Source organism: Sphaerodactylus townsendi, linkage group LG06 (assembly GCF_021028975.2).
Source record: "Sphaerodactylus townsendi isolate TG3544 linkage group LG06, MPM_Stown_v2.3, whole genome shotgun sequence".
NCBI classification, from domain to species: Eukaryota; Metazoa; Chordata; class Lepidosauria; order Squamata; family Sphaerodactylidae; genus Sphaerodactylus; species Sphaerodactylus townsendi.
Genome location: NC_059430.1, coordinates 57,727,665 through 58,304,380, shown reverse-complemented (window position 1 = coordinate 58,304,380; position 576,716 = coordinate 57,727,665). Strand labels below are relative to the sequence as shown.

Below are 576,716 nucleotides of genomic sequence, written 5' to 3'. Positions count from 1 at the left end.
CGATATGGCAATCATTAACTGGAGCACCAGAGAAGTAGTCAAGCAGCTCAGTTACTTTCAGGGGTCCAAAATTCAAAGCATTGGTTTGTTAACTTTTTCTCCATTGGTGCCTTCTGCAGCCCTCTGACTTCTTATAAAGAAACCTCAGCCAGCTATTGTTCCGAACTAGCAATAAAAATGCAGCTGCTACTTGTGTCCGACAGCTTGTGAGCAACAGTGCATCAAGCAGAAGCAGCAAGCAGTCTGGGATGACTAGATCGCCCGAGTTGTTTGTTGCTGTTGGAAGACACAAAGTTGCTTATGGGAGGAAATGTATTCCTGCTACGGTGGGGCTTTGATGTGCCAGCTTTGGCAAGGCTTTTCTAATCAGCATTTCATCACCCCTTGCCCAGACATATAAAAAGAAGGTTCATGAGAGAAGCTTTTGGATTGCTCCTTATTCAGCAACAGGGTGGTGGACAGCTCTCTGCAGGCAGCCCTGACACCAGGTTTCCCCCTGCTGTAAAAAGAAAAAAATTACACTGTCTGCTATGCAACCAGCAATGATGATGTTCTCCAGTAAATACTGGGCAAGACGGGGACTCTCCTTGGATTCAGCTGTGCCGCAAGAACACCCGCTACTGGGCAACGTAACAGTAAGTACCCAGGACTGAGACAAACTGGCCAGAGCAAATAATAAGTTTAGGATTGCTCCAAGCTGCTTCAGGAACTTTTTGAAACTGATAGATTTGCGTGATCAGAAAAAGAGTAAGATGGCTGGCTCTCATTTGTTATATCATTTATTTGTCACATCATCTTTCTTCTCCCAGCACAGATCATTTAATATTTTATTGGAAGTTTAAACCCCTGGGAGGAAAGATCTCTGTATCTCACACCCTTTAACTATATCCTCTCCCTTTTATTTTTGTTGAGAAAATGCTTAGACATTTGTGGTGAGAAATTCAGGTTTATAGTTAGTCTATCCTAGATGAGGTGAAATCTAACTTTCACAGTTATATAGCAGCTAAAATCTGTGATCCAAACAAGTGATTCCAAAGAAGTTCAGAGAGAACGTGACAACCAAAGTTCACTTTAGAGAGTACATGATAACCAAAGCTTTCACAAAACAAACTTTACCTCATAACTTGTATTTTAAAAAATAACAATCAAACAACAACAAAAAAGGAAAGAAAGAACTCAAACAGAAAATGAAAGGGAGCATCAAAGCTTGGACTAAAAGCTATAAAATTTATGACAAAATAATTATATTTATCATATGGTGTACACAAAAAGGTTCATTAAAAACACGGCATGGAATATAGGCAACATTTTTTTAAAAAAAATCAATATGAACTGTTAGAAAAATTTCAGAAACTGTTGTTCATTCATTATAAATGACATGTAGAACCATACATGGTTCAGCCTATTTGGCTTTCCTCACTGGTCATAAATGCAAAACAGCATTATTAAAGAAAACATATCTGAAATACAGCTTACCAGTATTTTTATCTGAAAATAGGAAACCCAAAGAAGAGGCAGAAAAAATAGTGAACCTAATTAATATAATCAATATCATTACTATAACTGAATTTTAAAAAAATTATAATTAAATATAAGATCCTATATACCTTATTTCTTGTGTGGCCTGATGTTGTATATTCACACAAACTCCACTGAAATAGGCTCCTACTAAATTCTACATAACAAAAATATATTTATGAGCTAAATTTTAATTGTGTGTGGTCTGAAAGGTAATGGGATGGATCTTATCCTTTTAATGTGACTTCTTTGCTGATAGTTTTTGATGCCCTTCAGTGCTGTGCTGTTTTCCTTGCATACTGTTTCTATAAAAGGGAAATGTTGTTTATCCAGAGAAGAAAATTTGAGTCCAGCAGTATCTTAAAAGCCAGCGAAATCTTCTGTGTCATAAGTTTTCATCAGAGACAAAGCAAATATTGACTCACAACATTTCATACCTTGGAAATGTTTGCTGGTCCCTAAGGTGCTAATGAACTCAAATTTTGTGCTACTACTACATACCTACACAGCTACCTTTCTGAAATTATCCAGAGAAGCTTCTCTATCATTCTCCACTTCTCCCCTTTAGAAACCTGTGTCTAGTGTGAAAGGGGCAGGGCTGCTGTTCAGGGACAACTGTCTTGCACTGAAATTGCCAACAAACTCATGAAACGATCAGCATTGATCATGAGTTAGATGCATCTGGATCGAGTTTGCTGTTGAAAGCAGTAGTAGTATGCTTTCATTCACATTTAGTGTGTCATTCAGGCATAAACCAGCTGTGTATTTTGCCAATCCCTGCAATGGCTCCTGCTAGTTCAAACATATTAGTTAGATCAGTTGGATGGAAGGAGTGGGGAAACAACTGTTGAACAAAATCAGTGTTAGTGACTCTAGAGTCTCCCCTCTCTCCAAATACGTAGATTTGAAATAATTCATATCTGATGTATTAGTGTGTGGCTGTCATTGCAGCAGAAAGCAACATCCGGAAGCTCCCACAGTGAATGTTTAGATGTGCTTTCTGATAAAGCAAAAACATCTTACAGTGAAGATGCCAGCCATAGAAGTGGGCAAAACATTAGGAGCAAAACTATCAGATTATGAACACACAGCCTGGAAAGCCCACAACAGAATAAATGAGTTTGCACTACTTTTGAGGCTATTCCTGGGAACCCTTAAATATATGTTGAATTTGGCCAGTCAATGATTTTCCTGCCTAGCTAGTGCTCCACGTAGAAAATAGTATGCAAATCATATACACTTGCAAACTTGTTTGTTTTAGATACATGTGCATATTTTAGGGAAGCATATGCCACAGCTTTTAAACAGATTATGTGACAACATAACAAGAATTTTGCATGTAATATTGAACTAATGGGATTTCTGACTTCATTGTGATTGACAATGGCCCTAGGAACCCTTGAATTGAGTGCTCTATCTTGTAGACTTTTGTTCTTTATAGTTGCAATTTTCTGACAATCAGCAGTTTAAAGAGTAGTTTTCAGTGGATTAAGATTTTATCTCCTTCACATGCTAGTTGTCGTCTATCATTATGAAAATTCATTGACTTCAACAAAAACAGACTACTGAGTGCCCTCAAGTTAAACAATGCTGAGTACACTTGTCAAGTTCAACTGAAGAATATTAATCTCCTTCATAAAATGAGAGGAGACACATTGGAAATCTATAGGTACTCTGAGTTCCTGAGGGCATTTGGAGCAGCATGGTGAAAGAAGCAGAGATGGGAGTGAGATGTAGATGGGTATGTGAGGCAGGAGAGAATAAGTGCTGGAGAACAAGATGTACAAATTCAAACAGTATTAAACTCAGTGAGTATATGCTTGACAGGGGGCAGAAAGTTATGGAAAATGTGCATATCTGTTCACTACTTCGCTATTCACCCTTGCATCTCCACATTCTTCTGAAAGTGAAGAATAGAATCTTATCTTTCATATAGAAGGTTCTGAGATAAAAACAGAAGCATTTAGTCAATCTTTGCAAGGATAAATTTTCTGAGTCCTCTGTGACCCTTCCATGTTGTCTTTAGTTAAATAATTTTCTAACAGTATAGTCCCAAGGCCCAAACACCATAGTGTTTCACCTATGCCAGTATTGAGGTAAATCTGGTGGCAGCTCAGCAGCATGAAAATAATGCCCCAAAATGGACAATACTATGGTGATCTGTAGGAGGACTAAGACTTAGTCAGTATCCAACACCCTTCAGGCCATGTCCCTGGCTATGGCATAATTATGCCACCATTTTTTTTTTTGCAGGGCTGTGCTGAGAGAATACTGTTTTTCCCTCCCATTGAACTCAGTGGGACTGAAACAATATCCTCCCATCATGGCACTACTTAGGATACCAATTCTGAACCTATCATCTTAACACTATTTAAATTTCAACCAGGAAACCTGTCTCTGGCTGGGGGCCTCACCTCTTTGGCCTCATGTTGTGCATGGTTCAAGCACATATGAGGTAGACTTTGATATAGGGAATTCTAGAAAAAGGGCATTTTGCACCCAAAGAGAGCAATTTGCACAGCCAAGGATGGGGAATAAATGATGTCACAGAATACTGTTTGTTTGTTTGTTTGTTTGTTTATTTATTTATTTATTTCTCATACTTTATATACCGCCCCATCCACTAGGTCTCTGGGCGGTGTACAAATCAACAACAACAAATCAACAAACCCACAATTAAACAATAAATAGCAATTAAAATCATTCTAAAAAAGTCCAGTAACTCCAAAAACATTACAATTTCAGTAATTTCAGTATTTTGATAGCCCAGCTCAACGGCGATCGCTTATTGATATAATTCCAAAGATGGAATGGAATATAGGGGTTGGCACCATCAGCAGCTGGCCTCCCCAAAAGCCTGGTGGAACTGTTCTAGGTCCCACAGGGCCCTAATGATGGGGGGGGGGGGAGATTGTTCCACCACTGTGAATTCTGCTGTATTCAGAGTTCTTACAAATAGTCCACCACAGGCCACAAACACTGACCTGCACCCTCCACTCCTCCTAACTTGGGATACAAGGACAAATCAATCCACAAAGGTAAGGAGGAGAGGGAGATTCCCTGACTCAGACTTTGCTGAAAATATGTCCCCCCTCAGACACATGTACCAACTCTTCTCACATAACACTTGCTATCAGTGTCTTACATACCAAAGGCACAGAGTAATTATGCACAATGCAGAAAATGGAGAACTTGTTGGGGATACGCAGGAAAACTATCACCTTGTCATCAGTGTGCTGTCATATACCATATTACCAGTATAACAACACATCAATTGTGGGAAACATAGAACACCATGACATTTCTGGGTGAACATCAGCTCTGACCATCAGTGCCCAAACATGCCTTTTGCCTTGCAGGACTGGGAAGGGAGCCACCAGTTGAACTAAGAAATTGCCCTTACAACTAGTTGTGGGAAGAGTGTTTACCCAAACCACACAGAACAGACTCTGAGAAAATGTAAGCACAAACATTACCTCATTCAGTCTCAAAGTCCAGTTCTGGGTAGTTGAAGAGCTGCATGTTGATTGGGAGGAAGATCAACTGCTGGACTTCTCAGCATTCCAGTCTGGAGCTAAATGGGTCAGGAATGCTGGCCATTTGGGAAAAGATGCACTCACTCTGGATATTTGTCGGAGTGCATTACAGGAGCTCTAGGGCCATAGCAGACTCCATCCTGGCCCAGTAGTTCAGCAGATTCACTGACTGCAACTGGTAAGGTTCTGTCTCCCACTACATGGCATGCTAGTGGCCTCTCAGTTTGGTTGGAGTTGCTGGGTGTCCCTGACTTACTGGTGCCAGTGCACAATGAGCCCTTCGGGGGTAGGGCGGTCTATTAAATTTAAATAATAATTATAATTATAATAATAGAGGGAGGCCAAGATGAGGTCAATGAACCACTTACCCCAGACCTGAGTGATGCCCCCCCCCCTCAGAGCTACCTCCTGTGAGGAGCTCTGGGAAAACACATTGTGTCTAGGGGGAGACAGGAAGAGTGACAGAAAGGGAGGGGTTTGAGATGACTGCACCAGGGTGACCTCTATTTGTTCCTTCTCCTCCAATTCTGGTCTCTTCTTCTGTGTCACCTTTGAGGGCCTGCTGGGCTCTGAAGGAACCAAGGAGGGAGATGGGAGAAGCACTTCCCTACCTAGCTCCTCCAGCATCCTGTGAGTCCACCTGCAGAGCTATGAGAAGCATGCTTGTTACATAAACTAGATCTGCAACAGTCTTCCCTACAGTGGATTGTGTTGTGTGTTCTATGCTTCTCTCATGTCTTATGTGCAAGAGGATGCAGGCCAACATCAAGAAGGCACACCGACATCATTGTGCATTGATTGATTGTTTCCATTTATAGCTGACACAGAGGCATTATCAACATGCTGCTTTGTGATTGGTTAGTGTCAGTGATTTTGGTCTAGCCTCTGGGACTGTTGTGATGCTTCAAAATCCTTGGAGTTGGTTCCTTTTGGATACTACTAACTAACATCACTGGTGTGTACCAGTGTTGGCAATTTATCATGACAGGGCAAACTTTCTTCCTATCCCCAAAAACTACTGCTACCAAAGTACTTTAAAAACACAACTAGTTTTTCATGTGATTTATCAAAAGCTGTACCATTTCCCCACACACAGTACCAGCCAAAAGTTCCATGAAGAAGCTCCATATTAGGATCATAAACCTCTACCCATTATCCTCAATTCAACCCTGTTTACTGAAAAAAGTATATGTAAAAACTCATGATTAATTTAAATGTAGAAATGCTTCAATAAAGGCATGGGGACTGAAGAGCCCATTTTCATATCCTGCTATTCAGTCTAATTAATTAGTCATATCCTATAGTGCAAATCTCCAGTTCAAAAACCATGATTTTTGGACATAAACTATGGAAATTTGTTTTTTAACTAGCAGCATATCCACTTCATGCAGACCATGGCATATACAAAAGATAATAACCAATGTTGTAGAAGTGTGATGATACTATATGATGTATCTTAGTTCATCCCTTTTTGAATAATCATTCATAGCAACATACAATTCTCCTTTCTAAAGGTGCCCTTCAGAAAGAAAAATGCTTAACTTTTCCAGAAGATATCTGAATGCTAAAATCAAATAAGCATCATCTGCTTGAAAAATGAGATTTATGTTCTTTGAGAAGTTCATACTAAAAACCTGTCCCATGTCCATATTCTTGCAGCTGAACAGAACAGGTTCTGGTAAAATTGATGATAAAAAGGGCAACACAAGTGCAGGCAAGAATGAATCAACATCTGAAAGTGGAAAGACTGCTGTGGTATTTTCTTTGAAAAATGAAGTTGGTGGCTTGGTAAAAGCACTCAGACTCTTCCAGGTAAAGTCTTTGCCTTTGTAGGGGAAAAGTCCATGACATGCAAGAGAGAGCTAATGTATGTGTGTACTAATTCCAAGACATTTTGTGCATGTACAGCCATTAATGATGTGCTGATTTTTAAAATGTCATGTTTATTACTGGATTAACTTTGATTATATCATTGTCCAGAGTTGGACTGTATGCAGTTGACTATAGTTCTCCTGGGAAACCTCAATACTTTATGAACCTTTTGGTGTTTGGAATATGCTGCCACAGGAGGTGGTGATGGCCACTAACCTGGATGGCTTTAAAAAGGGCTTGGACAGATTTATGGAGGAGAAGTTGATCTATGGCTACCAATCTTGATCCTCCTTGATCTCAGATTGCAAATGCCTTAGCAGACCAGGTGATCAGGAGCAGCAGCAGCAGAAGACCATTGCTTTCCCATCCTGCATGTGAGCTCCCAATGGCATCTGGTGGGCCACTGCGCGTAGCAGAGTGCTGGACTAGATGGACTCTGGTCTGATCCAGCAGGCTAGTTCTTATGTTCTTATGAATCCTGCTATCTTTTTTACTAGTGTAAGAAAGAGTGTTGGCTACTTGATGCTCAAAAAGGTGATCATGGGACAAGAAATCATGTGACACAGGGATTTCAGAGTCTCTTCTCCCTCTTGTGTCAGCAGAAAAACTGATAGGAGTCAACCTGGTGGGTTGGATCCAGACTATATTTTCCAGTAATGGCAGGGGTGGGGAAATAATTTATCTGCTATAATTTATCCCTCATGCTATCCTGTTTCCAGGCAGAATAGCAGGTCCCCTGTTTCCAAGAAGCAGCATTTTGGGGAGATGGGGGGAGGGGCGAGGACGGCAGAAACATTCTGTTCCACTGAGAGAAGTGTCTTGTCTGATCAGAAAATTTATTTTGGGTGCAAACTATTGTACACAATGTTCTGATACTTGTCTGTGTGGGATTTTCTCCAGCGGAACTTGTAAGTTTTCTCTCCAGGCCTCATATCCAGAGCTTCTCATACAAGCAAAACCATAGTGTTCACTTTCTGGCTGCTTATGTATGTATGGAGGGTGTGTGTATATATATACTGAACTGGGTGATAGTGTGAGGGCAGAGTGGTTGCACAAGATCATCATTCTTGGGTGACAGTAGCGTTTCCAGGGAATCTGTGGTATATTTGCCATGTTGCTTTGTTGGCTATGGTTGACTCTACTGCTGGTTGCCCATGACAGCTTTGCTGATCTGAGCAGTACCTTCTGCAGGTGCCAACCTGCAAATGGGCTAAATAAATAAAGTCATGCCGGCATCATTTTGGGCATAGTGTCTGGTTGGCATAATGGGACAATAAGGTTGCCCTGTCTGTTCCTTTCTGGTCTAACCATGACCAGAATGCATTTTCTTAATAAATCAACCATAGCATGCCACAGAACATCTAGAATCCAGGAGGATTTTTCAGGTCAGCTTGCTGTTGGCAGCTATTTTTAGAAATTAAGTACTGGCCTTCTCCTCTTTTATTTATTCAAATATTTATATCCCACCCTTCCTCTTGTCTTAAGTTTATAGGGCCCAGGTATTCTTGTGAAATCCCCAACTGAGAACTCTACTGTCAGGCAGGGAAGGAAGTAGAAAAATAGGAACCAAATATCTCCCCCATCTGATACATGGAGTTTCACTGTTCATGTTTGTTTCGCTACTATGTGTCTTGAGTCTGCAAAGATAAATATACTGTGTGTTACACCTATCTCATTTTTTCCATTGGCATAACACTGTATAGTACAGGTGCTAGAGCGTTTAGATCCACTCTCACTAGGTCCAAGGATAGTAGGATCACTTGATAAAATGAAGTTATGACATTTTCCTTTTTTTCAGCTCATGGAACAGAAACATTCACGTATGTTAGTTTGACTAAAACCTAGTTCGACTAAAACAGATTAAAATAAATACTACTTTGGTATGTAGAAGTTATTTATTCTGCCTGTAAATCTGGCACTAAATGACATATTTTAAGAGTGAACAACTGTTTTATAAGAAATTGTCATAATAAATCATGTCTAATTATCCTGAGCTATTTATAGATTTCATCCCAGATTTCTAATGAAATGGAGCGTTGAATATATTCTGCAGTGGGTTTATTGGACAGCATCACAAATCATTATTACAGATCATGGTTTTTATTTTACTATACCTAACAGAAAAGTGATTCACTAAAATAGCAAAAACAGGTCACTCTTAGACCATGTAGGCATTTCTGCATTTTGAGGGAACTCCTTAGCTATGCAGAAAAAAAATGACTTTATAATGAGCCAAAAGAATAGAGGGAGAAAGATCTGAAAATTAGGAATTACCTGATAATGACTGAGCATGTTCCAAGAGCATGCAGTGTTGACAGCCATGGGAAATAAAGGCAAAAAATAGCAGTAAGCAAAAATTGGTTTGCTGAAAATCCTGAAAATGAACTAAATCCAGGAAGAGGAGATTTGAGGGTTGCGTATGAGAGAGAATTTTCCAAGCTATAGATCTCTACCTCCTGCTAAGATATCTCCAGACACAATGTTTATCCCCCCCCAATAGCAAATTTGACAATTCCATACTTATTGAGAGCTCAATGAAATAGACCAGTCACAGACAAATTAAGGGTTTCTACATATGCAGAAAACATTGGTTTGTTTCTTCTTTGTTAAAATATATGCCATCACATGCAAATTACCTGAGGAGGACTCAGCGTGCTCTGGGAAGTATGAAACACTGAGAACAGTTGGATGTAATTTAAAGGGAGAGAAAAGAAAACAGGGAGATAATGGGGAAATTAGAATGTTCAAGAACTTAAGAGCTTATAATATCCCAGGCGAGAGAATCAGGAGAAAATATTCCAGTAATTTATTCTCCTGCAATTTCTTGTGAGATCCCAACTTAACCATATTATACTACATTTCTGAAGAACTTCCTATTAAACAATTCTGTTCTAAGAGAATTTAGTGTGTCACTGAAGAGATCTTTCTTTTGTTTACAGGAAAAACATGTGAGTATGGTTCACATTGAATCAAGAAAATCCAAGAGGAGGAATTCAGAGGTAGAAATTTTTGTGGATTGTGATTGCAGCAAAAAACAATTCAATGAACTCATTCAGTTGTTAAAATATGAAACTAACATTGTAACTCTGAATCCACCAGAAAATATCTGGACTGACGAGGAAGGCAAGGCTATTTTTCCCTCATTCACTTTATTTTGAAATTAGCAAAATCTTGTGATAATGCCCTAAGACCTATGATCACTTTGTGTTTTCTCCAGAACTTGATTGTGTCCCTTGGTTCCCCAGGAAGATTGCTGATTTAGACAAATGTTCCCAAAGAGTTCTCATGTATGGCTCTGAACTGGATGCAGATCACCCTGTAAGTGTTCAGTAAATGACAAGCGTCACGCTCATTTGACCTATCATGTTATGTGGAATGGAGCAAAGATTATTCTTTTCCCATGTGACTAGTGGTGCTGATGCTGGTGCTGTCTAGTGATGAGTGAAACCAGTTTATGATAAATAACACAAATAATGCAATTGTTTATAGTTGCTAGTGAATTCCTAAGTATTCAATGTGCTTTGTAGATATTAGCAGAGATCCTTATAACTCCATAAAGTAATGTTAGCTGGAAATCTGGGGGAACACATGAGAGTTCCTTCACAATGGCAAGGGGTTTCTGATCTGTGTCTGAACACAAAACTAGGCAGTACCTTGGGAAGAGAATTGTGGCAGCTCATACTACTTGAGCTTTTTTCTTTTTTAAAAAATATATACATTTATTTAATCTTTTCAATCATTACAATAAACTCATTAAATTCAAACTTTTCAATTGTTACAGTATACTCATTGCATTCTATAAAATCAAATCAGTATATCTTAATGTACAGTATGTAGAGTTAGTACATATATGAAGTATATATATGGATAGATAAATTATAAATGCATTAGCATGAACAGAATTGAAATGAGGGAAATCAAAAGGAGTCATCTTGCCATTAAAATAGTACACCAAGCCCTATACATTAAATCCAATATTCCATAAAATATACACTTTGTAAGTGTTGACAACATTTCGCGAACCAATTATATGTCCTTATTTATTTAAATATTTTATTAACAAGTCCCAATTTTTATTACATTTTCGGGATTGTTTCTTACTTTCCAAGTCAGACAATATGGATGTTATTTTCTTTCCCCATTCTTTCACTTTTAGTATGTCACTTGATTTCTATCTTTTTATGATCTCTATTTTTGCAATTGTTACTAAATAGAGAAATAATGTTATTAATTAATTATTACTTTGTTACTGGACATCCCTAGAAGAATAGTTTCCAGTTGTCTTTCTACTTTTGTATGAAATATTTTATCTAGAATGTCAATTAGCTTACTCCAAAAAAAAAGATAACTTTTTTAAAAAACTTTAAAAGAAAAGAAATTATTGAATTTGGAAATTTTTTATCTAAGCAAAGGATGGTATGCTTACCTTTGGCCAAATGAACAAAAAAATAAATACAACACCATTAAATATACACATAATCAGAAAATCAATATACAGAACATGGGTGAAATATAAACACAGATTTTACAATAAAACACCACTATGGTTATCTATGGCAGAATCGTTATAAAGTGAAGACTACCAAGAAATAGAAAACTGGCCTAATTACAGAGGTTTACTCTGACATTCAAATGGTAAGACGTTAATGAAGGATATAACAGAATTACAAAACAACAGTATTCTTAACAATTGGAATACCTACAAAAAATAAGAGGAAGAACTTACAAAAGATTTAAAAGTAGAAGACTTCAATTGGAATACTAACATATTTGAAGAAATGTTATGCAAAAATGACACAAAATGGATAAATAAAATGTATAAAATACTATTACGATACAAAATGGAACATGAAACAGTAAAGGAAGTAATGATAAAGCGGGCCACAGATATTAAACGGCCAATATTACTAGAAGAATGGAACAAATGCTGGGAAAGACATAACAAATTCACTCTAGCTATTAATTTAAAGGAAATTTTTTATTAAAATATTTTCATAGATGGTACTACACTCCTGCTAAACTTGCTAAATTTAACCAGGCAGATGAAAATAAATGTTGGAAATGCAAAAAGAAAGCGGGCTCCTTCATCCACATGTGGTGGGAATGCCGTCAAATATGAACCTTTTGGTATATGATCATTGACATTCTACTTGAGCTTTAATCATTACTGAATTCATTAAAAAACAAGAAAACATAGGTAAAGAACAATGTAAAATTTGAGATCTACTCAGCTATGAATAATAAGATGACCTATAAAATCACACTAGCATTTGGAAACGAAACATCAACTAGCAAATCTGATAATTTCTAGTAGAAGCCATCCTAGGCATGCTAGATGTTCCTTGCTTGGACTTTATGCAATGTCAGGATGGACTCTTGATGTTCTTATGATTGTACAGTATCCTCAGGCAGAAGGAAAAGGGGGGAAGTGGAAGGTGAAGGACTCGGATTTCTCTCTGAGCAGCACTCAAAGCAAAGGAAAAGAATGGATAAGTTCAGGGAGCAAGGAGGCTACGGTCAGGAAGGAAGGGAAAGCAGATTAAAGAAGCAGAATAGAAACTTTTGTGTATTGTCCAATTTAACAGTTCCAAAGTAGGAAGTGGGAGGTTTTACCAGAAAGAAAAAAGTCTCTGTCCTGTGATTTTAGCAGTTCAGGTGTCATGGCCCCTCCTGCTGTAGCTGACAGCTCATCCAAGGAAGAGTTAACTGAGCCTCGCAGAGAGATGCCAGCTGAATCAGCAGAGCCTGAACCAGCACAGGCTTCTGGCTGAGAGCTAATTAGCAGGGCAAAGGAAGATTCTAGCAGCTCTGGGTCTCCAGATGTAATTCGGCATTGCAGACAGAGATTGAGAATGGTCTTAAAGGAGAGGCGTCACTCACCAAGACTGCAGGCTAGACATTACCCAGAGTCTTTGCAGGAGCAGGAGCTCTAGGGAATAAAAGGCCTTTGGCAGGAACTGTAGTTGTGGTTGCAAAGTGGATTCTACCTGACCTTGTCTGCACCCCACTGCTGTCTCCAGACCTGACTGACAATGGACAGGCTTCTCACCTTGAGTCCTGGATTCTCCTGGTTGCTGTGTGTATTCCTGGCAATTGACTCCTGGCCTGATTGGCTGCTCTTTGGACTCTCCCATGGATTTGGTAACCTGGGACTTTATTCTTTGTTGAACTGCCAACAGCCTAGCCTTGAGCCTCTTCAGTACTGCTTGTAGGTATGGCAGCAACTGCCCTGCCCAGCCTGCACATCAGGGGCAGTACTGAAGAGTGGATGGAATCTTTATACCACTAATCCTTGCCCTGTAGTGGTGGAAGAACAGTCTGGGATGAAAAACTGAACTCAAGTTGTTTGTGCTTTTAAATTTGCTTTACCTACGCATTTATTATTGGGGTAAAATTCAGTTAGTTGAACTGAATTGCCTTCTCTTCCATTACCCATAACAAACACCTTCTGAGGTAGGTGAGGCTGAGAGAATTCTGAGAGAACTGTGACTAGCCCAAGATCACCCAGCAAGCCTCTTGTAAGGGAGCAGGCAAAATAAACCTGGTTCACCAGATTAGAGTTTGCTGCTCATGTGAAGGAGTGGGGAATCTAACCTAGTTCTCCAGATCAGAGTCCACCACTCTTAACCACTACACCATGCTGATATTATTTCTAACTTCATGAATGCTAGGAATATGTAGTGATTGATCTGCAAATCTATGGTTATTTTGTGGCATCTTTGCAGGAGAATCTTTAGATGGATCCCTTGCAGCTGCCTCGTTCTGGTAAATGAATTCTTAAAAACTGACTTATCACTCAGATTGGGGCAAACTATAGCCAAACATCAGTGTGCTTAGACTGGAGTGACTCTGCATAACATGGCACTGTGAGCAATATATTGACTGAAATGTCTGCTTTTTTGGGAAACCCTGAAAAGTGTGACTGATCCTGTAGTGTTCAGTACTTGCAGAAAGTCAGAGCATCATAAAGTATTTGAAGCTCTTTAAAAATCTGGACAAATTTGAATTTTATATTCTAGTTCTGGTGCATGGGAGATTTTCTATTCTGAGCCATGAAAATAATTAAAATCATGCACACTGCTGTAAGTTCAGTTAAAAGAACATAGATATTAAAGGAATATTCCTACCAGTGTGGGAGGAGAGGGAAGAAGGCATTTGAAAAGCTGCTCACACTCTGGGAGATAATTATGAAGTAGAAATCGTAGCATACTTCAAGCTCAGCAGGAAAGCAGCTTGCAGATAGGCTCCTTGTGTCTCTCATTTTTAATACGGTGACAGCATTTCATCCCATATTTCATACTCCTTGCAGGCCCACATAATTCCAAAGAGGTGTGAATTTAAGGACTGAGAAAGCTAACCTATTGCAATAATTTGTATTCCTCCCCTCCCCCTTGGTTTAACCTCAGCATTTGGAGATCTTAAACCATGCGGGTTGTAAGATTAGATTATGTGTTGCTGAAAGGAGACTAAGAAATCATTCTACCATGTACTTAGTACAAATACTCAAAATGCTCATGGTAGAGGTTAGTACTGGAACTTGACATCCTGTGAGATCAGCCAGCTCTTTACAACCCTCAGGCTTATATAGTTTCTTCCATCAGCTCCCTCATCTTCCAAGCATTTTTGTACATGTGGAGCAATTTTGTGGCATCTGAATGGCTAACATTGCATTAAATGTACAAAGTGTTCCAGAGGCATACCAGCAGAAAATGGCACCTTGGGGCAAGAGGTTACTCTTGCCGTTGAGTGCCCCTCCGGGTTGCAGCTGCTGCCTAGGGCATTGGTGGGCTTTTCTGGGGGGAGGTGCAGGAGGGGGCCACAGAGGCGAGTTCCCAGGAAGGTCAAGCACGACTCTGTCTCTCCCACTGGGCGCCCCCGGGGATTCCCACGGGAGTGTGATCCCATGGGAGTGTGATGGCACCCCTTCCCAGCTGGAGAGCCAGTGGCTTGGTCAAAGGCAGATCCCCCACCCATGCCCTCAGCCTGGCTGCCTTCCGCTCTGTCCATGGCTGCTGCCCAGACCACAACATCCCATTCCTCCCTCCCTCACCGCCAGCTTCCATGGGGGGGGGGGGCGGTTTCAGCCAGTTCCCTGCTGCTGGTGTCTGGCAGCTCTCTCCATGAAGGCAGCAGCAACTGTGGGTGCTGACGGGCCAGAAGCTGGCAAGCATGGCCCTGGCATAAAGGGAGCCACCGGGCACTCCACCACAGGAGAAGCCAGGTGCAAGGACCCAGCAGGTGCCTAACGTCTCTCTCTGTGCCCGGCCTGGACCATGTGCCCGACCTGGGCCATGTGCCCGACTTTGGGCTGCTGCGGGCCTGCTGGTGGCCACGGTTGCTGCTACTATGGGGGCGTTCTGCACCCCCATGTGACAGGAAGGCCTGCACCAAGGGACATGTGACCACAGATGTCCCTCTGGCAGGTAAGTATCTGAGTGTGTCCTCTAGTTGTTGGTTATGTATATGAAAAACATACACACAAATCCAGTTGCAGGTGTAGATATGGAGAACAACTTCAGAAGGCTATGAAATACAATAAGGACATTTATTGAAATACAATGAAATACAATAGAAAAGGTGTCATCACATATTGCTGCTGTTGTGAATTATCTCTAGATCATTGCATAATTCTGAGTATGCTCATCTCAAAAAATGTGCAGGAAGGTAAATCTAGTCTCTATGCAGCCTTCATAGACCTAAAAGGGGCATTTGACTCCTTCAACAGGGGCCTCCTGTGGTCTAAATTGATGAATCTTGGAATAAACCCCAGACTCCTTGTGTTAACAATGTCTCTGCATAAAAACCCCACCTGTCAAATTAGAATTAATCCTTTGGGCCACATAACTCTCAACATCACTGTTTCCCAGGGAGTCAAGCAAGATAGCATGTTAGCCCTTGTTCTGTTCAATTTCTTCTTAAATGATCTTGCCCTGACCCTGAATAGGACAAATTCTCATTGTCATTATTTGGATAATGTTCTGTTCCCTATCCTTCTATATGCCGACGATGCAATTCTGCTGTCCCACTCAAGGGTTGGCCTCAAGAATTTACTCCTTAAATGTAACAATTACTGCACATCTAATCAGCTTCCAATAAATCCATCAAAATCTAAGGTATTTTTTTATGATCTGGTCTATTCAGGGCTCAGTTATTGAGCAAATCAGATCCCTTAAATACTTAGGGATTGTCTTACAACATAAGCCTGGCTGGGCTAAACATAGAGATAAGGCCCTGAAGGCTAGCAAATGTGCCTCTGCTGCTTTCCTGAAGTTTTTTTTACCTCCAATGGTGGCAGATTCATCCCGGCAGCCTTAAAAGTATTTATCATGAAAGTGGTTAACATCTATTGCAGAGGTCTTCAAACTATGGCCCTCCAGATGTTCAGGAACTACAATTCCCATCAGCCTCTGCCAGCATGGCCAAGTAGCAGGGCTGATGGGAATTGCAGTTCCTGAACATCTGGAGGGCCATAGTTTGAAGATCCCTGATCTATTGTATGGGGTTCCAATATGGATCCATGCATGGAAATCCAAGCTTGAACAGCTGCAGTCCAGCTTCCTATATAAAATCTTTGGACTCCCACATTGTATCTCCTATGCAGTCCCTTGCCTTGAGGCAGGTCAGCACCTTCTGGAAACCAGGACTTGGGTTGCCACTTTCAAATTCTGGTACACCTCTGTTTCTACTCTGACTCGCACAGCTTGGTCCAACTAGTGATGCATGAGCTCCAGACCTCTGATTGATGGTTACTAATCGAGGCTAAGATGTCCTCATTGGGCCTTGCCTGGGACTCTTGTCTGGCTCTAATATAGAATTAAAAACTCCATTTTAATATAAACATTTTAAAATACATCAATGAACATATAAACTATACATACAATGGACAACAACAATTATTCGAAACCCCAATACACATGCACAAAAAAGGGAGAGAGATTCTCTGGACCAATGTATACACAACAAGTCTCTACCATGAGAACATCATATTCAATGAATTGTGCATGGTTGTGAGGTGAACAAATTGGCTGGTGGTCAATCTCCGATGGAGGTGGTAGTATTGACCCAGGATTAATTCAATACTTTCGACTAAAAAGTCTTCTTCAGCCACTCACATCATTCTGGTACAAGTTGTTCTATTACAACAATAATAATAATGGTATAAATATATAAGTATATATACATACATTCATTCATCAACAATGATAATCTGCATGGCAGCACAAGATGGCCCATGGGAAATGGATGCCACAAAGTGACTCATACTAGCTACACATTACATTAGACACAATAATGTGCAGAATACCTACAGCCTGATACAATTCCAACTCCTAAACACAAGGCATTACGCTCTGGCCTTAAACTCAACTCCACAGGTCTGTTCAGTCTCTTGACAGTGTGTAACAGAGTGGAAATTTTTAGGAGGTCAAACACCCAAACTCAAATTCTCTGCAGCTGTGCCGCTGAGCCAATACTCTCACTAATTTAAAGAGACAGCACTTAGATATCCAATTGTATTGGCAATAGTTGATGTACACCAAGCCTCATAAAAAGCATTTCAAGTCCAGGTCTTGATTTAAGCTGATTGGTGGTTACTAATCGAGGCTAAGATCTCCTCATTGGGCCTTGCCTGGGACTCCCTGCTCATGCTCACTGCTAACGAGATTTCTCACCAACTAAAAAATAAATTATTTGATCAGGAACTTCAATACCTGTTGAGCAAGAGTTCTTGTTCACCTTTGTACTTTGGGATCACTCCCTGAAAACTCTGTGTTGCCCACTCGGAATCAACTCCCAAACCATAAACTTAGATGGGCACTTTCAAGAGCAAGATGCAATTCCTTTCCATCGTCCTTACTTCAAGGGAGGTTCTTAAACATCCCTTGGCATGATCGACATTGTTCTCTCTGCCTTTCCTATACTGACTCTCTTGAACACATCTTGCTCTCCTGCCCAAAGTATAACATCTTTAGGTCCAATTTCTCTGCCTTAACCTCGGCTGGGTTCACCGATCTCTCTACCAATGCAAAGATGATTCTTCTACTCAACAACCCTGAGGATGAAATAATGGAAATTGTAACCAAACTTTAGCTGGGCACTTTGAACTAGGTTCCCTTGGCTTCTGTTCACACTTTTTTCACTATTCTCTATTGGATTTACCTCTTCCTTTTGTCCTCATGCTGCATATGCCTAGTAAAGGTCTCTGAATGTGAATTATCCCTGTGTTTATTGTGTGTTCTCTTAAGCTTTGCATAGAAATGCAAAGATTCCATTTCATTTCATATCCTTTCAACACGTTTTTCTGTATACGTGCAACATATATCACCTCTCAACTGAGGAATGTTATGGTGTCTAGTGTGTTAGTTGCTAGACATACAAATAGACAAAGACAAAGGACTGAAATATGACTACTGATGTCACAATACACTGCTGCCTCCTTAAAGCCGGGGAACCACAAGTATTTTCCTGTGATGTGGTCACCACAAAATGGTTTTCACATGAAGTGGAGCCCACCACAAAATGTCAGGGAGTGAGATTAGGCATTACTTTAATAATAACTCTTCAGCATCTCAGACAGAAGCTCTGTTTAACAAGATGAATTTTTAAATTAATACATTGTTTAAAAATATTTTCTCATATACATACAGGTACCCTCTAGTTATATAGATTCTTATGAAGATTCTTATGCTGTGGTGGCAGTTGCTGCTGAAGCAACTTTTTAAAAAATCTGCACAGCCAATCAGATTTCCAAAAGCCTTGCTGGGCAGAAGCTCTTCTGGATCTTCCTGCTGTCAAAAACACCTGGTGAATGCCAAGGATGATGTTGTCAAGTTCAATGGTGCCCATGGGCACCATTTTGGGGACTCTTGCTTTATGAAATTCCTAAAGAAAAGAGATATGGAAAAAGTTGTACCCCCATCCCAAATACCTTACCCTCCTTTTTTCTGATGATAATTCTCTCTTCAACTAGGAAATCAGTTCAGAAGTTTGGTGGACAGATGCATACTTACAGATCTGTGATATGTTAAGGAAGATTCAGAAACATTTTAGAAAATATATGAAATTCCTAGTGATCAACAAGAAATTGGTTTAAACCATCTTTTAGTTCATTTATCCATGACATAAGTCCTGCTATCTCAGCTTGCTATATTGTTCAAGACTAGCCTTGTCCTTAGCCAATAGAATCTCAGCAATGTCTGTGGAGCTGTGGCAGTATTGCCTTTCTATGCCAGGAGTTGCATATGAGTTTGGGACTTAAATAAATGCTGAACTCTTCAGCAAATCTTTGTTATACACTGTAGTTATTGTTCATATTCATGGCTATTATTGACTTGCATCTCTTGAAAAACAAGTCCATATCCTCACAGATGTTGACTGAATCTGAATTTTCTGCACAAAATTAACTTTTTTTGCTGGTAGATTGATTCTTTTCCCTGGAACCCAGCTCAACAAGTTAGATGAAGTGTTATGTTGCAATAAAAATAATGATTTTGTGGCACCATAAATCCATAAGGTTGGAACCAATGAATTGTGAATGGATTGACTTCATGCAATAGTTGAATTAAAATATTTCACTATACTCTCTGAAAAGCTGTTCCTGAAATTTGAAGGACATTTAAGATCAGAGAAGAATATAGCTTGAGAAATTGGCAGAAGTAACTCTCCTCTTCTTGTGTGAACTCCATTTACATTTGAGATGGGGGATTTCTGCTAATCCACCTGCCTGCCTGCCTGCCTGCCTGCCTGCCTGCCTGCCTGCCTGCCTGCCTGCCTGCCTGCCTGCCTGCCTGCCTGCCTGCCTGCCTGCCTCGTTCGTTCGTTGCTCGCTTCGCTCCTGCTCGCTCGCTTCTGCCTGCCTCTGCTCGCTCTGCCTGCTCTGCCTCGCTCTTCCTTCCTTCCTTCCTTCCTTCCTTCCTTCCTTCCTTCCTTCCTTCCTTCCTTCCTTCGACTTGCTGATGGAGTGTGTATTTAAGTCAGTGGGATATATGCAATAGTATTGAAGAGACCTTTTTAGAACTCCTGTGTGTTATGTTTTTACTTGTCATTTTCCATCCTGAAAGCTTTGTGTCAGTATATCTGTGTTCAAGCTCAATGCAAAGTTTTGGAGAGGTATGAATAATGTATGGCCATGTATCGAAGAAGTGGATGATATACTCCATTTTGTGGGCAAATAATTCTTCATCTGCTGTTGACTTGGAAGCCAATAACATAAAGTGCAATCTGTGGTGGAATAGGAACACATACTTTTGGGGACAAGTTATGTTTTATTGCAAGATAGCTATCCCTCCTGGCTCCTGGGACTGATTACTTGAAGGCAAAAATTGTTGTGAAGGAAAGCTAGGTTTTTAGTTGGCTGTAGGTATGATCAATCAGAGAGAAAGGGGTGCTAGTAATAATGCTCATTTTGACTTGTGATCAACCAATAAAGCTTTCTAACTACACTTCTATAGGAAAGATAGCTTTGGGGTAAAATTTTACCCGAGGTTGTAAGCAAGTTATATTGAGGAAAGCTAACTGCTTACTATGATTATACGGACAGTTTTATTAAATATATATCTTGCCTTCTAGCCTGAGAAGCCCTCAGGATAGCCAGTTGCTCTTTGAGCCAAAGACCTAAAGCAGTTTTTATTGCTATTTCTGTTCACAAAAGCAAAGGAACATAGGATTTATGTTTCTTGCTGTCCATTTAGAAATGTATGATCTCCTGTACACATGAATTGTGGCAAAATGATATGTCTACTTTTGAATAAGTCCCAGGGGGATTCTTGATTTGGCTCATCTTTGACTTTTATTATGCACATACCTATAGAACTATTGGTGCAAAAAGGACAGACTTTGGAATGATGGACTATGGATAAACTGTAAAGCCCCTTTCCTGTTGAAAGCCTGCATGTTTTACAAATGTTCTTATCAAATCTGGAAGCTGCAGTGAATTCTGCAAACCTCTTGCTCATTTAGCTTCTATTCATGCCTTTGCCTGGGGCAACTGATGGGGAAGACTTCAGTCTTTATGAAAGGCTGTTCATTTTCCTAAATCACTCCCACTGTATTTGTGAACAATTTAATGTGTGGTGTGAATTAGGTCATTTCCGCACAGCAAAATCATACCTGTGTACCACTGGTTTTTTAACCTGGGTCTATTTTATCCCAGGGTGTCCGTTTGCATGGCTGCCTGTTTTTTGAAGGAATTCATTGAAGACAGGGAGGAAACACTCCAGCTTGTTTTTTTTCATGAGCCCGGGACTTCAGTATTTACATTGAAAGTTATTTGAGCATGCCCAGTGTCCCATGTTCTGATTGGCTGTTGTTTTTGAGTGGCAGCTTGAATGAATATCAGGTGGGGAGAACAAGGCAGCTGGGTGGGAAAAATAAACCGGTTCTGCTCCCGATTGTTGTTTGTACTGTAGCAGGCTCTGGCAGGTCCACCTGGGTTGTTGTTTTTTTAAAAAAGAACCTCCAATTTGGCAGTTTTTGAATACCCTGGGATGAGGGAAACATCATGGGGCAAACTTGCTTTAAGACCGGGAACTGTGCAGAATTCTTGGCTGTACAGGGATATTTCTCTTGCTCAACCCAGGATATTTTGAGGTGCGGAAACGACCGTAGAGTACTAATACACATTTTAAAAAAAATGCTTCCATGGTGTCTGTCAAGATTCCTTCTTGCTGACTTCATTTCTCATAGTTTTAAATTGTTTTAATTTGATGTAGGGATTTAAAGACAACGTCTATCGGCAAAGAAGAAAATATTTTGTAGATGTTGCCATGAACTATAAATAGTGAGTACCGATTCTTCCTATGGAATTCCCGCATGGTCTGCTTATGGTCCTCTGTGTGAGCTTCACAGCAGGCAGGTGGCAGCCTCAGGCAGCTACCAGTCAGAGCACGCTGACAGAGCCAAATTGGTAAAAGAAGAATGTGACTTCAGCTTATTTGGGTAAAATTGTACTGCTGTTTAAAAAGCCACAACTAAATACACAATGACAATTATATCTGGCACACATCTAGTGGTTTGGCACAAGGAGGATGAACTTAGTGTCTGCTTTGTCACAAACACAGTGCCAGACCAATTCATATGGTCATTGGAAATATTTGCACACATTGATCCCTTACTCTTGACAAACCAGTTTGCCACAGCTGCCACCAACCCGGGTACATGTCTACAAAAGCATTTTGTAGTGGTGGGCAGAAAACTTGGCTGCACAAAGTCACAGAAGTAGTCAACAATGCAAAACCTTCAAGCAACTGCCATGTGTTTAAGGCTGTGTGAACTGATCACTCTGTAAACCAACTGTCTTTCTGTAGCAATGGACAATAGGGTACAGTTGAATGATCCATTACACAAATTTTAGCAGTGGTCCTGGGTTTTGTGTTAAACTAGATTTTTCAGAGAGATTAAAGAACCACATTGCCTTTCTAATACAATTAAATATCACTTTAATCAATATTTGAAGAACAATCTGCCAGAAGATTATTTAAACAAATCTGCAACTTCATTTTTAGTAGCTGTTAAGTAGACTTTTACTGAATCATTAAATATAAAGTTATCTGGAATCCCAGTGTGTGAGGATTTCCCTTTCCCAGTCAGTTTTCATCTTCTGTTGCTTTTAGTTGAGGCTTGCCAGGTTTGAACAGATTCATGCTCTGACCCAATGGATCATGCAACATATTACTTTCCACACTACTACTTTTTATTGCTCCTAGGGGAAGTACCCACAATTTCAAAGAAAAAGTGTGAGTGTCATTTCAGCTTGCATGGCCCATAGTTGAGCAGAAGAGTCTCGGCTGTTGAAACTGTGTTTGCCAAGGCTGTCTCGTCTGATGGCAGAAAATGGAAGAACAGAGTATAAACTAACAGTTTTGCAATGGTGCCTCAATACAAATCTTGAAAGATATCAAGAATTAGCATGGTGCTAATGTTTATAACAAACTCATGCCAGGTTGGATTATATTTCCTCCTACTCAGAGTGTACCATAATTTCTGCAAGCACCCCATCATGAATGCAGGTGCAGGACATGACTAGTCAAACCAGACTGTGAAATTATGGGCAAAACTACAGCTTGTTCTCAAGGCCAATGTCTTATTTACCTCAAGACCAGCGCAATAAAGATAGGAATGGCTTCCAATGTATATAGGGACGGTGTGAACTCATTAGTTGGTTTAGTTATTGATTTTCTTGTCTACATTCTGTCTATCCTCCCCCTTGTTTTCTGCCATTTCTACCCTGGAGATTCCAACATGCCCTCATTAGTCCTCCAAGCATTTCTCTGACTGATTTAGTGACTTGCTGTGCAGCTAATAGCACACATTCCTCCACTTGCAAACATAACAGTTACAGACTTCCTTTTTCAAATATTGTCTTTGCAGATCAAGCCCACTTTTTGAATTCATTATCTTCCCTAGGAGTTAGTAAATTTCCCGCGCAACCTCCAAATACCTGCTGTTTTGCAATTTTCTTGTCACACACACTTCCAAGCCAAGCTAATTCCAATCACATTCTCTCTTTGTTTGTAATGGGCCAAACTCTTCACACTATGAAGACGGCACATAGTAATTTTATGTGCCTTCCAATTTTAGGCTTTTCTTTTTTTTTCTTGCTTGCAGTTTCTACCTACTTTGATGTCTTTTTTTCCCCCTAGAGCACAAAAAGGTGGTGGTGGGGAAGCATTTCTTTTCTGGAACAGAAGGAAAATCTTGGCAGAAAAAGAATATTCTTAAAAAGCCCATTAAGAGTCTTTATGTTGTATGTGTCTCTTTGTGAATATAAAAATTAAAACAAAAAAAAAAACCTAATAAGGAAATAGAAAAAGGAAGCTTGTGTCCCATGAGTAGAAGCAGTTGCTTCTCTCTCTCTCTCTCTCTCTGGCCCCTTCCCTATATACAGAATAATGCACTTTCAATCCACTTTCAATATCGTTTGTAGCTGTGTGGAATAGCAAAATCCACTTGCAAACAATTGTGAAAGTGGATTGAAAGTGCACTATTCTACATGTGTGGAAGGGGTTTCTCTCCCTCATTCTCAGTAAAGGAAGTTCCCTGAGCAAGAGCTGGGTCATTACTAACCCATGTGCTGATGACCAATCATGACATTTACTAGGCAGACTATATTTATGGGGTGGTTTACCATTACCTTCTCTAGTCGTCTACACTTTAGCCCCAGCAAACTGGGTACTCATTTTACTGATCTAGGAAGGATGGACGGCGAAGTCAGCTTTGAGCCAGTTACTGGAAACTGACCTCCACTGGGATCCAACTCAGGTCATGAGCACAGCCTGGACTGCAATAATGCAGCTTACCACTCTGCACCACAGGGCGCTCTCTCTCTCTCTCTCTTTCTCTCTCTCTCTCTCTCTCACACACACTCTGTCAACATACTGTATGTTTGCGGATCTAGCAAAGGCACAAGGCGAGTTCCTTTTGCATATCTGTGCTCAGTTTAAGTGGTGGACAAGTTTCAAATCGGTCTGGACATTTTTCCCCCCTGCTATTTAACTGTGACATTTGTTTAAACTCAGTTTAAGAAACTGGAAGATGTTAAATGAACACACAGTTCAGTGTCATTAACACAAGCAAAATGAGCAAGGACTTCTGCAGTTGTTGCTTAGGAGAAGCCTGTGTAGAGCTGCTATTATTGGTTAGATTCTCTCCGTTAGTACCCCAGTGGGTGAACAGCTTTGGTACTAAAATTGTTTCATTTGGGGGACTATCAACTGCAGCCTGCCTCAAATATCATACAAAATCAAGGAATTCAGAATTCTCTCTCTTCTCCATACCCTAGTAGCTCTGCTACTCTCACTTCTAGTTGTTCCAATACATTATCAATGGTAGGAACTAGGATTATTCAGCAACTCACTTCAAAGAAATAACAAAAAAGTGATGTTTAAAATTTATAGTCTGCACCCATTGGAATATTTATTATTTTATGTATTATATTTATATCCTGCCTTTCTCCCATCATGGACGTTAAGATACATAAGCTTCTTATGAGGTGTCCCGCTCAGACAGTGTGATCAGACCTAGAGTTGCATAGTTTGGGTTACTGAATCATGTGTCCTTAGGCCAAATCTTCAATTTTTTCTATCTATGCCTCGGACAATGCCAACCTATCTTTCAGAGCTGCTATTAAAAAGGTCTGGGCTGCTAAGGAAGAAGGGCTAAAAGGACAATATTTTGGAGGCTATGGACACTCTTAGGGACCCATAGAACTGGGCAAGTCTTGTGATTTGTCTGCAAATATATTTTTTGTTGAATTTTGATAGGGGGAGCAATGCCCAGAAGGAATCTTTGTCTAGGAGTCTATAGTGGGCCTTGACAAGATAATGTTTTTGAAATGTTTTGGGCATGTACAAGTGCTTTCTAAATACCAAAGAATACTCTCTGTAACTTCTTTGTATACAGTCAGCACTCACTTTTTTGAAGGCCACCCCCATGATCATACAGCACAGGATCTGTTCTTGACATGAGAACCTATAACATCAAAGCTCTATAGAAAATTAGAGTGGAAGAAACCAAGTTTTCCCTAAAACTTAAGTGCAGAAATTCTTAAAGGAATACTTAGCACTAAGAATAACAGAATCTTGTGGAACTTTAAAAATCAAACAAATTGGTTGTGGCATAAAATTTCCTGACAAATGACACAAAACAATAAATTAGCCAGTGAAAGTCTTCCAAGGCGATTCCAACAGGAAAAAGCTGAGAGTCCATCTGTAGGTTTAACATAATCTCTCTTCATATCCCATCAAAAGCTGAATAAAGACTTGGGATTCCTTAGGTGTCATCAGTGTTATTAAAATGGTTTTCTAGCATCTCAAAGCTACAAATAGAGCCAATTATCACAATTGTGAATGGTCTCTGTACTTTCTTGATTATGTTTGAATTTTGCAAAATGCTCCTTGATACTTCTGTCTGTCTTCTTCCTATCTTCTGTACAAGTATCTGCATAGTGAGGGCATGCTACATTGCATCTGATCAATTGGATTCTAGTCTGTTGAAGTTTATGGTAGAATAAAAGACTTGTAAATCTTTAAGGTGCCACAGGATTCTTGTTCCTGTTGCTTATACAGATTAACACAGCTTCTCCTATTTGTTATTGAGGCTGAGGTAGACTGACATAGCAATGGAATCACAACTGAAAGCAGTAAAACAAAGAAGTGATAGAACCAGAAGTACTTGTTTTAAAACTGTTGTGTGCGCATCTATTTTTTTCTCAGTGGCCAGCCAATCCCTAGAGTGGAGTATACACCTGAAGAAATAAAAACTTGGGGCATCGTGTTCAGAGAACTTACTAAACTGTATCCTACTCACGCTTGTCGAGAATATTTGAAGAATTTTCCTTTGCTAACCAAGTACTGTGGCTATAGAGAGGATAATGTCCCTCAACTGGAAGATGTTTCAATGTTTCTTAAAGGTAAGGGTCTCACTTGTCTTTTAGCTAAATGAGGGTCTCAAACCGGGGTTGTGATTCATTGCCATTGATTAGATTATGTGCATTGATTTGGGTCAAGTTGTTTCACTACAGCTCTGAAGCTATATCACTGTTTTTAGGACTGTTTATAAATTGTAATCACTATTTTTGGGTTTGGATGTCGAGGATATTGCACATTTTTGTGTAAAACATTAAACAAGAAGTCTGCAATAAATAGTATGGATGTGGGATTAAAGACACAATTCCCCCTGTGCTAGGGAAACAGTCAGAGCTCCTTTCACAATACTATCATGGATTGATTTATGCATGCCTTTATGTCCTGGTTCATACACTCACTGAGGGCCGGTGCTGATTTAGTGTGATGGATAAATGATGTGAACCCATTTCTTTCCCCATGTAAGCAATCTCCAGTATGATCCGAGCTTCTGTGCCTGGTTGAAATTCCCATTAAGGCAACTTAACCCTCTTAAAATGGGAGCTAAATAGTAAATAAGATTGCTTTAAATCAGGTGTTTATTGAAGTCCTGCATCATTCACATCATTGATGGGACAAGTTAGAATTCTTAGGGCTAGCTTCACCCATAAGGATGCCAAACTCCAAGTGGTGGCTGGAGATCTCCCTGTATTACAACTGATATCCAGGAGATAGAGAGCAGTTCCCCTGGAGAAAATGACAATTTTGGAATGTGGAACCTGTACCCTTATATCCTTTTAAACTCCCCCACTTTAAACAACCCCAACCTCCTCAGGCTCCACCCCCAAAATCTGGGGCTGGCAACCCTATTCACTACCCAAGCAGTGAATTTACTACCCAAGCAACCCAAATGGGGTGACACAATGTACAGAGAGCACTGAAATGCTCCCAGCCTGTAGGTGATGGGTATTGATTGACCAAATGGCTGATTGAACAAATGGGTTTTCATTTGGAGACAGGTGAGCAGGTACTTCCAACTAACATTCCCTGGTGAATAGCTGAGCTGAATGTTTTCTCACTTTCATACTGGTCATGGAAGGCAGTTTGTAGTCAAAATATTCTGATCAGTTTACTCCAAGCTGAAAATGCAGTTTGCCTCCCATTTTGTCATTCATCTTCTGAGAAGCTGGGAAGGGAATTACTTGCTCCTTTTTAGTTCTCCCAATGGTTGTCCCTGCTTGCCTCTCAGCTGAGGGCAAGGCTGAGAGGGTGCCAACTTACATTTCTAGTCTGCATAGGCAAAACAAAAGAGATGCTAGAAATATACATGAAAATGTGAATGCCCTCTCCACATAATGCTTCCTTGACCCGTAGCTTTACTGAGCACTCTCAGAAGGCACCCTCCACTTTTTCAAGTCAATGGTCACCTTTTTGAGATGTCATGAAGGTGGATAACACTTTCAAGTCAAGGTAAAAACCCTTCTGTTGGCAGAGTTTGAAAGATAATCCAATCCCATACTACTGAGTTTGCTTTCAATAACTTTTAGTGCAATGGGATTTGCAAATGTCAATAATTGACTGCAGACCACTGAGAGACCTTCAGAATGCTGCCATTTGCACATACTAACTTACAGCAGAGAAAGAAAACAGCAACAGGCCAGTATCAAGAGAAGAACATACAATAAATCTTGAACATACAATAAACCTCTCTCTGGAAGCAGCAGAAGGAGTAGCAGCAGAAAAGAGGAGTGGGATGGAGAGTACTAGGCTGTGTGCTTGCTGAGAGGCAGGGCTTTGTTTAGGCCATGTGCTTGCTGAGAGGCGGGGCTAATTGAGAGGTGGGGTTTGCTATTAGCTCTGTTGCTCACTCTCTGGAAGCAGCGGTGCACACCTAACGGCACACGTAGTTCCTTTTACTCAATAAGGACATATCTTTTGAGGGATAGTAGAAGGTACCTTGAAGTCTTGGCAAAGGACCAGGGGTTCAGACATTAGGTCTGGTCCTTGGAGTGCCGTATACAGGGGCTTGTCTACGTAGGTAAAGGGAGAACTTTGGGGATTGAGAAATTCTTACAGGAGGCCCTGCACTATTTAACTGGTAAATAGGACTGCTGGGGGAGTTGCTGCAGTTACTTGCAACAGCTGTGGGATGGTTTTTTTGCCATAAGATGTGTGTAGCTACACTTGCAGCTAGTCTAAGTTGGTTGCTCTCTTAGAAGAGAAGGTCCAGCAGCTTGAGGCACAAGTATCTACACTTCAAGACATTAGGAATAAGGAAGATTTCATCGACACAATGGAGCTGACAATACTGGGTGAGGAACACATCGGCAGTCTCTCTGAGGCAGATGTCTGCTCTCAAGTGCTGGATTTGCACAATTGGAAAAATGTGACGCAATGAAGTAGAGTGTCTAGGGAGCATTCTTTGAGCTTAAACCTACAGTTTGAAGTTCTCTCCCTTCTCAGCGAGGACGAGGATAAGAAAGATGCATAGGAGCAACTGAGTCAGACCTCAGAGAATGTGCAAGCAATAGAAGGTTCAGCCCACAAAATGGCAAAACATCAGAGACGTGTAGTTGTGGTTGGAGACTCCCTGCTGAGGGGAACAGAAGCAGCGATTTGCAGACCTGATAAGATGTCACGAGAGGTATGCTGTCTCCCTGGGGCAAAAATTCATGATGTCACTGAGAGGCTGATGAGACTTGTTAAGCCCACTGATCATTACCTGTTCCTTCTGATCCATGTGGGGACAAATGACACAGCAAGACAAAGCTTCCAGGACATCAGAAGGAATTTTGAGACTCTGGGAAAGAAGCTGAAGGATCTGGATGTACAAGTTGTCTTCTCATCTCTACTCCCGGTTGAAAGACGTGGCCCATGGAGAGAAAGAAGAATAGTGGAGGTGAACAATTGGCTTTGTCAGTGGTGCTGCCATAAACAATTTGGGTTTTTGGACCATGGTCTGTTGTTTCATGAAGAGGAACTGCTGGCAAGAGATGGGTTGCACCTCACGCCTGTAGGAAGAAACATCTTTGCCAGGAGACTCACAAACCTGATGGGCTTTAAACTGAGTTATGTGCGGGAGGGAGACAGTATTCAAACAGTTAGAAGTTCAAAAAATGATAGTGATAGTAGTCCAAAGGTTATAGAGAGAACTGAGCAAATAGGTCAAGAAGGCAACAGCAGGAGGAAAAAAACCTTAAAGAAGCAGCCAGAGAAAATGCACCATGGCCTTCAATGTCTCTACACCAATGCACAGAGTATGAGAAATAAACAAGATGAACTTGAACTCTTAATACAGCAAAACAAATATGATATTATAGGCATCACTGAAACCTGATGGGATGAGTCTCATGATTGGAACATTAGAATTGAAGGGTTTAACCTATTTCAGAGAAACAGATCAAATAGGAAAGGAGAAGGAGTTGCATTATACGTAAAATATTGTTACAGCTGTGAGCAGGTCCATGACTTAAATCCTCCAAGCCAGACTGAGAGCATCTGGGTAAAAATAAAAGGGGAGAGAAACAACACTGATCTAATTGTGGGGATATATTATAGACCCCCATGCCAGTAGTAATGGGAGATTTCAATTATCCGGATATTTGCTGGGAGTCAAACTCTTCCATGACAATCAGGTCCAACAAATTTCTCACTTGCCTTGCAGACAATTTCATGGTCCAGAAGGTGGAAGAAACAACAAGGGGAACTGCTATTTTAGATCTGCTCCTAACCAATAATGATGACCTGATTAGTGGAGTGGAAGTGGTAGGATCCTTAGGTGGGAGTGATCATGTTCTCCTGGAGTTTGTTATACAGCGGAAAGGGATGCTAAACATAGTCATACACGCATTCTTGATTTTAAGAAAGAAGATTTCAGTAAGCTTAGGAATCTACTGGGTGTGATCCTGTGGTCAGAAATACTAAAAGAGAAAGGAGTGCATGATGGCTGGGAGTTTCTTGAAAGTGAGATCTTGAGGGCACAGTTTCAAACAGTTCCAATGAGGAGGAAAAATGAGAGGTGTCTAAGGAAACCAGGATGGCTGTCTAAAGAACTTTCAACTGAGCTAAGATTTAAAAAGGACATGTGCAAAAAGTGGAAAAGGGGGGAAATCACCAAAGAGGAATTCAAACAAATAAGCAGGATGTGTAGAGAGAAAGTCAGAAAAGCTAAAGCTCACAATGAGCTGAGGCTTGCCAGAGAGGTTAAAAACAACAAAAAATGCTTTTTTGGTTATGTCCGTAGCAAAAGGAAGAAAAACGATAGGATGCATGGAGGAGATGGCAAAATACTAACAGGAGATGGAGAAAAGACTGAACTACTCAACACCTTCTTTGCCTCAGTCTTTTCCCAAAAAGGAAATGGTGCTCATCCAGGAGAAAAAGAAACAGAAGTTACAGTAGGAGAAATGCAACACAAAATAAATAAAGAGGTAGTGAAGGAATACCTAGCTACTTTAAACGAATTCAAATCTCCAGGGCCTGATGAACTGCATCACAGGGTATTAAAAGAACTGGCAGAAGTAATCTTAGAACCACTTGCTGTAATCTTTGAGAACTCCTGGAGAACAGGAGAGGTCCCAGTGGACTGGAGGAGGGCTAATGTTATCTCCATCTTCAAAAAGGGGGAAAAGGAGGACCCTAATAATTACCATCCAGTAAGCCTGACATCAGTACCAGGGAAGATTCTGGAGCAGATCATTAGACAGATGGTCTGCCAGCACTTAAAAGGGAATACTACAATCACAAAAAGTCAGCATGGGTTTCTGAAAAACAAGTCATGCCAGACCAATCTTATCTCTTTTTTTGATAAAGTGACGAGCTTGGTAGATCAAGGTGCCCCATAATATTCTTGCCAGTAAGCTAGTGAAATGTAGACTAGACAATGCTAATATTACATGTATTTCTAATTGGTTGTCTGATCGAACTCAAAGGATGCAAACTAATGGCTCATCTTCATCCTGGAAAGAAGTGACTAGTGGGGTGCCACAGGGTTCTGTCCTTGGCCCAGTGCTATTCAATATTTTTATCAACGACTTGGATAATGGAATAGAGGGCATGCTAATAAAATTTGCAGATGACACCAAATTAGGAGGGGTAGCTAATACCCCGGGGGACAGAGTCAGAATTCAAAATGAGCTAGACAGATTAGACAGCTGGACCAAAACAAACAAAATGAGTTTTAACAGAGATAAATGTAAGATACTACAGTTAGGCAGAAAAAATGAAATGCACAGATATAGGATGGGTGACACCTGGCTTGACAACACTACATGCGAAAGGGATCTGGGATTCTTAGTAGACCATAAACTAAATATGAGTCAGCAGTGTGATGTGGCAGCCAAGAAAGCTAATGCGATTCTAGGTTGTATCAATAGGAGTATAGTGTCAAGATCGAGGGATGTAATTGTACCTCTCTATTCTGCATTGGTTAGACCTCACCTGGAATATTGTGTACAGTTCTGGGCACCGCAGTTTGGGCGGGATATTGACCAGCTGGAGCGGGTCCAGAGGAGGGCAACCAAAATGGTAAAGGGTCTGGAGTCCATGCCCTATGAAGAGAGGCTTAGGGAGCTGGGGATGTTTAGTCTGGAGAAGCATAAGTTAAGGGTGACATGATAGCCATGTTTAAATATTTGAAGGGATGTCATGTCAAAGAGGGAGCAAGCTTGTTTTCTGCTGCCTCAGAGACTAGGACACAGAGTAATGGATTCAAGGTGCAGGAAAAGAGATTGCACCTAAACATTAGGAAGAACTTCCTGACCGTCAGACTGGTCGACAGTGGAATTCACTGCCTTGGAGAGTGGTGGAGTCTCCTTCTTCGGAGGTTTTTAAACAGAGGCGGTATGAGCATATGTCGGGAGTGCTTTGATTGTGTGTTCCTGCATTGCAGGGGGTTGGACTTGATGACCCTTGTGGTCTCTTCCAACTCTATGGCTGTTTCTGCATGGGTGGAAAACAGCGCCCTAGGGATGCATCTCAGCAACGCTGTGCTGAGCCCACCCAAGCGGCGCAAAGATGCCACTTCCAAACCTCGCTCCCTGAGCGAGGCTTTTCAAAAGCGCCGTCTTCGCACTGGTGCAGTGCAAACCGCACTGGCGTGAGGGTGCCGCTGTTGGTCCCTCCAGTGTGTGTGAGGAACTTACCTTGCCTGCCTGTACAGCTCCGGATGGCCCCGGGGGCCAGAGGGCAGCATGGGCGTGTCCTTCCAGCCGCCCGGAGTTGCACAGGAAGGCAAGGTAAATCCCTCACACACACCCTGGATGACTCCGAGCAGAGCCGCCCCTGTGGGCAGTGGCAGGGTCGGGACTGCCCGCACAGGACCGTGCAAATGGTCCCAACGCTTCACCAGCTTCATTTAAGCTGGTTGGAAGCTGCTGCCACTGGCTGTGCAGAAACAGCCATAGATTCTATGATTCTATGAATGCTAGAGAATGCACCACAGCTCCCCCTAGGATTCAAGTGGTCTGAACTATTATGTCAATGGTAATTATATTAACTAGATTTTTGGCAGGCTGTCATTTTTCTAACACACTGAAGCCTGTCTCATTTCTGGGCTTTAATTGGTAATCCTGAAGTAAAGAAATTTCTAGCCCAAGATGACAAGTCAGAAACTGCTCCCCCTTACCTGGATCTCTTAGTTCAAGTCTACTGGCAGGCTCCTTGTTCCATTGCGCTGTGCCCTGAATGCTCTAGGCGTGTCAGCTGCAAGTGATTTATTAATGATTCCCTTTGTAGTGATTCTGAAAGGCTGTATTTCTAACAGTGCACAATGTTTAACTTTGGGGGAAAATATTGTATTTTTCCCTCCTGCTGTAAGTGCAACAAAGTCATGGCAAAGTATACTCCCAAACACTCAAGGAAGATTTTCAATTGAAAACAAAATATAGTGTGTAGATTGAAAGGCTAACCTGACCCAGCTCCCTGTGCCTTTTTTTGCTTCTGCTTTTATGACTGCCAGCACTTAGTGTTAATTGGCTTGCTGCTCTTTGAGCCTGGTCATATCTTTCAAAGGGTCTTCCTGTTCTGTTTTCTTAATCCTGGAGGAATGGTGCAGAAGTAGAATTCCTCCCCCCACCTTTTTTGAAGCTAGAGAAAATACTCAAGGTTTAAAGGTATTCTCGCAGACCAAAGGTAACAGCAATAATTAGGGATGGAGGATAGAGAACCAAGTTTGGATAATTTTATACTAAACAGCAATGACTGGGAAAGTACAAGGCTGTTCAGAGTCACTGAAGGTTTGGAGCAACTCTGGAGAGAGATACTACTGATCAAATTATACTTTGTTAAAAACATTTAATAATAGTAATGTGGCCCAACCAGATGTGATCTTTTACATGAATACCCTTACAAGAGTGCCAGTCTGGTATAGTGGGTAAGAGTGTTGAATTAGGATCTGGGAGACCCAACTTTGAATCCCCACTCTGCCATGGAAGCTTGCTGGGTGACCTTTGGCCAGTCACATTCACTTAGACTAATCTACCTCTCAGGGACTTTGTGAGGATAAAATGAAGAAGGGGAGAATTTTATAAGTCACTTTGGATCCCTACTGAGAAGAATAGTAGAGTATAAATGAACCAAATAAATAACATATTATTTGTAAGTGCTGCTGCTGCAATTGAACGTAAACACACCATTGCCTGCCAGGTCCTCATTGGCAGCTCTGAGGTTCCTTCTGTTTCCTCTCCCTTGTTGATGTGACCTGGGGAGGGGCAATGTGTGTGTGGGTGCTGCTACTAACTGATGGCAGTATCCTTGCTTAAAATGTTGTATCTAGTTACGCCCTTTAAATGTCATGTATTTGCAAAGAACTATCATTAGGAATATTGTATGTACAGATGAAAACTGCATATATAATTTCAAGACTACATACTACAGCTGGTTTTAAATTGTTTCCCGGTATACTGTCCTCAGTGTAGTATTTATTAGCCACTCTTCTTTGAGCATGCTAAGGATTTTCCCATTCAGTTATCATTCTTTATTCTCTGTGAGATAGCTTGAAAGAATATGGCTGGCCCATTTATTTAAGCATTTTTACTCTACTGCTGTCATCAAATGGTCCCAAAGCAGCATAAATAAACCAATAACAAGCAACCAACCAATGACTATGTGTTAGATCAGTCCTGGACTCTGCCTGATTTGTCTGTAAAGAGGCTGAGAGACAATAGGCCAAGAACCCCTTGGCTCTTGCCACTGACCATGCCTAAGTTTTATAAGGTCCCTGGAATAGGAATGGAAAAGTCAGTCATTGAAAAAGATGGAGGAGGGGTAAGCTAATTTACACATTATGAAGAAATTATGTTTTTTAATTACCTTGTATAACATAACAGGGAATCATGGCCAATTACATAATTTTTTTGGAATGTACTTACATGATATATCGCATGGGGTTCTTTGTTTCCTGTGTTCACATGCTGATCATATTATAGGTACACTAAATTCAACTTTTATTTTTGCCCACATCTCCACAAATTATATGAAATTGCCCTGCAAGGTTTTCTTGTTTATAGTGATTTCAGTACTGTTTTTTCTAGCTAGCAATCTAGTGAACTGATGGCTAGGAGATTTATAGTTGATGCAGATGCTGTATATGATTCTTTTACATAATAGTTTGGCACAAATATACCTTGCATTTCTTATTTATATTTAGTCACTTTTGGTCTGTCTTTCACTTCAGAAAGGTCTGGCTTTGTAGTGAGACCAGTTGCTGGATATTTGTCACCTCGAGACTTCTTAGCAGGCCTTGCCTATAGAGTTTTCCACTGTACCCAATATATACGACATGGATCGGATCCCCTCTACACTCCAGAACCGTGAGTATCACTTGATCTAATTTAGTTTTTCTTGTAAAACAGCAGCCCAATAAATGTCAGAAACAGCTCACTCCAGAGAAATTTTCTGTGAAATCTGTGGAACATGTTTTTGAATGAAACCTAGCTGAATTTTTTGACCTTTCAGTTCTGGAAACAACTTTTTAAATGTTAGTTCACTTAATTGAGAATTTTTTTCTGAAAAGAATGAATTTCACTCAATTATGTCATGTTAGTTCTTTTATTTCTCCGTTAGTTGATGCCAAACTCCTCAAAACCATTTTATTAGAGGAAGATTTTACTACTATTTTTACAGGAATACTTATGAGGTGGGCAATTCCTGTATTGATTTTCTTATAGTTATTCTTCATTCTGAATGTACATAAGATACAGTTTCATGTTTGTCCCATAGATATTGTTTTGTGTTTCAATGAAAGATTTTTCATGGGTGAAAGTTGACTTTTTGTAAAAAAGTAATTATCAGTTATGTTTTTTAAAAACTCATGCTGACACAGAGTTCTGACTATTGCTTTTTCCACTTGAGGGCATGTTACCTCTGTGCTTTTTTGTAGACTGGTTAAACAGAAAACAGAAACTGAAGCATAAGTGTTAACATAATAGATGAAATGAGGTAAAATTACATAGCAGTATCCAACTTACATCAAACTATACCAAGTAGAATAATAACTTTGGACCCCCTAAACCAAACCTCACCTAACTTGGATGATATCATCAGGAGAGACTCCTGAAAAATCCCTGAAACTTTGGTGTTGCTAGCCTAAAAACTGCTCCCCCCTGCAGACTGAAAACTGAAAAAACACTAAAAATACAAAAAACACACAAACGAACCTGAAATTTTTGTGGCCTCCACTAGGGGATATGGGGTACCCCATGTCCCCTAGGCAAACATGCCACTGACTCTCACCATCAGGAAGTTCTTCCTAATGTTTAGGTGGAATCTCTTTTCCTGTACCTTGAATCCATTACTCCTTGCTTTTGTCTCTGGAGCAGCAGAAAATAAGCTTGCTTCAACATGACATCCTTTCAAATATTTAAGCATGACTATCATGTCGCCCTTAACCGTCTCTTCCCCAGATTAAACATACCTAGCTCCCTGAGCTTCTCCTCATAGGACATAGAATCCAGAACTTTTGCCATTTTGATTGCCCTCCTCTTGACCTGTTACAGCTTGTACGTATCTGGGTTTTGTTGGTCCTTCTTGACTTCCTCAGCATACCCAACATCAGTTTTTCTCATTCTTCTGGCCACCATTTTCCAATGTTCAGAAGAGCTTTATTTATGGGAGTGTGTTGTAATCCTGCATGTCTAATACTGGAGCAAGGGATCAGTCTACTGAGCTATCAAATGCCAGGAAAAAAGGGGGGAAATTTGCAGGAAATCAACAAGGCATGCAGGATTTAAATTTTGCTCCTGTTGGACTGGCAGGAGTACATTAATAAGAAGAAAAGAACTTTTTAAAAATGCAATAGTGTAGACAATAGGACTCTTGTAAATTTATTTGTATATTTGTACAGAATAGAAAACTCTTCTCTATTATCTGTGTGATTTAATTTGGTCTTACTGGGTGGAACTCTTGGTTTCAATTTCAGTTCTTGTACATTGGCTAATGCTGATGTGCCTTCCTTGCAAATAAAAGCTGTTGTTATGGATCAGCTTCTCTTTGGTGAATAGACCTGAGAACTGAGTACTCTGGCCCAAACTCTTGTGTAAATTGAAAACTGCGGGAAAACCCTCTATGAAGCAAACAGCCTCCAGGCAAGCTGTTTAAGTGCATAAAAGCTTTGTGAGTGACCAAAAGGCACTGTTTCAGTAATTGGTGGGGGTGGGGGAAACCAGAGCAAGATTTGCTGCCTGCGCTTTGGATCTATTCAAGTTTGAATGATACTGTGTTTTGTGGCTTAAGAGCAATTGTGTCTATGAGGTTTTTTTAGCTCAAAACAACCAGATATAAATGCTTCTGATAGTTAGGTCTTTTCTGCATACACAGCTTATCACAGATTTTTCCAGTGGTCAAACATTTTCTGTGAAATCATTCTGCATCTTTCCTTTTCCCCTATTGTTTTGGGTTTTTTTCTCATTGTCTCTTTGGCTGCATTTATTCCACTTGCTTCTGCTAAAAATGTGTTTTTCCTGATGGTTGTGAAATGTCATTCATGATGCAGAAGAACAACCCTTTCCCCTGGTTTTCTTTCATTCAAGTTACTGCACAGTTACATTTTGAAGAGGCAATTCTGGAAGGTAAAGGAGTAAGCAACAAAGATTCTTTCCCTTGGGAGTATTTGGTTCTCTGAAAAAAAATCAGTTTTGTTTGAAAGAAGTAAGGTCCTGACCAATGGTGGGATTCAAATAATTTAACAACTGGTTCCGGTGGTCAGATTCAAATAATTTAACAACTGGTTGTTTACAAGCACTATTTTAACAACCAGTTCTGCTGCTGAATTCCACCATTGGTCTTGACTAATTTGTGGCCCCTCACAGAAAGTGTTGCATGTTTTCTGCATTTCGTGTTGCCTTGATGTCCAATGTGAAACTGATGTAACATGTACTGCTTTTCTCACTGGGAATAACAATATGCTCCCCATGAAAAAACAGGTCCATGTGACACAATAAGATGTCCTCACTTTGCAAAATAAAGACTAACTTCACTTGATGGACAGTGTGCATGTTTTGAACACATAGTTCATGACTTTATGCAACTCTGTATCTGTAAAGGATTCAATGGTGTTGATGGTGAAGTAACCTTGAGTGCATTCCACAGCCCGGGCGATGGGCCAGATGCATCGGCGGAGACTTTATCTCTGCGCGGGAGATGAAGCCTCTGTTCCCATGGGAAGCAGGAAGGGGGGATGGGGTGACTGGTATTATAACCTGTGCTTCTGGCGGGAAGTGTCATTCCTGCCACTGCGTGTACTTGAGCTTTCTAAGATGTCTTAATAAATGGACTTTTATTCCCAAAGCCTTTTATTTCTGCGTCTATGGAATTCCTTACATTGTGGCAGGAATCTTAATTCATCTATATTCCTGTGCAGTGGACCTCTTGTCTTGCGATGGAGAGGTTGAATTTTACTATGGGAAGATGCGGTAGTCTCTCAAAGAGGGCTCCGACCTTTCCCTTCTGGATCTGGAGGAACCAGCAGGAGAACGGGCCTCGCTGGTGGCTCTTTCCCGTCCTCGTATCAGCACGAGTCTTCCTTTACTCCGTTGGAACGAGGGACGTGACGACTTCCATGAGTCGTTTGGGGCGCTGTCTATGGATCGAGCGCCTGTGGATCGGATCTCTACCCGTTTTCATGTGGATTACAAACCTCAGATGCAACCTGTCATGGAGGAGACGGGCTTGACCACCTTTCATGCGGCAACCCAGGAATCCATTGAACGATTCCTGGACTCGTATTTTGGTGATGCTCCCAAAGAACCACCGTGGCACAGCGCGGCGGCCCGCCCAAAGGACACCGGGACTAAACCTGGCATTGGGAGGGGTATCCGTACCGCTTCCCAATCGGACCCCTAATCCCGGGCCAGCGACCGCACCTGAGGTGCCTCGAGGGAGCCACCCGGTGGCTCGCGGCGGCTTCACCGGTGTCTCCGATGCCTCGCTTCCAGGCGGCGAAGAGTCCGAAGAAAGCCTGCATTCCCAGCCGGACCGGTTTCCTCTCCCATCGAGGGAGGACTGGGATGAGGAAGTGGGGCGACTGCGAGAGGCCCAAGCGGCATGGAACCGTGAAGCGCCAGCTATGGGAGGAGGAGCGGGCACAGTTGCAGCAAGAGGCGAAAACCTGCAGAGGGACCGGGAACAGCAACGCAAAGAAGTCCAGCTTCGAAGTTGGACCGTGCCAAAGACGCGCTCCAACGACAATATGCCCAGAATCGGTCAGTCCATGATAAAGTCCTGGAACAGTCCAGACTGGATTTACAACGACAACGCTGAAGCGTTCAGGCTCTGCGCGACGCAAAGTGAGCTCACTGAAGCCCTTAAACGGGGCGAACTGGCTAAATTGGAGCGAGAAAAAGCTGCTTTGCATGCGCACCAGGATGCATTGACTCGCAAGGAGAGGGATCTGGCTGCGTTGGAGGGGGAACTAAGGAGGCAGCAGACCGGGAAGCCCCAAGTTGGAGTCTATGCTGTTACTGATCATGCCGGGTGCCAGGGGCCACGTACCTGGAGTCCTGCCACCCAAGCGCCAGCGGCACCGCCAGCGCCCGATTCAGCTCCCCCCGTACAACAGCTGCCTGCCCAACCCGCTCAACCCGCGCAACCACCTCCCCAGCAGGCGCCAAGAGCCGTCGAACGGGGCTACTATCGCCCCCCGATACCAGCCCGTTTTGATGGGACCGCTTCCAAACTTCCCTACTTCATCTTGCAACTCAATGCCCACTTGGAAGACTATGATGATCTATACCGGTCTGAGCAGCGAAAAAATCACGGGACATCGGCTCAGTCCTGGATGGGGCAGCAGCCGACTGGTTCGTGACAGTTTTGGATTTGCAGGATGAGGACTCTCGTACAGTGCCGCATTCCTCCAAGCTTTAAGACCGCGCTTTCAAGTTCCAGGCGCCCAGAATGAAGCTATCCGCACCATCAAAACCATCCAGCAAGGCAACCGCCCGTTTGCAGAATTTGTCCGTGAATTTCGTGCGGCGGCTGCTCGACTTCCTCCTGAGTGGCCTGAACGCATGAAATGCGAATACTTCTCGGATGCTGTGGACAGCAAACTACGATGAAAGCGGTGTTTTAATTCGGGTTCCTCATTACCATTGCAGATTGGATCCAGTTGGGGTCTCAAGTGGCGTCTCGTTTGGAATACGCTTCGTCAAGGAGGGCCCACGCCCTAAAACCACTACTGTGTCCACCAAATCAAGCCCAGCGGCTCCTACCGAAACCACCTCTGAACGCCGTCGCCGACTTGGGTTGTGTCTTTACTGCGGAGGGCCAGGTCATCTAGCCGCCAACTGTCCCAAGAAACAAAACCAACGCTCCAGCTCAGCGCACTCCGTCGGCCAAACCACCACGCAGAGGTCAGGGCCGCCTCCCACTGGCTCGTCTAAAGCGGTGACCGAAGGCGACCCAGAGGAGGGAAGCAGCTGTTTGCCTTTCTTCAGCCCCCATGGACATGGGCCCGACTCCTGACGCGGTGAGTGAAGGCAGCGCTCCCATTACTGTTCAAGCATTTCTGGCCAACCCCGCTAAACACACTCGCATTATAGCCTCGGCCCTTGTGGATTCCGGCTGCTCCCACTGCTTAATGCGGCCCCAAGTCGCAGGGGAGCTAGGTCTAGAGCGAGTTCCCCTGGCTAAGCCCATACCATTCACCCGAGTGGACGGCAGCCCCTCGGAAACGAAGGACCGGCCCAGTACAAAACACAGCCGGTCCTCCTCCGTTGCGCCCGACCATTGGGGAGAAAAATTAGTTTCATTTTGGCGCCAGTGGCCAAACACTCCATAGTTTTGGGCATGCCTTGGTTATTGTTACATGAACCAAAATTCATTTGGAAAGAAAGGATCCTAGAATTCACTGACCCTCCCTGTGGTGAACACATGAATTGGGAAGAAAACCCAACGTCTCCTGACACACCCCCCTCTCTGGCTTCCTCAGTGATTGCTCCCGATTCTATTGGCATCCCACCTGCATATCAGGATCTAGCCAGAGTTTTTCAGGAGCAGGAATGCGATCAGTTGCCACCCCACAGAGACACTGACTGTAAAATCGTCATACAACCAGGGGCACAACTACCCAAGGGTAGAATCTACCGCATGAGTCCCAATGAGGAGAAGGAACTTCGTGCCTTCTTAGATAAGAACCTTGCTCGCGGGTTCATACGGCGGGCTACCAAACACACACACGCTGCTCCCGTTTTGTTTGTCAAAAAGAAAGATGGGACTTTACGGCTTTGCACAGATTATCGAGGTCTCAATGCAGTCTCCCTGTCCAATAAATATCCTTTGCCTTTGATCAAGGACCTTTTAGATGCACTCGGCAAAGGACGCATTTTTACTAAATTGGACTTGAGAGAAGCTTACTACAGAGTCAGAATTGCTGAAGGATATGAACACCTGACTGCGTTTAACACAAAGTTTGGACAGTTTGAATATTTAATAATGCCTTTCGGGTTAAGTGGGGCCCCCGGAGCTTTCATGGCCCTTATCAACGAAGTTCTCCATGATTTACTGTACAAGGGAGTGGTTGTATACTTAGATGACGTTTTAATTTACTCGCAAACTATAGAAGAGCATGAAATATTGGTTCGAGAGGTATTGAAACGCTTGCTTGACAACTCTCTCTTTGCCAAACTTTCCAAATGCTGTTTTCATCAGACCTCCATTGACTATTTGGGTTACCGGATCTCGCCCGAGGGCTTAACAATGGATCCTGCTAAAATTGAAGCAGTCCTCCAATGGCCTGCCCCCACCAACCGCAAAGAACTCCAGTCGTTTCTTGGTTTTGCTAATTTCTATCGTGATTTTATACCCCAATTTGCTGAACTGACTCTCCCTCTCACAGACCTTTTACGCACTAAGGGTAAAGATCCTCTGTCCGCCAAGCCCGGGGCCCCCCTTTTCTGGTCTGAGGAATGTCAAACAGCCTTTCAACTGTTAAAATCTGCGTTTACCACCGAACCTATCCTAAAGCACCCTGACCCGGATCTCCCGTTTGTGGTTCACGTGGACGCCTCGGACAAAGCTCTTGGGGCAGCCCTGTTGCAGAAAAATAAAGATGGTAGACTGGTTCCGTGTGCTTATTTGTCTAAAAAATTCTCTGGTGCCGAACTCAACTGGACTGTGGGAGACAAGGAGACCGCGCCATCAAAGCAGCACTCTCCACTTGGCGCCACTGGCTGGAGGGGCTAAGCACCCCTTTCAAGTTTAGTCCGGATCATAAAAACCTGGCAGCTCTTTCCACCCCTCAAGATGTCCGCCAAAACAACTTCGTTGGGCAATTTCTTTTCTCGTTTCTCTTTTACAGTCCATTTTTTTCCCTGGGAAGACCAACAAATTGGCTGACGCGCTCTCGCGCCTACCCGGGGAGGGGGGTGGGGCTGCCTTACGAGACATTCCACGCACTGTTCTTTCCCCTCCCAGTTGGGGTTGGCTGTCACCCGATCTCAAACGTCCACTTCTCCTCCACCCCCCATTCCCAGTCTCGTCTCTCCTTTCCTGCGGGAATTGGAGGAGGCGGGGCTGCATGAGCCTCCAGCGGCCGAAGGAGACTCCCAATTGCGGTTGGAGAATGGAGTTTGGCGGAGGGGGGAATGTTGGTACGTGCCTCCCCCCCTCCGCAGGCAAGTTCTTGAAGCTTGCCATGATGATGCCGATTCGGCTGGACATTTTGGCTTTGAAAACTCTGCACTTAGCCCGCCGGCAGTTCTGGTGGCTATGCGCAATGCGAAAAGACATTGAGGCATACATTAAAGGCTGCTTTCGGTTTGTGCAGAAGCCAAAACCATCCCGGGAAAGCCCCATGGACTATTGAAACCTCTCCCGGTAACTTCCCGCCCTTGGGAAGTCATCTCCATGGATTTCATTACAGATTTGCCCGAAAGTCATGGCAATCACGGTTTTATGGGTGGTGGTAGACTTATTCTCTAAGCAAGCCCATTTTATTCCATGTGCTTCCATCCCCTCCGCTCCTAAGTTGGTACGGCTGTTTATTCAACATGTTTACCGTCTCCATTCCGCCCGTTAAGGTGGTCTCCGACCGCGGCCCCCAATTCATCTCAAAGTTCTGGAAAGCGTTTTTGCAGGGTTGTTGGGGGCCGCCCGCCGTCGCCGCCCTACCACGTTCAAAGTGACGGGGAGACGGAGAGGGCGAACAGGACCCTAGAGCAGTATTTACGTTGTTACACCAACTACCACCAAGACAATTGGTGCGAGCTTATTCCGTTTATGGAGATATGCCTACAACAATGCGGTTCATAGTAGTACAAAGAAAACCCCCTTTGAAATTGTGTCTGGTCGCTCCTTCCCGCCGTTGCCACAACTACCCGCAGCTGCTTTGGACCCCCCAGAATTTCAACAATGGATTTCATCCCTAGCCGAGGGATGGAAGTCGGTCCAGACCGCCACAACAAGCAAAGGACTCCCAAAAACTGCAAGCGGATAAACACCGCTCAGATTTCCCTCTGCGTGTGGGCTCCTGGGTGTATTTATCTACAAAAAATCTCAGAGACGTGCATAAATATTCCAAACTTGGCAAAGAGATTTGTGGGACCTTTTCAGATTACTAAAGTGATTAATGATGTCACTGCCCGCTTAGATTTGCCCAGCTCTCTGAGTGACAATCACCCTGTCTTCCATGCCAGCTCGCTCAAGGAGGCTCCCGCTTCCGATTCGTGGCACGACCCGCCGGAGAGTCCCCCACCGACTGTTAGTGACGGTCACAAGCACTCACTGAAAATTGGCGCTTATCCTGGACTCTCGCTTTAATCGCAAACGCTTGCAATATTTAGTTTCTTGGGTGGGATATTCCTCTGGGTATAATCAATGGGTTTATTCCGAAAACATTGAAGCCCCCACCCTTATTGCTGCTTTCCACCGCGCCTTTCCGCACAAACCTGGGGGGAAGGGGTCTTCTTTAGGGGAGGCAGAGTGTAAAGGATTCAATGGTGTTGATGGTGAAGTAACCTTGAGTGCATTCCACAGCCCGGGCGATGGGCCAGATGCATCGGCGGAGACTTTATCTCTGCGCGGGAGATGAAGCCTCTGTTCCCATGGGAAGCAGGAAGGGGGGGATGGGGTGACTGGTATTATAACCTGTGCTTCTGGCGGGAAGTGTCATTCCTGCCACTGCGTGTACTTGAGCTTTCTAAGATGTCTTAATAAATGGACTTTTATTCCCAAAGCCTTTTATTTCTGCGTCTATGGAATTCCTTACAGTATCAGAAGAAATAAGAGTTTGTAGCTGATGAAGAAGAAACTCTGAAATTGGCTTTGACAGTGCAATCCAGCAGAGTCACTCCAGTCTAAACCCATTGATGTCAATGGGATTAGACTGGAGTAACTCTGTTCTAGATTGCACTAAGTCTCACAAAGTGACTTCATAGCATGCAACTTCTTCAGAAAGTGTGATAGAGTCATCAATAATAGTCTTCAGGGGATGCTGTGACATTGGATCAGCAAAAACTAGGGTTTGACCTAAATGGTACTCTGCTTGAGAGTTTCATCAAACATAGAAGGAGCCTTTGGCATTTCATTGGAACTTTGTCCAAATCTTTGCAGTTGATCAGTGGTACTAGAGGTTTGTGGTCTTTGAAGAGTTGAAAGGGAGACAAACCAAACAGATTTTTGGAAAAATGTTCACAAGTCCAACTGCTGCTAGACATTCTTTCTCAATCTGAGCATATCAAGTTTCTGCATCAGTGAAGGTTCTGGAAGAAAATGCAGCTGGTTTCATTTCACCATCATGCTCCTGAAGAAGTACTCCATCTATTCTAGACCATAGCTACTTGCATCAGCGCAGACAACAGTAGGACAATTGATATCATAGTATACTAGTGTAGGTGTGTTGGTTTACAGTTGTTTTACTTTTGCAAATGACTCTAGTTGATATGAATCCTAATGCCAGGCTACACTAGACTTTAACAGGTCATTCAAATGATATAAGACTTCCAAATTTGGCAAGAACCTGCCTAGGTAGTGCACCATGCCTTAAAAGCATTTAAGTTCTCTAGTGTTATTGGGAAGATCCATTTCTAGGATTGCTTCTATTTTCTTCAAGTCAGGCTTAACATCATATTCATTGATGTGATGTCCTAGATAGATGAGAGACTTCTGGTGAAAAAAGACATTTAGCTTTGTTCCACAGACCTGCCTTCTGTAAGATATGAAGGACTTTGTTTAGTCAAGCATCATGCTCTTCTTCTGTAAGGCCATGGACAAAATGTCATCCATATAAATGGATACGCCTTCTAGATGCTGTAACAGGTGAGTTATCTCTCTTTGGAAATTTCAAATGGCAATCTGTGGAAGAAATAGCAGCCAGAAGAAGCAATGAAAGTGGTTAGTTCCGCACTTTCAGACTCCAGGCAAATCTGCCAAAATGCATGTGCTGCATCCAGTAGCAAAAATACATGAGCACCAGCTAATCTTGGAATGATCTCATCTATGTTTGGAAGAATAAAATGTTCACATTTGACAACTTTGTTCAGTTGTTTTAAGTCTACACAGAGCCACACTGAATCATCTTTCTTGGGTACTGGTACCATCGAAGCACACCCATCTGTAGATTCTGTAATTGGTTCAATCACTCCTCAGAGGCATAGCTGGGCCAAACTGTGCCCAGTGCCCAGTGTGTTTTTTCCACCCCCATGGCCCCCCTGAGGCACCCCTGCCCCCTTTCCACACTTACCCACGTTCTTTTTCTATTTCTAGTACTTTTTGAGGCTGAAAAAAGCGGCCTCTTCACAGTTCAGGGAAAAAACTGCCTGACAAACTATACTTCCCAGGAGACCTTGTGACCCCCAAGGTCTCCTGGGAACTATATTTCCTCAGGCAGTTTTTGGTCTAAACTGTAAATAGGCCGCTTTTTTCAGCCTCAAAAAGTACTAAAAAAGAAAAGGAACATAGGTAAGTGTGGGAAGGGTGGTGGTGTGTGTGTGTGCCATGGGGGGTGCCGTGGGGGGGATGTGGGGGGGCGCAGATAAAAGGGGGAGGGGCCGGGGTGTGATTTTCCACACCCCAGGCGTGCGCCTGGTGCACGATGCACCCCTGGCCCCCTTGGTGCTCTGCCACTGCAGCAAACCCTTCCCTAATGGAGACCCTGAGTGGAAAAAAGCCACTTTCCAGTTAATACAGTATACTACTAGTTTAGCGATGCTGCAGGACAAGATCCTGATCCACATTCTGCCATGGAAACTTGCTGAATGACCATAGATCAGTCACATACTCTCAACCTAACTGACCTCACAGGGTTGTTGTGAAGATAAAATGGAAGGGACGAGAATTCCCAGTGGGGAAAAAGGCAGGGTGGAAAGGAAATAAATAAACAAAATTCACAGTTTAACTTGAAACACAATTCTGGGGAAGTTTCATGAACCAGGTACAGCAAAAACTGTCATAGTCTTCTGAGTGTGCACCATACCATCCAGCTGTTCTCCTGCCACTATTGTTAATGGCATGTTGGCCTGGAGATGTTGGGGACCAACTCTTGTGCTGCTAATGTTCCAGGTACTTCTCTACAAAAGAGGAAATTAAACATCTGGTTAAGAGAACATCTGCCCTTTGGATCATAAACTCTTTTGTGCTTGAAGCCAAATAGTGGGAGGGTCTGTGTCAGCCAACAAGATGAATATTAGCACTTGCAGATATTACATCATGGTTATAATAAAGAGTTTGCCCAAGTCTGTTGGAATGAAATGCATATACCTAAATTATTAATCAAGAAAATCCCTTGTTTCCACTTGCTACCATTTGCCTTTTATCTGTGCAACAGAAAGTGTCGCAGAAGTGATACTTTGCATATGATAAAACAAACCCCCTCCTAAAAAGATATCTTTCTTGAAATGTATTATATATGTGGCTTCCTGGTTGCATGTTTGCAATCACTATTTAAATTTCTATCTGCTATTCAAATTCCACTACTCAAATTCATCCTTTGATAATATAGATCAACTATAGGTATTTCTTTCCTGAAACCATGGTTAACACATAAAAGGGTGCTGCTATTAAAATTAATTAGAAAGGAAAAACTTAAGAAGTAGACTATAAATATGACAGGGTTGAAATGTCACCAGTCAGTTTTTTTTTTCATTTTTAAAGTTTATGATTTTTGGCATCACACTGAAACTAATAAGGATACAAATCTTGGCATTGCTGTTTGTCATCATAATGAACCAGAATAGATATTTTACGTTTTAGCATTATATTTGACCAAAATTTCAATGGTAAAGACAGAAAGTAAAGATCTGTAGTTTTGTCATTATATCTGCCAGCATTTACACCCCTTTGAGGCCCAAATTGAGATCCATCCTTCTGGCAGAATGAGTGTGTTGTAAGTCCTCTCAATGCTCCTATCTAGAGAGAGGTAATTAAGGAGACAAGATCTTCTATATCATGGCACTGAGTTTATGGAACTCCCCTTTTCCTGTTTGCATTTAGGTTCCTGCTAAAGACTTGAGAGTTTTTGGTTGAGAATATCGTTATGGGGTGCTGTGTGGTTTCCGGGCTGTATGGCTGTGTTCTAGCAGCATTATCTCCTGACGTTCCGCCTGCATCTGTGGCTGGCATCTTCAGAGGATCTGCCAGCCACAGATGCAGGTGGAACGTCAGGAGAGAATGCTGCTAGAACACAGCCATACAGCCCGGAAACCACACAGCACCCCAGTGATTCTGGCCATGAAAGCCTTCGACAATACAATATCGGTATGATTTATACTAATTCATGGAACAATCATTAGGTTTTCTCATAAAGAGTTTTTTAAATAAAAAGAACTAAATTATTGCTATTTATCCAGTTTTCTCTGCTGCTCGCTTTTGTTTAGCTTAATATATAAAAGGTATAAAAATGCAACAATAAATAAATAAATATGCAACAATAAATAAATAAATAAATATGCAACAATAAATAAATATTGATTAAAGTTCATAGCTTTATGTATTTTTATGACGCTCAGTTTAAATATGTTGAAAGCTACTTTGAACAGTAAAAATATTTTAAATACTATGTAACCCCAGCCAATAATACGTTGTTTTCTTCTGATTTTGGAGCGGGGTGGGGGTACTCAGATTCCTCATGTGTTTTTTTAGTATGGGGGTTTTTTGTGTATGTATATTTGGGTGAATCCTCACTGGGAAAATAAACCTTGTTCACCCCCAGTTCCATAAAATACAGCACCTTTTCATCCCGGTCTCTGCCTCCCCACCGCAGCGTGCGTCTGTTGAGGGGGTCAAAGTTAATCCCAGGATCAAAAACTGTAACTATTCCCACGAGCCTGCAATCTGCTCTGTGGCTCTTTCTGATTGGCTGTTGTGTTGGGGTGGGAACGCAGCCCCGCAGTCCCTTCCCTCTGCTTGACTGCGCAGCTTCATAGGAACTTAAGAAGTTCTATTTTTTTTTTACTTTTTGGCTGTGCAGCTTCATTGGCATGCACACTCAGCACTAGCTCTCCTTCTCTTTGCAGGTTCGTGCCTACGAAGCTACGACCAGCACACACAAAAACCCCTTTGCATGCTGTGTGCCCAGCCCAGTGTGCTGTAATTGGTGCATGCCTCCTAGGTCAGGAAAAATAAACCATATTGGTTTTCTGCTGCCTCCACACCGATGCTGCCTTGGCCCGCATTTTTCAAAAAGGTGTATCTTCTTGCCAGATTTTGAAAAACGCGGGCTGAGTGGGAGTGGGTGCTCTAGAGCTGAGATGGAGCCGAGTTGGGCACTGAAGTTGTGGGGACTCCTTGCCCAAACTGGGACTTTTAGTGTGAGTATCACATGCTTTTTGGACTGTGCGGAATAGCCCTTTGTTCCTCACTGGTGAATTTCAGTACTCTTTGCCCTACTTTGCTATCCTTTTTTTAAAAAAGGAAAGAAAACCAAAAGGGAATTGTATAACTACTTCAACAAAAGAAACACAATAGTCATTAAGCATCTGCAGTTTCTTGACCTATTCTGCCCCTCCCCCCATGTTGTTATAAAATCTGTCTTACAAATTATGCTTGGAAACTATATTGCTCCAGACAGTTCACTGGTTTTGATGTTATTGTGGTGTTTCATTTGGCATTTTAAAGTGAGCCACCATATAATCCACAAAGGCACAATGAAGGGCCACCTTGATGACTCCATTCCATAGTTAATCAGTGTTCTGAAGTAGCCATCTGTGGACATTTAGGGGTCTTGTAGCACCTCTGGGTTTATGGCAGTACCTTTATCTGTGTTAAGATAGGGATTATTTTATGGTCCCACACAGCTATAGACCTGGTCTAGGATTCTAAAGGCAATTTCATTCATGGGTAGCAGATTCAGAAGCAACTTGGGCAATAATGAATGATGAGTAACACAATTATATGTCCAAGATGAGAAATGCAAGAGAAAATTCTAAAGTGTGTTTTCCTGGCAGTGTATCTCTCGTAGGAGACATCTGTGTAAGTGTTGTGACTGTTCTGAATATGGACCTTTTGTGGAGTATATAATGCACGCTCCGTGAAATCCATTCACAAGTTGTCTCATTTGTATCTTCATCATGAAACAGCTTCCCAAAAATCCCAAAGAAGGTCTGGCAGGAAATTGAGTCTGCAGCAAAGCATGGCTCCACTACTCAACTTGCAGCAATGACAATAAAAGGCTGCTATAGTAAGTCAGCATCTGAAATCAAGCAAGGTGCTGCTTGCATTGTGATCGTGTTTTGCTCTAGATTGCTCTCACAAACTCTTTAGAAGAACTGTTAGTAGCAAAAAAGAAAAAAAAGATATTGTAAAGCAGAACTTGACACATGAACTTGTCAGCTACAGGAGGACTTGAGATTATTGTTCATCTGGTAAGGAGGAGGCCCCATTCCCAAGAGGATGTCTTTTACAAGAAGCAGGAGGGGGGGGGATTCAAAATAGAAAATGAATGCTGACTCTATACGGCTTCAACTCTATTCATGAGCCCTATGATTTCTATTTCTACATTGTGATAGGAAAATAAGCTCGGAAAATAGACAGATTGGCAAACTGCTGCCACCTTCCTAACTAGCCATCCTTATTCATGTATAAGATATTCGTTGAGTGCATTGCTGTGATTCTGTGAATGAGAATGGATGGCTTGGCATAAATAACTTGGGCATCTATTAGTATATTCGGATGGGGACCTAAACATAATGGGGACCAGAGTATGACATTTACAAAAAAGTCAACTGAGAGTGCTGTAGGAATATATGCTTGGATATAGGGACAACAGGCGCTTTGTACTTAATGGTGAACAGCAAGAAGGATTAAATTCAGTGGGAGCTTTTTCTTTGTGATGGAGGCGCCCTGCCAGATATTGCATCATTCATGCCAGAAATACTATAAAGAAGACAAATGGAAAGGCTGTTCTCCAGCATCTAATAAAAGTTTTATTTACAAAAATAAATCTTTGAACAGATACAAGCATTTAGATACATGCAAACAATAGTTCAGTATGGATTCTTTTTTTATATATACAACATTCTGCCCAGTGATACTTCTAGACATGTGATAATTTCTCATTTTAATTCCATGGCAGGGATACGTGTCACGAGCTCCTGGGACATGTGCCTCTCTTTGCTGACCCTAAATTTGCCCAGTTTTCCCAGGAGATTGGATTGGCCTCACTGGGAGCAACTGATGAGGATGTCCAGAAACTTGCCACTGTGAGTCACTAGTTAAAGTGATTTAAAGTGAGTTGTTCTTGATCCTTAACAATCTGTCTTGATTATGAAATGTGGAATATTTTTTCAGTAGATGGTGATACTTCCCTTCAACTTCATATACACACATCTCTTTCTCATCTAACAGAGCTAGTGTCCTCACTTCCCTCAACTGCCAAGAAAGAGGCAATATCTGAGAGAGAGCAATGTTAGGTGTAGAGGCAGTGATGGTGGAAAACCGATGCCCTCACATGATTTTGACAAGGTCCAGGGTCTCTAAAATAACATCATCAGGTACAAAGTATAGATTAAAGATATAGATTAAATACCTAAAGTATTGATTTAGAACAATGAGTGAGTTCCAGTTCAGTACATGACTTTAATCAATGTGCACATAGTAGTGATGGCGAAGCATTTTGCTACCGCATTAAAAACAAACCATAGCATTGAATGACTAACACTGGCTTCCTTCTCCATTGCCTTGATGAGGATAGAACTATATATACAATGGAGATGAAAGCAGGACTGCCATCATTGACAGCACATAGAATAAGGAAGGACTTGTCTGAGTGGGAGCTCCATTACAGTTCCCACATGTTGAAGGAATATATAGATCAAGATGCTGTGTGTGCGTGCACACATGACAAACTGTCTTTTTTCAAATATTTATTGCCAAGTCATGTAGTCACAAAACCTCTGGATTACTTTCATATTCTATGCTGACTTTATGGTAGTAGTTGCTCGAATTTTTTTATTAATACACTGAGTGTTTGAAAAGGCTACAAATACTGAAAGAAATCCATAGTAGTGTGTTTTGGCGCATCATTAGAGAGAGCTTTTAAAAAGGAACAGGGTGGAGGAACTAAAAATATTCTTGGAAGTGTGAAACAATGCAGAAAAGAAACAGGCCCTTTCCGCATGGGCCAAAAATGACGGCCTGGGGGCGGTAAAAACGCCACCCCCAGGCCGCCGTTCGCACAGGCGGCGCTGCTGCAACACAGCAGCGCCGACCTGACTGCCCTCCCCCTCCCCCAGGGCGGAGTCAGGCCGCCCTAAACAACAACCCTTTAAAGGGTTGTTGTTGGGGGGAAAGTGTCTTCCCGGCGGCGCGGTGCGAACCGCGCCGCCGGGAACACGCTGTCTCCCTGCCCCGTCCCACTCACCTTGTCCCCGTCATCGCCTGCTGGCCGTCGAAGCCCCGCCCACGCTGTCCTCCAACCCCTGGAGGTCGGAGGGCAGCGTGGGCGGGGCTTCAACGGCCAGCAGGCTAAGCGGACGGGACAAGGTGAGTGAAGACGAACGAAGAAGAGGCGGCTCCGTGTGGAGCCGCCTGCCGTTTGCCGGCCTCTGCTGAGGCCGTCCGCATGCGTGCATGCGAACGGCCTTTGCCTCCACGCCGGCGGAATTCTCGCCAGCGTGGAGGCGACAGGGAGGCCGTGCGGAAACGGCCACAGTTAATTTAGAAGCCCTATATATGCAGAAGAGAACAGAGCAGTTAAATTATTTGGACATGTTTTGATGATGCTTGAGTCCTTTATTCCATGGCAACAATTGGCTACTCAGATGAATATGCAGAATTCCACATTCTGCTGGCATTTCATTTTTTCAGTATTTTTCAGGCTTGGGCTTCAAAAACCTTGAATTTTTTTAAACATAAAAAAAGTTGACACCCTATTTTCCACAGCTTTTTTTTAAAAAAATCGACTCTATTAAACCTGATTCTAAAAAATTCCAAGCCACTTCCAAAATCCACATGAATCTTGGAGTGGCGCCGCCACAGAGCTAAACTCTGGACTCAGCTGCATTCAGCCCAGTGTTCAGCTCTCTGCTGCATGCTGCCTCCAAGTCCATATGGACTGCAGTGACAGTCAGCAGATGAGTGAGGGGAAGAGGAAGGGGTACAGAGGCTCTCTTTTAAAATGGTGGTGGGACTGAAGTGACCTGAAAAAATGCCAGAATAATTTGGCATTTTTCAGTATCTGCTCTTCACCTACCTTGTATTCCTGCCGTTGTTGTTGTTGTTTTTGGCTTTACCAAATGTGCACCCCTGGTTTCACAAGGTTTTTCTCAACTGTTGGAAAATCTTTGGTTTTGAGCAATAAATATATGTGTGCAAACTGTGTTCCTTCAGAGAAGAATGACAGAAACTTATACAGAATGTCAGAAGTTTCTGATGTCCTACTTATAAATTTGGGGGAGATTTGTTCCACGTTCCTGATATGTCTGTCAGTTGACATTGGCTGTTTCTGAACAGATGTTTTGCTCTGCCTTTACTTCTTTACAAGCTCTGTTTTTGGGAAATTTTACATGATTTGTATCTGTTTGCTTTCCTCTTCCTTTGTTGTGATTATTCAAAAACGTGTTTTAATAGGGGAATAATTTGGGGAAATAATTTGGGGGAAATTGCAGTCGAGGCACCCTTGGATGATGCCTAGACAGGATGGGGCATAGTTTTGTGGGTCTCAACCACTTTGGCACTGTTTTTCTTGCTTCAGAGCTCCTTGCAACATAGGGCTGTTTTGGACACTGAAAAAAATCTAGAATTGTTAGATCACTTCAGTGTTAGAATGAGCTTTTGCTACAATCTATTTCCTAGCTGTCATTTACAAAAGTCAATCTCTATCCCTTTTCATTGCAAAGTTAAGGGTAAGCTGTAGGGTGCACCTTTCTCTTAAAACTCTGCAGAAAAAAGATCTAATGGCAGCAACTTGTTATAATGCTATATCAATCTACCAGTTCCTTGTTTTCTTAAAATAAACTCTCCAATGGAGAGATGGAAACAGTGGTCATGGGGGGCTGCTGTCTAGCAAGGTAGTGTTTGGACACTGTTGCAGCAATGATTGCTACACAGAGACTCATCTTATTATAGAACCAGCCGTTGGTGGTATAAAATCATGGTCTGTGAGATTGCAAAAGATTAATGTTGGTACACTTGCATTCTGAACCTATTAGGTTCCATGTATAAATTGAGACATAATGTCAATGATTTCAGAAATGAGGAAGGCAACGTTTTATACATAAACCTTTTCTAGTTTCTTCCTCTCCAGCCCTATCTACAAATCTTTCCAATTAAAGGAACTGCTCTCAGGCACTAATTGACTCCATTAAACTCTTTCCTCTCCCATCTCCCACTTCCTTGTTTGAAGCTGCTTTTCAGTCTCTATCTATCTCTTATGCATTAAAAATGTACCTCCCTCTCCTCTCTCTTGGTAACATTTATTGTGACATTTTAATCTAGTGCTGGGAAATGAAAACTATACAATTTCTGCACTTTGCTTGTTGGCCTATGTACAAAAAACAGGAGCAATGAATTGATTCTGAAACTGGAGAAAATGGAAGCTTTGCAAATGCTTATTGAACTTGTTTTTGTAAATATACATTGTTTATCCATGATTGAAAGATAAAAGAAACCAGTTATAGTAATTGTCTTTTAAAAACTAGATCTAAATATATGTATACATTTTGCTTACATGTGCCAATGGTAATATGCCCATTGAACATAAATTAGCAAAATTTCTCTCTCCAAGGGAAGATTAAAAAGCTCAGAGAGGAAGTGATTGGGATTTTGTCTGCATATTTAATCAGTTCAGTGACTTTAAGAATCCTCTTCAGCTTTCTCAAAGCTTAACACAGTTGTTGTGACTGAAATTTTAGTCTGCTAGCTTTCTCTTCATGAAGAGAAGATTGCAAATATTGTTGTTGCAGAATCTAAATGCACACAGAAACCAGTCTTAAGCTAATTGTGATTTGGATAGCATCAGTGGCAATTGGAGAAAATGTCAAGTGTGCCAGTTACTGCACTAGAATGATAATTCCTTCTGCAGACATACAACATACATAGTCTGTATGTCATAAACAATCACCAGGGCAAACTACATGGTATGTTTGGGTATGGTCCTGGACCACTGACCACTGACCCAATGCTTCATCTGCTGTGGGAAAAGTGAGTCATGTCAGGGGAAATCCCACTTGACTTTTGGCCAAATGTATCAAGTAGTTTGGCCCATTCTTGCTGCATGTGAATGCACATAGAACCTCAGTGCATGTATATTTTTATTTACATTATTAAGTATTTGAGGGGCTGCAAGCAGTACCAACATCCCTGCAACTGGGAAAGAGTCTACAACATGGTACATATATATCATATATATTAATATCAGGATTAATTATATATATTAATCATCATATATTAATATCAGGATTAATCATATATATTAATATCAGGAAACCTTACAATGAGCTAATATTGCTGCCACTATGTTTCAGCTGCTGAAAGGATGGTGGCTTGCCTAAGGCAGATGGGAGATTTGAACCAGGACTTCCTTGTTTCCAGTTTCTTACCCACTAAGGCTATTCTACTAGAAGTGCAAGATGATTCAGGGAATTGCAGAACTCACAAAACTTACATATAATGGAAGTATGCTTTCCCCATGTTTGGTGGTCATCCTATGATTCCACAAAGAGAAATCAGCATTTGAATTCCTAGTTCAGGGGCTACATGCTTGTAATTAATCCTCTTACGACATTGCATAGAAGCTTTGTATCTGAGGTACCAAGTCTCTGCAAATTTGTACCAACACTGACATTTCTATGACTGTAAATGGTGCATATATTGTGTAAATAGTGTAAATAGTGCATATATTGATTGTACATAGCTGCTGGTGGTGTGTCTCAAAATTCAGTTATGGCTAAGATCACCACTAATTTAATTGCTGAGGGTCATGGTATAAGATGGTCACATGGATACAAGATTTTTCAGTCTTTGGAAGTGTAAATGAATTAGAATTTGAAATAACTTTAGGAATCAAGTCAGGAAAATGAGTGACATAAAAAGCCCTTCATCAACAAAAGGAACCAGTGTATATTTAGATCTATCAGTGTAGCAAAACTAAACATTTCTTTCTGCTATTGCAACATTATATTTAGTTTCCTGTTAGGCCAAGTCTAAATATAAATGTGTAATGTAAGTTTTAAAAAATCCATTGGGATGGTTTCCTTTCCTCTTTCCCAGTGTTCTGGAGGCTTCTCTCCCTATAGGATATTGCTAGATTTTTAAGGAAAGTTGCAAATGCAGTGTTTTAGATTAAACCATAGCACAGATATTTCTGGTAAAAGATACTAAAAACCTGATTCCCTGTGAACATAATGGCATGAGTTAACTAAAAATATAACCCAAATCATTATGGAATTCCTGAGGTACGTTTCTGAGGTGGCGAGCTACCACCTCATGCCAAATACTCACAGTAATTCTCCTAAATAATGAAGTGTATCATATGAAAATAATCTCTGGTATCATCTAGACAAGCCCTCAGTCCATTTATTTATTTATTTATTTTTATATTTATACTTTGGGCTTCTAGACCGCCCCATCCCCGAGGGGCTCTGGGCGGTGTACAGCAGATAATAAATACAATTTTAAAACATCATAAATAGGCTAAAACTTATAAAAGCAGCGAAAACTAGCTAAACATTAGCATTTAAATGTAAAATAAATATAGGCATAGGTGTAGGTGGCGCCCGGTGCCTAATATTAAATTCTTCCACCCCCAGGGAGAACGGTAGGTCTAGATAGATGTTATAGGCCCAGATGTAGAGGCCGGCGGAAGGGCCAGCGAAAGGGGCCAGCGGAAGGGGGCGGCGGAAGGGGGCCAGCGGAGGGCACTATCAGCGGCTGGACTCTCCAAAGGTCCGGTGGAACAGCTCCGTCTTGCAGGCCCTGCGGAACTCACCAAAGTCCTGCAGGGCCCGGACAGCTGGAGGGAGAGCGTTCCACCAGGCTGGGGCCAGGGCTGTAAAGGCCCTGGCCCATGTGGAGGCCAGCCGCATCATCGAGGGGCCGGGGACCACCAGTAGATTGGCCTCTACCGAACGAAGAGGCCGTGTGGGAACATATGGGGTGATGCGGTCTCGAAGATACGAGGGTCCCAGGCCGCGTAAGGCCTTAAAGGTCAACACCAACACCTTGAAAGCGATCCGGAACTCTACTGGGAGCCAATGTAGTCGGGCGCAGCACAGGCTGAATATGGTCCCCAACTGGCGCTGCCTGTGAGCAGGCGCGCCGCCGCATGTTGGACCAGTTTCAATCTCCGGATCGAGCGCAAGGGAAGGCCAGCGTAGAGCGAATTACAATAGTCTAGCCTGGAGGTGACCGTTGCGTGGATCACAGTGGCTAGGTCCGCTTGGGAGAGGAAGGGGGCCAGCCGGGCCTGGCGTAAGGTGGAAAAAAGGCAACCCGGGTTATATGGGCCACCTGGGTCTCCATAGAAAGAGACGAATCCAGGTGGACCCCCAGGTTACGCGACAGAGGGGGTCGCCGCCAATGTGACCCTCTCCCACACCGGGCGGCTGAAAAGTCCCGCCCTCCCCCTCAGCGGCCAAGCCAAAGGATCTCCGTCTTCCCCGATGGATTCAGCTTTAACCTGCTCTGTCGCAACCAACCAGCAACCGCCTCCAGACAATGCTGTAGAGCCGCAGGGGCGGCGGCTGCTCCCCTCCATCGACAGAATGAGCTGGGTGTCATCCGTGATACTGATGACAGACCAGCCCAAAACTCCGTACCAGCTGAGCAAGGGGTCGTACATAGATGTTAAATAATAGCGGGGATAATAGCGCCCCCTGGGGTACACCGCAAGAAAGCGGGCACTTCTGGGAGGCTTGATCCCCGCGCCTCACTTGCTGATTCCGGCCCCGGAGAAACGAGACAATCCATTGAAGGACCATGCCCCGTACTCCGGAGGCGGCCAGGCGGTGGGTCAAAAGGTCATGATCGACCATATCAAACGCTGCGGTAAGATCTAACAATACCAGCAGCGCCGATCCGCCTCGGTCAAGCTGTATACGGAGTGTATCTGTGACGGCGACGAGAACAGTCTCCGTCCCATGCCCAGCACGGAAGCCGGACTGGAAGGGGTCAAAAGCCGATGTGTCATCCAGAAAGCCTTGAAGCTGCTCCAGCACCACTCTCTCAATTACCTTCCCCAGAAACGAAAGATTCGAGACGGGGCGGTAATTGGCCAGATCCCTTGGATCTAACGATGGTCTTTTTAAGAGTGGGTGGACCACTGCCTCCTTCAACCCATCCGGAAAGACTCCTTGCTCAAGGGAGGCATTGATGATACTCAACAGATGGGGTCGTAGCTCCTCCCGGCAAGTTTTTACAAGCCAGGAGGGGCACGGATCCAGAGGACAGGTAGTAGGTCTAACAGCAGCTAAGGCCCTGTCAACAGCGGCTTCAGAGAGCAGGGAAAACTGGGCCATGCAAGGGCCTGAAGACGGCAAGGGAGCCTCCAGTTCACTAATTGTATCCAACGTAGGATACATTTAGATTCTATTATATCTTGTTGCATTTTCAGTTCTATATAGATTCTTTTTGTTATAGTTAGCCACAGAAATGTCCGTTGTGGTGTTATTCTTGCAACACCATAGACTATGATATTGATTTGTGGTTACAAACCCAAGTCAAAAGCACTGCATGTTCAACCCCTTCATTTATGTTAGAAGAGTTTATAGAACTCTTTGTTCAAGGTGGTATCCACACTGCTGTAAAATGAGACAGCAATCACGTTAGCAGATATGCAAAAGACATGGTCTGATTATGCAAATTTTAAAAGCTTTGAGTGATGTTATTTGTATTGGAAAACCAAACTTGTACTATTTGAAATCGTTTTTACTAATGCAATCAGACCATTAAAAAAGCAGGTGTTAAAAAGAAAAAAAGGTGCATAACTACCCAGACATCTTGAGTAGCATAACTGACATATTCTGGATGTTTTATGGTAATGTTTTCTAAGGCCTCATATAATGAATATTACCCAGCACGTCAACTTTCAGGCACAAAATTGTAATAGATTTTGATATTCAAGTTAATAGGAGAATAATGTGAGCCTGACAAAGCATTTGTATGCTCATTATGGCTGCTATTTCAAAGGGAAGCATCATCATCATTAAGAAATTGCAGAATCTGCTATCGCAGCCTCTACTGAAGTTCAACAGCTCATACTGTGAATCTGTGATCTTTTTGCCAGAGTGGCAAAAAGAAAGAAAAAGAGAGAAGATGCTTTTAAAAATAACCAGATGAATTCTGCAGTACCAGGAGCAACCGAAGTAATTCAATGAGTAACTATTAACATTCTCAAAATCTGTATTATAGATTTTTGGATTGTTTTCATTTGACTTTGTTCTGCTGTTATTCTCAAAGGTGCCTGTGTAGATGGAATCCTGACCCCATTAACACCACTTAGTGGGAATAATTTTAATCACATTTTAAAAAAGATAAAAACACAAATTCTGTTCTGCCCTAAACTGCCAAAGCTTTAAAATACGAGTTTATAACTATTAGCATGAATGTTAAAAATTATAATCTAAGCGTGACTTTTTAATTTAAAAAATCTTTAAAATATGGTGGGGGTGTTCCGGGGCGTTCTGTGGCAGGGAAGGGGTGGGTGGTGCTGTGGTAGGGGGGCAGGGCACACTCATGGCCCGGGCACAGTTTTTCCTCACTTCCCCTGTTCCACATTGGTCACAGGATGCTTGGACACTAATGCTGCAGAAGTGATGGCAGTTCTGATAACCTGCAGGTCCTCATGAGAGGCCATCAGCATGATATGATTGCAGTCCACTGCACCCACAACATAAGGGAAGCAGCAGATGGCCTTGAATCTGGTGTGTACTGGGGTGAGGTTTGCTTCCTCCATCAGCAAATGCACATGATTGCAGAGGTTGGCCAGCAAAATCCAGAAAATCATGCAGGCATGGCAGGGGGAGGACAGGGACAACTATAGGATCTCGGCCACACACCCCTGATTGGTGAGTCCCATCTTGCATCCACCCCCTTGGACTGGCCCCTCTTTCCATTCTGTTTGCCCCTTCTTCCTGATGCAGGGGCTGCTGGTGTGGAGTACTCTCTGACAGTCTGACTGTCCCCTCCTCTCAGGAGAGCATCACCAGCTCTGAGACATCTGCCAGCTGACCTTGCTGAGCAGTGGTGATCTGCGTGCTGCGTGCCCTCCTGTCTTCCCAATGCCTTCAAGTTATCATGAAGGCTCTGCTGGGCACCCAGTGCTGTTTCTCCCATCATTCCTCCAGGGTTGAGCCCATGAGAGTATTGGCCATCAAGGGCCCTAGTTGTTCCAGCTTGCCAGCATCTGACTCACTTGTGGATAGGTGAATGTGGGTGTGTGATGGGGCCACAGTGTTGGCAGGGCCATCTCCTAATTTTCCTCCCTAGGTTGTAGGTGCAGCTACTCTCTGGCTACCCTTGATTGGGCAACCATAGTCTCCTCCATAGTTCTGCATTTGATCAGCATCACCAGTGGCCACTGAGGGGGGTGAGCTTTCCCTGCAGCCTGGCTCCACATTATCAAATGTTGGCACTGCTCCTGTCTCAGTATTTTCTGGGACCCAAATGTCCATCGGCACTTCTCTGTACCCCCAGTCCCCTCTGACCAGCCCCATTCCTCTTGCCATGAATGCCAATGCTGGCTGTGTTCCCAGCCCTCAGGGATGGGCCCCCCACCCATTCCATCTCCCTAATTCTGTCATCCATGTGAACAGTCATCAAGTGTGAGCACCTGGAGTGTTTCTGCTACTGTCTCAACAGTCTCTGGCCACCTTAAGGCCTTGCTTGCCATACTGTGGGGTGCCACTGAGGGAAGAGCTTTGATGTCCTGTCTCACTCTTGACATCTCCCTGCAGCACTTGTCCCTGCCTCCCCATCACTGGCACTCCCTGGATCTGTCCAGAGGGGTCACCTTCACGAGCATGGCCATCCTTTTGGGAATAAGGGTCTCTGCTGACTCCTATTGTCTTCTTAACTTGATACCAGCCCCCAGTGCTTTGCCAAGGCTCATATGCCCCCAGAAGTGCCCCTCCAACCTCAGCTGGCCCTCTTTGGGGGCACTTCAGGGACACCTCCTCTCTCTTCTTCCCTGTTTTGCCCATTCCTGCCTCTTCCCTGCCTCTGGGCTGCCTTCTGCATGCCACTCCTTCCCTGATCCTCCACCTCCCTGTTGGTTGTAGCCCAGTCCATCAGACAAGGCTCCTATCCCACCCCATCCATGTCAGTGTTCCTTGTCGCAATCCATTTCTCCTGCTATTTTCTTTTTGTGTGCCATTCCAGGGCTCACTGCAATGCCGCTAACCACTTAAGAGAGGGCTCATCTGTGCCATTGGTGCACTGTCCCCAGCTGTGACACTGCTCCCCGTTCTCAGATTGTGCTGCCCATGAGTATATTAACTTTGGACCTAATATACATGATAAAAAATTTCACTGTAGGCCTAAACTGGGGCTTAATTAATTATCTGATTATAGAGCTTAAAAAGTTGGCATCTTAGTATTAAGAGCCACTAGAGATAGGCAATGTAATATAATCATAGAATTTTTTAATGGAGATGTGATATGATCTCCCTTCCCAGAACCAATGTTAATTTTCCATTGTCTTGAGCTCCCTCTGGAACATATGTTACCTTCATTTACATTTAGCAGTTCTATATTATTAAAAGTATGCACATATAAATGAATGTCGAACACATCTCTGCATTATTCATTGTTATGCTTCAGCTTGAATGTGTATGTGTGTATGTACACACTCAGAGAGAAACAAAAGAAAGCTGCATGATAAGGACCACAATATCCTATCTCCCAAAGATATGTGTTCTTGACCTGGGACTTTTGCTTTTTTGCAATCAACTGCAATGGTATAGAGTGCCTCAGATTAGACCTTCAAATGACCATAGATAGAGAGAAATTGTCACTAGGAAACAGCTGTGGAGGAATTTGTCAGTGAGCCTAGGTGGAAAAAAATGTGCATTTTAAACTAAAACAAAGTTTGAATTAAACTAAATGTTTAATATAGTCTTAAGACTATACAACCTATGATGCAGAGTAACATGAAGTGAAAAACACATGGGTAAAACATCCCAAGGTTGTTAATGAAAGTGAACCATTAATATTAAGGAGTTAATGCACAGCCTTCCTTAGATAAAATATGCACAGCCTTCCTTAGATAAAATATGAAAAGATGGATGGCATTTATGCAGACATTCCTTAGTTGAGAGTAGGTAGATGGAACTATACCTTGTTTGCCAGTCTATGGTCATTTCTGCATGGTCCAAATATCCCAGGTTGAGGGAAATATTCCAGTTCAGCCAAGAAGTTTGCATGGTTCTCAGTCCTAAAGCTGCAAATGAGGTCTAAGGCTGTCCACGATCCTCATGAAGGTTTTCCTGGTCATGTGGAAGTTTCTCAGCCATTCCTTGTTGTCCCAACAAGCCATGACACAGTTGTGCCACCAGTCCCTGCTCCTGTATGGATAAACCCAGTAATGGTGGTGCTGGGGGGAGGTCACCAGGACAAACCATGCCCACCTGTGACATCTCCTCAACACAGCAGACTGCAGAGATGCCCAGGTCATCTCTTCCTGGTAGTGGGCACATGCAGTGAGGGCTGAGGAGGTGCACCACGAGTGCCACAAACACATCCAGTAGCTGTGCCACCTCTGGAACTGGATCCATGTTCAATAGGTTCAACAGAGAATCTCCCTGCTCACAAAACATTCTACTACCCAAAAAACAGCGAGGGGGTGTAAAGGCAGGCACCAGCAATTCAAACAGCAGGGCAGAGACATTCATTCACGCTTCTGCCCCAAAACAACAGGCAATCAGAATGCGAGACACCAGGAATGTTTGTGCATGAGTGGATACGCTTGTGGTGTAAATACAAAAACCCCGGGCTTGTGTGAAACAAACTGGAGTATTTCCTCCTGATCCTCACTCAATGCCTTCACAGAAATGGGCAGCCATATGAAAGGAGAAACTGGGATAAAATAGTCCCAGATTGTAAGATACCGATTATAATGTGGTATAGGCCCTTTCTGCACATGCAGAATAATGCGCTTTCAATGCTCTTTGTAGTTGTGCGGAATAGCAAAATCCACTTGCAAACTGTTGTGAAATTGGATTGAAAATGCATTATTCTGCATGTGCAGAAGGGGCCATAATTGTGCCATGCAGAAACAGCCTATTAAAAGTTACTCCAGGCTAAGTCCAGTAAAATCAATAGACAGGCTGGAGTAAGCCTGCATTGGGTTGCACTGTAAATGTTAGGCACTAGGGCCACAGGCAGACTTCCTTTCAAGATATTTTCAGGTGAAACTACTCAGTTCAAAGAAATAAATGGAAAAACAGTGATTTCTTCATAGCTAATAACAACTCCATAATCTCGTCCTCTGGCCTGAGTCTCCATATGTATTTTAGTGTCTAGGAATTGCTAGTATCAGAAATATATGAGTTGGTGAAGTTTAGAAACTTTCAGCTTCTTACTGAATGCCGCCTTTAAGCACCTTACTCAAATGACCCCTTATCCCCTTTTGGCATCCTACCATGCTCACAGTCATTGAAACTACACTGATTTTTTTCAAGCTCGTTGAAGCATGATATAGATTATAATGATCTTGAAAAATCCATTGTTAGAGAATCTTGGATATGTCAGGTGAGCAGGGCTTAGAGCACTACCACTTTCAAACTAGAAATTTTCCTTTAAAAAGAATGCTATAAAACCTTTTATTAGAAATTGTTGTGTTACTAATGAAAAACCCTTTGACAAATTTATGTATGTGAGTCAATATTCATGGTGCTACATACTCAATGGTTCCATCCTACCAATGGCCCTATGTGATCCATGCCTTAACTGCAATTTCTGGTTGATGAATTACTGAGCCTTAAGCTGAGTTACACACAGACTTTGGTAGACTTGAAAAGTATAATTTGCTTAGGATCACACTGTAGTGTTCCATTCACCTTTTGTATGATATTAATTCAATTATCTTAATTCAATGCCTCTCAACAAGATCCTAGACTATATTCATTCCTACTGGGGATCTACATGTATACCTCAGAGAGCTTGAGTTGCTTCATTAACCTATCCAATCTGCTTAATATAAATGCCCCCCCCCCATTTTCCTGCTGGATCAGAGCAGTGGTCCATCTAGTCCAGCATACTGTCCCACACAGTGGCCAACCAGTTCCTCTGGCTGGTCAACAACTGGCATGCAGGGTGAGGCCTTTACCTAATGTTGCCTCCTAGCACTGGGGCTATCTTTGAATGTGATTTTCTTTAGTCACCATGGCTAGTAGCCATTCATAGGCCTATCCTCCATGAATCTACCCAATTTCCATTTAAAGCTTTCTGTGGCCATTACTATTTTCAAAATTCAAATGCTGTTCTTTTCATTGTCACCAGCAAGTCTGGTCCAAATGTTAACTTCCTAATACTCAGTGAGAATTTGCCTTTATAAGATTTTTCTGGCTGTCTATTTTCCATAACTAAGAGGCTTCCATAGGTGTGGCTTCTACATTTCCACATAAGGCCAAATACTTCCTTGCCAACTGGAGAGTGGGAGGGGTGAGTGATATCATGGCCAATGGGATCTAGTCTCCATACATCTTGGACAGGGAAAATTTAGTTCTCAGATTGAAGTAGTGGGCCATTTTTGCTTTAAGTGACCCTTTCCCAACTTTAAGAACCTGGCTATTCTCCCAGTCATAGTAGCAAATGGAGAATTTTTAAAAAGCAATTTACCTGAAAATATCCAATCACAAATTAAAATCTTGGTTTTTTAAAAAATTCTTTGGCAGAGTAGAGCAGTGATCTGAGTGGGGTGATATATACACATTAGTTCCATCCTAACTACAGCCTGAAGATTATAAAACTGTCTAGAGGATAATTATTATGGGATGCTGCACTGAGACCCAGTGATTAAGTATGCCTGTGCTTTGTGCTGAAAGGCTTAGACTTAATATTATTTCACTTTTTCTGCATACTCTCCTTCTCTGTACTATGTTTACAAACTTCTGACAGGTAACTCAGTGATGACTCACAGGCCTAATTTATATTTATGATTCATTCTCCATACATGTCCTCACTGCTATAAAAAAATCCCTCCCAACAGATGCTAAATTCTGTTTGAAGAAGATTTCATGTAAGAGCTGTGAAAAACCACTCCCATTTAGACAATGTTTTTAGTATCATAATTACTCTTTTCCATTGTTCTGTCTTTCAGGTTCATACAACTTGATGACTTCAAATTTTTGCAAAGTAGGTTTAGATATAATAATTAAGAACCACAGAAGATCAATGGAATTTACTTTAATTAAAATTCATAGCACGGATATTATGCTTCCAAATACTTTCCAGTACAAATCCACTTCAGCAGTGTTCAATCCAACCACACCATCCTTACAATTGGTTTTATTTGACACATTTGCACAATCCATTTTGTTGAGTTGTGACACCTGTTCCGACTTTCCAGTGCTTTTGCTTTCTCCTTCACCCAAGTACCACCTCAGCCGTGGGATGGTCCAGTGCCTGCCCCTGTGTAATGTTGTCCTAAGAAAATAACAAAGCAAGCATTACAGAGCAGCAGGTTTCAGATGGATTTTATTATCATGGCTCCTATTGCACTTTAGAAATGGCTGGGAAGATCACCTCTGTTTTGACCCTAAGACAAGGACTACCGTAGGGATGAATATTGTCTCAGAAGCAGTTTTTATTCTAGTCCTGCCATGTTGTTATCAAAGTATAGGTGTGGATTAATTTAATTTGTTTGGAAAAGAAAACAGTTTCTTTTAAAAAATTATTTTAAAAATGCTTTTTGATATTGTGTCTCTCTCTTGGGTCTTGAATGAAATGTCATGCTTGACTATATCTGCTGATTAATTATGAACATTAGCACTTCATTATGGAACCAAAACTTCTATGAAATATTTTAATCATAACGCAAGAATGCACTTCAAAACATTTTTAAAGTCCTTTCCCCCTGTGAGTACTCTGCCACAGGGGTTGCACAAGTGACCCAGCAGAAGGCATACTTGTGTGCCTCCCCTTTTGTTTAATTTACATTTGGGTTTTTTTTCCTTCTTTGCAGTGTTGGTGCACATTTATCCTAGCTTTTAAAATGGTGGATAGCTACTTGCTATATTTACTTCCATATCTATTAGCACATATCATATGCTCATGCCATTTTCACACTAAAAATAATGGCAACAATCATTTGTGATTTTTTTTCTGCCGACTGGAACAGTTGCCTGTCATGCTCTGTAAGAGACACCTCTTCACTAAAGAGCTTAAAATGTAGTATGAATTTGCTGGGGAGGGGGAAATGACCTATCTGCAAGCAACAAAGCAAAGACAGACAGGGCCTTTCCCCACTCTCTTCGATCCCCCCCTATGCCGCACGCATGGTCTCAAGTGCTTGGCAGTATCCCTGAAGCAGCGCCAGGCGTCCCCATCTAATTCTCGTGTTCTCTTGGGCGCGGGGAATCAAATCAAAAGGCGCTCATGCAAGAAGAGCACTACTGCAAGGGATGCGATGGCGCTGAGGGGGCACGACAGCGGCAGCATCGGGGCAGCTGCGCTGTCGCCGCCCCTGTCGTGGGGAGTGCCGGGGGACCCTGCGCTACTCTCCTCAAGTAGCACGGGGCTTAAGGTAAGTGGGGAAAGGCCCACAGATGCATTACAAGGAGCTTGGCCTCTGATCACTATAGATCTTATTTACCCTACACCAGGGGTCTTCAAACTATGGTCCTCCAGATATTCATGGACTACAATTCCCATCAGCCCCTGCCAGCATGGCCAAGTGGTAGGACTCATGGGAATTGTAGTCTATGAACATCTGGAGGGCCATAGTTTGAAGACCCCTGCCCTACAACATAAAAATGTGATGTTATTAATGATTGTGGGTTTCCTCACTATGCCTAAATGGCTCTGGTCAAGCTGACATCAGGAGTTATGGGAGGTGATTCCCCCACCTCTCTGGTGAAAGAAGTGGCATGAGTGTGTGTAAACATGATGTGAACATTTTGTTTGCGGATATGAGAAGAGGCAGAGAATCAGCCAGACATTGCAGGGAGTTGGCTGAAGCATCTTTGGGATACATGTTTTGTCTGCCTGGGAATCTTATGCTGAGTGGCATATATTCTACCCTGCAGGAGTGCATCACTATTCTACCTGTATATTTATTAATAAACCAAGTGCCACAAATTGCTGTAAACCAGGGTTCTCTCAAGTGAATCAAACTTGGCAACTACTACTCTAGAACCTCTCACTGTTGGGGACAAGTAGGGCTCACATAACAGTTATTTTGATGGCCCTTGTGCAGGAATCACTTGTGTAGCGGCCTGTTGCCAAGATAGCACATATCACAGACTGAGAAAGGAGGAATAATTGAGATTGTATATACCGGTACCATTTTCGCTTGGGTATAAAAAGAGCACCTCCAGTAGAACCAGGGAATTGTTCCCTCCAGACTATGGCTGTCAGCTTTTTCTCTCTCTGAGTGCCTTTGTGCATGGAGGCCATCTAAAATTGAGCATGTTTATCTCTTTTTTTCCATTTGGATGAAAAGATTAATTTTTGATATTATAAGCAGGGAGTGCAATTCCCTATCAGTTTCCCTATTTCTGAAGTCTCTGTCCCTAGAGTAAGGAAAGGTCTTTGCAGTTATAGCCTCTTGGCAGTGTTGTGTACCAACTCTTGTATTATCATATTTTGGCTCTTTCCACACTGCTTGAGGGGGTAGGGATACTTGCTTTATGTCACAGCCTGGGAACATATTGTAGACCTTATACTTCTACCTTACTGCCTTCTGAACCATAGACCAGTGTCAAAGGTGGTAACAGGAGTGCGGCATGAATTAAGGAGCACATTAGGGTTATCCAGACGAGAGAGAGAGAGAGAGAGAGAGAGTGTCTTTCTGTTGATCTGCCTTAAGAATGTTTCCCTCAAAATAGGACTAGGGAACTGTCTCCTCTCAAATGGGATTGTCAGATTCATGGGGCATTAATTCAAACCTGTAATGTATTCATTTTGAGATGATTTTGTTGGGATATTTTTGTTGTCTTGATAAATGATGACAGCTCACATTTTTTTCAGAGCAGAGCGATAGCACAACACTTGATTGAATATATCCCTTTACACTGTAGAGGGAAATGATGTTGCAGTGATTTCATGGAAGGCAGCATTGTTTACAAAAGGGTATGGAAAGACAGGGATAATATACATTAGCCCTGGTCCTAGTGTATAGCTTGGCATTCAGAGGATCCCTTGTCTAGGGGCCCTGGAAAGGATGTCAAAAGGCTGATTCTGCTTCCACTGAGATAAGTGTGAACTATTTTAGACAGCCAAAATTAGACCAACAGCTTGAAAGAGAAATGAACAAATGTTCATTTCAGCTATTTAAGAGAACTTTGAATATAAATGAACATGACACACTTTTTAATGTCAGTTGGAAGGAGAACTGTTTTCATTGCTTATTGTTCTTTCTTCAAAAAGCCAGGATAAATTAATTACAATAAATTTCAGATCTCTGAACCTGCCCAAGATGAGAAATAAATGGTAATGGAATAAAACAGGACTTTCCAAAGCTTTCAAACTGGGAAAAGGGTCTTTTTTTTCTTGTTGCCCAAAAGAATTACATGAGGTAAATTCAAAGAGTAGGGTACTAAAATGTTTGAATGTTTTGTGATGAAACATGAGATAAAGATCAAATTATACATTATGTCCATGATTATTTTTCCTAGTCTTTTTTTTCTTTTAGTGTGAAGCAGCCATGTGTAAATCCAGGTGAACTATAGGACTGATATTAGGGGAAGACAGGTGTCATTTAATAACCCCCTTTCCAGCTGCTCAAAATCTCCCCCTGCTGATATTCTTCTCAAGAGACAAAAAATGATGGGAAAGCTGCTGGGAATGGGGTGGAAGAGTATATTTTTGAGTAGAAATGTCTCTGGCAAGGAAATGTTTAAACAATCCCATTCCCATTCTTCTACTAAAAAGTACCTGTGGGTGATTTATATTTTTTTAAAAATAAGACAAATAATAATAGAACTACATATACCATCTAGTTTGACCATCAGAATTTTTTACCGAAAAGGTCAGGTTACGGTGGATAATTTTTATGAAGTATACATTTGTAATACTGTTTTTTCAAAATACTGTATAATCAATAGGGCTGCTGTCTCTTTGATATTATCTTCATTACCAATTGCTCCCAAATCCTGACCGACTTCAACAGCAGCTCAAAAGAAATGCTAAGAGTTATTTTTTCCAGAAAGCAGCAAGCAGTATTCAGATTGACCCTCCACAAAATCAGTAACCATTTACTCAGCAGAAAAGTGTAAGCATCGGCTCAAAGGTGATGGTTAATAAATAGTGCAACTGAGTGTATTTCCAAATTTGATTAAGACACAGTTCACAGTTCAATTTTCTGAAGTGTCATTTGGAGAACCTAGGAATTTAACAAATAAGATGGGAAGTGCAATCCTGGTGTGTGTTTGTGTGTGTGGCACAGTCATGGAACAGCTGTGCTTCCTCCCCAGAGGCTTGCTATACCAGAGACAGCAAGCTGAAAGCAACGCTGCCCCTTCCCTTGTGAAAATACCTTTGCAGCTCAATGGGTTGCATCACTAATTTCACCAGTGTAAATCTGAGCCAGCAAATGGGAGTGTTCCCAGGCTGCAAGGGTTTAGGAAGCTGACTAAAGCTGACCCTGCCGTTGTGAATATCCCATTCAGTGCCAGTGTGGGTTTCTGATGAAGGAGTGCTGGCACCACTGTGGCACTGGCACCTGAGCAGTGTGCTGCTATTTGGCTCCCCAACACTAACATAAGGGCCTCTGTGCCAGCACAAGTGGCCCTTTTGCCAGCACAAGTGGCATTTATGCTGGTGCTGGGGGTCATGCCACCTCCTCCATTCGTGTGGATGGTCCCAGAATCAGCCGAGACAACGGCGCAGAGCTGCACCGTCGTCAGAGCGACTTACCGGTCCTGCGGCTCTCCGGCACATTGCCGAGGCCAGGGGACACGTCCCCCTGCCCTGCGCGACCGCTCCAGGGTCGCAGGGCAAAGGGGGCGTGTCCCCAGGCCTCGGCAACGCGCCGGAGGGCCGCAGGACTGGTGAGTTGCCCAGTCGGGGGGGGGGGAGGCGCCTGGAAGCCGCTGCTGTTCGCCCGGCAGCGGCTCCAAGCTGCCGTTTCCTGTAAACCTCACTTGCCGAGTGAGGTTTGGAAACGGCGGCTTCACGCCGGTCGGGCGGCGCGAGGGTGGCGCGGCTGGGGAGCGAATGGCTCCCTGGGGACAGCGTTTTGGCCATCCCCAGGGCGCCATAAACCGGAAAGGGCCCTGGAGTTGCAACCCTACCTGAGAGTCACAGGCTCTTTGGGAAGAGGATGAAGTGGGAAATGAGAACTAGCAAAAAATCACTTCCCTCTCCACAAAAGCAGAAGTGCCATGGAAAAAACTTTTTTCTTGTGAATTTTTGTTTATTGTTTTGTTTATTTTGCACATCTAGATAACACATACATAGAAAGATAAAGAGATCCTGATCAAGTACCCCCTCCCCCCTATAATAAAGAAGACTTTTGGATCCAAGTTTTCACTGTTGACTTCTTGTTCTTCTTGTTCTTCTTCTCTGATTATTATTAATGTTGCTGAATACTCCATTTCTAAGCAGTGGCTGGAAGACTATAAAATAAATAATGTGTAAAAAACTTCTCATTTCAGTTTGTCTCTAATTGGCCTGAGCCTAGCTGGTAGGGAACCATGCGGCTATCAGATGTTCAGCATGGCTACAATTGGCCATCAGCCCCTGGTAGCATGGCTGGGAATGGGAATGCTGGTAAGTTCCTGATTGGAGAGCCGCGAGGTTCCCAGCCCCTGGTATCCTGATGGAAGGAGTTGATTGGTCGGGCCCTATCATTGTTATGAGGCCATTATTCTGATCAAATGGATCCCTGCTGTGCTAAAAGTTATGAGTAGACAACCTAATTCAGCTTTTGCTCTTATGCTTATTGTAAAAAAAGGTTTCATCCAGAAATGTCTATTATATTAAAAGTGGGACATTATCATCTTGTGTAGGTAATAATTATTTCAGTCAAGGGAGAAGCAGTGGCATAGTGGTTAGGAGCAGGTTCATTCTAATCTGGAGGAACCGGGTTTGATTCCCCGCTTTGCCACCTGAGCTGTGGAGGCTTATCTGGGGAATTCAGATTAGCCTGTGCACTCCCACACACGCCAGCTGGATGACCTTAGGCTAGTCACATTTCTTTTGAGCTCTCTCAGCCCCACCTACCTCACAAGGTGTTTGTTGTGAGGGGGAAGGGAAAGGAGTTTGTCTTTGAGTCTCCTTTGAGTCTCCTACAGGAGAGAAAGGAAGGGTATAAATCCAAACTCCTACTCCTACTCTTATCCTCTTCCTCTTCTTCACATCTGTTAGCCACTATAATAGAAGGAGAAGCCTGAGGAACCAGAAACATGACTTGGGCAGAGCAGGGAACTCCAGAAGACCTTTGAAGGGTAAATGCCTTTGGCTCATCTGTTCCAGAAGATGCCCCTGAGGTGCCTGCTAGTGGAGTTCCTTCACCAGAACTTTCCTCTGTCTACCCATGTCCCTGGATCCAGTCCACAAGCCCACCAGAATCTATCTCCACCTTGCAGGAGCAGCAGAGGCAGCAGGCTCATGCTGAAATAACTGAGCAACTACAATAGAAATATGAGACATTATATGTTGTACTTAAAAAAAGGTTGTGTTGTGAGATCTTGGTGCTTAATCCCCCCTTTAATTTCCTGTAACACTTAATCCCACCTTCTTGGGCCAGATCACGGTCCCAGAGAATGTAATCCTTTGCAAGATTCTGGCCCCACTTAAGCTGGAACAAAGTGAGTCCCAAATACTGCTTTCAGAGCAGGTGCTACCCTCTTAGACACTTTAAGCCCTGTGCTTGGAGGGAAAGGTTGCTGAATCAGCAAGTCCACCAGGTGTAAGCCTAGCAGCTCTTGCTCCCCAAGTCTTACCAGTCCCAGGACCAGGAGTAAGGACCTGATATCACTTGAGAAGACCTGACTGGCCCTGCTTGCAGAAAATATAGGACAAGATCTGCCCTACATTCTGCAAGAATGAATTGGATTTTTTTTTAAAAAAAATCATTTTCCTGCCGTGAATAGGAGGATAATTTTTGACGGTTTCCCCCTTCTCCCCGTAGACGCCCACTTTACCACTGGTACTGTTCCTTAGTGCCCTTGTTCCACAGGAGCATGATTTTGGGGAGGTTGGTGAGCTACAGCAGTAGGAGAGACTGCTGGCTGAAATGCCTTCCCTCAATGGAAAATGGCCCTTGAACTGTCTGCTCATTATCCTTTGAGCAAAAGAAGTCTTAGAGCCCCATCCAGGTGTGTGTGTGTGCCGAATCTGCCTGCTGGAGCAGGACATGGCCACATTGGCAGATTAGCCCTCTCCAAGGCACTTACTCCAAGCGGAGGGGTGATTCTGCCAGTGTGCAGCTGCAGCGGCTCTGGTGCTGGAACATGATGCTGGACTTAGTCACTTTTCCCCAGCCATTCGCCGTGTTACGTCAATGGATGGGGCCTCTGACTTATGCTACTCAAAAGGATGGTGTAAGTCTATGAAGCTCAATGGGGGCTTCTCAGCAGCAGGGAGGCTTCTTTGCTTCACCAGCCTCCCTGCCCTGCTGGGAAACCTCTTTTGAGGGGGCAGTGGCCTGGGCATACGGCTCCTTTGATGGGGCTGCCCATTTCCAAAAGAAACCTCATTTGTACCAGTTTAGGTGTTGTATTTGACTTCAGGGGAAAATAGAAGATGGGTGACCAAAGTTAAGCTTTGTGGAGCAACCATTTCACCACTCATTAAAAGTAAAAAGTTGGTCAAAGAATACAGCTTTAATTCTTTTTGCTTTGCTATAGCTTATTTTCATATTATTTGCCCTAAAAAAAAGTGGATGTCCAATTTAAAAATTGTCTTGCTCAGCAGGAAGTTTCTTTGCTTTGTAAAGTTAAATTTCCCCCTTGGTTTAGCATGTTCAAATTTAAACGTGACTTGTAACTTTTTGACCTTACTGTTTTTCCAGAAAGACAGGCTCTAAAGTGCACAAGGCTTTTCATTCAGTCTTGAAAGTCAGTGCTTTCATCTATTACAGAAAAGTTCCTTTTGCTGCAGTGTTTTGTCTGTGGTCCTAATTCTATAGAAACTATTCCTTATCTTCTTGCTATACTGTTTCATTAATAAAACAGTGGGGCTAAGTTCAGTTCCCTGGTTGCCTCAATACTTCAACTTTGTACTATAATCTGCAAAACAGACAAAAAATTAACTGCCAAAGTGAGATAATCATGGTACAAGTAATCAGAGCCTTGGTAGGGTCAGTGGGCATACTATCCCACCAGGAGAACTGGTGCCTTCTCCACCCTCACCCAAACATTTTGAACAACACTTTTCCCTTGTAAAAGAGACTGTTTAAAGGATGAGAGGTTTTTTTTAAAAGAACAGGAACATATCTGTTTAAAACCAATCTGTGGTGGCTGAAGGCTCCCCCAAACTGGTAATGCTCCATAATCTATACACTTGATCTGCCCATTAGAGATTCTTGCTGGTTCCCTGTTGATTTTTCAAAGTTACTGTCTCCTTAAGATGTGTCAGTGATCCTTTAAAAAAATTTCAGTGGCTATGACTGACTATTCTTAAGCAGACAACATCAGGAAATCCTGATTTATTCAAGGATAGTAAACATTTCTGAATATAATAGGGCTGCCAGATCTAGGTTGGGAAATATCTTGAGATTTTCTTGGGGGAAGGTGCATGGAGCCTGAAGTAGATGGGGTTTGGGGAGGAGAGTGACTTCAGCAGAGTATATAATTCACCTTCCAAAGGTTCCATTTTTTCCAGGCTGAACTCATGTCTATTACCTGGAGATCTGTTGTAATCCCAGGAGATTTCCTGCCAACACCTGCAGGGTACCAACCCTAAAATGTAAACATAACTGTGTTTAATCTAGTTTACATGTTCCTGGTGCCAGCAGGCTATATGTCTGTAAAAATTTATTATTTGGCTTGGCAACAGGCTCCTGTCTATTTACGCCCCAGGTGGAGCAGTGGAGGGGGTGTGTTCAGCCCATGGCGGGGCATTCTAGGGAAGGGGCGGAAGGCAAGCATGCGCCCTGGGTGCAGTTCCCCCTCGCTCACCTCTGGTTCTGGCTGCACCCAAATTTTAAAAGAAGACAAACTCAGCCACGTTGAACTCAGCCACCTGTTATAGCACGCTCCCACAAGGGTTGCCAGCTTCCTGGGGTTTTTACTATCTCCAAGTTACAGAGCTCAGTTCCTCTGCAGCAAATGGCCCTTCCCAGATTCCATCCCCCAAATCTCCAGGAATTTCCCAACCTGGAGCTGACAATCATTTTCCACCAGAATCTGCGTAGTGGAGATGTCCAGAATAGGTTTTGAGTCATATTAGGTGAGATACAGTGTAAAACTTAACTGTATTGTAGCCTGTCTGGATGGATAGATAAACACTCCAACACCCAATAAGTATCCCTTTGGAAATACATCTTATTGATCTCAATGGGTGAATATCTTCCAGACAATGTGCTTAGGGGCCCTAGTCTTTGATACGTTTCAACTAAATCAGTAAATGAACTGGACAGATCCAAAGCTGATTCACAACATGTGAGGAATACTTTTTCACATTTATTCTGTATTCTGGCATTTACATTTTAAAACAAACATCTTCATACCTTTTCCTTCTTGATTTATGGTCCAAATGATGCTTTAAGTGAAGGTGTTTGTGGCATCATCACTAGCATCAAAAAACCACCCCTAAAGTGAGAAACTTTTCTTCCTTTTATCAATTGATCTTCTGCTTGCCCTGCATATTGCATCGATCATTTCCACAGTAGGCACCAATTTAATGGTACAATGGGGGGGGGGGGGAAACCCCTGTCTGCTGATCTTGCATTTCCAGGACTTCCTGCTGACCCTAATCAGGCAATTTCCTTTTTTCCCAGTTCAAGACACCCTTGCTCATAAATGCAACTCATGTTTAAGTAAAGTTGAGCATAGACTGTTGACATCAGCATAAGGAAGTGCCTGTCTGAAGCTCTAGTTTTGTGTTACATTGCAGTATTGGCTGTCGTTTAGGGCCACTATCCAGCTCTAGACATTGTATGTGATTGTCTCATATCTGATACATCTATCAGTGGGACCAGAGGAGCACTTGCTTCTCCAAAAATGTGTCACACATATGGAGAAAGCTTTCTAAACTGGGGATTTATGTTAATAACTTTTTTAAAAGGAAAGAGTGAAATACAACCAATGAAAACCAAAGAGCTTCCTAGAAGAGAAATGTTTGTTTTAATAACTGAATTAGTTTGAGAAATGAATTTAATTAGTCTTTTTATTTAAGAATAGTGAAAAAAATAAATAGCCATACTTAAGACTGAGATGGTGATATAATAAAAATGATTAATAGACAGAATGTTAATTAAAGTGAGTAATCCTGCTGGGAACCTGCTGGACATTTGCTCAAAATGTGAATCCTATATTGTTAATGTGTATTTTCCTAATCAATGTGATTCATTGGCTGTATAGTTCTCTAAAGCAGTGAAATCATCAGATGTGACATGCAGATTATTCTGCAGTGGTTAAAATAATTGCATTAAGGACTAATGCTCTGAAGATGGCAGCAGTGGCCGAGATACCAAACTCCATGGCCTAACAAAGGCTTTGTAGAAGCACTGCAACATCAGGGTTTTTTTTTTAAATTGGGATGGTACTCCTAAATGAACAATATTGATAAAATTAGAAATTGACAGAAACAAATTACATTTTACCATCTGAGCATTTCATATCTGGCATGTATTATTTATGCTTACAAAATACAGACTTTTCCAAGACTGTGACTTCCCTAAAAATGAAAATCTGTTATTTTGGTTTGTGTGCATGGAGAATACATCTGTTTTAACATGCTCCTTTATGATACTTCTCTGTCACAGCTGTCATAACTGATCTTATATATTAACATAAATTACATGAATTACAAAACTTCTCTGGTAGACAGATAATGTTGCATCTCTACAAATGAGTACATGTGACAGGGAGATTAAAGCTAGCATGGCAACTATTCTGTATAGTGATATATCCAGAGTGACAATAATCTGAGGGTGGCGAGGAGGGGTCAGAATAAAGGAAGGAAGGATATTAAATATATTGGTTATCTGACTTACTCCTCCTGCACTTCAATTGGCCTCTTGACAGATGCCTCAGGCAGATATCTAGGAAGATAGCAATTAGCCCACTCAATAGTGCTGCCTGATGCCTCCCCCCTCAAAAAAGCTGCAGTGATTCAATTGCTTGGTTTAATTTGCTTGTCTACCTTTGTTTACGAAAAGTATAGAATGCTTGATCTGAAAGCTTTGAAAAGTCTTCCATCAAATTCACAATAACCTATGAAAGGCATGATGATGATAATGATGATGATGATATGCAAAGTCATACAATGGACAATCAATTTGCACACCATTTTTTTTAACCCACAGTAGATAAAAACCAGGATCCAGAAAACCATGAAACTGGTTTTGTGAGCCCAAGGGAGCTTTTTTTTTTTTTTTGGCTGACAAAGTAAATTTCAATTTTCCATGGTACAATTGAAAAGTAAGCAGGGTACCAAAATTCACTGAGGTCAGCCGTTTAGGAAAAAAAAATCCAAAATTCCATTTGGCTAGTACCAGTTTTGTATAAGCTGTTTTTTTAAACTCACATGAATAGACTGCTCAAGTGAAATGTTATTTCCATGGATAATCCAGCTGCAGTGATATTGGCAGCTCTGAGAAATAGTTGGAAATGAATGTCATTCAGGATTTTTGCCCACACCTGAAGCTACATTATGGATTCCAGATGAAAGGAAATGCCCGTGTGGCATGGGTTCTGTGGAAACAGTATCTCATATGCTGTTGGATTGTCCCTTTTATGAGATAGGTAGGAAGAAGCACATAATCCCCTTCCTGCATGGAAGTGAAGGCATTACAGATAAACAGAAGGTTATATATCTTTTAAACAGCCACAACTACGAGCTGTTGGAAGCGGTGGCTAAATTTTTAAATGGTGTTATTTTAACTCGTCAGAAATTGTAAAGTTGTAAAGGCTGTTATTATCTTGCTAAGCTAATCTTAAACAATCTATATGCCATTAAAGGTATTCGAAATCGAAATCGAAATCGATTCCAGATGACCTTCTGAATGCCTGGGAATTGTTTTGAGGAGATTATGTTTTTTGCATTCTGCAGAAAAAGTGTGTGCTTCAGATAAAAGTTATAAAGCTTTCATATATTTGGTGTTTCCATGGTTCAGTATCAGTTTCAAAATGTTGGCAAGGGCCAAATGTCAGAGAGTGGAGCACCATCACTAGAGATTTTCTTACCCAGGCATAATAGATTTCCATAATCTATTTCTTTAGATATCATTAATTTAATTGCTACCTCATTCATAATTACAGATATTGACTGCTTTTAGTTTACCTTTGATAGTATAGTTATTATAACGAAGAGTCTTCTGGCACATTTGAAGAAACATTTCTAGTTGTATAAGCTCTCATGAGCTAGAGTTTATTATGTGGTTCATTATGTTTTCTGTTCGGAATGATTGGTCAGCCCCATGCCTTTTCCTTTGGTTATTTATGTAGTGGGGAGAGCAATGAAGCAAATACATACACTGATAATGTCTGCTGTGCTGTCTTAACTGTGAATACTGTCAGGCTCAGGGTGATTCTGATAGTGATTCTTAATAGATTCATGAAAGAACCCAAAGAAATAAATCATAAAAATGCTGATTTTGGTGTGTGTTAGGAAAATGACATTTAAGGAGCTGAGCCATGGCTGTCCTTGGTTCAACTTGTTGAGAAAATGTGAAATTTTGAAGGAATGGCATAAGCAAGTTACTTTCTATTTATTTTTCTATTTATTTACATCTATTATCCACTCTTTACCACAGTCTCAGGGTGGGTTACTATAAAACAATTCTACCTATCTAGGGGTCTACCCATCTTTTTTTTCTTTTTACAGTGCTATTTTTTCACCATTGAATTTGGCCTTTGTAAGCAAGATGGGCAACTTCGAGCTTATGGGGCTGGCCTTCTGTCTTCTATTGGAGAACTTAAGGTAAGTTTGCAAACTGTCATTTCTTTATACTCTTTATGGATAGTAACTAGGCTTCTTTCAATCTGTATAGAGTCATAATTTAAGAATAATATAGAATTCTAAACTCCAAATAAATGTGACTACGGTCACTGTGTTTGTATTTTGATCTGAAATGTGCCTTTCTGAGAGGAAACAAGTCTGTTAATGGCTGAGACAGGCTTGCTGTGGCACATCTAGCAGCAGCAAGTGCTGTGGTCATTTCTCTATTATGCCTACGTAGCATCTCCCTTGATGATAATGCATCAGCCACTGTGCCAGCCTAAGCCATTGGTTGCCTAGGACAAAACTGCCTAAGACCACCTCATTTGTGCTCTGTTACCCCACAGCATTGGAACAAATTAAAGAGGAGAGGGAGTGGGGCTATTTCAGCAATCAGAGTGCAGGAGGCCTGTTCCCAGGCCTTTCTGCCTCATTCTGACTGTAAGCAGTAAGCTGTCTTAGGCAAAACTGCACTTTTTAAAATAATATTTTCTTGCAGACTTTCTCAGGTACATACATCCTTTGATCTGTTTTGATTATGTAATAATTTTGGGGGGATGGGGTGGGGGTGGAGGATCTTAGAGAACCTAACAGATTCTAAAATAAAATTGAGTTATCCTATTCATAATGAAACACAATTCAGGATAAAATATGAGCCTAGCAACTGTTGAAGAGCATACTATAGTGATGATATAAAAATACATCAGAGTTCTATGATATAATTTAACAGATGCTGTGGTGTGTTTTGCAGCATGCTTTGTCTGATAAAGCCAATGTGAAAACATTTGATCCAAAGACAACCTGTTTGCAAGAATGCCTTATCACTACTTTCCAGGAAGCTTACTTTGTCTCAGAAAGTTTCGAGGAAGCTAAAGAGAAGATGAGGCAAGTAGTTTCTCTTGACCCTTAAAAACAACCCCCAAATCTAATTTTCTCTTATCTGGATGTGCAGAAATAGGAGTATATATATTTTTTCTTACAGGGAGTTTGCAAAATCAATCAACCGTCCCTTTTCTGTATATTTCAACCCATATACACAAAGCATTGAAATTCTGAAAGACACCAGAAGTATTGAAAATGTTGTCCAGGATCTTCGGAGTGACCTGAACACTGTGTGCGATGCTTTAAGCAAAATGAACCGATATTTGGGTATATGACTTCTTTGGTGCTTTGTGGCTTTGGAGCACAGCTGTGCCAGCACCATTATGAAAAGCTATTACCTTTGTAGTGCAATCTGTTCCCTCTCTCTTGCATGAACATCAGCTTGCTCACTGTGTACTCTGTAGCTTCAGATATTCCAACACCAACATGGAAATTCACAAGGAAGTAAATACAAGAAAGTTACATTAATGAATACACATTTGTCTTGGTGAGGAAGCAGCAGCATTATAAATAGAATCACTGCAGTCACAATATTTTCCAGTGAAACTGTAATAAGGACTGATGGAATTTTCAAGTTCCTTGTGCTTGCTGAGGTAAAAGTTTACTGAATACCATAATGTGATTGAATGGGTGAGGAATTTCCATAAGGGGAGCATCACCACCAAAAAGGCTCACCGCTTTAACCCCCCTAACAGCTATTGACAATTCTGGCACTCCAAGCTGGGTCTGCCTGGTAATGTGCACATGAAAGAAGGCTATCACTGAGAAACCAAAATTTTTATGCCTAAGTTAAAATCAGCACTTCAAAAAAAGACTGGCAACCAAAGGAAGTCAGCCTGTATAGGTCTTCAAGTACTGGTGTCTGCATCTTTTAGTGGCGTACCTCTGTCATTAAATAGCTGTCACACTCTCATCTAGTTGTGATTTGCAGACATAAATAGCTCCATACACAGCAGTCTAGTTCGGAGTTTATCAAGGCATGTATAAAAGTGACCAAATAATCTTTTCCACTAGGAGTTAGATGCTGGTACCAGTTATTTTGGTGATTGATGCTACTTGAATCCTCCAGAGGCATGCCTTGTCTGAGGAATATACTTAAGTCAACTCTTCTAAGGACAAGATCTTCCAAGCAGACCCAGCAACTGAAGTGAAATTCTATAGAGCTTGTTCACACATGCTTATTCATAGCTTGATGCTTGTGGTTATTTGCTGTGAATGTTCCCACACCAATCAGACTGCTCTTGTCATTGCTGCATTTTGTGATGGGATCAGCTCAAATATTCAGCTGTGTGTCAATAAGCGCTACATAAACTAGTTTATTTGCATGCGCAAACACAGCCCAATGTGCTATTGAAAAATCTTATTTGGCAGTGATTTTGTTTTCCGAAAGAGAGAATTTCTTTGAAAGAAAGCCAGACATAAGAAATTGCTCCTCTTCTCCAGTAGGGATTCTTTTTCTTTATGACTACTAAGGCTCCTCCAGGACTTTCGAGAGAAAAAGTTTTCATTTCTCATATAAGTGCAGACATTTCTTTTTTTTACTTCAGGAGGCCCATTTTTTTCTCCTGTTGCCTACATGTTTGGGTGTCTCTTGAGACTTGGCTGAATAGTGGTTTATGAAACACCATGAAGTGCAGAAGGAACATATATTTCTGTTAAATGGTCTTTGGAGGCTGCAAAGGAGAATATGCATAATGGACAAATCTTTCAAAGCAGCTAAATTTTACAAAGCACTGAAGCAACTTTCATTTTCCCTCTTCTTATAATACATGTATCCTCATACTTTTAAATGTATTTCTGGTGCCTAATCAATAGATTTCACAAAGCAATACAAAGCCCCATGACACTGCTTGAATCATTGCTGCCTGAGAGAAGTAACTAATAATCCTCCCACCTGTTAGCCCTAAATTAATACAACAGGAACATAATTTTTGTGTGGTAACATTGTTGACCATAGACTTTTATTAACATATTGGTTCAAGGTAAACAGAAGCATAAGACGCAGCATGGGGGTCTGATCTGTGTGCTGGGCAGCCCAAGTGCTGTCCCCCAGCAACCTTAAATTATCCCTCCAGCCCACCTGCTGAAGAAAATTGCCACAAGTTGGAGCAGCTATGAGAGATTCCAGATAGGCGGTTGCCACTTCCTGAAGACTCCTCTGCTGTCAGGGGAACGCGTGGGAACGCGTCCAGCTCTGGCGCAATGGTGGGGAGCATGGCCAGGCCAGGCGTTATGTAGGTTGCCCGGCCTGCCTCCCCCGTGACGTCAGAGTGCCCGGTGATGTCACTGCACAGTGCCCAGCAGCCTGCTGCGCTTGCATGGCAGCCAAGGCTGGGCCTCGCGAGCCTGACAAGGTCTTGCAAGGCCCAGGGAAGGTGGCAGCCGTCGATGAAGGCTGTCCCCCATTGGCAATGGCGGCCATGGTAAGTCGGAGCTGCTCCTTTCTTTAAAACATTTCAAGCATTAATAAAATTTTAAAAGTTTTTAAGACTACCATCCACTAAATTCAGTTGGTCTTCTTTCTTCCATAAGTTAGCCATTTGTCAGTTTCATTCTCATCTGATTGATACACTGTAACATTTTAAATTTATCAACAGAAGTGACTTTTGAGGATATTTAATCAGAGGCAGTTTTTTCAATGAAATAGACAAAATTTACCATATTGTTTTGGAAATTCCTTTAAAATGAATTTCCTAAATTAAGAGACTTAGTAGCTGATAGTTGGGTATGGATGATTAGATCCAAACAGATGGAAGTGCTCTTTCACCGAGGACAGCTGTAATTGCAAACAGCTTAAACATTCAGAATCTTAATTTATAATTGGATATGACTAATAATTATACACCCTCTGCCTAGGAGAAATGGTGGAACTGAAGTTGGTGGTTGGCAACCCAGACATTATCCTCTGCTTTTCAAACTCTTTGGGATCATCATGTATACACCAATGTTGGCTCCATGAAGGTTTTCTTAATTTGTATACATCAGCAGGTTCATTTCAGCTTTCACACAAGGAAGTAGTGCTTGTTATCTTCTGAGCAGATTTAAATTCTTCCTTTGTAGGCTGATGGTCATGGAAATCCTACTTGGTACAGTAATTACTGTCTAGTATATGAAATGAAAGCAGTCTTTGCAGGCTACATAAATGTGAATAATGTTCCAATAATGGATTGTTGATATTTCTCTGTAAGTTGTGTTCAGATAAGATAACTATTTATACATTAAGTATGTCAGCTATAAAGTAAAAATCAGCCATCCAGGGCAATCAAAGGGAATATTATTGTAAACATATTATGAACTCAAATGATACACCCAGGTAGTTGAGGTGAAGGTCAATTGAAACACAACAGTTGAGTGTGAGAATGAGAAATGTGCTACCACATAGTGGTCAGGCAATATCAACCAGGCCATTCTAAATATTAACAGGGAAGGATTTTCATTGGATTAGATTTGCTAATGGTTTTGGTTTTTGCTTTTCAAATCTAATGGTTTTAAAAGTGTTTCACAATGATAAAACCAGGCATTGTGTGTATGTAAAGTGATGTCAAGGTGCAGTTGACTTATGGTGACCCCATAGAGTTTTCAAGACATGTGAGTAAGCAGTGGCTATTTGCCATTGCCTTCCTCTGCAAAGTCTTCCTTAGTGGTATCCCACGGAAGTATTGACCCTGCTTAGCTTCCAGGATCTCATGAGATTAGGCTGACTATACCATTCCGTACCCCCAGAACTAGGTATTAGGTGGACAATATTGTTTTGATAATGATTGAACCCTTCGAAGTGCATCTGAGCATTGACAAAGGTACTTTTTGATCTTAATTGTCCTGTTGATCTGACAGAACACTGGAGGCTAAGAACTTCTGAAGGGCACTGGAGATCCTGAGAACTAGTTATGCAGTAACATCAAACAAAATGGTTTAGCTGCTTGCACCCAGTTGTGTTTCAAGCAGCTACATATGTAAGTTGGGCTTACGTATGTACAATGTTGGTCAGATGCTTGCTGGATGTGTTCATGCAACATGGTGCTATCCATGGTTCTCACAAATGAATGTGGACTGTGATGTCTGCATACAGATACTGAGCTAGCCAACATATTTTGCCATCCTAAACAGTTAAACCATGCAATCCAGAAAGTGCATTCCAGCATCTTTTGTGACACTGCAAGGATGTATTTCTTGGACCATTTGCTGCCTTACCGGTGCCTGTAAAAAGAATTTGCCCAGGCTAACCCGATTTTGTCAGATCTTGGATGCTCAGCAAGGTTGACCCTGGCTAGTACTGGGATAAGAGCAGTTGTTGGATTCAAATAATTTAACAACTGGTTCCAGTGGTGGGAGTCAAATAATTTCACAACTGGTTGTTTACAAGCACCATTTTAACAAACGGTTCTGCTGAAGTGGTGCGAACCTGCTGAATCCCACCACTGGATAAGAGACCACCAAAGAAATCCAGGGTAGCTACATAAAGACAGGAAATGGTAAATCACATCTGCTTGTCTGTTGCCTTGAAAACCATAAGGGGTTGCCATAAATTGGCTGTTCCTTGATGACTCTTCCCATCACCCAAAAAATTACTATCTGACATCTGATTGAGTTGCTTATGCAGTGGGTTCAACCTTGTTTGTATAGTTCTGCTGAAAGCAAAGGTGCTGTGTTTAGGAAAGCAACCTACCTTTGTCAGGATCACCATTGACAGGATGCTGCATTTGTCATAATGTCGTAGAATGATGCATCTACACCACAGGTGTCAAACTCGTGGCCCTCCAGATGTTATGGACTACAGTTCCCATCATCCCCTGCCAGCATCATGCTGGCAGGGGATGATGGGAAATGTAGTCCATAACATCTGGAGGGCCGCGAGTTTGACACCTATGATCTACACCATCACTTCCCCTTTCCTGTGTACTTCCTCTGTAACACAAGAATCATGTGCATGGGTGGGGTAATGTAATCACTCCTTTAGTTGCAGCAGCTCAGACAGATTAACAGAAGACAGCAAGAAGGCTTAAGGAGTTCTCAGCTGCTCTACTATTGATACTTTTTGATGTTAGTCTTTGTTCCATTAGCACCTACTTCAAAGTCACAAATGACTTCTTGGCCAGATTTTTATGACTTTCTTTTCCATCTCTCTTAAATAGAGCCTAATAACTCTCTTGTAGCACTTCAGCAACAAATTGTAGGTTATCAGAATTTGCTTCAGTAGATCTCAAAACCACCATGAGAGAAATAACAGCATCTACATGACTCCATTGGGTAATCTAACACAAAGGAGGCTGGACTGGCTGTCTGAAACCACCAGCCTCTTTCGCGACAACAACCAGCACTTCTTTCTGGAAGCTTTACTCTCTTTATTATGTAAAGGAACTTGTGAGAATTATATTGTCAGGATTAATTCTAAGCTGTTCTGGAACTGTCCACAGCTTTGTTTTTGTTTAAAGAAGCACAATATCTTAATTATGTATAGTTAAGAAGTAAATCTTAGTATGGATTAGGGAATAGCTGTTGAAATCCCATACACAGTTTAGGACTAATGAAGTCAACCAAACTATCTCCTGTGAAGATGGAGTGCCAGTGAAATGGAGCGTTGTGAAAGGATCAACATTTCCTGTGACTAGTGCATGGCATGCTTTAATTCAATGCCTTAATTTTATTAGAGAATGCAATTAAAATAAACAGAATTGAATGGAATGTTTGCTTATTTTTCTTCTTCTGAAATTGTTTCTTGATGTTCTGTGTAGGAGGGATTCAGATGGCAAATATCCTTCTTAACTAGATATTAATTCTTTAAAAGCAAGGACCCAACCTAATGTAGACGGTTGATTTGACAAGTATGGTATATGTGTGTGGGGTGGGGGGGTGGGGGGAGGTTGTCATTCATGCTTTAGATGCAATTCCCTGGCATTTCCAGTTAAAACATATCATGTGGTGGGTATTAAAAGGAGCTTTCTCTACCTGGGACCCTGCAGAGCTATGCCACTCAAAGTATGCAGTGCTGACAGAGGTACCAAATAGGCATACTTGATTTTGATACAAATCTATGGTGAGGCTACACTTCGAATACAGAGTCCTTTGGGGATTGGGCGGGATATAAATCAAATAAACAAACAAACAAATAAATACTATGTACAGTTCTGGTCACCACACATAAAAAAGGATATTACAGAGCTTGAGAAGATACAGAAAAGAGCAACCAAAATGATGAGGGGGCTAGAACAACTGCCCTTTGAGGAGTCATTAAAATGCTTAGTCCTACTTAGAAAAAAGGCGGGTAAGGGGAGACATGATAGAAGTCTATAAAATTTTGCATGATGGGGAGAGAGTTGAGAAGGAGAAGCTTTTGTCCTTCACTCATAACACTAGAATGCGGGATCATATGCTGATATTGAAAGGGGTGACATTCAAGACAGACAAAAGGGAGTATTTCTTCACACAATGAATAGCTAAATTGTGAAATTCTCTGCCCCAGGATGTAGTGATGGCTGCCAATTTGGAAGGTTTTAAGAGAATAGTGGACATGTTTATGGAGGATAGGGCTATCCATGGCTACTAGTCAAAATTGATACTAGTCATGATATAGACCTATTCTCTCCAGTAGCATGACTATTAGATGTTGTGGAACACAGGCAAAATAATGCTGCTGCAGTCGCTTGTCTACAGACTTGCAGGACTCTTCATGCTGCACTGTGAAATCATCTCCATGTTGGTCATGGCATAGTCTTTGTCAGTCAGAGGGATGTCAGTGAAGGCTGTCATACCTCACATAACTGAAATATGGGAGTCAGAGGTACTTAATCAGCAATTTACATTTACAGATGTTATACATTTTACATATGCCCTTACAGTATACAAACTGTGCTTCTAGTGGGCAGCATACAGGATTTAAATAATTCCCCCCTCCCCCACCGTATCTTTATGACTTGGATAGTTTTATCTGACTTTCATTATTGCTTCAAATTGTTTATTAACAAATTAAGATCAACCATCTAGCAACTGGCATAGTTGACAAACTAATTTGGCATAATGATGGAATTATTGACAGTTATCAAATTGTACTCTCATTCCATTGGGAACATTGATCTAAGATGTTCACTTAGCTTTAGTGATCTAGACTCTGTAAATTGGGTTTCTCGCTCAGACTCATTTGTTTTAAGGCAGGAGATATAGGCACTTGCTTTGTTTGCACAGAATAAACAGGCCTGTGCATAATTAGTATAAAGGGCTGCAAAATTTACCTCTATCCAAAATGTGAAATAAACAACTGAGACAATGCTCACAAATGCACACCAAATTGCATTTACAAACAAAGAGTGCACAACAATTTGTTTCCTATATATGAAAGAGGCCTTATGGACACACCATGATACTTAGCTCCAGTTCACTTGGATAAAAAAACAAACAGCTGAGTTGTACTAAGAGCACAATCCAGATCCCAGTGCCACTGCTCCACCATCCCGCCACCTCCTGAGGCTTTCAGGAGGTGTGGAGAGGCAGAAGAAACAAAATGACTTTCCAGCTGCTCAAAAGACCTCCACTGCTGGTTTTCCTGAATTGAAAGCCCAGTGGGAGTTGACTAATGTTGGCTTTATTTCCACAAATGCTCTCAGGATGCCCCAGGTATACCCACCCACTTCCCTGTTTGTCATCTCAGTAGGCGTAAGTGTCACTGATTCTGGCCAGGAGGGCAAATACAGTGGCGCAAGTCATCCCACCACCTATAACTATTCAGCACCTCCCGCCCCCAATCTGGGATGGGCTGCCTGTAACTTTTTTATTATTAGTCAGCACTGAAAATATATTGACAGCTTTCAAGTGACAATTTGCCTTACTAGGAAATGACACATCTTAGATTTCTTGAGGAAAATTGTACTGTAGGAATCTGACTCCTCTTTGGTACAATATATTAAAAGAAACTTTTCTGGAAGTTTGAAAATCTGAACTTAGTTGCCACCTTAAAAAGAAAAGAGGAAGTATATTCACAGAATCAATAGCCCACCCAGCAAAGTTGGGATCTCAGATACAGATTATAATGCAACAGCTTCCCACTGTGAGAAAGGTGTCTTCTCCTTGCATGGTGCTGACACCAGGCTGAAGTTTGGGTCAGCATAATCCAAAACTGGACTGAAGGGTGAGTTCTCAGTTCTTGGGATGTGCTGTTGGAATCTGAGTTTGAAAATGGAAGTCTGAATTGGTAACTAGGCAAAGGTAGGCAGCCAGTTCACTGAAATTCATACCCAGTTTGGCTAATCCAGAGCCTTCATGTTGCTTACCAGCCATCACAGATGACTTTTATTCATTCAGTGGTAGAAGAGGTGTCTGAAGTGTGACATAACTTGTTCAGTAAGATTCTGGTCGATTCCCCACTGGCAATTAATTGTGTGGTACTTACGTGGAAAAAAAACAGGTTTCAAGAATGCCTCCCCGCTCCTTGAGCGACAAAGAGGGTTTCTTACCATTTCTGGCACTCGTTCTCCCCCTTATTCCGCGTCCTGGCTGTACCTGCTTCAAAGTACAACTTTTAATTTTACTGCAGTTTTTCCCAGTCTCGAGGGGAGGAACGGGGGACTAATCTTCAATTAAAATTGCCACCATGCAGCGTGACGTAAATGCCAACATCCAATCAGCGATAGGCGGGCGCTGAGCGATGCATGCACAACATTTCCCGGTTTTGTTTTTGCCTTTGGGGTCAGAGAGTGCTTGGGCGATGAGACGAGGACACATTGCCCTCTGAGTGAGCTGCACGCTGCTGCACGCTGCCTAGGCAGAGATAAGTACCCTGTCCCCAGCTGCAAAGGAAAACTTTTTAAATGTAGCTGCTGACGAAAATGTGAGAACACGAGAAAACATTAGGTCTCGCGAGAACATGAAAACACGTAAAAACGATAACCAATCAGAAAGCAGGGGGTGGACATGTTACCATTCTAAAGTCATGACGTGATTGCATCATGACGTGATCACATTTTTTTGCAGGGGGAAAAAGGACCCGTCCCAACATGGCACGTCAGCCAATCAGGAGAGACAAAAAAACGGAGATCAATTTGTTGTAGGGATTGCTGCATTTCTGGAACCCAATATAATCCTACATGTCTTAGCTGAATAAATGCTGCAATGGGGAGGTTGAAACCCCGATGAAAAGGTGCAGTTTATTTTTAAACTTGGTTTCAACTATATTTAATTTCCAGTGGGGAATGGCCCTCTGTCTTCAAGCCCTGGCTCAGATGCAGGAACTGCTCACATATATCTTTTAGATTCTACATAGCTCAAAAAATGGTTTCTGTCTGCTCATTACACAGAGGAGGAGAGTGGTCATTGTTCTAGGAATAAAATCTGAAATTATGGCAAACTGCCTCGAAGTAAGAACACAATGGTCCATTCCGCACAGCCTAAATAAGATGTCCTGGGGTCACTAAAAAGTTGTCCTGGGAAGGCACTCCACACAGCTTTGTTCCCAAGACATCCTCAGATGCTCAAGGCATCTCTTTTGGAGAATGTTTCTAAGTGTACCTTTCCCCCCTAAGCTGACTACAAGACGTCTCCTGTGTAGCTGTGCAGAATGAAGAGCTCAGGAGGGGTCTTATTTTTCCTGCCTTATCTCCATAGCTACACAGACACCAATATGAGAATCTTAGCATGTTAGAAGACCTGTCTACCTCTCTTTGAAAAGCATTGTGTTGACCTGCCCTTTGCGGCCTGACTTAGTTTTTTCTCACTGCACAGAGAAAGCTCATTGAAAATTTTAAAAAGAGGAAAACTATATATTGCCAGAATTGACAGGATCAGCTGAATACAACTATGTACTTTTGGGGCTGAAAATTTACCCAGGATAGGAGCCTGTAGAGCAAACGTCCTGCAGCAACCTTCAGTAAATGGCCGCAGGAAAAATCCCTTTGGCTGAAGACGGAGTGTTGAGTGTAAGGCATAAGCTGAGGGTGAAACTGACCAGAGAGCAAAATGGTCAGGCAGGAAACAGCCTCTTTCCCCCTCTGAAGTCTTTACTGTTAGGAAAGCACACCAGAAGCTGTCTGTTTTTAAGACATCCCCCAGACGTCTTATTTTGGGTGTGCAGAATGAAAAGAGGCAGTTGCCTCTTTTTAAAGACATCCCACAGACATTTTTGTGTGCTGTGCAGAATGGGCCAATTTTGAGGAAGGAGGGAGACTAGAAAGTTTTTTTTTAGTTGTGTGTCCTGCACAAATACATGACCCTGCTAATGTTCATGCTTTCTACATGATGAGAATTGGAGTACAGTTCACACTAAGGCAGAGGCGTAGCTGGGCCATACTGTGCCCAGTGTGCACTCTGTGTTTTCAACCCCCCCTCCGCAGTGCCCTGCCCCCTCCCACACCCCACACTTACCTTAGTGAAACAATGCAGTCTGGAGAAGCAGTCTGTTCAGGCTGAAACGGCCTGTTGGGAACTACACTTCCCATGAGACCTTGGGGCTCGCAAGGTCTCCTTGGAAGTGTAGTCCTCACCAGGCCGTTTTCAGCCTGAAAGGAACAGGCCACTTCTCCAGCCTGCACTGCTTCACTAAGGTAAGTGTGTGTGTGGAGGGGGGGGCGCCATGGGGTGTGTGTGCCTTGGGGGCTGGGTGGGGGCAACGCACCCCCTCTGTCTCCTGGTAGCTCTGCCTCTGCACTAAGGTTTACCACGTTATTCAGGTTCACAGTCAGTTCCAAGCAATTATAGCAAACATTTTTTTGGGAAAAAATTCATGACACCTTAACACAAATGTATGGTGCTTTGAAACCTCCACATATGCCAGATGGTTCACCTGCACTGCTCCATGGAATGTTCATTTATCAGATGGGGCAATTTCAGGATATGTAATTAGCACAAATAAGTTAAATGTACCAGTATAAGGATATCCTTGGAGAAATTATGTTAATCATCTCATATTTATGCTTTAATTGGAATACTGAATCACAAGGCTAGGATACTACTGTCCAAATGTATTTTATGTACTCTTGGATGCAGATTAAATGCAGTTCACACCAACCATACCTACACTATATCCTTCTGCCTGTCTTGCTAGTGTCACCAAGGAAAGTTTCAAGAAGAAGATATGTAAACATCAGAGCAAATTACATAATTTGAAAGTATCATCATTTAAGTCATTTTTGGTTTAAACTGGAATGAAGTTATTTTCCCCCTGTACTAGCTAACAACATTTGTACTCCCAGAACACAGGAGGAATAGCCTGGCAGTTATCTCCCTGGAGAAATTTTTGTGGTCACTTTATTCTATTAACTCTTACTAATTAGCAGAGACCTGGAACCATGCTGAATCAGTGACATTATCCATCCTTAGCATTTGCAAATGAGTGAATGCTTCTTGTATACAAGTTCCCTGATTCCAATGAATAGCTAATGAGGCCAATTATTGGTAAATGTGTCTAAGGCTAAGAACACATTGAATATGCCTGCACAGCAGAGTTTGTTCCTGAGAATCAATGTGGATGAATTCCCTTCTGATAATTATATCTGAGTGATCATTATCTTTGGAACTATGAAACCACAAACTTTTGAAGTCAGACATGTCTTTAGGATGATTACCTCAGACTTGCAAGGACAGCATATACTCTATGAGGCATTTTATTGTGAAGGGCAATCAATTTAGTTAAAATTTGCCTGAAATACTTTTTTAAGGCTCTGCACTTGTAGTTTAGCCTTGATTTTAAGGGTAGGTTTTCATTTGAGTTGTAACTTGTTTGCTATTTTCTGGTGTCTGCAAAACAGAAACTTCTTCTGAAATGTTGCAACCACAGTATTTGGATGTTTAAAATTATTTTTAAAAAGCAATTATTCTTCATTTGGACCCAAGTATAATTTCTGTCCTGGGTACCTGAGAGAGCGCATCTGCCCACATATTCCTGCCTGGTCAGAGAGGGAGGTCTGCCTGGTTGCCCTGCCCCTTCAGAGGTGTGTGTGTTTGGGGGGGAGGGGTAAGGGCAGCCTGGAGGGGCTTCTCAACAGTGGCCCCTGCACTGTGGAATGCCCTCCCACAAAAGTCTTCCAGATGCCTACTCTTCTGGAGTTTTGGTGCCTGGCCAAGACCAGTCTCTTCACTTGGGTGTTCAGCTGATTCCCCCTACTGGATGGGGGTGTGGTTTTGAGGTGTCTTGTACAGTCTATCCACCTTTGGGGGGAGTTAGTGTGGGAATTTTAGAACTTGGAATGTTTTCCGCAATAATTGTTTTTATAAGTGTACTGAATGGGATTTATCAAGCTTGTAAGTGTAACCTGCCCTGAGACTATTGTAAAGGATAGGAAATTAATACTACTACTCTTCTTCTTTATCCATTTAGTTGTGTCTGATACTTGCATACTCTGTACACCAGTCCCTTCCATGCTTCCCTGATCGCCACAACTTCTTTCAATTGGTTGATGTTCATGCCCATGTCCCTGTTAATGGTTTCCAACCAACGAGTCACTGGCCTACCCCATTTCCATTTGCCACTGACCATTCCGAGTAGCATATCTTTTTCCAGTGAATTTGCTCTCATCACATGTCCGAAGTTGGTCAGCTTCTGTCTAGTGATCTTGCCCTCCAGGGACATCTCTGGGTTAATACACTCCAGGACAGCTTTGTTTGTGACTCTAGCTGTCTATGGGATTCATAGAAGTCTTCTCCAACACCACAGCTCAAAGGCAACCACTTTTCTTCTATCTGTTTTCCATGTCTCACAACCATATGTCATGATTGGGAACATGATGGCTGTTTTCAGTCTTTGTTTGGTGGTAATTGAGACATCTTTGCACTTCCATAGTTGATCCATACTCACCACAGCTGTGTGCACAAGGGCTAAGCGTTGCTTGAGGTCTGCTGTCAAGCTGCCATCAAGATGGATGAGGGATCCAAGAAAAATGAAGCTTTCAATCACTTCCATTTTTTCATTGTTGATTTTAATATGGACTTCTTTGTTGGCAGTGATCATGATCTTGGTCTTTTTGATGTTTAGGTGAAGTGCCATCTTTTTGCTTTCTTCTAGTTCAGGGGTAGGGAACCTGCGGCTCTCCAGATGTTCAGGAACTACAATTCCCATCAGCCTCTGTCAGCATGGCCAATTGGCCATGCTGGTAGGGGCTGATGGGAATTGTAGTTCCTGAACATCTGGAGAGCCGTAGGTTCCCTACCCCTGTTCTAGTTTCAACACCAGTTTCTTCAGGTCCTTTTCACTCTCAGCCAGTAGGGTTGTATCATCTGCATACCTCAGGTGGCTGATGATTCTTCCGCCAATTTTCACCCCAATATTTAAGTCCAACTTCCTCATGATCACTTCTGCATAGAGGTTGAACAGAAAAGGAGAGAGGATGCATCCTTGTCTAGTACCCTTTTTGATCTTGAACCTGTATCCCCATACCTGGTTCGCACTGTGGCTTGGTTGCCATAGAGTGATATGATCAATTTGATTAGGTGTATAGACACTCCTACCTCTCTCAATGCTTCCCAGAGCTTGTTGTGCTCAACACAATCAGAAGCCTTGGTGTAGTCAATGAAGTATAAGTAGAGCTTCTTCTGGTACTCCCTTGCCTTTTCCATAATCCATCTCAGGTTTGCAATGTAATCCCTGGTTCCTCTGCCCTTGCAGAATCCAGCTTGGACATCAGGAAGTTCTCATTCAATGATGTTGCCCAATCACTTCTGTATGATCTTTAAAAGTATCTTGCTAGCATGGGGGATTAGGGCAATTGTTCTATAGATGGTGCAATCTCTGGAGTTGCCTTTTTTTGGTAGTGGAATGAAAACTGATCTTTGCAATTGGCCATGTGCAAGTCCTCCAGATCTTCTGACATAATGCTGTCAGTGCAGCTCTTGGGTCTGGTGTGAGCAGCTCAGCAGGAATTCTATCAATACCAGGTGATTTGTGATTTGGCAGCTGCCTCAGGGTTCCCTCCACTGCACTTTCCAACAGGTCTGGTTCCAGTTCCTCTTGATCCAATTCAAGTCTCCCTGTGTGATCAGCATTGTTGCCAGCATATGGTTCCTCTGCATAGTCTCTCCATCTCTTCTTAATGTCCTGCTGGTTGCTAATCTCCTTCCCATTATAATCCTTGATGGTTGCCTGATGGGCAGAGAAAGACTACTACTCATACTAATGATCTCTTCATCAATACCCCATTTCATGGGGAAGGGGCTTGCGTGCTTTGATGGCGTTGAGAGCTATGCTGAAGATATACTACCAGGAGGGTCTCCCAAGCCAGACAGGTTTCAACTGAGAAACCAGACTAATAGTGTCCACCAACTCATACAATATGGTGAAACAAGTTTTTTTTTAAATTCCATACTGCATCAGTCTTTGCATGGGTTAACAAGGGCTGCATCACATGCTGAGGTCCCTGGGCATGCAACAACAAATGGGTTACAAGTGGACCAGCCATCAAAAAGAAAAAAAGTATAGTGCACAAGAAAATCATGACACCATGGCCTGTTACTACAACTTAGAGCCAGAAAAAAGAGGATACTTGAAGCGAATGTACGAATTGTAGAAACAACAATACCCAAGTTTGAATACCACTGATCAAAGACTGGCAGATTAAAGGCAATTCATCATACAGAGTAAAGTGTTTACAGAGATAAAACTGGAAGAAATCCAGAAAAATTGTGGAAAGAAATCGACTGTAACACCAGAAGAAAGAACAGTACGTACTCCAGAAATGTCAGGAGATATGATAGTAGAACTGCCAGATGAAAATGCCAGTACAGGAGAGGAAATAATAGTGCAACCACCAGAGAAAGTCCCCATGGAAACAACTGATGGACCGACTGAAAGACAAAAAGAACTAAGGGAAAAGATAAACAAGTATGTGCAATCAAATGAGGAAAGACAACAGCTGCCAGCATTGAAAACAGTGCCCAAAAAAAGACCTTGCACCCACAATGAGGAATGTGAACAAGGCACTGATGACAATTGAAACAACTTCCATCAAACAAACCAATCAGCTCATGTACAGCATGACTGTAGTGGTCACATGAGAACTGGGCAATGAAACAACTAAACCCAAGATAAATCCAACATTAAAACCAAAGAGGGGAAATTTGACTGGAATAGATCAAAAAACTAAGATCAGATGCCAGTAACCTGAAAAGTATGAAGAAACAAAGTTTAAAGAAAGAACTAATTAGAAGGTACTGGCTAGACATTAGGACAAATGAAGAAGCACTGGAGATCATCAAACAACAAATAACAGCCACAGTGAAAGATATGAAGCAAGAAACATCCAGTACAGACAAAATCAGCAATTTTGATCAGACCAAAGGCATTTCTATCAAAGCCTCAATGTAAAGATCAATGCTGAAAGAAAAAACAGAAAAATGCAGTTTTGAAAAGGCCTATGGAGAAACTAGAAGGATTACAATAAGGCACAGTGGATAAAATATTTTGAGAAAGGTGTTGGCTAAAAACAAATGCAAGAACTAGAAATAACAACTGATATGATAAAACATCGAATCAAGAAAGTGAAAAACTGGACAAAACCTGGACATGATCAACTGCATGGCTTCTGGCTCAAATACCTAACCAGTTTGCACCCGACAATGGCAAAGCAGTTCAGTGAAACCATGCAAAGTGGTGAAATTGATGAATGGCTAACAACTGGGAAGACATACTTGATTCAGAAAGATCCAGCCAAAGGGACAACACTTGAAAACTACAGGCCATTTCTGACCATCAATTCATAGCAGTACCTGGTGACTGCAGGGTTATTGAAAAAGAACATGAGAAGTCATTAAATACAACGATTTGAAAATCAAACTTCAGCGACTATGGTACAAATCAGCTGAGGTTGTCCCAGTGATAAATGGCACCCTGAGTGCCATTCCAAAAACACTAGGGCAGCACTTGGAAAATCTTCAAATCAACAAAAATTATAACATTTATCAGATTCAGAAGACAGCTGTACTGGGATGTGCACAAATATTATGTCAATACAATACAATTTCCTAGGCCTCTGGGTGAGGCTCGTATTGTAATGAAAGGCCAACAACCAGATAAAGAAGTAGCAGCTGTGATATCAAATAAAATACTTTCTTTGAGTTTTGAAAATGCCCTGGTCTCCTTTGACAGTCTGACCACATCTGATACAGACAAGCTCATAAACCATGAAATAATAGTGACGCCACCCAATCTGAGGATATGTTAATCTTGTGACTTGAGCTGCGAATAGGTAAGACAGATTTTTCCACAAACCTAAGAAGGTTTGCAGAAAAATGTAAAATAAAAAAGTGCAGGATAAGAAAAGAAGTGTCTATAGCTTTATGAAGTGGATTCCCTCAGTAGCTGTTGCTAGGCAGCCACAGACTACCAAGGTTCTCTTAGTAAAAGGCAGGGGGAGGACCCTTTCCAGGCCTATTTCGGCTTTCGAGGGAGAGCTTGTTGAAGTCAGTCCTGGCTAGAGGTGCAGGCTCCAAGTTGGGAAATTCCTGAAGATTTTGTGGAGGAGGCTCGGCTTTGGGGAGGAGACATGTGAATACAATACCATATATAATGCCATACAAGAACATACAAAGCAGCTATTTTCTCCAGGGGGTAGGAATGCCAGCATCCAAGTGGAACCTGGGTATCCCCTGGAATTACTGCTTCAGAATACAGAGATCAGTTCCTCTGGAGAAAATGACTGCATGGTAGGGTAGACTTTATCATATTACGCCCCACTGAGGTCCTTGTGCTCCCAAGACTCCATCCCCAAATCTCCAGGAGCCTGGATCTGGCAATCCTACACCTCATCCCTCACTGGTGGGACTTGGCAGCCCTACCTGGGGAACAGATCTCTGCCATTTGGAGTGCAACTGTAATTCCATGAGATATCCAGGTGCAACCTAGGAGTGGGCAAGCCTAGGCCCAGCAGCAGCCTCTGGATGTAAAGGGGAGAGGCCTCAACCAAATATAATGCCATACAGCCCTCCTCCCCACCCCAACAGCCATTTTCTCTTGGGGAACTGAACTCTGTCATCTGGAATACAGTTGTAATTCTGGGGGATCTTCAAGTTCCACCTGGCAGGTGGCAACCCAAGGCCTGACTGTGGCCTCTGGGTGACTGACTTGATACTACCTGACTTGTACGATTCAACTATATCTGCCCTCTGTTCTTAGCATGTGTAAATGATTGTACAAGTGTAGCTAGCAAGTGAAGTGGTAGGAAATGCTCTAATGTCTTGAAGTTATATTTTTAGATATTCCAAATGAACATCTCTAAAGAAATGTCACTAGACATGTTTCAACAGAAAGGGCCTCAGCTTTGCTTAAATACAGCATTTAGCAAGTTAACAATGGAAACTACTGTGATATCAACAGACTTCATAAGCATTTTGTGTATAACAAATGGTCTTGTCATAGCCAGCAAACAGGTTGGCTTTTAAGCTCTTGGCTGACATTTTAATCCATTTGTGTGGTAAGGTCAGTGTGTTGCCATTCTTTTAATTTCCAGGAGAGTGGTAACAGATGACATTTCTAGCCATTCTGGTGTATGAAATATTATACAATGCTATGACTTTCTTCCAACCTCTCTTTAGTTACAAAAAGAAAAATGGAGAGGGAGGATGCAAGGGAAAAAAAGAAAGAACTGTGTACCCACAATATAATGTAAATGCTGCTGTACTCATAATGCTCTGTTTTCTACAAAACACTTTGTCTCTTGTCCTTTCTCTTTCCCCAACCTGCCTGTTAAAAATGAAAACCTGGTCCAACAGGAGTGCCTTAAGTCTGGTAATGTAAGTGCCCTTGTGTTTGCAGGAAGGGAAATATTAAATGAATATTGGGATGCTAAGTGTTGGGAAAGCAGTTCTTTCTAGTTGTGTAGCTAATGGACTGAGCAAAAAAATGAACAATTTGTTTCGTAAGATGATTAGCTTGCTCTATAACTGACAAGATTTCAATTTCTGAGTCCTGTTTCATATTCAGCACTTTGTTTTACAGCACGACAGTACAATTACCTGCCTAATTACCTGCCTATCTGTTTGATTTTATAAACAGGGTTGGATTTGGGTGGAGAAGGAGAAGAAAAACAGCCTTGCTGTTAGAGCCGAGAGAAATAGAAAATCCCCCTTCACTTGCTATGTTGTTATCTTAGCACCCCAGTTCCTTGAAAGAGTCAAAGCTATGCACTTTTCAAATGCTGTAATTCTTGAAAGCATTTAAAAGGCCTAACACTGGTGATTTTCTGACTATCTCATTTAACAATATTCCAAGCAGGATGTCAGTACAAGAAAAAAATTCAAAGGCAAGAGACTTCTCTTGATCCTAGAAATACAAATCTAGGCAGAAGCCAAGGCATATATAGGAATGCATCCCACCCCACTTTTTATTCAATATTTGAATGCTTTCCTACACTGCCCAGTTTGCCAATGAGAATTTCAAAATGTTTTCAACTTGAGGTCAGTTGGCCAGCTGCCAGAATTGTATCAAGGGGCCCATTACAGGGGAGAATTGACAGTGCAAAGCTTTGAGGCTCTAGAGCACCATATTTAAGCCCTGTTTTGGAAAGCCACCTTTCTAACTTCTGTGTAACTGCCAATTCTTCTGATAATTGCAGCCAGCCAGCCTATTCCAAGTTTCAAATTTTAATATGTCTCTGTCTGTAGCCTTTTGCCTCATGTGCTATAATAGAATCAGCTCTGTTCTCTTTTGCCAGATGAATTGATTTCACTATAGCACTTGCAAGCTGGGCGATCCTTACAATGTGTGACTGCTTAGGGAATGGTATGGCAGGGAGCAGAAGAGAGCAGACTATAGCAGAAAGAGAAGAGATTCTTGATTATATAGCAGTAAAATTATTCCTCATTAGATTTGTTCCATTCCACAGGACTTCTGGTGAGCAGTCTCAAGTGTTAGTTGTTGTGGGTTTTCTGGGCTGTGTAGCTGTGGTCTGGTAGATCTTGTTCCTAATGTTTCGCCTGCATCCGTGGCTGGCATCTTCAAAGGGGTATCACAGAGGGAAGCCTGTCACACACTGTGTCCAGTGAAAAGGGAATGTTTTTATTGGGGTATATATTGTCCATGTTCCAGGGTGGGGAACTAACCAGTCAGTGTTTGACCCAAACACTTACTGATTGGTTCCCCACCCTGGGACATGGACAATATATACAGGCTATATCCTATAGTGGCATGTAAAACAAGCACCACGACAAAACTAAACCATGCAGTATTTTCTGGGACGGAACAGTGAACAGATACTTTAATCATCCCTTTTCCAAAAGAGCTGATAGGAAAATATCATCTTGTGCCTCAGTCTCCTAGAGGCAAAAAACCTGCATATGTGTGTGGGGAGGAGAGACCAATTTTTTTTCAGAACATGATTCCTCATGACATTCCAGAGAAGTACTGTTTAGGGAGAAAGTACATGTTGAGGAATGAGTGAATCAATTGATGATTACTCCTCATCATCTCTATCTCTGTTAGTAAGTCTAATATAGGGCTAGTTGGTTGTGTAGCTGTTATTCCTAGGCTAGCAGGCCTGAGGATGCTGCAAGTTCCAGTGCTCTTAAGATTGCCTCATCCCCTTACTGCAACACTAGCCTCACATAGTTCCCGAGGCTTCTCTGAGTTGCATTTATGATTATGGCAAGTTTTTACACAAGTCTTTGCATGCTACATTGCCTCATCAGTTCTCAACAACAGCAGGCATACTGTGTATGAACATAACTTCTGGTGCACACATGCAATAGCTTAATAATTAATTAGCACATACACATGCAATAATTCCATCTACATATTCAGTGAAAAATTCTGTCCATAAAATCCAAGCCCTGAAGGCCAAACTAGATGTGATAGCATCCTCACAACAGGTATGTTTCATGCTGCTTGATAGTGCAGATAAAAATATGTGCATGTAACTCAGCTTCAGGATTGTTAAAAGCAATAGATTGGTAGGTGCATTGATTTCCTTAATGAACAGTGTCTAGTGTGTCTAGTGTGCACATTCCCCACTCTGAAACATACATGGTCATTCTTCTCCAAGGTGCTGTTAGATAGTTAGATCAGAGGAACATTATGGATATTAGAGTTAACAAGCTGGTCTTGGCTGTTGTGAATGCAGGTAGTAATTGGAAGGGAAGTTGAGTTATAATAATTCTTCTCACCACATTTGTGGGCACAAAAGTACCACTATTCAGTTTTATTACCGGCAGTGTCAAATTCTCTTTCCAGTTCCCTTTTTCACCATCACTTGAGCCTATAAATGGCTGCTTCAAATGTTGCATGCACTTCTGTTCCCTACTGCAGCTCCATTCACCATTGCCTTGGGCACTACAACATAGCAAGTTGAGTAACTCATGTTTATGTTGCAAACGATTGGCTTCACTCTTTGCTACTCTGCCAAGGGCTTGAGTAAAAAGGTCCATTTCTGTTTCAAGTACAGAAGAGACATTAAAAGCAGGATGTATCTTGCACCTAATTCTGTGTTTTGTCATCCCTGTACACAACAATTTTATGACATCTACTGTCTTTTATGATATTGCCACACTTGGAAACAAGAGCCATTGATTCATTAAGTACTCTGAAGCAATTATTTACTTAATTACCTGCCATTGTAAAACAGTACGTAGATACTGAGTTGGAGCAAGTCAGTCTATCCCACCACATGGGTTGTTGTTAGATTCAGATTCTTCTGATCTTATTTTCTTGGAAGAAAGGCAGGACAGAAACAAATGTATCTCTGTTCAAGTGCACACTGTAGCGGAAAAGAGCAGGTGGACACTAATCTGGAAAACTGGGTTTGATTTCCCTTTTCTCCACATGAACTGGAGACTGTAATCTGGTGAACTGGTTTTCCTCACTCCTGCACATGAAGCCTACTGGGTGACCTTGGGCTAGTCACAGTTCTATCTGAACTCTCTCAGCCCTGGCTATCTCTAAGGTGTCTATTGTGGCGAGAGGAAGAGAAGGAGTTTTTAAGCTGCTTTAAAACTCCTTGTGGTTGAGAAAAGTGGAGTATAAATCCAAACTCCTCTTCTTTATCATGAACCAAAGCAGTTTTGAGTGAGTTCTGGGATAGGAAACCTTTTGTTTACTTTTTAGCTCTAGCTGGAATTTCCTTAAGGACAAAAGTACATTATGCTGGATCCAAGATTGGGACTCTTAACTTGTACTTCAACTTTACAAAACAACTAGAGCAGATAGAGAATGATGATCAGTGTTACTGCTGCGAAAGGGCTTTAATCATTTTTCCCAAAATCATTTCCCCAACACAAATTGTTCCTCCAGCTGCTATTTGCCCAGAAGGGGAAAAAAGACTGGCAGGACATGGGTGCCCCCTTCCTTTTGTTAGGCAGGGCTAAAGGGCACAGATGAAAGAATTAGCTACCCACAGGGGTATGAGCCTGATTCAAATGTCCCTGCTGTGTTTTTAGATTAAAGTGTATGTTGAGAGATTCACAGTGTAATCCTTAACACACTTATTCCCTTGTAGCCCCTTTGAAATAAATGGATTTAGAAGGTTGTAACTCTGTTTAGAGTTACACTTCAATCATGAATGTGTAGTTTAGCCCTATGTAGTCTTAGGAAAAACATGTTCAGGTTCATCTCCACCCTCCTATGGGGATAAAGATACTGGTCTGCTTTACAGAGTTGTTGCAATATGATGTATTGAAAGTGCTTTGAACAGCTTTCTGTGGTTTCCTTTGGACTTAAAGGTAAATGTACCTCAAGCTGTGACTTAGTCTTTATTCCAGACACTATTTTCAAGGATCACTGTAATATACAGGTCCTGCATCTTCACCCACATCTCACTTTGGCTTTCTAAATGTGGGAGAGTACTGAACCTTCACTTATGCAGATATTAATTTGACAAGGCTTGCTTGATTTTCAAATCACCCTGCTGTAATTGCAGTGCAAGTTTTTGTAGAATTGCTAATGGGGTTATCAAGCCAAAAGCAAAGTAGCCATTATTTAACTAACCCATATTGTCTACCATATGTCTCAAAGAGTAGAAGGCTTGTGGAAACTACTAGTGGAAAGTGTTCCCCCAGCTCCTGCATTGCTTCCACCATTCTCGAGCTTGTAGATGTTTCCCCTTTGATATGTTGTGACCTTGCTGCCAAAGCCAAGCACTGTGTTCTGCAATCACATGAACAGATGGACAATAGTTTTGGTGTGGCATTGTTCTGTTCTCCACATTATCTGTTCACTCACAACAAATGGCAACAAATTGCTTAGAGCTAATAGCTTTAGAGAAATGCTTACTGGGTTTCTACAAAACATAATTCTAGCCAAGATTGATAGCTTTCTTATCAGATGTTTGACATTAAGAGCTTTCAGTACTAGTTAAATGACTCCTCACAATTTTATTCTGTTCAGCTATTGGTGCACAGATGTCCTTGAATTTTAAGGGGGATTTAGGGTTCGATTCCTGTGGGTCACTCTGCCAGCAGCCAGAATGGTATAAAAGGATTGCTGCACTGCCTTCAGGACAACATAATCCTGGCTAGTGGCTTTGCCATCAGCCCCAGGAGCCAATCAAGGATATTTTGCCATCTTAACTTGATGGTGCTGACATGTCAGCACTGGGTATTATCACCATATGCTGCAAAAAGGCATTGTGCAAACTTGCTGTGAAGTACAAACAATGGGTAACTACTACTCTATTTTCCATTCTTCAGCTGCCTCTAAGGTACTTTTCTGTTAGGCTAAACAATTGGTTTCCCTTTTTTTTCCTTTTGAACATTCAAGTAGGAAAAAAGACTTTTATAAAATAAGGAGTAATTTAACTACCAAGAAGAGGAGGAGTAATTTACATAGCAAGAACAGGAAAAGGATTTTAAAAACAGGAATTCAATGATGGGGGCAAGCATATGAACAGCTGAACACATACTGTACATGGTTAAAGTACACAGTCAATGCTTAGCCTCCCAGATAAAAGGTTCTTAGGAAGGAGGGCTGCAAAGACTTCTGGCTGACATGTTGAAAAGCTGTTGCCAGCTGCAATGAATAGTATTAAAGCAGATTGTCCAATGATAGCTTCTCATAAACCTTTTATGAAACTACAGAATTAGTCCCTCCACATTCTTCCCAAGGACAGAAGCATCTGACCAGTGACTTGATACAGTTAAAATCATGTAGTAGGCCACAAGGGGAGGGAAGAAGGGATGCCTGTAAAACCACATAGGAAGTGCTTCTCAAAAATTGCTTCTCATGGCCAGATAGTGTATCAAGTGAAATATACTATCCATCTTGATTCTCCGGCTTCAGCAGCAAGAAAAAATGTCTAGATTCTGGAGGGTGGGGAAATTTCCCCTTACAAATAACTCCTAGTGGCAAAATCTACAATTATGGCACATCTATTTAGCACAAGGACATTTATTTACCTTATGCAATCCGTTAGACTTACAAACATTCTTTATATCAATTATTGGTTTTTTGGTCCTCATACCACAGATTGATGCAGCAGTCTCTCAGTGTTTCCAATAATGTTTCTACAGTTATCAGGTTATTCTCTGTTAGACAGATCCTTGGCTGACAAAATCCATAAGAAAAAAAAACAAAGAAAAAAAACTAGGGCAGTTTGGATCTGCTTAGGGAATATCAAAAGTCTGTTCTGAGGCGGGGTATATGTGAGGTGCTCTCCAGCACGTACAAGGCATATTCTGTGTGCCTATTCCAATAAAATTCTTCCATCCCAGGTCTAATCATGTTTATTCAAAAGTTATTCCTGTGGATTTCAGAGAGGGAAAAGTAAGCTTAGATCTGTGTCTTAACCATACTTTACTGAAAGCAGCCCTGAGGGAAAAAAAAACCCCAGGGAGTTTCTAGAACTAAAGTTTCCTTGGGAAATGAGTCCTGATTTTTGTTCAAACCTCAGATTATGTAGATCTGTCTTAACTCATGCATTTTGCCACAAATATATTTTAATCCTCTAAAAATAAAGACCATGGCCGTTTCCGCACGAATGGTCCTGGTAGGGGCAGGGAAGATGGTGCAGTGCTGCGCCATCGCCTGAACAACGTACCTTCCCTGCGACCTTCCGGCGTGTCGCCCAGGCCAGGGGACACGCAGGGCAGGGGGCGTGTCCCCAGGCCTGGGCAACATGCCGGAAGGTCACAGGGAAGGTACATCATTCGGGAAAGGGCGGGATGGCGCCTTCCAGCTGCTGTTTCCAGAAAACCTCGCTCGGGGGGGGGGGCCCGATGGTTGGGGAATTTCTTGACAGCGGCTTACGCTAAGGGGAATGCAGAGGCGGCCAAGCTTGCTGCGATGCAGCAGTGCCCCCCATGCGAACAGCTCCCTAGGGACGGCATTTTTGCCATCCCTAGGGCGCTGCTATTGGCCCGTGCCAATAAGGGCCCATGGTTGGGTACGATTTATTAAGGCCTGCCAGACATAGCCATGGGCATTTCTTGGCTCTTGGGAAAAAACCCTGAGTATATAGTTTATTCTGTCTCTCTGTTAAGATACATTAAGGTATGTGGACAACAAAACTGAGAAGTTACAAAGATTTTTAGTGAATGTTTTCTAGTTTCTGTCTTCTTTAAATGAAGCAAAGTGACCCTGACTGAGATCAAGATTGCACTGTTATAGGAGAATTAGTCAATTTCCCTTAATCCATATTCTTAACCATGACTGTCACTCAGGACTCACTCCTATCTGACTTGTTCGGAGAACACACCAGCACCCTGCCACTGGTATGTTTTTCCCAAAGTGGTAAACAGCAGATCTGAAATGAGGGTAGGATGAGATCATGAACATGGTGTGGGAAAATGGGTTAAATTCTTTTCTCCCATGTTGTATCCCTGATCCAAATCCTCCATCCTTACCAATAAAAATTCTTGGGAATATTTTATGGGGGAAAAAATCCCTTGACACAGAAATTTGGTATGCAAAGAGAAGATCACTTTTCCTGTCATATAGTTTTCTGTGCTGGGGGAATGTTTTGAACAGTCCAAAAGGGTAAATCTCTGATCCTGGATTACCTTTCAGTTGGAGTTAGGCTTCCATTATATTGTTTATGAGGCAGAAAATTATTTCTCTTTTTTCAAGCTCTATATTTAAAGGCTTATTTGACCAAGAAGTTTGTATGAAATACAATAATAAATCTCTGTGATTAATTCTCTCCCTACACTTATAATTCTAAGGAATGATAACATTAGAAAGGGAGAACCACCTCCTTCCCCGTTATCCTGAACTGTGCTGTGGAAAACATTCTACTATGTCACCCAAGCAGGATCAAAGTAATAACCCTTCACCATACATTTGATATTCCAGTGAGATAAAGTCTGTATCTGGAGTTACAGAAATAGCTTTTTAATTTTCTCTGTAAAGGAATAAAGCCACCAAAAATAACTTGTTATACACAGCTTTTAAACTCTGCATCATACAGCTGAATAGCTGTAATGAACTCTGGGGAACTTTTAATTGAAAAGCAAAAAAGAAAGATGTAAACCCAAAGCAAACACAATCATGTGGCCCAAAGAAAAAGGAAATGAGATAAAGCCACACTTTTAAAAAATCCCTTGGTGATTTGTGGTCTTGTTCTGGATTTTGTGAGAAGGCTTAAGATTTATTTATCCCTTAAATATTTTAGAACAAATAATCTTTCAGAAAGCCTGGTTTAAAGGAAATGAGGTGAATAGAGAGCTATTGCTGGGATCCTTGAACATCTGAGATACTATTTCCTACAGAAAAAGCCATACTTTGTTGCCAATATCTACAGTATCTATACAATGTTGACTCACAAAGGCAGGCACCTTGCCAATTCCTAAATCCATCCTAGTCCAATGATCATGTGTATTCTGCTTTTCATGGGACAAGAATTTTCTATCCTTCTGGCTACTCTTCTCCTGTTGTGTGGTGTAACCTGCTAGTTGCCCATCTGTTACCAGGCACAATTCTACACAGGAACCACAAAACACAGCATTCAGACTTGTATTAAGGAGCACGAAAGACACTGTTGGCTTAACCATCCTGACAAATCTGCAGTTGCAGAACATGTCTTAAACAAAACTGGACATAACCTTTTATTTGAAAACACTGAAATTCTGGACAATTCAGAAGGTTGCTTTGTCAGGCTGCACAGGGAATCCATTGAAATTCACAAACACCAAGAGAACTTCAACAGGAAAAAAGAGACTCTGAGAATGAACAAAGCTTGGCTACCAGTACTTAAAAACACCAAAAGCAAACCCCAAGGGCATGCTAAGTTCATGAACAATGGACTCCACCCAAACACAGGATTTGCATTCACCAATACTGCTGCTGCTGTAGGGCATGAACATGTAAATCACTTTCTGGACTGATAAACCCACCCACAATACAATACTATCAACCACACCTTTGCATAACAAGTTCCACCCAAACACTTACTGATTGGTTCCCCACCCTGAACAATATATACCCCAAACATTCAGTTCTCTCTGGACACAGTGTGTAACTGACTCCCCCCTGTGATATACCTTTGAAGATGCCAGCCACAGATGCAGGCAAAATGTTTAGGAACAAGGTCCACAAGACCACGGGCACACAGCCCGGAAAACCCACCAAAACCTTTCAGAAAACTTTCCCTGTTCATCACTCAGAGGAAGAAGAAATGTTATAAGCAAATGGAGTCTTTCTGGTACTAGTACAATTGCTAGGTTTTCCTTTTTACATCACAAAACTGGCACTACAGAGAAATTTCTTAGAGATAACAGATTTTTCACTCATGTCCCCAGTCAAGGCCTTTGGGTGAGTTAAATACATTTTCTGTATTCCATAGAAAAGAAGTAATTAACAGAAAGACTTCACTGAAGTATTATAATTCCTGCATGAAGCAAAGTGTATATTTAAGATAATTTCTTTGTGGCTGTATGAAGTAGCCTATTCTTGTATTTAACAGGAAAGAAGAAAGGGGGCGGAGGAATCGATTCAAAGGGAGGAAAATGATTCTGAGAAGAATTTAAGATGAACAAATAGCACTGTTAAAGATTGTTCAGGAATTAGAAAATTATTGAAAAGGGAAAATGGGGAAGCTGTAGTTTCAAGGCGAGATAACTCTAGATGCATTTCCCTGCCTCCTTCTGTCCTCTGCTTAGTCATTGCTTGCTTTGTGAAAGAAGCACCCAGCAATAGCTTGTGATACTAAGACTTTTCTATTCTGGGGGGAAAGTATTGATATGTGTGCTCTTCCTGGAATTTAGCAATGTGCTGCACTACCAAAACTCTCATGTGACTGTGAACGCAACTAAGGAGCAAGCACTATAGAACTCACTGGAGTTAACTTCAGAATAGCCCTCAGCTTGGGCTCTACTATAGCCATCTTAATTCAAATTACACCTTTCTAAGCCCATTGACTTTAAGGCCCCTTCTGCACACGCAAAATAATGCATTTTCAAACCACTTTCACAACTGTTCGCAAGTGGATTTTGCTATTCCGCACAGCTTCAAAGAGCACTGAAAACAGTTTGAAAGTGCATTATTCTGCATGTGCGGAATGAGCCTAAGTGAGGCTGTGTCAGTGAGTAAGTAGCAAAATATAGATGCCCTTTTAAGGTAGGGAAGAAGAGTGTCCCTACCCCAACCCACAGTACTTATAATATTAAATGTCTAAATGAAACAAACTTTCTTTCCTGGTTGCACTGATTTTATAGCAGATCCCAAGCTGTATACTTTAAATTCACCCTGGAAGCTGTGATTATTGAAAGGGTGATGATTATATACTACTGAAACATTGTCTTGGAGAATTCAGGAACATTTCTAGTGCTTGCTTTGGAAATGTCAATGGCAGCAGTTTAGTAATGTGATGCAAATTCCCACATAAGCCTTTACTATGGCTGGAGACCACAACTTAGAGACCCTGCCTATTCCCACTTTAGGCCTGTGCAGAGGACATATTTATGCAAAATCAACATATATGTGGCAACATAGGGATCATATATATTGCCTTGCCACCTAACTCTATGCATGGATCAAGTTGTCTGCTCTGAACCTGTGCATGTACATGGTATATTAAAAGAGGAATCATCCATGCCCTTTGCTTTGCAAAAATGAGACGGGCTAAGTGCTTATACACATGCAGGCTCTGTGCGCATGGCAAAATTGATTCATGCTGAGCTAACTCACCCAGTTTCATTTGCTCAATCCATTCACACATTGATTCTTCACTGATACACCATGTACACAGAATCTGTGAAACTGCCATCTGTCAACCAGCCCATGCACATACCTTCTTTGTAGCAGTCATAACTCCTATTTAAACCTCAGCAGGTGAGTGAGGTGAGTAGCCAAAGGGACTGATTGAGGAATGGGGTATAGAGGGCTGCAAGCAGCTATGTCAGTTCTCTGGATTCTATTAACTCCATTGGTCAGTCAGATCAACTCAAATGACTGCTTGATATGCTAAAATCAAGTGATAGCTCCAGCATATTTCTCGAGGATCTTATTCCCCACCAGCAGCAGTACAAAATGAGACAACAGATGTGGCTTTCACACCTGGATCCATGTTGCTGCTGGAAGGCTCCGAAGTGGGCATATGCTAAAGCAGTATAAGAAAAGTTACACTTTTCTAAGTCCATTGAAGTCATGGGCTTAAAAGGCTGCAAGTCTGCTTATGATTGCACAGTGAAGATCTCAGTAAACCTGCTTGGCTCCTAGCTGGTGGCAATGTGTCTGTGCACATGAAACAGGAGTCAGCTCTGCTACTTGAACCAACCCATCTGAACCAACCCATCTTGAGTATGTGGCATCCTTGCATAACTTTATATAGATATCCACCTGTTTATATGTGATATGTTGAGAATTGTTGTCTACACACAATAGATGGCATAACCAGTTGCCTGAAAAGATGGTACTAATATTCAAAACCTCATGTAACGTTGTTTCTGTTTACTGTAACCTACTTTCTATTTTTCTAGTCTAGTTCTAATACTCTATGAGTTGAATCCAGTGGTTTCCCTTGTAGTACGCAAAGAATCTTCCATTGGAGGACAATATCTTTCCAGAAGGACCACTGACTTTAATTAAAGATTTCTTCCTTAGCAGAAGAGATTTGTTAGGTCCAATTCCATCACAAGACAATGGAAAGTTTATGTGCGGATATCTGCTTCTGAACTATCTTGTTGATCCATATCCATAACTAAGGCCTAAAAATACTGCCTACCTTTATTTGACCCATATGATATAAAGAAATAAATGATTGGTTTGTAAGACTTCTCTGCCCTTCCACTGAAAAACTTAATAGGATTTGAATAGTTGGTTGTAACAGATCCCAACAGAAGCATGCCAAAAATCACAATCTGAAGCAACACACAGCAGGCATGTAATTCTAGCATCTGTTCTCCATGAATAAAAGAGATAACTGAACCAACACATGTCAAATGCTGTTGCCATCATATTGTTGACCCCATCTGTTCCAGCCCCAGATCAGGGCCTGCTGCCGTCACTGAAACAGCAGCTCCATCAAGCAGAGGAACAAAAGCACATGGAGAGCCTGGGGTAGACTAGGCTGCTATTATAAGATGGAATTATAAGAGTATTTTTTAAAGTAAGATGTCTTGAGATAATGCTGCAAAAGGAAATAACTGGAACTGATTTTAAGGTGTAGTTGGTGTTGAGATGTTATAGCAAGTACTGAGTGGATGCTTTACTGAGTTTACTGCAGTCACCTAAAAGGGCCTAGCTGACTTGATCTATAATCCATCTACTTGGATTATAAAGATTTGGATCAAGTAACAAAAGATGGGCATCAAAGGTCGAATCCCCATTACCGTCTTAGCCAGGTTTCAGAACACAAACTAACCAGGTTTGAGGGATGACCTCCCTGGTCGAATCCCCACTACCGTCTTAGCCAGGTTTCAGAACACAAACTAACCAGGTTTGAGGGATGACCTCCCTGGTCGAATCCCCACTACCGTCTTAGCCAGGTTTCAGAACACAAACTAACAGTCATTTATGTCACAATCTGGCTCAGGGCTGCTGAGTGAAAGGATTACGACAAGGTCGTCTAAACTTTCGAACGAACTGGCTAATTTGTGTTCTGAAAACCTAACTAAACTTGACGGTAGTGGAATTCGACTAAAGAGTTATGCTGAAGAGGCGTGACCAAAATTTGGGGCATGCTCAGTAGGGTTGCCAACCTCCAGGTGGTGGCTTGAGATCTCATGGAATTTTAACAGATCTCCAGGTGACAAAAATCAGTTCCCTTGGAGAAACTCCACCCTCAAAAATCTCCAGGAATTTTCCACCCAGAACTGGATATTTTTCATTCTTTCATTTGAAGAGCAGGCCCCCTCGCCATATCACAAATGTCTTTTGAAAGTCTACAGTTTTCAAATGAGTTGGGCATGAGCTGAGGAAGGATTGCCAAAGTTTCACTGCTTGTTTGTGGAATGCTGCTCAGCACTGATTAAATCTCTCACACACACTCACGTATAAACTGGGGGTCATTCATTGCAAAATCACAAACAGCATCCAAACAAACAGATTAACATCTACAAAAAAATTCCATATCAGAGATCAAAGTTTAACTGATTAAAGACACCTTCTTACAATGCAACTGGATTACATGTAAACATTGATGTAAACCTAAACCAGGAATATACAGTGATAACAGTGTCCACCTCGGTTTGGAAGCCTGAATGAAAACTTCACTTGGCTGACGGAGGCCAGTTCACAGTTTACTGCTACATGTATACTGGTGATTACCATGCAGAGCACCATAAAATATAAAGAAGACATTTAGGAACGTAGTGGACATATATCAGTAAATCACAGTTCACTGTAGTTTTTCGCAAGGAAATTCAATATTTTATAATAGGGAACATTCTGATCATGAATGTTTGAAAATACCCAGAGAAGATGTCTTGGCTTTTCCTTTTCAGTAGTCTCATGGATTTTGGACTGATACTCCTTTGAACATAGAACTGGTGGTGGTGCTGTAGCTTTAGCATTTCCTGGAGGGTCTGTGTCATGAGCCAGCCCTTGGGTACCTACCAGGACACAGAGGACTCTGAGGCAGAACTTGAGGACACAGTACAGTCAGAGAAGGCTGCACAAGAGGAACACCTGGCAGCAGAGCCAACTCCCAACCCTTTCCTGCTTGATGACATCCAGGTGGAGGAGCCTGCAGATCCTTCTAGGGAACCCAGTGATGAGCCAGCTGTGCACAGGAGATAGAAGCAGAAGCAGCTGCTTCAGAAATAAAGGAGTGCTCATCTGGCAGGAAGATATGGGAGAACAGAAGTATCTACATCTGATGAGGATTAACTCCTTGCAGAATCCCAACCCCTGGGACAAGGCTCTCTTTATAAGCCTTGCTGTGAACCTGCTTCTGCCTGGGTGCAACAAGTATGTTTCCTGTTGCTTCTGTGTGCCTGGTTTACTGCTGAGCTCCAGCCTGTTTGCCTGATCTCCTGTGCCGTGACCTGTTGGACTGGACCTGACCATGCCCTGCCTGCCTGCAGCACAGTCTGTTCAATACATTGATTAATAAGCTGAAGACAGCATTTCAGTGCTTCTTTCTCCAAAGAACAACAAATTACCACCCAACCCTTTCTGACTGTCAAACAACAAAGAACACTCCCCACATTCTTAAATCAATATGAATAAGCACATTCATTTTGACTGTGAAGCTCTGAATGTAAAGTTTCATCTTACAATGAAGTTCACTGGAGAGTCTTGACTCAGTTGCAGTGTCTCAACTAACTTCCTTTAGAGGGCTGTCACAAGGGTCCTTGCAAGAAAGGCCAGATAAAAAACATCACCTTATATGTTCAAAACACAAATGTATTGTTAAGATATTCCCAGTCACTAACAGCCTAAATGGGGAAAAAACACTCACGTGGCTCTCCAAAGATTTTTCATTCAAATCTGTGCTCCAGCTTTCTGCAGACATTTGTAATGGAACTCTCATATTCCAATCAGATTGCAAGTATGGAGGAGCTGGGCCTAGTGGCCAAGTCTATGTACACCACAATAATGTGTGCATATTGGGCTTGAATACTGATTAGAATGATTAAAGTCCTATACATTTTTTTCTTAATTTGCTATGAAACTTTATAGGAAGTTTTATTTCTTTCGGCTACATAGGCCACAGGTCATAATTTCTGTGCATTGTGCCTGTATAGGAGCCATCCAGTGTGTAATTTCATAGCCCTATTATAAAAGATATGATGAAGTAAGGGTGTGCTATGCTCCCATCTTTCTCCACAAGCTGGCACTTTTGGATATGTCCATATCAGGCTGTATTTAATGGCCTGTCTGTACACAGTCCATAAGATCTTTTCAAACAGATAACACTGTTGAAGCTGCACAGAATAATGGACTTTTTGGAAATCTGTCCATCTTGATGGCATTTCTTGCATACTTTCTATGCCGGGAACAAATACCATTAAGCTGTGCAAAATTAGAACACACCAGAGAATCAGCAGTGGAAAAGGCGTGCCTGCAGTTTACAACAGCATGCATCTCAGGTTGTCAGCTGGGGTGCCAAGTCTGGTCTGAGTCATTATAATGATACACAGAGAGAATTATTTGCCCTGTTGTCTGTCAGAGCTGTAGAACTGGGGAGTGACAGCATTAGAAGTGAGAGATTCTGGATTTGTTACTAGTAGCAGTTAAGTGATTTCTTGCTGTTCTATTCTGGCAGGGAGAAAATATGCAGCCAAAGTGGAGGAACTGTCTAATTATGTGGAAATCCAGACACTGTGGACTTATATTTTTATTCACAGTATGATTTTTTGTTCTTCCAATGACTTTTAGATCTACATTACTCTCTTGCTTTTGTGTGGGGGGGGGGGAGAAGGAGGAGGATTCCTTTCTTTTAAAAGATCTAGTAATGTCAGTGAGGATAAACAAAATCCAGTTTAGAAGATAAGAGAGCTTTTTCTTTTGCTCTGTTTAAGCAGATGGTCTTTTGGACAGAGAATTAAGTTAGTCTAGTCTTCAGGGTAAAATCCTAAACAGTCTTTTGGAGTGCTGAGGAAAATCCTGCCTCCTTAATTACTTTTTAATGATTATTTAAAGATTAACTGTGGGGTTGCAATGGTTGGCTCACAGGAGGAAGATGGAAACGCATTTAAAGAGATGTTAGTTTATTTTAGAGACAATTTCCTGGAATTTTTTTTTGTAGTTCTCTGCTTGGGAATAAACCAGGAGATTTGTTTATGTTGTAGAAACTATTAACATTGGTTAATAGTTTCTTAATAACAGTGGTTACATAATAACGGTTCTCTTTTATAATAATGATCTTAAGGATTCCATGCATAGGTTTGCCATAACTTCTTAGGCTCAAACTGGGACAACAAGCTGACTGCCTGCAGATTAACCCCTCCATCAGGGCAAGTGTTCTGGGGAGGGCAAAACCACTGATGTGGCCCTGTGCTGGTCCCATCAATGGATCTGTCCCCCCCTTTTGGATTGGGCACACAGATTAGATTATTTTGCCAAGAGTATATTAAACAACTAGCGGGGCCCAGCCACACGTTGCTGTGGCTTATTGTGGTGAAATGGAAAAGGAACAGTAGCAGCAAATCAATTGCAGAGGCCAGCAGTATGTGCTCATGCAAACACGCAGACTGTTCTTGTGTGATGTCATTGATGTGTGTGCCCGCATTCCTGGGGGGGGGGATGGAAAGGCACCCCTCCCACACATCTAGGCTGGCTGGTTATGATCCTTTACCTGGGAGTAAGTTTGGGTTGGTGGCAATGGGTGTCGCTTCTGAGGAAACCCTCTGAGGGGTGCAACGCAGCCATTCAAAGTATGTCACAGTTGCTGTACCGAGCTTACTCCTGAGTAATGCGTGCCTGGTTTTCTTAACTGTAACCACAGTATTCAGGGAATCTAGGGTGCCTGGCCCCTCCCTCCCATCCCTTGCATGTCGCCCCTCACTCTCTTCCTTCCCTCACTTCTCTTCCCTTGCATGCCACCCCTCCCCCTCCTTCCTTTCCCTTTCCCTCCGCTAGGGTGGGTGGGTCATATCAAGATGCTGGGCCCCCTGCCTCCCCTCCCTTGCATGCCACCCGTCTCCCCTCTCTCACTTCTCTTCCCTTGCATGCCATTTCCCCTCCGTCCCTTTCCTCTCCCTCCCTCTCTTCCCTTGCATACCACCCTCCCCCTCCCTTCCCCTTCCCTCGTGTGTATGTGTGTGTATGTGTTTCACTTCCACTCGAGTTACTGCCTATGTACTGTTTTCACTGCTCATATCTGGCTGTCTGAGTGAACATTCTAAGCAGCATGAACATTCTAAGGGTGACAGTTACACACAGGCAGCTGCATGTCCTTCACCAGGGAGCGCCAGAAAAAAGGCATTTTACCTGGGCCAGGTGTGAAATTTCAGGTATGTGAACATATAAAAACACTCTCGCCTGGCTGACTATAGTGGCTGGTAATTTTCAGAGGAATTGGCCCAGCAGTTACTGAGGTATACTGTCATCAACAAAAACACTGTTAGCTTTTTATATATATAGATTATTTGGTGCCACACCATGGCAAAGCTTGAGAAAAATCCATAAATTCCTTTGTGCCCACATCAAATTTTCATGCACTTGAACATTTATGACGGCACTAGAATTAACTAGGCCGTAATTGCGAGTGGGGTGCGGATCTGGACCTTGGATGGGGTGTGGATGTCATTTGGCTCGGCCAGCGGGGCATGCGCTGGGAGTCCTTGTTGCCTGCTGTTCGGGAGGCACTCTTGAGGTTTGATACGCCTCAAGGAATCGTCATCCAATTGGGTGAGAATGATCTCCCAGCTTTGAAAGGCCTGGAACTGTCCTTACAGATGGCGGCCGGCCTCCGTGAGGTCCTGGATTTGATACCAGATGTTAAACTGTTTTGGTCCCACCTCCTCCCAAGGTTCCTGTGGAAGGATGCCAGGGAGCCCAGGAAAGTGGATGTGGCATGCCGCAAAGTATGTAAGGTGGCAGCGCGGGTGGTCTGGGAGCTCAGTGGTAGCGTTATCCTGTACCCTGATATAACCACCTGGGACCATGCACTCTTTTGTTCGGATAGTGTGCACCTATATGAACGTGGCAAGGACATTTGGCTGGATGCCATATGGCAGGCCCTCTTGGATTGGCTGGGAGGCTTACAAAGCTGTGGCGGGAGCTGAAGGGTCAGCTCGGTGGCGGTTTGGGCAGAGGAGAACATCCTTATGGGGAGGCCGAGCTTGCGCGCCAGACCTCCCCGCGGTTGGGGGCCTCCATAAGAGGCTTGGGGTGGGGCGGGTCCATAACATTGGACCCCCTGAACCAAATCTCACCAAACTTGGGTGGTATCATCAGAAGGGTCTCCAGAAGATACCCTAAAATTTTGGTGCTGCTAGCTTTAACAATGTGCCCCCCACAGATCTCCTTGGAAATTCCCCATTGGCTGCAATGGAGCCACTTCAGAGCACAGCTTTTCAGCAAGTTCTATGGTGGGAAACGTTAATTGTTTTTTCCCCACCATAGTCTTCAGTGGGGCTTGCTGTTATGCCCAGCTGGCTCTGTGCTGGAGATTTTATTGGGGACTCTGGTGGGGGTTTTGCTGCGGGTAGGGACACCTATTTCCCACAGTGCTGCTGTTGATCTCCTGAAAGGAACCAGCAAACTTTGCTGAAGTTTGGATGGCAGGACACTTGTTCTGAGGGCAGTGGGCACCACCAGCTTCACCTTCAATTGGGTGCCCCTCCCAAGCAAACTTTAACAAAGTTCCTTTCAGGATATTCCTTTCAGGAGATTCACCAGAAGCTCTGCTGGAAATAAGTGCCTCTATCCACAACAAGACCCCTACCATAGCCCCTCTTCATTGAAATCTCTACCACAGAGCCAGCTGAGAATAACAGCAAGCCTCACCCCATCCAACACCTCCCATTGCTTCACATGGAGGGGGGAAAGCAGCATTTTTTCTCTCAAGAACAGCGGTGTTACACACTCCCCTTCCCTAATGCCTTCTATAAAAAACTCCACCGCTTAAAATGAAGCCACTGTACAACAACAACACCTAATGAACTATGCACATCAAGCCAGGGGGTACCTTTGCCAGTCTTGACTTCTACCAAACTATCCACAGCACTACACCACAGCAACAGAAACACAGCCTCCCCCCCAACCCCTTCTAAACAGGAAGACCAACCAGGAAAACAAACAGAAAGAAACCACAAACAGAGAAACCACTTCTAAGGAAAATATAACACTACAAGATAAACTCCTACATTCCTGCTGGGTGACCTTGGGTAGTCACAGTTGTCTCAGAAGTCTCTCAACCCCACTTAGCTCACATGGTGATTGTTGTGGGGAGAGGAAGGGAAGGAGTTTTTGAGCTGCTTTGAGATTTCTTAAAGGTAAAGAAAAGCACGGTAGAAATCCAAATTCATCTTCTGTAAACAGTTTGAATGAGAGCAATTTAAAAACAGTTAAGTAACACCAGGATACCCATGTCAATGGTATACTTATTTGCAACTACAAAATTATTGGGATTATGACAAGCATTGGGGAATTAACTCTGAACAATTGGATCTAGATAAAACTCTCATAGGAGATAATAGAAAGATGATAAGCAAACTATACCAATATTTGCTGCTACAAAAAAAGGAAAGTGAGTTAGTAAAACCAAACATGATTAAATGGGCAGAAAACGTAAATGCAACTATTTCCCTAGATCAATGGCAGAATTATTGGGTGAGCATTTATAAATACACACCTAATATGGATCAATGGGAACATAATTTAAAGCTATTTTATAGAGCTTATATAACTCCCATGTCACTTTCTAAAATAAATAAGAAATATTCATTAAAATGCTGGAAATACAGATTCGAAATGGGAACTTTCTTCCACTCTTGGTGGACCTGCCCAAAAGTTAAAAAATATTAGTCATTAATACAAGCAAAAATAGAGAAAATAATTAAAAAACAATTTAAAAAATAACCATTAACTTACCTTCTGGGTCCCACCTTAGCAAACGATACCTTTGAAAAGCCAAAACTTCATGTATTGTTCCATTTGATTGTAGCAACACGTCTTACCTTGGCAAAATATGGAAAACAATCCTCATTCTGACAATGGAAGAATGGAAGAAAAAGTTCGACAATTATTTATCATGGATAAAAAGAACCCACCAAATTAAACTACTCCCGGCAGAAACTTATACGAAAAACTGGCGACTCTGGATTTCTTATCAAGAAAAGCAGACAAATGTTATTTTTCTTCCAATTGACTACAGAACATTGCATAAATATACACCATGTGCTTTGTTAACATAGATAAACATATTAAGATAATATTGTTAATGTACTTGATAGAATAGTAAGCAACTAACAAGGTAGCTGTAGATTGTAATAAATGTAGTACATCTTTGTTTATTACAGTAACAGTTAGATAAAAAGTGAATATATAAACGTTAGAATTGTATTGTAACATGGTTTGAAGGAGGAGACCTTGTATTTATCTTCTTCCCCATTTACTTTTCCTTTCTTTCTATTATTTTTTTCAATTTCTGTAACTTCTTTAGCCTTTTTAATTTTTAAACAACAAAGTATTTTAAAAAAGAAAGAATGAGAGCAATTTTACAACAGTTACAGTAACACCAGGAAAAATACATCTTTTTGCTTCAGTAATGCAGGCATGCGTGGCACTGGGCCAAGGGCCAACCCCCCTTCCCCAAACATACACATGCACACACACCCAAAAATCCAGACACCTGAAGTGAAACACTGAAAATGCTGCTAGCAATAGCATCCATTTTACCACAGTAGAACAATTCAACACATCACAAGTTACACTCCAAGAACCCTGGGCCTTTATGGTCTTATTCCCCACCCCCAGCACCCCCCAATTCTAAATAGCAACAGGAAAGCTATACACTTTTAACTGTTACTAAAAGCAAATGGTTTTAAAAAGTAACACTTGGGCCCTTTCTGCACGGGCGTTTTATGGCGGCCTGGGGACAGCAAAAACGCCATCTCCAGGGAGTCATTCGCACAGGGGGCGCAGCTGCTGCGCAGCCGCGCTGCCCTCGCGCCGCCCAACCGGCACACAGCCGGCATTTCTCAACCTCGCTCAGGGAGCGAGGTTGTTGGGAAACGCTGGCTTGGAGCTGCTGCTGTGCGAACGGCAGCGGCTCCAAGGTGCCCTTCCCCCCACTCCCACCTTTCACTTACCTGATCTCCGGCCCTCCGGCGCGTCGCCGAGGCCTGGGGACATGCCCCCTGCCCTGCGACGCTGAAGCAGGTGCGCAGGGCCGGGGGGGCATGTCTCCAGGCCTCGGCGATGTGCCGGAGGGCCAGGGACAAGCCAGGTCGGGCGGGCGATGGTGCTCGGCGGCGCCGTCGTCCTGGCTGTTTCTGGGACTGTTCATGCAAACGGTCCCAGGGGGGTTGGGTCGGCGCGGAATGCACCGACCCAACCCCCAGCGACGCTGTGCAGAAACGGCCTTGGTTTAAACTAAACTCAAACCCTTAGGTGTCCTCTCCTCTCCAGGCAGATCTCCTCTGCAAGGGCTGGCATGTCCCATAAAGGCAGGCTCTCCATGACCAGTCACCAGATACAGAGAGGACAATTTCAAGACTGTCTTGAACTGTCTCTCTCTTTGCCTCTCTGGCACAGAATGGGCTGGGTGGAACCAACACCCCTGCAATTTATATTCTTGGGCCAGGCAGGCAGGCAGGCAGGCAGGCAGGCAAGGCAACCCAAATCCCAGGGAATAAAAACCTTCCCTGATGGGCCAAGGAGCAGTGTTGAGCAGTTATGCTTACACTTCATTGGCTAGTTTAAACCTTCCCCCTCCTCCTGTGTTCTTTGCCCTGGCAACATATTTTTTTTAAAAAAACAATGGTTGGAGACCTGAAGCCAGCTCAATAGAACAAGCAGAGTTTGGATTCATGCCTCCCCCACCCCTTTCTCTCCTGTAAGCTAGTAATTCCCCAGGTGGTAAGAGAAGATGACAACAGGCCTGACTTGAGGAGCTGCCTGTAGAATAATAGTTAGTAAATGTAATCTTGTTTAAAGGGACTCCTGAATGGTGCTGAATTGGGGTGGGGGGATTCTCTGGGTTCTTTTCCTCCTGTTTAAAACAAAGCCGCTTGCCACCAAATTGAGGGGGATTCTTTGGAGTTTTTTGCTGTTGATTTTTAACAAAGCCACTTCCCACAATCAAATCCCACATGGGGGGGGGGGGAATTCTTAGGGCTTTGTTTGTTTGTAAAACAAAGCCACTTGCCATCAAATTCAAGGTTTTTAATTTTGTGTTTTTTAAAAAATTTTTTAATGAAGCCTATAGCTGCCTACGATTTCAGTGTGGGGGATTCTCTAGGGTTTTTTCCTTTACAACCATGGACATGTCACTGAATCCCATACATACAAGCCAATCCGAACACTTTCTATTCGGATCAGCTTGTATTTGGGCATATTGTATTCAGGCTAAATATGGCCAGAATACGCCCGAATAAGCCATGATTCATCCATTTTAGGATGAATTCATCTGAATCGCCAAGCCTAGTCTTAAATCTTTTTGTACTTTGTTGATGCTCTCATTAATTTTGGCATAGAGTTTATGTGTTCTCGCTTAAGATTGATGTACATAGTTGAGAGCATCACCCAATATAAGACCTTAGAGTCTAACTAGAGTTGCCCTGTGTTTTGAATTTTTTTCCAGGGCAATACCAGGGCCAGGGCAGGAAAAATGCATAGAAAGCCATCATATGGCAGCCCTTTTGTCACTATGCTAAACTGACAGCAGCAGTGGCAACAAGGAAGCCACTGAAAAGTCTGTAATGGATTCTGCATGGCATAAATATAATGTCTTCAGGACCTTTTATATTTAGCGTTTTGGGGAAGAACTTCACACAGGCTTCTCCCCCAAAACGACTCAGACCTGTCATATTTCTCTCAACCCATATTTTATGAAAATCACTAAACCAGCTATCCTTCTGCACAAACCTGGGTTGGAGGCGCTCCTGCACAAACACAACAGGCAGGAGACACTTTCTTTTCCTCCCTTCCACCCATTCACTTTAGGTCCTGCTGCTGTCTGCCATTTCAGGGAAAATCTGCCTGCCCACCATTCTGTGCAGTTCGCCTAGCATGTTGTGGGCAGATTCTCTGAGCTCCTACCATTTCACAAATCTCCCAAGCTTGTTTTCTCCCTGTGGCAGTGAGTATGACTGCTATTTCACTCATAGATCTACAGCAACACATTCATTATTGCCTGGTCATTGAAGGAAAGTTCCCTTTTCTCTCTCTTTTTAAAATTTGTGAGTTGCAGGTGCAGCCAGTTGAACTGTGGAACAATTGGCATGGCTGCAACGGTTCATTTCTGTATGCTTTCACAGCGATGCATGTGTTGAACAAAATTAAAGAGAAGAGACTTCTGTGCAAAGGTGTGAAAGCAACTCAGATTGTTTCCATGGTCTCCAATCTCCCTCTGAACATGTGAGGGGCACACATGTGAATGGAAAAAATGGAAAATGGGTTCATTTATAAATGAGTGCAACTCATTACAAATATTCTGTGTGGACTGTTTAAATGTTTTGTTCTGAGCCACCCTGAGCCCTGAGGGATAGGGCGGGATGTAAATCACATAAAATAAAATAAAATAAAATAATGTGGCACAGCATATAAGCATGGCCTTTTCATTGCATCACATATGTGAATAAGCTGAAAGAGGTGATTGAGCTGGGAAGGTTTTTTTCCTTGTGAGTAAAACATAATATAATTTTTTTAAAAGGCAAGGAAGAAAGAACCAAGCTGAGGTATGATTTATCAATCACATACAAATGTATGATTGCTAATAAAAATCTAGCTCCTAAATAAGAGGCTAAGAAGAATATAAACTAGCTTCCGAGGACAAGGCCAATAAATATACCACATTTTCATGACAAAGCTTTCTTCTCAATACTTTCTTAGAGAACATGTGAAACAAAGTATATAAATATCCCTTTAAAACATTAAAATAGTATAAAATATCCATGGGAACACTGTGTACTCCAAACAAAATTCCACTTCAGAGAAGTTTGTGTAGGGATGAGCTGCTGACCCAGCAGCACCGTAAGTAGAGCGCTGGAACACCGGCACTCCTACGGTCTTCTGGTCGCACCGCTCCCCCACCCCTCACCCCCCGATGAGTCACGGGTCATGAACTGCCTGGCTCACAACCACCGGGTGTCCCAGACAAAGGGACAATGGTCTTGCCCCCAGGTGAGGATTAGGCCCAGACGCTGATGCTCCTCTCCGCACGTAGCAGCCAGGTGAGATCATGCATCACATGATGATCTCTCAGTCTCCCGCTCTCCACCGCTCTCCAGTTTCCCCCGATCGCCCTTGTACTGCGCCCGCTATAATCATAATAAAAGGTGCCAGGAACCAGCACGCGGGAGAGTTAAGCTAGGAACCGCCGGACACCAGCAGCTCCCTGCTGCTGGCGCTCTCCTGCCCAGATGAGAGCACCTCGGCGTCTAGCCTCTTCCTTAGCGACGACCCTGCGAGGATGACTACAAGCTCGTGCCGAAACCCGGGAATCCTCGAGACACTCTCCCACCCTGCTTACCGTCGCCTGGGAAAGGGCAGCGGTACCGGCGTCCGCTGGATCGGCGCATCCAGGGACCGAGTTCTGGGACACTCTCACCGTCCGACAGAAACACCAGCGAAGTAAGTATGGGAGCTTGCAAAGCAGGGCTTATGACAAGCCGTTAACGAGGAACTAAAAGCGTTAAGCGAAATCGCGGCAGAAGTGCTCCATAAAGGAGGGCTGCGCCAAATTGGTTGATGAGATTGAAGCTCAATGTCCATGGTGCACCCAGAAAGGGGGGACATTGAATATTAAGGATTGGGAAAACATCGGGAGCACTCTTCACACAATTTCAGCCTGGCGCCCGATATCACTGCTACTGACGTGGAGGCAATGTTATGTCGCCATCAGCCTGCAGGTCCTATGGCTCCACTTGCTGTAGCCGTCGGCTCTCCTTTCGACCTTCAGCTGGTTTCACCCGGAGATTTTTCTCCTATCCACTAAATTGGGCGCCCTGTCGCTCCCTCACCGCCCTCCCACTTAGCTTCCCCGCCTCCTTCAAATTCTCCCGCTGGCTCGGCCGCTCTCCTCCCGCCAGCTCCGCCTTCATTTTCTAAAAGCCACACGCACCTCCGTGGCGCCACGTAATGGCGTGGGTTTCAAAACCCTAACCAGAAGCGTATTAGCCACGATCTGCAAAGAAGGGGAAACCCTGACGGAGAGGCGATGCCGACATCCTTGCCATGTGCCCGTCCACTACACAGCAGATAACTTGAGGGGGAGGATGGCATCTCATTCGGCGAGTTGTCGAGGCTACCGCCCTAGGTTATAACGCATTCTCACTGAGCTCCGCCCAGGGCAATGCGGGACGTAGGAATCCACCAGCCTATGTGAGAGGCATGTTGGAAGCAGTCGTAGGAACCACCTAGCGGTTCCGGAGGACTGGAAAACCACCTTTAAAGCGGCGCTTTTAAACCCCGCTGGTATGTGATCTGGGAAAGCAAATTACCCGGCAGCAGTGCATAAGCAGAGGAGACAGCCTCTGGTAGCGCCTACGCAGCAGCGCAGCTTTAGCGAAGCTCGCGAAGCTTTCCGCTAACCTAGCGCACAAAATTGTCCTGCCGGAGTGATACCCTTCTGATGCAGCCTCTGAATGCGCCTACAAAGCGTTTTTTGAAAATCCCCAGCACCGGACGGCCAGCTACCAAAGCTTTTCTAGCATCCGGCAGAAGCCTCAGGAGACCCTATGCGGAGTTCGTGAACAGGCTCCAGGAGGCCCTGAAAAGACAGGTTATTAGCGAGGAGGCCCAGGGCGAACTCCTTAAGCGCCTTGCCAAAGAGAACGCCTCCGCTGAGTGCCGCAAAGCAGTCACAGGTCTAGGTAGGAACCCCGAACTGGCCGACATGCTTAAGGCTTGCCAGGATATCGGGTCTTTCACCCATCAAGCCAGCCTTTTCTTTGGCTGTCTGAGCCTACATTACCACATTGTCGTAGCACAAGTTTATATATGGAGCCAGAATTATTTCCGTGCTCCCACATTTTCCGCTGGGAACACCTGGCTAGTCACAATGCCTGGGGGCTCTCTCAGCCACACCTACCTTACACAGCCTCCGCTGTGAAGGTAGGAAGCGAGTTCAAACTGCCCAAGGTCTCCTTACAGGAGGGGAAGGTAAAGTTCCAAAACCTCCCCCCCTTTTTCTTTCTTCTGCATACCCTTTGTATTGTCTCCTGAATTCACTCCCTAAATTCCGCCCAGGAGCTGTTCCCCCTCCCTCCTTCCTTCCTTCTATTTTTCAACCAGCAAAGGCGGGAGGGCCAATTGGCTGACTGGCCCTCCCTGGATTAAAATCTGGAGCCCATCCTGAGTACCGCAGCACTGCCCGGACAGGCCCCAAGTCAAAGCGGCTGCTGCAACCACCGCTCCACCCATGCTCTGGGTGGGTGCTGTTCGCCAACGCGCAGGGCAGCCGCCTGAATTCAGCTTTTGAGCCCTGGCGCTCGACCGAAGCCGCCCCTTAAGGAGCGGTCTCAGCGGGCAGCATCTCCCCAAGATAATTTGATTACAAATTCAGCACCATTCCAGCCTCACCGTGTTAACCATCAAGGTCCACGGTAAGTACATTTCCCCATGAAAGAAAAGACCCCCTCCCCTTTTGTGTGTGAAATTTACCCCCTAATCGCCCTGATTGCTTGTCTCCCGGATGCATCCATCACCCATGCGCATCCAAGCCCTCCTTTGTGTTACCAAATTAAGCATGCACACCCACAATTCCCTCAGGATCCTTCAGCCCCCTCCTCCCTCGAGGCTGGGACCCTGCAGCTTTGACGCACCACATTGACGCTCTGAAGCCAGCTCCATCAGGATCGCCTCCCCTCTGCCCTTCCTGTCAAACAATTTAAAGAAAGAGGAGTAGGCGGCCCCCAGTAGATTGCATTAAAAGCAACCTTCACGCGGGGCTGCAAAATAAGCCTTCTTATATTAAACTCTAGCTCAAACAAAACTTCGATCTTGACCTCCAGCCATCCGCTCTAGAGCAGACACAAGAAGGCGGGACCCGGACCCCTCCCATAACCTGGGGAAGGGAGTGTGTTTGAGTCCTTCTTCCCTACAAGACCCCTGTGGATTCCAGAAGGCTTCGCCACTTGACCGTAGCCCATGGAGATGGCGCCAGGAGAAAACCAACTACATCCCGGAGATGGAACAGATCTCTCTGGAGGATCCCGCCCTTGACTAGCGGAGGCAGCCGACGGCCGACGCCAGCGGACGGGTCCAAAGCACCCGCCGATGACCACCGGGGGGATGTCAAGGCAACCACCAGCCAAGTTTCCTTCGAGAGCTGCTGGCGCCAGCAAGAGCTATCCCGAGACACTCCGAGGGATCTCTGTGCTGCCATCTTTGCGATCATCACCGCCAACTCGAAGCAGTCACCATTCTCTCTGCCTGCTCTGCCCACTTGCCTCCTGCCGGTGGCAGTCGGCCACCCCCCTGATGAGCTTTGACGGCAGACCAACATCTGGGAGTACCGCTGTCGCCGCCAACGTTTCGTCCCTTCTGCCTGGAGCCAGCTATGACTCAGGAGGTTGACGCTGTGTGTCGCTGCTCCTCATCTACAGCCGCCATTCTCTCTCCCTCTCTGTCGCCCCTGGCTGAAGTTTGAAGTTGCAGCCAGGAACATTCCTGATAGGTTAACCTTTGGAACTCTCCCGGGCTGTTTCCAGCCACCTGATTGTTATCCGAACACATGCCTTCTCTCGCAGCCTTGCTCGTGGAGAGTCACTGAACTTTGCAATGCACTAAAGACTATCCAGTAGCTCTCTCTCTACGTTCTTGAGAAATCTATGTGGACTCTACCACCCATACGCTCTAAAGGCTTTGGTGGCCAAACAGCAAAAGAGCCGTGCATTACGATAACAATACATTATGCAGCCATGGGCTGCCCCCCTTTTTCCTTTCATCACCTAGCCTTTGTATTGTTTAGCTATGTTTATTATTTCCATCTACATGATGCCCTTTGGAGCCGACCTCCAAAAGGAATTATTGGAGTACTGTAACCCAGCTGATCATGGAAGTTATTGTACGTACTTTAATTTTAGAAGTTATGTTATTTGTTGTTGCTTGCATCCGTCTGCTGGAACTCTCTGCTGCCGCCTCACCATCGTCTTCTGCCTCAGGCTCCACTCCGGAAGCCCACAGCGCCGCCGTCGCTCCCCCTTCCCTTCGGCCCCCCTTTTTGCCGGATGACAGCTGCTGACTCTAGCTTCAAGGCGGAGTATGTTTCCCCTCGCGACTTCCCTCTCTGTGGGAATCCCCGGACTTATTTCCTGTAACACCAAGACTATCGGCCTGTTCTGGCCTGTGCCCTTCTTGCGAAGTCCACCAATTCTACCTCAATCTGCCTTGGATGCTCTGGTCTCGGAAGCAACAGGAGCTTAAGCCAGCCGTTTACCTTAGATAATCGCGTGCCGCCATTGATTGCCTTTGTCATTGTTGATTCATATGAAAGTGCATGAGTTGCCAGATGCACTGTACTACTGTTCCAATTCCTGCATTGGTTTGATTGTATGCTTTATTATTGGAGTTTGCCTTGCTCGATGCATATCTACTTTTGCCTGTAACGTGAGCAAAGAAACCCTTTGACTTTCCCTTACATCGCCAACCAAGTTCTAATTGTTGCATCAAGCAACGCTTCGGCCAGCTTGGTCCAAACGGCAATGAGGAAGGTGAGCGTCCCTTTAAATCGCGCCTCTAACAATTCGGCCTCCCCTACTAAATGTAAAAAAGGAGAGATGTAGGGATGAGCTGCTGACCCGAAGCAGCACCGTAAAGTAGGCGGCGCTGGAAATCACTGGCGCTCCGGTCTTCTGGGTAGCATCGCCCCCCCACCCCTCACCCCCCCCCAATGAGTCACGGGTCATGAACTGCCTGGCTCACAACCACCGGGTGTCCCAGACAAAGGGACAATGGTCTTGCCCCCAGGTGAGGATTAGGCCCAGACGCTGATGCTCCTCTCCGCACGTAGCAGCCAGGTGAGATCATGCATCACATGATGATCTCTCAGTCTCCCGCTCTCCTGCTCTCCCGGATTTCCCCCCGATCCGCCCTTGTACACGCCCCCGCTATAATCATAATAAAAGGTGCCAGGAACCAGCACGCGGGAGAGTCGCTAGGAACACGGACACCCGCGCTCCTGCTGCTGGCGCTCTCCACCAGATGAAACCTCCGCGTCTCGCCTCTTCCTTAGCGACGACCCTGCGGGGATGACTACAGTTTGGAATGTCAAAGTTTAATAATGAGAATACACCAATAGATTTTGTTTGAAGGCCAATCTGAAGTTAACCCTCTTTCATCTCATTCCCAGAATTCTCCAAAGAGCTTCTGTTGCATACTGGTGTTATTTGTTTCATGGCTTTATTGGATTTTTTTTTCTGAGTGAACCATTTTGAGAAGGTCTCCACATCTGGAGAGGAGACATATGCATTTTCTAAAGAAATAAGTGGCTTAGCTATTGGCCTGGGAACAAAAGGTACAATCATAAACATACTTTTCTGGTATCAACCTTACAGAATAAAAGGAGACTTACTTCTTAGTATTCCTGCTTAGGATTATTCACAAAGTCTTTTGTTGGGGATGATTTTCTTAGGCTCTTTGGTGCTGAGAAATCCAAACAAAAGCAGTATCCTTGTTTTATTTTGCATTTTTAACCTGTCTTTCCTCCAACAAGCTCAGGGTGGCATGCAAGGGGTAAAACCATGTGGAGTAAGGTTGAAAGAAAGTGGTTACCCCAAGGACATTTTTGACCCAAACTGGTGTTTTAACTAAAACCACTTTTTCTAGTTGAACAGTCTAATTTCTGTTCCACACTGGCTCCCTTGCATTCCAGAGTACAAAAAGAATTGAAAGGGTGTTTCACCTTTCTAGAAGCTTTCCACTATGCCTGACATCTGTTTCAAGCAAATACCATCTTTTGTAGGTGAGAAAAATGGTTGTAGACTTCAGTTTGAAAGTAACCAAATGGTCCTTTGCTGGGCCTCCTTCTCTGAATTTAGGTGATGTCTGTGATATGCTTTGGTTACTTCAAATATTAAGTATTGTTGTGTTTATTATGATTTTAGCTGTTTAACAGATTTGCAGTATAATTCTATGATCCCACTGCTGGTCTTATAGCTTCTCCAACCTGCCGTTACCCATTCAGGGCTATTTGATGATCAGGCTGTCTCATTTAGCTACTTATCTTGGTTGGAGCTAACTTTTGCCAGTCTTACTTGAACTCACTGTGGCTATCTTTGCCTTTATATCTTCCTTGGCTTGTGAATTGGAATGATAGTTTTTGGTCTTTGGATGTACACATGAAATCTGACTGCGGATATAGCCTTGCTCTTAGCTTGAGGATAGTTGGCAGTGATAAGGGGTACCAGACAACAAAGGATCAGGGTGTACGAGCCTTTGGTATAGATCCCAACTTGGGAACATAAAGGGGTCTATGTGGGGAGTATTTATCTCTCCCAGGAAGATGTACCACATTATTTCTACAACACTCAAGACTTTAAGCCAGGCTTTAAGTGCCATCTCAATTCAGCTTTAATTATGGAGTTGCTATGGTGCTGACAAACTCAAGTAGTGTTTATTTCTTTGTGAGTTATTAAGGAGCTGAGCATAGTTCTTATGCATTTTAGCAATATAACTAATGATCTCTTTCCTTATTGATGCCTTGTGGGCCTCCTGGACTGTGCCGGATGGGAAAACACTTGTTTCATTTAATTCAAAAAATTCAGTGATGGCTTTGCACAAAATTGATCCTCTGGTTGAGGAATTAAACCCCTGACACTTGCATGTTACATCACTTTTAAACCTGTGAAAGCAAGCATAAAATGAAGACTTTATGCTCTGTAGAAGCAGAAAGGCAACAAAGCAGCTCACAGAATCTCACCAATACAGCTTTTATCACAGAGACCTCCTCCTTTCTCCACATGTTCCCCCTTCTATGCTTTTGTGAATGGTGCTAAAGTTCAGACATACATATGTTGAATAGTGGGGTATTCAGACTTCTTCCTTTTTAATTTGGTGTGCTTTCAAACCTGTCCTTTGACTTCTGTGAAATCAAAGGGCCCAAATAACATGCTTAAAGTTCATTGCTGACTTGGTGCCATGGATGACCCCACAATGAGTTTCATTTCTCCTCACCCCCCTTCAGAAGCATCTCTGCATCCCAAGGAAGCAGTGCAGTCTTGTCCATTCAATCTTTGTTTACTGAGTCGTAACTACCAATTGATGCCCGTGGTGATAATGATAAACAGCTGCCTGCACAAAAGCTGAATGGGAGATAATCACTTTAGATGGCTTCATGTAGTGATGATAATGTCTTGGGTAAGATTTGAACTAATTACCTAGAAATAAAAGTCTGTATAAAAAAAGGAACTCAAGCAGGGGTTCTCAGATTTTGTACTGTTAGGCCTCTTTAAATCAAGAAAAACAACTTCCTAGGCTCTCTTTTGTTCAAATCAAACCTGCAGAAACAATATCTTCTCCAAAGGAGAGAAGAAGCTCATTGGCCTTCATCCTGTTGTCCTTGCCATTAATCCATCGACAGCAAAAAACAGTTGATCAGCAAACTCCAAGTCACACAAATAAGTGGTTTCCTGATTGCCCATCAATTGCAGAGTATTTTCATAGTCTTTGATACAAAGCATACTATTTTTTGGAAATAATTTCTATTAAAAGCCAATGACACTTCAAAGTAAATAGGTAAATATGTTTAAGATTGATGTTCCTTGAATATATATGAAATACCCACAAAGCTGCCTCATCTTCTTTCTATAATCAGTGGTCTAAATGGAGTTCCTCCTTTGCACAAAACTTGTATGTACTGTGAGAGCTGAGCCTCAGCCTCTGGGGCAAGGCAATCATGCAGTCCTGTTCAGTCAGCTTAGGGTTGCCAACATCCAGATGGAGCCTGGAGATCTTTCGCTATGACAACTGATTCCCAGATGACCAAGGATAGTTCCCCTAGAGAAAATAGTTGCTATCAAGGATGGACTCTATGGTATCATGTCTTGCTAAGGTACCTTCCATTCTCCAAAATCACCTCCCCTATGCTCTATCCCCAAATCCTCCAGGTGTTTTCCAATCCTACAGCCACCACAACAGGAAAAGGGGAGCAGACTCCTGTGGCTTGCTCCCAGACTGGTCCACGGCTTGGAGCCTGTGAGCCCCACCTCCATTGGAGGTTGCGCCTGCCTTGCAGGCCTGCTGCCCTCCTTTGACTGCTAAGGTAAGTCGAGCATGGGGGGCGCTCGGAGCAGGTGTTGCCTTGGTTGCCATTTCCCCCGGTACCCCTCTGACTCCAAGGAAATGTTGTAACCAGGGAAGTCAAATAAAATTCTAGTGACTCATCAACATTTCCAACTACATGTTTGTTTGTGTCCTTACTACCTGGTCCAGCTATGGACTATAAGCCCATGCTGATTCTGCATCTAACAGCCCTGACTCATTCAGGTCTTAGACAGTGGTGGGATCCAAAATTTTTCATAACAGGTTCCCACAGTGGTGGGATTCAAACAGTGGCGTAGTGCCAATGGGGTTGGGCAAGGCATGACGGGGGCGTGGCCGGGCATTCCGGGGGTAGGGCATTAATAATGTCTCTGTTGCTGTAAAAAATTCTTACTATTAAAAAAAGTTCCTAATTTCCAGCTGGTATCTTTCTGTCCATAATTTAAACTCATTATAGCAAGTCCTATCGTCTACTGCCAACAGAAACAACTACTTCTCCTCTAATTGACTGCCTGTCAAATACTTAATACTTTCAAATACTTAATTTTGTTTCTAGAAATCAAAAGAAGGATACTTTCCTTACACAAGGAACTTTACCATATTTCTAAAACATGTTTTTAAAACAGCCCAACAGGGAGAATTATCCCGTTTTCTACCTTTGCTAACCAGCCACATAGGAAACAAAAGGACTTTATGGCAACTGTGAAATCATGAGTGGTCACTACAGTTTAGTGAAGATTCACCATCACCACTGTTTGTTAACTATATTCTGAAGGGCTAATACATTCAATACTCAAAATAATTTGCACTTTAGATTAAGACACACATTCATTAAAACATGGATCCGATGGACCATTCCTACTGCATAGGCATATTCAAGAGCTAGATATCAAGGCTACTGCCAGGATACACAGGTCATGACTTTTTAAAAAATTGAGTAAGAATTAGTAGTTAGTACCTTTAACCTTTCACTTATACAAAATGCTTTGTAATCCTTAAGCCCCATAAATACCTAAAATCAGTCATTAACACTCCCTTTTATTCCTGAGTGACCTTGGGCTAGTCACAGCTTTCAGCCCCACCCACCTCACAGGGTGTTTGTTGTGAGGGGGGAAGGGCAAGGAGATTGCAAACCCCTTTGAGTCTCCTGCAGGAGAGAAAGGGGGGATATAAACCCAAACTCTTCTTCTTCTGTTTAAAGTAAAAAAAATAAACCAGAACATCATCCATTGTGAACTAGAATTCGCAATCCATACTGTATATTCTGCAAATATTTCACATTAATTAATCCAGGATTAGAGACACAGATTAGCATAACTTTCTCACATACAGGAATACAGAGCTTTTAAGTGGCCAATTTATCATTAAATGAACAGAGTGCCAAAATAAATAGCCTACCAAGCAAGTAAAGAGTCCCCTGAACCCAACAGTAGTTAAAGGGTCCCTCCTCTTACTAGCCGGCAAGCTCCGGGCTACGAGAAAGAAGAAGAGAGGGGGAGGCGAGGGCGTGGAGACGGAAAAGTGGACCCAATTAGTAACCCCCTCTCGACACACACAAATAATTAGTAACCCACTCTTGGGAACTGGTGAGAACCTGCTGGATCCCACCTCTGGTCTTAGACCATCCTAAAACTCCCTTGTTAAGAACAGCAAATTTAAGCAAATAAAATATGTTTTAAATGAAAGATATTTGAAAACTAATATAGATTATGTTATGTTTTTTGGTGCATTGTTTTGTTTTCATTGCCTAGGGGCCTAAAAAGCAGGAAGTAGCCTGGGTCTGTATGGGAAAGCAACGGCTTCCCACTTTCTTCCTAAATTTTGTCTGGCAGGCTGACATTCCTTTCAAATTTAACTTGTCTTGTCCTCTTTTCTTTATTTCCTCAGAGCCAGCTTTTTTTGTAATAGACAAATCGGTTTAATTTCAAAAAAATCAATGAGGGTATGCTGATATACAGCTGTTGAAAGTATGGTTCTTTTGTTATTCTGATGAAGATTGAATTTGAATGGGAGATAAGATCCTGAATAGTATGGAGGCTTCTATGAATGAAGGAGAGAACTGATTAAAGCTCCATTTGCTGATGTTCCTCAACAATTTATATCCAAGCTCTAGCTTACTAATTAATGTCTGCTCATGAAATGCCATGTGTCAGCAATGAATCACTTACTTATGCTACACCTCAATAGTGTATGGCTAATGAAGTAGGACAAGTTGTGTAATTAAAAACTAAAATAGCCTCATTGTATGATTCAGTTAGAGTCTTATATACCTGTATCCTTTAGGCAGCAGAAAAGAAACATCTTTCCTTCTTGGTAATTTAATTTCAAAAAGTAGTATAGAAGAGTTAGGATTACTGAAAATGAAATGGTCTGCTTAGGTGTGCAGAAGAAATCATTAGAGTGAAAAGAAGTAGCTCAGACCATTCTGTTTTTTTAAATTTTCACTTAAGCTGTATTCATTGTTGCCACCGAACCTAGTAAAAAGAGCTTGGTGCAAGGTCGTAATTGATCTCTTGAAATGAGAAGCATTAATGCAAACCAAGAAGGGAGGAATAAAGAGCAGAAGTGAGCTTGATGTGAACAGTGTTCATTTACCAACTCTCAAGTATTCATGGTTTGCACTGAAATGAACTAATCTACCACCACAGAAATGCCCCAAATACTTTTTCATTTGAATTCAGCAGAAACTGTAAAATCAGTGGATACAAAACAGACCTTGGTTCAGATTCAAGAAGAACAGAATTTCTTCCTGATCAGGGAGCTGATACTGACATAATCAATGCTCAATGCAAAGCACAGCTGTTCCTTATGTGCCAAGTTTCTTATACAATCTGGTGTCTGGCATGTTTTTTTAAAGCCATCCCTGTGTTATAGAGCTTTGCCTGAAAGATGATCGCACATTAAACTTCTGTGTGCTTGCTGCTCCCCATTCACTTTTGTGGAGGGAACTGAGTGGTGCACTGACCTACTTAAAGGTTCTGTTGTTCCTAAAGTAGACCTTCTGTGCCCTTCCTGGCTGCCTATCTTATCCTTACTCCAGTCATTTTTTTTCTTTTGTGTGGGTCTCTTCTATCTCTTTCTTACATATCATACAGCCTCCCAAGCTTCTCCTTCCTGGAAAAAAACCCAATCTCAGAAAATATTTTGAATATTCTTTTGAAATTTTTATTTAGACATTTTTACTCCACTCTTTGCTCTAGTGGGGCCCCAAAGTAGCATATAAAAATACTAAAATACAGTGTAGATAGCCAAAGTACAGTTTAAATAAACAGAACAATCTAAGGATACACAAATGACAACCTGAGCTGGGCTGGCGCATTTACTGTCACAGGGTGCAAGCCATGGGCTAAGAAGCAAAGTCCAAGAGCCATTTGACTCATACCATTGGCCACACCTAATCTTAGAAGACTGCAACAGGAAGCGAAACAGCAGCTCAGCCTAGATGTCATGTTGCATCTCCAGAATCTCCCTCTCTTTTCACTTAATGTGTGGCTTGACATTTTTAGCCCAGTCATCATTTTAATAGGCTGCCTGCCTGTGTGGCACATCAGTGGCCTAAAAGGGAAAAAGAAGCAATTCTCTTTTGGCTTACCAAAACATCTGTGCCTGGTTATGCAGACATAATTGTGGTCATTACTGGCAACCAGGCAAATGGCTGTTTACTATCCTGGAACAAAATGTACATATTGGGCAGGTTTATATAACATGAACCCATTTTTGTAAATTTTATGGATATGCCTGATGTGTGGTAGGTAAGGAAAGAATTTTATGCTTCCCAGAGCATAATTTCTTGTGATGCTGCAGTGGTCTCATATTGCTCATTTATCTTCTCATAAGATTCATTTTTGTTATGAGTTCTTTTCCTCAAATTATTACTTTGCAATTTAAAAGGTAGTGTATTTCAAGCTACTTTTGCTTTCATCAAATTAAGCAGACATCAAACTGTGGCTGTTGCATGCTCTGAAGTGGATTACTTTAATGTCATACTTGGTCTGCATGAAAGTTTCCTGACTGCTATAATTGAAGCTGAGCTTTTCATAAATGTCAATGTAAACAACATCCAAATTCTACCCCTCCCCCAATGAGGAGTTCTGTGCTGTTAAATATGGAGTGTGCCATCTTTGTGTATAGTGGTATGTTTGTAACTACTCAAAAAGAAAGAGAGAATTACACAGGTACTTAGGTACTTATGTTTTCCATTTTGCTTCTCAGGCAATGCCTTATCAGCTCATTAGACAACTGCTGTTATAGTTCCATCAGTTGTGTGGAATGCAGGTTGTTTTGACCCCATAGGGGAGATTTATTTATTCCTGGACCATGGGACTAAAGGGAACTGGTAGTCAAGGGTGGGTGACGTGACATAGGAATTATGTGGGTATAATGGTGGCTGCATTGCTGGTTATGCTTAGTTCTGACAATAGAAGTCTAAAATGCTTATTCCTGATTCTGTTTCTTAATAAAGAAATCAGCTGAATACAGAGTCTTGTTATTGAACAGTCCAGGGGAATAACATAGTTTTGGGAGGGCTGTCAATTTTTAAGCATTAGTATGTGTAAATTTAAACTTCAAGGCAGGGTGTTTATTAAGAAATAAACCTCATAGTATCCAATGTTCTTTGCCATATGGTAGGTTAGATTCATAATCCATTAAAAAAATTCTTCCTAGGCTCTGCATATGGCCTAATACTCCTGAGAGCTGGTGGATGGGGAGGCAGGGCTCTTTGCCATGATCAAAATGAAAATGCTCAACTAATAGCAGTTAGAGTGGCGTAAATTTGATAGGAAAGGCAAGAGCAATGTTTTTGTAGTAAAATGGTTATAGAAAGCTAGTTGAGAAGAACGTGTCTCTTATGAGGGCCAGTTATAATGTTCCTAAATGTATTGCTGAGAGTGGTAGCCCATTCACTGCTGGTGAACGTGTTAAGAAGGTCATGGTTAAAGTAATGTGCCCTGATAAGCTAACTTGTGGCCATTGGGTCAATTTATCTAGTTCTATTATCACAAAGTGTGTTGAAGAACTAGGAGAAGAGATGCATATGCCACTGATTGTCAAGGAAAAAAGTTTTATTTTTCCTCTTTGGCATTAGATAATAGTAGAGACATCATAGACACTGCTCAACTACTAATATTTATCAGGAGAATAAATTCCAAATTCAGAATTACAGTAGAGTTGAGTGAACTGCAGAGTTTGATAGCCACAACAGTTCTAGAAAACATATTATTGAAGCTGTGTAAATCAGTAGAAAATCTTGGTCTCAGCTGGAATAAATTGAAAAGCATCACAACTGAAAAGCATCACAACTGGGAAGGAAAACTGCAGAGGACTAAAATTTGAGAAGAATAGGAAATCACAATTCAATGCTAAAAGACACATCAAAGCACTGAACCTATTTCAGGTGGAGTTCCAGAACAGATTAATGCATTTCCATCATCATGAAAAGGAAATAAGACTGTTTCAGAATCCATTTGAAGAAGATGCAAGTAACATATTCTTAAAACAGTGATAATCTCAGAGACATTTACAAAGAAAATAGTCTGTTTGATTTCAATTCTGGTCTACCTGATATATTTATCAATCTAAAGGCATTGGCTGCAGGCAAGTTCACAGTCTTTGACACCAGATAAGTCTATGAATAAACTTTTTCTAAAATTGTTAAATTCAAGTGTAGATCAAGACTTACAGATGAACATTTACATGATATTTTGAGGATGGCTGTCACAAACCTTGACTTAGAGATTAATGCCTTGGCTAACAGAAATAGCCCCAAAATCTTGCTGACTAGGTGAGCATGCACCGCTAAAAGAATTTCACAGTAAAATATTGTTCCCAAATGGATTCCATTGAAGTTAACATCTCTTCATTGAACTTGGAATGTTTACTTTTGATCTAATAATAAGGTTAATAATTTTGTTACAGCTTCTTTAGGCATCGGGCACTATAATGTGTTCCCCATGTGCCAGAAGACTGGGATCCTCTGATCTACATCTGTGCTCCCATCACTCTTGTCTCAAACAGGGAGTGAAGATTGTCCAACCTCTGTCTGCTCTCAACCATGCCCTACCTGCTGCCTCTGTGAAATTAAGCTGACCAAACAGATGTGCTGGCTGCATCTTATCCCTTTACAATCCTTTTGTGATCCCTAATGACATCATGAGACTGGACAGTTCAGTAATGACAAACTGGGGAATAATTCCTCTTGTAGACATCTGCTCTTCTGCATTCTGCTGTTTTGTTTTGCTACAGCTAGGCTATTTGTTCACTTCAACAGGGCTGTGAATGCCCATCTCTCATCTGAACGATGAGACTGTAGCATCTTGGATTCAATTAATTTTAGTTTTTCACTCACTCAGAATCTCTGCTGGCTGAAAAGACATCCAGGTTTAATAGAATGTAAGAAGCATGAAGCAAACTTAATAGAATCAGAGAGTAAAGGCAGCAGCAAACTGGCCCCGCTGTTTTAAAATACATGAAGAGTAGTGGAACAGAAGCATAATTTGGGTCATTAACAGAAAGGCAAGAGAAGGAAAACCATAATACAGTTGCTTTTTCTAAGAGGTATATTAAACAAATAAATGAGGATACCGCCTTCTCTTCCACCCAGGACTCCTTAGGTTTCTTTTTTAAATTTATTTTGGACTTAGTTATTTTAATAGGCAACTACTTTTAGAATCTAAGTGCCAGGGGATCTGAAACTTGGGGAGCCTCAAAAAAGCACCTGGGTTCAGCTATGACACTGATGAGTTCCAGGAATGAGGAAGAGAGTAGATAAAAATAAAACTGATTCAATGCCATCTCCTGCAGCCCTATGGCTTATCTTTCTCAAGCAAGAATACTTTTCAATGCTCAGGGCATTACCAATGTCTGCACAAATCCCAGAGATGCCCCAAGGTTGGTGACTCAATCATGGAAGGCACTCAAGTCATTAAGTTTCCCTCCACCTGAATCTCATTAGTCATTTTACCTTGCCCTGAGTCTTTATGCCCTTGCAGATCTGACTCACAATAGCATAACTGAGGTAATTTCCTCAACTTTTCCCACTGAACTATGGCAGCTGTTAACTTTAAACTGATTCACACTTCTTATCTCAACCCAATTCAAAATTTGATGGCCAAACCCTCATATTGGACTTGGACCTTCTGTCTATGAAATAAGGAACCTGAGCCTCAGGAAACCTTTCCTCAGATCTCTGGTTCAGATCTCTTCTGGTCAGAACTTTGATTTCCCCCTGAGAACCCTTGCTGCATTTAACAAACTATTCCTTCCTACTTTGCTGGTTCCTAGCTCTGCTCTTTGGACTTCTTTGTGTCAATCCCTGATGCTCTTCACACCTCAAGCCCTTGGATTTAAGTTTGTGTGCCCATTCCTGAAACTTCACAATTTCCTTCCTTCTCCCTCTAATCAAGTGACCCTCTTTTTTGGTGTGCGTGTATCTGTGCATGCTTACGGAATCAGGTCTTGGGTGCTTAGTGTAGGTTCTTTATATATATCTTGCATTATCTCTTTCTGGAACCCCTTCTGTAGCTAATACCCATCTGCAGGCTCCAGTTTGGGTAACAGACTCCAGAATGATCTGAGAGGATGCTGAAATATCACCCTTCTCATATTAAAACTATAGATCCTGACATATCTATGAGGCATCTGGAACATTGAACTAAAATCTGATTTTAAATTTTGTGCAAATCAAGGTGACCTTTGTTTTTGAAACTTGGTAGGAGCTTTTTAAAAATAGTATCATGGAAGTAGAAATATTACAGCCTACAGTTGAGAGAACATTTTTTGACCTGAATCTCTTTTTTTGTTTCCCAGCATATGTGACATTTTCAGACATACCATGACCTGTATTATCAAATGCCATCATCCTTTCAAGGCACAGCTCAAAAGAAGACATATGGGTGTAGGTATTAACCTGCATGATTTTCAGGCTAAGCCTGTGTTGCAAGAGGGATAATTTAAATCATGCAGGGAATAGTACTTCTGGGGAAAAGGAACTTGGAAACCAGGCTATATAATTTTATAGGATTTTATTGCTACATAAACTTTAACAAGTAACTTACCTACCTTTAATTACATGAAAAAATTTCAAGAATACATCCCAACAGAGAAATTTCTAGTGTAATCTAACCTAGATTAACGCTACCTAGATTAAAACAATAACCGCACATAAAAAGGCCATAGAAGTGTAAAGGCAGGAAAGAAAACTGTAATCTCAACAATCCACCAAAGAGGGCATGAAGTTCTCATGAAGATGGTCAGAAGGTTATTGGTTGGAATAGTCTTTTCCCTCCACTAAGATCAGGGATGTAGGTAAAGATTTTTTTATGGGGGGGTTTGGGGGCAGGGCCATGCTCCCACCTGCCCCTGGGTGTGTGGCCACACCTCCCCAAACACTACCCTGGCCTCAGCTCTCTGAGGCCAGGGATGGCACACTCCCCTGCCCCACCCACCTCCATCCCCCCACCAGCTGGGCTCCCAGCCGGCAGCCTCTTCTGCCCTCCCCTCTGGGCAGAGGTGTAGCTAGGGAAAATGGAGTCCAGTGCAAAATCTGAGTTTTGCGCCCCCCATGTGCAGTCGCTGTGATGCTGGAATCCACCCCCAAACAGCATCACTTGCAATGTTGTTTTAACTGGGGACCCCAGATTCCCCCTTTAAATCCATGCCGAAGGGGATAGATTTAAAAGGAGAATCTGGGAAAACTTGGGGGGTGCCTGCCTTCAGGGGTACAATTGTTAAGTTAGCAGCACCAAATTTTCAGGGTATCTTTAAGAGACTTTCCTGATGATACCACCCAGGTTTGGTGAAGTTTGGTTCAGGGGGTCAAAAGTTATGGCTCTCAAAGGTGTAGCCCCCATCTTCTATTAGCTCCCATTGGAAACAATGGGGGATGGGGGCACCCTCTTTGGGAGTCCATAGCTTTGGACCCCCTGGAACAAACTTCACAAAACCTGGGTAGTATCATCAGGAGAGTTTCCCAAATAATCCCTGAAATTTTGGTGCTGCTATCCTAAAAAATGCGCCCCTTGCAGGCCAAAAACAAAAAAAACACTTAAAATATCAAAAAAACCACAAATGGGGAGTGGAACTTCAGACATGTAATGAGGGGGTTTTTAAACCCGAGAACCCCCCGTACTTACATCCTTGACTAAGATGTTTCCTTTCAGATAGCTACCTGAAAAAGAGGACATACGGAACAAAGGTTTGTATCATCTCTCATTGATTTTCTGATTTCCTGTTAACATTTGCTATTGATTATTAAAGCTTCTATATGGACATGAGCAAGATATTTGGGATTTGTATCATTATTCCTATTTTAAAAGTTACTTTTCCTATGGAATTTTTCCTTAGATTAAAATCTAACTAAACTGGCAAAATTTCTTCTTGATTAGCAGAACTCCCTGCAGCTTGGAGTAAGTTTATACCCCCCACCCCACCCCATGCCTTCTGAGATTCTACTCCAGTTTGGCTTTGCAGATCATTTTATCAACTCTGCCTTCTCAAAGATCCTTCTGTCTGACTTTTTGGGTTAAGAAAAACCTAAGTAGTTAGATTGTTATAATCTAATGTGTAAGATCCTTCTTCCAATTCTCATGTCCATCTGATTAGGGTCTTTATTAAGACTAAGTATGTTAGAAGTATGCAAGTAAAACATAAATCTCATTGTCATATTGTCCAGTGGGCTCTCACCTCCCCCACGTTCCCTTTCTCTGGCAGCAGTTTAACATTTCTCATTCTGTTTACTCTCTCTCTCTCTCTCTCTCTCTCTCTCTCTCTCTCTCTCTCTCTCTCTCTCTCTCTCTCTCTCTCTCTCTCTCTCTCTCTCTGTGTGAGTGTGTGCGCACGCACGCGCGCGCTAAGTGCTATCAAGTAACTTCTGATCTATGATGACCGTATGAGTTAGTGAGCTCCCAGATATCCTATTGTTAACAGCCTTGCTCCAGTCCTACAGACTAAGGGCTGTAGCTTCCTTTATAGAATCAGTTCATCTCAAGTTGGGTCTTCTTTTCCTTTTCCCTTCAACTTTTCCTACCATTAGTGTTTTTTCCAATAACTTGTTTTTTCTCATAATGTGATCAAAATATAATAGCTTCAGTTTCGTCATTTTAGCTTCTAGGGGCAGTTCAGACTTGATTTGATCAAGTCTGGCAGTCCATAGTATTCACAAAACTCTCCTCCAACACCACATTTCAAAGGAATCCACTTTTTTACTGTCAGCTTTATTCACTGTCCAGTTTTCACACCCATACACAATAATAGTATGATTCTCTTGATATTAGTTACCAACAACACATCTTTACATTAAAGAATCTTTGGCCCTTTCCACACGGCGTTTTATGGTGCCCTGGGGACGGCAAAAACGCTGTCCCCAGGGAGCCATTCGCACAGGGGGCGCAGCTGCTGCGCAGCCGCGCCGCCCTCGCGCCGCCCGACCGGCGCCAAGCCAGCATTTCTAGAGTGCGCTTGGAAGCACACTTTCCTGGAAACACCGGCTGGGAGCCGCTGCCGTGTGAACGGCAGCAGCTTCCAGGCGCTCCCCCCCCTCACTCCCTCCCTTCACTTACCTTGTCCCCGGCCCTCCGGCACGTTGCCGAGGCCTGGGGACACGCCCCCTGCCCTGCAACGCTGCAGCAGGCACACAGGGCCGGGGGGCGTGTCCCCTGGCCTCGGCGATGTGCCGGAGGGCCGCGGGACTGGTGAGTTGCTGTGACGACGGCGCAACTCTGCGCCGTCATCCCAGCCGGTTCCCGGACGGTCCATGCAGATGGTCCCAGGGTTGTCAGGTCGGAGTGGCTTACGCCGACCTGACCGCTTCCGCCTCCGTGTGGAAGCGGCCTTTCATAGTTCCTTCTAAGCTGCCCTTTCTAGTCTCAGTCTCCTTCTGATTTCTTGGTTGCAGTCCCCCTTTTGGTTGATAATGGAGTCAAGGAACAGAAAATCTTGAACAATTTCAATTTATTCATTGTCAACCTTATAACTGAATAATTTCTCAATAATTACTTTTCTCTCCTTGATGTTCAACTGTAATCCTGCTTTGGCACTTTTTGCTTTAACCTTCATTGGTAGTTGTTTTAGGTTTTCACTATTTTCTGCCCATAATGTGGTATAATCTGCATACATCAAATTGTTACTGTTCCTTCCACCAATTTTCACGCCTCCATCATCTAAATCTAATGCACTTTTTCTCATGATACATTCTGCATATATTGAACAGACAGAGAGATAAATACATTTTTTTCTGAAATCTTTACCAACTGGAAATCATTCTCTTTCTCCATATTTTGCCCTAACCATACCTCTTATCCAGAATATGGGTTGGCAACAAAACAATAAGCTTCTGTGGCATATCCATTTCTTTTAAAAGAAAGCTATAGCTTCTTAAGATCCGCAGTCAAAACCTTTGCTGTAATCCATGAAACACATGCTGATTTTCTTCTGAAATTCTCTTGTATGCTCCAGTAATCACTGTAAATTTGCAATATGATCTCTAGCATGCTTTTTTTTCTGAATCCAGCTTGAACATCTGAGGCCCCTTCCGCACATGCAAAATAATGTGTTTTCAAACCACTTTCACAACTGTTTGCAAGTGGATTTTGCTATTCCGCACAGCTTCAAAGAGCACTGAAAGCAGTTTGAAAGTGCATTATTCTGCATGTGCGGAATGAGCCTGACATTTCTTGTACCATATATGGTGACAGTCCTTTGTTGTAAGATTTTGAGTATCACTTTACTGATGAGAGAAAATAATATGATAGTCCAATAGCTGTTGCAGATTTGGCCAATTATGCAAAAGGTGCTCAGATTCAATCTGCTCTGGCGAGTGTGGCTATTCGAATTATCACTCCCTCCACAAGGTCTTTCTTACAGAATTTCTCTAACTCTTTAAGGCTTTGTAGCTTTGTAATGTCAGATGGGTTCATAAGACTTTCTCCCTCTCATTAACAGCTAACGGAAAAGAGGCAGCTTTAGGAGAGGCAGCTTTTTTAAGTGTTTCTGCTTGCTAGCACTCACTGATCTTGATTGTTTTGGGGGTTTGTGGACCTTTTCAAAAGGTCCTACAATTTCACTTGTCAAATCTAAGGTCCCCAAAACCAGAGGAAGGCTAGGCTAAACTCACCCTTCCAGCTGACAAATCAGTCCTCTCATTGAAGTGCTGCTAAGAGCTATAAAAAACCCAACTTTAACAAAGGACCAGAAGTAATCCCAGAAGTCCCCATCAGATCTTTCTTCTGATTCAATTTTCCCTTCATCGATAATTATGTATTCCTGTTTTCAAGTCTCCTGTTTCTAATTTTATAATTCCTTAATCTTGGTTTTTAATCCAATCAGAAATCCATACAAGATTGGTAATATAATTTAATGCTAGGCACAGCTAAACCTCTTCTTCGTTTTTGTCTTGTTAACAACTGAAGTCTTATTCTTGGTTTTTCATTGTTCCAGATAAATGTATTAATTTGACTTTGCCATTCTTTCAGGATTTTATAGGCAGCATTTGAAACAAAAAAAATGACCTTTGCCAAAACATTCATTTTAAGACAGGTGGTTTTTCCTAGCCAGGATAATCTCAGTTTGGACAATTTTTGCAAATATTGTATTGTCGAAGGCTTTCATGGTGGGAATCACTGGCCTGTTGTGTGGTTTCTGGGCTGTATGGCTGCTTTCTAGTAGCATTTTCTCCTGACGTTTTGCCTGCATCTGTGGCTGGCATCTCAGGATCTGATAGTAGTAAAGCAAGTGGAGTATATATTTCTGTGGAATGTCCAGGGTGGGAGAAAGAACCATTTGCCTGTTTTAACAAGTGTAAAGGGTGCAATTAAGAAGCCTGATTTGCATGTGGTGAGTGGGATCCACCTAAATCTTGTTTTTTTCCCTTGATACTGCATAATTGGGTTTAAACAAGGTATCATTTTGTCTGTTCAGATCAACAGCCAGATATGTAATTTTATGGGATAGGACATAGAATCTGGTGACTTTTTCAGTATCTATTGAAAACTTTACAACATACTTTGTTTTCACTCTGTTAACTCTGTATCTTCCTAAATGTCCAAACTGTTCTACATCTATCAGATATTTTATTGATAGTTGAGGATTGCTTATTATTAACACCACATCATCTGCACAGCTTTTCATCCTGAATTCTTCTCCATTTACAAACCTCTGATTCTTTTGTCTTGTCTAATCTTTTTTACCAAACATTTAAGTGCCAGAATAAATAAAGGTGAGGACAATGGGCATCGTTGTCATGTTCCTTTTTCAATTCGCAATTTCTCTATCAGAGTGATATTAATTAATGTTCTTGCTTTTTGCTTGGTGCATATTCTCTGTATCCAATTGAAAAATCTTGGTCCACATTTTGAATGCTCCAGTGTTTTTAACATAAAAATCCATGAAATATTATCAAATGCTTTCTCAGCATCCAAACCAATGACTGCTGTTTTCTTCTTCTTTGTTTTAATTAGTTCAATGGCATTAATTACAAATTGAACATTATCTTTCACAAATATTTTAGGAACAAAATCTATCTGATCATAAATCTATATATGTATAAATTTTCTTAATCTGGTCACCATTATTGTCACATATAGTTTATAACCCACATTTAATAATGACATTGGTCTGTATGATTGTGGTAATTCTGGTTCATTTCTTTCTTTATGAATTAGTGTTATTTTTTCCCCAGTCTGTCCTTGTTAGAATCTATGACCACATTCATATCTCCTAATATAATTACTTTGCCTTCTTGAAAGTCCAACATTGATTTTAAAAGTTTTTCCAAAAGTTTTTCTTTGGAGGTATTGGGTGCATATACATTGGCTATAGTATAGGTTTTTTCACCAGGCAACTTAAAATAAAATAAATTACCATCCAAAATTTTAATCTCTTAAAGAACAATTATCTGCTGACTTTTATATAAATGATCACTCCTCTTTATGGGTTAAAGCTGTATATGTATTACCTAATTTTTTATTGTTCCATATATGTTGGTGCTTGTCATTTATGTGCATTTCTTGTATGCAGATGATATCTCTATCTTATTTTTGCAGTCCATTAAAGGTTTTTTTCTCTTTGAAGGGGAATTAAATCTGTTTACATTAAACAATAAAATCCTTATCTTGGAGTTACCAAGAATCCATTGACCCTGCTGGGATTCCCAAACCCACTTATCAAATTGCGGGTCCACAACACTGGGGAGGCAAGATGGTGAAAGAGAAACTCATCCTCAACCAGCAAGAATTGCTCCTCAGTGAAATGCTGCCAGGAGTCTCTTTCAGAGGCTCCCGAGACAAGCCACTAGATTCCAGAACCCCAGAGTTTAGCCTTTTGACAGAGTCTAGACCTATTATGGTATTTCTCTCAGTTTTGCTGACACACTGAGACTCCCTTATCACATTAAGGTGTGTGTTTTAGAGAAGGCTGTTCACTATAACCTGGTGTTATTGCATGCATTTCATCAAGAAGCAGCAAAATTACACATCTTTTTCAAGGCCTTGTCAGGCTTCTTTCTGGTAAAATGGCTTCTCTGTGGCTCAGTTTGGTTCAGTCCTTTCCTAATAAAGGGCCTTAACCATTATTAATAAAGGGCCTTCGCCTTAGTGAAATTCAGTGGATGAATTTGTCTGGCTTTCACTGAGAAGGGACCATTCAGTTGAATGAATTCAGCATTCAGTGGGTCATTCCTATATTCTGAAATGAAGATTCCATGCACAAGGAAATGGGTTCAGCAAGAGTTTCAGAACTGCAGAATATTAATCTCTCCCCTCCACTTAGTGCTGGTTCTCTATAAGTTTGTGTAATGGAGTTGCCAGCATTTGGGGAAATCCCACCTAACAATCAGTTCTTATTTTAAATTCAAAATACAATTTTTTTCCATGAGATGATATCTCCTCAGGCAGATGCCAGATGTCAAAGGGACAATTGTTCTTTTATCGGCATCCTCTATTTAGCTTCTCATTGTCTAGCTGCAACCAGATTCATCTGCCCCCTTCCTCCATGCATGGAATATGGGTGATAAAATTGCTCTCTGTGCCATTATAAGGAGGGAAACAAAGAGGAACTGTGGTTCAGTGGAAGAACATCTGCTTGAAATGTAAAAGGTCCCAGGTTTAATATCTGGAATTTCCATTTAATTGACCTGATAATTGGTGAGGTGAAATACCTCTGCCTCAGACCCTGGATAGCCAGTGCCAGTTTGAATAGACAGTGCTGACTGTGATGGAACAGTGGTTTGAATCATTGTAGGGCAGCTACATGTGTGCTCAATAACATTGATCCCAAATCTGTTAAATTGCCTGCAGCAGTTGTTTTGCAGCTGTGAGTCCAGGAAAACTGATAGCATTTTTGTGGTGATTTAAAAAAAAAAGAAAATCTGCGCTTTAAAAAGGAACAAATCTTCATCTAATGCTATTGAGAAATAAGTCTATGAAAGAGAGCCCATGGGGTTTTGTTGAGGCCAGAAATATTTTAGTGAAAGACTACAGCAAGCAATAGTTGTGAGGAAAGAACAGAATGGAAAAAGTCTCCATCATTGTTCAGTTCCCAATGAATTGGTGGTTCATTGGTATTCTCCTTTGTGAGTTCAGTACAAATCAGGGAGCCCATAGGCCCTTGTGCTGCATTAGATATATTGTACCTCTGTTCAATTTATGCCTTGATGTGAGTCCATTTTGGATAGCCTATTTTTATTCCTTCCTGGAGCACATGTGAGATATAGCAGCTGGCATTTTCATTTCTCAGATTTAGGCTGATTCTTTGCATCAGTTGCTCTTGCAGTTCTTTGATGTTCCGCCTAGATTCAGTAAATTTTCTTTATTTTTGGAAATGACCTTAATTTATTCTTTGACTAAATCTACTACTTCAGCCAAATGACTTTATTCTGATCTCAGGATTACTTGCATTCTTAAGGTCTGATTCTTTAAGAAATATATTGGAACAAACAGCACATTGTGTAATCTACTGATCAGATTACTGAAAATTCTGTTTGTGGAATATAAATACACTTTTAATACTCTAGTTGGTTTCATCTCTGAAAATGACTGTTTTAGAGTGCAATCCAAAGGGGGAGGGGAATGGACCCTTGAAAGTGGCGCAAGGTTGCTCTGAAATGGGTGACTACTCTGCTGACTAAAGAGGCAAATATGCCAGTGGATAGGGATATTATGCTAGTAACAGGGCACTGCACAACTGTGCAACACCCAAACTCGGAAACTGCTGCTGCAGGAGCCTGTGCTGGCACAGGTGGAGCAATCCAGGGGTGTACTCAGGGGTAGAGCCGACTTCAGTTGACTTCCAGTGGGCTTTCAGCCCTGGAACATCCTCTTTTGATGGTATTGACTGCACAGGTGGTTGGAAGTGTGGTCAGGGATATTTTGCAGATTTTGTGCACGTTCTGCTAACTGTAACCTCTTTGGAGATGGCATGGCTGTACCACAACTGTGCCATTCCTCACCTGTCAATCCTGGATCTACTTTAATTAAAATGCCTTGGACTTTTACCTAAGGCTAAAGAGTGAAACTGAGTCATATTAGCTACAGTTGGCTCATATGAAGTAACTATATAATGATTATTCATGGGACACTAACTCATCTGACCTCGCTGATCAAATTTTTTTTACAATGGATCAGATCCTGTGGATCTGTTCTGTAGGTAATGTTGCCTTCCTCCTTGCCTTCCTCCTATGCAGATGCCATTTTCTGATCAAGAGGTGTTCCACTAGCAAAAGGGATTTTCGCATCAAGGTAAAGTATTTACGGTGGAAGAAAGTTACCATCATTAGCAGAACAGATCTGTGGGATCCAGCTCAGTCATTATTTTTGCAGTGCTTTTTCAGTCATAGTCCTTTCTCAGGGTCAAAGTTGACATTATGTGTGACTAGAGCTGTGCCCAACCCACCTTGCAGTCTCTCATGTGAACTGAGGAACTCAACTTCAAAGCACTCTGTTTCTCTGTTTGGCTCTGGAGCACTGAGGGGAGGAGGGGAAGAAAGAGCTGCCAGTCTGCTAATAGAATAAGGGTGGGGGACATTTTCAAGTTCTTTGTGAGATCTAAGACAGGTGTGCCTTCTTAAGAATGTGCTGTTGTTATCCAGATTCAAATAGCCTTGAATTTTCATCATTGAGAATTGTTGACACGCAAGCCTATAGCCAGATTAGGCCCATTTCTGAGACCCTACCAGTCATTCTAAGGCCCTGCCACTCATACCAATTTTAATTCAAGAGCCTTGATATCAAGAGGGTTTGCCTGATACATATTTTTCCCCTCCCAACACAAGCATGCATAGCAGCGAACAGTGTCTTCCCTGAAGGCTATCCAACTCTGGATAACAACAGCACAGCTGCTATGTCTATCTCCAATCTGACAAAGAACTTGCAAATGCCCCACACCCTTATTCTATTAGCAGACTGGCTAGATCACCTGACCCCTTTCTCCCAAATGTTAATTTAATCTTAAACCTCCCATCCAACTATTAGAGAACCTTCAACCTTTGGAAGGTTCCTGGTTTCAGCATTCCAAGCTCATCCAGACTTGGAATGTCCCTGGTCTTAATTTCATTAACTCAAACATCATTAGGAGTTGGGAACTCCCAGGTCTTAATCTAATCAATCCTTTTTCCATAGCATTGTCTGTGTCTGGAAATGGAATTTTGCTCCATTCCAGAAAATTGTCCCTTTTATCATAGTTAGAGGATCAACTTTGTCTTCAGTTGCACTTCAGGAAGAGAACTGAAGTTGAGAGTAAGCAATTAGTCCAAACTTCTCCCATTAATTGTCCATCAACCTGGAATACAAACCCCTTGTCATAGATCTGCCTTATCATCGTTTCTTTCAGGCAGACTTTGTCATATGGAAAGTTCTACAGTTACACTGGAATCAAGAAAATCTGACCCTTTTCCCATTCCAAATGCAATGAGACACTGTTTTGTTTATACTTTGATTACTATGAAAATCCTCATCTGGTGTAACATCCCATTTTCTGAGATGGAAAAAGGAGAGAAGTCAATGCACTATTTCTTTAGTACTAGTAAGGCAGCTAAAAAGCATTAAATGTGACAGATTCCATTCCTAACTCTCAATAGAGGGACAGTGGTCTAGCAGACTGACTACATAAATAACAATCTGAAAAGGCTTAAACAAAAAGCTGCATGGCATTCATGCTCTGATCTTTAATGACTATAAAAGACATTTGACGATTAGCTTTTCAGATCAACATTTAACAAAAATGACACCCCTGAACTTCAACATCCAACATAAAGGGCATTATGAAGCCCAGAAATTCTGAGATGTAACTCCATTCTGTAAAACAAGGGCCATCTGGCAATCTTAACTGTCGGCCTTGATTATATATATCCAGTTTTTATTGCTTGGATGTTTCTATTGTTCTGGAATTCTTCTTGAAACCCTCAGTAAAGCTGGCACAGACTTAATTGCAATGAAAAGTGTATACTGTCAAATTAAAGCACTAGAGAATAAGATAAAATTCCAAGTCACTGGGAGAAAATTGATGTGAAATACCATCTGACATGGCTGCAGCAACATTTAATTAGTTAATCAATTTAATAACAGAATGTTTAAACCAGCACCAAAAAGGAGTCACTAGGCATAACCAACTCAGTTTATAAATCAGACATTTTGGTCATCTATTTTCATTTTTTAATTATATTCCATGAACTAATTGACAACACTTGATGAGAATTGAAGGTAGAGATGGAATATAACAGGTGGAACAGTCTCATTCTTAGCAAGTGAATTAATTTTTCCTCTTTCTCCCTCCCCACCTCTGCTTCTTCTTCCCCACCCCTACAATCCTTCCTCCCCTGTTTCAGGCACCTGCAGCAGACATACTTGAAAAGAGAGATAAAGACCACGTGGGGAAATGATTAATTGTGATTTTAACTAACCTCTTATGAAAACTATTTGGCACTTCATGATATCCAATGGAGAATAATATCTGTGTTTATTTTTTTATCACATTTTGATTTTTATCCTTCTGGAATCATTTTGGGGATATTTGTGTTTGTTTTTTTACTGGTAAAAATAATCATATTTTGCATAGGTCTTCATAATGTATATGTCGGCTTTCTAAATCATAAAAACTGATGATGATCTCTGAATTGCATATAAAGTATGTCAAAATGATTTATGGTGGCTCTTATGAGATACACTGAAGTGATTTAGAAAAGGGAAAGCATGAAGAGCTTTTTAAAAATTCCTGTCAGCACCCAGCCTCTAATATTGCTTTCCTAAAGTTTACATTTTACTTTAACAAGAGTTGACCAGTTCTCCTCTGGAGGCGACTGTGTAGATTCAAAAGCCTTATCTTTCAAATCCTCCCAAGTTCTTTTCAAGCTTATTCCAGATGCTTCTTCTGGCATTTCCTGGGCTTGGGGGAAGGAAGGTTGTGCATGGCTTGGCCTTCTTGGAACAAAAATGAAAAATCTGGCAGATCTTGGCCTGAATATGGGGTTAGGAGAGTTCAGGCAGCTAAGAAGGAAATTCTTCCAAAATGACAAGGTTCCATGTAAAGGTTCAGCAGTGACAGCAGCTGAAATCAGCATATGAACTTCCATATTTGTGACAACAGTCAACCAATAGCATCCTCCCAGTGGAGTCTATCTTTCTTAATTTAGGTGAGTAAGATCTTAGAAACGGAAGGCTGTTGAGAATCCTTACATTTTAAAAACAAACTGCCTGTGATAAAACAATTAGTCAAACCACCCTAGAGGGAGATACTGCAGCTGCTGCATGCCTGGCTCTCCCAGGAATTCAATGTGATGGCCGCCTGCAGAACAGCTCTGTGGTATGTTGCCAGGCAAGAATAGTTAAGTATGAAAGAGACTGGTTCTGTCCCTATGTGACATCATAGCCCCCTAACCATACTTTGATAAAAATAATGAAATTAGTTCAAAAATTATTTAAATGTAAAATGCAAGTCTTTATATAAAGCACTGTGGAGTGGACAAGCACAATGCAAATGCAAATATATAATTCAGGTGTACTTTTATTTCTTCATATAATCCCACTATCATTGATTCAGTTATGAAAAAAAGATATCAGAAAAAATAGTTTGATGCAGAGTTCAATAGCATTTTGGATTTATGTAAAGCAGCCTTTTAAGTAATATGGCAGAAAAGATGATAGATTACATTAAAATGCTTTGATAAATAATGAAACATAAAATGATTTTCCAATGGTAAAAGTACTGGAGAGCCTAATAGATCTTTGTGACAAGTGAAAGGTGATAACTGTAAAAGATATTCTTGGAATGGTATCTTCACAATTCAAGTGACTGGCTTTTGTCCAAATCTTTATTTTTGAGTCTTAAAAATGATATGTGTCTAAAGCTCTCAACTGCTTCTTTTTTTATTTTAAAGTGGAAATTGCTGTAACTAAGAACAAATATGATTGAAATTTGGAAGAGAACATTTGTCATTTTTAAAATGGGTCTGCTTGTATTTATAGTTCTTCAAGATGCATCAAACATGGGAGGCCTCAGCCAACAACAAATCTGCAAGATTGTTCATTAGTTGAGAAAATACGGATGAGGTGCCCCTCAGAGACATACTGTCTTTGTGTCTTGTAAATCCACTTTGGCAATTTTATGTAGCATATGGAAATGGAGAACCATAAGCATCCGTATACCTCGGTTTCTTCAGTATTATTTGACACAAAAACATACTATGCTTTAGTGTGTGCCATAAAATATGCAAGAAAGCCCTCTACCACCCTTTCTAAACCTCTTAATGGTGCATCACATCATGAAGGTTCAATTATAAAACTGTAATAAATATGTATACACGTTAATGTATACTGCAAATTGTCCACAATCGTAGGGAGAAATAACTAAACACTTGGAGCATTTTCCTCTCATACAGATTAATTTAGACTCCCATGGCCTCCTTGCTTTGAAAGCAAGATTATTTTTCCTTAATAAAAAGGGATGTTTTAAGATTTACATTTGCAAGAGACAGCAGGAGGCTTTTGTGTCTGGTGAGAGAGAAAGAAGTTATACAATCTGCTGCTTTCCAAATCAATACATTCATATCAGCCTGTAATTTTACTCTGGCCCAATGAAGGGGGGAAAGTTGAACTGGAAAAATAGGTTCTTTCTATTGTTTACTGACTATGCCCTGGTTCTTATTCTGTCAAAATAAGCTCCAAGATAGGAACACTGCTTCACAGCTGAAAATAAAAGCAGTATAACCTTCCTTTGTGAAGGAGAAATAAAGAAGGCTTTGAGAGATAAGTCTGGGGACTATAATTGCACAACTATATAAATTAAACTCTTGGGCAGTTCTTTTGAACATACTTTCTATCATACATTTAAGAGATGGAACAATTCCTTGGATGTGAGTGCCATTAACACTTGGAGCAAAAAGACCTTTGTGTCTTTGCTTTCATAACTTTGGTGGATTCCGCACAGCATAAAATAGCAGCCACCGATTCAGCGGTGGCAGCCATTGCGGCTGGGGTGAGCAGAAAGGCAAAGAAAAGACAGTTTGCAACCCAGGGCACCAAATTGCAGGGAGCTGCAACGATTGGCTCTGGGCAAGAAAGGCGGGAGGAGCAAGCATATAAAAGCACCACACCCCGAGCCTCGGCCTTCTTGGCTTGCCGAGGCTCAAGAGCGGAGTGACGCGTCTTCGGACAGAGTCGCAGCTTGGGGCCAAGAGGAGAATTGTGCTGGACTTTGGCATTCAGCGGATTGGTGAAGGCTGTGATCCCAGTGAGGGGAGCCAGCCGCAGTACAGGCAGACAGCCACAGATTTGTTCCCCCCTGCCCCCCCCCAGGGAAGAAGCCCAGTTTTTACAGCGGCTCTTCCGCGGGCGCCAAGGAGGGTAACGGGAGTAACGATGCCACCAAAATGAAACAGGAGCAAGGAGCTACCCCCAGGGAACTGGTCCCCTTCGGGCAGGGGCAGATCATTCCTGAACAGGGTGCGCGCCCAGACAGGCCCGTCAGTGCGGAAGACCGACCCGGTAGTGGGTAGGCTTGGCGCTAGTGCCAGGGCCGAAGCCGCAGGAGGCGAGGCAGCGCCATCGGGGGTTTCACGCAGCAGGAGGCATAGCCCCAACCCGGCGGCAGGGCCCAGGGATCTCACAGTCACAGAGCAAGTTTGGTTTTCCGAGGACCAGCCCAGCACCTCTGCGGGCGTGGCGGCCTCAGACCTGGGACCCAGCAGCAGCCTTATGAGAAGCCTGGCGGACACTCTATTACATTTGTCCCAGGCACTGGGAGGGTCTGTCCTGGGGCAATTGGACTTCGCTGGCGTTGCAGCCGGTGGCAACAACCCACCTCAGCCAGCAGCTGTGGCCGTATCGACAGATCAGGGCGGGATCGGCTGTGCGGCCTCCACGTCCCAGTTTTCACCACCAGCGAGTGCCTCGACTTTGGTCGACATGTCTGTGGGCACTGTGGAGCGAGAGGGGCGCCGACGGAAGTGATCTTCGCGGTGCTCCCGGTCCTCTCAGTCCTTACACGCCTCCTGGTCCTACACGACAAGGCACAATGCATGAGGGGTCGCTCTCGGCAACCCTTTCACCAGGGCCGGAACCCTGGCTCCGAAAGGACAGCAGCAGCCAGGGAGGAGCAGCCACATCCCAGAAGAACTGAGGTTTCTCACTTGCTTCAAGCCATGGCCCCATCACCAGTTTGTCTGCCCGTCCTTTGCCAGTGGCTGGATCAGTACCCGAACAGACCGGGGGCCGAGCTCCTCAAAGAGGGTTTTTTGAAGGGTTTCAGAATTCCTTACACAGAACCCAGGAGGGCCTATTTTGCCCCCACTTTAAAATCGGTCAGCGAATTTCCCGAAGTAGTGGCAGAGAAGCTAAAAAAGGAGGTGGAAGCCAGCAGGATTGCTGGCCCATTTAACAGCCCTCCTCTGGAGACATTGTGGATCTCGCCTATAGGCATTGTGCCCAAGAAGGCCCCTGGGGAGTACCGCATGATTCAACACCTCTCTTACCCCAGGGGCAAGTCAGTAAATTACTTCATTGACCTGGCCAAGTGCTCAGTGTGATATGCCACCCTGGACGAAGCAGTTGATCTCATCAGGGCAGCCGGCCCACGGGCAGAACTAGCTAAGTCAGCTTTCAGACTCCTGCCCATTTTTCCAGGGGATTTTGAACTGCTTGGGATCTATTTCCAGGGTCACTGGTACGTTGGCAAGGCAATGCCCATGGGTTGCTCCATCGCGTGCTCAGCCTTTGAGGCTTTCGGCACATTCCTGGAATGGGCCTTCAGGTGCAGGGCACCGTCTGGCTTGGTAACCCATTACCTGGACAACTTCTTGTTCATTGGTAAGCAAGGAAAAGGGGAATGCCAAAGGGCATTGCACACTTTCCAGACCCTGATGGGGGAGTTGGGTGTACCATTAGCCCCCAAGAAAACAGAGGGACTGGCCGTTCGCCTCAGCTATCTGGGCATATAGCTGGACACCATCCAGGGTACTTCAGCACTCCCCAGGACAAGTTGGCGGCCTTGGAAGGTGTCATAGGCACGGAATTGACCAGCAAGAAGTGCAGGCTCTGCTTCCCCCAGTCGCTCCTGGGCCATTTGAACTTCGCTTGCAGGGTGGTTTCCCCAGGCAGGGCCTTTTGTGCCTGCCTGGCCAGATCCCTCTTGGGTGCCTCTGCCCCACACCACTGGATCAGAGTCACCAGGGGCATGAAAGCCGACTTGAGAGTATGGCAGCAGTTTCTGGCTGGCTTTAATGGCATTTCACTTTGGCAGGCACCCCTGGAACCAGGCTTGGATTTCCAAGTGCACTCTGACACAGCAGGTGGGGTGGGGTTTGGAGTCTATTTCCAAGGGAAATGGGCCTGGGGCTCCTGGCCTCCGGCCTGGCACAGGATGGGCATCACTAGGGACCTAACATTCCTGGAACTGTTTCCCATCCTGGTAGCGGCTCACTTGTGGCACAGGCACTTTCAGAACAGGAGGGTGCTGTTCTGGTGTGACAACCAGGCTGTAGTGAGAGTGGTCAACCGCCAGTCCAGCTGATCGGAGCGGGTAATGCGCTTAGTATGGAATTTGGTGCTTACTTGCTTGGTGCACAACATCTCTTTTAGAGCAGCAAAACAAACAAAGAACCTTCATTGGCATAACAACATTATATACACAGATCCACTTAACCAAGTAGAGGGAAGTTAAAATAAATGTACAGGAGCAGCATTTATCCCAGGCCTCACTAACGAAATTGCTGATGCTCTCTCTTGCCAGCAGGTGGATCGCTTCAGGCGTTTGGCCCCGGAGGTGGAGTGGCATTTGGAGATCGTGCCTGCCAGCCTGTGGGACCTTGGCAACGAACAGTGATTGAAGGTGTATTACGTTCGTTAGCTCCGGCAACTCGCCGGATGTATGATGGGGCCATCAGGGCTTTTCAGTCATACACAGGGGTTAGCAAAGGCCTGCTCCTGGACTATTTGCTGCACCTGCATAACCAAGGGCTGCACCCCCGCACCATACGGGTGCAGCTGGCTGGGATCGCTTTCTTTTGCCGGTTGTCTGGCTTTCCAGATGTGACATCGTCCTTCCTAGTACGTAAGCTGTTGGCGGGCTGGCATCGTTCAGTGCCCGGCCAGAAGGACCTGCGGTGCCCCATCACTAAGGAAGTGCTGCACGCCATTACAGGAGTGCTGCACAGGGTCTGTTCAGCAGACTATGAAATCTTGCTGTTTGTGGCAGCATTCTACTTGGCTCACCATGGGGCATTCAGGCCCAGCGAGTTAGTCGCCCCCTCCCGGGCAGTGCGGCCAGACAAGGTTCTACAGATTCATCACTTAGTGGTGGCAGAGGATGCCATGCATGTTTGGCTTGCCCATTCCAAGACAGACCAGATGGGGCGGGGCACTTGGGTAACCATGCCAGCCTTACCAGGTGACGTTATCTGTCCCTGGGCGTCCACAACAGTCTGGTTGCCACTCAGGCCCAAGCAGGATGGCATGCTTTTCATCCATCGGGACTGTTCCCCGCTAACCAGGTACCAGATGGCAGTGGTGTTGAGAGGTTGCCTGACCGAATTGGGGCTGCCCTGCAAGGAGTTCGGGCTCCATTCATTCTGCATAGGGGCGGCTACATCAGTGGCCCAGGAGGGCAGGGCCCCTGAGCAGCTCCAGGCCATGGGCAGATGGCGTTCGGGAGCCTTCAAGGCCTATGTGCATCCTCACTTGTCTTTCTAATCCCCTTCTGCAGTGTCGCCAGCAATGCCACAGACTGCTCGCCAGCAGGTGTGGATCTTGGGGCACAGCGTGGTGGAGAGAGCTCGTACTTACGCGGCATCTTCCGGTTGGGGCCTGAACCTGGGGCTGGGCCCGGTGATGGAGATCTGGTTGCTGGGCTGGAGCGGCATGCGGTGGGCCGACCTGCAATGGACAGTGTGCTCATCCATCTTCCACTTGGGCCACCCAGACATGCTGGTGTTGCAACTGGGGGAAAATGACCTGCCGGCCATGAAAGGCCTGGCACTGATGTGGAAGATGACCAGCGACTTGAGGCAACTCCATCACCGGCTGCCCGAGACCATTTTAGTTTGGTCCAGACTGCTGCAAAGGATCCTTTGGCGGGATGCCGAGAGACCCAACAAAGTCGACTGTGACAGGCGAAAGGTGGACAAAGCGGCTGCACGGGTCGTCCTGTCACTGGGCGGTGCAGTCGCGGACCATTCTGACATTACGCACAAACAGCATGAGCTATTTATGTCAGATGGCGTCTACCTTTCACATTGGGGGATGGACATGTGTCTTCGTGCCATCCGGCACACCCTTCTCCAGTTGACTCAGGCTTGAGAAGCTGAGGCGAGAGCTGCGGGCGGGCAGCTCGTTGGCGGGTTGGCAACGGGAATCGCAACATCTGGGGGAGAAGCCGAGCCAGGTGGCCAGTCTTCTCCATGGTTGTGCCCTTGGAGAAGGGCCGGGGGGTGGGGTGGGCCGGTAAGCAAGCCGGTAGGCTTAGCTGGTGCCCAACATCCCAGCAGGTGGGGGTGGGGCGGGCCGGTAGGCAAGCTGGTAGGCTTAGCCGGTGCCCACTACCCCCAGCAGGAAGGGTTGAAGCTGGGAGTATTCACCCCTGGGGCTCCCAGCTTCCTGCGGAATGTCTCAATGGAGATTAGAGACAGCATGATGTTGCGACCCGTTTTGTCTGCCCAGCTTCTTATGTTCAATTTTGCTTTACCAGTTAATAAATAGGGCTGTGGCCCAATCCATTTCCAAACTCTGGTTTGGTGTGTTTATTTGCCGGGGAAGGGTCTCACCATCTGCACGCAAATAGCAGCCACCAATTCAGCGGTGGCAGCCATTGCGGCTGGGGCGAGCAGAAAGGCAAAGAAAAGAGAGCTTGCAGCCCAGGGCACCAAATTGCAGGGACCTGCAACGATTGGCTCTGGGCAAGAACGGCGGGAGGTGCAAGCATATAAAAGCGCCACATCCCGAGCCTTGGCCTTCTTGGCTTGCCGAGGCTCAAGAGCGGTGTAACCCACCCTCCCTCCCTTAGTTCAATGGTTAATAGTTGAATTGTTAATATTTACTGCATAATTGTATTTGTTGCAGCCCGGCGGGTTGGCAATGGGAATCGCAACATCAGAGTGAGAAGCCGAGCCAGGCGGCCGGTCTTCTCCATGGTTGTGTCCTTGGAGAAGGGCCAGGGGGTGGGGCGGGCGGTAAGCAAGCCGGTAGGCTTAGCTGGTGCCCGACACCCCAGCTGGTGGGGGTGGGGCGGGCCGGTAGGCAAGCCAGTAGGCTTAGCCTGTGCCTGCTACCCCCCAGCAGGAAGGGTTGAAGCCAGGGGCTCCCAGCTTCCTGCGGAATGCTCCAATGGAGATTGGGGACAGCATGATGTTGCGACCCATTTTGTCTGACCAGCTTCTTATGTTCTTGTTTTACCAGTTAATCTTGTTTTACCAGTTAATAAATTGGGCTGCGGCCCAATCCATTTCCAAACTCTGGTTTGGTGTGTTTATTTGCCGGGGAAGGGTCTCACCATCTGCACGCAATATAATATCTCTAGGACATTATAAAAAGATCCATTTTGGCATTTTGTGTTCCCACAGCATGATCCAAACCCGACAAGGGCTTCAGGTTTACAGAAAAATGTGAAATCTTAAAAAGGGGGTGGGGGTAAAATCCCAAAATGGTAAATAGATCACTCATAGCTTTAAGCCACAGATTTCCTCAGTGGCTATTGCTGGAAAACCAAAGTATTGCAGACCTGGTTCTGTCTCTAAAAAGCAGGGGAGGGGACAGGACTTTTTTTCAAGCCTATTTTGGTCTGTGAAAGAGAACTCATTGGGGTCAGGCCTGCCTATGTTTGCCATCTCCAGGTTAGGAAATTCCTGGAGATTTGGTGGTACAATCTGAAGAGGGCAGGCTTTTGGAGAGGAGAGTGGCCTCAAACAGGTATAATGCCACATAGTCCACCATCCAAAGCAGCCATTTTCTCTAAGGGGACTGACCTCTGTCATCTGGAGTTCAACAGTAAATCTGGGAAAGCTCCAGGTCCCACCTCAGGCCTGGCAACATAATCTGAGTTGCATTACTCAACTAGGACTGATTATTTGCTATTATTACTCTAGACCTGGTTGCTTGCTGTGGCTCAACCCAATGAAAGTCAGTGTGGGGTAGCAGTTAGAGGTTCAGAGAGGGTCTGGAAGACCCACGTTCAAACATCCATATTGCTGTGGAAGCTCACTGGGTGAGCAGTCACATACTTTCCATCTAACCTACCTCACAGGGTTTTTGTGCAGATAAAAAGGAGAAGAGAACAGTGTAAGCTTCTTTGGTTCCCTCTATGGAGAAAGGTTGGGTATAATGAAGTAAATTAATAAATATAACTGAAGATAGGAAGTGAATGTACAGTAGGTTGGAAATGGCTGAGACGGAGAAAATGCAGCAAGAAACGGGACGAGGGTATGGGAGCCTCCCGAAGTGGTCTTTGTGGTCAGGAAAATGTCTTAATTTCCTTTTCATTTCCACTTTTAGTGGGTACATCAAATCAGCACAGAAATAATGGGGAAGGGACAACTATTTGGATTCCTAAATGGATGCTGATCTGGAAAAGAAAATCCAGGGAAAAATTGGTTGGGAGAAAGCAGCATCTCTAGGCTTGAACCTTGAGCCAGTACTCCAGCCTCTCTCCTTCCAGTACACAGCCTGACTGGTTTTCCCAATAGCCTCCAAGGTCACCATCATCAAGCTCCAATGTCCAGAGATACCAAGGGATCTGCCAAGAGGTCCCAAAATATTGCAGTATTCTGAATACAAATATGGGCCCTTTAAGAGGTACTCCATGACCTTAGGGGGTGGGACTCAGTGGGATCTTTCTGAGTCTGGTTGTTATGTAAGAGCTCAGTCTGGTCCTGGCAGTACTTGGAGCAAATAATCAGACAATCTGAGATCCTGTAGCCCACCTCCAGTGAAGTTTTCCTCCTGACTGCTGATAGCCTTGTTTCTGCATGACCTTGACTGTGCCCTGCAGGCATCCAGCCAGGATAGGACATGAGATTGTTATGAAGCAGTTTTAATGTGCAGAGCCTTTGCAATCTTTCTCTTTTTTGTGCTCGCTAAACAAAGATAATTACAGTTCTTACTGGCCACTTTTATCCTAATTCTACAGCTTAGACATTAAGGTTGAATGATATAGCTTGCCAATACTATGTGCCTAAAGTCTTCCAAGGTTGAAGAAGTTAGCCTGGGCCACAGAGAAAGTGGCTTGTATGTGCTTGTGTGATTCACAGGTGAATATCAGAATGATCTAAGTGTATTGTCTCAAAGATGCTTATGGAGGTTAATCTGTAGCACCTGATTCACAATAGAAGCTTCTATGTGATGTTGCTACCACCCTTATGGTTTGAAAGCTGATGTTGCATAATTCATTTATACATGATTTTACTACTACTGATATGTGAGTGTGCCATACTTCATAAATAGACATGAGCTTGAATACAAGCCACTGCAAACAGAACATGGTTCACAGTTCATGATGGTCTCTATCCATCAAAGCAATGGAATTCTGAAGTCTTAAAAACAAGTAAGGTTTTCTTAGAAGGCTCAAAAAACTTACACAGTTGATTGGCTTGTTTGTTATTTTGCAGTATCAGGAAGTAATTTCCTGTCACCACACTATGGAATTCTTGTTTGAATCATTTGAAGATCCCTTTGAAGATCTTACTAACTAACCTTTCCCTTTGAAGATCTTCCTAACTAACCTAATTTTGTTATCCATCGTTAAGGGTTGCATCCTGCTTGCCTTCACTCTGTATATGTGTCATTCTGCAAAGAGCTGCTTGAAACATTAGAACTGATGACTTATGTGTCAACTTTTCGACATTACAGAAATCTCTGAAGAGCAAGCTGGATGGGAGAGAAAGGAGGAATGGGTAATAGGGTAGCCACATGACTTACATGACACAGATAAAATGACAATTTTCAGGGACAATTTCAGGGACAAATTGTTGGTGGAGATACAAATGGGAACTTACCCATCTGTTCAGTTCATGCTCTGTTTGCTGATCACAAGCAGAAAGCCAACTTTTTTGTATAGTACTTTGTACAGTGAGTTAGTTTTCATGTGTTAAAATTGTAATGCACAGTGTAACAAGCAGCATTTTACACATGCCTTCTCACACAGCCTAATGGATGTCCTAGTCCCGCCCCTCCTCCATTATCGTTGCATACTGCTTTGCAATCAATTGTTTAAATAATGAGTGAGTAAACGGGTCATTCAATTATTTATAAATAAATGCAGTATTGAAAGATTTTACCGTTTGTAATTCATTACACTCCATGTTATAAATGTTACTTCCCTCATGCACATTTTAGGGGTGTCATGGCCCCACCTGTATCATTTAGTTGCCTGACCACCTGACTTATCTAACCATCGTCCAAGGAAAGAAGTGATTTCTCCTAGCATGCAGATGCAAAAGTTCTCACAAGGCAGAAGGAAAATCCACTTCCACAGGTTGTTTGGCGGCTGCTTGTATGGGAAGATCTGAGGAGCATCACATGAGAGATAATGTCTACCAAAAATGGTATGTTTGCTTGCTGAATAAGTTCTTTGCAAAGTTAAAATATCCCTATTCATCAGTGATTCTAATTTTAAGTGATTTCCATAATATATAAAATGGTGTTTTTATTCAGACTTTCAGGAAAGAGGCATTCTGTATCAATCCTAAGGATTGAAACAACTGATGTGGAAGGGCTCTCCGGTGAAGCAGAGGACAATAGTAAGGGTTAAGAGTCAGAATTTGATTCTTAGTCTAACACATGCACGATTTTGTTCCTTGAAGGATTCCCATTGACTGCACAGATCTAGGGGTTGGAAAGTTTTTTTCTGAATCAGAGAAAACAATGCTATTCATTCAGAATCATACAAAGAAATATGTGGAAAGACAGAATATAGCTACAAATACCCTTTGGTGGTGACCAGTAGCACAATTATTCTTGACAGATTATACTTGCTAGATATTGATAATATAATTGTGGTTATTATTATGAAGTGGCCTTATATTTGAAAGCACAGCTTGATAAATAATTTGATGTTTCTGTTTTTTTTGTTCTGATGTAATTGTAAGTACTAAGGTATTATGATACTGTGCATGATAGCACAATTATTCTATTTTATGGTTTTGCTGTTACCATTTCCTTAATTAAAGTTGACCTCTTTGTATGGGTTTCTGGTTCAGTAATAGTAAATTCTCTTGAAACAATTGAATTTACTATGGCTGGTTCAAAACAAATCAGAAAGGTTTTACTGTACCAAATATGGGTTGCAATCCCAATATTCATGAGTAACCCCAAGTGCTCAGAAGTAACTTTTTTTTCTGGTTTAAGGACAGCATCTGATCACAGCCTTCCCCTAAAGTTGTACTGAACAGCTTTCAAGAAAGTCTATAAAAAGGAACTCTAGATTTCTTAGAGTAAAATAACAATAACAATAACAATAACAATAACAACAACAACAACAACAACAACAACAACAACAACAACAACAACAACAACAACAACAACAACAACAACAACAACAACAACAACAACAACAACAACAACAATAATAATAATAATAATAATAATAATAATAATAATAATAATAATAATATGTGCAATGTAATTATGACATGGTTTGAGGAGTGCTTGGCAAATGAATACAGAGATCTAAAATGCTCTCAGATCTAAAAATGGGAATGATTTTTCCTCTTTGCAGTTACTATGGAAAAAAGACCTTGCAATGCAAGAAATATATTTTCTGGAATTCAGTTGACTGAAAAGTGAACATCTTATGTGCTTTAAGACTAGCTGTGCATGGATAGACACACACATCGATGAATTCGTTAGATAACAGATCAACTTTGGCCTCTTCAGAATATAAGTAGACATTTCTTATTTGACTATGTCCCATCCAGTTCCTTAAATATTTTTGCCTATCTTGTTTTCCTATATAACAACTCATTATGGTGAATGTGAGACAATGGCATTTTTCGCACCATGTGTCCTGGGATGTGAAACATCCTGGTTCAGCCATGACTTCCGCATGGCTTCCATGTCTAACTCCCCCACACCCGCGAGATTTCCCTTATCCCGCGGCTTTCAAAAAACAATACATTGGCGGTTCTTTTGAGAAAAACTGCACTGCTCCTGCTCCCATGCAAACACCACGGGAGACAGACCGGCTTATTTTTCCTGCCTTGTCGCCTGCAGCCAATCAGAACGTCGGAAAAACAGGACAGTTCACGCATCCACTGCAACATTGGCAAGAAAAATGAAAGTAAACCGGGCACCATGCGTAATCACCTGGAGTTCTTCCTCCTGGCCTAAACATGTTGACAGGCTGCCATGCGGAGGGAGAAACTGAGATAGAAACATCCGATATGTGTGATCCTGGTTTCCCCCCTGGATATTTTGTCTGTTCAGAAAACGTCAATGAATTGACAGTTTAACAAAGTATTTTTAGTAAAACGTACTGGGATTGTAACTTTACTTTGAATATAAATCGACAACTTTTTTTCAGGCACACATCAGTCGTAGCCTGATTTAGTATGTTTCCTTGGCATAACGTAATTTTATTCATAGGAATGAGAACAAATATGCCAGCAATAAGTTATATTCAGATGTTATGACAAACCCCTGCCCATGATGGGCATGAATGTAGCTTGTTCTCATGCTTTTGCATTCCTTGCTCTGTGACCGAAGCTTCCTTTAAAAAAACAAAACCTTGAGTTGAACTCTAAATGGCCACAGTGGCTAAATATAAACTTCAGGTCAAATTGTAATTTGTTTTTTTCCCCACAAACCATAATTCTACACCATAGTGCAATCTCAGTTCAGAATTCTAGTTTGTAGAGAGGAACAAACTCCAGTTTGCCTAAGAGCCTGCATTCCAATGTCAATGTAGATTGGAGTTTAAATAAAAGCTTCCTAAATTAAGACACTTTCAATCATGTTTGGACCCGAGGAGATGTCAGAAGGACTGTGCAAGCATGGCAAACAAGCATGTTCATGAAAATCATGACCAATCAGGTTTGTCATAATGTGAGTATAATACATAGTTTTATGCATTAGAACAGCAACAATTCACAAAACATTTGACAATTTACATGTATGCATTTAAATGACCACTTTGCCTTGTTCCACACCCATCTAAATCCAGATTTACTGTCCCAGTTGAATGATTAGTATAAATTCTGAATCTGTAGGATGATCATGTTTTGTGCAGTTTTGTTTTGAGACTGGTTTTGGTATATTGTTATAATTCAGAATATGAGTGTTCTAACACTGAGTGGTAGCATTTAAATACTTATTGGGGGGATCTAACATTTCTATCAGTGTGTCAGAATGTATTTATGCTGAAGCTCTAACAATAGTAACATTTATTTAAATGTAATAAATTAACCAGTTAAGAAACAAAGAGATAAATCAGCAAATAAATTTTAATCAGTCAACAGGCCTAATAATTTATATGGTTATAACATATATCATTGCAACATTGATCAGAATAGTAATTATTTTAAATAGGAAAAGATTCTGAAAGCAAGTATGGGAGGGTAATATCAATATAGACTAGTACTGTGCCTATGGTGATAAGCTTTGAGGCAAATGCTGAAGTTACTTCAGGACTGGCACTTCTACTAGCAACCCTGACTTGTACCAACAAGTGTAATGACACAAAGTTAATAGCAATAAGGACTTTAATGAGGTAAGTATACAGGGAAGCTTCTACAGAGAAAGGATGGGAAGTAATAACTGGGTTCCTAAGAAATGACACCTTATCTAGGCCTTTGTGCTTGCTGGTGAGAAGTAGGTATGCACTGGGTTCAAACCTTTCTTCTCAGGGATCTCCTAACACTATCAATAAACAACTTTTCTAGCTCAGACTTTCTCAACCTTTTGACCTTGGAGAAACCCTTGAAATGTTTTTCAGGCCTCAGGGAACTCCTGCTCAAATATAGTAGTAGTAGTAGTAGTAGTAGTAGTAGCAGCAGCAGCAGCAGCAGCAGCAGCAGCAGTGGTAGTGGTAGTGGTAGTAGTGGTAGAAGAAGAAGAAGAGGAGGAGGAGGAGGAGGAGGAGGAGGAGTTTGGATTTCTGTAGGAGACTCAAAGGGGCTTACAATCTTCTTGCCCCTCCCCCCTCACAACAAACACCCTGTGAGATGGGTGGGGCTGAGAGAGCTCCGAAAAGCTGTGACTAGCCCAAGGTCACCCAGCTGCCATGTGTGGGAGTGCACAGGCTAATCTGAATTCCCCAGATAAGCCTCCACAGCTCAAGTGGCAGAGCAGGGAATCAAACCCGGTTCCTCCAGATTGGAATGCACCTGCTCTTAACCAATAGGCCATAAGTTACAAATTTATTATATTCACTTCATTTGTAGAACTGTATATATGTGTTAACAGTTTTCTTTTAAATTAAAAACAAAGAATAAAGCGTACCTCTTCAATGTGAAACTTATGCTTATTTTTTGCCACACAAATACTCAATTATGGGCTGAACTTGAGATAAGCACACAGAGATTTCGTCTTCAACTGAAATAAGATGATCACTGTCTTTTCTTTTGATGTTTGTTAAACAAGAAAAAGCTTGGTCACTAGTGCAAAAAGCTGAATGTCCACTGTGTTCCTATGATACTCACCTTTCACAGAAATTCAAAACTTGTCCATGGGCTGATCAGTGAATCTCATATTGAGTGTATGATCAGACTGCAGCTCACAAAGTTCTTCCTCTTCCTTCAAAGTAAAGTTCTCAGGCTGAGCAGAAAATGCAGAGAAAGGATCCCTCACCCAGTTATACGTTTGTGTGGAAAGGGAGGGAAAGTAATGATCAATTTTGTTCTGCAGTACTTCCAAGTAGTTTTCAATTAGACGTAAGACTTGCTGGTATCCTTCTTCACTCTCAAGCCCAAGCAGTAATGGAGACATTTCAGTATTTCCTTTTGCAACATGATTCTAAACATTCCATTTTATTTTAAATCCAAGAATCTTGTCACTTGAAGTCAAAACATTTTCTCTAGTGCCTTGCAGAGACTTGTGTGTGGAACTCCGTGGATACTTAATAACTTACAGAGCACTTCAATGATGGCAGCTGAAGTAGCCAATTTGACTGGGAAAACCTCTAGCCATTGGAATGTGTATCCTCTTCTTCCAGTAGCAAGACTCACAAAAATGAGCCAGCATAATCAATATGAAGCCGTACCCAGAAGAACCAGGCCATTCCCATGGACATAAGGGAGCTTCAAGTGGAGCAGTCCTGAGATGTTGACATGCGGAACAGGATTTCACCAAGTCCTCTATAGCAGCATCCATTTTGGGCCACCACAAATAACTCTGAGCTGCTGCCTTCATCTTAGGCCCTTTTCAAAAGGGCCAATAAACCCGGGCTAACTACGGGATAAAACCTGTGTTGGGGGAGGGAAACTTTGTATGGATCCTGCTACTAATGTGAGTCCACTCCGTGTTCCGCCCCAACCCGGGTTTTTCAAGAATCACACTATCTGCAATTCTTTAGTTGGAATGCAGATTGCAGCTGTTCACAGATTGCAGCTGCTTGGTTTTTAAAGGTCCTCCCTGTGCAGCTACGCAGTATGGGAGGTGATTTTTTTAAAAAAGACGCATCTCTGTGCAAAGGCACAATGCATTGCTTCCACAGGCTCCATTTGCTGCCTGCACGAAGGCATGCAAACAGGACAGCAGGAGAGTGGGTTACTTTATCCCACCTGCAACCCACTCTCCCAGTGCTGTGCGGAAGGGGCCCTAGTCTCTACATATGACGGCAAGTCCTTCCTTGTCTCAATGGGGTTATTGGCTTTCTGCAGGAGACAATGAACAAGAAGCAAAACAGACAGGTCTGTGTTGTCTAACATGGTATGTGATAATGCGGCATTTATGCCTTAAGGCAGGTTATCAGAGGTGAGGATGAGAGGATTTGAAACGTCATAGTGGACCAATAATTCTGCAGATTTCAAAAGAGATTTTAGAATGCACACTGCATATTTATTTTACATTTTTTACGTTTTTCTTGAGACTGTGCAATGGTCCCAGTACTGTTAAACGATTGGGAAGACTCTGTAAAGAAAGTATATTTTAATGTATTATTTTGCTGAGTTGACATAAGGGTAGCCATTTTGTATGCTTTTTGAACATAAAATGTCTCTGTGTTATTTTTTAGCGAAATGCAGCTGTTAAAGAAACTAGCTTTCCCCCATCAAGGCCACAAAAACAATTAAACAAGCTAATTGGGGTAGCATTTCTTTTGGTTCCTGTAACCGCTCCCACCTGGGAACCGTTGAGATAACAGTTTATGTTATAGTTTAATTAGTGCAGTAATTCCATTGGTTAAGCAAGTACCACATGGGGTAGAGTCCTCTGCTATAAGGTTTTAGTATGCTGTATTATAGATATCTTTATTCCTTTCTGGCAATCCTGTTATGCTGATATATTGAATCATTGCTTTAACCTGCTTTAGAGCCTTTTGAACTCTGTTCCTGACTTGGAAAAAAGACTGAATCTGCCTATGAAACCTAGGCTACACAACAAGAATAGCCTGGAAGTGTGGGTTGCAGAGGTGACATTTGAGGATTGGCATACTTTGAGTCCCAAGTTGGATATCTTTTCTGACTGGATTATATTAGGACTTTTATTTCTTATGCTGGCAAAAGCAGTTTTTCAGTTCTCATTTTGTACTATTTGCACTTGCCAATATCAATGCCTTTGAACTATTTTCCTTTTAATAAATTGGAAAAAATAATCGTTGTACATTGTTTGTGTGAACTGTTTGGTCCAGAAAGAGACCCCACACATTAGTAGGTCTTGGGTGAGTACCCGGGAGCCTTGACAGCCTCCCATAATAGTTTAGAAAACCTAAGCTCCTTCTTGTCACAAAATTCTGAGCCCTCATCAGTGACTCTCACTTTCTCATCCAGCAGTTGAAGAATTTGTGTCATCACTTTGTACTCAAGAAACATCACTTCAGTAACTTGGAAAATACATTCACACCTTTTCTATTGTAAGCCAGCTGCTGTGAAATGTGCAAGGAGCTCCTCCAAATTCCTTAGGTGGTCTTTTTCAGTGGAATCCTGTAACTAGGACATCATTGAAGTATGCTGCAACACCACTTATTCCTACTAAGAGGCCCTCTTTAAAAGATGGCACAGGCAGACAAGATTCCAAAAGGCAGGCAATTGTGCATGCATAATCATTTCTTTGTTAGAGCTGATTGTGACAATTTCCTGTGAGTCCTCTGCCTAAACTAGTTGTTGATAGGAATTGGACATATCCAGTTTTGTGAAGTTGACTTCTCCAGATAAGCCTTTTTTAATAGTGTACCTCCAATCTAGGATTTGGACACCTCTCTACTCTAGTAGCTTGGTTAGCTATTTGCTTAAATTCTCCACACATTTGGACTCACCCATCCTGCTTCAAAACTGGTACAATTGGAGCTGTTCATTTAGAATAGGTTTTGCTTATGATGCAAGGGGTACAGCTCCAGCTATGCAAAACTGAAGGCTTATTGCAGGATCAATTTGAATATGAACCTTCCAGTCCCTCAACTCTGCAAGTTCATCACGGAACATTGTCTCATTGTCAAAGAATCTCACATAAGAGAGACCTTGTGAAATTTTTTAACAGGTTGCAGGATGTTCTGCCAATTTACTCTTAAGATCTGAAGCTAGACTTGTTTCAACAGGCCTGCCCCCTGCCCCTGAGCTACCAGGAGTGATAGCCTGGAAGTGTGGGTTGCAGAGGTGACATTTGAGGATTGGCATACTTTGAGTCCCAAGTTGGATATCTTTTGCCCAATGGGCTGTGGACTCCATTGCACAGACTGTTCTAAAAGCAATCTTTAAGGTCAAGTCTGGCACAGCTAAAAAATGGAGTTGTATAGGTAAATCTCCCATTCCCCACACAAGTTGGTCTCATAGGATGTCCTCCAGCATTAGTGCCAAATGAACAACTGGATGCAAAGTGTTTGCGCTGTCATAAAAATAGCTATTGCATCTCCTTGGGCTCTAGCAAATGATTTAAATTTAAAGCACTGAAAAGTACAGAAAGCTTTACATCATTGTTATTGCCAACTGTCTCTAAAAATTCAGCATAGTATGCTTTAAAAAGGTCCTTTGGAGTCAACAGGTCCTGGATAAACCCACAAGTGGCAGAGCCACAGTAAGGGAGTTCTTATTTTCACCATCTGTCACAGCTTTGACTTTTAAGAAAAAAATCAGACATTCAACATACCTACTCCAAGGTTCCTGACTTTGGTCAAAGTCATCCATCTTCCAAAATGGCTCATAGCCTGCTGATATTGGTAATACTCCTCCAACATGCTTTTTTTCACATAAAATAATCTATAATTTTCTTTCCTGCTCTGTATGAGAAGCTCTCACTCCCTAGCCAATTGATGGGTGGATTTCCGGCAAAGTTTTAAACTTAGTAGCTCCTTATTAAGTATTCAAATCATAAATCTCCAGTATTATACACTTCTTGCTTTGTACAGATCTATCTCTCACACTTCATCTCCCTTCCAGACCTTATTCATAGGAACAGGGCAATTGTTAGAGTGCCAGTGGTGTTCTAAAAGATTTCCTTGTTGGATAGAGGCCTACAGCATAATTTGCCTGGAGATAGCTGTTGTAGTGTTACTTTTTCCCCACATCAGCGAGGTTTTTAGAAAGCAGTGTCTTCCAACCACTGCCGTGCGAATGGTAATGGCCGGAAGGTGCCATCCCCCCCCCCCATCCCTGAACGCCTTACCTTGTCTCCTGGCTTCTGGTGTGTCGCAGAGGCCAGGGAACACGCCCCCCTGGCCTGCGACTCCAGAGCCGCCACTCCAGCCTGTGAGGGGGGTGTCCCCTGGCCTCTGCGACACACTGGAAGCCAGGAGATGAGGTATGGTGTTTGGGGACAGCACAGCCTGTGTGACCACTGCCCGTGCAAATGGTCCCGGAGGGGTGCATCGGCATTGTTTATGCCGACGCACCCCCGCTCGCGCCTGTGCGGAAAGGGCCTTAGAGACTAACAAGATTTTCAGGATATGAACTTTTGAGTGCTTCAGATCTCTAGTTTCACTTTTTACTCCCTTTTCCTACCCTCTCCCTCTTCCTCCTCTCCTCAGGAAGAGCAAACTGATGTTATGTTAGGTGTTGGGAAATGTTCCTGTGAAATTCCATTACATTAAACTAATCCAGCTCAGAGGATATGGTCCCTCCCACAGATTCACACTAATTTGCATTTTATAACTACTTCTGCAGGATCAACACAGTTGGAGACACCTGGTATAGGTGAAAAATAGAACTCCCAACAGCAGCACCAAACCTGCTTCAGCAATACTGACTTTAGGTTTTTACCTCATTCACCAGCACACTAACCCCATCCAAAACCTGCAGATAAATCTCAGGTAGCTAGTTTCATCTCTGTCCAATGTGCTCTGATGGAGCTAAAGCAACTGTATTTCCAAATCAAAATAAGGTAGAGACTTTTGATACTGAAAGCAAATTTTTACTGTTGTATAACAGTCTGATACTGAAAGCAAGTACTGTTGTATAACAGTCATTCATGGACTACAGCCCGCTGTGGCTTAGCCCACAGAAGCCTATGCCAGAATGAAAGCATTAATCTTTAAGGGCCACAAGACTCATGTTTATTTTTGAAACAAAATACTAAGGTAGTTACTTCTTTGGAATTATATTTCTCAGTGGCTAAAAATTATTTGCATGAAATGGTATTCTTCAAGCATGCCATAAATTATTGTTTTATGGATGGGTTTATGTTATACTCCTAGCTACTTATTCTGAATCTGTAATTTGACTGAAAATTAATACAACCCATGGAGGCATATTTAAAATGCATGCCTGTGTCCTGAATGTAAGGATGTTTCTATAATGCCAATAATGTCTGCCAACTGCATTTGTAAGTGTGGATTAAGCTATACTTTGGCGCAGTCTGAAGATTTTGCTGATCCACAGGCTGCAAGACCTGGTTTTTCTTCTAACAGGGCCAAGTATTTGAGAGAGGGTTTTTTGGCTTTAAACTGCTGTATTGTTCCATTTCTCTCAATAAAATGCCCTACAGGCAGTGCTTGTGCTATAATCCCAATCAATACCTACTGCTCAGTACCTACAGACTGAAATTGCTTTCCATGAACTAAAATATATTAGGGCAATTCAGGTTATTTCATGGAATCAAATCCAGAAAGGGAAAATGTAAGCTTGACTATCTATAGAGGTATCCTGTCTGCAAGATACATTAAACAGTTATTCAGCTTCCCACGCAAAGTGGCAGAATCTCCTTTGCTCTCTCCATAAGGATGAGAATGCAAAAGTTAACAATATGTAAAAAAAGACTTCAGAGAATAACACAGAGGCTGGGAGCTACCTAAAAGCAACATAGCTCAAACAAATGAGATCTACAATGCTCTTATTTTTTTTAAAAAAATATTGGCCTAATGATTAATTTAGAATGGACCAATTAACTTCTAAAATGTTTTTCAAATTCTTCAGTGAATATTGGTGTTTCTACTCCATGTATTCACAGTTGACATCTAATGATATATGATACCTACTTTGATAGTTTATATGCAATGGAAACTAATATTTGAAAGGTGGCAAAGTGGTAGTGTTCAGTATTTGACCACACTTGGTAATGACTGTTCAATTGTATATAGTGTACAAATGGGAATATGCAAAAACATTTGGAATTTATGCTTGATAACTGACATACAATGAATTTAATGACTGACAATTAATCTTGAATATTGAACACCTGTCAAAATTTGTGATCAAGAGAGTGTCAGCAGCTGGACAGCTCTTAAATTTTGATTTTTTTAAAAAAACATTCAGTTTTGAAATATAATATTTTGGGCATTTCCACTTAGATTCCTTAATTCAAGTCTAGAAACATGGATAATTTCTGAAGAAACCAATGTTGTACCAAATTGTATCCACCATTGTTCTGTAACTAATATGCCAATGTGAAGAGGGTATTATGTCAGAGTCGTTATTTCTGGGATGTTCTTGTCATTTCAGAAGAAAAATGGCAATTAGTTCTTTGCTGATATTTGCTCGACGAAGAACAGTCATGGTTATGCTCCTTGAAGATTTCATTGTGCACACATTTATTAGAAACTCCGATGGTTTTATTTTGCTTGATGCTGTAATAAATAAATTCTACAATTGGTTTGAAGTGCATTTAGAATTCCAGCTGTAGTCACAGACATTTATTGTTATTGTAAGTGGCATAGCTGAGTAGATAAAGCTGAACTGATTCAAGTACTATATGTGTGTCTCAAAATTGATGTTGCTTGATTTTGAGTAGCCCAGGAGTCATGGGAATTGTAAATATTTTCCCTATCATGATCACTTTCAATTGCTTTGAGGTTTCCTATTAATCTATGCAATCTGTTGAATCAGTTGCTGTTTATTTCACCACAGATAGCTTCAGTTTTTCTATTACTAACATGTAAATTAACATAAATTGAATGCTTTGGTCTTTTGTTCTGGTCCCATACCGCTGGAAACCAACAGACATTCCTCTGGGTAAGCATAGCTGAGCTCAGAATCATGGGGTATGTGAAGAAAGTTCTGTTTTCTAAACAGAGGGAGAGTTGACCAGCATTTGGATTATATTGCTCAACTGCATTTCCCCTTTTTGTTAAATTCAGAAAGGGAAAAATATAACAACAATGGATACAACCTGTCTGTAGAATGCATTACGATGGTTGACTGAAAGGCTGAGAAACATTCATGCACAGTTATCATTTATTTCTATGGGGTGTGTACTGAATTTTAAAAAATTCTACCTTTTTACCATGGCTTCCAATGACAGGCACACCAAGTATACAATAGAACCTCAATGCAACATAATAGTAAAAACATATTACAACACACTTATGTACAGAAATACTCCCAGTACTGCCCGCATTCCCTCTAACTGCTCCCCAGATAATTGCCATATACAATTATTTCTACCCTGTTATTGACAGATGGCTTTCTTTGAGGCCTACAAAACTGAAACACTGAAACAACCCAAATCTTGTAGTCCTTTCAAAAAGTCAAAAGAAGCAATGCCTTAAGCCCTTCCTCCAGCTGTCTACTCCACAAAATGACTGCAATGATTGAAAAGAACAGGCATGGTCAGTGATGGCACCCCTTATAGGGATGAGCACCTTTTAAAAAATTCAGTAAATTTTGGGCTTGAATTTTTAAAATCTGTAAATTTTCAGTAAGTAAAATAAAGCTGATACCTATTGGCTTTATTTGGCTTTTTTCTGAAAATTTTGGATGTTCAAAACATGAACCCCAAATTTACAAGTTCTTGCCACCACCACTTCTCAATTCCCTGAGGACCTGAGAAGCCATGGTGGGGAGAACTTCAACTGAATGCTGAGCTCAGCAGTGCCAAGCTCAGCATTCAGTTCTTTGACCCTCCCCCCGCCTGCATTAGACATAGATTTAGCAACACCAGTGAGCAGGAGGAGGGAACTTAAACTGAATGCTGGACTCCATATAGACTTGGGATATGCCAGCAGGTGTGTTCATGTGTGTTGGGGGGAGAACAGTTCAACTGAATGCTGGAAACAACATCCACTTGAAGTGTTCCTCTGCCCCACTACTATGGACTTGGGAAACAGTGGCAGGGAAGCTGAATGCTGGAATCCCCATCCCCATTTCCCAAGTCTACAAGGGAAAGCACTTTTACTGAATGCTGTAATCTAGCATTCAGTTCCAGAGCTCTTCTGCCCCACCGCTGTTTCCCAAGTTCATGACTGCAATGAGGGATGGAGCTGCTCTGGCTCTCCCCAGCTTCACTGATATCCCCTGATTTCCCCAGACACACAAAGTCAGGATTCAGCTTTGCAAACAACAGTTTTCCAGATCCTGTGGTATTTTCTCACACAACAGGCTTTATTGCTAGTAGCTTTATATGTTGAGAGGCAGTCTTTCTGACATAAGGGACCCAGATCAGGAATAGATTTAAATGTTGTGATGAAGCATCAAGATATTTCCTTATATTGTTCTAGTGTGTTAACTTGAAGACCTTGCCTAAGGTTACATGTTCAAGTAGGCAGTTTAGTTAGTTGAGAGTACTTGCATGAAGCTGCTGGAGTTGCTCTTTAGGTTAAAACTGTTTGAACTACTCCTCATTCTTCTGGCCTCTATTTTGGAAGCCAGAAACATTACAATATAGGTGGGGTGAGGTAGAGTCTACAATATATCCATATCAACCAGTCTCGTACAATAGATGGGCAGTTGCAATTGCACAAACTGTAACTTCTGATTTGCCTTTAAGGACAGCTCCTCATAGACTATACCATAGTGATCCAGTCCAAAGAGTACAAAGGCATGAATGAGTATGGTCAAGTCACCTGTTACAGGAAGGGAGGATGGCTTACCAACTATGTAAAGATGCAAACAGGCACCCAAAGCATCCATAGTTCCGGGCATTTGCACTAGTAGGGAAACCTAAACACATAGGAGTTGTTTCCAGAGTAACAATATCAGTCTTTTTCTTCTTCTGGAGTTAAAGTGGCCTGGGATGTATTTCTGATTGAGGAAATTGCACAAGGGAGAAAGAGCTAAATCCTGATCCAGATTGCCCCAAGCTACTTTTTTCACCTACATTTCACACCTGAGAATAAAAAAAAAATAGATCCCTTCCGCTAACCTAATCCCTTTCTGAACAGGCCAGTTAACCCGGGATAATACCAGTAAAAAACCTGTTTTTTGGGGAAACTTCCTATGGTTCCCACCCTTAACACGAGGTTGCCCTGCGTCCCCCCCCCCCCGCAAAATGGGTTATTTGAGAATCACATTATTTGTGATTCTTTCATTTTAATGCATTTGGCAGCCGCTCGCTCATGAACGGCTGCACCAGGAAACGCTTTACCCGGCTGTGCTTCCCGGTTTTTAAAATCCCTGCCTCATGGCTGTGTAGCCATGAGGAGTTGCAGGGATGTCTTGTGGTAGCACGAGATGTCAGCATGGCTGTGGAAGCCATGCCTGCCTTCCCTTGTGGCTACACAACCTGGGTGGTGACTGTTTTTTATAGTTGTTTGAAGGGTGGAAAAACCCTTCAAATCAATAAAATACAAGATTCACCACAAAAAGAGCAAAACTAATGCAAAAAAACCCTTTAAAAGTTGAAAACAAAATTAAAATCTACCCTGCAACTTTTGACAGCTGAATGCCCTTTGAACCAAAAATGCCTCTTATTCTTTCCAGAAAGCAATGGAAGAGGAACACTTCTGATCCACTCCTGCTGGGGGTTGGGGGGGGGGCAGAAACATTCCAGTGCTTGAGGGTCACAGAATGAAGGCCCCAGTCCTTGTTTCTGCTACTTAATGAAAATATGTGCACATCTAGCCTGACCTGCTGGCTGCAGCTGCCATGAAAGATCATACATGGAGAAGTAATCCTGAAGGTAAGTGGCTAGCCAGGATGTGAAGTGCCAGCACTATGAATTTAGCCCTAAAGCAAACTGGCAGCCAGTGCAATTGTTACAGAACTGCCAAATATGTTCCCATCTCTTGACATCTATCAGGAGACAAACAATGATGCTTTGTACAAGCTGCAGCTTCTGAATTTTCTTCAAGGGCACTTGCACTGACATTTCCAGGTGAATTGTGTGCAGGTTTGTATTATGAGTGCAATACTCTCTTGTGGAACAAACAGCAGGGAAAGAAATACTTGAGTGTATTGTAAAACCTTCAGACAATCAGTGGGAGAAATGTTGCATATGATATATGAACTCCTCCTTGATATTGCACAGCAGAGCACTCAGTGATCTTTGATTGTTTCACTTACTGGTTGCAATTTGCCATAAAGAATAAAAAGACTGTGGAGAGCTTCTAATCCTTGTCTAAGTTAGAGGTGTAAATGAGACAGTACAGTGCTTTACCAGTGGCCCTTATATTTATCCTGACTGCTTTGCAAAGTCTACCATTGAAAGGAGAGGGAGCAGTTTGTAGGATCTGTCCTTCCATGTGCATATGCCCTTCTGCCAAAGGATACAAGTAAAATGTTTTCCTATGTCCCATGTGGGGCAAGTAGACTGGCTGAATATGGCTGCCTATTGCAAGTGGGCAAGACCATTTTTCTTTAGCCTCTATGTTTCTGTTTGCCCCATCTGCCCTGCCAAGCACAAGCAAAGGATTTGCCTCTGTTCCATTCAGGCATGTGTGCTGTTTGGTGCTAGCCAAGAAAATCCTTTCTATTGCCTGCTTAACATGTGCATATATCTAAATTACAGAGTAGCTCAGGTAACATGGGCTATATAGAATCTGAAAGCCTTCCCCACGCCAATGATGATACTGCAATTAGTGGTGAAATGGGATCCTCTGAGCACGAAAGTGCCAGTCAATATGATTTTGTTCAGTTTCCTAACTCAGAAGAATTCTGCATTGGGCCAAAAACAGTGGTGTGAAAAAGGTATAAACCTTTTTACACCATTTTAAACCATTTTACACCATTTTCACACCACTGTTTTTGGCACTTCTGGAATCCGCCTCAGACACATCTTTTTTTTTCCTATCCTGTTTTCTAGGAGGCAGCCTTTCTGCCTCCTAGAAAACTGAACACAGATAATGAGGCATCAGAATAACTCTCAGAGAGGAAGACTTTCCCACTCAATCACAAAAGTCAGAAACAATTTTGTTCCGATTAGCAACTTTACCATATTAAACAGGCTGTGCTTGAGACTGACCTGTGATTTCATAAAATACCTAGTGCACACTCTGTTCATTGTACCATGTATTGTACTGTCCCAGTATTTGGATGTTAGAAAATTGCTCAGAGATACTGTTGGTTGAAGATATTTTCTTTTACAGTAGGGAGTTGGAGCAGATGTTCTGATAGTCTTCAAGGTAATGCATGGACAATGTATTTTGTCAATCAAATAACTTTTATTGGCATAATATATTTTGCAAGTAAGCCAGAAGGTGGATACCACCAAAAAGACCTTCACATACATCAATCTTCTTTCCAGATTTAACTTCATAAATTGAGTGCTGCCAGAAGTCACACCATCAAATTATCCTAGAAGATAAGAAAAACTTGCTGGTTCCACACTGAAGCAAATTCAGAGCCCTCAGAAATCAAAAACCACATTCTACAAATGGAAAAAATGAAGAGGGACCCAACCAACATTCCAGTCTCCAGTCTGCCATGAATCTAATATGTTTTATGGTTTGATTTGAAGGTAAAATGGTGGAGAGAGAGGAAGTTCATGCATTCTACTCTTCATTCCTTTGGAAAAAGATGGGATAAAAAACATGATCAGTAAGATCTTTGTGATACTATGATTGTGCCAGTTATTCCTTGGATGTATGGTTGTGCTTGGATCAGATTCAAAATGTAATGTGCTCTATCTTGAGGATATTGCTGTGGCTACATCTTCTGAGAGTTCCTACAGATAAGACTGTCCCTACCTTTAATTGTGTTTCCAAGATAGCAGTAATCTTATCTACATTCAAACTGATAGCTTAGTTTTGATGAAATGCTCACCATAACCACACACAATATTACCGTATCACATTTTGGTTATTTAAAAAAACATTTTACATGTAAATATTCCCTTGGATGTAACATGTAACATGTTTTAGTCACCTTCATTAACAATGAGGCAAGACATGATAATCTCTGTTAAATAGGAAAAAAATAACTCCTATGTCATTTCAACACAACTAGTGATTCTTCTATTATCTACCAATTTAAAGTGTCTGGATACCTCTGCATTCAGCTTACTGTGTTTTCACTGCATAACCAATTGCATCCCCAGGTCATTGGCTAAAGAGTTCTGTGCATATAGCATCTTTAACATTTCTGTCTAAATATATACTTTCATCAACATATGTTTGTCACAACAGTGTGTAGGGAAACACTTAGGGGCCAACTATTACACTCCAGCAAAAAAAAGTGTCAGATATAAACATTCATTTCTGTCTACTGGGCTCTATGATCAAGCCAGGATTTAAAGGAAAATCCATGATATGTTTTTCATTTTGATTTTTTAGAAACAAGAATATGTACTGATTAAGTGACAGTATTGTAGGGCATGTCACGAGTCATTGTTCCATACAGCTTAATGGATGTTTTTACATAGGTCTCCTGTCAGTATCAGTCACTGCAGCCTCAACTGACACAGTAGCACTGTGCTAAGCTGTTGGCATAGCAAATATGATTCAAGAGAGAGAAGGATGTGGGATGGCATGTCTTGAAAATCCTTAATTGCCATAGCATGTGTCAGGTATAACTTTGCAGGACTTGGAATCAGAAGAGTAAGTGGGTTTTAAAAAATGCTTACCAAAAAAAAGTGAATAGTTGTAACTGTGCCAAATGTACATACATAAGTGCTGACAAGTCACAGCAGATTTTTGGCAGTCCCAGCAATTAGCTTTCAAGGCAAGTGAAAAACAGATATGGTCTGCCATTGCCTTTCTCTGCAGACCCTTTCTCGGTGGTCTCCCATCGAAATATACTGTGCCATAAGTTAACCATATCCTTTATAAACAGGGATCACTGATGAGTGAGTGATATTTTGTCCACAGGAACATCAAGACTTTGTAATCAGTGACTGCCATGACTCTTGGTCAGAAATAATTGTGTAGTTAGATTTCTAGTGGCTTGCTTGGTGGTAAAAGAAGCAAGATTTCTATATTTCGATTCCTAACAATTATGCCTATTAAGACAGCCACACTTACCAGTGATGGGCAGAGGTGGATTCCGCACAGCATATGTATAACAGGTTGCAGTTGTTATAAAGGAACCTGTTTTCCTTTCTGGGTTGCTTTTGTGCCTTTGCAAGGAGATGCATCTTTTAAAAATTTCCTGCAAAACATGCATTGCTGCAGATGGTGAGACTTACTTCGCTCAATAAACACACAACAACGACAGGCTGGAAAGGAATGGGCCGCAGCCCGTTTATTAATAATCAATAACATAACAACATGAACTATATACATGAGAGCTGGGCGGCAAACGGGTCGCACATCACATCCCAATCTCCATTGGGAAACTGGCGGGAAGGGAAGCCCCAGAGATAACACTCCTGCTTGCTTCCACCCTTCCCGCCCATGCTGAGGAGACGGGCACCGGCTAAGCCCCAAGGCCGCCTAACGGCCCGTCCTCCTCCCGTGCTTGCTGGGGTGTCGGGCACCGGCTAAGCCCTCGGCCGCCTATCGGCCCGACCCAACCCCACTCCCTGGGGTGTCGGGCAGCGGCCCGGCCTGCCGGCCTGCCAGCCTGCCCGCCCCACCCCCCGGCCCTTCCGCAGGGCACAAGCCTGGGAGCCCCAGCCGGAAGGCTCGTTCTCTCCCCAGATGTGCGACACCGTTGCAAACCCGCCACGAGCTGCCCTCCCTCGCAGCTCCCCGCCCAAGCTCCTCAAGCCTGAGCCTGTCCAGATCGAACCCAGCGGAGGAGGGTATGTCGCACCGACTGGAGCCACAAGTCCATGCCCCACTGGGACAGGCGGACGCCATCCTGCTCAAAGAGGCCCTTATTGTCCCGGGTGATTGCTCCGTGGTCCGCCACCGCTCCCCCGAGGGAGAGCATCACCTTGGCAGCCACCTTGTTAACTTTTCTGCAGGCCCTGTCCACGGCAGTGGGATCCATAGCTCCACTCCAGTGGACCCGCTGCAGCATCTTGGACCATACCAAAGTCATGCCAGGCCGATGCCTGGCAAAGCTCCTGAGAGTGGTGGCCACCGCACAACGGAGGTCAAGGCCCGACCTGGCCGGGAGATCCTCCTCCCCCAGGTGGATAACCAGGAGATCCGGCGTGGCCAGTTGAAAAATGTACTCTATGATCTTGGGCTCCAGCTCATGCCAAAGCATGCGCCCCTGCCCCATCCAGGCAATCCTTATGTGCGCCCCGAGTCCGAGATGCTGGCACCAGTCGGAATTGCATGCGTAGTCCCCGACTCTGTTGACGAGGCTGTGCCCCACGACCCACACCTGCCGATAGACAGTCTGCGGCGTCCCTGGAGGCACTGCGAAAGGAATCAACAAGTCAGATGTGGGCGAATGTATGCCCCAAAAGCCCCCGACTGCCACCTGCCCAGCGTGCGGATGTCCTCCTGGGCCGTGCCCTCCTGAGCTGCGGTCGTGGCGGCCCCTATCCGAAAAGAATGCAGGCCGAACTCGGTGGCTGGTAACCCAGCCCGGGCCAAACATGCCCGGAACACTGCAAGCATCTGGAACCTGGTGAGGGGGGACCCGTCCTCATGCACCAGGAGCATACCGCCCAACCGTGGCCTATGCCGGAGCCAAGCAATGAGGGAGGCGAGGGGGCAGGTGGCGTCGCCCGGCAAGACTGGCATGGTGACCCAGGCGCCGTGGCCCTCCTGGTCAGTCTTGGAATGGGCAAGCCACGCGTAGACCATGTCCCCGGACAAGACGAGGTGCTCCCTTTGGAGCGCGGTGGAGGACGGCCGGTCCCTGGACGGGGCGACCAGTTCCCCAGGCCTGAAAGCCCCGTGGTGGGCCAGGTGGAAAGCGGCTGTGAAAAGCAAGCGCTCATAACGTGACGCGCACACCTGCCGCAGCTCCCTGGTGACTGCCCTTAACACCCCCCTGGTAACAGGGCGTCTTAGGTCCCTCTGCCTGGGGCCCACCCGCCGCCAGCCTGCCACCAGCCGGCGAACTACAAACGACTTGGTCACGTCAGGGAAGCCCGAAATCCTGCAATAGAAGGCGATGCCCGCCAGTTGCACCCCCATGGAGTGTGGGTGCATCCCCCGCCCATGGAGATGTACCAAATACTCAAGCAGGAGGCCTGTGTCCACCCCGCCACAGACGGGGCGCCCCTTGGACGCTGCGTAGTTCCGGAAGTCGCGCACGGCTCTGTCGTACTGCCTGCGCGTGGCCGGTGCCAACGAGTTCAAAACACCTGTGATGACGTCTCGCTGCCAAGGTTCCAGAGGGACGCCGGCACTGTCGCCGGGAACAGCTCCGCCCCGGGGGCCAGGCGTCGGAAATGATCCACCTGCTGGCGAGACAAGGCGTCAGCAATCTCATTTTGTAAACCTGGAACAAAAGCAGCTTTGAAAGAAATGTTAAAAGTGAGGCATGTGAGCACCAAATTGCGAACCAAACGCATGACCCGTGCCGACTTGCTCGACTGCCTATTCACCACGCGCACCACAGCCTGGTTGTCGCACCAGAAAAGTACCCTCCTATTAAGCCAGAGGTCGTGCCAGATATGTACCGCCACCAAGATAGGAAACAGCTCCAGAAAGGTGAGATCCCTGGTGATGCCCTGTGAGTGCCAGGCTGGAGGCCAGAGGCCCTGTGCCCACTGACCCTGGAAGTACACACCAAAGCCAAAGGCCCCGGATGCGTCAGAGTGCACCTGCAGCTCCAGGCCGGGTTCCAGAGGCGTCTGCCAAAGGGAAATGCCGTTGAAGCCTCGGATGAAGGACAACCAGACCTGCAGATCTTCTTTCAGGCCCCGAGATACCCTGATGTGATGGTCAGGGGACTTGCAGCCAGACAAAGACCTCGCCAGCCGCGAGCAGAAAGCCCTGCCTGGTGCCACCACCCTGCAGGCGAAATTGAGGTGGCCCAGTAAGGACTGCACCCGGCGTACCCTGCATTTTCGCAGGAGGAGCACAGATTGGAGCAGGGTGGTAAGGGCCATGAGCTTGTCTGCAGGGAGAGATGAAGTACCCAGAACCGTGTCCAGGTGAATGCCCAGATAGCTGAGGGCAGTGGAAGGCCCCTCCGTCTTGTTGGGAGCCAAGGGGACCCCCAGCTCGGCGGCCAGGGCCTGGAAAGCCTGCAGGGCGAATTCGCATTCCCTGGTGCCCTGCCTGCCAATGAACAGGAAGTCATCTAAATAATGGGTCACCAGCCCGGAGGGCACCCTCTGCCTGAAAGCCCGTTCGAGGAAAGTGCTGAAAGTTTCAAAAGCAGCACAGGCGAAAGAACAGCCCATGGGCATGGCCTTGTCCACGTACCAATTGCCTTGGAAATGGATGCCCAGCAGCTCGAAATCGAGGGGGGAAATGGGCAAGAGCCGGAAGGCGGACTGGATGTCACATTTTGCAAGGTAAGCACCCGGGCCCGCCTGCCTGATGGAAACTATGGCCTCGTCCAAGGTGGCATACCGCACCGAGCAGACCTCAGGGTCTATGAAGTGATTGACTGAATCGCCCCGGGGGTGGGAAAGGTGTTGAATTAAACGAAACTCCCCCGGGGTCTTCTTAGGGACGACTCCAATGGGGGAGACCCTGAGGTTGGGGAGAGGCGGGTGGCTGTAAGGGCCAGCAATGCGACCGGCCCTGATCTCTTTGTTAAGCTTATCAGCCACCACGCCAGGGAGATCACGAACTGACTTCAAGTTGCTTGCCTGGTAGGCCCGCCGGGGGCCTCGATAGGGAATCCTGAAACCCACGGAGAAGCCTTCCCCCAGCATGCGCGCAGCACGCCTGTCAGGATAATGCTGCAGCCATTCCAACAGCACCCCCAACTGGATGGGAGTGGGAGCCAAAGACTGCAGCTGAGCGAGGGTTTCAGTGTTTTGCGGGGGCAGGAGCGCTGCCCTGGCCACCGGCTTCTTTTTGGGAGGGCCCGGCGCCGGGGGACCGGGCCTGCCGAAAGCGAGAGCGCCCGGCCGGCTTGGGGCAGCCCACTCTGCTGTGACTGCCAGAACAGTTGGAGCAAACGTGCTCGTATTTGCACTTCGGCCGCTGGCAAGCGCCTCTGTTGAATTCCCAACAAAGCCCTTTCGCCCCCGCCCGCCCCGGGTAAGGTCTGCTGGGTCTACCTGGGACGGATGGCTCCGCGGCCCCCTTCATGGCCGGCTGGACCATGACCATCCAGGTTTGGTCGTGAATGAGATCCCAGCGGAACCGGTTCTTGTGGGAAGCGTTCTTGCGAATGGCCTCGTTGTAAGCTATAGCCGCGGGTTCGCCGGCCAGCGCCCGAGCCCGCAGCATGTGCGCCATATGGGCCGCCAAGTGCCAAGCCCGCAGGGGGTAAGCGGCCCCTATGAGGGCCAAAAATTCCATGAAACCCTGCAGCCAGTTGTTGAAATTCCACTCGGCTGCCACCGGGTCCCTCCGCTTTCTGTCGGCCTTCCCACCCGACAAGCCATGTTCCCCTTCCCGCCGTAGGAACTTAAAGATATCAACGTAGTACCCATCCAGCGCCCGCTCCCTGAGCTTCCTGGGGAGATGGGACCCGGGAGGGTTGCCGCGGTCGTCCTGGGCCGGGCCGGGGGATGGCGCCTCCCCGCCCCCCAAACGCCTGCGCTTTGCAATCCAAAGTGGGAGAGCGGGCACCTTTTCACCATGGTACCAAAACTCCCCGCTAGCCTGCGCGTCATCGTCCTCGGTAGACTCACCCGACGATGAAGAGCTGGGAGATCGCCTGGAGGAACGGGAACGCCTCGACGATCGCTTCCTCCTCCTGCCCTCTCGCTCAGAGGGGCCGACGGATGCGTCCACCGACGTGGACGCGCTGACCGGTGGCGAAAGCTGGATCTCCTCCGCCGCTCCGCTCGCGCTGCCCGCCCGGGCCGCGCCGGCAGCCGCCGACGCGGGTGGCTCCAACTCCCCTGTACCCGACGGGGTGCCGGATTCGCCGGCCGCTCCGCCGAGGGCCCGGGAAAGGTGCAGGAGCGTATCCGCCAAGTTGCGGACCAGGACAGGATCGGGGCCTGGTTCGCTGGCAAGCTCGGGCCGGGAGGAGGCCGGGTCGGCGCCCCCCGGGACCGATGGGAGGACCTCCCCCTCCGGGGAGGACTGCTCCGGTGGGCCAGCGGGCCTGCCCCGGCCGATGGGGGACAAGCCCAAGACCGCTGCCGCCCGCGCAGCTGCTCCGATACGCCCGACCACCGGGCCCTCCGATGTCCCTGGGCCGGTCTGAGCCCGCACCCTGTTAAGGAGGGCTCGGGCTCTGCCCGAAGGTGCCGCCCCCCCCGGGGGGCTCCCTGCTCTTGGCCCGCTTCGGCCCCATAGCAAGCTGCGAGACCAGTCGCGACCAGAAAGGAGGAAAGAAGAAATGAAAGTTGGAAACGAAGAAGTGCAGAAGAGCAAGGTAGAAGGAGAAAAGAGAGGCAAGCTAAGAGGCCGCAACCAGTCTCCTTCCAGGCCTTACACGAGATGCCAAACAACACCACCACGCCTTGCTGGGTCTCACCACCGGGAAGGGCGCAGACTGGGAGAGGCGTCTTAATATACCCTGGCTCCTCCCGCCTTTTCGGCTGGGAGCCAATCATTGCACCCGGTTCTGCAGCATGCCACCAGGCCATGCAAGCCCCTTATTTTGCTGCGTTGCTCACCCCGGCAGCAATGGCTGCCCCCGGTTATTCGGGTGCATCTAATTAATTGTGCAAGTAAACAGAAATGAACCCCCATAGCCATGCCAATTATCCCATAATCCAATAGGCTGCACCTGTATCTGCGCATGTGCAACCCACAAAAGAAAAGAAAAAGGGACCTTCATGCAATGACCAAGCAATAACCAATGTGTTGCTGTAGATTGGTCATACTCACTGCTACAGGGAGAAAACCTGCTTGAGGGACTTTGTGCACTGTTGTACGCTCAGAGAATCTGCCCATAACATGCTGCAAAGAATGGCCTGGGAGGAGGATTCTCCCTGGCAGTGGTCAGTGAAGAACCTAAAGTGAACTGGTGGAAGAGAGGGAAATAAAACATTTCCTGCCTGTTGTGTTCATGGAGGAGCTCCTCCAACCTGGGATTGTGCAAAAATGATTGATCGTTTAGTGATTTTCTAAAACCCTGGGTTGGGCAGAATAAAATGGGCCAAACTTATTTTGGGAACGGGACCTGTATAAAGTCCCCCCCCCCCCCAAGTTTATATAATGTCCTACACACATTCTATTTGGCCTTTGCGTAATTCACCAGAGAGATATCTCCATGAATCCATAAGACTCAGATTTACCCTGAGCACAGTATACTGTGTTAGTTACTTCAAGCTGTTGCAGATCAAGTAGCAACACCTTGCTGCAATGGTATATGCTGAGGGCAAACCCAACAGCTCAAGCCCCTCTCATTACTTGTCTGGTCAATCAGGTGACCTCATTTATTACATGTAGCTGCTTTTTGCTTATAAAACACATTGTGATGTAGATTATATGGGTTGATAGGAGATGTGGGGGAAATTAAAGAATAAGACTCCAATAATTATGCTCAGTAGAATACTTTTAGGTTTCTTGAAGTCCAATGATTCTGCCAAGTTCCTTTCCACATTTACACAAAACCCTATGCACCTTCCCCATGTACTTTGAAAACCATTTTAAGCATATGGTGTAATGCTTTTTCTTGGGTGGGGTTTGCCAGATTAGGCAGAATTCTCAAGTTGCCATCCTTCCTGCTTCTGTAATGGCCAGTATCCTATTTTCCCCGTTTTTATCTAAACCTAAAAGAAAGCTGTGAATATTGCTAGTCTCTTGATGTTGCACATCTTTAGTGAATGACATCTAGGAACTCTCAGAGGCCAACCAGCAAAAGTCTGACATCACAGAAATACTGTGTAACTCTGGCCACCTTTTCTATTTCCGAAACAACATATTTGCATTGTGAGAAATCATCCAGACTATAAACTGTACACTTCAGACAGCTAGCTCATGAAAAGTATTTTATGATGACAGTCTTGGCTTAGGTTGGAAATTTGTGCGAGTGTGTTAATGCATTTTTCCTTAGAGAGTGAAAAATATAATAATCATATTTGCAAGGGTTTTGTTGTTTAAATTCGTCTGAAGACTAAGTGTAACCTCAGCTTGTGGGTTCTGTGGGGCAGTACTTGGAATGAGTTTGCAAAGGAGCAAATTTAAACAACAAAATGGTTTACTTTTCTTTACAATTAACACTTTTAAAACATCAACATTTAACGTTACACCTTTTGGGTTGTCCTGTCTAGGTTGAGCATTTCAAGTCCTTCTATTTACAGTCTACTGATATTGCCAAGTCCAAATTCTTCTTTGCAAGTTGGCTGGCTCCTGAAGACTCCAAGGGCTTGATGAACAGGTTGCAACATGATGAAGGTTTCCAGGAGAACTCTCACCCATTACAACCACAAAAGAAAACCCTGAAACAATAAACTCCAACATTTACAACATAGCAAAAACAACAACTACCTTCCCAGTAGTTCCCAACAATATTTCAGTTACCTTAACAAGGTGTTAAGGGCTTATAGAAATCAAGGTCCGAGTCTGGTACCCTTGTCTTCTGCAAAGAGCTCTTTCAGCCTTTCTGCTGCTCTGAGTCTCCACTCCCTTACTGGGTCAACCCATTCTGGGCCAATCCATTCTGGGCATGGGGGTTACATAAGCAGCAGCAGACAAACTACTGGGAAGTTTTTTAATCTTAAGCAAATGTTTCACAAACAAAAGTACTGAAATTGCTGAGAGAAACCCACTGAATGTTGTCTGTGACACTGATACATCTGCTTTATAGCAAGCAGCACCATTTTTACACCTTTTAAAGAATGCTTCATGTTGTCAATTTGTTAGAAGCCACTGGGTAAATGAGTTGATTGCACATTAACATATTTCTCAAACATTAGGGCACAATACTCTCCTTGTCTGATTAGCAACCCTTTTGTTTCTCTAAGGCCATTTCCGCAAGGCTGGCCACCAGCATAATTTATGCATGTGGAGCCTCGGGACCGCTTGCACTGTCCTGTAGGGTGGTCCCAAAGCCGTTGCAGGCCTCAGGGGTAGCTCCACACAGAGCCGTCTCCTGTTTGTTTTGTTTACCTACCTTTTCTTCCTGTGAAGCTCTGGATGGAGGAAGGAACACACCCCTTCGGGGGTCAGAGGGTAGTGTGGGCATGTCCCTCCTGCCCTCCGGAGCTTGCAGGGAGAAAAGGTAGGTAAACAAAACAAACCGGCAGTGCCTAAAAGTGGTGCCCTCATGATGCTCCACTTCGCATGACGCCGGCAGGAAGATGCCACTCTCCAAATAACTTGCTCATTAAGCAAGTCAGGAAAGGAGCATTTTCTCGCCATTTGTTGGGGCGGGAGCACAGTGCTGCTATACTGCAGCAGTGGCAGCTGTGCGAACAGCACTCCAGGGATGGTGTTTTTACCGTCCCTGGTGCACCATTTTTGGCCTGTGCAGAAAGGGCCTAAGAGTCTTGTGGATATGCTCCTTCTGACTCCTACACCTCAAAGACTGTGCTGCTCCACTCCCAACCCAGTCATCTTTCCTGCTTGGTTGTCCATTGCCTACTTCTATACCCCTTCAATTTATGTTGTTTAGGACTGCCATCCACAATTTGGCAAACCTTGAAAGTAACAGTGTATAAAATGTTGAGACAATGAATGAGTGTTAAAAGAAGGTGAATTGTTGGAGGAACATCTTGCCAACTGCATAACCTCTCAACTATGTTTTTGCTTATGTCCTGCTTGCAGGCATAAAGACTGGACTTGACCAAAGGCATTATCAGACAGACCTGTGGTAAGACGGGGGCGGGGGGGGGCTGTTTCTCAGACAGTGCCCCACCCATCCCTTCTAAAAGTGCCATAAGCAGTACAGGCTAAGATGGATGTCATATCCTAAGTGTGGACTTTGGTTCCAATAGAAGGGTTCTGCCTGGGCAAGTTCTCAATTCCCACATCAGTATGCATAGTAGCCAGCTATACCTTCCTGTAGCCTCAAGAACTGCCATTTGGATTGCAATGGCCACAGCCCTGGGAAAGTGATCACAGCCCTGGGAACAGAACACCTGTTCACTTACCCACAAAGGATATGCTAACACCAGCCCACCTTGACTCAATCAGCTTTGATGAGTTCGTCCTTACCTCATTAATACTATCACACCCTTCCTGCCCCACTACTGGAGGACCATTCAACCTTACTCAGAACTGTGTCCAACACATTGCCCCTTCTTCTTTGAATACAATGCAGGCATTGGACTCTGCTTCCTCAGACCTTTTCCTCTTCTAGACCAGATAATTATCACCCTTCCCCAGAGTGACTACTATTCCCATCTATCCCTCACTTCTTTCTAAATCTTTGCCTTCTTCAAAATTATCTCTCTGTGTGTATTTTGCTAAGTTGTGTGTGGACCTATTATTATTTTGCTTTTTCCAATAAAATTACAATAAAATTGTTAAAACTAAATTTTGATATTTTGCAACTTTTTAAGGAAAAAGACCCCTGTAAACTTTGGTGGAAGATCTCGCACCCCATGCCTCTTGAATTGTAATGTCTGTCACTAGCTAATTCTCCTATCTAAATAGGGATAGACTTCTCTAATTTGGGGAACAATGTGAGCCCTTCAGCATGAGCTGAAGAGTATGAGTCAAAGGGCACTTAATCCCAGCATATACCATTGGCTCTTAGGCCACAACTTGCAGCCAAAACCCTTAGAACAACAAGCTGTGGAATCCCATCCAGCCCAAGATTGATTGTTGTGTTGTTTTGCTGAGCTACAGTTCTACTTCAGACCTCAAAAAGCTCCAGCTTAATCCTGGAGCAGTATGTTTCATCCCTCCTGGATAACCATGCTAGGTCTAATCTCATCTTGGAGATGTCATTGGACAATAGCCTGGCCAGCTCATTGCCCTGGGCACCAACAGCAACCAAGAGAAAGACCCAGCATCCTTTTAAAAATATAACTTTAATCACACACATTATGCAAAGTGAAAATCTGAAATCTCTTTCTTTAAAGTAATCTGTGAATTCAAGTAGTAACAGGTCAGAGAAGTGACACTGGAATATATGTATTTGATTACTGAACTGATAGCTGTCAGGTTGAAGTCCAAGAACCTATTTACTTAGAAGCAGAGCACACAAACTGTTTTACAACTGCACTGCAAGGGCTTGTTCTTATACTGTAGTGGTGTGATTGCCTTTACCTCCTGATTGACACCCACATTGCTATGGTGCTGTTTGGATTATTTAAAACCTATGGAAAAAGCAAAAGATGTGGGATATTCCCATGTTAGCTGTATGCCTCTGCCATGATCTATTCCTTCCACACATTATAATAAAATAGCAACTTCCAGACTCTTGACATGCAGGGATACATTTTTGTTAATTAAAATTGTAGGCATGCTTCATTCTGTAAGTATGTATGCATACATTCAAGATCAAGTTCCAGAACAATGAAAGCTACCATACTTGGAACTTTAGTGTTATGAACTCTGTTGCCTCTCAGTACCACACTTTCCTCTTTGTAGAGATCTGGACTACAGTGCAAGCTTCTGACCTGTATCCTTTTAAGCTCTATTATGGGCTGCTGAAGGAAATTCTTGTGCTATGTTCATTTGCCTTGGAGATAATTTGACTATACTTATATCAACAGGGTGTGTGTGTATAAATCAATACAGCATGGAATCTTCATGGCTCAAGAATAGTAGTAATTTTTCAAAACCTATGTCCGGGAGCGGGGGTAGCAGGCAGGAGACCGGAGGGGAGGCCTGTCGCTGCATTGACGGGGAGCTCTGCCGAAGCTCCGCTCTCCTCGAGGCCGGCGGGGCGGCTGAGAGCGACTGCGGCAGGAAAAGAGGCATCGTTCCTTCGACGCAGGAACCAGACGCCCGGGAGCCCCATTGCCGTGGTCACCAGCTAAGAGGCCAGCCGGAAGAGGAAGCACAGCTGGGCCCTGTTGGGCTGAAGAGGAGAGAGAGCGCCATGACAGGGGCGGAGTTTTCAACCCCTCGGCAGGCACGGGAGGGGATAAAAGGGGGAACACCCAGGAAGAAGGGGGAGAGAGATGGGAAGGAGGGAAGGAGGGAGTGTGTGTGTGTGCATGCAGGGGGAAGGTGAAAGGGACGGAGAGCAGCAGGGAAAGGACCACCAAAGGGGGTGCGACAGAAGAGGAGAGGAACGGGGGAAAGGGGTGACTGCCCTGGGGGGCAAGAAGGACGGGGAACCAGCAGAGAGGGCAGGTACCATGGGGAAGGGAGAAGCCACCATTCCAGGGGCTAACAGGGAGGCTTCCCTACTCTCCCTCCCAAGTGTACTGCGGGCCTTAGGGCAGTGGTGGGCAGTCGGGCCAACCTGTGGCTAAAGCGGCTGTCCCACTTAGTCCACTCCCCAGAGAACGGGAGTGAGGCCGGCAATTCCAGCAGCCGGGCAGGGGAAGGTGGGTTGGCAACAGGGGTCCTGGAGGGGACCCCGCCCCGGGTGCAGGACAACCTACTTTAACTTTTCTGCCAATAGACTAGTATGCCCAATCATACAATTTGGAAACTATTGTTGTAATCTGTGAATGAGATCTGGCGGGGAGGCCATAATTATCATATAAATTTGGTAATGTGTGAATAATCATATCAGGAGCCTGATGGCACAGAGTAGTAAGCAGTACTCTAGTCAAAGCTCTGCTCACAACCTGAGTTTGATCCCAACAGAAGTTGGTTTCAGATAGCTGGCTCAAGCTTGACTCAGCCTTCCATCCTTCTGAGTTTGGTAAAATGAGCACCTAGCTTGCTGGGGCAAAGCGTAGATGACTGGGGAAGGAAAGGCAAACCACCCCACCAACAAAGTCATGATGTGACATCACCCCATGGATCAGTAATGACCCAGTGCTTGCACAGGGGAGTACCTTTACCTTTACAAATAATCAAAGTCCATTGTTATCATGTGCAATCTGTGACAAATAATGTGCTGGATCCAGACTGTATTTTCCACTGGTGCAACTGTCTACCTATCCCCCTGCAGCCCATTGGTTTCCATTATGTGTTGCTCCTGGAGGGTAAGTATCTCAAGGAATGACATGCAGGGGGTCTGCAGGGGGTCTGCAGGGGGGAAGGAGGAGTTGATGGATATTGTTCCCCTTCTGTTAGTGAAAAATTTAGTCTAGATTCAGTTCAATGTAAGGTCGTATTTTGGAGATGAAAGAGTTAAAAATCTAATCAGTTTCTCGATAACACAGGTGTGATAGCCACACTAATAACAGTTCTACAGACCTTTATTTTACAGTTCACATTTTGGGGAAAAAGTTTTGTTACATTTATATTACATATGTGTATGTAAAATAAACACTGTAGTCCTAAGAGTCGTTTATTGGAAAATGACCCCATTTAATAGCTGTGAGTAGACCTGCTTAAAATTGCTATCTTAAGTGACCAGTGCTGGTATAGTTCTTTGAATGAATGAAATACTGTCATAAATGTTAAGCAACAGCATTATTTATTATGAGATGCAGTTACTGCTATCAAAACTCTGACTGAATCTTGCCTTTTTTAATGGCACAACTTTTTCCTTGTAGCAACAGTCTACCAAATATGTGATACTAAATCAACAGCTGTTACACCTCAAGCAAGTTATGAATTTTCCCTGATTTATGACAGCCACTTTCATATTTGTTTTCAGAGAGCAGCTGGGAAAAGGAGAAGGGATGAGGCATATATTCTTGGGGGGGTGTAAATGACATAAGGTCCAAAGTTTCCTGAAGAAGGTAGATTTTGGAAGGCAATTTCATCTGCTAAATCACATTACATTTCAGTAAATGTGTACATACACACATACAGACATATAATGTGCTCCTTTATTTAGGTTCATAAATCAGCATATTAGCACTTATAACAAATAGGACTTGATTTTTAAAGCATCCCTTATTTTAGCAAATGCTCTATTGCAGAACATTTATTTATCTGCCTAGAAATGGGGGCAATTAAATAATTATCTAACAGAGGCAGTGTAATGGTTAAGAACAGTAGACTATCTGGAAAACTAGGTTTGATTCCCCACTCCTCCACATGAGTGGTGGACTCTAATCTGGTGAACCAGGTTTGTTTTCCTTACTCCTAAACATTAAGCCTGCTGACCTTGCATCAGTTCCCCATTTAGACAATAACTCGCTTGATGGGTTCAAGGATTTTATTGAAGAAAGATATGAGAGAGACAGCAGAAGACAGTTCTGGCAAAAGGGCACCAAAACTGTTGATAATATGCTGTAGCAAATCCCCACCCCCACATATGAGCCAAGACAGCAGAAAGAGTCCAGTCTGAGAGCTCGTCTCAGCTGCAGAGCTCCAAGGTCAGAGAAACAGATATGAGGTACCTGCAAAAAGCCAAAGTTCTCCCCAAACATTCCTCCCTCCTAGCAAATGGCAGTCCTGACACCTTGGGCTAATTACAATTCTCTTTGAACTTTCTCACCCCCACCTAACTGGCAAGGTATCTGTTGTGGGGAGAGGGAGGGAAGGAATTTGTAAGTCATTTTGAGACTACTTACAGTGGGGAAAAAAGTGGTGTATAAATCCAAATTCTTCTTCTTGTGTACGTGAGTTCATCTGCCTTGATTGGCCTGAAGACCTGGACTCTGCAGGTAAAGTAGCTGTGTGATGGTTATTACCCTGTTTCTCCGAAAATAAGACATCCCCTGAGAATAAGACATAATACAGGTTTTGCTGAAGTGCTAAATATAAAACATCCCCCAAAAGTAAGACGTAGCAAAGTTTTTGTTTGGAAGCATGCCCGTCGAACAGAACACCAGAGCATGCAGCTGTGGAGCGGAAAAATAAGACATCCCCTGAAAATAAGACATAGCGCATCTTTGGGAGCAAAAATTAATATAAGACACTGTCTTATTTTTGGAGAAACACGGTAATAGTTTGCAGTAATCTACAGTATATAATAAGTATGTTGATTTATCTGATTCCACCTCTGGTGCCTGTTGTTTGTTGCATTTTGTTGCAATAGTTGTTCCTCCTTTCCACCCTAAGCATTTATTCATATAGTAAGAATCCATCATCCATGGTACTCCATCAGTATAAACCAAAGGACTTCAGTTCAGCTGGTTTGTAGTTCAGATTAGAAGTGGTCACTGACTTGTTCCCTGCTGTCTCCGGTAAATGTGCTAAAAACTGCTGCCTAGGTTTAGGCACTTTTATTTTTTACTTCCATAAAAGCTGGGTGGAAGTTTCAAGTCTGCATTCAAAGCTGTCAGTGGGAATCAGGAGGCAGTCAGTGAATTCAACTACACAGAGAAATAAGGGCAAGTGTTTCTTCCATAATATGAATTTATTTATTTATTTATTTATTTATTTATTTATTTATTTATTTATTTATTTATTCATTCATTCATTCTTTACATTTATAACCCGCCCTCTCCTGAAGGGCTCAGGGCAGTGTACGTAATGTCATAAAACAATATAAGTATCCCATACAAATCACTGCAGTAAAACATTCACTTCCTCTACATTCACTTCCTGTCCATTTGGTTCACTTTCTGGAAGCACCACATTTACTTTGCTCTGCAGGCATAAAACACCATTGTGGGGGAATAGAGCATTGGTTTCTCCAATGTTCATAGCTCCAGCTGGATGTGGGAATCCAGGTTTTGTTTCCCACACCACCACTGTACATTCAAAAGTCCCAGGATGTAGTGGTGCAATATGTAAGAAATCTATGGATTAGCTGTATTTTAGAGGACAACTTTCTCTTCACACATAAAGTCCCTTATTCCACTGGTTAGGGAATCATACTGGAATACCTCTGGCAAACATGGTTGAAGTGATAGTTTTATTTTGCTCCTGGTGCACTAAAACAACATCTCTAGGTCCCCCCCTTTGTTTTCCAGTTTAAAAATTAAGTTTCCAGGAAATGCACAAATGTTACTTTCTTCACAACCTGGGCTTATTTTCATGCAGCTCAGGATACAGCCCTATCTTCCAGACATGTTTGTGTTAATGATTCTTCCAATGAACCTATTTTTATTTATGGTTTGACTTGCTAGTTGCTAATACAATGTTGGCAACATTTGTTATGCTTAAGTGGTAATGTTGTGTAGTTGCAGAGTGAAAAAATATCAGTGACCTGAAAATTGTTTTTGTGTGTGTGTGTGGAAATAGGTTCTGTCTTCTCTATCACAATGGAAAGATATTGGGAGTTTCGTTCATTCTTCTTCCTGCAAAACTTCCAATATACTTGGATGTTTTTTCTAGTTAATTTCCCACTGGGCCCTTCCCAAATAACTCTTCCTCAAGCAAATTCAGCCATCTGTGATGAATCCACATTAGTGTGTTGCACAATCCGATTTGGATAGCTCTGTAGAAGAATTCTGAGAATAATTTTTAAATGACAGGATTGTGGCTATTTATTATGAAGGAAACAAAACAAATCTAGAACTGAGACTGGTTCTATAGTTGTGACTGACTTCTAGGTGGATATAGTTCAAAATTAATTCAGCAAAATTTAGAATTCTTTTTATGCCATTACTGGAAAGTTTCTTTTCAAGCAGAAACCATATTTTAAAATTTTAGAGTCAAGCAAATAGAAGCCCAATAGCACTGATGTTTGACAGGAGACAGGTTGTTCTTCACATTTTATGCAAGCTATTTAAGGCTATTGAATTAGACCTGATTTTCTTGAACAAATGATATTTTAAAAATTGGATTGGATTGTTCTGTGTAGAAAAAAGGGCTCACACATAGACTTGTAAACAACTAAGAAGAGTTTGATCCGAATCTTCTCACTGACATACTACTTTAATATTGGAGAGGAACTTTAAACAGAAGAACATTTCTCTCTATCAGCTACCATCTGAAGTCTAAAAGGTTTTCAACAAATGGAGGTTTATGTCCACATTTATTGGAGACCATGGTGTTCATATGATCATGTGTTCAGAATTATCAAGTAGTACAATTTTGCTGGGACCACTGCTTCAGAGTGCAGATGTCATATGTCTGGATGCTCCTCTATGCAGAAAAATAGGATGCTGGGGAGTAGAGGTACAAGCATTTCCTGACATTATATGTTTCCATGTGCAGGAAAGGTATCCTACATGGGAATCATTTAAGTATGCACTGTTACATCTGTTTCCTGAAGTGGTAAGATTCCACTCAGAGATGTCTTCTGGCTCTCGTGCAAAAGGCACTGTTTCTCCCACTGTTTATTTTAATAAATTATGGTTGAATCAGGTTGATCTTTGCTTGTTATATTAAGCTGATCCCATTCATAATTAGCCATGTAAAAATTAATGTGACTCAGGAGAACAACAACAAAATTAACTCTTCTCCCCTACCAAATATATGACAGGAAAGTGATAAGTTTCAGCTCTGCACAAGACAGCCTTTATTTTTTTCTCCAAACAACTCACTGTTCAGTTGCTTCCACATTTAACAGATCAGGTACCTAGTCCATCCTACAAGCAGCAAAACTAGCAGTGATCTGTAATGATGTGTCTACATAATAATTTCAAGTGGGACACTGTTGTGGTGGGAGTTGGCTTTCCACGATCCTTCACCATCCTCCCCATTTATACAATGGGAAATTATGAAACTAGAAGTGGAAGAAAATGTTTTTCTAACTGGCCCCTTAGCACTTGGAAAGAGAGACTGTTTTGTTCTAACTGGATCTGCTTACAACACTGATTTCTTGTTTCTACCATAGCATACTTGTTCAGAGGCTTGGCAACTTATAGGTCACTGTATGACACTATGACAGTGTAGATATATCTTCTCTTTTCCAGTGTCTTTTGCAAGGGTTTCTTTTTTACAAAAAACACTTGGATAATAATTAAGTTAGTGTTCTCCAAAACTCAAACAGCTGGATTCCCCTTACTCATATTTTAATGTATAGAAGCACAGCAAGATCAGAGCTGATAGGAAAAAGAGAAATAAATCATCTGGTGAGCCATTATCATTCACTTTTCTTGAGGTAGAAAACAAATATTGCTTTCATTTTCTGACATTCACTATAGATAAATTGGAAATGTATATCAATATTTAACATAGTAAAGAAACAAAATGCAAAGCCTATTATTCTGTGATATATGCTGCTTTAGAGATATATATGTTATCAAGAGTAAAACAAAACCACTCTCTTGACTCCAAGCGGTTGTAAGCATAGCTTATCATGTCCCCAAATTATAAAAGGCTCATTTGGAAGAAAAATAAAATAAAATATTTTAAATTATAGGATAAACAAAATAAATGACAATCGTCTCTGCCTTCCTGCACAGCTACTCTTGGAAAGAAAAGAAAAGAAAAAAGAGTGGGCAAATGAACTGTTGATAATATTGGAACTGGAATTCAGATGAGAAATTTAATCACAAAAAGGTTTTTAAAACTGGACAATGGTTAAATTGTGCATCAATCTAATTGTGTGTGTGTGTTTATGTTCTACAAATCACCCTTGAAGGAAAAAAAATCTCTTCAGATCCTCTGAAGATGCCAGCCACAGATGCAGGCGAAACGTCAGGAGAGAATGCTGCTAGAACACGGCCATACAGCCCGGAAACCACACAGTCCGGAAACCACACAGCACCCAAAAAAAAAAATCTCGTTTCAAAGTAACATAAAATATACTTGCATACAAATGAAATTTCAGTTTCCAGCAAGATAGCTGGTACATCTTTTTTTAAAAAATGTTCTTATATAGAAGAACTAAACCATATTTGCCAGGGATAATTTATTTTTGCATTGCCCACGTAAGTGCATACACCAAATACATAGTCAGATTTACATCTGCATTGAATTTGCCATTATTCTAAGTATACTACACAGCGGGGACACATTCCAAATTGTGACACAGCAGAATTACAATCTCTGGATATTCCTAGTATCAAAATAGCAGCCTTCTATAAAATTCTTCAAAATTTCTGTGGGTCATGAAGTGATAGTTATAATATTAATCTTGCTAGATTTATTCAGCTTTCATTTAAGCCACTGGAAGGAACTGAATGCTATTTGTGCTATGGTGTGGTCATAGTTAAGGTATTTATATACGGAATGGGATGCAACTATTTGGGCTACCCTTTGGTATAAATCCTGGCCAATCTCAAAATGTGATTTTTACTCTGTGAGGAACTTAGATTTGATTTAAACTGGAATTAGCAAATATCTAATACTCTAGGATAATTTGAAGGAGGGACTTCTGACCACAATCAATTTTGAAGTTAAATGTTTGTGCAGGGGGCACGTTGATGTTTATCATGAGAGCTTTTGCGGTGGTAGTGTCCACCTTCTAGCTTACTTGCCCATCTACTACCTAAATGACATTTGGGATTGAATTCTATAGAATGGTTTTGCTAATGATCGTGGCTTTCTCCAGTGCAAGGAGACTTCCCCCAGTGCAAGAGAATCTCCAGTTAGTGAAAGAATCTCTTCTGTGTCAGGGAAAGGTATCTTTTGACTTTCAGTGGAACAAATCCATAGCATCCAACCCTTAGAAGGCAACAAAAGCCTTAAAAGGCAATAAAAGGTCTTTGTTTTAGATATTTAATATGTATTAGTACACTTTTGTTTTAATTATCTTTACTTCTACATTACAACCCAGTTATCTGTATATAGAACTTTGCTATTTTGCATGGATTCATATAGCTATTTTTCCATTTGATGCAAGTTTGCAGCCTTTATCCTGTTTAGGACAACTCTTTGATCACTTGGCAATAAATTAAAGGATGTAGATGTTTAGCTGATCAAATCACACCTTGGAGAATATTCTGTTCCCTGGAGTAGAGTCAAAAGGCTTGGGAGCTGAAGGGTGCAGAGATGGGAGACAGATGTTTATCCAGGGTACAGTTCATGGTAAGAAAAAGTTGGGATGGCTGTAGATAGAGAGGGGAATTGTAGAGCAATTTCAGTCCAGGATAAAGGCCAAAGATGGAATGCAGGATGCTGGTTCCAAATATGGACTACAGTAACAATTTATTGAGCAAAGTGTACACTGCTGAGATACAGGGACTTTTCATTAATGACCTTAATTGTTCTTCTGGAATCAGAGCTTTTCCAGGTGACTCTGGGAATACTACTTCCTCTTCTGGTCTGTTGTTTCTATCCAGCTGGAGACTTACTTACCACCCACATGGGTGGTAATGGTGACAGACAAAATGGAGACAGTAGATCACATATAGGAAAGCTCAGTCTGTGCTTCTGTGTACACATGTTTGAAATCTACTTGATGAAACAAAATGGGCCTTCCAATTAAACAAACTCAGAGTAAGGCATGTCCTGAATTTTATGAAGCAACATTACTGTGCAAAATAGCGTGTTCAATGAAACAGAATATCCATGCAGTATTGTTGGTAGAATCATACAGAAATTGATAATCTGAGACATTGCACAGCTCAGCTAATGTTGGGTCATAAAATACAGTAGTACAACATCTTAGTAGACAGGCTTACCAGATGACCCCGCTAAGATACTTGTACCCTAACAACAGTGATGGCTTGTTCACTGTTACCCTGGCCTTCATCCCCTGCCTTATAAAATATTGAAGTTCATATTATTTCTCATACTATGTGCTGCAAAATGCCAGTTTCCATGTTTGTATGGGTGGATAGCAGAGTGTCCCAGCCAAGAGCAAGCCTAAGGCAAAACAGCCTGTTTTCAGAAAGTTAATCTATGAGTTACTCCAGGCAATTATCTGGATGTCTCATAACAAGGACATGCATCTTTGATTATCTTACCCTACCAGAATACTTCATTGACATAATGGAATCTGCACAATTCCTGAACGCCACATCTTGCCAAGCTGCTTTTGGGAAGCTCCCTGATACTGTGCTTTTGAGAAAACCTTTCTCCAAACCATTGCTTTCTCCCTGCATTTCCTCAACCTATTGATACACTTTCCCTAAAACCAATCAATCCCTTCCTAATCTGATGCCTCAGCCAAATTTGAATAACCTCAGTGGAGGCTCCAAAGAGTTACTCTGCATAAAGCCATTCTGTGCTTCCTGTTTCAATCTAAGAGCAATTGACTCCATTGTTTCTGGGTTTAGAATAATAGATAGAGCTTTTTGATTAGCTCAAGCCAGCAAGTCCAGAATGGGAAATTCCAGAGAATTTAGGTAAACAAAACTTAAACTTACCTGTTCCCGCCCCTACCTGCGCAAAAGGGTATAAAAATACTGTGCACCCCAACTCCAGTGCTCAATACTGGCTTGCACCTCTCTTGGTCTAGTTGGGTTAAGACATGATATCGTCCTTTGCCTGGATTCAGATGCTGGTTATTTGAATCCTTGCCTTCTACAAGATCTTCTTCAGCTGATTTAGGTAACGTATAAGTCCCCTGCCTCCCCAAAACTCCTACTCTATCATCCCACCTATCCTTCTACCTATCTATATACTAGAAACTGTGTGTATGTGCCTTAATGTCTCACTGTGTGATTACTTGCAACCAAAATTTATATAAAAATATTTAAACTACAATTGGTCTTTTGTGAATTCTCTGCAGATACGTTTCAAGCCATTTCTGGTATACATAGTCTTAGAAGATCCCTACCCAGCCTGCCTCTCGCATTGCCAAGCCGAGTTATTTTCCCCATTGCTGTGTGCTGTTGTGTGCTGTTACACTCTTAGCAGCTGGTGGAGATTCCTTAGAAATAAGTTCACAATCTGTTAAAGCTAGGTAACATCACCTTTGAACCCAATGTGAAACATTAAATAAAAAATGCTATACATACTGGTTTCACTACTTGATTTCAGAAATATTTTCCCAACTTCTTTCATTTACATGGAAAAAATCCATCATCCATGTGTTTGATAGTCATGATTCATTTTAAAAGGGGGCCCTTTCCACACAGCACAGGGAGAGCAGGTGGCAGGTGGAATAAAGGAACCTGCTCTCTCTCTTGCCCTGTTTACCTGCCTCTGTGCAGGCAGCGACCGGAGCCCATGGAGGCAATGCAGGCTGCCATCGTGCCTTCACATGGAGGTGGGGCTTTTAAAAAGATACTCACCTCTGTAGCCACGAGGGAGGGCAGGAATGTCCCCTACAGCCATGCTGATGCCTTGTACTGCTGTGAGATGTCTCTGCAATCCTGCATGGGTATGCAGCCACAAGGTGGGGACATTTCAACACTGGGAAGCACAGTCAAGTACAGCGCTTCCTGGGGCAGCCGTTTGCATGCGAGCAAATTCAAAATGCATTTAAATAAAATAATTGCAAATATAGCACGATTTTCAAATAACCCATTTTGAGGGGGAGAACACAGGACAGCCTCGCATCAGAGGTGCGAACTGGTGAAGTCCCCCCCCCCATGGGTTTTATCCCATCGTTATCCCAGGGCTATTGGCCCATGCAGAAGGGGCCGGGCATGCTTAACATATTTTAATTGTTCAGATTGTCTTTTTCTAAACATAGTAATCAATATTTTAATGTAATAAAATCTGATTTGAATGAAAAACAACTTAATTAAAAATATTTTATCCTTAGCTGAAATTCAACTGAAGACTGTACTTGGGTCTGTACTTGGAAGTTCCATTTGTGCTGGCTTATTCTTGTTTCTGAGTGTAAAAACATAGGATCTTCTCAATCTTCAATAAAACTGGAGCGTTTAACAGCTGAGAACAGCACTCTCCAAAGAATAATCAATGTCTGGCTGAAATTCTATGGTGACAGCAGCTAATTGAACATCAATTGATGAAAGCCTTGTGCATTAGGATAAATGTTATCTTTTGGATTTAAAGTAAATATCAAGTAATCTCATTCAGATGTCTTCTAGATTTGTTATTAGCAGTGTCAGTTTACGGCAGTGTATTGATTATTCTTTTGTTAACTATTAATTGTTAGGAAGAGATTTTTATCTTGGTGACAGGAAAATACTTGCCCTGTCAGATTTTATTCAATAGCTTACACACCTGTAACATTTGGCTTTAATACTTGATGGAGGTTGCATAGCTAAATAGTTGCTTATCCACCAATAAGTTATTCTAGACAGCTTAACAAATTCAAAATATGCAGATTATAGTTTGCAGTGTCCTAATAGTGTTAAGAGTAAAGAATAGTGTTAGAGTAAAGAATGTGTCATATAGTATACCAGACAAGTACCTGTTTGGTTATTTTCCCTAAAGTAATTTTCACTCTGATTTGATTTCTTTTAGATTGCCTTATTAAAAAGTTAAGAAAAGGAACCTTCTCTTTGACAGATTTGCAAAAAAGTACTGGACTGTTGTAATTCATTTGGAGATAACAGAGAAAAATAAAGACAAGATTTTCTGCATGACATACAGATTTAAAAGGGCTCTAGAAAAGAGCTGTCACAAATCATGGGGGTAAAATGGAACAATATTTAATAAGAGGGTTTGTTTTTTAATATTAAAATAATAAATTATCATCATAAATTATCATCAAATCATTGTGTGTGTATATGTACATGTATATATTTCTGCACATTGTTTTATTACGGTAATTTCTAGAGAATGTCTAGCTTCTAGGGAATTTCTAGCTGTGAAGATATCCATTATGAAATGACAATTCCTTCCCAAACAATTTAATTATTATTTTTAGCATCAAAAATATACCTTAATTGAACTTGAGTGGGCAGTACAATTATCAGTACAATTTGTCTACTGATACTATATGCATAGAAGCTTGCTAATTGTAAGGATCTGTTACTCCAGTCAATAATTAAGACTCAGGAATATTTCAAGAGCTTTATTGAACCGTGTCAGATTGTGGGATACAGAAAGTCAGAACTGGAGCTCTGTCCTCTGCCCCCAGTATACAGCTTAAAACTTTGCTCCTTTAGTCAATCCCCCCTCCCATCCATTCCCAAAACAATTTGCATAAGAAAAGGACAGTGAGAAAGCAACATTGTCATGGAACTTCTTCTTTGAGACTTTTGTCTGCCTTGTACTTCTCTAAATGAGTAGAAACACATGTTAATTCCAATTAATTGTGGTGGCTAGATCATTAGACATACAGAGTCTAAATTTTGGTATACAAACCCAACATATGTAGAAGCAGAGTCTACAGCACTACATCACACTAGTTTTCCAGAGTTACAAAATTAAAAAGAATACCAACATAATATTGGGCACAATACATCATAAACAAGGCAGAAAATGGAATTACAAGAGCAGAAGAGGATGCAATAAGAATAGGATAATAGTGTCAATATGATGGAATAGATTTCAGTCAAGTTTTCTTTATGGAAAGTTTCTCCGGAATCATTCAATTTTTTAAGTTATGTGTTATAAACATAGAAAATGTATGTTCTTCTGTATAGATATATTCAAGACATCTTATGTATCAGATAATATTGAAAGACCCCCATAAAATGACAGTATTAAAAGACAAGCATAAAAACAGACCAATGTGATGAAATTACACAATTAAAACAGATCCATAACACAAATCAGCAGAGGCAAACCACAGCCGAAAATACATAATGACCAACCTAAAATGATGCAAATAAAGCAATAATCAGGCCAGAAGCCCAGCCAATCCCAACATAGCCCCTCCTTTGTCTGAGCCTTGTTCTTCTCTTACCTTTTCTACCCCTTACTCAAACCCAACAGGATTACAAAGGGCTAGTCAGGGGCTCATGTCCCCAGCTAATATCTGGGGTGGCAAACCTCCTACCTTGCTGCTGGTTGGTCTTCTTCCATACCATTTCATGCACATTTCTTGCCTATCATGAATGTTCCTTGCAAATTAAAGGTAAAACAAAACGTGTGTTTGTGTGAGTATTTTTAAAAAACCCTCTTCAACTATCTTCTTTAAAATGTTTCACTAAAATCCACCAATCTGTAGCAAAAAGTAAAGGATTATATATACAAGTTACTTAGAGTGTTTGCAAACATTAGCAGTAATGTCTGCACCTTATCAACATACATTGATTGAAAATACATCCTTTTGTTTAAATGGTTTTGATTTTATGTCTAGAAGACAAAATAGAAAATTAGTAACTATTACTTACTGAATTCACAGAATTGTACATTGCCTTTGATACAACAATTCATTGTTTTTATACTCCAGGTAGTTCTGGCCAGACTTGCAATAACTTTCACCTGAACAGCAAATAATAACAAGGTATATAGACTAGGATAATTATTTTTGTTTAGTTTAGGACAAAATGAGTTGGAGAGCAGCTACAACTCTTGCATTATATACATCCCACTTTAGAGCCATTACTATTACACAAGCAAAAGTGGAGAGGCTGTGGCTCACAGGCAGAACAACTGCTGTACATGTAGATAGTCCCAGGTTCAATTGCTTGGATGACCAACAAAAAGGATCAGGTAGCTACTGAAAGAACTTTTTCTCAAGTCATAGCTGAACCAGTCAGAGGAGATACTGATAGTCTGAATCAATATGGTACAAAGGAGAGTTGGACTTGAAATGGGGAGATCTGGATTCAAATTCTTGATCAGTCTACACAATGACCTTCTTAGCCTAAGATATTACCATGGAAATGTGGGACTAGACCAATTAGAAGTAGCTCCCACACCACAATGAAATATATAAAATTCATCATGTATACAAAATTGCATGGGTGACTTGAATGAGAAATACTCAGGAACAAAAAAGATGTTTCAAAATTTTGTGGAAGCAGGGGTGATTTGGATGGGGCTAATGAACTGAAGCTCAGTTAAACAAGATAGAAGAACTTTGGATCAGTAGATTAATTATTGCAAAGACTATTCCTGTAGCCAAAAAAGGAAAAGAAGAGCCTTGATAGTGTGCTGATGGATGCCTTATTGCTTAAGATAGCCAAGAAGCTTTTTAAAAAAGGAGATAGAAATGTAATCAGAAATCTAAATGTAGTTTCCCAGCAACTTGCATATAGAGTCAAAGTAAACTACTACAATAACCAGTGCAAAGAAATAGAAAGCAATAAAAAAGGAAGAACAAGAGATCTGTTCCACAAAATCCAAAAAGTCAAAGGGAAATTTAAAGCATATTCAGGCATACTGAGATATCAACAAAAAACACAATAACTGAACTGGGCAAAATAAAACATGGGAACAATACACTGAAGATTTATACAGAAAAGATAAAAGGATGGCAGATTCATTCAAAGAAGAATATTTTGAAGAAGAGTATGCAATTTTAAGAAGTGAACTGAAAGCTGCAGTCAAAGCAACTGGGAAAAAAACAAATCACTGGAAGTAAATGAGATGTCATTAGAACTATTTCAAGCCAAATATTTAGGAGCCTATCAAAATCTTACCAAAAATTTGCCAGTCAATATCAGGGGGCAGGGGGAACAATGGCTCACAGACTGGAAATGTAATATATACATTCCTAATAAAGAAAACATCAAAGGCTGCAACAACTATTGTTGTTGCAACAACCACTGAAACCGGAACTAAGCTGCCTTTTCCATCCTGGTAGGGCCCTGATTCCATCCTGGGCCCTGCCTCTCCTCCCTTCTCCTTATACTCTGAGGCTACTGTTAGGACAGAATATGGAGAAACAGATGGCAAACAGGTCAGACTAGGATTATTGTATCTTTCTATCTCTTCAATCTATATGCAGAATATCATATGGAAAACTGGATTAGATTTAAATGAAAGTGGAGTTATAACTGGATTCATTAACAATTTGAAATATGCAGAAGACATCATGTTACTGGCAGAAAATAATGAGGACTACTGCTGAAGGTTAAAGCAGGATTACAGCTGAATATCAAGAAGTCAGAAGTAATTACTACTGAGGAATTACAGAAGTTTAAGGTTGGTGAGGAAAAATCCAGAGGGTTTAAAGGTTTTCTATTCCTTGACACCATCATCAATCAAAAGAGAGACTGAAATCAAGAAATCAGAAGGGGATTGATAGCCCAATCCTATTGGGGGGTGGAGGCGAATTGCATCACGGAAGTGGTGTGGGGCTACCGACCTGTTTGTCCCCAATACCTGACCGACCTTCAGTTCTGCAGTGGCAAAACATGAATGTCTGGGCCACCGCAGAGCTGCGCTGGCATCTGACACTTGCCCTGGGGGAGGGGCCATGGTTTTTCTGGGGAGGAGCCAATGATTGTCAGCTTCCATCCCAGATTTGTGAGCAGTTACACTGCGGCTCAGGACTTGGTCCATTAAGCCCTATAGAGGACTGTCCAGAAATGGTGTGTGTGTGTGTGTTAGGTTTTCTACCTCCATGTGCCACTGGAAAGCCCTCTGGAGTTGGTGGGACAGTGCCACAGTGGCACCATTCCTGGCTGCCTTAGGCTGAGGATTCGGCTGCCTGAGTGGGAAGGGCAGCCATAAGAGATTTAGGAGAAATTCTAAGTGTAAGGAAGTGTTGCTGGAGACCAAGACTGTTATTATTCAAAGCTGATAGGAAAAAAGTAGATTACTTTGAAATCTGGTATTGGAGGAGCGTTTTAAGGATACTGTGGACCTTCAAAAAGACAAACCAATGAGTTCTACATTAAGTCAAGCCTGAACTCTCCCTAGAAGGTAAAATGCAAAAACTGAGCCTATCATACTTCAGGGTCAAGACAAGACTCACTGGGAAAGACAATAGCTAGGAAAAGTTGAAGGTAGCAGGACAGATGAAGATCCAACATGAGATGGATTGATTTAACCTCAGTTTGAGTAAGGCTGTTGATGATAGGGTGTTTTGGAGGTGATTAATTCATATGATCATCATAAAGTGGAAGCAATTTGGTAGCAGTTATCACATGTGCGTGTGCACACACACACAGAGCATAATTATTCCTGGATAAGGCATACTGCAATGCTGGAACAAACATCGTTCTTCAATTATAGATACTTCTGTGGTCAATAATGTTTTTAACCTGCTGTACTGGTACATCACTGGCATCCCTATCTGGACAAAGTAGATCAGTTCCCTGTTACATATGCTTCGGGAACATTTATTTTATTGAAGTTTACTGTCTTTGTATTCTAATTTCCTTCATCAATGGCTGATGAATGATTTCCAGGAAACATTAAACTGCTCCAAGCCTGTTTAACCTCAGCAAAGTTGCTGTATCACGTTTCCTCCAGCGATAAACTGGGATCCAAATTAGATTACAGCAACATCATTTATCTTTGAAAACTGTTCAGAAAATGCAGTTTCTTCAGTTGTTCCAGAATGTGGAAAATTGAGTGGTGACTGTGAGTAGGTATTATAAAAGTATATTATACCATCACAGTATCAATACTGATTCCAGTCTCAATTTAAAAATTAGTTTTAACCTATAGAAAAAATGTTTTGGGAACTGAGAGAATGTCTTTAGTGTTGCCTTCACCAATATGAACAGAAAAAAATATAGGTCAAGATGCTCTTGTTTCCAATATGCTTTCATGATCCAAGCATGAAGTAACAACTTACTTGGGTAAAATGGCATAGCTTTATTGATTACAGCTGACATTGCCTTCAGGCAGCATTGGGGCAACAGATCTGAGTACTAGCTGACCTGCCTCCTGGCCATTAAGCAGATCACATAACTCCCAGCCTGCCTGCTGGTGGAATACCACATGGATGTAAGCCACTGTATGGATTTCTCTGCCATGACATTAAGGTGGCTTGACACCTGTGTGGGGCATTCCTCCTGCAAGTTCTTATCCCAAAATGCTGTAAGGGGATTCCCAAAGATGGCAGAAATAGGCATGCAGATCAAGTTACCCTCCAAAATGGATCTGGCCCCATCCTGACACCACCAAAGATTGCAGCAGCTGTTGGACCATGACATTAATTTCTCACACAAATAAATTCTCAGAATCTTACAACAAAACTGTTACCATATATGGAACAAGAAATGCCAGATGTTCAAGCTGAATTCTGAAAAGAAAGAGACACTAGAGATCATATTGCAAATTCATGTTGGCTGCTGAACATACGAAAGAATTTCAGAAGAAAATAACATTGTGTTTCATAGATTACAGCAACACTATTGAAGGTGTGGATCATGAAGGGCAGCCATGAAGGAGCTAGAAAAGATTCTTAGGAGTAAGGATCAAGTTAATCAAAATCAAGTTAATTCATGCCAAAGCATTCACTGTTACTATGTATGGATGTGAAAGCTGGGCAATGAAAAAAGCTGACAGGAAAAAAGTAGATTCTTTTGAAATGTGGTGTTGGAAGAGAGAGTTTACTGACACCATGGACCTCCAAAAAAGATGTAGTGAATTCAAGATCAAATCAACCCTGAACTATTCCCAGAAGGTAAAACATGTAACATAACCATGGGACCAATGTAGCTACAGGACTGCCTCTCCGGTATGTCCTCCGAAGAGTTCTCTGATCAGCAAATTCCAATCTTCTGGTAATCGCCAGACTCAAGGAAATCCATCTTGCTTCAACCAGGAGCAGGGGCCCAGCCTGTGATAGAACAACCTATTTGAGGAGACCAGGGCCTGTGAGACTTAATGTAGTTCTGCAGCACTTGTAAGACAGAGCTGTTTTGAAAGACATATGGTTGAGGCAGCTACAGTTAACATCTAGGCCTCTCCCACCAGCACCACCTACACCAGGGGTAGGGAACCTTTAACACTCAAAGAGCCATTTGGACCCGTTTCCCATGGGAAAAGAAAATACTTGGAGCCGCAAATAATTTTTGACATTTAAAATAAAGGTAACACTGTATATATTGGTTTTTTAACCTTTTACTCTGCTCATTCTGAGAAGCGGATGGATGTGTCCGCCCTGCTGCCTGCAGGGCGGGCAAGGATGGGGCCAGCGGCTCAGCCTTGCCGGCTGCCGGGAAAGCTCCCGCCCCGCTCCAATGGGGCAGGCGAGAGGGGAAGCCCGCAGCGCGGCCCAGCTGGCCACAGGCAGTTGGTGCGCCCGCCCTGCTGCCTGCAGGGCGGGCAAGGATGGGGCCAGTGGCTCGGCTCGTGGAGCCGCAGTGCAAGGGCAGAAGAGCCACATGCGGCTCTCGAGCTGCAGGTTCCCTACCCCTGACCTACACCATCAACATCAGTTAAGAACCCTTGGTGTGGTATGTTGTATGCTGAAAGATTTGAAACATAAACACCATCTTGGTAGTTCATGCTATCTTTGGATTGTATTATTGATTGTTTTATATGTATGTTTTATAGATGTTGTGGGCTGCCTTGAGCCCAAAAAATTAATTAAATATTAAATTTAAATAAATAAATAAAAACTAGTGTTAAATTCAGATTCAGAAAAGCAGGTATTTATGGAATACTTTAGTAAGTCCTAGTGAAAAGCTTTGTTTTTCACTCCTGCAATGTATTTGGCAGTAATTTTAGAAATAGTATTGCACTAAGCAGATCCTTTCTTCATGATTTGGGTGTCAATTCTGGATATTTAGATGGCTTCAAAGCATTCCTGTAAGTATTTGTCACAGATTCAGAATGTCCAATCAGGATGTCTATTGGTGTGACATTAAATGGTCCAGAAGCAGACTAGCCACATATGTTATCACTTGTTTTAATTCAGAGTTATTGTGTTAAGGAAGAAAAAGTGAAGACCTAATTCTAACATATTTAGCCAAACTAGACATATAAAAAGTATCAATTAAAAAGACATGTACAGATGAGTCTTCTGACTGGTCTTCTGCCAGAGTAATACTATTCACTTAGTGGGAATCATAGAATGCAATCAATTAGAACAACTGGCAATCTATATATATAAAAAGCTAACAGTGTTTTTGTTGATGACAGTATACCTCAGTAACTGCTGGGCCAATTCCTCTGACAATTCCCAGCCACTATAGTCAGCCAGGCGAGAGTGTTTTTAGATGTTCACATACTTGAAATTTCACACCTGGCCCAGGTAAAATGCCTTTTTCCTGGCGCTCCCTGGTGAAGGACATGCAGCTGCCTGTGTGTAACTGTCATCCTTAGAATGTTCATGCTGCTTAGAATGTTCACTCAGATGGCCAGATATGAGCAGTGGAAACAGCACATAGGCAGTAACTTGAGTGGAAGTGAAACACATACACACACATACACACAAGGGAGAGGGAAGGGAGGGAGAGGGAGGGGTGGCATGCAAGGGAAGAGAGGGAGGGAGAGGAAAGGGACGGAGGGGGAATGGCATGCAAGGGAAGAGAAGTGAGAGAGGGGAGACAGTGAGGGGTGGCACACAAGGGAGGGGAGGCAGGGGGCCCAGCATCTTGATATGACCCACCCACCCTAGTGGAGGAAAAGGGAAGGGAAGGAGGGGGAGGGGTGGCATGCAAGGGAAGAGAAGTGAGGGAGGGAAGAGAGTGAGGGGCGACATGCAAGGGACGGGAGGGAGGGGCCAGGCACCCTAGATTCCCTGAATACTGCGGTTACAGTTAAGAAAACCAGGCATGCATTACTCAGGAGTAAGCTCGGTACAGCAACCGTGACATACTTTGAATCGTGCCCCTCAGAGGGTTTCCTCAGAAGCGATACCCATTGCCACCAACCAAACTTACTCCCAGGTAAAGGATCATGACCAGCCAGCGTAGATGTGTGGGAGGGGTAACTTTCCATCCCCCCCCAAGGAATGCGGGCACACACATCAATGACTTCGCACAATATCAGGCTGCATGTTTACATGAGCACGTACTGCTGGCCTCTGCAATTGATTTGCTGCTACTGTTCCTTTCCCATTTCACCACAATAAGCCACAGCAACGCGTGGCCAGGCCCCGCTAGTTTGAAATAAAATGAAAGTAGAAAGATAGAAACATGAGCAAAGTCTTACATCTCACAGAACTGTCAGACTATGTGTCCAAATAAGCATCTTAACCAACAGCTGACTGTTTCAGCACCATGGCTAGCTCACGAGTTCTAAGCTGAAAGTGTTGCATATTAGTCTCATCCTTATTGATTGATAGCATTCTGAGACTGGGTAAGGATGGGAAAGAGGTCATTCAGTGACTCTTCCCCATATTCTTCATGATAACTACTAATGTATATTTCAGTCTCAGTGAAAATGGAGTTTGGGTTAGTTTCTTGAATTCTACCCTTCTATGAAGACTTGTAATTAACATGCAGAAATTTTAAAAATGTTTAAGCTCCAACTTAAGGAGATTGCTCACACTTGCCTCCTTTTATTGCAATCCTCAACTGCTTCTTGATAATGCTCACATATCTGTCTGACAGTTAAAGAAAGAATGCATTATCTGTCTGTTCGGTTAAAGAAAGAATGCATTATAGGCATGACTGGCTGTTGAATTTGCATGCAAACACAAATAAAATTAGTTCACATCAGAGTTTAAATCGGAGATAATTCATAATATCTTTATAAGGAAAATTTTTCTTCTCCCTCAGGGAATTCCTGTTGTCCACTTAAGGACAGTAGTAGGTGTTGAAGCAGCGGATTTACTCGGAGTAGACCACCTTGTAGGACGCAATGTAGACAAGAACTGACAGAACTGACAGACACACAGTCACCAGTGCAGTTCTATTTATTGCTATCTACTAACAAAGTGCTTCGCCAGACCACAGGTGTTTTCAGGCGCTCATCACACTGCTGTCTGTGCTAACTATATACAAAAGTGGTACCAATCAGGTGCCCTCACCTTATCAGGTTTGCACACGGTACAAGCTGTGCACTCTGTACTAATCTGCACACGGCACCTGTTAGAAGGAGGGTCCAGCTGTCATTTAGATTTTGCTCATCTAAACATTCACACATGTTCTCACACCCCTTCCAAAATCGGTATGACAGTACAGTTCCAGACAGTAGGTTTACCATCAATCTCTATGAGGGCACATCTGAGATTATTAAAATATTATATTAAACTGGAAAATATTTCAGATACTCACATAGTCAAGTGTGGATTTTGGTTTTTATGGGGAAGGGAACAAATGGGTCCACTTGCTAACACCCATATTACAAACATATTCATTACCTTTGACTGAGTTGTTAAAAAATGGGATTCCATCAATATTTGTAAATGGCTCTTAGAGAAGGATCTCACAATATCAAATTGATTCAAACTTCCGTGTTCTCAATGTGGTATACGCATTTCAAACAATGCCCTCTGCATTTCAACAGGGAACATTTAATAATGTACTTATGGAACTGATGCTCTAACCAGATTGAAGACCTTATTCATTACATCTTATACTGCCTCTTGTATGACAGTATTTGTATGAAATTGCTTCCAGATTTGGCAAATCTCCATGGTGCTGATGAGGATTGTATTGTATTGTATTCTGGTTGATGAAATTCCTTCGATTACTTTTAAAGTTGCTACTTTTGTATTCTTAATTCTTGCTGTATGAAATAAATTTGTTTCTTAATGTTTTGAAAGATTTTAGGATAATATATATCTGATGGGATATTACAGTCATGTTTAGTTTACTGTTTGTTGTTTCAGTGCTTTATTTGATATCTAACAGGTTTTGAGTATTGTTATTATATAAAGTGTCATTGTATTATTACTGTCAGGCCGTTTCCGCACGGGCGAAATATGACGTCGTGGAAACGGGAAAAGAAACGTCAGAGCGAGAGCATTCGCACGCATAGTGGTGGTGTGCCGTCGCGAAAATGCTTAATTGATGCGAAGACGCCGTATTCAAAAAACGCTTCGAAGCGCTCTTTTTCCACATGTGATGCACCGACGCCGCAGTCGTGCGAACCGCCGCCACGGAGCCGTTCTCAACAATGGCGACTGCCAAAAGGCCAAGCTTGGTCACCGCACCCCCCCACACACACACGTTTGTCCCTGGTGATTTCCCTGCATGGTCAAGCACCTTTCCCAGATCCATGTCGCCTGTGCAGATGGTGGCTGCCCATACACACTCTGGTCTCACAGGTAACATGAACTGGGACTGACAGTAGCTGGGAGGGGAGGCAATGACAGATGGGGGATGGGCAGGACATCAGGGCAGTCACATCAGCCAATCGCGCTGCTTCGCGAGTGCGCAGCCACAACGGAGCGTGGCGAGACGCCGCTTCCGCAGCGCTTCCGTGCGAACCGTCACATTTCTGCGGGGCTCCTGACGCACGCAGCTCCGCCTGTCTGTGCGAATGCTTTTTCGCGGATGTGTTGCTATTTACGACGTCATCGCGTCGCTCCTTTTGTCTGTGCGGAAACGGCCTCAGATTTTGTTGCATGTTGTTTGTTATCTGCTGTTGTATGGTGTATGTTGTTATGGCCCATAGTCACAACACTACATAAATTCATTTATTCACATCAGACTTGCTTTTTATTTCAGCTATGCCTTAGTTTGACCAAAATATATAGAACAGATACAATATATACTATATAACAAAAATTATAAGATTTTAATCATGGAACTTGCTGTAGAATTACCATGTGCATGCATGCCAGAATTAATCCGTAATAACCCTTTATGATCTGGATGCTGTGCTTTGTTCAGCCAGATGTAGCGTTCAGTTCTTTCTGCTGCAGCCACTTCTCAAGTCCTCCAGGGCTTGGGAAACGGTGTCTAGAGTGGAGGTGGGGTGGAAAGGAAGATAACTGATTGCTGTGCTTGGTTTAGCCAGATGCAGCATTCAGTTGCAGCCCCCCCCTCCCCCCCAGTGGATTCTGAAGACTTGAGAAGCCATGGTCGGGGGAAAGGAAATTTTTCAGGTTTGGCTTTAGAATTCACACATCCTATTAAAATTAAATCTATCCAAACTTAATCTATTAATCCAAACTTTTCATAGCAAATATATATATTTTTATTTTGACTAAATTGCTACCAACATTTTTGCTGTTTTAGTTTTTTCATATAATCTATATGTCACATGGCTCTTTTTTCAAGAAGAAAAGACAGTTTTTTAAAAGGCCCCAAAGGACTTGAAGTGAAACCAGTAAATAGTAATTTTAAAATGATAGCATCATAATAACCGGGTCAGCTGCTTACAACAAAAAGAACTTACTAAATAGAATAATATTTGTCTGTACTCTTTCTCTGCAGTAAACTGAAGACCACCCAGTATATTTAGTTTGAATTATCATATCATTTCAAATGCTAACAGTGTATTTGAGAGTTAAACAATTGTGTCCCCTTACATATTTTACATTTATAATTTCTTGTTTGCTACATTATGCATATCATTCAAATACATGTGTCTATATAAACCCAGTATAATATTTACAAATGTATTTCCCAGAACGCTGGACCTAATCAATAGTAACTTTTAAGAAGCAGGCTTAGGAAGACTTTAAAATGTAACAGTTTCATTTCTTATGGCAGACTATTGAAAAGAGACTGTGGTACAGATGCTTGGTATCCCATTCACTGCATCATATCTTGCACTGTTGAAGTTAAGCAGGAGACGCTCTCTAGAAATGGAGGCAAAGCTTGCTATCAGGCATCCCCAAACCATCCTCCCTATCCTTTGCCATCTGTAATTATGATGGGGTCAAAACGCTCAGCAGATGTTGCATATGTTGTTGAACAAGATGTTGCTTTTTTCTCACCCTAGAGAACAAAGCACTTTGATCAGTTTTTTCTATTTATTTACTATATGTTTACTATTACTGTACCATGATGAGGCAATGGCTGGCAATAATGCTATTGTGAAATGTGTTGGCCTAGATGCTGGGTTATGGCATCATGACACCAATTGTGATCTCCCACCAATATTAGAACACTTCTACAGAGTCCTAACTCCTGCTCTGTACTTGCAAACATTTGGACAATAAGACGGGAAAAGATCTTCACACTGTTTAATTTCCATGAAGAAGTGACCATCATCTATATTCTGCAGTTCATATTTTATTACTATCTTGTCAATGGCCATTGATTTTTGTACAGATCCCAATATTTTGAATACCAGCAATATTATTTGGTTTTCTTGCACACCTATTATGGGTACTATTATTTTGCATTTTCCTGTAAAATCAATGGTTTTCTGTACATGAGAGAATATTAACCTAGGTTTTAGAAAACTCTAACCATACACTATATAGCAAAACAGACTTTAATACTTATTATTGTGACTGACCCACAAGGTGGCACTAAAGAGAAAAGCGACAATTTTCCTGACAAAAAGTGAAAAGGAAATGCAGAAGGCCATATGCTGAATCAATGTTATTTTAATTAGAAGCATGCTTCTTTCATTGCCAGTTACCCTATGTTTTGTAACAACCCCCAAAGCTAAATAGCTATACATATAATTTGTTTTTGCTCAATTAACTGTTATTTTTGAAAGTAAACAAATCAGATTTAAATCTTATCCTGTTTCAGAATCATGCACTTGCCATGCTCAGGCTAAAGTTCATGAATATTTCCTGTTACAGAACACATATACACAATATCCAACAAAACAAACTGATTTGATATATTTTCTTTAAAACATGGCCTCAATCCTCCACATGAGTAAATTACTTAAATCCCATTGTCTTAATCTACAGTAAACCAAACTGTTATATCTGTGTTTAAACCATTTTAGTACTATTGAAATAAATAGAACAAAGGCAATTTAATGGTACTAGAATATCACATTCTCCTTGTATGACTAAGCTGCACTCCTATTCTTGCTTTTGGAAATGAGTCCCCAATAAATGGAGCTTATTTGTAAGCAAACATGTAGGATGAGGCTGCAAGGTAATAAAGGCAGTTCTAATGTATTTTAAAGTGTTTTCAACCTCTGAAAATTATTTTCAGTTCAGTGTCCAATTGCATTCACAGAGTTCCGAGCGCATGAAGAAGTTTCCATTCATGGATCTGTTGTAGCAAGGGCATAACAGACTCCTGTTTAGAGAAGAAATGTTGCATTCGGCAATCTGCCTGTATACCAAGCACAGCTGTCTGGAAGAAATCTGCGCAATTTTAACCCAACAGCATCTGTGCAGTTTGTGGAGCACCCCACCTTTTAGCTGCCTAATATGCAGATGGAGGTTTCACACAGCAGTCTCAAAAGGGCTGTCTAACACTAGGCATGAAAGTCCTGCTGAGCGCAGTCACATTTATTCTCAGGTAAGAATGCATTGTAATCCAACTACCGGTATCTTCAGCCAATTTAAAGTAACTCTTCCATACTATGATTACTGTCAGAAATGGAATGGTCATGGATCATTACAAGTAGCTTGCACTGAATGAATGCATATGTTAACTACCCATTTTTATGACAATGATCAGCTATATAAGTATTTCATTCTAAAGAGCAATATGAAGGCACACAGGAGCAATGCAGGAGAGCCAGAAGGAGGAAAGGAACTCATATACGTACATATGAAAAATACTGAAATGTTAAAGGGCAGATTAAAAATGTGGAAATATTTCTGTATGCATGGTTGGGGGTTGGGAAAGTATGGGTTGAATCACAGTGGGAAAGCGCAAAGCAATGAACAGCTCAAAGAACAACTCCTTATATTACAGTGGTGATAAACAAAAATATGTATATTTTAAACTAAGCAGAGGAAATACTTTCTATTCAGCATTTAAGTAATGTGTAGTTCTCTGCTTAAGATATCACTAAGGGGAATATGAAACAAACTCTTCAAAGTTTTACATCAAGACAAATAAGATTTTCCACTATTATAAATCATAACATAGAATAGTTCAAAATTGGAGAAAAAGTGAATCATGGGCAGCACCATCCAAACAGCCAGGTGGCCGCCTGTGGAGAGGCTCGCAAAGAGTAAAAGCCTCTCTACTCCCATGAAGCCTCCATGGGGCTGTATAGACTTATGCCACCTTTTTGGCGGCTTAAGTCTAAACCAACCGTCACTAGTGTAAGGTGGTGAATAGCCACCCCAAATTGCCCCTGTGGAAAGGGTGGCAATGGCCTCATTCCAATGGTTTCACCTCTCCATTGGGATAAGTCCCCGGGAGAAGGCAAAACTGCTGAAGCAGCTGTGCACTGTGACTGCTCCCACGAGCAGATTCACCCCCTCCTTTGGATAGGGTCATTAAAGAACATAAAAAGATCCCTTCTGAATCAGACAGCTGGTTCATGTAGCCAACATCCTGTTTCACAGTGGTCAACTGGTTATCCTGGAGGGCCAAAAATAGTACACTGATGCAATTTTTTTTAAATGGGAGTGTTATGGAGATGCTTAGCTCTCTTCCACTGAAAGTATTAACTTGTGCCACGAGTTAGGAGTCTACTTCACATAAGAATTTTATTTTATAATCAATCAATTATCAATAAAGCTGGGCCATTTAGGAGTCCAGTAAAAATGCATTCTGTGTGCCACTGACCAAGGAAGGAGGTGGCCAGAAGCAGCTGAAATGACCACAGAGCTTATACTACTCCAAAAGCTCAGCATGTCATGATCACAATAATCTAGAAACTGTAGGGCTTAATTCAATGGATTTCTATCCTAGAATAAAGCTCCGTCACAAGATTCTTTGACCTGAAATGCACAACTGCTGGTCTGCCATAAACACTAGGACCTGCACAACTGTGCCAGAAGGCACTTCCTACATCCCAATGAAACTTATAAATATTACAAACTACCAGGGTTTTGACCTGTGTTGGATGGCATCATCATCCTCTGAGAAGGACTCATATGGTCCAACTCTTGACACACACAGCACTGGAAGGATTGAGGAGGACAGTGTCATTATCGATTCTGGAGTTAAAATATCCATTCAACTTTAGATGGAAGATAGTCTGGAGAAACTTAATAGTGAGAACTTGAGGAGGATGGAACCAAGCTATTATTTGTTCCCAGCTGCTTAAGAAAGCCTAAAGATTATTCTGTCTGGGTAGAACCTTAAACTTTTACTTCAGTATAATAAATTCTGAAATCAGATAATCAACTGCATTTTCTAAGTATTGCAAGCCTTCAGATATTATTTTACAATTTAACATATCAACCTAGTATGTCAATTTGGTTTTTTCTTGCTTCCGTAAGTGAAAGATAAATCCTTCAATGTCACATGTCATATTTGAACAAGAGATTCTTTTCAAAAACAAGTATATTCTGTCATTTTCAACTTAGATAAAGAACCATCAGGGGTGGATCTGCCAGAGGGACATGTGGGGGTCACCTGTCCTTGGGCGCTACTCATTTGATCATGTGGGGGAGCAAAATTGCAACTTCATGTGATCAAGCTGCCACTCCCACCTCTATTGGAGGCTGTGCCTGCCTCGCTTGAGCAAGTGTGGCCTCTGATGGAAGTGGGGGGCGGCCCAGCCTCCCTGCTGGCTGCTGTAAATGGGGCATGGAGTGGGGGAGCTGGGCACGGGGGGCACAGCGGCTGGGCGTGGGGTGTGTGGGGTCATACCCTGGGTGCCATTTTCGCCTGGTACACCTCTGAGAACCATCATACAAAAATCTAGTACATTGTTTCCTCACAACATAGGGAAAGGATCAGAAGCTACCACAGCTGGACATATGATGCTGTAAACAGAGAATGAGCCAAAGGGCCTAAATCAGTTGATGGAGTCAATCTGATCATTATTAAGAACTAACATAGTAAACTTGGAGTCGAGAAAGAATTATCCACAGACCCTCCCAAGATGGCTTAGAGAAAGACTCCATCAAACTATCTTTAAGTTTCCACCATCATTCAGTTTTCAAAGAAATTGTTTGATTTATGCAGAAAAAGAATAAACTAAAAGACCTACAGACCTTAAATTTACCTTGTAATTTTGCCTATGTAAATCCAGTTCCATGAATAAATTTATTTATTTATATTTTTATTTGTATCCTGCACTTTCCAAGAAGGGTTCAGGGTGGCATAACAGTAAATTTAATACAGATAAAACAGTCAGTAAAATAATGGTTAGAAACAGTTAAAAACAACCACAGATGGTGAAAATCCCCCCTCCCGGAGGCCAATGTTAGTATTGATTGGGCTGGCTGGCTAGATGGAAATAGCTAGTGGAAAAGCTCCGTCTTGCAGGCCCTGTGGAACTCATTCCAATCCCACAGGCCCTGATCTCATCAGGGAGTTTATCCCACCAGGTAGGGGCCAGGACTGAGAAAGCCCCAGTCCTTGTGTAAGCCAGCTGGACCTCTTTGGGGCCAGGGATCTCCAGTAAATTTTCCTCTGATGAGCGGAGGTATCTAGTGGGGCAATATGGGGAGAGGTGGTCCTGTACGTATGCAGGTCCGAGACTCCATGTATATATGTAGCTGAGATCCTTTTCTTGTAAGCCTACAAAATGAAGATGCTAAGCAGGGCTAATGAAATTCTGATAAAAAGGCAACTTCAATGATGTCGCCAGTCCATTGTATTTCTTTACCCCAAAAATAGGCTACTTTATTCAATTGGAACTACACAATATGAAGTGTAACCTAGTGTATACTGAAACATCATGTCTGGGAAGGATAACTGTTACAGTGAATTGGTAAGGTATGAGATGATACACGTACTCCCTCTTTTGTAGCATGTTAAGTCTTGCAGCTCATAAAATGCAATTGCATACAGGATGCTGATGGCCTGAATGATTTTTAAAAAATATATAATTGGAGTCATTACTAAGATGCTGTTTCAGAAATAAACCTTTATCTGTTATCTTTCAGCAATGTCCCAGAGACAATAGTCAAAATGATGACTGGATTGCTGATCCAACACTTGTGAAACCTGTTAATGAATGCAGCCCAGTTAGAAAATATCCAAGGACTTTACAAATGAATCTAGTATTCTATATTTAGGTTTTTTCCCCTCTACTTCAAATTATGTGTAATTTCACACACTAGCTGAATAGTGTGCCCACTGAACACAGTACAACATGAATATTTAATTTGTTGAGAAGCTGCTCTCAATTATTAGAGGGTCATTTCCTCTGCCACAGAAAATGAATAAAATGCCAAAGTAGAGTCCAGTATAAAGAGTGTTGGTAGTGGCATAAGATCTTAGTACAAATGCTAGCATAGCCATATACTCTTTTGGTGATTGATCAAATTAGCATCTCGAATTTCCATGAAATAGAAACAGCAGTTTCTTAGTCTATAGTTATTGTGATGAACAATTCAGTAAGGATTGTGAAGCAGTTGGCACCCTTAAAATACCACTAAAATGAAAGTTATCATTGCTTCTTCTTCCAGTAATTATATAACATGATGCCAATTTTGCTGTCTCTCTCTTCCCCCCCCCTTCCGCCCCCCGGGGGAAGCAGCAGTTTTTTATAGTCAAGCATTGCTTATTTACACCCCAAAACTGCCCACTGTCTATCCAACATATCCTTGCTCTCATTCTAGATAGACTTCTAAAGTTATGCTAACAGTTAATGTACAGATGTACCCAGATCATATACTGATCATATCTTCAACAATATTTATTTTCAAACAGTGAACTGAACCAGGATGTGTCAAGGTGTGATTTGAACAGTTGTTGAATCTTGAGCGTAAATATTATGTTGAATCTAAGTGAGAAACTTGTGTGGTTTGGCACTTTGAGAAATAAATCAATATGACAAAGGTGACTCCCTCTGATAGTTACTTCAGATAATCTTCATAAAAAAGTACTCAGACTCATGGATCTATGTATTATATATGAAACATCTATAATGAGTAATTTAACAACTACCAGCATGTGGTTTGATACTTTTCCCCTCATTTCCCACATATCTATCAACAATAGTTTCCCACTAATTACTTATAATGAAAATAATTGATCCCAGAAGCAATGCTCGAATTAAAGGTAACATGAAGTCCTTGCTGTCCACCTCTTGCAATGTTTAAGAAGGTTCCAGGGGGAACATAATTTACCCCCTACATCTGAAGGCCTTCATGATCTTCTGCTGGGGTCTCTTTCTCCATAGAGGGTTTCAGTAGCTTGGTGCCTGATTGAGGACTGTTGTTTCTCTTGATCTGTATTGTGATCTTCACCAATGCTCTCTCTTAGCCTGCTGGTTGGCTCTCTGACCCCATGCATTCAGTTGACTCACATTCTCCTTCCTGTCAAACAAAATTTCTTGCCAAACCTAAAGAAACCATGTTTCCTCAACTTTTACTTGCACACCAGCTGAGGGAACAAAGGGGAGATTTCCTGCTGCTGATCTGGCTTTTTCAAGGAAAGTGGGCGAAATGATTCATGGAAACAAAAAATAATGCTCATAACATAGTTCTCTATTTTCAGTGCAGTTAAACTGGCGTAGCTTGTTGTTGGTCTTGGTAGTTTGTAAATTGAGTGTGCAAGATCCAAGAGACATGTCCTGGTTACTGCTCATACAATTTCATAAAGTTGGCTCAGAGTGGACCCAGAATTATATGCTTAACTTGTACAGCTGCAGCATCTTGTGAGAACAGAGCTGGGATGGGTGATTTACGAGCACTTGCAATGGTGGAAACAGCTGTAAAGTTACAGCTGACTTATGGTGACCTCAAAGGGTTTTCAAGGCAAGAGACGGACAGAGAGGGTTTGCCACTGTTTGTCTCTGTGTAACAACCCTGGATTTCCTTGGTGGTTTTCCATCTAAGTACTAATCAGGCCCGACCTTAACCATACTGGGCTAATCTGAGTCATCCAGGTCAGGGCATGAACACTACAAGGAGGGGCTAAAACTGAGAGATAGGATTTGTGGATTTTGTTAAGATCCCCTGCCTTTTCTCCCATAATTTGAGTATTTCTCACTAGCCCAATTCTGGGCTTTAGTGAGACATTTCACAACTAATTCCTCACCTCCATCTTCTACACATATTCTACTTGTCCATACAATACCTCTGTACTCACACTCAACATGCTTGTATTTTACATTCATGATGCTGGCTGCAGTATACTCACACTACATCCCTCTCCTTCCCTCTATCCTCCTTGAAACTGAATCCTCCCTTCTCTTAGGAAAAAGCATTTGTGTCTGTAAAAATCTAATTCTTAATGTAGCAGATCAGAGCTGTACCCCAGTAGCTTGTAGGCACCAATCTATCCAGACGGCTGTTGCAGGACAATGATAAATTCCTGCTAATGACTTTGATTTTTCAAATGTCTTCCACCTACTCTCTTTCTCAACATTTACTCTTCTTGTTTTTTCTTTGTTCACTGTTAAGTTGCTGTGAAGCGTCTTAGGAATCTGTAAGGGTTGGATGCCTGAGTAAGTCACTGTTGACTGAAGTGAAATTTAACCATGCATTTGTGAACAGTTTTATACACATGCTGAAAGCAGTTTCTTGGAGACTTTAATGTTTCCACCCTTAAAGGCAAGAGACAAATTACTTTACCCAGGAGAGCAGTTGTAAGATAGACCTTGCTCTAGCACTTAGTTTTTAAAATGAGAACTATTGAATCTTGAGCTTGCCTGGAATCATGCATGTTTTCTGCCAGATTCCTTTTCTAATTCTGGATTTAGGGACTGGCTGTGATTAGCCTATATTTACTTACATGTTTCATTATAGGTTACTTTTTACTTCAGGTGCAATTTAAAATATATGATTAGCCCATCAGCTTTCAAGAGCTCACATACCTAGCACTGTTTTCCTGTCATTTGATATGTCTTCAGTTATTAAATATTTCAGTTCAAGAACTGAGTTATGGTGCCATTTGGTTATTATATACTCTGTAAGTAGTGAATAGTTCATCACCACAAACTGTTATCAGCACTGTTGTCCTGAAATATGGTTCATATATGAAGCTGCGAATCTCTGTAACTTCAGACAACTTAATGCAATCACTATGATTGTATCAGAGAGTAGCCAAGTTGTAAAAAATACAATTACATTCAATCTTAGCTCAAAGTGTGCTTACAGTCGACTGACTTCAGGACTCACCCCATTTAGATTCTGGTGCCATGCAGAATTGTGTTTGCTCTTATGAAGATGCTCATCTCATAGTGTAACCTCAGACTGAAAATGCACAATTGCAGTACTATCTAAGCAGAGTTATACCCTTAAGGTCAATAGACTTAGAAGAGAGTAATTCTGCCCAGGGGTGGCACGTTTAAAAATCTGTCATGGTTTGCTTATGTATAAAGACAGGCTGGAAGTTCACAAGCAAAAATTAGAAAGGACTCGTTGTGTACATAGAACGGGTGAATCTCTCATTGCACATTATGAAACACATACCTATTTGAAGTTACCATAATACCCACTTTTCTCCTACCCACACCACTGGACCCTTCAGAACAACTGGTGAGTGAACTGTTCCTACCCTTTGAGATCAGCACAAGAGCTTCACCCTGGCTCAACAGCTTTCTCCTAGCATTTCTTGAAACAGACATACACGACACATATTGTACACTTTCAATATTTAAGTGGAGAACAGATTCCTTTACAGTGAATCCCAGCAAATCCTCCAGTAAGGTGGATTTAGACTCTGACACATGCCAGATCATCAGAATAAGATCTGCCAAAGAGGCTGTCAGTCATCACCAGCCTGGATGCCTTCCATATACAACGCAGTCGCTTCTAAACCCATCTTTGCTCCAGCTCCGCCCCGCTTCCGCCCTGGAGAGAAAGTCTGCCTCTGTTCCGCTCTCTGTAAATATACCCCAAGGAGGTTTCAGAGGCAGCTAAGCGAAGTCCCTAGAAGCTGCAGGCATCCTTCGCGACAGCCACATTAAAGCTCTCAAGTCTCTCGCTCCTGATTCCATCACCTGGGAGTTTCCAATCACTCAAGTAGCCTCGCCGACTTTTCAGGGCTTTTTGCAGTTTGGATATATCTAGATTCGCCCGCCCGCGCTTCGGCTCTGGCCAGGGGCTCGGTTTGACCCCCTCCGAGGGATTTGAGGAGTCCCTCCCCCACCGCCCTCTAGCAGGCGGCAGAGCAAGCGGCAGGAGCGCCAACTACAAAGCCTCGCGTCGCGCCTCCCACGCCAGCAACAGCCGCCGTCCGGCCTCAAGCCTCTATCTGCTGAAGCGCGCGAGACAGGCAGCCCGAAGAGCCGCGGGACCGCCTGCAAGCGCCGGGAGTCAGAGCGGCCAGAGCCCTGGCCCCCTTTGCCACCAAGCAGCGCGCCCGCCGCCGCTTCCTCCTCGGCTGACAGGGACCGCGAGCCAAGCGCCTGCTGCTTTAAAGCCGAAGGGACCGAGTGGGAGGATAGTTTGTGGCGCGGCGAGTTGGAGGGAGCGAATAAGTCCCCGTGGGGGAGGGCGCAGAGAGTCGGAACCCTCCTCTTCGCCTCCTTGCCCGACATCCCGCCGCCGCCGCCGGCGCGCAGAGTTATTCCGGCTTCGGCAGCTAGAGCAGCAGGCTTGGAGGCAGAGCGTCCCGCTTGCCGGAGCGCGCCCGGCGCCCAAGTTGCGCCCTCCCTCTGCTGGGGTCGGGCGGCGCCTCCCCCGCCCCTTTCCCGCCTTCCTCCCACATGGCGCTGCCCTCGGCCGCTCTTCGGGAGTGAGATGGAGCGCCGGGCAAAGTGACACCCGCAGCGGCTGCGGCAGCAAGAGGACGCGAGGCGGCGGCAGCCGGTGTTTCCCTCCTGCTTTTTCCCGCCTTCTCTCCCCGGAGCCTCCCATGCCTGCCTGGCCCCGGCGAGGGGCGGCGGCGGCCCCGCGGGAGGAGCCGCGGGTGGCGCTCCTCTGATGCCCCTGGCCGAGAAGCGGGAGAAGAGCTGCTCCTTCCCGCCCATGATGATCGAGGAGGACGCCGCCCTGAGGAACGGCAGCAGGGGGCTCTCCGGCCAGTGGGCGGACACGGCGGCGGCGCGACCCCGCACCACGGAGCGGCACATCACGGTGCACAAGCGCCTGGTGCTGGGCTTCGCCGTCTCCATCCTGGCTCTGCTGCTGGTTACCATGATCGCTGTCTTGCTCAGCGTGCGCATCGAGGAGTGCAGCAGCGGCGACGCGGACAGCGCAGCGGGCAGGGCGGGCAACGGCAGCGTCCCGGCCGCTGCGGGGAGCGCCCGGCAGAACCGTAACCACGCCGGGGAGCCCCCCGGGCGCGGAGGGGTGGAACCGGCGGGAGGCGGGCAGGACGAGGAGGAGGAGGAGTGGCAGCGGCGGCAGGAGCCTCCACCCTGGACCCAGCTGCGCCTGCCCGGGCCCCTGCGGCCCCTTCACTACAACCTGATGCTGAGCGTGTTCATGGAGAACTTCACCTTCGGCGGCGAGGTCAACGTGCAGGTCGAGTGCCTCAACGCCACCCGCTACATCGTCCTCCACGCCCACCGCGTGCACATCGAGGCCGTCCGCGTGGCCGAGGACCGGCTGGCCGGGGCCCTGCGGGTCTCCAGCTTCTTCCTCTACCCTCAGACCCAGGTCTTCGTGGTCGTCCTCAACCGGAGCCTGGAGGCGCTACGAAGCTACAACCTCAAGATCCTCTACCACGCGCCCATCGAGAACGAGCTGCTGGGCTTCTTCCGCAGCTCTTATGTCCTCTACGGGGAAAGAAGGTAACGCAGCCCGGACGCAAGAGACTCGCGGCTCTCCCGAGCATGCTGCCTTTTTTGCCACATACTCATTTGCTTTAATGGTAACGCTGTAGGTGCCATCCCTTCCTATTATCCATCAGACTTTGTGATTCAGTCTCGTAGGGAGGGAGACTTTCATAGAGATTCTTAGTGAATTTTCTGGTTGCCCCTGAAAGGCACACATGCACATATATATAAAGAGAAATAAGCAGTTGGCCTGAACTTCTGCAAAACTTTCTGCATGTCAGACATGGAGTACTTAAACTGTCTGTTACCCAAAGAAATGCTAGGCCACATTAGGAAAATTTGGAATTTGTCCTACAATGTGTCTGTTTATGTGTTTATTTACTTGTATAGCATATCTTTGTTAAGTTACCATTGAAAGAGATCAAGGAAGCAGTGGGAAGCTAGGACCTTGCGAGGCAGAGACAGTGAAAACATAATGTAGGAGCTTCATTATAGATCCCTATGACTCTTAAAGTTATAGGTCTTGCTACTGCTACTTCTACCCTTTAAAGGTTTTGATTTCAAGATGCAGTTAAGAGAGAAGGTCCTGTGCAGTATGGCCATCATATGGAAATAGTAACAGAGCCCCTTTTTTATTCTTGTGCACTTGCCTTTGCATGTTACACCCACCATACTGTCAGAGCAAAGAAACTGAGAGTCTTGGATGATAGTGCTAGGAAGGAAGATGGGAGTGGAGCAACAGTCCTGCGTATTTTATATCAGCAGGCTTTTCAGTAGTGGTAACACTGGTTTCTGTGAAAATATGAAAGACAATATTCATACTTTTGGATTTACCTACTCCCATTTCATAATCTTGATTGTCCCTTTCCTGACTACTCTTTGAAGGTGATGTGTACTGAGAGATTTTGAGAATCACTTGGAGTTGTCATTCAACTCTGTAAAAGATTAATGCTTGATTAGTTTTATTCTGCTTTCTCCTTGACTTCAGCTGGAGCTTTAGGTCAGGCCGTTTCCGCACGGCCAAAAGCAGCGACGCGATGACGTCGCAAATTGCGACGCATCCCAAAAAAAGCGTTCACACAGACAGGCGGAGCTGCGGGCGTCCGCAGCCCCGCAGAAATGTGACGGTTCGAACGGAAGCGCTTCGCGAGCGGGCGTCTCACGTATCGCTATGACTTAAGGCAGGTTCGGAACATTTGTGACGACAGCTCCGCGGGCGTTGTCAGCACGAAAGTGCGCCGTGGATGCAAGGCCACATGGGGAAAAAAGAGTGGTTTTTTGCTGCCAGATACACCGCCTTCGCTACTGGGTTTAGCGTTAACACGACGGCGCCGACTGCGCAAGACTCCCCGCCGCTGCGCGTGCGAACGCTCTCGCTCTGACGCTTCTTTTTCCGTTGCGACGACGTCATATTTTGCCCGTGCGGAAACGGCCTCAGTTAATCCCTTTGGAATGATTTCCTTAAATAACATTCTTTCTTTTTGCTGTGAAATCAACAGATAAGAAAACCAAGAAAAGGATGAAAGAAGACAATTTAAAAAAGAGCAATAGTTCTGGATTATTTAAAGCTCAAGCGAACCCATAGAGGAGGTCCCAAAAGATCTGGCTTGGTGAACTATAGCATTCTGAAGATGTATTTTGTTATGTGCATAGGATTTCAAAGTTGCTCATAGTGGTAAATTACTGATAACTTAAGAACAAACAACATGCTGTGGTGAGCTATGTGGAAGGAAAGCCTGAAGGACGTGACAAGGGGAGTTTCAGACCCATGTTTGCACAGTGAGCAGGGATGTAGAACAATGATGGAGCTAGCAGAGTCAGGGGAAATAAGTTTCAAAGTAAAAGTTACTGACATTCATAGTACAAGTTGCTAACAGGTACCTGTGGAATTGTGTGCCTTGCCCCTCAGTGAATTAAAGATGAAAATTAGGGTCATACCAATTAATTCACATTTAGTTGACTTTGTTCATATCTGAAAACAGAAGGATGGATAGTTGGGATTAAGTGTAGACAGAATTAAAAGTGATATGTGTGTGTATTTATATAAAAGAATAAACAACCTTTCATTATAAGTAACCTAGAACAAAAAGATGAATAGTGAAGTGGCTTTAAACTCTGCTTTGAAAAAGCACAGTAAGAGCAAACTTAAATGCAGTAAGGTCTGACTTTTATTCTTTCAGAAAACATCTTCAGAAGTCATGTTTTTCTATTCAGAGGAATAGCATCCTGCCAGAAAAAAGTTTGCATGCTGCAAGAATTTTATTTTTTGAGTTTTGAGAAGATTCTATTTGGTTTACTCCATTTCTTCTGGTAGAGTTACAGACCATTTATATGTGAGAGAAGGCATGGACCCATGATTCATGCAGCAAATCAAAGCTAGGCTGAGGTGAAAGAAAGCAGACCTGTTTTCCTAACAGGTATGTTAAAAGAGGTATAGAATGGATTTTAAAACTATATTATTCTGTAAGGGTCTCATAATTCAGCTGCAGAATTCTGCATGGAATCTGTTTACTACATTAATTGCTGAGTGATAAAGATATCTGTCTTTTCTCAGAAAGTTTGCTAAGTGATTTGAAGCATATGTATACATGAACAAAATAAATGTTAGGAATACAGATATTATTCCCTTCCACTACACTTGTTTGATTCATAATCGACAGTAAAAAGTATGCAATACTTCTGTGATAAAGTTGTGAAAGAACTTTAATACATCGATATATTTAGGACAGATATTTTTGATGAAGGTATATAAGTGGAACAAATAAATAAATAAATGAAAAGGCCTTAATGTTAGAAAATGGAAGATAGTTTTGCAACATACAGAGAAAATAATATTGTATAACATGCTCATAATGTAACTGTTCACATACACATTATTTTTCACTATGCATATGTTTAATTAACTGATTGTATTGGTCAGATTTTTAAACTATGGTTAATAGGCAGAGTCCCATTTAAAGTAACATTAGATCAATATCTAGTCATTTATAGTGAGGATCAAGCACTTTGTTGGCAGAACAGTAAAACATATCTAACGTTGGATTAAAAATCCCTGTTTCTGAAATGTCCCAAGTGTAATGCAGCACTTTAAGGGGTAAAGTAAAATGAAACTGATACAATAAAAGTAGGTGTCAGTCATTCTTCAGTTTGTTGTGTGACATGAAATAAAATGAATGTGCTGAATAGATTGTCCTAAGAATAGTTTGAGACCCCATCATACTTTGCATAAACTGAAACAAAATGACTCCTTCCACCTTGGCTCCTTGATTTTCTTTCCCCCCCAACATTCCTAAAATCATCCCTTGTTCCTTGTTTTTTTTTCTTTTCTTGTCCTATGTATGAGTCTTTTTTGTTTTTTTGTGGCTTTTTGCATTTTGTAACTGGGCAACAGAAGTAACAGAAATATTGTTATGGATAGGGAAGCTAATACAAAGCAATGATTGGCCAAATATTCAACCCACACTTCAGGTGCTTTACAGTGCAGTGCTAAACAAAGTTACATCCTTCTTAATTCATCAAACTCAATTCCCTTGGACGTATGTAGCTCAGCTTAGAATGAAATTGTTAAGTGTGTTACTTTGGGGACAGAATATGTTAGTTCTAAAAAGGTACACAAAGCAATGGTTCATTTTAAGTTGCCATCTATAAATAATTTAGCTGTTTGTCCATAGTTACCTTTTAAAAAAAGGAGACACCGTCTTTAAAAATGTTTAGATGGCTGAGCTGAAACATTTTTAGAATGTAAATTTGTTGAATTCCCTGTGTATGCATTCGCCAGTGAGCTAGTTAAAATTAATTACAAAAAGAGAACTTAGTAGAACCAGCTTTGCTCATAAATTGCTATACTTGAAATTTCTTAGTGAAATCTTTTGGTAAGAATACGTCAGTTTTGGAGGTGTGCAGGTAAGACATTATTGGACTATGAAGTTCTTGGTATAATTTAGAGATATTATTTAGAGATATTATTTAGAGTAACCCCGTATTATTTTGTTTTGGTACTGAAAAGAATCCTTCATTTATTGAGTATACTAAAATCCATGCTCTTCATAATCACATATTGGAAGCCATCACTGCATAACACACTTTTTTCCTAAATTTGAAATTTGGACAAAATATCAATTACAAAATTATGGTTATTGGTAAAGTTATTAAGCTGTGGAAACCAAACCGAAACTTTTAGCGGACTTGAAAAATAGCATACTTATCATTATGATAATGAAGATGTGTTATAAAAAACTGGCAAAGTACAATGCCTTATTGTATATTTTAATACAACAAGTGCAAAATGAGTGCCTTCTATACACCCATGTAGTTCTGAAGGCTTAAGTGTGTTTTGGAATTTGGAGGACTGGATCATGTGTTCTGATTCCACCTTTTCACTTCAGAATCTCACCTTTTCCCTATAGTATTCCAAAAGTCCACCTCATAGGAACAAAATATTTTTGGATGGGGGGCTTAATGAGCTGCAGGGGACGAGAAGCAGGAATTTGGAACAGATCTTGTTGCATAGGAGCCAGTAAGTCAGAGGTTTTGTCTTAAAAACCCTGATTCCAAATGACACATTTTATATTATAAAAAATTAGAGATTATATTATTAAAATGTAAATGGTGGAGGCAAAATTTGTTTCCACACTCCAACTTTGTAATATTGGCAAGATTATAGAACCAGAATACTTTGGAATTCTTTGTGGACACTTTCAAGTTCTCCTGAAACTTACAAATATTATCAGTACTGGAAAATAATGACTCCTGACAGTATTCATATGTGAGATAATGTTATAATGTCCAAAGAATCAAGAGTGTACTATCATTATTGAAGTACTGAGACAATTCCCTGGGGATAATGCAGTTCTTGATACAATAGTTAACAATTCTTATTTGTTTTTCTTTACAGGGGTTAATGCTAGATACGGTTTTGTTTGTTTTTGTATTTTGCAAGAGTCCCAAAGCTAATTAAATAAATCTTTTTTTCTAGTGCTAACAAAATGTTGCTTGTTAGGCATGGACTATAATACAAGAAGCCCTGAGCTGTATAGCCCCAGGCTAGCCTGATCTTGCCAGATCTCAGAAGCTAAGCAGTGTTAGCCCTAATTTAGAAAGAAGGCTTCCATGGAATACTAGGGTCATGACGCAGAGGCAGGCAATGGCAAACCACTCCCAATGTATCTTGCCTTGAAAGCCCTACAGCAGGGGTCTTCAAGCTATGGCCCTCCAGATGTTAATGGACTACAATTCCCATCAGCCCCTGCCAGCATGGCCAAGTGGTAGGGCTCATGGAAATTGTAGTCTATGAACATCTGGAGGGCCATAGTTTGAAGACCCCTGCCCTACAGTATCGCCGTAAGTCAGCTGTAACTTGAAGGCCACCCCCCACCCAAAAAAACAAGAAAAGATAGCTAGTGGCCTATTACCCATGGGTCACTTACCTTGAGGCTGTTCTTTGCACACAGGGCTTGGAGAGGGTTCTCCTTGCATCTCTGTTTACACACAAGGAGGCTGTCCACAATCTGCAGCACAGCTGCTTGCATGGGCCTCTGGTTCTCTTACCTCCACCCATCAACATCCTTAAAGTCACATAGATCTCAGCTGATATTCTCTCCTCTTCCCTTCCCCTACACACACACACAGACTCTGAAATAAAATTTTAAAAGCCCTCCTGATCATCAGGGAGGGTGGAAGCAGAGCAGGAGAGATGGGATGGAGCCAAACTAACGCCATGCTTGTGCTGTCCCTTCTAAAAGCCCTCTCTATTGCTTTGCTTGTCTTCCCCTTAACCCCAACCCCTGGTCCATGCTACCACCTCCTTTCTGCTTCTCTAAGTGAACAGATTGAGAGATCAATTGATTTCTTGATCTGTGCACTTAGAGAAGCAGGTGCCACAGTGGGAAGGAAGGGGGAAGCGTGCAAAACAATAGAGAGGATTTTTTGCAAGGAACAGCAGAAGCAGAATGTCTGTTTGTGACTATCCCATGTCCCCGGTTCTGTTTCCACCTTCCCCAATCATTGGGATGGCTTTCAAAACTTTCTTTCAGACAGTGGCTTGAAAGAGCAGGAGGGGCTGGTGGTGGGCAGAGGGAAGGTGTGTGGGCAAAGCTGTGCTCACTGGCAAATCTCACCAATTTGGCAGCAAAACTAAAATTAAAATTGTGCGAGAAGTGGTCTTTCTTTTGGCGGAGAAAATGGAAAGTGAAAGTGGGGCTTCAGGAAATAGGTTCATACAAGAAATCTTGCTGTGACGAATATTTGTCCCCACCACGCTACAGACACCTTGTGCATAATTGGCCAGTGTTGACTCAAATGTTATTTTTATCAGCCTTTGGTAGATTGCGTGATGTAAGTACATTTGTGTATTACCAACACACATGATTTAATGTTTGAATGGAACAGTGATTTAAAGGAAAAGCATCTATGATGCTTAATTATAGTTTTATTTTGTGTTTTTTCTGTCTTCTGTTGGTTTTTGTTGGTTTCCGTAGTTTAAAAATAGCCTTCTTACATATATGCTGCAAGCTATGAATAAAATAAATTATTTCTTTTTTTGTCTCCAGATTTCTTGCAGTTACACAGTTTTCTCCTACCCATGCCAGAAAAGCTTTTCCTTGCTTTGATGAGCCTATCTACAAGGCTACATTCAAAATCAGCATCAAACATCAAGCAACCTATTTATCTTTGTCCAATATGCCTGTGGAAACTTCTGTTTTTGAAGAAGATGGATGGGTTACAGATCACTTTTCACAGACTCCTCTCATGTCTACATATTACCTAGCTTGGGCAGTTTGCAACTTTACATACCGTGAGACTACCACTAAAAATGGTGTTCTAGTAAGTATTAAAAACCTTTGGTATCATATATTGCATTGTAAATCCTTTATTTTTGGAAGAGAACACCCATGCTCAAGCTAAAATACTTTCATATTCAGTTCTCATTATTTTCTCTTGAAATATTTTGTGGCGTTTTAAGCCATTGAGCTTGGGAAACTGCTTTACTCTTATAACCCAGTCTCATAATCTGTGTCAGTAAATATGGTGAAGGAAGAGAGCATATATTTGCACTGCCTTAAGTTACCATTAGTGCTTTTACATATCAACAAATGCTTGGATCCATCCTAAAATTTCCTCAGATAAAAGGAGGAGATTTGTGCTCCCCCCCCCTCCCCGAACAGACTTCTAAACCACTACATTATTCCTGGGTGGATTCCCCCATGCTCCAAGAGCATTTTTTTTGGGAGGGGGGACTTTTTGGGAGGTGACAAAACCACTTTCTACTGATAAAATGCCTTCCTTCCTCTGTCTCTCCATGGAGGTTAAACATATTATTTAGATATGTTTTAAAAAACGTGCAAAATTCAAGATGATTTCTGACACCACTGGCTTTAGCATGGGGCAGGAGAAATTGCAGGTGAACTGGAAATTTGGCTTGTGGTAAACATACCAACCCACAGGAGAAGTCACTATGCTGATATAATTAATCCAGGTGGTGACATGAATAAATTTTATATAAACAATGATTCTAGACTACAGTTTAACTGTATATCTAAGACTGGTTCACATGACATGAAAGTGTTGGATAGAATAGCTGTGGTATGACTAGTCACTTCAAAGAGTGCTTCAGCTCCTTTTTATTATCTGTGTATAATGTATATGTGTGATGTGGGAATCCAATCCAGAACCAGTGGTGTGTATGCATGTTTTTAAGCTATTGTGTGAATTAAGTGTTTATTTCAGTGTACATTGTGTGTGCACATTAGATTTTCAAGCATTTCTGGTATGTTGATGTCATATGAAGCAGTTTTGATTACTAGATATTCTTTGGTCTTCTTATCAAGCCATTCTATTATCTGTGTAATCACATTTTCTAGAAGATAAAATATATTGAGGCATAGGCATGGTTATTGCAAAAGGGAACTGCATTTCAGTATCATGTATGTGAGGGTGTCAGCAATACATAGAGTGGCAAAATAGCTGCTAGAATTCCATTGGCCACATTTTTTTTGCTAAACAAATAGCTTAAATATAGCTATTCGTAACACAGAATAGTTTTCAGTTATTGAACTGGGTTTTGAATGCAGTTTTGCCATATATTCTTTTTCCAATTCTGTTCTGTTGTTATATCTGTTATGGTAATGTTCAGATGGAATCCAGTATTTCTGAGGATCATTTCAGCTTTGCCCTTGCTTCACTGGTGAGCAACTTCATGATGATAAGCTACCTACCTGCACAAGGCTGTAGGATAGCATTCCCTATGTAAGGTAGTCTTATGGTGGGATTTTGCTACCCACAGCCTTCACATTGAAGAAACTAGTCAATTTCCCTAAACTGTGGTTTATGCTTATTGACAAGAGCCAGAAGTTTTTGTATGTTGCTTTTTAAAAAGTCTTTTAGGTATGTCAACTTGGTTTTGTTTATGAATATCAAGTGCAGAACTGTGTAACAGGCCAGAATATGCACCAGAAATTGTGCCAGCTAAGTAGATTATTTAAAAAAGCCTTTCCTGCCAACTTATATTTCTGTTGAATGCTCAGGGGGGGGGAACTGTATTTCTTCACACCATGTTTAATCCAAAATAAGAAAAATAGATTTTTGTTAGAAATAAAATAGCAAACTGCAAGCCAGGGCCTGAAAAGTCTCTCTTCCTGTCATACTCACCTTAAAAATAGTTCTTGTAGCATTCTCTTCTTCTGCCATGTGCCTATAGTGATGCTACATGAAAGCAAGTAGGCAGGGGCCTGTTATGCACTCATGGGCTACCTCTTGCTGAGTATACATTCCTTTTGGGGCAGAGGTTTTTTTATCGAATGCTTTCCTCTCTCCCCCACATTCATGGCGCCACAGTTCTGACTATTCTGGTGATTTCCAAGAGCAGGGAATTTGGGAATTAATCCAGTGTCTGTTTCTGCTGCGATGGGTTTTCTGTTCCTTTTCACCTTCCCCTGCCCACACAGGACAATGCCTCCCATTCCTGAGCAGGCATATAGTCTGGCAGACCCAACTTTGGAAATGAGCCCTGAAGATGTTAGTGGCCTCCAACCCCCTGAATTGTGATTTACAGTTTCTAAGCTAAGTTGAACTAGATTTCTGATCAGCCTATGGGATCTGTGTCTGTCCTGGTAAATCAGCCCTGCAATCCTTTTAAAAAAAACCCCCCACACACACTTTCCTGGAAGTACGTCCTAATGTATAAAATGGAACTTACTTCTGCTTAAGGGTTGCTCCCTACAACTTGTAATTAGTAGCATTGTGGTGGGGAGAAAGGAATCAAGGAACCCTTTTCTCCAGCAATATGTTTAAAATGCGGGGGGGGGGGGGGGTATATAGAAGAGGTGTCATTCTAGTTTATGGATTTGCTAGTTTATGAATTCAGCTGCAAATAAAGATGAATGAGTCCTGGCAAATGAAAAGGGAAGGGAAGAATGGGTTGCTTTTTTTGCGAGGATCCAAAGTGATCCAAGGATGCTGGATGCAGCGGAAGGCAAAATGACAGCTAGGACTGGAGCAATCAGTGGAGTCTCCTCACATGTAAACAAAAAATGCAGGGAGACCCCCTGCGCAACAGACAGTGTCGAGGTAAGGATTGCATGCATAATGGGCCAGGGTCTCAGTGGCTGACCTTTTATTATGCTCCATCTACTCAGTGAAGTGCGCACAGGAATTAACAAGGCTGATACTGTTCTAGAAATCCATATCGGGGACATTTTCCAGATTTGGAAGATGGGCACACAAAACTTACGTCCTTTAAAAAAAGGGATCAAAACACAATTTTCTACCCCCCTCCCCTTTCGAGGCAGCAGGAGTATTAAGGGAGAGAGACTGTGTCCCAGCTGGACCACAGCTCTACTGTTTCTGAATTTTCCTTCCTCCTAAAAGTTGAGGAATGTTTTGGGTCATTTCAGTTATCTCCTGAGTCACTTTTAGGAATAGTTTAGGCTCAGAAATATCCAAATGAGCCCCATAGTAGTGGTGGAAAGTGCTGTCAAGTTGCAGCTGATTTATAGTAACCCCATGGGTTTCAAGGCAAGATACATTTATAGGTGATTTGTCATTGCCTGCCTCTGTGTAGCAAATACTGACCAGGTCCAACTCTGTTTTGCTTTCAAGATCTGATGAGATTAGGCTAGTCTGGTCAATCCAGGTCAGGGTCCCATAAAGTAGTAGTGGCGAAAACATATCTTTTCCAAGGAAAAGGGGAAGAGCTGCCTAACAAAAATCCCTTTAAATCTCTCCCCTGCTGCTCATACCCTTTATATACATTAATGTATAATGTAAATGCATGCTGGTATTAGAACATAAGAACATAAGAACAAGCCAGCTGGATCAGACCAAAGTCCAAAGTCCATCTAGTCCAGGGGTAGGGAACCTGCGGCTCTCCAGATGTTCAGGAACTACAATTCCCATCAGCCCCTACCAGCGCCTCACCACCCTGCCTCTGCTGCCTGTCTGGGATAGCCTGCTTGCCCCAGTTCTGCTTTACCCAAGCCAGGACTGTGCGTGTCAACCAGCCTCATGGACAGCGGGATTCACACTCTGGACAGTTCCGTTGTGGAATGGGAATGGTTACCTTATACTGAAAAAACAAGACAGCACCATATAACAATGTGCATTGAAAAGGGAAAGAGGGATTCCATTTGACCACCCCAAAAGGCTATGCTGGGGATCATTCGACCTGCATGGATATCTATGTGGGTTGCGGACTGTGATGATAAGGACAATTGCCACAGCAACGCGTGGCTGGGTCCGCTAGTCATTGTATAAAAAGCATTACGTGCAGTACAAAGTGTTAAATGAAACATCTTCTTAGGACGGGTTACACTACAGTGCTTAAGTTTGCAAACTGTGATGCAATGTGGTAAGATTATTTAAACAACTGAAATATTACACTTGTCTCAAAATGGCATATTCTTCATTGGCTTTTCAGTTCTTGTTTTTTGGATCCTTGAATTCTAAGGGAATGATTGGCACATCTGCTAATTTAACTAACTCTTTTCCATTCCTGGAATGTATGCAAGAAGTGCATATTCTCTCCCCACCCTGTTAATTTGTTATTGGGATTTACTCAACAATTCTGGATTTTGGGGCTGATTGCAGATATTCTACATTTGGGTGCTGTGTTGTGCAATACTAAGTGTTCCAATAAGTTACATTCATGACTGGAATTGACAAACGAAATTAATATGAAATGCAAATGACTACTCATACAACCATAGCTAGTCTACATGTCAGGGCAGATAAGTGGGCATTTTGTGTTTTGGGATATTTCAATACAGGTGGCATACTGCATTCCATTGTAGAAGTGTAAAGAATTCTAGACACAGGTTGCTGCTCTTCTGGTTCTTCTGTCAGCAATGAAGCAATTATAAAAACACAAACTTGCTGATGCACTTTGAGGCAAAGCCAGCTTTTTAATAACCCTTCTTACTGATTTAGGTTTTGCTGTAGAGCAGTTTCTGTCTAAGTTCTAGATCACTTACAACTCCCCAAGGATTAAAACAGTGGATTAGAAGAAATTGCTGAGTAAATGAATACAACATTTTTGCTTTAAACAAATCCACTTTATTAGAACTCAACAGCATTCAGTCATGCAGTGCCTCAGAGAAAGATCTTCCACAAAGTCAGTGTAAAATTGTAACAAGAATGTTGGACTGCAAAATTCATCACTTGCTTTTTTCCCGAAAGCTAGCAGAATCTGGCCAGCCAGTGACCAATTCCCAGCAGCCAGACCATCAGCATTCAATGCATGCTCGGAACCCCTCAAATGTGAGGTCTTAACACAGGATCCTTCTTTTCCTTTTTGCTCTTGTACCTCATTGCAGATTTCTTGGGGCCTGGAACAGTTAGATCACTAGATATGCATTTGGACACTGGGGAATCTTAGGCTTTTTGCCATTATAAAACAACCTTCATTAACACCTGCTCCTAAAGCATTTAGTGAAACAATCAATCACTTCTCAGGTCTGCCAGATGTGTTTCTTCTCCATGTCTCAAAAGACTGTCAGCCCTGCCTGTAATACTGCCTGCCAGCCAGAGAAGCTTGCATTGGAAGAACTGCAGGTCTGACCAGGTGAGCTGTGACCTGCAGCTTCCGAACCCCACACTGTTGGGATGGGGCCTGGCAGCTTCTTTAACAGCAGCAGCCCAAGGCAGCCAGCCTGCCAGCCCTGCCTGCAGTACTGCCTGCCAGCCAGAGAAGCCTGCATTGACCATTGGAAGAACTGCAAGCCTGACCGGGTGAGCTGTGGTCTGCTGCTCCTGAACCCCACCCTATTAGGAACACCTCCTGGGGGGTGGGGCCTGGCAGCTACTTTAACAGGAGCCCAAGCAGTGGCCTCAGGCATTGGTTGAAGGGTGGCGGCATAAGGGTGCTGCCAAATGTAGGTCCGTTGGGGGATTGTTTGGGGACAGGCCCCTTCTCATGCAAGTTGGGCATGTGGATTTAGTGGGATTTATGGGCATGTGACTTATGGGCTTGGCAGATTTAGTGGGGCTATATTGTTATTGTTTAATCTTTCTTAGCCTCCTTGCAGAAATTTGCCAGGTGCCGACACTTTATGGATTTTGGTGCCTGGTTAAAACCTTTCTCTTTACTCAGGCTTCCACATCATGTTCCTAATATTTCTTTACTCAGGCCTTCAGGTTGTGACTCCCAGGATCTCCCGTATCAATACTAGCTGAAGGGGTGTGTGTGAGAGAGGGGTGGGGATTTTTAATGGGTGTTTTTATTGACTATTTTAAAGGATGTTGTTATGGTGGTTTTTAATGTTTTAACGGGGCTTTTTAACCTCATTATGTAAGCCGCCCAGGGACTTTGGTATAGGGAGAGGTATAAATGGAATAAATAAATAATAAAAGAGATTTTCCCAATGATTTCTGTGAAATATTTAATGCAAAATTGGCAAAAGTTACCTGAATTGATGAGGAACTTGAGGGCTATAAATCTGCAGTGTCTGATTTATCAATTTTTCTTGAAAATACCAACACTCAGTGGTACTCTACTCTAACCTGGATAGCCCAGGTTAGCCTAATCTCAGAAACTAAGCAGGATAGATTATGGCAAGTATTGGTAGACCTCCAAGGAATATTAGGAACATGATGTGGAAGCAGACAATAACAAATTACCTCTGAACATCTCTTGACTTGAAAACCTTAACACTGGTCAGAATAAGTCAGATGTGATTTGATGGTGAAAAAAATGGTATACTGAAAATAACTATTAACTAAATATCTTTGCAGGGTTTAGAATCATTCATTTTTACCATTATTAAATAGAAAAATATGAATTGATTAATTAGAAATTGTTTTTTGGGGGGGATTCTGGGCCCTGTAGTTTCATTTCATTTCATTTTAACCTTTAATGGCATATAAGCCCTGTAGTTTTGCCTGCTCTTTTTGCCTTTTTTAAAAAATTATGGACAGTTTGGAGCTTGTGTGATTTGCTGAGCTGACCATATGCAATTCATTCCTGTGTAGATTTGCTATATTTTAATGCTCCTGAAATCTCATACTTTGCATATGTGGGCAAGTCTGAATATGGCCATTGCATATACAAAGGTGTGTGTTGTACTTCAGTGGTTCCCAGCCTGTGTTATGCATGCCTCCAGAGGTGCACTCCAGAGCATTTGGGGGTTATTACTTAATAGGTTTGCTAATATGGGGGCACGATTTTAGGAAAATGAGTTGTCAAGTGGTATGCAAGTGAAAAAAAAAGGTTGGGGACCATTGCTGTACTTGATTCCTTTCTGACTTGTCCTATTATTAAAGTTTTCAAAGTATTGCAATATGGTTTAATTTGTACATAGATAAAGTGTGAAAGTTCCATGCCTCCTTCCTTTAAAATAACAAAGAGTTCAACATTGTAATTTTTTTATTTAAATAAAAATTAAATTAAATTAATCAGCTAACCTGTAAATGAGATACTTTATTCTTCTGTAATTTTGAAGTGAAGTGTTATCACATGCATGAAAAAAAGGTTGGTGGCATTTTAATAATATATAATACGCAGGAGAAAACAAGTAATCCAAAAGAAGAAAGCTCTCCAGGGTAGCTAATTTGTAAATGTTAGGTAGTAGTGTAAATGTTAACTCTGTTGGGGGATTAACTGTAGTATCTTCCAGAAAACATTCATCACTCTGTCAAGAGTTTTTTCTTTAAAACATTTTACATGACTAAATTGTAAACCCCCCAGAAAGATGAGATAAGTATATTACGAAGTCCTCAAATTTTCATTTCAGTTACTTTTTAGTGCTCACTTTTCTGACTATTGCTTCAAGTAGTTTTCAGACTGTATTGTCAATAAAAAGCTAAATCTAGAGAATTTGGATAGTATTTCATCCATATTATATTCTTTAGAATCTCTGAGACATTTATTCATAAGAGAAAGATTTTTTAAGAAAAGTGTTTGGTAAGAACTGTAGAGTAAATTGTTAGGAAAAGGGAAGTCAAATAACTTCATGTCCAGAGTTTGGAGAGTAAAATTGAGGTGCAGGATCATGGCTACCCTCCCCATTCCATAAAAGTCTTCCAGCCATTTAGTATACCCATTGGCACAGGTTCATTTGAATTAAAAAACCCTTGTAATTGCTTTAAAGGCTTGGTTTTTAAGTTTAGAAATTAACAAGTGCATTGGGGCTGACTGAGGTAGGAAAAGACATGTGAGATACTGTGATGTTCCCAATAATGTGTGCTGGACCACTGTTATTCGTTACCCTATGTAATGTTTAATTTAACGGCCAGTCTGAGATTTCCACTATTCTGAGAGAAACCGTAAGTATTCTGAGAGAATATCAATATTCTAAGAGTGAACATATGATCCCTATGGCCTTTCCTCTTCCCCTTCTAGCCCTCCCAAACTTGCCCCCCCACATCTTGTTAAGTTACACATCTTTTTTTTAGCAAGTATAAATCTTAAAGTGTAAATAAATAAAATACAATCAGCCTGAGGATGAGGGATGTAGAAGAAAAGGAATAGATAAAAACTCTCATCGCTCCTGTCCCTGTCCCTTCTTTGATGCAAATCATGATGGCAGGAGATCTCTAATAAATGACAAATAATGCAAACACAATGAACTATTCAGTTGCAACTCTAACTTTGTACTGATCATACCAGTGATGGAGAACCTTTTTGGCTCAATGTGTCAAAAATTCAGAAAACTTGACTTTGTTGGTGGGTCACCGTCCCCCTCGAACAAAAGAGAAACAATTATTTACCTATTTCTTTTTAAATGTGTGGTGGTATGTATTATATAAAGAAAGTCAAATAAATGCAAAAACGGAGAATAATTGTCAGGCGTTGGTGAATACTGATGTGTCACCCAAAGCATCATGGCTTGTCACCTTTGACATGTGCGTCATAGGTTCGCTATCACTGGACTATAGTATCAGTCAATAGCTGCTAGGAAATGACTGCTACAGACACAGTTCAGTATCCTTCGGAATGTGTCGTTTTGCTATTCATTTTCAGTATGTAAATTTTGTTATTGATTTCTCGAGCAAAGGGCCTGAAGCTTTGCCATAGATTTTATGGCTAACTGTTGGTCTATTAGAAGCCTAATAATACCTTTCTATTGGTCATAATTACTTCAGTAATGATAATCTATATATATAAAAATCTAAGCGTGAGTTTGTAGGTTACCTATAGACTCCCAAATGGCTGGACCAAACAGCGTGAAATTTTCATATGCCATCCAACATGCCTCCTTCCATGTTCCTAGCTCCTTCCCCCACTGTGGGACCACTCCTGTGCCACGCAAAACCCAAATTTCCACCAAAAACCCATGGCGCATGCCCACAACACAGCTTAGAACGCCTCCTTCAACTGCCAGCCTAACTAGCCCACAGACCGCCACCACCTCCAAATGCGCATGCCCACTGTTGCCCAGCATGTGCACCGCCAACACACACCTTCGCTTCCCCAAACACGCACTCTGTACTGCTGGCTTCCAGCAACTCACCTTCCCAGCCTTCAATGACCACCACGCCAGGAACGGCCTTCCTCTCTGTTCACCGCCTCCTGCTCTTCTGGCTGCCGACCATGCCACTGCCCACAGGCCCCACCCCCAGCTTCGCTGCCCCATCAGCCAGCCTCCACATCACCTTCTCCTGCACCTAGTGGCAAAGGTACCAGGGGTCGGGGGGGGGGTGTTTCCGCAGTGCACCGCCCTAACCGCTTTTACTCACGTCTGGCCAGGAAAAATCCCCCACCCCTCCCCCTTTCCTTCCTTCCGCGCTGCCCCCAACCCCCACCACCCCAATTCCAGTGCGGGGCCACTGGGAGGAGGCGAGCCAGCTGCCATCGCAAAACTTGCAGGCCCAGCTGGTTTGCCGCAATCCAGGCCCAGAACTCACTCCAGCGGGGTGGGGGGCAAACCTTACAGGTCCTGACAGGAAGGAGGGATGGTGCAACCTCCCCTGCAACACCCCGGGGAGCCAGATCCAGCACAGTCCCAGAGGGAGGAAGCTGCCCTGTGGCCCCCACTCTAATCTAAGCCACAGCAACGTGTGGCCGGGTACGCTAGTAAATAAATAATGCTGAAATAGAGTTTATGGATGAGCAGTGTACCATAAAAAACAAAAAACAAAGATAATAGAAGTACATCAGTTTTTAATAATATTGTTTCATCCTGCAAACACCCACATGACCTGAATCTCAACTTGTTAATTTATTATATTAATCTTACTCAGGGAGATTTCTCATAGACTTGTGTGATGACTTGTGATATGTTGGGGCCATGTTGAAGCTTTGTGAAGCTGATTGTGATATGTTTTGTGTACAAGTTGTATTTCAGATTCTGCTCAATTGACTTCACAAATATTCTTTTGTAAATAGATTTTGAAGGCATAAAATGTAATCTGTTCAGTGAATTTGTATAAGCATAACAGTCAGGTTCAGTGAAGTTTGCAGGGTAAATATACTGAGTGATTTACAGCTGTAGGTGTGTGTATTTTTAGGTGCTTTTCTTACATGACTTTTAAAAAATTACAGTAACTTGGAAACTAACTACTCTCTGTTGTATCAATTGAACTATGACTATTCTCATGCAGCCCTTAAAACAAACTATACATGCATCAGCAAGGGCATACCAATTACCATCAGTTCCTTTCTTGCTGTTTCCTGACCTCCCTCCTCTCTCTTTGTTTGGTAAGCTCCAGTACTGCAGAACCCTTTTCTCCACACATAAAACATGGCTGTCAGCCTGACTATCCTTCCCCTTATGACTGGATAGGCTAACATTCTGCTGGTACCAAATCCTTTTTAGCAGAATATATATTCTGCTTTATTTTACCATCTGGATTAGAAACATAATATTTCCAGCAATCTTGAAGCTCAAAGGAAAAACATTTTTCTGGGGTTTTTTTGCAGAGGGGATAGGGGAAGGAAAATAAATTTGGGTAATATATATATATATATGTATAAAATATTCGTTTATATTTAAACAGTATTCATATCTTTGAAAATAAATGACTTATGACTGTATGACTATAGCCTGTGCTGACATTTTATTTTACATTTTATTTTATTTTATTTTATTTTATGATTTTACATTTTATGTTTTCATTACTACTGATTGCTTACTAGACCTATATGACAATCATTAAGTGCTGTACCTTATGATTCTTGACAAATGTATTTTTCTTTTATGTACACTGAGAGCATATGCACCGGAGACAAATTCCTTGTGTGTCCAATCACACTTGGCCAATAAAGATTCTATTCTATTCTATTCTATTCTAAATTAATGTTTGCACTATACGCAGGAATTATCATTGCCTGAAATTGTAGATTGCCATGTCCATGCTACCTGTTTTAAGTGAGTTAAACCATGTATTTAAAAAATGTCATATGTTCTAGAAACTGTTTCATACATTTTTTCTTCTTCTGTGCTCTCCTGCATTTCCCAATATTTCACTGGAAAAAATGGAAGAAAAGTGTTGGGGGGTGGGAGAGGAATGTTTGTTTCTAAATTTTCCCATTTGCCCTGGGCTTTCATGTCACTGATTTGGTAAGTGTTATCCCCCCACCCCCCCAAAATAATAAAGATCCAGAAAGTCACTCGTAAAGGGTTGAAACTGCTTGTTTTTCAATAATATGTTGCAATATATAGCCCATTAACAAGCATTATTAAATATAAACATCCTGATAAAGATTTTTTTCTTATGTGCCTTGATCTATTGACTGTTTCAAGGAATAGTGTGGAAGATTCTGAGCTCAGTGCCGCGGCTCATGCTTGTATTGTATGCATGTGGTCCTACTGTTGAGTTACTGGCATCTCCAGTTAACAGGAATCCCAAACAGCAGGGATGGAAGAGGTATGTGGGTAAGAACCTACAGCTTACTGCCAGTTCAGATAAATAACAGTTGGCTTGATGGGCCAGTTATCTGATCCCACACAATGAAGCTTCATATGTAAAAAATGTCCTCTGTAAGGCCTGGGGCACTGAGCTTTCTGTCTTAGTTCTACCCTGTAGGTGTAGATGGTCGTCATTGAGGCACTATCATTTAGTTTGCGTAAGTTGTTATTTTGATGTTTGTTATTTCAGAAACCTTCAGTGGATATGTTAGTAGCAAGAAAGGAAATAATTGCGGGTTGTGAGTGAATGCAGTTTCACCTTGGGAGGAAGCGGATCCAGTAATAACTGGAGGAGAGATGAGGGTTTTCAGAGTGTTGCTTTGTTAGCTGGTCAGGTGCACTATAAAATGTTTAAAATAAATGTAGGCTATGGAGGGACAGTTTGTTCAGCAGATACAGATGAACTTGGAATCAAATCAATTTCTGGCCAGCTTTCAGCTTAACCATTGCTTTTAAGTTAAGTTTGTGATCTAGGTTAACATGTCTGTCTAGAGCAGAGTTATTTGTATTCTGTTTCAAGTAGCTAAGTTTTAAGAATATTGACTGTAGTTAATTTTTTTTAATCCTGTGGCACCACAATGTGGCAACCTGCAATAAAGTGAAACAAAACACCATGACATAATACAACACCATTAATAAAAACTACAATAATCAGCATAAAAGCTCTTATAGTACAATCTAAAGAAAATCAGAATACTTAACCAAGTAGTTATGTCTGTATGTCTTTGCTGAAAGGAAGGAAGGAAGGAAGGAAGGAAGGAAGGAAGGAAGGAAGGAAGGAAGGAAGGAAGGAAGGAAGGAAGGAAGGAAGGAAGGAAGGAAGGAAGGAAGGAAGGAAGGAAGGAAGGAAGGAAGGAAGGAAGGAAGGAAGGAAGGGAGGGGACATGCAGACTTCCAGCAAAAGGGAATTCCAGATATCTGGGGGGACAGCAAAGGAACCCTTTCTCATTTCACTCACAGGGTGACATGAAGGAGGCATGCAATAACTATTTCAGTGTCTGGGCAGGACAATAATCGTGGAATCTGATGGCTTGAACAATGTACTGACCAGTACATCCAAGAAAAAAATTGTAAAGATTATTCCAGGGGTGTTGAAGAGGGGTCTACATAGTGTATTTTCCATACCTCTTCGACAGCATCAGGGGTTAGTTGAATAGTAAACACCTATTTGCATGTTTAATGTACATTAGTCCCTATCTCAGTTCTCCAAATTACTCTCCAAGGCTAGGAGAGAGTCCAGCCACCTGGTCTTCCTCTTTCCCTGTGCATGAGTGGAACAGAGGAAGGCATTTTTGGCAATTGGCTGTGCCTGTCTAGAAGCTGAGAGAAGGAGTAGAGCCCAGCACGGTGCTTGTCTTTTTTGTGGGGATGGGCTGGGGAAAGGCAACCTGGGCAACAGTACTGGCGCTGTGGTTGTTGCTTGGGGCTGCTGGTTGCCCCTAGCAGGTCTCTTTTGGGGTGCCTGGCGTTCCTTCCCTTCTGTCACACTATCAATTTACTCAGATCTGCATAGTGGGCTGGCCACTTCTGCTATAAGCAGTTTTTGCTTCCTGAGGTTCCAGATGCTCATCTGTCTTTGCAAACTCACATTAGGAACTCTTCAGGAAGAAAATAAAATAGCAGTGGTGGGGAATCTGGAGCAGGAAGAAAACCTTCTCAAAGCAACCCTACCTGAAACTGCTTGTTAAATTTATACATATGTTATACTTTCTGTAAGGCTTGCTTCCAAGACAGATCTCATCAAGCTAGCTTTTCAGGGTTAAAATTAGGCCAGCGGAGTTCTGAGAAAAAATTTTTAGTGCCTTTTGTTCAGAGAAGACTTAATTTAAAGTGAATTAGAGAAGACTTCATTTAAAGTGAATTAAAAGCAGGGTTTCTTTAAAATAAAAGCAAGTGGGTGTGCATTTAACAGAAAACAACACCAAAGTTGCAGACACGTGAATCTGATCCCAAAAAAACCAAGTAGACTAAGGCCCATGAATTGCAAACATACAGGCTATTGTTATTGATCTCAGTTTGAATTTGTAAGCTGAATGCATTAGTAAAATACTGTGCTTACATAGTGCTTACTCTTTCAAAAAGAAAATTCTCAGTCAGCAGTTGTGGTGTACACGGTATTTAAATGTAAAATTTTATTATCATAAATTCTCTGCTTCTCTGGGAATTCAATGCCATTTAATGGAAAGTTTTAGGTGCCACATTTAAATACTTTACCCCTTGTAGCAATATTAAGTGCAATATGTCCAAATGCACAGAATGGAATTGTCTTTTGGGTCTGGGACTTTGCAATCTGCTTTATATAAGAAGTACTTTATATTACTCATGTGATAATCACAGTCATCTGGATGTTTAACACTGCTATGGTCAGTAATTCCATGATAAATAACTTGGATCAATATTCATTATTTTAAGCAGTACCCAGCAATTAATCTGACAGGTGAGAAACATTCCAGGTGCTAGTTGCTGGTGAAACTGAACATGTGGATTCAGTCCAAGAGTTTCTTCAGTTTTCAGTTACATCTGGTGCACTGTCTTTTGGGGGATTGATTTGGGAATGCTTATGTAACCTCAGCTTGTGGGTTCTGTGGGACAGGACATGGAATGAATCTTGCAAACAAGTTAAAGCAATTTTTTTCCTTTTCACTCAACAAATCATATATCAACATAGAACTTAGTAATACAACAAAATCATGACCTTATCCAAGTTTAACAATGAACTTTTTCCTTTTTCACAGCTTGACAACCCCAAGTCCATTATTTTCCTCTTGTAGGTGGCCCAGCAAGGATTAACCTGTCAATAGGGTTGCCACTTGATCTGGAGAAAAATCTCCTGTCTCTTTAACAGAGGATTATTGTGTAGCAGTGGGAAGTTGATGCCTTTGTCTCTTCCTAGGCACTGAGATGACTAGACTAATGTACTTTGGTCACATTGGGAGAAAACAGAAGTCACTGGAAAAGACAATAATGCTAGGAGAAGTTGAAGACAGCAAGAAAACATGAAGAACCAACATGAAATGGATTGACTCAATAAAGCCATGGCACTTGGTTTGCAAGACCCGAGCAAGGCTGTTAATATTAGGTTGTTTTGGAGGATGTTGATTCATAGGGTTGCTGTTGAGATGGAGGCAGTTTGAAGGCACTTAACACACACACACACACACAACCCTTTGATAAAGAGATATTTTCTTCCAGTTCAAAGACCAGCCATAAATACCTATGAGACTGGAAACTGTGCTGTGATTTAGAGGAGTGGCAAATTTCAGAACTGGCAATGCAAGTGAGCAACAAAATTTGTGAAGGAATGGCTGGGAAGAAGCATAAACATATGGAGCCAAAAGCCGATGCTGTCAGAAAGAAGCCCTTGTAGCTGGGGAATGATTATCATACCCAGGAGTAAGCTGGGGACAAAAGCCTGCCGCCTATGCCAGAGGGCAAGAGGACTAGCACAGAGTCCTTCTGGAGTAAGCCTATATAAGGCCATATAATGTCTGGTAATAAATTTCAGTTGTTTCGTTAGGATTTTCTAAAGAAGTGTTGTTTTCACCAGAAATCTGTAGATATGGTTGTGAATTGGATACCAACATTTCTATTGTATTAATGAATATTTTCCTCCCGCAAAGGAGGAAAATAGATTTGATGTATGCCATTAAGTTCTAGCAGCAGGACAAGTTTTGTTCTTCTTAAATATATACATACGTTGTCAGAGTTAGAGTTACAAGAGATCAGAGTTAGAAGAGATCAGAGTTAGAGTCACAAGAGAGCTATCCTGGTCCAGCCCTTTGCCCATTTTTTCACGTTCTTTTGTGGGGCTTCAGGTAGCATCATAGGCCACTTTTGCAGGACTTTTTATTTTACAATGTATCTTGCTGCCAAATGCTATGTTTTTTAAAAGAATTCTGCACTTTTTTCCTCTGTTTGGGTCTGGAAATATTTTCCCTTCATTTTTTTCTGTATTGTTTTCCAGAGCACTTTTGCTACAATGGTGTTTTTTCAGTCTGTTTCCAAGCCAGCTTCCCTTGAGCATGCAATTATGTTGAAATGGCCTTCATTTTTCCTCACAAACACCTGGTCCTTATCCAAACCCCACATGTAAGTCTCCCAACTTTCCCTTCAGCCATTTCGTCTTGCCCTTTGTCCTCCATTTTCTAAAGGAATTTAAATGTTTTTTCTCTTTGTCATATTGCATTAGTGATGTAACATTAAAGCACAGATACCAGCCTGGTCAATTATATCAGCTTTTTCAATTCCATCTTGAATTAGCAATGTAACCTTAAGAGGGAGATACACTGTGAATGAAATTGACAAGGGAAGTTGCTTTCACAGGAGGAAATTGCCAGGAGACTGTTGCAGTAAGAATTACCGTAAGTGTGACTGCAGCTCTAATTTGGCTTTCATTTGTACACTTAACTCTTATCCACACCCTAGTATTTGCCCAATCTTCCCTTCAGCTATTTTTTCCTCCCCCTCTTCCTCTATTTTCAAAAGGATTTTTAAAATGTTTTTTCTCTTGTCATATTGAACTAATGATGTAGCACTGAGGCAGAGATACATAGGATAGATTTGATCAGCTTTGTCCATTTCATATTGAATCAGTGATGCAACATTAGGGCAGAGAGCGATTTTGAAGCTGGGGCCGATTGAAAAGATTACTATGAGTAATCATTGCATGTAATTGTGGACTGCTGCAGTAATGATTGTGCATTACTGCAGTTAAAATTTGGTCGGAAAATGTGGTTCTTTATTAGGTATGGGGGAGGGGGGGGGCTACATGTTTCTGTTACTTCAGGTAATGGCGCCTGCTCCAGAAATTGTTTTGGCTTCCATCTTGGGTTGGTAGCTCTCAATAGTAGAAGTGGAGGCTGTAACATTTTTGAACTGCCACTTCAAAATGTAACTGCACAATAACACTAGAGCACTTTCTCAAAAGAGAGGGGGATGACTGCTCTTCTGTGTCACAGATGAATAATATATTTTCAGCAATAGCATGTGGAATAAATGCAACTGAACAGACAATGGGGGGGGGGGGAAACGACTGGAGGGAGCAGGGGAAAGGAGGTATGTGGAATGATTTCCAAGACACAAGGTCTGATTATTGGGGAAATCTGTGGTTAGCTGTGCATGTGGAAAAGGCCACAGAATTTTCATCCAGGAACTTTACAGATTCAGACTTGCTTAGCTTCAGCAAAGTTTCTGTAGTATATGCCTTTCAGTAGTGCCTGGGAATGTAGCTTAAGAAAGGGTATTCTAAAATACCTTCAACAAGATCTGTTGTACTCTTTGAAAACTCAAAGGAGACATACCCTGGATACTAGGCATGCTCCTGACTAAGGAGTTTAAAACTGCGGTTTGCTTAATTGCTCTTGCACATTTTCCTGTGTTTCTAGTTCCTTTAGGTATCGGTGACTGCATAACCCTGAGAAAAGAGACAATCAATGTGATTTAGTTGTTAGGATGTGAAAAAGGATTTGAGAGGCCTCAAGTTTGAATCTCCATTCTGCCATAGAACCTTGCTGAGTGGCTTTGGGCCAATCTCTCTCAGGAGGATTCCGCATGGGCTCAGGGAGTGGCAGGGCACCAGTGTACATGACACCGGTGCAGGCCTGGGGCCGTTCGCACACTTGTGTGTGGGTGTTTCTGGCGCTGCCGCAGACGCCTCTGCATGGAGGTGCGCCATTTTAAAAAAACTTACCTCCTCTTACCTGCATAGCTCCGTTGCGATGAGGGGACATGCCCCTGTGGTCCTGGCAACAGCCTGAGGCGGAGGGCAGGGGGCGTGTCCCCTTGTCCCAATGGAGCTACACAGTGAAGAGGAGGTAAGTTTTTTTTAAGCGGCATGCTGGAAAATGGTGCCTTCCACCTGGTGCCGTTTGCTCGGCACTGGGTGGATGCTGCCACTTTCCAAAAGACTCGCTAAAGGAGTCGTTGAGGGGAATACACTGTTGCGGCTTTGCTCCAGCTGCGGTAGCTGTGTGAAATCCTCTCCCACAGTGGCAAAATCCTCCCCCACAACGGCGTTTTTACCGGCCGCACACCACTCTTTACGGCCCGTGTGGAATCTGCCTCAGTCTAGCCTACCTCACAAGGTGGCTGTTGTACAACAAAGTAGAATAGGAGAGAACAAAGTTGCAAACCACTTTGGGACCTCATCTACATAAATAAATAAATACTTCACATTTTGATATGGCATTAGCTCTACCTATTTGCTACTGCTAAATTAGCTACTGAAATGCTGAATGCTGCTTTGTTGTATTGATGACAAATTTGCTGTTGATCATATGACTGACCCTCGTATCTGTTGTCTTCAGGGTTTTGTGAAATTGAACATTTTCTGTAAGGGCCTTGGGCAGTCATTAGGAGGAATCTCATCATTTATCTACAGAACAGCTTCTCTCAAAGCCACACTTTTATAGAGATCAGATGTATGTTTCTTCATGAGCCTTATGTTGAGATAGTCATTGGCTACTGTTGTTCTGGTTTCCTAGCTAAAAGTGATTTCAATCCTGTTTGCTGCTAACTGTCATTTATGATTTTGATATGGCCATCTTTCAGATTAAATTTGTAAACATGGTCTCTTGAAATGAATTGGTTTAATCTGTAAAAAAGGAAGGAAGGAACTGTGACACATTTGCATAAAGTGATCAGTCGTAGCCAGCACCTAAGAGGCTTATTACCTGTGATTTTGCTCCTGTTCATGAGATATTTGTGGATGCCAATTAAACCAAAAATTGATGACTTATGATTATTGCTTGTCAGGATTGAGGACTTTCTTTCTTAATCAGAATAGTTTGCCTGGCAGCACAGGTCAACAACGATCACCCATCTTACCCTGGACGAAGGCACATCTCTTCTCTGAAGGGTGCTTTACACCTCATCGGATACTGCTAGCCAAGGTCTTTTCCTTCTGTGTTTAATCTTTAACCGGCCTGCTGTTTTCTCAAACATTTATGTACCCCAACCCAGGTTTTGGCTCCACATAAACAGATATGAAATATGATGCTTTAACAACATCTTATGGTGGATCTAAACTTGAAATACTTACACAGAAATGTGACCTTTGTGTAGCTTGATCCTATTCATGTTTGCTCAGAATTAAGTTACTGTGTGAAATGGCACTACAGCTTAGTAAGTTTGCACAGGATCACATATTTAGTTTTGAATGGATAATTATAATATTCATGTTAATGGCATAAAGCATGAACCCTTTCTGAAATCTGCTTCATTTGAGTACCCCTACCAATCATACAAGGCAATTGAGCATAAAGGGCGCTGTCTGACTGTCAAGATCATCTTGCTTCTGGGTGATTTGGCACACAAAGTACAAATGAGGACCGCCCTATTAGCACTGAAGTATTCTTAGTTGAAAACATTTTGCTTTAAGAATATACAAATCCAGCAATGAGCATGGCTACAAACTTTAATTGATACTTGCTTTTTATATTTGGATATAATGCCTGAATGCTTGGAAAGGATAGGTGGTGAAAGAATAACCATCAAGTGCAATTCCTGCATTTGCCATTTATTTGTATTTTAGAAGAGCTTCTATGGGAACATGCCCAGTGTAAATCTCTTCTGTATTTTGGGAAAATACTTTTATATCTAAATATGAGTATATGTGTATGAAATCTTACCAATCTCTATTTAATATTATGGTTACTAAACGAGAGCCAGATTCTATGTGCTGCAGCACAGCACAATTCGACTCTTACAATCTTGTTTTAGTGCTAGCAGGGACATAACTGCCTAAAATAGCATCTGGGTTAAGCACAACAGCTTGCCCTACCCCAGATGCCACTTGGGTGGGTCACGTGGGGGTTGTAATGTTGCCCCCCAAACTGGGAGTCCACTTGTGCTTGACTCAGATGCCATTTTTGGCAGGGGCACAGTTCAATGCTGAGTTGGCCAGTGTGGGCTTGCCCTGCCTCGAACTCCATGTGAAGTTTGGAGTGGGCGGCCTTGTTCTATGATGATCTTACTTTGGCCAAGTCTAGCTTTAAACTGCAGCTTTAAACTTGAAGCCTGCAGTTTAAAGCTCGACCCAAGCCACGCTGACCCCAGGATCGAACTGAGTAGTTAGGCTGACCGACTCCAGCTTTATACTGTTGGCTCCACTCACCCCCCCCCTCTTTACTACTGATTGCTAGGTAATATGTTCCATCTGTTTTTTGAAGGTTGAGAGCCAGATCTTTGTGCTGGGATAACAGCAACTGTCAGAACTTCTGTAAGGAAAAGAACCAGCATAAGATCTTCATTCAGGAGTTGTTCTAAGTTATGCTAAAAAATGGAAGAGAATAAGAGAGTGAAACAACTTTCATCATGGAATTCTGAATGCAACAGGAGTCACCCATCTTAAGAGAATGGCAGAAGTTTTCATTGGCAGCCTAGTAGTGTAAGTGGGACCTTAGAAGATGTATGTTGTAGAATTTCAATCTAATGTGCTAGAATAGGTTTCTGTTTTAGCAATTGCTTCAAAGTAGAACTGCAAAACACTTTGATCTTTTGTTATTTTGCAAAAAGTTTGAGGCTTAAAGTTGCTATGTGACTTTTTTCTGTGACCGATATATGTCTGCATGCAAGCAAATGCTGACAGGCTTTAATGGTTACAAATAATCCATGATTTCTCAGTGAAGCCATCCAAAGGTAAGTTAAGAACACATGCTGACCACCATTTTTTCAATTTCACCTGATCTATCCTCAGTCATTTGTTATAACATTTTATTTATTTCAAATATTTCTATGCCTGCTTTCCACCCATATAGAGTCCCTGAGGAAGCAAATATCAAACGCTGAAACACTGCAGCATTTAAAATAAATGATATATTCAATAATTAAATAAAACATATAAACAAAACGTATTTACGTCTTTCTCAACTCCACCATCAATATATTTATAAACATTTTTCTGCTCCCTTGAGCAACAGAATGGCTAGACCTCAGTTCTTATTGATGTAGACTGCTTACTATTGATGGCTTTCCCAGGTAATGTATAGGCTAATCCTGTTTCAGGCAATTAGTTAGTCTATGTGTGCATGCATCTGCCTAAGACATCTGTTTTCAATTGTGGTCCTTCATTCTCTTCTCGGAATATAATTACCATTAAAATTAGTTGAATATACTGGAGTGCCGCTGACTTCAGGAATACAGCCCAAATGAATCTGTTCATGATCCATTTCTTGTGGAAGATGGCTCTGCCAAATGTGGTTTAGTATAGAACCAAATGCAGCTGTTTGAAAAAGAAATGCAACATTTAAGCTTAGCTACTTTGGAATGGTAAGTGAGATATTAGAATGACTATGTTGTGAAAAGAATGGAGCCAAAGGTTTTACAGAACTAAGAAAAAGACTTCTTAAAGACACTTTACAGAATGAGAAACAATAGAGGTGAAAAGTTGCCAATAATGCAGGTACATACCATGTGTAGACTTACGCCAGTGCACTGAAGCAATCGGATAGGATGGTGTTCTGTATATTTATTGCTTATTGTGAGATCTTGTGTGTGCTTTCCTCAAGTAAAGGGCTTGCAACAACCAGTGTTTGGCCTGCAACAAGAACTTTTTGAATGATCAAGGTATCAGTAAGATTAATGTGTAGTTTCAGTTATACAAATGGATTTTATTATACTAGCTCTTTGTTGGTCTGTGGCATTTTGGTGTATTTCAGAAGAAGAGTTGGTTTTTATATCCTGCTTTTTTCTACTTCTAAGGTGTCTCAAAGTGTATTGTCGAAGGCTTTCACGGAATCACTGAGGTGTTGTGTGGTTTCTGGGCTGTATGGCCGTGTTCTAGCAGCATTCTCTCCTGACGTTTCGCTTGCATCTGTGGCTGGCATCTTCAGAGGATTTGATCCTCTGAAGATACCAGCCACAGATGCAGGTGGAACGTCAGGAGAGAATGCTGCTAGAACATGGCCATACAGCCCGGAAACCACACAACACCTCAGTCTCAAAGTGGCTTACAAGCTCCTTTCCTCCTCTCCCCACAACAGACATCTCGTGAGGTAGGTGGGGCTGACAGAGTTTATAGAGACCTGTAATTAGCCCAAAGTTTCATGTAAAGGAGTGGAGAAACAAGCCTGGTTCATCAGATTAGAGTTCACTGCTCATGTGGATGAGTGGGAAACCACTTTTAACTATTATGCCATGCAGGCTCTTGGTTCTTTAACCATAAAAGGCTTCTAACCCCTGCTCCTGAGAATGTTCACCTTTTGCCATTTGGGCTAATGAGATATTCTGTTCTCCACTAACATCTAAAAGTTGTAACAGCACCTTTTGCTAAACCAGCCTTTTTTTGTTGCTCTTCTGATTGCATCAATTATATTTCTGTTTTGAAATTTATTTAGAATTTGCATGTTTGTTAGTAAACAAGCTGCAGTCCACCGAATGGGATGTAATCCTTTAGTCCCTCTTTGCCACATGGCTGTCTTTCCACAGTGAACTAGTGTGGTATGACAGTATTCCCATTGTTACTGAACAGTTAGGTGGTGTTCTTGTTACTGCCCTTTGCATCCCCCTTGTTTAGCAAAGATGTACTATTCATTTTTTTCAAATTTTTTTTTCATCATTTTGAATAGGGACTGTTATTAAGAGTGCAGTTGACCCAAAAACTGTATCTGAAAGAATTACATGAACCTTGTTTTAGAAGGTAACTTATTTCTGTTGTTCCAGACTTGTACAGTATTATTAATGTATGTAATGTAAGAAGATTCACTTACTCATGGTATTCGATAAGCTATATTAGCTAAATAACTCTGTTTCTGGCAGTTGCTTGATAAAATTCTTATCTAGAGAATGCAGAAATGCCATGCTAAGCAGGGTTACACCCTTCTACATCCATTAAAATGTGCTTACTGTGTTTAGGGTGACACTGGTAGAATTCTATTGCAAATATTTTCCTGGGAGTTAAATCTCATTATGTCATGACTATACCTGGTCAATACCCTAGAAATTGGGTAAAATTTTGGATTCACATTTATTCAGGCATAAAATTATCTGTATGCCCAAATAAGACAAATATCATTTCTGGATATACCCGAATATTCAAGTATACCCAAAACATTCGGGTCCATCTGATTTTTTTATTTTTTGCTGTTTTTTTCGTGTTTGTGCCTGCAGGGGCACATTTTTAAAGCTAGCAGCACCACAATTTCAGGGTATCATCTGGAGGCTCTCCTGATGATACCAACCAGGTTTGGTGAAGTTTGGTTTTGGGGGTCCAACCTTATGGACCCCCCAAAGGGGGTGCCTCATCCCCCATTGTTTCCAATGGGAGCTAACAGGAGATGGGGGTTCATAACTTGGACCCTCTGAACAAAACCTCACCAAACTTGGGTGGTATCATCAAGACAGTCTCCGGATGAGACCCTGAAATTTTGGGGCTGCTAGCTTTAACGCTGCACCCCTGACAGGCACCCCAAAAAATTGCACAAGATTCTCTGCTCTGCAGTTCCTTGGCACTATTGTATCCAATGGGGAATTTCTGTGCAGGCTGCACATTTTTGAAGATAGAGGCACCAGACTTTCAAGGTAACTCCAGGAGGCCCTCCTGGTAATAGCATCCAGGCTTGGTGAACTTTGCTTCTGGGGGTTCAATTTTATGGGATCCCAAAAGGCTTGTTTTGTTTCCCCACTCCTACATATGAAGCCTGCTGGCTGAGTTTTCTCAGAACTCTTTCAACCCCCCCCCCACCTCCCCCAGAAGCAAAGTTCACCAAGACTGGATGCTATTTCCAGGAGGGCCTCCTGGAGCCACCTTGAAAGTCTGGTGCCTCTATCTTAAAAAATATGCAGCCTGCTTATACACTCAGAAATTCTCCTTTGGCTACAATGGAGCCAAGGCACTGCAGAGCAGAGAATCTGGGCAAATTTCTTGGGGTGCCTGTCAGGGTTACATTTTTAAAGCTACTGGCACCAAAAATTCAGGGTCTCATCCAGAGAATGTCCTGATGATACCTCCCGTGTTTGGTGAAGTTTGGGTTGGGGGGGGGCAAAGTTATGGGGGTAACTCAAAGGGGTAGCCCCCATCTCCTGTTAGCTCACTTTGGAAACAATGAGGGATGGGGGCACCCCCTTTCGGGGTCCATAACTTTGGACCACTGAATCAAACTTCAACAAACTCTGTCGACATCATCAGGATAATCTCCGGATGATGCCCTGAAATGTTGGTGCTGCAAGCTTTAGAAATGTGCCCCCTGCAGGCTGAGACTCAAAAAAACACCACCACCCCTCAAAAGAGCCCGAATGTCTTGCATTTGGATTCGTTCATATTTGGGCAGGACATATTTGGCTGATTTTGGCCCAAATGTATCCAATTTTGGACCAAATCCAGGATTTGGTGCACCCGAATCTCCAAGCCTAGTCAGGACCTTCACCAAAGTTAGCTCGATTCTTGCCATGTTGTTTGTTAAGAGGTCCTTCTCAAGCTTTCAGCCCTTCTCACGCTTTCAGTGAAAGAGTTATCAAGTCAAGAATGTTATCTGCCTTTTGGAATGTGTATGTCTGGGTAAAACTGTTTCTGCTTTTCTCCCCAGTTCCCCGGTCCTTTCTTTCCTGGGAATATCTTGCTGCGGGATAAAGGGGAACCTGACGTATTACTGCTGGGGCATATAATCTGTGTCTTGTGAAGATCTGACAAGTTCAGACAATAAAGTTATTATCCTATGCTTGCTATCAATAAAACAAGAATTCTAATTCTAAAATACTGGCTCCTGTAATTGAGCAAGGCTGGGGTTGTGACCCATTAAATAGACTTCAGTGGGTTACTGAACAGACCTGATTTGGATGGCACGTTCATTTTCTTGAATGGCATGTGAAGTTACTTTATATTGACTGAGAACATTGATTGATCTGTTAATAAGGCACAGGCCTTTCTAACCACTGCGAGTCGCAGAGTGCTGGACTAGATGGACTCTGGTCTAATCCAGTAGGCTAGTTCTTAAAAAACAAACAAACAAAAAACACCAGAAGGTTCCATGCTGACTGAGACCATCTGCATTCAAAGCTTTACCTTTAGTTATATTTTCTCCACATAATATAATTGCAAAGTGGTTTCCTAACTGAAAGAGAAGAATTTTAAATACATGAATGCCCATATTAGTACAGCCTAGTATGCGTTCAGTGAAAAGACAGTTCACACATTTGCCAGGGAAGAATGTGTACTTCTGAAACCTCAACTGTTTGCATTTATATTAGAATTGTGCATTGATATTAGAAAGATTCCATAATCCTCTATTTATAGAATGCTTTATGAAGAACTAAATTTAATCTGTGATCTGTGGGGAGTTATTGCATTTCTCCATTGAAAACAGCTTTGATATGAATTGTTTTGCTCAAAACCATCTATCATTTATCCTCAGGGCAACAAGCTATTTGGCTTAATTAAATTTTTTAGTATTTGGGCTGTTTATTTTTTGCTTGTGTGGAGCAATGGAATAGCAAAGAGACCACCGACATGAGATCATAGCAAATATGTTTTCAACCATAAGGTCCCCAAGTTTAAATTTGCCACTAATCATACATATTTATTTTACTGTTCTTTTGACTTAAAGATCTTGAACAGATTGAAAGTCAGCCCTCTTATAGGCAATCACTATAGCTAAATATTTAGGGATTGCCTGTGGTTTCCCAGTTCTTATCTATAAGAAAAAATGGAATGTTTTTTAGATGGTTAATTCATATAGATTATGGGTTGTCCCATCTTGATGGGGGGGACCCAAGTGGCTTTAGAAGCTGGTGTTGGACTGTGCTGGTGTGTTTATCCTCCCTGCTGACATAATTGGCGCTTATAAGAGAGGGGGGAGGTAAACTGGGAGGCAGGTGGGCAGAGTGGAGTTCAGCAGTGCTGGACCCAGAAGAGAGACAGGCCCCCAGAGCTGTGTTGGCATCATCCTGAATGCCAGCATGGCTGAGGGCATTCCAGAGCTGTTCCTGGGTGTGGGGCCAACTGTACTTGGCTTCCACTGGGCTTTCATGCTGGGAACACTCCAATACAGCCATCAGACTTGCATCATGAAAACAGTGGTATACGTCTGTTTCCTGGATGGGGCTCTTCAGGCAGCAGGAGGGATTTTGAATGTCCCTTCTTCATAACCCAGAACCCCTTTGTAGGTGACACAATGCCACCTTTGCTGCATCGTCTCTGGACACAGGATAGCTCCCCTACCTCATCTGGTTAGCACTCTAAGAGAGAAGACAAATACCTTTTTCTCAAAACAGGCCACATTTCACAATCTAATAAAATATGGCTAAGGACTCAAGCAGATCCATCTTTATAAAACTCTGTCTGAATACGCTACGACTGAGAGAAAAGAATTTAACAGAGTGAGCATAAATGCTCTTCTATAATGCAGAATCATTAGGTCTTTTAAATAGCTCGCTTAAGAATAACTTAAGAGAAGAGAACTCCAAAGAACACTAGTTAGCATACCCACCATGCCCTCAAATGCATTTTAAGGCACTAAAATATTAATGTGTCAACCTAATTCTGTTCATGATTATTGGCACATGTCAAAATAGTACTTCTTATTCTCAAGTAAGGCCCCTTCCACACTTGTAGAATAATGCACTTTAAATTCACTTTCAATGCACTTTGCTGCTGGATTTTACTGTGCAGAATAGCAAAATCCACTTGCAAATACCGTATATACTCGTATACAAGTCGAATTTTTCAGCACATTTTTTGTGCTGAAAAAGCCACCCTTGACTTATACACGAGTCAGCTGAATTTTAAACAATATTTTAGGGTTTTTACTTTGTCGGCCACCAGGGAGCACAGTTTTTAGGCTAGTGGAACCAAAATTTCAGGGATATTTCAAGAGACTCTCCTGATAATACCACCTAGGTTTGGTAAAGTTTGGTTTAGGGCAGGGGTGGGCAACTATGGCTCTCCAGATGTTCATGGACTACAATTCCCATCAGCCCCTGCCAGAATAGCCAATTGACCATGCTGGCAGGGGCACAGTGAAATATGCTGAATCCCACAGGCCCTCTGGAGAACCCGCAGACCACCCCTGGTTTAGGGGGTCCAAAGTTATGGACCCCCAAAAGGGGTGCCCCATCCCCCATTGTTTCCAATGGGAGCTAATAGTAGAAGGGACTACATTTTGAGGGTCCATAACTTTGGACCTCTGAACCAAACTTCACCAAACCTGGGTGGCATCATCAGGAGGGTCTCCTAAAGATACTCTGAAATGTTGGTACTGCTAACATAAACATTCCTCCCTTGACCAAAAATCCAGTTTTGAAGGATTTTAACTCTTCTGTTTTAGCTTGGTTGCTGATTGAGGTGAGGTTTTTGTACTTTTAAAGTTATTGTTGAGACCATATTGTTTTTGTTGACCCTCTTTTCCACTTACAGAGCTAGTTTACTGTTTTCTTTGAAATAAATATTCAAAAACATTTAACCTACAATTACTCAAGGTATTATAAATTTTGTTGAGTATCTATTTTTATTTTTGAAATTTACCAGTAGCTGCTGCATTTCCCACCCTTGACTTATATGCGAGTTAATAAGTTTTCCCAGTTTTTTGTCATAAAATTAGGTGCCTCGACTTACATGCAGGTCGACTTATACACGAGTATATACAGTAATTGAGAAAGTGGGTTGAAAGTGCATTATTCTGCATGTGCTTAAGGGTTCTAAGAGAATATAGAACTATAAGAAAACTTTAATACTTCTGCCACATGAAACCCACTCTAGGTGGGCCTCTAAAATAACTGGCTTTCAAGAACTAATTTTTTCAACTGTTATTAAACTATTATCTTTAAAACATGGTTATGAATCTGCTTTCATTTCAATCAGAAAGGTCGGTTGGTTACTCTTTGAACAGATAAGTTTCTTTCCATTGTACAGCATTGATAGTAGCAAAAAATCATACCACACAAGTGAATTCTCTGAGCACTGGAAAATATTGAACACTTTGAAGATTCAACAATCTCTTTTCTGAACAAACATTATTAACACAAAGAACATCTTAAAATTGATTTTGTGTGTATGTAAAAAATTCTATCTTCTGCTACACTGGATGCTCATTACACTTCATTACTACATAGCTTTTGCTGTCAGCCAAGTTTCACAAATTCTTAAACAAAAGGTAAGTAAGATTTGAAAAGAAGCAGTTTCACATAGTCACATGCGGACAGGCTGCAGTGTTTGGGATTCTTTAGTTTGGAGAGGAGACGTCTGAGGGGGGATATGATTGAAGTATATAAAATTTTACATGGGGTAGAAAATGTGGACAGAGAGAAATTTTTCTCTCTTTCTCACAATACTAGAACCAGAGGGCATTCATTGAAAATGCTGGGGGGAAGAATTAGGACTAATAAAAGGAAACATTTATTCACACAACACGTGCTTGGTGTTTGAAATATTCTGCCACAGGAGGTGGTGATGACCACTGCCCTGGATATCTTTAAAAGGGACTTGGACAGATTTATGGAGGAGAAGTAGATCTATGGCAGGGGTAGGGAACCTGCGGCTCTCCAGATGTTCAGGAACTACAATTCCCATCAGCCCCTACCAGCATGGCCAATGAGGTAATGCCATGCTGACCCAAGCTGATAGGAATTGTAGTTCCTGTTTAACATCTAAGAGCCTGCAAGTTCCTGATCTACTCAACTACCAATCTTGATCCTCCTTGATCTGCGATTGCAAATACCTTAGCAGACCAGGTGGTCGGGAGCAACAGCAGCAGAAGGCCATTGCTTTCACATCCTGCATGTGAGCTCCCAAAGGCACCTGGTGGGCCACTGCGAGTAGCAGAGTGCTGGACTAGATGGACTCTGGTCTGATCCAGCAGGCTCTTTCTTATGTTCTTATGTTGCTTTGAAAATTCCATTGAGTTGGAGATAGGTTAACAGTGGCATCAGAACAGCATCTTAATCTTTCTGTAAGAATTTCAAACTGAAAAATATTAACAGAATCAGCTGCTTAAAAATGTTGATCTAATCATTGATCCATTTGCTCTGAACTGGTAGGATGACCTAAGCTCTGAAGCAGGGTTACCTTCTACATCTGATTTGCCTACAAAGAAAAATGCCTTGCAAGGATACAGATCTACATGTAGTTGCTACACATTACACTGCAGAACAGTTAGGTTGGTTGAGTGGGTTGATTCTTTTTTTTTAAAGAATAATTTTTATAAAGATTTTTCAAGAAACAAACTAAGAATATACACAAAACTCAGTCTCCTACTATAAGGGGGAAAGGGAGGACTCCGATTTATTGTGCATCAGATATAAATTTACCACTTGCTCCTTAGTTACAATTATAAAATTATAATTCAAATAACTCTTATTATTACTACACCCATTTTTTTTCTCCTAATCCGCAACTCATCAGTTCATTTTTTTCTAAGCAAAAACCGTTCTTCTATTGTAGGTATAAAGAAGTGTTAAATTTTTGTGCATATAATATTCTCGCTGCTGTCATATATAACAATGACATTCCTTATATTTTTTTCAAACTATCTGACCCATCAGATCCACAAGGAAAGCCTCTGGTATCATTTGTATATTAGTCTTTAAAATAGTCTGGGCATTGAATATATTTGTATCCAAAATTCTTCAGCTTCATTGCATATCAACTATAAGTGGTAAGATGACTAGTAACTTGTAACTTTTTTCAGGTAATTGTCAGGTTTAGCTTTAAAAAACCTGAAAATTTTTGGGAAAGCTGAAAAATGTCTGTATCAGGTTTTGTGTGTGGCTTTCCTGAAAATGTTTGGGTTTTTAAAGCTGACTCCTGCATTCAGCTGTGTGGGGCTACCTCCCTTCTTGCAAAGTCAAAGCCAGCTTCACAAGTGGGGAGGGAGAGTTGCTCGCAGAGATTGGGGTTTCTGATCTCTGTAGGCAGCCCTGTTGGCCCTTTCCCTGCTTGTGAAGTTGGAACCAGGTAGCATCAGAATGGATTTGATGTATTAATATTGAGAATTTTTTGAATAGCTAACAAACTGAACAGAATGGAGCTGACTTGTAGTTGTTCAGTCACCCAGTGCCATCTGTTCAGCAGGAGATTCTTGAGCAGCAGTGGAGATCGCCCCCTACAGTGTCGAGGGTTTCCTGGATTGGGGCCATTGCCTGTTTTTATTAATGTTTTATATTGATCAATATTCAGAAGTACCAAGTGAGAAAAGAACAGTGAAACATAAGGGAGGCAGAGGAGACACGAAAAGAGAGCAGAAACTACATAAGAGATAAATGACTGCTGTTCTTGCTGTATAATGAAAATGAAATCAGTAGAAAGCAATTGCTCAGTGTGCCTAGTTCCAGGTACTCTTTTGAATAAAGAATCTATATTGTATTTCTCTTTCACAATGATAAATTATTTTGTGGGACTTGCATAGCATTAGAAATAAAGAATCAAATCTTATAAACACTTAAAAGTGATGTTAGGATTTTCTGTTAATACTGGACACATGTTTTATTATTGCAATCCATATATGCTCTTAAGGCTTTTGAGGTTTTGGCTTCACAAATTAAACTATAGTTTGGTTGATACTTTTTCATAATAATAAGTATATGCTGAAATAACTCAAAGTAATATATATGTGTGTGTTTAGGATCTGGCTTGAATCATACAACTATCAGTGCAGTGTTGCTTGCTAAAGAGACTACCAGGAATGTTTTATTCAGGAAATAAATGTGGAATTAAGCTATTTTGATTTCTTTCTTTCATTTTTGTAGCTAATGTTTAATACTTTTTAAGTATCATCTTGTCTTCATACTTGTTTGTGGTATTTCTGTATACTTATGTTAAATGCAATAGAAAATAAAGCTAAAGTACAAACTATAGTGTCTTAATTATAGGAATAACTTTTTGAGATTCTTACCTCTTAGTCAAAATAATAAAACCAAGTTCAAAAATAGGAAAGGTAGATTTACGCAGAATACATAGTGTAATAGGGTGTAACCTGTAGCAGACCACAATGGTAAAACATAAATCTCTGTTTATGTTTAGGTACAGGTATTCCAAGTGCTTTCAAGTCCATGCTATCAAGCTGTTTACATCCTGCCATACTAAATGATTGCATCCTGCCATACTTTCCTATCTGTAGCTAAGTCTTTTAAGAGACTGGCAACTAGAGACAGGCCTTTTTCAGCCATGGCTCTTTGCTTGTGGAATGTCCTCCTTAAGATCTGTTTGGCTCCTACCCTGCTTTCTTTAAGACACCAGTCCAAAACATTTCTGTTTACCTAGGCTTTAAAGGATTTGTTAATTTTTTTTAAAAAAATATCAATTTCTAGTCTGTATTTAGTCCAATAAAGATCGGGAGAGCATCCTCTAGAACAGTGGTTCTCAACCTGTGGGTCGCGACCCCTTTGGGGATTGAACAACCCTTTCATAGGGGTCGCCCAGAGGGACCCAAGCAGCCCTGGTCCCAGCAGCTCCTCCGGCTGTTTCAGCCGCTCTTCGCTCCAAGTGGTGGGGACCACCAGCGCCATGCTGGCTGAGCCCCTCCAAGCCGAATCCAGGCAGGGGGCTGCCAGAAGTCATGAGCTCAGGCATCCCCGCAGCCGCCTGGAAAAACAAGCCCACTGCGCCATGGCTCGCCTTGGCTGCTACCCGGGCCGCGAGCCTCAAGAGGGAGCAGCAAGGCGAACCCGGGTGGAGCTGGACTGAAGCCCCAGAGAGGAGGCAGCTGCTTGGCGTGGGGACCGCACTTTCGCTTTCTCGCTTTTGTGTGGATCTACTGGGCAGTACTGCTTTGATGTTTTTATTTTACTTAATTTGACAGACGAACCACTTGGCGACTCAGCCATAAAATAATTTTATGGTTGGGGGTCACCTCAACATGAGGAACTGTATTAAAGGGTTGCAGCTGTTAGCCTTGTCCTGGACACCCCAATATATATTATTTCAGAATATTTTCCTGTTAAACTACATTGGCAGAAGCCACCTTTCATATTTTTGTGTGTGTAGCAGTGTGTCCACTTAGAAGCAGGCCACAGGCAAAAGGTCTGTTTTGCAAAATTAAATCAGTGAATGAGTTACTCCAGTCAATAGAATCTGGAAGCCTCATTGCCCATGGACATGATCTTGATTACCACACCTCGCTGAACTACTTGACACATTAGACACTGAAAACCTCCTTGGTATCTGATGCTACATTTCACTACACCTTTCAGAAAATGGCTCTGCAACAAATGGTTGCTTCCTTGCATTTCCTCAACCTATTGATACAATTTCCCTAAAACCAATCAAATCCCTTCCTAATCTGATGCAGCTTGGCCAGAATTTGAATAATAACCTGAGGTGGAGGCTCCAAAGAGTTACTCTGCATAAAGCCATTTGTATTGCTTCCTGATTCAATCTAAAAGGCGATTGACTCTCCGGTATTGTCCGGGGTTTAGAATAATAGATAGGAGCTTTGATTAGCTCAAGCCAGCAAGTCCAGCATGGAAATTCCAAGTAAAAGCAGAAACCCTAAGCCCAGGGAGTTCCGCCAAACCAGCGATCCACCTATAAAAGAGCTACACACCTTAAGCTCAGTGCTCAATACTGGCTTGCACCTCTCTTGGTCTAGTTGGGTTGACACACGATATTGTCCTTCGCCTGGATTCAGATGCTGGTCATTTGAATCCTTGCCTTCTCCAAGATCTTCTTCAGCTGATTTAGGTAACTAACGCATAAATCCCCTGTCTCCCCAAAACTCCTACTCTATCATCCTACCTATCTTTTCCTACCTATCTATATACTAGGAACTGTGTGTATGTGCCTTGACTTCTTGCTGTATGCTTGCAAACAAAATGTATATAAAAATATTTAAACTGCAATTTGGTCTTTTGTGAATTCTCTGCAGATACGTTTCAAGCCATTTCTGGTATACATAGTCTAAAAAGATCCCCTCCCAGCCTGCCTCTTGTATTTCCAAGCCGAGTAATTCCCCATTGCTCTATAAAAATATAGCTGTTATAACTGTTAAGCTGGGTAACACAGCATTAGGAAGGTTGAGAACCACTGCTCTAGAAAATAGAGACAACCATTGAAATTGTAAGCTTCTCTGAAGAGGTGGCATATAAGTTTTCCAAATAAATATTCCTATGTGATAATACTAACCAGTATAGATCAACTTGACATATCCATACTACATCTCTGTAGCTCCTTTCAGACAATGTGTGAAATCATGGTTTCACCAGTTTCACCCTCTGCTTGTGCTCAACATTTTGTGTGCTGCTGAAGGGATTCTCCCTGCTCCATTTGCTGAAGGTTGCTTCAGGATGTTTGCTCACGTTTTAGAACCCAAAAAGTACATAGTTGTATTGAGCTGGTCCTATACATTTCAGCAATGTATAGTTTTCCTTTTAATAATTTTTTGAGGAGCTATCGTCGTAGCTACGCATACATGCATAAGAGAATCTTAGCTGCTCAAGGGACCTCTTTATCATCCATTGAGAAACATTGGGTAGACCTGCTCTCATCTTAGTTTTCCTGTGCAGTAAGTAAGAAAAAAAATTAACATGGTCTGTGGAGGACAGGTCTACCCAATGTTCTCTGAGCAGCTAAGATTCTTTTAGGCATGTCTGATAGCTCCTTTAACAAAAGGTAGAATCCCTTCAGCTGCACACAAAATGTCAGGTGCATACTTAGGGTGAAACTGACTAGAGAGTGAAATGGTTAGGCAGGAAAAAAACTGTTTTCCCCTTTGATGCCTTTGTTGTCCAGAGCAGCCACCTCTTTTAAAGACACCCCCGAATGTCTTATTTTGGGTGTGCAGAGTGAAAAGAACCAGTACTGTGCAGAACAGAGTCAGACCTTTAATTGGTTAGTGTTTGACCCTGCTGGCTACCTGATTATGAATATTTTGTGCCAGGGCACAATTAAATTGCATATTATAATTAATCTTGTAGATTCTGCACTGCTGCAGGTTGTTCCTGATTATTCAAAGTTTGGTCTATCATTTTTTAGTCTGGGTGTGTCTCATGAGACCAAATGTTTTCTTAGATTATAAGAAAGTGTTAAAGTGACTGATGAAGCTGTTACAGGCCTTCAAATGGTAAAAAATGTGAAGGTGAGCAAGGGAATAGCGTCAGTCTGTTCTCATCAGTTTAGAAAAGAAAAAGACTGCTCAGGCAGGCACAGCTTGCTATATAATGCTCAGTCTTCAGAGGAAAGAAGGGTATAGTGCTGGAAACTGGAGAAAGGTTGGGGTAAGTTAAACTGAAGACCAAACTGCAAGTTACATTTTATATGAACTGCCACTAGGAATTGAAAGCCCTATTGTAGCTGCAAGTCCATGGTGATAACTCTGTGTAAAGTGCTGCACAGGGCTGATTTGGATGGGCTCCTACCTCCACTCCCTCCCCCCCCCATCCCGCTGTACAGTTTTTCAATGTGAAACGGCCCTGGAAAGAGTGATTATTTTTTCTCTTGGGAAGTTACACATGCAAGCATGAGAGCCAACATGGTGTAATGGTTAAGAACGATGGATTCTAATCTCGAGAACCAGGTTTGTTCTCCCACTTGTCCACATGAAACCTGATGGGTTTCATGTTCTGTCAAAACACAAAACACTCTCAGCTCCACTATCTCACAAGGTGCCTGTTGTGTGTGTGTGGGGTGAAAGGGGAAGTAAACAACTTTGAGACTCCTTTAGGTAGAGAAAAGCAAACTACGAAAACTAACTCTTCTTGATATGGTGGTCAGTTCCTATTAGGAACTCATGAAAGCATATTGTGTAGTTTGACCCAACAGCCAGAATTGTACGGTAGTTAAAGACCCAGATTTTCAAAATCCAACAATATAAAACATATATAGGGACAAATTGGGAATACACATCACTAAAAATGTACTAAATAAGATAACTGTAAAGGTTAAGAGTGGTGGATTCTAATCAGGGGAACTGAGTTTGCTTGCCTACTCCTTCACATTAAGCCTGCTGGGTGGTCTTGAGCCAGTCACAGTTCTCTCAGAACTCTCTCAGCTCATGCAGAGGCTGGCAATGGCAAACAACTTCTGAATGTCCCTTGCCTTGAAAACCCTATGAGGTTGCCTTAAGTCAGCTGTGATTTGATGGCAAGTGGTATTTGATGGCAAGCATACTCGCTCATGTGCATACACACACATTTCTGATAGAAAATATATCCAAAGTACTGAAGATTTTGCTATAGAGCGCATAATTTAAATGACAAATTGTACTTCAGCTAATTTCCACATTCGTAAGCATTCCAGCATTTCCTGTATTGGAAGTTGTTTGATTAATAACCTGCAGTTAAACAGGAAGCATTTACCATTTTTCTATTTCAGCTGAAACCATTCATAATTGACTGTATTAATACCTGTTCTGCAGGTTGGTCACATTTTTGCTTAGAATAATTGTCAAAGTTTTATATATCAGGGTTTAGGTTGTGCTATTTGTTTCCTCTGTTACTTTAGGTTTCCTTTGTGTGTGAACATGCCACTGCTTATCTGTATGTCTGCTGGCTAGTCAATTAATCACTTTGGTCCCTAGTTGAGGCCTTGATCTTTTTCAGGAAGGAACCCTGAGATGTGAACAGTACTCTAATTGAGTCAGACCTTCAATTTCCTCCACATTTATACTCTAAGAGCCTTAATTTGCCTTTGTGAAGTTTCTTTTCAGATTCGTTTCATATTTTGACACTTAATTGAGGAGGGGAGGCAGAACTGGACTCAGTTCTTCTCTCAGGTTAAAGTGATTCATGATTTTGGATTTCCTTTGGCAAGGAAAACTTCCTTGGTATTTGTACATTGCAATGATGCCCATTTTTCACTCAATTGTGTAGATTTAATTTTTTTTATTTCAAATGTAAGGGGGGTGGGGGTGGATCTCCCTATCCCACAACATGTTTACTTGTTAACATTCCCTTGACTATTTAGTAGATTTTTTTTGTAATAGTATTTTTTTTGTTATCGGAAATGTGTGATTGTTAAAAAACTTTTAAAAAACTACTTAATGGTTAATAGATTTTGCTTTTCCAGGCCAAATTGTGTGTCTTTTCCCTCTGACATGCTTCTAGCCTCAAGAAACCAGCCCCGTCTGGTCCCATTAATATTCTTGCTGTTCTCACTGAGTAACCCTATTTTATTTCCACAATCAGAGCACAGAATTTCTCATGCACCATTTTTTTTACCCCCTAAAGGCTTGTTCTCTTATTATTGTGGCTTGATCATATAGTGTGCTGAGTCTTTTAATGAGTACGATTTGAAGGTGTACCTTGTAGAAAGTACTCAGCATTTTGTGGTATTGGGTCATTTACCAAAGTAGCAAGCTTGTTAAGAGGCATCTGCTGCTGATGTAGTTATATTTGTGTGTGTCACAAAGTTTGGGATGAGGAGCTATAAGCAACATTCTTCACTGCTGTGTTTTTGTCATTTATCAACATATTAAGCAGAACTTGGTATTTCCTGTTTACCTTTCTAGACCAATAGAATTTCCTATTGCATCTTTTATCCTGTCCCTCCTCCATTTGACAGTTTCAACAGCCCTGTGAGTCATTTAGGTGAGGTAGGTTAGTGTGAGAGTGGCTGACTTGCTAAAAGCCCACTTCACAAGCTTCATGGCTGAGTGGAAGTTTGAATGTGGGTTTCTGAGGTTTTAGTCCAACACTAATACTGCATCATATTGGCTATTAGGCAAAAGGGATACATAATGCTTAAGAAGCTGTATGTTTGGATCCTCATGCATTACTAGAAACCAAAATCTGCATTTTAACCAGACATGGCGTCACGAAGATCATGATGATAGCTAGTAGAATTGTTCATTAGTATCATCATGTTTATGTTCAATCATTAATAACTGCTGGCCAGATATCTGTGAGAAGGGTTTATTTGGCAGTCTGTGTTATTCTGAGGCATTTTAAGAAGTGTTATTTCTTCTCTGTATACCATTCATGGGTAAGTACTATTTTGACTTCTGAATGTAGCATAATTCATCTCTTGTCTGGCATGGTCATGATGATTACAATGTTGTCACAGTATTCTTGCAGTTTAGATTTCAACTAAAATGCAGTGTAAAACTGGAATTGATTTACTCTGGCAACTATGTCAATAATCGGATGCTAACATCTGTTTTTATTTTCTGTAAAACCACACAGCTGGGCAAAAGCATCTGATCTGTCAGGCTCTTGCGAAGTAGCCATTTGGGAGTGGAATTGAGTCTGGCACTGCCTTACCAGTACTGTTTACTACAAGTAGAGAAAAAAAGTTATATATTGACAATGGGAACATTTGTGCTGGAAGGAATACATGTTGACAGACAAGGTTCAGTGATGTTAAATGTCTGTAGAGCTACAAAAATTCTAAGAATTCTCAGGGAAGTATATGAAGAGTACTGAGGTGCTGCAGATGTGTGTATAATATATACACATATAATGGAAAAATGGAGATATGTATTCATAATCAAGATTTGTGAGCCTACGGGGTGTAAGGTCGAATCCCAACTGCCAATTAATCGCGGGATACTCATGTGAAATATCCAGATTTCATGATGAAGTCCCCACAGCTGAATTGCCGAACACAGATTCATCCCAGTTCTGGCACTCTCTCTCCTCCTTATCACGTATTTTTTAAGAACCTGCATGGAAGTGCACCTTTTTAAAAAACACGTGTCCAATCCAGATCGGTGGGGAGATTTGGGGGTCTAATGTGGATTCAAATTTCCTGCCGTAGAGAGTGACGCAGAGCCTTCCAGCCAATCAGCCAATCAGAGTGCAGCGGACTATGTGCGTGCAGCCTTTTTTTTGGTGTTGCGCCGGCTGAGGCTAACATTAAACTGTGGGCATGAGGGAACTGGAAACTGCATTTAGTGCGTTCTGTACCAACATGCCAATGCGGCTACGCAAAACAAAAATTAAAATGCCGAAACTGCGCGGTAACGTGCTCACATTACCACGTAGTTTCGCGGCAAAAAAAGTTCCCACCCCAACACAACACGACAACCAATCACAACAGACCCACTGAGCTGATCGAATGTACATGGAGATTGTCACATTGTTTGAATCCATGATAGACATAGATGTCTTCACTAGAAACATGCTGCATGGGAAGGGAGAAACCTTGAAAAGATTCTGTTTCTTTTGAATCCTGGTTGTATCCGTCTTTAATTCTCAGTGGGGATTCGGCCTAAGCCAACTTTTATGTATATTGTTTGGTTATGTTTATGTTGTGTTGGTGATAACAGGAAATTAGGAGACCTGCTTGCACCTGCCAATAGGCAGAGCCTTTTATTCTTCTTCTTGAACATAAGCCTATTTATTTGCACTGCCCTGCCTTACAACATGTGCAGGCAAAACCTTCACTTTAGTCTTCAAGGCAATTGGGGAAAATGGAAGAGTGAGAGCACTCAGAGCTCTTAGCTGGCAGAAGGTGGGACAACCCAAGAGAAGACGGAACATGGCTTCCTTTGTCACTTCTGAATGGGCAGTACCAGGGCTAGATTTGACATAGGTCCAAGGTGTCGTACAAAAGGGGAAGCTAAACCCAGGCTAGGCAGGAAGGAAGGACTGTGTACACAGGATGTGGCAGAGAGCAAGCGAGCACTAGGGTGAGCTGTCCTGGGAAGGAAGAGGAATTGGCTGCTGAAACCACCTTTCCTTCCCATTCTGAGACTTGTGGTGGAGCCTACTTGACTCCAGCCAGGATGGCAGCAGGAGGTTGGCCTGGCCGAGGATGTGAAGAGTCCCACACATGGTTTTGGGAACATTTCTTTTTTTCCTGTCACTTAAAAAAAGGATCTCTGTTATTGGTACTTACAGTGAGGAAAGGGACTCAACAGAGCAGCAAACAGTTTTGTTTTGGGGAGGGGGAAAATCCATTGTGGAATCTGTGCAGGGTCATATGTGTGCCTACCTCACTGATGTAAAGGGCAAATATGCCGGTGGGGTGGGCGAATATGTGTGCTTGGGACACTGTGCTGCTCCACAGCACCCATACCTAAATGTCTTCACTGCTGTGGTTTCTCATCGGGTGCAAAATCTAATGCTGGCAAGGGTGGTGTTAGTCTGGGGAGGTTCTTGGAGTCAACTGAAGCTGCTTGCAAGGGTTTTTATGCTGGGAACACCCTCCACACCGTCAGCAGACTTACAAGATGAAAAAGTGTGTTGTAATTCAGTTACTTCAATTTGGTTTCCAGGCAGCAGGACCTTCCCTCCATTTTCACCCTTTTAGCACTGCCTGGAACCGCTTTCGAGGTGGCAGGGCTGCACTGCCATCCTGAGAACGGTGGTCAAGGTCTGACTGTGAAAATGGTTTGTGGCTAAAAATTTCATAAATAACATTATATAAGCTAAGTGCAATTTACTGAAATGCCTGGATTGTTTTCCTGGTTCCTAGCATGTTCCTAGATACAGTTCAAAGAACTAGTTTTGATTTCTATAGCCCTAAAAAGCCTTGGACAAAAGTATCTGAAATACTACTTTATGAACTTGCCTGTATAACAATTGATCTGATGTAAGAGAGGAATGTAAGAGAGGAATGGACTTGTGCTGAGATGGTACAGTTATGAAACACCTTTCCTAAATATGATTGCCTGGCAACCAATTTACTGTTGTTTAAGCCCCAAGTAAAACTGTGGTTTGCTCAAACTTTTTAATGAAATGTAATTGTACTGCATATTATACAGAAAATACATTGCTTCTGATTTTAGTTGTCTCAGTTGCTTTGGCTTGTATCCTATCATTCTGTTCAGTCTAGTTTAAAGACTCTTTGCAGTTTATGGAGCTTTCTTCCAATGGACATGGCTGCTATAAAAGCAGCTTTTGTGGGAGGGAGTCTCTTTAGGATGGATGAAGGCTTCCAACTTTGCAGAGTGGGTGGGTAGGAAGCAGGGTAGTGTATGTTATTTTGGAATTTAAACTTTTGAAATTATCTTGGAGCATCTTTCAAATGAGTAAGCAATGAATAATTTAAGGTTGTTTTTTCCCTCATCCTTCATCTCCCAGTCCTCTTTCCATAGGCTAGCTAGCCCTACCAATCCCTGGCTATACACTCACGCATTAATAGCCAGCTGACAACAGAAAGATACTGGAAAGGAGTTTGCTGCTGATGCTTAATCAACCGCCAGAAGCTTGGTGTCTCTAGCCCTTTACTGAATCCATGCATGGGTTGGTTCCCCTTCAATCTTTGCCCTGTCACCAGCCTCCAAGCATGACACCTATATGTGGGTCATAGGAAGTATATCCAACCATCATGCAAATAGCCTGCTTCCAGCCTAAGAAGCTTCCAGCCTAAGGAATGGAACAAACCTTTAAATTTGATCCAAAAGGAAATATGGGAATTAAACATTTTAATAAATAAATACAGAAATAAATTATGCTTAGTGGAGGGATAGGATAAGTGTAGGAGCCAACCCACTGTTTGAGCATACATTTCATTTTTGCAATTGGAAGTGTTTAGAAAACAGTGTCCCCCAACAAGGGGATTCTTTTTCTGCATGGAGTTGCATTGCCAGTGAGGCAGGGGGCCAGGGTCAGCATGTCTGTTCTTGCTTCTGCTCTCTGTACTTTTAATCAGTACCCAAAGCAGTTATGTGAAGAGTGCTTCAGTTGGTTTCATGACTACTGTTCTGAGGGTGATCAAACCAGCCAGCATAAACTAGAAGTGCCATCAGTAATCAATAACAAAAGGCAAGTAGTTGTCTGTCTTAATTATGCATAAAAATTGGGGAGGTACAAGAACCTTGGAAAAAGCCAGGGAAAGCTAGGCTGTGTCCAGATGACACACCAAGCAGCAGTTTTCTGTGATGGGCACTATTGCAGCTTTTGAGTCCGGCTGCAGCTTAAAGATCAATAACTTTTTCCATGGGTATGGCTTTCGTATTAGCCGAAGTTTACTTTGTCTTTATGTATCTAGATAGAAGATTTATACGCACAAGTTGTGTAGCTGCTGCAGAATTCAAATTGCATTCTACTGCTATGGACTACTTTGGGCCTATCTGAAACTAATGTGTCAGAATTCTCAAGGCTGCATTTTCCTCTTGCTGCTCCCTCTTATGCTTTGCTGGACAGATGATCATCCTGGTTTCCCATTAGGACACTTGGATTAATCTGAATTTATTTCTTAACTTCATTTAAATTTTACACTTCTCTGCAATGAGAACCAAAATGGCTTACCTTGTTTTATCCTCGCAAACTGCTATGTGAGGTAGGTTAGACTGAGAGTGTGTGACTGACCCAAAGTCACTCAGCAAGCTTCCATGGCAGAGTGGAGATTTGAACCTGGGTTTTCTAGATCCTAGTCTGACATTTTAACCACTATACCATACTGGCACTAAATTTAGAATTGTAATCCTGGGTTAGAATTCTAGTTTGTGAGGAGTAAACAAACTCATTTTGCCTCAAATTTGTATTTCATTAGGGAGTGCATTAATTTCAGACCAGGAATCTTTAGTTTACAGTCTGGGTGAAAATGGAGGGAGAGGAGCAAAATGAGCATATATTTGTGAGAAACAAGCCACTTTAGTGCCAGTCCTATGATAAATTGCAGCCAAGTGTTGTATCTGAATGCAGTCTTCAATAAGATACAGTCAACACCATGTCCTCACAGCAGTCACTCCTTTCTGTTCTTAACATTTAATTTGTTATCTTCCTTCAGTTTGTAAGCAGCTGTCAGCCAATTTTAATCCAAATTCTTTGAGATGTGAAAAACGATGTCCCTTGCTCAACATACACTGCACACCAAATTTTATGTGATAAAATAATTGTTTTTTTTGTTAACCAATAACATTTTCATAACTGAGGACACTTTTGCACATGCAAAGTAATCCACTTTCACAATTGTTTGCAAGTGGATTTTGCTATTTCGCATTACTCTGCATTTGCGAAAGTGCCCTAAGAGTGAACACTGACACCTTCATGATAAAGCCATCCCTGAATGTTTTGTGAAATTTCTCAAAATTCTTCTGGGTTATGTATGTACAAATCCACCTTTTCCAGTCAGAACTCAGGTCTGCCTAGCCCAATGTTGTATATTTTGGATGTCAGGGGTTCTCCTTGTCTTAGGCATAGGTTGTAGCCAGCGTTGCTAGCTGAGGTTGTTTTGCACCAGAAGTGCCTGGGTTTGAACCTGGGATCACCTGCATAACAGAGCATGTGCTCTACTTCTGAGAGATAATCCCTTTTGGTTAATTTGCTTAATGCCTTTCTGTCTCTTTTCTGTCAACTCTTTCTAATAAATCCTTTTGTTGATATTTTTTCTATGCTATTTTTTATTTTGGACAGCAAGTATTTTCAGGTGGGTTTAGGCCAGCTATTTTAGTTTATGAAATGGCCAGGACAACTAGTAATTACTGAGAATAACACAGACATAATCTGTAGAGTATTCTGTGACATTTCTGGAATTCTGAAGGAAATCCAACTGTCTTGCAGACCTTTATTGGGATTCAATCCCTGGCTTGTTGCAGTGGACCAAGGGAGGTTCTTTACTGCATTGAAATTCTTGAAGCAAAGCTTGGAGAACCAGGGTTAGGGTAGCTTAGGATATCCAACATCAAGGAGTGGGGGGAAGGGGTAATGGTGGTTGTCTGAATGTCTTGTTCTTCTTAACAGCACTTATAAGGTAGTTTCATCCATGTGTTGGATGTCCCCCAGTATCTTCACTATTGACTGAATGCAATTACTTTGAAGATTGAACGCAACTCCCACCCCTGAGAAAACACCTGAAGGCAATCTCTTAAGTAGATGCATATTTGCTCTAAAAGATAAGAAAAATCTAGCAGAAATACAAAACAGACTCTCTTCTGCTGCTCTCCTATTATGAGTCAGAACATCTGACCTAAATTGAACGCTTTGCTGACTCAGCATTGTTACCCGGTAAGAATCTCTCCCTCCCTCTGTACATAACAGCATATTACACTAATGCTGAGCCTGCATAGAGGGGGAGAGTGCTCTAAAAATCCAATAAACATAAACAACATATAAATGATATGATAGGTGCCTTTCCAAACCACTCCCCCTCCCTCTTGTACTCCAGTTATCTCTTTAAAATGATTTAAATACAGGCAAGAAAAAAAAGATTCCTTAATCCTTGCCAACTCACTCAAGATTGTGCAGATGACATTGGCTTCCATCACTGTCCTGGGTTGGCTGTGAAACACAAGGCAAGCTCATCTGTGCCCTGGATTCCTCCCCTGTCTCTATGTCACCTCGAAGTGATCAGAGCTGGGCCTGGGCAGGCCACAGTCTCAGACTCCTTGCTTTTGTGGCCATCTGAGAGTGACTGGAGTCAGCCCTGGGGCAGGCTGCAGCTCCAAGTGATTTTATTTATGTATGTATTTGAAACAGTATACATAAAAACAGCAATTAGAATCATCATAACATTCCACTACTCAGCAGTTCTAAAAATTTAAGTGGCCTACAAATACTTCTCCATCATAACTAATGGGGCAGATAACTGAAAGAAGGAAGAAGGGGAGGGAAGAAGGGGAAGGAATAAGGAACAAGGGTAAAACAGGGAAAGGGGAAAAGGGAAAAGGAAATGTGGAAAGGGAAAATCAGGAGGGAGGAGGAGGCCAACTGGTACCATGGTGGCTTCAACCAAAAGCCTGGTGGAACAGCTCCATCTTACTGGTTCTGCTCTCAGGGCCCTGGTCTCACTAGAGACTATCTATGAAATTAATGTGCTACGTCCAAAACAATATAAGATTCACAAGCAATATAAGATTCACAAACTATTATAGTTTGATGAGTCTAATAGCCAACAATTTGGCATACTTTACAAGTAACTAACAGGTAATATAAATTGCTTGAGCCAGCGCCTATGTGCCACGCTTGTTTGTGAATCTCACTAGAGACTAGACTGAGCTTTCCACCAGGCTGGGACCATGACCCTGGCCAATAAAGCCCTGGCTCTGGTTGAGGCCCACCACACTTCCCTGGGAGTAGCCTCTCATTTCCAGATCTCAAGTCTCTCTGGGGAACATCCCAGGAGAGACGGTCCCTAAAGTACTTGGGCCCCAGACCCTTAAGGGCTTTGTATGTAAGTACAAGCACCTTGAACCTGATCTGGTGCTCTACCTGGAGCCAGTGCAGCTGGTGGAGCACTGGTTAGATGTGTGACTGCCATGGGATCCCTATCAGGACCCTCACTGCCATTTTTTGGACCAGCTGGAGCTTCCGGAGTTAACCCCAGGGTATCCCTGCATAGAGCACATTGCAGAAGTCTAGTTTGGAGGTGACTGTTGTGTGGATTACAGTGTCCAGATCCAGATTGGGAAAAGTAGGGCACCTACTGGTTAGCCTGTCAGAAGTGGAAAAATGCTGTGTGAGCCATGTGCACTACCTGAGCCTCCACAGTTAAGGAGGAATCCAGGAGCATACCCTGACTCTTCTTGGTCGATACAGCCTTATGCTGAATGCTGTCCAGAGTTGGCAGATGGCTTGATTCACAGACCAATACCCTTGCTTCCACTGCAGTGGAGTCCATCTGCAGCGTCCGCCTCAGTGCTGCTCTGCCTGGGGCCAAGGGCAATTGGGGAACTCCCAGTGACCCTCCCTGGTGGGAAATTGGCACAGTGGCAGGGGAAAACCTCATTGCTGCCATCTTCCTTGGGGTGGTGGCCTCAAGGAAAGAGGGGGTGCCAGCTTCTTGGGGTATCAAGCAGCTGACTCCCTCTATTGACTCAAAGCTAGTGGATGTTTGCCAGTCCCAGCTCCAACTCACTATCAGCTGCTGAGAGAGACAGGCTGCTAAGGTGGGAGCTCAGGTGAACAGGCAGATGCTGAACAGGAACTGACCAGAGGGAGAAGGGCAGGCTGTCAGCAGCAGGCGCAGCCCCAACAAAAACAGACAAGACCCTTGCCGGAAGGGGCCTCATCCAGGGTAAACCCAGTGGGTGAGGGTAGGACAGGATCACCCCCCTTTCAGGTTCCTTGAGTTTATCCAGCAGACCAGGGATCCAGTCCAAGCACATCAGCAGTGGGCTGGGCTTTACAGGTAGTGAGGAAACATGGGAGGAGGGAGGTGCCAGGGTTATAAGGAGGAAGGAGATAAAAAGGGGAAGAAAGGAACCAGCCAGGGAGGAAAGACAGACTGTCTGCATAGAACAGAGAAAGAGAGGGGGGGGAGGGAGAGAGGGAGGGAGAGAGGGAGAGGCAGATACCTGGGGTACAAGGGGGCCTTCTTCCATGTGGCATGTCCATTCTGGAGCTGGACAACGTGAAGATGGGTATGCCCAAGTTGGAGCAGGGGAGGTGCAGATCCTGCAACTAGGGACACTGCCTACACTCACTATGGTGTATGTAATGGAGAAAGGCAATCTGTTAATATTTATTTACTGACATCAGCCCACTTTTCTCACAGAAATGGAAAAGATTGAAGGTGGATTACAACATCTGAGAACCCCAAAAGTGAGCATTGCAGCCGTAGTTCAGTTCTTTGAAGTGTTTTTAACTTAAAAGCTTAAGTGCCTTGGACCTTACATAGCTTTGAGACCATCTTTGCCTCATGACTTCATACAGCTTTTTGGCAGTGTGTTCCAAATGTGTCCTGTAAGACTCTAAAAAGAAATTAAAAGAAAGCATTATGATGTGATGTAGATTAGAAGTGCAAGTGACTCTCATATCCTCTCATTAAACTGCTTTGTGTTGCCTCAAGCCTGAAGATGTCTTTTGCTCTCTTGAGAGTGATAGGTGTTCTTTCTGTACTTGGAGAAGGACAGGCATAATGTGAATATTCACTAATTACCTTTAGCTCTGAGCTTTGAATGAGAATCAGAAACTTGGTGAGAGAAAGCATGAGCTGTGAGGGACCCCTGTAAAATATCATGTCCTAAAGCAAACATATTTAACATTGAGTTGCTGATAACCATATTTGGGAATTTCCTTTCTTCACAGCTTGAGTAACTTTCTATAGGCACTGCAGGTGTTTTCTGATCTGGCAAATAGTCAGTGTTGTGTAGTGGTTAGAGTGGCAGTGTAGAACATGAGATAATTGGAGTCCAATTACTGTTCTGCTATGGAACCTTACTGGGTGACCTTGGGCCTGTCACAACCTCTGAGCTTAACCTACATCACTGGGTAGCTGTTTTGAGGAAAAGGTAGCAGAGGACTACGTGATCTGCTTTGGGCCTTTTCAAGGGAAAAGGTTAAAAAACCCAAACATTTTGGTGTTTGTGACTAAACTAGTTTGTTTTAGGTTTAATATTTTACTGAAGCTTTTTTTTTAAAAAAAAATCTAAGGCATGTTATCCAGTTAAACTGGCAGGTCTTCACATCCCTTCTCGTTGGAAGCAGCTTTTGGTGATGCTTCTGCCATCTCTTATCTATTCTATTCTCACCAATGGAAGTAATGGAATAGAATGAATGAATGGAAGTAAATCCTATGCCTGTGCATAGTGCCCCCTTGCTTGGTATGGAGTCAGGCAGCCTGCTTAGGATGTCAGCTCTAAACATAGGAAAAGGTGAGAGAGCTGATGGGCATGCGAGAGAGAGGAAAGGCCTTTCTCCATCCCCCTATTTCTGGGCATCAGACCTTCTCCTTTTTGAGGGGCCACATTTTTTGATCAGGCCAAACTGTCTCATCTTTCATTTTAGCAGACTGAATGTTTCTCTCCAGTTGTTCACTACAATGAAGAGATGAAAAAGTCTATCATGTTGTTATCTATCCTGAGGATTTGAAATTATAAAATTATAAGTAATTATAAATAAACCAACTCTAAAATCAATGGCAGCTACATTCAAAATTAAGAAGTTATGTTCCATTTGGCACTTGTAGGTTTTCTGGATTGTGTCAATTGAATTGTTATAGGAAGTAGTTTTTTTAAGGAATAGTTTTGAGTATTAAATTAAGTGGAATCTTTTCATGTTCTGTCAGAATTTCACACAAAGTTTTTGTATTTATATTTAATTTATTTTACAAATTGCCTGACCACTTATTTACTATCAGTATTTTAAATGCAATCTAGAGTTAGAGTAACGTTATTTAATTACTGAAGAGTTAAATTTATTCATTTTTACAGGTATTAATTAGTGTCCAGATGTAGCTGAATTCTGCCTGACAGGTTATTTCCAAGTCACTCTTGCAAATTAAACATTACATCTTAAAAAAGGTTTTAAATATGATCAACAAAGAAAGATTTTTGGTGTACGTGTAAAATTACAGCAATGAGTTCCCAGTTGAGGAGAGAACATTGAAATCAATATGAAAACTTTATAGAGCAGTATTTGTAAATTTACAGGAACTAATGCATGATTGATTTCTGAAGATTTTTTGGAACAAATGTGATATCTTTACAGCTTGCATGGGTTTATGCGAGAAAGAGATGGTTGGTCTATGAAGCCATCAATGCATTCAATCAAATCTGTCAATAAGAAGGATTAATAAAATGCACACTTTGCAATATCCCATTCATTATTTATCAGAATCTGTTTTCATGAGCAATTTTAGCTATAATGAGTCAAAGTATTCAGATGTCAGGGAAACTACCATTTACTGTAACAGAAGGCCACCTTCACAACCATCTTCCAAACAATGCACAATTCTGATTTCTTCGTTTTGTAAATATTTAACAGAAGTAAAGTTAATCAGTAGCCATTTAAAAGTTTTAACCGTTCACTGGGCCAAAATATTGCTGTGAATTTGGACTCTGGTTAGTGTGAAAGTGTCTAACTTTTTTGGCTTGAGAACAACATATAAAAATAAAAATGTTGGTTTGCTGGCAAACAGGGCATGAGAGTTGTACATAACTTCACTCCCTGACATTTTGTAGTTGACTCCACCCTCTTCAGGTTGTGGTTGTGCTCACCACCCTGTGTCACAGTGCTGAAGAAGTCTGCAGATTCATAAACGTTGGGAACCCCTTGCCTAAAGAGATGCCAAGCAAACATACTGTTGTGACTTGACTTAATCATCCTAAGAGTACAGGATCTTCATCTCTGGGGAGCTGATGTGGGGACATCGACTGGCTGCCCTATAGGAGGTCATCTTAGTTCTTCCTCTGCTCAAATTGGACATAGATATAAAGTTTTAATATTTATCTAAACAAATATTATAGACATGTCATAGGAACCCTGTGCTAGCTGTCCTTGCAACTTCTTGCAACTTAGTGCAGTGTCAAGTAGGTTACAATGTTATCAACAGATCACGTTTATAACAAAGTCAGTGAAAGGAAATGTAGGACTTAACTGTTCAAAATTCAGGCCAGGTCTCTTTAGCATAATCAGTACAGCTTGATTGATTCTGGGGAAAGCACATGACATTTTCCTATTTGCCTTTTCCCATACTTCTGTCAAGAACAATGCAATTGGTAGCAGCAGGATATGATTAAGAAAAAAGGTATTCTTCTTATGTGTGTAAATCTTTAATTGGATAACACAGAGAGAGGCTTTGGATGGTTTTAGATGGATATGAAGTGTTCTGAGAACACTGGAACTTTGCATCTTCTTCTCTTGCAGAAAGATATTTTTCAAGGCCTGTCTTTGATTTATAGTCATTGACTTGCTTTAAGAGCTGATGAGTAACATTTAAAGTCAGAAAGATTAAGCATTCCTATTCAGAACACACAATCAGAAACTCCGAGTGTTTGTTTACCTCATAAGCTTTCTCACTAGGCTTTTAAGAATCATGGTCTGTTTGCACAGCACAAAAAAGATATGTGTGGGATGTCTTAAAAAAGAGGTGACTGCCTCTTTTCACTGTGTACACCCAAAGTAAGAACATCTGAAAAAGAGGTGGCTTGTGGTGTGCTTTCCAGACAGCAAAGGCATCAGAGGGGGAAAGAGCCTGATTCCACTTGACCATTTTGCTGTCTAGTCAGTTTCACCCTTAGCTTGTGCCTGACATTTTGTGTGCTGCTGAAGGGATTCTCCCTTCCAAAAAAACCTGTATGAGTGGCCAAGGCTGTCCTCTTAAATGGGAAAAAAGGCTGAGTTTTTTTGGAAATGGGTGGGAGGCAAGTAAATTCCCTTAAATTCATGACAACTCATGAAGCTAACAGATCCAGGAGTCAATCAGGAAGCCTTGACTTCCACAGTTATAATGTGCCCAATCTGTTGCTGGGTAACTCAAATGACCAAAGAGCATGTATCTTACAGCTTCACTGAGCAATTCTTCCTCCAAAGCTCTAGCTATGCCTACAATTGAAGAATGATAGGTAAAAGTATTAGAATTGGCTGAGAGGACCAAATTCTCATTTAAAGAAAATAACTTACCTAAGTTTATGGACAATTGGAAGCCCTTTATAGTATATCTAGACAAAATAGGAAAAAAATAGTGGTTTTGAACTGTTAAAATAAGATCCAATAAAGAGATAATTTAAAAAATCAATAATGGTGTTAAAGAGTTAATTTTATTTTGATGTTTAATGGCTAGTGCTGAAAGTTTAGGGTTGTTACTTAGCTTTCACAGGTTGTGAACTTATTTCTAAGGAATCTCCACCAGCTGCTAAGAGTGTAACAGCACACAAATATCTTAAAGTAGCAATGGGGAAAGTAACTTGGCTTGGCAATGCAGAGGCAGGCTGGGTAGGGATCTTTTTAGACTATGTATACCAGAAATGGCTTGAAACGTATCTGCAGAGAATTCACAAAAGACCAAATTGCAGTTTAAATATTTTTATATAAGTTTGGGTTGCAAACAATCACACAGTCAGAAGTCAAGGCACATACATACAGTTCCTAGGATATAAACAGGGAGGAGAAGATAGGTGGGATGATAGCACAGGGAGTTGGGGAAGCAGGGGGTCATACGTTATCTAAATCAGCTGAAGAAAGTCTAGAAGAAGGCAAGGATTCAAATGACCAGCATCTGAATCCAGGCGAAGGATGAATTCGTGTCTCACACCAACAAGGCCAAGGGAGGTTCAAAGTAGCAATGAGCACTGGAGTTGGGGTGCACAGTACTTTTATACCCTTCTGCGTGGGTAGGGGCGGGGACAGGTAAGTTTAAGTTTCATTTTCCTAAATTCTCTGGAATTTCCCATGCTGGTCTTGCTGGCTTGAGCTAATTAGCAGCTCTATTGCCTCTACTTCCCAGGACAATGGAGTCAATTGCTCTTAGATTACATCAGGAAGCACAAAATGGCTTTATGCAGAGTAACTCTTTGGAGCCTCCACTTAGGTTATTCAAATTTGGCCAAGGCATCAGATTAGGAAGGGATTGATTGGTTTTAGGAAAAGTGTATCAATAGGTTGAGGAAATGCAAGGAAGCAACCATTTGTTGCTGAGCTATTTTCTGAAGAGGTGTAGTGAAATGTAGCATCAGATACCAAGGAGGTTTTCAGTGTCTATTGTGTCAAAGTAGTTCAGTGAGGTGTGGTAATCAAGATCATGTCCATAGTTAATGAGGCTTCCAGATTCTCACTGGAGTAACTCATTCATTGATTTAATCTTGCTAAACAGATCTTTTGCCTGGGGCCTGCTTTCAGCTTGGACACTCTGCTATCCACCCATACAAACAAGAAAACTGGCATTTTGCAGCACATAGCATAAGGAACAATATGAAATCCAATATTTCATAAGGCAGGGTATACAGGGCAGGGTTACAGGGTTCAAGGGTTACTATTCATTGCAGAAGAAACTTTTTAATTTACTCAGTTTTGTCTTAGTATATGTTTTGAATTTTGATTTTAGTACAAATAAAAAACTGAAGTAAAAAAAGGGAAATCTTCCTCCATCATAATGAATCTTATCTGATGGAAGTAGCTTTTCCTCAGGAGATAGATTGGAGAAAAAAGGAACAAAATACAAGGTTGTGTTAAATTTTAAGTTCTATTCTACCTTGAACGTTGTACCTTTTTTCTTTTATCTATCAGTGCAGCTTTATCTTCTCCATCTAGAGGTACGTTGAAGGAAGCCTGCATAGGTTAAAGCCACTTCCTCTAAAGCTCTCTCAAATAAAATACCTTGTAGCCCTCCCCGCCCCACTGTCCCAATCAATAAGGCTTGGAATCAGAATGTTTTATTGTGGCACCAGTCCATTTAGAAGAACATTGCATAAAACCTAAAATGCTTACTTACAGACCATACTTACAAACAGTGTAGACTCATAAATTAAAATAGGTGGTAAAAGTTATTTAAAACCATTGTACAGATTGGAAGAACAGAGGAGAAGAGAAGATACGACACCAAACCTGGGAGTGGCAACCACAATGAAATCTAAATACAATTCACTCCTTACTGCATACAAAAAGACAATCAAATGTATATTTATGAAATTTATAATAAAGTGTCACAGTGCAATTAAAAACAATAATCACCTACTATATTAAGTAAAGGTACAATAGAAATCAAAACAGGAAGAAAAGCACATCTCAGTTAAAGATAACTTCTTATAATATGCTAATCTCATTATAAACAATACACTGAAAGTCAAGCATAATTAGTTCAATAGTAATCAAGATGCTGGAAGCCAAGTTTTTCACAATAAGATGTCTGCTTTCAAGGATTTTTCCTCAAGGTGCAAAGCCCCCTTATCAATGGAGCTTGTGTTGAATCACATTCCTATGCTTCCTTGAGTTTGAGACTGCAAACCATCCTGATAAACCATGTGCCTTGTGTTGAGTCACACTTCTATGTATTTCTAGCAGTAATGTCACAAGAAGTCTTGCAACAGTGCAACTACAGAACTTCAGTGGAGAACTAGTCATTAATTGTCAGTTACTTGTCAATAATTCACAGCTCAGCCTTGCCTTTAAGGGAGAGTTTCATTGGAGGTGCCTGCAAATAAATGGAGATTCATTTTTTTTTTCCAAAAGGGATTGTGCTATTTATATGCAGTGTTGCATACCCATGCTCCTCAAAATGAAAATAAAATAAAACAAAGTGGATGGAAAACCCTGAGGGCCAAGTGAGAACACAGCGGGGGGCTTCAGTGCACATCAGGTGTGAAAGGGAAACCACTGCTTAAAATTTGAGGTTATTCTGGGCTGTCTGCAATCTCTGTTGCAAGAGTGACTTTGCATGGAATCACATCAGTAACTAGACTACCATACCCTGCTATGGAAGCAACCAGTGTTACAGTTTGTAGAAGAGCTGTATGGGTCTGGCAGCTCCTTGCCAGCAGGGGGCACTTGTGTACCTCCCCACAGACTGAAAAGTAAGGAGGTTTTCAACCTCAAGGCAGGACCTAGTGATCTATTTATCTTTGCCTTATGAACAATATGGGTCATCCTAAGGCTGGCCCTTTTGGAGGCTCTACCCCTCAGGACCTCCTGTGGGATCTGAGCAACTGTGGGAAACTGTCACTTCTACATCTGAGCTGTGACTCATCTCCTTACTTCCCTACCCTGGCTCAAGGCTGCATCTCAGCTGCTCAACAGGCAGTGGGCTATTAAAAGACCTGTCCCTACCAAGCAGTAAAGCTGCAGGCCATGTGTTGTTGCTTTGGTGCATAGACACTGAGGGTGCGTCCCTGGCTGTCCTCAGAATCAGGGAGCGTGGGAAGTCCCCAACAAGTATTAACTAGATTTTCATTTTTGTGTTGAATTATGCTTTTATTTGTGTGTTTGTATTTTTGTGAGCTGCCTTGAGCATTGTGTGAAGGCAGGATATAAATATCTTATATGAATTAAGTGCACCTTTGGCCACTGGTGCTCTAGATGTCTCCTCATCTACTTCAATGACATCCATTTCCCTATATACTAGAGATAGGAAAAGATTGATACTGAGAAGCTCTCATGTTACCATAAGATTTTATGATTCCTGGGAGCTGAAATGTCTTCTTGAGAAGTGAAAGGAAGATGAAGTACCATTAAGGAGTTTTATAGCACGTACAATTTAATTTCAAAACATACCAGTAGTCAGTGCTAACAGCTTTTGGCACTGTATTCTAATATTATTCCAGAAGGCAGAAGCAGAGGAGGTTATTCACAGCTCATTCACAGTAGCTGATAGTATCGGGAAATGTTCCTTCTCTTGCTATCAGTGGCTCTGTAGTTTGAAATGGGAATTTCATAGTTTAAAGTAGGAACCTAACCCAGAGAATTACTGCTGTGAGTCTTAGATTTTTCTTCAGGCACAGAAGAAAATAATGATTAAGACATGTATACATTCTAAGTGTAGTAGAAGTGATCTGAGCATGCATTTTCTGTGTAAAGATCTCAGTGATGCTGAATCTCTTCACAGCCGTTTGGCCTTGACTGAGTTCCCTGGCACGGGCGACGGGCCAGAATCTGCAGCAACCACACTGTTGGAGGGCTTATCTCATAGAGTGAGATGAGAATTCCGTTCCCATGAGAATGGGACTGGAGACACCGGGAGGGGGATGGGACAAGGGGGTTATATTCTGTAGTTTAAGTGGGAGGCCCCATTCCAGTCATGCCGTGTGTATGAGCTTTCTAAGATGTCTGAATAAATGGTCTTTCAACCAAAAGCCTTTTATTTCTGCCTCGTTGGAATTCCTTACATTCTGCCATGAAAGAAAATTCCACCAAACGTACTGCAAGTGTGTTCAGATAACCACTTTAGGATGCTTGACTTCTCCTGGCAAGATTTGTCTTATAATTTTCAAGAAGTATAAGGCCTCAGAATTCATGGTTTCCTCTGCCTGCTATAGTTAATTTCCCACCTTATTTCTGTTGCTGGCTGCAGCTACAACCCCAGCTTCCCTACCTGTTTAACCTCTGACTCCAGACATCAGGGATCCAGGAGTGACATGAATGTCCTTGGACTTTGCCACTTCCTTTGGTAGACTCCACAGAGGTGTTCCTATAGAGGCTTCTTTGACAGAAATGTGCAGTTCATGTCTCAAGCAACCAAATCTGACATCCTGTGTTTCATGAAGTGTTTAATTCATCAAGTTTGAAGTAATAATAAACAAAGTACATTTTAACTGCTTTCTGTATATGTCGTATGTATAGTTTCAAACACAACATTGCCTGAAGTGGCATAAATAAGTCAAACAATCACAATACTACCTATACTAAAACTTATTTACCTTATTTTCTATACAACCATCCCTAGCTAAGTGCAGCTTTGAGAAGGAGAGATCAGATACATTGCTTGGATGTAATCTCATGCATTTCAAAGTGTTACCTGTGAGCCCATCCATTTTTCTCTGTTGTTGCCATACAAGGGGCATATCCATAAATAATGGATCGTCTCTGGATAACAAAATATGGGCTATTCTCCAGTTAGCTGGTTTCAGTTTTGAAAATCTTAATCTTGCAATAGCTTCCCTCTGGGTATGATGGGTTATACTTGATAAATATTACTTCATCCCAAGTTGCACTTTTATGTACTTCAAAAATGAGAAAATATGGGAGGTTCCAAGCTTCATGCTATTTTTTATAGCTGTATCTTTAAACCTCTGAAATTTCATTTTATGTGACTTTCTATGAGATAAGATCCCATTCTACCAAGCCACTCAGTCAATTTTTTGCTTTAACCATTTTAAACATCTACCTACAAAAAGGAAAAGATTTATGAATTTTTAATATCTAGAACACATTTTAGCATTTTTTTAAATAAACAGGCTGTTTTTGTTAATAAAGTATATGGTCCTTAACTGTAAAAAAAACCCCTTGATATGCTAAACAATTCATATCTATTTCAACTAAGTCGTTTCTTTTAAAAAGACAAATTTGGGGTAGTTCCTACTCTGCCATCAAGTGTTTCTCCCAATAGTAACTAATAACCTCCTGTAGAGATAATTATATCTAAATCTCTTTTATGTGTCTTAGCATATATTACAACTGTTTTTCATCTTTCTCTGATATTTGTCTTCTCTTTCTCTACTTGTTGAAACACAGCATATATTTCTGAATATTAAAAATTCAGATGTTGAAATAGATGATTTTTAAATGAAGTGAAATGTTTTGTTCTAAACGTACACATGAATTTACTGTAGTTAAGAATATATTGCACACAAATCTCACTCAAAAGAAAAAGAAGTACATATAAAGTTGGCAATCATGGGCTCAGGAACTCATGGAAGCAGGAGGTCCCTCAGTGGTTGACCACGGTGCAGCAGAGACTCCGCTAACCCCTCAGGCTCCTGTCTGTGATCTGTCAACTGGCCCTTAGCTCCAACTAGGCAGACTCAACAGTTGTCAAGTCTGGATGCTAACTGCTGTGTATTCCATGATGTTAATGATTCCCTTGACTTCGTTATGGAGCTGGACTGACGCCAGGAGTCCAGTAATCCCTTCCCCCAGTCCCTGAAATTTCTATCTTGGAATGTGGCTGGCTTGAACAGCAAGGCAAATAACCAAGACTTTTAAAAATATCTTATTAAGCTTGATATCATATTGCTACAGGAGACATGGTCTTTATCTCTCCCTTATTCCCAAGTTACAATACTTATTCTCTTCCAGCCCACAGGACGAACACTAAAGGATGCCACAAAGTTGGCCTTGCTACATTAATTAGTTCTAATTTGGGATTAACAGTTAAAACTCTTCCAGTTAAAACTCTTGTGAAAATCTAGCACAGGCACTCGAACTGAATTGGGACTCCTGCAGTTTAATGCTGTTAAATGTGTATTTTCCTTTCTGCTCTCGAATTGAGTTGTGTGATCATTATTTGTCCCAACTGATCAATTTCATTTTTAGTCTACAACAGACCTGGCATCCCAATGCATTGATTTTAGCAGGTGATTTTAATGCAAGCATTGGGAAAGATGAGTGTACTATTCCTTCCTTAATTAGCCTGGAGGCAGAATTTCACCCCTGGCACTTCTGTTTCCCTAGAGAATTAACGGATAACTCGTCTAACCATTCTGGTGCCAACCTTGCTAGGCTCTGCCTTCAGTTTGATCTTGTTCTGCTGAATGGTTTGGCTCATTTTAGTAATTCAGGTGAGTACACCTTCATTTCCCTACTTGGCTGCAGCATTCTAGATTATGTTATGGTTTCCCATTCCTGTTTTGCTAATGTGAAGGCCTTCCAAATAAACTAACAACCTAGGAGTGACCATCTGCCCCCTCAATGTATCATGACTTGGGTATGTTGAGCTTAAATTCAGACTTTCTGACTCCCTCATCTATCCCAAAAAATCTGTGGAACGATTCTTCCAAGAACAAAGTGAGTGCATTGCTCCTTGGACCTACCTTCTTAGGAATTAGGATTGAATTATTAGGAATTTTACGCTCTAATGATTTTATCAGTAGATTTGAGGAACCATCCCAGGGATTGTTGAGAATTTGTCAGCCAATTCTAAAGATTCCCTTTCATGTAGGATGCGTTCTATAGATAAGGGCTTCACAGAAGATTGTAGGTGTCTCAAAAGACAAATGAGAATGATCTTTTCTAATTTCAGAAATAGCGACACACCTCGCTTACCCTATAATTACTTTGTTCTTAGACAAAGTTTAATGCAAGCTCTCCAAGAAAATCAACAAAAAGCTATTGAATCCAATTGGGAATCCCTTATTCAGTCTGCCCTGAAGAACGACACAGTGACCAGAGGTATGCATACATCCACCATGCCAACAACTAATATAGACCAACACACATGGTTTACCTATTTCCAAGAAGTGTTTGGTGATAACTGTGGCAATTGTCCTCTAGATACCCCTTCCTCTGTATCAGCTGTTCCCACCTGGCCACCCATGCTTGCTGGTGAAATTAGACCATTAATTGAGCAACTGAAGCCCCATAAAACCCTAGACCCTGATACCCTTTCGCCTGAGTTATTTAAAACATTAATTGATTGGTGGTCTCCACTCTTAGATTATTGTTCACCTCAGTCAATAGTACTGGCATTGTTCCCCCTTCATTGACCAATGTTATTGTAACCTCTATATTTAAAAAGGTAGATCATACCCTTCCAGCCAATAACAGGCCCATTAGTCTTCTCTCAATAACTGGTAAGCTTTATGCTAAATTTCTGTTGAATAAACTCTTATCCTGAATTGATGCGAACAGGATCCTGGGTCCAGAACAAATTGGTTTCAAAAAAGTGCATTCCACCTTAAACCACTGTATGGTCTTTAATATGGTTATCTCTAAAATACATTAAGAGAGGCAAAGTTAGACTTCCGGTTCGACCAGTGTTCCAGGCAGACACAGCCAGCCTGAGTGGCTGGAGAATTTTCCAAACTTAGTAGTAATATGAATTATCTGGATTAATCTTCAACCCCATGGGGGTGGGGGGGAGAACTAAAGTAAAGGTGGAGGTGTCCAGTTCCCTGTTACAAGCTTTGCAAAGTGCCAAGGAACAGCTCTCCATATGGATGCGACCAGAGTGGACTAAGAAAGTCAGAAACAAGAACTGGACTTTTTAAAATTATGAAATATACTTGGGAAAACAACGAATACCTCATCTATCCTAGAGAAATGCAAACAGCATAAAACTTTTTTTGTGTGGGACTCCTCGTTACCTCTTAATTCACTGAGCTGAGTCTATTGCTGGAAAGATCTCCGGAAGGATCCTCCAGTGTGGTGTGGAGAGGCACGGCAGCGCGAGCGGGTGAGTGCCTGCAATAAAATAGAAAAAAGACTATAAATCACTGTAAATTAAATACCTAAACAATTCTAAACTAAGAATTAACAATTCAAGGACTTGGCAAAGCTATTCATTAATATAATTTAAATCGTGAGGAAAAAGTGTACAGTGCCTTTAAGAACAAGCAAGAGAGAGGACAGCATGAGGACTAAGGTTGCGACAGGGGAGTTAAGTGAAGTAACTGCTTCTGGTGTTCACTAGACATAGAGTGGCATTAATTTGAAGCAGGAAAAGCCAATTGGATTGTAGATGCTTCTCAAAACCAACTACATACAAGAAAGCCAATAGAGGGGAGGAGGACTAACTATTCATTACTGTTAAAGGCGAATAAGAACAACAACGGTAAGACTCTGACAGAGAAGCGGAGCAGAATTAATTAGAACAGAGAATAACATCCTACTGGGAAAGCTACTATTAGTACACAAATGTCCCTGCTGGTTTTAAATAGTGAATTCTAAATATAAAATGGCAACCAGAGCTAAAACAATTTAAACAATGAAGCCCAGTGGCTCTAAGGACAGCAAGACCCCAGAAAGACCAGCAAATCTCAGTCAATTGACTGGAACAACTCTTTGAGTTAACTCAAGAGCAGTTTAAAAAGATGGACCAAGATGTTGGAACTTTATGGGTTGTTGTTGTTTTAATTGCATGGTTTGCCTTCTTATTTGTTTGTATTAATTTGTTGTGCACTGCCCAGAGCTCCTTGGGGATGGGGCGGTATAGAAATTGAAATAATAAATAAATAAATAAATAAATAAATAAATAAAAAGACTTACAGGAGATCAAAAAAGATACCTCCCAGATTAGGAAAATGGAAGCCCTAATTAAACAAATTAGTTCAATGGTCAAGGACAACAGTGAGAGAATAGCAGCCATAGAAGACAAGGTGGAAAGCTGGCAAAAGTTATACGAAGACCAGGCAGACCAATTAGCACACCTTGAGTTGAAACAGAAAGAAAATATGCTAAGACTGAGAGGAATAAAATAAACCCCAAAGAGAACACAGTTAAATTAATCTTGCAAATTCTAGCAGAAATATGGGAGCTACCTGAAGAAAGAGATTGATAGGGCATATAGAGTGAACTCCCGATATGCCAGAGAGACAAAAATTCCTAGAGACATTATTCTAGTTTGTATAATTGATGAGAGACCAAATATTAAAGATTCACTCTGCCCAGAAAATAACACTGGATGGAACCCCACTGAAAATCCTGAAGGAGATACCCCAATGTATCCTAAGGAAGAGGAAGAACTATGTAAAATAACCAAAATACTAAGAGATAATGAGATTATCTTTAGATGGGCATTGTTGGAAGGGGTTATTTTTTAATATAAGGGGGAAAACTATATCTATGTAAAATAAAGGCACAACAACAAAGGCACAAGAGTTCATTGCCAAGAATAAGAAAGACCTCCTCCAAGAAGAAGACTAGATTACGTAAGAACTCTTTTGTTGATTTCTACTATCCCTTTGTATTCTTCTATCCTCTTTCTCTAGAGCATTGACTATTAATATAATTGATTTATATATTAACATTTTCTAAGCTTTATTTATTTATGTTTATGCCCTACAAACTCCAAACTGAATTATCTCCTGAATAATCAAGATCCCATGTTATTGGAAATGGTGGCCAATTTCCTGTTTAAAACTCTGAAATAATCCTGTGGGCTTCCTTCCCACTCAGTATATATTATGTTTGTACACTTTCGACATTTCTTCCAGTTCTCTTATTTTGTCTAATTTTATCTAGTGTATTTCTCTTTGATGCCTAATAAAGGTTACTGTAGTGCACATATAAAGTTGGGGCAGTTGCAAATTAATGGTTGATTCCTCAGTACAGAGTTCACCTGTGAAGAATGAAGTAATTTAAAAAAACCTCATTTTCACAGTTTGCAGTACTATATACACATGATTCTTGAAGAGAATACCTTCCCAAAGTCAGTTCCTGAAGACAGTTTGTAAATTGAATTTAAACATCAACTGAGAAGCACTTTTTCACTAAGAAAAGGATCTCTTAGTGTGGATCCAAGAGAAAAACATCAGAATTGGCTTCAAGGGAATTTATATCACAAACACTACACTTCAGCATTTGTGTTTGGTAAATAAAGCTTGGTAAATTTGTATTTGATCCTAAAATGTTTTGGGTAGTGCATAGAAAACAATTTGGGAATCGATGTGATGCAAGTCTGTAGGAAAAGAATCAAATGGGGGCAGACTGTGCTCAGGAAAAGAAACCCGAATCTCTCTTCAGAATGCAAGTAGGGGCCACTTGCTATGGTAGAATGTTTCCCCACACTGGTCTGCCAAGGAAAAAGTTAGCTTAGAGCTCTTCTAACATACTTTTTTCTCTGAATTAAAGTTAAAAGATTTATTTACGGTCTTTGACCAAAGCATTTACTATACAATTTAAAATAAACCAGCTTAGAACCTTTTTACCTAATATAAGATAACAATTAAAATAATACTCCTGCATATTTCAGCAGCCAAGATGACCAAAACTTATAATGGTGTTTCTCACTATTTTCTCTGAATTGATTTTTTTTTTAATTGAGGACCAGGCAGCTAAATGGTTCCACCTCTAAAACCTGAAGTGGCACAAATTCCAGAACAGACAACCATAATCTAACAATTGAAAATACTTTATTTCAATGTGTAGATCCCAGCCCATTTTAAGTAATTTTCTTTTCATCAAAATGTAAAATAACTCCCACTGAAAAAAATAGGAAAAACGCCTCATAAGGACAGGAAATTCCCCTTCCCCCACATTTTTCCCAGGTCTTCACATGTCTAAAAGTGATACACTCTTAAGTAGTGATCTTTTTGGTATGATCTTTGTGGCTGCCTTTTATGTACTTCTCACTGGCAAATTCTTAATATATTTCTCCTTCTGTCGACAATGCAAAGTTCAAGTTTCAGATGAGAGAAGAGTAACCCATCTAACTCCCCTGAAGTTAATTCCACAGATTTTCCTGTCTTCCTAATTTGAGTTTGTTTCATGCAGTAGAGGGGTGGTTAGATGTGCTCAGCGTGAGCTTTTTCTTTTTTGTTAATATATGAACAACAGATCACCTGTACAGCCATCATTTATTAGTTGAGACTCTTTGGCTCATCCAGTCTCCAGCAATTTAACTGATGCATATCTCCTTCTGATGTCTCCTTGCTTCAGTGGCAGCTTGCATGAATTATTCTGTATTGTAGCAACATTGTTTATACTGAAAACAGACACTATGGAAATTATGTTTTTCTTGACTTCAATCCAACTGCGCAAAACATTTCTAAATCATTCTGAGCTTAATCTTTCCGAAATGAAACTAATATAGAATTAATCCAGTACTTTAAATATCAAACAGCCTGCAGGGGTATGAGAAATATTATGTTATACTAGCAGTACCCGGCCACGCGTTGCTGTGGCAAAATTCCTCCTCATCACAGTCTGCAACCCACACAGATGTCCATGCAGGTCCAATGATCCCCAGCATAGCATTTTGGGCTGGTCAAATGGAACCCCTCTTTCCCTTTTCAACAGCAGATTGGATTCACAATGTTGTATTATGGTTTGTAGTTTGTTTAGTAGAATTCAGGGATGGTCCAACACAGGCTGGCACTGACAGTTCAGACCTAATTTACCTTGGAGTACGCAATGGCAGAGCCTGGCGGCAGCAGCCGTTATCTAACCTCCCAGGGTCAGGGCAAACCCAATGTTACTTCAGAGATCTCAGATTAGAACTACCTTCCCAGCTCCCTTTTCCCTGCATGAGCTGGGTTGTCCGCCTACGGGGCTTCTTGTGAAGGGAACCTTGCAGATCTGGCTGGCCAAATTTCCGAAGGGAGCAGGAGTCCCTGTAGACAGGTATTCTGTTGTGAGTTAGCATCTGTCCAAGTGCTTGGTGGACTGAGAGTGAGAGGGCAGTTGTGAGAGTATTCACTGTGTTGGACTGTATGGGGTGATGATGTGCAAACAGCGTAGAATTGCTTTGCCTAATATTGCCTAAAACCTAAATATTACCTAAATATTACCTAAAACCCAATGTGCACATGTGTGTTGTGAAATTGTCACGCACATTCAGCCATGTGATTGTGTGAAGAAGTGGTGGGTGACTGTGGCTGCACTGAGATGTGCAGCTGGAGAAGGGAAACAGTCTGCCTTCCTGACCTCTGTGTCTCTGTCCCCAGGGCCCGCAGTTCCCAGTAATGTATGAGGTAAATGGCACGGAGAGCAGGCCATGCAGCGCATGATGGGGAGAATTCCCTTGTGGCCTAACTGGCAGGGCCTCCTTCCAATTTGAAACTGGGAACATTTCCCTACTGGAAAAGTTAAGCACAAATACAGTAGAATACAGTGTGTGTGGGCTGGTGTGGCTAGGCTTTTTCTAAATACCATTCTGCAGAAAAACCAATGTACTCTATGATTACTTGCCATACAGGGGGAAAACCTGTTGCAGCATTCTTCTCTGTAATCATTGTAAGCACAGGCTGAAGAAAGAATGTATACATATTTGTTGTGCATGTTGCGTTCTGAGGTAATATTTATGTGTTCTGAGGTATGCGTTCTGAGGTAATATTTCATTCAGGGAGAGGGCTAGGAGTCAGTGAGGGAGTGGAGGGACGACAGAAGCTGAGGGGACCCAGGCGCACAACATTTCCAATTGGCCATGCTGGCAGGGGCTGATGGGAATTGTGGGCCATAACATTTGGAGTGCCAAAGGTTCGTCATCACTGCTCTAGAGGTACTGGCCAGACAGAAATGAAATACAAAACCACTCTCAACCTATTATCTAGAAAACAATCACACTTACACATGAAGCCTCTGCCCTCACCTCCTGGCCCGCTCTCTGAATAAAATATTACCTCAGAACGCATAATTCTGCTAATTCCTGCATATTACCTCAGAATGATGAGGTATTACCTCAGAATGATGACAACAGTTCAGATGACAACAGTTGACAATTCAGATGAGAACAGTCCTGCCTGCAGGCCCAGCATCCACCAGATGCCGCTGTTTTTTGGGAAAAGGATGGTTTACCTGGCACAGGTGAGATATGTAAGGTATGTGAGAAGGTGAAAACATGCTCGGATGAGAGAGCAAAGTTGTCTGAAAATTTCACGGCATTTGGTCCAGTAGTTTCAGAGAGCAACGATAAGAAACAAATGGACACTTTGCTTTTTATTTATATAGATTATTTATATATATAATTGTTAGTCTACCTTATTCGTCTGTGGAAATAGAATAAACATTTTTTTAGAAATGTGTGTTGACACATTCATCTATTGAATTGTTATTGTTATTGATCATTTCTATTTTTGTTCTACTTAATTATTGAATTTTGCTTTAACTGGATAGCAAGATTAATTGGTGGCATTTTTTTGCAATTTTTAATTTGAATGCATTTTATGACATATAAGTATTATCTTCCCTATTTAATGCACAGCCACTTTTACCTACAGCTACTTGCATCTCTAATATCAAGTAATATCATTCCTGAATTACTGGACTGTTCCTTTTAATATTTGTTTCACTTTATATTCAAATGTGATGTTTTGATATGGTTTAGTCTTCTCAAGATGTTTACCTGTCTTTTTATTGTGTGAATATATCTTGTCAATATACTCTATAGCAGGGGTAGGGAACCTGCGGCTCTCCAGATGTTCAGGAACTACAATTCCCATCAGCCTCTGTCAGCATGGCCAATTGGCCATGCTGGTAGGGGCTGATGGGAATTGTAGTTCCTGAACATCTGGAGAGCCGCAGGTTCCCTACCCCTGCTCTATAGCAATGCATGGTACTTCTTACACTGGGGGAGTTCTTCATTTTTATGCCTTTTTGTTATCTATGGTAAATTCTAGTTAATGTCTCTTGATCAATGCAAGCAGCGTTGGCACATGATTATCAGAAAAGTGGGATCAAAATATAATCTTAATCTTAATGTAATCTTAATTTTAATCTATAATCTTAATCTTAATTGGCTAAGGGTTTGAACGTCAAATGACGAACCCTCAGCTAATTGCTGCACAAGGCACACAGTTGGGCAAGCCTATTGGCCTGCGCTCTGCCTGACCACTCCTAAACAAAGCTGCTGCCCCAGAGCCCAGCCCAAGCTGCCCCAACTCCCTCAAGCAGCACACTAGGCTCTGTCCGGTGCCCCCCACATGACCAAAAGGTGTGCGCCTGGGGACATGGATGTCCCCATGTCCCTAGGGTGGTATGCCCCTGCCCTCTCCCTTACTAGAGCCCATTTTATTGTACACTGAAACAGATTTTAGTGCTGGTTCTATGAGTAATTGTTACTCCATTCAAAAGTAATGCTCACTCTGACCAGCTGAAATCGTCTTGTGATCTTTTAACCATCTGAAATATATTGTGTGACAAAGGCATTGAATTGTTTATTTTAGCTTTGTGCGTGCTGAGCAATTATAACAGCTTTTCAAAGCTCCCAATAGTCTATTGGTTGTGAAAACCATGTAGTGAACAAGCAAGAAACAGAAAAAGCCACAGAATAGGAAATACTCCCTAGAGAATGTACATTATTGAAATCATGGAATGGACAAAGAAAGCAATAAAAACCGAGGAAGCACAAAGGTACAGGAAGCTCTGGACTTGTTACTTTAGCAAACAATGACATTGTCCAGGAATTTCTTTCAACACACATTTTATTGTATTGTCACCTGAAGAGGGATGAATTAAATGTTAATATTTTCTGAAGTGATGAAAGTTTCTGAACACAGCTATTCCAGGTCTACTGTAGTTTTCATCCATGAATATGAGTAACACATGTGAAATGTGTATTAAGTTCATATTAATTTAAAATTAATTTTCAAAATGGTGCTGGTGTAGACAAGCTAAATGAATCAGATTGCAATTCATGTCTGACCAGTGTCATATGGAAAATAGCTTTTCATTATTCTGGCAGGCAGGGGTATTTTTTTACTGCCAATACAATGAACTGTGTCACTACAGTTGTTATGCAGAATTGTGTACTAAAATTTCATGAAACAAAATGCTGTTAACTGTAAAGCCAATTGTGTGTGTTTTAAAAGTAATTAAGTGCAGTGCATGGCATAAGGATAAACTTGAACTTGGAGTCCTTGTGGTTAATATTTTTTCAGTTCACTAACTTAAGATTTTTCTAAATGGTGGATAAGGCCATTGAGATTATGCTTCTACTGTTTATCACTGCAAGCATTTGAAACTAGAAAAAGATTATGAGAGATAAAACAAGGCTTTCATTACATGAATCATTAAGTTAATTAGATTGTTTTCCATTTCATATTACTGAAGAAAGAGATAATAATCAAATATTCTATTAAGATGCTACAATTCAAAGCTGAAGATGAAACATTTTTTTCTTAATGGTTTTTAGCAGTAATCTTAATTCTCTAAAACTTCCTTAATAATAAAAGGATCAAACATACACACACTTTGGAGAAATTATTAAGGTTCCTCCTTTGTGTCATTTACTAACATTTAGTAACAGGATGGGACATCATAAATTTTGTGGAGCCTTTGGCCAGCTTTGGAATTCTGAGGCAGAATAACAGGCATTACTACAAAATGTCGCAGGAGGTGGAGCTGAACACATCATGGCTGCCACAGGGTATGGAGCCATGAACACATATATACATGAGAGAAAGTAGGATGGGGGATATACACACATATATATAAGAGATGACCATCATAGAGAAAAATGTGCGTTCCTCTGCCCTGGACCTCACTGTCCCCCACACCTATCTATGATAGGTTTACAGGATCCTGGATCCTTTTCCAGTAAGAGGTAGGGAGGATCAAAGTTAAAAGCCCCTTTATTTCATAAAGACATCCAGTGACTGGTTCTGCCTTCACAATGGTCCTGTTACCTGAAGTACATAGTAGGCTCCTGGAAGATATTCCTGTGGATGCTGTATTGGGAAATGCTATCATAAACCATCATCTAATCTCAAGACCTCAAGATGTGGAAAAGCCATGTGAAGATTGTAATTCAATTGTGTGTATGGTGAGAAGGCAGAATTAATGACATTAGTGTCATCAAGTGAAGAGTTGCAAAGTAGTAAGGTGAATTAAACAGCCTTGTATATACCTGTACCTTGTGATGAAGAAGAGATGAGAAAGGCAGCTCAATCCAATGGGGGTGGGGGAGAGTAAGAGTGGCAGCTGGGGATGGCAATGCAGTGCTGCCTCCAAAGAGGCAATCAGCTGTGTGGGTGCTGGGGAGAGGAGAAAAACCTCTTATCTCCTGGGTCAGCCCATTGCTGGGAATGACTTATGCCAACTTTTTTGGGATGTAAATTTACACTACAGAAAGGTGGTATTGCTAGGCCAAAACTGCAACTAAAGTCAGCTCCACCCCTGGGAATGCCTCCTGGATCACCTCCACTCGTGTTGGCATGGGGTCCTACTGTGTGCATATGGTGGTTTCCAAGTTCTGCTGGCATAATAGCCCTTCCACTGTTCACTCCTTATCATGATGGAGTGGGCATCTCTTTTGGCGCAACTCTGTGCCACTTTCAAGACTTCATTCAAACACCCCCCCCCCCCCCCCCGTTCTTTAGATTAGAATGTGTTGGACAAGGAAAGGAATTTACTAGTCATGCTAATTTTTGGATTGTTGGGTAAGCAAAAAAAAGTTTGCCATTTCTCCTAAGAATGGAAGGAGTGGCCTCTGACCAATAAACATTTACAGAGGATCAGAACAGAATGTACTACAGTCAGACTTTCCTCTTTTACATTCTCAAACTATTCAACCATCAACCAAATATTACTGTTCTTCCCTGTTTTTTTTCTTTCCTGCTATTTACATGGGCTTATGTCTGTGCTTCTTACTGATTTCATTATCTTTTTAGGAATGGTTGCATTTTTTACTTTTATATGGTTTTCCTTTTTGTAATATCTTGACGGTTCTTCTGCTGAAAGATTCTATAGGAATTCCAGAGTAACAAATTGTAACTATACATTTTGTTAGATCATCACCATCTCCTCAATAGGAACCCACAGTGGTTTACCACATTTCCTCCTCTCCTTTTATCCTCTCAACAGCCCTATGTGATAGGTTAGGCTGAGTGTGAGTGGTCGGCCAAGGACTCCCACCAAGCTGCCATGGCTGAGTGGAGATTTGGACCTGTGTGTCCCAGATCCCCCTACAGAACTATTAAACCAATTTGGCTTTCATAATTGAGGCATAGGGTTTAACATAGCTTTCATCTTAAATGGGCATGTTAGGTACAATTCTTTAATTAATATAAAAAAGATGGGAGACAGAAATCCACCTCCAAGCCTTTATTTTCGATAACTGCAGTGATCGGGAGCAATCCTCATCATTATAAAGCAATGATGGATGTTTGTTCAAGCGTAGCTCACAGGCCCCTAAAATATCTAAGAATCCCAGCCTCATTTTCCCTGTCCTTCACCCATTGGTTAGGCTGCCAAGGACTTACAGCCTATCCCGTTTCACATCTTATTTCTGCTACTTGTTTTTCCTCCTTATTTTTATTCATTATATGCTGACTGTACATTGTTCATTCTTTATGTTTCTGATGCCCTTGGCATATCCCATACAATTCTGTTTTCAACTTATTTCTATGTTATCTTCTACCACCATTCCTTATCCAGCTACTTCTCCCAGCATCCTGTCTCCTGTTTCCTTACTCTCTGTTACAGTGGAACACATTACTAATCTTAAACATGTCTAAAATTGTCTCAATACATTTATTTTTTACATCTCTCAGGCAGGAGGTGATTGGAAGGATAGGATATTGCATAATGTATTGCTGGGGAGGAAGGTTTGACTGTAGCTGAAATGCATTAGAAGGTTGTCTTTTTTTCACTGTCAGTGTATTGTGCAGTTGTATTATCAGGTATTATCCTTGCTTAAATAATTTATTGCCTTTATATTATTTCATTTGATTCTTAGTACATTGATCTTGATAAATAATTTTCATTTATTTTAATCCAGTTTTTGAGTCCATGTTGTTCCTTACTTGTATAATTCGGGACGAATTAGATGTCAATGGCCAGTTCCGCATGGGCCAATAACCATGGATATAGGATGGTAAAAAGAACAAACCTTTTTTTGGGGAGGGGGACTTTGCACAAATTCCGCCTCTAAAACAAGTCTGCCCCGTGTTATTTTCCCCAAACTGGGTTTTTTGAGAAGCATGCTATTAGTGAGTCTTTTGAAAAATCCTGGGTTGCAGCTGCTCGTAAATGAATGGCTGGCCAGAAGGCGCTTTATTCACCCCCTTTTTCCTTTTTTAAAAAATCTCAGGGCTTACATCTGCTTAGCTTCTCAGGTGCAGATGTTCATATCGTGAGACATCAGCATGGCTCTGGGGGTTCATTTGTGCATATTTGTATAGCTAAGCATGTGTGGGAAGTAATTTTTTTTTTAAGTAGACGCATCTCCGGCAAAGGTGCAGCAGCTACCCAGATTGCGATGCGTGTGAATGCAAAAGCGGGAAAACAGGTTACTTTATCCTGACTGCAGCCCATTATACATTTGCTGTGAGGAAGGGAGAGAGAACCATGAGCCACCTGGGTATTCTAAATATATGAGACCCATAACAAAACTTCTTCAGCTCTGCTTAGAAATGTGAAGGCTAGCAAAACAAACTGGAAAAAGGCAGAGAAAAAAAACTTTTTCTCACCAGAAAAACAGGAAAACATCGGGGACTACCAAAACAAGATGTAGGAAGGATATATTTTTTCTATTGTCATCACTGAAAGGTGCTAAGATAGCATAGGATCAGCAGATTGCAGCTTCCTTTCACTTTAATGTTGAGTGTTTTTCCACTTTGCTTGTAAAAAACTAAGACATTTTTACTGTTAAATTTGATCAGTATGCCAGTTAATACAATCTGAATGTTAAGTACACTACAAATTATGCATTTTATGTTACAAAACAGGAATATACATTTAAATTAGATAGGAAATTAAGTATTGAATATATTTCAGTTCCCTCTCCAATATATCTTCTGCAAACTCATTTTGTACTCATGGTTTTAAAATAACTGGAAAGTTCACACTTGTGGCTCAAGTATGCACAGTGTTTACAGAATATTGTGTGGCTCATGTGATGGGTGTGTCACAAGCACATGGTAGCAGTGGTATGCCTAGATGTGGGCATCTAGGCCCATGAACCTAGTTTTGATAAATTGTCTTGTCTGCAATTCTGCTAGTTTCCTTCATCAGAAGACTAGAAATAAAACAGCACTGAAGCAGAGGGGCTACATGTATATTGGAATAAGCATAGAATGGTGTAACCTCACACACTGGGCTAGACCTATGGCAAGCTAACCCACAAAGTTTTGCCATTACTGATGATTACTAATGTAGGGTTTTTATTTAAAGGAAATGGAAAGTTGCAACTTACTGTCTATAAATGCAATTTGTTATTTGAGACTGAACCATTGGATACTCACCGTGAAGAGTTCTTCTCCAGAGAGGCCAGAGGACATCTTGGAATGGGTGATTTCCCATCCATCATCAGGGAGGAAGGACTTAAGTCTCTCACTTCCTGTTCAGTGAGGGAATCGGCCATTTTTCCCAGAGCAAATTTCAGCCACAGTAAGAACTCTATGAAATAGAATTGTAACAACCTTAATAACATTATAACAATTGTAAGATAACCCTATCCCTAATAATCAGAACACAGAAAATGCAGAAGAGGTTAGTATGCTAAAAACCCATAATAACTAACAAACCACTTAACATAATGATGGGAACTGATGAAATCCCAGGGAGGGCCCAAGATGGCCTCTAAACTCTCAGGAGAAGAACTCTTCATGGTGAGTATCCAACGGTTCGTTCTCCTGGAGGCAGAGGCCATCTTGGAATGGAACCTCCTAGAGCAGTGTCCCTCAAATGAGAATGGGTAAATGATCAGTTTTCAAAGATGTGTTGGAGTACTCATCTGCCAAAGGCTGATTCAGCAGATGCAATTGAGTCCAGCTTATAGTGTTTTACAAACATAGAAGAAGATGACCAAGTCGCCGCTTTACATATTTCTTCCACTGTAGCATGAGAGTGCAGAGCTGCATTCGTTGAAGCACTTCTAATGGAATGGGCCATGATGTTAGGTGGAACAGTCTGACCAGATGCCTTGTATGCCTCTATAATACAGACTTTCAAGGTGAAACTCAGTGACGCTTTCAACATCTGATGGCCCTTGTTTGGAGGGTTAATTTTGATAAAAAGGTATTTGGAAGATCTAATGTCTGCTGTTCGAAGAATGAATGTCTTAAGAGACTGGTTTCAAGTAGATGAAGTCCAGTTTCCAGAAATAGAGCAGCATAGGGCACTGAATGAGGCAAGTCAAATGCTTTATGCAGGAAATTAGACTGAATACATTCAATGTCCCAGTTCCATGCCTGGATCCAGAGTGGAATGTCATAGAGAAGTTGTGGGCACACTTTGGTATTAAAATTTTTTAATGCTGCCAAGAGATACTTGTGTCCTTTTCTGTAAAAGAAGCATAGAATTGCCACTGTACTGGTTTTACTAGTTACTATGGCTTTATGCCTATGGGCAAACCATCCTGCCCTAAAATGGTAATTCAGGCCCAGGTATTTAAATAACTTAACCTGTTCTAGGGCCACACCATTGAGGACCCATTTTGAAGGACACCATGTGCTAGTACAATACATGATCTTGGACATAGCATAATTTAGAGTCAGGTTGTTGATATTGCAGTACTCAGCACAGCATGAGAGAAGACACTTAAGACCAATTCTAATGCAAGAGAGCAAAATCATATCATCTGCGTAGAGTAAGAGAAGGACTATCATGTTCCTTATAGTAGGACAGTGAGAGTCTACTTTTTGCAGGGAAGGGGACAGATCATGAAGAAGGAGGTGAAATAGTGTGGGAGCCAATACACACCCCTGTTTAACCCCTCTTTCTGTTAGGATCTTGGAGGTGACAAGCCCGTCACTAGTGTACTTAACTTGACAAAAAGTGTTGTTGTGGAGAGCCATTATCAGAGAAAGCAATCTTTTGTCCATATCCAACCCGCTTAATTTCCTCCATAGAAGATGTCTAGAAACAGAGTCAAAAGCTGCCTTAAGGTTAAGAAAGGCAGTGTAAAGTTTTTCTTTGTTTTTCTTTGTATATTTATAGATCAGGCTGCTCAGAAAATGGTTCCTTGTTTGAATCCAATCTGTTCTGGACCAATTATATTGTTCTCTGAGATCCATTTCAGCACATTGTCAAGCAGATGTTTTGTGTAGAGCTTTCCCGTAAACCAGAAAAGACTTATTGGATGATAATTTGCTGGGAGCATGAACTATGGATTGCCCCTGTCCATGCAGCAGGTATAATTCCAGTATTATCAGCAAAACTAAATAGATGTGCCAAAACAGGTGCCCACCAGTCTGCAAATGTTTTAAATAGTTCTGGAGGGAGAGAATCAGGACCAGGTGATTTGTTAGTCTTAAATTGATCAATAAGCTCCCTCACTTCTGCTATGGAGACAGGTGCCATTGGGGGAGGGGTTATCTCAAATGATATAAAATCACTTCCTTTTGAGGCAGCAGAGTTGTCTCTCAATAGCTCTATGAAATAGTTGTACCACTTATCACAGGAGATTATCACATACTTATCACATACTGGAACCACCTCCGTTTCACCTGTGAGAGCAAGAGTCTTTCATACCAGGCTCTAACTATACTGCATTCCTTGGAATGGTGGACCCATATTGAGGGCCAACTAGAAAGGATGGGACTTCCAATAGACTCCTTAGTTATGCTGTCCTGTAATGAAGTGTTCATCAGAATCAGATACAGACTCTATGATATAGAGTACCAGAGTCTGATTGATCAGGCTAGTAGATTCTGCTCACCTTTGTATCTTGACATTTCCTTGGGGAAAACAATCATATCAAACTATTTATATTTACTTCCTGATCCCAAACTGTGACGTGCAATCTCCTTGGCAAGATGTAGCATCATGCCATCTTCTCTGTGATCTGGTAGGGAAATGAAAATATCATGCCATGAAAGGCTTTTCATTTATAACATGAATTGTGATGAGTCAGTTCATTATACCTGCACAATTGTCCTTTATATAATGCAGCTTGGAGGAAGTTCCTGGTTCCTCTGTTGATTGATAACAGCATTCTCACAGACCAACAGAAAACCTTCTTCCTTCTGGACAATGGCTCAAGAGAAGTCTTAGAGTTGACTGCCAGGTTCCTCTGTATTGTAATTGCAAGGTGCTCTTAACATAATTTTTGAAACATTTTATTCAGTTTTTAAATCATCATTTTAGAGGATTTTTTAAATATAGATCCCATTTTTTTAAAAAAATAAATTTGTATTTTTTTAAAAAAAGCATGCATTATTGTTGCTATCTGAATGCCATTAAAGGTTTCAGTTCAGTATTGTGATAATTGTCTATTTCCTCCCTCATTGCCTGTCTCAGTAAATTAAGAATGGCATGGGGAGAGGAGGGCTGTTAATTCGCGGCATTGCTCGTGAGTGAAGGCAAGACTAACAGTTTCCCCACTCCCTCTCCTGTCTTCTGTGGGAGGATCTTGCCTGGTTTCAGCAGACTGTTGGATGCTGGCTGCCAGAGGTCGCACTTCTGCTGCTGGCAGATTATGTACCTCATTGGTGCGGCCTCCCATGTTGACGGCGCCCAGCATAGAAAGGCCATTTGGGCCATGCTGGGAACCATGGGATTTGGTGCACTTGAGGATTGCCACACTCCCAGCCTCAAGGTGTGCCCTCAAGGTGTGCCCATGGGTTCCCAGGTAAGCTTGGGCCTGATTAGCCCTGGCAGATCGGGTCATCTCCGCTGTGGCCCATGCAAAGGTCTCCTTGGCTGGGTAAAAGGACAATGTTCTCCTGCTCGAATTACTCTAAATGGCTGATAGGCTTTAAAGGCCCAGATGTCTTAGATTGGGGGGGGGGGCAAGGAAGGGAAAGGGAAATAAGTAACCACATGTTAAAGATAGTAGGTTAAATGAGAGCAGGAGTTAGAGAAAAGGCTGGATGGGTATGGATAAGATCAGATTAATCAGAGGAGGCAAGAGGGCCTATGCTAAGCTTGCACTCCATTTCACAACAAGAAACAAACTGGGGAAAATGGCCAATTCCCTCACTGAGCAGGAAGTGAGAGACTTAGTCCTGCCTCTCTGATGATGGACAGGAAATCACCCATTCCGCCTCCAGGAGAAGCTTTATTTACTTTAGCTGTGGTTCATTACAAGTGACAGGCCTAGCCAACAGAAGCTACAAAGAATGATACTTCACTTTTGGGAGAGGGTAGGGAAAGGAAGGGAAGTACTTCAGGTGGGCTTTAGAGACGTTAATTATTTATGCACATGATGATTTATGCACATGAGATGTTAATTATTTATGCACATGAGGATTTATATTATTCTGCCAGTACCAAGGTACAGAAGGAGGAAACTTACTGTATTACCTATCTTAAACTTCCAGGGCTTGACATAGGTCTTTTCCGCATGAATTAAATACAATATACTACGTTCTTGTAATTTCACACATTTTTTTCCTGTGTCTTTTTACAGAAACATTTTCCCTCAGTTGTTTTTCTCAGACCTTTACTGCAATTTTTAAAAATCTGTTTCCAAGTCCGCTTCCCCTGATCTTGCCATCATGATGAAACAGTCTTTATTTTTTTGCCACACCAAACACCTGGCCCTTATCCATGCCACTATGTAGTCCCAATCTCCCTTTTACCCATTTTCTCTTCCCCTTATCCACTGTTTTCAAGAGGAATTTAAATTGCATAAGTGATATAACAATAGGGCATGGCAAGAAACCAGGTCAATTGTATCAACGTTGTCAATTTCATCTTGAATCAGTGATGTAACATTAAGGCCAATATAAACTGTGTCCGCAGTTAAGAATGAGTGAAATTGACAACAGAAGTTGCTTTTGCAGGATAAAATTGACAAGAGTCTTTTGCAGTAATGCTATTGCAGCTCTAATTTGGCCAGAAAATGTGTTTTGCGGGATGGGTGGACTACATATTTCTGATGCTCCAGGTAATGCTGCATGCTCCAATAAAGGGGGTGGGGGTTAATTTCCATGTTGTGTAGGTAGAATTGTAGAAATGAAGGTTGAAATGTTTTTGAATTGCTGCTTCAGTGTACCAGTGCAGTAACTCTGAAGCACCTGCACAAACGAAAAAAGGGGTAGGTATGTTCTTCTGTGTCACAGATGACATCCTGCCACCATTAGGAATAATACGTTTTCAGCAGTAGCATGTGGAATAAAGGCAACTGAAGAGATAAGGAGAAAGATGACTGCAGAATGGAGGTGTGTGAAATGATTTTGCACAAAACATTTCCAAGTCATATAGTTTGGCCATTGGAAAAATCTATGGTAAGGTGTGTATGCGGAAAAAGCCATAAAGTGTCTTTAACAAACATAGTAAGTTATCACAGTTTTCCACAGTTAAAGAAGGCAAAACACTTTCCCACCAATCTACAGTCATATCTCCAGAAAACATATGTAAGCAATAGCTTCGAATGAAAATGTTTTTATTTGGTGCTGTACAACTACATTTCTGGATGGTTGACGCTTTCAACATTGTTACTTTAACTGTGCAATTTCTTTTTTTAGACAAGTTATCCAATCTGCTATTATTGAACCTCAGAGAGAAAACTCAAATATTTGTCTTAATATTACAATACTAATTCAAGATGAAATTGACAAAGCCAATACAATTGACCTGCCTTGTGTCCATGCCCTTTTGTTACATTACTTAAGGCCTTAGACTGTTTTATCTTTTCAGTTAAGATAGATAGCAGCAACTATCAGCAAAAAATTTGATAATTTTAATTTATTTTTTTAACCAGATACGATTATATGCAAGACCTGATGCTATTAGAAGAGGATCTGGGGATTATGCTCTGAACATTACTCGGAGACTAATTGAATTTTATGAAGACTACTTCAAAGTTCCCTACTCACTTCCAAAATTAGGTAAGCTTTATCGTTTCTTGTGAAGAGCAAAGTCGGTATATATATAGGATATGTCTTTTTTAGGGAATATTTAGGCACAGTAATTATTATATTAAACATTAGTTTTCCTGATGATTAGGAGAAGATGTCATTCCCTTGTTCCTAATTTAACCTTAAGGGTAGCTGGTAAGCAATGGTCAAATTGGTATGGACATAGTACAGTAGTGAAGAGCCATTCTACTGTTTACTTTCTGGATTTGTAAGGGAGTGTATGTGTGTGCATGTATGTACACACACAAATATATAGTATGTTGGGTTTGTATCCTCAAACCATATTTATTTGGTTATATTTATCTCTGTATTATTTACAAAACATTTAATCATATTTTTAAAAAATGCTTAAAACAATAAAAAGCAGTGATATATATATATATATATACACACACACACACATATATATGTAATAATATATAAAAAAATAAATAGCAGTGATATATATATGTAATAATGCTTCTTATCAGAGTGAATCATTCTAAAGAAATCATTGAGTCTGAGCCTAAAAGTATATGTTCTCCTCCTTTATTTTGTTAATCTTTTCAACAAACTGGAATATTTCACACTGTGTTATTATGGCTACCATCTTTAGGAATTTGTGGGACCATGATCCTGAAAGTATATTACTCAGCAGCTCTTTTTTGTTCCAAGTTTGTTCAGATTTTCAATGCCAGGTGTTCCTTCCTGGAATTCATGCCTAGTTATTAAAACACTAGCCTGCTGAGTAGCATTCTTAGCCTTGCATCTAATGGAACATTAATTGACACAGTTGCAAGTAGGTGTATTATGCGTTTTGATCTGTGAAATGCTTTTTTGTCCTCTCTTTATTGATGTGTTTCATGCAATACAACAGTAAAGTCAAATAGCCACCCAGAGGTTTGTTAACATAAGATTGCACTAATTGCAGTTTATTGCTTTGTAGTTTAATGCAGGTCTGCCGTTTGTCCTGTATAAGTGCTTATCAGGCAAACAGAATGTATGTCATAGACTATGTATGAGGGAATCTGTATCTTGAAACATATCAAAAAGTTGAAAGAAAGCCAGTGTCTTTATTCTTTGTTATCTGAAGGAAACATAGGATTGTTAACTTTGGATGATCACAAATGTAGACAGCAGGAAATTATTACAATATCTTTTCTCAATTATATTGTTGAGGTAAAATGTGGTTTTATCATTTAAATGATAAATGTGGCTATTATTGAAAGCAATTTACTGACCACAGTTTATTAAGGGAAACAATACTGTCAGGGGCCGGTGCATTGCCGCAACCTGGCCCACAGAAGAACCCTGATACCAGACGAGCTCCCAGCTGGGAGACAGCTGAGCTGGGCAATCCCCAACAGCCACCCTCCCCTTCCCCTGACTCACTGGGTGACTTCATGGGCCCAGAGGCTGAAGGTGGGAGGAGAGGCAATGCCCCCGCAGTGCCAGACCAAGACTGCACCAGGCCCAAGGTGGGAGGCGGAGCCACGGAGAGTCCCCACCGCACCGATGTGGACACCAGCGAGCCCAGCCATCCCCCGCCCACCAGAGAATGCCCGAGTTCCAGCCAGCAGAGCGGGGTGCGAGCTAAGAAGGAGGGGGTGTGGCCTGGTAGGGCCTGGGGAGGGACCTGTAGCAGCCAAGCCAATTGAGTTCGAGGGCTGGGGAGTGATAAAAGGGAGAAAGGAAGGGCAGGCGGGGAAAGCGAGCGGAAAGGTACGGAGAATTAGGCAGAGGAGAAACAAAGTAGAATAAGAGAGAAGCAGAGAGTTTAGAGGAGGCAGCAAACCAGAGCTGGCAGAGAGGCCCACCCCTTAGGGAAAGGACAGGGTAGGCCAAGTACTTTGGGGAAGAGGGGGCGAGGAGGGAACCAGTTGTAAGGAAAGTTAGAGGCCTCACCACCCTGTGTCTGCAACACCTAGCCAACTTAGGAAAATCCCCAGTCACCAGGGATGAGGACGAGCATGACAACGCCCGGGAAGGGATAGGAGGGATGGACCTGGGACCCCCACCGGTGACAGGAGAGGCAGGGAGCCACAAACACTAAAGCAGGGATCATTGATGTTTACTTCTATGAGAGTTATCTCTCTCTATTCCCTGTTCCTGGGCAAGTTTTGTTCTGGCCTCGAAATGGAACATGAACTTGTAAGAGCACCAGAAACGAAGGTGGCAGCTAAGCAGGACCAAGAAAACCCCCATGAAATAAATTTTTTTAAACAAAAGCTTTTAGCAGATCTTTTCACAATCTTCTCCTGGGTCTTTTAGGAGCTGGCTGAGCTACTCTGCAGCAGCTGGCAAATTATCAGTATGTGCCATGAAAAGCACACAAATGAGAAGTCTGAGAAGAAATATAATAGTAGTTATCCCATGTTTTCCACTGACAAGGAAGCATGGACTGATCATTTCCTAGTAATTTGAACCTGCAGTGACAATTCCTCCTCCCTCTCAGAGGAGGGAGAATCACTGAGATGGTCTATCCTCAGAAGCTTATAAAACCCGAGTTCCTGAATTCTCTTTCTGAGGACCTTCTGGCTGACAAAGATGGTGCACCTGTTGAGGCCTTGGTCTCTCTCTGGAATGGTGAGATGAACAGGACCTTTAACATGATTGCTCCCAAGCGTCCTTACCATACCTGTAGAACTCATAAAACTCTTTGGTATTCTACAGAGCTCCAGGCTATGAAACAGGAAGGTCAATGGCTAGAGCACAGAGGGCATAAATCTCGCTGCGAGACTGACTGAACGTAAGTTAGAGCACATTGTCGTGCCTATCAGGTGACAGTGGTGATGGCAAAAAGGCTTTTTTCTACACCACTATTGTAGTTGTCCAGCAGAACTTTTCTGTATCATGAACAGCCTTGTAAGATCAAGGCCAATGAGTCAGTGGCAGTGGCCATATAAAGTCTGGTGTGATGACTTTGCAGTACACATTGCAGGGCAAAATTGCTCAGATCTACAGGGAATTGGTGGCCACAATTGAGAATGGTCCAGAGGGGGTGTCCCGAAAATCATCTGGCCCAGTTATCTTAGTTCCGTTTCAATTAATGAGGCCTGATGATGTGGACAAGTTGCTTGCTGGGGTCCGTCCAAAAACATGTCTTTTAGATCTTGGCTTATAAAAGCTAGCAGCCTGGATGTGACAGAATCAATACAGGGATTAGTGAATACCTCTTTGAAAGAGGCAATGGTGCACTCCACTTCTTAAGGGATCTCCTTTAGACTGTGAAGATCTAAGACTGTGAAGATCTAAACTACTATCGCCTGGTGGCCAACATACTTTTTAAAACCAAGATATTAGAGAGGGTTTTGACTAAAGGCATGCTTGGAAGAAGCTGAGTATCTAGACCCATTTCAGTCTGAGTTGAGGTGCGATCATGGAACTAAAATCCCTTGCAATGCAATCCTGTTGGTCCTCCTGAATCTCTTGGCACCTTTGGCACTATTGACCACAGTATCCTTCTGAGAAGGCTACAGAGCTTGAGAGTTGGGGGCATTGCTTCACAGTGGTTCTGCTCCTACCTCCAAGGCCAATACCAGAGAGTAGTCATGGGAGACTCTTGCTTGACACTGTGGGTACTCACTTGTGGGGTCCCTTCAGGATTGATTTTGCCTCCCATGCTTTTTAACATCTGCATGAAGCCACTGGGGGAGGTTAGCAGGAGATTTGGAATAAGGTGCCATCAGTATGCTGATGCCACTCAGTTCTATCTTTCCATACCATCTGAATCAGAAGAAGCAGTCAATGTTCTGGACAGGTGCTTGGAAGCAGAAATGGGGTGGATGAGGGCCAATAAATTGAGGCTGAATCCAGACAAGACAAATGTGCTGTGTGTCAGTGAGCCTTGCGTTCATGAAATGGGGAGATGTCCTGTTCTTGATGGGGCTGTATTGCCTTGTAAGGGATGGGTGCAAAATCTGGGAGTGTTCCTGGGGCCTGTTATGAAACTTGAAGCTCTGGTGGAGGTGGTGCCAGGGGTACCTATTTCCAACTCAGGCTGGTTTGCCAGCTATGGCACCATCTAGACAGAGATTACCTGGCTATAGTAATCCACACGCTGGTAACCTCCAGATTGGATTATTGTAATGCACTTTATGTGAAACTGCGCTTGAAGATAGTTCAGAAACTGCAGTTAGTGTAGAATGTGCCGGCAAGACTGTTAACGAGTACTGCTGTCCGGATGCACAACATACCTGTCTTAGAAGAACTGCGCTTGCTGCCAATTTGTTACCAAGACCAAGTTAAGGTGTTATCTCTCACTTACAAAGCCCTAAATGGCATTGGCCCCAAATATCTAAGTGAATGCCTTCTCCCTAATGCCTACCCCAAGACCAGCAGATGAAGCCCTTTTAGTGGTCGTACCACCGCTTTTAGTGGTAAAAAAGATGGAAACCCCAGATAAGATTTTTTTCAGTGGTGGGCCTGAGGCCCATCAAGCATCTTTTCTAAATATATTTAGAAAATTGGTAAAGATGCACCTTTTCTGGTTATCTGACATTGTAGAACTTCGGAGATATGTCCTGCATATTTGTTAGATAGCTCACAAGGGTTTCCTGGTGTGTGCTTCCAAAAGTCAGTACTTCCTTGATTAGACACAGACTCTGAAATTAACTTCCTGTAAATTTGTCTGTACTTAACTTGAAATCTTTTTGGTTGGCAAACATTATTGTTTGTCAGTGTATCATTTATGTCTTCTTTGGCAGTGTTTACAGGTACAAATATATACTTTAACATCTGCTTACTTGGTTTACCTGTGCAAAGTCTGCATGGATTATGGGATCTTCTTCTTCTTGGGCTGTATTCCCCTTGAGGGGGTTAGCACTGACATTTTCTTTGCCAAATAGCTCAATTTTGGACATTTTCAGTAGTAAGGTTGACAACACACATGTTTTCAGTGTTGTCCATCCACCTTTTCTTTGGTCTTCCACGTGAGAAGTGCTGTCCACCCACCTTTTCTTTGGTCTTCCACGTGGGTGGTGGCCTCCAGGGTCAAAGTTTAGGGCCGTTTTTGCAACAGACATCTCCTCCAGGTGCATAATGTGCCTGTACCATCGGAGCTGTGTTTCCCTCATTTTGTTTGTAATTGGTGTAATTCCAAGTCGTTGTCGTATGATTTCGTTTATAACACAATCAGAAAGAGTCAAGTCAAGCATCCACCGGAGCATCACATGAAGAGTCTGTTCATGTTTCTGAGTTGTTGGCCAACCTTCTGTTCCATATAGAGCTACAGGGCAGATAACAGCCTTCAGCTGTTCAGGTATTCTTTTATCACACAAGACTCCTGTGGTTTGCCGCCACTTCATACATGCTGCATTAACTCTGGATCGAGCATCTTGTAGGGTATCCCCATCTGCTGAGACCAGGGATCCAAGGTATTTAAACTGAGTGGTCTTCTTCAAGTCCTGGCCGTTAATTTGGATTGTTCCATCTGTTTGAGGGCCACATTCAAGTTATTCTGTTTTTTGTAAATTTAGCTGTAATCCATAATCAGCTAATCTGTTGTTCCACTCATGTGATTGTTGTTGAAGAACTGCATGTGATTGGTTAGCAAGAGCCACATCATCTGCATGAAACAGTGGCTGAATTCCCACTGAAAATTTAATCTAGATACAACCAAGTTTCAAAAGAATTGGCACCTTTTCATCCAGGTTCCAACATTCTCACTGCAGTTATATTATTATTATTATTTATTAATCATCGGGAGAGTCTCCTACTGATACCACCCAGGTTTTGTGAAGTTTGGTCCAGGGGGTCCAAAGCTATGGATAGTTTGGCTCTGCAATTATAGTTAAGCCCATTCCAGAAATGATAATCCAAAATGGAGACAAAAGCTAATTGGATAGATCACATTTAACTTATGAGTTGCTAAATAAAAATATCTATGCATCTATGCCAATGTTGGAACTTAAGCTCAGCAAAAGACCCCTCATATGCCAGAGGAAAAATGTTGTAATAACGTACAGCACTTCACCTGTGAAAGACTGAAATTAGCCAGTGAAGTGGGTCGAGAGAAAAGAGAGTATTATAGACACCAGGAGTACAATAATTGGAATGAATTGTTGTTTGTGTAATGTAGAGATAGGTATTTGTATTGAAGTTGTCTTATTCTTTATGGCAGTACTATAGAGATCATTTATTTAAAAGTCTGAGGAAGACAGCAGTCGAAATCACTTATATGCGAAGGCGTTCCATTTATTTTGGGATTCCAGTACAGAGTTTACCTTGAACAGCCGGAGGGCGAATCTACAGGAACTCCGAGTTCGTCATTCTTCTTTCCAAGTTAATAGTTTTTCTTACAACATTGATGACTGTAACAGAATTTTGAATAGTGTACATATTGATGTCTCTGTAAATTGGAAAACAAATGTTGAAGGAGATTAGCCGGGTTATGTAAACTTATGTAAGAAACAGATTCGCACTCATCAACATGCTACCTCCCTTACGGAATATGTACAGGTGAATAGAATCCCTAGGGGTCTCAGGATCCATAAAGATCCAACTTTGTTTAACAACTATGATAAGTTTAAGGTCTGTTGTACCAACATTTTGAACAAGTGTTCGTTGGACCTTATGTTACTATTGATTGAAATAGCTTTGGAAGAGGAGAAGCATATAGTGAATGATATTAAGATTATGGGAGGTACATTGAAAAGCTCCTGTTCCTCCCCAAAAGTGTTTGAAGAAAAAATGGGTGAGATCCAAAAAGACTTAGAGAGCTTTAAAGGGAGACTTCAGGACTATAAGAGCAATAAATTTGCACGCGATCAGCGTGATTATGATAATAATAAAGTATACAGATGGCAGTTTGATCAATTCAGCTTTTTATATTTCGTTATTGTTCAACAGAAACCCAGTGCTGCACGTTATTACAACATTATATTTACAAACATAACTGTCATACATAACAACTAATCATATAATGAATCAATCTCAATTCATGCTTATAATGATCAGCTATACCATTCAACAAATAGACTTGTGTCTTATGTCCTTTACTGGTTTGCAGTAACAGACCTGAAGGACGCATATTTTCATGTAGCTTTAAATTAAAATTGTTATCAATACCTCAAGTTCACCGTGGGTGACCTGATCTATGACTTCTGCTTCCTTCCCTTTGGTCTGTCCTCAATCCCATGGGTCTTCACTGAGGTAATGGCAGCTGTGGTACAATACCTATCTTTACAAGGTTATATTATTTTCCTTTGTTTCGATGACTGGCTCTTTGTCTCCCACTCAGCAGACAGTTTACAGAGCCAGCTAGCAATTGCCTTGCACACATTTCAAGCCCTGGGGCTTGTTATCAATGAGGGAAGTATCTATGACTGGTGTTCGACATCTGTTTGTTTCCCCTGTAGTGCACCAGTGGAGGGGTGGGTCCACATTCCTTTGAAGATGCCTTCCAGATTGACTGGTCAGGACCTCTGATGTATGCCTTTCCACTCATGTCCTTCATACTCAAGATGATTGCCAAGGCCAAGTCAGACAAGGCCAGTCTAATCCTAATTGCCTTCATCTGGTCTCAGTTACTATGGTTCGGTCCCCTGTGGAACTTTTTCAAGGGAAGATACATATGGTTACCCCTGGCAGCGGACCTCCTGAGCTTTGGGCAGGTTCTTCACCATGATGTCACTTCCCTACACTTCCCTACAGCCTGGCTCTTCTCTCCCTGACAAGTTGGCCAGATGAGGTTTTGTCTGTATTGCTTGCTTCCATCAGAAAGTCCTATGAAGCCAAATGGGCCAGATTTGTTTCCTGGGCAGAATCTGAAGGTCTAGATCCCTACTTCTGTCTGGTTGACAAAGTTCCTTATTGTTCCTTAAGAGGTCTGCCTTAGCCAACTCTTCTGTTAAGGTGCATTTGGCAGTAATATCTGCTTTCCATGACGGCACTGGAACCCACTTACTATTTTTACTTCCTCTCTCTAAGAGGTTCCTTAAAGGTCTTCCCACCTGTTAAACCTTGATACCTCAGTAGAGCTTTACATTGATGTTAGCCCAACTTACCTGAGCTCCCTTCGAGTTTATGGCTTCAGGCCATCTGCAGTTTTTGTTCCACTACGCACAGATAACTACAGTGGTTTCCCACCGGCATATATGATGCTGGTGGCGCCCCGGGGCTGTTTGCACGCTGAGGTGCGAGAGGCCCCAGAGAGGCCGTGGCCTGTGGAGGCGCCTCTATTTTATGCAGGTAGAGAAGGTAAGTGTGGGGGGAAATGGAGGTGCCGAAAAGCGGTGCCTCCAACCCGGTGCTGTTTGCACAGTGCCGGCAGGGAATTGCTGTTTCCCAAAAGCCTCACTCAGGAAAACAGGTAGGAAAACAGTGTTTCCATCTGGGGGTGGGTTTGAAAGCATGGCGCTGCCTCATTGTGCCCCAGGGACGGCGTTTACCATTCCTGGGGCACTGTTTTTGGCCAGTACAGAATCCGCCTCTGCTTACAAAATGGCCCTCCTGGTGGCATTAGCTCTGCATGCAGAGTCAATTATTTGGGGGTCCTATGTTCTGACCCTCTGTTCACAGCTTTTTTCTGGGCAAGGCAGTTCTTAGGCCTAGCTTTGAACATTGCCTGAGGTGGTGGTCTGATTTCACCTCTCACAGATGTGGTCTTTCCAGTTATTTTTAAGGATCCCCAGTCTTGTGCAGGCAGAACTAAGTCCTTTAGGAAAGACTCTGCACTGTTTGTCTGTTTCAGAGGATCCAAGAAGGGTTCCATAGTCTCTGATCCCACCTTGTCTTGGTGGGTGACATCTGCTATTAAATCGGCTTACCGCAAGGCTGAGTTCCTTGAGCTATTGCTGTCAAAGCACACTTTACTAGGACCCTAACTGCATCAACAGCTTTTAAATCTCATGTGGACCTTAATGTCATCTGTAAAGCAGGAATGTGGTTCACTCTATTAACTTTTATCAGGCACTGTGTTGTGGACATCGATGCTAGGGCTGAGACGAATGTGCTCAGTGGTGGGATTCAGCAGGTTTGCACCACTTCGGCAGAACAGGTTGTTAAAATGGTGCTTGTAAACAACCAGTTGTTAAATTATTTGAATCCTACCACAGGAACCAGTTGTTATATTAGTTGAATACCACCACTGGTCAAGCTGTATTGCAATCTGCGGTTCACTGACAATACTACACCCACCTCTATCCACCTCTGAGCCATTTCCTCACGTGGGACTACACAAAGGCCACGCTGATGAAAAACAGCAATGCTTACTGTAACTATATATAATTTTTATGAGTATAATCTTAGAAACAGAGTTACAGTTAATATGTGCATACAGCACAACATTTCCAGTTGTGTTGGATCTCTTATACGAGCAGAAATGCAAGGAAAAGCCATGATAGCTGCTTGTACCTTGATTATATCCCGACTTGTGTGTTTTGCTTGTCAGGATCTTGTGCAGTCAGTTTATGGGCAATATAATATACAGGGAGGAAATCACTAGGTGTGTTTCACACAATTTTGTGCAAGCAGAACAGCACTAAATCTTTTTATGTTTCTACTTGTGCATGGCTGGATCCAAGCCACAGTTTTGGACTGCTGCAACTAGTATAAAGGAAATGAGAGCTGTAAGATTTATGCATCAGTTGGGGACTACAAGAATGCTTAATAAGCTGTATGTTTGTAGTTTTTCACTTCTATCTCCTGTAACGACAGGAGTCTACATCATTTTAACTCTTTAATAATGCTACAATTGTCCCATTCATACCTCTCCCTTTTCAAGAGCTATGATCTCTATAAACTAAATAATTGATAATATATGTAAATTATGTAAATCATTTCACTGTAAATCATGGCATGTATATGTTTAATAAACATACATGGAAGCATGTGTCCATAGGCACTGCCATTATGCTAGTGGAATATGCTGATTCTTCTTATAAAACTAAAGGAATTCTAAAAATAGTAACTCAATAGTTTATTATGTTGGAAATCACTTTAAATGTGTTTTAAATAGTGTATTTTGAGAAAGTACTAATGGAAATTTAATTTATTTAAAAAGTCATATTTCAGCACTTTTCCCTAAACACTGATCATTAGCACATTATGATAAGAAAAGCAGTGATTGTCTATCTCCCCATCCGAACAATTCTCTTGGAGGGAAAGAGCAGAGTCAAGAAGATTTTGACATTTGTTAGTTGGCTTACAGGGTTAGCAGCCCAATATAAACAGGCTGCAAAATGAATGCTAAGTCCCATGGGAAATTGTCTTTATCTTAGCCTCCATCACATTTAAGTCATGCTTTATGCATCTCACCAGGCACCAGAAACAAGTTAAGATACTTAGTGACTGTCCAAACCCCTCCCAGTGTATAGGAAACTATTCATTACCTACCTTCTCCTCCCGCTGCACCCATTAATGCATGTCCATTAAATGCTATTCTTGGTGGATATGGGACCCAAAGGAACAATATTCTGTTCCGCAAGCAAAACTGTTTCTGGTGTCCTGTGCCCAGCCAGAACAGAGTGGGAGAGTTCAACAGGTTCAACAGTTCAAACAAAAGGTTTAATATTTAGAAGAATGGAGACCCTAACTAATCCTAGGATCTGCCTAAAATAAAGTACTTGCTTGACTGGGCAGTAGAAGCTGTAGACTTTTGTTCTTTCTTTGACTCCTTTCAAGAAAGTCCACTTTATCTTTGCTTAACTGTATGCTCTCTATACACCTTTGATGTGACAAAATACTGCTGCCTTCCTACTCCCTAGGCCCGTGGTGGCGAACCTTTGGCACTCCAGATGTTATGGACTACAGTTCCCATCAGCCCCTGCCAGCATGGCCAATTGGCCATGCTGGCAGGAGGGAAAACTGATGAAGGCTTAGCCAATCCTATAACATCTGGAGTATAGAGTAGGCACCTTGAACTGACTAAACTGACTGAACAGGGGGATTACGGGGTAATTTAAAAAAGACTGCCTCTTGGGAGATTTCTTAAAGGGACAGGGGCTAACTAAAATTCGCTCCTTAGGAGACTATACAGAGAACTAAACCCATGCTAGCTATGTGGAAATTTAGACAAATAACAATTTAGACAAATAACAAATTTAGACAAATAACAAAGGCTTCTGTGGGGGGCATGACAAAAAATATGACAGAGGGGGTCTGCAATGGGAAGGGGGAAACTGTGGCCAATACCAGTTTAGACTGTATTCACCCTATTTGTGTAGCTTAATATATGCAGAGGCATATCTGGGGAAAATGGATCCTGGGGCAAAACCTGCGTTTTCTGCCCCCCCATGGGTGTCCCGCATGGGCGGTTCTGGAGTTGCCCTCTCCAACTCCCTCCATTTTTCATCTTGATAAGGATAGGGGGAGGGTGGAGATGAATGGCTTGGGATGGAAAAGGATGGAACAGGTTTACTTGAAATGGTGGGAGGGATGAAAGGGGAGGCTTGGGGTGGGAGTGGGTGGAAAGATGAGGGTTCTAGTGGGGCAGGGTGGCAAGGTGAAGCCTGGGGTGGGGGCAGGTTTGTAAGGTAAGGCTTGGGTTGGGGAGGGTTGGAAGGTTTGGCTATGGGTGGCGGAGGAATGGTAGGTGAGTATTAGGGTGGGGAATAATAAGGGAAAGAAAAGGGAGAACAGGCAATTCCCAAGCAGGAGGCTGACCTCAGTCCATCTGTTAGTCACTAGGGTGGTGATAACAATGGGCCTTCAGCAGCTTTCTCTCTTATGGTCTTTCTATGGCAGGGGGAGGGGATTAGCATGTCTCTCCTCTGTGATCCAAATACACATTTGATAAATAAATCTTGTAGAATATTTTCAGGTTTCTCTAAAATTTTGAATTTTAAAAGTAATCTTAGAAGAAAACAATTTCTTTTCATGAATTATCCTGACATGCAGAAGTACTGCAGACTTCAAATGCTGTATTTTTTCCTTTCACTTCATTTCTGTAGCTCTCAAAGAAATTTGAATTGTAATGGAGTAGTCTGATAAGTATAAGCCAGTTATTAATAAAGATATGGTCAAAATAATAAAAGATATTGCTATCGAAGAAGGCTAGGGAATTGTTTTCAATGTGACAACAGACAAGCTTCTTGTTCATTTTATCCCTGCAAGAGAACTTGGTGCACTATTAGTTTGTGGCATTCTCTGGACAGGGTCTGCCCGAGGTCTTGGACCATATGACCTCTAGTGAATGCCTCAGTGGGACTCTTATATCAGAGGTGGGCACTTATTTTATTTTATCTTTGAGTGCAGAATGGCAGTTACTATCCTGGCATTTACCTTTCCTTTTTGCCAAGTGATGCTGGTTTCCTGTTCTAGTAGTTGAACACTACATGTGAAAGGGATCTGGGAGTCTTAGTAGACCACAACAGAACATGAGTCAACAGTGTTAGTGGTGGCCAAGAAAGCCAATGCAATTCTGGACTCTATCAATAGTATAGTGTCTAGATGCAATTGTACCTCTCTATTCTACATTGGTTAGACCTCACCTGGAATGTTGTGCAGTTCTGGGCACCACAATTCAAGAAGGATATTGACAAACTGGGATGGGTCCAGAGGAGGGTTACCAAAATGGTAAAAGGTCTGGAATCTATGCCCTACAAGGAGACACTTTGGGAGCTGGTTATGTTTTGTTTGGTGAAGAGAAGGTTGAGAGGTGACATGATAGCCATGCTTAGGTATTTGAAGGGGTGTCATGTTGGTGAGGGAGCAAGCTTGTTTTCTGCTGCTCCAGAGACTAGTGTAACCTACTTATCCTTGGTCACATCAATCTCCATTGGAGACTTAGGAAATAATATATGACAGCACCCTGTGGCTTAACAAACCAATATGAAATTGCTTGAATAAATTAACAAACTTTTAATTTTAACACAACTTTCTATCATTTAAGGATAAATAATAGTGAATATATATAGTGAGTATATATATATACAGCACAACTCAATTGTACAAAATTTTCAGTGCTGTTTTAAGAAAAAGCACTCAGAACAGTGTCCAGTAATGAAAGAATAGCAATAAAGTCCAAACTATTAATAAAGCAGGTCTTCTTTCTCTCATCTGGCCTTCTGCATCTGATATAGCTGCTGCAGGTCTTCCCTCAATTTGGGCCTGTAAAAAAAATAAGTAATTCCCTCAATTAAGCTGTAGGCCTTCCTTCTCCTACTGCAGGCCAGATCAATTCAGGAGGGTTACATGGTTAACAACCTAATATTTCCATGACATTGGGGAAATTCTAATATATTTTCCTTTCTTATTGGGCCCAACACATACCTGTAAAAAAATAAGTCATTCCCTCAACTAAGCTGTAGGCCTTCCTTCTCCTACTGCAGGCCAGATCAATTGAGGAGGGTGGGGCTCTTGCACTTGGTAATAAATAAGCTTACCAACTGCACATGCTCAATGAGTTTTTATCCCCTGGGCCCTAAGATCCAACAAAACCAAAAAATACTAAAATGGCATGGGTTACACTAGGACCAGGAGTAATGGGTTCAAGGTGAAGGAAAAGAGATTCCACCTAATTTCCTGACAGTAAGGGCTGTTCGACAGTGGAATGAACTACCTCGGAGTTTGGGGGAATCTCCTTCTTTGGAGGTTTTTAAAGAGAGGCTGGATGGCCAACTGACAAGAGTGGGGGGTCTCTTCCAATTCTATGATTCTATGGTTCTAGATGACTTTTTTTGTTATTTTTCCAACCTTGTTGCTGTGTACTGGGGAAACAACTTCATATGTTCAAAGTGTTAGTAGCCTCATGGTGACTTACTACAGCTCTGTGTTTTAGCAGCTCTGAGCCTGGGTGTTGCATATTTAGAAGTATTCAGCTGTTGTGGAACAAATCGGTAATTTGGCTGGAAACTGAATATAATTGGCTTCCTGTGTGGTAAGAGCTGCCACTTAGGATATTTTAAAATCACAAGACTGTATGAAATGATCATATTTTCATCCACTGAGAGAGGATTGAAAGCCCATATGCTACAATATGGAATATCATCCAATCTGTTAATTTATATGACACAATCTATTTTGCAGATTGGGCACGACCTCCAAAATCTGCACAGCTCAGACTAATGCCTGTACTTGCTAAGGTAAACAAATAACAATAAATAAAATAAAATTTAGGAAACTTTGCTTCACTATATTTGCATGTTTTAGGGTTTTTTGTTCTGTTGCTGATTGGTATGTTTACATTAAATATGTATAGATAACCACCTTACCGGACTTTAGCAGTTAAAGGATAATGTAATGAGAATCATAGTAGAACTATGATCTTGTTTCTACTAGAGACCTATTTCTGGAAGCATCATCCCTTGAAGTGTATAGATATAATTCACTGGACAGGACTGGATTTGATAGACATTTTAAGAAAATACTTCAAAGGATGAGTTAATGTTTTCCAAATGGGAAGAGTATAACTCAGTAGGGGTTATCCTTCTCTCTGCAGCATAAATGAAACATGCATTTAGTAGCTATTGAAGATTACTTAGAAGAAGCTGTGTTAAAGTCTCTCACTCCAAGTTGCTTAACCAAGAAAAGTAGATGGTTTCTTCTATCCTGGCCAATTTCTAGTAATAATGTAAAGGAAATCAGTTATAAGAAGAGGCTTTAGCAAATATTTCTGTACATTGATTGTTCAGACCAGCGATGAGATCCAGACTAAAGTGGCATTTTTTTACACATTCTACCTTCCTGTTGCCCATATCATTCCTTAGGGTCCTCTGTCCTCCAAGAACAGCATATGTGGAGATCAGTGGGCTGCAGTGGGAGTTGGAAGGCAGAGTAATTCCATTCCACTGCTTGAAAATTTAGTCTCAATCCAATCCCACAACTGTAATCTCTTTATTGTAAATTAATTTACTATTGGGTACATTATAAACGTTTTACATAAAGGTTTTTAAAACAGGTTATGGGGATAAAAATGCAGAATGTTGCAGAGTTTATAATCAGGAATGAAAGGGTAGTGGTCTTGTTAAAATGTTCAAGAAACACTGGTTCAAGAAAATATTTAGAATTCCAGTTATAGAGAACTGTACCCGGGTCTCTAGAATGGGAAAAAAAAATCAATTTTATGATCCTATGGATTGGTGTAAACTGTAGGTATTCTGATATTCGATTTGTTCTCTATGAGTATCTGCTTATCTTCCATAAATGAACTAATGCCTGATGGCATTGCTGATGCTTCAGGGGTTCATAGAAGTATTATTTTTTTGCTTTCAGTGCTTTCAATTCTAATGCATTGAGCGCAAGCAGGTTTAATGTACAATTTCCCAATATTCCCAGATGCCACGGTGAACCACAAAAAGTCATCTGTGTTCATGGAGAAGGCAAATATTATGGTACACAAGTGGAATCTGTGAGAATCATGGGGGAAGCCTGTCCACTGGGCTAGCTACTTGCTGAGTAGTATGCTGCTGGCAGCACTATTGCTCCATTTTCTGAGCTAACCAATCAGCTCTCAGTGAGTGGAGGACAGTGGTGGTATTGGTGGCACCTGCATTGCTACCTCCTTCATAGCTTTGACAGTGGCAACATTTTGTGCTTCTTCCTCTGCCACTCTGCTAGGGCTTACAAAGCAGTGGCAGGAAGAGGTGGCAGTTCCTATCCATTTGTCTGTTTATCTTTCTCACCACCACTTGGATGTGAGGGGCAGTAGTGGCTCTTGCTCCCTACGCTTACACTTGCCTGCTGTGAGGTTGTCTGAAGCAGGGGGCAGTGGAAGCAGCTCATTCCCACCCACATCATTATTACAGGGGGTTAGTTTCTGCTCCTCCTCCCAACCAATCAGCCTCCAGGCAATGGTGGGCTGCATCAGAGCACAAAAGCTCCTCCTCTCTGCTGATAGTAGGTTTACCTTATATGTGCTTGCACAGATGTATTCCTTTGGTTTTTTTTGGGGGGGGGATTTTACAAACAGTTTTAAAACTTTGTTTTTAAAGTTTTTAAGATTTTTTCTGGGTGCCTGAGGGGTCCCAAGTTTGTAGAGAAATCTACTTTGTCTCTCCATGGTCCTGATCTGTAGCTTTAAGTATCTGCAATTCTGCCATGTTGAGAATTGCAGCCAGAGCAGAGGTGGTTGTAGGTTGTCATTACAGTTGGTAACCTTGGATATGGAATGATGAAAATGTAGAGTTTGAGCTATAAATGCACTCTCGGGTGATTTAACCCTCAGAATGGAAGTTAAAAAGAAGGTATTAATTATTTTTGTGGGGGCATTTGACAAGCTTGGTATAAGCCAGTTCCATTTATGGGAAAAGAGTTATAAAGGACTTGAAATAATGTTTAATAAAAATAATACACACAACCTTTTTACTTGTTTTATTTGAAAAAGCAAAGCTTTTAGGACTTCATAGTAAGATAGGGTTACAGTTCATCATAGGAGAGGGAAGAGTGATAACTTTTAAAAATAATCCTACCATTGCCCGTTTGAACGGAAATCTAGAAGATGTAATGAATTAGTATATTAATAATAAGCTCATTTTTATGATGAGTTAGAATATTGTTATTAGATTATGTATACCCTTTAAAGAAATGAAAATGGTTTTCACATAGGGTCTATTAAACTTTCCAGTTAAATATTACACAGTATAAATCTGTGTTGGGGCTGCTATAGATCTTTGTGTACGACAAGGTAAATATTTAGATGGCCTATATATTCTCCCTTTAATATGTAGAAATTTAAAATAGAATTAGGCATACCTGTAAATGATATGTTAATTGTAATCACTTGCTGTGATAGCCAGAAATGCATCTCTTCCTCTTTCCCCTTATTTCATTTATTTACTTTAATGGCTTAACTGTAACTGGTAAAAGATTTAGCACTCTAATTAGCTCCAGAACCTTCATATGGGCTTGCCAGCATCTGGTCAGTCTGGCCCTGGTTCGAAGCACTCTGCTCCTTTCTCATCCTTATCTGAACACTAAAGTTGTTTGAGAGAGTTTCCCCTACAACAGTGATGGCGAACCTTTTTGAGACCGAGTGCCGAAACTGCAACTCAAAACCCATTTATGTATCGCAAAGTGCCAATACGGCAATTTAACTTGAATACTGAGGTTTTAGTTTACAAAAAACAACTCACACATCACCATATTTTATCTGAAAAGAAAAACACAATGACAGAGCTTTCAATGATATAAACAACTTTTATTTTATACACAACTTTATATAAACAACTTTTATTTTACAAACAACTTTTTTCTTTGAGAAGTGAGATGTTTGCATTTGGCAAGGTGCTTCTTTGACCACTCATTAATGTAATGATTTTTTGCTGTTGCATGCATGCTGATAATGTTTTATTCTATGTTTTGGCCTGCATACTTGAAGTAAGTTTGAGAGCTTTAACACATGCAGCACTCCAGCTCATCTGTAAAGTCTGTTTCCTTGTGTCAGATTTTGAAAACAGCTGCTCACAAGCATAAGACTCCATCCAAAACAAAGAAAGGGAAAGCAATCCCAAGTTCCTTAATTGGATTTAAAATTATTTGGCAGAGAATTCCTACACTTTGAGGGATTTCATTTTCAGAGACTAGCTGTGTTCTCCTCTGTCATCCTTTCTATCTTCTCCAGTGTTTCACGCAAGTCATAGAATTTATTTTTCCAGAGAGTGCTTTCTTGAAATTCCAGCAGCTCCATTTCCAGATTTTCTAAATTTAACCAATTTACGCAGGAAAGATCAAGTTCTTCAAATTTGGCTTTATCTGGATAAGTAAGAAAAGACAGTGTTGCCTCCATCTTGCGGAACTGTAAAAATCTTTTACTAAAATTCACCTTTGCAGCTGCTACAATGCTAGAAAATTCCTTGTAGATTTCCTGATGGCTTGTAGGATTGTCTGCAAAAGTTGTAGAATTTTCCAAATGCATTTTTAGTTTTGGGAAATATTTCAGCTGCTCCACTTTCAAGATCTCTTTCAAAAATCTGAAGTTTTCTCTCAAATGTTTTGATATCACAAACATCCTTTCTGCTGTTTTCCCAACACCTTGTAGTTGCTTGTGCAGCACGTTGAAGTGTGCTATAAAATCTGTGACAACCATGAGGTTGGTAAGCCAGGCCATATCAGTGAGTTGTGGAAATTCCTGCCCCTTTTCGTTCATAAACAGCCTAATTTCATCCAAGCAGGCTACAAATCTCTCCAGGACTCGTCCTCTGCTCAGCCACCGGACATTGTTGTACATAAGTAAACAATTATACTGTGCCTGAACCTCCTCAAGAAGTGTCTGAAACTGTCGAGAATTCAGAGCCACGAGCCATGATGTAATTGACCATTTTTGTGACGTCTTTGAGGACATCGTCAAATGTTCTGCTGCTGTCCCTGTCACAAAGAGCTTCCGGGTGTATAATGCAATGGAACTGGATGACTGGATGTTTTATTTCTTTAACAAAGAACTGTATGTTGCCCCCACCATAGAAGGTGCCCCATCACTAGTGATTGGAGCCACTTTTTCTCTGGTCTGATATTGTGTGACACAAAAGCCTCCATCACAGCACTGTGGATATCTATCCCTTGTGTTCTTTTGGGCAAAGACACCAGTTTCACCAGCTCTTCTCTCATGATGTCACCAGCAGCATAACGCAGAATTACTGCTAGCCTGGCATGATCAGTCACATCTGTACTTTCATCCACGAAATGGAGTAACAGGCTGCCTTTTGTAAGTCAGTGGTGAGGCTGCTGACTAACATCAGTTGCCATGCGCTGGACTCGATCTTTCACAGTATTTCTGCTAATTGCCATCTCAGAAAAGCGTTTCAGAATTTTGTCCTTGTTTGGGAAATCATGAAAAAGAGAATTACTCCCAGACAACATGGCTGTTTTGATAATCTCCCCATCAGAGAGGGGCTTGCCGTGTTTTGCTAGGCACAGTGAAATTTGAAAGCTGGCAGCTGTCAGATGATTTGTTCTGGAAAGATAGTTGGAAAACTAAGATGCTGGGAATGATAGCTCCTCAATTTCCCTTCAAGAAACTCTTTTTCTTTCAGCTTCATCAAGTTTGGCAACATTTTCGTGGTTGGTGTCAAAGTGCCGTTTGACACTTGATGTCGCTGCATAGACAAGACAACCGCTCAAGATTACACAGGGACACAGGGAACACTTTCCTGACCGCGTTCAATCACTCCAAATAACTCTGTCCAGGAATCTCTTGGAATGAGGTCTTCCACTGTCTATTTTAGCTTTTTTTTGCGCATGTAGCCATTTCTGGGTGACTTGGAGTCTGCAAAATACATTTTTAAAAAAATTAAGCACCCAGTACTAAATCTATCCAACACAACATATCTAACACTAAAGAAATGGAGTATTCCCTGAATAGACCAGAAATTGATTCTCAACTGGGAGTTCCTTTTGAATTTGCTGAAACCACCAGAACGGCAAACACATTGGCTCCAAGAACTCTCTCAGCCTTACCTACCCTCCATCAAGATGACTGACTGTGCTGTGTGGGGAGGTTGATTCAAAGATGGAAAGAGTAGAGATTACGAGTTAGCCAGAGTGTTAAGAAAGCCCATGTCAATGGTTGTGTCTTATGATATAGCAAAGAATATATTTGTAAGGAAGTAGATAGGAGAGGCATATAAGAAATATAAAGGTTTCTTCAGCTCAGTCATACATGTGGAATAAAAAGCTCATATGTGAGCAAACCAAGCCCCTGGTAATAATGGCCAGATTTCTCTTGCAAAAGAAGACCAACAGAGTTGCCAGTGAAATGCCACCTTTGGTTGCCCAAGCATTCTTGGACATAAAATACTCCCAATAGCTGTTTCTTGAAAGAGAAGGAATCATTCCACAACTTCATTTTGTGTTGTGCACAGAAACAATACAATCAATTCTTACTTTTTTCCTTTTCCGTCAGCTTTATATAGCTTTTTAGCATCTTTACTTTGAGAATTTCATTACACTTTGTCCCTCCATGCAGCCTATTTGGGCAAGCCAATTGTTGCTTGCTCATTCATCCCAATACTTTACAAAACATCAATGATTTATTTCCAAATATCAACCAAGTCTCAAAGCATGATTTTCCTTTCAAATCCGAGTGTCAACAAACAATTTAAAGAACCACCTCTTTGCTTTTGTTGTTAATTTAAAAGCCAAAAATGTACTGAAAGCAGACCTATTTTATGCCTTTATTTCTAATCTTACTCCACTTTCTACTCTTTTTGCTCTTTGTTTTATGGGCATTTTGGCTACACATGGTTTCCATATTAAAAGCAGTGCAGTTTTTTTAAAAGCTGGAGAAAGTGAGTTGAGAGGAGATATAAATGATTATAAAATCACTGGCAGGAATTAAAGAAGTATGGAAAATACTCTGCTTTAAATTTTTAAAAAAGACCCATGGATTTGACCAATACATATTTAATAAAGAATTCTTATTTAGGGATTAACCCTGTAATTTCAGGGAATTTCATTTTTACAATTCCTCTAGGTTGCATGCCCTCGATTAAACCAACTCTTTTCACTCCCAATTTTAAAGTTCCAAAGAGGTGGAGTAGTGGAAGAGAAGTTATTGATTTTTATTATTCAGACATCTCAGGAAGCATGGAGAGAGTTGCTGGGGTGGGGAAGGGATTTTTTTGCCCAGGGATCTTTGGATCCTGGAGAATTTTTTATTATTAATGAGATCTGGATTGCCCTAAGCTCCCAAACTTCTCATCATTCTCCCCAAGAACATATGAAAAAAGGAAGTTAACATGAGATCTTTAAATTTCATTCCCCAATCTCTCTTCAACGCCTCCCTCCTTACATAGCAATAGAGAGAGAGGGGAGACTCTAATAGGGAAAAGATAAAAAACACCTCACCTACCTTCCTCTCTGGTCCACTGGGAAATGCACATTTTAGCTGCTTTCACGAATGCCCTTGCCTCCATAAACACACACCACAAGACAGGCTGGAAGGGCAAGAGTGTGTCAACTTATTGAGAGCTTAAAGCGATTGCTGGGCCAGGTGACTGGGGAGGGGAGAGGGGGGATCACGTCCTCACGCTCTTTCAAGGCATCCACCCCACCAAGCATTTTATGTAAACAGCTACAAATTTTGAGATAATCCCCGTGGGTTTTGCCCAACTGACTGTGGAAAATATGTCTTTGTGGGAGAGAAATCTGCTTCTTTCCTAAGAGAGCCACACCAGCCAGCAAGAAGGCATGCCGGTGCCCTGCTGCTCAAAAGCTTCCAAACACAAAAAAATCTGGGTAACTGGCTGGAAACGTGGAGCCAGAGTAGCTGTTCTCAGGAAGGCAAAGTGAGGGAGTCACCTTACAAAAAGGATGGTGTACACATGGCGGGTGGAGGCTGGACTGCCCTTAAGAAGACTCCCCAGAAAAAAGGAGTCTCCTCTGAGGAGCTAGCGGGGTTGCTGGCAGGAGGAGGAAATAAAAGGGGCAGTGAGGGGGGAGTCGCTAGCTGCTGTAAGACCAGGCAGGGAGTAGGAGTCCCTCTCGGCAAGAAATGCTCTCCTCCACGCCCGCAGCCTTAAATCGGAGAGTCGCCTCTTCTCTCTCCATGAAGCCATGTGCCTCCTCCCAGCTGGGGGCGTGCAGTCTCTCCTCCCAGCGCTTTGCAAAGCGGCGGGCTGGACCTGCCTCCAGGAAGACTCCCCCGGGAAAAAAGGGTCTCCTCCTGAGGGAGCACTTAACTTGGGAGTTGCTGGCAGAGGAGGAAATAAAAGGGGAAAGGAGCCAGGAGGGGAGTCAAGATGCTGCTGTAAGACCAGGCAGGGAGTGAGTCCCTCTCTCGGCAAAAAACGTCCCTCCGCCCGCTGCTAACGAAAGCGCGCCTCTTTCTCTCCATGAAGCCATGTGCCCTCCTCCAGCCGGGAGCGTGTCTCTCCGCGCCCCTTCCCAACAGGCTCCTCCAGCTTTCTCGTTTGTTACCCAGCCGCCTCGTCCACCCGAGCCTTCCAAATCCGCCCGCCCATCCACCCCCCCCTCCAAGTTCATGCAAGGATGGTACACGGCGGGCGGGCTGGACTGCCCAGAAGCCCCCCCCCCAGAAAAAGGGTCTCCTCTGAGGAGCTCCCGGGGAGCTTTCTCTCCAGTCTCCACGAAGCCATGTGTCCTCCCTCAGCCGGGAGCACGTCTCTCTGCGGCCCCTCCCAACAGGCTCCTCCATGGTTCTCACTTTTTAATGCTTGACCCTGCCGCGCCTTTCAAATCCGCCCACCCTCCAAGTTTGTGACCGCCGCCGCTGGACCTACCGAGGCTTGCACGGTCTCCAGGAGGCACAGCAGCCCGGCAGCAGCAGACAACCCGGCAAGATGGACCAGTCACCAGCACTGAAACAGCTGAGCACGAGGGAGAGCCGAGAGAGCACAGGGCGGGAACGAGGGAAACGCCCCAGAAGGCAGTGCGGGAGGAAGACCGTCCCAGAAGGCAGTGGGGTTTTTGCGCCCTGCCTCGGAGGCCCTTTCTGGCGCCTCTGACGACCCGGAGCCAGTGCGAGGGGGGGAGAGGGGGAGGGGGAGAGTCAGAGCCTCGCGTGCCCAGCAAGAGGCTGCCGCGTGCCACCTCGGGCACGCGTGCCAAAGGTTCGCCATCACGGCCCTACAAGCACCTGGGTCCAATGGATAGCTATCTTGCTTTTTGGAAATTTAATGGAAGAGGAGTTTTTTTCTGGAACTGATCAAGGTAAAAAATAAAGGTAAAAGCCTTTTAACTAGGAGCTGTTTAGTATACTATTCTAAGACCATACCATTCTTAGGTTGTGAAAATATTGGTGGCCAATCTGTATAGGCTGGACCAGCCATGAGGCAGCACTAAACCATTGCCTGATGGTGGGACACCAAGGGCATCACAAGGGCAGCCCTGCAACCTACCTTGCTCCAGCACTGAAGCCCAGGTAGCCAGGCTTGCTGACAGTCTGAGGTGCTAATGGCTTGGAATCATTTGCCTACCAATGTTGATAACAGTGGGAGAAATTGTCTGTTTGGGGGAAATTAGTCAGGACCCTGAATCAATGGTCAACATTTTACAATCTCCTTCCAAATCTTTTTGGTCTTTACCATAGAAATGTGTGCCTGGAAGTTACGTCATTTCTGAGTTGGGACACAATTCTCCCTTGCTTTTTCCTGCAAATGATCATCAGGCCTGACAACCCCCTGGCTGCCTGGCTGGCTGGAGGCAGGTGCACTTGGGTTGGATGTGTAGTGTAGAGCATGAAAAGTCCTGGGGTAAGCCCTTAACCTGAGTTGCAAAAACATCAGTGGGTTTAGCTTTAATATATTTTATACACTGTTATTTATTCTAAACAGTAATGCACAGTCATATTAAAATACAGAATTATTAAAATGTCAACAACAGATAATAAAACAGGCCTTAACATAGGTCATATCAGCAAATGACAGTGACAGATAATACTATCTCTTCAATAGAGCATTATTTAAAAGAGCAAAATTGTGCTGTACAGTTATTTGAATGCTGATTTATCAGACTGCTTTGTGTGTGGTTGGGGATTTTTCCTCAACACTTATTTTGAAAAGGGAGAAAATCTCAATTGTACGTCGATTGGAAATCTTATAAAGTTGTAATGTTTTAAGGTCTTTGTTCAGGCTTCAATATATTCAACTAAGGTAGAGTCTTTTTAAAAATAGATCTCTGTGAGCTTGTATCTACACAAAACTTTGTCACCATAAGAACATAAGAACATAAGAACTAGCCTGCTGGATCAGACCAGAGTCCATCTAGTCCAGCACTCTGCTACTCGCAGTGGCCCACCAGGTGCCTTTGGGAGCTCACGTGCAGGATGTGAAATCAATGGCCTTCTACTGCTGCTCCTCCTGAGCACCTGGTCTGCTAACGCATTTGCAATCTGAGATCAAGGAGGATCAAGATTGGTAGCCATAGATCGACTTTTCCTCCATAAATCTGTCCAAGCCCTTTTTAAAGCTATCCAGGTTAGTGGCCATTACCACCTCCTGTGGCATCATATTCCAAACACCAATCACACGTTGTGTGAAGAAGTGTTTCCTTTTATTAGTCCTAATTCTTCCCCCCAGCATTTTCAATGAATGCCCCCTGGTTCTCACCTTCAATGAGACCATACAAAAGACTTCTGAGGAGTACACATTCTGGTCTGAATGTAGTGCAAGTACTATTAACTTTATTTTGACATCTATGACTTGCTCACTAGCAAACTATATCTTAAAATAATCTTCTTGTTACTCTGGCTCTTAACATTTTTCAATGTTAGGACCTATCTTTGGCCAACTGAATACACCCTATGCAACCCAATACATCCAATACAACATTGTCTGATCTATATAAGACCTGTCTGCTCTGAGAAACTGGACCAACTATGTAAGAAATATTTTATCTCAGATAGGCATCACAATTTTGAAGCACCATAACCTTTGATAATGCAACAATCTCAGTGGTTATGTCATGTCAATGTCTTATTTATGAATGAACACAAATTCTCCTAAAGAAATCTCAGTCCACAATGCCTAACCTTTGAGGAAAAGTAAATGAAAAACTTGGCTTGACGGCAGACTTCTGTGCAGCAAAAAAACAATCTTGTGGTAAATTCCATCCCTCAATACTGACTAAGTAATGAAAGCAAAAGTCCCCTAAAACAAAAATTTTTAAAGGTACAAAAATCTCCCAGCAGAACTCCCCTGCCCCCAAAAAGAGTCCTGATCCCAGTTGATCCAAGCTTCAAAATCAAAGGATACAAAATCCTGGCACCTAATTAATGCTGGCCTCCATACAGAACCCTTAAAAAGAGGCTGTAATATCTTGCCCCAACTCTGGGAAACTAATTTTTACTTACCTTTAAAAAAAACTAAAACAGACTCCTGTATTTTCCTGAAGATCCAACTACAAAGCCTTCCAGAATGGTATTTGGTAATGGCCAAAGAAGTAAATTTTTTTAATAAACTAACTTAGTAAGGCCTCTGAGAGTGATGTGATAATATTGTGATAAATTTGTCATGTCCAATGTATACTGTTGGGCTGAAATGCTTGCAGCTCTCTTCACCTTCATTAACCTGTCAGCCTGCATTCCTTCAGATTGGGACCTTGCAATCATTTTTCCAATATACAAAGAAAAATTAGATCCTGCCAACTATCAGCCAATGAGTCTCCTCCTTATTGTTAGTAAACTCTATTCAAAATGTCTATATTAGAAACTCCTTGATATTTGGGTCATTGAAACATACTGATAAATGAGCAAGCAAGTCCCATAGCTGAATACTCTACCACAGATCAGCATCTTAATTTCACACTGCCTTGTTGAGAAATACAACTCCAAACCAAATTTATACAGCTTTTGTAGACTTTTAAACAGCATTTGACAGCATCCCAAGGACCAGTTGAGAACTCTTCAATGGACCCAAGACTGTATATACTTATTTGTTTGTTGCATGAAAGGAGCTTTCTAGAAGTCAGCTATACCTGTCAAGGCCATCTCTCCAATAAGATCAATTTGGTGGAGGAGTCAAGCAGGGCTACATTTTAGCTCCCCTACTTTTTTACTGCTATATCAACTCCTTGGTACAGCAGCTAAGGAATCTAAGCTTTCATCTGCCAAAGCTTGTTAACTAAATGATTCTTGCCTTATTATATGCAGACTGCATAGTCATCTTGTCTCATTAGAAGTGGGCCTTAGGAAAGCCTTTTGTGCCTTTGTAACATACACTGCAAAAAGGAAAAACTTAAAATAACTACCAAAAGTCCTTGTTTTCACACCCCCCCTCAAACCCACAGATGTCAAATTGAAGACAATAACACTGAACAAACCAAAACCTTTAAATATCTTGGTCACCAGGCCTAACTCTCAAAAAAAGCATTGTCCAGTTTGGCTATTAGTCAAGAGTTCAGCTTTCAAATCCTCATGATAGTCTTTATTTTGTATTTGTAGGTACTATTTCTATTATTGTACAAATCAATTCTGTGGCCTGCTTATGCCAGTGTATAATTGTCAATCTATTCTGCCCAAGTAAATCCTCAGTGAATTTGTCATTGATTTCTCTAGATCAGTGGTAGCGAACCTTTGGCACTCCCAATGTTATGGACTACAATTCCCATCAGCTCCTGCCAGCATGGCCAATTGGCCATCTTGGCAGGGGCTGATGGGAATTGTAGTCCATAACATTGGGAGTGCCAAAGGTTCGCCACCACGGCTCTAGATAGTCAATGACTTCTTGCTTGATGATATTTTATTTTAGGTCCTATCCTAGTAGCTTGCTTTGTGCCTTTGAATAGTACATGGAACCTAGCCTGAATTCTTTCTAGATGGGAATTCTTGCACTTTTTTCAGCCTGTGTGTGTGTGTGTGTGTGTGTGTTTTGTTACAGTTCTCTTCTGTGGTATATCTGAAAATAGCTGGGACTCTTTCTCCTTCTAAAACTACTTCTGAACCAAAATACTTAAGAGAATTCCCTGATTCTAAATAATTAAATGAGGATTTGAGGTTAAGAAAAAGTGAAGTATGTGTTGCATACATTTAGTCTTTAGGAAGTGTATGTAGCTTCAGAACAGAGATGGGATGGGTGTTAGCTAAGGTAAGAGTGCTAAGAATGTGTCTTGATCCCTAGTGACGTGTCCTGTTCCCAAGTGTTCTTTCTCAAGATGTCAACTCCATTTTTGACTGACTTTTGCAGCAGACGAGAAGACAATTCTGTAGATGATACACTGAATATACATTGAGTTCTATCACTCTGACCATATGTTTTCTTTGACAGCACATCTTTTTTTAGCTGACAGCTGTTTAGTTAGAATCTAGGTTCTTGTGCAGTGATTGAGCACCTTTTTATTACTACAAATGGAAAGGTCTTCTGTAAGATTTATTCAGATAAAAGTGTGTCAGTTTAAGCAAACACTGATATAGTGGAATACATTTCCCAATCTTTCGCCTAGTGATATGTATTTTCTGGGGGAAATATGCATCAGAAAATTTCTGAATGCCCTAAATAGAATGTTGTCTGATTTAGCACATTTATTTTGACTTACATTTAATACATTTTTAGAAATATGCCATGATAATTTTATGTTCCAATTACAACCAGAATTTGAATGGAAATATTTTGTTAAGAACAATAAAGTATATTTTAAACTTTATGTTCAAACAATTTCAGAGCTTTAACTGGGAATTAACTATACTATACCAGTACAAATAATTCTAAAGCAATATCCTTTGTACTTCCTTTATATTGTTTAAATTTAAGGGGAAAAAACCCTGGAGGCACTTTTTGGTCCTTGGGACCCAGCTCCAACTCACCCCAGGAACCATCTGCATCTGACCATTGGCAAGACTCACCCTTTTTGCAGGTGGTAGCAAGACAGGGCAGAACAGCCATCCAGTGCAAGGCCAGCACTGCTAGCTGAAGCAGAGATGAGTGAGGGAAGATGCAAGAGACATAAGCAGGCAGCCTGACTCTCCGGCTCAGCTTTCAGCCATCAGTGAAGTCATTGGTTGGGGCCAACCTGAAGAAAGCCTCACTGTTGGGAAAGGGACCTTACATGGACCTTACCAAGCTAAAAGCCTGGCAATATGAAGAGGGGAAAAGATGGATGCATGCTATTTGATAGATAGAATGGAGCTTAATTTCCTCAAAAGGTTAACATTGGACTAACCCTAGATGGGTTTATGGTTTTTCAATTAAGAGAAGTGTTGCTTTGAACTTCTGTTTTCTCCTATGAGATGTGTTCTTTATTGTCAAAGAACCAGTATGCTCTGAGCAGCCCTTTGGCACAAACCAAATTTTCATGCAAAGAGAAATCACAGGTGTCTGCTTCCACATCCAGCCACCATACCAAAAGTTTGAAACTCATTATAGTCAGAATATAGTAGGTGTTAAACCATGTTTATATTTATTACAAAGTGATAAACCTTTCAAGTTATGAGTAACTTGAAGTGTGAATGTTACCTATATAACACAAGGATTTAGACAATTCTTGTGCTTCTATAGCTTTCACACAATTAATGTTCTCTTCTATGAGTCAGCATTTACTGAGCCATCTCCTATATTGGAGTCTATATTATTTCAGGGGAAAAAGAAATTCTATGTGAACTATATTGGCACTCAGTGCCACATTTCTGATAATAGGGGATGCCCCAGTTAATGCTTCTATTCTTAGCTGCTGCAGTCAGACACTAGAGCTCTCTAAACAATATCTAAATTGGAAGAGGCAACAAAAACTTCTTCAAAAGCCAACCCTTCATCTGTGGAAGGAAGAAAGAAGAGAGACAAATCCCCACAACTGAGCACCTCAGGTGTGAATATGGGATGGGCATGTAGCCAGGTTGATCCAGCCCCTCTCACCAGAAGCCCAAAACAGGTTAGAGGACATCCAGGGGGGAAGTTGGATCAGATCTCACATTGGCACCAGGAACTGAAGCACCCAGTTCACCTGGGGTAACAAACAGCAACATTGATGAGCCACACTACAACCCAGAACTGATGTTCCAAGCCTGCATCTTCACTCTTTAGCCAGTATTCATCCCTCAGATACAAGCTTTATATATTTGGTGGAGCAACTCAAAGCCCAGACTACCCAAACATGTTTCCCATGTTTTACTTGGTGCCTAGTGAGGTTTGGGCAGGACAATGACAATTCTCAGGCAGAGCATTGGGCTCCATTTCTAGCTGTCAGTGGTTGCTCGATGGCACAAATGAACATCCAACCAAAAGAAAAGAGCAGAGGCAGGAGCTAGGACCCAGCAGGAGCTCCACAGTAAATCTCCCTTGGCTGGAACTTCAGAAACTTCCTCATGGGAGGAAAGAAGGGCACCTGTGCAAAAATAAAGTGTTGACCCCCCACCTCATCAATAGGGTCTGAGTCTCTGCTGCCTTGTATTTACCAGCACAGAAAAAATCCAGCCAAAGGAAGCCCCTCCCACAAAGAGTCGCAAGTTATGTAGAAGGGATGATGCGTTCCCTCAACGATCCTTGATGACCCTTGATTCTTTTTTTCCCCAAATAAGTCTTTATTTCTTTCAATATTATTAAAAACAAATACAACAACAATATCCAAAAAACAAATACAACAACATTCAAAATCCTTTCCTTTCCTTCTACTTAGCATATTACATTATGATATGCTTCCTCATTAGTACATTCTTAGACATATTTCTCAACTTGATTCCTAATTTTATAAATCTAAATTTCTTATTTCTTCGCTTCAATCTAGGCCTGAAGACATTCTTCTACTAAACTTAAATACAATTTAACTTTTACAGAAACTTGGAACTATATTACAATTTTTCTCCTTTAACATATATTTCAACAATGGATCCCAATCTTCCATATAATTTTCAATAGTTTTTTGATTGATTATAGATTATAGTTTGTCATGACCAAGATATTCTATCAGTTTATTCATCCAGTCTATTTCTTCTGGGAGTTCTTCACTTTTCCATTTTTTTGCAATTAATGTCCTTGCCGCTGTAATCATGTAAATTTTTTTCCCCTATGTTCCAATCTTATCCCTGGATCTGAAAGATTTAATGAAAAAGTTTCTTTTTTCAGTTCAAATTGGTATCCCAGTATCTCTTGTATTTTTTCATGAATTTTAGTCCAGAACTTTTTAATCTTACAACAGTCCCACCAAACATGATCATAGTTGCCTTTTTCCTGCAAACATCTCCAGCATCAGGTATATTCGAATAGATTTTTGCCATTTTAGAAGGACACAAGTGCCATCGATAAAACATTTTCATCATATTCTCTCTGAGATTTATATTTTTTGTGATTTTTATATTTTTTTCCATACCTGATTCCATCCAGTAAGATATTTTTTCCAATTTATTCAGCCCAAACGATCATATTTTTCTTTATCCTTTCAGATTCTGTTTTCTGTATTAATAATAAATCATAAACCCTTTTTATCATACCTTTCTCTTCTTTACACAGACTATCCCAAAGCAAATCTTTACCTAAATTGAATCCTTTCATTCACTCTCGGTTGAATTTTTCTTTTAATTGGAAATAGTAGTAGTAAAGCCTTTATTGGCATTGTAAATTACAGTAAATTAATTGGAAATATAAATACCAATGACACTGTCTCCCATTCACCACAATTTCACCTCTATCTTTTAATTTCCATCCATTATGCTCCCTTTTCAAAATATTAAAATATTTTTGATAAGGTATCCTTTTAACTTGTATTTTGAGACAATAAAACTTAATAATTAATAATAAATCTATGATGCAGCTGGCCTCTACTAGGGCCAGGGCTTTTACGGCCCTGGCCTCTGCCTGAGTGGAGATGCTCTTCACGCCTCCCAGCTGTCCAGACCCTCGTGGGGATCTCAGCGAGTTCCACTTGGGGCCTGTAGAGACCGAGCTATTCCACCCGAGACGCTTTGGTGCCGAGACTCCAGCAGCTGATATGGGAATTGCCCGAAACAGCCTAAGAGAATATATTCTGAGACCCACGCTGTCCCCTTTTTAAGAGGAGTTTTAAATAGCTGGATGCCATCTATTTTAAATATTTAAACTTACTTGGATTTGAAAATTGTATGCTGCATTTTAAAATTTTTAAACTTCTTGCTTTATCTGTTGTATTGGCAATGTTTGTACACCGCCCTGAAAGGCCCTCCGAGGCAGTATAAAATAGAATAAATGAAATAAATAAATAAATAAATAAATAAATAAATAAATAAATCATATAAAGGAATTGACAGTTTAGTAATTTATTCCATTTTACTTTTAAGAGCAACATTAGTTAAGATCAATTTCAAGGCTGCATTTTGGGAGCAGCATTTCAGGGGGAATTATGAACTGCAGCAAGAGGACAAAGAGGAAAGATCATGTTGCATAAATGTCTGAAGAAAGATCTGTTGGATTGTACATTCCGCTTAGCTTTGAATCTGTTTTGAATCTGCCTACCCTGCAGGCTGGCTTCTGCCCTTCCCAGGCCCTGGGGAGGGCAGGAGCCAGCCTGCGGGGATGCCACGGGGATGGGACACTGCAGCAGCTGAGCCCGTGGCTTGTCTGAGCCACCTCCCCAAGTCCTGCTCTCCCCAGACCTTTCTGGTGGCTGCCGTAAGTGGGGGATCCGAGCAGGGTGAAGGGGTGGGGAGGCAGTCATGCCCCTGGGCATCTTTTAGGCCCGGTACGCCACTGGGTTTTGAAAATACACTGTTTTGGAAATTTTGGTGTTTTATGCCTGAAGAATCGTTCTCGTGATGGATATTTGATTTTTTTGTATTTAAACTTATTGTTAAATGCCATAAAGTATCTTGTATATTGTTGCATTATTGTTTGGTGAGTAATGTGAATGGCTTGGGGAATGTGAACATGCACCACATTTAACCTTTGTGGTTTAGAGTACTAAATAAGTTTAAAGAGTGGAGAGTTTTTAAGCAGTGGGAAGATGTTTTGGGTTTTTTTTTGCCTCCCTGTGCTGCTGAAAAACCCTTTGGAGGCGACAGGGTGGTGTCGGGGGTTCCATTTCTGGCAGCCTCTGGGCTCTGGATTGGACTGCCCGACAAAAGAAGAAAAGAGGTTATCTGCACAGAAACTATTCAGCAAAAATGCTCCTATTTATAAAATATTGGAATCATATCAAGCCAAATGCAGCTTTGCACATTATCAGTTTGAGGCTTCTGCTTAAATTCAGAGATTTGAACATTATTATAAAAGTGTTTTCCTACTTATTTTGACATATGGATTTTGTAACAGAAAGATGAATGTAATATTTTATTAAACATTATATATATCTTTTAAAAGTCCCAGTATATAATGTTCACCAGGTCACTGTTATCTACATGTTTACTTTATTAAAGAACTGTAAAAGGCTTCTAAGGCATATCACGTTACAGAAGGAAATATTTCAATTCTTTGCATCCATGGAAGACACTTAGCCTTCCTTCTGTTTTTAGTTTTCCATTTCCTGCTCTGATATATATATATGGAGCAGCTAGAATATTGCAGCACTATAGATTTAAAAGATATTATTGAGGCGGGGGTGGCGGCGGTGGCGGGGTAGGCTGTTTTATATTCTGTGCCTTCCACTGGAACTATCACTTTTTGAGTTTGTACTTGTCATGCCCTCACAGAGGCTTTTGTTATTTCCCCATTAAGATTCAGTTTCCCCATAGTTAGCATGGTTTTAGTTCATTGTTAAGTCTTCTAAGGGAGGATATTTTAGTTAGCCACTGTCCCTTTAAGACATTTCCCAATAGGCAGTTTCCCTCTTTACCCAGCAACCCCTGTTTTAGTTCTAGCCAGTCAGTCAGAGTGAGGTGTCAAGGGTAATTGGAGACTGGAATATTCGTGACATACATATTAATATATGGTGGTCCATAGAGCACAAGTTAAGTTTAACACCAGTTAGAACTAGACAAAGACTGAAAGAACTAAAAGGATGCAAGACACAGTAGACTTTCTTGAAAGCAGCCAAGAGAAGATACAGTCTACAGCTTCAAACCTGCTCAAGACAAGCAAGTATTCTGATTTAGATAGATAGACCCAAGGGTCTTGATTCTTTCCAGTAATAAACCTATTGTTGAACTGTTGAACCTGGATTGTGTCTCCCCCACTCTGTCCTAACCAAGTACAGAGCACCAAAAATAGATTCACTTGGGCAGGGCAGAACAGTACTATTTTTCTATCAGTATTTGGAAGCAATTCCTCCAGGAATGATGCTTCCATTGACCTGCTCTGAATGGACATCAAGAATAGCAAAAATAGAGGAATCCAATGTTTTGGGAAAGCCCAGGACTTTCCCCCAAGTAAATATGGTTATGTTATAATCTACAATGAAATCTTAATGAATGAATTATAACAAGAAAATTGTGCTGCGTTGATCATAATCAAGTAAAAGTCACTACAAGGAATATCTGTTATTAAGCTCATTATTTAATGAATATGAAATCATTATGAATCTTCCATGGAAACTGATAAGACCTCTAATAGTGTCGTACAGATTTCATTTAACAGTAAGACTCCTAGGCTGTGTTAATTGGTTTGTTGAAAAAAAGCAGGGACACACATTTGGCTCTAGTGATCTATCTTGCTGTACAATTCACTGCATATATATATTCACTATATGCTAATGTATGTTTTGCATATTTGATGTCCCAGATTTGGGAACCTATGAAAACTGAGGGGAGTCCAGTGCAGGATTACCCTGTGGCTTATCATTGCCCTTGTGTCTTCAGACACAAACAACCTCATTATCTTTAGTTTCGTTTTCTATTGTATCAGGGCAGTGGCCATAGATGGTGCAGACATGGAAGTAAGAAATGGGGAGACTTGCACTATACAGAGTTCTTTAAATATAATTTTGCATTATTTTTAGTTAGCCAGTTCAATAGCTATATTCTTTTCAGCTAGCAAGTCAAAGTGATTTTTCCATTTTCTCTCTACACAGAGTACCTCCCTCTCTCTCTCTCTCTCTCTCTCTCTCTCCCCCCCCCCTCTTCCCCTCTCTCCCCCTCTCTGTCTGTCTGTCTATCTGTCTGTCTTCTGGAGTGTTGCTCCAGTAGTTGTACAGATTTTGAAATAAAATTAGGACTTAGTTTTTGGCTAGTTCATAGGTCTGCCTCTGTCTATTTCTCTGCCTCTCTGCCTGCCTGCCTCTCTTTCTCTCTATATATATGCAATTGAGTTGTGATACATACTACATTTTCCTCTTGAATGCTGTTTGGATGGCTGATTGTAGCTTGGTCCCTGGTGTTTTGCGTGTAAGAATTGGTTACTGCGTCACCAACATGTTAATGTTAGATTCACTATTCCAGGAACGATAGGAGGTGTGATGGAACGTTAATACAAAATATAGAACTGTTTATCTTTCTTGACAAGGGTCTTTTGTTAGTAGAAGAAGAAGTATATAGGCAAAATGGTGCCAATGTAACCAACAAAGCATATGGGTATTGTATGTGGATTTTCATTCCAGATAGCCAGAAGAGGTGTGGTACCTTTTCAGTAAAGGAACAAAACTATACTTGCTTTTTTTAAAGCTTCTGAAACATGATGACAGGTAGCAACAATAGTTAGGTCTGGCGAAATTAAACAGCACAAAATTGATTTTCAGAATATGATTGTATGCATTTAAAAGGGTAAGAAAGAAAAAGCACAAGGCAATATTTTTCAAAGTAGTACTACAAAATTGTTTTTTGGTAGGCCAGTAAGAAACTTACAACATGTGTCTTTGTCCTTGTGGTATCTTGCCACTTGCACAGGATATAAAATCCAAAACATTTTACTTGCTCAGTCTCAGAATTCAGAATGCTATGTGACTTTTAGTACACAATTTGAATTTGGATGAATGCAACAGTAGATTTGTTTACAGCTTTGGACCTACTCTGTTCTTACTAATTTCCCTTTCCGTCAGTCATCCCTAATGCCTATAGCAGTGATGGCGAACCTTTTTTAAGACCAAGTGCCTAAATTGCAACCCAAACCCCACTTATTTATCGCAAAGTGCCAACCCGGCAGTTTAACCTGAATGCTGAGGTTTTAGTTTAGAAAGAAGCCTGCTCTAGCCTCCAGCAAGTCCTGTGCACTCTGCTCTGTGCCTCTCTAGCATCTCTGCCTCCTCTGCGCCCCCCCCCCCCCTCAGGCAGCAGCCACCCAGAGCACAGACACCAGGCCCACCAGCCGAGTCCTCCCTGCTTACCACAGTGCGCGCACGTCGTACTCAGTGGCCCAAGCCAGCCTAGATGTGTGTGTGTGTGGGGGGGGAGTGATTTTCTGCCCTCCACATGACAAACTCTGTGTGTGCATGCCCACAGAGAGGGCTCCGAGTGCCACCTCTGGCACCCGTGCCATAGGTTTGCCATCACGGGCCTATAGTTTGTCCTTTTATCCCTTTGGCACTTTCCACACAAGCCTTTTAAAATGTTTTGAGGCAGAAAATAAAAAGTTTCCTCCATGGAGTTCCACATTGTTTTTACCCTCAAACGTTTTATTTGCAGCCTCAAAATGTTTTAAATGAATGTCCTTTTAAAATAATTATTTGGTTGAAACATTTTGAAGATGTCTTCAGTTGCCTGTGCAATCTCTTTAAGATGTTTCCCATGCCTTTGTGGCATCCCCAGACTTTCTCTTTGGCACCATTTTCTGAGCACACTCCGTTTCCCTCACCTGTTTATTTGCACCATTTGTTTTTTTATTTTTTGGGGGTGGGTAGGGTTAATCTTTGAAGTTTTGAGTACACCAAGTACAGAGAATCACAACCAAGGCTGTGAAGCTTTGAAACATCGATTCTACATCTAGCACAAAAATAAATGAAAAATTATGTAATGGCAGCCAGGAATCGTTTAGAGGGGTTGAGTGTAGACATACTTCATGGTAAAGGGGGAATTGAAAACATTTTAGTAATATTTTAAATGATTTGAGCAGAAAGCCCAGTGTCTGCAACATTTTCCAGTAGTGGTTAGAGCATCAGATTAGAATATGGAAGATTCATGTTCAGATCCCCACTCTGCCATGGAAGCTTGTTGGGTGATCTTGAGCCACCCATACTCCCAATTTAACCTCCCCCATAGGGCTGTAAAAGTAAAATGTGTTGTCTCCTGTGGCATCCATATGATAAACCACCTTGCACTATGTGTGCATCTGACAAAGGAGGATAAGTGAAGGTTTTGGGAAGGCAGGAGAAAAAGGTTATTTACTATTGTCATTGTCTGGGCACTGCTTGCAAGCTGCTTGTACGGTCTTGGAAGATCGAGGATACATCTGCTTTAGCAGGGCTAATTAAAAGAAGGCGGCTGGAAATAAGTATTGCCCTGGTCTTTCCCCCTTCAGCCAGTCTCCCACCTGTGTGTGACCACCCTATATATAGAAGATAAAAGCAGGGATCTTTCTTTTCTGCTCTATAGTAAGATTATTGCATTTTGGATCTCCTGAGACTGATAGTCCTGCAGTAGTAGTATGTTTCACTTTGCCATTCATTTTATGGCTCTTTATCTTCTTTTGAACTGAATTTGATATAGGTTAGAGTAGATTTGGCCTTCTGATTTTGTTTTTGTTGCTAGATGAACTTCCTAGTAGGTGGTACCCTTCTTCCCCAGTTCTTTTAATTGATTATGTGTCCTCGTCTCTTCCTCTTCCAGCCTGCCCCATTGTTCCCCTGGCTTTCCATTGTTGCTTTAATTTTCCGGGCTCTTCCTGCAGTGCTGTAAGCAGGATGGGAGAAGAAAGAGGATTTTAACAAACTCCTTTACCAGTGAGTAAATTTCCCTTTCATGTCTGCTGTGTCTTCTTCTAGTACCATCTTCCATCACTTGTTTTGCACTTGTACAAAAAGAGAATGGACTATGGTATAATTTGCTTGGTGGGTGATTTGTAGAGCTTGCAGTATCAGGTGTCATGAGCTCCAGGGAAAACACAGGGATAAAAGATCTTCAGACATTTGTTTATATAAGCAAGTTAGTGATGAAGAAGTCAAGAATGTGCATTTCTGTGCATTTAATGAATTGAGTCAGTTGCCAGCTTTGGCTGGGAAAGGGTGGGTATTAAATGTAATAAAACAAGACAAAAATAAATATGTGAAAACACCCAAATGAGTGGGTAAATGCTGTCTGTTTGTAATTTATGGATGGGTAGACACTTATGTAGCCTGGGGTAACACATACAAATAACCCCCCCCCCCCCCCCGGTATAACTCTATTATTACAATTGCTATTTTTACTCAATTGCTTTTAAAACTGATATGCCAGAATTCAGTTTCTCTATGTACCAATGAGCCAAATCAAGAGTGTACCAGTGACTTAATCAAAATATTACTTTAATTTAGATATTCATTGGCTATAAATTAGACATTAAGAGGTTTATCAGAGATAATTCTGTACTTAATCTAATGGAAAACTTGATGAAACCATTTTTGTATAAAATAGGTACCTAAACTAGGTCTTTATGCTATACTGAAGATTTATATTGTGGCTTAAATTTTTCTGTTGAGTGAAGACATGCCATTCTAAAATGTCAGTTATATTACCTGCATTATCTATTATGATTGTTTATTATTTCAAAATATTTTAGCCTGTGGTGTTAGTTTTAAGAATTCACAAGATCGCTTACAACAATAAAAGGTTACCATACTTCTGGCCTTTTTAGTTAGGAATTCTATTTCAGAAAGTCTAATACATTCTTGTGACTGAACTTGTCTATAGTATTCGGATGTTCAGTTTTCAGTGAATGCATAGGGGAAAAGAGTAGGAACAGTTTTCCTGGGGAGTTACATTGTGAGTTAAAAAAAAATCATTTAGCCAGTCACCCAATCTCCAACCCCTAAAGTGACCTATCAGCCACCTCTTTGGCCAGAGTTTCAATTTTCTCTGCACACAACTTGCCTCTCTAGGTTGATAATGAGAACAGGGTCTGTCATCCCAGGGCATTCAGATGCTGACTTTTATAACAAAGGTATAAATTGTAGGCATATTGGACAGTGAGGTTATTCTGGTTTTATGTATGTTTGTGTGCCTGCTTACATTTAATAAATATTGGTTTGACATCTGTTGGGACACCTTTGAGCTATACAAATCATTCTGAGACAGAATATAAAGACTACAATTGCAAAGCTATTTAATGAACAAAATTGGTTATGGATTAAATAATTTTATTCTAGATGGACAGTCATCTAATTCTAATGCTTTTAACACAACATCCAGTTGAACATTGCTAAATTAAATCAAAGCAAATATGGTACTTGTGTCTGCAGCAAATTATTAACTCCTGAGAAACCAGCACACTGGGACACAATGCTTCTTGGCTAGATGTTATTGTTTCTCTTTCCTCTCATATGATATTTGGCCTAGCAATTAAAAAATAATATTTTTTTCCATTAAGAACCTGGTCCAGTGGAACTCACTCTGTTGACCTTGGAGTGCCACATTCATATTTACCATCAATCAAAAGAGCTACATGACTATTGTATGCCTTGTGCACTGTCCCAAACACATGCAAACAATAATATATAATAAAAACTATTTTATTACTTGAGTACCTCTGTGCACATGGAGTTATGTTTCCCCACTACTGGAAGGATTTTTTTTTATGGGCTGGCATTCAACAATGTTATGCCCCCATATCTATCCTGTTCAGTTGCATATGTTGACCCAACTGAAGCAATCCTGTTGTAACATTTAACCTTCTTTGAAAGAGGCCAGTTATCAAAAGGGGATGGAATACAAAAACCTGTGAAGAGAAAAATTGGTATTCTGCTCATAAGGCTGCAAATAAAATATATGGATTATTGAAATTTTTTAAAACCACACACAGATAAAAGCTGTTGTGCACTGTTTGTACATACTTTGCGTGTGAGCAGTGAAAACCAAGGTTTAGTATCTTGGCCTCTGCACCACCATACGCCATGCCCCCTTTGCCTTACGCATACCTTGCCTTGCGCACACACACACACACACACCGGGGATAGGAGATGTACAATTATTAAGCTAGAGGAGCGCTGAAGAGCTGAAAATATAGTGTTGTTTTGATCCTTAAAACAAAGGAAGAAAATCCTGTATGGCAAAGTGAACCCCAAATACTTTATGCCAAGCCTCCTCTGCCTTTTACCTGTTCCTTTTTTTCCCTTGAAAAGGGTTGGTGTCTGTTGTATCTCTTTGGCAATTTGTCTTAGTCTCTTTAGACATCGTTTATCAGCTGTCCTGGCTACATTTTTCATCCTGTCCTCTTATGTCTTAGATTGTCTGGCTGATTCTCATCAACTTCTTTGTTCCTCTAAAGCCCTCTAGCAGTATCTTTCAGTGTCTCGGGCAACTTCTCTCAGTTCCTTTCTTGAGTGGCTGTCTTTTAGCTCACTCTCTGCTGCTACAATCCAACAGGTTTGTTTTCTTCTCTTGTTTTCCTTCTGTTTTTCTAGACAGCACATCAAGTTACTTGTAAAAGTAACAAAGAAAAAACGGTGTGTGTGTGTGTGGGGGGGGAATCTTTTTACAGATCAAAGACAGAACATTTGAGACTGATTTACAATTGTCCAGACCAGTGGCTCATCCTGTCCAGCACTGACTGTACTGCTTAGGAACAAGTGTTTTGAGAGTTTATTGTTCTTAAAAGGCCTTTTATTGGTGGAGTAAAAGTTCAGCTATTGAGATTTGATCTTGTATCTTTATCTTTATTAACCTTTAATAGGCATAAAATTTGATCTTGTAAATGCAATAGTATTTTCCATTTTGTTCTGTGCATTTCTACTGAAATCCCATCTTGCGTATTACTGGTTGATCAGCATGATTAGGAAATTCTCACATTATAGACCAGTGATGGCGAACCTTTTGGAGACCGAGTGCCCAAATTGCAACCCAAACCTCACTTATTTATCACAAAGGTTTTAGTTTAGAAAAAAACGGTTGGCTCCCTCTTCCTCCACCCCACCCACTCGAGCAGGGGCCAGCCTGCTCTAGCCTCCAGTAAGTCCCGTGCGCACCGCTCTGTGCCTCTCTAGCATCTCTGCCTCCTCTGTGCCCCCCCACTCGGGCAGCAGCCACCTGCAGCACAGGCACCAAGTCCTCCCTGCTCACTGCGGTGCATGCACGTTGTGCTCAGTGGCCCAGGCCAGCCTAGATGTGTGTGTGTGTGTGTGTGTGTGTGTGTGTGTGTGTGTGTGTGATTTTCTGCCCCCACATGACAAACTCTGTGTGCACGTGCCCACAGAGAGGGCTCCGAGTGCCACCTCTGGCACCCGTGCCATAGGTTCGCCATCACTGTTATAGACAGTATAAATTTATTCTCCGAACTATGGGTGTATACATGGATATACTCCAGCTGAAAATAAGTCAGAAGTTTTAGATTAGTTTGCGGATATCTGAAACATTTCAAAAACACTCCGAAATTATGAAAGTAATGAAAATGTGTCTTCCATAGTTTTGGAAATGTTTCCTGTTTTGGGCTCCAGGAGCCAAGTGGGAGAGGAAACTGGTCTATCAATCAGCTGTTTGGTTGTATATCTCTGCCTTTAAATGTTAAAGAGCTATTATTTTCTATGGGAAGATGTGGCCAGGTCAGACACAAAGAAAGTAGTTCTTAAATTTTAAAGAGAGTGGAGGTGCTATGAATCCGTGATCAAGTAGATTAGGTCTTGGCGTTTAGGTCTACCGTCCATAGGAATTAATGGAGACATTACTGTCTGTATGTGGTGGAGGGACCTGTCTACCCATAGGAAATAATGTCCCATACAGGAAGACCTCTCATCTCTGTTACCAGAGGAAATAGTGGCTCCATTATCTCGTATGGGTAGTAGACCTGATCTCTCCAACCTCAACAGAAAATAATGATCTTGAGGCCAGGTCTTCCTATAGAAAATAATGGCTATTTAAGGCTGTTTCTGTATGGCACAATTATACCAGGTTACAATCGATATCTTACAATCCGGGTCTATTTTATCCCGGTTTTTCCCTTCACATGGCTGCTTGTTTCTGTGAAGGAATCGAGTGAAAACCGGGAAGGAATACTCCAATTTGTTTCACCTGAGCCCAGGTATTTACACCGCAAGCATATCTGCGGTATAACATCCCCATTGTTCTGCATTCTGATTGCCTGTTGTTTTTGGGCGGCAGCTTGAATGAACGTCTCCACCTTGCCTTTTGAATTTAAATTGCCGGCGCCCGCCTTTACACCTGCTCTGCCGTTTTCAGGTAGAAGCACATTTTGTGAGTTTAGAGATTCTCTTTTGAACCTATTGAACATGGATCAGGATCCAGAGGTGGCACAGCTGCTTAGTGTGTTTGTGGCACACCTCCTCAACCTCACACATGGTGCCCTCGCTGCATGTGCCCACTACCAGGAAGAGATGACCTGGGCATCTCTTCAGACTGCTGCACTGAGGAGATATCACAGGCGGGCATGGTTTGCCCTGATAGCCATCCCCCAGTGTCCTCCAACTTTATCCACACAGGAGCAGGGATTGGTGGCACAACTGTGCCATGGCTTGTTGGGATGATGAGGAATGGCTGAGAAACTTCTGCATGACCAGGAAGACCTTCATGAGGATTGTGGACAGCCTTAGACCCCATCTGGAGCACCAGAACATGAATATGCAGGCTCCATTACCAGTGGAGATGATAGTCGGTATGGCTATCTGGTATCTGGCCAACCCGAACAGTTTTTGCAAGTTTGGTGTCGGCCTGGCAACTGTAGCAGAAGTCATGCATGAATTCTGCCTGGCCGTGGGAGTCACACTCTTCAGGAGGGTGGTCCATTTCATGGATAATGTGGAACAGGTACGTGGATTCTTCTGTCCAGCTGGGGTGGCCCCTTTGTGCAGAGATTGCATGTACCAAGCTGATTCTCACTTTATGTTCTTGGTGTCAGTAATCTCATGAATGAGTTCATGGCTGCACCTCCTCAGAGTCTCTGAGCACACACGTGTGAAGCTCCCTCCCCCCATTGGCACTTTTCTCTCTGTGGAGTGATGCTTTATTACTCCTCTCTCAACAGGTCATGGTGGGATTTGCCCAGCTGGGCTTCCCCCAATGTGTGGGAGGCATGGATGGATGCCATATTCCCATTAAGAATCCTGCTGATGCACTGGGGCAGTACGTGAATCGGAAGAACTCTGCCTCCATTGTCCTGATGGTGGTCTGCAACCACAAGGGGTGGTTCTTTGAAGTTGAGATTGGACACTCAGGCAGAAGCCATGATGCCCACATCTTCAGGAAATGCCACTGCACCCATGCCATGGGGACAGGTGCACTTATTCAAGGGACGCTGACCATGGAGGGGGTTGCTGTTCCCCAGCTAGTTGTGCCCGATGGTGCATTTTCCATGAGGAAGTGGCTTGTGGAGTTTCAACTACAGAATTTCCCGGGCAAGGAATGTAGTGGAGTGGGCATTTGGGAGACTGAAGACCGAGTGGCATTGCCTTCTTATGAGAGAAGCATGTGTTGTGCTGTACAACATTTGAGAGAGCGAGGGTCATGATACTCCAGAAAGCAAGGCCTCGGATGGAGCACTGCTGATGCAGTTGGAAGATCAACAGGAGAGTTCAGTGAGGGCACAGGAAAGAAGGCAGTACAGCCCCTGTGTTGAGACCAATTTCATGAAGGGCAGGGCTGTGCGAGAGGCTCTGGCCACCTACCTGCACAGGAGTGAGGGCCAATGACACCTGCTCCAACTGTGGGAAATGGCTGTAAATTGGTGGGGTTGGGAACATGGCCATTGATTGGCTCACCCTAGCTTACTTCTTGCTCCTGACACTCAATGTTTTGGTTGCGGTCTCCTGTCTGAGCAGGCACTTTTCATTCTCATTATATCCTGTGTCTGGTCAGCGTGTGGGAAAAAACTGTTCTTTTAAAAAAGTGTTTTGAAACTACACAAATAAATAATGAAGTGTGTTTTGGAACTATGGGATTGTTCACTTTTCTTCCTTGAGGGTCCCTGACTTGGTAGGTAGGGTGGTTCAGGCCATGGAGGGGGCAGCCACCTCCTATTGGACCCAGGGCTGGGGAGGGGGGTTGTCCACATACTGCCTGGCTGTATGGGGGCTTCCAACATTTGGTGGCTGTTCTTCCTTTCACAACATTGGGTGGGGAGGCCAAGTGCCTCCCCTGGCAGTGTTCTGGGGAATGGTTCTCTCAGAAACAGGCAATTATTGCTGTGCCAGCATGAGTAAATGAGGGGCTGTGGCAATGTTCATCGTTTTGTTTAAAATCTAGGCAGGCAGCACGCCTTTCGCTATGTGTCTGCCTGGCAAGAAAACTTGTTAGTTACATTAGTTAATGTAACTTAGGGCCACTCCCCACTCACCATAAGCCGCGGGGTCACCTCTTTAAAAGACACGAGGAGGATGGACGTTCCCCACGTCACCAGCGCCCACTGCGCAGCTGCCCTTAATTTGCCGCTCTCCCACCTCCTTGTCGTGCAGCAAATTAGGTCCTCTGCAAAGAGCAACATTTTCAAAAAACCCGCGGGTGCCGCGGGGGGTGGGGAACCTCGGCTGTTTACGCGCAGCTGATTTGCTCTGACGTGCAGCTTCCGGCCAATCAGGAAACAGGAACCGCCATTTTGTTTAGGGAAGGTGTCCCCATCAGAAAGTGCTCGGAAATTGAGACGTGTGCACAACAAGACGTGCCAACATTGCTCTTTTTTGCTCTTTTTTGCTCGAGCTCCACTGTTTTGCAGCTTGGCAAAGTGCTGCTGAGCACAGGGTTGTCGGCAGTGTAAACCGAAACCGATATTTACTTTCATTTTTCTACCCAAGCAATTTGCAACAGGTAGTGACGTCAGCATGTGCAGACGTCTTAAAACAATGCATTCAGCTTATCCAAACGAACTTTTCGGGTCAGCCAATCAAAATGGAGCCCCGCCTTCGGCTGGCTGCAACTCCCACGTGTAAATGATGCACACGTGTGCCAGCCAATCAGAACGCTCGATTGCCTCTTTGACTCTTGATGTGGAACCCCACACTATTTCCTGAATGGAAAATGAGTGGGGAACAAATGTCTCCGTTGTCAAAAGCCACGGAGGCTTTTCTACGAGGGGTCGCTGTGGGGTTGCACTCAGATGAGGTAAGTGGGGAGTGGCCCTTAGTTACATTAGTAGTTACATTAAGGCACTGACATTTTGGGCAGTATTCCAAAATGTCAGTGCTATCGGAACGGACCAATTCTGACTGGCACCTTACCACATGGCAGTGGAATAGGAAATGTGTCCTTACCTACCAGCATCTCCTCATCTATCTGTGTGGTGTCTGAGTCAGGCAGTACATCACCGGGATTTCCTTCATTGGTGAAAAATACTCTTCATTCAGCATTTTGCAGCCAGAGAAGCAGAGGGAAGCCACCCTCTTATGGCCACCTCTGTCCGAGGTGCGAAACACGAGATAAATTGCCTCGTGTGTTGAGAGTCGAGGATCCCCCCCACTGTGCCCCTCCATCCAAAGCTCAAAGTGCGGGGGAAATTGCCCCACCTGCCCCAGGGCTGCTGTATGTTGAGAGCCGACGATCTCCCCACTGCCATTCCCCTCTGTCTGAGGCATGAAATATGGGGGGGGGGATAGGCTCCGCTCCCTCTCAGGCCTCCGCAAACCGAAAACCATGGCAAGAACCTCTGAGAGAACCAGCCAGTCTCCCATGCCCCACAGCTGCCACATGTTGAGGCCAGTGAATGTGCCCACATGCTTCTCCCTTCTGAGCCCTGCGCTTTTCCAGGGCCAGCCTTGTGCAACGGGAACTATGGTGGGACACCTTGGGGAGACACGTGGAGAGATCCTTTTCTGCAAATTCTGCTTACCCGAGTCTAGGGGGCTTAGAGGAGAGCGAATGTCTGACTCATTTATCATCATGAAGAGCTCCTCTGAATCTGGGGTGGGGGGAGCTGGGTGCAATAGCTGCTCGTCCACTCCAAACCATGTTGCTCTAATGATTGGGGAGGGGGGAATTGATGTTCCTGTCTTCTCTGATAATCCTTTTGAGCTCCTCGTAGAAGGGGCAGGTGGCCCTGTCGTTATCCCCCTGTCATGTTGTACAATACACTTGTATTCTTGCCACAGCTCTTCAAGCTCCTTTTGATTTCAGAAATTGAATTCAGACTTCCCCCACTGTCATCAGTTGGTTTAAAAGGGGGAAAGACAGATCCTTTTAAAGTTTGATTTTTTTCCCCCTGCATCCCCTGCATGAATGCGACATTCAGCTGTAGTCCTGCTGTGACCTGGACTCCTCATCTCCGCAGCCTCCTTCTCGAAAACATCAATGTTCCTATGGCTCTTGGTAAGGGCTCGCTGAACCACCCGCTCGCCCCAGATCCCGAGTAGGTTCTTGGTTTCCACCTCCTTCCAGGTGATTCCTCTCCCTGATCCGTGCAGAAATGACATAAAATGTAAAGGGAAGGAGATGCTGTCAAGACCACCTTCTTCCCTCTCCCTCCTTCCCTTCGCCTGCTGCCTCTGGGGGCCAGGGATGGGGGGCAATTTCTAAAATAGTCCTAGTTTTTGGGACTCTTTTTACTGTTTTGGGATTTTTTCAGTCCTAAAAAATTGGGGTAACAAAAAACATGCGCTGCCCAAATCCAAATCTGAAATGAATCTGAAGAATTTTGAGGTACATACCCCTACCCAAAACATAGTTTGGTGTTAGCACAGCTATTAGTCTGCTATGTTATCGCTACTTTTTACATAACATTGTTCAGGCTGTAAAACGGACGTGTTCTGCCAGGCATTTGGCCAGCCTGGCTGAGTACATAGTGCCTTCTCCATCTGGCCTCCCATGGGTATGAAGAGGGGAGGGTGCTTGACGCCATTGGTTGTTTTATGGTTCCTGATTTATCTATATATATAAAAAGCTAACAGTGTTTTTGTTGATGATAGTATAACTCAGTAACTGCTGGGCCAATTCCTCTGACAATTCCCAGCCACTATAGTCAGCCAGGCGAGAGTGTTTTTAGATGTTCACATACCTGAAATTTCACACCTGGCCCAGGTAAAACGCCTTTTTCCTGGCACTCCCTGGTGAAGGACATGCAGCTGCCTGTGTGTAACTGTCACCCTTAGAATGTTCGTGCTGCTTAGAATGTTCACTCAGATGGCCAAATATGAGCAGTGGAAACAGTACATAGGCAGTCACTCGAGTGGAAGTGAAACACATACACACACATACACATGAGGGAGAGGGAAGGGAGGGAAAGGGAGGGGTGGCATGCAAGGGAAGAGTAGGAGGGAGAGGAAAGGGATGGAGGAGGAGGCATGCAAGGGAAGAGAAGAGAGAGGAGAGAGAGTGAGGGGTGGCATGCAAGGGCTTGGAGCCAAGGGTCCCAGCACCTTGATATGACCCACTCACCCTAGCGGAGGAAAAGGGAAGGGAAGGAGGGGGAGGGGTGGCATGCAAGGGAAGAGAAGTGAGGGAGGGAAGAGAGTGAGGGGCGACATGCAAGGGACGGGAGGGAGGGGCCAGGCACCCTAGGTTCCCTGAATACTGCGGTTACAGTTAAGAAAACCAGGCACGCATTACTCAGGAGTAAAACCAGTGAGCGCCAGGAAAAAGGCGTTTTACCTGGGCCAGGTACAGCAACTGTGACATACTTTGAATGGCTGCTTCGCGCCCCTCAGAGGGTTTCCTCAGAAGTGACACCCATTGCCACCAACCAAACTTACTCTCAGGTAAAGGATCATGACCAGCCAGCGTAGATGTGTGGGAGGCGTGCCTTTCCATCCCCCCTCCCAAGGAATGCGGGCACACACATCAATGACATCGCACAGTATCAGGCTGCGTGTTTGCATGAGCATGTACGGCTGGCCTCTGCAATTGATTTGCTGCTACTGTTCCTTTCCCATTTCACCACAATAAGCTACAGCAACGTGTGGCCAGGCCCCTCTAGTCGATTATAAATGGGGTATTTACATTGTGTTTTAACTTTATGTTTTGAGGCTTATATTTTAATTTGTTGTTCACTGCCCTGAGCCCTCCAAGGGAGGGTGGTTTATAAATTTGATATAATAATAATAATAATAATAATAATAATAATAATAATAATAATAATAATAATAATAATAATAATAATAATAATAATAATAATAAATTCTACGCAAATACCTCTAATATCCTAGGTCCTTGGGAAGGACTCGATATTCAGAGATGAATTCCAGACACTTGTGCTGTGTTGTTATGTGTATAATAATAATAATAATAGTAATAATAATAGTAATAATAGTAACAACAACAACAACAACAATAACAATAATAATATAACAACAACAACAACAATAATAATAACAATAATTCACAATAGCATCCTGCAGATGACAATTTGAGAAGCTTCCTTATATGTTGCCAAAACGTCAGTTTATCATATATCCAGATTTGTCTGATATGTGAAAGTGAAGGGATAGTTTTCAGGTTGTGACCTTGCTGATAGTGATGCATCAGTGTGCTAGCTTACCTCAAGGTAAATGGTCTTATGCTAGAATAAATTAGCTTTATTTGTCATGTGTATACGACCTTAGAGAAATCTATTTTGTATTAGAACTTTCTGTTCCAAAGAAACTTAGTATGAAGATAGATGCATCTGGAAATCTATTAATCTTTGTAGATGAAGTAAAAATTATTGTGTTAGAAAATATTGTGGAAATCATGAAACCTTCCTTTCTGTATATATGTCATCCTTGTAAACAGTGAAAAACCAAAGTTTTAAAAAGGGAATGTTATAGACTAGAAGTTTCCGAGGCCAAGTTTTTCCTTACAAGAGGAGGTGACAATTCAGTTTGAAAGTAATTCATCTTGAACTTGGAATCTTTGACAGTTGTATCAAGCAACTTAAATTGTTACATCTAAAAATAGTAGGAATTGGTTGAAATTGTTGTCTAACTTTTTTATTTATTATGTCTTTTTGGTATAATCTCTAACAGTTTAGAAAAACATCAAAATCTAAAATTCCAGCATAGATTAAAATACAAATTAAATCAGATCATCCAAACAACCAAAGCATAAACTAGCAATGCACAAATAGATGATTTCTTCTAAAGCACAATTAATTCAGGTCATCCAAAAAGGTATTCTTCATTTTTCTCCTGAATATGAAAAATGGGGGAGGGGAGCATACTTCCCAGGAGCTACAGAATATCCATGCCACCACTAAGGAGATCCTGTGACCAAATGATGATGTACAGGAAGACCTCTTCTGCTGTCCCAAGAATATAGGTATGTGGGTCTTCTATCTGTACAGTTAAGAAGAAAATCAGCTTAGCTATGGAGAAAAGCTGGATGTTTACAGGTGAAGGTAAAGTTATATGCTCTTATGTGACTTGATAATAAAAATCTGTGTGAAGTAATTTTATTTCCCTATTCAAAAAGATTAGCATAGGTACAGCGGACTGCACATATTCCTTTACCAAAGAGTTCTGGAGACTTACCATAAAGTAAAAGTAGGAGTTTGTAATACATAATTATATAGCATCAGATCATTGTAAGGACAGTTGGAGTATAACAGAAAAGCTTGCAGTTGTTCTATTGCCCTCCCTTCATAAAGTCACTGCCTGATTAATTATATTAGCAAATCAAATGTTGGCACAAGTCATTCTAGTCCTGTCATTTGTGACTTGCTTGCTCCCCTGGAAAGTGTCCTACAGCTGATTACAAAGACAGAAACAACATAGTCCCCAGATGCAAATTTGAAATCTTGTTTTGATACCAGCCAAATAAATCCCATTTTTAGACCACCTGCAGTTGGAAATCACAGTTAACTGGATTTTGATCAAACTAAGGTTCATTCATCTGAGGCATACATGTAAGAAATGTGATCACTATGGTACCTCAGTTGCCTATCCATTGGCCATACCGGATTTTTGTATCTACCATCTGGTTTCCCAGCAGCAATTTGCCACATATACAGCTCACCTATCAGACATAAAATTCAAATATCAAATATGTTTTCTACTCTTACATTTGTGTGCAAAAAATATATTTGCATCATTGTATGAAGGAAACAAGATTGATCAATGCTTTTAGAAAGTCTCTTAGAGCAAGAAAAATTCCACTTATCCTTTTAAACAAGACCTTTAATGTGTTCAGGTAACCAGAACTAAACTTTTAAAATGGTTCCTTTTGAACATTAATATATATTTCTTCACCTTTAACAAGAAATAAATGTAAACAGGACTTTACTTAACATCAGAGGCATATCTGCCTGGGATATGAGGTAACACGTGTCCCTAGGCGCAACTAATCTGGTCACATGGGGGGTGCAAAATCAACCCCCCCCACGACCATGATGATGCCTTCCCCATCATCTGACCTGGGCCTCCCTTGGCCCCACCCACATCATGATGAAGTGGGTGGGGCCAAGGGAGGCCCAAGTCAGAGGAGGCAGGAGGACATCCTCCTGCCTTGTCTGACTTGGGCCTCCCTTGTCCCTGCACACATTGTCCTCTTTGACGACATGGGTGGGGCTGAAGAAGGCCCAAGTCAGAGGAGGCAGTAGGATGTCCAGCTGCCTTGTCTGACTTGGGCCTCCCTCGGCCCCGCCCACGTTGTCCTCTTCTATGATGTGCATGGGCCCGAGGGAGGCCCAAGTCAAATGTGGCTTCCTGCAGGCAGGCTTCTGTTCTCCCAAGGCCCTGGGGAGAGCAGGAGCCGGCAGCAGGGAGTGGGGGCTTCGTGGCGCACAGGTGGTGCCTGGAAGAGGTTTTGTCCCAGGGTGCCATTTCCCTCCCCTACACCTCTGCTTAACATTGACTATCCTTGCCCAGTGCAGTTGAGTATGTTTTGTGGATTGGACTTAATTCTGAAAGCAAAAACAAAATCACTGCCAAAGAAATGTAATGCAAATTGTAACTTAAATGTCACTTTGCACTTTACTATGATATTCTGACACAGCAGAACATAAATGCGTTCTGAATTGCTATTAGTTAACTGTGGTTATTACTTTACTTTTGCCCATCCTAACTAAGACTAGTGTGTGATTATCGTTTTCTGCCTAATTTTTATTCAAAAACTGAAACTGGCCTAAAATATTAATCCCTAACTATGGTATTTCTAAACTGAAAAAAAAGTATTTGTATTTCAGTTACATTATTTATATTACACCTTCCTATTTTAAGAGTACCTGACAACTAACAATAATATCATTCAATATTTTTTTTAAAAATGAATGTATCAGTTTATTTATTATACTAGATTTGTAAGAAAAAGTTCTTTATTATTTAAGGTCTTTGATTTTCACATGGAACCCCAAAACCTATGTTGTTAGTCACTAGGAAAAGTGTTTTGGTTTCCTGACTTTGCTGATATGTTCCTTTGCAACCTTATTCAGTGAAAGTGTACAGTAATCAGTTACATGTTGTTATAAGCTATAGAATCCTCATGCTCTATTAACTATGTGTTAGGAAAATCGCTGTTGGCAATTTTCCATCCTGTCACCACACTTTGTATTTATGTTAAAACCTCATTTCAGGAAGGCCACAAAAAATCTCTTTTTCTAACGTTTTCATGTTCAGAATGAGAATGCATTTTATACACTATACATTATCCACTGATAGTACAAGTTAGAATAGCAAGAATCTGGCTTCAGTGTCTGCCTGGGTATGCATTCTCTCCATGTCATTCTTTGATTTCACATAAACTAAGAGAGAGAGAGAGTGGGTAAGAGAGTATAAAGAACATAAGCAGTGAAGCATGGAGGAAATATTTATGTATTAGTACTGCGAGATCTGTCCTTTCTAGAAACTTTGTGAACAACGCTTGCTATTGCCAAACACCATGAATCAATTTAGATGGACTTGTTCAGGTATTTTTAAAAAAACCTGTATTGCTTATAATTTCAATGCTATAGCTACATGACATGCAATTTAATGTGTCTGGGCAACTGAATTCATTTTTCAATTTATCACTAAATGTTTTGGTACTTTTTGAAATTATAAAACTATTGACAATGGATGGATGCTATAAAAATGTAAAACTATCTAAGAATGTGCATGTTGTGTGCCAGATCATTTTCTGTTTTTTTTACTAAAACAGAAAAAAATAGCTTTTTGTTGTATATGAAGGTACAATAGTATAATAGTCCAGATTTAACTAGTGCAGATTGAACTGCATGTATAATAGTGCAGATTGAATTACACTATTGTTTTGTTGTTCATTTAATAACTCTTTGTTTCCTCCGTCCCACTCCTCTGTTGATGAGCGTTTCATGTATATTTCCCACCCTTGCAATCTTCACAATTTACAGTGCATTAAGCATCTGCTGTTTATATCAAAAGCTCTTCAAAAAGCCATCCATTGTTTATGCCACTTGCTATTAGGTAATACTGTGTTTTGCCACAGGAAGCAATAAAATAGGCAACAATGAACTCCTGTGTGTAAATGATTTTTTCCTTAGGGTCTGCAGCACACCATTGGGTTCTGATCAAAATAGTTTTAGATTGAGATTGTTATCCAATTGGTTCAGGCTTTCATATCAATGGCCAAACAAGTTGTTGTGGCAGCATACCTGGGTATACAATGGGCCTATCACAGAAAAGTTGGTATGTTAAACCCTTGCAGGGACTATTTAAAGGAAAGCATTGTGTGTGTGTGTGTGTGTGTGTGTGTGTGTGTGTGTGTGTAAGTGACCCTGTCAGGGGAAAACTATCAGAATAATGTGTAGAAAAGCTATTGGGAGGTGATAGTTTTTTATTCCCTTCACCCTTGCTATGCTTTGATTTATTTTATTTGAAGTAGTTATGAGACTTGATCCAGGTACTTAGAGATGATTATGTAACTGCCTAGATCTCGAAGTAAACTAGGTTTTTGTTTTGTTTTGTTTTACTGACATCTTTGTTAGCTGCTTGGAGAAGTCAGAAACACCAACTATTAATATATTGTCGAAGACTTTCATGGCAGGATTCAACTGGTTGTTGTGGGTTTCCCAGGCTGTGTGGCCGTAGTCTGGTAGATCTTGTTCATAACGTTTCACCTGCATCTGTGGCTGACATCTTCAAAGGTGTGTCACAGAGTTACATAACATACTTTTCTCTGTGATACACCTCTGAAGATGCCAACCACAGATGCAGGCGAAACGTTAGGAACAAGATCTATCAGACCATGGCCACACTGCCCGGAAAACCCACAACAACCAGTTAGGAACAAGATCTCCGAGACCACGGCCAAACAGCTTGGAAAACCCACAACAACCAACCAACTATTAAGTTGTTTTGTCTACCGTTTTCCTTTACAAAAGAGTAATTTTTAAAAGGTCAAAACCTGCTAATATTTCCTAAGACCTTCTCACATACAGTAGAGGAGATCACTGATTTTCTCTTTTTTGCAACATTGGGAAATTTTGTCTTTCCTTGCCAAACACCATGTACATTATCCTCTGATAGTACAAGTTAGAATAGCAAGTATCTGGCTTCAGTGTCCTGGCTCCAATTAAGCAAGCTGTTCCAAAACAATTTTTCCTGTGAGAGATACACCATTTCCCCCATTGTCTGGGACCAAATCTCAGAACTTAAAACTGAATCACTTTAGCCATTCTGTTCAATGTTGGCAGAATCACTCCAGAAAAGTGCAGCAAGCATCAGCTTTTCATGTGAATAATTGGCAAGTTTGTACTATTTATTTCTAAAATTCGTTTCTGTTAACAAAAGTTGTAGCAGTAAACATATTGTGTTCTGATATGCCTTTGGAAGGGCCATGGTTCAGTATTAGAATATTCAGAAAATTCAGTGTTTAGGCACCTCCAAATTAAACACTCACAGAGCCACCCAAAGGTGGGGTTAAGGGAGGGGAGCTGAAAGCAAGACCTTGTGCCAGTACATTTCCCCTCCCCAGGGCACTTATCCTGGCAGAGGGGGCAGATGTGCCAGTCGTCACATGTCTCACAGCCCCATTGCTGCAAAACCCAGAAGTGGGACTGCGCTGGTGTCCTGCTCAGATGCCAGCATGGGAAGGGCATTCTTGGGGACAGAGCTAACATTAGTTGTCTCCTTGCCAGGGTTTAGGCTGATTGTGCAGTGCAGCAGTCCTGAGACTTATGCCACCCTTTTGATGACATGTGTCTTTTAAACCCATTGGGGCTTTTCGGTGGCAAAGAAGTTTCAGGGCTTTTCCAAGCTCCCTGCACGACCAGAAAGCCCTATTGGAGGTGGTGAGGTGATGCCGTGTCCAGCCACTTCTGGGTTTGGATGGGGCTTTAAGAGCCTAACTAGACTTGATGAAGAGCCTAACTAGGTCCCAGTCCATCATAGGGATGCTTCCACTACTTAAAGGATGAAATTCCCTCTGATAAAGACTGTGATGGTGACTGTTCTCTTCCATTTGGTCTCTTGAAAATGGCATACCTGTGGGAAGAACAGACAGAACAGGAAGACTCCTGAAAGGGTGGGAAGTGGCAATTGTAGTACCAATTTTCAAGAAGAGAAATAGGAATGACCCAGCCAATTTCAGACCTATAAGTTTGCTTAGCACAATAAGTAAACTTTACACTAGCCACTTGTATTGGAAGCTCAGGGAGTAACTTGAACAAGGTAGCTAACTATCTGAAGAACAGGGAGGATTCTGAGAGGGGCATTCTACTTTAGATCATTGCATTGTTCTGGACCATTTATTGGTCCAGAACCATGTATCTTTATTTTGCTTTAAAAGATTCAATTTTTTGCTTTAAAAGATTCAAATTTAAAATTTGCTTTAAGTATATCTTTAAGTTGTTTTAAAAGATTCAAAAGTAGCATTTGACTCAATTTCTGGAGATATGTTATGGAAAAAAATTATGTAGTACTTCCATTGACAGATGGCTCCTTTTTCTGATAAAGGTTCTGCATGAAAATACAGCTAGCTATTAGAGTTAAATGCAGCCTGCAAGGTCATCTTACTAACTTAAGAAGAACAAGAAAAGGAGTGAAGCAAGGCTGCATCTTAACTCCACTTTTCTTTAACTTCTACATGAATTATATGGTTTCCTATCTCAAGAACATAGATTATTATCCCCCCCCAATTGCTGAAAAACATTTTTTGCTCCTTTACGCAAATGACTTCATTCTTTTTTCAAGGACTCCTATTGGCCTGAGGAGATCATTACACACATTAGCCAATTATTACCAACTGAACCAGTTAGAAGTTAATTATGAGAACACCAAAATAATGGTTTGTGCAAATAAGCCAAGAGTAAATTCATGGATGCTAAATGAGATTTCCCTAGAACAGATCTCATTCCATAAATATCTAAGCATTGTCTTTCAAACCTCGCATTCTAGGAATTTCCATATGAAACATATCTCAGTGAATGCACAGAAAAGCACTAGTGTATACAGAATTTTTTCTGGCATAAAGGTGGATGTTGTGTTCCAGCTACTACTAGTACTAGTACTACTACTAGTACTACTACTACTACTACTACTATTATTATTATTAATTGTATTTATAAACCGCCCTCCCCCAGAGGGCAGTTTATAATTTGAATATTATGTTATTCAAAGCCAAGACCCTTGCGTAGCTGCTATATGGGGCCCCAGTAAGCATCAGTGGTAACTCCCATAGTCCGGAGTGAATACAATCCAAATTCCATAGAACAATCTTACAGCTACCAAATAACATCTCAAAATCATCAGTGCATGTAGAGATGGGAATGCAGCAGTCCAGTCAAAACTATTGGTTGCTACCTTAATGTTTTGGGTAAAATTGCTTTTTTGCCAGAAGGGGTTAGCCTGCTTAATTGTTTTAGACACATTTGTTGCACCTTGGCGAAAAGCACTAACACAGAAGTTAGCTTATTATGGTCTCTCACCAAACGATCATGGCTATGGATTATATTAGGGCTAAGGCATTTGTCAAATTAAGGGTCATGGAGGTTGAAAGGCAGTACAAACTTAACAGGATATTAGATCCCTGTTTTGATAAATCCTCACTTAACAAGCTTACTCTGATGCCCTACCTTTCTAACCTTACCAGTTCTGAGTATAGGAGAGTTTTAACTCTTCTATGCTATAATGCTCTACCTTTGAAATTTATTGAAGTAAAATACACCAGATCCCTGATCAAAGATTTGACCTGCATCTGCCAAGATGGGAGCACAGAAATGGCAGAACATGTTCTATTTTGAGTGCAAGATTTACAGTCATGTACAGAAGGGCCCACTGTCACCAGTTCTTATTGATTGCCCTCTCACTCACAGGAAACACAGACTGAAAACATTACTGTCAGATACAAACCAGAAGTTAACTTATAATGTTGCCCAGTATGCTTTGCTAGCGATCAGGATTAGAAATAATTGGAACATACTCTGGTATAATAATTAATAAGTAAAGATAGATCTTTAATAATTAATAAGTAAAGATAGTAGTAGTGATGCACATAGGGGCAAAAAATCCAAACTTCACATACATGCTACAGGGGTCAGTGCTATCAGTCACAGACCAGGAAAGGGATTTGGGCGTCTTAGTTGATAGTTCCATGGGAATGTCAACTCAATGTATGGCAGCTGTGAAAAAGGCAAACTCTATGCTGGGGATAATTAGGAAAGGAATTGAGAATAAAACTGCAAAGATTGTCATGCCCTTATATAAAGCTGTGGTGCGACCGCGCCAGGTGCAATGTGTTCAGTTCTGGTCATACATCTCAAAAAGGATATTGAAGAGATAGAAAAAAGTGCAGAGGAAAGTGACGAGGGATGATTGAGGGACTGCAGCACCTTCCTTATGAGGGAAAGGCTGCGAAAGCGTTTGGAACTCTTTAGTTTGGAGAGGAGACGTCTGAGGGGGGATATGATTGAAGCCTATAAAATTATGCATGGGGTAGAAAATGTTGACAGAGAGAAATTTTTCTCTCTTTCTCACAATACTAGAACCAGGGGGCATTCATTGAAAATGCTGGGGGGAAGAATTAGAACTAATAAAAGGAAACACTTCTTCACGCAACGTGTGATTGGTGTTTGGAATATGCTGCCACAGGAGGTGGTGATGGCCACTAACCTGGATAGCTTTAAAAGGGGCTTGGACAGATTTATGGAGTCGATTTATGGCTACCAATCTTGATCCTCTTTGATCTGAGATTGCAAATGCCTTAACAGTCCAGGTGCTCGGGAGCAACAGCCACAGAAGGCCATTGCTTTCACATCCTACATGTGAACTCCCAAAGGCACCTGGTGGGCCACTGCGAGTAGCAGAGAGCTGGACTAGATGGACTCTGGTCTGATCCAGCTGGCTTGTTCTTATGTTCTTATGTTCTCTTCACTGTTGTGGTACTACTTATCATATTTAAATCTTTTAATGATTTGTAGTAGCATTTTAATGTTTTGTAGAAGTGTGTTAATATTTTGTAGATAACATATTTATCTATTGTATTTGTTTTGGTCAAGGATCACAATTAATAAATCAATTCAATTTGAGTGTGGGAAACAGGCATCCCTCTTTCCCTCGTGGCACAGTCCTGATTAGGACTGGACCCCCTAAAAGGCATTTGTAAACAAAAGAAGTTTTATTCCTAAAATGGGAGAGGTGTTCTTATGGTGGACTGTGGAATATTGTAATGTCTACTTTGACTTTAAGTAATAGGTGATGTGAAGGACCTCTACCTGAGATCTTGGAGAGCTGCTGTCTGTCAATTATTAATTATTCTGATAATAAGCCTCAGAGACCAGTGTTCTGATTCATTAAAAGGCTGTATTGTGTGTGTTCACTGGACAGATTTTTTAAAAAAAGAACTTCCTTTCATGGTTTATGTAATGAAAATCTCTCCTTTTGTGGCTTTTAGGAAAACTACATGGAGGAAAGAAGTTACCGTTCCCTTCACGCTGAGAGTGGTCTCAATATGAGGTCCACCTCTCCTGCAGCTGTTATTTATAAATAAGCTTAGAAATTGTGGCGATCCCCCTCCCTCTCCTGTGTGTGGGGCTGACAAGCCGTCCCACCGTCCCTTTCCGAGGTGTTGGTCTCCTCGACTGCAGCCCCGATCTTTGGGGCTCTCAACAAAGTCAGCTGCCTGAACCACAGGGGGCTGATGGGGGGAAGTACCCTCCCTTTCCTGCTGTAGACACTCCCTACCCTAGGCAAGGGTTCTGGGCCGCCCTGCCTGCTAGGGTTGTCCCAGCCAGTCCCGCTCCTGCCAGTAAACATCCCACCACCTGGTTGCTGGCCCTCGCCCTCGTGAGCCTTCCCCGCTCATTCTCTCCTTCTTCCTTCCTCCTATCTCCTTGCCTTTCACACTCCCCTCCATTCTTCTCCTTCTTAGTTTCTCATTCCTCTCTCTTCCCCCTCTCTATCTCTTCTCCGCAATGCCGGTCCCTTGTGATCCTACTGCCTCCTCCTTCCATGCTTCTCCCTCTCACTCCTTCCACTTTCCCACCCGTCCTCCGTTCTCCACCTCCCAGCTTCCACAATGCCCTCCCATGTCCCGCTGGGCTCTCTCCTCCTTATAAGCCCTCGCAGGGGCTTCTGGGGTGTTCCCTGACCCGCCCCCACACTCCGCTGAAGGCCCGATGAGCTCCAGCTGAGCTGCGTCATGGCCACTTCGCTGTCCTTCCTGCGGCCCGTCGACGCTCCCTCGCGTGGGCGTGCCCTTGCCGGGTCCAGCCACCGGCTCGCAGCAGGCCCCGCTCCCCAGCTGAATGAGTCCAGGGTGAGCCATTGCGGCGACCCCCGGACACAAATTATAAAGATATCTAAGGTTTCCAATATCCTTTTCTTATTGACTGCTGTATGCCCATTCTAGATAAAGCACTTAGACAGCAACATTCTTGTATGTAAAAACCATTTCAGTTATGATTTTGCATGTAATAATCACATTAGTAAACATGCAGTTTAGTATACAGTTTTTTTAAACTGTTGTTAATGCTATGAAATGTTCTTTATTGCACAAAAGCACTCTCTGATTATTAACAGTACTGATAATTTGTTTAAATTAATCATTAATGGAACTTTGTTGTAGAAATGTCCTAAACCTTGACTGTAGAAATAATTCTTCTGGATTTTTACTGGAACTTTCCAAAAATGTGTTCAGCAAAGAATTAATAAGGTTACTTCTTGTTGGGAAGTGAAGAGTCATATTTCATGTTTACATGGGGTCAACGTTTCAAAAAAGTGGTACTAGCTTTTCTTAATGACTCTTAGTCCAAGTTTTGACAAAAGTATTATAAAAGTAATTAATATGTTTCTGCTGTTGTAATTAGGATATCATACAACAGTAGAGAAGGGCCTCCATAATTGTGTAACATTAGGGGAAGAATCAGCCCAAGTAGTGATCCTTGCTGTGAGAATAGGGGCATTACAAGTGACAGGAGTGTCCCACTTTTCGTGTGTGAAATCCTGGAGGATGTGATGTGTGTTCAGTGAAGCTTGGTGGCAAAGTATTTGATTGCTGCTTTCCAAACAAAGGCTTAAACATTTAATTATTGTGTAATTTTCTTAAGATAGTCAAAAATTATTTTTAATAGTATATTGTTACAAGCAGGACCCTACAAGGACTTATAGGAGGCATCTCATTTTCCCCTCTTTCACTAGTATGAATGAATGGTTTTATTTGTATGTAGCCATAGGCCATTACAAACACATCAACAGTTATAACATTATGAGTATACATAAACATTTTGACTATATGTAATAAATTAAAATGTACAACATTGGCTAAAATATGAAGCAATATTAGGTAAAATATATAACAATATACCAATCAAACATAGCAACTAATATAATAAGCTCTAAAAAGACTGTTCTCTGAGCAATCATACTGGACCTAATTTTCTTTGCTACCAGGGCATATAGACTCATTGTATAAGAAACATACCTATCAAAATCTGATAAAAAATATTAGTTCCTCAGCACCAAAACCCATCCTGGTAAGAAATTTAGCCCTGGGTTCCACATACAGTGGACAGTCAAATGTATAATGGGTTAGATCAGGGGTCTGCAACCTGTGGCTCCCCAGATGTTCATGGACTACAATTCACATCAGCCCCTACCAGCATGGGAATTATAGTCCATGAACATCTGGGGAGCCACAGGTTGCAGACCCCTAGGCTCGATCATCCAATGTTAGAAATCCACAGGTACAAAAACACTAGACTTTTGGCATTTGACAACAATATCCGGTCAATACAGCCATGGAAAGTGGAAAGTTAGTAAGGCCTCTATAAGGTTTTGATCTGAAATATAGACTAAGCAGGAAGCTCTGAGATTATCATTTTTGAATAATTTAAACTAGGAATTCCCAAAGTGGGCAGTACTGCTCACTGGGAGCGATAGAAACACTAAGGGGTGGTGGTGAGGAATTTTGGGGCAGTAGAGGGATCACAGAGAATTTTGGGGTGGTAAGGAGGCAGAGATTCCTGGGCAAATTGTCAGAGGAAAGGTCTTGTTCATGTGGTGACTGGTGAATTTTAAAGGAAAAACAGCAGCACTTTCCTCACTGTGTAGCCTGTGAGGGGGCACATGGGCCTGTGTGTGCGTATGTGTGTGCGTGTGTGGCTGAGGGATAGGACAGCCGAGCAGAAGGTGGCTGCAGGGTCAAGTTGGGCTTCCTGGTTGGCTGCGTTGTAAGACAGGATGTATTTTTTAAAGGAAAAGCAGCAGAACTCTCCTCATTGTTTAGTCGTGGGATGGGGGCGAGTCAAGGCAAAGATCCCCGTTGCTGTTGCTTTTCAAGGCAATTTTTTTTAAAAAAGGAAAAGCCGCAGCACTCTCCTCACTGTTGTTTTGAATTTGCAGTAGACTTAATACAAAGAAAAAGGTGTGTGTTTGTATGTGTGTGTGTGTGTGTGGGGGGGCACTAGGGACGTGGCCTGGAAAAAGTTTGGGAAACACTGATTTAAACGATGGAGCACTTGCCAATGTTGAGATTAGTGCATCAAATTTATATACCCAGTCTCTACGTTGGGAATTGTCTGCTGATAACCCTAGAAGTTCATCTGGGATTGTGTATTAGGATAGTATATTATTAAGGAAGACATATTAGATCATTGGATTGTAAAAGATTAAATGATTGATTGCTAAACCATTTTAGTCTAGCTTCTCTGTTTTAGTCTAGCTCCTCATGATTTTAGAACAGCTAGATGTACACGTGCCCTAAGAGAAGGGAGGGCAGCTGGGGAGGACTAGAATACACCTTAGAAATTGGTTTTGAATAATTTCTAAACCAGCTCAAGTGTCCTTTCCATTCCCACACTTCTGCTCCATACAGAGAAAGGAGGTGAGAAACGAACTTGCTTTTATATAATTTTAAGACAGGGTCTATAAGAAAGTCTCTCTTTGTCTAGAAAAAATGCAGAATGGACCTGACTATCCTTAACACAGAAGACCCAACTGTTGCCAAATGCACATTCCAGTTTAAAATCTCCTTAAATGTAACTCCAAAGTATTTAAAAGAGCTGCACTGCTTAATTGGGTTTCTGAGAAATATTTCCTTGATATTTTTACCCTTTTTCTGAAGACCATCACTTTTGTCTTGTCATAACTGATGTTGAGAGCTTCTTCCTTGCAATAACAACCCAGTTTTGCAACAGCCTTCTCTAACCAATTTTAATAAGGGAGATCATGACCATGTCATCTGCATATAACACAACTGAATTTTTGGAGGGTCCAAGTGAAGGTGGAACAAATTGAGGACCTGAAAGCCTCTCAACAATGTGATTTGTAAAATTAAATTGCAAAGAGGCCAATATGCACCCCTCCTTAACTCAGTTACAATTTAGAATTTTATTGGTTAAGGAGCCAGGTGGAACAAGTTGTGGACCTGAGAGCCTCTCAACAATGTCAGTGTTGTCAATGTCAATGTCAACAATGTCATTTGTAAGCAAATTAAATAGCAAAGGGGCCAATATGCACCCCTTCTTCACTCCATTACAAAGTATATTTATTTAAAGGAGCAGCAGTGGCGTAGGAGGTTATCGTGTATCTAATCTGGAGGAACTGGGTTTGATTCCCTGCTCTGCCACCTGAGCTGTGGAGGCTTATCTGGGGAATTCAGATTAACCTGTACACTCTCACACACGCCAGCTGGGTGACCTTGGGCTAGTCACAGCTTCTCGGAGCTCTCTCAGCCCCACCTCACAGGGTGTTTGTTGTAAGGGGGGGCAGGGCAAGGAGATTGTAAGCCCCTTTGAGTCTTCTGCAGGAGAGAAAGGGGGGATATAAATCCAAACTCCTCCTCCTCCTCCTCCTCCTCCTCCTCCTCTTCTTCTTCTTCTTCTTCTTCTTCTTCTTCTTCTTCTTCTTCTTCTTCTTCTTCTTCTTCTTCTTCTTCTAAAATGCTCATACTGCAGCCTTCTCATTCTTTTTTAAAAAGTACTTGTTCTGTTCAAAATTGTGTGTCAGAAATGAAAAGATCATTTAGAGCTCAATCCGTATTCCCTGTACCTTACATACTGGGAATTTAGTGCTCATGCTGAAGAGTAAAAGATATTGTAGGTTCTATTCCAAAATATATGATTGAACTTCAGCTGTTTTGGCCCATATCCTCTGCTCTCCTTTCTGCCCTCATTTACTTTCACATTCACATGAAAGAGCATACAAATAAAACTGCACAAAAACATACTGCTAATTACCCCTGAAATGATTTCAGTGTAGTTCAATAAATCTATATGAGAGGGCAGCTACTATATGCTGAGTTGCTGAGGATCCCAACATGTGGAACACAATGGACACATTTTTCAAACAGGAAAAAAAAACACATAATTGCATCAAACCACATTCTTCTGCTCATTTGTTGATCCAGGCCTACATATTCCAGTGCAGAATATGTTAGGTATTTCTGTCCACCTTCATAGAAATAACCAAATTACAGCCCATTATGGAGGTTGAGGGAATGTCTTCAAATTTTGTTCACTTAATGACAAATTATTTCTCTTTGTGAAAGAAATCAGAAAAAAGATTTAGTGGGTTACTGATATATTATCCAGGATTATTAAAATAAACCAGGAGCTATTATATGGTAACAGAAATTACTCAAGGAGGCAGTCCTGGTATTTGCTGACATACCTGGGAAGAACAGAAGGTGGATAAACAACAGCTGTGTAAGTAATAGCAAGGACACTTGCAGAGAAGCCTCAGATCTAGGACACACCTGCTGCAAGTGGGTGTCTTAGAAATTTTACTTTTCAGGTATATACACCTGATAATTACAAAACTGAAGTTCCTATTAGCTTCAAAATAAAGTGAAAATGAATTGTCACTTTTAAAAAGTACGCACCAAACAGAACTTACAAACATGCCCAAAGACAAATATAAGACTTCAGACATTTCTGAGGTAATTTTAAAGGGCTGCTTTTGGTTTTACTTTTGCTTGTATATCATGATTATGCTTCTTTACAATAATATTATTGCATAGCTTCAGTAATTATGTTGACTTAATTTGAAAGTTTGGGAACAAAAAAAGTGTCAGGCCATTAAGCAGTTCTTTTTAGATAAGTCAGATGTCTTCCTGATTGATTTGCAGTATGTGTGTGTGTGTGTGTGTGTGTGTGTGTGTGTGTGTGTGTGTGTGTATGTATGTATGTATGTATGTATGTATGTATGTATGTATGTATGTATGTATGTATGTATGTATGTATGTATATATATATATATATATATATATATATATAAGGTTAATTCAGTACATACATACATACATACATACATACATACATACAAAGCAGTATGTGTGTGTGTGTGTGTGTGTGTGTGTATATATATATATATACACACACATACTGCTATGTATGTATGTATGTATGTATGTATGTATGTATGTACTGAATTAACCTTCTGCTCAACCCAAATGTGTAACTTCTTGAGGAAAGTAGTTCAGTGACAGAGAATGCAAATAATACCAGTCAAATGATCTCCAGAAACAAATATGGAGAGACACGAATAGAAGAACTTGAAGAGTTTTAATAGACAGTTCTAGCCTACATTACCCTTTCATCTTGAAGTGCAGAATGCCGGGTTTGCTTGGTATCTTAGTAGCTCATTAATCTGGTGGAAGGACAACTCATCCCAACAAGACAAAGTAAACCAATGTGTTAATTGATTTGTTGGCAGGAGCAGCATGGAAAGAAAGGGATTCAAGAATCATTTATTAACCCATAAGCATGATTTGGTAATCTGATTTCCTCTTGATGGGAAAACAATAGAATATGAATTTGCAGTCCTAAAGGTAGTGGAAGAAGGCAGGAATGGGAAAAAAGGGGAAACAGATGGATACAGCAAACCAGGCAGAGTAAAACAGGCCACAGCTTTATTGATTACAGTATAAAAACATTGTTATAAGAATCCATTTGGCATAGATTCAGGCATTGGCTGACCTACCTGCCAACTGATGGAACCTATCCCCAGCCTGCATGCTGGAGTTAACCCTGGAATGGAATGTTAGTAAATTCACATGGGCATGTTGCTGGAGGCTCCACCCACAAAATCTCATAAGGAGGTGCCCATCTGGGGAGGCAAGCATGCAGGCCCCAAATGGATCTGGCTCAATGCCTGAAACTGCCACCAGAGCCAAATGGAGTCTGCCCAACTCCTGCCAAAGCTCCTACTGCTGAAACCATGAAAAATAGACATTGCAAATACCATGGAGTCAAATGTTCTAGCCATAGCGCAAGAGGTGCATGATATCCACTGAATAGCACTGCTTGTCTGAGTGGTGAATCACAGAGCTACCTGCCACTTGCCCAAACTGCCCAACTGCCTGCTCACTTTCCTCCTGGTGCTGTGAGCCTTGCTGTGAGAAGCAGCACCGCTCCAAATGTGTCTATCATGCAGCTCTGACAAGAAGAGCCACATGTCTGAATGGGGTGAAAAAAGAGATCAAATATCTATTACTATGGGTAAGGAGAGGTTCACCAGTGTCCATCAGGGTATGTAATTTTCACACAGTTGAATCATGATGGCATCTAGGGCTCCCAGTGGGTGATGGCATTCAAGACAGCTTATTGAAGAAAGTCCCAGCAGATTCCTCTTTGACCCATCCAGGAGATCTGAAGCTGGCCTTCCAGCCCAATAAGTTGTAGCAAGTTGCTGACACAAAATCGGCACAAAAATTTACCTAGTAAATCATGCTGTGGCTGATTATCCAGACAGACTTGATTCTCTCTTTGGAAACTAGAAAGAAGGAATGTTACAGGAGAAGCGCAGATGTGTGTAAGCAACCTCAGGTGGTGGAATTCCAGTGATAGATGGCCTGAGGGCAGTGGGCGAGGCTTATCTTAATGGCTGAGGTTCTGCACCAATCTGATAAGAGTGTGCCGTAGAGTCACTGTGGAGAAGGCTGAGGGCCAACCAGGCAGGCTTGCATGACTCTGGTGAATCGGAATCTAATGAGGTGGGTGCCATCCACATTGATGAACAGGGGGACAGGGCCAGAACACCTGCAAACCAGATATTCCATGGTGACAAAGAGCACACGGGGCTGACCTCTCAGGGCTGCTTGCAGGCTCTCAAGGGACCTGCACAACTCTGATCCATTTGGGATCTTCTCAATATCAGATACTATATGGAGACATCCTGCAACCTTAAAGCCTGACCAGAGATGTTATTTTGAAAAGCTGCTAACAGCTGACTGAATCTGAAGACCCAGAAAAGACCAGTATAAGGACAACCCGGGATAGAGTGGCCTTGAATTCAGACCAGCAGACCTTGGGAAACTGCTGAAGAAGCCCAACCAGAACAGTGAGAGTGATGGGCTTTCAGGCATTGAGGCAGGGAGACCCTTCTCCAACCCTTAATGGCCCAGTAGGCCTCAAAGGTGCAGCAGCAGACAGTAAAGCCATAGGTAAAGTCAATGTAAGGGTAGTTCTCTGTTCAAGCACTGGGTTATTACAGATCCATAGGGTGATGTCACATCACAATGTTTACTAGGCACATTGTTTACTGGGTGGATTGCCTTTGCCTTCTCCAGTCATAGGCTTTGCTATAAGAAGAAATTGCTGTCATGTAAATGGTGAGGTACTGAAGAACCATGACTTTGGAGGTGAGCCAAACATCACTGCTCCAGCAGGTGCAGAGAAATCCAGGAAGGCTACCATAGCTCATGAATAAAAACACCACATAGAGGGAGCAATGGAATTAAATACTCCTGCATGCCTAACTGCTGCCGAGAGCCCACAGTCTTCCAGGAAGGCGTCTGGTTGACTGTTTTCATTTGGGCAAGGGACTGGAACTGTTCATCCTGAAAGTGAGATATGGCAACTGCCATGTTATCTGTACCAGCAGTATATCAAACTGAAAAGATGTTCACAGACAAGCACACAAGAATGAACCTATCCATGAGCCACATGATCTACTCAGAGCATGAGGTTTGATTATTAATGGCTTAAACTATGGCCAGTTCCAAAAGTGCACCCTGCTGCTGAAGAGATCTCCCAGATGATTACCACTACCAAAACAGGGAAGAATTTCAGAAAGTCAACGTCCTGCAAGCCCCGAAGTTCAGCATCGCCACAGCTCTAGAGTAGAAGCTGTCTCTAAGCCTCTCAATCCACCCCCTTCCTGCCAATGCTTGCTTTCTTGCTTGCTTTCTTTCTTTCTTTCTTTCTTTCTTTCTTTCTTTCTTTCTTTCTTTCTTTCTTTCTTTCTTTCTTTCTTTCTTTCTTTCTTTCTTTCTTTCTTTCTTTCTTTCTTTTATTCTCTCAATGCCTAATAAGGGTTATTATTATGATTAAATCTACTTCCTTCAGCATGGATTTAAAGGGAGAATCTGAGGTCCACAGTTTAATAATTGAAAGTGATGCTGTTTCAGGGTGGGGGAGAATCCACCCCAAAATAGCATCACTTTCAATGTTGTTTCAACTGGGGACCCCAGATTCTCTCTTTAAGGTGGATTAAAAGGAGAATCTGGGCTCCCTAGTTTAAACACCATTGAAAATGATGCTGTTTGGGGGTGGATTCCAGCATCACTTGTTTAAACTAGGGAGCCCAGATTCTCCTTTTAAATCCACCTTAAAGGGAGATTAAAGTGATGCTGTTTCCCCTAATTGGGGAGACTGGATACAACATGTAAAATATTTTCATAGCAGTAATAAAAATTTTGAAAGCATTTTGAAATGGTTTTCAAAAAAATATTTCTGCTGTGTGGCATGGATTGCTGTGTTCCGATTTGTGAGTTGGGGCATGTTCTATAATGTGATGGTGACTTTGAAACTACCTGGTGGAAAAAATCATTGTTTGGTCATGGTGTGGGAGGGTGGCCACCCATGGGGGGGCATCAAATTCAGGGTTTGCCCAGGGTTCCAGTTTGCCTAGGTATGCCACTGTGCTCCCTGATGAAATTCTTCCTGTCCTGCTCCTCACCTCTCTGTCCATGCTGTCGACTAGAACCAGTTGAGTAAAGGGACCCAGGCAGCATGGCCCAATAAGGAGGAGAAGGGGACCAGAAGAAACACATAACTCCTCATGTCTGCTGTTGGTTCTGCAACCCCCAGGCCTACCCTGAAGGCACCATTTGAATTAAGTGGGGATCAGTGCACACAGGTCAACCCAATAGAATTTATACTGAAGAAGGCTCACAGCAATTGTTGTCTACTTTCAGATGGAGTCTTAAGTATAATACATGCCCAACACCACAAACAATACAATATTATTACAAGGTATCTGAAATACAGATCTAAGAACACTGATATAAATCCTGTGTAGTGCAAAACAAAGGTTCTGTGTAATACAATAGAAGTCCACTAAGCTAACTGGAACCCAGATGTGTACTAGTCTCATCAAGGCTAGTGGAACATAAATTCGATATATTTGTGCTTCCAAAATGTTCAAAAGTTTGTTTGAACAGCAATAATTTGAAACCATTAGGGACTTCTGTCTGCTCTAAAAACTGTGACTGCTTCAAAATGTTGTTCCGCTAGCCTTAAAGTTGTCATTAGGGCCTGTACTGTAGATACCTTGTGGTACTGTTGTATTGTTTGTGGTGTTCAATCCTGGAGGTCAGCAATTGACTGATCAGCCATGAACGCTACCAAGCCTCCACCCAGAAGGCCCAGAGCCAAGGCAATGAGGCTTCAGCCACAGCTATGGGCAGGGAACAGAACAACCCTTTCCCCAGCCTGATCTTTGCCCTGAGACCACAAAACAGTCAGGGTCTTCATTTCTTCTTTTGCCTATGGAAGAAACTAGATTAAATGGCTAGGAACACACTGGCTCTAGCAAGCCATCACTTTACATACAGTACTAAAATGGAAGTCATACCCTGAAATAACTAGAAAATATTATTATATTTACCAAAAAGGGACCCTGAACATAAGACAATCCCATTAAAAAGTTATATAAATAATTTTATTTTTGTATTACTGGATAGAATTGTAACATGAATATAAAGTTAAGAAACTCCCCTTTTCTTGATGGTTCATGTGGGTGGGGAGGGCAGGGGTTGTAATGACAATCTTATTTACTATTCTTTGCACAGTTAGATTGTTGAGGTATATTGATTTTCTTTGAAAAGGTTCTTTCAGGGTTTTTTTTAAAGAAAAAAACAGTTTTATTCCTAAGTAATAAATACAATTTATTTCTATATCAAAAGGTGGAAACCCGGTATTATTTGAATTCTATATAGGATTCTCTTTGCAGACTATCAGAAAATCTCAAGTGACAGATGTGTGATGGATGATGGAACTTTCCAGTAGCAAGTACCTTCTTTTGTTTTAAAATAGCTGGTGAACAATAAAAGATGGAAGCGACCTTCTCAGTAGACACGATATGGCTAGGATTTCATAATTTTATATATGACTATATTATTTAATGCCAGTTCTACATTGTATTGTTAATTAGGGCCACATGGGAACACTACTATGCTCAAGAGTTCTGAGAAAGAATATTCGAAATTATCCCCTTGAAGCCTCATTCATTTTAATTGAGTCTAGTTTAGGAGCCTTGTGCTAACCATATTGATGTGAATGGAAGTTGTGTACTCATGGGCTTTGTGAATTGTCCATTTGTATTCATTTCTTGGCTTTGTTTCTGCATTATTTTTCTTCTACAGAAGATCAGTAACATAAAATGGTACTAATACTGTCACACAACTAAGGAAATGAGAGTAACCTGAACTGCATATTTCCTCAAAGGTACATGATGATGTGATGATTGTGCTGGAATTTGAACCTGTTGATAGTGCAAATGTCTTCCCATTCCTATTTTTATCCTGATCTTGTCAAGATCTGTTAGAGAAACTGCGTCAAAATGATCCATAAATAGACCAGTTGTTATTGGCTTCCCTTGATTCTTTAAAAATATCTGAAGGCTTCTAGAATTATTAAAGGCAGTTGTGGAGCAAATTGCAAAACTTCATTAGGATCATTATTTATTACAGAAATTCTTCCTTCTTGATCTAAGCCGTTAAATAATTCCAGATAAAAGTCAATACAATTAGAAGAGAGTAGAGTTGAATTTATACTACACCTTTTTCTCCTGTAAGGAGACTCAAAGGGGATTACAAACTCTTTTCCATTCCATTCCCCACAGCAGACACTTTGTGAAGTTGGTGGGCCTGAGAGAGTTCCAAGGAACTGTGACTAGCCCATGATCACCCAGCAGGAATGTATGAGTGCAGAAACACATCTGCTTCACCAAATAATACTCCTCCACTCATGTAGAGAAGTGGGAATCAAACCTGGTTGTCCAGAGTAGAGTCCACCTGCTTTTAACCACTACACCACGCTCGTACTCCTACTGTCTTACTGTCTTTGTAGACCAGTATTTCAATTTGACCATGCCCTGGGCAGCCCAGTCCAGATTGGGGGATTGTGCTGTGAAATTGGCAGAGGGCCATGCTAATCTATTTGCCCACTCCACCAGTGCAAAAATGCCAGTGTCCTGCTGCCCTACTGTTCTGCAGCATGAAAACCCAGAAATTCTGCAGGGAGGGGCAGGATGTTTCCAGGGGTAGAACCAATGTTAGTCAGCTTCCATTGGTGTTCCAGCCTGGGGACACCAACCCCTGGCCCCAGCCAACTTGTGCTGCATGAAAGTGTGGCATGAGCCTGTTTGTCCTATGGATCAATTCAGGTGCCCAGAGAATTTAAACTTTCCCTCCTTTCTGCACTGACTGAAGCACACATGGGGATGGCACACACACCCATCTGAATTGCACTGCTAATATCAGTGAAATTTTATTCTTTATGATAAGAAAATCTAATGAACCATTGGTGAAATTAAAATACACAAATTTGCATGAAGTAGAAAATGTATGAAGACACTAAAAAGATTAATTAGTCTCTCACAACATTTGTTTTAAAGGCTTTGAATTTTAAGGTTGCATAATTGCCAAATCAGACCAATTCATATACTTCAGGAAATAGTCTTTGGGAAAAGATTAGAATAGAAAGCCCTGAGTCTTTATGCTAACCAGATAATTTTGGCGAAGGGTCAATGTGTAACCAAGAAGACCCAACATGACCAGAAAGAGTCAACAGAAAAGGAAACAGGATCTAACCTCTGATTGGCTGGAGGAGATGGAGCCAGTTGATGATGTTGAAAGAAACACCTGCTGGATTGATTAGCTTCAAAGGCAGAGGTTGAGAGAGCATCTATCTATGTACTTTGAGGAAAGTGTTAATCATACTAAGGGAAAGTATCAGACAGGCAAGTGGCTGATCTGGTCAAGACTACTGCTCCTTAGTAGCAGTCAAAACACAAACACACAAGGGGATTGTGGTTTTCTTTGGGCGAGAAACTCTGAAGTGGAGAGGCAGTGAGGCAGAGCCCCCAAAAGGCAAGATTATTCTTCTGAGAGCCAGAAGTGGGAATCCACCACTCCCCCCAAAAAATCTGTGTGAATGGGGACTAATCTCCAGGGAAAATTCTCTTAGTCTGGTGAAAGGGTGAACTGCTATGATTTTCATCTCAGGGTAAATGTCCTATCTCAGATTATCTGGTGCAGGGGTAGGGAACCTGCGGCTCTCCAGATGTTCAGGAACTACAATTCCCATCAGCCCCTACCAGCATGGCCAATTGGCCATGCTGACAGAGGCTGATGGGAATTGTAGTTCCTGAACATCTGGAGAGCCGCAGGTTCCCTACCCCTGATCTAGTGGAAAAGGACGTCTGAGAACTCTAATGTCAGGATGCTTACAGACCCAACTAGATTTATAACTTTCTAAGGAAAATGTGACAGTTTTTAAATGTTTTATTATTTGAAATTACTTGTAACCTCTGAAACATATCAAACCTCTGTAATAGTTTCTGAACTTAAGTAGCAATCTGATCCTATAAACACCTGATTTTTTTTAACTTACCGTACTTGATTTCTTTTGTGGCAACTCCTTAAATTTGTGTGTTTAATAAATTCTTCTGGTTACCTTTATTTAATAACAAGCCACTACTACCAAGTAATTTATGACAAAGTGCGTGTGTCAGCAGGGGCTGGGAAATAGTGAAGTAATGTGACTCTGCAGCTTTTGGGGATGGTCCTAGGATTGAGTGGAAAAGCCCAATTAATCTGATTGCTTAGAATAAATGTATTTTAGCTAAGGGTGGGAGAAGATTTGTTTACCAGTATTTTCCCTTTTTACATACTATATGCTAGCTCAGGTAGAACTCTGGGCTCAAGTCTCAGTGCTTGGAGTTGAGCCCAGGAAGCAACCAGGCAGAGCATTGTGTTCAGAAAGCCTAGTCTGGTTTGTTTTTCAAGAGGCCAGGTGTTCCATGAGTGGTTGTCATGGAGTCAAGGGCAAGCAAAGTAGCAAGGTATCACAGATCCAGTCCAAGGGTCAGGATTTCATGAGGATGAGTCAGATAACTGTTAGCATGACAGCAGGGAATTCACACTGTTGCATCCACAATTTGTCTACTGATCGGGCAGACTAGCTTTCATCTTGTGATGACTCACTGTTTTTGTAAGGGCCTCTCACTGTGTCTTTTCATCTGCAATTCACTGCTCAGACATTGCTGTTGTCATTCTGGGGAACTAAGGGCCTGAGTTCCCTCATCTGGTTCCTGACTGTAAATAGACATGAGACAGCCATTTTGAAGTACCATGTTACCCACTGGTCCTATGTTGAAGATCACTTTTCTGTGGTGTTAGTGCTTATAACCTGTTGTTGAAAATCCTTCTTTTAAGACACCAGAGAACTGAGGCAAGTTCATGAAACAGGAGTAAAATGTATTGAACAAACTAGGTAGGATTAGGAGATATTTTAAATTGGTGGAAATCAGACAAGAGAAAACTATGTACAAACTTCAGTAGCTCCTCTATCTTTACAAGAACAACTGTACCTTGGTGCATGCCTTTTACTTGATTCTATCCTCTAAGTATCTCTTAATACTACCCTTTCAAATTTATAAATGGAGTCATTGTTGATATATGGGGTAATGCTGGATTGGGTCTAAACTTGCTATTGCTGGGATGTGCTTTCCAACCCATAAGAAGCTTTCAATTTAATCAATCAGGTCAATTTAAATAGGTCTACTCGGATGCAAAAAGGATTGTATAAGGGTGTAGGAACAAATCCTAAATTCAGTACCTTCCATTAATTAGCCATAAGGATTCTAGAGGAAAGAAAGAAAGCAGCTCCTGCTGACTGTTGGCATCCCATGACCAAAGCCCCAGACCCCCAGTGGATACAGGGTGAACTGCAGCACGAAGTGGACAGCATTCTGAACTCCTGCCTACATCAGGGCCGCCTCCAGTGCTTGGTGGCATAGACCAATCTGCCCCCGGATTCAGTGAGTGGGTCGACCACTCCCATGTGCAAGCCTCCCCGACTGGTTAAGGCCTTCCATCAGGCCTACCCCAATCGTCCAGGGGGAGGGGGCCTTTGGGGGAGTGGAATGTCAGGACTGGAATGTCTGGCATCTGCAGGCTGGAGCCAAGGTCACACTTGGGCTTGCTGTTATCTGCGGCCTGAGGGCCCTTTCTGTTTTCTATGGCTGTACTTATAACTAGTGAAGTATGCATACCTCCTTGCTTCCCCCATTTCCTGGAAAAGGGAGTGAGTTCTATCGCTGTCCTTGGACTGAACACATAACAATAATGTCTTCACACTATCCTTTTCTTATGCAGGCTATTGTGGGAACCGGTGGGAGGGGGGCACGCCCGAATGGGCAATATTTGAAGATATATACTTGCTGCAAAAGCTTGAGTGCCAGCTCCGGCTTTTTGCAGTTAAGGTCCTGACAAAGTTCAATACAGCTCTTGAACCTTTCCCGAATCTCAACTATTGACTGGAGTACCAGATCCGTACAATATACTGATTCCATCTAGTTTGTTCAATAAATTTTACTGTTGTTTGATGAACTTGCCTCAGTTTTCTGATGCCTTGAAAAGGGGGATTTGCCAAAAAGAGGAAAAACTGGCTCCCTTAACCCTTCTGGAGTTCTTAAGGCTGAGCAGATAAGCTTTAAACACCTTATATGCTACCACTGAAGCAGCTCAGTCCTAGAAAAGGCAGGAAAACCTGCCCACCATTGTTAGGAAGCTGCCATAGCCTGCCACAATTAGTTAGGAGGGTGAAGGGTGTTGCCACAGTTCCCATTACAGTTTTATTGAAATTTGAAATGGATAAGTGGTGTTACACCATTATTGGACTATAACAATCTATTGGCAGTAATTTGTTTCAAAATTAATAGAGCCATTTTAGTACACGCATAAAGAACAGAAGACAAAAAGGGGATTACACGTCACCATAATGCCAATGACGATCACTCTCCCAAGAGGCCATATGAAGTCAATGTAGAGCTTGAATGGAAGGGAAGAGTCAGAAAAAAAGTCCCAGCTGTGGAAGCTATTCATGCCTTTACATTTACAGTAGTATTGAAAGCAACAGTGAGTGGAAGAAGCCAAAATTTACAAGTACAAAAACCTCAGCAAAGTTAATGAAACATATTTAATAACCTCTACAAATTCCTATCACATAGAATGACTGTAACCAACTAGGATAAGGAAAACTGTGTGCATGAATTCATGGAGAAATTCAAAGGCAGATAAATTTAGAAATATCCCTTGGTTGATAAGGTGCAGTTCACTAACAGTTTCACTGCATAATTGCTGTTTCTTGGAACCAAACCCCAGATAGATTTTCAGAGACTTTAAACCTCAAGCTCTTTTGTGTTCTGGAGATATAGCATCACATGGATTGATGCCATAAAGTTGTTCTCTTGATGGGCAGCTAAACCAGAATTCTTGGTGTGAAGACATGTATTAAGAGAGCTGTAGTCGACCCACGTGGTCAGCGTAAGAACGAGACGAGACGCGGAGATAACATCTGGTGGAGATCGCCAGCAGCGGGAGCCCGGAGGTCCGTGTTCCTAGCGAGTCTCCCGCGTGCCGGTTCCTGGCACCTTTTATTGTTATTCCCATCGGGGCGCAGGGAGGGAGGACCGGGGAGTCTGGGAGAGCTGGAGGGCGGGAGGTCGGGAGGATCATCATGTGATGCATGATCTCACCTGGCTACGCGGCGGAGAGGGAGCGTAAGCGTCTGAGCTCAATCCTCACCCAAGACCATTGTCCCTGCACCGTGACTGAGCCAGACAGTTCATGACCCGTGACTCAGGGGGATGAGGGAGGGGGTGCGGTGCGACCAGAAGGTCAGAGGTCCCGCTACGCCCCAACGTTCTACGGTGCTGTTAGTCAGCAGTGCATTACTACATCTCCTCCTTTTACATTTTGTGCTGGGGACCAAATGCTAAGGGGTGATTTAAAGGGACGCTATCCTCCTCACGTCTGGTCAAGCTGGCCGAGCTGTTTGTGTAACATTAGGAACTTGCTGCGGGGTGAGGGAAATTCGAGGGCTTTTACATCGCTGCAGGCAATATTAGACACACATTGAACGTAAAATAAGATCCTATAACGAGGCACAATAATTAAACCAATTACAGAGCTGCGCAATAGCACTCAACCATCCTCCGCAGCCAGCTCCAGAGGGCTGACCACCAATGGGGCAAAACATCATATTTCAGATTAGATACAACTTCTTGCTCAATGCATCTTCATATGGAATCACCTGAAATTATCAGAGATTAAAGCAGCACATACACGCATTACATTCTCACAGCTTTGGTGATGCAATAACAACAAATAGTCAATGGCGTAACGACATTATCTAAAGTCGCTGACGAAGTTCTGCTGCTTTCGAGGCCAGAGGCATCCAGGGCAATGAAGGTGGAGTTGATGGACTTCAAGAAGGGCACAGGCCAGCTGGCCAATAGTCTTGGTGTTACAGGAAACAAGTCAGGGGCTCCCACAAGGGAAGGCGGAGACAAACTCCGCTTTGGAGGGCTGACCGCCGCTTCGTATTGTGAGGGATCGAAGGCAGAGCCGAGCTGGGCGGCGGCGGGCGTCCGGGTTCTGGGGTGGAGCCTAGGGTAGAGACGATGGTGAGGCGGTAGCAGAGTCCTAGCAGACAGACATGGAAATGCAGCAATAACAAATAACATAACTTCAAAAAAATTAGTACGCAATAAATTTAAACAATAAACATGGCTAAATGATACATAGGCTGGATGACAATGGAGGAAGGCAACCCGTGGTTGCATAATTGTCCAATGCATGGCTCTTGCTGGTTTGACTACCAAAACTACAGAGGCGATGCATGCTAGAGTCCATGGATTTCTCAAGATCAGAGAGAGAGCTACTGATAGTCTTTAGCATTGCAGGTTCAGTGATTCCTCAATGAGCAAGGTTGTGAGAGAAGGCATGTCTCGGTCAATATTCAAGCCGGGCTGAAAACAGCCGGAGAGTTCCAAGGGTTAACCTATCAGGGATGTCTCGGGTTGTAATTCAAATTCCAGCCGGGGCGTGGGAGAAAAGAGGATAAGCGGATTTGTAGATGAAGATCCTGCAGGGGTGGCCATTGTCACCGGGTGGGGGTAGTTGTGTGAGTAGCTGCTGATGGCTGTGAACTGCGAGCCATAGCCGCAGCCTTTGGATTCTTGGGTGTCTAGAGGCGGCCAGCTGCTGCGGGGAGTCTTCGGTTAGGCTGGATCGTAGCTCTCCATACTTTGCGGATCCTCTGGATCTTCGGGTCGCTCCGATGCTGATTGTAAGTCTGCTGAAGCTATGGGGCCACGGGTACTGGGGACCTGTTCCATCTTCGTGAGTGTAGCCTGGCTTCGCTTTGGCATCGTTCCCGAGCTGGTCGGACATGTCGGAGCTGGAATCCCATAGAGGACCTGTGGGAGAAAGGACTGCCACCCCCCTTCCCAGGTTAGTGAGGGGCGGTCCCCTCCAGGTTCGATCTGGGGAGCTGGCGGTAGTAGACCTTGGCGGGGAGGGTCTGGACTGCCTGAAGTGTCTCTTTCTATCGGGCGGTTGCCCTGATGGTAGGGCCAGCAGATTTAAATGATTGATGGTGAAAGAGTACTTTTGATACTGTCTGTTGTATGTGGCTCTAAATGGGGGGCTACCTCCCCTTTCTTTAGCTCTTGTTTGGCTAGAATTTCTTTGAAGTTGCGATTTGCTCTCTCAGCGATTGCTTGCCCGGTGCTGTTGTAGGGAATTCCGTGTGTTAGCACGGGATTCCCCAGCTGGTGCAGAACTGGAGCATGGCTGCTTGAAGAATATGCGGGCGTTGTCCCGCTTTTAGAAGCGGAGGGGGCGGCCCATGACGGTTATGCGTACATGCAAAGAGGTGCTGGATGGCGTGATTGGTTGTTTCAGCCTGGAGTGGGTGGCCCAGATCGTATCCCCGGTAGGTATCTATAGTTACATGTACGGTGCTTCCCAGGGCTAGGGGCAGGGACCAGGGCCACGCCCATTCGCCACAAAGTCATTTGCCAGGGCCCCCCCGGTTTCACCCGGTCTGACGAGGCCAAGCCATGGAGCATTGAGCACAAGATTTAACGATAGATTGTGCCTGGTTGAGGGGATGCACTACAGGATCGGCGAAAGTGCTTTTGCCCCTGGTGGAAGAAATCGTGTGACTGGAAGGGGGGGTCGGAGAAGAGGTGGAGATGTGGGTAGAAGGCGAGTTCATAAGGCTGGTTCCCCTGCCATTGAGGGAGCCTGGGAGGGCGTGTGGCTGCGATATGGCCGCAATGGGCATTGAGAGGTTCTGGATGCTAAAGGTTCTGGTGAAGGTCAGGAAGAGACTCATGAGGTTTAAGTCACCCGGGGCCACGTAGGCTCCAGGTAGGTGGGCTGCATCACGCGCCAATGTATTGGGAATCGACCAAAAGGTTGAAGAGGTTGGGAAAGTTTGAAAGGCCAGAATGGCTGCGGGCGAAGCCCGCTCCGTTGGAGCGGAGGCTCAGGCTGGCGCGGTGGCCGGGCCCGCCATTGACCATTTTGTTGAAAATGCAATGGCACCGGCAGCGTTGCCCCTCGGCCGGGCTTAAGATGGTGGGGGCTGGGAGGGACAGAGAGGCACAAAGGCGAACGGGACAGGGGGTAGAGTGGAGGAGAGTGAGGCGTGAGGGTCTGGGGAGGTGGAAGAGGATCTCCCCACGGAACCTCCAGGGCCAGCTGGAGGGGTGAAGCGTTGCCAAAGAGATGCTGGAATTCTGCTCTGTTTAGAGGCATGACGATTTTTTTCGTCCACCCACCATTACCATAGTGCTTTGGACGCCTTTGGTTGATGAGATCTGGCGAAAGCTGGCTCGGGTGGGAGAGATTTTTTTGGCGGCACATGAGGTAGGTGGTTTCATTCGACCAAGAAGGTTTGTGGCCGGTCAAGTGTACCCTAGGACTCCCGGTTGGGAGAGGGGTGTTGCAGAGGAAGAGGAGAGCCGATCCTGAGGGGGACCCGATCCACCCATCGGCGTGGCTAGGACCTCCCTTGTCCCGAAGGCGTCCTTGTGCTTTTGGGGTGAGTTGGATCCTGGTCCCCTGGTTTTGGCGGCAGCTGGAGTAAGCGAGAACAGGGGAGCTGAGCAAGGGGAGGTGGTGAGGGCAAAGAAGGGACGGACCCAGTTGAGGGTTCCAGCAGCTGCTGCAGCTGGAGGAGTGTGGGGCGTGTCTGGGATTTGCATCTCTGGTATGACAGGGGCGAGTAGGAGTGGAGGAGTTTATGCCCCAGATACAAGAATGGCTCGTTCTTTTGCACCTTTTAGGGAGCTGGCGATGTATAGGCCTGACTGTTTTAATGTGCGGCCAGCAGCGTTATCCACTGCGGGGGGATGGTCGGTCGCGGCTACAGGGATATCATCCATGTAATGGATGATTATGGCTCCGGCTTTGGCGCTAAACGGGCTAGGGGCGTGATGGACAAAACTGGACAAGGTGGGGCTGTTGAGCATTCCTGGGCAATACTTTCCATTGGTATCTGGCCGTGGGCTGCTGATGATTAAGCACCGCACCGTGGAAAGCGAAATGTACTTTCGGTCTTCGGGAGAGGGGAATACAAAAAGAAACAATCCTTCAGGTCAACAATCAGTACCTGGTAGTCCGAGGGGATAAGGTTGGGGTTGGGTAAACGCATTGAAGAGGGCCCATGGGTTGGATGCAGGCATTTACTGCTCTGAGATCCTGTAGCAATCGCCATGCGGCCACTCTTCTTTTATCACAAGACAGGCATGTTCCATGGTGATGTTGGGGAGGTCTCAATGTGGCCCGCAGCCAGCTGTTCCTCCACGAGAGTTGGTGCATGGCAGTCAATTTTCTCTGGCAGTGGCCACTGTTCTACCCATACTGGGGTCGCCGTGGTCCCATGTGAGGGAGGGGGGGGGGCAGTGGGGGCGGAGCTTACTCGCCTTCGAAAGCTCTCCCATGGCAATGGGGAGGGCGATGAATTACGCCTCGAGTCCTGGGGGAGCTTCCGGTGTGGCCTGCTCCCTCCCTCTTCCCAGGTGCGCAAATGTGCCCCAGCCGCCACTGATCAGGCCGCCTCGTCACTTCACTGGCGTGCGGAGCTCTCTGCACCCTGGGGTTTACCTGGGCCTCTGAACTGTGTGAAGTGGGGCGTGGGATGCTCTTGGGGCGTAGGGAGCCCGCTGGAAGGCGGGCCCGGCTGCCCTCGTGGGAGGCCGTTCCTGCAGGATACCCGCCCCACATTGGGGTGTCACGCTGGCTCGGGCAAGCGAGGTGTCAGTGGCCCTACAATAAGGGATAGTTCTTGTTTAAAAGGTGGAGAAGGCCCGGGGATCGGCCTCCCTGGGGTTCCTTCCCCTTGGGGAGACCCTCGGGTGTGGCTGCGGCCCCCTACTGGGCAGCCTGCAATCTCTGAAGTGTCCGGACTGGTGGCACTGGAAACATCTGCTCGGGGCTGTTTCCCAGCAATGGAGAGGGCTGCGCCAGGAGAGGTCCGTGAGGGCTAAGGACCCGATATCCTGCGCCTTAAGCATGTCGGGCAGTTCAGGGTTCCTACCTATACCTGTGATTGCTTTTATGGCGACTTTCGGGCGGAGGCGCTCTCCTTGGCAAGACGCTTAAGCGAGCCGCCCTGAGCCTCCCTCGTTATCCAACCTTGCCTTTTGAGAGCTTCCTGGGGCCTGGTCACTAGCTCGGCGTAGTGTTCTTGGGGCTTTTGCCGTCTGGTGGAGAAGCTCTGGGTGGGCTGGCCGGCATTGGGAACATGACAAACGCCTTTGTAGAGCACTTCGAGGCTTATCGTAAGGATGGCCTCAGGTAGGACAATCTGATTGTTGGGCTGGCATCGGAGACCGAAAAGCTGTGCGGCGGTGTAGGCCGCCAGAGGCGGTTGCCTTGCTGGAAGCACTGCTGGCGAACCCGCTTTCCCAGATCACAAATTGTGCAGGGCTCAGGAGCATGCTGGAAGGTAAGTATCTTCCAGTCAGTCCGAACCATTAAGTGATTCCTCGCGACTGCCTCTAGCATACCTCTCACATAGGGACTGGTGACTCTATCAACCTGCACCGCTTTGGCGGAGCTCAGTGAGGATGTTATAGCTTAAGGGCGGTACTTTCGACAGCCAGCGGACAACGCCATCCCTCTACCTGTATCTGTGAAATGGACGGGCACAATGCAAGAATATCGGCATCGTCTTCCGTCAGGGTTTCTTTCTCTGCAGATCGTGGCTATCTACTTCTCTGGCGAGTTTTAGAAACCCGGCCATTACGTATGCTGACGGAGGTGCAGTGGCTTCCGGAAAAAATGAAGGCGGAGCAGGAGTAGCGGCTGAGCCGCTGGAGAGTTTGAAATGGCTGAGGAGCAGGCAGAAGGAGGACAGGCCCAATTTAGTGGATAGAGAAAATTCTGGGGTTGAAATTGAAGGTGAAAGATCGAAGGAGGGCTGCCTACAGCAAAGGGAGCCATAGGTCTGCAGGCTGGATGGCGACATAACATTGTCTCCATCAGTAGCAGTGACATCGGGCGAGGCTCTGGTGCCAAGAGTCGCCCGATGTTTTCCCAGTCCTTAAGATTCAATGTCCCCCTCTGGGTACCATGGACACTGAGCTTCAATCTCCTCAACCACCATTTGCGCAGCCTTTACAGGGACCCTGCACAGATTTCGCTTAACGCTTTCAGTTCGCCAATCGCAGCTTGCTCATAAGCCCTGCTTTTGCAAGCTCCCATACTCACCGTGTCTGGCCGGACGCAGAGAGTGTCTAGGGACGCTGCGGTTCTCTGGATGCGCCCGATCCAGAGGACAGGTGATACCAAACGGGTGGTCCCTGGATGCGCCGATCCAGCGGACTCTCGTATCGCCCCTTCCCAGGCGACGGTGAGCAGGGTGGAGGTTCGAGGATTCCGGGTTTCGGCACCAGCTTGCGGGGTCGACTCCACGTGGTCAGCGAAGAACTTAGGACGGAGACGCCGAGATAACATCTGGTGAGACGCCAGCAGCGGGAGTCCTCCGGAGGTCCGTGTTCCTGGGCGAAGTCTCCGGGCGTGCCGGGTTCCTGGCACCTTTATTGTTATTCTATCGGGGCGTAGGGAGGGAGGACCGGGGAGTTCCGGGAGCTGGAGGCGGGAGGTCGGGAGATCATCATGTGATGCATGATCTCACCTGGCTACGTGCGGAGAGGAGCGTAAGCGTCTGAGCCTAATCCTCACCTGGGGGCAAGACCATTGTCCCCATACCGTGACTGGAGAGCCAGAACCAGTTCATGACCCGTGACTCATAGGGGGATGAGGAGTGGGGGTGCGGTGCGACCAGAAGGCCGTAGGTCCGTTGGCGTCCCAACGTTCTACCACGGTGCTGCTGGGTCAGCAGTGCATTACTACAGAGAGCAATTTTAAGGAGGTTTTAGGATTGTACTGTAAATGTCATTGTAGGTGCCTGGTATTAATAAAGATGCTGGTGTTTTCAGCCAGGCTGGCACTGGAATGTAAGGTGCTAACTTTCTGTGCCTTTACAAGTTTTATATAATTAAACTTTAACTGTGGTACAACATGTGGAGATTTCTTAAGATGTGATGCATAGAGCAACGAAGTCTGTGCTAATTAAAATAAATTTAATATGTTTTAGTGGAATACTAGCAAAAATTATTTTCCTTTGTGCACAGTTCTTGTTTGAAAAATTATACAGATGACAGTTTATGCATTTTACTTTCTGGGTTTTTAGAACCTAATGACTCCCACAAGCAAGTAAAAAGTACTTCTTGTTTTGTTTCTAGATCTATTAGCTGTGCCTAAGCATCCCTATGCTGCTATGGAGAACTGGGGATTAAGTGTTTTTGTGGAGCAGAGAATACTTCTGGATCCCAGCATTTCTTCCATATCTTACTTACTTGATGTCACAATGGTCATTGTACATGAGTTATGCCATCAGGTAGGAGACAAAACTCTATTATTTGTCACCCATATATAATATTTCTTTCTTTTTTTTAGATAAGCATTTTCTGCATTGATTGTTCAGAGAGATATTCAGATGAGGATATTTTAGTTATAGTAAAGTATAAACCACTGATGAGATTAGCATGATGAAAAGGAATGCATATTACAATGTTATAAAATTCCTAATGATAATGATAAGCAATTCTTCACCAAACTTCATAGAATGGTATCTAATAAATATTATAAAATATCCTTCTCAGGGTGGTTGTAATAGACTTTTGACTTATATGGTTGAGTACTGTCATGGTCTCTGGGAATGATTTATTACACTACTGTTAACAGTATCAGGCTTGATTTCATGTTCTTGCCCAAATTTGGTGAAATCAATTTGAGAATTCCTTTGTCCCTTGTACATAAACTTTAGGGCAGTTTTTCCCCATTTACTTTTCCTACTACTTGTCTTTGGTTGATAAATTATGGATATCTTCCCTCTTTGATGTTGAAAGTCTTAAATATACTCAGAATTTTTTAAATAACCCCTTGTTACACATATTTCACATCTGTTCTTTTTCTTTCATCTTATTTTGATCTAAGCATGGTATAAACTTTTAGTAATGGGAATTGAATGTAAATATTGGAAACAATATTGTCTGGGTGCGGGCGAAGTCCCGGCATTTGGGACGCCCGCCCCCTCCCTCCCCGCACCCAGACTTACCAGCGATCAGGAAAGAGATGCGTCGCCATGTGGGAGACCTTGCATCCAGCCAGCAGCCAGGAATGTGGAAGTGGGGAAAGAGCAGAGACCTGGCCGCGCCCGAAACACAGCTGAGCCGGCTTGGCTCAGCTCAGAGAGGCGGCAGCTGGGGAGGGGGAGGACCTTGGAGCAAGAAAGATTATTTAAGGAAGGGAGCCCAAGAGCTCAGGAGCTGCCGCTGCAGCGGGCTGTTGAAGGGAGGGAAGAGGGACGGTTTAGTGAGAGAGGAATCTCAGGAAGGGAAGAGGGACTGTCTAATGAGAGAGAAATCTCAGGAAGGGAGGAGGACGAGCGGGCAAGCCAGGGAGCTGGCTTGCCGTGGAGAAGCAGTCAAAGGCTCAGTGAAGCAACTGGCCAGGGCGAGACTGCAGGCCTAACTACAACTGGCTGCTAGTGAAGGAACTACAGCCAGTCCAAGGGAGGGAAGCCACCGGGGACCTGGGTGGTGAGGTTTGGGTACCAGGGCGGGGCAGCCTACGTCACGAGGCGCCCTTTGGGCAAAACTGTTTCTTGGCCCTCCGGGCCAACAGGAAGAGAACACCTCTGGGGAAGTCAGCCCCCAGGAAAGGGAGGGAGGGAAGGAGCCCACACCTGAAGGCCCGGGGAGGGAAGGGGAAGCGCCACAAATATACTATAGGACATGGAAACCTGTTTTCTTTCCTTTGGAAACTGACATGTTTCACCTTAGAAATCATCAGTTTTTACGGTATAATCTTCATGACATTTGGGTTTCAAGAGTTCCTTTTAGTGACACAGGAAATTTGTAGCACTTTTTTCCAAGATGGTAGATAACTTGCAAAGACAACAAATAGCCTTGTGGCAGTTTGAAGATTATTAACTGCATCGATGCATAAGTCCTTAATGTGCCATGTGACTCCTTTTGCTGTGGCAGAATAACATGGCTACCTTTCTGGAATTTAGCATAAGAGGAGCTATGCAGTAGAAATATTTATGAGTGAATTTGTAAATAATGGATGGGACAGATTGGGACAAATGCATGCTGCAATCCTATGCATGCTTACCTGATAGTAAGTCTCACTGGCTGCAGTGGGGCTGGTGTTTGAGTAGTTATTAACATGACTATGCAGTTAGGCTGTGATCTTGTGCACTTTCAAAATAAAACCCATTAACTAAAGTGGGACTTACTTCTAAGTAAATATGCATAGGATTCTGCGGTAAAGCATATTCTTAGCTTTTCCCACTTAAATCAGGTTTTTTTGGTTATTGGTTTGATTTGATTGTGTCCTTTAATCAACATATTTGCTAGACAGCTCTGTAATAAGACAGCTCCTTCCCCCTTTCCCTTTCCCCTCCCCCTCCAATTTCCCCTTCTCCCTCTCCCCCTCCCCTCCCCCTTCCTTTCTGTTCTTCTTAATACAATTTTCTTTTTTCCTTTTCCTTTCCTTTTATTTTGCTGACTCTTTTCTGAGATTCACCTAAATTAAACAGTCTGGAGGCAGAGGGAGAGATCTTGGCATTTGCTATCTGATGGCTGTGATAGTTTTTAAGTAATTACTTGTAGATTCAGTTGCATTTTTAGATAGGAGTTTTGAAGTATTTATTGTATTTATCCCTCTGCCTTCCGGCTTGCTAGGCTTCCTCAAACCTAGCGGGAGGTGGAGGGAGCTCCTTATTTGGGCAGTGACTCCCCCAATGTCATTGCCCAAAGAAGGAGCTCCCTCCACCTCCTGGTTGCCTGGGCTTCCTCAAACCCAGCCTGGAAGTGGAGGGAGCTTTTTATTTGGGCATTGACATCGGGGGAGTCACTGCCCAAATAAGGAGCTCCCTCTGCCTCCCGGCTTCCCACCTTCGGCTTATGCGCAAGTCAATACATTTTCCCAGGTTTTGGTAGTAAAGTTAGGTGCCTTGGCTTATACACGAGTCGGCTTATACACGAGTATGTACAGTACTTACTCTGAGGCTGTTTGTTCCCCAGTGGGATATTCCCATATTTCTAAGTTTACATACAAAAAAGTGCCCTGCTGATTCCTCCAAGCCCAGCTGCCAGCTGCCATTTTATCTGACTTCTACTTTCATATTGGGAGATTGTTTGGTCCCTTTTTTCTTTTTGAGTCATTTTAACAATCTGTCACGCCTGTGATAGATGAAAAGCATCAACATTTTAAAAAAAAGAATAAGCCTCATTGATCAGCTGGAAATGGGCAGGACTGTTCCTACATGGGCAGAGGAAGACAGGATGGAGTGGAAAACCCAGAGGAAGCTGTACTCATACTGCTCTGCTTCACTTTCCCTGTGCAGACAGGGAAAAAGTCACATTTTTCTTGCTTTTGCAAGCTGCAGGGCTTCTCTGATCTGCAGTGCAGTACATTTGGAAGGGTGGGAAAAGTATGCGCAATCAAGAATTTGCTCTAAAGGGTGTGTATGCTCACTGCAGGACAGACCACAAGTTCCTAAATGTCTTTAAACTGGGGCAGTGGTGCTGATAGTTGATTAATATTTTTGTGCTAATTTGTCAACATAAGAACACCTACTACCACAGCTAATAGGAGCTTAATGGGGCTACTTCTGTCAGGGAAAGTGAATATAGAGAATATAACCCACCCACCTGCATTGTAGCCCAGTCTGAGGCCGTTTCCACACGGCCACGCTCGGGGGTGCGTTGGCGTATACAACACCAACACACCCCCCCCAGACCGTTTGCACGAATGGTCCCGGTAGGGGCAGGGAAGACGGCACAGCGTTGCGCCGTCGCCCGAATGACATACCTTCCCTGCGACCATCTGGCATGTCGCCCAGGCCTGGGGACACGCCCCCTGCCCTGCGCGACAGCTCTGGAGTTGCAGGGCAGGGGGGCGTGTCCCCAGGCCCGGGCGACAAACCGGAAGGTTGCAGGGAAGGTACGTTGTTTGGGAAAGGGGGGGATGGCGCCTTCCAGCTGCTGCCGTTCGCACGGTGCCGCTGTTTCCAGAAAACCTCGCTCGGGGAGTGAGGTTGGGAAACAGCGGCTTTGCGCCGCATGGGGGGGAGCCAGGGCGGCGCTGCTGCAATGCAGCTGCGCCCCCTATGCGAAAAGCTCCCTCGAGACAGCGTTTTTGCTGTTATTGGCCCGTGCAGAAAGGGCCTGAGTTACCCCTTGATGGCTGCTTTTTATTGTTAAAGAAAACCATCAGGAGTTAGCATAACACAACATGTAATTAGGCACTGAATCTATTATATAATATTGAAAAATTACAGGATAAATTTCGTATTAATTTTGATATACCTCCTATTAGTATAAAATGTGTGCGAAATAATGGTTCTTGAGTTCATAATACATTCTTCTCCTACTCAAGAGTTCTTTGTAACCTTCATTTAGCAATATTTATGTGTTATAAATTGCATTGAAATAAGGCTGATAATTCAGTTCTGTTGCCAGAGTCAGCCTAAGTGTCTCCACAAAGAAGTATCTTCTTGTATCTGGTTATTTTATTTATTTTTAAAAGCTGCATATTTTAATTTCATTGCTATCTTGGCTAATTCATCCCTCAAGCTTTTTTTTTTTTTTTTTTGCAGATTGCTTACATTATTGGGTAGATTTCTTCTTCTTTTGAACTGGTAGTTCAAAAGCACATTTTGTAAGATATATCCTTATTTCAGCCCAATCCAGTGGCCTGTATTGACAAACATTAAACAATTTTCTGTGTCTTTATTTCCAAAGTGTTTTGGAGGCTGTATCGACCACATATAGCTACTTTTTTGACACTCTATCACAGGCCTCTGTTTTCCCTTCTGAAGGGATGTTTGGAATCTGCAGTGAAAAAAGAAGGTGACATCTCATTAGCTCTAAGCAGTTAGAACCCTTTTCCTTCCCAGGTAGAATCATCCTTCTTTAGACCAACATCACAGTATAAAAACTTACGCCAAACTGATCTAGTTTCAGGTCATTCATTGATCTCTGTTCCCAGAATCATTTCACTATAAATAACTATGCTTGTGAACTGCTAAACAAACAAAAATCCTACAAATATGGAAATCTACTATGCGATAAAATATGTTCTAAATTCAAGAAGGCAATTGGTGAGGAAGCACAAGGCTCTGCAATAACCAACCTCAATCCAGCATTTCCCCCCAATTTCATTTTTTGTGCTGTCAAGTCAAACTGGCTTATGGTGACCCTAAAGGATTTTCAAGGCAAGAGATTTTCAGAAGTGGTTTGCCATTGCCTGCCTCCATGATACAACCCTGGCAATCCTTAGAGGTTGCCCATCCAAATACTAACTAGGACTGACCCTGCTTACCTTCTGAGGAATCCAGATCAGGTCTCTTTGGAGAAAAATGCTAAACTGAAGTGAGTCACTGTAGAATCTTTTCCTGCTTTTGATTCCAGCCTTCAGTGATTTTAAGGAATAAAATCTGAAAATACAAAGAGCTCTGTAGTAGGTCCCTGTGATTGGCCCTAGTAATGTCAAATCTTGCTTTAGTGCAAAACAAATGAACATTGTGCTGCTGTTTTCTCCCTGTTTCATCTCCATCTTCTTCATTTCAGTTAGTTCCCAATTAGAACTGGCATCTCTCAGTCAGCAGATTTTAGTTTTGTCAAATAATAACTTGCTTGCCTTCAGAGGCGTATCTAGGCAAACTGGAGCCCAGGGACAACACCTGAGTTTGGTGCCCCCCTGCCCGTATGGGTGGCCACCCTCCCCCACCACGACCAAACAATGATTTTTTGCACCAGCTCATAAAGCACCTCCCACCCCCAGCAAAACATACATGTCTCTCTCCCCACCAACTCTCTTTCCTAGTTTTGTCCTAAGAGGTAGGTTGTTAGCCTGAAAAACAGCTCTAAGCCAGTGCAAGTGGGTATTAAGCATGTAAATCTCTCACAAATCACACCCCAGCAAAACATTTACTAAACAAATGTCAGCATCATCTCTCACAAAACACTTCCAGTGGAACCCACCCCCAAACAGCATCACTTTCAATGGTATTAAACTAGGGAGCCCAGATTATTCTTTTAAATCCACTTTAAGGGGAGAATCTAGGGTCCCCTGTTAAAACAACATTGAAAGTGATGCTGTTTTGGGGTGGATTCTCCCCCACCCTGAAACAGCATCACTTTCAATGTTTAAACTGGGGACCTCAAATTCTCCCTTTAAGTCCATGCCAAGGGTGGTGGATTTAAAAGGAGAATCTGGGAAAATTTGGAGGGTGCCTGTCATGGGTGCAATTGTAAAGCTAGCAGCAGCAAAATTTCAAGATATCTTTAGGAGACTCTCCTGATGTTACCACCCAGGTTTGGTGAGGTTTGGTTCAGGGGGTCCAAAGTTATGGATCCTCAAAAGTGTAGCCCCCATCTCCTATTAGCTCCCATTGGAAACAATGGGGGCAACCCCATATCTTTGGACCCCTTCAACCAAACCTCATCTAAGTTGGGTGGTATCATCAGGATCGCCTCCTGAAAGATCCCTGAAATTTTGGTGCTGCTAGCCTAAAAACTGTTCCCTCAGGCCAAAAACTGAAAAAAACACTAAAAATACAAAAAACACACAAACGAACCTGAAATTTTTGCGCCCTCCACTGGGGGGCTCCCGGGGACATAGGGTACCCCATGTCCCCTAGGTAAATACGCCACTACTTGCCATTGTAGTTTGGAGAGCAAGCAATAATTTTTCATTTTTTTTGTAAAAGCAAACTATGGTTTGTGCTAATAGGAAGTTAACCACTTGTATCTGAAGCACATGATGGATGGAGAGGAAGTGGATGAGCCCGAAGCTTAGTCATATAATGCCAAATCTTCTTTCCTGTGTTGGAAGATTACACCTGTATTGCAGAGCATTTGTTCCACCAGCCATGCTTCTCATCTCTAGTTTTTAAATATATTTGGCTGCTACATTTTAATTCCTACAAATCAATTAGAGGTACAGCAACTATTCAGTATTCACACGGTAGCCAAGAGGAGATCATTGCTGCCTGAATGTAATGAACAGACCTTCCTTCAACTTTTGATTAACTGTAGTAAGTAGAGGATTATCATCTCACCTGTTCCAGCTAATCTCCCCCTTCAAAAGAAATCATACGATAAGATACATTCAAACTGAACACTGAGAATACTCAAATAAAATTCCTATGAGTTGTTCATTGCTGCTTAACTGGAAATTAATTGATGCTCAAATGATGGAAATAACTTTTTAAAAAACACACTGTAATGTTTCCTGTCATTCTTATGGATTATGTTTCTCAAATATAACGAAGTCTTCCTGATGACTTAAATTTTTTCACACTATCTCATCCTCCTAGTATATACTTTGCAAAAACATACTTTCTCCCCTTCCAAATAGCTTGTTTATAGTTCCCAAACTGTCTCCCATCCATGCAGTTTGCAGAGCTAAACCTGTTCAGCTTTAGCAATAGATCGGTATCATGTAGTCTCTGACTGTGTGTGGGGCTCACTTAGAATTTTGGTGTTTCTGGGTCATCTACAATAGTTTAGCTACTTTCTGTGATTAAATATATTATATTTTAAATTATATGTAATTGCAGCTTGTATAATGCCCTGGGTATGGCCCTTCAAGGGTTGGATTTGCAGATCTTATAGGGATCTCTGGATCATGACTCCTATGGAGACCAGTTTGCTGCTGTTTATTGGGGGCTCCTGAATGGGCTCCCATGGAGGCCAGCTTGCATCTATTCTTTTGGGGCAGGTCATTGTGCCTGAGGAAGCCAAAAAAGGAGGAAGCAACCTCTTAAAGATGAGGACAAGCAATATAGAGCTGAATTGTAGGTCTGAAAGACAATACAAAGGAAAATGACCGCTTGGGGCCACCATGCCAATAAGTCCTTGTGGCTCCCATAACCACTGTAATAGTCATTGCAGTAGCAGCTGCCCCAAAGAAGGTTGACATTGAAATACACTGCCACTGCCCAATAATGCTGCTTGCAAAGGTGTTAGGTGTATGTATATATATTAGCAGACGAGAACAGAAGAGACAGATTCTCAGTTGCTTTTTATATATGAGTTTACTAAATATAAAAGGAGGGTTATATGGAGATAAAATCCTTTCTTTCCTGTTAACACATCTACATTACTATACATTTGGTTACATCTGCTGTCTCGTGCTCATAGTGGTGGTGGTGGTGTCATGTCTGCTCATACAAAGAAGCAGAGTTGACTTTATAACTTCAGATGTATGTGCTCACTAACATGTAAGCAATGGCTATCTGACTGACCAGGAGCTAATCAATAGACCAGGTCATAAACTTCAGCAACTTGTTTACAAAGAAACAGTTAACCCTTTTATAACTGAGTTCTGACAGACACTTGGGCCGTTTCCGCATGGCCCATTAATGGCGCCCTGGGGACTGGAAATACGCCGTCCCCAGGGAGCCATTCGCACAGGTGGCGCTGCTGCAACGCAGCAGCGCCGACCTGACTCTGCTCCCTCTCCCCCAGGGCGTCGTCAGCTTCTGAAAACAACCCTTAAAGGGTTGTTTTCCTTCAACAGTGTAGCCTCGGCGATGTGCTAACAGCACCGCCGGAAGCAGCTTTCCCTTCCGTCCGACTCACCTTGTCTCGTTGAAATGCCGAAATTCTCGGCCATTAATTCGTCCTCCGACCCCTGGAGGTCGGAGGGCAGCGGGCGGGCTTCATGGCCAGCAGGCTTAACACGGCTGGGACAAGGTGAGTCGGATGGGGAAGGGGAAGAGGCAGCCCGCGGAGCCGCCGGCCGTCTGCCGACCTCTCCAGGCGTCAGTCCACGATGCTTGCATCGCGAGCGCTCCGCCTCCACGCCGGCGGAATTCTTGCCGGCGTGGAGGCGCCCTTACGGCCGTGCAGAAACGGCCTTGCAAAATCCCAACAAACCCCTTCTCAAGTGTCAGTCACACAAAACATGCAAACACAATTTATCACAAAGATTCTCAAACTTCATCTTGGTTAGTGGCTCTCCATCTTGGAGATTCAGGAATGCAGGATCCATTGGTATGCTCACTCCTTAAGCATCCATCATATTCACAGACTCTATAAACTCCATAATTTTGGGGCTTCTGGTTTAGAAGAAAACCTCCCTATTGGGTTCTCTCCATTTGTATTGCCAAATATTGCTGTGCTTCTTTCATCTCATGGGCTTAGTCTCAGTTTGCAAATTTGTCTAACAAACATAGTCACTGTATCTCATGGGCATAACTCCCTTGTTAGCTGTTTTTGACTTTCTCATATTAGATGAGGTCTTTCCTTCATTTGGCCTGGCCTGTTTTGCCACCCCTTCTGACTGGGTATCCTCTAGCTGGACTCACTGACCAGTTCTGAGAAGGTGATTTCCTTAGCCTCTTGACTGGGTTCTCACATTATGCGATCTGCTTGGTCAGAGACTTTTAGTATATTGGTCTTATCCACATAAACAGCATTCAGGATTTCTACATTACAAGTTTCAGGGTTCAATATGCGATACCCTTTTGAATGCTGGTTATAGTCAACCAGTATTCCAAATTTTTCTCTTGGATCTAGCTTTCCTATTTTCTCTTTGGGAGCATACATGTAAACTTTTGCTTCAAAGACCTTTAAACATTTCAAACCTGGTAATTTGTTGTTCCACAGTTCAAATGGACTTTTACCCATGGCTTTGCACAAACTGCAATTATACAAGTATGTGGCAGTGTTTACTGTTTCTCCCCAACAGGCATCTGGTAACTCTGCTTGTAGCAACAGCAGAGGCGTACCGAGGGAAAATGGCATCCAGAGCTTTCGCTGGCTGAAGGAGCAGCCTGGCAGGGCAGGGCCAAGGGGTGCACGGTGGGCTCGCGGCAGACTCCTATCCCAGCTGCTCCTGAAGGAGCACCCACAGGCTGCTGCTCGGCCCAGCCCCACTGGCTGAAAGAGCAGCCTGGCAGGGCCAGGCCAAGAGAAGCCTGCACCGTGCATCCCTCAGCCTGCCCCCGCCAGGCTGCTCCTTCAGCTGGCAGAAGTCGGCTGAAGGAGCAGCCCAGCTGCTGCACAGGTAAGGGGCGGCCGGAGGGACGATCAGCCTGCTGGCAGCCAAGGGGCCAAGAGGCAGGCGGTCCCACCCAGACTGGGTCTAGGGCAGGGGACTCCTCCAGAAGGAGCCTATCTGGAGCAGAGAGCGCCAGGCATGGCATGCAGGCAACGAATGTGGGGGGAAGGAGGAGGGGTGTGGGGAGCAATTTTCCTCCACCCCCACATGACTAAATGGCCAGCACCCGGGGACATGTGATCCCACATGTCCCCATGGCTGGTACACCCCAGAGCAGCAGACAACCTGCAGTCTCAAGGATAGCTCTATTGAAATACATACCCTCCCAATCCATTGTGGGAGGGTATGTATTTCTGGCATTTACTATTCCTTCACTCTCCAGATATCTCTGAAAGTCACAACTTGAATATTCACTTTGGTGTCGTATCTGCTCAAACATAGAAACAGAGTTAACTTTATAACTTCAGATGTACATGCTCACTAACATGTAAGCAATGTCTATCTGACTGGCCAATAGCTAATCAGTAGATCAGGTCATAAACAGTGACTTCAGCAACTTGTTTACATACAAACAGTTAACACTTTTGCATGCAGATGTGTGGATGCTCACTCTATTAATTACTGACACAGTTCTTGGTTGGAATAGAAATTTGGCCACAGCCCATTTATTGGTAAACACGTAGGAAGCCGGGCGAGCATAAGGGGCACATCCTGGCCACCAGGCAGCAAACGCTGAACCTGGCATACAGGCAGCAACTGCTGAACCCGAGCCCTTCAAGCAGCAATCGCTGAACCCGGCTCCGTCCCCCCAAGGGAATAGGGACAGAAAGTTACTAGGTGCCATTTAGTGACACCCCTTCCTGTCAGGGTAGTGAGCTCTCAAGCAGAGCCCCAAGGCTTGTGCCATCAAGCCCTCCACTACCCCAGACCTCTTATTGAGGCCCCCCACTGCAGGAAGGTCCAGCATGCAAGCTCTGCCTTCCTGATATGGATGTGCTCTTATGCCCCCAAACCGCCCAAGTTGCGACAAAGAATTAACAAAATACAGTAACAATTAACAACAACTTTGAACCTAGGGTGGGAGGCTCTCAGGCCTTGGAAAGAGGCTGAGCTGGCCGGGCGCTATCTTTTATAGCCACCCCCGGCTCCTGCGTCACGTGACGGTCCTCCAGCACACGACTTTCCAGCTGATCGGCACCAGGGAGGAGGGCCGCTGCTCACTCCTTCCCTGTTACAATGGTGCCCCAAGGTAAGTCTTGATGCGTGTTTTATAACTGAGTTGAAACAGATACTTGCAAAATACCAACGAAAGAACATCACCACTGTAAATTGCCGCTGAAACAGCTACTTTCAGGTCTCTGATGACCTTTGCTGTATTCATCTTTTTTGGAAATTGGAGCCAACCATGAGTGCTCCCTGGCAGGAGAGCTGGCTGAATAGGGGAACTACGCTCCAGGTCCTAGAGGCTCTGTCCCTCCAGCTGGCTCCAGGCACTTGATTGGCTGACCTGGGCTGCTTCTGAAGCCAGCATGGCAGGCTCTTCATTGCAGCCTTGGAACTGAGGAGAGAAAGGAAAAGCCCTTCCCTTTTGCTTGTTCCTTGCCTTATGGCCACAAATGCATCTTCAGGTAAGCCTAGGGCTGTAACTTTCTGTGATTAAATATATGTTTTAAATTATATGTAAGCTCATTCTATATGTGGTTAATGAAAATCTGTGTTCAGTGGTGTTTGTTACTATCTAAGTGGACACAAGATAGCAGGCATTTCCCATTTCATTAATAAATTATAAACTACTTTTTATTAGTTATGCACTTTAGCTACCTTCCAATTCCACCTGATTAAAGATTCTAAGACAGTCTAAAGCTTGCATGTTCCTTCTGTAGTGCTATTTGGCACAATTAAAACTACCTCCTTACTTAATTTGTACCTTTAATTTGCTGTTGACCCCCCACCCCCACCCCATACCATTTTCATGCAGGATTCAGCTGTACATGGTAAAACAAAAAACTGCAGATTATGTTCATTTATATTTGCGTTTTTCAAGGCTAAAAGCAAATATTATGGCCCATTAATCTGATCCCTTACATAGAACACAAAATTGTGCCTAGTAATTTCATCTTCAAATATATACCTTTCAGCAAGTGTTGGTGCATATCCTAAGAGCCACACTGGATTTTAATGGAAAGGAAATGAAGAAACTTACCCCATCAATTCTTATTTCAGTGGCTAACGCCCCTCCATTTAAAGAAAATATATATCTCATGTCTTTTATAAAGTTTTCTACCCCTCTAGGTTTCATCTATTAAATATATCGTTGTATGGCAGAATAAGAGCTTTTAGCAAGTTGGAAACCTTTCAACATATCAGTACTGAAGTACTAATCTCTCAGTGTATTAATATGATTTTTTTTCTTCTATTTTTGACTGTTTAATTCCTTCCCTAATGTGTGCAAGGCTTAGGGAAATAAATACTTCTCTGTTCCACTGTATTTGATGGCCTTATGAAGTATTCATATTGACTTAGACTTTAAATGAAATTGCAATAAATTTATATAGCTACTGCAAGCTGTAACTAAGACTGTACTTGACTAAAGAAATTTTAGTTAATTAAGTGATTGATCAGTTCATTGATCCAATGTGAAGACATTTGCATATAAACTAAAGAATAATTATGAAGAAAAAAAGCAGTCTTTCTCCATTTATCTTTATGTGTGTGTCAGAGCAGATACCATATCAGAGGAGGCAATTCCTCCTGTGAATAAGAGAGGGAGATATATCTATTCTAAGGAGCCCCCTGTCATGCATGAATTCCATTGATTTGTAAATACTTACATTTCCATTAGATAATTAGTTTTCAAGAAATTAATCATATATTATTCAGTAAGAATGGGACATGTGGCAATGATTCACAGGCAGCCAATTGCCGCACACACGGCTTGGACTTGTGGGTGAGGTGTGCGATGCTTCAAACTGCTGAACAAACTCAACAGCTTTCTCCCCTTGGCAGTGTATGTGATTGAGTGGGGGCTGGCCCAAGTCAGGACTGGAGAAAGGAGCTCTCCAAACCCTTCAGTGACTGCAGGATGGAGCTGAAGGCAGCTCTGAATTTCTTCCCTGGTGGCTGCCTTCCCTTCGCCCTTCCGTCTCCCAACCTGTAGTATAAATGTGCTGCTTGCCTGCTCCGTTGCACCCACCATTTTGTGAAGATCTCTTAGAATGTTTACCCTGCAGGCACCATAGCCACCTTCCTTTTTTCTGAATAAATTTCATAATTTGACTCAGCTCTTCTTGCCAATTTTGGCAATATGTAGTTTTGCAGGAGTTTAAAAAAATTAGATTGTTTCATAATAGGAGGTAGACCAGCCCTCCACCAATTCTTGTGAGAGGCTTTGAAGACACATGCTCTAAAATAATAATTTAAAACCCCCAGCAAAACTACATATTGCCAAAATTGGCAAGAAGAGCTGAGTTCAATCATGTACTTTATTCAGTATAAAGGCAAGCGGCTGCATTGTTTGCAGCGCAAATGTCCCAGGAGAGCTTCACAAAATGGCTGGTGCAACAGAGCAGGGATGTGGCAAATCACTGGCAGAGGAAAGTGAAAGGAAAAACATTTCAGTCAGTCAGGAAAAAAACATGCATGGGGTGGTGGGTGCTAACCAGATGTGGGATCCAGCAGGTTCTCACCAGTTCCCGAGAGTGGGTTACTAATTATTTGTGCGTGCCGAGAGGGGGGTACTAATTGGGTCTGCTTTTCCGTTAGAAATTCCATTAGGTCCAAAAATCATAAAGTCCTGTTGTTTCCTATGTGGCTGGTTAGCGAAGGTAGAAAACGGGATAATTCTCCCTGTTTGGCTGTTTTAAAAACATGTTTTAGAAATATAGTAAAGTTCCTTGTTTAAGGAAAGTATCCTTCTTTTGATTTCTAGAAACAAAATGAAGTATTTGAAAGTATTAAGTATTTGACAGGCAGTCAATTAGAGGAGAAGTAGTTGTTTCTGCTGGCAGATCTATAGGACTTGCTATAATGAGTTTAAATTATGGACAGAAAGATACCGGGCTGGAAATTAGGAACTTTTTTTTTACAGTAAGAGTTTTTTTACAGTAACAGAGAAATTATTAATGCCTCCGCCTGGAATGCCCAGCCATGCCCCCGTTGTGCCCTGCCCAGCCCAGCCCCATTGGCGCTACGTCACTGTTTGAATCCCACCACCATGGGAACCTGTTACTAAAATTTTTGGATCCCACCACTGGTGCTAACTTGTCAAACACTATATTTTTGTCCCTTTGTTCTCTTTGTCTATTACTTTCAATTGAGGGTAGACCAGTACTCCGAAGAGAAGATCCACCTGTGATTGAAAGTAATTGATACACCTGGCTTCTATGGAGGCCAGATCTACATATTGCATCTTAACAGGAGATAGACCATCCTTCTGGAGACTGATGGGTAGACCTGGCCTCTGTTGAGGCCAGCTCTAGATCAGCCCTCATGGAAACATTGTATATAAAGACATCTTACAGTGTTCACTACTGATTAAAACAGACCTTGTCTCACTGCTTTTTCCATCACCCACAGCTGTCTAGAGCCCACTGTGTTGTTTACCACAACTGGCTTTACGGCTAGTAATGTATGTATTTTAAAAACCCATTGCCTGACAAAACAAGGCAACTCTGTTTAATTCGTCCAATTGTTGCCATCAAGCCATAGAAAAATAACTTTGGACATAAGCAATTATAATGACTATTTCCCAGCTTTCTGGAGTAATGTCCCTGTAAAAGTTGGTACGGCATCATTGTGCTATATCCATCACTGTAGGTTATGTGGCATACGTGGCCATAGTTATCACCATAGTTATGGTGATAGTGGAACTAAATTGAATGGAGAGATAAATGAATTTAATAAAAGTATGAAACATGTGAGATTGCAATTCTCTGCCCTGCTGGCTAGGTTTAACCCAATGTCACTTTGGTGGATCTAAACATGTATATGTGAATTGTATAAACAGTAAATCTGCAGCTTTGAAAGATAAACATCTGATTTTAATTCATAACCTCAAAGAAAGGTAATACAAAAATGTGAACTTTCAAAAGTGTGTTCATAACATTGAACAGTATACTGTGACCTGAGTGAAATCGTTTAACATTGGAGTTCGTATTTGATTGTGTATGGATCTGACATTGTTCCAGTTTGATCTGCCAATTGCTTAAATATGTTTTGTGTTTGTTTGCCTGTGTAATAAGTCATGTTTGTACGGTACCAAATTGTCCTCAGTTATTTTAATTTAAAGCCATTTACTTATGTTAACTGTATCTTAGGGGTTTATGCTTTTGGAAACTGTTACCATTTTAGACAGCCTGAGGTTAACTGGTAGAATTCGGTGCTGTGTGATGTTATGAATACAAAATCTATATCTGGACCTTTAAAAATAGTATTATGCAACTTATTAGAGAAGAGGTCATTTGAGGACTGCTAGCAAGACTGTTCAGGAACTGTACAGTATGCTGTTGGAAATATGTGAAAATAAAGGTTTTAAGAGCAACTCCAAAATTGTCCTGGGTCTTATCTACTTCTTTTATTGCATCTAGTTAAAACCATTGTTAAGGATACTATTCTAATATAGCCACCAGACAGCTTTATTTATTTATTTAAAATGTTTTAAGCCATGTTTCCACCGAACAGGGTCCCTAGGCAATGAACAATAAAGCATTAACACAAACTTTTAAAATGTATAACAACTTAAAATAATTAAGACAGGGAGGAACAGGGAACAGGAACAGTGACAGGCAGTGAAGGAAAGCAAGGCAAAATAGAAACTTCCTCCTCAGCCTTTTGCCAGTGACTACTTCACACACTGGCAAAAGACAGTTTTTTGGTGGCATGACTGAGAAAGGTCTTTCTTAGGTTGTTACCTATCTAGCCTCAGATAGTGAAATATCAAAAGCCGAGCCTCCAAAGATGACCACAGTCTGGTAGTTCAGAGGTGTATCACAGAGAGAAGTCTGTTACACAGTGTGTCTAGTGAGAAGAGCACTATTTTTTGGGAAGTGTTTCCCCGCTCCCCTCTTGGTTCCATACAGCATAACAATGATGATGATGATGATGATGATGATGATGATGATGATGATGATGATGATGATGATGATGATGATGATGATGATGTTATCCATTCAGTCGTTCTCTACCCTTGGTGACCTGATATGCAAGCTCTTTCCACATTTTTCGATTGTACTGCTTCCTTCAGCTGGTTGATGTTCATGCCTCTATCAGCTTTTATGGTATCCATCGTATTCTTTGGCGTCCAGTTCTTCTCCCGCCACTGACAAGTCCAAGCATCGTAGATTTTTCTAGAGAATTTGATCACATCACAGTGCATTCATGCAATTCATAAATATTCTTTACTGCAACGTTTTGGGAAAGATTGTAGCAAATTGGCCACATGGATGAAAACATTTATTTATTTATTTATTTATTTATTTACTGGCTTATTTATTTATTTTATTTTATTTATTATTATATATTTGTAGACCGCTTCCCCATCCCCTAAGGGCTTCTGGGAAATGTGAACAGCATAGCCGGCCATAGACAATTCATCAACAATAACAGTTGGTGACATTTTAAAATCAATAAATTACATAAATTACATAAAATTACAGCGTGCCCATGCAAGTCACATGATCGCCCAGTATGAAACTATCAATAGATAAAAGACTCCTCCCGGAGAGGAGGCGCTTATAGATGTTATAGGCTCCCAAGATGATAAAGGGAGTGACCTGGGAAGGGCGACACCATCAACGGCCGGCTTCCCAAAGTTCGATTGGAACACTTCGGTTTGACAGGCTCCTCGCGGAATCCTCCCAAGATTCCGCAGGGCCCGAACAGATGGTGGGAGAGTGTTCCATCAGGCTGGAGCCAGGGTCGAAGGCCCTGGCGCCGAGTGGGCAGCCAGCCATTATCATTGAGGGGCCGGGGACCACCAGTAAATTGGTTCCCTCTGCTGAACGCAGAGGCCGCAGCAGGACATATGGGGTAAGCATGTCCCGAAGGTACAATGAGGGCCCCAGGCCAGCGCAGAAAGCCTTAAAGGTTAATACTCCATACCTTGAGGATGATCCGGAACTCTACTGGAGGCCAGTGCAGCTGGCATAATATGGGCTGGATATGGCGTCACGCATAGAGCACCACTCACCTGTAAGTAGGCGCTGGCTGCATGCTGGACCAGCTTCTTAGCTTCGGATCAGAAGCTGCCAAGGGTATTAGGCCAGCGAGAAGCGCGAGTGCAATAGTCTAACCTGAGAGGTGACCATTGCATGGATCACAGTGTAGCCAGGGTCAGCTTGGAGAGAAGGAAGGGGCCAGCCGCCGGGCCTGACGCCAGGAAGATGCGGAAAACGCGAGTTCAGGTTGTATGGGCCACCCAATCTCCATTAAAAGAGACGCAATCCAGGTGGACCCCCCAGGCTTCGCGAACAGAGGGGGGGGCCGGGTGCTACCGAGGCCCCCCTCCCACACCGGGCGGCTGGAAATCCCTCAACCTCCCCTTCGGCGTCCTCAGCCAGAGGTGAGACTGGCCTTCGGGATGGGTTTAGTTTTAACCTGCTCTGTTGCAAATTCAACTGTAGCCGCATCAGCCTCCAGACAATGCTGTAGAGCTGCAGGGGGGGGCAATGGCCGCTCTTCCCTCCATTTCCAGCAGAATGAGCTTTCGAGTGTCATCAGCCGCATTGCGGACAGAGATCAGCCCAAAGCTCCGCATCAGCTGAGCAAGGGGTCGATATAGATATTAAATAATAGCGAGATAGAAGGCGCACCCTGGGGCACACCGCACTGAAGCTGGCACCGTCAGGAGGACTGGATCTCCGCGACCACACTTTGCTGAGTCCGTCCCGGAGAAAGCAGAGAAAGACAATCCACTTTCAGGCTGACAGTGCCCCCGCGACTCGAAATCTTGGCCAGGCGGTGGGGCCAAAAGGTCGTGCGTCGACTCACGTCAAACGCATCTGCGGTAAGATCTAACAATGCTCAGCAGCCACGATCCGCCTTCGTCCAGCTGTATAATGAGCTTATCTGTGACGGGCGCACAAGAACGGTTCTCCGTCCCATGCCCAGCCACGGAAGCCGGACTGGAAGGGTCAAAGTCCGATGTGTCCTCCAGGAAACTCCTGAAGCTGCTCCAGCATTCATTCTCTCAATTACCTTCCCCAGAAACCAGAAAAGATTCGGCATTTGCGTAGAATTGGCCAGGATCTCCAGGATCTAACGGTGGTCTTTTAAGAGTGGAAGCGCGACTACTGCCTCCTTCAACCCCACCTGAAAGACTCCCTTGCTCAAAGGGAAGGCCATTGATGATATTCAACAGGTGGAGGGGGGTCACCGAGGCTCCTCCCCGCAGATCTTTAACAAGCCAGGAGGGAGCACGGATCCAGAAAGGACAGGTACTGCAAAGTCTAACAGCAGCCAGGGCTCCTGTCAACAGCGGCCTCCAGAGAGCAGGGCAAACCGGGCCAAACAAAGGGGCTTGAAGTTACTGGCAAGGGAGCCTCCAGTTCACTACACCGTAGTCAAAGTGGCAAGGGGAGGTCCTGGCGGAGTGACGCCACTCTTATCTGGGCGAAGAAGCTCATAAATGCCTCACAGCCTATAGCCAATTGATCATTTGCAGACCTCTGAGGTAGTGGAGGTCAAAAGACCTAGATCACACTAAACAAGTTGTGCCGGGCGAAAGAGTTGTAGCAGATGCGCAGAAGAGGCAGAGGAAAAGAAAACTCTCTTTGCCTCCTTCATCGCCAACCCATAGGCCTTCTGCTTTCATAAGCGCCCTATAAGATGCGTTCGCACACTAATTCGTCCACGAAGTTTCCTCCACTTTCACTCTAGACGCGTCTGAGTTCTCCTGCTTCATCCGGGCGTAGCTCCTCGGTATACCAAGGGGCCAGCTGGGAACGCGGACGCAGAAGGTCGCCCGAGGCTGGAGCAACAGCTCGATGGCATCGGCTAGGACGGGAGTTCCATTAGCCACCTGCTCATCGAAAAGCACGGGCAGGTTCAGATTCCCCAGAGCATTCAGAGGGTAAACCAATTGATTCCATAAGTCTCCGCTGGGCGGACATAAATCAGTCCACGCTTCTAGACAGGGGCGGGGCATGTCCACCCGAACCTTTCCAGGGCATAATGTGGGTCGGACCATGGCACTCTATCAATAGAGGATAATGGCCATATCAACCCCCTGAACCAAAGACCAGATCCAGAGTGTGACCCGGAAGCCTCATGAGTGGGGCCCAGAGTTCACCAAGGAGAGGCCTAGTGTGCGCCATAAGCGGATGACACCCAGGTCCGCAGCCACTGTACATGAGCGTAGTGTCAACATGGACATTGACCAGTCCCCCCCCAAAACAATAAGTTTTACAGGGAAACCGTGAACAATGCCCAGTCGGGCCACCACCTCTAGCAGCTGTAGTGGAAGGCTACCTCCCCGGGTGCGCGCCAGGGCGACCGCACACCAGGATAGGTGACAGCCAACCTCTCCGAAGCAATCCAATTTCAGTAGCCAACACACTCTATAAATTTTCCACTGATCTCTGGGACAGGGGCAGCCCTGAAGGAGTATAGAATCTCGGATGAACATGCGGCGACACCACTTCCCCCGCCCTGGAGTTCGAGACCCGGTGGAGGCATTAAAACCTGGGAGGCGCTTAACCTGGCACCAAGCGGCAACAGTCTGCTGCCTTCACACGCTACTCCAGGTGGTTCCCGTGTGACACAAGCCAGGGTCCATCTGCAGTTCTCCAAGGAAACTCTTCCGGAGCACTGCGGTCTTATTATTGATGGACCTGGCATTGCAGTCAAGCACCAGGAGACCCGCAAGCAGGGGATGTCTGAACTCTGACACCATCGAACATTGGGATAGGACGGAGGCCGGGGAAGGCAGAAGCGTGAGCATAGCCATATCGTCACCCTCGGGCTTCACATGGCATAACGCTGCCCACCGGCCATACTTACTCGCCCCCACCAACACTGGGATCACCTTCAGCCCCATAGGTATACTCTCGTCCTAACCGCCTCCTCTATCTAAACTCCCACTAAACTCCTACTACATTAGTGGGCCTTATTCTTGCCACTTCAAACTATTAACTCTACCTCTAATACTAACCATTAAGCAAGATAAATAATTCACTACACCTAGTCTACACCTAATAACTTCACTAATATGAAGTAATGAAAAACAGGAAAAAGAGAAAAATAGTTAAAGTCACCGACCAGATCTACTTAACGGCATCCCAGTGCTCCCACCACTGGACTGCAGTAAATACCAGGGGTAGAGGATCGATCAATAACCAGACTCCTGGCAAGTATAAGATAGTAACATAAGGCCAGTAGAAGGGCACCAACAAAAACAAAAACAGGGGGCTGCTGCCACCAGGCCCCTGCACCCACATGCAGACACAGTGCAGAGATCTTAAGATGGCTAGCACGGGGCTCACACCACCCGGCTGCCACTCCTGTACTGGAAGCCAAATATAGAGGGGGCTCATGGAGCTGATGGTAAGCAGTGACAGGCCTCTGCCACCGGCCCTAGATCATAAGTGTGCTATCCACTCAACCAACTGCACCAAGGAGTCAGCTCGCTCAGCTCTCTCACAGCCAACTACACCAAAGAGCCGGCCCGCTCAACTCTCTCACAGTCAGCCAGCCGTAGTCAATTGGGGCAGTAGAGCGCCAGGCTCCCAGAAGTCGCCCTCTACAGTTAGAATTTAATGGCCTTGTAATATCTTCTTCTCCTATCCTCGCCCCTCTATCAGCTAGCTCTCCGCACTTCCCAAGCTTTCCAAAATCCTCAGTACTCTTCCAGCCCGTCTCGCTTTCGCGATGGCAACGTTCCGTCGGGGGTCTTCGCCTCCTGTAGCGCTTGCAGTGTGCGGTGCTCCACGCCCAGGCTCCTTGATGATGTTAGGTAGGGCAGGGGCAGAGGCCCGAGAAAATCCTCCTCCCAGCCTCGTCGCAGCCCGTCGGCTCGTCACCTCCACCCCGGCGCCGCTGTCGTATCCTCGGGGGAGGCGCTTCAACGCCGTCACTGAGGGGATCCTCGGCGAAGCGCTCTCGACGAAGCCGCAATGCCCCGGCAACGTCACTGGGGAAATCCTGGCAGAGCGCTCCCAGCGAAGCCGCGGCAGGCCGCTACGCCCAAACAACGCCTCGGTGCAGCGCCTCGGTGCAAAGGAGCCGCAGCCGGCTGCAACGCCCACGCAATGCCTCGATGTAGCGGAGGCACGGCACCCCGCCAGACACCCCGTCCGAAGGGCCGCAGGAGCCCGCAGCAACCGCCTAACGGCAGCAGCAGCCAGCCACCCAATACAGACCCGCAGACGACAGGGGAGCCGAGCGGGCCAACGAGGGGAGCCGAAAGAGCGGAGGAAGCCAAGGGAAGCCGAAGGAGCAGAGTGTCCCGTCTTGCAGCAAGGTCTGGTGTACCACCCGGTATCGTAGGCGGCGCCTCGCACAACTTATTAGTCTAAACTAAGTCCTGAAATATAGTATCCCAGTGCAGGGTGTAGAAAAGCTCATTCTCCACGGGCTAAAGTGAGAGAAGGTCAATTAAAAAATTATTGTAGCGGAGCTCTGCTGTTAAGCTCCGTCTTGGACGCCATCTTGGACGCCATTTGGATTTTATATTCATTCCCAGTTTCCAGTAGCCAGTTTCCCAGTGATAGCTGTTCTCCATGTCGCTGGGGGGTGGGTGGGTTATTCAGTTTTTACTTGGCCAACAAATATTGTTGTATCAACATAATACTGTAACAATCTGTGTAGTATTTTTTTTATTTCTTAGCTTTCATCAAAAAAAGTCTAGTCCCTTTTGTTGTGGATGTATGTCTTTCCTCTTAAATCTCCACAATGAAAAAGATAAACAGGAAAAAGAATGAATGAATGAATGAATGAATGAATGAATGAATGAATGAATGAATGAATGAATGAATGAATCTGGGAATTCACAGAAAATGATGCATGGATTATTATATTATATCTCTATAACAAATTACTTACCCATTATCTTTGGTGGAGCTTTTTCAGACAAATAATTATTTAATAAACCAAATATATCTATAATTATTACAAAGTAGCACTGCCCCCCCCCCCCCAATCAGTTTGGTCTAGGGATTAGTCTTATTACATGGTTTAGAATTGCAAAAAAAGTTCAGCCCTGTGCAAGTTCTCCTACTCAAGTCATTGGAAAAGTACCTACTATAGTTTTTTTTGTTGCTGTCAAGTCACATCTGACTTATGGTGACCCCGGAGGGTTTTCGAAACAAGAGATATTCAGAAGTGTTTTTCCATTTTCCATTTCTGGCATCTGGTAGTCCTTAGAGATCTCTCTTCCAAATACTAGCTAGGATCAGGGCTAAGAATCTGTGACTGGTACTAAGTCACCCAGCAAGTTTCCAAGGCAAAGTGAGGACTGGAAACTAAGGCTGTTTCCGCACGGCCACGGTAGGGGTTGGGTCGGCATACATGACGCTGACCCAACCCTTCTGGGACCGTTCGCATGAACGGTCCCAGAACCTACCGGGACAACGGCGCTGTGCTGCGCCATCGTCCTGTCGACCTACCTGCTCTGCGGCCCTCCGGCACGTCGCCGAGGCCAGGGGACACGCCCCCTGCCCTGCGCGACCGCTCCGGAGTCACAGGGCAGAGGGGGCGTGTCCCCAGGCCTCGGCGACACACCGGAGGGCCGCAGAGCAGGTAGGTTGACCGGACATGGGGGGAGGGAAGGTGCCTTCGAGCCGCTGCCATTCACATGGCAGCGGCTCGAAGCCACCGTTTTCCGTAAACCTCGCTCGGGAAGCGAGGTAGGAAAACGGCGGCTTCGCACCGCCTAAGCGGCGCGGCTGTGAAGCAGCTGGGCCCCCTGTGTGAACTGCTCCCTGGGGGTGGCGTTTTTGCCGTCCCCAGGGTGCCGTATTAGGCCCTTGCGGAAAGGGCCTTAGTTTCCCAGATCTAGTTCAACACTTCAGCTACTGCACCATGCTGGCTCTTACTGTCATTACCATTCCTGTTGAAACCAGTAGCTTTCTAGCACTGTGCTTTTTACCTTTCTTTTTGTATCTGTGGTCTTTGCTGTAAATTTCCAACCCTACCTTCTCTCTTTCCCACTTTTCTTAATTGGGTTTAAACCTGCTGCCTGCACCACTTTCTAAACCTTAAATGATCCTGGTTTTCAGTGGACCTATAGGGCCATAACTCTTCTTAGGTTTGTACTAACCTTGTTCTCTATTCCGCTTGCAGGGACCAAAACTCTTATTGGAAAGCATGGCTTTGTACATCTTTCCTTCTTTTCAGTAATGCAACAAGATTTAAGGCTCATTTCTTGTTAAGCTACAGATTCACTAAACACAAATCTGGTTCCCCTGATTTCTTTGACAGGTATTTAACTGTAACTTTTGAATTGTGGTCTAATAGAAACTTATCAGAGGGTGTCTAGTACATCTAATAAATAAACCTGTAGGTAAGGATAGAAGAACGCCTTATCAACATGTTTGGTAAATAAAAGGGATATCAAGGGCCAAATCAGATGTGATGCTGGGAGAGCTATAAAAACCCAATAAAGGAAAGGAGATCTCAGTTGAGCTCACTGGCATGTTGAGTAGGCTTCAGTTGATGGGCAGTTTCACTGATTAAAATTGAACTCCCTGTGTCATGCTGGAAAGGGTCTCTGGAAGCCTGTGCTGCACATTGTGACCAACTCACCGCCATCTTCCTGCTTAGACAACTTGACTAGGGCAACCATCAGGAAAGTTAGTGGAATAAATTTTGGTTTGTAAGTTGCCTAACTTGAGGTCTAAACAGAAATGCTAAAAAAGTAAAGCAACGTAATATGTATCTTACGTTTGAATGCTTAAAATATTAAAGAATTCAGAATTCAGTAGCACTTGCCATGGATTTAATCAGCTGGACTTGAAAGATAAATTGCCTTACTTAAAAAAAAATCTGATTAGCTTCAACTATTCCTAGCTGAAAATCCAGGAACTATTTCCTGCCTGTCTAATAGTTTCCTGTCCGTCTGAGGAGATCTGGCAAAGTCTTATCCTCTCAACCTGTTATTAACCATATATATTGTTTTCTGTCATTTCCAAATCCAGTCTTAGAGAACTTTTATAGGCTCATGCTGTTATAAATAAATTCTGATGAAACTTCACTCCCCATTCTATTTTTTTTAATGCTTTGAGTTCAAAAAGACAGGAAAAAGAGGAAGCCTGTCTTTTGTCAATCCAATACTAATAACAATTTGAGGCATCAGTTTCAATTGGCAAAACCCTGATGGGGGATATACAGATCTCCTTGTTTCTTTCCTACTCAAGTCTGACAAAGGGATCTTTGATCCTCAAAAGTTTATACCCTGAAAATCTGGCATGTCTAAGGTGCTACTGGACTCAAATTGTACTGCTTTCCTTTAAATGCTGGGAGAATCAGATCTCTTAGTGTTACAGTGAGTTAGGCCTGTGTTATCACTAATCTGTACAGTGATTCTGGAATCAGTAACTGTGGAAAGTTTGTTTAACTTCATTTTAGGAATATAATGTTAATAAATGGCACTTTAAACAGTATTTAACAGAACTTCTCTTTTAGTGGTTTGGTGACCTTGTGACTCCAGTGTGGTGGGAAGACGTATGGCTAAAAGAAGGCTTTGCTCACTATTTTGAATTTGTTGGAACTGACTATCTTTATCCTGGCTGGAATATGGTAAGCATACGCGTTATTTTCGCTTTGCAGATCCTGTTGAAAATATGTTTTCCTCATAAACATCTGGACAGTGGGAAAGATGCTGCCATCAGAGTAGACCATGCTGGGTGGATAAATAGTTTGATTAAATATGTCAGCTTTATAACCTCATGGTATATTATGGGAAATATTGAAAGTAGAAAACGGTGTATAAAAATATCAAACATTCAATAAAGCAAAGTCAGTTGATGTGAAATCATTTGACTGTGTTCCAAAAATGCATTCTGCCATTTACAACAACAACGAGCCTTTAGTGGCATATGAAACAGGACAAAATTTCAAAGTAAAACAATTTAAAAACACAGTTAAAATTACTGATTTCCAGTATAAAATTTGCAACAGTCTCACAAAAGAGCACATCAGAGCTGTTCAGGAGGTTGGGAATCCTGTAACTCTCTTGCCACTGAAAACATTGCAAGAAAATGGAATTCATGTATTTAATGCGTATTTAGGACATTTTTAGGGCATACAAACAGAGAATGGTCAAGTGTTTCAACCGTAACCAGATCACAAGAACAAACCCTTTTAGAATGTTCTATACTCTTAAATCTTCCCTCCAGAAGAGCTGATGGCAACACATTTCATCTTGCAGTAGCCAAAGCTCTCCTCTGGGTAGGGTTAATCAGCAGACGAAGATATGTTGCCATAATTCCACGCTCGCATGGAATTAATAATGTGGTCGGGGAGCAGGATGGTGCAAGAGTCAAATAATGAAAATCAAGATCCAAGAGCCTATTCTTAACTAGTCTGAAGGCTTCCACCTCTGTGAGCATAAGGAGTGATTCCAAAGGGAAACCAATAGCTTCAACCTTTCTAAAGATCAAAGTATACCATTCTGAAATAAAGTGATCTGATAATAGAGAGGAAATATAACTATTGGATCCCACTAGAAAATGTATGTCATTCTGCCATTTACTGCAAAAGAAATATCATGGCTGTCATAAATTAAAGCTAAAATAATGTAATTTCTCAATTCATGATCATTTCAGATATGGATGGTAGTTAACAGAACACCAGACTTTCCTGAAAATTCTGTTCAGCCACAAATAAATCCTAGATTATTTAGATAGTCAATACATAGATTATTAACCCATTGCATTTTAGTTGCAACACTGATCAAAATGATTCATTTTATAGCAGATTTTATAGAATCTATATTTTGTAGCTTGGAAAATGTGTTTTGTGGTACCTTTAGCGCGGATATCAGCTGTATTTGAGGCTAATATTCTTTTCATTAAAATTACTTTCTTGTATTTTGTTACTCTTATATTTTTGTTAATAATTGCACTAGGAGAAAGCAAAGTAACCTTCTGATCCAAGTTGACATTTGCCATACAAATGTAAATAAACTTAATTCACCTGAGAAAATCATCGTAATCACAATTATTATTTTAAGATTTTTTTTCAAACACAATTTTGAATTATAATGAAGTCTTTCCAATTATAAGTGCAATGGAATCTGGCGGTTCTTGATGATTTTATCATACCAAAATGTCATAGACTACACTGTTCATACTCTGGATTTTATCTTTGCTGTAGCAGAGTCATTTGTTCTGCCCATAATCATTTTAACAAAACAGCCTAATTTTGCCTTAGAAGCTGACTTGAAAAGAGGGCATATATGAGAATTGCCATTAAATGAAATTAACATCCACTGATATGTAAATGACATTTCCAGTATCTTGAATAATAATTTAATGGTCCAAAGTAGAAAAAAAGGCTGAATTGAACATGACTTGGGTAAGGTGTAATAGTGAAATTTTGTATATCGGACTGTGTACAATTAAATGTATGAATTAAAATATGCAACAGCCAAACTTTTGTGTTTGTCAAATGTGAAAAGAAACAATTGACCAAAAGAGTAACCAATATAAAATTATTTGCTTAAATGGTAACAGGTTTAAAGATCTTATTGAATGGTTTAGCTTTCCACTAGAGTCCTAGAACGGGTAATGGAAATTCATGTTCTGGTGGCAGCGCCTAGTTATGGCTACATTTTGGTTTGTGTGGGATATTTCTGAATAATAGTGAAAGTGTTTGATCATTCCCATATTAACATCATGTGTGTATGTGTTTCAAGCCACATCCGACTTATGGTGATCCTATAAATTAATGACCTCCAAAACATCGTGTCATGAATAGCCTTGCTCAGGTCTTGCAAACTAAGGGCTGTGGTTTCCTTCATTGTCAATCAATTTCATGTTGGGTCTTCTCCCCCTGCTGCCTTCAACATTTCCTAGCAGCACTGCCTTTTGTAGTGACTCTTGTCTTCTCATAAAATGATCATAGCACAATAGCTTCAGTTAATCATTTTAGCTTCTAGGAATAATTCAGGCTTGATTTGATCTAAAACCCACTTACAGGTCTTTTTTGCAGTCCATTGTATCCATATCTCATCCAACAGCACTTCTCAAATGAATCAGCTTTTTTCCTGTCAGCTTTCTTTACTGTCCAACTTTCATGAATTTACTTGATCTGGGTCACAAGCCACACACCCTTACAGTTAAGAATCTTTTCTAGGTCCTTCATAGCTGCCCTTCCCAGTCTTCAAATTATTGGGGGAATGGGTGGGTATATAGACTATGTGTTTCTGTTCCTTCAGGTCATGGCTTTCTCCAGTAGACCTTTTTGGCTTCTTTTTTGTGTGTGGATCGTTCTCAGTTGTAGAAATAGAGACATTTTTAAAAGTTCTTCTACCATCCCCGTCAACCTCCATCGGCGGTGGCCCTGCTTCCTCGTTTTCGGAGGCAGCAGGGCAACCGCTGATGGAGGTTGAACTGGAGAGGTGGCAGCAGCTGATGGGTCCAGGGGCGTTCCTAGGCAAACTGGAGCCCGGGGACAAAACCTGAGTTTGGCGCCCCCCCCCGGCAAATGGGCAACCACCCTCCCCCACCATGAACAAACAATTATTTTTTGCACCAGCTCACAAAACACCTCCCACTCCCAGCAAAACATACATGGCTCTCTCCCCACCAACTCTTTTCCTAATTTCCTAATCACAACAACCCTATGAGGTAGGTTGTTAGCCTGAGAGACAACTCTAAGCCAGTGCAAGTGGGTATTAAGCATGTAAATCTCTCACAAACCACCCCCAGCAAAACATTTACCAAACAAATGTCAGCATCATCTCTCACAAAACACCTCCAGTGGAATCCACCCCCAAACAGCATCACTTTCAATGGTGCTTAAACTAGGGAGCTCAGATTCTTCTTTTAAATCCACCTTAAAGGGAGAATCTGGGGTCTCCGGTTAAAACAAAATTGAAAGTGATGCTGAAACAACATCACTTTTGAGGGTTGGAGATTTAGGTGAAACAAATACCAGATTCAGCCGGAATCTGGGCAAATTTGGGCACATTTGGACAAAAAGTGTCCAATTATGTCCTGCCCAAATATGAACGAATGTGAATGCAAGGTATTTGGGCTTTGGGGGGGGTATTTTTATTTATTTGTTTGTTTGTTTGTTTGTTTGTTTGTTTGTTTGTTTGTTTGTTCCACTTTTATACCGCCCTCCCCCAAGGGGAGGTTTGGTGTTTTTCGGCCTGCAGGGAGGGCATTTTTTGAATTTGAAGCTCAGACATTTTTTGAATTTCTTCTTCAATATAATTGCCCAGAAATATTAGAGCACTTGTGCAAAAGAAAAAAGGAGGGGTTTTCTGCATCACACATGACATCCCCCCAAGGGCATTCCTGCCAGAGGGACATGGGGTAACCCATGTCCCCGGGCGCCACCTAGCTGGTAATGTGGGGGGCACAAAATAGCCCCCCAGACCCAAGCCTTCTGGGTGCCCCTTGGCACAGCCCCACAGGAGGCTGAAGACGAGGCAGCAGGGCCAGTGCAAATGGAGGTTGAACAGGAGGCAGCAGCAGCCGGCAGGTTACAGCAAGCCACAGACCCATCCAGTGGCGTTCCTGTCTAGGGACAGGGGGTACCCTATGTCCCCGGGCGCCCCCCATTTGGTCATGTGGGGGGGCGCCACCATTTCAGGGTCGTTTGTGTGATTTTTAAATTTTTTAGTGTTTTTTACGTTTTGGCCTGCAGGGGCGCATTTTTAAGGCTAGCAACACCAAATTTTCAGGGTGCCATCCAGAGACTGCCCTGATGATACCACCCAAGTTTGGTGATGTTTGGTTCAAAGGAAGCAAAGTTAGGGACCCCCAAATGGAATGCCCCCATCCCCATTGTTTTCAATGGGAGTTAACAGGAGATGGGGGCTACCCATTTGAGGGACCATAACTTTGGTCCCCCTGAACCTAACTTCACCAAACCTGGGTGGCATCATAAGAATAGTTACTCAGATGATACTCCCCTGAAATTTTTTTTTTGGTGTCACTAGCTTCTTTAAAAAATACACCCGCTTTACAGGCACCCCAAGAAAAGTTGCCCAAGATCTCTTTGTTTTGCAGAAAAGACTTTGCTCCATTGTAAGCTAATGGGGAATTTCTGAGTATGTAGGCAGGCTGCACATTTTGGAAAGATAGAGGCACCAGACTTTCTCAAGGTGGCTCAGGGAGGCTCTCCTCCTGGTAATAGCATCCAGGCATAGAGACCTTTGCTTCTGAGGGTTCAATTTTACGGACCCTCCAAAGGCTTATTTTGTTTCCACGCTCCTGCACATGAAAGCCTGTGGGCTGAATTTTCTCAGAACTCTCTCAACTTGTTCCCCCCCGCCCCCCACTCCAGAAGCAAAGCTCACCAAGCTTGGATGCTATTACCCAGGGCCTCTTGGAGCCACCTTGAAAGTCTGGTGCCTCTATCTTCAAAAATGTGCAGCCAGTGCTTACACACTCAGAAATTCCCCAGAATCTGCCAGGCCCTTCAGCAAGTTCTGTGGTGGGAAAAATTACTTTTACCACCATAGACTTCAATGGGGCTTTCTTTTATGCCCAGATGGCTCTGTGGTACAGGTTTCAATGGGAGGCACTGTGGTAGGGGTCTTGCTCTGGGTGGGGGCACTAAAGTTTGCCTGGGATGGCTGAATGCTGTGGGCATCAGGTTCACCTTCAACTTGGTGCCCACAGCATTTTAGCAAATTTGGTTGGTTCCTTTCAGGAGACTCACACCAGCAGCCCTGCAGGAACAGAGACAGAACAGTAGAACAGAGCAGAGAAGACTATGACAAAAGCAATTGCTAGTGAGTGATTTTCCTTTTCATCCATAAAATTCCAAATGTCAAATGCTTAAGCAGTCACTACCTCACTCAATGCTGAAAAAGCATTTCGCAGGGCTCCGTGGCCTTCTCCCTTTCTCCCACTTTATAAAAGTTTGGATGTGCTGACAACTTTATTGGATGAGTCAAGGCAGACTACATCAGTGTTGGCAGTCACAGTGAATTCTCCTCCTCCCTTATTTAGGGTATTTTAGGAAAGGGCTACTTCGTAGTTGTTTCTCTTTTAAAAAATTGCTTTTTAAAAAGTCATGTTCTTTGTCATTGGAGATATCTGGTAAAGGCATTTCAGGAGAAATTTACATGTAGAATTCCAGTAGTCAAACAGGTAGACTTCCTCTTTCCTTAAATGAACCAAACCAATTTATCACAGTATAGCATTCCATGCTCTAGATGATTATGTCATTCCTCTTGGTAATTGAAACTAGCTTAACACTGAAATCTCTGCATATCATCATTTTCCTTTTCAACTCTGTTCTGAGTAAGCTTGCTTAAGCATAAAAATAAATATTAATGAGAAGTCATTAAACTAAAACTTCATTAAACTAAATACTCAGGAAATCTCAAAATACACAGCCTAGACTCTGATGAACAGTCTCTATTGCCTGTCTCCTCCATGGATAGGATTAAAATAATAATAAATGAAAGCTGTGATTAAGCTTGTGCATATCTTTGACTTAAAACTGCCCACCAAAGAATTTGTATCCTTCAGTAAAAATGTTCTGACACTTTGTGAAACTCATAAGGCACATCAGAAAAAAAATATTAAAACTTTCAGAAGTAGATTTTTAAAATATGGAGTGTCTTGATTTATTTTACTATTATTGTGGCATCTTATATTGGAGGTACAGTCTACTTAATCCTTCTAGCCCAATATAAATATCATGCTGTTTCAGCATGGAAAGAAACATTACTTCATTTTCTCACTTTCCTTTCAAGAATACCCTTTCATCTTTCCCTTCTTGGTTAAGGGCTTCAAATAAATTAAAAAGGAAACTTTTAATTGATACTACATAGGGTATAACATCTTCCTGTAGTAACTGTGCAATAAAATAAGTCTCCAGTGTTATTTTTCTGCTTTCAGGCAAAGAAAGAAAGACATTCTGTGTGAACTTTAGAAGACGTTTGAATATGATAGGGATATAGGCAGTGGTGGGATTCTAAAAATCCAGTATCATGCCCCCCCCCCCCGCTGCATGCCGCCCCATTTTACTTAGCTGGCAGAGTAGGGTGGCGGTGGTCTTGGGAAGCCTGGTGGGGCTGGGCTGAGGAATGGCCAGGGAACTTGCTGCGGGCCACCCCTCAGCCCGGCCGTGCCAGGCTGCTCCAGCTGATGGGTCAGGCCAAGGGGATGGGCGAGTGCCTTCCTTCAGGACCCGGGGAGGGCAGGAGGAGACCTGAAGGAAGGCCGGAAGGCCAGGGCTTGCTCAGGTGGGTGCTGTGGTGCCCGCCCATCCCTGTCCCCTTGGCCCATTCCTTCAGCTGGAGCAGCCTGGTGCAGCTCAGCCATGGGGCGGTCCACAGCAGGCTCCCTGACCGCCCCCCAACCTGGCCTGGCCCTGCCCTGCCAGGCTGCTTGAGACCATTGCCATGCTCCTCCACCGGCTAAGGTAAGTGGGGCATGGGGGGAAAACAGAGGGCTCTGGCTCGACTCTCCTCTCTGCTCTGGGCTCCCAGGGCAGGGAGGAGAGCCGACCCGGGCAGCGCTTGGGGGGGTGGAGCAAAAAGCTCGTTGCTCTGTCTCTCAAGGGAGGAGGAGTGAGGGGGCTTTTAACAGCCGGTTCTCCCAAACCGGGCTGAACTTGTTGAATCCCACAACTGGATATAGGTAAACTTATACTTGCTGGTTGCTGGACAAATTCAATATTTCCTTCCTTCCTATTTATGGGACTCCTTCCTCCCTCCCTCCCTCCCTTTTTATGGGACAAAGAAATTCTAGAAATTACAACTCTATCATGAGTATTTACATTTCAAAGCCTAAATATTTGTTACAGTTTTGCCTTATTTCCTTTTATATTTTAGTTGGTAGTAGAATTTATCTGGAGGGCATCCTGAAGACAAAAATGCATAGTTGCTGCCAGTATGCCCTTTCTCTGATTGGGGAAAAGAATTATATTTCATTTGTTTCAGGAAAAGAAAGAAGAAACATTCATTGTTTACATTTGCAGACATTGTTTACATTTGCAGACATCTGGCATTGTAAGAAGTAAGAACAATTGATTCCAATTATTTTCAAGTTATTTCCTTTTTCTACAATAATAGTTAACTAATTTGTTTCTATCATATATGTTTATTATTTAAATAGTTTTGGTTTTTAATGAATTTATTTTTAAAATGCTGAGGAGTTGTAGGTCTGATCATTTTGAGACACCCCACCCCCCTTAGGAAGGCAACCCAAATGACCTAAATAACTACAACACAGAGGCTAATTTTCTTGGGCAACTACTCAAATGGGTGGTTGCTATGCAGTTTCAGGCAATCTTGCAGAAGATAGATTAGACCCACTTTAGTCTAGATTGAGGCCTATGTTTGAGATGGAAGTGACCTTGGTCACGCTTTCCTTCATCAGATTATCTAAACCTGGATTGTGCCCTATTGATTCAATACTTCAATACCATCAGCTATGGCATGCTTCTGAATAGCTCAGTTGGGCTTAGAATGGGAGCACCATGCTTGATAGTTCCAGCAGAAGGTGGTACTGAGGTACTGCTGCTCAGTCCTGTGGTAAACTGTCAGGTTCCACAGGGGTTCTGTCTTGGTTCCCATACTATTTAACATCCACATGAAATGGTTGGGAGAGGATGTATAGGGATTTGTAGTGCCATGCAGCTTTGTTTCTCCTTAATAGCTTAGTCTGGTGGTTCTGTGGAAGTCCTGAATAGATGCCTAGAAAGTGTAGTGAGGGCCAATAAAGTGAAACTAAATCTAGACAACTTAGGGGAGCTATTGATCAGTGGAAAAGCTGCTTGGAGATCTTCCTGTCCTGGAAAGGGTTGCACTGCCCCTGAGGAAGCAGGTTCATAGGTTCATAGATTGGGGGTGCTAATGGTAATAGGAAATTTAGTGTATTATAGTGGTTACAGAATGGGACAAGACTCAGGAGACCCAGGTGCCAGTCTTTGCTTAGTCATGAAGCTGTCTGGCTAAGCCCTCAGTCATTTACACTCTCTCTCAGCCTACCACACAATATTGCTATGAAGATAAAGTAGATTGGGACAAGCAAGTGGATCCTTAGAAGCGTAGAAGAACTTTCAAATTACAGTCTGCTGCAACTTTGAAGCACGCATGCACACACGCACGCACGCACGCACGCACGCGCACACACACACACACACACACACACACAAACACAATCCCTGGGATAAAAACAGGATTTGAAACATAGGTTTAATATTTATGCATATGAAACCACCAAAAAAATCTATCTGGCTTCAAAAGCTAAGAGCCTGTGCAAAAGAGCTGTTAAAGAGCAATCCTAAGTAAGAATTCTACTCAGGTGTACTCAGTGGGGCTTTCATCTACGAAAATGTATTTAAGATTGCACTTTTTGAGTGCTATCATGCAAGCAGGTTAGAACAGTATCTGTGTGCGCTGAAGTTTTTCAGTGGTTGTTCCAGTGTGACAGAATAGCTTCCTGAACAGGTTAGGAATTATCCCCCCATTAGCCTTTTGATGCTACTGCAATACCAAATTCTTCAAGTGGTCCTGTTCAGTAGATGCAGATTTTTTCAGGAAACTGTTGTTTCAGGCTGTATGGGTTTTAATTGTATGTATTTTAACCCACATTAAGTCGTCCTTAGGAGAAAGGAGGGCTAAAAATGTTTTTTTTTTGATAAATGAATATTCAATTAAACATTCAAGCCACTTATATTAGCATTGTACACTTCCTAAGAGACTTTGCTGTGGACTGAGAAGAGTGGTTTGCTGTGATTAGAGAAGTCATGAACTTTGATATCACTCAGAAATTATAACATGGATCCTTCTGAATTAAGCCACATTAATATAGTTCTTCTCCCTAAATTATGAAATCTAATTATTGTCTAACTTAGCCTGGTTGCCAGTAAGTTGGCTCCATCTGGTATTTTTAGGGACTCATGAAATACTATAGGATAGCAGGAATCATAGTTAGCAGGGGTTTTATATCAAAATGTCTAATTTGATATCTGCAAAGCTTGTGGCAGGATTTCTAGGAAATCCAGTTTCATGGTTCTCTGTATCAAATGTTGGATAATTCTGTTTTCTCAAGCTGCATTTTGAGGACATGGATTTAGTAGATTAATCACCACTTATTGAAACTTGGGTTTGATTCAGATGTCAAGCAAAATCATGGTTTAAAGTAAATTATATTTAGCATGATTGACTGAACAGATGCCATTCCAATAACCATGATTAGAATACATCAAGCCAGGGTCTGAAACCATGGTTTGGATTTGGCTTATTAACTACAGCTCGTCCTAGCTGTCATTTCATGCAGTGCATGTACACATGCATCTTGGTTTACTCCTTGATGCTGACCTTGCTGCAATGGAACAGTGAAAGTCATAAAACATTGCTTTTAGGCACAGTAAAAAAGCCTTAAATGGAGCCAAACCCTGTTCTCAATGGATTTGTGTAATCCCTTTTAAAAATTAGCTGAACCAGTGGCCATCATTACATCCTTTATCAGAGAATTCTACAAGCCAGACACTCTGTATCAATCTACACTTTCTCTGATGCTTGGATCACTCTCTCTCTTTTAAAACTAGACAAAGTGCCATTGAGCTGGATATCGCATACAGACACTGCTGGATAGGAAAGGATGAAATCTGAGCTGTAAATGAGCCCCTGCAGTGAAGGGGCAGCCAGAGGCACAACTGGTGCTGGCAGGAATTAGGAGGGACAGAACCTTTCTCACTAGAGCTGGCCACAGGTGAAGATTCTCTAACTTAGACCCTTAATTTCAGGGCCAGTGACACAGCCAAACTCCTTTCCCCTTTTCATATTTTCAGTGGGGTAGACATCAGTGAAGGAAAGAAATGTGAATTTCAGCAGCAAGAATGAGAGTAGACAGAGTATGAGAGCAGTCATAATTAGAGTATATGTGTATGTACTGGAGGATGGCAGAATGATAGCAAAGGCTGGAAAACCACTGTTGGATGAGAGGAGCAGGGGAGGGTGGGAGTAGCTGACTGGGAGCTAAGTGCAGAGTATAGAGGGGGTAAAGAAGACCACTAGGTTAGTTAGGCTGTGGTGGCATCAAGTAGAACCAGATGCCAACAACCAAAGGCCTTCCATGCTCTTGCCCCCTCCTCCCACATCCTGTTTCTTTAGCTGACATTGCTGCCCTGTCTTCTTTAGCTTCCAGAAGAGAGTAATTACCTGTGAGTCCATTGTTAGGCAGGTTTTATATTACTGGTGCTTAAGTCATCGGGGGCTAACAATAGAGCTACTGTAAGGAAGGGGTGAGGAAGAGCTAAGGAGGGGAAGTGGGAATGAGTAACATTCTAGCCAAAGACAGAGCTGTATGATTTGTTTTGAAAAGGATGATGATGCTGTGAGAAGAAGCTGAGAGGAGCTTGAAGCTGGGAGTGGAGATAGAGTGCTGAACTGTACTGATTTTGCACATTAAAATGCCCTGTTGTTGGCACGGGGAATGTCCCGGTGCAGTGGGGAGTTCCCCACAGCTCCCAGCGCTGCAGTGTGTCTGCCACACTGTTGCCCTAGTGCCACCTAGTGCCACCCAGTGACTTTGCTGCAGGACTTTCCAGAACCGCAAAGGTTGAGGACCTTTTGGAATGCCCCTCTGTTGCTCTGGTAGCTTCCGTTGCCGTGAAAACTTCTCGGCAGCAGAACAAGACCACTTTTCCTGCCTCACCGCTCTGACCCACCCCTCCAATGAATGGGAGCCTCCCCCCTTGCAGTGGAATAAAAAACAGGGAGGGAGAAACCTTGCAAAACCTTGCAAAAACCTTTAGAAATGTTGCAGAAAAGCGGTGTGTGAAGGTGCTGGGAACGGTAGGGTGGCGATTCCCTTGCACACGCAAGAAATTTAGACGGGGTGGATGATGATGATGATGATGTTGATGATGATGATGATTACTACTACTACTACTGCTACTACTGCTGCTGCTGCTGCTACTACTACTACTACTACTACTACTACTACTACTACTACTACTACTACTACTACATTTGATAACCCGCTCACCCCCCAAAGAGTACCCCCATAATTCCCTCGCACATGAATGGATTTTAGACCGGGGGGGAGGGCACCAATTTCCAGCACCTGTTTTGTGCAATATCATATGCCACGATGGCCTGGCTGAGAACTGTCAGATACTGGCTACGTATCCACTATCTGCAGGATCACTCCAGTTTGTTACACCTCATGCTTTCCGACTATGCAAATTCTAGGTGGCTGAAACTAGTTGAGGGAAAAATCAACACTCTTGGCTTTTCATTAGAGTCGTTAGTCCCTCTTTCTTCTCTATCAGGAAGCATATAGCTGCTTGAAACCTAAGCTATTAGAACAAGAGTATCGGGATATGATAAATAGCTGGCGAGGAAAACGGTTCCCCTGGACCCTTCAGCTTATTCCAATTGAACAAGGACACATGGCCAATTATTTTACAGGATCACCAACCCTAAATTAAGAAGAGCTTTAACACTGGCCAGATTCAATCTAATGCCTTCTATGCTGCTCTATGGCAGATATCAACAAATTGATAAACAGAGGAAGCTATGTCCATGCAATATGGGTCAGGTGGAGACATCTCGATCATACTTTCTTTCATTGTGTAAGGCTTGGTAAAATCAGAATGTCACAATCTGCACTTATCCCATTTCTGTATAACAATCTAACTATGCCTACATACTCTATGCTTTGAACAACATGGATCCCACAGTGTGTGAGAATGTGCAAAAATTTCTAACAATAATAGACGAAGTCTAGATGAATACCAACCAATGTCTATGTATTATGACCACATATATAGCCAGCAGTACTCTTTGCTAGCTTCTGTCAGTATCCGATGACGTTTAAGTGAGTTAACTTAGCTGAAGGAATGTCCTACAGTTACAGAAGGACCATGTATATATTTTAGTATTTAGTATTTTAGTACCAGTGTCTATAATTGTGAGCAATAATGGGCAAATTTTGTATGCTGATTTTGTATGTTTATTTTATGCCAATAAAGGCTTGTGAACTGAACCTGTTTTGTGCAGAGTCATTTAAAGCTAAATTGGTGAAAGTGAGTGGGGGGAGCGGGGAGGGAGAGATTCAGCCAATGAGAATGCGGGAAATGGAGGTTGCCCGTGCATGCATAGAAGACATTGCCGAAGACCTCGCGGTGCAAGTGGAGGAAAGCCAGGAAGCAGTGCTAAGTCAACAGCAGGGTAAAAAGTGCAGCAACAGCTGCACTCCCGGATATAGCCTGAGGCATTTTTACTGTGCAAAATGAGCCAGAATGTTGGTATCCTGTCATTTATTTATTGCAGATCTCTTACTCCCCTCTGTGCTAGTATGTACCCCCCCTTCTTTTCTCCAGGACAATTTCCAGCCTCCTCTTTCTTGCTTCAATAGTTTTTTCCCTTTCTTTTCATATTCCTGATCTCCTCTGCTGACATAGGGAGGCGTGATAGGTGGAGCTGATTGCTCTGTTAAACTGGAGAAAGATGGGTGGAAATCAGTATTCAGTTTCTGGACATCAGGCACATTCTCTCCATGCTGCTGTTTCCAATTCATCTGACTGAAGCTCACAATTTCCACTGAATGGTGGGCCAAGGACTTTTGTGGAATGTGGACTTTGTATTATGTCTGAATATGGCCACAATCTCTATTATACACAATGCTCAGTAGTTTAAATACATAAGTATCTCTAATATGTTTCTTTTACTCTAGTACATTTTCATGGAAGAACAAATTTCCAGATGGATCCACAATGGAATAGCTTTTTAGTTGACTTACAATATAATTTAAATTAGCATATTATTGACCAGAATTTTGCCATATGTGAAATTAAATCAAGAAGCTGCTAATCAGATAGGACAGGAATAAAATAACTATCTCTTTACAAAACTGTAAGGCACTCTGAAGAGTGATGTTTCGATAGATGAATATCAGTTCAGAAGTGTGTGCAAGATAAATAAACATGTAATTACAAAGTTTAATGCAGGCATAATTGATAATTTATATGTATGTGTGATTTTAAAAATTGAGACAATGGAGCTGATTTTTTGCAAGACATATGCTATGGCAAAGAACTGAACTATTTTCTGAAAGATGCTTTATTCCCTTAAATTCTTGAAATGATAGGATGTCTCATTGGCTAGGGTGGGACAGTCACAGCCAATGGGAAGACACCTCTGCCTGGAGGCAGTCAGGATTTTAAACTTTTTTGATAACTCCTAGTTATGGGATCACCATAGGTCAGCTGCAAGTTGGCAGCACTTTCCACCATCACCAAATGGAAGGACTTCTTTTTCAGTCTCCTTGTCTGCCAATCAGACAGGTGGTCATTAACTGTGCTGATTAAAGAGGTCTGTGACTCTGCCTCCACACCCTTTTCAGTTTCCAGCCACCATCCTCTCTGCCCTGTTTGAGGGTGTCTGTGAGGGTGCAGTATGCTTTTTTTCAGCCAGGAGTATGTTGTCCCTGGTAAACAGCAATTTTAAATTGGTGACGGGGGGGGGGGCAATTCCCCAACTTATGGGCAAGATAGGAAAAGAAGTGTTTTGTTGGCATGTCTCAGACTGGCCAGTTTTGATTCAAAGTGTTCAGAGGAAGGAGGACCTCTCTCCTTCCAGGGAACAGGACTGCCATTCCTCTCTCCAGGAAAACCGGGAAGGGAGGGCTTTTGAGTGCCTGATTTCTCAAGTGAGAACTCTCACTCTAACCTCCTTGGTGGATTAAGGGAGAGGTGCAGACGATCAGATTCTCCATTAGTACAGCACTGATGGGACTCCAACGCAGAGACACTGAACATAAATTTAGAAGCAAAAACCAATACCATTCTGATTCTAGGTTTGCAGGAAGAATGGTGTAGTCATTCTTCATTGTGCACCAAGAAGAAATGAGGAATGAGGCAAGCTTTTTGAGAAGGAGGAACCTCTAATGACAGCCATGCAAACACATCTCTTTGTACAGGAAGCTTTCCTAACCTCCCCAGGATTCCCCAAATCCTGGACATTCCATGCAGTAATAACAAGCTAGAGAAACCAGACCCAGCTAAACCTGAGCTCTTCCTCACACACAAATTTCTCTACGTCATCCTTTCCCATTGGTTTTCAACAAGGCCATCAAGATGGAATGCAAGGCCCCTCTGAAACCCAAAGTCAACTACCAGATTATTTTCTGTTTCGGTTATCTGGTTCCAGAAGTGGTTTACCATTTCAGACTCCTGGTTGTCAATGCTCCTGTGGCTGATTTGTGCAATCATTTCTGTTGAGTCGGAAGGGCTTCCCAGGAATCCTTGTGGCAAGAGGTTTGACTTGGCCACACATGAGAATTTTGAGGCTTCTTCTGCAGCTCATCAAGCTTCCAAAGAAAGCTCTCCATTTGCCAGTATGATATATCTGTGGGCCTTGGACCACTTTGTCACCAGAATGGATTTCCTAAACATGAGTGATTGATTGATTGAAATGATTGATTGACTTCCTAAGCAGCTGAAGGACATTTTTTTAAAAAATTGCCCTGACAGCAACATTCACATTAGGTGCCTCCCTAGATGCCATCCAACTGTTTGCCTGGGTAATGGCATCTAATGTCATGTGTAATGGCTGCATAGTTGGAAACTGTACCAAATCATCCAGGTAGTTAGAATTTCTTTCATGGGTTCAACTTTTGTGGGGGATGCCACAGACAAATATCTGTTGGAGGACAATGATAAAAAGCAGGCATTGCTAAATTGTAGGATGGAGGGCAAAATAAAGAAGTTCTAGACTTTTTCTATCTTTCACAGCTAAGAAGAAATAGCCGAAATTCAAGTGCCTTGCAAGTTTCAACAAGACCTTTTTTCAACACAGACATGAACTATCTTGTGCCTTCTCAGGATATTGGAGTCCCTCTGTTGCACTTCGTGCATGTCTGGCAACAATCCATTCACAACCATTGGATTTTGAACACCATTTTTTGTGGAACTCAAGTACTCTCCTCTAACAAATTTGCACGAGTTCCCAGGTATTGCTGTTTGACTAAGCATTGCCTTCTTCTCCAAGCTATACACTATCTGGGTGTTTTGTGTTTTCCAGGCTGATAGTTTCTCTCCTAACATTTCACCTGCATCTGTGGTTGGCATCTTCAGAGGCATGTCACACCATAGATGTGGGCAAAACGTTAGGTGCAAAAACTACCAGGCCGTGGCCACCCAGCCTGGGAAACCCACAACACCCAGTTGATTTCAGCTGTGAAAGCCTTCAACTATACATAGACCATCTTCCTAGGTAGACAGAATCGGTAGGGAACCTCGCTGACTCTCAGATCAGTTTCTGTCAGCATGGCCAATTGGCCATGCTGGTAGGGGCTGATGGGAATTGTAGTTCCTGAACATCTGGAGAGCCGCAGGTTCCCTACCCCTGTCCTAGAAGCAGAGGCACTAGAACAGATCCCAGAGGACATTAGAGTCTACTTCACCTTATTTCTGGTCCTCCCCCCCACCCCCATGGGGATGTGCTGGCAATTCTTGACCTGAAATCGCTGAACAAATGAATTAAAAAGCTTAGAATGGATGCTTTTAGGTTGATGATGGCTGCAATCAACAAAGGAGACTTCTTGGCCTCCTTGGACATAGCAGGAGCCTACCTGCATTTCCCAGTTCTTTAGGCCCATCAGAGATTCTTTTTGCTTAGCATATGTGGGGCACCACTTTTGCTGCAGGGCTCTTCTCTCTGAATTGGACCCTCCTGAGTCTTCACAAAAGTGCTGACCTTGTTGCAGACCAGGGATTGTCAGTCTTCTCTTATTTCTATGATATTTTGATCAGGTCCTCCCCTTTCACCAGGGGCTGGCTGAAGTAGAACAGACCATTGCCTGCCTTCAGACTTACAGCTTTGTAATCAACAAGGAGAAAAACTGCCTGGTCTCTACTCAGTGCGTTCTCCAGCTGAGGTTGTGTCTTTGTACATAGTTTTTCTGTCACAGGAGGGGCAATCCCAAGAGAATATTTTCGCCCTGGCAAGTCTCCTGGGCACACTAGTGTCCTGCCACAATATGGTTGTGGCAGGCATTGGTGCATTGACAAAGAAGCATCTACTGATTCCTCCATTTGGAAAAGAGTCCTCCAACAAACCCTGATAGTTTAGAATTCAAGTAGATCCCCAAGAGGTATATTGCTTTTGCATATCCCATTGGCCATGACCTTGAACCATCAGAGAACAGAATTTGTTCACTTTCTATAAAGTTATTTTCTTGATGATTCTGTGGTTTCCCTCTGCTGTCTCAGTCTCAGAGGGAAAATCTTGAAGACAGCCTTTTCCTGTTTTCTCTTCCTTTTTCATTTTAGTAGTTGGTTGAATTAGTATATTTTTAATAGTTATTGGGAGTTACATGGCTTCTGGATCAGTCTGGAAGTCATCAAAATATTTATGATTCTGACTGCTTCCTAATGGTTGTGATTACCCACTATAGGACCAGCAATTAAGCAAAACTTTCCATTTTCCTTACCTTTTTCTGGAAGAAAGTGGAGTATCTATACACTGTCTTCGTAAAGTTTTGTGTTCTCTGCAATCATATTTGCTAAGAAAGAGATTCATATGTTCATACACCCTAATTATACTGCCTTATTTTATGACATAATGGAGCTGCTTCAAAGATCTATGAAAACTCTTATTATGCAGAGAACATCTGTGAAGATTTATTTTACTTTTCATGCATTCTATTCCCCCATATTTCTGCTGGCTATCAATATACATTGATGCCTTCTGAAAGTAACATGTAAATATTCCATCTCCTCCCCCCTCCCCAATGTGTTTGACTATGTATGTGTTTTGTTGTATTTCAGGAAAAGCAGAGGTTTTTGACTGATGTATTACATGAAGTAATGCTGCTTGATGGTCTCGCCAGCTCACATCCAGTGTCACAAGAAGTTCAACAAGCCACAGACATTGACAGGGTGTTTGACTGGATTGCCTATAAAAAGGTTGGACTCTTTAAAAAAAACAGTATATGACTGTTGGATTTTTCCACTGTGTGTTATCCCCACAACCATTGTTCATACAGCTTTGATACACCATGATCACAATAATCTGGCCTTTTCATTAGCAGGAAAAAGACACTTTGGCAAAATTTTGTCTATTCATGATTTTCTCATATTAGTATAACATGAGTGAAAAGTGCAAGTGGAAGAAATGGGCTGCACAATCCAGTTAATAATAGATCTTGCTCAGCTCAGTTATTGAGTTATTGAGCACAGATATATTACTTCCCACTTAATAAATGACTACACAAGATTTATAAATGCTACAGCATAAAAATATAGAATGTTATGTGAGATGATATGTTCTGTTTCTCAAGCAAAACTGTTTTTGGTGCCCTGTGCCTGGCCAGAACAGAGTGGGAGAGTCACAAGCAAGGTTTAACAGTTCAAACAAAAGGTTTAATATTTAGAAGAATGGAGACCCCAACTCCTCCCAGGATCTGCTTAAAATAAAGTACTTTCTTGACTGGACAGTAGAAGCTGTAGACTTTTGTTCTTTCTTTGACTGCTTCCAGGAAAGTCCACTTCTTTAGAATAGAATGAATAGAATAGAATAGAATCTTTATTGGCCAAGTGTGATTGGACACACAAGGAATTTGTCTCCGGTGCATATGCTCTCAGTGTACATAAAAGAAAATACATTTGTCAAGAATCATAAGGTACAGCACTTAATGATTGTCATATAGGTCTAGTAAGCAATCAGGAAACAATCAATAGTAATAAAACATACAAATGTAAAATCATAAAATAAAATGAAATGAAATGTCAGCACAGGCTATAATCATACAGTCATAAATTTGGGAGGAGATGGGTGTACAGGGAACATTGATGAAAAAGTAGTGCAGTAATTATATAATAAATATATAATAAATAGTTCTGACATTATCGGTGGAATTATTTGTTTAACAGAGTGATGGCATCTCGGGAAAAACTACTCTTATGTCTAGTTGTCTTGGTGTGCAGTGCTCTGTAGCGACGTTTAGAGGGTAAGAGTCTGGAAGTCAGTTTAAGTTCCTTGAGTCTTTATCTGGCTACTAGTCTATGTAAACCTCAACTTTGTGCTCTCTGTACACCTTTGACGTGGCAAAATAATGCTGCCTCATAACTCCTTGGGCACCTGTACTGAACTGAACAGAGTTAAACAGGGGCATTGCTGGGAGATAACAGAAAGACTGCCTCTTGGAAAACTTCTTAAAGGGTCAGGGGCTAACTAAAATTCTCTCCCTTTGGAGACTATACAGAGCACTAAACCCATGCTAGCTATGGGAAACTGATACTTAACAATAAAAATAATAAAGTCTTCTGTGGGGGCATGACATTGGAATTTTTTATTGTGAATTTCACTGATCTTCCTGTTACAAATTTCCTTGTGTTGATTGAACTTCAAAAGAGTTGGCTTAAAAACACAAAAGAGTTAAAATCTTTCTGCTTAATTATTAAGATGCTGATGTTAATAAAAATAATTAGTTTCATCTAGTGTAATAATGGTAATTAGTCCTCATCAAGAGATTTACTTTTTTATTTGCATTGAAATGAAATAATACAAATTAGTATAAGTGTCTTTTGAGAAAAAAACAGATCACACTTTTGACATTCAGTTGGATACATTTGTGAATGAAAGTTTATGGTTTTTATTCTATGGCTTCAGATCTGAGTCAGTATTAAAGTCAGTATTTTCTTCACATGGCTGATGTTCCACAAGTTTTCACCTAAGTTCCTTTTGATCATATTTGGGAACAGTATTCTTCCTGTGAATTATGTGGTGTGCTTTCCTTACTTGAGTAATCTGGAGCACTTTGCTCTGCAGGACCTACTTTGCCATGATGATTCTTCTGATCTCCAGCAATTTTCTTGAACAATTTTCTTTCTTTCCTCTCAGCCTTCAGTTGTCTGTCTGTCCCTTTTGTTCCTAAGCAACATGTGAAAGTCTCTATACCATTGATTACAGCACTGCACTATCTGTCCAACTTTTATGAATTTGTAAGTAAATTGCCACAAACTTCCTTTATATCATACAGATCAGCTACTATGATTTAGCTAGTGGCTAGATTAGGTTACAACCAGGCAACATAATCATAACATTTTATCATTTTTATGCTAGCTATATTAATGTGCTTTAGAAACAACAACAAAGAGTGATCTGTCACTCACCTGAGGGTTGCCATTGCTACCCAGAGGTGGGGAAAGGTTGAGGATAGTCTGTGCCAGCTTTTGCACACATGAGGAGCAGAGCCATTAGAGACCTGGCTAGCATGGCAGTGTGACATGACTGGGTGCAAGGCCGGGGGGTTCCTTGCCATATCAGGCCAGGCAAGGCACGCCTCCCCCTCTTTTTCCTTGGCACTCCCATGGCTTGGAGTGCATCCATTCTAGCTGGGCAACCTGGGCAGGCCTTAAGATTCTCTGCACCTGGCCAAGTCGACCCTAGCAGTGACCTCTGCTCAGCACCATTCTCGCTGCTCCAGTAGCCATGACCAAAAGATTGTTGTCTGCAACAGCCAGTGCACCAAGGCCTTGATGTTCACCACCATGCAGTGAGCCAAAACCTTTGGCAGTTTTGTGCTGGCAGATCATTCTCGCCCAGTTGGGTGACCAATGCTTGTGGAGGACCAGCCTCGCCAATTGCAACACATCCGCTGTTGAAAGGAGGGCATCCCAACACATCCCACATTGTCCAAATCATGACACTGATATGTCACAGCCATTGAGGCCCAGGTTATTGCCCCATCCACGCAGCACATATATTCTGGCCCAGTGAACAATACTGTGCCTCATGATCCACACCTCTCTGGGCAGCCCTAGGAGAACTAAAGAAACACGCCTGGTCAGTATCAACAATCTAGCCCTGGGTGGGCATACCTATTTTAAGCATCCAGGATCATCAGCCATTGACCTGTATCTGGGCCCCAAGAAGATCAAGTGTGACCACGGTTGTTAGTGCCCCATCCAAAAGGAGTATGGACAAGCTCTCTGAGTGGGAGTCTCAAGGCAGGTACACAGTATGCTGATGAACTGAAAGCAGGACAAGGAGGCCCTGTCAGTGTGAGGAGGAGGGGTCTTAGTTGAGGGTCTCACTGCAAGAGACTCTACCATGTCCCTCACCAGGCAGGAATGTCCCAAGCACAACCTCTAAACCCCACATCCTTTGGTCTGTTTTGGAGCAGCACATTCAGATGTGCACCTCCCATGCCACCACCCAGATGTACCCCATTGCCAAAGTCCTACTACTGCAGTTGTCCCATGAATTTGAGATCAAGTCACTGCAATGAAAGGCTCCAAAGAAAGCCAAGGAAAAGGCAGCTTGAAACAGACTGACCTCGAATGACAAGTAGCAAACCAAGGCATGCAGAGTGCAAGACTGCCAAGCCGGCTCCACCCTTCCACAGGAATGGGTCTGGCACTCCCATCACCGTGCAGTAGAAGGCAATGGCTGCTAGGTGCAAGCACAGTGTCCTGGATGCAAAACCTTGGGACTTGAGGTGAACAAGGTAACGTAAAAGTATTCCCTCACTGAGCTGTCCTGCCCTGCCACAGCGCAAGGGTGCTAGAAAGCCAAGAAGGCTGCCACTGCCTACTCATAGACCTGCTGTGTTTCCAGGACTAACGAATCCAGCAGCCCCTGTGTGATCAGTTGCTGCCAAAGTTCCAGAGGTCCTGTGGAAAGGCCTTGAGGTGATGGTTCATGCCAGGGGCTATGGAGTGGAACATCTTTTCCTGGAAGCAAGACAAAGAATCTGTGATGTCGTTACTGGAGTTATTGGAGTTTATTTTGCTGAGAAAGATATGTTATTCACCTAGCATAAAACAACAAATTTCTGGACCAGCTGCATGACTCACTCTGAACATGATGTCTGTCTGTTAATCACCCTGACCCCAGCCGGACTGTCATACCAAAATATGATGTGTTTGTCCCTGAACAAGTAGACTGTGACCAAAATCAGAAAAAAATTCAAGGAACTTGAGGTTCCAGAGGATACTTTCACTTGCCCATTAGCTGGGCCAGAGCTGGGTGCCCCACAAGAAACGCTCCAAATCCCAAACTGGCAGAGGAATCAGAATGGATCTGAAAAGCCTCCTCGAGTTCTCACAAACGTTTAACAAGCAGCTGACAATGCAGAAACATAATTGTTGTTCGAGATTTCCATTCTAAAAGTTATTCTAACTCTAATCGAATCTTGGCTGCTGTCTGTCTGTCTCAGTCAGTAGTTGATCTGATAAAGGTGAAATGATAATACCTCTAGCTTTTGAATTCCATTTATCCCAGGTTCCATCTGGCTGGTCTGGTTTTGGTGTTGAGAGAAAGCTCCATAAATTTTCCTTCTATAGGATAGCTTTCATGCACAATCTTCATGTTGAGAAATGTAAATCTGTTGGCATTTCCATGCAAATGCTGTACCTCTCTCCACAGGAGGCAGCCAACTTCACACCTTGTCTTTGTTTCCTGGCTATCTGAGCCTGGGGCAAACGTTTCCTTTTTCTTTTAATCAGTGCAGTTAAGTCCTAGTGCCTTTTTATGCTGGTTATATTAATGTGCTTTAGAAACAACAACAAACAACTTTTCTGTTTAATCATATATATCTTTCAGTAATACCTTAGAGACCAACAAGATTTCCGGGGCATAAGCTTTTAGGAATCCAAGGTCTCTTAGTCAGAGATATGAAAGGAGCCTTGATTCTCCAAAACTTGTTGGCCTCTAAGATGCTACTGTACTCAAATCTAGCTATTCTACTGCAGACCAACACAGCTACCCTCTGAAACAATCTTCCAGTAAAACACTGATATTGTTTGCCTGTATTCAGTTAAATGTAGTATATCAGAAATATCACTGATAAAAAGTCCCTATAAACATCCAGGATAAAATAATCAATTATAGGCAGTATATTGTGCTTTTTTGGATTTCCTCTTCTGAATGTGCTTTGGAAAGAATCATTAAAATTCTTGGTGCTTAAATATCTGTGTTTCTGAATATAGTTGTCTGCCCCATTCTCTTTGTAACTATATATGTCTAGGAATAGGGACTCAGTTTCTCCAGATAAAATTAGAAGAGCTCTGGTGTCCCTCAGTTTGTAAACTGTGCTATGGAGATAATATCTACACTTCTTTGTGCTGTACTTCTATGCTCCCCTTTACACACCAAACTTCTTCAGTAATGCAGAACTCTTAGAATGTTGGGCTGGATACCAATGTAAACACACCTCTGCACTTTTTTTCATTCTCCCAGTCTTGCAGCAGATATGAACAGCAGTGAGACACAGGCGCATGGGCCAAAAACAGTGGTGTGAAAACAGTGTGAAAACGGTGTAAACCCTTTTACACTGTTTTAAACTGTTTTACACCATTTTCACACCACTGTTTTTGGCCCATGCAGAATCCACCACAATGTGGCTTGTGCCACATTGTACTTGTGGTTTCCTGAGTCTCTGGCCTATTATGCATGGAACACTTACTTTGGGACTCCTCTCTGCATAGTGGGCTTTCAGTGGGCTCTCCTCTGTTTACATGTGAGAAAGCACTCCCTCCTGTGTGCATAGTTTTTCTTCAGAAAACTCTCCCAGTCTGGTTCTCTTAACTCCACCCATCAAATTCTTAAAGGCACAGATTTTAAAGGCACTTATTCTTATTCTTAAAGGCACAGATTTCACTACACTTGGTAGTTAAGATTTCTCTCTATAGTATATATACTATATATATATATATATATACTATATCATATATATATCCCCTTCATATGGGAATATATAGTATATATGACACACACACACACACACATATATATATATATACACATACATATTTCGCTACCCTCTCAGCTGCTGCTGCCCCAAGACCCTGTAGAGACTTGGTAGTGCCAAACACTTTCTGTTATGTGACAATATGTTGATATATCAATAGAATGCCAAGGTCAGTGTGTTTTGGCTAAGCCTCTGTGAGTGAGCTTCTTTTCTTCTTTTCTTTCACTATCCTAGATACTTTATTTTTCACTAAGGCCCTTTCCTCATGGGCCAATTACACCAGGATAACACCAGTAAAAACCCAGATTGGGAAGAGGGAACTTTGCATGGATCCTGCTCCTAACGCGGATCCGCTCTGGGTCCCCCCCCCCCCCGGGTTATTCAAGAATCGTGATTTTCACGATTCCTTTGTTTTAATGTGCCTCACAGCCACAGCTGAGCAAATGAAAACCCCTTGTCTGACTCCCATCTGCAGAGCCATGCAGGGGAAATGGGCCATGTCATGGCACAGGGGGTCAGTCCTGCCCTCACAAGCAGGCAGGGAAGAAAAAAAGATGCACATTTGTGTGAAGGTGCGCACCCCGGCCAATGCTCTGGCTGCCAAGGGATAGCCAGCCGTGCGAACGGGGCGAGGACAGGTTCCTGTAACCCGACTTTCCCCTGCTTTTATTGGCCCGTGCGGAAAGGGCCTTAGTCATATGGAATAGAGTGAGGTATACTATATATATATATTCAATATATATATATTGATCCACCAGCAGTTATATATATATATATATATATATATATATATATGGATATATAGTTGATATCAATGATATATAGTATATATATATATATATATATATATATGATATAGTATATATATGCAGGACACTTCAAATAGAATTTCTTAATTTTAAGAATGTTGTCTTTAAATGTCATTTTTATAAACCAAGTTTGACATGCTTTGTTCTCTAACTTAAATTCATGCCGTGAATTTGCTAATATGCTGAATTTCATATGGGGTTCCAGCTGTGGCTGTCTAGTGTCAACAAAATGATTGTTCTGTAACTTGGATATTGCTTGTTGGTTGGTATTCAAATGACAGAAATAATGTTTAATTTCTTGTGTGAGTGCTTTGCAACCTGTTGTCCTCATTATTGAAATGAATTTGAGATCACAGAGCAGCCTGAGGTTTTAAAAAATAAATGGTGACTAATGGAGGAAGAAGGGACAGTGGAAGGATGGACAGTATTTGCTTGAAGGACATGATCCTGGAAGGAAGGGATAAAATGATTTTGAGGAAAGTGGGATGAAATGGGGGAGGGGAAGTAAGTTGAACTTTGCAGTCCTTGTACATTTGTACTTATGTGATTTTGAGATGGGAGAAGCGGGTGACTGGTGTAATGAATTGGTTTTGAGAATAAGGTGTGACAAATTTCAGTTTTTACCACTGACATGTTTTAAAATAAAGCAGTGCTAATTCCCAGTCCCAACATGTGTTCTTCAAAACATTGGTATCCTTCTCTTTATTGGTCGACATAGAAGTCAACTGGATATCTGAAGTCAGAGAAAGGTTGTGTACATTATCCTTCAGTTACTTAGATCACATGTTAATGAAAGACTAACACTTCATACTTCTCTCTTCTTTTGAAAAAAAAACATAATCATGTGTAAAGTGCAATGTATCAAAACCTGTGCATTATTAATCGCTTTTGGTTAACCTATAACTTCTTATATACATGTTCCACGTTTCCCTGTGTACTATCTTCTGTTCCCATGAGGCCCCTGAAACTCCATAACTTCCAGATTACACATTATACCTATAAGGAAATGAAGAAGTATATTAATTCTTCTTTTTATTGAAATTCTGTTCTGTATCCAGATAACTTGTTTGCTTAGGGAAACAAATTCTGTTTCCTCTCTGTTTTAGTGTCCTTTAAATAAGCTGTATGGCTGACGGGCATCCCTTTCTCACAAATAAGAACACATCATAAAGCAGAGTGGGAGCATTCTATATTATTAAATGAGATAGACCTTAATTAGAGAAGAGTTAAAACTAAAAGGAAATTTTAAAAAATGTAATATTACCAGCTGCTTCTGAAATTTGATCTATGACTTGTAACTAATATATGATGAATTGACATTTCTATTAATCTATCATTTGTCATTATGTACTTCATGTTATTATTAGGCAGATGTTTCATCTTAATTTTGCATAGGTGTCATTTTTTTCTAAAAATTATAGAATGCAGCTTTTAGCATTCGATCCTGTTGAACTTTGCATGTCTTGCTCCTGTGCTTCTGTGTCAGCTCTTCATTCACAATTCTGAAGTCTTAATCTCTTGTTAAAAGTATAGAAATAACTATGATTTCCATAGTTATTAGGTATTAATGAAATATTGTGTTTAATTTAGGTTAGTAAAATTTTCCACAGATGAAAAATGAATGGAAGATACCATAGTGTTTATGATGGTTTTGTTTTATGATTCTGTCTAGTTTTCTAGAATAGCCCATGCAACATCATGCTAGTTCCTGCTAGGTTTTATACTGTTATGGAAAACATGGACCACTGTTGGATTAAAAACTACAATGGACCTCATGTTTGCTTGGTAATTTGCAACATTAAAATCTCTACTGTGTCTAAACCTCAATTCCTATTGCTTCCTCATTCTCTAGAAATCAGGGGTAGGGAACCTGCGGCTCTCCAGATGTTCAGGAACTACAATTCCCATCAGCCCCTGCCAGCATGGCCAATTGGTTCCCTACCCCTGCTCTAGATCATCAAATTCATGGAAACCTTTATGTCTTTGTGCACAAAGCTTGAAGCAACTACAGTGCATATTCACATATCTCTTCTTTCTCTGTGCTATACTAGTTACCTAATTTCAGCGGTGTAAATTTTTTAAGGCTATGTATATTGCTGTGTCAGGCTGAAGTGATGCAGTATATTCTACCCCTTTTTTGCACTTGTAGATTAGGTCATAAATCTGTTGAGTGAGCAAAGGAATTCTCTGTCACTTATAAAGAAATTATTTTGTGCTTGTGCATCTTTTAATAGAAATGAATGGCATATGCCTGCCCATGTGGGCTGAGATAGGGCCTCTAGTCAGAAAGATACACAATCAGTTCAGCACACTAGCAATACCACCCTAAGCAGGCCAGTGAAGTCAATGGGCTTAGAAAAATACAACTGTTTAGGATTGCACTATAGGTTTTCTTCAGTCACAATATATTCCATAATTTTGTTATTTATTTCATGCATTGCATTGTGGATTTTTGTTTCTAAGAACAACTACTGGTTGTTCCAGCTGTAGAAAATAATGTGCTTTTGTATGTATTATAGCTTATTAGCAGCCCACTTCCAAATAACTTCCTTTCTATACTTACAAGTTATTTTTCCCCCTTTGTCTTCCTAAAGCATGCAATGGGAGTTTGTCATTGTGCAAGGTGTTTTAAAAGCTATCATTTTATTGTATCTTGACATGTGATTATTAAAAGAAATTCTATAATTATTTTAAAAAGGAATAATGGAATGCATTTTAGTACAATGAACCTGTAAGTGTGGAAAACAACCCAACATTTTCTTTTGTGAATTGTGTTTACAGGGTGCAGCCTTAATTCGAATGCTGGCTAATTTTATGGGTCACTCAGTGTTTCAGATGGGCCTACAAGTATGTAGAAAACCATTCTTTCTTTTTTTGTCTGCTTGTGTTTCTGTTTGTGATGGTGTATTTTTACTGCATATATTTCTGCCAGTTAAATCTCATCTGTTATACTAGCAACACATATTTAACAGTGGAATAGATTGTGGGAACAATCCTAAACTAGACTATTTAAATTCAATTTTATTCTGTGGTGCTTACTCCCATGTCAATGTTCTTAGGATTGCAGCTCATGCTACTTTATGTCCCCAGCAGATGACAGTGGTATATTTATTTTTCAAAGTGTCAGAATTATGCTCTTTAACTATAATGCATCATTTGGATCCATTTACCACCTTGTATGGAGTTTCAGATCTTTTTCAGATAGTGTTGTCCTTCAATTTCAAGATGATTGTGGCTAGATTCTGATTCTGAATAAAACATGAGAATGAAAATATAGACTTTGCAGCAAAATGTGTACTACCGTAAACAATCGTACTATTAATGATTTTTTCTTCATTATCAAATCTCTTCTGCTTTACTTTTACTTTTTTATTTGGAAGTTTTTCTGTTGCCTTTATTATGTTTTCAAAACTAATTTTTCCTTTAAAAAGTAAGAAAAATTGAATGGGCAGAATTTCTATTCACTGTGCTCTTTTCAGCAATAATTCCAAGTAAAGTAATGTTCTCAAAATGATTTAAGAGCATACAAACCAAAGCAGAAAAACAATGCAACTCCCTTTATTCCATTGAAACCTGTTGGAGCAAATCAACTATCAGGCAGATGTGATTGATGAATTATGTATGATGCAGTCTGTTACTTAGAAGTGTCCTTTAAAGTAAATTGATGTTCACCTGAAATACAATTATGCTAAAATGGAAAGAGCAATCAATCTTATCTTTTCTTAGTAAGCTTTTTCAATCGGAAATTTAAATAACCTACATCTGGGATCAGGTCATATTTTAGCATGGTAATTTTATCTTCAACCCAATAACCAGAAAGCTAAAGAATAAACCAAAAGTTACATAAATATATCACATATATTGTATAAAGATACATTTAATATGACAGTGGCAGAAATTATTATTGTATTTCCCTTGAAATTTGATGGGACTTCAGTATGGTTTTCAAAGAGAATTGTGTTTTAATTTCATGAAAACCTCTGTATACCACCCCACCCCTATTTTCTGTAATGTACGTTCTTATTGGTCTTGTTTTCTAACCACATTTCCCAGCAGATACTGTGGAAATAGTAGATGTCTGGAATGCACAGTACAAACCGAAAACTAGCAAATTGTACAGTTGCATAAGGAGAATTGTATTCACATTTCTGTTAAGCTACAAAAATTACTGGGTGGACTTGGGCAAGTCAATAATTTGTATCTATTTTCTCCAATCCTTGTCCTATTATATTACATTATGTAATCTGCCTTGAGTGTTGTTGGAAAAGGCGGTCCATAAATAAGATTAATAAATGCATTAGAACTATGCAGTGCAGTTTGACTTTGGATCCAGCTGAATAATTCTCAGGACAACCCATTGCTATAGTTATTGCAAAGATAGAGTGACAATAACATTGTGTGCAGCACACTTAGAGCACTATTCCATGAAGAATTACTCCAGATTAAGCCCATTGAAATAAATAAACTTAGACTCGAGTAACTCTCCTTAGGATTAATTTGTGAGTACCTTGAGAAATGAGATATGAAATTTAATGAATTAGAAACAGACAAGCAGGGACCCATAGGGAACTTGCTGGACTTGTGGGGGTAGTGGCTGCAATGGTGGCGGGCAGCAACAACAGTTAATGCTGCTCTGGGCCTGTGGGAGGACATAGTAGTAGGGAAGACAGGGAGCTGAGCCTGCAAGGGCAGTGACAATGGGAACCTTGTTGGGCCCAGGAGAGGCAGCAACAATGGGAGGTAGAGAGCCTTGGTACTCTGTTTGCCTGACATTCTGCCCACTGTGACTATTCTCCTCTTGGGTCAGCTTCTCAGGGCTGAGTTAACGCCAGAGCTATGGGCCTTCTGAGCTGGCCTCCTAGCTTCTATCTGGTCAGGAGGCAGCTGCCTGAAGCCAGTGGCAGTTGACTCACCATTAGGAGTAATGTCAACCATGGTGAAGATGGAGGAGGCTGGCTGGAGCCTGGTGATGGCTGCTGCCTGTCTGTTAGGGTGGGTCTTCTGAGGCCCAATTTCACTGGCCCAGTCTGCCTACAACCCTGTCCCAATTTTCTCATGAGAGTGTCTCTCAGATCTTTGGCCCTGATCTGTCACTGCCTGCTCCTTCAGTGAGGGCCACATCAGCCTCTTTAATCCAGCATCCACAGAGGGGTTCATGTCTTTGGCCAAGAACTGATCTCTTGTGATTCAGTGAGAGATGGTTACATGGCAGGGTTGGCAGCTACATAGGGCTTCCTGTCTTTGGCAGCAGCTCCAGAAGGCCACCTATCCCAAACAGTGCTGCAGTTAGCCACATATGACCCCCCAAAAATGTGAGAGGACAGGACAGAAGTGCCTTTGTCCACATACAGCATGACTGCAGCTAGCTACTCCAACCTCAGTGCCACCACCTCAGAGGCTGAGGAGAAGAGGGAGTGATCATGGGGCTTTGCCTAGGTTCCTCAATTAATAGAATTAACTATATCCATCCATTTCTGGTAACCTTTTAGATCATTAAACCTGGGAAAGACTTCCAAGTTTACACAAAAACTTCCTTTCTGTTCATCTGGCCCTGAGAGGCAGATCTAAGTATCCACAGATATTATATATCCATTAAGTAACCAAGCTAAGAACATATTGGGATTTCTCTTTTATATATGCATATTCTTCCTTACCCATTGAAATGCACATTTACATCAGAAGTGTCCATTTCTGATAGCAGTAGTTCAAACTGGGTTTTCCCCTCTTCTAGTCCAATTCTAAGTCTGATGTGTGAGAATATCTAGAAATCACCATATTAAGATTTGTGCAAGTGTTTGCCTTTCTGAGTTTAATTCTGGGCATGTTGGGGTGACCATCAGAGATAATTTCCTAGGGGAATATTCAGAAAGAGGTAGTAGAGGAGGACTGTTAGTGAAGTTTTCCAGTTTGTTTTTTAAAGAAAGAACAAAAATTGCATTTCTTTTGGTGTCCAGTTTATATGTGAGCACTAAATTACACTGTAAACATGCTTAGGGCGGTTGTTTTTAAAAGGTGCCCTCTGTCATTTCAAGTCATTTTATGAGGCGTTTGCTATAAGTACATTTGCATTCATCTTTGCTAGATTTGATTATTCTTAGGCCAGTGTTTATTTCTGTGAGTTTGTCTATATTACATTTGCCATTTGGCAGCTCATTGATCATACAGATCAGTATCCTTTTGAACTTTAGTTGCTGCTATATTTGTGTTCATCATTCACTTTGATTTAGTGCATCATCAGCAGTTTGCATTCATTTACAGCAGGATCTCCTGTCTCTGTGATAAATTAGCATCTATTGCACTCTAGGTTGTACTGTATACATCATGCCAAGGACCTTTTATCCACTCCACTAGACAGACATTTAGAAGTTCTGGTACCAAGAGGCCCTTTAAACATTATCTTATTTGCCTAGGAGCCACCTGTTTCATTAACAGCTTCTTCATGGCTTTTGTAATTAACCCAACTGCATGGATGGGACTGATCACAAGTTTTTTTCGCTCCACTGATTCTCAGTGCCATATTTGGTACCTTCACCATAGGTCCTGCCTACATGATTGTGACAATTAACAGTTCTCCCATCATCATGGGAGGCTTCTGAAGAAAAATGGTTTCTTCAAGGTAGTTCGAATGTTCAAAGAACCTTTAAGTTACTACTATTGTGGAACAAATGGGCCTGTTTTTCAGTAAAATAATCTTGGGGAATTGGGGATGCAGGTTGCTACAAAGCCAAGCGTCCAATTGGCTTTTCTGCCATTTGTGTGTCATGCTGCTTATTTCTAGGAGTCTTTTTTTGTGTACTACTGAAATTTTTGCCATTGTCATATATTACCCATATTACCAGACTTGTACAAGAGAGAGAGGGCAAATATACAAGGAAGTTATTCTTTGTCTTCTAAAATGCATCTATCTATGCATCTAAAATGCATCTATAAATATTTCCATTATGCTTTTCACTCTTTGATTGTGGCCCTTTACACTTATGTGTCAAGGCTCGTCCCTGGCCACCTGCATATGCCTGAACAGTTTTTTTTAAATTTCTTATCTGGTGTCTATTTCTATACCTCTGTGCCTTCCCAGATTGAAAAGTTCCTTCCCTTGCCCCCCCCCCCCTTGTCATAATCTTTTAGTCAATTCTCCCAGGATGGAGTTTGATTTCTGACCAAATGCCCCTCCCCTGGCTCAGTCTTTCTTCTTCTGCAAGCTCCTTCCCAGCCTGGAATAGGCTCTGTCAGCCTCAGGTTTCTCATTACCTCCTGCCCCCATGCTCAGCTGGCCTGGCTCCCTGGCTTAATGTAGCTGTCATCCTCCTCAACCTCTCTCTCTTCTGCTGTTCTTCTTCCTTCATTTCCTCAAACATCAGACTTTAAATCTCCCAGTCAAAAGTTCACTTGCATTGGCTTACCAACCACAATGTCTTATGAACAGAAATTTTCTCTAAGGTAATTGGTTCTTTATTTTTCAAAATATCTGATGCTGGTTGCTTTGCTAAGATAATTTTTCATACTGGAAAGCAAATTTTGAAAAAGACCTCAAGGATCTGCCTCAAGCAGTATATAATACTATCAGTTGAGGAACTTAAAACATTTTGAGCCACATTCGCCTTCAAAAATATTTACCCATGCATCCTATGCATGTTATTCAGACAGAAGTCCCATTGAATTCAGCAAGATGTACCCATGAACAGAATGGCAGCCAGTGATTCCAAAGGCTGTGAGGATGAAAACCTGTAATTAGTGTTGTCAGTATTTGTCCTTGTACTTTGCTGCATACGTGTGCTATTGCATGAGGATCAGGTCACAGACAGGTATAGTTTTTTCCAATCTGTCCCTGTGTAGACATATCTCCTACATCCATCACCTAATGGTAATAAGGTGTATACAAATTTCATCCTATAGCGAAGAGAGAAACCAACAGAAATGAAGTTTACATGATCCTGATTTCTTTCCCTTCCTGAAATCTATTACTTTGGGACTTCAAGGCACTCAAAGGCATCCAAATATTTTTTCACCATGTGTTGTAATCCCTTGTATTAACAGTTTTTGTTACTTTTGAAGTCCTGCTAATAAGAAATATTAAGAAATCATTTTTACTCCTCTGTTTCTATGACATATGAGATAAGGAATATAATCTTTCTGTTATAGCTCAGCTGTTACTTTATCCCATGGCTACAATGTAAGGTATGCCAAGCTTCTACTATTTTCTCTTCGTCTGCTGAATCCATAAGGAAATTTGTGCTTCTCTGTGCTTTAAATTGTGTAGATTTATGATGGTTCTGTGGATCATAAGCTTGACTGTTTGGATTTCAAAATGAAGATCTGGGATTTATACAGCATGTGCTGCAAATGATTTGTAAAATGGCAATATTTTTACTAAATTTCAAAATCTGCTTTATAGGAAGAAAGAGCACCAAAATGATACTCAATGGGTATTTTTTAATTCCTTGGAATTCCCTGCTTTCTCTGTTAGTAGGCATAGTTCGAACACATAGCAGCAATAGAAAATCCATCAAACAACATTTTTTTAAAAAGGAGATTTAAATTTCTAACAGGTACCTCACAGCTTAATAGGCACCATCAGACCATGTTTGGTTCTGACGCTCCATCCCCCTAACATTTCTCTTTAGTTTTCAGATGCAAATAACTTTACAGCTATTTTACAATTGTCTCTGGCATCTTTGAAGCTAGCTTTGATTTAATTGTTCTAATACACTGTTAGTTAATGGGGACTTTAGAGAGGGAACTCTTTGCACACAGTGGTATTCATAAAGTTCTTTCTGGGGAAAAGGCATCAGCCTCTTGTTGGGGTCAAGACTAGGGTCTTTATTGTTTATAGCTTTACATTTGAGGTTTAAACTAAAATTGGTATAATTTTATAAATTATGCATTCAGTATTTTTCCAACATACAGAACCTGGCTCAATTTGAACTTCATTATTACATAGATATTCTCAGTGTTCTCCAATTGATTGACTTCTACTGTTTTAAATAGTTTTAATCGTGCTTATTTAGTTCATGAAATGGAGAAGTAAACATGCAATCCTGTGATTTCAAACACATAATTGCTTTGCTGCTGTTGATTTTTTTTTGCCTTACCACCATATGGAGTGGTGGCATGGCTTCATGAGACAAGACTACCAGACATTTGATCTGTCGAGCTAAATGTATACTAGTAGCCATGTGAAGTGGCAGTAGAGGCTCAGTAATTCCCCCAATTTTTTTGCTTTATTTTGTCCTTCCGGTCTACAACAATCACAGAGGGAGCTGTGTCAAATGCATAGTTAGAGTTGACATTGGCTTGGTGGTCTCAAGTTTTTCTAAAACTGCAATACTTGAGAAGGAAAACTTTAAACCTCTCAAATTTTGCTTATTTTGAATCTGGTAGGCTTGTTATTGGGCAGCCCATTCCTGAAGTGGGAGGTAGATGGGTGGTGGCCAGCTGTTTCATAGCCCTGTCCCCTCTAAAGAGGATGGCAGAGGCACAGGGAGCAAAAAAGCAGCTAAGTTCCTCCAACCACTGTGCAAGCCCCCTATTCAACCCAATGGGCTATGCCACCCTTTTTGATGGTGTAAGTCTACGCCAGCAAAAGGGGGCATTCTCATGCTGAAAAGTCACAGAAAGCTGACTGAAGTAGGCTCCACCCCTGAAAATGGCCTAATTTGTCTGGCATGGGGTCCTGAACCCGAGGAGCAATGGTATAGTGGCAATGTTGGTGCCCAGGTGTTGCATGGCCGTATAACTCCCTGGTGCCAGCGTAAGTGCCCCTGCCTTGGCATGGATGCCTCTTATGCTGTGTTTAGTGGCATCTTTACCAGCACATGGATCATGCTGCATCCTTTCCTTCCTCCCGACTTTCAGGGTTGCACTGTAAGCCTTGTATGTTCTGCATTCAACTCCAGTTGGGCTGGCCTGGCAACAGGTCTGGTATTGCTTTCTTTTTTCGCTAACAGGAAGACGCGTGGACACAATGTCATAAGCCAGAATGTGGCAAATGCAAATTAGACCAGAGGTATGCATGTTTTAAAATGTTAATGAAAGAAAACTTGGGAAATTATTCAGAAGTGGTCTAAATGTTCTAAGAGAGTGAATAAAGAGGATAGAAAAAGAGCAGATAGTTTGTAAACTATGGAGAAACTGATTGGAATGGAATTCTAACCATGTATGTGACCCAGAAATGTTGGCTTCATTCAGGTACCGTGAAAACTGAGGATCACAATTGTCCATTTAAGACATTGAGACATGTATGTTTTTCTCTAATAGTTGTTGAGTCTAATACTATGTCGGTAGGAATTTTAAAACAATCTAATACTGCTTTTAAAGTGACCCATGTTTAAATCATTGGTATTAAAATATTGACAAATGTGGTTATGAGAAATCAGACTGTATGACTATATTATTTCAAATTACACTGAGGGCAGAGAACAAAGAGTCACAAATTATACTGATTTATATATTAGTATTGCCTTCAGAAGGAATTACACAAATGGAGAAGAAAATTATACTAATATAATTTCTCTTGGGTAGTACTTGAAGCTGTTTGTTTGCAAATAATAATTTAACTGCCCATATGCTTCTTTGGTAGCAGATTTTTTAATTACTTTTAATTGCACTTACATTTGAATTTGAAACAAGAGATTGTTAAAAAGAGACTTAAAATAACCAGCGTCCTTAGTATAGCATTACAACCTTCTTTATAGTGCCACAGACTTTTGTTCATAATATCTGAGCATTCAAACCCACATTTGTCTAGGTGTTAGTGGTGTATCACTGGCTTGCCCTGTTTGTTAAACACATATCACGGGTTGTAAAGCAACTTCCTTCTGTCCAGATGAGTTTTTGTTCTTGTTGCTTATTGTTGCTCTTTCTGCACATCCACTGGCGTAATGCCCATTGGGCAAGGTGGGCAGCTGCCCAGGGCATCACCTTGTGGGGGGCATCAAAATGCTGGGTTCGTTTTTGGGTATTTTAGTGGTTTTCCATTTTTGGCCTGCAGGGGGCGCAGTTTTTAGGCTAGCGGCACCAATATTTCAGCGTATCATCAGGAGACTGTCCTTATGCTACCCCCCAAGTTTGGTGAGGTTTGGTTCAGGGAGTCCATAACATTGGGGGTGCCCCTATCCTCCATTGTTTCCAATTGGAGCTAATAGGAGATGGGGGCTACAGTTTTGAGGGTCCATAACTTTGGCCCCCCTGAACCAAACTGCACCAAACTTGGGGGGTATCATTAGGGTAGTCTCCTAATGAGACCCTGAAATTTTTGAGACTGTGCCTTCAGAAATGTGCCCCCCCACAGCCTGCAACCCCCATTGACAGCAATGCAGAAAACTCAATGCAGAACAAAGATTCTTGGGCAAATTTCTAGGATGTTCCTGCAGGGGGTGCATTTTTGGATGTATCGGCACCAAAATTTCAGGGTATCATCTGGAGATGATGGCACCCCCCAAGCTTGGTGCAGTTTGGTTCAGGGGGGGCAAAGTTATGGACCCTCAAAACTGTAGCCCCCATCTCCTATTAGCGCCCATTGGAAACAATGGGGGATAGGGCACCCCCTTTGGGAGTCCATAACCTTGAACTCCTTGAACCAAAACTCACCAAACTTGGGGAGTAGCATACAGACAGTCTCCTAATGATATGCTGACATTTTGGTGCTGATATGTCTAAAAACGCACCCCCTGCAGGCACCAATGTCCTGGTGCAAAAAAATTTTTTGGTCATGGTGGAGTGGCCGCCAATGGGGGGGGGGCATCCAACTCAGGTTTTGCCCAGGGCTACAGTTTGCCCAGGGCTGCCTCGTTACGCCCCTGTGCACATGTCCTTGAAACATGCCATTTGCTTGTGTGCCGCTTCTATTTTCTGTTGGTTCGGCTGTTTGCCTGTTTGCATATCTAAAAGATCTGCAAACCAAATCATAGGACGGATTCTGAAGGTCACACTGATAATAGCATTTTATCATATCATACCATTGTCTTTTGGAGTTTCCATTACATAGTTGCTCTCCTTGCAACTGAGTCTCTAAGGATAGTTGCTACTAGTGGAATGAAAAGTATTATAGCATGTGTCATCCCAGTGAGTAACTAGTTAAGAAACATTTTTAAAAGATTTGTTTCACCATATGTACAATAAATATAATTATGCATCATTTCACAACAGTGTTGTTTAATATACAGAAGAACATGCTTACCTGATAAATATTTAATAAAATAATTTCTGTAGGCTGACACTGATGAATTATTTTCTTATTCCACTCAAATATTGCCTCTTTTTGTATTGTTGAAGACTCTTTTGTTTGAGTTGCCTCTTTTCTTTGAGTTGTTTTTCCACAGTTCTTGTCCTGCAGACATTCACCAAATATTCTGTATCCCTTTCTTAGTCATGTTGATATACAGGTTGGATCCAAAGGTGTCCCTTTAACATGCCTAAGGATTATTTAATGCTCACTGAAAAACTGTTTTACACTTCATGCACAAGAAAAGTGAATCTAAATCCAAACATATCCTTTCATATATGCAAGCTGCTATATAAGAGGTGACAAGATTAAAACCTGTAGGGGAGAGATAACTCTTTCAATAAAAGGAATGAGAAAGGGGGAGGGGTCTGCTTGGTAAATGCTTGACCATACTTTTAAGTTATATGTCCATGTTTTAATATAATAAATTTTAGAATATAATTATGTTGAAAAATGTAGTCAACCAACAGTATCTCCCCTTCTAGCTAGATCCATTTTATGTAATTCAGTCAGAAAACTAAGGGTTTGCTGAAGCTGAACTCTTATTCCTGATTGTTGCATTCCCACAGAAGGCAATATGTGTCAAAGAAGCATGAGAACAGCTATAGAATTTGTGAGAACTCCATGTAACAACTTGCATAAGCTCTTTGCTCTATCCTACTTAGAGGTCTTTTACTGCTTCTGGCCAAATCATAGTTCATGGACCTAGTGAAAGTAAATAGATATTTACCATTAAAAATAACTCTCCTTACTGTTTTCCAGAATTTCTTAAGTTACTTATGTTTAAAATTTGCATTTTTGTTATATTTTTCCCAATAATTTTCCATTTTACTTTATATTTTGGTAGCACTTCTTCAAATCACAACAAATTTTTAATCTAGTAACATTCAGTCAATGGATTTCTGATTCAGAAACAATAAAAATATATCTCTGTTTAAGGGAGAATCTATCAATTTATCTGCCTGTCTATGTTATTCATAGGCCACCTTTCTAACTGCTACACAAAACAGATTACACAAAGTGAGTAAATACAGTCAATGAAAGGAAGTAGAATTTGGGGTATAGATACAACCAGAAGTCTAAAAAACAACTGAAGCAAAGCATAAGTGCCAGCATCAGGGACATATCCGGTGCCTGGGGCAAATTCTCAAACTACACCCCCTCCAATCAATTACAGTTTGGATGTTATGCCACTGCTGATACACCTCAAGGTCACACTAGCATTTTTTGTTGCTATATCACACTGACTGCTCATAGTTAACTTACTGTCACCAGTACCATAAGATTTTGTTCTCAAACTACTACTCAGTAGTATATCCTCCATCCAGAGAGAAAGGGAGTGATAAGAGAGAGGAAGAGGGTGGGCAAATAGAGAGAAAAGGGAGAAAGAGAGAAAAGGAGGAAAGGGAGAAGAAGGGGAAGAGAAAATTGAGGGAAAGGGAGAGAAATGGGGGCAGAGAAATGGGAAAGGGAGATAAATGCAGAAGAGAGAGAATCGGGGACAGGGAGAGTAAGGGGCGAGAAAGAAATGGGAGAAGAGAGACAAACAGGGAGGAAAAGAGAGAATGGGGAGAAGAGAGAAAGGTTGATAGGGAAATGGGGAGAGAGGGGAATGGAGAAAGGAAGGGGAAAGAGAGAAAAAGGGAAAAGAGGGAAAGGGGGAGGAATTAAGGAAAGGGAGAGATACAGGGAAGAGACAGAAAGTGGGAAATGGAGAGAAAGGGGGGAAGGAGGAACAGGGAGAAGAGTGGAGAAAAAGTGGGAAAGAAAAATAGAGAAAAGAAAGACAATAGGAGAAGAGAGGGAAATTGGGGATAGAGAGAGAAATGGGGGAGAGAGAAATGAGGGAAAAGGAGAAAAGTGGGGAAAGATAAAGAAACGGGGGAATAGAAAGGGGGGAGAGAGAATTTCATCTTTCCCCCTCCTGCTGCTGCAATAAAAAAAAGCTTCCAGTTGCTTTAAAATTAAAATAAAGATTAACTGACTTTCAGGCAGAGACTGGGGGGAACAGGCCAGGCGGGGGACAGGCCAGGGCGGGGGAACAGGCCTTTTCCTGGCCTTGCCCCACTTCAGTCTTCTACTGGCCACTGCTGACTAGGAAGTAAGTGAATCTTAATTTTAAAGCAATCAGAGGCCCCTTCCGCACACGCAAAATAATGCGTTTTCAAACCACTTTCACAACTGTTTGCAAGTGGATTTTGCTATTCTGCACAGCCTCAAAGAGCACTGAAAGCAGTTTGAAAGTGCATTATTCTGCATGTGCAGAATGAGCCAGAGGCTTTATTCTATGGGGGGAGGGCACCTTTTAAAATTAAATTAAATTTATTTCTAGGCAAGCTGCATTGCAGTCTGAAGGAGACTGGGGCCCAGGCAAGAGCACCCTCCCTGGCCTGTTCCTGTCCCCACTCTCCTGGCTGCAGCACTGCTTGCTTTGAAGTAAATTATGCTAATTTTAAAGCAAGCAGTGGGCGGAGGGGGCAGCAGCCAGAGTGACCCAGGCAGCTGGCAACTGGGACAATAGCCCAGGCAACTGGCATTACACAATGGGAGCCAACCCACAGCAAACTGTGCACAACAGTACAAGCCACATTCCCCCATAATTTATCCAAGCAACTTTGTGAAGCCTTTTGTGAAAGTGCTACCCTATTACCTGAGTAGAAAAGCCCTGTGGAATAATTCAGTTGTGCATAGTGTGCAGATAACAATAGAACAGGAATTTTCTTGACCTCAGGCAGGCCGTCCCCCAGAGTGTGAGCACTGATGTGGGAAGTTGTTGTCTTTTCCCATTTGCAGATTAACACCTGCAAAAGGCCTTGCTCTGATAAACGAAACTGTCATAGCAGAGCACTGGGGAGAGGCAGTCTCTCAGATAAAGTCTTGAGCCCTCCCATCCCCTCTGACATTCCTTCACTAGAAGGAGAAGGTATAATCTGATCCAAACTGTTCTGTATTTTGACCCTCACCTCCTAAACCATAGGAAAAATGGCCATAAAGGTACTGTGTCCAGCATAGATAAACAATGTATGGCATGTAGCAGATGTTATTTTCCCTCATGAGAAAGAAGGATGCATGCATACCTGCAATTCTCAACAGATTGAAATCCACCGCCCCCCGCCCCCAAGTAAGGATGCCTGAACACTATTTGAATGAATCATATTTGAATTCTTATTATCTCCATAAAATTCTATCACCTTTACTCAGAAGTGATTTTCCTTGATATTTTGGGGATATTGTCTGAATTGTTTTACATGGTATGTTTTACCCTTTTAGTGCTACATCAAGAAGTAACCTTTACTGCATTTTCCTCTCAGCAGTTTCATAGCATATGAAATACAGCCAAGAATCTACCACATGCAAATTGCATCATAACTGTTATAAAGTGCATGTACCAACCCTAGGGAGGATGCTTTAAAATCTGAAGGGTGGAGCGAGATCATTTTTTCTGTAACAACCTCTTTAAAATATTGTTGAAATAGATGTTTGGTTGAAACAGTTGGAGAGATTGTGACAACTTAACATGTTGATATTCTTTCCATGTTTAAAATGATGTTAAACATTAGCAAATTATTGTTAATTAAGCAAGGATGAGTAAGGCAATTAGAACCAAGTGCCAAATAGAGGAACAAAAGGTCATTAATATACCAAAAGGCACCAAAATACTTCAACTTAGAGTTCTTTACTTAATTAACTTGAACAGAATATACAGTTAGGAATTATTATATCCAGCAACGTGGTCTGCATCTTTTTTATTAATAGAACTGGCAATAAAGAATAATCTAGGGCTGATTCCGCATGGGCCAAAAATAGTGGTGTGAAAACAGTGTGAAAACAGTGTAAACGGGTTTTAAATGGTGTAAAAGGGTTTACACCATTTTCACACCGTTTTCACACGGCTGTTTTTGGCCCATGCGGAATCAGCCTAGGACCCGTTATTTTTATGTAGTTTATTTTGTCCATACCAGTTTTGTTAAACAAATATGATTGCAAAATCAGGGGGAAAAATGGTTCTGATTCTAACTGTAGAGTAGTTTGTTGCATCCTGTAACTATTTCCTGTTATAACAGTGATTTTCAAACTTTACTGCTTTTAGGAAACTTTCCTAATCCTCTTCTCTGCCAAGGATCACATGTGTGTGCAGAGAAATCTGAGGCACTTTTGAAGACAGACTCTTGGTTCATGTGGAACAATAGTCAAGCCTTTTAGGCTTCAGCATTGTTACACCTCACACAATAGAATGTTTTGTGCCAGCCAATCAAATTGCTTTTGAATTGCACTATATTGAACATGTTTAACTACAGATTGAGCATGGTTAACTAAAATTTATCATTTTGAATAATTTATTCTAGTTTTGATAGTAATGGGGTACAAACATAAATTTGCTTTGAAAAATTATGTGAGAGCTGTGATTCTTAGGAAGATAATTATGTACCACATTCTGCACTTTTTAATGCTCCTGTGGAACTGTAGTGTATTTCAGTACACAATATATCCCTCATCATTATTCCATATAAACGGATTATACACCCAAAATGTGCAATTCTGTAGCAACACAATGCAGCAGGAAACTCATTGGTCAAGCTGTGCCTACTGATATTCTAATTGATAATCTCCAAAGGAACCACAGGACTCGTGGGGAAATTGTTTGAAAACCACTGAATTACTATAGTTAAATTACCTAACAAAAGATGTGATATCTTTGGAAACACACTGGCAATGCTGTTTAGCTCTCATGCTATTTTTTTCTCACAATCTCTTAAAATGCTTTCCCACTATCTTTTTACTTCCAGAGTTTTCCCACCTTTTAATTGCATACATGTTGTGTGAAATAGGGATTCTAATGCACAAATATTAGTGATTGTATATGGTGCAACACAGCATTAGGTCTTCCAGATTAATGTTGACTAAAATAATGTATTTGTGGCGTAGAGATAAATCAGAGGCATGTGGAATTTTTATATTCCTCCTATGCCCATGTTCAATAAAAAATAGATCTACTGTGATTTTTTTTACTGTTAAGTCAGAGCTGACTATGGGAACCCCATAGGGTTTTCAAAACAAGAGATGTTTAGAGGTGGTTTGCCATTGCCTCAGAAGTCTCCAAGCCAAAAACTAGCTAGAGTGAGAGTTGAGAGTATGAGACTGGGCCAAGGCTACCCAGCAAGTTTCCATGGTTCAAGTGGGGACTTCAACCTGGTTTTCTCAAACCCTATTCTGACACCTTAACCACTATACCACGCTGACTCTCATTGTGATAATACTGAATCAATTTTCATACTTTGAGGCATTTGCTTAATTTAGCCATCATTTCAATCTATGCTTAAAGGAACACTGACTGTGGTTTGGAATAATGTCCAGTTTGATAAACCATACTGCCAATCACTATTGGCATTGCGTGAACCAGACTTGCGAGCCATGATTTGTGCTATTACTGGTGTAATATCCAGATTGGTTAACCAGACTGGCCATGTCTTCATTTTGTGATGCTTCTACATTTAGAGACAGGAGTGCTGAGCAGGCATAAACAAAAGCAGACAACCGGCTCTAAACCATCACCTACTCATTTCTTCGGAAATTCAAACTGTTATTTGGGATCTAAACTATAGTTTGCATAAGCCACAATTCGACTTTTTATTATCTTTCTGACACATCTGAACAGTGCCATAACTGGAGGGCACCTCTTGACACAATCCAAACAAAGTGTCAGGCAGCCCAATCCAAAGGAGATGGGGGGGGGGGTGTTCCCTGTCACCATTTTGTCTGCACAGTGTGTAGACTTGAAGAACGGTTCTGGGTGGTTGATTCAGGCCATAGACTGCAAGCACGGGCTAAAAGCCTGAAGGGCTTGTATCTCTAGCCATACCCAGGACATACAAACTGAGAAGAAAACAGAGGTCGATTCCCCATGGTCAATTAATATCCAGGTTTTAGCCAGAACGCCCACTACTTGAGTTTCTGGTGCTCATTCTCCCCCTTATCCCATGTCCTGGCAGAACCTGCTTGCAAGTACAACTTTTTCCCTTAACACGCTTTTGATCCAGTTTCGTGGGGAGGAACAGGGGTCCAATCTGTGTTTGAAATTCCCGCCAGGGAGCGTGTTGCAAGTCTAGCAACCAGTCAGCTTTCGGCGGGCACTGAGCGATGCACGCACAACCTCTTCCGGGTTTCGATTTTGCAGTTGGTCTTGGCTTTAGCATAATGAAAAACCGCTTAAACGATTAACCATTCACCCTTCCAAACGAGCAAAAACCCACTTAACACTTAAACACTTAAATGTTCATCCTAGCAAGTCGCAGGGAAAAATTTCCCGCCCTGAAAAGGTCCCACCCCAACACGGCACACCAGCCAATAAGGAGAGACCCGCAAAGGAGATTGCGTGGTAGTGGGGATTGCTACATTTCTGGGATCCAAGATAGGCCTACATGTCTTCGCTGCGGTGGGGAGGTTGAAACAACGATTAAAAGGTGCAGTTTCTTTACAAACTTGGTTTGTAAAGATAGAATTTCCCTGTGGGGAATCGACCAGAATCTTGGGGTGGGTGTGCATGGTGAGCCTCAAAGCAGTTTACAAATATCACAATCATATCAACAAAATAAACCTATGGCAGTTCTGCATGGGCCAGTGAAGCAGCGGCCCATCAGTATAAATGACACCAGTGAAGCTCTGGGACCATTCACATGCTTCCGTGTGGGCCACTCTGGAGCCTCTGTGGCCCACAGAGGCGCCTTCACATGGAGGCACCTCCATTTTGTTTGTAAACTTCCCTTCCCTTCCCCTGCGGACGAGGGGTCACTCTGCTGTGCCATGGCAGTGCCTCGGGGGTTGGAGGACAGGAGGCGTGTCCCCTTGTTGCTGCAAAGCTCCGCAGGGGAAGGGAAGGGAAGTTTACAAACAAAACGAAGGCACCTAAAAGTGGCGCCTCCAACCTGGTGCCATTCGCTCGGCAACGGGTGCAAAACGCTGTTTCCGAAAAGACTTGCTAGTTTAGAAAGTCACAGGAACACCGTTTTCCCACCAGTTGTGGGGGAGAAAGCACATTTCAGAGGCAGCGGCTGTGCGAAGCTCTCCCCGCAACCGGTGTTTTTACCAGCCCCACACTGGTGTTTTTGACCCATGTGTATTGGGCCTATGTCTCTACACAGTATATTTAGTGGGGAGTTAAAAACCATAAAGTTCAAACTGAGTCAGTCAGTCTGTCTCACTAGCATAAAGTCTTAACCAAAGGTATTTCTGAATGATCCTACATAACTAGCAACTGTGTTACCTATGTATTTAGGTGACACTCTATCTTCCTCACAGTGGAAATAATGAATATTTCTGAACTGAAGGCATTTCACTTCCAGACAAGAACTGTGATGCCATATTCCAACAAGCATATACCCTGTGGTGGCTGAGAGGAAAAGGTAGAGTTGCAATATAATTCTAAGCAGGTCCTTTTAAATTCTTATATTTAATTTTAATCTAATGGGGTTTGTTGTATATATTGTATGTAGAACCTGTGTTGTGCACTGCCCAGAGCCCTCCGGGGGTGGGTGGTATAAAAATCCCATTAATAAATTAATAAATTAATAAATTAATTTAAGGTGTTATAGGATGGCACTGTTAGTTTTGCCTAGTAATTTGAACTGGTTTTTCTGCTATAGGGACTTTCCTGCACATTTTTGTATACTGTGAACCAGTGTACTCCCTTTCCCCTGACTCTGGCAGTAAATGAGCTTTACTCCACTTTGTTCTCATCCACATGTCACTAAAATGGAAGTGAAATCTCATTTCACAGGCTAGAAACAGTAATGTTGCAAGGTTGTTGCCTTGACCCCATATCAATATTTTTGTCCCTGTGCCCAACCTTTGTCAGGAAAGGCGGGATATATATGCGATAAAATAAATAGCTTATGTTGCTGTTACTTGCCCAAAATCAGCAATTGGCATCTTACATGAGAGACTTGCTTGGTTTGTACAACTTGTATGCATGTTGAAGTCTTTTCATTTAAATAAATGATTGACCTCCAGAAGAAGCTGTGTAATGTATTACTGAAATGCATGGTGGTTTATTTTTAGCAAGGTAGAGGCACAGTGCCTTGGAGGAGCCTGTGCTGCTGTCGTTTCTAGTGCTTATTTTCATGACATTGTTGAGAAGATGTATTGTAGTTAAGTGAGTCAGTATTCTCATTTAGCCTTTCTAACCTGTGATTATATGGGAGTTGCTGCTTCAAGTACAGTGAGTTAGCAGAGATAAAGCTAAATCTGTCACAGGTGCTTACAATTTATATGTCAGAAAGTTTACTTCCCAAACCCTAATTATTATTGAAGAACACATTTCTCATACACAGCATAGAAAACAAAGTCTCCTAACATTACATAACGTGAGGATGATGAACATTCAAATGAAGGGGGATCCTATTTTCTACTTGGTAAATAAAACACATTGCGATGCATTATGAATTTATGCTCTAGTCCAAGCACGAGCGATTATCTTGCCATGTAGCTATTTATTTTGCTACATATCTGGTATCTAGATAATCTAATGCTAATTCTAGTATACTTCTACATTATTATTATATTTTAGTTGAGCTGCAAAGAATAAAACTTTAATTTAATTTGCACAAACAAGTACCTTTCTACATTTTTTCAAACACATTTAGTTAGATGTAGCAAACATCTTATCACAGAGTAGATGCTACCAACGTGGTTGGGAGGACAGGCATGTGCTCAGCATCTGCCTGTATGATTAAGAAAGGCCCACTTTCCTATCTGGCCTTGGAGGAAGCTGCAAGGTAAAGGGGGAATAACCTCTTTCTTTCAGATCCTCTTATTCAAAAGACCCTGATGGCTACAGTGGTGGCGAACCTTTGGCGCTTGGCCAATTGGCCAAGCTTGCAGGGGCTGATGGGAATTGTAGTCCATAACATCTGGAGAGCCAAAGTTTCGCCACCACGGGCTTAGGCCCTTTCCGCACGAGCCAATAACGACGCCCTGGGGACGGCAAAAATGCCGTCCCCAGGGAGCCGTTCGCACAGGCGGCGCTGCCAAATCGCAGCAGCGCCGACCTGGCTCCCTTCCCCCTCCCCCAGGGTCGCCTCAGGCCGCCTCCAAAAACCTCCCTCCTGGAGGTGCGAACGGCACCACCGGGAATGCGCTGTTGTCCCTGTCCTTCCCCACTTACCTCGTCGCTGTCGTCACCCTGCTGGCCTCCGAAGGCCCTCCCTCGCTGTCCTCCGTCCCCTGGAGGGCGGTGTGGGCGGTTCTACGGAGGCCAGCAGGGCGGCGACGGCGACGAGGTGTGTGGGGAAGGACGGGGAAGAGGCAGGTCGACCGGGTGACGGCGCTGCGGAGCCGGTTCTGGGACCGTCCATGCGGATGGTCCCAGCGTCGTCGGGTCGGCGTTCCTTACGCCGACCCAAGCCCTTCCGCCAAATACGGAAAGGGCCTTAGAATATAGCCTGCCTGGAGGAAAGGGCCTTAGAATATAGCCTGCCTGGAGGAAAATTGTTGTTCTATCTATCATGTGTATATATAACTTGATGTTTGTTGTACTTCTGTTTAATCATAAGGAAAGCTATGCACCTACAATACCTACAATACCTCACTGAACATAAGACTATGGTTTGAGTAGATATTTCCCAGTTAAATATTTTATAATCTTGTTATCAACAAAGTATGTGGGCTGTTGACATTAACAAGAAGCATTTATATCTGGAAACTTTCCCCCTAGAGTCAAGTTTCGCTGGAAACACATTCTGAAGCTATACAAACATTTAAGGAACATAGTGGAAATGTAAAACTGTTTGAGAATTAAGTGAAAATGCAAGTGAAGTTGAGTTATCGATCTATAGCTCTGAAACTTGTTATTCCCACCATTGTTTGCAAATTAAAGCTGCCTCTTGAAAATATTTGTACGCTATTTTCAGATAAATGTACATATTAACTTGTGTGTCAGAGGTTCACAGTAGTTTCAGTTGGAGTATACTGCCTCTTGTACAATAACACCTGATATATTTATGTTTTTGTAGGATTATTTAACCATTCACAAGTACGGCAATGCTGCCAGAAAGGACCTCTGGAATACACTATCAGAGGTAAAGCACTTTAATGTACTAAGGAAACCAGTGTGTTTATTATTTTGTATCATGTTAGAAGTTAGTACTCCTTAGTGAAATGTTTGTGTTCTAGAAAAATACAAAGCCAGTGTTGAGAAGGCAGCTTAATATGGGCCAAAGTTTACCAAGATATAGCATTGAAACTTTGTTTTAGAATAGAATAGAATAGAATAACTTTTATGCTAGTACTCAATTCTCAATCATGATTTAATATTAGAAAACTCTCTCAGCATTTTTGCTTTTATTTATTTATTTATTTATTTATTTATTTATTTATTTATTTATTTATTTATTTATTTATTTATTTATTTATTTATTTTGGTATACCGCCCTATCCCCGAAGGGGTCAGGGCGGTGTACAGGTAAACATCATCTAAAAATATACATATAATTAAAACAACAGTCGTATCTTAAAGCATCGCCCGGACCCTTACGAAACCCTCCTAATGAAAAACAATGGGTCCTGATGGTATTAGGGCCCATGGGGGTAAAGAGGAGGGGGAAGGGGCACCCTCAGCGGCTGGTCTCTCCAAAGGCCCGGTGGAACAACTCAGTCTTACAGGCCCTGCGGAAATCCCCAAGGTCCCGCAGGGCCCGGACAGCTGGAGGGAGAGTGTTCCACCAGGCCGGTGCCAGAACCATAAAGGCCCTGGCTCAAGTGGAGGCCAGCCGCATCATTGAGGGGCCAGGGACCTCCAGTAAGTTTACCACTAATTTATTTCCTTCAAATTAGGAGTATTGATTTCTGGACTTTTCTTTTTCATTGTAGAAACTGACTGAGGTTGATAACTAGGAAAGTGCATATTATCATTCAAGAATGCATATTATTGAGCCTTTACAGTTAGGGAAAAATATTGTTAAGACGTGGAACTTAGAATCTGGATTTCAATAGCAGCACTGAGTGGTTTTCCAGATCTCGGTGCCTTTTTAACTGCTGAGAGGATATGTGTATGTCTATATATAATTTATATTGAAAGGGATTTAATGTTATAGAAGTGACCCTGGTTGGAGGAGGAACTGTTTGATTTGGACTAATCTAGTGGTACTCACTCCATGGCTCTCAGGAAGCCACATCTGCAGTTACCGTCTATTAAAGAGCAACATTTGTTACCATCCCTAGCATGAGGCCTAGATCTCATGGAGGCTCACATCTCACCAGTTCCTCCAGTGACAGCTGTTTCAAGAAGTAAACCTGTCACAACTTATACCATGGAAATCTTGTTGGTTCTACAGGACTTGAATCTTTCCATTCATGTGCCCAGTCCGACCAAGCAACTTCCCCACTTTTTTGAAACATGGACAGGTGCTGGGAATCATTGGGAAACGGTGCTCAAAAGAGCCATACAAGGCTACTGAGCAAGAATCACAGGACTGATTCATTACATTACTCCACCTGCTGATGCTCATTATAAAAAATTGTGGTATCAGCCATCACATTATCAAATAATTAATACAACAGCAATTTTTAATGAGGTTTTTTTTATTTGAAAGTCATCATATGGAGCATGGGGGCAAAAGGCCTGTGGGTGGGGGAAAACTCTGCACTCTTTTGTGCATTTTTTGCATCTGTTCACAATTATTTCCCAAGTCTTTTTCACTGTGTGATCCTAGCCAATCATGAATGACACAATTTAACCTGATAATGGCATTACTCAGGTAATTGTTATTTATGTGATTACATCACTAAAGACAAAGACACACACCCTTCTGAAAGGAACGGAGAAAACATGAGTTCCATATATACAACTTCTTGCCTAATCATACTGTAATGGTGGTTTTATTGACCCAGTAAGAAGTTGCCAATCTTTCAAAACAGAAAGAATGTGGCTATGCACTATTTCCTTTGTATACTAAACAATACTTTATTGTTTTGAAGGCACTAAAAAAAGTGGGGAAATCTGTGAATATTCAAGAAGTAATGGATCAGTGGACACTCCAGATGGGTTATCCCGTTATCACCATCATGGGAAATGAAACTGTTGACAACATCATAAGAATCTCTCAAGAACATTTTATTTATGATCTTGATATTAAAGCCAAAGATCCTGGTCTTGGAAACAACAGGTACTTGTATTCCTTGGTATAGGTTATCAACTGATTCCCCCAAAGAAATAATGAATGAAAAATTGAAGCTAAAGTATCAGCAGCGAAGTATGACTTTGCTGTAATACTGTTTTTAAACAATGTGATGTTAAAGTGTAAACACTATATAATAGTACAAACATTCACATACTTTCTGCCTTTAAATCTCTCTCTCTCTCTCTCTCTCTCTCTCTCTCTCTCTCTCTCGTATCTATCTATCTATCTATCTATCTATCTATCTATCTATCTATCTATCTATCTATCTATCTATCTATCTATCTATCTATCTATCTATCTATCTATCTATCTATCTATCTATCTATCTATCTATCTATCTATCTATCTATCTATCTTTTACTTTTAAATTCATTTCGTATATAGATGGGTTCTTACCTGGATAGCTCAGGCTAGCCTGCTCTCATCAGATATCAGAAGTTAAGCAGGGTCAACCCTGACAAGTATTTGGGAGACCTCCAAAGATTACCAGGGTTGTTACACAGAGGCAGGCAATGGCAAACCACTTCCAAACATCTCTTGACTTGAAAACCCTATGCAGTCACCTACAGGGACTATATGTGGTCTAAATTAGCTGAAACTGACATTGCTAAGAGATTTCTATTCTTATTATGGGAGCTGCACACAGAAACATCTGTTCAGATTTGGGTAGATACATCAGGGACCTTAACAGATAAAATCACTATCAGTAAGGGAGTAAAACAGGGATGATTATAAATATATAATCTATATATTAGTGACACTTTTAAAGGCTTTCTGGTCCACAATTTTTTCCACCTTCTCCTGGCCAACAAGACATTTCAATCTTATTATTAAAATATGTACACAGAGCCCTTTGGGGGTGGGCGGTATAATAAATTATACTAATAACAACAATAACAACAACAACAACAACATAATGAAGGTGATGATGATGATGAGAAACCAGACTAAGTGTCCACCAACCCATATCATCATCATCATCATCATCATCATCATCATCATCATCATCATCATCATCATCATCATCATCATTGTTGTTATTACTACTACTACTACTACTACTACTGCTACTGCTACTGCTACTACTACTACTACGATGATATGGCCTTAATTTCCCTTACTAAAATGCGACTAAGAAGGCATTGCAACACTTAAACACATACTGTAAAGAGGAGGCTCTTAACATTATCAAAAGTGATTGTCTTTGTGAAAAGGTCAAAAAAATCCACCAAGAACATTCATGGAAAACCAATTGAGCAATTTAGCTCCTCTAAGTACCTGGGTGTCACATTTAGCGAGAACTTGAATTGGAATCTGCAACCAGCTACTGTTAAGGCCTCTGCAGAGAATAGTGGGGACTGTACTTGAATTGTTCAGAATCTACTCCAAGAATGGCCACCTCATCAACCCAGCGTTAAGTCAAATTTAATTAAATTGATAACGTTTATAAACCGCCCTCCCCCGCAGGGCTCAGGGCGGTGAACAACAAGGATAAAACAATAAAATCAACCATAAGTTACCTTTAGCAATAAGTTTGTTTCTCTCCTCTTCAGTTCAAGCATTAATACAAGAGTAGAAGACATTGATTCTGCAGTACTGAACTTAGGTTCAGTTTAGTAGAGATGATTTACTACTTAACTCATTATTTTATGCATCCTTCAGCTTTTAGGCATCAAGCAAGGTTTGAGCTGAACTGAGCAAGAGGGCATGTCAAAGCCCCCAGCCCCTTCACTCTTGAAAGAATCTCTGCAGATTGTTTTCATTCTCTCTGCCAAGACACAGATCTGCATATGCTGATATCTAAACTTGCCCTTTCAAAGAGACTTTAACTATGAGCTGTGCTCTCCAGCCTTTACTCTTCATCAGTGGCCCATTCTTCTTATGGAATGTGTTCAGCACTAAAATATACAGATGTAAAAAATAAACATGCAAATTAAGTGTGAGATTTACACATTTGATTACAAAAAGTGGATGTAAGCAATCTCACTGAAGATGGTTCTTACTTGTGTTTATATGCTACACATTTTCTTTGAGTATTTTGCTGATGTAGGATTTGATAATTATCTGAAAGCCCATAGGTAAGTTCATTTCTTTCATATTCCTTGCCTTCACTGCACATGCATTTATGTATGCACACTGAGTGCTCATGTGAATGGAGTTCTTTAAAAATTGCCCTCTAAAGATGCCTGTTTCCAGAGGAAATAGAGAGTACATCAAATTTTTATTCCTATAAATCTGTTCACGCAACCACTTTTTGGGGTATTGTGTGGTTTTAAAAGAAGAATCTGGAGAAAATTGGGGGGTGCCTGCTGTCAGGGGTGCAATTGTTAAGCTAGCAGCACCAAACTTTCAGGGTATCTTTAAGAGACTCTCCTGATGTTACCACCCAGATTTGGTGAAGTTTGGTTTAGGGGGTCCAAAGTTATGGACCCTCAAAGGTGTAGCCCCCATCTCCTATTAGCTCCCATTGGAAACAATGAGGGATGGGGCACCCCCTTTGGGAGTCCATAACTTTGGACCCCTTGAACCAAACCTCACCAAACCTGGGTGGTATCATCAGGAGAGTCTTGCAAAAAAATCCCCGAAGTTTTGGTGCTGCTACCCTAAAAACTGCGCCCCCTGCAGGCCAAAAACTGAAAAAAACACTTTAAAACCCACAAACGGGGGGGGGGGCAGAGCTTTGGACATGTAATGGGAGGGTTAAACCTGAGAAAACCCCCCCCTTATCTACGTCCTTGCCCTGTACTCATGTTCTGATTGTGTGCTTTATTGATATACATAAAGGGGGAGCAATTATTGAGCATACTAGCCCCACTTCACACCAATGCTCTGTTGATGACTTGTGAGCATAATGCCTATACACAAGTTGGCTTCTTCTCCTTGATCACCAAAACTGTTTTTCAAACATTCCTAAACATAGGAGAAAAAACCCTACACACTTAGCTTTCTTCCATGCATAAAAGCTATGGTAAGAAGCTGGTGATGAAGTATAAATGTGCTTCCATCCAGTGCCTCAGACTGAATGTGAAATTGGAGTAGATGTATAGGGTTTCTATTATTGAATAATCCACTAATCCTATAAACCTTTATAGCCTGACTGATGACTGTCATTAACTGCCTCATATTGTAATGATAAGCAGATGGTTCTTTATTCAATTCTATTATTGTTCCATAGTTTCACCCTGTCATTCAGACATTCTCTATTAGGCTTCTTGTTTTGCTAAATTAACAAGTATTTCCAATATTAGAAATATTTTATGCACAGTTTGCTATAATTTTCATTATGTATCTCTTTTTTTGCTTAAAGATTACCGATGTGCTCAAGTACATAAACACATTGATTGAAACACTGTATTATGATCACATAAATATTTCTGCTTGTGCAGTCTTTTAATCAGAGTGGTTATATGCTTGTGCACATTGTTGGGCAGTAAGCCAAATAAATATAGAAAGAGATGTAGCAGATGGCATAGTCTAATCCAGAAATTATGAAACTGAAAAACTGGGATTTATATCTCTGCTACTTTTCAACCAGATCATAAAAAATTCTAAAATTTAGAAAGAAATCTGGGTGAAGTACCCACATTAGGCCTGATGTTCCCTCATCATTCTTTTACCAAGTGGAGTCGATTTGCTCAAGGATCCTTGCAACAACAAAAAATTAGACACACCTGTAGGGAGACTGCTAATGACAATGTGTGCTTCTGCCACTAATTAGCTGCTTGCCTGGCCATCTTAGTCAGAGGATCTCTTGATAGCAGAATTCTAAACCATCAAGGATGGCTTAAAGATAGTTCTTCTGTCTTACAGGCCAGTCAGTTTGACATCTGTTCCTGGTAAATTAGTAGAATCTATCATTAAAGATAACATTATTAAACATGTAGAAAAGCAAGACCTGCTGAGGAAGAGTCAGCATGGCTTTTGCAGAGGTAAGTCCTGTCTTACAAACTTACTAGAGTTCTTTGAGGATGTAAACAGGCATGTGGATAAGGGGGAACCAGTGGACATTGTCAACTTGGATTTCCAAAAGGCTTTTGACAAAGTTCCTCACCAGAGACTGTTGAGAAAACTCAGCAATGAAGGAATAAGAGGGGAAGTCCTCCTATGGATTAAAAACTGGTTGAGGAACAGGAAACAAAGGGTGGGTATAAATGGGAAGTTCTCACAATGGAGAGATGTAGGGATGGTGTCCCCTTAAGCGATCCGCATTAGCTTGGGACCAGTGCTCTTTAACTTCTATTCATAAAATGACCTGGAAGTAGGGGTGGGTAGCGTGGTGGCCAAGTTTGCAGATGATACCAAATTATGTAGGGTGGGTGAGAACCACAAAGGATTCGGGCGTAAGAGCTCCAAAGTAGGACCTTGGATAAATTAGGTGATTGAGCTAAGAGAAAATGGCAAAATGCAGTTCAATGTAGCAAAAAATGTAAAGTGATGCACATAGGGGCAAAAAATCCAAACTTCACATACACACTACAAGGGTCAGTGCTATCAGTCACAGACCAGGAAAGGGATTTGGGCGTCTTAGTTGATAGTTCCATGGGAATGTCAACTCAATGCATGGCAGCTGTGAAAAAGGCAAACTCTATGCTGGGGATAATTAGGAAAGGAGTTGATAATAAAACTGCAAGGATTGTCATGCCCTTATATAAATCCGTGGTGCAACCGCACTTGGAGTACTGTGTTCAGTTCTGGTTGCCACATCTCAAAAAGGATATCGAAGAGATAGAAAAAGTGCAGAGAAGGGCAACAAGGATGATTGAGGGATTGGAGAACCTTCCTTATGTGGAGAGGCTGCAGCATTTGGGACTCTTTAGTTTGGAGAGGAGACGTCTGAGGGGGGATATGATTGAAGTCTATAAAATTATGCCTGGGGTAGAAAATGTTGACAGAGAGAATTTTTTCTCTCTTTCTCACAATACTAGAGCCAGGGGGCATTCATTGAAAATGCTGGGGGGAAGAATTAGGACTAATAAAATGAAACACTTCTTCACACAACGTGTGATTGGTGTTTGGAATATGCTGCCACAGGAGGTGGTGATGACCACTAACCTGGATAGCTTTAAAAGGGGCTTGGACAGATTTATGGAGAAGTCGATCTATGGCTGCCAATCTTGATCTGCCTTGATCTCAGATTGCAAATACCTTAGCAGACCAGGTGCTCAGGAGCAGCAGCAGCAGAAGGCCATTGCTTTCACATCCTGCACGTGAGCTCCCAAAGGCACCTGGTGGGCCACTGCGAGTAGCAGAGTGCTGGACTAGATGCATTCTGGTCTGATCCAGCAGGCTAGTTCTTATGTTCTTCTCATCGTGGACATGCTGGCTGAGATGACAGGATGGTAACAGGAAACAGGAGCTTCTCAAAGGTCATGTCTAGTTTCTGTCATGTGGAAACCGCTCAGGGACTAGGTTTGTCAGATTTCCTGTCTTTTCCCTTCAGGGACTGAGCTGCTTCAGAAAAGGTAGTGTTTTGTGGCAAGAAGCACTCTTCCTGAGCCCTGTTCACACCCAGAAGGTAGAGGATGCACTTTGACTTTTTTTCCCTCTTTTCCACAGGCATTCCCTTCATAAGTGCACTAATAAAATAAATGCTTGATACAGATTTAAACTTAAATAGAATAACAGATTTTTTAAGGAGGCAGGGAGAATAACAACTTGGAATTGGATAAGGGTGAGATAAACTAGGCAAGAGGCAGATAAATATATATACAATATTCACAAGAGAGCTTGGCACAGAGACTTATAGTTTTTGGTCTCTTCAACACAGCACTTAAGATTACTTAGTTCAGTTTGTTTAGATGTTAAGTTTCATAGATTGTTCATTGTTTGTACAGTTTCTTTGTTTAGATGTTCTGGCTTATGGCTATTCACATACAAGGCCATGAAACAGGCTTGGTACTTTTTCACTGTACCCTCACACTGCCCTCAGTTAGATAAAACCCTCAAAAACAAAACTTAAACTTTCTGCAGAGGTAAACTTAAAGCAAATCCCTATACCCCAGACCTGCTGGTACACTAGAGAATCCCGCTCTTTAGAAGCAGTTCTTATCCTGGTTTATATGGCCTTGAACTGTGCTCTCCATTAAATCTAACCCCACCAGGTTATGGTGTCTGTGTATGACTGCTTTCACACAGCCCTCAGGCTGATATCCAATAGAATGAGTCACTCCCTTGGCTGATCTACTCCCCTCAGGGTTTAGTTTATCACACAGTTAAGGTAGGCAGCACTTAACATCAGAAATGTTAATCAGCAATGTTTCAAACCAAAAAAGCCTCACAGAGGGCAAATCCCCACTGGTAAAATATCCCGGTATTCTCACCTGTAAAATCCCGATTTGTAGAAGGACTCCCCACGGCTCCCAGGCCAAAATCGGCTCTGCTCCAGCCCTGTCTCATGCTATCCCCCTCATCTTGGGATTTTCAAAAATCCCCAAGAAGGAGGTTTTTGGGGGGAATCCCAGGCCGATGCCGGTTTAGTGGGGAGACCAATCGGGTTTATTTTTCCTGCCCTGCTTGCCTGACTGCTCATTCAAGCTGCCACTCCAAATCCAACAGCCAATCAGAGCACACAGGGTTCCAAGCAACTTTGGATGCCCCTTTTTTGTTTGGCTGCGCTGCGTGCCTACATTGGCACGATTGTGCAAAGAAAAAATGAACATACAGATATAAATTTGTCAGCCGCACAAGTAATCTTGATGCTGGGATTTTCTAAATTTCAACAAGGCAATGGCTGTAATTTACTTTTCCCAGCAATACAGTCTCTTGCCTGACTGCTCAATCAAGCTACCACTCAAACCACAACAGCCAGTCAGAGCGCACGGGGCTGGGCATGCTCAGAACTCGTGACTCCGGGCAAGCTTGGATCCCCCATTTTTGTTTGGTTGCTCTGCAGGGAAGAGCAGTTTTTGATCCCAGCATTAACTCAACCCCGGGCTGCAGTGAGGAGGGAGAGACCAGGATAAAAAGGTATGGAATTTTATGGAACCAGGGGAAACCCAGTTTATTTTCAAGGTGAGGATTCAGCCAGAATGTACTGACATGGAGTTTAACTTCCTCCCTCTCTACATCATGCAGTTATTTGCCCAATCAGAGTACATATGTAACAGCAATCATCTTTAATCTTATGTACATGTATTGCCCTGTGTTTTGGCTCTCTTGGCTTGTGGCACAAACCTGTTTGTTGTTGTTTTTGAAGGTGGGGATCTGCAAGACCGGCAGGCCACCCTGGTGTGGCACTGGGCTGAGCTGCAGGAGAGGCTGGCAGAGCAGCACCTCCTCCTCTTCTAGGCAATGTTTGACCCCCAGGGAGGAGCAGGGCCACAACCCACCCTCGTTCCCACCCTCAAGGTGGGGATCTAGTTTGCACCATACAGGTTTACAGTACCAGTTACAACTATAGAAAGCATTTAATAGTTTAAATTAGGATAATTTATTTGCTGTTTTTATTTTTGTTTTCTTTTTCTGTTAATTTCTGGCAAATTTGTTGTACTGATTTCTTGTAAATGCTGTATGGTTACCTAAAGGATAGATAATTAATTGGTTGGTTGGTTGGTTGGTTGGTTGGTTGGTTGGTTGGTTGGTTGGTTGGTTGGTTGGTTGGGTTTATATACTGCCCTACCCCCAGAGGGCTCTGGGCGGTGCAGGTGTTGTTAATGGGGACTAGAATTTTACAAGCAAAACTGTTCATTTATTGAAGAATAAAGGAAAGAATTTTTGAAAGGTATAATAGAATGGTAAGCTTAAACCATTCTTTGCCTTTAAAAAAGAAAACACTGTTGTAGCTTAACAAACAGTCCTTGAAAAAAATCAGGATTTGCAACTGGCTGATCTTGTTTTGATGGGAGACTGATTACTGCATCTCTTTCTGTCCTCCCTTCCCTTCAGAAATTGGATTGCCTTCAGAACAGTAAATGCATTAGTGCATCCAGCAATAACTTTTAACCTAGATATTATTAAAAATCTGGAAGACTTCAAATCCCTAGTTTACAAATTATGATGGAAACATGATTGCTCTTGCATTTCCAGACTTTCAGTACAATTCAAAGAATACTTTCCTGGATGTAAGCTCTACTGAAAAGACTTGAGTAGAATTCTGTAAATATATCTAGGATTGCTTTTGTGTTTTTGTGGTTAGTTACTTGTATGAGTAGGCTAATTGCAGATAAGTCTTGAGAACCCTGGATTTCCATAAACTATCCCCAGGGCTGCTATAATCAGCCTAAACCATGTGGGGGGAATCTAATGAACAGCTGACATTACAAAAATTAGTGTTTGTAGTCTTTTTTTGTAGGATTTTCCTAAGTACATTTTCAAAATGCAAGTTGAAAAGGTAATGTCAGAGCAATCCCAGAGAATGAGGTTTTCTCTAATCTCCTGTTTCTTGATCTTTCATCTCAGATCTATTGATGGGCATATAGATATATCTAACAACATGTACATTCTGCTTAAAGCCAAGATCTGTACAAAATATAATCATAGCTCCAGTGTGCTATTGCATACAGGGAGAAAGGAACTGTAGCCAAAGAACTGCTTTGTGTTAAATCATCTATAAGGTGGAAGAACTAATAATATTAATAAAAATGATGATGCTTTCAAATGTTCAAAGTTATTCACATATAATCCTATTGCAATTATTTCAGCAGTCCTTTAAAGCAGATTTGTATTATTTGAAATATTGTAAAGGGAAGAGGTTGAGGTTAAGAGTAGGTGGCTTATATTAGGTACCCTAGTGAATTCATGACAGAGGAAATATTCAAAACAGAAAGTAAAATGTGATTTTTAGCTCTTGGATGTTAGATACTGTACCACATCATAAAACTAAGACAGTGTGGAATACAGAAAAGCAGAGGATTGACAAGCTGTGTTGAATACTCCCAAACGTTCATCAGGATGGTCTGCAGTTGATTTGATTTGACCTGAGTTGCTGTTGTGGATGGAAGGAATTACCAATTTCCTTAATATAAAATATGAACATACAGATTTTTAATGCAAGGGTAGTTTGTTATTAGACTCTGGCCTTAAGACCTGACAAACATGATAGAGCTTACTGTGTCCCTGAGTTCTCAACTTCAGACTTTTCTTTGTTTTTAGTGTTTCCTTTGTGAGAAATGTGCAACTAAATCCTGTGTATGGTTACTCAGAAATAAATGTACCTAAAGGTTGTAGTCCTGGTTCTGTAGCAGCTCACTTTAGGCAACTGGAATATTGGCAAAAGTTAAACTAATGCCAGATGTTTCAACTTTCTATCGTATATTTTAATAGAATTTTAAAACATTCAGACTCTTTGGCTTGACTTCTATTAACTTGAAATTTGAACTGATCTGTTCACATTAACAAATCAGGAGAACTTGACATTCATAAATTTGATGTAGATGAATTCTTCCTCATTTATTCAAGTTCTATGCAGTATAATCCCAGAGATTTACTCATAAGTAAGTCCTCTAGTAAGAATATGTAGGTTTAGGATTGTTCATTGCTATGCCTTATTCTTCATGAAAATATGCATTCGTTTCTTGTTTTCATTTCTTTTTGCTTGTTTGTTTTTCTGTCCTGTGGTAGTGTACTCCTTTTCACTTATGTTCAGCATAGAGCTGATTCAGACATTGTTCCATGTACAGTAACTGTTCCATGTACAGCGGTCTGTGAATGCAGCCATGTAAAGGAATCAATATATGCCCCAGCATATTCAATGCAAGTGCCATTTACTGACAAAGATTGAAAATTTCCAGAGATTTTGAAGTCATGTGGTAGATGGAACTTTTTTCCTGTTTTCCCCCCAAGGGGGAAGGGGAAACAACAAAAATGGGGTGTGTGTGAAATATATTTAGGTTCTATCAAACCTAATCCTAATCCTAAACCTAATCCTAAACTTTACTGCTTTAGCACACAAAATAAATAGTTTATACCTTAGCATATAAATACATATTTATGTATTTATAGAATTTAAGTTATAAATTATTTATTTTTGTACAAGCAACATTGCAAATATATCCAATACCTGAGAGGAAAAACTGCAAGCTGTTGCACTCTATGCTACCTTTGCACATGTACATTAATTTTTACTAACTGGTTAAAGAGAGCTCAGTTCCCAATGAAACCTTCAGAATTTTTATCTGAGGCGTTGATGCAGTTTCTGCCCTCCCTTGTTCTGATCTTTTTTCCCCTCCAGCAAGCAGGACTATTGACCAGGGAGGAAATCAAATTCCCAGGGCCTAAGACAGCTGGAGACCCCCTGAAGCCATTCTCATGCTGCATTCAGAATGCATCTGATTTTTTTTACTTCTAATGAGGTTCCCCACTAGGGGCACTGGGCCAACAGAGCATAGTAAGTACAGTTCTCTGCTTTCTATTCTACTATGTGAAGGAATTGTATATCCTGCTAAACCCATCAGTCAAGCCAGTGCTCCAGCAAGGCATGACCAGCCTGCACAGCTTATGGCTGCCTGAGTCATTGCCAGGTTGCAGCTTCCTAACAAGGCTTTTGTTTCCAGCAATATGTTTTTTCTACCCAACTCAATAATTTTATCTGCTCAGCCAGACTTCCCTGTTGTAGAAATAAAACCACTCATTTTTCATAATTTCTCTACCTCTTTTCCACACTTTTCCCCATATTACTCCCTTCCTTTCATGATATGCCTTCACTTCTCTCTACCCCCACTTCTACCCCCCCCCCCCGATTTATTTTTCAGTTTTGGTCTCAACTCCTTCTCAATCTTGGTTGGCAATTTAGAATGTATTTAATGTTAGAATAGTATCAACTCCTTTGTTAATATTATGAACAGATGTTAAGGGGGTTGTATTTCACCATGATCTTTCAAACAAGCAAAGGGCTACCCCCCCCTTCCCACAAATGCATAGAATGTTAATTTGTCTTTGTGGGTACCCATGTGAAACAAATTTTAGAACTCCTTCTCCCTTTTGAAAAGGTTTCCCAAAGCCTTACCAGTAACGTGCCAAAACCTGGGTTCTTTACCCAGATGCTCTCAAACAGCTGAGATTTTAAAATTGTATTAAAAAGAAAAAAAAATTGTATTAAAAAGAAAGAAAAAAAGAAATAATGAAATCAGTTCTCTCTCAGCTCTAGACATTTCCAAGTTAAAAAAAGAAACAATATAATACAAGACTATTCAGCCTAAGGCAGAAGAGTAGTAAAAAATAAGGACAAGAAAAAACACACAAAAAGAATCTGAAGAATACCCTTCTTGTTTTTTCAAGGTTTCTAAAATAGAATTGACTCATCTAGACCACTTGATCAGTAATTAACCAATTGAGTGTTGAATAGAGTCGAATCTTCTAGATAAAGTGGGAGATGACCTTCACCTGAGCACTCTTGGAATTAACCATTATCTGTCCAGTTCAGAATGTGGCCTTATAAAAGCCAGTTCCATTATCTAAAGAATAACACCACTTAAACTAAACACAAACACAGTTTACAACTTTAGTAAGGCCCATGGGTTGCATTGTAAATGTCCCAGCAAAACCAAAATGGTTGGCTCATAAAATACCCAATATTCAAGATAGATGATATCCGAGTAAATTTAAAGGAATTTATACACTTCCTTCATATCCCCCACATTATATTTAATTACATTTTTAAAATTATTATTGTTGTATCAGTGGAACATCTAATATCTCTGTAAGCAAAATCAGTTCCCAATATGACAGTACTTCTCATCCAGCACAACACATAATCAGTTTGCCTCTTTTGTTTTTATGAGGAATAAAGGCAAAAGGGTAAACATTAAGGATGTATTGTGATATGAAGTTTTTTGGGAACTACACCCCACTTCATCAGATGTATTCTGTATTGGTACATATAAGTAAGTGCAAATATTAAATTACAAAATTAAACACATAGTTTGGATCAGGGTAATGAGAGGCCACAGATGAACTTTGTCCAGGATCCGATAGTGGTTCTGGTAACCCTGCCAGCAAGTTAGGGCAATAAATTACTTTCTACCCAGTCTGTGGGCATATCTGGAGCCATTGTGTGTGCGGGGGGAGATCGCACAGGTACGCAGTGGCGGCGGTTTCCCTCAACAACAGCATTTTTAAAAAATGCCAGCTTCCATTTGGTGCTGAGCGAATGGCACTGGGTGGAAGCCGGCATTTTCCCTGCACCAGCACAGATGCCTCATACCTTGTCTCCCAGCCATGTTGCTCTGGAGAGCCAGGTGACGTGCCTCCTGGCCTCCAGCACTGGAGGCGTTGCCATGGCCACGGGGGCATGTCCCCTGGCCTCTCCAGTGCTACGGCGTCTGGGAGACAAGGTAAGAGGGATCTGTGTTGATGTGCCCATGCGAACGTGGCCTCTTGGGCCACTGAAGCACCGGAGCCATTAGCAGGGCACTGTGCGCAGTGGCCCTGGGGAATTACTGAAGATAAACTATTCCGGTGCACCTCCACTCATGAGGCCGTGCAGAAATGGGCAGTGTTTTCAGGGAGAAATGAAAAGGTCAACCACAAAGGCAACCACAAATCAGGCCAAAAGGACAACAGAAGGCATGCAACAGTTGAAAAGCAATAAATGTCCTGCATTCTCCTTTCAAAAACATTAGATGAGAAATGCATCTTGAATTTAGGAATAGTATGTGTCTACTTCAGGCCCATATTTTCTTTAAAAGTATTTCATTCTTAAAAATGGGGAGGTCCTCCTTTTTTCTGAATTTTTCCATGAGGTGTGTGTGTGTGCTGAGCGTGCCAGCGTTCAGGGGAGGATTGAATTACAGCTTGGAGCATCTGTGAGGCTAGAGGAAAGAGAAAGTCCAGAGCTTACTGAGAAGTTTGAGCAAGATGGGGCCAGTTCAAATTCAGAAGAAGAACCTGAAGGTCACAACACAGATCAGGTCAGTCAGTCCGGTCCAAGGATCAAGAGTCCAAAAGTAGCAGTTAGGCAAAAGCTGCATCAGAAGTTACAGGTTATTTACAACATTTGCTTCCGCAACACTGGCTTTTCCATGTCTGTCTATTATAGCACTTCCCTTCAACCTAGTTGGTATCCTGGAAAAATTCAGCATGCTCTCTGCAGCATCTTGCACTGTTGTCTTTCAGCTTGCATCTTCCAGTGGCTGAGCATCCAGTGTCACTTAACTGGCTAAGATGAACTGGGAGGCTATCAGTTCTGGGACCTGCAGCTGGCACTGGATGAGGGAAGTGTGGAGTTTTTCCAGGCACTCTGGCATCCTGCTCCTGGTGTGACTGTGTTCAGCTTTTCTTGCTGAGCTACCTCTTTCTCCTGTGGGGGTTCTGATTGCTCTGGGGCTTCATCCAGTTGAGGTCCTGATGAGACTGGGTCATCTTGATCATACTCTGCCTCTGAGGATTCCTTGCCAGCTGAGACTGGGCCCATATCAAGTAGTTCTACTTACTGATGGTTTGTGCATGATAACAAAAACCTGTTTTTGAGCCTCTTCACCAATGCAGTTGCCCAGAAGAATCACCTATATATGATTGCAGTTGGTCAGATGGTACCTTTCCTTGCAGCTTCCAGCAATGTTTTACAGAATTTGAAACTTCTGTATCCATCTATAGCTCTAATATAGTCAACAACATCAACAAACAAATTACAAATGTATAGATAAATGGCATCACTCCTCCCTCTTTTGTTATGGAGGGTTTTTTCAATCACTGCCATAGGAAAATTTATAAACACATAAAAAATCTAGTCACAAGGTGAGAATCTCTGTTAACTCTTCTGTAGTTACTATTCTTATTTATGTACACAAACAGGATGAAAACAAAATATAGCTATAAATTTTAGCAATTAAAATGTGAAAGTACATTCTGTTTATTATATCTACTCTTGTCATTTAATATCAATTACTTTGAAGCTTAAAATTTAAAACTGATGTAAGACCCCATTTTAGTTCCCCTTCATGAAATTCTTCATAACACAATTGTGTTGTTATTGTTTAATACAAGGCAATTGTATTAATAATGCTCCTTTTCAGGCTGTCCTAGAATTCTACGTCACTGACTTTATTATAAGCATTGAAGTGGTTATAATAAATAGGCATTGGTAATTTCTTTAGCTGTATCTTCAGTTGTGCTATAATGAGCAGAAAATGAAGAAAAAATGATTCTGAAGTATGGAAAAGTGAGGACATGAACAACAGCATATCTTCAGTGAAAAACAAATCCAAAGTGATCAATGAGAAAATAAAAAGACTGAAAGAGAAAATTGAAATAACGCCCCCCCCACCCCACTCAAGCAACAATTTCATGTGTACATCTGTGCATGTTGCTGATGTAATTTTGATGTGCATTTCTATTCATGTTTTTCCAACCCCTTTTGATCTAACCACATCCTTTGAAGGGACTATTCAATTAATTTATTGTGATCTACTGACCAATTACATATAAAACCAACAGTAAACAAGCAATATTGATAAGATAAAAACATAAAGAACAATGTCAAAATGTATATGTTATAATCAGTGTCATTTATATACAGGGTACACATAAAATCTGATCCTTACTGCCTTTGAGGAAACTTAGCTACAACCAAGGTAGTTCTGTTACTCTTATCCACTAAGAGGATCTTAATTATTAAGATCTTAATTATTAAGATTAATTTTTAAGATCTTAATTATTATTGAGGGTGGCTGGCTTTCCCACCTAACCAGCAATGGCATTATCGTCAACTGACATATTCTAAGATAGAATTTAAGGAAAAGTAAAATATGCACCAGTAATTCTACCTACATGGACAGATCCTTGCAAAATAGGAAGCTCCTGCAAATCTACCACAGAGCACCTCTGAAGGAAATATGTTGAATCTGATCTTAGTGAAAAGCTTTTGATAGTGGGGAATGGTCAAATTAAGATAACTTGCTAAACAAAAGGAATTGTTATAATTTAAGCCAAGAGAAATTTGAGAACAGGAGATAGAACTAGTGTATAACTCTTATCAAAGTGACTTTCTTAAGTCTTTGATTGGAGAGCCATATCTGAACCCAATAGAGCAAGAAAAGGAGTGGAAAGACCAAATGACGTTACTTTACATACAGTTGTTGTGAACCAGTGGCTGAAATAATCATCTCAAACTAGATATGCAAATAAACTAGATCCCTTGGCAAATAGAATGATCTTAAGCCATAACTTTATAGTTGCCAGCCATGCTCTATATGACAGCAGATATTCCCCAGTTTCTAGGAGTAGTACAGAATTCAGAACACATTTGGAAATTTGTAGAATGGCTCACAGAAATGTAACTTGCAATCTATCTAACTCCACATTGACACCTTGAATCCATATAGCCAAGGCATATAAAAGTAGGGCAGCATCCTTTGTGTTGAAAACCTTAATAGCAGGAGGTAAATAATGACCCCATTAGTGAGATAGAACTGCACAATTGTAATATTTGCTTTTTGCCTGGCTATGTTACTATGAAAGGACCAGAACAGGAAATGAGGAAAACTTATTCCTAGGTATGACAATGTCCTGACTTGTTCTAGGGCATGTCCATTAATCGGCCACCCAGGCTGAGAATTTCTTCTCAAAAATCATTACTTTTGATCTCCCAAAGTTAATCTCCAAATGATTTAACAAGCATTAACCTGATAACAATTGTTTTAGCCCCAGAGTGAGATATGAAGATGGCATCATCTGCATAAAGGAGAATTAGTGTTTTCCTATTCCCAAGACTGAGCAAATGACTATTTAGATCCTGCAGAGTTTGTTTGAGATAATTAATGTAGATACTAAAAAGGGTTCGAGCCAAAATACATTCTTGCCTAACACTTTTTGTCATTGGGTTGCATTGGAGAGGCACTCTTAGGTATTGTATCTTACTTGCAACTGACTGGCATTATACAGAGCCTTTATCCCAAATACCTGCCTACTAGTGAGCATTGCAGGTATCCCTGTATCACAGGTGATCTTTGAGCAATCTGTGTCCTTGCCCACTGGTACCTCAAAGGCCAGTGAGACAAAATGGAGTTAAATAGGGGGGGGGGGGTGGCATTGTGCCAGCACACATCACTTCCAGTTAAAACCATAGAGTTCTTTTCTCAATCCTACATCATCCTTGACTTCATGATGTCACTTTTAGTTGTCTTCAGAAGTGATGTCGTGCACCAGCATAGTGTTATTGTGCCTGTCCCTGCTCTTCCAACTGCACCAAGGGATTCTAGGCTGTGACCCAGTAACTTTACTACTAGTACATACCCTTATCTTTTTTGTGTATTGACGCTTTCAATTATAATTCTTCCTTGGAAATAATTCTCACTTGAGTAATTGATAATGTTAGCTTGAATCAATATCCATGTATCTTCTACAACTAATACATTATATTAAAATTGTTTGTAGAATAAAAGTTAAGGCTAACACTTTTACAGATTTTTTTTATATGTAAACTTGCATGGGACTCAATACATTGTTTGTTAAGACGACGAGCGACGTGATATCCTAGGCATACGTCTTCTGGCCAATGGTATCAAATATTATTGTGTTTGCATTGTTAAACTTTGTTGTCATTGTAAGCATTGCTTTCCATAAACACAATTTTCTTAGAATATAAATGAATGACAGCATTATATATTTTACCACACAACTAGGCACATCTTAAAATGAATTAGGTTACACTTGATCTCAAAATAATAAGATGGGCTGAAGTCCAACAAAATTAATTGTGTTCTGAATTACAAGCGTAGTAAAAGGCCTGCTATAAGTATCTGAATGTATCTTCTTTTTTACTGCATTGTATCTAATTATGCTAACTAGTAAGATATTACTAATAATCCTTTCAATAATAGTTCTCTCTGTGACTCCCACCATTATCATTTCTGGGATGGATGGAGAATAAGAGTGCATATGTGTAATTGTAAACTGACAAAGCCAAAGACTTAAACTAGCATTGAAATTATTTCCCCACAGTAGTGTTAATCTGTTTTCTGTTAAGTGGCAGTCAAAATTCATTACAGTCAATTAGGTTTTCAAGATTTAGGGCAGATTTAAGCCTGTATTTGTTGGAGAAAAACTGTTGATGGACAGGGAGGGTCTTTGCCTCATGCTGAGTTTCTGGATCTCTCATGTAGATTTCCCCATATGGGGAAATTTCTCCTTCTCAAGTATGGTTTAATTCTGTGTCTTATTGGACTTCTATGAGGAAAGCTTGAATATGACCTTCTTCCTATTGATTCTCCCTAGCAAATGCTATTGCTGATTTTTAAGATGAAGATAGGCCTGTGAAAGACTTGTTTGCTCAAAGATATATCGTTCTAGCTTCATATTCCTTAGACAGTCTAGAGTTCTATATTTTATTTATTTACATTATTTATAGTCTGCCTTTCTCACTGAGACTGCAATTGGATTCCATTGTGTAAGTCAAATACAGTCAATGGACTAGACATCTAATAAAATAGTACAGTATAGTTTGGATTGCAGAAAACTACAAACAACCAGAAATCTGAATCAGAGCTGAAACAGCCTGAAATACAGTAACACTTGTGGGTGTTCTCATACAAAGAATTATGCAAGCAACCCCCAATTTTCCTACTTTTGGATGCAGGGAAAGGATGTATTTTATGATTATATATTGTTGCTTGACAACAATTTTATTTTAACTGCTTCCTAATGCAACTGTCTATTTCATTAAGTCATGCATCATTTAGAATATGAGCATCTGGCTGGGTAAACCACAGATTGGTGGTTATATGTGTATAACTAACTGTGCAATTCAAAGGGGGAGATAAAGCTACATTGTAAGTGATGGAAGGGTTATGTCGGTGCCCATGCCACCAGCATTGTGCGATGTGGTATGAACGCTGGTGCAGAGAGACTTATCCTGGCAGCAGGGTACTGCAGTGCAGGAACCTGGAAATGGTGTTTCACACCATAATTCCTGCTCCGCAGGAGGCTGCACCAGTGTTCCAGTGACGTTCTTAGAGGTGGTGATAATTTCAGCCAGCTCTTAAAGGACTTTCAGCCCAGGAACACCCTCTACACCAGCAGCTGATTTTCGCCACCAAAAAGTATGGCATAAATAGATCTTCCCTATGGGATTTTTCAGGTGGCCAGAGGGGAGATTCTATTTTTCCCCCTTCACATGCCACCTGAAAACCCATTGGAGGTGGCATGAATGCACTGTTCCAGCATTGTCTCCTGCCTGCTGCTCTACCCCCCTCCCCTTTGAACTAAAGCAAGAAAGGAACAGGTCTTTTGGGAAAGATGGAGAGATGTACCTTATGTGGAAGGCAGAGAAGTCAGTCACACACAGATACATTTCAGACAGATGTATTTATTCCCCAGAAAGCCCAGTATCTCTGTCCATTGCACTAGGTCCATACACTAATTTACTTTTGTAATAAATAATTAAACAAATTGTTCTGGTATATATATGTATGCCAAAGGTTAAAAATAAGCACAACAAATGCTCTCAAAAGTGCTAATTTTTGTATATATTGAAAAATTGACCAGTAAATCTTTTTAACTATCTTGCCCCATATTTTTTAAAAGTTCTGTCATTTTGAACTCCTTAGAAATTATAAGTGGTGACTCTGCAGATGGATCTTCTTATGTTTCCTCAGTTAAATCTGTATATTAAACAGTGTAGTTTGTAATCAGTGTACAGCCAAATGTACGAGAGCCATGTTTTTACAAAACCCCATTTCTCGGGCTCTGAATATATCAACTGCAAAACTGTATTGAGTGCTGTGACGAGATTTTTAAAAAATCTTTTGATTACAGGGTGATGTCTTCCATTCATCCTGTGGAATCATCACAAACCTTCAAAAGTGCATTCAATTTAAAGGAACTCTTGTAGCAAATGTTTATGCAGGTTTTGTGGGTTCTATTTGTGAACTATTAGCATATTGGAGCATGATTTTTCTAAAACAGTTCATGTGTATTCAATGGATATAAACTTGTAGCATTTTACACTTGATTTAAAGACATATGAATAATTATACAAAGTAGTAAGCAATGGAGGGTGGAATTTTATTGTCAAAAACCTTTAAAAGATACTTTAGAACAACATTACTAAAAATGTATATTGTCATTTCAATCACAACAGATGTTTATTTTAAACCTTCTACTCTTTAAATTAATTTTTGTTATGCTGTTCTTGCTGCTGAAATAGTTGCTCTCTGTTTCGTAACTTATTTTACTACATCAGAAAGTACTTCATAATTACAGCACGTTAAAAATACATTTGGTATCTTCTCTGAAAGATGAATGACTTACTCATTGCTTTGTTGCCAACAGAAAAATCATTTTAAAGTGAAAGCAACTTGGTAAATCAAAATCTTTGTACTTCAGCTGAAATTGTTTGATCTTTTGTTGTAATTTCTGATTGTTGTTATGTGAGAAGAATCAGTTCAGTATTTTGGTTCTGAGATCCCCCTCCTTTGTCTTGCAGCTACTTGTGGCAGATTCCATTAACAATTGCAGTAGGAAATACGAGCCACATCTCATCAGAGGCAATTATATGGGTGTCTAACAAATCAGGTAAAAATAAAACTTTCCTCGCAGTGGAATCTCATAAAGCATTCTTGTGTTTTTCTGAACTTCTTCACAGTTGAGCTTAGGACATTGGTTACTTATGCTAAAAGCTATTTCTGCTTAGAAATAAGGAAGAGGAATAAAAACTTATTAAGAGCAGCAGTGGCGTAGGAGGTTAAGAGCTCGTGTATCTAATCTGGAGGAACCGGGTTTGATTCCTCGCTCTGCCACCTGAGCTGTGGAGGCTTATCTGGGGAATGCAGATTAGCCTGTACACTCCCACACACGCCAGCTGGGTGACCTTGGGCTAGTCACAGCTTCTTGGAGCTCTCTCAGCCCCACCTACCTCACAGGGTGTTTGTTGTGAGGGGGGAAGGGCAAGGAGATTGTAAGCCCCTTTGAGTCTCCTGCAGGAGAGAAAGGGGGGATATAAATCCAAACTCTTCTTCTTCTTCTTCTTCTTCTTCTTCTTCTTCTTAATTTTAACAAAAGTTAAGGAATACAATAAAAGTTTCTAGAACACCTGGGTAATCTGAAACAAGTAAGATTTTATATTTGGCCTTGTGGACCATATTATTTAATGCAACTCATTTCATTTAATGTAAAGGCAAGATAACGTATCTTTGGTGTAATAAATGTGTTTAATCTATGCTATAAAAGATTCAGATGTTTTCTTTTTCTAACTCGTTATTTGTTCAAAATGGTCATAGAAAAGAAGATTGAAGAAAAAATCTGACTCTTCTATAAAGTATGTTTCTGACAGCATAAACAAGCAGTAACAAATTCATGAATCTGGACATTCAGGAGCTCATATATTTCTGACGTCATGGTGGCAACAATCAAATTTAAAGCAGTGAGATTCATATGCCTTTGTGTAATTCTGAAGTTGAAATCCCATTTTGCAAATAGTACAAAATTAGCAGTTTTTCCTAATTTTTGCTGCTGACCCTGTATCACAGCTGATGGGGTACAGTAGAGAAGAAGGTTTGAATGATACAGCTACAGAAGAACTGATAGCTTATAGAAGTCGAGAAATGGAACCAATTTATAGAATACAGAACTTAAGAAACGTTTCTTCCTACATGAGGTTGAAGAAAGCAATCATCAAGCCTGTCTGACGCACTGTATGTTTCCTTTTGCTCTTTAACAGGCCATTAGGTGCTAATGATATCCTGGAGCCTAGCACCCTAGAAGTTTATACATCAATTGTAACCTCTCTTATACTAGTCAAATAAAAGAATCCCAAAATTTCTAGTGCAAGGTAGAGCTTTGACTATAGGAGGAGTTAGGTCAGATTATAAAGCCATTACATCATAAAGCTGCCAGCCCTGATGTAACAATCAGTCTGTTGAAGTGTGCACAAATGTCCACCTTTATCATGTCCATATATCTTCACATTGACAGTTCTCAAGCTCACTGATAATATAGAAGTGGTGAGAATAAGATTGCTCATCATTTCAGGATTTTATCGTCCTAGTAAGAATGCTGGTTCCTTACTGAAAAAATGTTTCTGTGCTTAACAGTATAGGCAGGAAGAAGTTCTTCAGGAATTACTCTCCCCTATATTGTTGAGTTTCAAAAAAAACCCCAATATGTGTACAATTTCCCTTCCTCACAGGCACTAATGCCACTATAAATAAATGTGGCAAAGAAGCTGAAACCCTGCTGGCAAAGTTTGGAAATGTTGGTGTAGGCTGCATCCTGTATCACTAGATGTCAATTTTTGCACTATAGCAATCATTCATAGATGGATTATCCTATGCTGACAAGCCAGTGCTGTTGCATATGGTTGCTATAGCTTAACAACAGCATGATATACAGTAAGGTATAGAGACAGCCCCATACATCATAGCCATTTTTGGGATAAAGCTTTTTCTAAGATTGTAGGGGTTTTTAACCATGTTTTTGTATCAGCTCAGCTTTTTAAATGCATCTGTTTCCCCACTCCTTTAAACAGTGTAATTTGAAACTCATTGTTGCGGGCAGATGGTGGCCCTGCCTCAGTTAACAAAACCCTCCCACCAGCATTGCAATAAAACACTGACAACTTTTTATGTGGGTAAGGAAATAGGCCATAGCTGTAGAACTTTATTGATAGAAGGCACAGGAAGCACAATGGCGCAGCATGGGGGGGATCCAAGCATCTGGGCAGCCCGAGTACTGTCCCCCAGGGTAAACCGATTCCTCAGGCCGCCTGCTGGAGGAACCTGAACCGTAGCTAAGAGACTGGAGCGAGGCCTAACCAGACCGGCGAAATGCCCATGACTCCAATCCCCGCTAGGGGCGCAAGCACCATAGAGCCCCCCGTGGGGCGTTCCAACCGTCTGCTTGCTCCACCCCTACCTTTTAAGGAGGTGTACTAACAGGGGAGCTCCCTTAGCTCCCCTTTCACGTGGGATCACCCCCCATGAGCAATCTGCCAACAGCTATGACAAATTAAATACAAGCAACAACAATTGAAATATGGGGATGGGTGGGTGGGTGACGTCTGACCCTCAGAAGCAGAGTGGGCCACGTGTACGTGGCAGGACCTTTTATAGGCCCCGCCTGGCCCACTCTGATGACGTGCTCCTGCGGGTCTCGCGAGAGCACGCTGGCCAAGGCAGCCGGGCCTCTGCATGCACGCAGAAACCAGACCCGGCACAGACGGGCCTCTGTGCATGCAAGCATGATTCGGCTACATCGCCATGGCGTCTAGCTCCCCATGCAGTACGCAGCATAGAGCCAACCCCTCGCCTTCAGCAGTGCGCTAAATCGAGCCGGGGAAGCCCTGCCGCCTGCCCACGACTGGGCAGACAGCGTTCAGAGGCCCCCTGCTCCCGCAACAGCGGCCACGCTTGTGAGGCGCGGCCGCTCTTTCTTTCCATTCTTCTTTTGAGTTTTTCCTAGGTTTTTTTTCAGACCAGGTTTGCAATGGTCTAAAAAAAAGAAAGACATAACAATTAGAAAGTAATAGTCTGCACGAGGAGAGAAAACTATGCAGTTAAAAATTGAGGAATAGTATAAAAAAAGCTTAGTGTGGGAAAGCCTACAAATATTCAAGGGTCCTTTCCACATGGCCCAATTAAATTTGGTTAACACTGGTAAAAAACCCAGGTTGGGACTTCGCACGGATCCCAATCCTAATGTGGATCCACTCCACGTTCTCACCCCCCAGGGTTTACAGGAATCGCACTATGTGCTATTATTTTGTTTCAACACGCCTTGCAGCCACCACCAAGCAAACAGCCACATCTTCATGGCGCATTATGTGGCTGGGGTTTTTTTCTTTCCCTCCTGGCTCCCACCTGTGGAGCCACACAGGCCTTCTGGCTCCAGAAAGGCTCTGTATGCCTGCCTGCATAGCTGCATTGAAGGAAGGAGGTTTCAGAAAAGTTACCAAAAGAAAGGGGGCTCCGTCAAAGTTGTTCCATGCAAAGGTGCATGCCCCGGCCAAAGGTGCAAAGGTTCGTGCTCTGTGCGAAGGTGCGTGCCCCGGCCGATGTACTGGCTGTCCACAGCACAGCCAGCTATGCAAAGGTCCCGGGGCTATTTTTTAATCCTAGCTGTAAACCACTCAGAATTTGCTGTGCAGAAAGACCCAAGTTGTGTGGAAATTTAGATTCTTGCTTCACTTTTTTTTTGAGATAGTATCTGAAGCATTTCATTTGACCTGTTGGTTTCTAGTGTATCAATCAAATCTTTATTATGGTCATAGACCAGCATAAGATAAATGGAATAAAGGATAAAATATATTAAAACAGTAACCATAAGTACTAAAAGGGGTAGAAACTTAAAGGAGACTAGGTATAAGAAGACTCTGAAATTGTTAAATTAAGGGTTATAGCTATCAGATCACTAAACCTATTGTGTTGCACAGACTATCCTGCAATGTGTTTCAAGTGCTATTACACAGAACCTGGCCACACTGTAAGTTATATCAGGATTGGAGTCTGTGAGCAACATGACGATATAAAATTGTTCTGTATGACCTGAAAATCTATACAATGGTGGGTGGAATACAAATAATACCTGTATTTTTTGGTAAAACTGGCAGTGGAGAAGCACATGTTCTATTGTTTCTATGTTTCCAGACCCACAGGGGCATTTTCTCTCCTGATAAGAAGTCTTCCTGTATTGACCTTCCAGGACAGAAGAGGGGAGGGTCTGGCAGTATGCCAATGCAAAGGCTGTCTGTTGTTTAGGCACTTCCAGATTATTTAAGTGCGCCATGAGAGAGATTGAATACCTATTAGATTCATTTGCAACAAAGGTTAGAGACCTGACTAAATCCAGTTCTGTATCTGCCACGCTCTGTTGAATTGCTTCTTTGGCCTATTCATAGTCCATGCTTAATAAAAGTTCTGGAAAAAAAACTCCAGATTGAAGAATCTAGTTACCACTTCCTCCTTCCATTTAGATTGAAAATTGTTATTCAGAGTCAACTGGGCAAGGCCAAGTGGGCAAAAAAAAATAGTCTAAGGCAGTAATTAAGTATAGCCATCCATGCACTAGCCTCCTCTTTCATGAGGCAAGATAGCATTCGAAACCCATTTTGGTACTTGAAGGGCTGATCTTAAGAACCCATTCCAATGGTGCAAAATTGGAAAAAGGGCCTAACTGGGCACCATACAGGAGTTGTGCAATTGGCTTGGCTAGTGTAGCTTTATGTATAAAGTCAATAAAAGATATGACCACCTCATCTTTATCTCTACCCATAAACAACATATCATAGGGCGCCTAAAGTCTTTATTTCAAGAGGACACTGTTGTTGCAAGGAACTGTATCCTACAGGTTAATTACTACACCTTCCTACTGCAGTTGACAACTTATTATTAAAAGTGTCAGGTTCTGATGGGGTTGGGTCTCAATCTGAGGCTGTCTCATCCTCTAGGATTGCTTCAATTGAGCAAGTGTCCCAGGATAGAGCTTCAGAACAGAGCAAGAGACAGGGTGTTTTTCTTCATCCAGGCCATTTCTGCACAGCCAATAACATCATTGTGCCATCAATATTATTGGCAACGCTGAAGCAAGGGAGCTTTCGCATGGGCGGGTGCTCTATAGACAGATAGCACATCGGCTGAAACCCAGCACTTTGCACAGCAGCACTTTGCAAATGGCATTCTTTTTTCCCCAGAGTAGACGTCACGGGCAGTCGGTGCCAGCATTGGCCAGTGTGGGTCGCCATTGTGGGGAGCGGGCTCTGTGGCACCAATTCCTGGGGGGCGCTTCGCACGACACTGACTGCAGAGCGCCGTTGTTGAAAAGACACACTCGATAAGTGACTTTCGAATAAACCATTATGGGCTCACTGGAGCGTTGCCACATTGTTGCAGCATCATTACTTCAGCGATGGCCGTGCAAACTCCTCGCCTATAAAACTGTTTTTACTGTCCTTTTACTGGCTTTTTTGGTCTGTGCAGAAATGGTCCCAGTTTCCATACTTCGCTAATTATCTGTTCCCACCTCCAAGGAAATGAGTCTTGCTCTTCCTCCCTGGCTGATCCTGTACATGTCCTTTAAATGCTTCCCAAAGGGAGAGCCAACCATGGGCTCTGCCGTTCCTCTCTGCCCAACAAAGCTCTGGGGAACCTCTTTTCTTGGAGTGGTGATTTCACTGGCACATCGCCTTGGACTTTAAAGAACTGGCTGCCCTGCTTAAGAAGGTCAGTGTCACCTCCTCTGGGTCTCTGTGCCAGGGACATCTCTGGTAGGCACCTGGGGGGTTGACTTTTGATGCTAAACATACCACTAAGAGCTAGCTGGGCTCTTTCAAGCTGAGTGACTCTTGAGTAGATTCCATTAATCTCAATGCCTGCTGTACCTGACAGACATCTTTCCTAGCCTTGGGACTTGCTGGTACAGTGCACCTTCAGTGGGGCTTGCATGTCCTTAGTGTAAGTGAGGGACCAGAGGCACTGACCTCAAACAGAACTCTGCCATCTTTGGGCTAAAATGTGAGAGATGTTGCTCTTCCTTCTTAATTTTAGATAACAAGTGAAAAAGCATAAGAAGAAGTTCCCATTGTAAGTCTGATTAGATGGACTGAAATATTCCCACATCTGTCCCAATGCCTCTTCTAGAACATATTCATGGGTTCAAATTCCCACTGAATGTAATAACTACTTGTGTGTATTGTTCAGATATCAAAATTCCTATAAAGATAGAGACTATTTCTGCTACACCACAGTGAAATAAATGCAGAATAAATTATATTTGCACTGATCTTAGTCCTTCTATACTGCCTTAAAGGTAGCTACAGGTAAATGCCAATGTGTTCTTATTTTAAAAATGGGTATAGTTCAATACATTGTTAATTAGCTATTCCTTTAAAAAAATATTTCTTAGCCAAAAAACAAATTGTGTTCCAAATTCAGAATCCAGTCCAGTGCGCAATTATGCTTGCCTGTGCTTGATTTCAGTGGAATGTTACTATGTACTGGATTTCTGACATTCAAAATGTTAACAGTATAAAATGTAATGAGGTATTTTAGTACACAATCTGGTGAGGGATATACTGTATATACTCGCAGACAAGTCGACCCGGGTATAAGTCGAAGCACCTAATTTTATCACAAAAAAATCTGGGAAACTTATTGACTCGCATATAAGTCGAGGGTGGGAAATGCAGCAGCTACTGGTAAATTTCAAAAATAAAAATAGATACCGGTACCAATAAAATTACATTAATTGAGGCATCAGTAGGTTTTCCCAGGAGATGAAATGAAACAATGCATCTGAGAAATAAACATATTGTGAAACTTGGGTGATTACAGGGTATAAACTAGGAATGCAAGACCAATCAGGTGACCTAATTAGATGCTGCTGTGGTATAGGAAAGCATCTCCTCAGCCATCAAATGAAGGAGAGTCTGGTAAACCTATGGAATTAAGGCTGCACTTCTTTGCATGCTTACCTGGGAGTAAGCCTCACAATACAGCAGAACTGCACTGGAAATTATGAAAATGGAGGGGATTCAACTGCACAACACATCAGTCCTTTCCTCAGTTCTTTCCTGCCATGGAGCTGAAGGTTCTACAGTTTAAACCAGTGCACATTTACTTGGAAATAACCCCCCTGAATTTAGTTGAAATTTATTCACATGAAAGAGTACACAAAAATGTAGCCTTGCAGGGTACTTTTTAAAATGCATTTTAAAAAATCAGATTTAAAAAAATCCAGCACAGAGTTTAAAATGCTTATAAGCCATTGAAATCAAATGTTCTTTTCTTGATTGCAGCTCTGGCCACTGGTCTATAATCCTGAAGATTGTCACCAAAGAGATTTCCTGCTGACAATCTTCAGGATTATAGACCAGTGGCACTCACCCCCATCATCATGAAGTGTTTTGAAAAACTGGTCCATAGGCATATTAGTTCTTGCCTTCCAGATACATTTGATAAACATCAGTTCGCATATCGGACTAATAGATCTACGGAGGACGCCATTGCCATTAGCCTCCACACAGCTTTGACGCATCTGGAACAGCAGGGGAATTATGTGCGAATGCTCTTTGCGGACTTTAGTTCCGCATTTAATACAATCTCGCCACAAAGACTGGTGACAAAACTTGTGGATCTTGGACTCTCACATTCAATCTGTTTGTGGATTAGGGACTTCTTGTCTGGACGTTCCCAGAGGGTTAGACGGGGAAATCGGGTTTCCTCAGTTCTTACTCTAAATATGGGAACGCCACAGGGCTGTGTGTTGAGCCCTTTACTGTTCACCCTTTATACATATGATTGTACTCCTGTCTATCATAGTAACACCATTATCAAATTTGCTGATGACACAACGGTGGTGGGGCTCATCTCTGGAGGGGATGAGTCTGCCTATCGGAATGAAGTGGACCGACTGCTCTCATGGTGCAGGGAAAATAACCTGGTTCTTAACACTAACAAGACAAAGGAGCTCATAGTGGACTATAGAAGGAATAGCTCAGAAATTCAGCCCTTGACTATAAATGGAGATCAAGTGGAGCGGGTGGCTAGTTTTAAATTCCTGGGCGTTATGATTAAAGAGGATTTGACCTGGGGAGTACAGACTACCGCGGTGGTTAAGAAAGCCCAGCAAAGACTGTACTTTCTGAGACTTTTAAGGAAGCAACAACTAGATGGAAAACTTCTGGTGTCCTTTTACCGCTGTGCTATAGAGAGTGTCCTAACCTACTGCATCTGTGTATGGTTCTCCAGTTGCACAGTGGCGAATAGGAAGGCGCTCCAAAGGGTGATCAATACTGCACAAAGGATTATCGGCTGCCCTCTCCCCTCCTTGGAAGAAATCTATAATGCCCGAAGTCTAAATAAAGCCCAAAATATTCTAAGGGACCCGTCTCATCCAGCACACTCTCTTTTTAAACTGCTACCATCTGGCAGACGATACAGGGCCCTCAGAACTAGGACAAAGAGGCTTAGAGACAGCTTCTACTCTAGAGCTGTGGCTATGCTAAACTCCGCTGCTTCATATTGATGTATTTGGGGCTATGTAGGGATGGGTGGAGGATGATGATGTATGAGTCTGAAATTGCATGAGTCTGAAATTGTATGAGTCTGAAATTGTGTGCATCGAGGAATGCTGCTGTAAATTTCGTTGTGCGTGCACAATGACAATAAAATGCTTATGCTTATGCTTATGCTTATGCTTAAGATCTTTTACCATACAGATCTTCTGAACAAAGCATTACTGTAAATGTATTTAAATAATTCTTACTAAAAGATGGTGTGAATGTGCTCTAACATCCAGGATAATGATTTTAATCAATAGTGATTGCAAAAACAGAAACAGGGAGGTGGTATTTACAGCAGATAAATTATGCTCGAGTATGATATGGTTTACGTCTCTTTTGAGGCACATCATGCTTCCTGTTAGCATGCCCATGCTCTGCAATACTTTCCCATATTTTTCTGCAGTCTTTCAACAGGCTCGCTTTGCCAGTGAGCCGGAAAGAGCACCCCAACTTCACTGACAACATAGGAACTGGGTGAGCGGACTTTTTCAAGGCTTCAAAATGAGTGAAAAAGACCCCACCCAGACAGCAACGGAACGGAGCAAAGTGAAGGGAACCAGCCATTCCCTTAGAAGCGGCCAAACCACACACATTAAACCCAGCACAAACAAACAAACGTATAAATGCCTTTAGATACCTAATTCAGCAAATGAATAAGACAAGGAGTTAAATTCTTCCGTCTACAATTTAGGACTATTATAGTTAAGGAAGAGGCAATAATTGCAATGGTGAAAACTGGTGGAAAACCAGCAAGACGTTTTCTTTGCTTTTTGAGAGGAGATAAAATATAGCAGGGCTATAAACGACTTAAAGAATTTCCTTACCTCAATAAAACTTTAAATTAGACACCTCTTTATGGTATTGCTCACAAGGAGCTCTGATAGCAGCACTTTAAGAGAAGAGCACAGAGAAAAAGAGTAGGAGAGCTGTAAACAGCAAGTTAGGAGGAGAAAGAAACGAAACTGAAACCATAGAGAGACTAAATTAGACACTCTGGAACGTTACAACAATAAGCTCCCCTAAGTAATCAGTTGGTTTTACACAATACACATTCTTTTGAAATGAAAATGCCATGCTAAAAGCAACAGAAGACGGCAACAATGAGGAGGAGACGGAGAACTCCAAGGGTCACAGCTGGGCGGCCCCTCTGTGCAAGCTTGCCTGCCTTGCTGGAGTCTAGCTGGGGAGAGGGAGCTGGTGGGCAGTGTGTGGCGCGCTGTACACCAACTCCCTCTCCCCAGCTAGACTCCAGCAAGGCAGGCAAGCTTGCACGGAGGGGCCGCCCAGCTGTGACCCTTGGAGTTCTCCATCTCTTCCTCATTGTTGCCGTCTATGCCACTCTGTTGCAAGGCAGGCTTTTGTGCAGGGCGGGCAGAGGAGCCGCTCCCCTATGCATCTCTGGTGATTTCATGGCCGGCTCGCCACCTCTGAAGTCCCCCCCCCGCCAGTACGCCCCTCAGCCAGCTTCATTGCCTCCACGGCCCAAGCCGCCCCACAAGGCCTTCTGCAAACTGATGCCGCACACGCCAAAAGTGAGTGGGGAACCCCCGCGGGCTGTCCTAAGAAGGGATGCAGGTGGGAAAGGCAGAAGGGCTGGGGACTGACCAAGGTGAGGAAGGGCTGACTCGCGTATAAGTCGAGGGGAGCTTTTTCAGCCTAAAAAAGGGACTGAAAAACTCAACTTATACGCGAGTATATACGGTATTATCAAAACTGAAAAAAACACCAAACCAAATTAAAAACAATTGCACAACTAAGGGAGAGCTTGATTTCAGTCTGAATCTTACCGGTTAATTCCTGTACCACAAATGGTAATTCCTGTACCACAAATTATCAAGTGTAACAGTAACAACTGCAGTATAATATAATAGCCCTTCACATGATAATGGTACCTACTGTAATTGTTTCAACTAAAATAGCATGAAATGTTTCCTGCTCTTCTTTATAAGAAAAGGTCAAAATAGCCATGTTATTAACTGAAAAATAATAAGCGGTTATAATTGTACATCAAATTCAATGGAAATCATGATAATGGAAGATTTTTTAAAAAAACAATGAGATACAGCTGTTCATTTATCATGGAAATAAGGATTTGAAGCTGTTTTTGACCAGCACTATATCATGCATGAAAACAGTTCTCTGTTTTAAAAACTGTTATGCTTATATATATATATACTAGCGGGGCCCGGCCACGCGTTGCTGTGGCTTATTGTGGTGAAATGGGAAAGGAACAGTAGCAGCAAATCAATTGCAGAGACCAGCAGTGCGTGCTCATGCAAACAGCCTGATACTGTGCAATGTCATTGATGTGGGTGCCCGCATTCTTTGGGGAGGGGGAATGGAAAGGCACCCCTCCCACACATCTAGGCTGGCTGGTCATGATCCTTTACCTGGGAATAAGTTTGGTTGGTGGAACCCAATGGAGGTGTAGCCAAAGCTTCTGAGGGAAACCCTCTGAACGCAGCTTCATCCAAAGCATGTCATGTTTGGACTTTCTACCCAGCTGGTGCTACCCCTGAGTAATGCGTTTCTGGTTTCTTAACTGCAACTGCAGTATTCAGGGAGTCCTGCATGGCGCTCATTCTAATCCGTTGTACGTCACCACCTTCCCTTCCTCACACCTCCTGGCATGCCACCCCTCCCCCTCCCTCCCTTCCCTTTCCCTCTGCTAGGGTGGGTGGGTCATGTCCAGATACTGGGCCCCCCCCCCCCCCTCCCTTGCATGCCACCACCCCTCACTCTCGACCTCTCCTGCATGCCCCATTCTCTTCCCTTGCATGCCTCCCCCTCCGTCCCTTTCCTCTCCCTCTCTTTCTTTGCATGCCACCCCTCCCTCCCCCTCCCTTCCCTCTCCCTTGTGTGTGTGTGTGTGTGTGTGTGTTTCACTTCCACTCGAGTTATTGCCTATGTACTGTTTTCACTGTCTTCATAATTCTGGCCATCTGAAGAGGACAATCCTAAGCTGCCACGAACATTCTAAGGGTAGAAACCAGTTACACACAGGCAGCTGCATGTGGTACTTCACCATGGAGTGTCAGGAAAAGGTGTTTTAACTGGGCCAGGTGTGAAATTTCAGGTATGTGAATATCTAAAAACGTTCTCGCCTGGCTGACTATAGTGGCTGAGAATTTTCAGAGGAATTGGCCCAGCAGTTACTGAGCTTTGGTATCACTAACAAATACACTGTTAGCTTTTTATATATATAGATATAGATATGTAAGCCTGTTCTGGTATAATATATTTATTACTACAATGCTTTCAGTTGTATTTGTTTACTCTTTTGGAGTTGTCAAGTTATTTCAGAGGCATCAGTTGTGTTAATTCAATGTTAAGTTATTTAGAACAAAACAAATTTCTTAATTTGGAACCAACGGTAATATTGAATCTATAGTTTTAATTTTCTATTGAATATTAAGAATCATATGCTATTTTAGTACTACTGGATACTGTGTGGTATTATTTGAAAGACAAAGGTTCTTTTTTTGTTTGTTTAATGTGAAACATGGTGCCTCCCTTCCTTATAATAGCTTTGCTCAGTGAACACATTACATCTATGGCCTTGCATTTGTCTTTGAGCACAATCCAAATGGGGGGGGGAATGGGTTGGGGGAGTGCTGGCATAAGGGGCACCTATGCCAACAGAGACAGCAAGCATGCCAGCAGGTGGGCACTGCATTCTGGAGAGTCCCTGGGGGTGGATCCAATTTTAGTTGGCTTCCACCAGGGTTTCAACCTGGGAACATCCCCTCCTCAGCTGCAGACTTATGCTAACAAAAAATGTGGCATAAGTTCTTTTATCCATTTTTTTTCTCCAGGAGCCTGGTGGGGTTGTTTTTTGGATTTCCCGCACTGCCTGAAACCCCTTTGGAGGTTGCGTGGCAGCACGGAAACAGCAGTGATCCTGGCTGCTGCGCCCTCTAGATTGGGCTGTCTGTTTGCTATGTTTGATTTCCAGGTACACTTCATGACTCTAGTTGTGACCTATGAAGTCCAAGCTTGGTAAAATGAAAGGCCATCTTCCTTATGTTTCCATATATATGTCGTGTAGATTTCTGAGATCAGCCACAAATACTCTGTTGATTTCAATATATAAAAGATAATTACTTCACAGTAGAGAAGTTAACAAATATTGGGCCACCTTTAACATAAATACATACATACACACGCCTTGGGCGAAGTCACACCACCAGGTTTCGCGTGTCTCCACCGATCGCGAACACAGGGTCAGGGGGGCAGAGTGGTGATGTTCATCTGTGATTCTATTCCCTTCAGGGCTCTCCCCGTCCCAGAGATCACTGGTATGGAGTGTGTCGGGTTAGAGTGGTTGGCCTTGGAGAGGGTGGCTGTCCTCTTGGTGTACCGGTCGCTTAGCGCACCAGGGGATGGCCTGCCATGGCTGCTGGAGGTGGTGGCTGACTGGGCATTGCGGTTCCCTAGCTGAAAGCTTCACCTATTTTGGGATACAGTTTGTCTAACCCACACTGATACATGCTATTGTCACCTCAAGAGATTTGTGCAATCTGCTGGTGGTGGAGCTGTCCTTTAAAACTACCAGAAAACTACAACTGGTCCAAAGTGCAGCAGCATGTCTGATGATGGGAGTCTGTTGGACTACACCTATTACAGCAATATTTAATAAATTGCATTAGTTACCAGTTTGTTTCCACCCTGAATCCAGGAAACTGGTTTTGACTTTTTAACTTGTTATGGTTCACCACTGGCATATTTGATCAGCTGCTTCTCCCTACATAAGCCTGGATGAACTTTATGCTTCATCTATGAAGCTTGCCAAATAAATAGTACTGCATTTTGTATATGATCCTGTATGCTCCTTTTCTTATCTTCAGCATGTTATTCGTGGACTAAGGCTGTGGTTGACAAAGTAGAATAATTTTTTAATATATTTAATTTATATTCCGCCCTCCCCTGGAGGGCTCAGGGCGGTGCACAACAGCAAAATAATACATAATAATATGCAATAACATGTTAATACAAAACCATAAGGCTAGTAACCAGAATTAAGCAAGCATTGTCCTGCCTGTTGCAGTGGCTAAGGCACTATTTCATGTTCACTTTAGATAAAATGATTATCATGAGAAAAAATGCTTCATCTGTTTAATGTTCAATGCTCCTTACGAATGAGCACTACATGACTCTTTCAGTATTATTATTTACCACCTTAGTGGAAAATAGTAATGACTAACAGGTTCCCTGATGTGATAAACATTGGCTCTCACCATTTGGGGACGCATTAATGAAACAATATTCACCATATGAAACTAATGAGGTAGAGATTTATATTCTAATTTGTTTATCACATTGTAGGTTAATGATGTAATTCAGCCAAAGATAATTAAATCCAGCTACCCTAGTCTGAAGACCCTAGTTTGTGGGGAAACTTGTTTATGGGGAAGGGGCTAACAATGAGCTATAGCTTTTATCAAGAGCATTCATGATAACTATGATTTTCTAACAAAATACACTCTTGTCATTTTCATTGTAAACTGGGGAAGAGGATTTTTTAAAAGTTGTTCATGTTTATCTTATACATCATTACTGGATTGTATACTAGCGCCAAAGATATTAATTGTCCTAAAAGAGTACATTCTTTTATTTGCATACTTTTTCAACATATATAAGCACAGCTAAGCTAAAACTGTTTCTAAACAGAGCAGAGGAGTAGCTCCAAGGGGATGGGGGGCGCAACGCACCAGGCGTGCACCCCTGTGGGGGCATGGCGAGGCCGTTCTGGGGACGGGACAGGGGCGGAGGCTGCACCGGTGCACCAGGCGCTTTTCCTCCTTTCTACGCCCTGAAACAGAGCATAAGTGGTAAAGAAAATTGTGTGGAAATCTTACATTAAGCAAAATTATATTTTTGAATGTCAACAGCCCTTTGAAGCAATAATTTGCAGTCTCTTTTCCACTGTGTTTTCTTTGCAGAGCATCACAGGATTGCTTCGCTCGATGAGAAGAACTGGCTGCTAGGGAATATAAATCAAACTGGCTATTTTAGGGTTAATTATGATGTTAGAAATTGGAAACTGTTAATTGACCAATTAATAAGAAATTATAAGGTAAGATGAAGTCATCATATTGCCTGAAATTTTGGAACTACTTGCTATTCTTATCAACTTAAAATTGTTCCATTTCTCTTCTTGACCCATATAGGTAATCTCTGTCAGTAATCGTGCAGGTTTGATCGATGATGCATTCAATTTAGCCAGGTATGTTTTTCTGTAGATAATCTAGTCTAAGAAACATTTTTGCTGCATTCATATGTTTGTTTACATAGTGTATTTGTGTACACTTTGTGTAAACTATATTAAAATCCATCTTGCATTTTCTTTCTCTGATGAGGAGCATGAACACTGTTTGCAGCCCATTCTCTGTTCCTGTCAGTAAATGTTTTAGAGTATATCTGAGTGTAGATGCTTGATTAATTTCCCTATAAAATCAGTTTAATGCTTTGGAGATTGATAATCTGTTCCCATTTTAGTAATGAACAATATTTCTTCTCAAATGACTCCTCTGCAGTGCATTGTTTGTTTCAAGCTTTAGAAACATTTTCAACTGTTGGCATATTTGATATTGTTCTACAGTGTGTCAAAAGCAGAATTGTATGTTTGTAAATGTGCACATTTCACTTATTAGTTCAAAGTAAAAATTGTGGAATAGAATAATTTTAGAAGGTGGTGTATTAACATATAAAATTCAATGGCTACTAAAATATTGGTCTGTGTCCAGGCTATTAATTATAATAAACAACTTAATGTAGGTGCAAAGTGATTTAATGCAAGCAAATTGTGCAAAAAGTGCAAACTGTAGACATCCAAAGAGCAAGAAAGTGCTATAATCACAATCAAGAATATCAGACCACCAAATATTAGCACTCCATGCTATGTAAGTGTGGGCCAGTTCCTTCTTATAGTCCTGGTGCTCTATAATAAGTGGTCCAGTAATTATGACTTCTCAGTCATTCAGAGTTCTTACTCAGATAAAATATGCCAGTATCCTGTTGATACAACTCAATGCAATAACTCCCAGTGTTCTGGCAACTGGTGGTCCATGGCCAGACAAAATTTCTGAAAAGATCATCTAAGATTTCATTTTTACCTAGGTGTACGTAATAACTTATGTCCCCTAAGATGCACATGACATTGCGCATTGTTTTTGAAAAGTCTAGCTGTGGAACACATTCTATCAGTTGCCAGGACACTGGGAGTTATTGGGAACATTGCAAGAAAATAGAGTTCATATATGTCATGCGTATCTTATCATGTTTAGGGCATACAAACAGAGAATGGTCAAGTGTTCCAACCGTAACCAGATCACAAGAACAAACGCTTTTAGAACATTCTATATTCTTAAATCTTCCCTCCAGAAGAGCTGATGGCAACACATTACATCTTGCAGTAGCCAAAGGTCTCCTCTGGGTGGAATTAATCAGCAGACGAAGATATGTTGCCATAATTCCACGCTCACATGGGATTAATAATGTAGTCGGGGAGCAGGTTGTCTTGGCTGCAAGAGTCAAATAATTAAAATCAAGATCCAAGAGCCTATTCTTAACTAGTCTGAAGGCTTCTACCTTTGTGAGCATAAGGAGTGATTCCAAAAGGGAACCAATAGCTTCAACCTTTCTAAAGATCAAAGTATACCATTCTGAAATAAAGTGATCTGATAACAGGGAGGGGATATAACTATTGGATCCCACTAGAAAATGTATATGCAGCCAATATTTTACGGTCCTTATCCATGGCAAGGTTTTTAGAGTTGTTTGGCCCATCTCTATGCACAGCGCAACATAAGGCACACAACTAGGGACCCCATTATTTTCCGAAGGAATTTGGAATGTAATAAATTAAATTATTTATTTATTGCCGAAACCCAAATGGGGGAACCGTACAGTAACAAAGAACCAATCCTAGCATCAAATACGACCACTCTAAACCATACTTTCCTCCTCCCAGCTGGGCTTTCAAGTAACCACCCATTTGCAGTCCCACCCGTCTGACGCTACGACATCGACTTCTATAGTCCAACCTCCCACAAGCTTCCTCTCCTCCTTCCTGGAGGCGAGTAAGGAGCAATTCCCACCAGAAGAGGGGAGCCCTCAGTTGAACTTATATGATGGAATGTGGTGGAGGGGAGATCTGCTTTTTGTACTGCCCTCACTTTGCAGAACTATTATTCAGCAGTGACACGATTCCAAAACGGCAGGACGCTTTGGTTTTCTTAAAATTTTACACCTCCTCAGACGCCAATTTTAGTGGTGCACCAAGTCATTCCCACCCTTTGTTACCACTTTGTCTCCCCTGTCTACCACAGCAGACCTGAATTTAGTTTCTAATATGTTTGCCTCTGTTTCGGCAAATTGCTGAATGAACTTTTATGTTGGAATAGAAAGAACAAGGCATGAATTAGCACTATTTTGCAGATTACACAATGCAAATTAATGTAATCAATAGAATCTATATATATAAAAAGCTAGCAGTGACTTTGTTAGTCATGCCCTAATGCCGAAACGGCTGGATGGATCACCCCCAAATTTTCACATGACGTTCCTCCCTGTTGCGGGCAGGTAATCAAATCGCCGAACTGTCACCCTTAGAATGTTCGTGCAGCATGTCTGTGGCCTGAGGGGTTGGTATGCCCTTAGAATGTTCGCACAGATGGCCAGAGATGAGCAGTTAAAACAGTAAATAGATAATATGAGTGGAAGTGAAACACATACACACTTTGCCGTGTGAGACGTCAGGTGGGGTTCCCCCCCACACGCAGGCAACTTTCACTCTCTGTGCCTTACCCACTGCTACCACTGCTACCACACAACACACATACTCTCATACACATCCAGCTCATCCTCACACACCTCACTCTGCCCTCCCTCACATCTAACCACCACTTACCCACTTCCGTTCCCCTGAAAAGGGAAAGAGGGATTCCATTTGACCACCTCAAAAGGCTATGCTGCGGATCATTGGACTTGCATGGAGATCTGTGTGGGTTGTGGACTGTGATGAGAAGGACAATTGCCACAGCAACGCATGGCTGAGCCCTGCTAGTATATATCTAAAATATATCTAAAAAACAATGTAAATGGACTAGAAATCATAGAAATTTAAAACAGCTGTCATCTGAAAAAGCATACATATTAAACATTACATTTTGTTTCAAAACACATTTTACTTTGCCAATGTGTTACCTTGTAGCCTTACTTGGTTTATAAAAATGCCCTCCTGAACAATTCTGTTTTACATAGTTTGTGAAATTCCAGAAACATGAGAACTTTTTGGATCTCCTCAGGCAGGCCATTTCACTGGGTGGGGGCCACTAAAGAGAAGGCACAGGTATTGTTAGTTATTTATCTTGTCTATCTGCAGGGTAGCATCTACAGAAGGCCCCTATTTAGATGAGTGAATCTGTCACAGTGGGATGCAGGTAAAGAGGCAATCATGAATAGATGAGGGCCCAATGTCATGTATATCATAGGCAGTAGATAAGGGTCCAGTGTCATATATATCATAGGAAATATCTTGTATTGAGCTCAGTAATTGATGGGAAGCCAGTGGAATGATTGCAGAATGGGTGTGATATATATGCTTCATCTGACTCCTCCTGATGACAGCTGAAACATTTTGCGTCTAGTCTCTAAATGAATTTTGAAGTGAAACCTATGTAGAGTGCATTACAGAAGTTTAATCTCAGTGACCAGACCGGCTAAGCTAAACAAAGTTGGAAAAAAGCATTCTTTGAGCTGAATTAACTTGCTTGTCCAGACATGGATAGGATAACTGAGGCTAGCTTGATCTTCTCAGATCTCCAAAGATAAGCAGATTTGGCCCCTGGTTAGTATTTGGAAGGGAAACCACCAAGGAGATCCAGGATTCCAGTTCAAAGGCAGGCAATGACAAACATTTCTGAACATTTCTTGCAGTGGATTCAAATAGAGAGATACAACTCTGGGGCTGTTTCTGCACAGGCACAAAATAGTGCCCTAGAAATTGTAAAACCACTGTCCCTGGGGTGCTGTTCGCACAGCTGCAGCAGTGCCGTCCTCCCCCCCCCCAAGCAGCTCGAAGATGTTGCTTTTGAAACTTGCTCCCTGAGCGAGGTTTTTCAAAAGCAGCATCTTCCCACAAAGCCCACCGGCGTGAGAACGCCGCTTTTGGCCCCTCCGGTTTCCCGTTCACCTACCTCTCCTCCCTGCACAGCTCTGGATGGCAGGAGGGGCATGCCCTCACTGCCCTCCGACCCCAGAGATCAGAGGGCAGCGTGGGCGTGGCTCTCCAGCTGTCCAGAGCTGCACATGGAGGAGAGGTAGGTGAACAGGACAACCTGCAGGCAGCTCCATGAGGACCCGCCTCTGCGGGTTGCAGCAGCCTTAGCGCTGCCTACATGAGACCATGTGAACGATCTTGTGTATCCACCGGCATTAATTATGCCTGCTGCTGTGCCGAAATGGCCTGGGTGTTGTCAGCTTATTGATGACACCCAGTTCCAATGCTATGACTTCTCATGAACAAAGGGGATAAGCCAATGTTGCGTCTGATCTGTGAGGAATGATTGAAGCCAGTGCAAGTTACATCACCTGATACCTACTTCTGCTTGACTGTAAACAGTCGTCTGCTATTGTTGTTCAGAAAAGCTTTCTGCATTTTTTTAAAAAAAGATAATTAATTATTCCATTCATATTGGTAAATAATGCTTCATTGCGCAACTTGACTAATTCACTACTAATTTAGAAAATGGAAACTAGACTTCTTAGATTTAGGTGTAATATACTCTGTTCTTCTGATTCATTAGTCAGAGTAACTGACCATTAATCCTTTATTTGTGTGTAAACAACATACAACTTCTAAAAGGCTCTTAGTTTTTAAGAAGTGCTGCTTCCCTGACTTCTCTGTTGGAGCATCTGTGTAGCAAAATTAAAGTGTGGATTTGTAGTCATCTTTACCATGCTAATCCTTCCCCAGAGAACCAGATTAATCCATTACAACATCCAAAGTCTTCAAGCATATTTAAGATAATTGGATCCATATTATCCTTAATAGTGTTTTTGAAACCTCTGTTCAAACTAATGGCCAGAAAAGTCAAGGTTTTTCGGCCAATTTAAGCATTAGAGTTTAGAGCAATAGGCTGCAAGAATCATAAAGATTCCTATCTAACCTAACAAAAGATGTTCAGATCTTTCCAAATATCACTTTGCACATGCAGAGTTGTTGGTACAGTTCTTTTTGGTTCATTCAGAAATAGTGATATGATGCCTGCCTAAATCCACATTTTATGATTCACCAAAACCATTGTCCTTAAGTGAAAGCAGGACCATTTGATTTAGTGAGATTATTCTGAACTAAGCATTTTTAGGATTTAAGTTTTTGGTGTGGCTGCAATATTCTGGTCATCAACAGTTTCATTAGAAAAGCTTGCCCCATTATGAAGATAGGGTAAAGATAAATGTACTTGATAAAGGTTTCCTTTAAGCATACATCTATATCAAAGGAACAAATTAACCTTGGAGTATAAATACTCCACATCATCCTATTAATCTGGACACTGTAGTCGGCAATACTTTTGTTTGATGTTAGAGAAATAGTCAGTGTACTGAGGAGATTAGAAGAGAGTGTTATGGATTACCTGTACCACCCTGCCCCCCAAAAAGACGGTTCTAGATTAAATCAAGCCTGAATTGTCACCAGAAGCTAAAATGACTAAACTGAGGTTTCCATACTTTGGACACATAATGAGAATACAAGAGTTTCTGGAAAAGACAAAATACTAGGAAAGGTGGAAGGCAACAGGAAAAGAGGAAGACTCAACCTGAAATGGATTGACTCTATAGAGGAAGCTTTGGCCCTCAGTTTGCAGTGAGCAAGCCTGTTAATGATAGGATATTTAGAAGGACATTAATTCATAGTGTCACCAAGTCTCCTCTCATATCGCTGCCAAAAACAGTTTTCCAGGGATGGTACCGACTGGTCCCTGGTGAAGTCAGTTTGCGCAGGCAGCACTGCTGCAACGCAGCAGCGCCGTCCTTTGCGGCCCCAAGTGGCGTGAAGGCGCCGCTTTCCACTTCCCTTCCCAAGGGAGGTTTTTGGAAAGCGCTGCCTTCCCATCGCGGTGCGAACAGTACCACACCGAATACGCCCCTTTCCCTTCCCCCCCACTCACCTCGTCCTCCAGTGTTGGTCTGGAGGGCAGCTGAGACCCACCCACGCTGCCCTCCGACCCCTGGAGGTCGGAGGGCAGCATGGGCGGGTACCTGCAGCCCTCCAGACCGATGCTGGAGGATGAGGTGAGTGGGGGGGGGCACAGAAGAGGTGGCTCCATGCGGAGCCGCCTCTTATTTGCAGGCATCTGCGGGGGCCGCTCGCACGCTTCCATGTGAACGGCCCCCTCCCCTCCACTGGCATAATTTCTGCCGGTGGAGAGGCACCCTTTCCGCCATGCGGAAGGGGCCCATGAGTCGGAAGCACTTGACAACACTTAACACACTAAGGAGAAGGATTAGAAATCAAAACGCGCGAATAATCATCGCAGCCAGCGCCGTACCTAAGTATATACAAAAATTTGAATGTAAAAAAGGCTAATTGAATGAGATATAAAGTTGAAACAATAGAGTTAGATTTCCATTGTGCTCTGTATGTTTGATTTAAATGCTGCTTCCTACCATGGTTTCTGACTGACTTTTAACCATAAACTTTGCAGAAGGTACCCACATAAGGAGTGCCAGTTGTTAGAATAGATGGATGGGGACATTTCTGTATAAAGTTTAAGATTCCAAACAGTTATTTACTCCGAGGGGCTGTGTGGTTTTTGGGCTGTATGGCCCGGAATAAATGGAGTTATTTACTCCATTTTTGAATACAGTAAACATGAAAGGTTGACCTTACACCTTCCTGGGGATAAACACTTCAGATTTCTATCTGCAGTTGTGAGTATAAGAAGTCAAACATGCTGACCTTGCTAGCACATCTTATTTGTGGTTCACTGTACAGCAAAGACATGAAACAAGTGTTGTGTATACTACAAAACATTTCTACAGGGCAACATCTTTGCTTACTGAAAAAAAACCTAAAATAGTTCAATAATTGAAGCTTTTGCGCTAAAAAAAAAAAACAGTCTATGCAAAATGCACGTAAAAACCCTTTAAATCGTCACCGTGGTGAGTCGATGAGAGATACTGTTTATACCGGAGGTTTTTCTTCCCAATTCATTGCCAACCTCTTTGTCTATGGGCAAATGCAGAAATGTGGCACTATTTTATGCCAGATTCTCGAAGCCAATGTTTTGTAGTATTTGAACGTCCGGTTAGGTGACTGGCAATGGGGTAGGTAAAGAAGTAATCTGGTAACATACTGCTTGCTTTTGCCTAAAATCTCACTCTTCTTAATTGTTTAATGAGCGGGGGGTGGGGGGAATCTATGAAAATCTCCTTCTCCCTCTTCTGCAAGTGGAAATACCTATTACAAATGGAAAGGGTATTTGGGATCCAAAACTAAGAGTTAATTTTATAGACAATTCAAAATTTGTACAGAAATTGAAATAAAATAATCTTTGCTGTAGATCAGTGTGGAAAAGAATGAGTTCACTTTCACTACTACCCTTTCCCATTTAAGTACTATCTAAAGTGTAATAATCTAGGCACGTTCTATAAATTCCATATGAAACAGATGATGCAGAGTGGTTTTTAGAGCCATAGCAACTAAATCACCTCATTTCCATTGTTTCAGCATTGCCAGCCAGTTTGTGGCCAGCTTGGGTTTTCTAATTTTGATTTAAATACAACTCAGAATGGCTCGGGTGGGCAGTAGGCTTGAGGATTTATGTTACACTTGTATGTGGGACCCTTGGTGTTTTACAGAAACCCTGTTGTTTTTGTGACAAAGTCTGTTTGACTGTTTTTGGATTTATGAAGGAAATAATTCAGAATGGAGTAATAATTTTCCCTTGCCAATTACACTACCATTTGGAACTTTGTCCCTAAGGGGGAAATGAATGTATTGGAATCTGTCTGTGAGTTCAGTTGTGCGGTGTAAGGGAACAAACCAAGGTCAAAATATAGCTACATAACAGACAAAAATACCTTATTCCACCTAGATGTGAAATCTTAAGCTGACTCAATGAAAACTCTCCTTATCTAAATAATTTTGGAATGCTGTAAGTCATGTTCCCTTACAGTTTATCAATTGCTTTAAGTCTTCCTGTTAGTTTGATTTTTTTTTAAAAAATGTGAGGGCTGCTTTCTTTTTTCTCTGAGTCACAGTACTTCTCCAATTACTATTCCTTCTGTTAGTTAGTGACTCCTAAATAATAAACATCAAATTATTTTAAAACGTATAGGGACCAAACTTTGGTTAGGATTTGATGAGCTTGGAGTTCATCTTACATGCTCCAGCAGTCTTTCTACACCAGGGGTCCCCAACCTTTTTGAGCCTTTGGGCAACTTTGGAATTTTGACACAGCATGGTGGACACAGCTACAAAATGGCTGTGGCAAGAGGTGGAGCCAACCACAAAATGGTTGGGGGTAACTTTACTTCAGTCACAGAGTGAAGATTCTTGTGCTGTGATGGCAGCTGCTGCCAAAGCAATGTTTTGTTTTGTTTTTTAAAAAAGCTACACAGCCAATAAGGTCTCCAGTAGCCATTCAGAACCCTTGCTGGGCAAAAGCCCTGCCTGGCCCCAAACACTTGGTGGGTGCCAGAAAAGGTGTTGGCTCATGTCACCCATGAGTACCACAATGGGGTGTTCTATTCTATCAAAGACAATGGGTTGATTCAGATGTAATGCCAAACAATAGTTCAGTGTACTGTGCATGTGTACACTTTAACGTAGGCAAATTACAGAAGTTCATGATGAAAACATACGAGGCTGAATGATACTGGCCATTAATGTTTGTGTTCCTGCCACCTCTTGTCTCCATCTACTCCTGAAGCAGATGACTATACTGCAGAAAGCAGAAAAGACACCGAAATAGTATTAATATCATTCAGATTTTCTGACTGATGCTCTCACTTGGCACAGCCCGCATTAAAGACAAGAGAAATAAACAAAAGGCCTCAGAGAGTAAAACATACAGAACAGAGCAAATAAGAATGAATACAATTAGTTAATGATTAGCTGATTTAGCTGCAGACTATCCAGCTGCTTCTCCTTCCCTGTTTCTTCCAAAGCAATCTAGTAGAAATCCGCTAGGATATATTCCCTATATCGCCTACAGGAAAAGAGGTTTGTTAGTTTTTTAATTGGAAGCTGGGAATTCAGAAAGGAAGTTTTACACTGTTTCTTCTCTCACATGATTGCTTTTACATCAGTTGGTGACTTCTTTGGCTTAGAACAAATTAATGGATTATCATTAAACCCAAATTATGGTTTGCACCAAAAGCAATGACTTTAATTGTAGTGCACCAGAGAAGCAGGAAGGCATAGGTCTAACTTATGTAACGCCAGGCCATTGCTTGCCCTTACACCTGCACTAATAGTTGCACTGTTGCCTGAATGAGGACCTCACCATGGTGTCCTAACAAAATCAGCAAATCAAGAAAGCTTTTGATGCTCCATGTAATCAGAAATTTCTGTTGCACACTAGTGTGCTCCTATGAAGCGTTATATAAAATATAGTGGAAATTAAATATGGGTCTCTCTATCAGTACAACAGATTTTCCAAACGCCTCCTAACACTGCTGGTTTCTTCACTGAAAATATTGACTTCACTTTCAATTGAAAAGGCCTAGTACGAAGTAGAGATAGTAGGAGGTGTGACTGATGAGAGTTGGTTTAGTTTATTTGTATGTCTTATTGAGCAAACAGAAAGTCTGATTTATCTGGTTAAATCAGTTTTGGATAGATCATATTCAAGACTTTTAAGTATATTCACTGAAGATAGCCTTTTCTGATTATAGGTTTGGGACATTGGCTAAATTTAAGTGGGAAAGAGAAAAGTAATGCATCTTTATTGTTCATGACTTTTATTCAAAATAGTAACATAAGAAAGGGTGCTTTATCTAGTCTAGCTTCCTTTTTTACACATGCAGTCAAATACCCCAGAAGCCCTGCAAGCATGATATAGAAGCTACAGCTTGTCATCAAAGTAGTCTGCAGAACTGATACTCGGAAGATTATAGATACTCTATCTTGTCATCATGGCTAAATAGCCGCTGATGGTGTACACTCCATGAATTTGTACAGTCTTCTTCTGAATCCAGCAAAATTAGTGTCCATCACTACATCTGGTGGAAGTAGAATTTAATTACCATCAGTTGATTTTCAGGTTCACTTTGAATGAAGAAAACCTCCTTTTGTCTATCCTTAGTCTACTCCCCACAGACAGGAAGAAGTCAAAATTATCTCTAACCTCTTTCTCCATCCCATTCATAATTATTTTTCCTTAGAAATCTTTTCTTTACACCAAAAAGCTGAAAATTCCTTAGCCTTTTGTTAGAGGAAGGATGCTCTAACTCCTTGATCATTTTAGTTGTCATTTGTGTCCCTTTTCAGAGCTGTGGTATCCTTGTTGAGATGTAGCGATCTTAACTGTACTGGCAGCATGCAAGGGCATTATGATACTGGCTATTTTGTTTCTTAATAATCCCAAGTGTAGAATTTGCTTTTTTTTATCACTGATGTACTCTGGATTTACATTTTCACAGATTTATTTGCCATAACCCCAAGATCTCCTTCCTGGTCTGCCCCCAGTTTTTCCTTGTTACCCTTGACTTGCAGAGAATTTCCACAGTATGCAAAACTTGTGAAATGTTACTCTCTGTTTTCTACCCTTAAAAAATTCTCCTACAAAAAACGTTTTATTTCTCCAATAAAAACTTCACTAATCTTGCAATTCATTTAAAATTGTAGACATTAATTATTTTAAATTTTAGATATTGTTATGATGTATAGGTTCTTTTTAAAAGACAGAACTGACTGAAGACTTTTTAAATCATACTGGCTGTATTTCATGATATGATGAAATAATCATGCTTTCTGCCTTGTATGTAAACAAGGGAAAGCTTACATCACTTTCTAGTATCATTAGTATCTTTTCCTGAATAATAATTAACTGTACTTTTCTTGGTTGTACAGAGCTGGCTATTTGCCTCAGAATATTCCACTGGAGATTATAAAATACCTATCTAAGGAAAAGGAATTTCTGCCTTGGCATGCTGCCAGCCAAGCTCTTTATCCTCTAGATAAATTGTTGGACCGAACTGAAAACTACAACATCTTCAATGTAAGGATATTTTCCCTTTCTTCTTGTTACCAGTAAGAGCCTTTAACAGACCAAAGTCATAATGCAAAATAATAGCTAAGACTGTTGTGAGGAAATGGCTCCTTCGTTCCCCCCCTTTTTTCCTCTCCTTCTCCAAGCAGATATCATAGATTTGGAGGACTTTAAAAATGCTAGAGGGACATCAGGAAGAGCTATCTGACCTACGGGGAAAAGATACCTTAACCCAAAGTGACCCTGAGAGAGGGGTGGGGCCAGGGAACTGATAAAACTTATGTGAGTAGAGAGGGGGAGCTCTTTTAGCTGGGCCACTGAAGGAAGCAGAAGTATGTGCCTGGGCTCTGGAGAAAGCAGCCATTTTGGGACCATGTGCTTGCCCAGGAAGTTGACCCAGTCTTCCAAGTAATGGGAACTCTGTGAGGATTGTAACCTTCTAAGCTTAAGAGCCTACCCTATAGTACCAGCAAGTAGGATACGTATAGAAAGAGGGATAGAGGAATTGCGTTTATATCTCCTTTGTTTTGGAAACCCTTGCTCAATCTGGTGCAGTGCTAAAACATACTTGTAACCATTCTATTTTTAATAAATACTTTTGAACCCTAGATGTGGGGAACAGTTCTCTGAACCATGTAGGCCTCCACCGCTGTGGATGTGCTATCAGAATAGGAGGGCACCAGTAGAAAGTCTGGCAGTTGGCAAGCAGCTGTTCCTCCACGGCCTCCAATATGCCTTGTGGAACCCAGGAGAGAGGAAGCGGGAAACCAAGGCTAGGCCTCAGAGTTCGAAAGGAGGCTGGGGGGGGGGCTGACCCTCCCCAGCAGGAAGTTCCTCAAACAGTCAGGTGGTGACAGCAGTTTACCCAGAGAGAGCGAAAACAAGCCCTTTCCAAGAAAAGGTGGCAACCCCTGATAGAGGTGGAATAGAGCCTGCTGGGCAAAGCGGGCCAGTTCTACCACAACTGTAGTTAATCTATCAGCTTCAAAATGTTGTGTTTGAAATACCCAAGTAGTGTGGTGGCTTGGGTTTGGATGACCAGTTAACTATAGTTAGTTTAATTAAACCATTATTTCACATTATGGGTTACATGTTATGAGACTATTTTAAAAATATGGCTAAACATAGATTTCCCCTGCAGAAGAAGAGCAGGAACCACAGACAAATAAAAAGTCTGTAGGTAATACTTATCCTTCTTATGTCACTAAATTATCTAGTGGGAGTCATAATCATTCCCCGCAGAACAATTACAGCTGTTTGGAGAAAGAATTGCCTTTTCCTACGTGCAGGGGGATACAGTTTCAGATAAGACACAACAGACTAAGTGAAACTAATGAGAAAAATGTTCATTTATTATGAAATTTACTGATTATGTGGAAACACTACAAATTTACTTTGGGCTAATTTATATTAACTTTAAGTCTCATTGATTTTAGCAGGAAATGTAAGTGCATGCTTAAGTATTTCCACTGGTGGATTCTGCACAGCATATGTATAATGGGTTGCAGTTGTTTTAAAGGACCCTGTTTTTCTTTTTCCTGTTCACATGTGTGCCCTTCACCCATTGAGGCAGCGATTGGAGCCCATGGGAACAATCTGAGTTGCTTTCACACCTTCGCATGGAGATACTTCTCTTTTTTTAATTTCCTGCAACACATATGTAGCTGCGCTAGGCATACAGAAAGGAACCCCCGCAGCCATGCCAATTGTCCCATAATCCAATTAGCTGCATCTGAAGCTGTGCATGTGAAAATACAAAAGAATAAAAAAGGAGACCTCCCTGCAATGGATGGGCAATAATGAACATGTAGCTGTAGATCAGTTCAAACTCACTTCTCCAGGGAAAAAATGTTCTTAGGGGACTCTGTACCCTGTTGAGTGCTCAGAGAATCGCCTGGCCAACAAAAGCCGGAAAGCATCTGCACAGAATGGTGATTGCATGCGATTCTCCCTGATAGAAGCACTTTGCCCGCAAACCTGAAGTGAATAAGGTGGAAGTGAGGGAAAAAATAAAGCGGTTCCTCTCTGCTGTGTTCACATTAAGTGCCATTCAACCCTCGGCACCAGTGCAAAAGCATCACTGGTTTAGTCATTTTTTTAAATCCCGGGTTGAGGAGAATAAAATGGGCCAGACTCATTTTGGGAATGGGACTTGTCAGTGGTGGGATTCAGCAGGTTCGCACCACTTCGGCAGAACCAGTTGTTAAAATGGTGCTTGTAAACAAACAGTTGTTAAATTATTTGAATCCCACCACGCAGAAACCGGAAAGTTAAAATATTTCCGGAATCCCTCTCCACTGATTCCTTAGGCGAAGTTCCCCATCATCGAATAAAAGCCTCTTCGCTATTATAACGTCCTACACCTGTCATATCTGGCCTGTGCAGAATCCACCACTGAAAAGCAACAGACCTCTGCTGACTTCTCTTGAAGTGAATTCCACTGGCTTATCTTGAAGTGAAGCATGACTTACTTCTGAGTAAACATGCATAGATTTGAACTGTGAACTTTAGCTGGTTGAAACCTTTGGTTTTGGGGAATTTTTTTTTGATATTTATAACCTTTATCTTGAATAGCAATATCTAATGTATGTTTCCTTCCATGTTGTATATTCATTCTATGTTTAGCCTGCCAGCAACAAAATGAAATTTTAGTAAATAACTATAGTAAAAGTATTGCTGGGTGGTTCTTTATCACGTTCACTTGTTCCCAGGATCTCATGCAACAGCTTACAACAATGATCTTAATTTTTAGCCTCCAGAATAACTTACATACTAAAGAAAGTGTATCTCCTTTCCTCCTGTCATAACATGCAGCTGAATATGTTGCCATGTAAATAAAAGATATTCATTCTTTTATTGTGCTAATATAATCTGAAAATACATTTTTATGGCTGCATTTATGTGTCTTTAAAAAGAAACAGGAAATCTGGCAGCAAGAAAATTATGATATGACTGTAGTGACAGAGACATACAATTCAACTTGATACAGAAAGTAAAGGTTCCTGTTGTGTGTAGGTCAGAAGTAGAGAGCTTATTACCCTGCCTTTGTCTTTGGCTTTTGAAATGTCAGCAACTAAAAGGACATGAAATACAGATCTTATTAAATTGTCCAGTCTTAGAATGTGTTTCATATTATTCAATATTATTACATCAGTTGACTATTTCTATGTATATAAGGACATCCGAGCTTATCAGTTTCATCTCTCTGTGTGACCTAAATCTGTCACTTATAAATGTTTAATGATGGACATTACTCAACCATGCATTTTTAAAACAACACGAGCCTTGCCCAAGTAAATACCAGCCTGTCGAAGAACCAGCATGTTATCATACCTGTGTCAGATATACATTGTCAGATATATATTGCATGTTTTAAAGCAAGATCCTCCTAATGTTAAGCACTTTTAAGCCCTATTTATTCCCAAGGGACCATGAAGTTCATGTTTTATATTAAAATCAGTGGGATTTTAACTGTACTAAACCCAAGGCTGAACTGAAAGTCCCCCAGATTTTAATGTAGATAATCATGTAAGCACATCGTATGTGAACTCCTCTGGACTCATCTGGCATTTATAGTATTGGTAGCCAAAACAGGAAAGACATGTTATGAGAGGCATGGACAACAGAGAACTGTGGTGCTCCTAGACTGAAACTTGAACGACTCCATAATACTGGCTTCCGGAAGTCAACAGATCCGTTGTTGCCTCTTTAATTTCCTGCACTTTGCTTTCGTTTCTTTTGCCAGTTTCTTCTTAAGATTAGACAGAAAATGTCACCAATGCACAGGGGAAGATGGATTTCCTATGTAGTTTGATCTACAGCAAAGATGTGCAGAAGCAAAAGTTGGAATCTGATTCAGGTCATTTGTCATTTTTAAAAAATGAGCCAGATTATTTAATCTCAGAATCAAAGCTGTTTACACTAAGAAATCATAGTTGTTTCAATTGGATTCAGGGGGCAGGGGGAGCGGCTGAATGTATCTTCTTCCTTCTCTATCCAAATAGAATGAAATGTTCAGAATAATGACATCACTGATGGGATCCTCCATCTGCCCTTTCCAATATATTAGTCCCCTGATGGTTTGCCTCAGGTGTTGTTCGTGTATTTAGAATAGGCCTACGTTAAAGTGTACACATGCACAGTACACTAGAGATCTTTATGATTATGGGAGACAAACTTTCACAAAGCCATGAGACATGCAGAGAAAGAAAGTAAAAACCATGCCCAGACAATCATGACAATTGTGTTTGGTAGGAAGATGAGTTAAGTGTTCTAGCTGGACAAGGGCCCTGCCAGGCATATACATACTGACACTACAGTTCTAAGCACAGTTGATTTGAATGGACTTAAAAGGGTGCATAGATGGCACTCTACCAGTGCTTATGATTCCCATGTCACATTCTGCCCTTGCAGCCATTCCTGCTGCCTGGGAAAATGAAATAAGACAGTAGGAAGCAAAAATAATTATCAGATGAGACATTTCCAGCAACTATCAAATATCACAAACAATTATGTTCACACTTGAAGCATTTACTAGATTTACAAATGGATGTCTACATATCTTCTTCAGATTGTCATCTCACCTCTGGACCTGACTTGTGGCACACTTGTCAAAAAGATGGACCACCACTGATCATAAAGTATTATGTAGAAGTATTCCAGTACCAGATTGAAAGTATATTTTAAGTTGTAATGATTTTAATAATATTGTTAGTTGAATGAAGAATTGTACTTTTAATTATGAGAAAGTATTCAATGGGTTTTTTTTCTGCCTTCCAGGAATATATATTAAGACAAGTTGCTTCAATGTATCTGAAACTTGGATGGCCAACAAACAATGTGGAGAAATCCTTTGTTCAAGCTTCCTTCCAAGCTTCCTACCAGCATGAGTACTGTCATACTTTTTTAAAAAAAAATACTTGTAGTAACCTGAATTGTAGAATCTTAATTTATGCTTCAACTTTAGAACTGTCCCCCCCCCCCCCGGGGAAAGGACACACCCAACCAAGACCACTGATTTTCATGAGAGGTGATTAAGGACTTTTTAACCTCTTGAAATACCAAGTGTCAAGGTTCCCAAGTGCTCACTCGCTTTCGCTCTGAACCAAACACTCCACATCAAACAAAGAATAGAAAATAGTTTTTGGCTTTATTAAAGAAAAAGAACAGTTCAATGGCACTAATATTTGCAAGTGCAGATAGAACCAAAAAAAAAAAGCTGGAAAATTACAGTGGCTAATATAATCAAGCAAAGTCCCAACAGAGACCTGTCAGACAGGTTCATTTCTGCATTGCCTTTGTTCCATGCAGCAAGCTGAATTTTTTCCAAGTCAGAAACAGAGTTCAAAGAATGCAAAGTTCAATCAAAGCAATGATTCAAGATACAGGGTAACAGAATAGCCAGCCAAAAAAGATAGATCCCTCTGAATAGCATATTAAAATATAGTAAAACTCTAACCCATGTGATACATTTGAACCAATGGGATTGCCCAATTAAGTCATAACAATGGTTGTTATCTCAGTGGTTTGCAGGTGAAATCAATTACAGACACCAAAAGGAATGCTCTCCCAATTAACTCGTTTAACAGTCCTGATTACCTTGGTGGAAGAAAGTCAATTCCATTAAAGCTGTGTTTGTTAAAATAAATGAACAGACAAAAGATTCTAAAATCATATAAAATGGCTATGATCATGAGAACTTAACAAAATAGTAAGTAAAAATACACTTTCTTGTGTGGTTGGATTGTGCCCTCTTTTTTCTTGATTTTTCTTGAGGCTGTATTACTAAGAAGTTACCATCGCTATAGACTGTGAAAAAAAACCCTCTAAGTTTAGTATTTTTTTAATGGCCTTTTGGAGACTGCATAGTGCTGAATATTATTGTTATTACATCACAGCTGAAAAAACAGCAACAACAAAATTCCTTCAAACCTTACTCTGTGCTGATTCTAGTGGGTTTTCCGGGCTGTGTGGCCGTGGTCTGGTGGATCTTGTTCCTAACGTTTCGCCTGCATCTGGCTGGCATCTTCAGAGGTGTATCACAGAGGGAAGACCTCTGAAGATGCCAGCCACAGATGCAGGCAAAACGTTAGGACCAAGATCCACCAGACCATGGCCACACAGCCCAGAAAACCCACCAGAATCAGTTGAATCTGGCCATAAAGGCCTTCGACAATACACTTACTTTGTGCATTTGAAGTATGGGGACTGAGTTATGTTGCATAGGCATGTTTGGTTTCATTGGCAACAAAAATAAAAACATTAAATTCTATAGCAGCCATTATAAATATATTTATAAATCTCAAAAGAATATACGTTCTTTTTTACATGTGAAATCTATTACCAAATTCTCAAAATCCTTATTTTTTACTAAAAAGATGACTAGAGTTGTAGCAGAAAAATGTCATAACAACAGAATAGAGAAAACTCTGCAAGAGCCAGTGTGATGCAGTGATTAGGGTGCTGGACTAAGACCTTGGTGATCCAGATTCAACTCCCCATTCAGATATGTAGCTTCCTGGATGATGTAAAGCCAGTCACTCTTTCTCAGCCTTACCTACCTCATAGGATTGTTGTGAAAACAAAAAGAACCACTTGCCCGATTTTCAGCTCCCTGGGGAAGGGATAAAAACAGACAGATGGAGAGAAATCACTCATGGTTCACGGAGGCCCGTTCCACATGGGCTAATAAAGACAGCTTAAAGACGGTAAAAGAACCATTGGGGGGAGGGGAGTTGGCATGGATCCCACCCCTAAAGCTAGTCAGGCCCGTGTCATTTCCCCCAAACCAGGTTTTTTGAGAATCACACTATCCGCGAGTCTTTTGAAAAATCCTGAGCTGGGAGCGGCCAGGCAGGAGGTGCTTTATTCGGCTGCGCTTTCCTTTGTTGAAAATTTCCCAGCTTACATCTGCGTAGCCACGCAGGTGCAAATGGTATTGTGAGACATCAACATGACTGTGGGGGTTCATTTGCGCATGCCTGCGTAGCTGCACATTGGTGGGAGGTAAATTAAAAGGCTCGCCTCCATGCAAAAGCACAACAGCAATCCACATTGTTTCTGAGGGCTCCAATTGCTGCCTACACGAATGCATGCGAACGCAAAAACAGGAAAGCGGGTTCCTATTCATTTGCTGTGTGGAAAAAGCCAGGCTCTCATTTTACGATCTACTGCTAACTACTTGCTAATATAGTTCATTAATTAACTTGGTAATTAGATAGTAGAAAATAGCAAGAATCCAGTAGCACCTTAAAGACTAGCAAAATTTCTGACAGGCTATAAACTTCTGTGAGTCACAGCTCACTTCATCAGATAATTAGGTATTATCACGTGGTACTTCTTGAGCATATTTATTTATTAACATGCCTGTAATGCTTTTTTGTTTACATTTTTTAATAACCAGGGAGTTACGCCGTGAAGTCATTATGCTGGCTTGCAGTTTTGGCAATAAGCATTGCCACCAACAGGCTGCAACATTAATCTCAGATTGGATTTCCAGCAACAGAAACAGGTAAAAGAAGGATTTTTAAAAAACAATTTTTTTTAAAGAACAGCTGCATGTTATGACTTGGGAATTCTGTAGGAAAAATTTCTGGATTTTAGAAGCATGAAGCTGAAGGAACTGCTGTATGACACCATTAGGATCCAATACACCCCCCCCCCCCCCCCACATCATCACTGAGAAATGTAGCTTATCTCTACAACCAGGAACAAGTTTTCTTTCCAGCACTTTTAGATTGCACTTTCACCATTTGGTTTTCAGGAACACAAATCTTATTATGAATGATTACATCACAGAGGTGATTGTAGAGTCCTGGAGATTGTTAAAAAGAATGTGAGTTTAGTAGCAATCTTTAAGTACCAACAAAATTTTCCAGGGTATACATATTTGTGAGTCAAACTCACCATCAGATAACATTTGTACCTGACAAAGTGAGTTTTGACTCAAAAAAAGCATATGCTCAGGAAAATCTTGTTGGTTTTCAAGGTGTGAACAGGCTTGGATTTTGTTCTACTATTCACGACTAATATAGTTATCCACCTTGAGATTGTTGTAAGTGTATGGGGTTTGTTTATTTATTTATTACTTATATTTATATCCCATTCTCCTCCTAAGAGGCTCACAACAAAATGATACAAGAATTAAAACTGTTAAAACCACAGTAAATCAAATAAAATTATAAAAACAGCTAATAATCATCCTGAATTAAATTTAGTGATGACCTACAGAAAACTGGTGGCAACCCAAGTAGTAACTGGGAAAACTGCCAGGTGAAGGGACTGGGTAGCAAACAAATGGAGAGGGGGACCCATGATCCAGCTGACATGCAGTTAGCCATTTAACTGGCTCTATCCTCAACTATAGGCCTGGTGGAATATCTCAGTCTTGCAGGTCTAATGGAACTAAGCCAGCTCTTTAATAGCCCAGGTCTCCTTCAACAGAGAGTTCCACCAGGCTGGGGCCACAGTCAAGAAGACTCTAGGCCTAGTTGAAGACAGCCAGATGACTTTTGAGCTAGGAACCACAAGTATGTTGTCTGCAAATGAAGGAAGGGCTCTCTGGGAAGTATTTTGGAAAAGGTGATCCCGAAGAGATGAAAGTCTGAGTCTGTTTAGGGCTTTAAAGGTAAGCATTGAGACCTTGAACCTGATCTGAAAAACAACTGGAAGCCAGTGCAGCTGCCAGAGCACAGGTTATATAAGTACTCTTCAAAGGGTCCTCATAAAAACCTGAACAGCTGCATTCTGGACCAGTTGCAACTTCTGGAGCAGCCTCAAGGATAGTCCTGCATAGAGTGAGTGACAGAAACCAAGTCTAGAGGTAACTGTTGATTACTGTGGCTGAGAGTGAAAATATAATTTACTCTCAGTCTTCAAAAGGTTCATGTAAGTTTATGATAAAGATGCATCTTTGATGGGGCAAATAAGATAAATGCTTTAGTGCTTGTAGATAACTTTGAGTGACTTGTAAGTATATCTTTTCATGTGAAATCTTCCTGTAGTTTTGCTTAAATAGTTCTGTTGGAAATGAAAAATACTGAGATTTGAGAAGGAAAATATATACTAGTAGTTTTCTTTTGCTTGCTTCTGGTTAGTTATGGTAGGTTCACAATTAATGAACATGCTTCCTGCTCTATGCAGTTTAGATATTCAAGTACTTACCTTATAGACTATTTTATAACTTTTGGATACATAAAATAAAGGAGTGTTAATTATGTACGTTAGGAATCATCCAATCATGGTTGATCTTTTAGAGTTAATAGAATGTGTTATCCCTGAAACGGTTAAAAATTCTCCACTATGTAGAGCATTTCTTCTTTTGCATGTTTCAAAATAACTAGACCAGTGCTGAATGAAAGAAGCATCCATGTTCCTAAAAAAAGGTATTGTATCAGCAAACAAAAATGAAAAGGGAAAATAGTGTGTAGGTACCTTGTAATTGCTTCTCCTTTTTTCTTACACATCACAGTTGTGACAGCAGGAATTGTAGATATTGCTTGAGGGCACAAGTATAAACCTCTGTTGGTGTCACTGTGTTGAAACCACTGGAAATCTCTGAAACCTAGATGATTATATGAAAACTAGCAAAGCCCATTTAAAATAAACATATTCATCCATTTAAGTATATATTGTGAATTAAAATATAATTGCTGAAATTCATCTGTAGTACTGTGCTGTAGAATCTGTTACTTTTAGAAAATTAAGATGTTTGCTGAAGCCCTTTCATGTGTGAAGAAGTACATTACTCACACTCCTTACTTATGACAGCACAGTGGCTCAGCCTAAAAAATTAAAAGAATTACCATACAGTCGGCCTGAGCCCAAGAATCAGCCTTGTTAACCTCTTTAACCTTTGCAATGCATCAGTTTTGAAAGGAAAACGTGCTGTATAATATATTATTCCTCACCGAGTTTTTTCTAAAGATAAGTCTTCTATGATTATATTCTGAGTAATAAAGCTAAAAGAAAATGTCGGGGAAGACAAATATTTTGTAAGCTCCCCAGGTATGATTCCAAAATAAAAAGCTGGGCTGTATGGAATCAACTGCAATACCCAAAGCATTCAAGCATTACTTTAGTCGTAATATTGCTCCTGAAAACCATTTCTTTGTAGTCAGGGCTTTGCATGCTTATGGTAACATTTGAATGTATTTTCCACATACTGTATGGTTAAAGGCCTCCCTAGAATTGTTAGCCCATTATGGTAGTGCAGCATAGCATGGTGTACAATATATTGGCTCATATGGCAAACTTATTCAAATCTTGCCATCAACTTTTAAAAGTCTCATTCACGTAGAAGTGTTTGCAGCCATACCCCTGAGATAATTGTTGGATCAGCTGCTAATAATGTACATAGGAAACAAACTTTAGGGAAATAGATTTGTTATTCTGATTACTGTGTTTTTCTCTAGCACACAGTACCGAGAAATATTCAACTACAAGTCTGGATATCGTAACAATTATTGCATGAATTTATCTAATCCTTTTAAAAGGCTGTTGATACTAGTACCTATCAAAACATCTTGGAAGACTAATTCTAATTATCTACTGCATGAATAAAAATGGTGAGAGAGATTGTTGGTATTGTTGAAAAACTTTGCACACAGTTTTTCCATTCACATTGCTTTTGTTTAATAAATGACAGTTCAGATAAACATACAAATCGTTAAATCACAAAGATGCAGTATACTTCTCTTAAGGTTGAAGGAATACTTGTACTGACTGCTGGGCACCCAAGTCCATGTAGAAGAAGAAGAAGACTTGGATTTATATCAGACTCAAAAGGCTGACAATCTCCTTTCCATCCCCCGCCCCCAATCCTGTGAAGTAGGTGGGGCTGAGAAAGCTCAGAAGAAGTGTGACTAGCCCAAGGTCACCCAGCTGGCCTGTGTTGGAGTGCACAGGCTAATCTGAATTCCCCAGATATGCCTCCACAGCTCAAGCAGCAGAGTGGGGAATCAAACCCAGTTCTCTAGATTAGAGTGCACCTGCTCTTAACCACTACACCACTGCTGTAGAAGCTTTCCCCAGCACACACAGCAGAGACTGTGAATTACATGTTTCAGATTCTCCCTCTGTTTCTAGAGTATGAAAACGGGATAATGCAGATCATCTGAAACAGTTTGAGGAGGATAAGGTGGCTGGGCACAGCTTTAACTGGATGACGAACTACTTCCCAAAATATCTGTTACTGGCATAATTAATAGTTGTGATCTTCAGTTATTTGCGTGGGTTTAGAAACATAGGTCTTTGTGATCTGTTTGCAGATAGATTGTCCCTCTGTTTGCAAAAGGGGTAGATTTCTATATCTTTTTGAGCTAGTGATATCTGTTTATTGCATTTTTATCTTGCTCTTACTCCAAGATGGTATATATGGTTCTCTCCTTCCATTTCATTCTTATAGCAAATCTGGAAAATGGAAATGTTTGTAAAAAAGCAAATTCATTTTTACTTTGAAACAGATTAAGCACCTAGTTAATGGCAACATAGGAATGTAGATAAGACAGAACTGAACCCAGTTGAAATGACTTCATTAGTCAAAGAACCAGACACCAGATTGAAGACATGTCAACACTGCAACTAATATTACATTCAGATTAACTGTAGAATATCCAAAGAACATGATGTTCATCCAAAGAACATGATGTGGGCTCTGTGCAGTCCTACTTGTGGGACTGCCCTTGTGCAGGCCAGCTGCAAAGCTTATTAATTAGCTTTAAAAGAGCTTTTAGCCATTAGATGAGTGCTCCCTCTACCCAGTCATTCTCCTGGACTATGTGATTTTCCCACCCAGGATCATGTGACCAGGGCAGGAGTACACTGTCCCTCCAGATCTCTCTTCACTGCCGTGTGGAACAGAGGTACTTTGTCTTCATGGTTAGCTGAGCATTTCTCTCAGTGCTTTCCAGCCTTTTTGTTGTTGTTTGTTTGCATTCATGCAGTTGTTAGCTATAGATTAGTTGACTTCTTTGGTGTTTAGTTTAGCACTGTTTTTTTTTTCATTTTCATTTGATTTTTGGGTTATAGTCTAGAACTTGTATTCTTGCTGTACCACTTTGGAAACAAGATAGCACCAGCTAAAATCTGCCACTCTTGCATTACTAACCACTTGCCAGTGGACAACAATTCAAAGTGTTTGCTGTGCCTAGGAGAGGCTCATGTAATTGCCTCCTGTAAGGCATGTGGATGTTTTTCATCCAAGGTGTGCAAAGACCGGGCGGCCTGGTTGGAGGTTGCTGTTTGTGAGTGAGCGCTCCAACCTGAGGCAGCTGACAAAGGCTTTTCCAGGGACATGGAGTCTGCTGCTACAGCAATTGGATGGTCACCAGGCCAGGTCTGTGTTCCACCTAAGAAGGCCAAGTGCAAAACAAGACACTTGAGTGCAGCTTTCAAGGAGAGCACTTGCCCCCTTCTTGAAGGGATTCACTCCTCACCCAAGGGCCCTGACTAACCTGGTTGCATTATTATCCCTTCCTTTTGGAAAGGGGAAAAGGCTCCCCCTTGGCAGACTAGATCAACCTCCTCTAGGCAGGCTTCTACCCCAACTTGTTACCACAGTGGAGGGCAGACCTGCTCAAGCCAAAAGAGGATGCTTGCCACAACAGCGATCCCTCCAGTCTTTGGGTGTAACATATTGTTCAGTCTCCCCTTCTAAAGCAAGAAGGGGGAAACAGGCACTTCTCCATTGAGCAAGAGGACATCTGGGTTCTGTTGATCTCCATTCAGGAAGGCAGGGGTTAATCAAAATTTCTCCCAGGCTCCTCCGCCTTCTGTAGGTCCGCCTTCTCTCTCTCGCTCTCCAGTTTGTTTCCCTGCCTCAGGAAGGACAGGCTACAGTGGCTGTTCTTGCAGCCACTGAGTTGATTTTTTCGTTAAGGGAAAACTTTTTCTCTTCTTCTTTTCTGTTCTGGCGCCGGAGACAGAGCTGGGAGCAACGCGAGTCCCCTGAATTTAAACGGCTCAGCGTTTTTTTCCTCCCGACCGGCCGCATTGATCGGCAGTCGCGTCATTGCTCCTTTTGGCGCCAAAAGGCGGCTGACTCTTCCTCCTCATTCCCCTCTCGGTCGGATCGCTGAGCAATGCCGAAACGGGGAGAGACTCTGCTGTCTTCAGAAGAAGACAGCGAGGATTCTTGCGGACGCCCCCAGCACGGAGCGGGCAACGCAGAATTCAGCCAGGAAAAAGCGACCGCAGCCCTCTCAGTGGGAGAGACGCGCCAAGCAGACGGCTCCCACCCGGCTGATTCTTCGCGCCAAAAAAGCGCGCGCAAACTGGCTGGCGGCCATGGCGGTTCGCACAATAGCCCAATGTACCCTGGTGTCCCGGGTCAGGGCTCTATTATGGCTGCACCACAACAGGAGGAGGAGTCCGCAGAGAGACTACAGGAGGGCGGTAAGCTCTCATTGAGAGAATTAAAATCTGAATTATTTGACTTTCTTAAGGGAGCTCTACAACAGGAAAGAGCTGTTATGAGGGAGGAAATGATTGAGCTTTACAGAGCTCAGACGGCCCCTTGTCCAGCAAGCCCCCCTTCCAGCTCCATAGGATCTCTTTCTAAACAAGTAATCAGAGACAATAAGAGAGCTGGTCCTTCTTGGCAAACCAAAGCAGCCCTTAAAAGGCCAAGATTAATTCCTGAACCCTCTGGGAGTTCTTCAGATGCAGAGCCACCCAGCAGGGAGGAAGGGGAGGTTTTATCAGACCAGGAGGATGCAGAGGATATGAAGGTTACTGCGCAATCCTCTCGCCTTTTCCAGATGGATGATTATCAATACTTATTGTCAAAAGCTGTTGCTGCCTTACACCTGGGGGAAGCACAAAGTGGGGAGGGCTCCTCGAAGCGCAAGGCCACATCTCTCCACAAGGGGGATGGGGAATTTTTTCCTTCCAACCCTAATGCCAAGAAGGTTTTTCCTTTTCCGGAATATTTTGAGACACAAGTTATTAACCAATGGGAAAAACCAGCAGCCAACAAGCGGTGCCCCAATTTCTTACGCAAGTTATATGATTTACCTGCATATGCTAACAATATTTTACAAGTCCCCATTATAGATGGCCCCGTAGCTGCGCTGCAGAGCTCAGGCCTAGTATCCAAGGATGGCAGAGGACAGATTAAAGATTTTCAAGACAGAAGGTCAGAGCAATTTTGCAAGAGAACTCATGAAGCAGCCGCTATGGCCATCAGAGCTTCTGCTACTGCCTCCATTGTCTCCAGAGCATCCATCGTTTGGGCAAGGAAGGTACTGGAACTTCTTCCCCCTACGGAGACCAAAGCCATAGAGGGAGTTAACAGAATGCTAAAAGCTGCCAGCTTCGCTGCTGATGCTACCTTGGATTCAGTCACTTTTTCAGCCCGTTCTATGGCTTCTGCAGTTGCTACTCGTAGACTATTATGGCTGAGAATGTGGCAAACCGATTGGAGGTCCAAATCTATGGTTTCGGAGTGCGCTTTTCAGGGCGAGAAGCTGTTCGGGGAAGACCTTAAAGAATTCTTAGTAGACCCCAAGGAGAAGCCTAAACATCTGCCAAAGCCTTTTCGTGCCTTCGACAGAAAACAATCCTCCAACTCCAGCTTTCGTCCACAACAGGGATCTAGTCAATTCAAAAGAGACAACTTTCGACGTCCTTACTGGAACCAGAGTCGACAGCAACCCAAGAAGGGCTTCCACTATAAGAAGAACACAGGCCCCGAACGTTACAATCAAGACAATCGCCAATCCAAAGCATGACGTCAAGCACTATGCAGTGGGAGGAAGACTCCTAAAGTTTTGCCAGGCGTGGCAAGCCTCCCACACAGACGCATGGTCTCTGGAAATAGTAAAATACGGTTACGTAATAGAATTCCTCTCTCTTCCTCTACCACGTTTCATGATGTCTCCAGTATCCAAACTTCCAGAAAAAAGATTCAGGAAACTGAAAGCTATTTCCCATCTCCTAGAAATAGAGGCGATAGAACCTGTACCAGTAGAACAGAGGGAGCAGGGAGTTTACTCTATCCTCTTTACGGTGCCCAAGAAAAATGGGGAGTGGCGTCCAATTTTAGACCTAAAATACGTCAATCAATTTGTCAAACTGAGACGTTTCAGAATGGAGACCCTGCGCTCCATCGCGGACTCTCTCCAACCCAACGAGTTCCTCACCTCAATCGATCTGTCCGAAGCTTACTTACATGTTCCCATATTCGAGAGCCATCGAAAATTCCTCCGGTTTGGTGTAGGAAAAGATCATTTCCAATTCCGGGCTCTCCCGTTTGGGCTCTGCACTGCCCCAAGGGTTTTCACCAAACTACTCATCAATCTAGTAGTCCTACTCAGGGAAAGAAACATCAGGCTACATCCCTATCTCGACGACATACTGATCCGGTCAAGTTCTCGGGATCAAGCACTAACAGACGTTCAGGAGACCATACTATGCCTAGAAAAACACGGCTTCATAGTAAACAGGGAAAAGAGCTCCTTGATCCCGCTACAGAGACTGGAACATCTGGGTTTCATAATAGATACCCAGTCATGCAAGATTCTAGTCCCACTTCAAAAACAACTGATCCTGAGGGAAAAAATACATCAGATTCTTACCAAGAACAAATGCTCGATTCTCAATCTTGCCAGTTTGATGGGCTTACTGATAGCCTACTCCGAGGCCATTCAGTGGGGACGATTCAGGTCCAGACCACTCCAGAGATTTTTACTACCTTTTCAGGAAATTATCTCCAACAAAGTGCATCGATTAGTTGTCGTCCCAAGACCGGTCAAGATCAGTCTCCTATGGTGGACAAGAAAGTCCAACCTAAACATCGGAAGAGTTTTTTGGATACCCTCCACCAAACAGATGTTTTCGGACGCCAGCCTTCAGGGCTGGGGAGCGACACTAGAGGGCATTCCAGTTCAAGGCACTTGGTCGAGAGCGGAAACCCGTCTTCACATCAATGTATTGGAACTACGAGCAATTCGTCTTGCCCTCAAATGTTTTCAACACTTGTTGGTAGGAGCCCACGTTCTTGTACGGACGGACAACACAGCAGCCAAATCGTACCTGAACAGACAGGGGGGCTCCAGGTCGGCAGACCTACAGAGGGAAGCCACTCTACTGTTCCAATGGACAGAGACCCACATATCCTCCATCCGAGCCGAACATATCCAGGGCAATCTAAACATTCAGGCAGATTGGTTGAGCAGGCAGTGCATACACCCAGGAGAATGGCACCTGAAGGAGGAGATTTTTCATTGGATCTCTCGAAGATTGGGAGTTCCAGTACTGGATCTCTTTGCCTCCAATCTGAACAGACAACTTCCCAGATTCATCTCTCGGTTTCACCACCCGGAAGCGGAAAACACGGATGCCTTATCCTCCAGATGGCCTCCCGGAATTCTTTATGCCTTTCCTCCTTTTCCCATGATCCCCAGACTCCTACGGAAGATCAAGGAGGAACAAGCGGACGTCATTCTTGTGGCACCCTGGTGGCCCAGACGCCCATGGTTCACCAACATTTTACAGATGTCAGTACACAAACCCTTACCTCTCCCGCTTCACCAAGACTTGCTCAGTCAGGGTCCCATTTTTCACCCAGATCCAAAGCGGTTGAACTTGACCGCCTGGAGATTGAAAGGCGACAATTAGTGTCTAGAGGTTATTCCACAGCCGTATTAAACACTATCCTAGCTTCAAGAAGGCCTTCCACCAAGAGAATCTATAACACCACGTGGAAAGCTTTTGTCAGATGGTGTTGGCGAAAAAAGGTCCCGCCTACAGAACCCAAGATCAGTGACATCTTAGCCTTCCTACAGGAGGGCTTGGAATCTGGTCTTAGAGCCAATACCCTTCGCAGACAGGTGGCAGCACTGACATCAGTACTTCCTAGACTGGAAGGTTTTGTTCCTACTTCTCACCCACACATTGTCAGGTTCCTCAGGGGAGCCTCCTTGAAAGATAGACCAGTCAACCACCATTTTCCAACGTGGAGGTTACACACTGTCTTACATGCACTTACTACATCTCCCTTTGAGCCCATCATGGACATTCCGTTAAAACACCTCAGAATGAAGGTAGTCTTTTTAATTGCCATCACTTCTGCCAGAAGGGTTTCTGAGCTGGCAGCACTTTCAATCAAACCCCCACTATGTGTATTCCACAAGGATAAGGTGGTCCTGCGTACGGACCCTGCGTTCATTCCCAAGGTTAATTCTACATTCCATAGACGACAGGAGATATTCTTACCTACTTTTTGCCCAGATCCAAAACACCCTAAGGAGGCATATTGGCATAAGCTTGACGTCAGGAGAGCCTTGAAGGCCTTTCTGATTAGGACCCAAGAGTTCAGACGCTCAGAGTCCTTGTTCATTTCGATAGCTAACCATAATAGAGGTCAAAAACTTTCCTCCCCCGCCATTAGTAAATGTCTGAGAGAATGTATAGCCGAGGCATATAGAGTACAGAAAATGGCAATCCCAGTTGGGATTACGGCTCATTCTGTCCGTAATGCTTCTACCAACGCAGCCTTTAACAATAACGTGCCCGTGGCTGAAATATGTAGGGCAGCGACGTGGTCTTCTCTTTCCACGTTCGTTCGACATTATAGGCTGAATGTCTACAGTGCGGCCGATGCAGACTACGGCCGCAGAGTGCTACAGCACATCATAGGAGAAGATTTCGACCCCACCCTTTAAAGTACTGTGACACTGCTAGGGGAGGACACCCAGATGTCCTCTTGCTCAATGGAGAAATAACATTGGTCTTACCTGTGAAGGAGACTTCTCCATTGAGCAATTGAGGACATCTGCCCACCCAAAGGGACTCACATCCTCTCCGATTTTTTCATACCATTGTAAGTTTCTTTTTCTTGCTGTAGAGAATTTTATCTCTCAGGGATCAACCCTCCGTTTTTTACTGATAAATTTTTTAGGTGTTATCGTTCTCTAGTTTGTTGTAGTTTTTTCCTGGACTAGTTAACTCCTACTCTGTCATGGGAGGCCGTTTGCCCGGGAATTTCTTTATCTACAAGTTTGTTCTTCAGTCGTGTACTGCTTTTTGGAGAGACCAGAACTGGAGAGCGAGAGAGAGAAGGCGGACCTACAGAAGGCGGAGGAGCCTGGGAGAAATTTTGATTAACCCCTGCCTTCCTGAATGGAGATCAACAGAACCCAGATGTCCTCAATTGCTCAATGGAGAAGTCTCCTTCACAGGTAAGACTAATGTTATACTCGCCTATCCCATCAGTTGGGGAGGTCCACTTATCCTTGGAGGAGGAACATATGGACTGGGCTTCTTTGTCCTATGTACCACAGCAGTCTCTGGAGAGGCCACATTTTTCACCACATCCCCTGGGCATCTGGCAATACACCATTTTTTTCTGCAGGCATACCAACATGGCTGACAGTGGAGGGCCTGGCTCAGTTTATTACAGAGAGGTGTCAGCCTTGGGTGCGGCTAACAGGCATGACTGGTCCAGGTTCAGCCTACCCTCCCTGAGATTCGTTCCTCTGGCTATCCTATATTCATCTGAGTCACAGAGATGTTCTGGGGAGGTCTCGGGCTCTTAATCTGAACTGCCCATGATGACTCCTTGGGGAGCTTGAGACAGTGTTCAGACTGGTCAGAGGCACACGAGAGCTATTTTGATCAGCTCATCCAGGTGGCTCAAGCTCTGAATGTTACCTACGTTCATGAGGTTCTAAAGATGGCAAACCCAATCATGGACATTGTAGAGGAAGTCAACCCCTTGCAGGTCAAGCTGCCAGATCTGGATGGTATCCTCCACATAGCTACAGACATATGGATAAGCCGGCCTCGGGGTCAGCCTCCACTAGAAAGACTAAGAATTTTTATAAGTTTCATGACTCACTCAGACTTCTTTTACCAACATCCTTTCCCTAACTCCTTGGTGGTTAAAGCAGTGCCTGTCAAGTCTAAATCAGGGATGGTGCTAGTGTCGTTGGATAGGGACAGGAGGAAATGGGACACCCTGTGGCATCATATGTATTCCATGGGTGCAATGGAGCTCTGGGTTGCGAACTATTCGGCCAGGATGGTGCAGTATCAATCCTGTGGGGAAAATTGCCCCCTCCCTCCATTCAATAGCATCCAACGGGATGCAGTAGAGTCGCTACACCTCCTACAGGCAGAAGGTACAAACTGGCCAAATCACAAATTAATGCAGCCAAGCATGTCACTGATGGCTCCGCCAGTGTGGTTGCCTCCAGCATGTTCATGCATCACCATGCATGGATCCTTTCCTATACCTTGTCATAGGTTGTAAAATCCCAGGTGGAGGACCTGCCATTTGATTGGAAGCAGCTATTTCCTGAGAGTACTAATGATGTGCTGCATGGTCTTCGAAAAGACTGGTTGATGGCAAAATCCCTGTGGATTTCACAACCAGCCCAAGCGAGTAGCTCCTTGTCCTGTCCGAGGTATGGCTTTGCATCAAATACTATCTAGGCAAGCAGTTTAAATATAGCTCCTACTTCCAGTATGGGCAGCAGCAACAGGGTGGGCAATACAGGCCTAAGCCTTCCCAATATAATAAGTCCAAGTCCCAGCCAAGGGCAGAGGAAAAAAAGAGAATGGGTCCCCTCAGAGGATGCCTTCTGCGAGCCAAAAGTCAGGGCATGACTATGTGATGCTATTGACAGTTTGCAGTTTGATAATTGTTTACTCAGCTTTTTACACAATTGGTTGTTATTCTGTTCAGGCACTTGGGTACTATTTGTCATTAAAACTTGTTATTTTCTGGAGTTCCTTTCTGTGTCCTCTGTCTTCAAAGGTTTATCCTATTTTTCCCAGTTCTGATGCCTTGTGTCAAAGATGACCATCCTTTTAAATAAGGGCTGTATCTCTAAAGTGCTCCACGCTTCCCTTGGGATGGGCTTTACTCAGCTATTTCCTTATACAAAAGAAGGGATGGTAAACATCACCTTATCCTGGTTCTCCAGGGTGTGAATAACTTCATTACCCCTAAGAAGTTCCTCATGCTGTCTATGCCTGATACTATCCCCTTACAGAGTAAGGGTGGCTCGTTTGCAGTAATAGACCTGAAGGATGCTACAACAACCCCTTCTCACTCTGAGGAGAAAACAGAGCCTTCAGGAAAAATGGAGGGAAACTCTGTTTATGGGGAATGGATTTGAAATCGTACAGGTACTACCCCTTTCTGACAATCAGTCACACCCTGGTACTGGTTGAAGTTTAAAACAAAACTAAATTTTATTTACAGACTGGTTTAGCTTCTCAGATGGAACAGAGAGGTTTCAAAAGCATTTTAGGTTTCACAGGTAGATGTTTCTTTCTTAGATGTTACAGCACAGTTTTCAGAACAGATTTATTCATCCACAGGTGCCTCTTGAGGGAAAACTCTCCACCCGCAGTCAAGCACACTCCTAGTTCACCCGCCCTTTATCACCAAAAGGGAATGATCATTAACTTTAGGAGGACCCCCACATGAAGTTTCCCTATTCCAGAGATCCAGGCTATCTAACCTATAACAAACACTGTTCCTCCCTGACAGTCTGAGATTAGAGGAAAATGGCTCCCTAGCCTTCCTCTCCCTGTCTCTTACTGGCCTCACTGCCACTAGACACAATCTCCAGACTGAAGGAACTGTGAGCTGACATGATCCGTGTCTGACTCTTGAATCTGCGTGTCTCTCTGCTCAGTCTCAGTTCCCCAACAAGAACCACTGACAGGCTTCTTCGTGCTTTTATAGCAGACAGCACACCCTATCTGTGGCTACCAGCTATAGCCTTACAGCCTAGCCAATCAGGTTGCGCTCTGGCTGTTACTGTAGTGTTTTGCTCTGACTAACTGCACCATTGCAAATTAACCCCATAAGAGGCTAATCCGTCACAGGTGTCTACTCTCATTTAGCCATCCATGTTAATTGGTGCAAATACCTGAAGTTTGCTGTGGGTGACCTTGTTTATGAGCTGTGTACTGCTGTTTGGTCTATCATCTGCCCCAAAGATCTTCCCTACAGTAATGACAGTGGCAGTAGAGTACCTGTCCTTACAGGCCTGCACCATTTTCCTGTACTTGGAAGACTGGCTCTTTGTCTCCCAACTGGCAGTCTGCAGCACCAGATAGCTGCCACTTCGCATACCTTTCAAACCCTGGGGCTTGTGGTAAATCACATCAAATCCAAGCTACAGCCCACTCATAAGACTGAGTTTATTGGCACTGTTTTAAACTCAGAGAAGAGCTGTGCCATTCACACACACACACACCCATTAAGAGGGCTCAGGTGATTCAAAGCCTGATGACCAGATTGTACCATAATCACTTTCAGAGACCTGTCACCATCCAACAGCTGTTGGGTTTAATGGCCTCAGTAAAATCCATTGTCTGCTTTTCCAAGGCTATGAATGAAATTCCTACAGAACTGGTTCCTTAGGGCATTCAAAATCAATGTTGACCCACAATGGCTGGTTAACATCATAGGTTGTCTCTTCCCAGGTATCCTCAAATCCCTTTAATGATGACAGGAGGATAGTAACCTTTTAGAAGGCTTGCCCCATGGGGCTCCCACTTCCTCAATTCTGGTGAACACTGATGCCTCCTTCCCAAACTGGGGAGGCACACTGCCAAGGGGACTCTGGTCTCAACACTAGTCTTCACATATTAACCTACTCAAACTCAGAGCCATCAGACTCGCTCTGGTTTCTTTTGCAGGTCTGCTTCAAGGCGGAGACATCTTGATGGCTATGATCAACATAGTGGCCAAATATTATGTCAACCAAAGTTGTGGCATTTCCTTCCTTTCTTTGTGCAAGAAGGTGTGCAAGATCTGGGAAAGAGCCATCATGCACAACTTCTGCCTATCAGTGATCCATGTTGCTGGCTTTTCTAACACCTGTGCAGACAAGCTGAGCAGGTCCTGCAAGACCCAGCATAACTGGGAGGTGGCAGTAAAGTATCTTCGGCCAGTGTTCAATACGTCAGGGGAACTGATCATAGATATGTTTGATTCAGTGATGAATGCCAAGTGTCCCTGTATTGCACTAGGGGAGGAGTGGCTTGAACTCTCTGCGGGGATGCATTCCAGATCAGTTGGTCAGGACCACTGATGTTTGTCTTCTCATCCTTGCCATTGATACTCAAGGTGATTGCCAAGTCAGACAAAGCCAAGCTCATTTTGATTGCCCCATTTTGGCCCAGGAGGCCATGGTTCAATCCCCTGTGGACCCTGTCCAAGGGGAAACACGTGTTCTTAACCCTGAAAGCCAACCTCCTGAACATGAAGTATATTTTGCACCATGATGTAGCCTCCCTAAACCTCATGGCCTGGCTCCTCACTCCCTGACAGGTTGGCCAGATGAGGTTCTGACAGTGTTGGTGACTTTTACCAACTGAATGGGCTAGATTTGTGGTTTAGGCAGAATCTCAAGGGTAGTTTAGGCAGAATCCCTAGTCCTGTCCTGTTGACAAGGTTTTTTCCTACTTATTGTCCCTTAAGAGCTCTGGCCTAGCCAACTCATCTGTTAAGATATATTTGGCAGCAATATCTGTCTTCCATGATCGGGCTGGCACCCGGTTGCTGTTTTTGCTTCCTTTCTCGAAGAGATTCCTTTAGGGGCTGAAGAATATATTTCCACGTGTTAAACACCCTATTTCTCATTGGAGCATCACATTGGTGTTAACCCGTCTCAACCGTGCTTGCTTCAATCCCATGATTTCATGCCCTTTGCAATTTTTATCCTACAAGATGGCCTTCTAGGTGGCCATTATCTCTTCATGCAGAGTTTTACGGGCCCTATGCTGTGACCCTCCATTCAGTTGTTTTTCTGGACAAGAAAGTTGTTTTTCTGGACAAGATTGTCCAAAGGCCTAGCATGGAACATTTGCTTAAAGTGGTGTCCCACTTTCACCTCTTGCAAGATGTGGTCCTTCCAGTGTTTTTAAAGGACACTCAGTCTTGTGAAGACAAGGCAATGAGGAAGATCAACTCTGGATCATTGCTTAGTACTTCAGCACCTCATAGAGAAGTATGCTTTGGGGAGAGACATTTTGATTGCAGTGTTCATAGATCTAAAAGCAGCCTTCGATTTGGTTGCCAGAATTAAACACTGAAATAAGTTGCAGGCTACTTCTATTGATAAGAGATTTCTGGCTCTTATTCAAGTTATACATAACAACAACATACTTAGAGTTAAATATAGTTAAAATGGCCTTTTATCAGACCCATCAAACCATACAAGGGAGTGAGACAAGAAAGCCTGCTTGCCCCATTGCTGTTTATTTTTTATCTGAATAACACGGTGGATTCCCTGAACAACCTAAAGTTCCACCTCCCTAAAGTGGCTAACCGCACATTTCTGTTCTGTTGTATGCAGATGATGTCATAATTTTGTCAAGAACACCAGTAGGTCTGAGGAGAGCCTTAAGCAAGTTAACCTTCTATTGCAATCTGTTGTCTTACAGCAATAGAGGCAGCATGTCGTTTCAACCAGTGAGAGAAGCAGGGAGCAACTCTGCCGTCCTGTTTTCTCCCAAGCCCTTTTATTGACAGTTACAGGTGGAAAAACAAACAGGGCATGCAGGTGGGGGGAAGCACAACACAATGGACGGGGCAAAGAGCATGGGTTAGAGCAGAGGATTTGGTATCTTGCACGTACACATATTGGGGCCAGAGAGTCTGCAATGTCAGCAGTTTTCTTCGAAACCACCTTTGGAAGGAGAGGTCAGTCGGGGGAGCGTGGAATACCCTTTTCCGGTGGTGTGCCACCATACTCGAGCGTTTCCCAGGCACTCAGGCCCTCCAACATCTCCTCTTTTTCTTTAATTTTTAATGGGATGCAAGTAACTAATTTTCAGAAAGCCAAGACCCTTGCCTTTGGAAAACGGCTTAAAATACGAGACTGGCAATTGCAGGGTGGTATGATCAAAGTCCTCAGTATCAAATTCTTGGACTGCAGGGAGGTTCTCCAGGCTTCACAAGCTAAATCACTCCACCATAATACAGTGGCTGTTGCTGCGGAAAGGTCTGATAATGGTATCCTGAAAGTCTATAAATCTTGAGGTAGCTCTTGCATTCTGGCAGCCCTTACACTTTTTACAGCTAAATCAATCTCACAGCTAGTTTATGGGTCCTTCTTGGGTCCCCCATCTTTCTAATTTGGACCACTGGAAAGAGTCCCGTCTAAATTACTTAGGTCCCTACCTCAGGTGCCCAAAAGTGTTTCTAACACATGGATTAGACTAGAAACTGGCATACTAAGGTAGAGTAAAAAATCTGTATATTCTCAATCTGTAAATGGCTCTCAGTTTACCTTAACCCTCATGGGCTGTTCCTATTAACCTCCAAGATAATTTCCAATCCACCTGGCACAGAGCTGTCTTATGCATGCTTCAAAAAATGGGACTCTCCCCCCAAACCCTTGTAGAGCTGGAGCTTGAACAAGCAAGAGAGTTATTTAAACAAAGAGTTTTCAATTTACAGTGACAAACAGATCCAGAGTGTGGTAAAGAGGTGGAGTTCACCATCCTTAAAGAGTACAGTTGCAGAGGTGTCTCCCTGCAGAAAGTGAGCAGAATGGGAGATACATCAACTAAGTCAGGGGTAGGGAACCTGCAGCTCGAGAGCCGCATGTGGCTCTTCTGCCCTTGCACTGTGGCTCCACGAGCCGAGCCGCTGGTCCCATCCTTGCCACATCCATGCGCTTCTCAGAATGAGCGGAGTAAAAGGTAAAAAACCCCAATATATACAGTGTTATCTTTATTTTAAATGTCAAAAATTATTTGTGGCTCCAAGTGTTTTCTTTTCCCATGGAAAATGGGTCCAAATGGCTCTTTGAGTGTTAAAGGTTCCCTACCCCTGAACTAAGTGGATTCTTTAAATTACATTTCAGCTGTTTATTTTATGTAAAACATTTATTAGCTATCCTTCAACCATACAGGCTCAAGGCTGCTTACAATATAGATAAATTACTAAAATAAAATTAATTAAAAATTGAAATCACAGTTTAGAACAGTTAGTAAATTAATCAAATGTGGTCCTTAAAATAGTCTTCAACATAAGCTGCCACTGTAAAGTCCATCTTTTCTATACCCACCAAATGTGCTTCTTTGATTAGTACCATGGCCATATGCTTGTTAGCTACAAATGCTAGATATACTAATTGATCTATCAGGAGATACTTGTTAAGTTTAGTTGCTGATAGAAAATGGACAAGTACCTGTGTTTATTAAAATAAACCCAAATTTCCACTTAAATGCCATTTTGCCTGTACTTAGAAACGAACTAAAATATACTACAAGGAAAACATTATTTGAATCTAAATATACATGCAGTAAAGTAATTATTTATTTATCCTCTTCCAGGATTGATTAATTTTAGGGGGAAATGTGGATACATTATTCAGGTGTAAATATAGTAATACTATTTTAATAGAAATTAGTTGCTTCAATTAGTAAATTAATCATCCTTCACAACAATGGAATAGAATCTTACAATCAAATCAATAAAGCTGTTTTGTAGAAAGAAGAATATGCTGAGTACAACTTAATCAATTGTTTAGTGTTGTGAAAGAAGACCCAGGGCGGACATCTAATAGGATTAAGGATTCGCATGATAGCAAATAAATGCAAGCTTTATTGTTTAGGCATTAAGAAGCCAGTTTGCTTTCTTCATTTTTTACATAGTTTAGGAAAGTAAATGGTCGTTTAAAATTCTTTTGCTTGTATATTTATTTATAGACTTTATGGGTATATAAAAAGTAGTTTGATTATTAGAGATTAGAAGGTCATAGTCCAAATCTTGCAATGAAGCTTAAATGTTTCATTTCAAATCTGATAAAATACTTCTGTCATCATTTTGATGGGCTGCTAGCTGAAAGTACATAAAACCAAGATGCAGTGTTCCAAAACTGTCTATAGAATAGTAAAAAATTATGGGAAAACATCATGGTTGTATCAACAAAAGATTTGTTGATACAATCATGATGTTCTCCCATATTGTTTTATGGGAGAGAGGCTCAATCATACTGCCAATCCATTGAAATCAGTGTTATCTACTCAGACTGGCAGTGGCTGTTCCAGATCTCAGACAGGGTGCTTTCACATCACCTGCTGCCTGGTCCTTTTAACTGGAGATGCCAAGCGAACAGGGACGTAGGTATAGGGCATGGCCACGCCGCTACAAGCCCCACCCCTGGCCTAGCACTTATAAAAGCAGCTCTCCGAGGTCGGGGATAGCAGACTCACCTGCCCTGCCCTCCCCTGCCCCTCCCCTCTGGGCAGAGGCATAGAGGGAAAATGGAGCCTGGTGCAAAATCGGGGTTTGCCCCCCCCCCACCAGGCAGCCGCTGTGATGCTGGAATCCACCCCCAAACAGCATCACTTTCAACGGTGTTTAAACTAGAGAGCCCAAAATCTCCTTTTAAATCCACCTTAAAGAGAGAATCTGGGGTCCCTAGTTAACAACATTGAACGTGATGCTGTTTTGGGGTGGATTATCCCCCACCCTGAAACAGCATCACTTTCAATGTGGCGTAGTGGTTAAGAGCAGGTGCATTCTACTCTGGTGGAACCGGGTTTGATTCCTTGCTCTGCCACTTGAGCTGTGGAGTCTTATCTGGGGAATTCAGATTAGCCTGTGCACTCCCACACATACCAGCTGGGTGACCTTGGTCTAGTCACAGCTTTTCGGAGCTCTCTCAGCCCCACCCACCTCACAGGGTGTTTGTTGTGAGGGAGCAAGGGCAAGGAGATTGTAAGCCCCTTTGAGTCTCCTACAGGAGAGAAAGGGGGGATATAAATCCAAACTCTTCTTCTTCTTCTAAACTGAGGACCTCAGATTCTCCCTTTAAATTCATGCTGAAGGGGTTGGATTTAAAAGGAGAATCAGGGGAAATTTGGGAGGTGCCTGCTGTCAGGGGTGCAATTGTTAAGCTAGCAGCACCAAACTTTCAGGGTATCTTTAGCAGTCTCTTCTAATGATACCACCCAGGTTTGGTGAAGTTTGGTTCAGGATGTCCAAAGTTGTGGACCCTCAAAGGTGTAGCCCCCATCTCCTATTAGCTCCCATTGGAAACAATGGGGGATGGGGGCACCCCCTTTAGGAGTCCATAGCTTTGGACTCCCTGGACCAAACTTCACAAAACCTGGGTGGTATCGATAAGATACTCTCCTGATAGTACATCCCAGGTTTGGTGAAGTTTGGTTCAGGATGTCCAAAGTTATGAACCCTCAAAGATGTAGCCTTCATCGTCTATTAGATCCCATTGGAAACAATGGAGGATGAATCACCCCCTTTGGGAGTCCATAGCTTTGGACCCCCTGGACCAAACTTCACTAAACCTGGGTGGTATCAGTAAGAGACTCTCCTGATGATACCTGCCAGGTTTGGCAAAGTTTGGTTCAGGGTGTCCAAAGTTATGGACCCTCAAAAGTGTAGCCCCCACCTTCTATTAACTCCCATTGGAAACAATGGAGGATGGGGGCACCCCCTTTGGGAGTCCATAACTTTGGACTCCCTGAGCCAAATCTCACCAAACCTGGGTAGTAACATCAAGAGAGTCCCCCAAACAATCCCTGAAAGTTTGGTGCTGCTAGCCCAAACAATGCGCCCCCTGCAGGCCAAAAACCAAAAAAGCACTAAAATGTTTTAAAAACCCACAAACAGAGGGGCAGAGCTTCGGACATGAATGGGGGGGTTCAAACCCGAGAACCCCCCCCACCTACATCCATGCAAGCGAATACTCTACCACTGAGCCACAGCCTGTCCCAAGGATTAGTGGTAAACAGTAGAGTCACTACTTCACTGAATTAGAATTTTGGCATTCAATGCATGCTACTGTAATTACAGTGTGGCTGTGTGACCTATATGAGGAATTGATACTGTGGATATAGTGCATTCCCTTGTGAAATGAAGACATGGTGCGACACTTTATAGCTACCAATCTACTGATTTATAACTTGAAAGACCTTGATTAATTATTTTTTTTGCAATGCAGGGAAAGCTTTATTCTTTCCAGAACTGCTATTGTTTTCAGTAAGTTCCATATGGTTCTACTACTTCTTCTGGTAGCTCTCAGTCTTGGAAGTGACAATTGCCAGAAACATTGGTGCTATGCCAGTGGCATAACAAGGGGGCATGGTGCAGGGGAATGAAGCCCCAGGGACCAATTCTTTGGGGGTGCATTACAGGGCTGAGCCCTCCCCCTTGCAACTCCTCCTCAGTCCCAAACTCCCCTTGGAATTTGGGGCAGAGTGCAGTTGAATGCCAGCAGTGGAGCTTGGGGGGTGGAGCCAACAGTAAAAAGCTAGAGCTAGCCATCCCCTGGTGCTCAGTTTAATCCTGGCTTCAGTAAGGTTTGGATCAAGCTTTAAATTGCAGGCTGGAAGCCTACAGTTTAAAGCTAGATGCAGGTGAACTGAGACCAGCATCAAATGGGCCCATGCCATTGCTGAGCTCCACCTAGAGATCAGGGGTGGGGCAGGGCAAGCCAACTAGCCACATTCCCAAAATCCACATGAAGATCAGGAGAAGGGCGCAGATGTGGAAGGGATGATATGGTGTGCAGAGTGAACTCTGGCCTCCGTTTTATAAGACTATAGCCCTGATTTTGACTGAATGTTATTAGCAGTACAATCCTAAGCAGAGTTATATCCTAAGTTCGTTGAAGGTAGTGGACTTAGAAGGGTGTAATTCTCTTAGAATTACATTGTAGCATACAGAAAGTAGTTCTTGAAGGATCGTTGCATACCCTGTTCATATATGAATGGAAAGAGTCATCTTGAAGGATTTCTCTGTACATTCATTGAACTTGATTAGAAGAAAATAAAATTGTGACCACTGCTCAGGCTTTCCCTGTTTCCTGATATGAATTTTGGGAAGGACTTGATATTCAGAGACGAATTCCAGTCACTTGTGCTATGTTATGTACATCATCATCATCATCATCATCATCATCATCATCATCAGCGCTGACAAAATCACCATATGTCAGCTGCAAAAGGCCACCCTACTCGGCTCTGCACGCATTATTCGTCAATACATCACACAGTCCTAGATGCCTGGGAATTGTCCGACGTGCAATTTAATACAAAATCCAGCATAGTGATCTTGTTTGTTGTGTCTTACTGTTTTTGTATTATTATTATCATCATCATCATCATCATCATCATTATTATTATTATTATTATTATTATTATTGATGATGATGATGATGATGATGATGATGATGATGGCCAACAACCAGCTAAAGATCTGGCAGCTGTGAAATCTACAACGACAACGATAATGATAATAATGATAATAATGATAATACTTTTTGCAGCAGCTGAGGACATGATCTACAGTTTCATCAGCTTCTTTGCACAATCTGCAGTTTGCATCATCTGAGGATTTTTCGATTTTTGCCTTGATCGAATTTGTTCTAATGGCTTGCTCTTGGGTGGCTAAAATCAGGGATTCAGTTTCCTTTTTCATATCATGTCAGTTGTTATGTCCAGTTCTTGCATTTGTTTTTTGCCAACATCATTCTCAAAATCTTTTATCCTTCGCCTTCTTGTTGTAATCCGTCTCGTTTTCCTACAGATTTTTCTAAAACAGAAGTGTTGCATTTTTCTCTGGATTTTTGCTTTCAACATTGATTTTGGTGTTGAGCTTTTGTTAGAAGGCTTTGTACTACAATTTTTCTAGCTGTGGCTGTGGTTTCTTTGGTGATCTCCAGCACTTCTTCAATTGTTTTAGTGTTTTGCCAGTACCTTCTAATTAGTTCTTTCATGATCTTGCCATTCTTTAATCTTTGTCGTGTCATATTTTTCAGGTTACTGGCTCTGATCTTAGTTTTTTAATCTTCTGTTCCAGTCGAATTTTCCACTTTGGTTTTGATATTTGATCTATCTTGGGTTTAGGTGTTTCAGTTCTTGTGTGATCAGTTCTTGTGTGACCATTACAGCCATACTGTACACAAGCTGATTGGTTTGTTCAATGGAAAATACTGTTGTTGTTGTTGTTGTTGTTGTTGTTGTTGTTGTTGTTGATACCTTCTGTAAATCCTTTTTAAATCCTTTTAAAAGGGGATCCTTTAAAAAAGCTATTATGATGACTTCTCTAGAACCATGAAATGTAAAAAATATTTTCCCCAACTTGCCTTGAGCATATCTCTGAAGAGACAGCATATAATGCTACTAGATAACATAAAAGAAAAAATAAACAGTTTCTCATAGATTCACTTGATCAGGTTTGTATTCTTAAAAGGCTCAAGAGCTGTGTCTAATGAATGATCTAAAAATGTTAATAAGCTATAGTTCTTTCATGCTATTTACTGCCATCCAAGCCACTGTGGAAAAGGATCGCTCCTTTGGTCCCTAAAACTTAACAGTGAGCATCAACCATCATTCTGTGCAGTAGCAGCATGGCTCTTGGAGATTTTAGTTATTTTTTAAGCTAATAAAACAACAGATTTAATCAGAAGATATGCTTTAACTATTCTTTAAAACTTTGTAGAGATAAATTGCCAGCCTTTTAAAATCTGCTTCAAAATCAGTGACTAAAAACTGTGCAGTAGTACAAAGCAGTTGATGAGTTTTAATCTAGCATCTTACTTAATTCACTGAGTAAAGCTACAGAACTAACATATATTGTTTAGCTGATCTTTCAAAACTCTTCTTTTTTAACTGATTTATCTTCCTGTACTGATATTAAGTGCGGTGGTAGCAAGCCAGTAGCATCCATTTTTTCTTTTTATCACATGCAGAGAGTAACCAATGTAGATCATAAGGATAAAGATAAAGTTATGTTGTATCTGGAATTCAGATATGGTAGAAAGTGGTAGGCTGTGGGAGACATATTACTGTCTGTCAGGTATTTATAAAATAAACCCCTTAGTCCCCAGGAGTCATATTTTTTACCGAGAGATGGGGTTCTCTGAATACAATCATACTATCCGTAGTACTATATAATTCTGCAAGAATTTAGATTAGTATGGTAAAGTGGTACAGCCCGAACTGATTTGTTAGGAAATAGTAGCATCCAATAGGCAGCTTAACTATCATAGTGTGTGAAATGGCAGTTATTATATACTAGCGGGGCCCAGCCATGCGTTGCTGTGGCAATTGTCCTTCTCATCACAGTCTGCAACCCACACAGATGTCCATGCAGGTCCAATGATCCCCAGCATAGCCTTTTGGGGTGGTCAAATGGAATCCCTCTTTCCCTTTTCAATTCACATTGTTATATGGTGCTGTCTTGTTTTTTTAGTATAAGATAACCCTTTCCATTCCACAACGGAACTGTCCAGAGTGCGAATCCTGCTGTCCATGAGGCTGGTTGACACGCACAGTCCTGGCTTGGGTAAGGCAGAACTGGTGCAAGGAGGCTATCCCAGTTAGGCAGCAGAGGCAGGGTGGTGAGACGCTCAGATCAAGGCCAGCTCCCTGGGTTCTTAAAGGGCCATGTGCAAAAGAAGCGGAGCCAGTAGCGTTGGTTCACCCCCAGCCCGCAGATTTTCTTAGAAGAAAAAGGCAAACTCCAGCTCGCTTTTAGTAAAAGAGAGCTATGGTGAATATGGGTAACGAAGTGAGTAAGTAATGATTGGATGTGAGGGAGGGCAGAGTGAGGTGTGTGAGGATGAGCTGGATGTGTATGAGAGTATGTGTGTTATGTGGTAGCAGTGGGTGAGGCACAGAGAGTGAAAGTTACCTGCATGTGAGGGGGGGACCCCACCTGGTGTCTCACACGGCAAAGTGTGTATGTGTTTCACTTCCAGTCGTATTACCTAACTACCTATTTACTGTTTTCACTGCTCATCTGTGCCCATCTGCGCGAACATTCTAAGCCCTCATACCAAGCCCTCAGGTCACAGGCAGGCTCCATGAACATTCTAAGAGTGACAGTTAAACACAAACAGCTTCATGGCCTGATGCACCAGGAAAAAGATGCACCAGGAAAACGTTTTACCTGGCTCAGATATGAATTTTCGGTGATTTGAAGGTCCAATTACCTGCTCGCAGCAGGGAGGAACGTCATGTGAAAATTTGGGGGCGATCCGTCCAGCCGTTTCGGCATTAGGGAGTGACTAACAAAGTTACTGTTAGCTTTTTATATATATAGATGTTCAGAAGTAACTTTTGGGGGTTTTATATTTTAAAAATTTCTGGAATAAGTGACATCTTATAAAATAAACTTTGGCTAAATTCTCAGAATTAATACAGGATTTCTGATTAATGTTCTTCCTTAAAAGTTTCCCTAAACAATTTGAAACGTGTCAGTAAATTAAAGAACTGCCTCAACTGTGTCCAATTACACTTGAAATTAGAACACCATTTGCCTGGAAGATAAATAATTAAGGCTCATTTTATAAATGTATTTTCATTTGTTAGAACTAAGTTTAAACACGAACAAGCATGTAACAATTAATTATAACTTAAAAGATTGTTCTTAACTCTTTATAAAGCTTTATTATTAATCATTGGGAAATTTATTTCTCTGTAAAGGCACAGCATGGTTTAAATATTTTTTTCTGTTTAATTTTTAATCTTTGCTGAAAGAGTTTAATTTTTTATCAGCATCTATGTTAGCCGCATATTTTATCCTCTCCATGTTCTTAAGATAAATAAGGTTAAATAAATCACAAGTGTATTAAAATAATTCATTTGAAATGTCTTCACACATTAATACTTATATGCTCTCTGTAGTATTTGCCATAGCTTTGATTTTAAAAAATTACAACAGGCCTGGTAGAAATACCTTTATCAGTATTTATCTTCTCAGATCCGTTTATACTTCATGTCAATAATGCCTGCTCCTGCAATAAAACTGAAGATAGGCCATTATAGTTTCATAACTGTTGCTTTCAAGAAACTGTTGAACTTTAAAATGTGCACCTTGGAGGGAGTTGTGTTGTTTTTAGTTTAGAAAGCTATGGTCCATATTAACTGGTAAAATGAACAAGATTTTTTGCAAATAAATGCCATGTGTTAGAAAGTTCATGGTATAATATATGGTAAAAAAACAAAATAACTATTGAAATATTTACAGTTCAATGGCCAGTTTTCTTTTTACTCAAAAATAAACTCTCTGTTCATAATCCTGACTCATATCTTCTCTAAGAATTCTTTTACATTTTTTATAGTTATATGCTTTGATTTGTGTTAGGCTTACTTATTTCCTAATATTGCAACAAAATTCCATTGAGCACATTTTTGGGGGTAAATTGCATTAGGATGAATATATAGATCTGCTATTAAATCATTCATGAATGAAAACAGGATATAGATTGTTGATATGCAATCAGAGCTATTTGTGTTCAAGGTTTTTTCCATAGCTAAAGCCACAAATTATTCATATACCTCTAACTATCACTTTAAACAGAAGCTGCAACTGCACATAGATAATATTGGAGAGATGATAATTTGGCATGTATGAATGAGTCATACCATATTCAAAGGGTGGCCATGTTACATATATGAAAAGCAGAAGACTTTCCTTGGACTTCTACTACTTCTTCCCTGGTCCCATTTGGTCTCAGAGGGACAAGAAAGAAATCTGGGCAACTTAATTTCTCCTACTTCCAGGTCCTTCCTGCACTGCTTGGTACCAAAACAAAACATATTTATCATATGTCAGGGAAATGATGCACATCAGTGTCTTCATATGCTAGCTACAGAGATATAATATAATTGTAGTCAATGGACACAACTGTTAGTTTCTTTAGAAGTGTAGACCTGCAAATATTATCTTAATAATCATCCCAGCTCTACTTCCCATGTAAAATAATGATGGAAGCTGTTCATTTATTTCTCGCTTGTCATAACAACAAAGCTAGACCTACTGCAAGCAGAGCTTGAGAATTGGGCTCACAAAGCTCAGTTTGCATTGGCTGTCCATGTGTTTTATCAAGATATGTGCATTTTTAACTTGCATGTTCCTGTTGTTGAAAATCTTATTAACACAATATTATCACAATACATTTTTTTAAAAGAATACCATTAAATGTAAGAGACATCGTCTACTGCACAGGAGTTTCATTGATGGATGAAGATGTATGGGAATTCATCTGGATGAAATTCCACTCTACAGTTGCAGTGTCAGAGAAGAAAATATTGTTAGAAGCCTTAACATGTAGTGATGACAGAAATTTATTAAACAGGTGCGTAGGTTGAACTAAAATTTGCAATGTTCTTTAAAAATGTATTTACCAGTACCCCAAGCGTTCTGTTATCGGAAGTATTTGTATTGACAGTACTTTTACACTGAAACGATCAGCTGTGGAAATGTTTGTGTTATGTCATGGCCTTTCTTGCAGATTACATGTCATACATTTCCATAGAAATTGCTGTGAATTGCATCTTGTTTTAGGGTGGCCATGATCTTGGAAAAGTCTTTTGAATGAAGGTTAAAGTCTAGCCCTTCGTTTGGATCCTGCTTTTACCAAATACCAATGGCACGTGCCCATAGGGTGTAACTTTTTAAATGTCTCAATCTTCCTTGTCTTCGCAAATAGAAAGCTTTACAATAGAATTTGTTGTATTGTAATTTATGAATATTTCTGCATAATATAGAGATATTTGGTAAAAACTAACCACTTTTCTTTCTTCTCTCATTATTCAAGGCTTCTTAACCTATCTCTTAATTCAGAAGTTGTCTTGGACCAGGATGCGATTGATGTAATCATTCATGTAGCTAGAAATCCTCATGGAAGAGATCTTGCTTGGAAGTTTTTTAGAGAAAAATGGAAAATATTGAATGCAAGGTAAAATTAGTATGTTAATTTAGGATTAAGTAACACAACATTCATTTTTCAGTAGCATTACAAATCTTTAATTGTGTGTGTTGTGTGTGTGTGTATATGTATACTATACACTGTATATATATACAGTACACACACAAACACATCTAACCAACAATCCATAAAGAGAAATACAAAATTTTCTAATGAGCTGAATCTTTGTTTCATAGATGTAAGCATAATTGCTTAGTTAAGGGGTTTTTTGGTATTGTATTTTAATACAGGGTTAGGTCCAATGATTTCCAAAACAGCAGCACATATATTGTTGCTTTTTGATCATTATACATCCTTGCGAAAAAAAATTATCAAATTATTGTCAATGAATAACCAAAAAACTTCCTGATAAGGAATTGGTGTCATATCTCTTAACTGGCCAGCATTCTCTAACAACAGTGTCAGTAGCCAAGTTTCTCTTAACTGCTGTGAGGACTCATGAAGCTAAGCACAAGACTGCAATAGCACACTCCAATTAATTGTGACAACAATGTATCCTGTCTGATAAATTATTCTGTAGATATCTTATGCCAATAAAGGTTGGTTGGTTGATTGATTGATTGATTATTTTGAGAATGTATTATTTCAATTAGAAGCCACTTTTAGTACTACTCTGGAAAGACAACATAAAAAATTCCCAAGCAAATAATCAGATGACATAGGAAGATTCTGCACAGCGAATATAAAAAGGGATAAGGAGGCACAAAAAACATTTTGGGGTCAGAGGTTCACACAACACTCCCACAAAACAGGTCAGATCTATTTTAGAGGGCTCAACCTAGGTTAAATGAAAATCGATAAACAAGCCATCTTTTCCCTGTAACCCAGGTTTCAAATGCTTTCTGCTTCCTTGTGTGAACTGCGGAAGCAAGAAGTGTCCAATTACCCCCCCTTCTCAATCCACTCAAATGGCGCCACCATGTTTAGGTGGGGGGAGACTCTCGGTTGCAGGGGAGAATCTATGGCCACCCTCCATTCCAAAGTCCCAAGCATAGTGGGGGGGAATACTTTTTAATTTTCTTGCCTAAGTACTGCGTGGCCACAGAGGGCCCCCTTAGAGGCCTCCATAGGTACATATGCATCTTGGGAAGGAAAAAAAACAGCTCTGTGCAAAGGAGCTGCAGCATTTGCTGCCACTTCCTGAATGGGTGAATTTCTTATGTGTGAAGGGGGAGAGGGGGTGAAGGGGTTAATTCATAACAAGTTAGACTCATTAGGAATGAGCTGTGTGGAAAGGTTCATAGGAAAAAATAACTATATTATGCACCAAGGAATGTGATAAAGTCTGTCTTTTTTATTGAAAATTTTGACAAGTTGATTGAAATTTGAAAAGTTATGTTTCCAGTTTTTAAGTACAGGATAACAAGAGCCAGTCAGATCTATTAAGTGTTAGTTAAAACCATCTTTTAACATTGTTTTTACAGATTGCTTCTAGACTGTTTTATGAACATCGTTTAATGATGCTGAATGATTTATACTTTTTATATCTTCCAGAATATAGAATTAGTATTTATTGAATTGTTGGTCTATTGTGGGGCTAGTGAAATTGGTACTTTGTTTAGTCCTACTGTATTATTATGTTATTGTTTATTTACTATGCTGTGCACCGCCCTGAGCCCTCCGGAGAAAGGTGGTATATAAATAAAATAACGAATCTAACCTAGTGGCATCAATGGTTTTATGTCTAATGGGATAAATGGTATCATGCTGATAAATTAGGTCAGTTTTAAATGAGTCGATATCTGGTTACATAACGCAAATATAAATAGATGGTATACAAACAGGATGCAAAGCAGACATATACTTTGTAGTTTCAATATCCGTAGGTATTTTTAATTCTTTTCATTGCAGCTTCTCAGTTTTATTCCATGTTGGGTTTCTTTCTCTTCAATACTTGGGAGAGAGCAGTTCAGTGCTTGCATGAGCAAGACTTCTCTGTCTTCCAATACTATAGTTGCAGTTCTTTTATGAGAGATTAGGGGAGCTGTTGCAGCCTACCGTCAAAACACCAGTGGAAGACTGAGGCCATTTATGCATGCAGTACTTACCCATGGCTGTTTGCTTTGCAGTGGCATTTCCCTCATTTTTGTTTTCACCATCCCTATGTCCTTCTGATTCTCCCTCCATCCAAGAAGCTGAATTATCTTATTTTCTTTGCATATTTCACAGAAGCCCAACAAAGAAACAGCAGAGAACTGAGATTTATGCATGGGGATTGGTGGGGATTGGCAGAGGTCTGGAGTCAAGTGCAGTACTACTGAGCCGAGCTCCCTGACCACCATTTTGCCTGTTCCCCCTCCTCTGCTTCCTTGTTGTTTCTGTAACCTCCAATTGGGGATTTTGCCTGCCACTTTTTATGTGCCATTTCAATGGTCTATAACTCTTGCGATAGACTTGCACTGTTGAAATAAAAAGAAGCCCCTCTGATCCTCCTAGAACATCTGCTATGGGGATGGGGGAAGGCAGGAAAGAGCAAGAAAACACAAAGGAAGCTGAACATATACTAGTCTCTTTTGCTTTCCCTGCAAAAGGAGATTAAAAGTTCTACTTGAACCATTTTTGGAAAACACAAGGAGAGTCTGATATGACAGTGCAGGAAATGTGTGTGTAACTGAGAATTCAACCTGAAGGGATTGTACACTCAGTGTGAAGGAAACTACGGCCCTTTCTGCGCTGGCAGAATATGGCGGCCTGGGGACAGCAAAAACGCCATCCCCAGGCCGCCATTCACACAGGGGGCGCAGCTGCAGTGCAGCCGTGCCGCCCTCGCGCCGCCCTGGCCTCGGCGGCATGCCGGAGGGCCGCAGGGCTGGTAAGTTGCCCGGACGACGGCGCAGCTTTGCGCCGTCATCCCAGCTGGTTTCGGGACCGTCCATGCGGACGGTCCCAGCGTTGCCGGGTCCAACCCCTTCCGCCTCCGTGCAGAAGGGGCCTACAAGTGCATAAATGGCCTGAGACATTTTATTCATGCTGTAGACAATCTTCACAACCAGCCCTTCTTCCAAACTAAGATGAGGTTGAGGTGTTAGGGAAAACACTTCTCACTCTGTATCCTCAGTTTCTCGCTTGGTTTCAAATCCACCACAGTAAATTTAAAATTTTACATGCAAGTACATTTTCTGTTTCAACCACAATGGTCTGTGCTGTTGAACCAGAACCTTAGGAAAGGCATTGCTATGTGTTGTGTTACTATAATCATAATGTTTTAAACTTGTATGCCAATAAAGGCTTGTTGTTGTTGTTGTTGTTGTTGTTGTTGATAATGTTTTAAGGGCTGAATAATTAAAGTTGTTTTCATTCAGTATATACTTATGCTTTTTCCCTTCTGTCGAAGATATGGTGAAGCATTATTTATGAATTCCAAACTTATCAGTGGAGTCACAGAATTTCTTAATACAGACAGTGAACTAAATGAGGTAAATATGATGCAGACTCAAAATTTGCAATGAATTTGTGTTCTTTGCCTCTATAGTTCTCATATATTTGATAAGAAGGTAACACATAGTAGCCATAGGGTATTTTGTCACACAATGTTGTCTACAAGTGCTCCTTCAATACTAGTTGTAAGTACACCTTACATATGCTTTATATAAAGCAGATATGTTCATTTACAGATTGTTTGATTAAATGCTTGATTTGTTGCCTATTTTCTCAAAAATCTGTTTCGCAAAAAACTATTCTACTATATACTGAAGATAGGTGAATGTTCACAAGTTACAAGGCTTTTTCTGTGGTGGTATCACCTCACTTGAGGAACTTCCTCTCCACCACTAAATATATGGCAATTTCTTTGTTATGTTTAGCACCTCATGTGCCTTTAGTTTATGAATTGATGTATTAGGTTTATGTATTTACAGCTGAATTTCTCTTTCATGGGATTCTTTGGCTTTTATTGCTGCTAAATTAGATTCCCATTTACTTAAATTGTGTGAGTTTTACCTGCTACCACAGTAGATCCTTTAAATTGTATGTGTTAGTACTCTTAGTATTTTTCACTGCAGTCCTCTGCGGAGTTATTCCAGTCTAAGGTCATTGAACTCAGTGAGCTTAATCTGGAGAAACTCTGCAGAGGATTGTTCGGTGTGTATTTTATTTGCTGTAGTTTTCAATGACTGGTTATTTTTGATAGATTGCTTTTGTTCTTATACATTACACTGAGAATTTCATGATTATAAAACAATATATAAATATTTTTATAAATCAATACTTTGATTTATTACAACATGGTTTTATATTATTTTATATTATTGCAAATGCTAAGACTAATTTTATATTTTTGCGAGACTTAAGAATAATTATTCTGTTTACTGCTCTAGAAGGTTCTCAAAATGATCCATAAATGCCCATTCATTTGCAGTAAAGAATGAAATATATTCTTCAAGCTTAATTCTATACATCTTTTAAACAGAAGAAAACTAAAGCTCTTCAGTGATTAAGATTGCTTATTTTAGCCTAACTTTGCCTTCCCAAGCTACATGAAGAGTGTTTCCAATTTTCCCGATTTAGTTTTCAGTGTAGGAGTAACCCTTGATAAGAGCCCAGCTGTCTGCAACATAAAGCAGCTGGGCTACAGGAGAGATGGAGGAAGTGATGTTAATATAATCAGGCATTGGCAAGTCAGTATCTTCCAGCACAATTTGAAGCAATTGCATCACACCTAATTGATACAGTCTGTTGCCTTAGTGCAAATCACCCTACAAAATATTACTAGAACCTTATAACTTTGTCTTCAGTATGTGACTTGTTCATAAGCTTTGAAGAGCATATTTATGTCTGTTAACCCTCAAAGTAACTATTAAATTGTATTTCCAGCTAAAGAACTTTATAAAGACCTATGAGGAAGGATCTGCTGCCTCTTTTTCCAGAGCTGTGGAAACTGTGGAAGCCAATGTCCGGTGGCAAACACTTTATAAAGAGGAATTATTTCAGTGGCTAAGGAAGTCATTGACCCACTAATCAGTGTTTCTGACAGAGACTTAGTACCTTGTTTTGCAAGAGGAGAATCACAATGTGAAATTTCAAGAACCTGTGACTGGAAATCCAATGAAGACAAGTTCCATTTGGAAGGATATATAGATATAGATATATTATATTTTTGCACCAATCTCCTCAAAACTGTAACAGCCAAGGGAAGGGGGAAAATACTCTGACAAAGAGAAAAGGTCATGAATGCTTTCAAAACCCAGTCCTCATTGTACCATGGCCAAATGTGATTTTAAGTGGTGCATGTACATGTTTCTGTCATTTGGTGGGGAGGGAAACCCTTCAGAATATTTGTGTATGTTGTACAATCCCTGCCTGTATCCAGCATGCTTACTTAAAGTGTCCATGTTTTGTATGTGAATTTCTGTTACATCAAAGATGGGCATTATGCAAAAGCACAAAGACTATGACAATCAGTATTTCAAAGACAAGGTAGGATGGAAACAAGGAAGTGAAAACTACATTCATGCAATATCTGATTATTTGCCACTTGTACAAGACACAGGACATTTATGACAGCACTCCATTTGTGTCTCAGTTACTGCTAGAACACTCTATCTTTGATTTGCAAAGTATGATATAACTTATAATCTATGTACTTCCTTACATAAGTCAATGATCCATACCTACTGAGAGATGGATTGCTTTGACAATATACTGTAATTTCAAAAGAGAATTTTTATTCACCACTGATCAGTTAACAACAAAGTAGCTCTCTGATCATAAGTTTAGACAGCCTTCAAGATGGTAGGGTGTGCACATATTTGATTGGATTGAATCTATAAATTACCCATCTGTATAATTTTTCTTCTGTGTGAACTCAACAGCACATATTCAGTAGGTGTTACTCAGCCAGGGAAATAACAAGTTATGCAGCTGATGAACAATAAAACCTCATCAACACTGAAGGATAGGTAAATAAAAAAAGAAATAAAAGTGTATTATGAAATGGTCTAAATTGTAATGGACAGGTAGTTCTGTTAAGAACATAAGAACTAGCCTGCTGGATCAGACCAGAGTGCATCTAGTCCAGCACTCTGCTACTTGCAGTGGCCCACCAGGTGCCTTTGGGAGCTCACGTGCAGGATGTGAAAGCAATGGCCTTCTGCTGCTGCTGCTCCTGAGCACCTGGTCTGCTAAGGCATTTGCAATCTGAGATCAAGGAGGATCAAGATTGGTAGCCATAGATCGACTTCTCCTCCATCAATCTGTCCAAGCTCTTTTTAAAGCTATCCAGGTTAGTGACCATCACCACCTCCTGTAGCAGTATATTCCAAACACCAATCACACGATGCGTGAAGAAGTGTTTCCTTTTATTAGTCCTAATTCTTCCTCCCAGCATTTTCAATGAATGCCCCCTGGTTCTAGTATTGTGAGAAAGAGAGAAAAATCCTGTCAGTAAGAGTCCTCTTTCACCTGCAAACAGGTACCTATTAAAATCAAATTGAATCACATTTTAATCAACTTTTAGAGCTATAATATCGATGTATAGCAGCCTGTGTTCAAAAACAATAGGCTAGATCCACCTCAACATTTCTGCTCTTACTAGAACTCCTGTGCAAGTTGAAATACAAGAAGATGACAGCAGTAATCACTTGTGCCAAATCAAGTAAATTGTATTGCCACTTGCACAAGATCTTGTGAAACCAAATGTGGATTTTCAGAAAGTGAGCATAACAGTGTTTTTATTCTCAGAATAGCTCCCAAAGGTACTAAATGGTAAAGGGAAACTATTGTCCATTTGAAGCCATTAAATAATGTTTTGGGAGTTTTTGTGCTCATGAATACCTCTTTACAGAGGTCTATTGTGTTCTGGACCAGAATAAGGGACATGATTATAGGTTAAGGATATAATATGATAATCCCCCAAATGCATTCCAACTGAAAACAGTTTAGCAATCTTCATGGTTTAGCAGAAAATGTTGCAAAGGCCTCACATAATTCCCACTGTAAGCAAAGCTACGCTAAGTAGATTTATTTTTCTATTTATGCATCACTGTATCCAACCCAGTATCTAGTACTGTACTTTTCTTCTGTCATGTAAAGTATTTTCAAACAAGTGATGCCTCTCTAAACCTTTAATTATTTTTTCCTTCCATTTTTTTGTCAAAAAATAATGGGCTTGCTAAGATGCAAAAGCTTTTTTCCCGCTATTGTCCCATGCGCTTTTCTATCTGTGGAACTAGTAAATTCCCATAACATCTAATGTGGAAAATAGCAACATTTTGACTGAAACTACACATATTTTTCACATGATACAGAAGTGGGAGCTTGGCTAGAAGCCAATAGCTTGGTGGACTGTAAAGCTGCCTGTATTGGATGCAAAAAATCAAATACAAAGTATTGTCGAAGGCTATTCAGATGCCCCCAACTATTGACCTGGTTGCCTTCTTTGTTACTCACAGACTATGTTTCTCCACCCACCCTGGACACTCCTACAGATATATATACTCCACTTGCTTTCCCAACTCAGATCCTCTGAAGATGCCAGCCACAGATGCAGGCGAAACGTCAGGAGAGAATGCTGCTAGAACACGGCCATACAGCCCGGAAACCACACAGCACCCAAATACAAAGTAGTTGTTTCTAAGGAATTGTACTTATCAAAAATTTCCAGGGTTCTAAGCTTTGAGCCTTTTCCACCATATAAGGGAGTCATTATTAATTGAAGTCCATAAGGCTCATGAGCTTTAATTTTCTTCATTGACTGGCCATTGTAGGGAGACAGTCTTTAAGAAAACTTGGTGGGATGTGTTGTTCTTACTTAAATTAGTGTATGGACATTAGTGAAGTGTTTGACTGTAGTCAGTATTTGTACTCTATTCAAATGCTGTTCCTTTCTGCATCAAAGACATACAATGTTTAATCATGTCTGGTGTTATTTGTATATAGAGAGTGACTAAACTGTGGGTTGGTAACATTAGAGTAGCACAACTCACACATTCCAAGGCAATTTAAAAGTAGTATGAGTAGAATAATTATTCTACTTTTCGTACTCAATCCTCATGATTTCATTGCATGAGACAGAATAAGGACATATATCTCTGTCTTTGCTGCCAAATTAGTAAGAGAATCCTAGGAATGGAAGATTAGCCACAGAAATGGCACAGAGACAAATAAAGGTATAACAGTTTCACCATAAAATGGATAAGAAGCAGACCTTCTTCGTGCTGTTGGTTGGGGGTGGGGTGGGGTGGGGTGGGGAGTGAATTGCCTGAAAGAGCCATGGCACTTGCTGACACCTTTTGTGGTACCCACCAAGTGTTTTTAGAAAGTGGGTGGGGCCATGAGGGCTTTTGCCCAGCAAGGCTTCTGATTGACTATGGGACATTTAATTGGCTGTGTAGATTTTTTAAAATGTTGCTTTGGTGGCAGCTGCAAGGATCTGCAATGTATTACTAAAGTTAAGCTGTGGCAATCATTTTGTGGCTGGCTCTGCCTCCTGTAGCATGCATGTTGTTGCTTCTCCCACCGTGCTATGATATAATTCCAATGTGCCAAAAGGCTTGAAAAGGTTGGTTATCCCTGATACAAATAATTTATATCATAGAAGTATCACAAGACTGTAGGTATTTAAAAATCTAATTGATGTGTTTTGCACTTTGTTGTAGAAAAAATTCAAGGGAGTTTGCTAACCTGAAGAAATGCACTCAGATAATACCTACTTTGTTACTTTGATTTGGTACCGTGTTGCATATTAGATTCACAACATAAGTCAATTCTGAAGTCCTTTCAAGAAAAAAATATAAATGCTCTTCTTGCACATGGTGAGTTCTCTGTTAATACATTTGATTACTAGGCATTGGTCCACTGTTAGAAACTACACATATCTGATCTTTTGTTGATAGTAAACTAATGTAAAAAAGAACCGGCCAAAATCAGTTTCCCAAGATACTGGTTGCCTTTATTCCACACCAATACCCCTTGTTGTATTATGTAAGAGAAAGAGACCTAATTCACTGGGAAAGGTAAGCATATGGTTTAGCTTCTTCCACTGAAATCAGTGGGACTTAAATGCATTTCTTTATTCTCTGGATTTTACTCTTCATGAAAACAGATATGGCTAACAGTATGCACCAGTGGCTCAGATACTGAAATACAAGTGAAAAAGAAGCCAAAATGTATTGTTCAAAGCGCATTAATCTCTCATGAAAGCTGCTTTTATGAGTTTCCCAATGTTTTGAGTTCCAAACTTTAATAAAATGAATGACTACAATAACAATATTCATGCAGATGATACGTAGATTATAATTTTGCATATAACTAAAATATGAATCACTCACAAGAACCTTTTGCAATGTGATTCTTTTACTCTGGACAGTTGTTCACCAATATAGTTTAAACACACCAGAGTCACAACTTTCATGAATTTTTACATAATATTTTTATAACATTAAATTTGGATAAACATGGAAGCATTTAGCTGGTTTATTAATATGATTGTGCTCTTCAGTGACAGAACTACAAATTCAAAATTACAGCAAAGCAGTTATTCTCATAGCCACTAATATCTATTCTCCTGATAACACTTGTATCATACTTTTATTTACCAATTTTTTTATTTGCCCAGAATTTCCCTTTAGTTTATTCATAATATTTTTGGGTACCATAACCATTACATGGTTCCAAAACGTAAGTTGTGCAAAACCAAGTTTTGCCAAGGAGGTTTGCCATAGCAAACTAACATATCATTGCATCAATCTGAATTAGAATTGCAGATTGTCTTCAGGTGCTCTTGCTTTCTCTGAATTTTGTACAAATTTTGCAGCTAAGAGTATTAGGTTCAAAGTTGTGAATACATTTTCAAGGCTGAAGGCATAAGCAGTTGATTCTGTAACATGTTGAAATGTCACCAGGTATAATCATTAGTGCCATTTGTCCCTTTTCAATTTTATCTCTGCGACTTCTGTAAAATACTTTTATAACAGAAATCCCAACTGGGAGTCAGTGTGATATAGTTGTTAAGAGCAGTGGACTCTAATCAGGAGTACTGAATTTGATTCCTCACTGTTCCACATGAAACCTGCTGGGTGACATTGGACTAGTCACAGTTCTCTCAGAATTCTCTCAACCCCACCTACCTCACAAGGTGCCTGTTGTGGGGAGAGGAAGGGATTGTACTTGTAAGCTGCTTTGAGATTCCTTAAGGAAGAAAAAAGTGGAATATAAAAAGTAGCTCTTCTTCAATTTATATTTCAGAACTCAGGGTAACGAGAAATTTAGTTTCGTTTTGTTTTTCCAGATATAATACATCTTCATAATTATGGCTGTGAGCTCAAGACTGGTTTCACAAACTAACCATAGTTAAAAATAAACTTCAATTTCACTGTTTCACTGTTTTTGAATCAATGTATAAAATACATGGAATTTTATGAGGCTTTCCAATGAGGTTGTTGCAAAATTATTGCTTTTTGGTTCAACTCTCTGCTTCGCTGATGTTAGCCAGAATTCATTCTTAAATTATGAGCCTGTACCACTCTTCAAACACCAAAACACATTAAAAGTTATTCTGGCTTCTCCTGGCTGCCATTGTCTTTGTGGTTCTAGGACATGGTGATAACATTCCTCCCCCACTGAATTTTTAACTGGGCTATAGTGTCACTTTACTGGCTTTAGTTGCATTTTTCAACACCATGAACTACACAGATTTTAAAATGTGAGATACTGCCAGATTTTTTGTAATCCTGATTATTTATTATGCTAGTTCAAGATATTAATGGACATGATTTGACTCATATTCCCTTGAATATGTTTCAGTTGTGGTAAAATTGTGGCAGAAGATATTTCTTATAAATGTGGTATTCATGCTACAAAAGGATGTGTCCGTAGGGTCACAATCCAGTAGTGTCAGGTTTGCCCAAGACCATTGGTATCAAAAAGTTTAAATGCAAAAGACTCCTGGATTATGGGATGGTCAAAGGCATTCCACTCAGTTTTATCATGGTCCTCCCCCTCACCCCAGGGCAAGTTGTGGCATGACAAGTTGTCTTCTATGGTTGCTACTGCTTTCTCCAGTCTGAACAATATTGGGTGGTAATTCTGTGAATCTTTTGTACTGTGTGTGTGTTCTATCTTGGCGTCATACAAACTGTGGACTGAGCTTGGAAAACTCATAGTGGAATTATCGGTTGATTATCTCAGTATAAAGTAGAGAAAATGGAAAGTTACTATCACCTATAATATATATATTAGTGTGGATGCAATCATCCTCCAAGGAGCCTTCCTCCAACTTGTGGCTTTTCTATTGGATAAGTATTCATTTAAGTTGGAGGAAGCCTCTTTAGGTTGAAAACTGGCTTACTGTAGTAGGATGGGATAAGATACACCCCATTGTTCAGAATGTGTCTATTAAATGTATTGGATGGGGGCATTAGCTCTCCATTTGTGAATTATCCAGAGCAGTTTAAATGAACATGCACCTTGATACTCTTTTGGACAAAAAATAATCCCTATTACGATGTTTAAAAATGCTTAATGAATGTTTACATATTTATATGTATGCTTGCAATTACAGGTAACTTGACTCAATATTTGTTTGTTTCATTTAGTAACTGACAACGTAGTAACTCACAGTATGAGTGATGAACTTAGCAAAGGTCCCTAGTTCAAATCTTCCACAGTCACTAAGTGGCTATTAGGGGATGTTTCACTATCATTTTCCCCAATCTACAGGACAGGAACAATAATACTGTCCTATCTTAAATGGTTGTTGCTAGGATTAGTGAGATACTCTATATTAAGCAGTTTGAACACTTAAAGCACTACATAGATGCTAAATGTTACTACAAAATTACTATGACCCATCATAACAATATGATCTGCCAAGTTTAGAATACTGTATTATCAATAGTGTGTCAGCTTTCACTTTATTACAGACAGTTCATTAAAACCTCACCTCTATACAGGACCAATGAAAGCTTTGCTGCATCCAGAAACTACCCATCATATATGTTCTTTGTAAAAAGGCTGGCTAATGTATATGTAAAATATAATTTTGCTGTGTTGTCATGATCTGCAAATAAAGCAGATATTTCTGTGAACAATATTATAAGAAATCACAAATCCTGAATCTAAAATTGTGCAGAAAAGGTTCAAACCCCTCCCCCATTTTTACAGAAACTGAATACAATTATGAAGCACATTATCTGGATATCTGGTTCTCTGATTCTACAAGTGCTGTACAAATGGAAGTGCCAATAAATGATTGATAACAAAGCACATGCTCCCCTAAAAAAGAACAGCTCTTAGCATCACAAAACAGAAATATGCTGTAGATAAAGGGTGAGTGCAACAAAGGAGGGGTTTCTTTTGAACATTCTGTGTCTATATTTTAGAGTTTAAGCAAAATCTTTTTCAACATCTTTGTAGTCCAGGTTCTATATCTGCTGTGCACTGAATGACTGGATCCTTGCACCATGCTGTATTTGCTGGGACAAATTAGTAGGAAACCCTTGAGCACATACATGTTCTATGTGTGCATTAGAACTTGAATAAACAACAGGGCTTATTGGGATGGGATGTGTTTTTATTTTGAAACTAATACCACTTCTCTTTCATTCTGTATGTGCGTTGATTCCCTGTCTTAGAGATTCCTGTGTGCATGAGCAAGATTTCCAATTACTAAAACAAATAGTTTGAACAGAGCACTACTGTACACTGAACTCTTGCCCAGCTTTACATTACTATGCTATGTAGAATTGCTAGTTTTAGATTCATATTTTAAGTGCATTCCTGTTGTTTGATTAAAAGTGCACCAGGGCTTACCCGGGGCGCTGTTGCTGCAGGGGAGGAAGGAATGATCGGCTCACCTCCCCGTCGTCAGATCGACAGGTCACATGACAGGAGTGGGAACCGTGACGTGACAAGGGAGCCGGGCAGGCTATTTAAGCCAATGCCCGGCTCAGCCCAGCCCAGCCTCCTTACAAGGCTGCCGGTGAGCGGAGCGATTGCTCCAGTTTGCAAAGCGGTTGCTCCAGTTCACAGCTGGCTGGGCCTGAGGCTTCGTCCAGGCCGGACACCAACACGGAGGGAACCGAGAGGAGTGGGGGAGGGAGATTCCCCTGGGCAGCGAGAGGGGAATCTCCCGGCGCCCTCACGCAGCCAGACTACGATCATTAGGCTCCGTGGGCGGCTGGTTCACCACTTGTCGGCCCATGCCCGTGGCATTTATCGGGGCCCTTTAGATCGAGGCTGGTGGGACCAGAAAGGCTCCGTGGGCGGCAGGTTCGCCGCTCGTCGGCCCATGCCATTGGCGGGGCTGTAAAACCACGCAGGCAATAGGTACGGGAGGGAGCTCCAGGAGGGGGTCTGTTGGAGGGTGTACTGTAGACCCCCCTCCCCAAAACGAAGGGGACCCTCCACGGCCACCAGTGGCTGCCCTGCATGGGGCCTTGTGCGGGTCAAGTAGGCCCAGAGCAGAGGCTGGGCACCAAAAGAAGTAGAGGAGGGTGACGGTGGCCATTTTGAGCCTTCGGTTGCCAGGCAGTTTACAGAAGCCATTTTAGGTCCTTGTTACTGGGCAGTTTTTCCACGGTGGCTGATTGGTTAACTGATTTTCCAGTTCTCCATACAGTTCTCCATACAGTGACTTGTTGTAAGGGGCCAATTTTTCCCAGTTAGTCGGAAGGGGTTGGTAGGTTATATACCTAGCCTATTTTAGGGTTAGTCTCCTTTCTAATTAGTTCACTAATTAGCATCCATATTGGCAAAGATATAAAAATAAATAAATAAAAATTTTAAAAAATAGAATAATAGGGCTGCGGTTGTCCCTGAGTCTGCTTAGCAGGACTATGGCGACAAAATGTAAAAAGGCTGAAAAACACTACCGGACGGACTCCAGTTGTGGTAGAAACAGCCTTAGAGGCCCGGGATAGGCCAATGTCTGACGATGCCCCTCAGTCTCGGCACTCAAGCAACAGTGTCATGTCAGACTCAAGGGGGCAGGTGGCCCAGGGAGCACACAGCACTTTGGCTGCTCACGCGGGACAAAGCACATCAGTTGCCAATATGGCCGAAGGCACTTCAGTTGCTCTCGAGGAGACTGTGAGATCGCAAAATCAGGTGACTCCGTCCAGAGCCAGGGCGGGGGCAGCTACCCCCAGGGTCTGTCAGTTCTTCATGGTCATCAGTGATAATGCACTCCTGTTGCCATTTCCTTCTTAAAAGGTCCAGTGTCTCATTTTAATGCTGATTTTATTTTATGGTTTATATCACTATCAGCCCCAACCAAACGGCTGGGCACCCAGCCAAGGTGCCATAGTTGTATCACCCCACTGTTCCCAAGGGGGCTTTCCAGCAGCATGGGGAGGCAGAAGACACACACAAAAAATTCTCCCTGCTGCCAGAAAGCCCCTATTGGGCTTAATGTCCTAAGCCCTGACTACCAGCATAATGGGGCAATGGCCAGGTATTAGCATTGGCTTATCCCCATGTCCCCAGACCATTTCCACTGTGACCACAGTGGGGGCCCAGGGGAGGACCAATCTGCCAGCACAGCCCAGTGCCACTCCCAGAGGTGGATTCTCCCCCTTGTATGGGGCTGAATGCTAATAAAGGTTTGATTGAAGTCGCATTTAGAACTACTTGATCACATGTTTAAATCCAGCCTTCAGAGAAGCACAGCAATTATACGCCATCTCAGGACTGCAGAAATAATACCACAAACTCCAATTGTAGCACGTTTTTAAACGCTGTGCTAAGTTAGTCAAGTAATTTGCTTCTACGTAATATAATCCATAAAGCATTGGGGGGAGGGGGGTTGCCATCAAATTGCAACAGTCTTCTGGCGATCTCATAGGGGTTTCAAAGGCAAGAGATATTTATAGGTAGTTTGCCATAGCCTGCCTCTGTATTTCTTCATCTACCTTCCAAATACTAACTGGGGCTGACCATGCTTAGCTTCAGAGATCTGACAATAGTGGGCAAGCCTGGATGATCAAGGTCTGGTGTTTTTTTCCCCTCTTTAACATAAAGATATATAGACTGGATCATAAAACTGGTGTCTCAAAATAATTCTATTTAAAAAAATCTTTTACTACTATGTTCATTTGTTTCTTTGTCATCCTGGCATTTGTGGGTAAGAATGGGCACATTTTCAGTAAATATTCCTGGTAAATAGAAGCATTGCCAAGAAATTTAAAGCATTGACCAAATAAAATATGAGTTTGTATTACCATTTAGTGCAAGTATTTTTCTACAATATGCCTTTAAAACTATTCTATAAATACTGAACCAGATGTATTCAATGTGAAATTTTTATTCCATGCTAAGGACTCATTAAATGGCTTTTTTCTAAATGAGAAACTTTATTCTGTATTTTAAGCTGAACACATTTGAATGTTATCTCTGATAATAAAATTTTGTACAGTAATGTATAAGTAATACTTGTCTTAATTTCCTGATGTATGTAGACAACTGTAAGATGAAATCATATTTGATTATATTTGATTATTGAGTTTAGATAGCTGTGTTATAATTTTGAAGGAAGGGGCAAAATAGAATCTTCCTAGAGGAAAGCACAAGCAGGGTTTTTTTCCTTTTAAGATGTTTCATTGTTTTAATTTGTTATGTACCCTGTTTTTTCACTTGCTTTTTGGATTTCCAAAGCAATTTACAAAATTACACGTTCATAAAGTCAGAATACAGTCAGGTCAACTATTGGAATGGTGATTTAGATTGGATATGAATCTAATCATCAAAGCAGAGGTACACACCCTGAACTCTGGGAGGAAGCAGAAAAGGAACAAGCAGAAAGCAAAAGGTGAGCTGTGCTTTTGTGGGGGGGGGGGGTACTCTTAAGGTCAAATTTTTAAATGAGTGCATTTTTGGAGGACTTGTGTGTTTGCTTTTGGGGGGCTTGAGAGGGCTTTTGTGTGTGGGAGTAGGGTTCTTTGTCCTGGCTAAGTAATTGCCTCAGGCTTCTCAGAGGTGGGGCTTCTGGTGAGTCACCACCTCTATTTAACTGCCATTCAGCTGTCTTCAGCATTCTCATTGAGGTAGTGTTGTGCCCCAAGCAGTAGATGCAGGTTTTTTTGTTTGTCTGTAAGCAGCAATCTTGGAGGACACAATAGAAGGTGAGTTAGAGCCTGGACATGATGTAGAGGTTCCAGACACTAGGTCTCATTTCCTGGAGCTCAGTGACAAAGCAATGGACTGTGAGAAAGCAGTTGGCTGTAGTCCCGGAAGAGCCAGAGTCAAATATTATTAAACACACACTCCTTTGAGAGCCCTGTATATTAGAGCTATAAGAATTGGGCCACTGAAGGAATTCCAAAACCAAATGCACCAGAGTTTGGTCAGCCCAAACATGTTTGTGGAATAGTGATAGATTATTTACAAGTTGCTAATATTTGTATTATTTATATTGTAAGCAGATAGCATTATTTGGTTTAGAGACTCAAGGAGTACTTTTGTATGTATGTTAACACATGAATTTTCATTATAAAGATTTAAAATGCACTGCTGTCTTAGGACAAGTGTGTTAGCCCTCATGGTGTAAAAGTGGTTTGGCTGTCTCAGCCCATGAAATGGCAGCTGCAAAACCCCAGAAAAGGCAGGTGGTAGAAGTAGGAGACTCCTTGTTGAAGGGAACAGAAATGGTCATTTGCAGGCCTGACAAGATGCCGAGAGGTGTGCAGTCTCACTGGGGCAAAAATCTGAGATGTTACAGAGAGGCTGACAAGACTTGTCAAGCCTACTGATTGTTGCCCCTTCCTTTTGATCCATATGGGAACAAATGTCACTGTAAGACGTAGCTTTTAGGACATTAGAAGGGATTTTCAGGCTCTGGGAAGGAAGTTGAAGAATCTGGATGCACTTTAGAGGGTGGCTCATTTCATCCCCTTACCTCCCCATTGAAAAGCATGGGCCGCCCGCGATGGAAGGCAGATAAGCGGTTGGGTCGGCGGCATAAGAAAGCACGCCCGACCCTGATGACGCTTCAGGACCGTCGCCGCATGGACGGTTCGGGACCGGAAGCTGGGACGACGGCGCAGAGCTGCACCGTCATCACAGCGACTCACCAGTCCCGCGGCCATCTGGCACATCGCCGAGGCCAGGGGACACGCTCCCCCGGCCCTGCGCGCCTGCTGCAGCGTCGCAGGGTAGGGGGGCGTGTCCCCAGGCCTCGGCGATGCGCCGGAGGGCCGGGGACAAGGTAAGTGAAGGGAAGGAGTGGGGGGGAAGCGCCTGGAAGCTGCTGCCGTTTGCACGGCAGCGGCTCCCAGCCGGCGTTTCCAGGAAAGTGCGTTTCCAAGTGCACTCTGGAAACGCCGGCTTGGCGCCGGTCGGACGGCACGAGGGCGGCGCGGCTGCGCAGCAGCTGCGCCTCCTGTGCGAATGGTGGCCTGGGGACAGCGTTTTTGCCGTCCCCAGGCCGCCATATTCCGCCCGTGCGGAAACGGCCATGGCCCAGAGAGGGAAAGATGAATAGTAGAGGTAACAAATGGCTTCACAGGTGGTGCCACAAAGAAAGTTTTGGTTTCATGAAGAGGGACTACTGGCAAAAGATGGGTTGCACCTCAGAAGCAGCAGTGGCGTAGGAGATTAAGAGCTCGTGTATCTAATCTGGAGGAACCAGGTTTGATTCCCTGCTCTGCCGCCTGAGCTGTGGAGGCTTACCTGGGGAATTCAGATTAGCCTTTACACTCCCACACATGCTAGCTGGGTGACCTTCGGCTAGTCACAGCTTCTCGGAGCTCTCTCAGCCCCACCTACCTCACAGGGTGTTTGTTGTGAGGGGGGAAGGGCAAGGAGATTGTAAGCTCCTTTGAGTCTCCTGCAGGAGAGAAAGGGGAGATATAAATCCAAACTCTTCTTCTTCTTTAGGTAGAAAAACATTTGCTAGGCAGCTCACAAACTTTATCTGAAGGGCTTTAAACTGAATTATGTGGAGGAGGGAGACAGTATTCAAGTAGGCAGGAGTTCATCAAGTGCTGGAGATTATAGTTTGAAGGTTACGGAAAGAACTGAACGAATAGTTCATGAACAGTGTGAGGGATAAAACCTTAAATAAGCAGCCAGAGGGCATGAACCGTGGCTTTCGAAGTCTCTACACTAATGCACAGAGCATGGGAAATAAACAAGATGAACTTGAACTCTTAACATGGCTAAGCAAATATGATATAATAGGCACCACTGAAACCTGATGGGACGAGTCTCATGATTGGAATGTAATAATTGAAGGGTATAGCCTATTTCAGAGAAGTAGATCAAACAAGAAAGGGGGAGGAGGAGCATAATACATCAGGAATGATTACAGCTGTGAGCGGATCCATGTCTTATCATGTGACTATAGATGACTCCTCATTGCCATTTACAGCCTTCCTGGTCTCTGAGAAGCTGCTGTAACAAATCAGGAAAAGTTTGGATGCAGTACAACCTGGGAACAGTGAAGATTTGTGGGGAAAGAAGTACTGGGTGCAGGTACTCACAAGATGTGACTCACTAGATTCTTCCTCATCACCAAATCTGCTCTGCTGCACAGATATCATAACTGATACCTTAACTTTTAAATAATCCTGCTAATTTTCAACCTATTCAGCCTTATTTTAGCTATGTAGACAAAATCATCATAGTTTGTGATTTGCCCCTAATGAGGAACAGAATCCTCAACGTAATGGAGATGGAAAGATTATTGTTAGTTTAGTATCAATTCTAAAACAGATCTTTATGCACTCAATTTGAGAGGGGCGAAAATCATCTATGAAAATTTGGTCCCTTTCAAGGATTCTCAGCCCCTGCACTCCAGCATCAAAATATCAAGACAGCTATTAGGAAAACTTTGTGTGAGTAAAAGAACCATGGGAGTCTGGCAGGAGGTTGCACCAGCATATGGCACATGTTGGTTCTGAAACTTTCTCTTTGTTTGTGAAATGGAGCTATGTTTATTCAGAAATGCTCATTCTATCCTAATGGAACACTGCTATCTCTGAGCTACTGCTGAGAGCAATTGCTGGGCTGGGGACAAGAGACATTGCAGCCTTGTCAAAATTCTGATGACAGCAGCTTCACCTTAACACTTCAAAGACAGTTGCTGAGTTCCCTGTTAGCCAGGACACTGCATACATGGCAACACTGTTCCAATATGCAACTGAGAAGCTTAAAATATGTACCAGCGTCATAAAAGACCAATAATTGTGGGATTAACAGTTTCAAATTGTATGCAAGTCCAGCATGTAGATACATCTTGTTACAGGAAATACAACCCAAAAATTTAAAGTGAGAGCCTGCAAATCAGTTGTAGTACTGGTCCTGGTGGGTTTTCTAGGCTGTGTGGCTGTGGTCTGATGGATCTTGTTCCTAACATTTTGCCTGCATCTGTGGCTGGCATCTTCAGAGGTGTATCACAGAGGGAAGTGTGTTTTCATTTTGGAAGGCTTTTCTCAAAGCCACATCTTTTTAAACAGTGTACATTTAACAGGGGCTTTCTAATTTTTTTCTCTTTGTCCTGGGGCTGCTGATTGGTGGACTGCTGAGGCTGCTGAGAGGTGGGGCTGCTGAGAGGTGGGTCTTTCTATTATCTGTGTTCCTCAGTGAGGAAGCAGCACAGAGGAGAAGCATTGGAGAAGAGGACTGGGAGAGAAAGGGCTGAGTGAGCTCTGGTTTTCATTTTGGAAGGCTTTTATCAAAGCTACTTCTTTTTAAACAGTGTACTTTTAACAGGGGCTTTCTATTTTGTCTCACTGTGTCCTGGGGCTGCTGTTTGGTAGGACTGCTAAGGCTGCTGAGAGGTGGGGCTTCCTATTAGCTGTTAGTGCCAATGCAGGTGATTTACTAAATAAGAGCATATCTTGAGGGATACTACAAGGTACAGAACGTTCCAGGGGGAGGCACCCATTAATAGTTCAATATTTGACTATCTAAACAGAATTAGATATGAAGGCAGGAAGCCAGCAGGGGGGTGGGGGCTTTCTAGTGTTTTGCACTGAGTGTCACATGTATGACTATCTGCCACTGGGACAGAAGTCATGGGTGTGCCCTTGCTGCAATGAGCTCCTGGCACTCAGGAAACATGTGCATTCTCTTGAAGCCAAGGTGGCAGACCTGGAGAAGCTGAGAGAGGCAGAGAGAGTGACAGACGACGCTTTCAGGGACCTAAAAGCTGGATCCCACTCCCAGAGTGACATCTCTTCAGATGTCATGGAGAATAAGAGTCTGGGGGATGGAGGGTGCCAGTCGGAGGGGGTGGAAGATGCTCCCTTAGATGGGACCCCTTCCTTAGCTGGCAATCAGATATCCTCTCACACTAAGGATACCCCTCAGGGAGGTGGGGGGCTCCTCGTAGTAGGCAATTAAATTATTAGGAATGTAGAGAGTTGGGTTTGTGAGAGGTGTGATGACCGCATGGTGACTTGCCTGCCTGGTGCAAAGGTTGTGGATGTCACGCTTCATCTAGATAGGTTGTTAGACAGTGCTGGGGTGGAGTCAGCAGTTGTGGTCCACATTGGCACCAATGACATTGGGAAATGTAGCCGGGAGGATCTGGAAGCTAAATTTAGGCTGCTAGGTAATAGCAGGTTAAAGTCCAGGACCCCTAAGGTGGCATTTTCAGAAATGCGTTTACCTGTTCCATTGGCCAGGCGAAGCTAGGCAAGCAGAGATACACAGTGGCCCCAAAGGCATGGATTAGAAGGTGGTATGGGCGCGAAGGGTTCTTGGGTGGGATTAGTCAGGAGAACTGGGGAACTCTTTTTGGGATAAGGTGCAGGCTCTGTACAAAAGGGACAGGTTTCATCTAATCCAAAGAGGAAACCAGCTGCTGGAGCTCAATATTAAAAAAGTGGCGAATAGCTTTCGAACTGATCCCTGGGGGAAAGTCGACAGGGAGCTGAGGTGACTTTATTCGGAATACAGCGTCCATGGGGATGCAAGATAGAGAGGGAGGTTTTTCTAACCAACTACATACGTTTAGGAGCATAGTACGTGGATATGTGATGGTAAGTTCTTACAAAAGGCTAGAGGGCAAAGTACATATAATCCCAGGTTAAGGGACAGAGACAGAGTACACAGGTGTATCTCTGCTAATAGTAGAAGCCTTTGGACTAAAGTCAGAGCTAAGAGTACAGAGTTTTGAAGGATATTGATATAGGCGGGGTAATTTGGTGAAATATGGTGGAATGAGGAGAACCAATGGGATGCTGTTATCCCAGGTTACAGAAAAGCTATACAGGAAGAATAGGACATGCATGCATTGGAGGTGGGGTTGCCCTCTATGTCAAAGAGAGCATAGTGTCACATAAAATAGACAATGCAGTGGAGCTGAATCCCCTACAGAAGCAATTCAAGATTTCAATAATAGGGATGAAGGATAGCTTTAATATTGGGAATATATTATTGTCCTTCCTGACTCAAAGCACACAAGAGGATTCTGAGATGCAAAAAAGAAATTAGAGAGGCCAATGCCAAGGCAAAAAAACTTAGTGGTAATGCACGATTTTAAATATCCCTATTATAACTGGAAAAATGCAGATGGACAAGGAACATGGAAGATCAGCAACAAACAGTTCTTCAAGCACATCAAAAGCGCAGGGGAAGCCAGTTAGGGAAGAAGCATCCAAGTTACATTGTAAAGGAACAAAAGGTGTGCTAAAAGATGACACAGAGATTGCAGAGAAGCTAAATGAATTCTTTGCATCTGTCTTCACCCAAGAGGAGGTGAGGAAAATTCCTGCACCTGAACCAAGTTTCCTAGGAGGCGAATCCAAGCAACTAGTGAAGATAGTGGTAGACAAGGAAGAAGTTCTGGCAGCCATTGATAAACGAAATGCTACCAAATCCCCTGGCCCAGATTGCATTCATCCAAGAGTTCTTAAAGAGCACAAGCATGAAATTGCTGATCTTCTCATTTTAATATGCAACTTATCCCTGAAATCAGCCTCCATCCCTGAAGACTGGAAGATGGCCAATGTCACACCAATCTTTAAGAAAGGATCTAGGGGGGACCCAGAAAATTACAGCCCAGTCAGTTTGACATCTGTTCCTGGTAAATTAATAGAATCTATAATTAAAGATACAATTATAAAACATGTAGAAAAGCAGGACCTGCTGAGGAAGAGTCAGCATGGCTTTTGCAGAGGCAAGTCCTGTCTTACAAACTTACTAGAGTTCTTTGAGGGTGTAAACAGGCATGTGGACAGGGATGAACCGGTGGACATTGTCTACTTGGATTTCCAAAAGGCTTTTGACAAAGTTCCTCACCAGAGACTGTTGAGAAAACTCAGCAATGAAGGAATAAGAGGGGAAGTCCTCCTATGGATTAAAAACTGGTTGAGAAACAGGAAACACAGAGTGGGTGTAAATGGGAAGTTCTCACAATGGAGAGATGTCGGGAGTGGTGTCCCCCAAGGATCCATTTTGGGACCAGTGCCTTTTAACTGAATCCATAAAATGACCTGGGAAGCAGGGGTGGGTAGCGTGGTGGCCAAGCCTGCAGGATGATACCAAATTATGTAGGGAGGTGAGAAACAATAAAGGATTACGAAGAGCTCCAAGCGGACCCGATGAATTAGGTGAGTGGGCTAAGAAATGGCAAATGCAGTTCAATGTAGCAAAATGCAAAGTGATGCACATAGGGACAAAAAATCCAAACTTCACATACACGCTACACGGCCCAGTGATATCAGTCACAGATGAGGAAAGGGACTTGGGTGTCTTAGTTGATAGTTCCATGAAATACAACTCAATACATGGCAGCTGTGAAAAAGGCAAACTCTATGCTGGGGATAATTAGGCAAGGAATTGAGAATAAAACTTCAAAGATTGTCATGCGCTTATATAAAGCAGTGGTGCGACCATACTTGGAGTACTGTGTTCAGTTCTGGTCGCCACATCTCAAAAAGGATACTGGAGAGATAGAAAAAAGTGCAGAGAAGGGTAACGAGGATGATTGAGGGACTGGAGCACCTTCCTTATGAGGAGAGGCCGCAGCATTTGGGACTCTTTAGTTTGGAGAGGAGGCGGCTGAGGGGGGATATGATTGAAGTCTACAAAATTATGCATGGGGTAGGAAGTGTTGACAGAGAGAAATTGTTCTCTCTTTCTCACAATACTAGAACCAGGGGGCATTCATTGAAAATGCTGGGGGGAAGAATTAGGACTAATAAAAGGAAACACTTCTTCACGCAACGTGTGATTGGTGTTTGGAATATGCTGCCACAGGAGGTGGTGATGGCCACTAACCTGGAAAGCTTTAAAAAGAGCTTGGACAGATTTATGGAGGAGAAGTCAATCTATGGCTACCAATCTTGATCCTCCTTGATCTGAGATTGCCTTAACAAACCAGGTGCTCAGGAGCAACAGCCGCAGAAGGCCATTGCTTTCACATCCTGCATGTGAAATCCCAAAGGCACCTGTTGGGCCACTGCGAGTAGCAGAGAGCTGGACTAGATGGACTCTGGTCTGTTCCAGCTGGCTTGTTCTTATTTTCTTACATTCATGTTTCTGGGATCTTTCCATTTTTTAATATTTTATTCAGCAAAATTGTCTGTTGGGGAGCTAGGATATCCTCAAAGGTTTTATAGTATTTCACCGATAAGTCATCGGGTCCTGGCGTTTTACTTTTTTTCATATTTTAAACTGTTGTTTCAATTTCCTCTAGTGTAATTGGAGCATTTAAAATTATTTTTTTGTTTTTTGATATCTCCTGTATTGGCTCTGATTTGAGATACTCGTATATCTTCTCCTTCTCCTGTTCATTTTTCTTATATAATTCTGAAAAATTATATAAATAAAATATTTCTGCAGAAAAATTATATAAATAAAATATTTCTGCCGAATAAATCTTAAGTTATTTGCCCTGTATTGTAACCATTTTTCATGTGTAGATTTTTTGAGGGTAATTAATTTTTCTCCATTTTTTAAATCTTTTGTTTTTGTTTTTAATGTACTCTCTAGTTGTTTTATTTTTTGGGTTAAATCCTCCATTCCTTTTTTCTTATGGCAATTTTTTTACATTCTGTTTGTATAATTATCCCTCTAATAAAGGCTTTACTAGCCTCCCGGATAGTATTTTCACAAAAAAGCCCATATAGTATTTTTAATAGAAAAAGCTATTCCCCTCCTTTTCCTTGAAAAACCAGCATGGATAAGAGCTCCTAAGGTTTTTTTACAAATATAATCTTTACATTTCGTATTAATGGACATCTCTTGTAGATAAATTATGTCCTGCTTTAACTTTTGTAGGTAGTGAAATACATGTTTTCTCTGTTTTGGGGTTATTAAGCCCATTAATATTACATGAAAATAATTTAAATTCATTCTGTGTGTGTCTGTGTGTATTACCCTGAGAGGGTAATATGAGAATCGCTCAACGAGCGATTAATCTGTTTAAAGCGGCTGACAGCCGCTGACAGCGAGTTGCTATTTGTTTACCAGCCAAAAGTGCTACACCATAAAATGTGCTTTTATATAACGCACTCTGAGGCTGATGGCGCAGGTTGGGGGCAGTTCTACAGTTGTGTTCTGGGCAGGAACCATGCAAAGTTCCTGCCCAAAACAGTGTTTATATCGCTCCCAACCCGGCTTTATTGGTCAGTTCGAAGTGGGCCTTGGATGGGAAAGAAGAGCTCCATTTTGCAACTTCATTGTGTAGCTATTTTACTAAAGGGGAAAGATAGAAAAGATAACTCGTCATTGGAACAACAGACATTCCAAACTTGTTCAGCAGCCCTTTGTGTTGTTTGAGAAGCAATCCAAAGGTATCCCTGATTGCCCCACAGTTTAATTATGAGTGTTGAACAAGGTAAATTTATCTGCCCAGCAGGTTTGCTGAGAAATTTGTGGCATCTTTAGGCTGAGGGTACTTTTACTGACTGCATTTATGAAGACATGCAAGATAGTTCTATTTCCAAGAAAATCTAGTGAAGGGAATCTGCTTTTCCATATTTCACTGCATTTCAAAATCTCTGCATGATTTTTATTGAATGAACTTTTATGTTTCTGTATTTTTGCAGCTGGCTATTGTGTTGCTAGTTACCTTGAATCTAAAGAAATAAGGTGGATTATAAAAAGTTCAAGAAAATAAATTAATGCCACAAGTAGATATAGAAAGATAATTATGCATACCTTTGAAGTCAATTTGAATGTTAAAGGTAAAAAATCCTTAAAGTTGAGCAAATTAGGAGGCCACAGTAATTTCATAAATCATTACTTTTAGCAGTATAAAAGCCTATCAGCAGTAGTTTGAACTATTGTTAAACACTCATATCAAGAGGATGTTGTGGCTTAATGGAGTATTTTCATTTTTTCATGCTGCTTTCTCAATGAAAAGTTGGGTTTTACAAATTTATTTATTTATTTATTTATTTGTTTGTTTGTTTGTTTGTTTATTGTTATTCATTAATTCATTCATTAATTCATTAATTCATGTTTATACCCTACCCTCCCCGTAAGGGCTCAGCTCGGCAAACAACCGACAAATTCTACATAATAAATACCATAAAACATTTAAGTTAATAAATTAGTCAATTTAAATCAGATAAAACAATAGCAATGAAAACAAATTCAGATGGTGACTTAATTCACTTCCATCCCTCCCATAGCACCCTCCCATAGCACCTACTTCCTGCCCTCCCATTGCGCCCATTTAAAATAGCTTTTCATAGAAATCACTCACCTTTACTATTTCTCATCATCTTTGACTTGTTCATCATACAGGGTTAAGAAGGAGAAAGTAGAAGATGAGGGAGAGGATATTAGCATGCTATTGCATGACATGCCTTTGCTAGCTGAGTTCCTTTGCCAATGATAAGTGTGTATTAACTTGTCCAATAATTTGTTTCAGTTTGATCTCAACAAGAAAGCTATCAAATGACTGTAATAAGGAAGATAATGCAGCTAATCTGAAGAAAGTGAAGGAATTTATCAATGCAGTGCAAATAACTAACCATGATTTTATGTAAAAAAGAAATTTTCATTTTCTGATTATTTGTGTTCAGTTGGGCACCAAAAGAATAGAATTTTATCAGCTGTAATTTCACTTTGTTGTCATTAAGAAGAAGAAGGATTGTTGGATTTATATCTCCCCTTTATGTCCTGTAAGGAAACTCAAAGGGGCTTTACAACCTCTTCAGAGGCTTCTGGTCATGACACCTTTCACTGCTCTTGCTTTTCTACTGAAGCATCTAAAAAAGAATGAACCATTACTTAAGCACATCTTGGTTGAGAAGAGATTCAACAAATAAATAGGTGTCAACAAGTATATGCATAGCTGACTGACTTTGAAGGTGGTGGGATTATTAGTCAACCATTAATCATAGTTGCAAGAACTCTTCCTACATTCTATATGTATATGCATGGGAACATCTTCAAGACTCACAGCAGGTACCTACATGCTATCCTATGTTGCCAGGTCTCTTTTTATTTATTTCATTAATTTACAGAAAGTGACTAACTATCAAAAACAGGACATGGTAAAATAACCATAAAACCAAGTTAAAAGAAAAGTAAAATGGTATATAAAAACATTGACCCATCAATTTAAACATAGGGCAAGAAGGATTATGACAGAAAGGAGACATCATTGAAGGAATGCCAGACCCCCCCCCCCCCCAAAAGAAAACAAAAACAAAAACAAAAACACTTTCTGGCAAGAGTCAGTGATATAAGGGGACATATGAATATTACTGGGAGGGAGATCTATAATTTTGATACAACAAACTTAATCTTCTAACCCGGGGGGGGGGGGGTGGCACCAAAAGCAGGATTTTGGAATAGGACTGTATTGGCCGGGTTTGCATTGTATGTGATGGAAAGTGTATATATGGAACAATAAACCCATAGAGCTTGTTCAATACCTAAAGTCTGTTTCAGGAGATAACTTATTTTAACATATGTAATCTATAAGCATATTATTCTGGATGAATCTAGTCAGGTCTGATTCATAAGTAGGCTTATCTGTGCTTACCTGTCTAGTGTTATACTAAGCCAATGGTTCTTCCTCTGACTAATACCACCTCACTTAGATAGTCATTGTTTTACAACTGTAATTTCGTCATTTAACTTTCACCTTGGAGGCACTTCCAAGCTTGGAACATCAAGCTGATGCCTCAACCCATTAGATCAACAACCCAACTTTTAAGGTTGATGTCTGCTTCTTGTCATGGAAAGGCAGGACTTCTCTTTGTCCTGGGGAATTAAGGATCACTTTGCATAACCCAAAAAGTCTGGGTTTTTTCCTATAAGAAGCCTCATTTCTTAGTATCTAATGTTCAGTATCTCTGGACACCTCTATACCTGTGATATTGCTCCACAATGGAATATTCTTCCAGAACTTAATATGGGTTGCTCAGTTCTGTTCATTGAACCATTCCGCTCCAAAATCAGGTGACTACAATCCTTGCTCCCCAATTTTCTCATCTATTCCAGATCTATACCCTCACAACTGCTAATATCCTAGGACTGTGTGTCTGTTCTGCTGTATTGATTTTATTGTGTGCTTCTGTAACCACATTATCCCTTTATAAAAATGGGTAAACTTTATTCACCCTCCTGCATGTTTCTTGCAAAAGTTGACTTCCTTAAAAATACACAATCAAGATGCTTGCCTGTCCTTTTGCTAAGCCAAGAGTCTGCTCTCACTAATTACCCACTCTAGAAGGGAGAGACTCCCACTGCTTTGGTAACAGATTCAACTTCTCATACTTATAGGGTTTTTTAATTCTCTTCTAAAAAATAACCAACTGTCCTACTAAATAAGAATGCACATTTTTGGCTAATCCATTATCTTATAACTTCAAACACCATACTATGAATTAATTTTTGCTATTTTTAAGAACATAAGAACATAAGAACAAGCCAGCTGGATCAGACCAAAGTCCATCTAGTCCAGCTCTCTGCTACTCAAGAGGTCTCACCAGGTGCCTTTTGGGAGCTTCACATGTAGGGATGTGTGAACGTTAATGGCCTTCTGCCAAGGTTGCTCAATCACCAACTGTTACAGGCATTTGGTAATCTCAGATCATCAAGGAGGATCAAGATTGGTAGCCATAAATCGACTTCTCCTCCATAAATCTGTCCAAGCCCTTTTTAAAGCTTTCCAGGTTAGTGGCCATCACCACCTCCTGTGGCAGCATATTCCAAACCCCAGTCACACGTTGCGTGAAGAAGTGTTTCCTTTTATTAGTTCTAATTCTTCCCCCCAGCATTTTCAATGTATGCCCCTTGGTTCTAGTATTGTGAGAAAGAGAGAAAAATTTCTCTCTGTCAACATTTTCTACTCCCATGCATAATTTTGTAGACTTCTAATCATATCCCCCCCTCAGACGCTCTCTCTCTCCAAACTAAAAGAGTCCCAAAACGCTGCAGCCTCTCCTCATAGGAAGGTGCCTCCAGTCCCTCAATCATCCTGTGGTTGCCCTTCTCTGCACTCCTCTTTTTTCACCATCTCCTCAATATCCTTTTGAGATGCGGCACCAGAACTGGACACATTGTGTACTCCGGCGCGGCTCTAATTCACTGCTCGATCTTTAGTATAAGGGCATGACATAATCTTTTTTGAAGTTTTATTCTTCAATTCCTTTCCTAATCGATCCCTAGCACAGAGCCTGGGCTCTTTTTTTACAGCTGCTATGCATTGAACAGCTTTTCGACATATCCCATGGGAACTATCAACTAAGACGCCTAAATCCCTTTCCTGGTCTCAGTACTGATAGCACTGGACCCCTGGGGAAGCGTAGTATGTGAAGTTTGGATTTTTCAGCCCCTATGTGCATCACTTTACATTTGCTATGCTACTTTGAACTGCATTTCTCTTGGCCATTTCTGAGCCCACTCACCTAATTCTGATCAAGGTCCGCTTTGGGAGCCTTTCTCAAGTAATCCTTTGTGGTTCTCACCACCCTAAGCATAATTTGGTATCATCTGCAAACTCAGTCACCACGCTACCCAATTCCCTACTTCCAGGTCATTTATGAGAATAAGTTAAAGAGCACTGGTCCCAAAACGGATCCTTGGGGACACCACTCCCCACATCTCCATTGTGAGAACTTCCCATTTACACTCCACTTTTGTTTCCCTGTTTCTCTTTAATCCAGTTTTAATCCATAGGGAGGACTTCTCCCTCTTATTCCCTTCCTATTGCTGAGTTTTTCTCAACAGTCTCTTTGGTGAGGAACTTTGTCAAAGCCTTTTGGAAATCCAAGTAGACAATATCCGCAATCTTGTTCAAATCTCCCTCAAGTCCACATGCCTGTTTACACCCTCAAAGAACTCTAGTAGTTTGTATAGATAGGTAAATTTGCTCTCTGCAAAAGCCATGCTTGGACTTCTTCCTTTCAAAGCAGTGGTCTTGCTTTTTTCATGAACATATTTTATAATTGTATCTTTAATGATAGATTCTACTAATTTACCAGGAACAGATGTCAAACTGACTGGGCTGTAATTTCCCGGGTCCCCCCTAGATCCTTTCTTAAAGATTGGTGTGACGTTGGCCATCTTTCAGGGATAAGTTGCATATTAAAGTGAGAAAATTTTTAATCTTAAAGTGTATTTAAAATACGTATACCTTATGAAAGGAGCTTTGACCCTTGAAAGCTTATACCCTGAAAAATTTGTTGGCCTCAAAGATGATACTGGACTTAAATCTAACTATGTAAAAATAGTGATTGCAACCAACACATCTAATCTTCAAACAATTTCTCCACTTCTGTGCAGTTGGATGTTCTTGCCATTTTCTGTTGGTTTTTCTACATCCACATTCTAATATCCACTGATCTTGGCTAGGTGGCTTTTAATCTACAGAAGGCCATGTGTTTCTACTTCATTTTGCTCAATTCTGGATCTTCAAACTCCCTTTCTGATATGTTTAGCTGGAGGCCAGGCTAGCTCAATTTTTATGCACATCTTCTATTATTTTTTGGTCAGGTCCAACAACTGTTCTCCTATATTCCTGGCTAAAGCACTGTTGAAAATTTTATAAGTCCAATCTCATTGTGGTACAAAAATTGTGGCTGATGCTTGCAAAGTGCTGATGTATGGAGGCTATTTTTATTTCCATATGGTCTGATGCACAGTACTAGCTGCATAAAATGATTTTGATGTGGTAACTGGTACAGCTGCACCAACATTTAGCTATGGGACGTTACTTCTGTTTATGAAATAATGTACTGTATTTGTATCTTGCTTGCTTGCAGGGATAGTAATTATAACAGTGGGCCATATGGACAATGAAGTTATGTGAGAAGTGAGAAAATGCAAATGTGAAAGGACATATGAACTACTTAAGCCACATCTTGGAATGATGGGATATATGACTAATTCACACATTCCCGTGAAGGGCTAACTTTCCAATCCTTCCTTCCACTTTTTTTATAGCAGAAGCTGTTGTTTTCTTCCCCCTTCTTTCACAATACCAACTCCAAAACTCTCAACTCTTCTTCTTGTAGCCTAGTTCCTCACCTCCCAGCAAACTAAAGTGACACGCAATCAAGGCTCTTGCTCCAGGCATTGAAGAAGGCCAGAGCAACCATGTGCTGCCTAATATATAGGGAGCGTGCTCCACCCCCAATACTTGTGCGCATCACACAAACAGGCTGGGTGTGGCTCAGCTGCACAGCAGGCCCAGGGCAGGCATGCTCACTGCTCCAGAGCTCACCATGTGCCCTGCCCCCTGTCGCAATTACGTCCTAATTGATTCTGAGGCCGTTGTTTATATTAACCAACTTGTTTAATATTGCCATATTAATATATAATTATAAATGACCCTATATTGATTGTATATGATTTATATTTCTTATAGTTTCTTTTCTATAAAATAATTATGTACAAGTATTAATGAACTACATATTTAGAAGAAGAAGAAGAAGAAGAGGAAGAGGAGGAGGAGGAGGAGGAGGAGGAGGAGGAGGAGGAGTTTGGATTTATATCCCCCCTTTCTCTCCTGTAGGAGACTCAAAGGGGCTTACAACCTCCTTGCCCTTCCCCCCTCACCACAAACACCCTGTAAGGTGGGTGGGGCTGAGAGAGCTCTGAGAAACTGTGACTCAAGCCTCAAGGCTCACCCTAGGCCATGCTGTGTGTGGAGGCACAGGGCTTAATCTCGGAATTCCCCAAGGATAGTCCCTCTCCCTCCTCATTTGCAGCCTCCTGAAGGGCGCGGCAGGAGCCAAGGAATCAAAACCCGGTTCCTCCAGATTAGATACACGAGCTCTTAACCTCCTACACCACTGCTGCTCCTAAATATAGATTTAGATCTATATTCAGTCTTACTATATGTCTACATATGTGTGTAAGGATACTTGTGTACACTTTTGTGTGTGTGTGCATGTACATATTTAGAATTTACACTTTTTTAAAAAACCAGGATCCTACTTCTAACAATTTTTAATATGTATGTTAACCAATACTTAATAGCTTAAACTAGAATTCTATATTTACCTCCTCCTCCTGACCCAAATTGCATCTTGCCTTAACCCCCTTTGAAGATTAATTCTTGAGTAAAAAATACATATATAAGGACAAAAATATAAAGATCTTCACATATACCTACGTATATTTATACAGACACACACACACACACACACACACACACACACAGAATGAATTTAAAATTATTTTCATGTAATATTAATGGGCTTAATAACCCAAAAACAGAGAAAACTTGTCTTTCACTACCTACAAAAGTTAAAGCAGGACATAATTTATCTACAAGAGATGTCTATTAATAAGAAATTTAAAGATTATATTTGTAAAGAAAACTTAGGAGCTCTTATCCATGCTGGTTTTTCAAGGAAAAGGAGAGGAATAGCTTTTTCTATTAAAAATACTATATGGGCTTTTTGGGTGAAAATACTATCTGGGAGGCTAGTAAAGCCTTTATTAGAGGGATAATTATACAAACAGAATGTAAAATAAATTGCCATAGAAAAAAAAGGAATGGAGGATTTAACCCAAAAATAAAACAACTAGAGAGTACATTAAAAACAAAAACAAAAGATTAATTACCCTCAAAAAATCCACAAATGAAAAATGGTTACAATACAGGGAAAATAACTTAAGATTTATTCGGCAGAAATATTTTATTTCTGCCAATAAACCTGGAAAATGGTTAACAGCAAAACTGAGACAAGAAAAAGAACAAAGATTGATATATAAACTTAAAGTAAGAGATGAAATACTAGATAATTTAGAAAGAATACAAAAAGAAATACAATATTTTTCAGAATTATATAAGAAAAATGAACAGGAGAAGGAAAAGATATACGAATATCTCAAATCAGAGCCAAAACAGGAGATATCAAAAAACTAAAAAATAATTTTAAATGCTCCAATTACACTAGAGGAAATTGAAACAACAGTTTAAAATATGAAAAAGGTAAAATTCCAGGACTCGACTTATCGGTGAAATACTATAAAACCTTTGAGGATATCCTAGCTCCCCAATTGACAATTTTGCTGAATAAAATATTAGAAAACAGGAACATAAGAACATAAGAACAGCTGGAACAGACCAGAGTCCATCTAGTCCAGCTCTCTGCTACTTGCAGTGGCCCAACAGGTGCCTTTGGGAGCTCACGTGCAGGATGTGAAAGCAATGGCCTTCTGCTGCTGCTGCTCCCAAGCACCTGGTCTGCTAAGGCATTTGCAATCTCAGATCAAAGAGGATCAAGATTGGTAGCCATAAATCGACTTCTTCTTCATAAATCTGTCCAAGCCCCTTTTAAAGCTATCCAGGTTAGTGGCCATCACCACCTTCTGTGGCAGCATATTCCAAACACCAATCACACGTTGCGTGAAGAAGTGTTTCCTTTTATTAGTCCTAATTCTTCCCCCCAGCATTTTCAATGAATGCCCCCTGGTTCTAGTATTGTGAGAAAGAGAGAAAGATTTCTTTGTCAAAATTTTCTACCCCATGCATAATTTTATAGACTTCGATCATATCCCCCCTAAAGAGTCCCAAATGCTGCAGCCTCTCTTCATAAGAAAGGTGCTCCAATCCCTCAATCATCCTCGTTGCCCTTCTCTGCACTTTTTCTATCTCTCCAATATCCTTTTTGAGATGTGGCGACCAGAACTGAACACAGTACCACGGCTTTATATAAGGGCATGACAATCTTTGAAGTTTTATTATCAATTTTTTGCCTAATTATCCCCAGCATAGAGTTTGCCTCCCTCTCTATCTGTATTCCGAACTGCAGCCACCTCAGCTCCTGTCAGCTTTCCCCCAGGGATAAGTTTAAAAGCTGTTCTGCCACCTTTTAAATGTTGAGCATCAGCAGCCTGGTTCCTCTTTGGTTAAGATGAAACCTGTCCCTTTTGTACAGGCCTGCCTTGTAACAAAAGGTTCCTCAGTTCCTGACTAATCTGAAACCCTCTGCCTTACACCACCTTCTCATCCACGCATTGAGACCCTGTATCTCTGCTTGCCTAGCTCTCATTCTTGTACAAGTGGAATAAGGTAGGCATTTGGAGACGCTACCTTTGGCAGTCCTGGACTTTAACCTGTTACAAACAGCCTAAATTTAGCTTCCAGATCCTGCCGTCTACATTTCCCAATGTTGCTGGTGCCAATGTGGACCACAACTGCTGACTCCACCCCAGCACTGTCTAACAACCTATCTAGATGAAGCGTGACATCCACAACCTTTGCACCAGGCAGGCAAGTCACCATGCGATCATCACGTCTCTCACAAAAAAGCCCATATCACGATAATTCCAAAAGATAAATTAGAAGTTCCCCAAGAAAATAGTTTTAGACCTATTTTTACATCAATTTTGGCCCAAAGACTTCAAAAAATATCACAAGAATTTTTACATGCAGATCAAACAGGTTTTGTACCAAAAAGGAATAGTAATAGAAATGTTAGAACAGTAATAAACGTTATAGACTATTTAGACAGGAACCCAAATGAGAAAATGGAGATTGTTTGTTTAGATGCTGAAAAGGCATTTGATAATGTGAATTGGGAATCTAGGAAATTAATTTTTAAAAAATGAATATGGGAAACAAATTTATGAATTCAGTTGAAGCAATATATCAAGATTAAAGAACAAATTAAAAATAAATGGAAATTTGACAAAAGAATTTAAAATCTATAATGTCCTTTTTCTCCTCTCCTTTTCAATATAACATTAGAAGTATTATTAAATAAACTAAGAACTCAAAAGTTATATAAAGGATTAAATATTAATGAAAGTAACATTAAGCTGAAAGCTTTCGCTGATGATGTTGTGATCTTTGTGGATGACCCCCTAAACAATTTATTACCAACTCTTCAATTAATTGATGAATTTGGAGGTATAATTGGCTTTAAAATTAATACCAAGAAAACAAAAAATGCTTCTTTTTAATTTAACAAATCATGAAGAAAAAAGAATTGACAGAACAGATATATAGAATAAGACTTTAGTTAAATATCTAGGAATTTATATAGGAAAAAACAAGAATAAGATTTGTATGAATAATTACGAAAACATTTGGAAAGACATTTTAAAAAGCATTAATAAATGGGGAAATTTAACCTTGTCTCTATCATATCAAATATCATTAGTTAAAATGACAATCTTACCCAAACTGGTCTATCTTTTTCAAAATATCCAACTCATTACTTCAACTAAAGTCTTTAATGCATAGAGAAAAGAAATAACTAGGTTCGGTGGGGGGGGGGGGTGTCCAAGGATTAAATATACATAATTAATAAATAGACCAGAAAGAGTAGGTCTATCGCTACCTGACTTTAAACTTTACCATGATGCCTGTGCAATTACTTTGTTAAAGAAAAGGATAACGTTGGATGATGAAGAGATTCTTAATACTGAAGGTTACGGAAATAGTTGAGGGGTGGCGTGAGTATTTATGGCCAATCATATCAGAAGAGTGTTGATAAACACATGGGAAAAATATAAATAAAAGAAGCTTTTTTACAAGTTTAAAAAATATGGTTTAGACTGATCTCCTACTGATCTAGACAAAATAATATGGGGAAGCAATAAGAAGCTGGTGAGCAAGTTTTATAAATATTTATAATGGAACTGGAACAAGAAGTAATTAAAGAAACAATGATAAAATGGACCCAAGATTTTGGGAAATCAATACAGTTGATTGGAGAAAACACCAAAATGTCACTTTAAGTATAGACCTAAGAGAAAACTTCAGTGTCAGAGGAGCATGCCTATGATATTAGGAGCTGTGGAACACAGGCAGGAGAATGCTGTTGCAGTCATCTTGTTGGTGGACTACCTGAAGGCACCTGGTTGGCCACGGTGTGAACAGATTGCTGGATTTGATGGGCCTTAGTCTGATTCAGCTTGACTTTTCTTGTATTCTTAATGCCTATTTCCAATCATTCAAGAGCAGGAAAATGAATGATCTAGGCTTTCTTTCCAACTCTTATACAGCTCATCCTATGAAATTTTGGGGGGTGTTTTAATCACTCTTGGTTGAGTCAGATGATAAAGAGATATGGCTGGAGCAAAATAAATAAAAAGTGGTGCTAAACAAAAGTATATTTGGAAAAAATCCAATTATTTCTCTGTCACTTTCACATCATCTTCTCTTGTAACAACTTCAGGCTTTAGAATGTACAAGTGTCACATCACACCACATATTTCCCTCATACGCTTGCATATGTTTTTGTTAGATTTTGTTTAGAGTCATGGATATGCCCAGTAGTGTGTGTGAATGCAGTTTGTAGAAACTTCTCCAGAGACATAAATGTAAAAGGTAAAACTTACATTTATTCAATCATCTTCAGTTCACAACTTTGTTCCAAGAAAAGGTAGATAGAAAGAACCCTAGTCTAAAGAGATTACTTTCCCTACAACAAGTGGGCACAACTAACGCGCCATCATGTGTGTGGAGGTGAGAGGATGCTGCAGTGGCAAAGGCCCCACTGAGCAGGCTGCCATTGACCATGCGCTCGGGTCAAAGGCTAGAGCAGAAGTGAAGCAAGCATGGGGAAGAAAGGAAGTTAGTGGGCGGTCTCCTGGCCCAGACAAGGAGGGCAAACAAGAGAGGCAACATCACAGAGTGAGATACACAGCACCCCCCAGTGTCCAGGCATGCAGAAGTCGCTTATTCCAACAGTTTTTTCTGCATGCAGGAGTCATTTTGCACATGCCCGTTTCCCCTGCCAATGGATCTGCTGTGCACAAAAGACTACACACAGAAGCTCAACAGGATTAATGTATGTGTGTCTACACATTAAAGAGGGCTAGTCTTTATGTAGCACATGTGGATTAATCTTTTTAAGGGTTACCATCCCGTGTTGGAACTCTGCTGTGGAAACTCTCTTGGTAAACTTGGGCTGATCACTTTTTCAGCCTGACTGGTCTCACAGTATTGTTATTGTGAGGATGAAAATGGAATGAGGAGAAATGTGGGTGCAAGCTGCTTTGAGTCCCCAGTGGGGAGCAGGGTCCAGTATAAATATCTAAATGCATAATAAGACTGACCACAAGAGAACAAGCCAAGTAATCAAAAAAAGATAAAAGCCATAGGATTAAATATTAGGTGTTCAGTTGTGTATTTCGCTACTATTCAATTGCTGTGCCTGCTAATAGGATGCAAAATGTGGTTATGGATTTTAAGCCACTAAGTAATTTGTCTAGTTTATCAGAATAGAGTACTTTAGTGCTGGCTTCCTGAATACATTATCATCTCAGCTTCTACTGCCCATATATAAATCAAAGTGGAAGAGAGAAGAGAAAATCAGTTAATTGTCCTGCTTTTACAAAGGAAAAGCAAATGCAGAGAAAGAAAAAAAGTAAAGCTTTCTTTGAGCCTCCTCCAGATTTTGCATTTAGCAACCCAGTTGACTTCACCCAGATCCCTTTGTTTTTTCCAGCTGTGAGTACAAAAAGAATCAGAGCCTCTGTTTTTGTAGTCACCACAAAGCCCACATGAATTGTAAAAAAATGAAATTGAAGGCACACTTTATGGTCCTCCACAAGAAGAGAGAAAGAAGACTGCGCTGAAATAAATAGAAGGTTTCAAATCTTAGTGCGCATAAGCTTCTGAAAAAAGAAATGAAGGACATGGCACATTTGTGTCAGCTGAATGCAACCACTTAGAAGATAAGAAGCAGCTGTATGAACCAAATATTGTGGGGATACCAGGGATGGGTGGGGGAAATGCCACAGGTGAATAACAGAATGAAATTCTACAAAAACCTTTATTAGATGAATTACACTATAGATGAAATGGGTATATAAGGCTGTAATAGGTTTACGATCTCCAGGTGGTGGCTGGAAATTTCTTGCTATTTCAACTGATCTCCAAGCAACAGAGATCAATTCACCTGGATAAAATGGCTTTTTTGAGGTGGACTCCATGACATTATACCCCACTGAAACACTGGGACACCGGGGAACTGTGGCAGTTTTAACAAAAGGGAAGAGAGTCTGACAATCAACAAAACCTATCTACCGGTACTAAAAAACCCCAAAGCAAAACAAAAAAAGAGACATTCAAATACAACTGCAAATTAACTCTACTGACACATGCTAATGCAATTACAAATGCAGTTACAACTGCAAATGCAACTCCACCTGGTCACATGCAAATATACCTCAACTCCTTTCTTTATGTCCCACAGACAGTTACTCCACACTATGCCATGGAGAGAAATACATCTTACCATAACATGCCTCTGAAGATGCCAACTGTGGAGCTTCAGCTAACTAGCCATCTCTCAACGTGGATCAGGATTTGGGTTGCACAAACGACTCGAGGCAAAAATTAGTAAAATATCTTTTAAGGTTTATTGAGTAGTAGCATAGCCTCAACAAATGAAACAATTAAAATAATTAAAATATCCATAGTGTAGCGTAGCTTTTGTTCCAAAAAACAAGCAAAGTAAAAAACGAGTAGCTGATAAGCACTAGCAGTCAAGGAATAAGAGCATCATATCATATTTAAAGTAGAAGGCGGGAAAAAAGGTTGATGGTTAGAATATTGAAAGACAATGATAGAGAAACTACTAATGAACAGAAAATCAAGGGCAGCTGACATTCATTACACATTGACTCATTCAGCAGGACCAACTTGTGTGCCAGTAATGAAACAGAGTTTGAGCTAGGGTTACCGTATATACCAGTGTACAAGAGGACTGGGGGTATAAGACGACCCCCCCACTTTTCCAGTTAAAATATAGATTTCGGCACATACTCGCCATATAAGACTACCCCGTGTGTGGCCTCGGCCTCAGGAGAGGCAGGCCGATCGTCGCAGGGGCGGGACAGAGCCCTGGCAGCAGCAGCACCCCGGATGGCCTTCCTTGGCCTCGGCGGAGGCTGGCTGATTGTCCTGGGGGGGGACAGAGCAGAAGCGGGCGTGCACCTCCCAGGCTGCCTCTCCTTTGGCCTCGGGCTGGAGGCCGACCGGATCGTCCGCTGGGGGCGGGACAGAGCAGCTGGCACCCCCCCTCGGTGGTCCTTCCCTTGGCCGCGGCGGAGGCCGGCCAAGTGGTGCGGGGATGGGACACGGACGTTTCCCCACGTCGAGGCTGCCTGGCTGGTTGGGGAACGAGGGAGATAAACTTCGAGTCCAGCCAGGCAGCCTCCGGAAACGGGGTGCCCCCAGCCTGCCAGTCCTCGTGATGGAAGCTGCTAGCTGGAGCCCTCTCTTGCACGTGTGAGGCTGCCCTGGCTGGCTGGGGAAGAGGGGAGATCTCCGCCAGTCTCTTCCCCGCTCTGAATTTTCTTAAAGGGGTAATTCCTTAAAGATTGCTTTAAAGGGGAAACTTTCCTTTAAGCCAGTCTTGGGGAATCTCGCCTCTTTTAAGAAAAATCATAGACAGAGGCTCAGGGCTGACTGGCCTGAATGAGCAACCTGGAGCCAGCCTGAGCCGCGGGGGATGTGTGGGGCGGCGGCGGGCAGGCGGGCAAGAGCCGCACAGCAAGCAGGAAAGAGCCTTGGGCTAGGCGGTGGCAAGTCCGAGCAGGGGGTGGGGGGTGCCCGGCCTATAAGACGACCCCCGACTTTTGTTAAGATTTTCCTGCGTTAAAAAGTCATCTTATAGGCCGGTATATACGGTAGCAAAAACTGCTATGGGAACCTGTGTGCATGAACTGCTGCATTTGGATGGCTGATGCTGCTTTAGGGCTAATATGACCCTCCTGTGCGTCTGTTTGTTTACCTCTTGCTCAACCTGTTTGTGCAAAACAAAGTATTACAAGAGCACCATAAGTCTCCCGTACACTATTTTCACAGGGCAGTTGATTTTGTATAGCTATTTCCTACTATTCTGGGTTGTGATCATAGGAAACAACTTGTTCAACTGAGATTGTAGCTGACTTACCTTATGCCACAGCTTTGACATGAGCCACTCTGTGCAATTTTAAAGGTATGCACAACTGTAAGTTAGGCATTTTAAAAACAACTAAACATTCCCCAAAACTTTCAGCATAAAAGAGTTGATTTGTACCAATCACTCCTTTGTAGTGACTAATATGATTCCCCCCCCCCCATCAATTGCTTTTTGTTTTCATCTGCAGCTTATTCTGTATGGCATCTATGAGTAAAAAAAAACTGATGTAGCAAAATGTCCTGATAATGGTTAGTATTCTGGCTGCAGGACAGTTTCCTAAACAGGAAAACATACAGGAGGAAGTTTGAACAAATATTTCAATGCACAGGTTCTACCATTAACCAATGCTTGCTGATTAAGTAAGAGGCAGAAGAAATGATTGAACTAGATGATATCAACAGTGGTGGGATTCAAATAATTTAACAAGTGGTTTTTTACAAGCCCCATCTTAACAACCGGTTCTGCCGAAGTGGTGCAAACCTGCTGAATCCCACTACTGTTTCGTCAATTCCCCACTGGCCAAAAAGCACGTGTTAAGGAAACGAACAAACCCAGTTTGGGGAAGACTTACCCATGGTGTTCTGCTTGAACCAGGTTTCGCCGCTGCTTCTCTCCCTTAGCGCACACTTTTTCTGAACCTGGTTGTATGTAGAGCTTTTGAAAAGACACATGGCGAATGTGGAGCGGTGAGGAAGAAGGGGGGGTGAATCCGGGTTCAAACTACCCGCCCTTGCGAGTGACGTGGAGCTTCCCATCCAATCAGGATGCAGTAAGCTGTGCGGAATGTGCATGCAGCCCCCCCTTTAAAAATTTCTTGGAACAAAGATCCATGTCACTTTGAAGCGACATGGAGCCCGTTTCCTCAAGGCTTAAGAGACTTAAGTGGCATTTTCCCCAGCCTTAAGTCAGCAGTGCCTGTATGGCACAGTTGGTTGAGTATTCACCTGCTGCCCAAAAGGTTGCTGGTTCAACTCCAGCTGAGAATAAGTTGTTTTAACAAAATACATGGCAACACAGGGAGATTTAAGTATCATTTTCCCCAGCCTTAAGTCAGTAGTGCCTGAATAGCACAGTTGATTTCGTATTCGCCTGCTGCCCAAAAGGTTGCTGGTTCAACTCCAGCCGGGAACAACTTGTTTTAATGAAATGGGGAAGTGTATGCTTGTGTCTACCTTGCATTCACTGTCTTAAATGATTACAGACAAAGGCATGTGGAAACGGGGCTTTGTTCTAATCGCCTGTCCCTATGCAGTTCTTCTGCACATGCTTGCGGAGATGTGGATCCGTCCATTCGAAGGTAAAAAAATTCCCACCCTAGCATAATGCGACAGCCAATCAGGATAGCCACTGAGCGGATCATGCGTTTGATCCGCTGACAGTGGATAAGCCTGTGTGGCTGCCGCATTTCCAGGAGCAGGGAGGCAGAAGCTGCCATGGGGAGCATGAATCCGTGCTCCAAAGCTCCTGATTCTTTTCAAACAGGTTTTAATCGGGTTCCACGTTTGAAGTGGGGAATCGACCTTTATCACCCTATCTTTACTTTATGCATTTTTAACACTAGTAATTTGTTGTTTCTGCACATTTGTGCTATTGTTTGTGTAAGACACCTAGAGAAGAATTTTTAAGAGGTAGCCTCTTAATTCCCTAAATAAACCTTAAATCAAATGAGGAGTCTCATGGCAAATGAATGCGTTGTTGTTGTTGTTGTTGTTGTTGTTGTTGTTTGTTTGTTTGTTTGTTTGTTTAATTAATTAATTTAGTATACCGCCCCATCCTCGAAGTGCTCTGGGCAGTGTACAACATAATCAGTATAATGGATGTGAGGGCGATCTGGCTGCGACATCTGTCACCCCATTGATCGCCAGGGTTGATTCGGCTGATCTGGCTGGCTAGGCGGGTGTCCCCTACCTCCCTCACCGCTCCATGTGCGTCCCTCCCGAAGCTGCGCGCTCGGTGGAAGAGGACGACCATCCCAGATAGAAGGAGTGTACCGTTCTTCGGTCAAGGGTATAATCAGTATAAAATATAATTAACAAGAGGAGCGAGTAGGTAACAACAAACCAATAAATAACACCTAACATTAAGAACTCAGCCCCATAAACTCTAAAATATTAATTTAAAACAGCGATTACTACACTAAATTGGCATCCCACAAAACCTTTACTTAAAATCCTCCTAACATAGAGGAGGGGGGTACAGTGGGTCCCAAAGATGTGAAGGGACCCTCAAACAGGAGATCAGAGGGGATACAATTCAGCAACTGGTCTCTCCAAAGGCCCGGTGGAACAACTCAGTCTTATAGGCCCTGTGGAGATCGCTGGGGTCCCGCAGGGCCCAGACAGCTGGAGTAAGAGTGTTCCACCAGGCCGGGGCCAGAGCCGTAAAGGCCCTGGCCCGAGTGGAGGCCAGTCGCACCATCGAGGGGCCAGGGACTTCCAGTAGATTGGCCTCTGCGGAAATATGGGGTAATGCGGTCCCGAAGGTACGAGAGTCCAGGCTGCGTAAGGCCTTAAAGGTCAACACCCACACCTTGAAGATGATTTGGAATTCAACTGGGAGCCAATGCATGAGACAGGATAGGAAAAGCATGAGACAGGATAGGAAAAAAACACATTCTCAGCTGATGGAGAGAAAACAAACCACACTTGCCTTCAAGTAAAAGTTGTTCTGTGCATTCTGTGGGCATGGCAATGCAGTTATTTGACAGTATGAAGCTGTAGAATCAATGTTTTCTTTAAGGAAAATACTTTTAAAAATGCTGGCTTTCTCTAGAATGCAAATTGATGCTGGCATGTTGTGTTTTTGCTGGAGGGTTCACCTTTCATCTACATAAAGTTTCTCACTTTTTTTCAAGGACTTCTTTTTTTTTTCAAGTCCTTCTTTATTGCCTCAGATGTGTGCATAGAATCTTATCAAATCTTGTCAATGTGGTCATAGTTCCCCTTGAAACCCTGGCATGGACTTTTGCATTAATGGGATTCTCCAAATTTGCCTTGGATTTCATCTTGGGCAAATTGAAATGGCAACCCTGGTGGCAATTGTAAAACAGGCACTTCACATGATATGTATAAGATCACTTTTCTTCCAAAAAACTGGAATACAAGGTGGATAATCAGAATAAAACCAAGACAGCACAAAAATGAAAGTTAATATTTTTGAAAGAGCTCATAATATTTTTAAGTATTAGCAGCTGCCCTTCACAGTCGAACACTTATTGTATGAACTGAAAGCCCTTCCCATCAAAACTGGGTATGAATCTTCTTATAACCTCTAGAAAATCTCTTCATAACACTAGCACACCTATTGAGATAGTCAGTGAATGGGAAGACATTTGTTCTACTCTTGACATAGGCCCATTCTGCACAGTACCAATAAAAACATTTTCAGGAAGGGAAAAAAGTGTTTTGGGGTGAGGTTCCACATAGCGTTTCCCCAAAAACATTTGGAAAATGTTTTATTTGTGCTCAAAGTGAGTTATTCTGATAATGTTAAACAAGGTACTTTTTTCCTGAAGCTGTTTTTAAAATGTTTCCTGCTTGCTTCACCAAGGGCAGGAAACATTTCATTTTGTCAGCCCAAATGTGAAACTCTCACTTTCATTTTCTCAGCCACTCATGCTTGCTATTCTCTGCTGCTACAGTTTGATTCTCTGTGCTACCCACCATTTTCTGATTCTTTTCCACAGACATTTCCTGCACTGGCATGATGGCTGGGTGGCATTTCAGTGATTGAAGTACACAAATGAACTCAGTTGTGCCTGCCAATTACAGCAATGTATTGTTTTCCCCCTTTCTATTTTTGGTGAGGTGTCTTTGAAGCTACAAAAATTTGATATGAGAATCTATGTCGATTCTTATATTGAGGCTTCAAAGATACCTCACCAAAAATTAAAAAGGGGGAAATGACATGTTCCCATCATCAGCAGGCACAACCGAGTCCATTCATGTACTTAAATCACTGAAATGCCAACCAGTCACGATGCCAGCAGAGGAATTGTCTGTGGGAAAGAAACAGAAAACACTGGGTGGCACTGAGAATCAAACAAGTGGCAGAAAATGGTGGACAAAAGAATACTTTCCCCCTGAAACACTTAATTTTGCTGTGCTTTGTGGACAAAAAAGCCAAAACTGTTCTTTCAAAGACATTTTTCAGACATTTTAAATGGTCTGTGCTAAAAGCATAGCTGGGGGTCTGAGGGGCCTCGAACATCACTTTCTAGGGGTGAACAGAAGGGCAGCATCCCCCTCACAACTGTGTCCTGTTCCAAACTCTGGGAAGTTTGGGCTGGGGTTCAGTTGAACACCAGTGAATTGACTCACCCTGTCCCCTGTCCATGTGGAGGTTGGGAGTGGGGCCAGCTGGCTTGCCCCACCCCTGATCCCTGTGGAGGTGTGCAATGGCAAGGGCCTGTTTGAACCTGTCCTGGCCAAAGTCAGGTTCAGGCTAAGCTTGTCTGCTGTCAGGTGGAGGGGTGGAGCCAACAATATTATGCCAGATGGTTGACAGCAACTGAGCTCAGCCTAAGCCTGGCTCTGGCCAGGCTCAAAAGGCCTCTTGTGGTTCCTGACATCCTTGTGGGGATTGGAGGTGGGTGAGCCAACTGGTCCCAATCCTGACCTCCTCATGGTGTTGGGGACGGGGCAAAATTAGGAGGCTCTGATCTCTATATGGAGATTGGGGTGGGGCATGCTCTGCCATGAACTCCCTGTGTGGGGAGTTCATGTGGGACTCAGCTGTGGGGGGGGGGCACTGCACCCAGGACAAGCCCTGGGCATCATTTTATTAGCTACACCCCTAGAGGAAAGGGCCATAGTTGGAACAACCAGAATGCACTGATGTGCCTAATGGAGGCTCATACGTTGCTGAGGTATGCAGACTCAAGATCATGAAGGGTTTGAAAGGTGAGCAACAACATCTTGAGTTGAACTTGGAAACAACTGTAAAACAAATAGAATGTTTCATGGACCCACCCA

General features: G+C 42.0%; 2 protein-coding genes and 1 long non-coding RNA gene across 3 annotated transcripts; all 3 read left to right on the top strand.

Annotated features, from left to right (window-relative positions):
• Window positions 1-440: 440 nt before the first annotated feature.
• On the top strand, window positions 441-80,419 carry TPH2 (tryptophan hydroxylase 2). The gene is made up of 11 exons (XM_048502520.1): window positions 441-635; window positions 6,714-6,866; window positions 9,866-10,049; window positions 10,144-10,244; window positions 21,635-21,702; window positions 26,135-26,331; window positions 34,938-35,073; window positions 50,262-50,388; window positions 77,279-77,374; window positions 78,144-78,277; window positions 78,375-80,419. Exons 1-11 carry the CDS (start codon window positions 531-533, stop codon window positions 78,547-78,549), a joined length of 1,476 nt encoding a protein of 491 aa, XP_048358477.1. The 5' UTR covers window positions 441-530; the 3' UTR covers window positions 78,550-80,419.
• A 44,660-nt stretch (window positions 80,420-125,079) lies between these two features.
• LOC125434583 lies at window positions 125,080-127,419 on the top strand. Its single transcript, XR_007244801.1, has 2 exons — window positions 125,080-125,121; window positions 127,265-127,419. It is a non-coding gene; the product is annotated as an uncharacterized LOC125434583 (long non-coding RNA).
• Window positions 127,420-218,729: 91,310 nt separating this feature from the next.
• Window positions 218,730-547,871, top strand: TRHDE (thyrotropin releasing hormone degrading enzyme). Its single transcript, XM_048502230.1, has 20 exons — window positions 218,730-219,545; window positions 226,079-226,352; window positions 300,006-300,132; window positions 379,774-379,928; window positions 404,231-404,344; window positions 421,526-421,663; window positions 431,043-431,108; window positions 450,489-450,554; window positions 452,452-452,639; window positions 472,012-472,100; window positions 486,522-486,655; window positions 486,750-486,805; window positions 497,663-497,810; window positions 502,581-502,690; window positions 505,204-505,311; window positions 531,719-531,886; window positions 532,349-532,489; window positions 535,854-535,935; window positions 537,332-537,681; window positions 541,114-547,871. The coding sequence occupies exons 1-19, from the start codon at window positions 218,734-218,736 to the stop codon at window positions 537,473-537,475; spliced, it is 3,120 nt and encodes a 1,039-aa protein (XP_048358187.1). The 5' UTR covers window positions 218,730-218,733; the 3' UTR covers window positions 537,476-537,681; window positions 541,114-547,871.
• The last annotated feature ends 28,845 nt before the right edge of the window (window positions 547,872-576,716 follow it).

What these genes read in the sequence shown, in the direction of transcription:
- TRHDE (XM_048502230.1), top strand. Translation starts at nt 218,734, where the DNA reads ATGCCCCTGGCCGAGAAGCGGGAGAAGAGCTGCTCCTTCCCGCCCATG. An exon ending in ACTGGATTGCCTATAAAAAG is followed by an intron (nt 421,664 to 431,042) that starts GTTGGACTCTTT and finishes TTGTGTTTACAG; the next exon opens with GGTGCAGCCTTAATTCGAAT. An exon ending in TCTGGAATACACTATCAGAG is followed by an intron (nt 450,555 to 452,451) that starts GTAAAGCACTTT and finishes ATTGTTTTGAAG; the next exon opens with GCACTAAAAAAAGTGGGGAA.
- TPH2 (XM_048502520.1), top strand. Translation starts at nt 531, where the DNA reads ATGCAACCAGCAATGATGATGTTCTCCAGTAAATACTGGGCAAGACGG. An exon ending in CGCTACTGGGCAACGTAACA is followed by an intron (nt 636 to 6,713) that starts GTAAGTACCCAG and finishes ATATTCTTGCAG; the next exon opens with CTGAACAGAACAGGTTCTGG. An exon ending in AACTGGATGCAGATCACCCT is followed by an intron (nt 10,245 to 21,634) that starts GTAAGTGTTCAG and finishes AATTTGATGTAG; the next exon opens with GGATTTAAAGACAACGTCTA.